The sequence below is a fragment of the Nycticebus coucang genome, chromosome 17 (genome assembly GCF_027406575.1).
Source record: "Nycticebus coucang isolate mNycCou1 chromosome 17, mNycCou1.pri, whole genome shotgun sequence".
NCBI classification, from domain to species: domain Eukaryota; kingdom Metazoa; phylum Chordata; class Mammalia; order Primates; family Lorisidae; genus Nycticebus; species Nycticebus coucang.
The window spans coordinates 31318533-31895248 of NC_069796.1; the positions used below are offsets into that span (position 1 = coordinate 31318533).

The following is a 576716-nucleotide window of genomic DNA, read 5'->3' on the forward strand; positions in this document are numbered from 1 at the left end:
CTTGGCAGGGCTCAGGGTGGAGTGAGCCAGGGACAGTAAGTGCCTCATGTGCCTCCCACCATCCACTGCAGCCACTGTTAGTATTTTGAACGTGCTACAGCCTTCTGCCTTCTAGGCCTGTTGACACTTTGGTCCTTTCAGGAACACTAGCCACCCACTTTCCCCTTTGCTCTGATGAGCTATCTTCTAACGCTTCACGTCTCAGCTTAGAAGTTCCTCCAGGATGCATCCCCTGATTCTGCCAGGATACCCTTCCACTGCTGGCTTTGGTGCCCAAGTGTCTGCCCTGAGTGTTCTGTAAGTTTGTGTCCAGCTGTGATCACCCCGGGCTGTCAGTGTTTGCTCATTTGTTCCTCTGCCTTCCCTCCAGCTGGTGGGTTGTATGAGGCAGGCCTAGGCCCTGTCACAGCTGCAGCCCCAGGACTGGTGCTGAGCCTGGCACCCAGTCGATGTCTGGTAAGTATGAGAGGAATCCGCCCACAGCCTTTTAGCCCTGCAGAAGTGGTGGTGTGCTACCACTTCGCCATCTGCTTTCACTGGCACACGCCTTATGTTTCCTCTGGTGTCTTGTGTTCACAGGGCCTCCCAAGCCCACAGACTGCTGGGAGTAAGCGTGTGAGGTGGGAGCATGGAGAAGTGACAGCTCTGTGACTTTGGGCATGTTACTTAGCTCTTCTGGCCTCATCTGAACATTGGGGATGACAAGCCAGCCTCTTTAGGGTGGTTGTGAAAATGAAATGAGATAAAGCAAGTGCTTCCCATGAGGCCCGGAGTGGCACAAATGTTAAATAGAGGCTAGAGAATGCACGTGGTGGCTCAAACCTGTGATCCCAGCGATTTGGGAAGACAAGGTAGAGGATCACCTAAGGCCAGGAGTTTGAGACCAGCCTGGGTAGCATAGCGAGACCCCTTGTCTATAAAAAATAGAAAAATTATCGGGTATGATGATATAGGCCTATAGTCCCAGCTACTCTCGAGGCTGACGCAGAAGGATCATTTGAGCCCAGGAATTTGTAAACTGTGTAAGGCTGCTGTAAACTATGACAACACCACTGTACTCTAGCCTGTGCAATCAGAGTAAGAATTTGTCTCAAACAAACAAAAACAGGATAGGTATAGTCTTAGTTTAATTATTATTTGGAATCACTAATGCACATTGAATTTGGGTTACATTATCCCATGTGCTACCATATAGATTGTGGTTTCTATATTCTTCCTCTTCCCAGAATAGAATTATCAATGATTCCTATTCTGAGACTAATTTATTCTGTGGTCCAATAAAAAGTCTTCAGGAGGGTGTCCTAGGCAGCTGTGTGCCTCCTGGTTTGGGGAAGACTTTCCTCTGTCTCAGGCTATCCCTGTCTAAAGTGTTTGGCAATATGTCCAAGAAAGAAAGAAAAACGTTTGGTGTGTTTTTGTTCTCCACGTGTTTGGGGCAGGTGAGAAAAGCCCTTATGGTGGTGACCCTCATTATCAAGCATAGGCTCCTCAGCAGGAGAAGGTTGCCTGTGCTGCACATGCAGCCAAGGAGGCCTTGCTCTGCCTGGTGGGGATTGGCCCAGCTGTCTAATGTTGACTGAAGCTGCGTCTGTGACAGATGCTCTTTTGCTTAGAGATTCATTGTGGAGTATTTAGTGCAGAAACTTGAGGTAAGCAGTTACTGCTGAAAGATTCATAACTCTACATTAAAACCTCTTTATTAGCAATCTGATTTAATGGGCAGATAATCCAGAATCCTGGAGATAGTCATCTGCTACCAATTGAACACATTTTATCAGATAATGGTGTGAGAACTGGCAGGGCAGCAGCCCCGTGAGGGCCGAAACTGCTTTCTGAGGTGCCAGGATCTAGCAGAAATTGTTTGTTAATGTGTCTAAAGGTACCCTCCCATCTCCACTCTCAGTCCTGCTGATTTTTATAGCAAATGAGCAAAATCTCTGGTGAGGAGAGGCAGAGGGAAAGAGCGGGCTTGCAAGTCGGCTCAGCTGCTTGTTTGCTGCAACCACTTCACCTCTCTGGGCAGGCCTGGACTCGTAACCACGCCGCCACCTCCTGGTATGTGCTATTGGAAGTTCCCTCATTGCCCCTTGGATGCAGAGAAGTTCTGGTTTCACAGAGGAGAATGAGTGATCACCTCAGTTTGGACCCAACCTTGATGAAAGTGCTTTAAGCTCCCCCAAACTTTCCATTTATCTTCCAGACACCTGGGGTTATAAATCCCATGAAAGGTCTGGCTCTTCTGGGGTAGGAAATATTTCTCAACTTGTCTCCTGGGGTCTCATTCTTTCTCCCTGGTATTTTGCTTTTAGTGGATTCTGGAGAAATCTGAAAGGTGGTTGGCAAATGCAGTGGGAATGCCCATCATTTCCACAAATATGTCCCCTCCTCAGTATACCCGAACTTGGTTTTCTGCTTAGCCATAGATTGCTTTTTTAAAATCTTTTCCATTGTACATCTGGAATATTGTTTCCCTTCCAAATCCTCACTAGCTGGTTTTCTTAAAACAAGTGAGAATAAGAAAGATAATTAAAAGGAGTCAAAGTAGAAAAAGTATTGAAGAGTAAGACCCCGTCTAGTTTATCTAGCTTTGTAAAATCTTATTTATCTTGATGAATATTTCTCTATTTCATCTCATTCTTCCCCTTTTCCATCCAAATCAATGTGCTAAGGCGTGCTTTGGTAAAGTGGAACTGAAGGTCAAGAATTCAATTGCCCAAGAATTCAAAGTAGTCACAGGGACACTTTTTGTGTAACACCTGACTGGTTAACAGATGGATTTCCAGTTATGGAGTCAATCAGGGCCCACAGTGATTTTCACAGTAACTCTGGCAGCAGAAGCGTGGCTGCTCATCTATAAAGGCTGTATCTGCCTTCAATGGTCCCCTCAGGCATATCCTAGGACTTGAGGGGCTGGTGGTGCATGTGTGCATCTGGCTTTCCATTCCCCTATATCAGAAACCTCCTTCCTGGAGTGGGGAGCTATGTCCCAGTCCTTAGAGTGAAGAGCAGACCGAGACCAGCATGGCACTGCAGGCCCATTGCTGGTCACTTTGCCAGAGGCTGCAGACTGGTGCTGGCCTGGAAAGAAGTTGGGTGTCCAGGTAACCCTCTTTGAGGGGGTAGCTACATAGTTACAAGCAGGCACTGGAGGGCGCTGGTGGTTCAGTTCTGTCCCTTAAGGCTGGGCTGGGCCTGGGGCCAGAAGGCAGAGGCTCCAAAGCCTTACAGGGCCTGGGAGCTTTGTTCAGTGTTACACCATCACTTCACTCAGAGTGATGCAGCCCTTGCCAGGCTTGTGAAGAAGGACTGGGTCATGAGGGTGAAGGTATTTTCTGGGGCCCTGCAGTATGAGCTGGTTGGCTTGGACCCTGTGATTCAGTACATTCTGAAGAGTTGACAAGTGACAGATTTACCTCTGAGAAGTGGCTCTGAAAGCGTCTCTTGTGTTGTGGGAAAGGAATCCCCATAACCCTGACAGGACTGCAGCCATTTTAGCAAGTCAGGTCAGAAACCAGCAATCCCCTCCCTCCCCAGACTCCTGGAGTGCCTCAAGGCCGGAGCTTCTGGAAACACCCTACCCATATCTGAGGGACACTAAGGTTACGCTCATAATCCTGACTGCTCTAGAGAAGAGCCCCGGGCAGTAGGCTGAGCTTACTTCTTCTTCCAGCTATACTGACAAGGCTAATAAAAGCCTTTTGTAACCGTATGGGGGCAGAGCTGACACCTGGTCAGTCTCCATTCTGTTTTTCCCTGCCATCAAAGTCTTTCCTTGTCGCTGGACTGGCCTCCTCGCCTTTCTTGCGGACCCTTACGCCAGCTGTATGCCAGATCCTCTCGGTGTTTCTGGATCCTCCTTCAAGTCTCACCAGGTATGCTCTGGAGTTAGCTGGTTCAAGTTGCTGGCAAACCCTAATCGCAGAGAAGGGAGGGTGATTGCTGGGCCAGTGGCAGGGTGCTGCTCCCTGTCCCTTCCTGAATTTCCTGTCCCACCACCTCTCCAGTCTCCTTTAAGGAGATGACCACAGTGGTTCGGCCCCTCACCTCCCTGGCGTCTCCTGCCGTCTCTCCAGCTCTGCATTGCTCTCTGCGGGGCCCACCTCAGATTCTGTAGCTTGGTAGTTCTCAACCTTCCTAATGCTGCGACCCTTTAATACAGTTCCTCATGTTGTGGTGACCCCCACCATAAAATTATTTTTGTTGCTGATTCATAACTGTAATTTTCTTACTGTTGTGAATAGTAATGTAAATATCTGATATGCAGGAGACCCCCCAAAAGGGTCACGACCCACAGGTCACAACCCACAGGTCTGTTATATGGGTTTTCAGTGGTTATCTCAGGCCTTAGGTGGTGTGTCTGTGTGCAAAGGTGCCAAGCGTCGGGCAGGGGATCAGCTCGGGGGAAGCCCGGGTTTCCTCCATGTCCTTTCTGGCCTCAGTGACAGGGTGGGGGCAAATCTGGGGCTTGTAAGCCCTGTTGGGAGGGCAGAGCTGCCAGAGCAGGATGCCTTATAGGAATTTATTTCCTAACCCCCAAAGAACTCTTTGTGGTGGGGCTGCCAGAGCCCTTCCTGAGGTAGCTGTGTCACAAGCTCTGCCTCGAGGTACCTGCTGTTGGCATCTCTCCCGAGTCTGTGACCTTGTCATGCTTTTTCTGTCTCATCCACGAAGCTTAGATCTCTGTGCTGGTGCTCGGCCACTGCCAGGAGTTAAGAAATGTGCCCAGGCGGGGGATGTTTTAGGATTGGAGGTTGGGGAGATAGATTCCTCTTGGAGTTTAGTAAAACTGCTGTGGGTAGAAAGAAAATGTTCAGAAGCTGAAAACAGGGGAGCATAAATAATCAAGACAGAAATTACTTTGGGGCTCATGTTGGAGGTGGGGATACATATTTATAGTCAAATTTCATCAAAGTGCCTCATGCATGTGTGGTAAGCAGGCTTGTGGGCAGCAGAACCAGGACATCCCTGCAGCCTGAAGTTTTGTACCATCTGATGCAAGGGAGTGAGTGTAATGGAAATTCAGCCGCCTGTAATTTCCAGAAAAATCAATTTGTGTGTCACAATCAGAGCGTGGAATTGGAGTGAAGAAAATGCCTAGGAGCTGATGAGTGTCTTCAGAGGGAGCTGGGATTTCAAACACCAATTTTACATTCACCAAACGTGAGTAGACAGGGCCCAAGGAGTTAGACACCTCTGGTGCTCCTTACGTGTTGTGTCCTGGATCAGGTCCTGGCACTGCCTAGAAGAGATGGAGGAGAGGATGACCGAAGGGTCACCTTTAGGGTCAGATTCCTTGTACGAGGCACCAGACAAGGAGCAGGCCAGGCCTTAGCCAGAGAAGGAGTGTGTGAGGAACGAGGTTCTCTTTTGGCTGCCTTTGGTCGGGGCCAGAACCATTTTGGAGTGATCTTTCTTAGCCTTTTTTTGCTCTCTACAGGAAGGCTTGGTATAAGGCAATGATCATCCTGCCTGGGGTCTGTTGGAAGTGTGAGAGGTTGGGAGGTTTCATAACCGGGATGGGGAAGAGGCTCCAGAGCTCAAGGCCAGTAAAGGCAACAGGAATGTGGCATGTGCTGGTAGGTGTCACTTCTACCATCAGAACCTCTTCCAAGAATATTTACAATTACACATTGCTTAATGATGGGGATACATTCTGAGATAATGCATGGTTAGATGATTTCATCATATGTCAACATCATAGTGTGTACTTACATAAACCTAGATGGCATAGCCTACTACACACCTAGGCTTACTGGCATAGATTATTGGGTTACAAACTTGCGTACCATGTTACTTACTCTACTTAATACTGTAGGCAATGGAAATACAATTGTAAACATTTGTACATCTAAACATTTAAACATAGAAATGGTATAGCAAAAATATGTTATGATAATCTTATGGGACCACTGTCATAGATGCAATCCATTGTTGACCAAAGCACCATGATGTGGCACATGACTGTATATCAAAGAATTAAATATATATGTGCATGTGCATATATACATACAAGGACTGACAATTAAGTTCATTAACTTGCCATGTGTGCTTATGTTGGCAGCACTGTACAAACAACTAGGTAAGGGTTCATAACCCTGGTATATCAGTGTCTCACATTGTGTTTGGGTTAATGTCCTATCTGAGTGGCAGTCATTATTGTTGCATGTTCTGTGAGAATGTAGGTGTTTGTTGCTCTTGAAATGCTCTTGAACTAGAGCAACAGACAAACATTAGTAAATTACTTGTAAAACTTGTCAAGGGAGGAAGAGAAATCAAGAACATGTTTTTCCAAGGTTATGGGGATAATGCCATAAAGAAAACAGCAGTATAAAAATAAAGTAAATGTTTTTTTCTGAAGGGAGAAAAAGTGTCTGTGATGAAGAGCGGGCAGGGCGGTTAGTAATGAGCAGAGCAAACGAAAACAGCAAAAATTGGCCAAATCTCATTTCAAAGCCATTGACTGACTCTGAGAGGCATAGCAGACCAAGAAAACATCAATAGAGAAACAAGAAAAAAATTTTTTTTTAATTTTTGAAACATAGTCTCACTCAGTCACCCTGGGTAGAGTGCTGTGGAGTCACAGCTCACAGAAATCTCAAACTCTTAGGTTCAAGTGATTCTTTTGCCTCAGCCTCCTGAGTAACTGGGACTACAGGTGCCTGCCACAACCCCTGGCTAGTTATTCTATTTTTAGTAAAGACAGGGTCTCACTCTTGCTCAGACTGGTCTTGAACTCCTGAGGTTAAGCCGTCCACCTGCCTTGGCCTCCCAGAATGCTAGGATTATAGGCATGAGCCACCATGTCCGGCCTATTACTTTTTTTTCCAACAAAGTATCTTGGAGATCTAGCTGTATTATCAGTAATCAAAGGTCCACCAGAGATTCATCTTGCTTTATTTTATGTTATTTTTTGAGATAGGATCTCAGTCTATCACCCAGGCTAGAGGATGGGTGCACCTCATAGCTCTCTGTAGCCTTGAAATCCTGGGCTCAAGTGATTCTCCTGCATCAGCCTCTTGAGTAGCTGGGACTACAGGCTTGTGACACCAGCTAAGAAATGCATTTTATGTAGTGACCCAATGTATATACCCACATATAAAATGAATAAAGTCTCAGGAAATTATACTCGTCCTTACTACCTGTGTTGCATTGCAGTATTTCTAGGCTACTCTATTCTGTTCCATTCAAAATAAATGCTAATTGCTAGCTATTAATTCCATTTCACAGTTCACGAATGGATCTCAACCTACAGTAAAAACAGTACTGTTCTAAAATCTGCTTGGCTAAGTTGTCATGTAGTAAACCATGTGAACAAGTGCTCTGACCACCACTTGCCCAGCGGGGACACCAGAAGCTCACTGGATGACATAATTTATAATTTTGCCATCAAAAAATTTAGAAAAGTTTTATGTTATGGTTTAGTATTGCTCTTATTATTCATTGGATTATTTAAAATTTTTTAAAATGTAGAAATAATTCTGGATTCACGGGAAGTTATAAAGATAGTGTGGGCCAGGTGCAGAGACTCATGGCTATAGTCTGAGCGCCTTGCGAGACTGAGGCTGGAGGATCATTTGAGACCAGCCCAGGCAACATACTGAGACTCTATAGGTAAAAAAATAAAAAAAATTTCACTGGGTGTGTGGTAGCATGCTCCTGTAGTCCCAGCTACTGAAGAGGGTGAGGTGGGAGGATAGTTTGAACCCAGGAATTTGAGGTTATAGTGATCTATGGGCCATTGAACTTCAGCCAGGTAAAAGAGAGAGACCTGACCTTAAAAAACAAAAAGAAAGGCTCAGCACCTGTAGCACAGTGGTTACAGTGCTGGCCACATGTAGTGAGGCTAGCTGGTTCAAACCCGGCCCAGGCCAGCTAAATGACAACTGCAACAATAACAAAAAATAACTGGGTGTTGTGGTGGGCGCCTGTAGTTCCAGCTACCTGGGAGGATAAGGCAAGAGAATTGCTTAAGCAAAAGAGTTTGAGGTTGCTGTGAGCTGTGATGCTACAGCACTCTACTGAGGGTGATGTAGGGAGATTCTGTCTTGAAAAAAAAAAGAAAGTAAAGATAGTCATAGAACTCCTGTATACCCTTCATCCAGTTTCACCAGATTGTTAGATCTTACACAATTACAGGACAGTATCGAAAGCAGGAAATGGATGTTAGTATGATGTGTTTCATGGTATGATTTAGGTCATTTTATCAGTTGTGTGGATTGGTGGAGACACCACTGTAATGGAGACACAGAATTAGTCCCTTGCTGTAAAGATCTCCCTGCTGCTACCCCTTCGGTGTCACATCCATCCCACCTTTCTCAGCCATCCCCAGTCTCCGGAGCCACTAATCCATTTTGCCTCTATAATTTTGTCATTTTAAGAATGTCATGTAAATGGAATCATACGGTATGGGGTCTTTAGAGATGGACTTTTTTTTTTTCTTTGACTCAGTGTAATGCCCTGGAGCTCCATCCAAGTTGCTGCATGCATCGAGAGTTCATTCCTTTTTATTGATAAGTAGTATCCTCTGGGGTGGGGATTTGACCATTCATTCTGTTCAGGGAGGTTTTAGTCATTTCTCAGTTTTGGCTATTATAAATAAAGCTGCTATGAACAGTTACATGCAAGTGTTATGTGGGTATAGATTTTCATTTTTCAGGTGTTACTGGTTGTATGGTAAATATGTGATTTCCAGAGTGTGTGAGAGACACAAGTTCTCCACCTCCTCGTCAGCAGTTGGCACTGTCGCTGTTTATTTTAGCTGTCCTAACAGCTATAGTGATAGCTTCTTGTGATCTGGATTTGCATTTCCCTAATGGCTAATGATGCTGAACATCTTTCTTGTGTTTATTTGCCATCTGTATGTTCTTTTCAGGGAAATGTCTCCAACTGTGTATTGTTTTTTATTCTGAGAGTTCCATATTAGTCTGGTGGGAGGTGTGGTGGGGAGGCACAGTATTTTTGGTGCTTTTTAGTGCTGAATAGATACTAAGAACAGAAATTTTTGGTCTTGGAATATTCATCCATGGACAAAATGGCTGTAGTAGTTTATGCTTCTATTAGAAGTCTTTTGGATGCCCATTTTCCACTTATCTTCATAAATATTTGATGCTATTAAACTTATTCTTTTTTTGGTAATTTGATGAGTGATAACAGATCCAACTATTTTAATCTGTATTTGTCTAAATACTAGTAAGGCCAAGCATCTTTTTGTAAGGTTTTGGGCATTTGTATTTACTCTTTTAAAAATTAACTGTTTGTAGCCTTTGACACTTTTTGAAATCTATTTTACAGGCATGGTGGCGTGTGACTGTAATCTCAGCTACTTGGGAGGCTGAGGTGGAAGGATTACTTTTTTTTTTTTTTGAGACAGAGTCTCACTGTGTTGCCCTCGGTAGAGTGCCATGGCATCACAGATCACAGCAACCTTAAACTCTTGGGATCAAACGATTCTTTTGCCTCAGCCTCCCAAGTAGTGGGACTATAGGCGCTTGCCACAACACTCTGTTAGAAGGGTTACTTTTTTAAAAGAAAAATTACCAGTAAGGCTAACATCTTCCTTGATACCATTCTGTCTCTTAACCTCTCACCCCAAAACTTAGTTGCTTCTTTTTTTTTTTTGAGACAGAGTCTCAAACTGTTGCCTTGGGTAGAGTGCCGTAGCGTCACAGCTCACAGCAACTTCCAACTCCTGGGCTTAAGCAATTCTCTTGTCTTAGCTGCCCAAGTAGCTGGGACTATAGGTGCCTACCACAATGTCCTGCTATGATTTTTGGTTGTAACTGTCATTGTTGTTTGGCAGGCGGGGCCGTATTTGAACCCGACAGCTCCAGTGTATGTGGCTGGCACCCTGGCCACTGAGCTACGGGCGCTGAGCCACTTAGTTGCTTCTTAACACAACCATTTGTCTGTGAGTCTGCTAGTGGCTGGGCTGACCTCACGCAGCCTTCAGCAGTCAACTGGCAGGCTGGCTTTGATGTGGCTGGTGCAGATAACCTGGACTGAGGTGATTTTGCTTTCCTGCACTTGTCTGTCATATCCTTCCATTAGGGTGTGTGGGAATGTTCTTATCATGAGGACTCAATAAAACATTTAGACACCTTTGGAAGACCTTTCTTGTGTCAAATTTGTCTCGGTCCCATCGGCCGAAGCAAGTCACATGGCTAAATCAGAGTTGGTCTAAGAGGACATTACTAAGAGGCACAGACACTGGGGAGCCTGACTTTGGGGCTGTTAATGGAGTCAGTCTACTGTTCACCCCTTGGTTACCTCTCAGCATATCCCTCCTGTATACAAAATATGCTCAAGCCATTCTAGGATCCCCAAGAGATCATCCAATCACATCATTTTGCTTGAAGTCTGGGGCTCTTGCTCTATATCAAGTCTGTATGTGGCTCCTGGGATGTAATTTCTCTTGATCTGGGAACCTATGAACTAAAATGATAAATTATATTCCCTTACCATACAATTGTGAGATAGAGACAGTGCAACTGTGATAGACGTAAATAAAGGGGAAAGAGTGGGAGCACATTCTATAGCAATTCTAAAACCAAGCTGGGAAAATGTTGTCAGGTTCCCCTTTATTGGTGGGACTGTACTTCAAGGTTCCTCTTACTATAGGTGTGGTGAATCTTCCTTGATGGACACCCACTTCTGCTCTTGCTGGGAGTGGCTTTCTAAGGGCTCTTTGCTTCACTCTTGGAGATGTCCTTCTTTTCTCATTACCCTCCTTGGCTACTTCCAAAGAGAAAATATGCCCTTCAAATGATTTCTCAGCCTTCTTCATGTCCATAGGGCTTTTTGCATTTTGAACGATTTCTACTCAGGTTGGAGGCACCTGTGATAGTGAAACATCCTCAAAAATTTTGTGGGTTTTCTACGCATCTTATTCCATTTAATGCCATTGGCAAGAGCCACACCCTTAATTTTCTGAGGACTTCATCTTTTTTAGGATTTAATCACTGCTACTCTGGGCATGTCAGGCAATGTCTTAAGATTCCCAATTCCCTTTTGTCTAGCTGAGAAGAACTATAAGATGATGCCATACTGTTTATTCAAGCTTCTGCTTGGGCCAAGTTTTCTGCCATCCAATTGGCCAAAGCAGTCACATAGCCAAGTCCAGAGTCAGTATGGTCAGGCATTACAAAGATGCATGGATTCAGGGAAGTATGAGAAATTGAGGCTTTAATGCAATCCATCTACCATAAAAGGTAATTTTAAAAATTTGCTGTGATTTCTTGTGTGTGTATACATAAATTTTAACTGTATATCATTCTGCATCTTGCTATTTTCACTCAGTGATATATATTTTTTTGATCTATTCCTTTTAACTGCTAGAAGAATTTCATTGTAAGAATGTATAGTGCATTTTATTGAGCCATTTCTGTGATGAATGAACATCTAGGTTATTTCTAGTTTTTCCACTATTACTATATTTCATATAGTCTGAGATGCACCTTTTTTCTCACTTTAACTTTTCTGATATGCATGGTGTCTTACAAGTATTTAGAAGTTTCAAAATAGCCGGACGCTGTGGTGGGTGCCTGTAGTCCCAGCTACTCTGCTGGCTGAGGCAAGAGAATCGCTTGAACCCAAGAGTTTGAGGTTGCTGTGAGCTGTGACGCTAGGGCACTCTACTGGAGGTGACAAAGTGAGACTCTGTCTCAATTAAAAGAAAAAAAAAGAAGTTTTATTCTTTTATTGGCATATGGAATAATGATGCATCTTATAACCAGTCTTGTCTTAGGTTTGACAAAATGACAGTATAAATGTTCATGAGCGTCCTGCTTGGATCGGTTTACGAATCAGTGTAGCCATTTACACTCTCACTGATGCTCTCCATCCTGGCTAATAATTGTTTCATTGTTAGGGTTTTTCATGATTTGCCAACACGATAGATGTGAAGTGATATCTCACTGCAGCTTTAAATGTATTTTTTCTGATTATTAGTTAGGTTAAACATCACTTCACATTTATGTTTTCTTTCTGCGAATTGCCTGTTTAAACCTTTTGTCCATTTTTTTTAATAGGGGTTCTCATTGTCTTCTTGATTTGTAGGAATTCTTTTTTTTTTTTTTTTTTGTAGAGACAGAGTTTCACTCCATCGCCCTCCGTAGAATGCCGTGGCATCTCACAGCTCACAGCAACCTCTAACTCCTGGGCTTAGGCAATTCTCCTGCCTCAGCCTCCCGAGTAGCTGGGACTACAGACGCCCGCCACAACGCCCGGCTATTTTTTTGTTGCAGTTTGGCCGGGGCTGGGTTTGAACCCGCTACCCTCGGTATATGGGGCCGGCGCCCTGCTCACTGAGCCACAGAGGCCGCCCGATTTGTAGGAATTCTTTATACATCGTAGATACTAATCTTTCATTAGAACAGTGCAAATATCTTCTCCCCATCTGAAGTTTATCTTTACTTTGTATACAGTGTTCTTTTCTATACAGCTATTTAAGTTTTTAGTGGAGTTGAATTTTATTTTATTTATTTTATATTTTTTGAGACAGAGTCTTACTCTGTTACCCCTAGTAGAGTGCCATGATGTCACAGCTCACAGCAACCTCAAATTCTTGGGTTCAAGTGATCCTCTTGTTTCAGCCTCCCAAGTAACTGTGACTACAGGCACCCACCACAACACCTGGCTATTTTTAGAGATAGGGTATGGCTCTTGCTCAGGCTGATCTCCAACCCCGGAGCTGAGGCACTCCACCCTCCTCGGCCTCCCAGAGTGCTAGGATTACAGGCCACTGTGCCTGGCCTGGAGTTGAATTTTAAACATCAATCTTTTTTTTTAACGATTTGAGATTTTTCTGTCTGTTTTAAAAATTTCTCCAATACTGCTATTACTACCAGCAGCTACTATTTCCTTTCTAACGAAATTACTTGTCTATCCATTTTTTCATTGGATTATCTTTTTTCTTAGGAGATCTTTATATAGTCTGGATACTATGTTATGTGTGTGATAATTCTATTTTCAGCATGACTTTTCATGTTTTATAGTGTTTTCTACCGTTCAAACTTTTACATGTTTATTTAGTCAGATTATCATTTTTTCCTTGCATTCAACTGTTTGTGATTTAAGAAAACCTTCTCTAACTTTATGTTTTATTCTAAAGCTTTGACTTTTTTTTAGACTGTTTGGGTTCTTTTCTCTATCTGTAATTTTCCCCCCCTAGCTTGCTGTTATAAAGTAAATGAAATTTATTTTTGAGATAGTGTGCAGGAATATAATTTTATCTTTTCCCCAAATGGAGTGTTAATTGCCTCATTATCATTATTGACAGGACCACTGATTTGGAATGACTCCATACACACACACGGATCTACAGGGTGTCCCAAATGTCACCATGCATAGGAAAAAAAAAAAATGGGGCATTGTAGCTACATGTACATTTATTTATTCATTGTAAAATTTTACAAAGAGGTGGCCAACATGTAGAGAATATTTTGTAAATAAATGTAAAAGTAAGATGTTTGGGGATTTGCACGTTGTTGGTACCAATTTTCATGGAGGTGGCGATGGCAGATTTCTAGTGTGTTCTATGTACAGGAACTTGATTGAGGACCAGAGATCCAGGCACAAGTAGGAAGCCACCGTTCAGGAGCTTCAGGAAAACCAACCTCTTGCCTCTGTGGTGCCCAGTGAGGGTGCTCAGAATGGTCCCAGAAGGATGCTGGTTCCCAGTTTTCCACATGCTGACTGAAGGGTTTTTTTGCTGTGGCTTGATAGCTTTCGAGGCACATTTTCCATAGGGTAATATCCAGGCATTCTGTGAAGTTTAACCACCTGGATACCACCATTCTTATCATTACCAGGTAGTTTTGTGGCAGTGGTAAGACGCTTCTCCTTCTTTCTAGTTGTGGATTTAGTGGCTGGGTACTTCTTGTATATGGCCTTTCTGGAATACATGCTGCTAAACAACAACGCCTGCCAAGGATAAAATTTCGCGTGCAGCGGGGCGCCCCCTTCTTGGCTTTTCTAGCCTTGAGGTTACCCTTCTATTGTTGCCATTGGCTTTAGGTTTCTTCTCCTCAGTATCTGGCTCCTCAGCTTTTTCACCCATTCTTGCAAGATGGAAAAGAGCTTTCTCGAGCTTCTTGAATTACAGTAGAACCTCCATAAGTTGACCACCCAAAGGACTGTAACAAGCTGGTCAACACACGGAGGTGGTCAACATAAGGAACGAGGCCTACTGGACTGATACGTACATGTGGTGCATGTCCCGTCTATGAAAATTAGGTCAACTTAAGGAGGTGGTCAATGTAGGGAGATGGGCAACTATGAAGGTTCTACTGTGTTTAAGTCTGGGTCTAACTTAAAAATTTCATCATATAGGAAATTATAGAGAAGTGTATAGCAAACACTGATGAGTGACCATCACGTATGATCCACTACTCTGCCTCATCAAATGTCAATGAATTTTAAAATTGTAGGCTAATTTTATTTAGAAAAAAATAATAGAAACTGTACAGATACAGTTGGATTCCCTTACATATTCTTCCTTTATCCTATTCTTTTCCCTCCCACTCCTGAGGTAACTATTAATATGGATTTTTTTGTTACCATCATGTATATTTTTGTGCTATTATTACATATGAATATAGCAATGGATAAAATATAGTGCAATATTTTACATGTTTATACTTGCATAAATGGCATATTGGGCATAACTTTAGGTAATTAGTCTTTTAACTCAACATTATATTTTGAGGTTTTTTTTTTGGAGACAGAGTCCTACTTTTTCTTCCTTGGTAGAGTGCCATGGCATCATAGCTCACAGCAACCTCAAACTCTTGGGCTCAAGAGATCCTCTTGCCTCAGTATATTTTGAGTTTTATCTATACTAATATAAGTAACTCTAATTCATTCATTCTTTTACCATTTCACTCTGTAAAAATCCTATTATTTGTTCTTTTGGTGATAGTCATTTAGTTTGTTTCCAATTTCTTTATTATTACCAACAGTGATACTATGAACGTTCTTAAATGTTTGTGCATATGTACTCAAATTTCTCTAGGGTATATACTTAAAAATGTAACTGCTGGATTACAGGATATATACATCTTTAACTTAATTAGTTTTTGCCAAATTGCTTTCTGAAGTGGTGGTGCCAATTTGCACTTCCACTTGAAGTATCTAAGGTACCCTGTTTCCCTAGGAGCTCGTCAACATTTGGTGTTATTGAACTTGTTAATTACTGCCACTCTTATGAGGGTGAAATTATATTGCAATGTAAATTTAAATGGCACTTCCTGCTTATTAATGAGATTGAGTAACCTTTAATTTGTTTATTGGCCATCAGGTTTCACTTCTGTGATTTGCTGTTCATATCTTTGTCTAGTTTGTTCTTATTAAGAATTTCTTTGTGGGCTCAGAGCTATAGCTCAGTGGTTAGCACACCGGCCATGTACACCTAGGCTGGTGGGTTCAAACCCTGCCTAAGGCTCCTAAACAACAATGACAAAAAGAAAAAAAAAAGTCGGTCGTTATGGCGAGTGCCTGTAGTCCCAGCTACTTGGGAGGCTGAGGCAAGAGAGTGGCTTAAGCCCAAGAGTTTGAGGTTGCTGTGAGCTGTGATGCTATGGCACTCTACCAAGAGCAACATAGTGAGACTCTGTCTAAAAAAAAAAAAAAGAATTTCTTTGTGTAGTCTGGATACTGATACTTTATTATATGACTATAAGTATCTTCAGATTATGATTTGTCTTTTCACTTAGCTTTTGAAGTATAGACATTAAAAAATTTATTTGTGTATTTAATGGAATTTCCTTATGTTGACCACCTCTAGATGTTGACAAGTTTGTTACACTCCCTTGAGTTGTCAACTTTCAGAGGTTCTAGTGCATATTTAAAGTATATGACATGATGATTTAATATATGTATATACTGTGAATGATTACCACAATCAAATTGTTTAACACACCCCATACCTCACACATAGTAACTCACACGGTTACTATTTTTGTTTTTGTGGTGAAAACACTTGAGATTGAATCTCAGCAAATTTCAAGTATACGATTCTACATTAATTATAGTCACCAGGCTGCACATTGGATCCCCAGAACTTATTGGTCTTACAGTTGAAAGTTCATACAATCTTTTCCCCATTTCCTCCGACTCCCAGCCCCTGGCAGCCATCATTCTATTTTCTGTTTCTATGAGGTTGACTTTTTTGAATTCCACATGTAAGTGGAATAAATACTAATAAAAAAAGAAAAAATACTTATTCGTAAAATAGGTAATATAGTCACATGGTTAACCATATTGTAAGTATTCAGTTCCATATATTTATCTGTCCTTGCAATAATACAACCATGTTTTAATTACTGAAGCTTTATGAGAATCTTACTGGATGAGGTCATTTTTACCATTCCCTACCCCCCCGCCTATCACAGATTATCTTGGTTATCCTTGGCCTTATTGGAATTTGATTTGATTTGGTAGAATTATAGTCATTCACCATATAACAGCATTTTGGTTAATGGCAGACTGCATATATGATGGTGGTCTGAGAAGATTATAACAAAGCTGAAAAATTCTGTGTTTGGATATGTTTAGATCCATAAATACCTACCACTGTGTTCCAGTTGCCTACGGTATTCAGTACAGTAACATGCTATACGGATTTGTAGCCTAGGCGCAATAGGCCATACTGCAGTCTAAGGACGTAGTAGATTACGTTATTGAGGTTTTTTAAAGTACATTCTGTGATGTTCCCACTATGGAAAAATTGCTTAATGATCTCAGAATGTGTTCTTGTCATTAAGTGACACCTGACTGTGAAGAAAATGTATAGATTAATTTTGGAGAGAGCTTCTATCTTGAGGATATCGAGCCTTCCGAGTCAGAAAGGTAACAAAATCATTTCTGTAAGTCTTTTAAACATCTTTTGTATATAATTTTGTCCACAAAATAACTTGCATACTTTTTGGTTAGATTTATTATTTGGTATATTGGTTTCTTTGTGTTATTATAAATTGCATGTTGTTTAAAAATCACATTTTCTAATTGTTGCTATTATGTAAGATCACAACTGATATTTCTATTTTTTTGGGCAAAGTTGCCAAACTATTTTATTAGATCTTAATAATGTATCTTTAGAAACTCCGAGATTTTCTACATATTTACACCTACATCTACATTTCCTTCAATTACTGTGCCTGCCCTCTGTCTACCTACCTGCCTATCTCACTACACTTGCTAGAACCTCCAGCACCATAATGAAAGGAGAGCAGAGTGTACATATCTTTGATTTGTTGTTGTTAATTCAGGAGAATGACAAATCAACAAAGGGTAGGGTTTAACATTTTGTCTTACTGATGATGTTTTGTTTATATTTACCTCTATTAGTTAAGATAATATTAGCTGCTACAACCAGGCCTCCAAATCTCAAAGTCCGTAATAAAAAATAAGTTGATTTCTTACCCACTTAAGTTTCAAAACCTGTATTGTGGAGGATTCTCTGAAAGAACACAGACGTAGAAAGAACCACATTCTTTCTAGCATGTGGTTTCTGAGGGCACCGTGGAGGTGGAAAGAATGTGGAGAATCATTTTGTGGAAGTGGTTTTGCACCTCTTGTGTCTGTCTTCCCGGCCGGGACTCGGTCATGGCCATGCATCGCTGCATCTGTGTGCCCAGGAGGAGGAAGAAACGGGGCTTATGAACTGCCAGCCACTCTTTCCCACAGCCTACCTTCCCACTCACCGCACAATGCAGTACCCTCTCCCCAAGGGACACAAGCCCAGGCTACGTCTGGTTGCTACTTCCAGATCAAATTCTGTATCTCCAGCAATATGCTGCCCTCTCCTTTAGGCCCTGATGTAGTTCCATGTCTTCTAGTGATCTGTGAGCTAAAAAGACAAGTCCTAGTCCTCCCTGTCCCTAGCAAATAACCAGTGGTGAAGCAAGTACAGGATGAAGCATAATAAGAATTCCTTTCCAGAGAGGAAAGATGAGGAGATTTACAGCTGTGCCTGGTCAACAGCAAGGATTAAATGTGACCAGGCAGGCACTGGGAGGTTTCTCTACCCACTCAGATTCAAGTGCCATGATCTCACCCAAAGGTCATTACTAGATAGAGCAAGTTCTTAAATCTGATTTGTGTCCTAAGTAAATTTCCTTTTAGTCATAATTTATTATTATTACTATTATTATTATTTTTTAGAGACAGGGTCTTACTCTATTGCCCAGGCTGGAGTTCAGTGGTGTGATCATAGCTCACAGCAGCCTCAAATTCTTGAGCTCAAGCCAGCATCCTGACTCAGCATGTGGGGTGGGTGGGCCACAGACAGGCATCACTATGCCTGGATAATTTTTACATTTTTTGTAGAGATGGGGGTCTCCCTATGTCACCCAGCCTGGTCTTGAACTCCTGGCCTCAAGTGACCCTCCTGCCTGGGTCTCCCAAAGTGTTGGGATTACAAGCACGAGCCATCATACTGAGCTGCTCCTAATTTATTAGGAGATTGTGTATGTGTTTGAGAGATGTGGCCTTGCTATTTTGCCATGATTGGGCTTGAACTTTTGACTTCAAGAGATTCTCCCACCTCAGCCTTCCAAATAGCTGGTATTACAGGTGCATGCTACCTTGTCCAGAGGAATTTTTTAAAAAAAATGATAAATGGGTGTTGAAGTTTTTCTGTATCTACAGAAGTAAATGGTGATCATAGATTTTGCTTCTTTATTTTTTTTTGAGAGACAGGCTCTTGTTACACATTGCCCAGGCTGGCCTTGAACTCCTGGTCTCAAGAGATTCTTCCGTCTCAGCTTCCTGAGTGGCTGGGATTACAGATATGTACCACTGTGTCCTTTAATAAGTTAGTGGATGAATTGCTTTAATAGACTTTCTAAAGTTCGATTTGTTAGAATTTTATTTAGAATTTTTCTGTCTATTGTTCATAACTGAAATTGGCTCATAATTTTCATTTCTTTTACTGTTCTCATCTGGCATTTGTTTCAAGGTTTACTAGTGTCATAAAATGAATTGAGAAGCTTTTCTATTTTCTGAAACATTTTGTATAAGACAGAATTGCCTCTTAAACTCTCTGGGCCTAGTGTTTTTGTTTTTGTGTGTAGATTAACTATTGATTTGCTGTCTTTTATAGCCTTACTTGAGTTTTCCATTTCTTTTTGAGTTTGTTTGGCAAACCGTTTTTTTCCCTAGGAAATGGTTTATTTCACTTAAGTTTTTATATGAATTGTAAACAGTTGTTCATAGTAATATGTAGTCTTAAAAAACTCTGCTAAATCTATGGTAACTATGTCTTCTTTCCCATTCCTAATGTTTCTTTTCTTTTTTAATTAATTAATTAATTTATTATTAAATCATAGCTGTGTACATTAATGCGATCATGGGGCACCATACACTGGTTTTATAGACCATTTGACACATTTTCATCACACTGGTTAACATAGCCTTCCTGGCATTTTCTTAGTTATTGTGTTACGACATTTATATTCTACATTTACTAAGTTTCACATGTACCCTTGTAAGATGCACCGCAGGTATAATCCCACCAATCATCCTCCCTCCGCCCATCCTCCCCTTTCCCTCTCCTCCCTTTCCTGCTTCCCCCTATTCTTAGGTTATAACTGGGTTATAGCTTTCATGTGAAAGCCATAAATTAGTTTCATAGTAGGGCTGAGCACATGCGTTTTCTTCCATTCTTGAGATACTTTACTAAGAAGAATATGTTCCAGCTCCATCCATGTAAACATGAAAGAGGTAAAGTCTCCATTTTTCTTTAAGACTGCAAAATATTCCATGGTGTACATATATCACAATTTATTAATCCATTCGTGGATCGATGGGCATTTGGGCTTTTTCTATGACTTAGCAATTATGAATTGGGCTGCAATAAACATTCTGGTACAAATATCTTTGTTATGATGTGATTTTTGGTCCTCTGAGTATATACCTAGTAGAGGAATTATAGGATTGAATGGCAGATCTATTTTCAGATCTCTAAGTGTTCTCCAAACATCTTTCCAAAAGGAATGCATTAATTTTCATTCCCACTAGCAGTGTAGAAGTGTTTCCTTTTCTCCACATCCACGCCAACATCTCTGGTCTTGGGATTAATGGTCTTGGTGATATGGGCTAATCTTACTGGAGTTAGATGGTGTTTCAAGGTAGTTTTGATTTGCATTTCTCTGATGATTAAAGATGATGAGTATTTTTTCATATGTCTATTGGCTGTGCGCCTGTCTTCTTCAGAGAAGTTTCTCTTCAAGTCCCTTGCCCAGCCTGTGATGGTATCACTTGTTCTTTTCTTGCTTATACGTTTGAGTTCTCTGTGGATTCTGATTATTAAACCTTTGTCGGAGACATAACCTGCAAATATCTTCTCCCATTCTGATGGCTGTTTGCTTGCTTTACTTACTGTGTTCTTGGCTGTGCAGAAGCTTTTTAGAGTGATCAGGTCCCAGTAGTGTATTTTTGAAGCTGCTTCAATTGCCTGGGGGGTCCTCCTCATAAAATACTCGCCCAGACGGATTTCTTCAAGGGTTTTGCCTGCACTCTCTTCTAGTATTTTTAGAGTTTTATGTCTTAAGTTTAAATCTTTTATCCAGTGAGAGTCTATCTTAGTTAATGGTGAAAGGTGGGGTCCAGTTTCAGTCTTCTACAGGTTGCCAGCCAGTTCACCCAGCACCATTTGTTAAATAGAGAATCTTTTCCCTCCTGAATGTTTTTAATTGGCTTGTCGAAGATCAAATAATAGTAAGTAGCTGGATTTATCTCTTGGTTCTCTAATCTGTTCCAGACATCTATTTCTCTGTTTCAGTACCATGCTGTTTTGATCACTATCGATTTATAGTAAAGTCTGAGGTCTGGTAGCATGATTCCTCCTGCTTTGTTTTTATTTCTGAGTAATGTCTTGGCTATTTGAGGTTTTTTTTTTTATTCCATATAAAACAAAGTATTATGTTTTCAAGATCTTTAAAGTATGACAGTGGAGCATTAATAGGGGTTGCATTAAAATTGTATATTGCTTTGGGTAGTATGGAGATTTTAACAATTTTGATTCTTCCCAGCCATGAGCATGGTATGTTTTTCCATTTGTTAACATGTTCAGCTATTTCTTTTCTTAGAGTTTCATAGTTCTCTTTATAGAGATCTTTCACATCCTTTGTTACATAAACTCCCAAATAGTTCATCTTCTTTGGCACTACCATGAATGGAATAGAGTCCTTAACTGTTTTTTCTGCTTGACTATTGTTGGTATATATAAAGGCTACTGATTTATGAATGTTGATTTTGTAACCTGAGATGCTGCTGTATTCTTTCATCACTTCTATGAGTTTTGTAGTAGAATCCCTGGTATTTTTCAGATATACAATCATATCATCTGCGAAGAGCGAAAGTTTGATCTCTTCTGACCCTATATGGATACCCTTGATCACCTTTTCTTCCCTAATTGCGATGGCTAAAACTTTCATTACAATGTTAAAGAGCAGTGGAGACAATGGGCAGCCTTGTCTGGTTCCTGATATGAGTGGAAATGATTTCAATTTAACTCCATTCAATACAATATTGGCTGTGAGTTTGCTGTAGATGGACTCAATCAGTTAAAGAAATGTCCCTTCTATACCAATATTCTTAAGTGTTCTGATCATGAAGGGATGATGGATATTATCAAAAGCTTTTTCTGTGATGGAGGGAGGGGGGTGGGGCCTTGGTACAAAAAAAAATAAAAAAAAAAAGCTTTTTCTGCATCAATTGAGAGAATCATATGGTCTTTGTTTTTTAATTTGTTTATGTGCTGAAATGTACTTATAGATTTACATATATTGAACCAGCCTTGAGACCCTGGGATATAACTGACTTGGTCGTGATGTATAATTTGTTTGATGTGTTGCAGGATTCTGTTTGTTAGGATCGTGTTGAATATTTTTGCATCTATATTCATTAGTGATATTGGTCTATAATTTTCTTTTCTTGTTGTGTCTTTTCCTGGTTTGGGGATCAGGGTGATGTTTGCTTCATAGAACTTGTTGGTTCATGAACCAAGTGTATGGTGCCCCATGATCATACTAATGTACACAGCTATGATTTAATAAAAAAAAAAATAAAAAAATAATTAAAAAAAGAAAAAAATAACTTGTTTGGTAGTCTTCCTTCTTTTTCTATGTTTTGGAACAGGTTTAGTAATATAGGTACTAGTTCCTCTTTAAAGCTTTGGTAGAATTCTGACGTGAAGCCATCTGGTCCTGGGCTTTTCTTTTTAGGAGATTTCGTATAGTTGATGCTATTTCAGAACTTGATATTGGCCTGTTCAACATTTCCACTTAATTCCGGCTAAGTCTTGGAAGGTGACGTGCTTCCAAGCATTGGTCAATTTCCTTCAGATTTTCATATTTCTGAGAATAAAGTTTCTTGTAATATTCATTAAGGATTTTTTGAATTTCTGAGGAGTCTGTTGTTATTTTGTCTTTGTTGTTTCTGATTGATGAAATTAGAGATTTTACCCTTTTTTTCTGGTTAGGTTATCCAAAGGTTTATCTATTTTATTGACCTTTTCAAAAATCCAACTTTTGATTTATTGATCTGTTGTATGATTCTTTTGTTTTCGATTTCATTTAATTCTGCTCTAATTTTGGTTATTTCTTTTGTTCTACTGGGTTTAGGTTGGAATGTTCTTCCTTCTCCAGTTGCTTGAGATGTCCCATTAAGTTGTTAACTTCCTCTCTTTCTGTTCTCTTGAGGAAGGCTTGCAGTGCTATAAATTTCCCTCTTAGGACTGCCTTTGCGGTATCCCAGAGGTTCTGATAATTCATGTCTTCATTGTGTTTTGTTCCAAAAATTTGGCAATTTCCTTCTTAATCTCATCTATGACCCAGCTATCATTCAGCATAAGGTTATTTAACTTCAATGTTTTTGTATGAGTATGCAGATTCCTGTTGTTACTGAGTTCAACTTTTATTCCATGATGGTCTGAGAAGATGCAAGGAATAATTTTTATTCCTTTAAATTTCCTGAGGTTAGACTTGTGACCAAACATGTGATTGATTTTGGAGTATGTTCCGTGGGCTGATGAGAAGTATGTGTATTCAGTTTTGTTGGGATGAAATGTTCTGTAGATGTCTGCTAAATCCAAATGTTGGATGGTTAGGTTTAAATCTAAAATTTCTTTGCTCAGCTTCTTATTGGAGGATCTATCCGACACTGCTAAAGGAGTGTTGAAATCTCTGACTATTATGGAGCTGGAGGAAATCAAGTTGCTCATGTCTGTTAGCGTTTCTCTTATAAATTGAGGTGCATTCTGTTTGGGCGCATAAATAGTAATAATTGAAATCTCATCATATTGAGTATTACCCTTAACAAATATGAAGTGACCATTCTTATCCTTCTTTACTTTTGTTGGTTTAAAGCCTATTGTGTCTGCAAATAGAATTGCAACACCTGCTTTTTTCTAATTACCATTTGCCTGAAATATGGATGACCATCCTTTCACTCTGAGTCTATATTTATCTTTTAAGGTAAGATGTGATTCTTGTATGCAGCAAATATCTGACCTGAGTTCTTGTATCCAGTCAGCTAAACTGTGCCTCTTTAGAGGACAGTTTAAGCCATTCACATTAATGGAGAATATTGATAAGTCTGGTAAAATTTTGGGTATCGAGTTTTTTGAAAGTCCAGTGGACAATTTTAATCCTTTCACCATTGTGGAAGTTGGAGTTTGATCAAAAGTTTCTGAGTGAGTTTACTTTTGTGGTAGAGGATTGGGCTGGTCATTTTGGAAGATAGATCTGAGAATATCCTGAAGAGCTGGTTTGGTTATGGCAAATTTCTTCAACATATAAATGTCATTAAAGTATTTAATTTCTCCATCATAAATGAAACTCAGTTTAGCTGGATACAGGATCTGAGGTTGAAAGTTATTTTTCTTTAGGAGATTAAAAGTCAATGACCACCATCTTCTGGCTTTAAAGGTTTCAGCAGAGAGATCTGCAGTCATTCTAATATTCTTCCCTTTGTAGGTAATGAATTTCTTTCGTCTGGCTGCTTTTAGAATTTTCTCCTTCATATTAACTTTAGTGAAGTTAATTATGATATGCCTGGGGGATGTCTTATTCGGATTGAATCGTGCTGGGGTTCTGAAACTGTCTGCTATCTGAATTTCAGAATCTCTTGGCATATCTGGAAAATTCTCTTTCATAATTTCATGGACAAGTGCCTCTGTGCCTTGCGAGGCCACTTGATCACTTTCAGGGATTCCAATGATGCAGATATTAGCCTTCATCGAATTATCACAGAACTCTCTGAGAGAATCATTCATTTTTGCTCTCCATTTCTCTTCCTCTTTGAGAGTTTTGGAGTGTTCAAAGGCTTTGTCATCAGTGTCAGAAATCCTTTCTTTTGCTTGCTCTACTCTGTTACTGAGGGATTCTACTGTATTTTTTAGATCTTTGAGGGCTGCAAATTCTTGCTTCAGTGTGTCAAAATCTTTGGTGGTTTTGTCTTTAAATTCGTTAAATTCTTGAGACAACTTTTGAATTTCTCCTCAAATTTCTAATTCCGACTCTTGAATTGCTCCTTGAATTTCTAATTCCAAATTTTCCTCCATTCTATTAATCTTGTTTGCGATCCAAATTCTGAATTTGATTTCTGACATCTCGGCCAGCTGTTTATGAATGGGATCTTCAGTTACATCTGCCATGTCTTTCCTTGGGAGGGTTGATCTATTGTCGTTATTCATGTTACCAGAGTTTTTCTGCTGATTCTGCCCCGTGATTATTTTACATTGTTTGACTTTTCCCCTGGAGCTTTGTCAGGGACCTGTAAAGTGCTACAGGCTGAGAAACTGGGGACCTGTTTGGTGTGGTGGGGCTAAGTGGTTCTGTCTTGTTTCAGCTGGTCTCTGTCTGATCCTAGTGAAACAGTCACGCTGGGTTGAAGTCTCAGCTGTGGAGAAATACCGGCAATTAAGTCACCCCACCCCCACACAGGTAACAATTGGAAAAGGGAAATCAAACCTTCCTACAACCACACACCAAGGGCACCACTTGGATAGTCCTTGGGCGATTGGCTCAGCTCAAAAGGTCCAAATCAATTGTCTCAGTCAGTACATGTCTCAGGTGGGAGAGTTTAAAAGGTCTCTGGCAACTAGATCACAGGGGTCTGCTGACAACTCAGATATGACTTGCTCTGGTGCTCCGTGAAGTCAGGAGGACCCACTCAGCAAATAGATTAGTCTGGGAAAGTTGATGCCTCCTTCCCCACCTTGCACCTCTGTCACATCCAGTGACTGATAGCCCTGCAGGGCTGTGACCCAGTTGCCTCTAGTGAACAGATATTCCGGGGGTTTGCACCTGCCTGAATCACAAGGAAATCTGCTCAGCCAGGCCGTCTGCTCTCTGCCACTATCCAGCAGGGGGATGTGAGGCCTGACAACCTTGGGCACTTGATGGAGGCTGGGGCATGTTCACTCAGTCCCAGTCCTGTCCCTGATTGATGTTACTGACAGAATAGAACAGAACAACTTTGCAGGAATTTGTTTCTGTCCCTGCTAAATTCCCCTGCAGAGGAGAAGCTGTTTTGAGTTCCCAGAGCCTGCGCTTAAGGCCCCATCTTTGCTCCTGCAGGTTTGTATTTGGTTAGCTGTTAGTTCTAGCCTTCTGCCTTCCCTTGTCTATAGGCTGACAATCCCCTGAGGGCCGGGTGTGTCTTAGGCTCAATAAAGCCATCCTCTGGGTGAGCCCCATCCTGGGAATTTCCCATCTCTGCACATGCGTTTTCTAGTCCCCACGCTTCACCCAGGCTGCTACCACCTCAGGCAAACCCTTTACTCACAGGGCCTGCGTTTCCGTCCCAGATCTGTTCCGCAGTGGTTGCCACCTGAGTAGATGCCCGGCCTTCTCTGGTTGCCCGGGGAGACAGCTTCAGAATATCTGGGAGTGAGCCCTATTGTTGCCAAAAATGGCTGCTGCTCTGCGCCTCGGGGCACCTCCGCTTCCCTGTGATTCCCTCTCAGCCAACAGTCCTCTCCTCACTCCCGTGCTGCAGAATCAGCACTGACCAGCTGCAGTCTAAGCCCTGTCCACACCCCTCGAGAAGTCACCCAAGAATCTGGACTCCTGGGGGACAGGCCTTCAGACCTCAGAGTGAGAGTGGAGGGGAGTCCTAGGAGCTCAGAGTTGCAGGTAGAGAATATGTACAGTTTTATGCCTGTGGTACCCTAGTAGGGAAGGTAGGTCTAGTTTTTAGAGGGTCTCTCCCGTGGAGTGTAGTGGGAGGAACTTTGAACTCTGCTTATTTGTTTGTGGGACACTCCAAGCTGTGCTCATGGGGGAGTGGACTCCCATCTGCTTGGTGATGGATTTTGTACCTTTTGTTTGTATCCTTGGGGTTGCAGCTCGCCTCAGCGGGGTTGATGTTCATTCTTCAACGTTCTCTCTTGGTGCAGCTCTAATCCACCAGGTACTTGCTAAATTTCTGTCCTTTAACTCTCCTTCTGGACGGGAGCCTCTGTGGAAAGCTGGCTTCAATCAGCCATCTTGTCTCCACCCCTTATGTTTATTTTCTCTTCCTCATCAGTCTTGTGGGTTTGCTATTGTATTAGTTTTTGCAAAGAACTTGTTTTTTTTCAGTCTTTTTATGAATTGCTTTCTATTTTTAAAATTTCTGTTCTGACTACATTTTTTACCTTCAGTTTTTTGGGGGTTTACCCTGTTGTTCTTTTTGTAATTTCTTCAATTGAATGCTCATATCTCTGATATTTAGCCTTTGTTCTTTTCTAATTTATACACTTTCTTTCATTTTATATATTATAAAGTTCTGATATATATCACTTATATATATCAAATAATACATAGATATATCTCTAATAATTTAAATGGAAATACTCTATTTCCTAAATTTCATTGTGATTTCTTCTTTGACTTTTGAATTATTTACAACTAGACATTTAAATGTGTGGAGATTCTTTGGTTATTCTTTCTCTTCTTCTTCTTCTTCTATTTTTTTTTTTTGAGACAGTCTCACTCTTGTTCTGGGTAGAGTGCCATGGTGTCATAGATCACAGCAACCTCAAACTCTTGGGCTGAAGCAATCCTCTTGCCTCAGCCTCCTGAATAGGTGGGACTACAGGTGTCTGCCACAACATCTGGCTAAGGTTATCTTTTTTGTCATTAATTTTTGTTTAATTTCATCATAATCAGATAACAGGCTCTTAGATTTTTATTTTCTGGCATTTGTTGGAATTTTTTGGTGGCATTATGTCTAGTAGACAGTTAGGTTTTTATAGTTTCATGTGAATTTGAAAAATATTGTGTTTCTTCTAATCTCTATGTGCAGGGCTCTATATACATATGAATCAAGCACATTCAATTTTTTAAAAAAGTATTTATTTATTTACATTTTAGACATAGAGTCTTGCCTTATTGCCCAGGCTGCTAGAGTACAGTGGTATGATCATAGCTCATTGCAGCCTCCAACTTCTGGGCTCAAGTGATCTTTTGCCTCAGCCTCTGGAGTAGCTGGGACTGCAGGCTCAAACCACCATACTTGTCTAATTTTTAAAAATGTTTTGTAAAAATGGGATCTTGCTATTTTGTCCAGGCTAGTCTCAAACTCCTGGCTTCAACTGATCCTCCTGCATTGGCCTCCCAAGTGTAGGGATTGCAGGCATGAGCTACCCTTTGTGGCCTCAAGGTTATGTATTGTGTGCCTCAAATCTATATCTCTACCAGTTTTTATTTGTTCAAGACAATTATTGAAAAAGCTATGTTAAAATTTCCTGCTGTGATGGTACCTTTGTCAGTTCCTCCTTGTAACACTATCAATTTTGCTTTACATTTCTTGAGGCTACACTTTCAGAGTTTGTTTTATCTGCCTGGTGAGTGGACAGTTTTATCATGTAGTAACTCTATCTTGCTGTTTGCCTTTAAGTCGACTGTCAGATCTTAACATGACTACAGTAGTTTTTAAAACATTGGTATTTGGCTTGCATTTCTAATCCATTATTTGAAAATTTAAAAGATTATATATGTTTTTTTTTTATATATATATTTTTTATTGTTGGGGATTCATTGAGGGTACAATAAGCCAGGTTATACTGATTGCAATTGTTAGGTAAAGTCCCTCTTGCAATCATGTCTTGCCCCCGTAAAGTGTGACACACACCAAGGCCCCACCCCCCTCCCTCCGTCCCTCTTTCTGCTTTCCCACCCATAACCTTAATTGTCATTAATTGTCCTCATATCAAAATTGAGTACATAGGATTCATGCTTCTCCATTCTTGTGATGCTTTACTAAGAATAATGTCTTCCACTTCCATCCAGGTTAATACGAAGGATGTAAAGTCTCCATTTTTTTTTTTTTTTTTTTCGTAGAGACAGAGTCTCACTTTATGGCCCTCGGTAGAGTGCCGTGGCCTCACACAGCTCACAGCAACCTCCAACTCCTGGGCTTAAGCGATTCTCTTGCCTCATGGCTGAATAGTATTCCATGGTATACATATACCACAGCTTGTTAATCCATTCCTGGGTTGGTGGGCATTTAGGCTGTTTCCACATTTTGGCGATTGTAAATTGAGCTGCAATAAACAGTCTAGTACAAGTGTCCTTATGATAAAAGGATTTTTTTCCTTCTGGGTAGATGCCCAGTAATGGGATTGCAGGATCAAATGGGAGGTCTAGGTTGAGTGCTTTGAGGTTTCTCCATACTTCCTTCCAGAAAGGTTGTACTAGTTTGCAGTCCCACCAGCAGTGTAAAAGTGTTCCCTTCTCTCCACATCCACGCCAGCATCTGCAGTTTTGAGATTTTGTGATGTGGGCCATTCTCACTGGGGTTAGATGGTATCTCAGGGTTGTTTTGATTTGCATTTCTCTAATATATAGGGATGATGAACATTTTTTCATGTGTTTGTAAGCCATTTGTCTGTCATCTTTAGAGAAGGTTCTATTCATGTCTCTTGCCCATTGATATATGGGATTGTTGGCTTTTTTCATGTGGATTAATTTGAGTTCTCTATAGATCCTAGTTATCAAGCTTTTGTCTGATTGAAAATATGCAAATATCCTTTCCCATTGTGTAGGTTGTCTCTTTGCTTTGGTTATTGTCTCCTTAGCTGTACAGAAGCTTTTCAGTTTAATGAAGTCCCATTTGTTTATTTTTGTTGTTGTTGCAATTGCCATGGCAGTCTTCTTTATGAAGTCTTTCCCCAGGCCAGTATCTTCCAGTGTTTTTCCTATGCTTTCTTTGAGGATTTTTATTGTTTCATGCCTTAAATTTAAGTTCTTTATCCATCTTGAATCAATTTTTGTGAGTGGGGAAAGGTGTGGGTCCAGTTTCAGTCTTTTACATGTAGACATCCAGTTCTCCCAACACCATTGATTGAATAGGGAGTCTTTCCCCCAAGGTATGTTCTTTTTGGTTTATCGAAGATTAGGTGGTTGTAAGATGTTAGTTTTATTTCTTGGTTTTCAATTTGATTCCAAGTGTCTATGTCTCTGTTTTTGTGCCAGTACCATGCTGTCTTGAGCACTATGGCTTTGTAGTACAGACTAAAATCTGGTATGCTGATGCCCCCAGCTTTATTTTTATTACTAAGAACTGCCTTAGCTATACGGGGTTTTTTCCGGTTCCATGGAAAACGCAGAATCATTTTTTCCAAATCTTGAAAGCACGATGTTGGTATTTTGATAGGAATGGCATTGAATAGGTACATTGCTTTGGGAAGTATAGACATTTTAACAATGTTGATTCTTCCCATCCATGAGCATGGTATGTTCTTCCATTTGTTAATATCCTCTAAGATTATATATGTTTTTTGAAAAATAATTTGTATACTAAATTCATCATTTTAGTGTACGATTCAGTGGTTACAGTTTATTCACACAGTTGTGCAGCAATTGCCACTTTTCCCAGAACATTCTTATCTATCCCTAAAGAAATGCTGTACCTATTAGCTGTCAATCTCCATTTTCCTCTTCCCCATCCCCTACAGCCCCCAGCCTGCTTTCTATCTCTGTAGATTTGCTTCTTCTGAGTATCTCATATAAATAGACTCGTGCAACAGGTGCCCTTTTGCATCTGGCTTCATTCACAGAGCATGGCATTTTCAAGGTTTGCGCAGGTTGTAGTGTGAGTTAGTACTTCATTCCTTACTATGGCTGAGTAACATTCCATAGTATGAATATACCATACAATACTGACCCATTCATCAACGGAACGAAATTTGGGTTTTCCAATCCGTTATTTTTATCTTTATATATGGTTATATCTTACAAGTTTCTCTTAGAAGCAACATACAGTGAAATTATATTTTGAAATTTATCTATCTTTGTCTTCTAACTGGCACATTTCTTCTGTTGTGATTGCTGTTGTTGAAATTTATTTCTAGCATCTTATTTTGTCATTCGTATTTAGCATGTGTTTTCTTTGCTGCTGTGTTTCCTCCTTATTTGCCTCCTATTAGATTGATGTATGCAGCGGTTCTCAACCTGTGGGTTGCGACCCCTTTTTAACAGTGCGGCATCAGGAAGGTTGAGAACCACTGATGCAGAGGTTTGTTTATTTGTTTGTTTGGACCCCAAACAAGTATTATCTCCCTTTCACTCCATCTTACATTTAATTTCAAAGCCTGTAACTATTTCTTTCCTCCTTCTAAGCAACATAAGGGCTTCAGAATGCTTTACCATGAATTATTTCCTCCCAACAATTATGTATAATTATTGTCCAGCACTTTAATTGCCCTTTGGTTTTATGTCTTCCAAGTTGATAATCCTTACTATTTATAATTATTTAGACACTGTATACTTGATCACTGGATTCCTATTATTGCTTCTTACATTCCTTTCCTTTCCTCTGAGTTTAGTTTCAGTATTTTGGGAGTATGTATTTTTGAGTGCATTTTGGGGATAATTCTAGGTTAGCTTATTTTCTCTAACCACTGTAAAAACATCATTACATTATTTTCTGTGCTTTCCAATTGTTATTGGGAAATCTGTCAGCTGGATTATTGCTCCTTTATAGGTAAACTATAAAGATCTTTGTTTACTTTAAGATCTTGTCTTCTGTGACCTGCAATTTTACTACAAGTGTGGATTTGTTTTATTTGTCTTGTTTGTGACTCATTCATTGAGTCTGCTGACTCTTATATTTCATCACTTCTCAGCTCTTATTACTGAATACTGCCTTTGTCCAAACTCACAGTTCTTTACTTGGAACACCTATTACATGCGTGTTGATATTTTCATTGCTTACTATATTTAAAAATTATGTTTTCTATCTCTTTATCTCCTGGTGCTGCATTCTGAGCAGCTGTGTCACTCCAGGTTGCAATTCTGATTGATTTTTGAATGTACTATTGGTTGAATTTTCTATTTTTACATACATATATAGTTTGTTGAGACAGTCTCATGCTGTTGCCCCAGGCTAGAGTGCCATGGCATCAACCTAGTTTACAGCAACCTCAAACTCCTGTGTTCAAGCAGTCCTTCTGCCTCAGCCTCCTGAGTAGTTGGGACTACAGGTGCCTGCTATAACATCCAGCTGATTTTTTTATTTTTGGTAGAGACGGGGTCTTGCTCTTGCTCAGGCTGGTCTGGAACTCCTGAGCTCGATCGATTCACCCTCCTTGGTCTCCCCGAGTGTTGGGATTACAGGCCTGAGCCACTACACCTGGCCCATTTTCATATTTTTTATTTTTAGAAGTTCCATGTGGTTCTTTTCCATCTCTGCCTCTTCATTCTTAACTCCCAGACTATTTTTATTGCTCTTGTGATTTTCAATTCCTTTTTTTTTTCTTTTTGGTTGTTTTAATGTTTTCTTTTAAACTATTTTAATATCTGAAGTTCTTGTGGGTTTTATGTTGCTGTTTCTTGTGTCTATTGACTCTTGCTCATGAGGTTTTTCCTGATGTAGTTTAGTAATTTTAAATTTTGAACTCATGTTAAACATAGGTTTGTCTTTGAGAATCCTGTATGGCCTGGATTGAGAGCATATCCTTCAAGAGTGGTTCTGTATTTGCTTCTTCTGATACTGGCCTAGTATCAATTTTTATACCTATTTCTCACTTTGGGGCTTCTTGAACCATAAGGGAAGTATACATTTGAACTTAAAATATAGATATTTAGTAGTTTCATAGTTATGATTTCTCAAGGAAGCCTTTTTCTCCCATCCAGAGTATAATCACAGTTGTATACTTTTCCTGATTTCTGTGAGCCAACAGGTAATTTTTTTTCAAGAATACTCTTTCCTTGAAGGTAAATCCCTTTGGATGGTTTGGATTTGTTCAGGAGTCTCAGTGTAGAATATTTCACCTTGCTTAGTGTAAGGTTTTATCTCTGTTCTTAACTATGTATCAAAACCCAAACTCCAATTTGCTGATACCGTCTCCTCTAAATTATCTTTTTTTTTTAGTTTTAATTTTCCTCACTATGCATTTAAGAGTGTCTGTTTTATTTTTTCTAGCATTTACAGGTAGTAATGGATATTTTTTTGAAACATGATTTACTAAATGTCAGAAACAGAAATCCTTTTTTTTTTTTTTTTTTTGAGACAGAGTCTTACTTTGTCACCCTTGGTAGAGTGCTATGGCATCATAGCTTACAGTATCCTCAAACTTTAGGGCTCAAGTGATTCTTCTCCTCAGTTTCCTGAGTAGCTGGGACTACAGGCATTCACCACAAAGCCTGGCTATTTTTAGAGACAAGGTCTTGCTCTGACTCAGGCTGGTCTTGAACCTATGAGCTCAGGCACTCTACCTACCTCGGTCTCCCAGAGTGCTAGGATTACAGACATGAGCCACTGTGCCTGGCACCTGAAACAAAAGTCTTTTAACAAATGTTTTAATGTTATCACAGCTCAATTTACAATTGCCAAAATATAGAAACAACCTAAATGTCCACCAATGCAGGAATGGATTAACAACCTGTAGTATATGTATACCATGGAATACTATTCAGCCATTAAAAAAGATGGAGACTGTGCGCTGGACCTGTGATCAGCACCCTCCCACTTCTGGAAGAGCTGCACCAGGACCTGTGATCAGCACCCTCCCAGACCTCTGGAAGAGCTGCGCCCTCCCAGACCCTGGTAAGAGCTGTGCAGGGACCCACTACCCAGCCCCCCGGGCCTCCCCACTCCCTGACCAGGAACTCCGGGAGCCATGCAACCCCACGTCCTCCCTCCTGTACTCTTCCTGCCACCACATTGCCCATTCGTCTGGCCAGGGATTCTGGTAGCCGCATGCCCTCCAGAGCCCTCCCTGCCTCTGCACAGAGCCCTTCTCCTGGCCAGAGAGTTCTGGAGCCTTGGGCCCTCTGTGCCAAAGTCACTGGGTGCCAGGCACTCCCAGAACCATGTGCACCACCCCCCGCCCTGTTGCTGGATCCAGGGGTGTCACACTCTGGAGCGGCTCCCACAACCAGAACTCCCTGGCTGGGGCAGCCCTAGAAGAGCTACAGAGGGTCACTCCCTACAAAGATCCAGCAATAATAGAGTGATCCCTGTGGGCCTAATCTCGGAGAGACACCACCCCAACTCTGAGGACGGCCAGAGGCAATGGTGAAAAATAATCATGAGACCAAATTGAAGGAAGAACTCTAGCAATGTGAATAATCGGAGTAGATCAACTCCCCCAAGGAACAATGGGGCAGACACAGCACAAGATGCCATGCACAAACAAACAGCTGAGATGTCAGAAATTGAATTCAGAATCTGGATAGCAAATAAGGTTGAATTAGAATTCCAAGCAGCAACCCAAAAGATGTCTCAAGAGTTCAATGAATTTAAAGACCAAATGACCAAAGATTTTAACACATTGAGACAAGAAGTTGCAGCCCTCAAAGATCTGAGAAACACAGTAGAATCCCTCAGTAACAGAATGGACCAAGCAGAAGAAAGGATTTCTGACATTGAAGACAAAGCTTTCAAACACTCCCAAACTCTCAGAGAGGAAGAGAAATGGAGGGCAAAAACAGATCACTCTCTCAAAGAGCTCTGGGATAATTCTAAGAAAACCAATATTCATCTTATAGGGATCCCCGAAAGCGATGAAGTGGTTCACAAGGCACAGATTCTCTTCTCCATGAGATTATAAAAGAGAACTTTCCAGACATGCCAAGAGATTCTGAATTTCAGATAGCTGACAGTTTCAGAACTCCAGCATGACTCAACTTGAATAAGACACATCATAATCAATTTCACTAAAGTTGATATATAGGAGAAAATTCTGAGCAGCCAGACAAAAGAAAACCATCACCTACAAGGGCAAGAATATTAGAATAACTGCAGATCTCTCTTCTAAAACCTTTCAAGCTAGAAGAGGATTGTCATCGACTTTTATTCTCCTAAAACAAAATAACTTTCAACCCAGGATCCTGTATCCAGCTAAACTGAGTTTCATTTATGATGGAGAAATTAAATACTTTAATGACATTCACATGTTGAAGAAATTTGCCATAACTAAACCAGCTCTCCGGGATATTCTCAGACCTATCCTCCATAAAGACCAGTGTAATCCTCCACCACAAAAGTAAACCCACCCAGAAAATTTTGATCAAATTCCAACTTCCACAGTCGCAAAATGACCACCGGACTCTTGAAAGGCTTATCAATATTCTCAATTAATGTGAATGGTTTAAATTGTCCTCTAAAGAGGCACAGGTTGGCTGACTGGATACAAAAACTCAAGCCAGATATCTGCTGCATACAAGAATCTCATCTTACATTAAAAGACAAATATAGACTCAAGGTGAAGGGATGGTCATCTATACTCCAGGCAAATGGAAAGCAGAAAAAAGCAGGAGTTGCAATCCTATTCACAGATGCAATAGGCTTTAAACCAACCAAAGTAAGGAAGGATAGGTATGGACACTTCATATTTGTTAAAGGTAATAATATGATGAGATTTCAATTATTAATATTTATGCACCCAACCAGAATACACCTCAATTTATAAGAGAAACTCTAACAGACATGAGCAACTTGATTTCCTCCAGTTCCATAGTAGTTGGAGATTTTAACACCCCTTTAGCAGTGCTGGACAGATCCTCCAAAAAGAAGCTAAGCAAAGAAATTTTAGATTTAAACTTAACCATTCAATATCTGGACTTAACAGACATCTACAGAACATTTCATCCCAACAAATCTGAATACACATTCTTCTCATCAGCCCATGGAACATACTCCAAAATCGTCCACATCTGGGGCCACAAATCTAACCTCAGCAAATTAAAAAAAAATAGAGATTATTCCTTGCATCTTCTCAGACCACCATGGAATAAAAGTTGAACTCAATAACAACAGGAATCTGCATACACATACAAGAACATGGAATCTAAATAACCTTATGCTGAAGATAGATGGGCTATAGACGAGATTAAGAAGGAAATCACCAAATTTTTGGAACAAAACAACAATCAAGACACGAATTAGAACCTCTGGGATACTGCAAAGGCAGTTCTAAGAGAAATTTATAACACTGCAAGCCTCAAGAGAATGGAAAGAGAGGAAGTTAATAACTTAATGGGACATCTCAAGCAACTGGAGAAGGAAGAACATTCCAACCCCGAATCCAGTAGAAGAAAAGAAATAACCAAAATCAGCAGAATTAAATGAAATTGAAAACAAAAGCATTATACAACAGATCAATAAATCCAAAAGTTGGTTTTTTGAAAAGGTCAACAAAATAGATAAACATTTGGCTAACCTAACCAGGAAAAAAAGAGTCAAATCTCTAATTTCGTCAATCAGAAATGGTAAAGATGAAATAACAACAGACCCCTCATAAATTCAAAAAATCCTTAACTAATATTACAAGAAACTTTACTCTCAGAAATATGGAAATGTGAAAGAAATTGACCAATACTCGGAAGTATACCACCTACCAAGACTTAGCCAGAACGAAGTGGAAATGTTGAAGAGGCCTATATCAAGTTCTGCAATAGCATCAACTATACAAAATCTCCCTAAAAAGAAAAGCCCAGGACCAGATGGCTTTATATCAGAATTCTACCAAACCTTTAAAGAGGAACTAGTACCTATATTACTAAACCTCTTCAAAAATATAGAAAAAGAAGGAATAGTACCCAATGCATTCTACAAAGCAAACATCACCCTGATCCCCAAACCAGGAAAAGACCCAACAAGAAAAGAAAATTATAGACCATTATCACTAATGAATATTGATGCAAAAATACTCAAAAAGATCCTAACAAACAGAATCCAACAACACAATAGTTGAACTCAATAACAACAGGAATCTGCATACACATACAAGAACATGGAAGCTAAATAACCTTATGCTGAAGATAGATGGGCTATAGACGAGATTAAGAAGGAAATCACCAAATTTTTGGAACAAAACAACAATCAAGACACGAATTAGAACCTCTGGGATACTGCAAAAAAACAATACACCATGACCAAATGGGATTTATCCCAGGGTCTCAAGACTGGTTCAATATATGTAAATCTATAAATGTCATTCAGCACATAAACAAACTAAAAAATAAAGACCATTTGATTCGCTCAATTGATGCAGAAAAAGCTTTTGATAATATCCAGCATCCTTTTATGATCAGAACACTTAAGAAAATTGGTATGGAAGGGACATTTCTTAAACTAATAGAGGCCATCTACAGTAAACCCACAGCCAATATCGTATTGAATGGAGTTAAATTGAAATCATTTCCACTTAGATCAGGAACCAGGTAAGGTTGCCCATTGTCTCCATTGCTCTTTAACATTATAATGGAAGTTTTAGCCATTGCAATTAGGGAAGAAAAGGCGATCAAGGGAATCCACATAGGGTCAGAAGAGATCAAACTTTCACTCTTTGCAGATTATATGAACATATATCTGGAAAACACTAGGGATTCTACTACAAAACTTTTAGAAGTGATCAAGGAATACAGCAATGTCTCAGGCTACAAAATCAACACTCATTAATCTGTAGCCTTTATATATACCAACAATAGCCAAGCTGAAAAAACAGTCAAGGACTCTATTCCTTTCACAGTAGTGCCAAAGAAGATGAAATATTTGGGAGTTTATCTAACAAAGGACGTGAAAGATCTCTATAAAGAGAACTATGAAACTTTAAGAAAAGAAATAGCTGAAGATGTTAACAAATGGAAAAACATACCATGCTCATGGCTGGGAAGAATCAACATCATTAAAAAGTCTATACTACCCAAAGCAATATGTAGTTTTAATACAATTCCTATCAAAGCTCCATTGTCATATTTTAAAGATCTTGAAAAAACAATACTTCGTCTTATATGGAATAAAAAAAACCCTCGAAAATAGCCAAAACATTTCTCAGAAATAAAAACAAAGCAGGAGGAATCATGCTACCAGACCTGAGACTGTACTATAAATTGATAGTGATCAAAACAGCATGGTACCGGCACAAAAACAGAGAAGTAGATATCTGGAACAGAATAAAGAACCAAGAGATGAATCCAGCTACTTACCATTATTTGATCTTTGACAAGCCAATTAAAAACATTCAGTGGGGAAAAGATTCCCTATTTAACAAATGGTGCTGCGTGAACTGGCTGGCGATCTGTAAAAGATTGAAACTGGACCCACACCTTTCACCATTAACTAAGATAGACTCTCACTGGATTAAAGATTTAAACTTAAGACATGAAACTATAAAAATACTTGAAGAAAGTGCAGAGAAAACTCTTGAAGGAATCGACCTGGGTGAATATTTTATGGGGAGGACTCCCCAGGCAATTGAAGCAGTATCAAAAATACATTACTGGGACCTGATCAAACTAAAAAGCTTCTGCACAGCCAAGAACATAGTAAGTAAAGCAAGCAGACGGCCCTCAGAATGGGAGAAAATATTTGCAGGTTATACCTCTGATAAAGGTTTAATAACCAGAATCCACAGAGAACTCAAACGTATTAACAAGAAAAGAACACGTGACCCCATCTCAGGGTGGGCAAAGGACTTGAAGAAAAACTTCTCTAAAGAAGACAGTCACACGATCTACAGACACATGAAAAAAAGCTCATTATCTTTAATCATCAGAGAAATGCAAATCAAAACTTCTTTGACATATCACCTAACCCCAGTAAGAGTAGCCCACACAACAAAATCCCAAAACCAGAGATGTTGATGTGGATATGGAGAAAAGCACTTCTACACTGCTGGTGGGAATGCATACTAATACGTTCTTTTTGGAAGGATATTTGGAGAATATTTAGAGATCTAAAAATAGACCTGCCATTTGATCCTATAATTCCTTTGAGGTATATACCCATAAGACCAAAAATCACAATATAACAAAGACATCTGTACCAGAATGTTTATTGCAGCCCAATTCATAATTGCTAAGTCATGGAAGAAGCCCAAATGCCCATCAACCCACAAATGGACCAGCAAATTGTGGTACATGTATACCACGGAATATTATGCAGCCTTAAAGAAAGATGGAGACTTTACCTCTTTCATGTTTACATGGATGGAGCTGGAACATATTCTTCTTAGCAAAGTAACTCAAGAATGGAAGAAAAAGTATCCAATGTATTCAGCCCTACTATGAAGCTAATTTATAGCTTTCATATGAAGGCTATAACCCAACTATAGCACAAGAATATGGGGAAAGGACCAAGGGAGGGGAATGGAGGAGGGAAGTCAGGGTTGAGGGAGGGTAATGGGTGGGGCCACACCTACGGTGCATCTTAGAATGGGTACATGTGAAATCTACTAAATGCAGAATACAAATGCCTACATACAGTAACTAAGAAAATGCCATGAAGGCTATGTTGAACAGTTTGATGAGAATATTTCAGATTGTATATGAAACCAGCACATTGTACCCCTTGATTGCACAAATGTACACAGCTATGATTTAACAATTAAAAAAAAGCCATGGAGACTTTATATCTTTTGTATGAACCTGGTTGGAGTTGAAACACATTCTTCTTAGTAAAGTATCATAAAAAATGGAGAAGTAAAAATTCTATGTACTCAATACTAATATGAAGCCAATAGCTGATCTAATAAACTCCCACATAAGAGAAAAACTCAAATCATTTCAAGATGTGAGGTTGGGGAATAAGGGAATGGGGAGAGGGGACAGGAAGGGGAAAGATGTGCTTCCCCTTAGTGGGCACAATGTTAGGGGGTATAGCACACCTCTTGGGGGTGAGACACAATTATAAGAGGAACTCTACCTACAAAATACAAACATTGTAACCTAATTCTTTATACCCTCAAATTAACCTGAAACAATAAAAAAAAGGTAAGTGTTTTAATGTAAGACATAACACAATACACAGAAGCACACACAACATACATGTACAGTTTAATAAATAATCATAATCAGCCCCAGGACAATGACATCGCGAACACCCAGAAGAATCTCTCTTTGTGCCTCTTCTTTTTTTTTTTTTTCTAGACACAGAGTCTGACTTTGTAGCCCTTGGTAGAGTGCTGTGGCATCACAGCTTACAGCAACCTCCAGCTCTTGGGCTTACGTGATTCTCTTGCCTCAACCTCCCGAGTAGCTGGGACTACAGGCACCTGCCACAATGCCTGGCTATTTTTTGTTGCAGTTTGGCCGGGGCCGGGTTTCAACCCACCACCTACAGTATGTGGGGCAGGCGCCCTACTCACTGAGCCACCGGCGCCACCCTGTGCCTCTTCTTAAGAGCCATCTCTTCAGAATGGCCCACATCACAAAATCTCAAAACTGCAGATGCTGGCATGGATGTGGAGAGAAGGGAACACTTTTACACTGCAGGTGGGACTGCAAACTAGTACAACCTTTCTGGAAGGAAGTATGGAGAAACCTCAAAGCACTCAACCTAGACCTCCCATTCGATCCTGCAATCCCATTACTGGGCATCTACCCAGAAGGAAAGAAATCCTTTTATCATAAGGACACTTGTACTAGACTGTTTATTGCAGCTCAATTTACCATTGCCAAAATGTGGAAACAGCCTAAATGCCCACCAACCCAGGAATGGATTAACAAGCTGTGGTATATGTATACCATGGAATACTATTCAGCTATTAAAAAAAATGGAGACTTTACATCCTTCGTATTAACCTGGATGGAAGTGGAAGACATTATTCTTAGTAAAGCATCACAAGAATGGAGAAGCATGAATCCTATGTACTCAATCTTGATATGAGGACAATTAATGACAATTAAGTTTATGGGGGGGGGAAGCAGAAAGAGAGATGGAGGGAGGAGGGTGGGGCCATAGTGTGTGTCACACTTTATGGGGGCAAGACATGATTGCAAGAGGGACTTTACCTAACAATTGCAATCAGTGTAACTGGCTTATTGTACCCTCAATGAATCCCCAACAATAAAAAAAAAAAAAAAAAGAGCCATCTCTTCTCTTATTTTGACTTTTTTTAGTCTCATTATTTTGACTTTTGGGATAAATATTTTCTTGCCTCTTCATGGTTTTCCTATTTATACGTGTCTGGTGTTTGGGATAAAGTATGGTTTAGTTTAGTTTTGGCTGGTTTTGAATTGTATCTACTCTCGAGTTCAACATTATGTTTATGAGACTTATTTGTAATATCCAGGGTAGCTGTATTTACTTCATTCTCAATGCTGCATTCCTTTATGTGAATATATCATAATTTGTTTATCCATTCTGCTACATTTGCATTCTTTCCCATCTTTTCTATTGCAACAAAAGCTGAAGTGGCTGTTCATGAACACATATCCTGGTGTACAAGTTCCAGCACCATTTATTGAAAACGTTCATGTTTTCCCTATATATGACATTTTTATATATGCACATATTTATTTCTGATTGCTGATTTATTTCTGATGATTCTTTCATTCAGTTCCATTGATTTATTTGTCTAGTTTTGCTCAATTCTCCACTATCTTAATACATGTATGCTTTTATATTGTCTTGTTATTTGATAGAGTAAGTCCTCCCAGACTTTTTTTTCTTATTAGCTTGCCAAAGTCCCTTCTTAAAATTATGATTGGGATTGTTATATATTCTATAAATCAGTTTGGAAAAAACAAACGTTGTTGTATTGTTAGATCTTCTAATCCATCAACATGGAATGTGTTGGCTGGGTGCGGTGGCTCATGCCTGTAATCCTAGTACTCTGGGAGGCTGAGGTGAGTGGATTGCTTGAGCTCAGGAGTTTGAGACCAGCCTGAGCAAGAGAAAGACCCTGTCTCCACTAAAAATAGAATAATTAGTTGGGCATTGTGGCAGACACCTGTGGTCCTAGCTACTTGGGAGACTGAGGCAAGAGGATTGCTTGAGCCCAGGAGTTTGAGATTGCTGTGAGCTATGATGCCTCGGCACTCTACTCTCACAAATAAACAAACAAACACCCCCCCCACCAAAAAAACACAGAAAACAAAACAAAACAGAAAAACATGGAATGTTTTTAATGTGTTTCAAAGTTCCAGAATTCTCTTCAGAGATATTTTGTGTATCTTCATTGATTTTACTCCCAGGTACTTTTTTTTGAGACAATCTGGCTCTATCACCCTGGCTAAAGTACAGGGTATCATCAAAGCTCATTGCAACCTCATCTCAAACTCCTGGACACAACTTACCATCCCTCCACCCATCCTCCGCCTCCCCTTCCCTCCCTTTCCCTTTTCCCCAGGTGATCCTCCTGCCTTGGTAATTCACTTGCCTTGGCCTCCCAAAGTGCTAAGATTATAGATGTGAGCCACTGCGCCAGGCCTATTCCTAGGTATTTTTACATGTTATTATAAATAATATTTTTAAAAAATTCCATTTTTACTGTTTGTTGATATTATATAGAAATATAATAGTCTTTGTTATGTGAGGTTTTTTTCTTTTCAAAATTTGTAATTATTATGGGCACCTGATAGGTGTATATATTTATGGGGTACATATGATGTTTTGATATAGGCATATAAAAATCATGTGTAATGATCAAATCAGGGTCATTGGAGTATCCATCGCCTGAAGCATTTGTCATTTCTTTGTGTTGGGAACATCCTAATTCTACTTTTTCAGTTATTTTAAAATGTACAATAAAATATTGGTGACTATATTTACCCTGTTGTGCTCTAGAACTAGATCTTTTCATTCTCCCTAACTATATTTTTGCACCCACTAACCATCCCTTCTGCATGCTCCCTCCTACTACCCTTCCCAGACTCTGGTAACCATCATTCCACTCTCTTTCTCTATGAGTTCAGTTGTTTTAAATTTTGGCTCCACATCTGAGTGAGATCATGCACAATTTCTCTTTGTGTGCCTGGCTTATTTTAATTAAAATAATGTCCTTCAGTTTCATCAATGTGATTGCTAATGATGAGATTTCATTGTATTTTATGGGTGAATAATGTTCCTTTGTGTATACATACCATTTTTTTTAATCCATCATCTGTTGATGGGCATCTTGGTTGATTCCAAATCCTAGATGTTGTAAACAGTGCTGCAACAAATTCAGGAGTGCAGACATTCGCTTGATTTATGGACTTCCTTTGCTTTCGGTGTATACCCAGCAGTGGGGTTGCTGGATGATATGGCTATTCTATTTCTAATTTTTTGAGGACCCTCCATGCTCTTCTCCACAGTGGCTGTATTAGTCTACCATCCCACCAACATGTACAATTTTGTTACCATCGACCTTGCTAAACTCTCTTGCTAATTTTAATAATATATCCTGTATGTTCACACAATCACATAAGCTTGTTTCTTTCTAATTCTTATACTTTTTATTTCTATGTCTTTTTTTTTTGAGAAAGAGCCTCAAGCTGTTGCCCTGGGTAGAGTGCCGTGGCATCACGGCTCACAGCAACCTCCAGCTCCTGGGCTTAAGTGATTCTTTTGCCTCAGCCTCCCAAGAAGCTGGGACTACAGGCGCCCACCACAACACCTGGCTATTTTTTTGTTGTAGTTGTCATTGTTGTTTGGCAGGCCCGGGCTGGATTCGAACCCGCCAGCTCTGGTGTATGTGGCTGGCGCCTTAGCTGCTTGAGCTATAGGCACCGAGCCTTGTTTCTATTTCTGTTCTTATTAATCTGACCAGAACTATAGTGTGCAGTGCTGGGTGGGAGTGTCAGTACTGCTGTCTTATTCTGGTCTAAAAGGATATTTTCTTTTCTTTTTTTTTCTTTGAGACAGAGTCTCACTATGTCACCCTTGGTAGAGTGCTGTGGTGTCACAGCTCACAGCCACCTCAAACTCTTGGGCTCAAGAGATTCTCTTGCCTCCACCTCCTGAGTAGCTGGGACTACAGGCGCCTGCCACAATGCATAGCTGGTTTTTAGAGATGGGGTCTTGCTCTTGCTCAGGCTGGTCTCGAACTTGTGAGCTCAAACAATGCACCCACCTTGGCCTCCCAGAGTGCTAGGTTTATAGGCGTGAGCCACTGTGTCCAGCCCTAAAAGGGTATTTTTAATGTTTTACTTTCTTCTTAGAGATGTGATCTCACTATGCTGCTCAGGTTGGAATGCAGTGGCTATTCATAGGTGTGATCATAGCACACTACACCCTTAACTTCTAGGCTCAAGCGGTCTTTCTGCCTCAGTTTCTCAAGTGGCTGTGACTATAGGCACATGCCCTGGAGCCTGGCTAATGTTTTACTCTGAGTGGTCCTGCCTTAAACAGTTTTCATTTCAACAATTGCAGACAGACTGGCACTAGAAAAAGGTAACTTTTCTTAAGTTTTATTGTAAAATTCTCAGAAAAAGAGCATTTACAATGATAATACATTATGATAATTTGTGAGTCATCTTTATATCAAGTGGTACTGCAAATAGACCATGTGTTCAATACTGTGTAATACATCAAAGTAAACACAAACTTATTTCAAATGCCACAAACTGTTACTGTGTTGGTACAAATTTCTACTAAAGTTGATGTATTAAAAATAATCTATATATATTTTATAAATAAGGAAAAATTCACATGTATAAATTATAGGAGGTCTTTTGAGAAATACTGGTGATTACAGAAAATATATTTTGGAGTCTACACAACTGCTCAAAATAATGTAATCTGCCTTGACATAAGAAATCTGAAAGTTTTCTGAGGCGGGGATGAACAAATCTCAGCAGGACAAATGACGTGTGTGGCTTCACAACTTGAAGGTCGCTCAGCTACATGACAGCATGAGACAGTGTGTGCAACCGCTCCAGCAAAACTCCATGCCCAGTTCTGCTTTTAGTTTACCTTACATGCCTTTAGAAAGCGCGAGCATCAGGGAAAAGATAGGAGGCCATGGGACCAGGCCAGGAAGGATGGGGGACTGGCTGGCCATGGGAGCCAGGCAGTGAGGGTATGTGACAGGTGACGCCACCCCATGGAGTGCTGCAGGTCTGGGGTGGGTGGGTGGCAGATCTGTTTCCCTCATCTCTCTGAAGTAGCAAGGGACCAACAACTCTTCAACTTGTGACAGATGTCATGCTGGGTAGTGGATGAAGGTTTAGATTTAGGAAATTTTCTTATTTTAGAGCTTTTGGGCCTCACAATCGGCCAACCAAGCCCTGATCTTGAAGAAAATGTGTCCAAAGGGCAGCATTCTCTGATCCTTTCATGATGGCAGGTAGAGAGTCACGTGCCATCAAGCTTGGTATAGGGGCGAGTCGATTGTTATCGCTTCACAGAACCCAGGATGAGCCCTCTAAAGCCCTGTAGGGTATGGCCCATATTCTCGGGGGCCACATGGGAAAGGGTTAGTTTCATACCAGTGAAAGTGAGCTTGAAAAAAAGGTGTGTGAATTGTGGCTTTGTCAAAAAATAAAACAAAACAGCCCAAAACATGTGAAACACATTGGCGGATAATCACCACTCCCCTCATACCTTCTGCAATTTCACAAACGGTGTTTGGCTAAATTGATCTTCCCCACTTGCTGCCTACAGCTCCAAAGGGAGGCTCTGGATGCAAAAGACAAAGCTTGCGCATCCAAGTGTCTGCTGGGTTGGCTGCTGCCTAAAGCCTGCAGGCCCAGATAAGTTGCTTAAATCCTCAAGTGACTTGGCAGGTAACCCGATGTAAACAAAGGCAGGGAGCGGGTCACATTCCACTGGCTACTTGGGGTCCTGTAGTCACACCCTGAGGATAGGCACTGTATTTTTTTACTCTTGAATTTTTTAAGCATCTCTTTTTTATGGTCTCTATGATTTTGGAGAGAAACCAAGGCAGCTAGACTTTCTTGAACACAACTTCTTTGCCTGCATGCCAGTCTGGGAGCAGACTGAAGCACCTGGCTTATGGGTGACGTCTCACTTGGACCCTGAAGCAAGAAAGCAGCCTGAGCAAAGGGCACTGGGGTTGGGGTAGTGGTCAGGTCAGATGCTCCTTGGTTGGGAGGTGTGGTTGTGGAGCAGTTCAGGAGCAGAGGACCCGCTATACAGTTTGGGAATAGGAGAGGCAGAGATGAAATGGGAAGGCAGAGGCTGGGGAGCTTGGGCCTGCTAACCCTGACGGCTTGGCTGAGATGTTATGGTCCCTATTCGTGCCTGATGATATCCGGCTTCCCTGACACTTCTGAGACAGCCGTCTCTAGTCTTGGCCACCTGACTGCAAAGGTCTGCAAGCTAGGGTTTGGGGCTGAGATTCTGGGTAGCATCCAGTGCGTTCTGAGTTGGTTGGGGAGGCTGGCAGAGGACTTCTGTGGCAGCATCGCAATTGTCCTATGTCATCTGTCAGAGCAGCACTCTGGTGATGCTGAGTGCAGGCGGAGAATGTGAGGTAGACTGAAAGATGCATAGGAGGGAGGTGGGAGGGCGTCTACTCTGCAGGAGGCTGGCTGCTCAAGAGGGGTGTGGGGGGGCGAGATATGTAGGATTTGCTAGTGAAGATGGTTCAGTGTCTGCGGTGTTTGAATGAACACATTATGAAAGATGAGTCAACTCTACTTTTTATGCCCCTTGTAGAAAAGTATATCTAGAATGGATCTGCTTCACGTCTCAGTTCTGAAATCTTTAGTTCACAGGTTATTGGACAATGGAAAACAAGAAGATTTGGCTGTACAAAGCCAGCTCCCAGTTGCTTTCCTATGTGAATACTCATCAGTTGCTATTCTCTATGGCAGTTGGGGTGCCCTCTGCTTTATTTGGGTTTGAAAGTCATCTTCCTGGGCACCTATCTGGAGTTGGGAGCCCTTGTCTGCACAGATGAGCAGGGGAATGGGGGAGAAGTTTGGGTAGTGGGTAGAGATTGTAGGGACTGAGTTTCTGTCTCTAGTGATACTGACTTTAGGTCAAAGTACCTAAAGGTTGGTATTAGTATTTGTCCCTAGCCAAGATTTACAGGGCTCTTCCAGTGTCTTCCTGAGGTCTGAGGAAAGTGACAGGACACCTGAATGGCCAGGAGACTGAAGAAATAAGCCTGGACCAACCCCAGGCAGGGCTGGCTGGGTCAGTGTTGCTGAGCCTAGGGTGACAGCTTTGCCGTGGTGGGGGTGGCTCACTCGCAGGCCTGCTCTTGCAGAAGGCTAACAGGATTGCCTGGAAGCCAGTGGCCCCTCTTCCTATCATCCATCTGGAGCTGGCTGTGTGGGCTCTTGGACCCAAAACCTTCATGCAGAGTTCTGCTCCCTTGACTAGAAGGAGAGTGAGGGCCTTCATTTCAAAGCCTTATTGTTTCCACAGGTGCGGATAATTTGTCATTTTGGGCAAAAAACTTGAGTTTTTGTGAAAGTAATTTTATTTTAAAATTACTGAGACAGTTTATGTAAGTGGCTTTTTTGGTGATTCTTTTGGTAAAGTCAATACTTCATTTTAGGAAAGTAAAATATTAGTTGTGGCTTGCCCCTGGGTGTTCAGCAGGAGGATGACCTCTGCTGGGTTAGTTCTGGGAGGCCCACCTTTGGCAACACATCTCCAGCCAGTGGCTTTCACAGCATGCTCCTCCAGGCTCTTCTGGAGACAGGTGTGGGAGGAAGGGCAGGAGGTCTGGCCCTATTCCCTCACTACCCAGCTGGGCAGCAATATTGGTCTCACTGCTAAAACACATTTGCTCCCCCTACATTTGTGATTCTGCCTCTTGGGGCTGGAATCCTGAAACTCTGGCCTGAGGAAACTCTGGAAACAGCCAAAGCTGTTTCCTGCTTTGGTTCAATGGTGTCCAGCAGGCTGGCAGTGAGACCTAAGCTAGCTGTCCCCAGTAACTGCACACGAGGACAGAGAAAGGCAGATATGCTTTCCAGACACACTTAGGGCCAGAAGGAACAGTGGGAAAAGAACAGACATTGCAGAAGTTGACTCTATAAACTCCTGATTTTTTTTTTTAAAAAGACCATTCTGGATTAGTTTGGTCTCTTCCTTAGAATAATATACAGCTCAGAGGGGCTGAGGTTGTGGCCTGGTGGTCAGTGGGACTCTTTTTCCTTTTGGTTCAGAGACTTTTTCTGCCAGGGGCTGACACAATTTAAGAGATTTTATCAAAAGGAAACATTTAGGAAAGTTGGAGAATTTCAGTGGTAAAAATGGGGCTTTGGGAGTAAATGCATCAAGATATTGAGGCAGAAAAAAAGAAAGAGTGAGATGCATTATCCATCCATCCCAGCTATTGTGAAATCGGATTATTAGGCTTTTAGGTTAGTTTCTATAACCTTTATCTATATAGCTTACCTTTTGAAATCTAAATCTAAAAGATGAACAGACGTGTTATCCTAGGCACAGTCCTGAAGTTGTAGGGAACAGGAATTTGGTGGACCAAGAAACATGAGATGTAGAAGAGGGAAATTTGGGGGGCAGATGAGCTGGGCAGTCAGGTGGGAGTGAAAATGAGCTGTGTGTATCGTCAGTGACTCAGGTGTAGGTCTGCCTCTCCTTGAAAAGGGTCATTCCTTGACAGCAAACGAAAATCATGGCCATGTCAGCAGGTGAAGGTGGCTAAATTAGCTAAGGTGTCTGTGGTGGGACCCCCTCTCCCAACCCCGTGGGGCTAACAAAATGATCCTTCAATCCTGTAAGCATGAAGTTTTGGCCACTGACATGAGACAGAGGGAAGGAGTGTTCTGAGACCCCTGGGAGCCTCATTTTTGCTGAGAGTTCTGACCTAGGTGGTCTCAACAGGGCTAGCTGGGTTACTTCTTTGATGCCCACCCAAGAGTCACCATAGCCTGAGACATTTGGGAATAACACAGCAGTGCCAGCCTGCAGCCTTGCGAACCTGGGTTTTGGAGTGTATGCATGTTGGGGTACGTAAGCACGAAAAGCCTTGCTGAAACAGTGTTGATGGGGGCTAGGATACCAGAGCTGAGTGGATGGGCCATAGGCAGACAAAAAAATCAATTTTTAGCAGGTACAGCCTCAAGAACCCCCAGGATCCACTGTGTGTCTGGGGTTTCTGTGCTGAGCCTAGAGGCTGCCTATACCTTATCAGGCAAGCCCAGCTTGCCAGAATCTGGGCTTCTGGGCCTGGTTCATGAAAAGCAGGCACACGGGAGCAGGTCCTGAACTCTGGGGCTCCCAGCACAGAACCAAGTCTTTACCAACATTGTGGCACTCTGTAAAGAACCAGGGCTGGTGAGAGGTTGGAGGGCCAGTGTTCTTGGGTGACCACTGTTCTTTCTGGCTATGGAATATGGGGTTGTGACCCCAAGAGACATGGGCTAAGGCAGGGAAGACGACAGCTGGACCTCAGAGAACATCTGCTTATTAGCAATTGAGATTATAAAAAATTATTTTTTAATCAAAAATTTCCAAAATAAAGTGAGTGATTTCCCCTTCCCCCAAGATGAAATAAGTCCTGTTGGCTCTCCCTCAGGCTTACAAGTCAAATGGAAAGAAAAGCAAGAAGCAGCTGTGAAGGAGAAACGTGGTCCCGGGCAGGGAGGGAGAGCCCCAGCCCCTGGTCGGCCTCTGCTTCCAGGCCACTCGGTCAGGGTGAGTCTGGCAGGCTCTGGCAGGAAAGGACGTGACGTCAGCCGCGGCGTCCCCAGGTCACGTGGCGTGCAGCCCGGCACAGAAATGATTCCTTTACACAGCAGCCGCATGTGATCGCACTGCAGCTCAAGGCATAAATCATACTTCCTAACGAAAAAACCCGGATCTTGGTAGCAGCGCGAACCATATACTGGGAAACTTGCAAGGAGACCAGTGTTGAACCACAAAGCGAATACAGGTTTTTGCTTTTTGTCTGGAAAAATGTACAAGCGCCAGCTTGGGAGTGCGGTGTCAGGACGAGGCCGTGCTCCTTGGCCCAGGGCTCTGCTGGGGGTCCCTCAGACCTCGCCCACCCACACCACCGTGGTCCCCCCCTTTACGCCCGACACCTCACACCGCAGTGCGTTTTGTCTCCCATTGATGAGGAACAGCGACTCTTGGGCCGGAGTGAGGAGGTACTGTCCGAACAGCCCACTGTCCCTCACGATCCGTCGGGGGCCCCCCCAGGGCCGGCTGGGCCCCGCGGGCGGCCCCTTCAGATCCTCCAGCACGGCGGCCTTGCCCACCGGCAGCTCCAGGAAGAGCAGGCCGGGCCCCCGCGCCAGTGCGGCGTACGCGGCGTACTGGTTGGCCTGGGTGAAGGAGCGCTGGAAGGCCAAGTCCGAGACGCCCGGCCGCGCGTCCAGCCGGGACCGCGTCTGGATCTCCCCCCGAGTGGTGACTTCCTGCACGTGCAGCCAGGGACTGTCGGCAGCTGCGCTGACCACGAAGCGCCCGTCCGGGGACACGTGTGGGGTGCCTGCCACGTCACCGTTGGGGCCGACCACGGAGTCCGTGACACTGTCGATGATCAGCTGCGGGGTGGCGGGCACGGAGCTGTCCGGCCCGCACTGCACGAAGAAGTAGCCGCCGCGGTGGGTGTGCGCCATGGCCTGCGGCACGCAGCCGTGCTGCTGGAGGCCGATGGTCTTGAGCAGCAGCAGTGTCTCCAGGTCCACCTTGTGGACCGCGGGGCCCGACTTGTTGAGGATGAAGCCAAACCTGGGAGGGGAAGCACTGAGGTCAGAAGTCGAGAGGCCTCTTCTAGGGGTGGGGTATCTGTCATTTGTCTTAACTGATCACTCCCCTTTCCCTTTGTCATAATGAAAAGGCGTGGTGGCTCAGCCTGTAATACTAGCGTTCTGGGAGGTGGAGGCTGGATGATCGCGTGAGACTTTGATCTCTATTAAAATTGAAAAAATTAGCAGGTTCCTCAAGTCCCGGCTATTTGGAGGCTGAGGCAGGAGGCTTGCTTGAGCCCAGGGATTTGAAGTTGCTGTGAGCTATGATGCCGGGACACTCTAGCCTAGGTGACATGGTGAGACTATGTCAAAAAAAAAAAAAAAAAAGCAGCTGTTAATGAGATTCAGCATTCTGCCAGGGGATGGCTTCATAGGCAAATTATCTGTGGTGTCAAACCAAATGCAGTTGAGTTACAATCATTCTTAGATTTATGCTGTTTTTTGAGATAGGGTCTCGCCCTGCTGCCCAGGCTGGAGTGCAGTAGTGCAGTTACAGCTTACTGTAGCCTTAAACTTCTGGGCTCAAGTGGTCCTCCTGCCTTAGCCTCCTGAGTAGCTGGGACTACAGGCACATGCCACTATGTCTGGCTACTTTTTAAAGTTTTTTTTGTATGGACAGAGTCTTGTTATATTGCTCAGGCTGGTCTCAAACTATCCTGCTGCGTTGGCTTCCGAATGTACCAGGATTACACTTGTGAGCCACTGTGCCCAGTGATATATGCTCTTGTAACATGTGCACATCTTTAGAAAAGGTGAAGGAGCAGGGAGAAAGGACTTTTGGTAGCTTCATCATTTAGGATGCCTGTGATCTCCTTCCCTGAGGCCTGTGCCAGCTGGGGAGTGAGGGGCCTGTGTCTGGAAGGGGAGTGTGGAGGAAAAGGGCAAGTGATGACTGCCTGGACTCTTTTGAGGACAAGATGGGAGATTCTATGTCCTCGCTGTTTCTAGCCTAAGCTGTGAGTCAGAATTTGAACACATAGACACAGCTGGATAAGTATAGATTTAATATCAGTGTCCCTTCCCCAGGGAGAGGACTGTGCAGGGGCAGTCCCTTCCCTGGCCACACTGACAGAGTGGATAGGAAAAACCTTGGACGAGAGTGCCAAGGACAGCTTTATTGGAGCCAGTTGGCTTGTTGCTGGGCCGCTGCCCTGCAAGCTGTGGAGCCTGAGGCAAGCTGCTTGCCTCTCTGAGCCTCCCAGACACTAGCTACTTCCTGGGGCTGTTGGGAGGATTAGATCTAAGAGGGAACTTTAGAGGAGGAGCTCAAGTAGGTGGTAGTTGCTCACATCTGAACCTTCTGAAATTCCTTGTCAAAGGTTGGTTGCAAGTGTGGAATGCCCTGACTTCCCTTTGATCCTGAGGGCCTGTGCCTAGATCCCCTGCCTGCAGAGAGCCTTTGGCACTGTGTACAACTACAGGAACAGAGCAAAATATCATCTATAATTTTCTCTTGAAAAACTATACCCAGAGTAGGGGAAAGTGCTGCTTCCCCCCCAGGCATGTCTTTAAAGCATCCTTCAAGAGCCAGAGCATGGAAAGAGCAAGATAGAAAACCCCACTTTTATAAGGAACTTGAAGGTGAAAGCCACACACAGGAGCTGTAGAGACTCTGCATTTGTACGACTCCAGCTGAAATGGACCTCTTTGTGAGGGTTGCACCATTTAATACAACGGGAGAGGCTCTTGTGCAAGTACTCTCTGCGGTGAGGGGGTCATAAAGTGCTTTCTTTCTTGGGCAAGAGTAAATGGGTGAGCCTCCAGCATCAGCTTGCAAAAATGAATCATCTCTTCCTGGAGAGAGGTGCTTGATGGCAGATTACAGAAAGGCATAAATAGGGCCCAAGCACATTTAGGAACTTGATGACTTAGAGAGCAGGCTTGTTCTTCTAGCAATGGTAACTTTATAGAAAATGTTTGGGGTTCTCTGAACTGAACAGGGAGTGGGACGTTTGTAGTTGAGGCCATGACTTGTTATGATTAGGTTGATTTTTTAGATGTTGGCAAACCATGACAATGAGGAAGCCTGGTCTCTTTGTAGGTCCCGTGTACTGAGGGTCATGGGGCTCCTGGAGGAATCATGGGCTGTGGTTAGTCAGGAAGGAGGCAAAATGAGGCACAGAAGACTTGGCTTTGAATTTAATCTGACTCTGCCAATTCCTGACTCTGTGGCATTGGTCAGTGTCTTAACTTCTCTGATCCTCATTTCCTCATCTGTAAAATAGGGGTCAAGACTGCCTCTACTAGATTTTGCATCTAGCAGGTAGAGTGCTCAATTTGCTATGATTGTTTCTTTTTGTCCTATATTGTCATTACCTTGAGGATGAAAATTCCTGACCTCATGGGGCTTCTGAGGGCATTAGGAACTGGCTACTATCTTTAACAGAGCCACTGACTCTAAGTGATAAGGACTAGGCTCTGGGCCTGCTTTGCTACAGATGGTCCATTTCTCTGTCTCTTCCTGATGGGGTCCAAACCCAGCACAGGAGGAATGGGGTTGGGGGAGATAGAGAAAGGAGGAGCCGCCCACCTCCCACCCTGGACGAAGCTGCCCCTTGCAGGGTTGAGCTGGAGTCCTTCAGAGGCATCTTGGGCTAGTCTCACCTGATGTGGTTGATGATGAGGTTTGTTGGGGGAATGAAGAAATCGTCCACTCCTGCAAAGGGTGTGCGGATGAGGTGCTGGCCCTGGCCAGTGCTGGCTTCTGTGATTACCTACAACACAGAGTGGGAATCCTTGTGAGGGCCATTCAGGTGGGGACTGCTTTGGAGATAGATGATGAATAAACCACAGTCTCAGGACTGGGGGGTGGGGGTAAAGTAGGAGCTGTTTGAGTAGGTCATAGGCAGGGACTGAGCCTTCCTGGAAGAGGATGTGTGGGATGGGAGAGAATGTCCCCCTCGCTCCCTCCTTTGTGGTCAGCTGCCGTGACGGCAGAGTGAGGACCGAGGGATAGTGTTGGGGCTTCCAAGGGAGGTCTCCAAAACCGAAACAGCACTCTAATTGCCCAGAGACAACCTCCTCTCCAAATGGGGAATCCTACCTCCTGCATATATAGGCCACCCAGGGGAAGAGGGAGAGAGCTTTCAATAATCAAAATGTTAAATGGTAGAACTGCTTGCTGGGAATCCATTTTTCTTTGGCGCCCAGTGCTGGGGCCAGTTTGTTAGGAGTCTCTGTCTGATGCTGCTCACAGGTTGTTTTCTGAGAGCGGAGACGTGAGAGTTTAGTAGAGAAGATAGACACTCTGCAGGGATGTATCTCAGAGATCTGCTCACGTTGTTTAGACATCTTGCAATTAGAATGCTGGGGAAGAGGTTCTGGTCTCATGGAGGGAACTTGCTGTGGAAAGTAAACAATTAGGCTTTGTATAAATCGGTAGCAACAGAGCATGGCTGCCTTTGTTTCCCTGGAGGTAACACATGCTCCTTGGTGGACGTAGCAGAAGGCACAGAGAGGCATGCCCTGCTGTGTTTGTGGCAGGGCAAGGGTACTATGGCAGCTCAGAACAGAGCTGGGTGGTGTGTGAGGTCAGATTGGATGAGAGAGTGGTCTGGAGGCCCTGCCATCAAGTCTCTGTGGCCAGGCTGGCAGCGTCCCATTCACCACAGAGGCCCAAGCCAGCTAGCTGTCCTTCTTCCCTCTGCACATGCTCATCAGTCTTAAGCTCTAGGCCATTGCCCAGAAGGGGTAGACCAGCAGCCAGATGAAGGGCTTGGCCAGCTTATGAGCAGTTTTGCCTCACGGGCACCAAGGACAAACCCAGACCCTCTGGGCAGGACCAGAGGCAGATGCTAGACCCTGGAACGGGCAGAGTGCTGGCCTGGAGTAAAGCAGGCTATGGTTCTCAGTCTCAGGGTGGGTCTAAAGTTGCATTAGGTTATTTTCCTGTGATTAGTTTTTTAAATGGTCAAATGATACTCCCATGGAAAGTCCACAGGAAAAAATTCATACAACTGGCATTAAGAAAATATCAGCATTAGGAAACTGGATCTTACAGAGTCTGAAGGAAAACGCTGGAGAATTCCAAACTGCCATGTAATCATTACTTGATATCAGGCCTGTCATTATAGGTTATAGTAGAGATGGAAAATTACAGGCTGTCACTGGTCAGTGTCATTCACGCTTTGCTGCTCTGACACCCTATATTCAGAGGTGACTTCGTCAAAAACGCAGACCATGGGCCATTGAAACGATGGGCACCTGTCAGCCTTGTTTCTCCAAGTCCAGAATTCCTTTTTGGCTTTTTCTTGTGTCCTAGCACCTGGCTCAGCCCGTAAGTGCCCCAAGGATAACCGTCAAGCCCTCAAATTTGTTAGCTCTGTGGGCTTGGTTCAGGAGTACATATGTGGCTGAATGTCCGTGTATGCTGGTTGGTTGTCAGGGTGGGTACAAGAAGGCTGGGCATCTCACTCAGAGGGGTGGACAAGGCCAGCCAAGAAGTGACTTGTGGTGGGGAGCAAATTGAGACAGGCTGAGAGGCATCTGAAAGCTGGCCTGAGATAGGTGGGCAAGAGGGTGCAGGGAAGAACTCGGAAGATGCCAAATGTTCAAAATTGGTTGCTGGGGAGGGCCTTCGTGGAATGAGCCACATTCACAGAAACACCTTCAAGAAGTCTTAGCAAAGTTTGTTTTACAAATCCTCAGTGTTGGATACTTAGAAACAATATTAGGATTTTATTTTTAATGTTTTGCAAATGTAATGCAGTAACATATCATGTTGTAGCTAAATCTTTGTTCACATCTGTGATTTTGGCCTTTGGATAAATTCTATGAAGTTAAATTGCTGGGTCAAAAATCATTCTTTGGGGCTTTTTGTTCACATTTCCAAATTACTCACCAAAAGGCAGCGCCAGTTGACTTTTCCAGGAGCAGTTTTGTAAGTACTGGTTTCCTTAGTCCCAGCCCAGGGTGAAGGAAGTTGGTTTATTCAAGCTCTTTCTTTTGGTGAAAGACTTTGGGGTCTTTTGTGGACATTGTGGTCTAATTTCTGGTATTAAAATGCTTTTTGGATTTTGTCATTTAAGCAAAGATATACTATTGGTTTTGGAGGGATAGTCTTTATTAAAATTAAAGAATTTCCCTGTATTCCTAATTTAGGATTTTTATTAAGAATACCTTCTATATTTAATTAAATGCCTTTTCAGCATTTATTGAAGATATTCTACATTTTTTTCTTTTAATTTGTTGGTATCTAAATAATGCTGACTGCTTTCCTGAGAGTAAACCATTGCATGCGGGGAGTGAGTGTCCAGGTCTAAGTCTTTAGATACATTGCTGGACTCTATTTTTAATATTATGTTCAGAATTTTGTTCTATATTCATAAGTGAGATTAGCCTATAGTTTTAATTTTATACTACTTTATTTTTATAATTATAATTATACTGGCTCTTTAAAATAAACCAAGGAGCTGTACATATTCCCCCATGGTCTTGGTACAGTTCAAGTAATAGTAAAATTATCTCTGTTTTGAAGACTTGATAAAACTTAGCTGAACTTTTTTTTTTTTTTTGAGACAGAGTCTCACTGTGTCACCCTTGGTAGAGTGCCGTGGTGTCACAGTTTATAGTAACCTCAAACTCTTGGGCTTAACTGATTCTCTTGCCGCAGCCTCCCAAGTAGCTGGGACTATAGGCGCCCACTACAATGCCCAGCTATTTTTTGGTTGCAGTTGTCATTGTTATTTATTTAGCTGGCCTGGGCTGGGTTTGAACCCGCCACCCTTGGTGTATGTGGCCGGCACCGTAATCACTGTGCTATGGGTGCCAAGCCAGAACTTTTTTTAATTTTTAAAAATATCTTCTATGGTAATTTCTGTATTTCATAGGTTAGTTTTTACTTATTTTTACATTTTGCAAGTAATCTAGTTTTCTAGGTTTTTAAAATTTGTTTGCCTCTGAGTTTCTATTCGCAGATATGCTCCTATACTTGCAATAACATCCCTGTTCTCATTCCTTATTTTGTCTATTTTTGTTCATCCTTTTTTCAAGGTTGTAAAGGATTAATTTATTTGTTCTTTTTTTTTTTCTAGATCCAGAACAAAACTGAATTATAAAACTGAATGATAAAAGCTTGGAAACTTATAATTATACACTGAAGTTGGTAGGGATATCACTACTCTCTCTGTAAGTTGAGAGAAAAAAGTTAAAATTTGGAATGCTTTATAAATTGGTTTGTTATCCTTGAGCAGAGGTCATGATACTCTTTTATGTATTGTTCTAATTTTAGTATATGTGCTACCAAAGTGAATACTTTTTGTTTTCTATTAATTTCAACCTTTATTAATCTCTTCTAGTCAGTAACTTTTTTTTTTCTAATTTCTTAAAAATACTTCTTTTGCAGGCTTTTGAGCCACAAATATTCTTTGGGGATAGCTTTCTCTGTGTCCCATAGGTTTTGATGTGAAATAGTCTCTTTTTCATTACTTTTAAGACCATTTGGAATTTTCCTTTTAATTTCTTCTTTGATTCAATAGTTATCCAGACTTGTTATAACCTATAACATCTATTTTTATAAACATTTTAAAGTTTTCTTTAGTGATATACTTTTGCATATGTGGACACATAAAAAATTCTCTTTGACAGATGAAATGTTTTCTATAAATGTACTAAACTAAGTTTCCTGTTTATATTTTTCAATTTCCTGTCATCATTTTGTTTCCTTTGAATATATAATTTAAGTACATTTTAAATCAATTTCTTGTCTTTTTAATCACTCTTGTTTTATGTATTTACTTGTTATATTGTTTGATCCATATTGGCTGTTCATCCCCTAATGTCTCTCAATATTCTGGTTAGTGCTTTTAATCCTAAATTTTCGTTTGTCTGATGTTAACATTATCACTCATGAGTATCTTTTTGTTTACCTGTCCTCACTGTTTTAGCTCTTTTATATTCAATCTTCTTTATTATTACTTCAAGTTATTGCTGGTTTTTCTTCTTTTTTTAAAATTAAATTTGATCATCTTTGCTTTTTTTTTTCTTTTTGAGACAGAGTCTCATTATGTCACCGTTGGTAGAGTGTCGTGGTGTCACAGTTCACAGCAACCTCAAACTCTTCGGCTTAACTGATTCTCTTGCCTCAGACTCCCAAGTAGCTGGGACTACAAGTGCCTGCCACAGTGCTCAGCTTTTTTTTTTGTTGTTATTATCATTGTTGTTTAGCAGGCCCTGGCCAGGTTAGAACCCACCAGCCCTGGTGCATGTGGCTGGCACCCTAACCACTAAGCTACAGACATCAAAGCGATCATTTCTGCTTTTTTTTTTTTTTTTTTTGGAGTATTTTTACTCTGTCCTACTTCCTGTACTCCTTACTCTTATTTTTATAGAAATAATATGTCTTTCATTACAGATTAGTATTGGAATTTTTCTTTCAATATATCTCTAATTCAAATGTCCTCATTTAGCACTTATTGTGCATTTCCAGATAGTCTCTTCCCCTCCACTTTACTTTTATTTTTAGATCTTTCCCTCTTAGTTTATTACTTCCCACTGTTCCCTCTTACTGTTCTTCACCTTGATGCCTCTGATCTGGTTCACCTGATGTTTACTGGTGTCATTCCTCAGATGGGGCCTGGGAGTTCTCCCATAACAACTTCTTTTGTATTGATAAGTGAACCGTGTTTTGTCTGGGAATAGGACTCTTGGGTTTCCAGCCCTTTCACTTAGTAGCGTGGAGACGTGATCCTATGGTCTTCCAGCTCCATTGTCAGTGAGAAGTCCAATGCCAATTTGATTTTCCTTTTATAGGTAACTTCTTCTTTCTGTCTTAAAACTTTTAAGATTTCGGGCGGTGCCTGTGGCTCAGTGACTAGGGCGCCAGCCCCATATACTGAGGGTGGCAGGTCCAGACCCAGCCCCAGCCAAACTGTAACAACAACAACAAAAATAGCTGGGTGTTGTGGTGGGGGCCTGTAGTCCTAGCTACTTGGGAGGCTCAGATAAGAGAATCGCCTAAGCCCAAGAGCTGGGGGTTGCTGTGACCTGTGACGCCACGGCACTCTACCGAGGGTGATAAAGTGAGACTCTGTCTCTACAAAACAAACAAACAAACAAAAAAAACTTTTAAGATTTCCCCTTCAGTTATGGAATTTTCTCCATAAGTGCAGAGATGTGTTATTTCTCATCAATTTAGCTGGAACTTATAGATCCCTTTCAGCATATATGATTAAGTTTCTTCAGCATGAACATTTTATTCCAAATTTACTTAATGTTTGACTCCGTTCTAATCTTTATCTTTTCTTTCCAAGCTTTTATCATTCCCACTTTATGTTTTATTTTTTTTATTAATATTAAATCATAGCTGTGTACATTAATGCGATCATGGGGCACCATACATTGGTTTTATAAACAGTTTGACACATTTTCATCACACTGGTTAACATAGCCTTCCTGGCATTTTCTTAGTTATTGTGTTAAGACATTTATATTCTACATTTACTAAGTTTCACATGTACCCTTGTAAGATGCACCACAGGTGTAATCCCACCTATCACCCTCCCTCTGCCCATCGTCCCCCCTTCCTCCCCTCCCTCTCCCCATTCCCCATATTCTTAGGTTATAACTGGGTTATACCTTTCATATGAAAGCCAAAAATTAGTTTCATAGTAGGGCTGAGTACATTGGATACTTTTCCTTCCATTCTTGAGATACTTTACTAAGAAGAATATGTTCCAGCTCCATCCATGTAAACATGAATGAGGTAAAGTCTCCATCCTTCTTTAAGGCTGCATAATATTCCATGGTGTACATATACCACAGTTTATTAATTTATTCGTGGATCGATGGGCACTTGGGCTTTTTCCATGACCTAGCAATTGTGAATTGGGCTGCAATAAACATTCTGGTGCAAATATCTTTGTTATAATGTGATTTTTGGTCTTCTGGGTATATATCTAGTAGAGGAATTATAGGATTGAATGGCAGGTCTATTTTTAGATCTCTAAGTGTTCTTGAAACATCTTTCCAAAAGGAATGTATTAATTTGCATTCCAACCAGCAGTGCAGAAGTGTTCCCTTTTCTTCACATCCACGCCAACATCTCTGGTCTTGGGATTGTGTGATATGGGCTAATCTTACTGGAGTTAGATGGTATCTCAAGGTAGTTTTGATTTGCATTTCTCTGATGATTAAAGATGATAAGCATTTTTTCATATGTCTGTAGGCTGTGCCTTTCTTCTTCAGAGAAGTTTCTTTTCAAGTCCCTTGCCCAGCCTGCGATGGGATCACTTGTTCTATTCTTGCTTATACATTTGAGTTCTCTGTGGATTCTGGTTATTAAACCTTTGTCACAGACATAAACTGAAAGTATCTTCTCCCATTCTGAGGGCTGTCTGCTTGCTTTACTTACTGTGTTCTTGGCTGTGCAGAAGCTTTTTAGTTTGATCAGGTCCCAGTAGTGTATTTTTGAAGCTGCTTCAATTGCCTGGGGGTCCTTTTCATAAAATACTTGCCCAGACAGATTTCTTCAAGGGTTTTGCCTGCACTCTCTTCTAGTATTTTTATAGTTTCATGTCTTAAGTTTAAATCTTTAATCCAGTGAGAGTCTATCTTGGTTAATGGTGAAAGGTGGGTCCAGTTTCAGTCTTCTGCAGGTTGCCAGCCAGTTCACCCAGCACCATTTGTTAAATAGGGAATCTTTTCCCCCACTGAATGTTTTTAATTGGCTTGTCAAAGATCAGATAACTGTAAGTAGCTGGATTCATCTCTTGGTTCTCTATTTTGTTCCAGACATCTACTTCTCTGTTTTTGTGCCAGTACCATGCCGTTTTGATCACTATTGATTTATAGTATAGTCTGAGGTCTGGTAGTGTGATTCCTCCTGCTTTGTTTTTATTTCTGAGTAATGTCTTGGCTATTCGAGGTTTTTTTTTTTGATTCCATATAAAACTAAGTACTATTTTTTCAAGATCTTTAAAGTATGACAGTGGGGCTTTAATAGGGATTGCATTAAAATTGTATATTGCTTTGGGTTGTATGGACATTTTAACAATGTTGAACTTCCCAGTCATGAGCATGGTATGCTTTTCCATTTGTTAACGTTTTCAGCTATTTCTTTTCTTAGAGTTTCATAGTTCTCTTTATAGAGATCTTTCACATCTTTTGTTAGATAAACTCCCAAATATTTCATCTTCTTTGGCACTACTGTGAACGGAATAGAGTCCTTAACCATTTTTTCAGCTTGACTATTGTTGGTATATATAAAGGCTACTGATTTATAAATGTTGATTTTGTAACCTGAGATGCTGCTGTATTCCTTGATCACTTCTAAGAGTTTTGTAGTAGAATCCCTGGTGTTTTCCAGATACACAATCATATTATCTTCTGACCCTATATGGATACCCTTGATCGCCTTTTCTTCCCTAATTGCAATGGCTAAAACTTTCATCACAATGTTAAAGAGCAGTGGAGACAATGGGCAGCCTTTTCTAGTTCCTGATATGAGTGGAAATGATTTCAGTTTAACTCCATTCAATATGATATTGGCTGTGGGTTTGCTGTAGATGGACTCTATTAGTTTAAGAAATGTCCCTTCTATACCAATTTTCTTAAGTGTTCTGATCATGAAGGGATGCTGGATATTATCAAAAGCTTTTTGTTTTTTAATTTGTTTATGTGCTGAATTATACTTATGGTATTACATATATTAAACCAGCCTTGAGACCCTGGGGTAAAACCGACTTGGTCATGATGTATAATTTGTTTGATATGTTGCTGGATTCTGTTAGGATCTTGTTGAATATTTTTGCCTCTATATTCATTAGTGATATTGGTCTATAATTTTCTTTTCTTGTTGGGTCTTTTTCTGGTTTGGGATTCAGGGTGATGTTTGCTTCATAGAACATGTTGGGTTGTCTTCCTTCTTTTTCTAAGTTTTGGAACAGGTTGAGTAATATAGGTACTAGTTCCTTTTTAAAGCTTTGGTAGAATTCTGATGCGAAGCCATCTGGTCCCGGGCTTTTCTTTTTAGGGAGATCTCATATGGTTGATGCTATTTCAGAACTTGATATTGGCATGTTCAACATTTCCACTTGATTCTGGCTAAGTCTTGGAAGGTGATGTGCTTCCAAGTATTGGTCAATTTCCTTCAAATTTTCATGTTTGTGAGAATAATAATATTCTCACAAATATTGTAATATTCATTAAGGATTTTTTTAATTTCTGAGGAGTCTGTTGTTACTTTGTCTTTGTTGTTTCTGATTGATGAAATTAGAGATTTTACTCTTTTTTTCCTCGTTAGGTTAGCCAAAGGTTTATCTATTTTATTGACCTTTTCGAAAAACCAACTTTTTGATTTATTGATCTGTTGTATAATTCTTTTGTTTTCAATTTCATTTAATTCTGCTCTAACTTTGGTTATTTATTTTCTTCTACTGGGTTTGGGGTTGGAATGTTCTTCTTCTCTAGTTACTTGAGATGTCCCATTAAGTTGTTAACTTCCTCTCTTTCTGTTCTCCTGAGGAAGGCTTGCAGTGCTATTAATTTCCCTCTTAGGACTGCCTTTGCGGTATCCCAGAGGTTCTGATAATTCACGCCTTCATTATCATTTTGTTTGAAAAATTTGGCAATTTCCTTCTTAATCTCATTTATGACCCAGCTATCATTCAGCATAGTTTATTTAACTTCCATGTTTTTGTATGAGTATGCAGATTCCTGTTGTTACTGAGTTCAACTTTTATTCCATGGTGGTACGAGAGGATGCAAGGAATAATTTCTATTCCTTTAAATTTACTGAGGTTAGACTTGTGACCTAAGATGTGATTGATTTTGGAGTATGTTCTGTGGGCTGAGGAGAAGTATGTGTATTCAGTTTTGTTGGGATGAAATGTCCTGTAGATGTCTGCTAAATCCAAATATTGGATGGTTAGGTTTGAATCTAAAATTTCTTTGCTCAGATTCTTATTGGAGGATCTATCCAGCACTGCCAAAGGAGTGTTGAAAACTCTGACTATTATGGAGCTGGAGGAAATCAAGTTGCTCATGTCTGTTAGAGTGTCTCTTATAAATTGAGGCGCGTTCTGGTTGGGGGCATAAATATTCATAATTGAAATCTCATCATATTGATTATTACCTTTAACAAATAATGTAGTGACCATTCTTATCTTTCTTTACTTTTGTTGGTTTAAAGCCTATTGTGTCAGGAAATAGAATTTGCAACACCTGCTTTTTTCTGATTACCATTTGCCTGAAATATGGACGACCATCCTTTCACCCTGAGTCTATATTTATCTTTTAAGGTAAGATGTGACTCCTGTATGCAGCAAATATCTGGACTGAGTTTTTGTATCCAGTCAGCTAACCTGTACCTCTTTAGAGGACAGTTTAAGCTGTTCACATTAATGGAGAATATTGATAGGTCTGGTAAAATTTTGGGTATCTAGTTTTTCTAAAGTCCAGTGAACAGTTTTAATCTTTTTGCCATTGTGGAAGTTGGAGTTTGATCAAAAGTTTCTGAGTGAGTTTACTTTTGTGGTATAGGATTGGTCTGGTCATTATGGAGGATAGATCCGGGAATATCCTGAGGAGCTGGTTTGGTTATGGCAAATTTCTTCAACATATGAATGTCGTTAAAGTATTTAATTTCTCCATCGTAAATGAAACTCAGTTTATCTGGATACAGGATCTGGGGTTGAAAGTTAGTTTGCTTTAGGAGATTAAAAGTCAATGACCACCATCTTCTGGCTTTAAAGGTTTCAGCAGAGAGATCTGCAGTCATTCTAATATTCTTCCCTTTGTAGGTAATAGATTTCTTGCATCTAGCTGCTTTCAGAAGTTTCTTCTTCATATTGACACTAGTAAAGTTAATTATGATATGCCTGAGGGATGTCTCGTTCGGATTGAGTCGTGCTGGGGTTCTGAAACTGTCTGCTACCTGGATTTCAGAATCTTTTGACATATCTGGAAAATTTTCTTTCATAATTTCGTGGAGAAGGGCTTCTGTGCCTTGTGAGGCACTTCATCATTTCAGGGATTCCAATGAAGCGGATATTAGCCTTCTTTGAATTATCCCAGAGCTCTCTGAGAGAATGATCCATTTTTGCTCTCCATTTCTCTTCTTCTTTGCGAGTTTGGGAGTGCTCAAACACCTTGTCTTCAATGTCAGAAATCCTTTCTTCTGCCTGCTCCACTCTGTTACTGAGGGATTCTACTGTGTTTTTCATATCTTTGAGGGCTGCAAATTCTTGCTTCAGTGCATCAAAATCTTTGGTGGTTTTGTCTTTAAATTCATTAAATTCTTGAGACAATTTTTGAATTTCTCCTTGAATTTCTAATTCTGGCTTTTGAATTGCTCTTCACATTTTTAATTCCAAATTTTCCTCCAGTCTGTTAATCTTGTTTGCAATCCAAATTGTGAATTTAATTTCTGATATCTCGGCCAGCCATTTATGAATGAGATCTTCAGTTACAACTGCCATATCTTTCCTTGGGGGGTTGATCTTTTCTCATTATTCATGTTACCAGAGTTTTTCTGCTGATTGAGCTCCATGATTACTTTACACTGTTTGATTTTTCCCCTGGAGCCTTGTTGAGGACCTGTGCAGTGCTACGGCCTGAGATGTTGGGGACCTATTTGATATGGTGGGGCTAAGTGGTTCTGTCTTGTTTTCATCTGGTCTCTGTTTGCCCCTAGTGAAACAGTTTGGGTTGAAGTATCAGCTGTGGAGAAATACCAGAAATTAAGTCACCCCAGCCCTCACAGGCAACATTTGGAAAAGGAAAATGAAACCTTCCTACAACCACACACCCAGGGCACCACTTGAATAGTCCTCAGGCGATTGGCTCAGTTCAAAAGGTCAAAATCAATTGTCTCAGGCAGCACCTGTCTCAGGCGGCAGAGTTTAAAAGGTCTCAGTTAACTGGAATGCAGGGGTCTAGTGACAACTCAAATATGACGTGCTCTGGTGCTCTGTGAAGTCCGGAGGATCCACCCAGCAAACAGATTAGCCTGGGAAGGTTGATACCTCCTTCCTCACCTTGCAGCCTATCACACCCAGTCACTGCTAGCCCCGCAGGGCTGTGACCCAGTCAGTTGTCTCCAGTGAGCAGATACTCCAGATGTTTGCACCTGCCTAAATCATAAGGAAGTCTGTATCTGCTCAGCCAGGCTGCTGTTCTCTGCCTCTATCCAGCAGGAATGCTCTGGTCTATTCAATCACTCCTGTTGTTTTGGGGGAAGGCGTCACCATTTCAGATAGTTCAAAATGTCTGTTTCCCAGGCGGGATCCCTTCCCTTCAATTTTTCATTGGGTTGCCCAGCTCCCTGTGGTTTTGAGTGGCTCTCCTTTTGGGTGCCACCCTTAGCTCTGGAATAAATTTCAATCAATTGAGTTTTGCCAGTAATTGCAAGCTGCTGTCCTCCGTAAGGGAGGGGCCTGCCGGCCAGCATGGCCAAGCAGGGAAAAATCTCTACAACAGAGTCTGTGGTTTTAAATTACCCCTCATATACAGTAATCCGCCAGTTCGCTGAGCATCTCCAGCTGTCTGTCCACACCAATAATCCACGTGCAGGAAAGGTCCAGACCCCTCTTCCCCTCACCTGATGACTTGGGAGAGGTGGGCTCTACATTCCCACTTTAGGTGTTAATCTCTTCATACATCTGCTCTATGATTTGAGAGTGACTTTCTTGTTTTTTTTTTTTTATCTTTCTGACTATTTTTTGTCTCAGTATAAACTATGTGTTTTCCAACCCATCTATTGCAGTTTTTTTTTTTTTTGAGACACAGTTTCACTATGTCACCCTTGGTAGAGTGCCATAGTGTCATAGCACACAGCAACCTCAGACTCTTGGGCTTAAGCAGTTTTCTTGCTTCAGCCTCCCAGGTAGCTGGGCCTACAGGCGCCTGCCACAATGCCTGGCTATATATATATATGCATATGTATATATATGCATATATATGTGTGTATATATATACCCCATCTATTGCAATTTTAAACTGGGAATAATTTTTGCTCATTTTTAGTTCCAAAAGATTGTGGTAGTTCCTCCCCTTGAATTTTCTGAAGTGCTTTCTGATTTTTTGCTGGTACCTCTGACAGCTCTGTGTCTCTGGGCTGTTATTCTGGTCTCTCTAATAGGTTATTGTTACTTTGTTAGCTCTGGGTACCCCATATGGTTGGTGGCATCCCATAAGTGACAGTAGCTTCAGTTTGTAGAAAGTGGAATAGAGTCTTCTCTCTGGTCCAGCAGTGCAGGTGGTTAGGCCCCATGAGGAAGCTTCTCCAAACCCTGGGCTTCCTGGCCTCTTACCAGCCTTGGTTCTGGGGTGGATTTGGCTCCATCTGCAGCCCTTCTCAGCTGGAGTTCTGAGAGAGAGTTAAACTCTAGGGCCTGGAGCCATCCACTGTGTGTAACAAATTAACTTCTTTCCTGCGCTTCTAGAATGGTTTTATGCGCCTTCCTTGGCAGAACTGAGAAAATAGGCATTCACATCACTTTTGTGGTGATGGATCCTCCTGTGGATGCCTGCTGAGAGAGTGGTCCCCTTCCTCTTCAGCCCCAGCTCTTCCCAAGAGGCAGCACAGTGGCTTATGGTAGGGGCCCTCTGCTGCACTGCCTGGTGTGCACAGGGTCAATGCTCAGTAAATACACTTCCCCTTAGGGCTGTAACTGCTGCTCCTGCTTCCCTTCCTTTCTTGGGTTTCCTGGCCATGCCTACTCCCTGCCTGCCCAGACTGGGTATTGTCAAAGACAGTATTGTCTCCCTTCTTACTGCCTGGACCACAGGGCCTTGTTCTATATGGCCCCATGTGCTACTGGCTCAGGTATTGTAGGGCTGGCTGGCTGGGGACTGGGTGCCACATTTTATTATCATGACATCATCCTGTCCATTGTCATTGCTACTGCTTTTAAAGGCAGGGCTGGCTGGTGATGCCCTCCCTGTTCACAGCTTGTGAGGGGCATTGGTCTGGGGCTGTTTCTTACTCTCTTCTTGAGTCTTTCTGGACATATTTTAGATAATTGTGATTAGCCAGCCAGGGAAGCAGGAGCTGCTTATTTTACAGGGGGAGAGTCCTCATATCCTTCACGTGCTCAACATACCTGGAGGCTTGGTTTTGACTTATGTACATCTCCCCAGCTCAGGACCCAAACTTGGTCATGTGACTTGTCATAGGACAGCTTAGCTGGCAGAGGGTCCACACCTATGGACTTAAAAAAAAATAGTGACAAGTTGGTCATTGTTGTGAAAGCTGACATGCTGGCCATTTCTGGGCTTTGTGTCTCCAGGCTGTTATTCTGGTGCATGGATGTCACTCCCGGGTGAGGGAAAAGCTACCCTAGGCGCCTTGCCAATGTCCCATTTGGTAACCCAGGGCAGAAGCTTCCCTACTGGCTTTTTCTCAGAGGCATAGAATTTGTTGTCAATAATGTTCTCTATTTTAACAACTTCTTTTATTTTCTATGTTTTTGCTTAAAGAGACTTAGACTAACTTGGAGAAAGTGTAAATATACAGGCTTTAAGTTTTCTACTCAGGAACCAACTCCAGACACTCTTCTTGGAAGACTTGTGGGCCTCTTGGACCCTTACTGCCCTTCAGTAGACTACTCCGTGGCTTGCATTCTGGTGAATTGGCCCTTCCTCTTGGTGGACTTTGAGATTATCACCCCTTCCCTACCCTCATTCTACTCTGAGCAGGCTCTATCCTTTGACTGGATCCTCTGGGACCCAGTAGTATCAGGCAGAGTCTCCCTTTTCTAACTGCACTAACTGAAACTCTGCTATCCCCTGAGAATATAGCTTCTCTTTTCCTTCTAAGAATGTAGTTTTGTAAGTTAAAAGACTTGAGCATTAGAGAACATATCACTAGACCATAGCCCCCTGCTCTTCTTGTCATTGGTCAACATCCTAGTTGGTCCTTGTCACTAAAGATGTTGACACACAGCTCACTGTCATCTTCTCTACCATTCACTTGGTCACAAAGTTTAATGCCTTCAAATCCAGATGGATGATTCCTCCAAAGCCCTGCTTTCTCAGTTGTTTGTTGATTTCAATGATCTCCTCCTCAGGATAAGATCTCAGGAACCATAACTTATACCTTGTCAATATAATTTCTGAAATTTTAATTTTATCCATACATATTCTAGCCTTTCTTATTGGGGAGGGAAAAAGCTGTATCATCTCTGCTTCAATTAGTAAACATTTACCTAAAGAATTGTCTATAGTGCCCTGTACCCACCATTCCTTAACTCATTTCTACCAAGTTTCTGTCTTCATCACATTTTGAACTGTAACTCAGAGATCATTTTAGTAATTCCTCCCTATACTTGACATTTCAGGAAGATTCCACTTGGTTAACTATTTCCTTCTAGAAACACTTTCTTCACTTGGCCTCTCACCTCTTAGCTTTTTCTCTTTCTCTTGACTTCCTAGGCCTTCATCCTTGACCTTTTTCTCTCTTCCTACATTCTTTCACTGGATGTGCTTATACATTCCCTCTATACTGTGATGACTCTAGAATTTATTCATCTGTTGATGGTCTCATGCTAACATATATGGACTCTTTAGTTTTCCTACCTCCTTCCAATATATTTCTTCTCTAGTCACCATCATCATCTTTGAATTCTCCCTTTACTTTCTTGTTCTAATTAAAAGCTCCTATCCCTGAGTCTTAAGTTAGAGGCTGTTTTTATTTTCCTAAACATTACAGATTCTGGGTCCTTCATAGCCTCTAGCTATCCCTCCTTGTTCCTGTCACCTGTCAGCTTCCTGGCCACTTCCCTTCATTTACCAAAGGCTTTAGCATTTGACACTGTTTTCCTCTACTTGGAGCTTCTTAACCCATCAGTAATGATACCATTTTGACACTATCTCTAGTATCTTGACTACTCTTTCTCCTTTTACTAAAACACCTCTTGGCTACACATTCTCCTCCAGCTACCCTATTTGCTCTGTTTACAGCAAAACATCCTTAAAGTTTGGACTATAGCCATTCTCTCTCCTTCTTCTTTAACTTCTCCCATTGCATTTCATATTCTTACTCTGAAGTGGTATAGAACAGGAAGCTGAACAGCTATATCAGAAATCTCTTAAATTCAGAAAAGAATTTTCCATAGTGTCAATGTTCTGAGGATCAAGATTATGGCAGGGAAGAGATCCTAGTAAACAAGCCCTAGTACTAGGGGTAAATCAGAGGCAGACCAATACTTACAGAAGCTTCAGTTCAGCTTTGAGTCAGCTTAGTCCCTGATTAAATTAAAATGATTAGTTCTCTACTCTTTCTGTCTACTGGAAGAAAAGGTAAACCCTCTGTGGTGGATAATAGCTTTCTAAAGTCTGTATAATTTTTTTATATAGGATGTTTGGAATTCCAAGAGACAGATGATATGACTGAAAACAATATTAAAAAGACAATGGTAACAGACCCAAAGCTGATCCATAAAGAGATAATTAAATAAAGAAGAGAATTAAGTAGAAACTTTAAAAGTGAAAAATGCAATACCTGAAATAAGAACTTAATTATTAGACTTCATTAAATCCATATAAGACACAGAAGAAGATAGGATTAGCAAACCAAAAGGTTGATAGAACATATTCAGATTGAGGTAGAAAGAGACACTTGGGACACAATGGAAAAGTCTAACTTTCTTTCTTTTGTTTAGAGTTCCTGAGGAAGAGATTAGAGAGAAAATGAGGCAACAGGATGTTTAAAGAAATAATGGCTAAGAATTTTCTAATCTGATGAAAGATATCAATACATACATTCAAGAACCTTTGTAGACCCTAAATCAGAATAAATACAAAAAAACCCCATACCCATGCATATCATAGTTAAATTGCTAAAGATCACAGAGAAGAGAGAAGGTATTGCCTGGAATTCTGGGAAGATGGCTGACTAGTAGCAACCTACAGCAGAGGCTCCTGACCAGAGAGAGAAAAACTGGACAGAATCAGACTCTATAAAGCCAAAGGTGGTGAGCTGGGCTAAGAAAGAAGTTTGGCAAGCTGTGACTCCAAGGAAGAGCATTCAAGAAAACAAATTACAGGTACAAAGCCTATTGATAGAGGTGGTAGATCCCTTCCCCATGCAGGAGGCCTGCTGCGGGCTCTCTGTGAGCAAGTAGGGAAAAAAAGACCTCTCATTTTACCTCACTGGAGAGAGCCACTGAATAGCAGGTGTCTTTCTCCAGGGAGGTCCCACTTATGAACCTAGACACCACCTTCCAGGCATAAAATTGAACAAATATTTTCCCCCACAATTCTAAACTCTCAGTCCACCCTTCCCTCCTTACCTGGCAGTCTGAAGTTCTGCCCCATGCAGAGCACAGAGTGTTTGGTTTTTTCCTGAGAGATCTGGGCATAGTGTGGACCATGGAATATTAGGATGGAATCTGTGACTAGTGGGGAAGAAAGAGGGTATGGGAATAAAGGGGAGGAGAAACAGTTCCCTGGTTATGACTTTGCCCAGCCAGTGGTGGTGTTAACCCTTGGGCTGTGTCTGGTGGGAGAATCTCCAGTTCTGATGGAGCCCATAAGCGGGAGAATGGTTGCCCTGAGTGGACTGAGTTTGGTGGGTGGGGCTGGTCTCTCGTTCCAACTGGGCCAGCAAGCAGAGGCTTGCTGGGTGTGGACCAAGACCCAAGGGCAAGGGCATGGTCCCCTGACTCCATCAGAGCTGGCAAGCCTCTGGGTATGGACTGAGACCTGTGGGCAGGGGTGTGGTCCCCTGACTCCAACTCGGCTCGTAAGCAGAGATGTGGATACCCATGTGAACTGAGTCTGGTGGGCATGGGCATGGATACCTGGCTCCAACTGGGTTTTTGGAGACCCTTGGATCCCTCTCTGTTAAGCAGGGTTTGTACTACATGAGACAATTTGATTGGAACTTGTGTCTGGGGCTGTCCACCTGGGGACACTCTGAGGTTGACCTTCGAAGTTCTGTAGTGGAAAAGAACTGAAGGGTGGGGGCAGGGTGCCACAGCTGTCTGTATCTCTCCACAGCTGAGATTTAAACCTAATACCATGGATTCTTAGGATAAGATAGGGGTTGGTTGATTTCCAAACAGAGCCAGCTTGTGTTATCTCATCAAGTAGGTCCTCAAAGTGTCTGGCCAAAACTCTGAAAGGGGCCTGTAGGGGATAAGCCACAATTACAAAGCCTAGTGCTTTGGTAAGGGTCTAATTGTCTCTATTATGTGGGAACCCCAATTCAATCTCACCCTACCAGTTCTAATAACCAAATGGTGGAAAATAAACATGGTGCAGAACCAATGGAAGAACTCTGGCAACATGAATAACCAGAGTAGATCAACCCTCCCAAGGAATGACAAAGGATATACAAGTGAAGATGCCATGCATAGATAAATGGCTGAAATGTCAGAAATAGAATTCAGAATATGGATGGCAAATAAGATGAATAGAGTGGAAGAAAAGTTAGAAATTGAAATTCAAAAAGTAGTTCTAAAGTCTCAAGAAATTAATGAATTCAAAGACAAAGTCACCAAAGATTTGGACATAATGAGAAAAGAGATAGCAGAGCTCAAGGAAATGAAAAAGTTATTCAAGGAGCTCCAAAAAAAAGTAGAATTCCTCAGTAATAGAGTTGATCAGGCAGAAGAAAGGATCTCTGAAATTAAAGACAAAGCTTTTGAATGTTCCCAAACACTCAAAGAAGCAGACAGAGAGCAAAAAGTGATCATTCCCTGAGAGAGTTGTGGGAAAGATCAAACATTCATTTTATAGGAATTCCTGAAGGAGAAGAGGAAGGTCCTAAAGGTACAGATGCTTTACTCCAAGAGATTATGGAGGAGAATTTCCCAAGCATTACAAGAGATACAGAAATTCAGATAGTAGACTGTTTCAGAAGCCTAGCAAGACTCAATCCAAATAAAGCAGCTCCTAGACACATTGTGATCAACGTTGCCAAAGTTAAGATGAAGGAGAAAATTCTGCAAGCAGCCAGACATAAGAAAAGCTTTACCTACAAAGGGAGAAATATCAGAATGACTGCAGATCTCTCAGCCAAAATGTTTCAAGCCAGAAGAGGATGGTCATCGACCTTCAATCTCCTAAAACAAAATAACTTTCAGCCCAGGATCCTGTATCCCAGTGGTTCTCAACCTTCCTAATGCCGCAACCCTTTAATACAGCTCCTCATATTGTGCTGACCCCCAACCATAAAATTATTTTCATTGCAAGAAAACTGAGTTTCATTTGTGATAGAGAAATTAAATACTTTAATGACATACACATGTTGGAGAAATTTGCCATAACTAAACCAGCTCTCCAGGATATTCTCAGACCCATCTGCCACAATGACCAGTACAATGCTCTACCACCAAAGTAAACTCACTCAGAATTTTTTGAACAAAACCCTACTTCTACAGTGGTGAAAGGATTAAAAATGTCCACTGGACATTTGAAAAACATGACACCCAAAATACTACCAGGCTTATCAATTCTATTAATTAATGTGAATGGTGTAAATGTCCTCTAAAGAGGCACAGGTTGGCTAACTGGATACGTAAATTCAGACAAGATATCTGCTGCATATAAGAATCTCATCTTTCCTTAAAGGATAAAAATAGACTCAGGGTGAAGGGATGGGCATCTATAATACAGGCAAATGGAAATAAGTAAAAAGGAGGGGTTGCAATTTTTTTGCAGATGCAATTGTCTTTAAACCAACAAAGATAAAGAAAGATAAGGGTGGTCACTACATATTTGTCAAGGGAAACATCCAACATGAACAGATTTCAATAATTAACATTTATGCACCCTACTGGAAATCTCCTCAATTTATAAAGTAAGCCCTAATGGATATGAACAACTTGATATCTTCTTGCACTATAATAGTTGGAGATTTTAACACTCCTTTGACAGTTTTGGATAGATCCTCCAAGAAGAAACTAAACAAATAGTAGACTTAGACCTCACCCTAGAACAAATGGACTTTACAGACCTCTACAGAACATTTCATCCTAATAAAACTGAATATACATTCTTGTCATCAGCCCGTGGGTCATCCTCCAAAATAGATCATATCCTAGGACAAAAGTCTAACTGCAGCAAATCTAAAAGAATAGAAATTATTCCTTGTATCTTGCGAGACCACCATGGAATAAAAGTTGAACTCAACAGCAACAGGAATCTTCATACTCAAACAAAGTCATGGAAACTAAAGAATCTTAGGCTGAATGATAGCTGGGTCAAAGATGAGATTAAGAAGGAAATCACCAAATTTTTGGAACAAAATGATAATGAAGATACAAATTATCAAAACCTGTGGGATACTGCAAAGGCAGTCCCAAGAGGGAAATTTATAGCATTGAAAGCTTTCAACAAGAAAACAGAAAGAGAGGAAACCAACAAATTAATGGATCATCTGAAGCAACTGGAAAAGGAAGAACATTCCAACCCCAAACCCAGCAGAAGAAAAGAAATAACCAAAATTAGGGCAGAATTAAATGAAATGGAAAAGAAAAGAATCATTCAGAAGATCAATGAAACAAAAAGTTGTTTTTTTGGAAAAGATTAATAAAATTGATAAACCTTTGGTCAACCTAACCAGAAACAGAAAAGTAAAATCTCTAATATCATCTATCAGAAATGATAGGTATAACAACAGACACCTCAGAAATTAAAAAATTCCTCAGTGATTACTACAAAAAACTCTATTCCCAGAAATATGAAAATCTGAGGGAAATGGACTAATATCTAGAAGCAAACCACCTTCCTAGATTCAGCCAGAAAGAATTAGAAATCTTGAATAGACCTACATCAATCACTGAAATAGCATCAACAATATGAAATCTCCCCAAAAAGAAAAGTCTGGGACCAGATGGCTTCACATCTGAATTCTATCAAACCTTTAAAGAGGAATTAGTAACTATATTATACAACCTTTTCCAAAGAATAGAAAAAGAAGGAATACTTCCCAACACATTCTATGAAGCAAATATCACCCTAACCCCCAAACCAGGAAAGGATCCAACAAAGAAAATTATAGACCAATATCATTCATAAATATCGATGCAAAAATATTCAATAAGATCTTAGCAAACAGAATTCAACAACATATCAAAAAAATTATACACCATGATCAAGTTGGTTTTATGTCAGGGCTACACGGTTGGTTCAACATATGTAAATCTATAAATGTAATACACCACATAAATAAAATAAAAAACAAAGACCATATGATTCTCTCAATTGATGCAGAAAAAGCTTTTGATAATATCCAGCATCCTTTCGTGATCAGAACACTTAAGAAAATAGGCAGAGAAGGGACAATTCTTAAACTGATAGAGGCCATCTACAGCAAATCCATAGCCAATATCCTATTGAATGGAGTAAAATTGAAAACATTTCCACTCAGATCAGGAACTAGGCAAGGATGCCCATTGTCTCCACTGCTATTCAACATAGTAATGGAAGCCATAGCCATTGCAATCAGGCAAGAGAAGGCGATCAAGGGTGTCCAAATAGGGTCAGAGGAGATGAAACTCTCACTCTTTGCTGATGATATGATCCTATGCCTGGAAAATCCCAGGGACTCAACTACAAAAATCTTAAGAAGTGATCAAGGAATATAGCAGCATCTCAGGAAACAGAATTAATACTTACAGATTAGTAGCTTTTATATATGCTAACAATAGTCAAGCTGAAAATATAGTCAAGTACTCTATTCCTTTCACAGTGCTGCCAAAGAAGATGAAATCTCTGGGAATTTACCTAACAAAGGACGTGAAAGATCTCTATAAAGAGGATTATGAAACTCTGAGAAAAGAAATAGCTGAAGATGTTAACAAATGGAAAAACGTACCATGCTCATGGGCTGGGAAGAATCAAAATTGTTAAAATGTCCATACTACCCAAAGCAATGTACAGATTTAATGCAATCTCTATTAAAGCACCATTGTCATACTTTAAAGAGCTTGAAAAAATAGTGCTTAATTTTTATATGGAATCAGAAAAAAACCTTTGATAGTCAATACATTACTCAGAAATAAAAACAAATCAGGAGGTATCATGTTACCAGACTTCAGGCTATACTATAAATTTATAGTGATCAAAAAAGCATGGTACTGGCACAAAAACAGACAGGTAGATGTATGGAACAGAATAGAGAACCAAGAGATGAACCTAGATACTTATCATCATTTGAACTTTGATGAGCTTATCAAAAACATTCAGTAGGGGAAAAACTCCCTATTTAACAAATGGTGCTGGGTGAACTGGCTGGCGACCTGTAGAAGACTGAAACTGGACCCGCACCTTTCACTATTAACAAAAACTGATTCACATTGGATAAAGGATTTAAACTTAAGACATGAAACTATAAGAATACTAGAAGAGAGTGCAGGGAAAACACTTGAAGAAATCAGCCTGGGAGAATATTTTATGAGGAGGACCTCCTGGGCAATTGAAGCAACACCAAAAATACATTACTGGGATCTGATCAAACTAAAAAGCTTTTGCAAAGCCAAGAGCACAGTAATTAAAGAAAACAGACAATCTTCAGAATGCGAGAAGATTTTTGCAGATTACGTGTCCAACAAAGGTTTGATAACTAGAATCCATGGAGAACTCAAACTAATCAATAAGAAAAGAACAAATAACCATATTTCTAAGTGGACAAGAGACTTGAACAGAAACTTCTCTGAAGAAGACAGGCGCATGGCCTACAAACATGAAAAAATGCTCATCATTTTTAATCATCAGAGAAATGCAAATTAAAACCACTTTGAGATATCATCTAACTCCAGTAAGATCTCATATAACAAAATCCCAAAACTACAGATGTTGGCATGGATGCAAAGAGAAGGGAACACGTCTACACTATTGGTGGGAATGCAAGCTAATATGACCTTTTTGGAAAGAAGCTTGGAAAATACTCAAGGAACTAAAAGTAGACCTGCCATTTGATCCTACAATTCCTCTACTAGGTATATACCCAGATGATCAAAAATCATTTTACATCAAAGACATTTGCACCAGAATGTTTACTGCAGCCCAATTCATAATTGCCAAGACTTGGAAGCAGCCTAAGTGCCCATCAACCCATGAATGGATTAACAAATTGTGGTATATGTACACCATGTAATACTATGCAACCATTAAAAAGATGGAGACTTCACATCTTTTATGTTTACCTGGATGGAGCTGGAACATATTCTTCTTAGTAAAGTATCTCAAGAATGGAAAAGAAAGTATCCAATGTACTCAATATGACTAAGAAATCAATATATAATCACCTACACATTCATATAAATGGTAAAACATAACTTAGTCCAGAAAGTAGAAGGGAAGAGGAGAGGGAAAGGAGGAGGGTTGGGAGGAGGGAGGGTATTTTGGGGGACCTCACCTAATGTGCATGATGCAATGGTACATTTCAAAACTGTTAAAAGTATAATTTTGATGGATGTGTAATCAGTGCAATGTAAGCATTTCACATTGTATATCAAATCAGTACACTGAACCCCATAAATGCATCAATGTACACAGTTATGATTTAATAAAAAATAATTACAAAATTAAAAAAATAAAGACCACAGAGAAAATCTGAAAAGTAGAGAGAGAAAATGATATATTAGCTTCAAAAGAGCAACAATATGATTGAGATTGGCTTATTAATAAAAACAATTAAAGATAATAGAATGACTTCTTAAAATACTGAAAGAAAATAATTGCCCATATTGGATTCTATACCAAGTGAATGCTTTAGAAATAGAAAATAAAGATATTTTCAAACAAATGCAGAACTATTAAAAAATTATCCTAGACAGAATTATGTACTTCAGGAACAAAGAACAATGGAAAGGGGAAATCTGTGAGTTACTATATGTCCTGTTCTTTGGGGTTGAATTTTATAGAGAGTTAAAATTCATTACCATGAAAATGCAAAAAGCAGGAGGAGGGTTGAAAGAGTGAAAGTGTTCTAAAATTCTAGCATGATTAAGGAAGTGAAGTATAATTTGTTTGAGACTATAGCAATGATGCATGTTGCAGTCTCTACTGTGTTAATATCATAAAAGAGTGCATCTTCAAGCTAATAGAAGGAAAAATAGAGTAATAAAAATGTTTGACAAATCCAAAAGAAAGAAAAAGGAGAACAAAAAAGCAATATAAACAGATAGGTCAAATAAAAAACAGTAAGAGTTAGATAAAACTCAACTATATGATTAATTGCTTTAAATATAAATGGACCAAATATGCTAAGTAAAAGCCTATTAAACTAGATAAAACTGAGGCAAGAGACAAGATGGCAGACTGAAGCCAGCTTTCAACAGAGGCTCCCGTCCAGAAGGAGAGTTAAGGGACAGGAATTTAGTAAGTATCCTGGTGGATTTGAGCCACACCAAGAGAGAAGGTTGAAGAACGCACATCAACACCGCTGAGGCAAGCTGTGATCACAAGGATGCAAACAAAAGCAAAATGGCTCACTTCTGGATATTCTGAAGCCACACCGCCTGTCTCCCTGGGCAACCAGAGGAGGCCACCAGTGAGCAAAGGATTTGCCTGACGCTGCTCACAAACCCGGGAAGCTTCCAGGGCAGGGCCGACACAGAGAGGTAACCGGACACAAATCTCCAGCAGAAAAGACGTTTGAACTTAGAACAGCCCGTCTTCTGTAGGCGATTTTAGCAGAAACAGAGACAGAACCCCACAAAGTTGTCTGTTCTATTCTGTTCTGTTAGCAACATCAATCAGGGACGGGGCTAAGCCTGAGTGAACACCTCCCTCCCACCACCTGCATCAAGCACTCAAAGATGTCAGGCCCCATCTCCTCCTGCTAGATAGCGGCAGACTGCAGGGGCCTGGCAGACTTCCTTGCAATTCAGGCAGGTGCAAACCCCTGGAGTATCTGTTCACTACAGGCAACTGGGTTAGCCATCTGCAGAGATACCAGTGACTGGGTTCGACGGAGGGGCAAAGTGGGGAAGGAGACATCAACCTTCCCAGACTGATCTATTTGCTAGGTGGCTCCTCCTGACTCCACACAGCACTGGAGTAAGCCATATCAGAGGAGTCACCAGACCCCTGTGATCCAGTTCCCAGAGACCTCTTGAACTCTCCCACCCGAGACAGGTGCCGATTGAGACAATCGATTTGGACCTTTTGAACTGAACTAATAGACTGAGGACTTTTCAGGCGGTGCCCTGGGTATGCGGTTGTAGGAAGGTTTGATTTTCCTTTTCCAACTGGTGCCAGAGGTGGGCGGGCGGGGTGACTTAATTGCTGGTTTTTCCACACAACTGAGACTTCAAGCCAGAGTAAATGTTACAATAGGATCGAACAGAAACCAGCTGAAAACAAGACAGAACCACTTAGCCCCACCACACAAGAGAGGGCCCCAGTTTCTCAGGCCACAACACTGTATGGGCCCTTGATAAAGCCCCAGGGGAAAAATCAAAGGGAGTAAAATAACCATGGGGCGGAATCAGCGGAAAAACTCTGGTAACATGAATAACCAGAATAGATCAACCCCCCCAAGAAAAGATACAGCAGATGTGATTGAAGATCCCATTCATAAACAATTGGCTGAGATGTCAGAAATCGAATTCAGAATTTGGATTGCAGACAAGATTAATAAAATGGAATTAGGAATTCGAGGAGAAATTCAAAAGTTGTCTCAAGAATTTAACAAATTTAAAGAAAAAACCACCAAAGACTTAGACACACTGAAGCAAGAATTTACAGCCCTCAAAGATATGAAAAATACAGTAGAATCCCTCAGCAACAGAATGGAGCAAGCAGAAGAAAGGATTTCTGACATTGAAGATAAAGTCTTTGAATGCTCCCAATCTCTCAAAGAGGAAGAGAAATGGAGAGCAAAAACGGACCACTCACTCAGAGAACTCTCAGATAATTCGAAGAAAAGCAATATATGAATAATTGGGATTTTGGAGAATGATGAAGTGGCCTCGAAGGGCACAGAGGCCCTTCTGTATGAAATTATGAAAGAAAAATTTCCAGACATGCCTAGAGAATCTGAAATTCAGATAGCAGATAGCTTCAGAACCCCAGCACGATTCAACCCCAATAAGTCATCCCCCAGGCATATCATAATTAGCTTCACTAAAGTTAACATGAAAGAAAAGATTCTCAAAGCAGCCCGGCGAAAGAAAACTATTATGTACAAAGGAAAGAATATTAGAATAACTGCAGATCTCTCTGCTGAAACTTTTCAAGCCAGAAGAGGGTGGTCATCAACTTTTAATCTCCTAAAGCAAAATAACTTTCAACCCAGGATCTTGTATCCAGCTAAACTGAGTTTCATTTATGATGGAGAAATTAAATACTTCAATGACATTCATATGTTGAAAAAAATTGCCATAAGTAAACCAGCTCTTCAGGATATTCTCAGACCTATCCTCCACAATGACCAACCCAATCCTATACCACGAAAGTATACTTACTCAGAAACTTCGGATCAAACTCCAACTTCCACACTGGTGAAAGGATTAAAAATGTCCACTGGACCTTTGAAAAACTCAATACCCAAAATTCCACCAGACTTATCAATACTCTCCATTAATGTGAATGGCTTAAACTGTCCTCTAAAGAGGCATAGGTTAGCTGACTGGATACAAAAACTCAAGCCAGATATTTGTTGCATACAAGAGTCACATCTTAACTTAAAAGACAAATACAGACTCAGGGTGAAAGGATGGTCATCCATATTTCAGGCAAATGGTAATCAGAAAAAAGCAGGTGTTGCAATTTTATTTGCAGATACAGTAGGCTTTAAACCATCAAAAGTAAGGAAGGACAAGAATGGTCACTTCATATTTGTTAAGGGTAATACTCAATATGATGAGATCTCAATTATTAATATCTATGCACCCAACCAGAATGCACCTCAATTTATAAGAGAAACTCTAACAGACATGAGTAACTTGATTTCCTCCAGCTCCATAATCATCGGAGATTTCAACACTCCCTTGGCAGTATTGGATCGATCCTCCAGCAAGAAGCTGAGCAAAGAAATCTTAGATTTAAACCTAACCATCCAATATTTAGATTTAGCAGACATCTACAGAACATTTCATCCCAACAAAACTGAATACACATACTTCTCATCAGCCCATGGAACTTACTCCAAAATTGACCACATTTTAGGTCACAAGTCTAACCTCAGTAAATTTAAAGGAATAGAAATTATTCCTTGCATCTTCTCAGACCATCATGGAATAAAACTTGAATTGAGTAACAACAGGAATCTGCATACTCATACAAAAACATGGAAGTTAAATAACCTTATGCTGAATGATAGCTGGGTCAGAGATGAGATTAAGAAAGAAATCGCCAATTTTTTGGAACAAAACGACAATGAAGACACAAACTATCAGAACCTCTGGGACACCGCAAAGGCAGTTCTAAGAGGGAAATTTATAGCACTGCAAGCCTTCCTCAAGAGAACAGAGAGAGAGGAAGTTAACAACTTAATGGGACATCTCAAGCAACTGGAAAAGGAAGAACATTCCAACCCCAAACCCAGTAGAATAAAAGAAATAACCAAAATTAGAGCAGAATTAAATGAAATTGAAAACGAAAGAATAATACAACAGATCAATAAATCAAAAAGCTGGTTTTTTGAAAAGGTCAATAAAATAGATAAACCTCTGGCCAACCTAATCAGAAAAGAAAGGGTAAAATCTCTAATATCATCATCAGAAACAACAAAGATGAAATAACAACAGACTCGTCAGAAATCCAAAAAATCCTTAATGAATATTACAAGAAACTTTATTCTCAGAAATATGAAAATCTGAAGGAAATTGACCGATACTTGGAAGCGCGCCACCTTCCAAGACTTAACCAGAATCAAGTGGAAATGTTGAACAGACCCATATCAAGTTCAGAAATAGCATCAACTATACAAAACCTCCCTAAAAAGAAAAGTCCAGGACCAGATGGTTTTACGTCAGAATTCTACCAAACCTTTAAAGAGGAATTAGTACCTATATTACTCAACCCGTTCCAAAAGGTAGAAAAAGAAGGAAGACTACCCAACACATTCTATGAAGCAAACATCACCCTGATCCCCAAACCAGGAAAAGACCCAACAAGAAAAGAAAATTATAGACCAATATCACTAATGAATATAGATGCAAAAATATTCAACAAGATCCTAACAAACAGAATCCAGCAACACATCAAACAAATTATACATCATGACCAAGTTGGTTTTATCCCAGGGTCTCAAGGCTGGTTCAATATACGTAAATCTATAAATGTAATTCAGCACATAAACAAATTAAAAAACAAAGACCATATGATTCTCTCAATTGATGCAGAAAAAGCTTTTGATAATATCCAGCATCCCTTCATGATCAGAACACTCAAGAAAATTGGTCTAGAAGGGACTTTTCTTAAACTGATAGAGGCTATCTACAGCAAACCCACAGCCAATATCATATTGAATGGAGTTAAATTGGAATCATTTCCACTCAGATCAGGAACCAGACAAGGCTGCCCATTGTCTCCATTGCTTTTCAACATTGTAATGGAAGTTTTAGCCACCGCAATTAGGGAAGAAAAGGTGATCAAGGGTATCCATATAGGGTCAGAAGAGATCAAACTTTTGCTCTTCGCAGATGATATGATTGTGTATCTGGAAAACACTAGGGACTCTACTACAAAACTCCTAGAAGTGATCAAGGAATACAGCAGCGTCTCAGGTTACAAAATCAACATCCATAAATCGGTAGCCTTTATATACACCAACAACAGTCAAGTTGAAAAAGCAGTTAAGGACTCTATCCCATTCACAGTAGTGCCAAAGAAGATGAAATATTTGGGAATTTACCTAACAAAAGACGTGAAAGATCTCTATAAAGAGAACTATGAAACTCTAAGAAAAGAAATAGCTGAAAATGTTAACAAATGGAAAAACATACCATGCTCATGGCTGGGAAGAATCAACATTATCAAAATGTCCATACTACCCAAAATAATATATAATTTCAATGCACTCCCTATTAAAGCTCCACTGTCATATTTTAAAGATCTTGAAAAAACAATACTTCGTTTTATATGGAATCAGAAAAAACCTCGAATAGCCAAGACATTACTCAGAAATAAAAACAAAACAGGAGGAATCACACTACCAGACCTCAGACTTTACTACAAATTGATAGTGATCAAAACAGCATGGTATTGGCACAAAAACAGAGAAGTAGATATCTGGAACAGAATAGAGAACCAAGAGATGAATCCAGCTACTTACCGCTATTTGATCTTTGACAAGCCTTTTAAAAACATTCAGTGGGGAAAAGATTCCCTATTTAACAAATGGTGCTGGGTGAACTGGCTGGCAACCTGCAGAAGACTGAAATTGGACCCACACCTTTCACCATTAACTAAGATAGACTGTCATTGGATTAAAGATTTAAACTTAAGACATGAAACTATAAAAATACTAGAGGAGAGTGCAGGGAAAACCCTTGAAGAAATTGGTCTGGGCGAGTATTTTATGAGGAAATTCCTCATTTTGAAGGATTGAAATTGAAAGCAGCTTCAAAAATACACTACTGGGACTTGATCAAACTAAAAAGCTTCTGCACAGCCAAGAACACAGTAAGTAAAGCAAACAAACAGCCCTCAGAATGGGAGAAGATATTTGCAGGGTATATCTCTGACAAAGGTTTAATAACCAGAATCCACAGAGAACTCAAACGCATCAGCAAGAAAAAAACAAGGGATCCCATCGCAGGCTGGGCAAGGGATTTGAAGAGAAACTTCTCTGAAGAAGACAGGCGTACGGCCTTCAGACATATGAAAAAATGCTCATCATCTTTAATCATCAGAGAAATGCAAATCAAAACTACTTTGAGATATCATCTAACTCCAATGAGACTAGCCTATATCACAAAATCTCAAGACCAGAGATGTTGGCGTGGATGTGGAGAAAAGGGAACACTTCTGCACTGCTGGTGGGAATGCAAATTAATACATTCCTTCTGGAAAGATATATGGAGAACACTCAGAGATCTAAAAATAGATCTGCCATTCAATCCTGTAATTCCTCTGCTGGGCATATACCCAGAAGACCAAAAATCACAACATAACAAAGATATTTGTACCAGCATGTTTATTGCAGCCCAATTCATAATTGCTAAGTCATGGAAAAAGCCCAAGTGCCCATCGATCCATGAATGGATTAATGAATTGTGGTATATGTACACCATGGAATATTATGCAGCCTTAAAGAAAGATGGAGACTTTACCTCTTTCATGTTTACATGGATGGAGCTGGAACATATTCTTCTTAGTAAAGTATCTCAAGAATGGAAGAAAAAGTACCCAATGTACTCAGCCCTACTATGAAACTAATTTGGGCTCTCACATGAAAGCTATAACCCAGTTACAACCTAACAATAGGGGGAAGTGGGAAAGGGAGGGGAGGGAGGGCGGTGGTGGGTAGAGGGAGGGGTATCGGTGGGATCATACCTGTGGTGCATCTTACAGGGGTATTTGCGAAACTTGGTAAATGTAGAATGTAAATGTTTTGGCACAGTAACTGAGATAATGCCAGGAAGGCTATGTTAACCATTGTGATGAAAATGTGTCAAATGGTCTATGAAGAGAGTGTATGATGCCCCATGATCATATCAATGTATACAGTTATGATTTAATAAAAAAATAAAATAAAACAACAACAAAAAAATAAAAATAAAATAAACTAGATAAAACTTCAAATCAAATTACATGTGGTTTTATGATACAATGACATAGAAAGGCTGAAAGTAAAAGGATACAAATATTATACCATGAAAACACTAGTAAAAATACATCAGATTTAGCTATGCTAATATTTTATAACAATAGACTTTTAGGCAAGCAACAATATTTACCAAAATTGATCATACTCTTAAGTGTCAATGCATTTCAAAGGATTAAAATTATTAGAGTATGTTTTCTGACCAGGGGAGTCAATTAAAAAAGATAGTTAGAAAAAGTCCTGTTTTATTTGCCAAGAGAAACTACAATCCTAGTTATTTACAACTTTCTTAACACAAGGAGCCTGCACTGGGACAGATAAGCATTACTGGAAAGAGAGGCACAACCCTGTTGACTGGGCTAACTTTAAATTAACATTCACAATCCAACAAATGGAAAAACATACCATGCTCATGGCTGGGAAGAATCAACATTATCAAAATGTCCATACTACCCAAAGCAATATATAATTTCAACGCACTCCCTATTAAAGCTCCACTGTCATATTTTAAAGATCTTGAAAAAACATTACTTCGTTTTATATGGAATCAGAAAAAACCTCGAATAGCCAAGACATTACTCAGAAATAAAAACAAAACAGGAGGAATCACACTACCAGACCTCAGACTTTACTACAAATTGATAGTGATCAAAACAGCATGGTATTGGCACAAAAACAGAGAAGTAGATATCTGGAACAGAATAGAGAACCAAGAGATGAATCCAGCTACTTACCGCTATTTGATTTTTTTTTTTTTCTTTTTTTTTTTTTTTTGTAGAGACAGAGTCTCACCTTATCGCCCTCGGTAGAGTGCCGTGGCATCACACAGCTCACAGCAACCTCCAAATCCTTGGGGCTTAGGCAATTCTCTTGCCTCAGCCTCCCGAGTAGCTGGGACTACAGGCACCCGCCACAAGGCCCGGCTATTTTTTTGTTGCAGTTTGGCCGGGGCTGGGTTTGAACCTGCCACCCTCGGCATATGGGGCCAGCGCCCTACCCGCTGAGCCACAGGCGCCGCCCCGGCTATTTGATTTTTGACAAGCCAATTAAAAACATTCAGTGGGGAAAAGATTCCCTATTTAACAAATGGTGCTGGGTGAACTGGCTGGCAACCTGCAGAAGACTGAAATTGGACCCACACCTTTCACCATTAACTAAGATAGACTGTCATTGGATTAAAGATTTAAACTTAAAACATGAAACTATAAAAATACTAGAGGAGAATGCAGGGAAAACCCTTGAAGAAATTGGTCTGGGTGAGTATTTCATGAGGAGAACCCCCCAGGCAATTGAAGCAGCTTCAAAAATACACTACTGGGACTTGATCAAACTAAAAAGCTTCTGCACAGCTAAGAACACAGTAAGCAGAGCAAGCAGACAGCCCTCAGAATGGGAGAAGATATTTGCAGGGTATATCTCTGACAAAGGTTTAATATCCAGAATCCACAGAGAACTCAAACGCATCAGCAAGAAAAAAACAAGGGATCCCATCGCAGGCTGGGCAAGGGATTTGAAGAGAAACTTCTCTGAAGAAGACAGGCGCAAGGCCTTCAGACATATGAAAAAATGCTCATCATCTTTAATCATCAGAGAAATGCAAATCAAAACTACTTTGAGATATCATCTAACTCCAGTGAGACTAGCTTATATCACAAAATCTCAAGACCAGAGATGTTGGCGTGGATGTGGAGAAAAGGGAACACTTCTGCACTGCTGGTGGGAATGCAAATTAATACATTCCTTCTGGAAAGATATATGGAGAACACTCAGAGATCTAAAAATAGATCTGCCATTCAATCCTGTAATTCTTCTGCTGGGCATATACCCAGAAGACCAAAAATCACAACATAAGAAAGATATTTGTACCAGAATGTTTATTGCAGCCCAATTCATAATAGCTAAGTCATGGAAAAAGCCCAAGTGCCCATCGATCCACGAATGGATTAATAAATTGTGGTATATGTATACCATGGAATATTATGCAGCCTTAAAGAAAGATGGAGACTTTACCTCTTTCATGTTTACATGGATGGAGCTGGAACATATTCTTCTTAGTAAAGTATCCCAAGAATGGAAGAAAAAGTACCCAATGTACACAGCCCTACTATGAAACTAATTTGGGACTCTCACATGAAAGCTATAACCCAGCTACAACTTAACAATAGGGGGAAGTGGGAAAGAGGGGGGTGGGTAAAGGGAGGGGGATCGGTGGGATCACACCTGTGGTGCATCTTACAGGGGTATTTGCGAAACTTGGTAAATGTAGAATGTAAATGTTTTGGCACAGTAACTGAGATAATGCTGGAAAGGCTATGTTAACCACTGTGATAAAAATGTGTCAGATGGTTTATGAAGCGAGTGTATGATGCCCCATGATCATATCAATGTATACAGTTATGATTTAATAAAAAAAAATAAAGCTATAGGTATAAAGAACTAAAAAAAAAAAAAATTCACAATCCAAGTCAAGGGGGCCAGCAGTTCTATAATATTTCTGGTCGAATCAATCTCATGTTCAGCTTTTATTTCTTTCCTCAAACATCCAGCCTTAGTGATACAGTTAAAGCAAGAAGAGAGGTTCACTTAACTACCACCCATTGTAGCACCTATCTGCACCTGGGCCTGAATACTTTCCATTTCCACCTGTTATAACGAAAGAATGGGCTTTTGTCTAAGGCTAGCACTCCACTTGTGTGCCTTGGATGCCATTGACTCCTGCCTATTTAGATGACGGAGGAGAGAGAGTTGTGGGAGCAATTATTCCATTAGCATGCAAATACTATAATGTTACTTATTCTCCAAAAAGTTCCTTTGGCATCATTTGTCTACATTTACTCACCTTTACAGCAAAACCCTTTCATGTAGTGTGTCTATTTCACCATCTTCCTTTCTTCACCTACCATTGTCACTTCACTCTAGTAGGCTTGCATTCCACCATTATAAAGCTATCTTTTCCTGCCATGACTCTGTGGTACCAAATCCAATGATCAGTGCTTAGTCTTTATAACACACAACTGCTCTTAGCAGCATTTGACACCATTGATCACAAACTCTTCCTTGAAACATTTTCTTCTGTTAGCTTCAGGAATATCACCTTGTCCTAATTTTCTCCTTCCCAGTCTCTTTTTTTGGTGGCTTGTCTCCTTACCAATGTTTAAATGTTGGAGTGCTTCAGGCCTCCAGCCTTGACCTCTTCTCTATCTGTACTACCCTTGGTGATTTCATCCAGTTCTCTGGAATTAATACAGTTCATATGTGAGGATACCCAAGTTGAAACCTCTGTCTGAGCTAGGCCTCTTCTTTGACTCCAGACATATTTACCCAACTGCTTACTTGTCATCTCTACTTAGATAACTAATAGCATTTGAAACTTAAGTTTCCCCCCATCTGCTCACATGTCTTGCCCTGCCTTGCCCAAGGTATCTTCTATCATAGTATATTAGTTTCATATTGCTGCAGTAACAAATTACCACAGATTTTAAAAACACAGTTCTGGAGACCAGGAAGCCAAAATCAGTTTCACTGGGTTGAAACCAGTATGTTGGTGGCCCATGCTCCTTCTGGAGGCTGTAGGGGAGAATATGTTTCCATGCTTTCTCCAGCCTCCAAAGGTGCATTCCTTGTATCCCTTGGCTCATAGCCCCTTTCTCCCATCTTCAAGGCCAGCAGTGTAGCTTCTTGTGTCAGTTCTCACATTGCCTTCTTCATCTATGCAGTCAAGTTTCTCTTTGCCTCCCTCTTAAAAGGATACTTGTGGTCATGTTTAGGGCACATTCCAATAATCCAGGGTAATCTCTCCATTCAAAAATCATTAATTTAAGCATATCTGCAAAGTCCCTTTTGCTGTATAGGGTGACATTCACAGGTTTGGGGATTAGGATGTGGATATCTTGGGGGTTATTATTCAGCCTACAGCACACTGTAAATGACATCACCATTCTACAGTTGCCTAAATTAAGAAAATAATCAACTTGATTCCTTTTTCTCTCTAACCTTACATCCAACCTATCAGAAAATATTTTGGGCTCCATGTTTAAAATATATCAAGAATCTGATCATTTCTGACCATCTCCACTGCTGCTGTTATAATGAAAGAATGGGCTTTTGTCTAAGGCTAGCGCTTAGATAGCTTAGATGAACACTGCTGTCATCATCTCTTGCCTGGATTATGTCATACCACATCTCTGCTCTTTCTCTCTGTTTTTTACATAGCAGCCCGATTGACTCTAAAAATGTTAAGTCAGATAATGTCACTCCCCCGATTGAAGTCCTTCAGTGGCTTTCTCACTGAAATGTCCTCACTTTGGATTTTATTCTAGGTCCTCATTGGCTTCCAAGGCTCTGTGTGAGTTGGCTTTGTTCCCCCAACTTCATGCACCCCCTAATAGTCTTCCCCTCATCATTGTACCCACTTCTGGAGTGTGAGGCCCACTTTGCTTCTGAGATTCCATTCCCCTCTGGACAGAGGGCCAGCTGAAGATAGTCTTATAGGTTCTGTCACATTTAACCTGTTTTTTCACAGTGTTTACTACTTAATAGCTCCCTAAAATTCTAATTTATAGTCTGTTTGTCCACCTAGAATACAAGTTCTAGGAATGTCATTGCTCGTTCACGGTTCTAGTAGAACAGTACTTGGCACAGAGCAGCAAGTAAATACTTGATAGCTGCATGTGAATCTTTTCTTTTCCCTCTAGTCTGACCACCTCTCATAGGGGTTGGGGAGTGTGCAGAAAGCAAAGATGAATATGGCAGGTTGTGCCCTAGCACCTGAAGTCTTCCTTACTTCTCTAAAAAGGTGTACCTGTAGTACTTTCTGGGCTTGGACGTCAACCACAAGGACTCTGCTCAATACTGGCTGGGCCACGTAGATGTATCGGTTCCTGACGTTGACTGCAGATGCCCACTGGCATGGCTGGGCTGGGTCTCCTGCTTGTTGGGGACAGATTTCTTCCTGTAAAGGAGATAGGCTGCCATGAATCTTTTAAGTCTCCCTTTCCCTCTGACATTTCTGGATTTTCTGTCTGCAGACCCTCTTCTGGCCCTTTCTTCCCTCTCTCAGAATCCTTTGGGTCCACAGAACAGGGAACCCAAACCCTCCCACACCACCAGCTGCTCACTCACTACTTCTTTCGTCTCTCCCCTCCTCCTGCCTCTCTAGAGACTCTGACTCCTGGGTGCCCTCTCAGACAGAAGCTCCTGGTCCGAATTCTTCCTCCTGTGGGTTCTACCTTCTCTCTGTCCTCATCACTCTCATTTACAAACTCGTGTGGATGGCCAAACTCCTGAAAGAGTTGCCTACGCTGTTTTTCACTCTCTCACCTTTCAGATTTTCCTTAACCCTCTGGCTTTAGTCTCACCTCAAAGGTTTCGTTGTTTCACTGGGGTCAGCAGTGACACTTACATTAAATTAAACCCCTTCCATCGTTCTGTCTGAACTTGGGCCTTCATCTAATGGTGTTGACTGTTCCTTGATTTCTGTCCCTCCTTCCCAGTGGCTGGTTCTTCTGTGCTAGGGATTCTGCTTAGCTTACCAATCCCTGCAGGTAGCATGTCCAGGGCTCAGGCCTAGATTTCTTTTCTTCTGTGACATCCACCCTCATGTTAATCTCCTTAAAACTTATGGCTTTATACATACTCCACCTGCTCCAAACTCCCCAATTCGTATCTTTAGCTCAGGTTTCTCCCTGAATTCCAGGCTTATGTAGTCCACTGCCTGGCTCTACTTGATCGTTTTGTAGCTCAAACTTGAATGTTCAAAGCTGACTTTCAGTTTTACCTCCTAATCCTTGCAGTTCCATGGTTTTACCTCTTTAGCTTTAAACCTTACAATTTAGAGAAGTGAGGCCACCCTCAACCCTTCTCCCTTTGGTTTCCACCAAAGGGAACTTTGCTCTTAAGGAACTTGCAGTCTAGTGAAGGAATAGAGACTGTGCATAGGTAGACCAAGGAAGGTAGTAAATTAAAAACTGGGGCATCACAGATTGCCCCAGTTTTACTTCCAGACTTAGACTCTTTCTTACCACTTCTGCTTTGTTGCCCGTACTCAAGCCGCATTATCTGTCAGCTGAGTAACTGCTAGCACACCCCAATGTGCTCCCTGGTTCCACCCCAGCCTTCCTCACCCTGTCCTTGGGATGGCAACCACAGGCATCATTGTAAAATGCAAGTCGGATCATGGCACTTTTCAACTTTCCCTTCACCCCCAGTTAACATTCCTTCTTGCTCAGAATAAAATTCCAAGTCTTCCTGGAAGCCTACAAGGCCCTCTATCTTCCGGCTCATTTTCTGTCCCTTACTTGCCCCACTACTGCACATGGACATGCTTGCTGTTCTTCAGTCATGCTACCTTCCCACACCAAGGCCTTTGCATTTGTTCCTTTTACTGGAAATGGTCTTCCCTGGATGTCTACAGGGTTTATTCTATCACTTCCTTTGGGGCTCTGACTAGGTTGCATCATCTTATTGAGATGACTTCTCTGACCTCATCCAGCTTAGCACTCCTAGTACTCCTTATCCCTCACCTTGCTGAGTTTTTAATTTACTACCTTCCTTGGTCTACCTATGCACAGTCTCTATTCCTTCACTAGACTGCAAGTTCCTTAAGAGCAGGGTCTTTATTTGGTTCACTGCTCCTAGCACCTACTATGGTACTTGGCACTTATAATTATATTCATTGACTGAATAAATGACTGAAAAGGGGGATTTTCTTTTTCCCTTTTCAAAAAATGACATACATTCTTGTGGTTTTCCTCATGACTCTGGCTCAATGTTCACAGTCCAAAGGCTAAGAAAAGGAAGCCTGGAGGGGTTAAGTAATTTTTTTCAAAGGCACTTGGCCTACAGAGGTGGGATTGGAACCCAGGTCGGCCTGACTATGAAGATTGTGCCCTTATCTATTACAGTCTGCTGCTTCCTGCTGGGCAAAGAGGGCAGGTAACCCAGCAGAAAGGTCGGAGAGGAAGTTCCAACCCCCTACTCACCCAGCACTTTAGAAAGAGGGTTGTCCCATTGTATCACTCCCATGAGGTGTCTGGGCATTTTCTAGATGCAAAAACTATTGGGATCATTCCATGGTTCATCCTGGTCTTGTGTTGCCTGAAACACCTTCAGGACCTCTTTTACTGTGTTTTGGTTTAGCTTTTGATCCAGAAAAATTGAGTCCTGGTTAGGATTTGAAAGCTTTCCTTCAACTTCCAGCTTAGGTTATTGCAACTATATGAAAAATTAGGGCCAATGTGATGGGTGCAATTATTTAAACCTAATTACTAGAAATTAACTAGGAGCACTCTTTCTAATTGGTTTCATGACTATTACATGGAAGGAAAATTTATGGGTGGTAACACTTCTAAGAAAGAATTCAAATGAAATAATGTGCAAAATAGCTTGTCTCAAGTCACAAATATGAGAAATACAATAGCCTGAGATATACCTACATCCAGAATAGTAATGCGACACACTTGTTTTAGGAACTTGCCTGGATCAGCCCTATTTCCTCTGTGGGCTCCACACACATCGATATTCACCAGTTCATTCACTGTACACAATTGAGAACACACTGTGTGTATCCTCAAGGGGAAGGCATCTGGGAGATTTTAGATGGCCCTTTTGGATTGAACACCATAGGAGTTCAGGGTATTCCACATGGCCAAGGGAGAAACAAGCCAGAGGGACAGAGGCCTAGTGTGGGGGCCACAGCCCTGGGAGAGGACTCCTGATAGCTGGGTCTTGGCTGGTAGGGCTTCCTGAATCCATCATCAGCAGTCATCTCCTCCGCCACTGCATGCTACCTTGGTGACATGGCCCAAGCTCTCTGAAGGCCAAGGAGGAAACATCTATTTGGCAGCTGTCTGTTCACACTGCTGTCTCCATAATCTGACTGTGAACTTCTGGAGGCTGGGAACCATCTGAACCCTGGGGCCTCACATCGGGCCTGGTGCACAGAAGTGGCTGCTGGAAGAAGGAGGGAGAGTTTAAACTCTCAGCCTCACATAGGTGTTCTTCCCTTAGCAGTGAGAGAAATTTGGAAGCACAGCACATATAGGAAATGGAATTAAAGAAATCAAGTGGCACACATGGCTAAAGACTAATTTTTAGGATTTTTTCTGGGGGTCTTTCAGAAAGTTTCGGAAAGCTCAGAAACTTACATAGCTCATGAAAACCTTCTCTGTGGGTCTGAGGTGCCGCTGGATCTCACAGTCCATGGGGTGAATGACGATGATGCCATTGTCAGAGAAGACGTAGAACATGTTTCCCACGCTGAGGCCTGGGAGGAGTAAATGGGCTGGTCATGCCCCTCCCAGCAGTCGGCACAAGGCAGGGTGACATGGTGCACACAAGGAGGCAGCCATGGGATGCAGTTGATGTAAGCACAAAATGCAATTCCTGTGAGGTGGGGTGAGGGGAGTGAGTGACAGGTAGAGAAAGGGCCCCAGGGACTGGGAGTCAGTAAAGTGTGTCCTGGGCTCTATAGTCTCCAGGCTGTCTTAAGTCATCTAGGGTTGGCCACCAATATAGGTTCTCAAGTAAAAGATGGCCTTGGCTTTGACATATGTTTAATCTTTCCAGTTCTAAAAATGAAAACCTCCCTTGGTCATTCATTGTCAACTAGTCAAATTGGAATAGATCAGACGATGCCAAAAATGCAAAGGCTGTTATTTTTAATAACATGTTTGTGTATAGCATCACTCCCTGGGATGTGAGGTCTGAACAATGCTGTGACTCTGCCCAAACTCAGTCCTGGCCTGTCTGTGCCAGCTAACCCTTCCTTCCAGACAGCACACTCCCACTCTGCACCCCCAGTTTCTCCATGGAAGCCCAAGGCCAGGCAGCAAAACCTACATCCTGATCATGCCCACCTGCTCACCTCACCCTGGCCCAGGGCTGCGGATATCTAGGGAGAAGATTCACCTGAATCTAGTTCAGCCTCCTTATTTTAAAAACACACTAAAGTCCAAGGAGGGAAAGGGTCTTGGCTGAGGTTACTTGTTTTGTGCTAGAGCTGGAGTTAGACCTTGGGCCTTACCTTTGGGCCCCTGTCCCTCCATAGAGGGGAAACATGGCATAAAGATGGGGGTCTAGACTTTCTTCTCCCTTGTTCCTTCCCCTTCCTTCCTTCTTTCTCTTTCTCATCTCCTTCCCTCCCTCTCTTCCTCTCTCACTTCTTCTCTTCCTCCCTTCCTGGATAGAGTTTGCTCTGTTGCCCAGGCTAGGGTGCAGTGGACCCATTGTAGCTCCAAACTCCTGGACTCAAGCAATCCTCCTGCTTCAGCCTCTCAAGTAGCTGGGAAGGCACATGCCATCATGCCTAAGGCCTAATCAACCTTCCTTCCTTCCCTCTCTCTCTCTCCCTCCCTTCCTTCCCTCTCTCCCTTCCTTTCTTCCTTCTTTTTGTAGAGATGGTGTCTCACTCTTGCTCAGACTAGTCTTGAACTCCTGACCTCAAGCAAAGTACTAGGATTACAGGCATGAGCCACTGTGCCTATATTCTCTATATTTCTTTTAAACTTATAACACTAACATTTTTATAAATTCTAAGAAAATTATATATACAGAAAACTCTCTTTACTAGCATGCTGAGAAAACTGGTGTACTGGTTTAATGGGCAATCTAGACAAGTTTTTAGTGAGTTAGAAAACAATAAAAGAGGAACTCGGGAATTACCATTCATTTCCTTCCAATGACTCAGCAGGCAGTGAGTTTTCTGGGTCTTAGGTCCTTGGCGACTGAAAGGCATCAGTGCAAGTGGCCCTTGGTACTGAACAAGGTTCTGACTCTATGATACAACCTCAAATGCCTCTGGAGGAGGCAGGGGGTGGCAGCTGCTGCCACTGTGAGCAGCTGGAACCCAGCCTCTTAGAAGCTGCCAACATCTGGCAGAATCTGCATCTCTCCTGATGCGGAATGTCTGGAGAGCCCTGGGACTCTGGGCAGCCTGTTCTTTGAGGGCCAGATGAAACTCCCCACAAACAGCTAGTCTTGGCTTCCCAATGTCTGGGTATTTGGAGGGAGCATGCCTGCACACATCTTCTCTGACCCTGTTTGTCCTACCCACAGCAGGAGCTTACACTCTCCTGGCAAACTGCTTCCCCTCAAACCTGGGGGCCGGCAGAGGTCAAAGCTCCTGCTAAGCTACAGACTCCAGAAACAGCCTCCTTAGGCTTGTTGGAACATGGATAGCTAGAAGACTCACCAGGAGATTGTGAGTGTAATGGAGTCCACATGGGGTCTGCGCTGTAGCTGCACTTCAGCTGAGTGCAGGACCCTGCTCACAGCTGGCTCTGGAAAGCGAGGCCCAACAAATGCTCATTCAACAACTAATTGACTTGATGGGCTACCCAGCCTCATGATCCAGCCCCCTGGAAAGTTCTGTCTGAATTTATTTTCTGCTAAAGAGGCCTGAAGGAGCAGTTTTTGCTTTCTGTCTGCTCGCAAGATCTCATTTCCCCTGTTGAGATTTGAGTACGCCCTGAGGCCTGCTAGCCCCTTTGTTCCCTATCTCCAGGCCTTGAGTTTTAGCAGCGAAGGGTTTGTTCACTGCCTGGCTGTTCAATACAGCACAGCACCTACCAGCCCTGCAACCTAAGGTGGCTGTGGGTCTCACAGGGGCATTTGGGTCTCTACCACTGCTCTTCACACTGCACAGACTTTTTTTGAAAACTGAGTCCGTTTGCAGTAACCTCCCCTTAGCAAAACACCACCTCTGACAGGCAGAGTGAGGGCTCTTGGACAATGAACCAGCCTCCTAGTTCAGAGCAGCAAGAGCGTGACAGGCTGTGATCATCGCCTGTTGCTACTGGCAGCAATTCCTCATTTTCTGGGTTCTGCTTTGGTTTTGTTCCCAGACTTCGCCCTCTTTAGTGACTGATGTTCAGGAAATGCTTCTGGGTGTGTACGTGTGTGTTCACGCTGGACTGTAGGCACCATCACGCCAAGTTCTTCAGGAGAAACGGGATAGGAAATATCCTGGTTTTTAAAGACGGAGATTTTGTGCTTAACCCTGCAGTCACATAGGGACATCCTGCTGCTTGATATGGCCTGCTTTTGCCACCAAGCTGGAGAGAGTATGACCTCAAGGGGATTTGGGCTCAGATCTGGTGGGGTCCTCAGGGTAGTTTTTCACAGAATGAGAACTAGGACTCAGGTTGTATATCCCAGCTCCCACAAGTGCCTGTGGGTTTTTTTTGTTGTTGTTGTTTGGAACCACATGAAATTGTCAACAGTAGACCATTTTTTGATGTACAAAAATGTCAATTTCATATGGCTCAACCTAACATCCAAAATTTGTTTAATAAAGAAAATATCCAACATTTAATCTATATGTTTAAACATATACCTTTACAGAAATAAAGGCAGCTTTTCTTTCTTTTTTTGTAGAGACAGAGTTTCACTTTATCACCCTCGGTAGAGTGCCGTGGCATCACACAGCTCATAGCAACCTCTAATTCCTGGGTTTAGGTGATTCTCTTGCCTCAGCCTCCTGAGTAGCTAGGACTACAGGCACCCGCCACAAGGCCCTGCTATTTTTTTTTTTGTTGTTGTTGCAGTTTGGCTGGGGTGGGGTCCCGACCTGCCACCCTTGGTATATGGGGCCAGCGCTCTACTCACTTAGCCACAGGTACCGCCCAATCATGGTATCTTTTCTCTTTAGCATTTCCTCAATCAAAGAATACCTAAGGTACTCTACATCCAGTAGAGATCCACAACTATTTTTTCCCTTTTGGTCTTTTTAAAACAGCACAAGGTAAGCAAAGCACCAAACCCAAACCCAATATCAGCTACTTGAAAAAAGTTTAAGGTCCAGATCTGGATAGGAGCCCCTGCCAAGTAGTCTGCTTCAGCAGCTTATAAAGGCAACTTTCCATTTTTAAATTGGTCATCAAAGGCACTAGAAGGTTGTTAATTTGATTCAACTTGCGTGCCACTTGAGTTTCACATTGCCCTCCCGCCTCCATCTAATCTGGCATGCTGGCCCTGCTTGTGGGGACTGCTTGGTGTTGGGAAAAGCTGATGGTGGTGCACGGAAAGATGGCCCCTCATGGAGCTATGGACACACGCGATCACGGGCATGCTGCGGGACAGTTAAGCTTGGTACCTTCCTCTCGCCACAGGATGTTTGCAACTGCAGCAGTAGAGAATCAGGAGAGCAGGAATGTTCAAGATTGAGGGAAGGAAAAAAGAAGAAATCAATGTCAAACCTTCATGGTAGTGATTCCATTTATGGAGACACTGGGACCTGGTCCATCACCTATAGACCCTGCAACACTCATTGTCTCAGCAATAGTACCTAGGGGGACTCTGGGCCTGTGTATACTTTCAGGTTTTAGTGCACTTTCAGTACTAAATGAGTCTCTGGAATCAGGCCCCAGGATCACTAATGGCCTGAGAAGCCTCGGGGAAGTGAGTGGGATCCTGCACATTCTGTATTGATAAAGAGTGAGCAACTTCTCTCTCTGATTTCCTGGGTTACTTCAGGAGAATTAATTTTCAACTAGGATATTCCTAGGAAGACCATATAAAATATTTCTGGTTATCTCTTCTAATGACAAAGACTTAGCTTGGAGGCTGTGACCACGATCAACTCCCACGTCCACAAAGTCACACCCACAGGCCTACTTGGGGAGCACTGGTAGTATGGGAGAGCACACTTAGCACACCAGATGGGCTTCGACTCCTGGAGTAAAGGCCACGGCACCCCCAACAGGTGCAGGAGTGCACAGGCCAGAGTCTGGGCTGCTGTGGGAGTGCAGTACCTGGTGGGTGGGTGGCGTGAGGGGTTTTATGGCTGAGGGGCAGAGGTTCTGCTTGTACAGCAAGTACGAGGCAGAACTGGGGTGGAGATATGTGAGCTTCCTTGTGTTCCTGGGCTCTGTCTGCTGTCCAGAGAGTTTCCCTGTCTATGTTAGCAGCACTGTCTAGGTTTTAGGGAAGGTCTGATCACTTCTGAGTACTCACTGATCCCTGCTTTATGCTTAGAGGGGTATGGGTTTACCCTGTCTTCAGGGGCTCACAGTTGGTGGCTGTGGTGCCCTCTCTTGCCCCCCAACAACCAAACCAGCTCAGTGAGAACCATAAAGGCAAGAGCTGACTCACGGGTCTTTCTGGCTGAGTCTTCAATGAAGAGTGAGGAGATATCTTCATCCACACCCACTTCATTTTTGGCAATGCAGGTGTATGCCCCTGTGTCTTCATACCGAACGCTGCCGATATGGAGTTCGCTCCCATTGGCTGCAGAAAGAACAGTGCTTGGGGTAGCCTGCTCAGTTGGAGACCCCTCCTCACTTCCCCATTTCCTTCAAGGGGCAATTGAGAGTGTTGGGGTTAAAAACACAGCCCCCAGGAAGCCAATATACCTGATAACGCATCCAGGAAGTGCTGGCACAGCTGAAATTAACTAAGGGTAAAGTGGGACATGATGACATCTTCTAGTCATTGCTCTTAGAAAGCCACAACATCTGTATGAGCCCAGATATTAAGAAAATTTGGGGAAACATGTTCACGCCTAACCTGGCTGACTTAGAAACAAGTCACATCTCTCATCTCCATTCCTGGAGCCTCACCTTGGAGTGGCTGGAAATATCACGTAGACACAAAGGGCAGTTCTTACCTATAAGGGAGAGCTGTTTAGACATCTGGGCTGAGACATCCATGCCATTTTTCAGCCATGTAATTCTTGGCACAGGAATGCCCTCTGCATGGCACCTCAGGCTGGCAGCCACTCCGGGCTCCTGTGCTTGGGTCTCTGGGTAGACGCGGATGACTGGTGGCACTGTGGGTGAGAGTCAGTACTGGTAAGAAAGGGGCCCGACTTGGGCACAGGCCTATGGCCCAGCCCAAAGACCCTGCTCCAGAGGGGTGAATGCGAGAGGTGACCCTGGAGTCCTCTTCTTAACTTGCTTACGTTAATCCTGTTCAGCAACTCAAGCTCTAAAAGAAAAGGCTATAAAATGGATTACAGGCAATAAAAATGTCAGGCTTTGTACCCTGTAATTCATGATTTTCATCATCATTCTAAATATGATCAGAAAGACATCCAAATATTTAATGCTGTTCAGCTGCTACATGTAAAGAGCAACCACCACTGAAATTTATTTCTGAATGAATAAAATTTAGATATATTATTTCTGTTATTGGAAAGCAACTGGACAGTGGCTTAATTTCTTTCAGGAAATGCTTCACAAAGCACTTATGGGCACTGATTGGCAGGGGTTCTGCTCTGGGGAAGTCCATTTATTTTTCTATGGGTCATTTTTATTTCCCACTTACTACCCCCTAGAACATGGGTAAAAGGCCAGGAATGGCCTCCTTGCTTCTGGAGAGACTCAGCCATGGGCCCTGGCAGTCAAGTTTGGAGCTGAGCATGTGATCCAGCCACATACCACATGGTGTGGGCAGGTGAGGCTCCGGCATCCTCTACAGAACTCTGGTTCTTCTTACTCAGAATGGCTGTGGGGAGGGAGACCCTAAGACAGTCTGAGGATTGTCCCTTTTGCTCTTAGCTCTAGGTCCAAGAATATAAGTATCATTTCTTACTTATCGATACATTTTACTATACATACTTATAAAAAGGATTTGTGAGAGCTTATGTAAGTATACCTGTGTATTAAACTAAACCAAAACATTACACACCATTTGGAATGGGTTTTTCCTGAATTGGACAAATACATTTTCCTAGAGTTATTTGGAAGCTTCTATTGTTCAATAAAATAAAGCATCTTAGTACTTTAGAAGATTTTTCTTGGGACTAGAGTGTAGAACAAATTGATGTTTAAGTAGAAGGGGGTGGCTGGTGTGGATTCTGGGACCTGAGCAAGGAAGGAAAATTCTAGTGATCTGTGCGTGGGATGGGCAGAGGAAAAAAGAAAAACTTCATTGTCTTACAATGAGAAATGGAATCTGCAGCTCCTGCCACCATGCCTCAGAGGGCTGCTAATAATTTGAGCAACTCGGTATGAGTCACGTTTCCATGGCTGATCTTGGGTCAAAGTTGGGGGCAGAGGTGGAGAATCAGGAAAGGACGTGATCCCACCCTCAAATGGCTGAGAGCTATGTCAATGAGGTAAGCTCAGAGCACACTATTGCAAACCATACAGAGACCTATGAACAATAAAATTTGAGACCCACTTTCTCTTTGTTCCAAGTTCTAGGGGAGATCTTTGGGGTGGGGCAGAAGGGCCTTGTCACACATCAGGCCACTGGGGGTGGAGGAGGTAGGTGGGGCTCCAACTGAGGCAAATCTGGAGGAATGCTTGGAACATAAATCTGTGACTCCCTTTTATTACTCCCTCTTGGTTCAAAAGGGAAAGAAGAAAACTTCTCTACACCCTGTGTTTGGTAGAGGGAGAAGTAGGGTTCAAGTTGAATAGGTAGTAGAATTTTGGCTGGGCAGTTATAATTCAAGAGCACAGAGATAGAACTTGGGGGCCCTGGGCTGGAGCGTGGCTGGAGAAGGTGGTAGCACAAGCAGAGTCCTAGGATAAGGGTGGCAGGGACATGGGTACTAATAGGCTTGGACTTTTGATAGATCAACATCTATTTATATAAGCCTGCCTGGCAACCACAGAGTAAATTTAAAGAATGTGGGATAAGAATCAATGGAAATGGATGAATCAATTAGAAAGCTATAAAAGAATACAACTGATAAATAAATCTAAAGGCTGGATATTTGTAAATGAACCCAACAAAATAGCCACGTTTCTGGCAAGTTTGATCAATGAAAAAAATGAGAAAGAATACAGAGGGAGTTAAAAAATATGTGAGGATATTATATTCAATTATGAGTAGTAAATGTAAAAATTCTTAATGAAATGGATCATTTAGAAGGAAACTTTAAAGTACCAACTTTGAATTAAAGAGAGAATATTTAAAACAATTTTAAAGAGCTACTAACCCAAAAGGCACTCTGACTAGTTTTATAGGCGACTTCCTTCATATATTTAAGGAATGAATAATTCCTATGGCATGAAACAGGACAGACATTCCAAATTACACCACGAAGGTAGTATAACCTGGACACCAGAACTTGACAAAGAGAGCACAAAAAAGACTACAAACCTATCTTTCTTAGGACTAGATACACCACAATCCTAAGTAAAATATCGACAAATGAAATCTAGCATGGTATTAAAAGAATATACTGGGACCGAGTATAATATGTTTCAGTGGCTATTAGGAAATCTATAATTAATCATATCCAAAATCAAAGGCAGTCAAAGAGAAAAACCATTTGATTCTCTTGCTAGATACTAGAAGGGCCTCTGAAAAAAGTCCAAAATCTATTTCTTGGGGAAAAACTCTCAATAAAACAGGAACAGAATGATATTTTCATCCTACAATGAAGAATATCTCTATAAAAAGAAGAAACAGCACCATTCTTTTTCAAATGGTGAAACATTTGAGGAAAAAACAAAGAAAAAAGAAAAGAGATAGACCGATACTTGGAAGCACGCCACCTTCCAAGACTTAACCAGAATCAAGTGGAAATGTTGAACAGACCCATATCAAGTTCAGAAATAGCATCAACTATACAAAACCTCCCTAAAAAGAAAAGCCCGGGACCAGATGGTTTCACATCAGAATTCTACCAAACCTTTAAAGAGGAATTAGTACCTATATTACTCAACCTGTTCCAAAAGGTAGAAAAAGAAGGAAGACTACCCAACACGTTCTATGAAGCAAACATCACCCTGATCCCCAAACCAGGAAAAGACCCAACAAGAAAAGAAAATTATAGACCAATATCACTAATGAATATAGAGGCAAAAATATTCAACAAGATCCTAACAAACAGAATCCAGCAACACATCAAACAAATTATACATCATGACGAAGTTGGTTTTATCCCAGGGTCTCAAGGCTGGTTCAATATACGTAAATCTATAAATGTAATTCAGCACATAAACAAATTAAAAAACAAAGACCATATGATTCTCTCAATCGATGCAGAAAAAGCTTTTGATAATATCCAGCATCCCTTCATGATCAGAACACTCAAGAAAATTGGTCTAGAAGGGACTTTTCTTAAACTGATAGAGGCTATCTACAGCAAACCCACAGCCAATATCATATTGAATGGAGTTAAATTGGAATCATTTCCACTCAGATCAGGAACCAGACAAGGCTGCCCATTGTCTCCATTGCTTTTCAACATTGTAATGGAAGTTTTAGCCACTGCAATTAGGGAAGAAAAGGCGATCAAGGGTATCCATATAGGGTCAGAAGAGATCAAACTTTCGCTCTTCGCAGATGATATGATTGTGTATCTGGAAAACACTAGGGACTCTACTACAAAACTCCTAGAAGTGATCAAGGAATACAGCAGCGTCTCAGGTTACAAAATCAACATTCATAAATCGGTAGCCTTTATATACACCAACAACAGTCAAATTGAAAAAGCAGTTAAGGACTCTATCCCATTCACAGTAGTGCCAAAGAAGATGAAATATTTGGGAATTTACCTAACAAAAGACGTGAAAGATCTCTATAAAGAGAACTATGAAACTCTAAGAAAAGAAATAGCTGAAAATGTTAACAAATGGAAAAACATACCATGCTCATGGCTGGGAAGAATCAACATTATCAAAATGTCCATACTACCCAAAGCAATATATAATTTCAACGCACTCCCTATTAAAGCTCCACTGTCATATTTTAAAGATCTTGAAAAAACATTACTTCGTTTTATATGGAATCAGAAAAAACCTCGAATAGCCAAGACATTACTCAGAAATAAAAACAAAACAGGAGGAATCACACTACCAGACCTCAGACTTTTCTACAAATTGATAGTGATCAAAACAGCATGGTACTGGCACAAAAACAGAGAAGTAGATATCTGGAACAGAATAGAGAACCAAGAGATGAATCCAGCTACTTACCGCTATTTGATTTTTGACAAGCCAATTAAAAACATTCAGTGGGGAAAAGATTCCCTATTTAACAAATGGTGCTGGGTGAACTGGCTGGCAACCTGCAGAAGACTGAAATTGGACCCACACCTTTCACCATTAACTAAGATAGACTCTCATTGGATTAAAGATTTAAACTTAAAACATGAAACTATAAAAATACTAGAGGAGAATGCAGGGAAAACCCTTGAAGAAATTGGTCTGGGTGAGTATTTCATGAGGAGAACCCCCCGGGCAATTGAAGCAGCTTCAAAAATACACTACTGGGACTTGATCAAACTAAAAAGCTTCTGCACAGCTAAGAACACAGTAAGCAGAGCAAGCAGACAGCCCTCAGAATGGGAGAAGATATTTGCAGGGTATATCTCTGACAAAGGTTTAATAACCAGAATCCACAGAGAACTCAAACGCATCAGCAAGAAAAAAACAAGGGATCCCATCGCAGGCTGGGCAAGGGATTTGAAGAGAAACTTCTCTGAAGAAGACAGGCGCAAGGCCTTCAGACATATGAAAAAATGCTCATCATCTTTAATCATCAGAGAAATGCAAATCAAAACTACTTTGAGATATCATCTAACTCCAATGAGACTAGCCTGTATCACAAAATCTCAAGACCAGAGATGTTGGTGTGGATGCGGAGAAAAGGGAACACTTCTGCACTGCTGGTGGGAATGCAAATTAATACATTCCTTTTGGAAAGATATATGGAGAACACTCAGAGATCTAAAAATAGATCTGCCATTCAATCCTGTAATTCCTCTGCTGGGCATATACCCAGAAGACCAAAAATCACAACATAACAAAGATATTTGTACCAGAATGTTTATTGCAGCCCAATTCATAATAGCTAAGTCATGGAAAAAGCCCAAGTGCCCATTGATCCACGAATGGATTAATAAATTGTGGTATATGTATACCATGGAATACTATGCAGCCTTAAAGAAAGATGGAGACTTTACCTCTTTCATGTTTACATGGATGGAGCTGGAACATATTCTTCTTAGTAAAGTATCCCAAGAATGGAAGAAAAAGTACCCAATGTACACAGCCCTACTATGAAACTAATTTGGGACTCTCACATGAAAACTATAACCCAGCTACAACTTAACAATAGGGGGAAGTGGGAAAGGGGGGTGGGTGGGTAGAGGGAGGGGGATCGGTGGGATCACACCTGTGGTGCATCTTACAGGGGTATTTGCGAAACTTGGTAAATGTAGAATGTAAATGTTTTGGCACAGTAACTGAGATAACGCCAGAAAGGCTATGTTAACCACTGTGATAAAAATGTGTCAAATGGTTTATGAAGCGAGTGTATGATGCCCCATGATCATATCAATGTATACAGTTATGATTTAATAAAAAAAAAAAAAGAAAAGAGGCAATACCAGACTCTCAATGTTACGCTGTTATGCTTCCATTGTCAATGGAAGGCAAGAAATGAGAGGTACAAATATTAAAAATTATGGAAAAAAGCTATCTGGATATCCTCTACATAACCAAAAAAGTGGTAAGGATTAATAAGCAAGTACAATAAAGAGGCCAGTGCCAAAATCCAAAATTTAAGAGCTTACTTAAATTGACAAAGAGAGCAATGACCAGAAAGAAAATATGTATAATGGAACTCAATGAAGAAAACAATATAACCTCACTGACAATATTGAAAAAAAAATTGGAAAGAGACATATTTTGGGGTAGGAAGACTTAACTATTGTTAAGAAAATAAGCTGCTCCAAATTAAGCCATATGTTTAATTCCAATTAAAATCAATTGGTAAGGTCTTGACAAAACAATTACAAATTTTTCTAGAAAAAAGATGCAAGAACAGCTGAGGAAATTTTGCATAAAAGAGAGGGATGACTGTCATTTTGCTATACCAGATATTGCAAAGTATTATAATACTTAACATTTCAAAGTATGGAAGTGAGAGGTGAGGGAAGAGCTGAGGGAGTTCTCATCTAGGTCTGGCACCACATGAATGATCTCGATGGACTTTACAAAGCCTTTCAATTCAATGGTGTGCAGGCAGAGTTCACTAAATGCCTGCCCTGTGTCAGGCATCATGCTTGTGGCAATGGATAGGACCCCTTCAGTCTTCACTCTCACAAGCTTTCTGTGATTCAACAGTTAACTGCAAGTGTAATGACCACTTCCAAAGGGAGATTTGGCAGTATGGGGATGGCAGCCACAGAAAATTATCAGAATAGAGAGCAGGTTCTACCTCACGTAGGAAATATTTAACTTCCTGATGCCTGTGGGGGCGGTCCTTTTATGGGAGATTGATTTGTCCAGTGAAATGGGAACTTAGGGGATAAGGGTGGGCTCCAAACTGGTGGTTTGTAAACTGATTTCCTCAGAAGAATGGCCAGTGGCCAGCACAAGCATTGAAGACTGGCCCTGCCTCAGCCCTGACTTTTCACATGCAGGCATGCACCCGAATCCTCTGGGGACCTTGGCCAAACATGATGCTGGGCCCACCCCACAGTGTAGTGCCTGATTCTGACGGTCTGGGATGGGGCTGGAGGATTTGCATTCTAACACATTCTAGGTTAAGACCCCTAGTCAGCCCTAACCGGTAACTCTCAGACCAATTCAGGGCTAATTTTGAAATGAAGTGCATGGCAGTGTTCTAGATCAAAATGAAACCCGACTGAAAGTCAAGGGTATGGAATGAATCATTCACTAAAATTTATGAGTAGAGGAGGGGCTTCAGGATGGCTGACTAGAGGTGTCTGCTACTTGCTTCCTCCAGAAAAAAGTAGTAGAAATAGATACTTACACTTCAAATAGATCATCTAAGAGAGAGAACTGGGACTCAAGAGAGATGTGACAGGAAATATTTAAGGCAAGGAAGGAGAAGAAAATGAGACAACCTGTTCCCGGGGGACTGGCTAGGAGTCTGAAGAGCTCCCCAATATGGGGAAAGGATGGGACCCCCAACAGTCCACATCCTTGTCATGGACTTCTGCAATCCTGCCACAGGAGAGTCCCTCAATCCTTACTGGCCCTGAGACTAATATAGGTTGCTGCCTACAGACTGTGCAGTGGCATTGCTCTTGAGAGGTAGCTCACACAGGACCTGTCCCACACTGAGTCATAAGAAGCTACAAGGTACCATTTAGAGAGCCCAGAGCCCAGTCTTCACCAGACAGCATCCACCCTGGTGCCCAATAACCCCTGCACCTCCACCTCCATGGAGCCCCATTGACATCCCCTGTCTGTGGTCACCATCACTGCTGGCTGCTGCTGCCAGAGTCAAAGCACAAGTCATTGGCAGGAAACCCCTGTCCCCTAGCATCAGAACCATTGTGCATTTACAAGCACCTTGAGGACAGGCTGCCCAGCCCACAGCAGATACCTAGGCCCAAAGAGTGTGCTCTCCATTTGTCTGCCTGTGGCTGCTGCCCTGAAAGCAACCCTGCCATCTTTAGCAATGAACTGCACTATAGCCACTGCCACCCATACCCAAGTATTCTGACAGGGGGATGGGAATCACAGCTAGCACCTGCACACCACTATAGAGCCTGAAGACAGGTTTTCCTGGCCCAGCCTTTCTTTCCAGTGCCTGAGGATGCCATCAGAGACCTGGGAATTACCCTTCTCCACCCACCCACCACTGGCACCTGAGCACTCTTCTTGGGGGCCTTTAGGATGGGGCCACTCAATCTGCTGTTCATACCATAGCTGGCATGCACTACCTGCAGGCCTGGGGACTGGTCTGCCAAGATACCACAGTGACCACCAACACCAATGCAGAACTGCTTGGGAGTGAAAGGGTTGTCCTTCTACTGTTACTGCCATCACCCACACAATGCCAGCTGAGCAAGTGCCTGAGGATGTGCCCACTACCCAGTCCACTGCTGCCACAGTTCACCTGAGCAAACTATCTGGGGGCCCAAGAAATGGCCTGCCTGAACCCACTAACACCATTGCCAACATATGCCATCTCTGTCCCCAGCAAAACTTCACCATAGCCTTTACTAACAACCGAACTCTAATTCATCAAGGAAATCACAGATATCACTGATGCTATTTACAGCTGAAGAAATCATTTTGTGTACACCCAGAGTCAAAGTGTCTTACCCAAACAACACCACAGATACATCTCCAGGAAATGTCCTCTCGCATGAAAACAAATTAAAAAAATTGAGAAGTAGTTACAGATATACCAGATATGTAGATATCACTGTAAGAGCACAGAAACATGAAAAGGCAAAAAACAAACAACAAACAAAAAAAGATACCTCCAAAGAAAACACAATAATTCCCCAGCAACAGATTCTAATGAAAAATAAATTTATGAAATCCCAGGAAAAGAATCCAAAATAATGTTATTAAACAAGTCCAGTGAGATATAAGAGAACCCAGATAAATTATACAAGGAACTTGGAAAAACCACTCAAGATACAAATGATAAATTTACCAAAGATACAGATACCATAAAAAAACAACCAAACAGAAATTCTGGAATTGAAGAATTTATGAATGAAATAAATTACATTCAGAAGCTCCAAAAATGGACTAGATCAAGCACAGGAAAGAATTTCAAAATTTGAAGACATGTTTTTTTGAAGTAAGTTAGTCAGATGAAAATAAAGAAAAATAATAAAAAAGAATAAACAAAGTTCATAATGAGACACCACAAAACAACCAAATAGTCAATTTTTTAGTGTGATATAGGTGAAGATAAAAGCAATTGAGGCTGGGTGCGGTGGCTCACACTTGTAATCCTAGCACTTTGGAAGGCAGAGATAGGTGGATTGCTTAAGCTCAGGAGTTTGAGACCAGCCTGAGCAAGAGTAAGGCCCCATCTCTAAAAATAGCCAGGTGTTTTGGTGGGTGCTTGTAGAACAAGTTATTTGGGAGTCTGAGACCAGAGAATCACTTGAGCCCAGGAGTTTGAGGTTGCTGTGAGCTATGATGCCACAGCACTCTACTGAGAACAACATAGTGAGACTCTGTCTTAAAAAAAAGAAAAAAATAATAAAGTCCTTTGTTTCCAATGCTAATTGTGAGAACTAAACATTAGGAAGAAAAGCAATTGAAAAGCTATATAACAAGCCAGGCATTGTGGCAGGTGCCTGTGGTCCCAGCTACTTAAGGCTGAGGCAAGAGAATCACTTAAGCCCAAGAGTTTGAAGTTGCTGTGAGCTGTGACTCCACAACACTCTACTGAGGGTGACATAGTGAGACTGTCTAAAAAAAAGAAGAAAGAAAAGAAAAGAAAGAAAGAAAACCTATATAACAAAATAATAGCTGAAAACTTCCCACGTCAAGGAAGAGATTTAGAAATCTAGATACAGGAAGCCCAGGGGTTCGCTATTAAAAAAGGTCTTCTTCTTCTTCTTCTTCATGGTACATTGTAGTTAAAAAAAATTTTTTTTTTTTTTAGACAGAATCTTCCTATGCTGCCCTTGGTAGAGTGCCATGGTGTCATCATAGCTCATAGCAACCTCAAACGTTTGGGCCGAAGCAACCCTCTTGCTTCAGTATCCCAAGTAGCTGGGAATACAGGCACCCACCACAATGCCTCTGTATGTAGTTAAAGTGTTAAAAGTTACAGACAAAGACAGAATCCTAAAAACAGCAAGAGAAAAGCATTTAGTCACTTAAAGGGAACTCCCATCAGATTAATGTGAATTTCCCAGCAGAAACCTCACAGGGCAGCAGAGAATGGGGTAATGTATTCAAAGCATTGAAAGGAATAAAAATCCTGTCAGATAAGAATACTATACCTAGCAAAGTTATCCTTCACAAATGCAGGTGAAATATAGTCTTTCTGAGAAAAGCAAAAACTTAGAGAATTCAGCGCCGTCACGCTGGGCCTGTAAGAAATCCTTAAGGGAGTCCTATACCTGGAAGTGAAAGGATGATATCTACCATCATGAAAACACATGAAAGTATAAAGCTTAGTGGTAGGGTAAACACACAAATAAGGAAGAGAAAGGACTGAAATTTTTTTTTTTTTTTAGACAGAGTCTCACTACATCGCCCTGGTAGAGTGCTGTGGCATCACAGCTCATAGCAACCTCAAACTCTTGGGCTTAAGCAATTTTCTTGCCTCAGTCTCCCAAGTAGCTGGGACTACAGGCACCTGCCGCAATGCCTGGCTATTTTTTTGTTGCAGTTGTCATTGTTGTTTAGCTGGCCCGGGCCAGGTTTGAACTCACCACCCTTGGTGCATGTACCTGGCACTGTAACCACTGTACTATAGGCATCAAGCCGAAAAGACTCAAATGTTATTACCAAACTACCAAACCACAATGATAAACAAGAGAGAAAAGAAGTAAGAAATGATAGGTAAAACAATCAGAAATGAATAAAAAGAAAACAGTAAAGGAATAGGCCCTTTTATATCAGCAATGACCTTGAATGTAAATGGATTAAACTTTCCCCTTAAAAGATATAGACTGGATAAATGGGTGAAAAAAAAAGTGACCTGGGTGTTGCCTGTGGCTCAGTTGGTAAGGCGCCGGCCCCATATACCGAGGGTGATGGGTTCAAACCTGGCCCCGGCCAAACTGCAACCAAAAAATAGCCAGGCATTGTGGTGGGCGCCTATAGTCCCAGCTACTCGGGAGGCTGAGGCAAGAGAATCGCTTAAGCCCAGGAGTTGGAGGTTGCTGTGAGCAGTGTGAGGCCACGGCACTCTACCGAGGGCCATAAAGTGAGACTCTGTCTCTACAAAAAAAAAAAAAGAGAAAAAAAGTGACTCAACTATATGCTATCTATAAGAAACTCATCTCACCTGTAAAGGCACATATAGATTGAAAGTAAAAGAATGAAGAAAGATATTCCATGTAAATGGAAACCAAAAGCAAGCAGGAATAGCTATAGTTATATCAGATAAAACAGGCTTTAAATAATTAAAAAAAGTAAAAAGAGTCAAAGAAGGTCATTAATAATAAAGGATCAATTCAGCAAGCAGACATAACAATTCTAAATATGTGTGTATCCAACACTAGAACACTAGATATAGAAAGCACATATTATTAGATCTAAAGGGAGAGATACACTAATACGATAATAGTTGAGGACATCAATACCTTATTTTCAACAGTAGAGACAGATTATATAGACTGAAAATTAATAAAGAAATATTGGATTTAAGGGCGGCACCTGTTTCTCAAAGGAGTAGGGTGCTGGCCCCATATGCGGGAGGTAGCAGTTTCAAACCCAGACCCGGCCAAAAACTATAAAAAAAAAAAAGAAATATTGAATTTAAACTGAACTTTAGATGAAATGGACCTAACAGACATTTATGGGATTATATATTCAGATTATATATTCTTCTCACCAGCACATGGAACATTCTCCAGGATAGATCATATGTTAGGACACAAAAATGGTCTTAAAAAATTGAAAAAAATCAAAATCATATCAAGTATCTTCTCAGATCACAATGAAAGAAAACTAGATATCAATAACAAGCAGAACTTGGGAAACTATACAAATACATGGAAATTAAACAACATGCTCCTCAATAACCATTGGGTCAAGGAAGAAATTGAGAAAATAAGGACTTCCTTAAAACAAATGAAAATTGAAACAACATGCCCAAACCTATGGGATACAGAAAAAGCTGTCCTAAGAAGAAAGTTCATAGTAAGAAATGCATACACGTCAAAAAAGTAGAGAGAATCATAATAAAAAAACCTAGTGATACATCTCAAAGAATTAGGAAAGCAAGAACAAACCAAACCCAAATTAGTAGGAAGAAAGAATAAAGACCAGACCAGAACTAAATGAAATAGAGACTACAAATCAATACAAAGGATCATTGAAACAAAAAGTTGTATTTTAAAAAAGATAAACAAATAGATAAGTCACAGCTATATTAAATAAGAAAAAAAGAAACAAGATCCAAATTAACAAAATTGGAAATGAAAAGGGAGTTATTAACAACTAATATCACAGAAATACAAAAGATTATCAGACACTATTGTGTACAACTATATACTTACAAACTGGGAAGCCTAGAGAAAATGGATAAATTTCTGGACACATACAATCTATACAGATTGATTCAGGAAGAAATAGGACACCTGAACAGACCAACAATGAATAATGAAACTGAATCAGTAATAAAGTCTCCCAATAAAGAAAAGTCCAGATTTGATGGCTGTGCTGCTGAATTCCACTGAACTTTCAAAGAAGAACTAACACCAATTCTCCTCAAACTATACCAAAAAGGTGAAAAGGAGGGAATTTTTCCAAACTCATTCTATGAGGCCAGCATTACCTGGAAACCACAACCAAAGACACAACAGTAAAAGAAAACTATAGGCCAATATTATAGATAAACATAGACACTAAAATCCTCAAAAAAATTACTAGCAAACTAAATCTAATAGCACATCAAAAAGATAACACACTATGATCAAGTGGTTCAACTTATGTAAATCAATAAACACAATATATCACAACAAAAAAATGATGGATCAAGCCATATGATGATCTCTATAGATGGAGAAAAAAGCACATGATAGAATTCAACTTCACTTCATGATAAAAAAAACTCTCAACAAACTAGACATAGAAGGAATATACCACAATGTAATAAAGGCTACATATAACAAACTCACAGCTAACATTATAGTGAATGAGGAAAAGCTGAAAGCCTTTCCTCTAAGTCAGTGGTTCTCAACCTTCCTAATGCTGTGACCTTTTAATACAGTTCCTGTGGGCCGCGACCCACAGGTTGAGAACCACTGCTCTGAGCAGTGGAACAGCACAAGGATACGCACTTTCACTGCTCCTATTCAACAGAGTACTGGAAGCCCTAGCCAGAGCCATCAATCATGGGAAAAATAAAAGGCATCCAAGCTTGAAATGAGGATGTCAAATTATGCCTCTTTGCAGATGACATAACCATAAATTCAGTGAAGTTGTAGGATGCAAAATATAAATACAAAATCAGTAGCATTCCTATACACCAATAATGAGGTAATTAAGAAAGAAATCATGAAAGCAATCCCATTTACAACAGCTACAAGCTCCACCAAGAATAAATTTAACCAAAGAGGTGAAAGAACTGTACAAAGAAAACTTTAAAGCACTGATGAAATAAATTGAAGAGGATACAAACAAATAGAAAGACATTGTATGCTTATAGATTAAAAGAATTAATATTGTTAAAATGACCATACTACTCAAAGCAGTCTACAAATTCAAAGCAATCTATATCTAAATACCAATGTCATTTTTCAAAGAATTAGAAAAATATCTTAAAATTCATAAGAACTAAAAAAGAACCTGAATCACCAAAGTAATCTTGAGCAAAAAAAACCCAAAGTCATACTACCTGACTTCAAAATATGTTACAAAACTATAGTAAACAAGATAGCATGGTATGGGTATAAAACCAGACATACAGACGAATGGAACAGAATAGAGAACCCAGAAATAATCCACGTATTTATAGCCAACTGATTTTTGACAAAGGTGGTAAGAACATACAATGGGGAAAGGATGATCTCTTCAATAAATGGTGCTGGGGAAATTGGATATCCATATGCAGAAGAATGAAAATGATCCATATAAAAACTCAACTCAAGATGGATTAAAGACTTAAATGTAAGACTTGAAACTATAGAACCATGAGAAGAAAACACAGGGGAAACACTTTGGGACATTGGTTTAGGAAAAGATTTTATGGCTACGACCTTAAAAGTATAGGCAACAAAACCAAAAATAGACAAATGGGACTAAACTAATGGGATTAAACTAAAAAGCTTTTGTCCAACAAGGGAAACAATCAATAAAGTGAAGAAATAACCTGTTGAATGGGAGAAAATATTTGCAACTATTCATTTAGCAAGGGACTAATATCTAGAATATACAAAGAACTCAAATAACTCAAAAGTAAAAAAAAAAATTCCCATTAAAAGTAGGCAAAAGATGTGAATAGTGTTTCTTAAAAGAAAACATAAAATGGGCAACAGGTGTATGAAAAATGCACATCATTAATTATTAGGGAAATGCAAATCCAAACCATAATGAGATACCATCTCACCCCAGTTAGAATGGCTATTACAGGCTGAGGATACCGAGAAAGGGAACTCTGGTGGAAATACACTATTGGTGGAAATTACTGCAACCAGTACTGAAAAGAGTATGGTGATTTCTCAAAAAACTAAAAATAGAACTTCTATACAACCCAGCAATCTCACTACTGGGTATTTATCCAAAGAAATCACTACATCAAAGGGATACCTAATGACCTCACGTTTATTGCAGCACTATTTACAATTGCAAAGATATGAAATCAACTTGTGTTCATCAATGAATGTGTGGCGCCTGTGGCTCAGTGAGTGGGGCGCCGGCCCCATATGCCGAGGGTGGTGGGTTCAGGACCGGCCCCGGCCAAACTGCAACCAAAAAATAGCCAGGCGTTGTGGCGGGTGCCTGTGGTCCCAGCTGCTCGGGAGGCTGAGGCAGGAGAATTGCGTAGGCCCAAGAGTTGGAGGTTGCTGTGAGCCATGTGACGCCATGGCACTCTACCCGAGGGCGGTACAGTGAGACTCTGTCTCTACAAAAAAAAAAAAAAGAAAATGTGGTATACACACAATAGACTACTCTTTGGCCATAAAAGATTAAATTATGTCATTTTCAGCAACATGGATGGAGCAGGGGGTCATTGTGTTAAGTGAAATAGCCAGGCACAGAAAGATAAATAGATTCTCATTCATACAGGGGAGCTGAAAAACTTGATCTCATGGAGGTAGAGAGTGGAATGATAGACATGAGAGGGTGGGAAGAATGTGTGTGTTGAAAGGGGGGAAAAGAGAGGTTAGTTAATAGGTACAAACAGTTGAATAGAAGGAATAAGATCTAATGTTTGATAGCAGAGTAGGGTGACCATAGTTAACAACAATGTATTGTATATTTCAAAATAGGTGGAAGAGAAGACTTGTGATATTCCCAATGCATAGAAATGATAAATACTCGAGGTGATGGATACCCCAAATACCCCAACTTGATCATTATACATTGTATGTAGCAAAACATCACCTGTCCCCCATAATTATGTTACAAATACTATGTATCAAGAAAACAAATTTTAAAAAGGTGAAAAAATACACAACTAAATGCAAGACATCTGGGTCTCCATTGGCAGGTGTTAAAAGATAGCTCACTCCCTCTGCTGATCTTCAGGTGCCCTTGAACTGAAGGTATCTTTGGGGGAAAGACAACTTCCCTGGCTCCATCCCTCAGCCAGGAATAAAGAGGGGCCTGAGACCTCCACCTGCTCCACCTCCAGTACCCCCTCACCCCCACTTCCCAGTCTGGCCCCAACTCTCTAACTGGGGATCATCAGGATTCTTCTCCTCATGCCCCTTATCTTGATCACATCAGTCTCCCCAAGAAGCCTAGGTCTCTGGGTCATCCCTCCTCCCCAAGACCTTCCGTTGTGCCTTTGGGAACTCATATTCTGTCATTCCCTAAATCATCCACATCCCGACTCTTCTGTAAATGCTCCTTCACTTTCTTTTCCTCTTTTTTTTTTTTTTTTTTGTAGAGACAGAGTCTTACTTTATCACCCTCGGTAGAGTACTGTGGCATCACACAGCTCATAGCAACCTCCAACTCCTGGGCTTAGGCAATTCTCCCGCTTCAGCCTCCTGAGTAGCTGGGACTACAGGTGCCCGCCACAATGCCCAGTTATTTTTTTGTTGCAGTTTGGCTGGGGCTGGGTTTGAACCCGCCACCCTCAGTATATGGGGCCGGCATCCTACCCACTGAGCCACAGGTGCTGCCCTCCTTCACTCTTATTCCAATGGAATTTTGGCTTCCTCCTGAGGATGCTGCCTCCCCTGCAGGTTCTTTAGTCTTGGTCCTTCTGTCTTGGTAGTACTAGGCTGGTAGGTGGGGTAGGTCCCCTCCTGGGCCCTTGTTGCCACTTCCAGACCATCCTTCTCTCCTCCAGAAAAGCACCCAGCACTGAGCTGCCTGCTGTGCCCAGCTTCGTTCCTGGACATTGCTTTCCCACCTCCCTCATTCTTGCATCAGTTTCCCCTTTCTATTGGATTTTTCTTGTCAGCTCATAAAATACTTTTATTTCTCCCATCTTAAAAAATAATGCCCCTCTTCTCACCCCAGCTTCTCTCCCAACTGTGCCCCATTTTTCTCCTTGAAAACACCTTGAAGAGTCATCCATACTTGAGGTTAGAGCAAGCTCTGTGAAGCTCCTACTGATGCCAGAGCTCTGGATCCAGCCTCCTACTAGGGCAGGGACACACCTACGGGAGTCCTATGACACTCCCGTGGCTCTGTCAGAGCAAGGTGGAGACGTAGCTTCTGGCTAGCAATGTGGCAAAGATAACAGCTGAGTTCTTTGGCCCTGACCTCCCTTCTTCCTTATGTGTGAATCTGCACACTAAAAATAATTTTGAAATTAATATATACTGGGAAAACCCATTCATTTTCTTTTAAATATGCAAAACCTTCATGTGAAAATCTTTGAATACGTAACACAAAGGCCCATTTTCTTTGGAAAACATCCACCATTTCCAAGGTGAAAGGCAGCATAAGCATGTCCTTAAGTAAGAAGTACAGTCACAAAAGTACTGAGCTGGAGAAATAAAAAGATTTGGGAGATTATGATAGGAATGAAGCACTACTTGTCTGAACTGTGAGGAGGCTGAGTGTGTTTTTAATTGAATGGATTAATCATTTATGACTGAAGTTCTTGCTCCTTTCTATGAAAGCAATGCAGGAGGTTTGCACAAAGTTATCAATCATGTTGGCATTTGGGCCACATCTCTGGTGAGCCCAGGTTATGGGTAAGTTATACTAATAATTTGAGAGAAGAAATAGTTGCCTGGAATGGTTCCCTTTCGGCAACCCAGTTGGGTCAGGGTCATGGCAGGGGAAATCCCAGAAGGTGGTGGCCCCGCCTGTGTATGGGATCCTGTGTCTGCCACTAGGGATTCAGGGAGTGGGGCAGCTCCAGGTAGAAGAAACTGTATTTTATTCCTGGCTTGGCAATTTTCTCTGGGTCTTTATTTTCCCATCTGTATAATGGGCTGGAGGCTCTCAGAAGGGCTCCCAGCTCAACTGGGACTAAATATGGCTTGAGACAAAACAAAATCTCCCCCATGTCTGTTCCACCTCAATCTTTGAACTACATCCCCTGCTAGACATTTTCTAAGCATTTTATACATGTTATATCTCATTAGGCCAGGTTGAGGCAGCCAGCATTGTGACTCAGAAGTCAGAGTCTGGGCTCTTACTCCTGAATGACACCTGTCAGTGTGTAACCCTGGGCAAGTGACCTTACTTAGAAACTCAGCCATAGGGTGGGTTAAAATATATCAACTGGGAGAGTCCACATGAAGCACTTAGCACAGGGACTAGCCACTGTGAACACTCGGGAAGCATCAGCTGCTGTAATTACTGATACTGTGGATGGGAGTTGTCCCTCCCAGTTCCTAGGAGTCCTGGCAATACAGGACCCTGTGAGAGGCAAAGAAAACCTTCCAACCCTCAGTTTCTATCCTTGCTTGGCCTAAGATGGGGCTCATTGAGCCCCTGGGGAGGGAGATGGGCATGAGCTATTGTTGGAGGAAATAACACCCCCCAGCCGAACAGGTGATGCAGTTCCATCCCCCCAGGAAGAGGAGGGGCCGGCTTGACACAGGTTCTGCTCTGGCTGGATCCCGAGGCCACAGTGGTCACCACTGCTGCACCGACTACGGGGCACACCCTACACTCTTCTGGGGCTGACGGGAACCCGGGCTGCCCAGTGTGACTTGTCCAGTGCCTCACCCCCGTCAGCACTTGGATTCATTTCATCTGAGGAGGCTTTGGGTGAAGAAGGATGAATATTAGTCAACACACTTTGTTAGTTCCTCACTGTTCTCCTTTACTTAAAAGAGAGATTGGATATTTGGGGATTGGATATTTCTCTAAGAAGGCAGAATGCAGGAAGGGTGAATGTTGCTCTGAGCAGCATTTTGGGAAGGCTTAAAGGGGACAACATGCATGGAGCCATTTACTAACCATTCACCTGCAGGACGTGGGTCTGGAACAGCTCCTCGTGGCCCGAGGCGTGGCAGGTGTAATTGCCCATGTGGATGGTGGTCACCTTGGTGATGTACAGGGAGTCATCCTCTCCAAAGTCCTGCATGAGGCAAAGAAGACAGCAAGATTGGCTTCTTTACAGAGTAGGCTGGGAAGGCAAGCCCTGTCTCCTGGTTTTCCAGGGAAATAGAAACCCTGCAGCAGGGAAAGAGTTTCTTCCTGCCCATCCCTCACTCAGCCAGAGCTGCCTGTGGGGCTGAGCTGCCCTGGGCAGCAGTGATGCCCTGTCTCCTCCACACTGCTGGCCAGGCCCCATATTTGTTTAAGGCCTCGTGCCCCTGGCATCTCCTCTGTGTGCCCAGCTTGGACATGTCCCCAGCACACTTCTCTCAGTTTCGACTACCTCAGCCCATGTGCCCCTTGAGTTCATCTTGCTGACCACCTGTTTCTGGGGGGCAGCTCTTGTTTAGAGTAGGGATCAGCAAACGTTAAGGGACAGAAAATACACATTTTGGTCATCGTGGATGGCATGGGTAGGGTTTCTGTCAGCTACTCAACTTTGCCATCACTGCATGACAACAGTCTTGACAACACATAATTAATGAGTGTGGCTACGTTCTAATGAAATTTTGTTTAAAGTTGGTGGGCAGGGGGTGGTGCCTGTGGCTCAAAGGAGTAGGGGGCTGGCCCCATATACTGGAGGTGGTGGGTTCAAACCCAGCCCTGGCCAAAAACTGCAAAAAATAAAAAAATAAAAATACACACTTTATGGGGGCAAGACATGATTGCAAGAGGGACTTTACCTAACAATTGCAATCAGTGTAACCTGGCTTATTGTACCCTCAATGAATCCCCAACAATAAAATAAATAAATAAATAAATAAAAATAAGACGCCACTCAAAGTTGGTGGGCAGGATTTGGCCTGTGGCTATAGTTTTCCTTCATTATGGTTAGATCCCTACTCAGTCCCCAAATAATTTCAGGCAGCTTGCAGATCTGGGTAATCCAAGGGAAGGAAAATTGAACTGTGAATAAAATGGGGCCAACAACAACAACAAAAACCCAAGAGCAAGGACGTAAGAGAGCCAGGGAGGGCTGATGTCCAGGGGTTCCATAAGAAATGGTCCATTGAGCCTGATGACAGAGCCTTGGCACTGTCATCTCTGCAACCTAACAATGTGGGGTCTTATTGGCCAGTGCATAGAGGGGTGGGCAGGAGTGGGCATCAGGCTGTACGGGAGTCCCCTGACAAACCCTGCACACAAAGCACTTCCCAGTCAGCTGCGCTCTCTCTGGCAGAACTGTACACAGTGCTGGCCCCTTGTAGATGCCAACTTCAGATGTGCTGGAGATTGGAATTACTAGTATTCCACGGAGATCCCTTGTCAGATTTGCTTGAGGACATGGTATTCACAGTTGACAGGACAGAGAGGGTCTAGGCCTGCTGGTAAGAAAGAGGGCTGTGCGAGGAGTGATGGGGAGTCCAGCAGCTGGGATTCAAGACACTCAGAACACCCTGGGGTTTAGCTTGAGCTCTGCCATTGACCAGACAGCCCCTGGGCACAGTTTTCTCCATCTCTAAGTTGTGGACAGTACATTGCCCTATCTGCTTTAGGCAGATAGGGTGTTGGGAGATTTGGTGGAAGAATTCATATGAATATGTTCTCTAATATAGGAAGCATGACATACATGGGGGATGCTATTTTTCTTATCATTATTATTATGACTTTTTAAAAAGACAGGTTCCCACTCTGTTACCCAGGCTAGGGTACAGTAGCATGATCATAGCTCACTGCAGCCTTGAACTCTTAGGCTCAGGTAATCCTCCTGCCAATGTCTCTCGAGTAGGTGAGAATACAAGTGTGGGCACCACCGTGGCTGGCTAATTTTTATTTAATTTTTTTTTATAGAGACAAGGTGACAAGGTCTGCCTATGTTGCTCAGGCTGGTCTTGAATTCCTGGTCTCATGCAATCCTCCTGTCTCAGTCTCCCAAATCACTGGGTTTATACCCACCATACCTAGACTCTTATTATTAAAAGAAGATGCAAAATTTCTCTTGACCCCCTAGAGAAAATACCAAACCATCCCTGTGCCATTCTCTTGCCATTTCTTTTCTTTTCTTTTTTTTTTTTTTGAGACAGAGTCTCACTTGGTAACCCTTGGTAGAGTGCCACTGCGTCGTAGCTCACAGCAACCTCAGACTCTTGGGCTCAAGGAATCCACTTGCCTCAGCCTCCCAAGTAGCTGGGAGTACAGGTGCTCACCACAACACCCAGCTGTTTTTTAGAGACAAGGTCTTGCTTTTGCTCAGCCTAGTCTTGAACTTGTAAGCTCAAGCAATTTAACCTCCTCGGCCTCCCAGAATGCTGGGATTACAGGTGTGAGCCACCATGCTTGGCTCCCTTGTCATTTCTGAGCTTCAGATGGCTACAGAAGCACTCTGGTGGTGAAGAGGTCATACAAGCAGCAGTGGGGCCACTCCTCAGTCCCCTGTCAGCACTCACACTCCTGTGCCCTGCCATGTGGCTACTCTCTCTTGGTCCTGCCTCAGAGGTCCTGACCATAGTCATCATGGGACCCTTCAAAGATACTTTCTGGCTCATTAGCCCATGAGGGGCGCTGGCCCTGACCCCAAGAGTGAGGCTTGGGGTAGGGCAAACGTGGCCACATGCAGCCTGCTTTCAGGATCAGGAAGAAATACCCAGAAGTGCTCCCAAAGGAGTGAGATAGTGCACAGGGCTGTGGGAACCTTGCGAATTCGCTGCAAAACACTGATCTGCTTAAAAGAGCCCCTTTCTTACCATTCTGTGGAAGCATCAAATAATAAAAATGAAGCACCAGATAGCTGATTTGTCCTGCATCCTAACAGAGCCATAAATGGTTCATACCTGAGTTGCTTATGAAAAGTTAATGACTAGTCAGTTCTGGGGCCAACCTATTTCTAGTCCAAGCTGTTCCTGTGTTAAAACCTAAGCCTTGAGGAAAATGTTTTGCCTGGAGTGTCAGTAGTGAGACAGCATCTTGAAAGAGGGCTGGGTTCAGCCCCCACTTTAGGGAAAGAGGCTGGGGGGAGCTTGGAAACTCCTCACTGACCCACTTGGTGGTCCTAAGGTAGACTCCAGGCTAGAGGGCCGAACTAGAGCTGCCTGCACAGGGTCTGTTCCTGGGGCCTGCTGGCACTGTCCCTCTAAGCTGCCTTCCTGAGCCTTCACACCAGCCTTGAAGCCCATTTTAGGCTCCAGATGCCCCTCCCCCCTTCACCACCTTGATGGGGTTGCTTGGTCACAGGACTACAGCATTCCTTAGGCTGAGATGTGCCCTGCACATGGGGGTCTTTCCCAAGGCCAAAGGTGCCACAGATAGACCTCACAGAGCAGCCAGTTCATCCAGTGCCCGGTCTTTGAGAGGTTACTATGAGCAGAGAACTAGATATCCATCAATCACCTTGTTTAATACTCAGAAAAAAAGCCTGCAAAACCCAAAACCATAGAACAAAAGAAAAACCCAGTCTGGAGGAGATAGTAGGGTTCTCCTTGCAAACATATTAGTCAGATCTTTTCTTACCACCTTCATAGCTGCCATGGTGGGCCACCTTCCCCATGTTAAGGGGGAGCCTTCCTTTGTAGCAGCCAGATCACACCCCTTTGTGCTCAGAACCTGGCTCAGAGCTGCCAGATCATGTGTCCCAACCCCATGCAAACCTGGCTCCTTTCAGCTTGCCTTGCTGTTGTGCTAGTGTGCCAAGACCTGCTTCCCCTCCTCACCAAGGCTGTCTATCTGTCTCCCTCTCCTTCAAGCCTGCTCGAATCTTATCTGCCAACCCCATCTCTGGCCCGTAACCCCTCCCTGCTTTATGTCGTCTCATGGGCTTCTACTGCCGTCTTTGCCGCTTGTGTCCCTGCTCTAGAGTGTGGGCACATGGTGGGCCCTCAGTATGTATTCGTGGAATGAACTGGACAAACACTGAGCTAGGCTTTCTGCATGGACTGTATTTTGGTTCCAATTCGTTGCGTTTGACAACTAAGTAGATACCTCCTGCCTTCCCATCCACCCAAACATTGTCCAGTCACATGGGGTCACATGGGGGCTGGTGGAAGGGCAGAGCACTGGTCTCAATTCTTGTCCCTCCTTCCCCATCCTCTCTCCTCCTCCTTACGGCAGCTCTCAGAGGGACTCTTGCCTCTTTTCCATTCCTCAGGCCAGGACGTGCTGGAATTGATCAAAGAGAAGGCTGCCCTCTGAGCATGAGGCAGAGATGGAAAAGCACGTACAGAATCTCAGCCTCAATTGACCACTTGTGCTGTGCCTCTAACAAAGTCATTTCATCTCTGTTTGTTCTTGCTTGCCCTTGGGCAATCCCTCAGGTGCTGAGGGGTGTGCATTCGCCCTTCAAGGACATAGGGGGCTGCAGGGTGTGTTACGGCTCCTCTGTAAGCACCCAGTGCATTACCCACCTGTGGCTTAGGCTCTAGGAGAACCTGAATCCATAATAAATAAAATAATGTCTCTGGGCTGAAACAATATGCATCATATAATTATAGAACAAAGAACATATTGTTTTCTAGATATGAATACGGGCTACAGAAATCAAATTTACCTCATTGGATGTGAGAAAATTACTTAAAAGGTGATTTATAAGAAGCTACATAAAACTCAACCTGCAGTCCTGACTCTCCTGAATGTCCTTTGACGGCATCTGTACTTCTCTCAGGGCTTGATTACACCCTGCACTCATCTCTTCATGGACAGCTTTTTTTTCTTTTTTGCTCTGATGCATAGAAATACATTAGCAAAATCAAAGTTTCTTCCAGAAAGAAACAGATGCCAGGTTAGACCACTCTTTGTATTGAGGCACATCTGTTTTGGGGAAAGAGACAATTTTACCTTAAGACGTGGTTCTTGCCTTTTAAAAAGCTATTTTCTAAGTATTTCCCCTTGATAAAGAAAGTAATTAAGTGAAAATGAAGTATTAAACAATAGTTAAGCAGAGAAGAGAAGGGGGATGTTGTCATAGTGATCCATGTACATTACTTACAGGTGTAAGGAACATGAAACTAAGCCATCAGTGCTGAATAGTGACTAAATGTTAAACACAAGAACCCCAGAATGATATTAGAGTTTAGGTGAATACTATCAATGCTCTAAGTTAAATCTCAGCATGGAAACATTTATTCACAGCTTTTCCAACTTTGCCCTTTTTAGGAACATTGCTGACTATCTTCGGGGAGGACAGAGTATGGGGGTTGATTCTGGCCCCTTGAATGTCACTAACCACTGCATCACCCTGCACAAACAGTTGAATGCCACGGTCCAGACACTAAATGATAAGCAGTGCCCCAGTGATGGCCAGTTCTTAGGGACCTCTGTACTCACATGAGCAGCATGGCCATTGTCCAGACCAAGCTAGACCCAAAGGCACATATTGGTTAGTATATACAACCATCCACGTGGACACACGCAGTACACAAGAGCACATACACACATTGACGGGCACACACAAACATCCACGTGGACACACACGGTACACACGAACACTACACAAGGACACACGCAGTACACATGAGCATGTACGTGCATTGATGGACACACACAAACATCCATGTGGACACACGCAGTACACACGAGCACATACACGCATTGACAGGTGCACACACATATCCACATGGACACACTCAGTACACACAAGCACATACATGCATTGACGGGCACACACACACATCCCTGTGGACACACACAGTACACACGAGCACATATATGCCTTGACAGGCACATACACATCCACGTGGACACACTCAGTACACACAAGCATGTACATGCATTGATGGGCACACACACACATCCACATGGACACACGCAGTACACACGAGCACATACATGCATTGACGGGCACACACACACATCCCTGTGGACACACGCAGTACACATGAGCACATACACGCATTGATGGGCACACACAAACATTCACATGGACACATGCCCCATGAGCATGTACACCCCTGCACACACACACACGTAGCAACCTCCTGGCTCTATAGCTGACCATCCTGACTGACACTGGGATTCCCATGTTGTTCACGCCTTCAGAGGACAAAGCTGCCACTCTGCAAAGACCTGAAGCACCAGTCCTCTTGCTCAGAGTCTTCTTCAAAAAAGAAATCTCTGCAACTTGAAGCAAGCCTTCAATAGCTGACTGAGCCTCCAGGAGAGGGCTGCTATGTACTGATCCACCCAGACAGAGCGGGTTTGTCCTGCCCACTCCCAGGCTTAGCCCAGGAGAGGGAGTCTGAGGTACAGAGAAGCCACTATGGGGGGAGTGCCATCCTTTGCAGGACTTCAGGGCATGTGTGGTCCCCAGATGACTTGCATGTGTGTGATTACTCTTATATACTATGTGTTCAGTCTCTCCCTGTGATTGTGGGTGCCAAAAGGGAGGCACCTCATCTCTCTGTGTGTTGTGTGGTTGTCGCCAGCATGTCGCACAGTTCCTGGTGCACAACTGGAGCTCAGTTAACATTTGCTGAATGAATGGAAGTAGATTAGCCAAGTGTGCTGGCTCTTGGGGAGCCATAAAAGGAAGGATAGTGAAGAATTAGCATTACCCAAAGAAGAGTCTGGCCTTTGCCCTCAGTGGGAGGTGACCTCCAGGCCCATGGAATGTCTGTTTATTTGCCTTTGGGCCACGTGATGTCAATTCTGCCTCCTGAGTGGCTGACGACTAACTGCAACCTTCCCCTTCTGGAGGCCCTTGGATCATAAATCCCGAGGCTGAGAAGGCCTTACCAAAGATACCCGCTCCTGACGCTGACTGGACCACACTTAAAGCCATGGAAGCAACTGCTGTCATTGAAGTACTCCAGGCAGGATCTGAATAAATTTCTTTTTATGGCTCTTTTCAGGGACCAAGAACAGTTTCAATTAGGACATTTTCTCCGGACATGGTGTTTAAAACTCTTATGTACTGTTGGAGAGGGTGCAAACTGGGGTAACTTGTTTTGGAGGGTGATTTGTCAATATCCTTAAAAACTGAAAATGGCCCAACTGTACAGAGTGAGTATGAGGATGCTTACTGAGGTATTGTTTGCAGTAGAGGAAGCTTGAAAACAGGCTGAATGTGAGCTCCCTGGGTGGGGCTAGGAAGGGAAGCCCAGGCAGAGAGGTACTTGGGGATGGGGGTGGGGGGTGCAGTAACACCTGGTGACTCCCTTGTCCTTGCCCTGTAGGGAGGGTGCCTCTTGGAGGGGTGGGCTCCAATCTGTGGTGGCCAAGAGAGGAGGCACTGATTAGCCTCCTCTACAGTCTGGGGCTCTGTAGGAAGGCTCTGTGGGGAGTGTCTAGGCCCTGCATTTGGCATCTAGCAGCTGAGTCAGAACTTTCCTGAGGGACCTTTACCTTGACATGGGGCTGGAAGTGGTCATTGAGCCCAAGCCAAATCTTGCAGGTAGTAAGAGGAAAGAGAGGCAACCTTGAGGAATCCACCCAGAAAGCAAAGGCCAGAGGAAATATTTAGGGGGCAGAATCACCCCAAAGTTCCACGGGCTGGCATACTCCACATCTTGAAGCCTTCTGGACAATACTACAAATGGTTTGAGCTTGTTCAAAACTCAAAAGAACCGGATACTCAGATGCAACCAGGGTTTTCAACACACGTTGGAGAGAATTGGCCAAGGCTTTTAAGTGCTTTGAGTGCAGTGTTTTCCAAGATCTTAAAACAAAATGTACCCAAGCATTTAATGAGATTATTTTAATGCAAAACCTACAACCACCGTCTACCGTCTACCGTGGTGCAAACAGCTCTCCATGCTAATCAAACGCCTCTCATCTTTTTACAATGGATTCATGACTGGTTCATATAAAGACAATAAAAATTAAATGAGTCATGAGCTCCTAAATCATTTTCTTTTGGTCTTTTTAATAACTCACTTCCAAAGAAGAGCTAGCTGAAAGCATATACTTCATTAGAATTATTTGTTCCCCGTTTTCCAGCATTTAGGCATGGGGGAAAAAGCGAACCTTTTAACACATCCTTCAAACACTGCCATAGATATTTTCTTCTAATGGGTTTTGTTTTTCTGCTTTTATCACTGTACTCTGCCTGCCAACATTTGAAAGCCCCAAATAGTGATATTCAGAGAACCCCCCCCCAAAAAGAGTGGCTCTTTCAAGTCATTTGAAGTATACTGAGTTTGTTGTAATTTTTTTGTTGTTGTTGTTAAAAGAAGACTACAATGGAAAAATGTTTCCTCTCCCTGAGAATATCTTGGCCAAACAGTTCATGTGCTCTCAGAGTGTGCTGTTCCCCTTGCTTTTGGGGTCACAGGTCAGAGGCCAGCAGATGTGAGGTCCAGAGCCTGGGAACTACAGGGTTAATGCAGGAGGCAGGCACAGGGGCCTCAGGTAAAAGCCTTGGCCTTGTGAGGTGATAGGTACTGTGTCCCAAGAGCATAGAACCCTGGCTGGGTGTGTAGCTCTGGCTTGGGTGTGTAGCTGGCTGCTGGCCTGTGGCACACTCCTCGAGTCCTCTGAGTCGCTTAACCCCACTGGCCTCATGGAGCTGGGGTAAGAGATGAGGTGATACTTATGAACCGACCCAGCACAGAATTTGGCTCCATGCATGGGACTGCTTAGTTGCAATGATGCAGTCAGTGATTACCTGTGATGTCCTATTCCTGCTTCTTCCCCCTCCTCGATGGGCCCCTGGTCTTTAGGTTCATAAGGGGCAGCGAGAAAGACTTTTATGAAAGGGACAGCAGGAGATGTTTTGAGGCAGGGCATGCAGACTGGTTTGGGGACAGTGCCTTCACCTCTCTGGGAGCAGCTGCTGTGGGGGCTAGGTGGTTAGGAGTGCTGGAGGTCCATGATTGGTTTACATGTTCCATTTCTGCAAAAAGTGGGGCAGAAATGGAACATGTAAACCAATGTTCTGTCCCCTCCGACACCCAGTGTGGGGGCTAGGGTAGCCTGAGATGGGCCCCACTCCACCCACAAAACCTAGATCTGAGCTCTCGAGAGATGGAGGTTGCAGGGAGAGCTGGCGGGGAAGGGTCCCTGTGGGGGCTCCATGGCAGGGCTGGGGGTGACGGCTCCTGTCCTGCAGACACGGCCTAGCACACTCCTGCAGGGCAGCCTGCCACAAGCCCAGGTCACGCGGTGCACAGGGTGCTGCTGGTGGCCACCCCCCATTCAGGTTCTGGGCTAGGGGCAATGGGTTGCAGTTCCCTGAGGGCGAGGTGGGAGGGGTCATTGGGGCAAGTCAGAACCACATCCAGACCCACAGCTGCTGCAGTAGAGAAACCCACAGTCAGCCAGGAAGCAAACAAATTATAGGCTGTACTTTGTTAGCTCTGGGGAATATGAGCATGAGCAGAAACTATTGATTTCTCATCAAATGAACAGAAGGAGGCATCATAATCCAGAGACCGGCTGCCAGAAGGCACCGCAACTAGTTCCCTGGGCTGCTGACTCTGCTGGGGAGTACCTGTCTTTTGGGGCTTTGCACTGTTAGGCCACAATTCTAGTCTCTGTCCAGTGGTGGTTTTGTTTTCCTTCCTGCAAGGTGGGCCGGGTGAGGCTGAAGCCTTCCGTGATGTGGTGGCCCAGGTATCCTTGGGAGGCATGCTACGTCTAGGCTGAACGTCCTGACAACCTGAAGAAGGCAAAGGGGCCTTGAACGGAGCCATGGCTGGTGCAGGGAAACTTGCTGGGAGCCATGGCTGGCCCGGGGCACTGCTCCACTCCAGACGTGCCACTGGGGAAGTCAGTGAGGAGGAGGACACAGTGAGGCTCCCCTCATTTCTGGGCCCCACATTACTTGGGGTCCTCCTGGGATGCATGTTCCTCTTAGGCTGGAAGGGGCTCAGCACTTCTGCAGCATCCACATCTCACTATATCACTCTCTAATAAAAAATTTATGGTTCCTCACCGAGCACAGGGGAATGGCTGAGACTCTTTATATTAACACTCCAGATCCTTTATGTTCTGTGTGCTCTGGCCCCAGATCGCCCCAACACACTCCTCTCTTACACACTTATCCCTGCCTATAGAAGCCCCAGCCAGAACAGCTCCTTACAGCTGTTTGTGGATACCTTGCCCCCTTGGAGGCTGAGGACAGTGTTTTTGCTCCCTGCTGTGTCACAGGACTTGTGGCTCTGGCACTTAATAAGTGAATCAATCCAAAGGAGGGTTCCTCATGTTTGCCATCTGTATGGGCACGGGACTGGGTCACTCCTAAGTGCTTCTGACAGCAATCTCACTTGCTGCAGAATCTAAGTGGCTCCTTTTCACTTGGCTCTGGGCTAGAGGGGTACATTTACTTTCTGATCAAATATTATGCTGATGCTGAAGGCATCCTTGATGTTTGCAAGTCAGAAAAGTTTAATTACATGTGTCATTAGAATGGCATTCTGTAATAGCTCTGTGACTGAATTCATTAACAGAATTCTTAACAGATAAGACAAGACAAATTAATATTTTGTTGCCCATGAAAGCTTCTCATTAAGAGAGTAGTGAAAAAGTGATTAATATTTTGTTGCCAATCAAGATGTCTTATATAAATGACAAAGCAAGGAGGCCCACACCTCTTTGCGCTCTGTAATTTCCCCGCCTTGGGTTTTGAAGGCTGATCAGCTGCCTGTGCCTGCGGTGTTGGGTGCCAGTCACTTATTCCAATGCCAGGGCTCATATTTCATCTCTCACTGTGGCGGGGTGAGGGGGCAGGGAGATACCTCAGGCTAAGGGGTGCTGGGAGCCTCATCAACCCTGGAATCTTTGCTCTATCAGTGCTGCCCTCTTGGGCTATTCTCTCCTGACCAATTCTTGCTTCAGAAACGCCCTGATGGGCCAGGCGCAGTGGCTCATGCCTGTAATCCCAGCACTCTGGGAGGCCAAGGTGGGTGAATTGCTTGAGCTCACGAGTTTGAGACCAGCCTGAGCAAGAGTGAGACCCCCCATCTCTAAAAATAGTTGGGCATATGGTGGGCGCCTGTAGTCCCAGCTACTTGGGAGGCTGAGGCAAGAGGATCGCTTGAGTCCAAGAGTTTGAGGTTGCTGTGAGCTATGGTGCCATGGCACTCTACCAAAGTGAGACTCTCAAAAAGGAAAAAAAAGAAGGAAATGCCCCGTGCATCCTGATGACCTTGCTCTAGGCCAGTAGTTCTCAACTTTCCTAACACCGTGGTCCCTTAAGATAGTTCCTGTGGTTTGCAACCCATAGGTTGAGAACTGCTGCTCTAGGCCTCTTCCTAGGGATGCTTTCTCAATAGCTTGCCCAGGATACTGTGAGTTTGTGGAGGTGGCCGGTCAGTATCTCTGTCCCTGGGTGAGTCGAGGCTGACTTGGATGCTGGTGCCCTGTCCCTGATTACAAATTGCAGGAGTACACAGGGTCACATCTGCCTGACTGGGGAGCCTCACTGGGCTGCTGCTGGCTGCTTGCTGGGGATTCAGGCTATAAGACATTGAGAATTGTTGTTTAGCAGCAGCAGTCGTGATGGTATTAACGATAGTAATAATAGCAGTCATGATAACAAGAGTGATAATTGTTAGCATTTATGAAATACTGAATGCTAACTTTACAAGTATCTTCTTATTTCCTCATCATTATAACCCTGTGAGGTAGATACTATTATTTACTCCCATTTCACAGAAGAGGAAACTGAGGCTTAGAGAGGTCAGTTGTTACTCAGCTAGCAACTTTGTAAGATTACTGGCTTGTAACTGGCAGGCTGTGCTGCCTCCTCCCTGAGGTGGGAGGCGGGTGTGCTTTCTAGGAGTTTGCACGCATCAGGCGGGCACCCCTGTGTGCCAGCTCTGGCCTGCACCCTCACATGGGGGGTCTGCGAAGCATACAATCCTGCCTATTTGCAGTCTACTGACTCAACCACCAGCAGCCAGTGTATCCTGGCAGGTAATGAGGGGCCATTAATCTCTGGTTGTACCCGCAATTACCAGAATTGCTAACCTTATTGTGAAAAGTAGAAATGCAATTGAGTTGGTGCTGGAGGCATATTTGAGGGAGGAGAGAAATACTCAAAGTAATTTAATTAACTGATGGCAAGTACATTAAGAGGAGCTTTGCCTCTGCTTTTATTTCCGATGTCTTTAAGTAGAGCACCAAGTACAGCTCGTGAATGCTCCAACAGACACAGGCCGACCCATTCTAGCACTGAATCAATCACTACTGGCCAGACATTTTTAAAAGCTGACACCCCACCTCAACAGCCTCTGCACACACAAACCTGTCACCCCCACACGTCCACACATACACACAAACACGCCTCCTCATTTTCGCAAACATGGCACTGCCTTTTCTTGCTAAGTTCTCAGCTAGGTCCTGGCAATCTCAGGCCCAGATGGACTCTGCCTATCCAGCATCTGTCCAGCTAGCACCCACCAGGGTGGTGCTGCACTGACATTCAAGGACATATGAGATTCTGCCTATGCACACCGCAGTGGGGAAATCAAAGACGAGCCCAGTATGACGAGGATGGGAAAGGTACTACTCTGCCCAGCTAGAGGCTCCAGACTGGCTCCCATCTGCTTCCCCCATGGTCTCTGGAGTGCAGCTAAAGGACCTAGAGAGTATCAGAGTCCCAACTTTGGTGGCTCTTGCCACATTTCATGCCGGGCCTTTCTCCTCAGAGTTGGAGGGACCTTCAAGGTCATGGGTTTAGCTGCCTTCTTGTGGCTAGCAGCACTGCTTGAGCTTGCATGCCCCTAGGGATGAGGAGTCCCCTGCCTCCCATGATGGCTCACTGCGCCGTGGGGCAGGTTTGATGGCTGGAATGATATTCCATCTGAAGAGCTGTAATTGCTACTCTTTGTGGTGCACCTCGGACCTTTGTATTAGTCCAACATATGGGGTCACTCAGTCCGGCTCGCGTCCCTGTGCCCCAGCCCCTAATCCACTACCCTCGGGATATTTGCAGGAACTGATTACTCATCCCACCAGGCTTTCTTTTCTGGGGCATGCATCCCACTGTGGACCAGCTGACCCGTCCTGAGCTTGAAAATTCTATTCCTATTATTGTAGCCCAAGACCAGTCAGCTGTCCTGGCAGCTCACTACATGGATGACATCACTCTGTCTTCTCACATGAACTTCTGGTAAGTTGTATCACATCTATGCCAAACCCAGACCAAGAAATACACTTGAATTATTCCATTTCTTCAAGTTGGAAAGAAGATAAGGACTACTAATGTTTCTTTTCTTACAAATTAATTCATCGAGGATCAGCAGGTTAAGAAATTAGTCAAAGTCACAAAGCCAACAACAGGTGAGGTTGGGACTCCAGCCCTGGCTGCCTGGTTCCTCAGAGAACAGAAGTACCCCTGGTGGCCATGTTGGGCCACCTGAGTTCCGCTGCTCTCTTCTTCCATGCAGTGCCACTTAACTCATCCAACCGTCACTCCTCACCCAGCAAAGAAGCTCCCCAGGACAGGCTCCCTGTTGCCTGCCTTGGTTTCCCTCCACCTTCTCACCTTGCTCCTGCCCTCCAGCTGACCCCACCCAGCAGCTCACCTCTGCCCTCTATGGGACCATCCTTTCTTCTGTGTCCAGCCTCAGGGCCTAAAGCCTTCTCCACAGGGGCCCCAACCAGTTTTCTTCCTGTTCTGGAGACTCCTGCCTGTCTCTGCCCTCTGCTGGCCCATAGTCCACCTCCCCGAGCTGTGGGAAAGCCCACATGGCCCACTCCTCCCCACAGCCCATTCCAGGGCCACCTCTGGGACTTCGTGACTACAGACTCCAGTCAGAGACCTCCTGCCCTGCCTGGAGGCTGAAGGCCATGGCTGCCAGGCTGAAGGCCACCATTCATCCTATTCTCTGCCATGGGGGAACTTGGAGTTCCAGGCTGACAATAGGCTGAGGAGGCACCAAACTTGGGATGTTAGAACAAAGCCCTCTGGCCCTGCCCCTGCCACGCTGTGACTTGTGCAGTGTACCCAGGAGGTGTACTTAAGTCAGGATAAGTTCCAGGTGACTTACATTGATATCTTCCAAGTCTAAGAAGTTCAAGGTGAGTCCGTTGCGTTTCCAGACAATTGGTGGCCTCAGATCTCCACGGATAGCACAGGTCAGCACTGTGCTCAGCCCCACAGTCACTGTGGTCATGCTGACCCTGTCCTCAGGAGCGAGGCTGAGCTGAACCACCTCTGTAAAGGGAAAGAAGCAGGCAGTCAGGTTTGGGCCAGGGAGTGGAGTCTCAACTCACAGCAAATGGCCACAGGTTTACCAAGTTTGGGGCCCAGGAGGGCTTCACAGCTCCCTGACTAAATGTAGAGTGAGAGGGGATGCAACTTATGTCAAATGCTTGAAGGCTCTGTGAGTCAAAACAGATGAGGAACCACAGCTAATGTGCAGGGGATCATCTGGGCCATAGATTTGTGAGTTGAGCCGAGAACGTGGGTGCCAATGGCACAGGACCATCACACAGAGACTAGGGAGCCCAGAGCCCTGCTCGGCTCTCCCCCCAACCTTCTGAAGTCGGGGCCTTGCTAACTTCAGTCAAGGTCTGCCGAGGAAGCTGACAGGTTTCTCATAAATATGGGGGCAATTTAAAGGTTGTACTGTCTGAAGTCTGGGGAATGCACTGGCTGACCTTTGAAGGTTTGTTTCTGTCTGAGGATTCTCTGAATTTGGAGGATTGGGATTTCTGTTCTGCGACCGCGCACTGTAGCCTTTCATTTTTTTAAGTGTACTTCAGGCTGCAGAAATTATTAGTCTTTGCCATTTTACTCTTGAAAAGTGGCATTACGACTGACCATTTTTCAAGCAAATGGGAAGGGTCGAAAATATTTCCTTGCAATCACAAGCTTTTTGAAATTCTCCAGATTAATGAAAAAAATTAAACTCAGGCTGCTCAAATGCCCAAATGAGATCAGGCTGGAGGGGAGACACCAGCCTGCTGAGGGGACTGGTTCTCCCTTGCTCTTCTTCCAGACCTGCCACTCAGGGGGCTTGGGCAGCAGCTGGTGGCAGCATGAGCTGTCAGGCTGGCTCTAGGGGTCTGTGACTATTCTGGGATGCTGGTAATAATCCTGGGAACCCTATTCGCTCCTCCTGCTCTTCTATTGGGACGTGTGGGGCCTGATATGTGTGCTCCCCCAAAGCTCTAGAGCAGGGATCCTCAAACTGCAGCCCTTGGGCTACATGAGGTGGTGTGATTGTATTTGTTCCTCTTTTGTTTTTTTACTTCAAAATAAGATGGGTGCAGTGTGCATAGGAATTTGTTCATAGTTTTTTTTTTTTAAACTATAGTCCAGCCCTCCAATGGTCTGAGGGACAGTGAACTGGCCCCCTGTTTAAAAAGTTTGAGGACCTCTGCTCTAGAGCAAAGCACAGAGGTGGAAGCTGAGTTATGCAGCTCAGCTGGCACTTGTGAGCTGCGACTAGGCTGCAGCACTACGGCGGCCTGCACCCTCTGGCAGGCTCGTGGGAGGGGGCAGAGAGGGAGAAAACAGCAGCAGGTGCAGTGCACTGCAGAGGTGCTGAATCAAAAGCAGGGAGCCTAAGGTCAGATACTGAGCAGCAGAAGCCCCTCTTCCCCACCAAACACTTAGCAGTCTGGCCCTGGGCTCACAGAGATGAACAATATCTACACTAGGTGCTTCATCAGGGCTGTGGGATGAATAGATGAAAAATGGAAAAAATGAAAGAAAGAAGTAAGAGAGCCAACAGGCCAGTGGGGAGGGGGCAGTCACACACAGGAAAAATGTGACTCGCGGTGAAGGAGCCCTCGAGAGGAAAGATAAGCACCAAGTGATTGATGTAGACGCAACCAGCATAATATTTTACAAACATTAAAGTGATGCATTTCAAGCTCTCTCTTAAATCACGTTCTGCTCACTGCCCTCCCACCTCTGAGTCATGAGGTGTATTGCTCAGGGCAGGAGAGAGAAGGCATTAACTCTCTGTAGCAAGACCTAGGCTTTGGAGAGGGGAGAGAGAAAAAGAATGAGAATTTGCTAAAATTGTTTAGCTCTCACTGTACCCTGTGGGCCCTAGGACCTAGGCCCCCGAGTACTCCCTGAGTATACAGGGGACTCCCTTTGGCCACAAGGCTCCATGCTCTGGAAGCTCTGGGAGGCTGCCAGTGTGTAGATGAGAAGAAGTGAGATGGGGGCTGAGTTATCCTAGAAGGATACTGCTCCCCCAACCTGGGGCAACTACATGAGTCTGGGCAGACAGCGGGAGCCCCTTCGGTCCCTGACACCTCGTTGCCTTTGACTGCCAGACCAGGGCCAGAGGGAAGTGCCTAAGACCTCGAGGGGGGCTTCAGGAGGCCCTGCTTGGGGGAGCGTCCTGACTCCACACCCCACCAGGCTGTGAGCCCAGACCAAGAGCACACCGAGAGCTGAGCTCAGCCAACAGGGCAACCAGAGGGAGCAGGAACACCATGTGGCTTTGTGCACACTCAGAAGCCAGCTGGGAGGCGTGGGGAGGAGGCTGCAGACAAGAGGCACTTTGTAGACAAAGTGTCACTTACTGGGACTGTTAAATTGTCCACTGGGATTGAGCTTTGCAATGGATCAAGCATTTAGTTGAATTTTTCTCCCAGTTTAGGGGGTGGGTGGGCTCTGAAGAAGTCAGGTTAGTTATAAAAAGAACCCACATTTTCGCTGCATGTCTGAGCTCTGGTCTGACTAGAAGGAGAAGACCAAGTGTGCAGCCAGGGAGGGTCTGTGGGAGGAGGCAGGCCTTCCTCGGGTGTGAGCTCTGATTTCAGGTTTGCTTCCCCAGCTACCTGCATCATATATCTCAGGGTGGGTGATCAAAACTCAGGTTCCTGCCCCTCTGCCCCAGGCTGAGATAGACTCTCTGGTGGGCTAGGTGGGCATCCAGATTTTAGCAAGCACCCCAGAAAGTTCTGTGGTACCCTGAAAACTCTGCCTTACAAGATGGGAGGGGGTCTGGATAGACAGAAGGGGGAGTGCAGGCGGTGGGGAGGTGAGGCAGTCTGGGAGGCAGGATCTCCAGGGCTCCTAAATACCAGGCTAGGAGCACGGCCCCTCATTGGAATGTAGGGCCTATGTTAAATGTAGGATCCCCCTCCTCCATGTGGCCCCAAAGTTATATTCTCCAAACAGTTTTAGAAAAGGCCTATAACCCGGGGCTAAAAACCCAAGTGGGAGATGGAAGCCCTTGGTGTCCCAGCAGTCCCCCGCTGGCTAGGACACCTGCCTGCTGCCTCCTCCCTGAGCACATTGGCGATGATTTGTATGTATGAGGATGTGCACTTAGCACAGGAGAAACTCATGCAAAATTAGGATGCGTGAATCCTGACGGAATCATCGCAATTCTGCTCCTGTCAGCTACACAAATATTAACCAAACAGCAAATATTTGGATCACTTAAAGTTTAATTAAATGAATGTTTTATTGGATTTAATTTGTGTCAATATTCCCCAGCTCCTCTTAAAATTCTGAAGAGATTTGTGGCAACTGAGCACTCCCCTTCTGCTCTTGCTTCCAGTTATTTACGGGTGACAAGCCCTCCCCAAGCAGGCCTTCCTCCTTGCTAAGTGGCAAGACTAGGACCGAGTGACTTCCCAGGGCTCATACAAACATGGGGTAGGGGGAGGACACCTGGCCTTCAGGCCTGGCTCTGTTGCTGATGAGTGGGGTGGTCTTGGGCAGCTCCCTGCCTGGGCCTGGACCTCAGCTTGGACATGATTTAATGAGGGACTGTGTGAGGAAGGCTTTGGGGCCAGCCTCACTTTTAGGTTCTGGAAGTCTTGAGTAGATTATTCCAGGCAGATATCCTCAGAGACCCCCTCAGCTCTGCAGTGTTATCTGCTGTGACTTCCCTTGTCCCCAGGTGCTATCTGCCTCTGTTCTTGGCCTATTTATCCGCGATGGTAAAAGTGACGCCTCAAAAGGTGGCACCAAGAGTTTCAAGTTCCACAGAGACTTCCCTCCTGATGCCTCTGAGCCCTCCTCTCTTCTCTATCCCAGGCCCCCCACAGCCTCCTGGGTGGTCACTCCTCCAGTTTGCCCTGCTGCCTTATTGCCACTTTTAGAACAAGGTATGTCCCAGCCCTGCTCAAAAGCCATCAGTGGCTCCCCATTGCCCACAAATTCACATGTAGAATTCAGAGCAATCCCTGGTCTTGCCCCTGCTTTGCCTCCAGCATTATTTATCACGGCGCCAGCAGGTCCATCCCATTTGCGGGTTCTGGTCTTGGCATGTGCCTGCTTGGCACCTTCCACTTGTCTGTTCTGAGCTCCTTGTACTTCTGGCCCCCACTTACAAGATGACCTCATGGGATAGTCTGGGACCCTGAAGTTTTAACGTCAGGATACACTTAGATATTAGGTGAAGAAGACTGAAAGAGACTTTCCTGGTGAATTTGTTAGGACATTTTTAGGCTTGAGTAATAGAAACTCTCAGAAATGCTCAACTAGCTTAGGAAAAAGAAAAGGAAGATGATTGAGTTCCCATAATGAGAAAAGCAGGGTGGGGGTGGGGGAGCAGAGAAGGCTATGGGCATCGACCCGAAACAGTGGAATCCTCTACCTGGTTGCAAGATGTCCAGTGGTGGCCCCATATGTGGACTGTCCCCATACCTGAGATTTCAGAGAAAGAGACCAAATGTCTCCTGAGAGCCCTGGAAAAATTGTAGGGGGTGGGGACTCTGGCCAGCGTGGCTCCTGTGTTCTTTCCAGAAGCGATCACTGCAGCCAAGTGCTTCGAATATTGTGCACTCACAGTAGTGACCGACTCATTAGACCTGTGCCATGTGGCTACCTCTATGGCCAGGTGACAGGTGGTTGGGGTGGGGTCAAACATCTACCAGAAAGGGTGAGTTGGGCAGATCAACAACCTATAACCACCATAGGAATGAGAGAGGACCCCTTCTCTTCCCTCCATCCCCACCATGACCCTATCTGGAAGCCAGAGCATTGGGCATGAGCAGGGCAGACAGCTGGAATCCCACTGTGAAAACAGAACCCTCAAAACGGAGGCCAGATTTGCTTCCTGCAGTCTTGCCCCCACCGCTGCCCTTTCTCTGGAGAGTGATGGGGATAGCTTTCACAGGGAGGAGTTATTGGTGGTGGTGTGGCCCAGCTGAGAGGCCCCACAGTCCTATTAAGCCCCCACGACATGATGGGGAGGGCCTCTGCCTGTGTTTGGTGGTCACAAATCTAGCCAACCTCATCCCTGCCACAGGCACATTTTAAGGCAAGGGGCCAGGTAAGTCCCAGGTGCTAATGGCCAGAGGCTAATGTCTGGGGTGAGAACGAATTTGTATAAAGAGGCTGGTGTCCCTGGAAAGAGGGGGCTGGGCTGGGGGTTGGGTATTATTGGTGCCCACACAGAGTGACAGCTGCCCTGCTGGGAGAACTGGCACCAGAAAGATGCTTTGCAAGTTGGGGAGTTCTCACAGGGAGGGTCCCCCATCTTCCTGTGTGTCAGGCCTTCTGACATCATTAGGCTGCCCTTTGCTTTCCCCTGGGATGAGGAGGCGTGGGTCATGCTGCAATGATTGTCAAAGTCAGTGTAGACTTGTTAGCATAAGACAGGCATTCCTGAGCCGCCAGCTGTATCTTGCACGGGGATCCCAGACAGAGCTGTTTGGACTCTGGTGCCTAGCACGGTGCCTGGCACACAGTAGGTGGGCTGAAGGCCAAGCCACTTCTCTTTATGCTCTCTAAACCAGAGCACTAACACGCCCTGGGTTTTCCAGATACAAGGGGTTGTAAACACCAGTCCTCACATTTCTCCCTGTGCACTTGGAACTTGGAGAGGAGGGGTGGTCACAGGGTATTAATGGGCTTACCATAAGCAGGGTAACAAACATCCTTCCAGAAAGCAGGCACCTATAAAGTCGTTGGAGAATTGGGTTTATTTCCTATTATAGCTTTCCCTTAATCTCAGGTGCTATTTCTCACACTGATTTGAACTCGATGAGATATTCATAAACCCATCAGCACCCTCTCAAACAGGATTCTGGTGCTTGGCAGCAACAGAAATTAAATTTCTCAAATTCTTGTCAAGTTGGTGTTAGTTTTCTTATGTCAGAAACACACTAATGGAACACATTCCTACCTGGACATTTGTCATTTTTTGAACGACCCTGTTGGTGAAAAGACCCTGTCAAAAGCTCAATCAATCTGCTTTGTACATCAGTATTTTTGACTGAGGCTTGAAGGGCAAACCCAGGCTCAGGGGCTGGCTTGGGAATTAGGGCAATTTGGAGAGAAAGCCCAGGCTAGGAGCTTAGACACATCTCTGTAGCTGCAGCTCTTCTCACACTGTCCTTGTAAACTAATGTGCTTTATCAAGTTCTGCTCCCTGGAATGAACCCCTCAAGTGCCCTGGGAGCCACCAAAGATATTAGAACTGAATGACAGGCTCCACTGATCTGGTCTTGTCCCTGTGACAGAGCCGCACTGTGAAGTTGGTGAGTGGGTGGCAGAAATCAAGGTAATGTGCCATGTGTGCTCAGTGTCTCCTGAGCAAGTAGGGGATGGGCAGTGTGCCAACATCTCCTGGGCCTTCAACTTCTTGTGTTTACAGAGTGGAGCTGCTTTGGCTGGCCTGGTGGGACCATGTGCAGGGCGGGCAGGTGGGGATGTGTGTGTGCTTTTTGTCGTCTCTGTTTTCTCCACGAGGGATTGTCACGCTGGCCCCCCCTTTTTTTCTTTTATTTTTTTTTTCCCCTTAAGACAGTCTCACTCTGTTGCCCCAGGCTGGAATGCCACGGCATCATTGTAGCTCACTGCAACCTCAAACTCCTGGGTCAAACGATCCTCTTGCCTCAGCCTCCTGAGTAGTTGGGACTACAGGCACCTGCCATAACGCCTGGCTAGTTTTGCTATTTTTCATAGAGACGGTGTCTTGTTCTTGCTCAGGCTGGTCTCAACCTCCTGGCCTCAAGTGATCCTCCTGCCTCAGCCTCCCAGAGTGCTGGGATTACAGGCATGTACCACTGTGCCCAGCTTCTGGGCCCCTTTCAAACACTTGACTTCGCAGGTGGGAGGCCAAGAACAGGACACCTGGGTGCATGTTTTGCACACTAGGGTGCAAGCAGCCTGCGCTGGTTCCTCTGCACTAGCCACATTTGCTCCAAAGCCACACAGGAGGACACTGCACCTGTCTCAGCCCTCTTTTATGTTTCCTTATGCACAATCTGATTCAGTCTTTCTGTGGTTGTCATATTCCCTCTTGCTTGCCTCATTGTGAGGATGGCAATAAACTTACTAGTTACTCTCAGATCTGTGGGGAATTTACTTCTTCAGTCGGCTTATGTTACTTGGTGTTAGTTCAACCTTTACTACAGCTTAGTTGTCAAGTTCTGCCCTCTGGGATAAACAAACACCTTTGAAAGCTGCATAAGACAGAGACTCTATCTGTCTTATTTCTTTTGTCTCCCTAGCACCTAATGCAATGCCTAGCATACAGAAAGGACTTAATAAGTAATTTTTTGCAAGTGAGCAACTAGGTTAGTACTCATTCAACAATTATTTACTGAGCATGTACTAGGAGCCAGGATAGAGTGGGAGTGTACTGGCAAGCAAATAGCCTCAGTGTCTGCCAATCTGAAGCTCCCAGCTCAACAGGGAAGACAAGCATTAAATGGGAAGAAAGAGCAGAGACCTGGGCCTGTCCATAGTCCCTCAGTCAAGAGCCCTTGACTCCTGTAGAGCTTGGTTACCCTCTCTTGATAGAGCCTTCTCTGTGTTCTTAGTGCTGGACATAGTGGGGACCACACACAGCAGACCCATGTCCTGCCCAGTCTACAGTTGGGTTCTCCTTGTTTGCAAGGCTACCGGGCACCCTTCTGAGCTCTGTGGCTCTATTCTCCCTCCTCTGGCCAATAAACATTTTTAGATTCCGGAAAACTAAACCTCAAGGTGAATGCCATGTGCAGAGTGGTGGGAAGTTAGAGCATCCCAACTGCTCCTGGGGCCAGGATGGGGCTATGGGTCTGATTGACGGGAGGTGAACATACCTGGCTACACAACCGGTATGTCTCTGTGATGGTTAATTTTATGTATCATCTTGAGTGGGCCACAGGGCATCCAAATGTTTGTTCAAACATTATTCTGGGTGTGTCATTGATGGTGGTTGGGGATGAGACCAATGTTTAGGTCAGTGGACTGAATATAGCAGGTTTTCCTTCCTAATGTGGGTTGGTATCATCCAGTCAGACCTGAATAGAATAAAAAGCCTGAGTAACAGGGAACCCCTCCTGCTTGGGTGATTAGGCTGCCATATTAGTCCATTCCTGCCTTTGGACTTGAACTAAAATTTTGGCTCTTCCTGGGTCTAGAGTCTGCAGGCTTGAACTTATACCATCAGCTCCCCTGGGTCTCCAAGAAAAGATCTTGGGACTTACATAGTCATGGGGGCCCATTCTTTATATTAAATCTCTTTATATCTACGTATCCCTATACATCTTCTATTGTTTCATTTCTCTAGGGAGCCCCAACACAGTCAACATCCTGCCCCCTACTCCCCTTCCTTGGAGACCGTGTGGTCATGAGTTTAGTGAGAGCAAGAACACGGCCTGATGTTCTTTAGGGAGAGCTGCCCAACTCCATCAGACTTGATGAGGGCGAGAAATCGGCCTTTCCTGTGCAACTACTGAGATTTGGGAGTTTCTACAGCAGCTGGCGTTGATTAGCTGATACCCCCTCAGAGGGGAAAGAAATACAAGTACGTGTATTTCCACCGAAGAACTTGTCATGAGATGCGGAAGGGACCTGGGAGAGGCCAAGTTGTCCAGGTCAGGAACCTCCTGAGAATCTTCTAACGAGAAGAGATCCAACTTCTGCTCCAATCCCCAGAATGTTCTGTACAGGGAGCTCACTCCCGCAACCCACAGCTGTGTCTACTACGACGGTGTTCAAACTGCTGACCTAAGGGAAGAGGGGGTTTCTCAGAGCAGGCTGGGAGAGTGTGAAAAAATTATACAGTAAAATAAGCACCACAGATGGAAAGAGGACGAGAGAATACCAAGAGACGGAATAGCCGGGGAGGCCTAGCTATTAAGATGCGGGTGTGGTGGTGGAGAAAGGCTCTCCAAGTAGGAAATTCTTAAGTGGAGATCTTTAAGATGAGAAGAAAGCTGTCATGCCCAGAATGGGGGCAAGGGCACCCTCGTTAGAGGAAGCAGCTTCTGCAAAGGCCCTGAGGCAGGACAGGGGTTTAGAGTGCCTGGGAACTGGAGAAGACCCAAGTGGCTGAAGCACAGGGAAGAAGGCGGGGCAGTGAGGTGCAGATGCAGTCAGAGAGGCAGGAAGTAGCCGGTGGCCAGCAGAGTCAAGGAAAGGGCTTATGGTTTTCATTTAAGGTGATGGAAAGTGGTCAGGAGGATTTTAAGTCAAGGAATGATGTGATCTGATTTGCATGCTCTAAGGCTCGCTCTGGTTGTCGTGTGATGATGGAGTGGAGGGACAGAGGAAAGAATGTGAGGACACCAGGTAGGAGGCAGAGGCCACAGCTCAGGGGAGAGCTGGGTGATGACTGTGGAGATGAAGAGAAGACGAAGGGACAGGCTGGGAAATGGTTCAGATGAGGGGCAAGGGAAATGGGGTGTCGGGAACGGCTCCTGTGCACCTGGGTTTATTCCCGAGCATGATAAGGCACACTTTTCTGAAGCTGGGAGGGGAGCCTAGGGACCCCTGAGCAGCCCTGACGTGTGTCTTTGTCTTGATGATGACCTTCTAAACCTTTCTGAGGCACTTGATCTGGAATCACTTTCATGGTCTTGTCCATGAACAAGATCTGAAGGTGGTTTCTAAACTATGGGGCTGTGCTGCTAAAAACCCTTGGCTGAGGAAGCAGAATGGATGGAAATCTTTACTGTCCAGGCCTCTGTCCCCAAGCTTTCTGGGGTGTCGTGTGTCTAGCAGGCAGCTTGAGCACCAGCAGAAGCCAGAGGCAAAGCTACCCCCACCCCTAGTGCCCCCTGCCCCACCTCTACCCTGCAGCATGGGCCATGCTCTGAGTGGCAGACTGTGTTTCATGACTGCCAAGGGGAGAAGCCACAGGAGCTTGAAAGAACATGAATAAATATAACTCGTTTTCTGTTTAATTATCTCGTCTCCTGAGAATGCTAAGTCACGGCAGTTTTTTGTAAACAGGCATCAGCAGACCATTTTGGAGAACAGTTTACATCAGTGCATTTGTTTTTGATTCAATTTCTTGAGTGTTGAGGGGTGCCTGTGCTGGTGGTGGGCTCTGCTGCTCCCGGGGCTGTGGAGCTCCTGCCAACCTCCTTCTTTAGAGGCAACATTGCTCTTGGCCTCTCGGTCCTTCCCAGCATAGCTCCCGGGGCCCTCAGCCCTCTCCTCCTGGCCAGGGGGAGCCACAGGCAGACTCTGTTCCCTGTGACGGGCACCCCTCCTTCTCTGCTCTGGTTTCAGGGCCCAACTGAGAAGCTCCTCCAGCTTTTTTGCTTTTCAGGAACATGGCAGGGAGCTCCACTAAGCCCAGTTATTGGGAGCAGAGGCGGTCATGAAGGGCATTGGTCCCCATTGGCCTGGTCTGGACCTTGGCAGGGGAGTTCAGGGTTGGAGTTTGGAGGAGCTTCACCAACAGGCGATCCTACAGGTGTGAGTGGGGGAGGGCAGCATGGAGTTAGAGAGGATGGCCTCGGGGGACAGTGGTAAGGAAGGAGGCTGGGGATGTGGGGATGTGGTCAGAGGTAAAGAGATAAATGTCCCATATAAGAAAAAGAGATTTCTCGTATCCTAATATTTTAAAACTTTGCTGCCACAGATCTTGCCTAACACAGAAAAGGTTTCAGCAAAGGCAAAAGATTGGATTCTTGTGTCACAACAACAGAGGCAGGGCTGCCGGGGCCCCTGGCTATGGTGATAGAGCTTGTGTTTTATTTTATGAAAAGCCAGTGGAGAAGGTTAGGATTTTAAAGACCAGCTGTGTGTTGATTAAGACCTCTGGCTACAAATGGGGCTGCCTTATAAGGAAAGTCTATTATGTGCATCACAAGGAGAGAGTGCCCTGGGTTAATTCCGTGGCTCCAGGACGTTGTCCTTGTGAGCTCCTTGTTCCCACCCTGTGATCCTCAGCAGGCCACTCTTCCGCAGCCCTGCTTTGTTGGTGGCAGGTAGCTGGTGGAGGGGATGTGAGCTGAAGCACAAAGACCCCTTTCCTTAGAGGCCCTAAGCCACGCATCCTCAAACTTTTTAAAAGGGGGCCAGTTCACTGTCTCTCAGACCATTGGAGGGCTGGACTGTAGTTAAAATAAAAACTATGAGCAAATTCCTATGCACACTGCACATATCTTATTTTGAAGCAAAAAAACCAAAATGGGAACAAATACAATCATATGGCCACATGTGGCCCGTGGGCCACAGTTCGAGGACCCCTGCTTAAGCCAACATCCCCTCATGGTATGTTAGCAAGATTTGTGTCACCTGGTCCTCCTTACGCAAACTTGGAGCCCCCTGACTGACCTGGGGGCACCTGTGGCTGCGGAAGGAGGTGGACAAGCTGGGTTCTGTCAGAGAGGAGGGGCTGAGGGCTGGCACAGCACTCTGGTGGTTGTGTGTGGGGCCACCGAGGAAGCAGGGACCTGGGAGGAGGTTGCTCCCTAGGTGTGGGGCTTTGTGTGCTCGGAGGTGGGTGGGCTGATCTGGGCCTCCGGAGGAGGTGGGGCCAGCAAGTCTGGTGATTGATGGGATAGGGGGGACTGAGGGAAGGCAGGAGTCAGGTCTGGGGCCTGAAAAGCTGGGTGGGTGTTGGCTACATTTCCTGAAAGGCTGAGGGAGGAAGAGTGTTTTTGGTAAAATGCAGGAAGAGTGTTTTTGGTAAAATCCCTGGAACTGTGGGAGTTGGACTGAGGCCTGGGAAATGAGATGTGAGTCTGGGGCTCAGGAGAGTTGTCCAGGCTGGGGATACAATTTGGAAATGCACCCAAGCATAAATACTGTTTAACAACCCAGGAGCAAATGAGAGAGTGTGAGCTAAGTGAACTAAGAGGCGGGCAGGTGAGGAGGGGCCCCCTGTGTCCCATGAGGCCACGTGGTCCAGGCAGATGCAGACTGATATTTGACCATGGTTTTGGCATCATGGAGGTCACATAGGACTCCATTGGGAATGAGGCCTCTTTGGAATGGAAGAGAGAATGGGACACGAGGGGGTGGAGGAAAGGAGTCTTTAGAAGAGTTTTGTCGTGAAGTGGGGGGCGCAGAGAAATGGGATGGTATATGGAAAGCCAAGGAAAGATCGGTTTGTTTGTTAAGGGAAGTTTGCAAGCCAGTAGGAATGATCAGCTCAAGAGGGAGAAATTTATGGTGCAAAAGAGGGAAAGGAGAATTTCAGAAGAGAAGTCTCAGAGTGGGTGAGGTAGGAAGAGCTGATTACAAGTGGAGGCCCGGCCTCTGATGGGACAGAGGCTGCATGCTTTGTAACAGAAAGTGGGCAGAGCATGTGGTGCAGACAGAGATGTAGGAAAGTGGACCTAATGGTGGGAAGATGAGGCAAGGCCCATTTTGGTGTGAATCAGTGATTCTCAACCCCAGAGACTTTGCCCATTCCCTCCCCCAAGAGATATTTGGTGATGTCTGTAGGCATTTTTGGTTGTCAGAACTGGAGGATGGGGTGGTTTCCTACTGACATTTAGTGGTACAGGCCAGGTTGCTGCTAAACACCTAATGCACAGAGTAGTCCCTACAACAAAGAATCATCTGGCTCCAAATACCAGCAGTGGCACCACTGAGAACCATGGTAGACACTAAGAGCCACAATGCTAGCAATAATATCGTGACTTGTACGCCCCAACATGAAGATTTACCTTTCATTTGTTGACAGTGGCTATCCTTCCACTGCCCTTACCTAAGCAGGAATGCTCACACACTTGGACACAATCCTGTCCTAACTGACCCATGTCTTGGTGGTTATATCCTGGGGGCTAAGGGCGCCCCCCACCCTCCTGTCACTCTTTATCCTGACCTTGACAAGCCAACCTTGTTCTGGGTGCGGCCATCACACTGTCCTGTAGACACCAGGCAGGTGGTCCCACCTGCTGCTCCTGGTGGTGGCAGGGTCTCCATGCAGACATCTGACTGGAGTGGGGGCACCCAGAAGAGGGGTGTCACCATAATCATAGTTGTGACACAAGAATCCAATCTTTTGCCTTTGCTGAAACCTTTTCTGTGTTAGGCAAGATCTGTGGCAGCAAAGTTTTAAAATATTAGGATATGAGAAATCTCTTTTTCTTATATGGGACATTTATCTCTTTATCTTAGGTAGGTTCTTTAAATTATCTTTCAGGGAGAACCCTATAATGTATGCTTTGCCCAAGGACAGGTCTCAGTAAGAGAAACGCCTCTCGTTTCCTCTCCAAAGACTCCTCCACCATCTGTCAGTTTGGAAATCTCCACATCTCGCCCCAAGGCAAATTGCTTCTCTGCGGTGCTGACATCCTTAGGAGACACACTCAAAGGCTGCTGGCTAGCTGAGTGAATAGTCCATTTTAGGGACGAATGAACTGAAATCTCATCTGCTCTCCCCCTCAGAGTCACCCCTCTGTGCTGCTCCCTGCCAGGACCTCATCTCTGGTGGGGACAGTGGCCTATTCTGGAGGAAATGTCCCCTCAGGGCAGGTCCAGGCTCCTCTCCCTTGAAGGGCTGGGAAGGGAGCAAGCCCTCTGCCCTGTGCCGGGAAGGCTCACTTGCACCTTACTGCCAGCCTCACCTCCCCCGGCTCCCACTTGGCTTGAGACAGACTGAACTCCTGGCCATTCTCCAAGTGTGTCCTGGGTCTTTTCATGATTGCTGGCCATGTTGGCACCACCTCAGAATTATGCAAATATGCCCAGGATATCTCAGCTCAAACCTGGGAAGCTGGTGGAAAGTCAACTTCAAAGCTCTGGGCGTTAGTTCCATCTCTGACCTGCTCTTGCCCCACCTTGACTCTGGGGGTGAAACTCTTGTGGTCACTGTCCTGGGTCCAGTGAGGGGCCTGCCTGGGAGCATCTGGGGCAGGGGTAGGGCATGGCACCAACCCACAAAAATATAGAAATTCCAATGACCACAAGGGTAGGGGTGAAACTAAAGGTCTGAAAAACTGCCTCTAACAACTTGACAAATTTGTCAATAGTGGACTGATTTCTGGAGCATTAGCATGAAATCCCAATGCAGGAGAGTCACTCCCCCACCCACCAGGGACTTATGGGCTGGCTCAACTGGGGCTGGCCACCTGCTTGGCACCCCTGCAGGGCTGGCATGCTGGACCCGAAGCCCTTGGTAGACTTGTTCCATGTGGAGGATGGGAAGACGGAGGGTGGCAGGACTGGCTGAGGGGACTTCCCGGTCAGCACATTAATCTATTCTGATTAACACCCCATTCCAATGTCCTGGGGCTGGAGGGAGGAGGCAAAATTATAAATTCAAGAAAAAAATCTGAATTTTGTCCTCAAGTAGCTAACAAATTAAAGGTACTTTAAGAGTTAAGCATGGGGTCTCTGCAGCCTCCCCCCAGCCTGTCCAGCCAGGTTGGGGAACCCCTGGGACTGAGCACTGCCACCACTGTCCCCCACACAGTTTATACTCCCTGGCAACAGGGAGACACATTTCTCTTGACCTCATGTGTGTTTTGGGGTTTGTAGTGCTGATGACCTAATTCTTATCATTGAACAGACTCATTCAGGGCTGGGGCTGCAGTGGTCCCAGTGCCTTGAGGGCAGGGAATATGTACAGCCTGACAGGTGGCCCTGGGTCAGGAGGTCTGTACCCTCAGGATGCAGCCCACCTTGGGGATCTGCTGCCCAGGCTGTGCTGGCCCAGGCTCAGTTTATCCTTTGCACATTGAAAAAATAGGCTCACGTTATGGTTCAAGGGCCTCAGAAGGTGTCGGGATAAAACAATCCTCTGAAGGGGCGGCACCTGTGGCTCAAGGAATAGGGTGCTGGCCCCATATACTCTGAGGTGCTAGGTTCAAACCCATCCCTGGCCCAAAACTGCAAAAAACCCCAATCCTCTGAGTTCTAGGCAGGCGAGAGTCTGTTCCTTCTTTATAAACACCAATCACATGATGGAACCGTGCAGATACCCCATGACCAGCACTGCCCTGTCCCCTCCTGCTCTGTCCCTGGAGACCCCAGTTTCCCCCCGGCAACCCTGTGCCTCATGCTGTCAACTGGCAGCTTCCTTCTGGCCATGGTAACTCCGCCTGTGCCGAGAAGATCCTTCTCTGCCTTCCCTCCCCTTCTCCACTCCGGCCCACCAGGAAGAAAAGTGTCCTGAGAAACTTGCTCAATCAGAGGAAAGATCGGCTGATGGCAGCTGGGTGTGTTCCTCTCTCAGGGCCTGCCCAAATTGATTCCCACTGTACCATGTCCCCAACCCCGTCACCAAGTCCTCATCTGCAGGAGTCTCGGGGAGGCTGGGGTGGAGAAATAACCCTGCCTCCAGGAAGCCTCCACCTGCCCACAGCTCCAAGGATGCTAAGACCTCCTGAAGAGTGGGGGCCAGCCCAGCAGTCCCTGCTAAACACTGGGAGTCATCAGCAGCCGCTGGCTCCTGCTAAACCCAGGGTGCTTCAAGAGAGCAGAATCACTGTCTTAGTGCCCCACATAGCATTCAGTGGTAAAAGAGATACAGTGTAGTTAGAAAGGAGTCACGAATGTGAAGCCCATTCAGCCATAGCCAGCTGCTCGCTCACTCTACTCCACTGACTAAGCACCTGCTGGAGCCAGGCCTGCACAGCCCTGGGGAGAGCCTGCAGTGGCCTGATCCCGGCTTGTCCCGCTGGGCCAGCCTGGACTCTCTCTATGTCCACAGGACCTCCACCCTAGATGGCTTGTCCTGTCCCTCATCTCATCGCCTCAGCCAGTTCCCCACTCCAGACCCAGCCTCACCAGCCTTTCTGCTCCTTCAGCCTCTTGTCCCATGTTCTCTGGGTCCCTGGGGTGGGCCACCTCCTCCTTTCCAAGCCTTTTGGCTTGGTCTCTTCTCCACTCCCAGACCAAAGGCCAGAGCCTGTCCAAAGGCCTCCTGCTTGAAGGCCCACGTCCCAGACATTACCCTGACCCCTGGGGCAGTGTGGAGACCTTGTGTGAGTTGGCTCAGTGCCTCACCTCCCTACCCATTGTGCCTTCCTGAGTCTTCCCTGGTTGCCCTTCATGGCTCTCCCCTTGCACCTCATGTTGGGAACACAGCCTTATCAGTGCTCCTGTGCTAGGTTATGTGGAGTTCAGAATGTGTCAGGAATGACTGGTGTTTAGTTCACTAGGTTAGGTAGGTCATGGGCTTTGGAAGCTTTGCCTATATTTTTAAAAGTCAATTTTGTCTGCAAACTGTAAACCAAGCATGGAAATTCCAGAAGAATTCAGCACATGGTACTCTGTGTTGTGCTTGTCTCAGGAGGGGAAGCCTCCTGACCAGGGTGGACACAGCTGAGAGGTGTTTATGGCACGAAACTTGGCTGGCTGGGCTGAGTGTGGCCTTTCCCTCCACTAAACAACAAGCAGGCTGGGTGCAGGAGAGCTGTGAAGGTAGAGAGCCGACAGCTGCGCAGAGCTAGGGCGGCCACCCTGGCATCCAGACGATTCCCTGCAGACGTGACTCTAAGTCACACACTGCTCTGAGGGCTGGTGCTGCCCTGTGGGAGGTGTCAACTCGGGTGTGTGCACTATGGTGTTCGTAATGTTACTGTAATTGGCCAATGACCTTTCCTTTAGTCTGAAATTGTCTCCTTTATGACTTATGTCCTTTCTTTTATGGCATTTTTGTAGTAATGGAAGCTACTGGTTCTTACTTTGCCAAATGAAAGGTTGGCAGCCCTAAATTAGACCTCTAAGTTTTTATCCTTTTTTTTTTTTTTTTTATAATTATACTAGTTTGTGAAATCTGGGGCCCGCAGGGATTGGCATGACAGTGGACGCTCACACGCACCTTTCACTTCTTGGTCTGTGTTCTATGTCTGTGGTAACAGGGACAGCCACTTGGTTCAACACATTCATCAAATCTAGGTGGTTGTGTTGAGAAGGCATCTGAGCCACATCCAGACTCAGCAGAAAAGAGCAGCATCATTGATGGGCTGTGTCCCAGTGCTGGAAAGGAATTAGGTTTTACTAGCACCAGCCCAACCCTCTAATTGAAAGTGAACCACTTTACATTAAAAAAAAAAAAAAAAAAAAGCCAAAACCAAAAGACTTAAATAAAATGGTAGCTGCTATGGAGTAGTTTCTGGAAAACTCAGGTGGTCAATACTGAAGCTGTAAAGAGGGCTTCACTTTGAATATCTATGTGCCGGAGACATCTGAGTGGGCAATCAGGTCATCAGGACAGAACTGACAAATCGGCAGGTCTTGGAACGAGCACCATCCACCAAGAATGGAGCAGGATTCCCTCTTCCCAGAACTCCACCTGCTGAGGCCTGCGGGCCAAGGTCAACTGGTCGAGGCTGTGCCTTCCTATACCATGTGGTGGAGAATTTTATGTCAACTCCCAGAGCTCCAAGGCCCTTCCTTTCTGAGCTGCCCCCTACTTTGGGTGATTTAAGCTGCCACTCACAGCACAGGGCTGCATGAGAAGCTGGGATGATGCACATCTGAAGAGTCCCCGGGGTGGGAGGAGGCAGGAGTCCTGAGGTGGGAGGAGGCAGGAGTCATTTGCCTTTGTAGCCCAACTTCCTCAGGAGTAGCTTCTAGTGCAAACCCCAACTACTTCTCTCCTCGTCCTGAGACACAGAGGAGGGCGTGGGCTGCTTAGCTTTTTCCTAACTTTGGAAACCATAAGGCCATGGAGGTGAGAGCCTGCCACGTCTAGAGGAGTTGCTGAACGCCCACCAAGTCAGGCTCTTTAGGAAGCCGATTGTGGATTCACCTGACAGTATACTTGCACAAATGTGCAAAGATTTCTGTTACCGATGATGCCAATTGAAGTCTTATTTGTGGTACAGAAAGAACAAGAACAACTTGAATCCTCATTACCAGGGACGGATTGAACAGATTACAACTGGGCTCCAAAAAGAATATTATACAGCCATGGGAAAGAGCCAGGCAAATCTATTGGGACTGACCGGATATGGTTTTAAGTGAGAAAAGCAAGTTGCAAAACAATGTGTAGAGTCTGATCCCAGATCACAAAAATTCTTGCATGGGTGTTTGCCCGCAGTAGGGGAAACCTGGGGCAGCCCAAGCACATTGCCAGGGGAGGTTATCCAGAGTGGTTATCTTTCAACTTCTTCTATGTGATAGTGTAAAATTAGCATACATTACTTCGGAACAAAAGATATTGTTTCAAAATGAAAAGGAAAGAAAGCCTCAAGAATATCTCAGTCTCAAGGTCTCATGGTGACCAGACAAAAGCAGTTGGACTTGAGGGCTGCGTTCTTAGGAATGCGTGCTGGTTTGGGTTTTGGGGGTTTTCAATCAGTCCAATGCTCTGGTTCAAGTCCTCACTAGAGATGGGCCTTTGTCCTGCTCCATGTAAAGTGTGCTGGATCTGTTCATCCTGTTTGCCTTTGAGCGGACTCTGGGTCAGGAGACTTCTATGAGGCACAATAGCGTGTCCTCTCTAATCTCACACAGACCTCTATGAGCACTGGCTTGGTGAACACTGTGCTCGTCAGGCAGACAGAGAGGAGGCATCTGCCGCTGACTACCAAGTTCCAGATGGAAAGCTCCATGCCCACACGCCTGCAATTCTCCCTCTCCTCCCCTCCCCAGGTCTTTAATCCAGGTCAACATTCCCTGGTAGCCTCAATAAAGCGTGAGTGCCTAGCACGGCCTTTTCTGCAGGGTTCCCCTTCATTATCTCCAAAACCCAACATGGAGATGGGGAGGGAGAACACAGTCCCTCTCCCAGGGATTTAACGGGATGCTTTAATGATGTATTGAAAATGAACATTGACCCCAGGTAAGAGGTGCTAAACTGATACCTTAGAAGCACACCATCCATTTCGCTCTGATGGACTCTCCTCCTTAAATCACGGTGTTGTCATTTTTACGATGCAGATCTAGCTATTGAGGCTACAGGACTGTGAAATGTCATATAAAAAGCCAATAAGAAAAAAATAAAATTAAGTTGCAGGGAGCGTGCATTAGCATTTCAAAAATGTTCCGTTGCATTATGCTATTATTCTCTCTCTGTCAAGGGGCACCGGGATCCCGTCCTCCCCATGAAGAGACTGTGCTGCAGAATGGATTAGCGCTCCATTCCTGAAACGGCGTGGCAGCTGAAGGGCATAGTTACGATAATGGTGAAATATATTTCGGACTAAATTTGATAGGACACGGGGGCTGTCCGCCTCCTCTGATGACAAAGTCCTGATTGCTTCTCTCCTTGTTGGCTCAGGCCCGTGGCTTTCAGAGTTTTGACAAATTAATGTTCTCAGCATTTCTGCCCTGGAGAAAAGTGAGGAATGAAATCTGGTGAGGTGAGGGTCTGACTCTTGTGTTTCAGGTGGGGGTCGCCTCTGCCTGGCAGCTTATCCCTCACATTATCCAGGCCTAGAGCCAATCCAGTTGCTGGATCTATGGTGGAATAGGTATCACCCATTGTGCCACCTGGAAAGGAGGTATATAATAGTTCACTATGGGTTTGGGTCTTCAGGACTGGTAGCCTCTGGGAAACTTTACTCCATTTTTGAGGTTCAAACCCTTGGCTCTCTGAGGGGCATCTTACATTCTAACGTGGAGTCAGATGGAGCTGCTTCCTGAGCTTGACTTCCAGGCCCGAGGTGGGCCAGATGGAGGAAGAGCTGCCACAGGGAAAAGGGCTGCCAGCACTTACCTGCCTGCAAGTTGCCCTCTTGGTCTCCTGGAGGGCCAGAGGAATGTGATTCCTTTCTATGGCTCTTAATTTGCCAAATTGGGGAAGATCAATCTAGTGCCCCTAAACATTGAGACAATTGTAGTGCTTTATTACAGTTGAGACTGTTGAGAAAGCTGACTTACTCTTTAGCAGCCAAAGGCCTAATGGAAGTCCAGTATTATTTTCCAATATGGTGTGCTACAAAATGGGCCTGGGCATTACTTTAACCTGGGGAATGTATTTTCATGGAAAAGATGGCTCTTGGAGCACCAGTTGAGGAAGCACAGACTCAGCCCATGTGGCCCAGGGTAGGGGAGCACACAGACCTGCTATAAGCTTCCTGCTGGGAGTGGCAGGGACCTCCCCTCATACCCATCCCCCCAAAGCATTAAGCTCAACAAGTGAGATTCTTCTCTGAATTGAATTTTACCCTTAATGAGATGCCAAGCCCCTTCCGTTCTCTGTAATGGAGACCTTGAGAGTTTTTATTAGTGAGTGAAACAAAACTTCTCACTGTTTTCATGTTTTCTAATAACACCATGAGTCGTAACCTGAATTTTTATGCAACTAATTATGACTGCGTCTTGGGCATGAAAGATTTATACAACCAGAAAAGAAATTACCTGTGTTATATCTGGGCAGGTCGGGGATGAGCCGCATAAGGAAGTTAATCGGTTTTCTAGGTCATACAAAAGGCACCTGCACGGAGTTGGCTGGCCTGACCAGTGGTGGGGGGAGAGGGATGCAGACGGGGACCCCCCCTCCAAGAGGCGTGTACCTCCTCTACCCTGACAGCAGCCAGCTTTGGCAGTGGGGCCTTTGGAATGGGCATTTTCTCCCAATGTGACTTTCCTCCCCCAGCCTCCGAAGACCTAAGTGCCCGATTCAGTGGTCCCAAGGAACTCAAAACACTTCATGTGAGTGGGTTAATGTGAAACAAGAGACATCTCCACCAGGTGCACATCCCAGGAATGTCAATTTCCATTATCTGAATAGAAGCCAGAATTCCATTAATTTTTGAAATGAAACTTTACGTTTCATTTCAGTTAAAAACAAGGCCTGAAAATTAACGACACGGTCATTTCTCGAAGCCCACAACCAAAGGGACGAATGTTTGTCAAGAAGCAATAGCTCTTGTAACACACTTGCTAAATTCCTAGCATATTGTTTATCTGCGAAAAAAGCAGTTTTTCCCAGCATGGCGGTAAGGAGGGCATGATGGAAAGCCCGCATAAAGGGAGCAGGAAGGCAGGCACGTGCGGGGCTGCGATGCACATTTAGTTATATGACTGCTCGCAGAGGCCCACAACTGATTAATATACATAGGCTTGCTCATTTACTCAGCATTATGTTTAATCATTTAATTTTGCAAGAGTTTTCAGATCTTTTAATCATCCTAATATTCTTCTTATTGCAACATATTACTAAGCTGTTAGTTCAATTCAATTAAAAAGTGTCATCCAAAAGTAATTTATTTCATGTGCGTTGTTAAGTGGATACTCCAGATATGTCTGCATTTTAAAGGAATAATAACTCTTCCGGTTTTATTAGTCCGTAAATGAGTGTGCTGCGTTAGCACTGAAGGTGGTACTGCGAGTGGTGACTGTTTGCAGGGATCGATGTGCTGTTGATCTGTGACTGTTTCTTGGATTTTGTACCAAGACTGAAGAGAATGGGACAGCTTGCACCATCTGTTAGTACTTGTAATGCTCAGGTGGCCCCTGAAAACCCAGTTTGACTTTCTGATCCTGATAATATTTGTCATAGGACAGACTGTAAGTTCTTGTTTTGGGGGCTTCTTGCCAGAGGTTTCCATACCATTTAGGAGCAGGACGCAGGAGGCCATTGAGGGCCAGAGTTCAGGAAAATGCCCTGTGGGGGACCCCCCGGGCTGTGCTAGAGGAGAGGTTGGCCCCTGTGCCCTTTGTCAACAGTTCTATCCTTCCCAGTAGACTCTTGAGATATTTCCTCTGTTTTCTCTAGAGAAGTGGAAATGCAATGCAAGCCACATATCTGATTTACATTTTCTTTCTTTTTTTTTTTTGGTAGAGACAGAGTCTCACTTACTGCCTTCAGTAGAGTGCCATGATGTCACAGGACTCACAGCAACCTCTAGCTCTTTGGCTTCTGCGATTCTCCTGCCTCAGCCTCCCGAGCAGCTGGGATTACAGGCGCCTGCCACAACGCCCGGCTATTTTTTGGTTGCAGTTCAGCCGGGGCTGGGTTTGAACCTGCCACCCTCGGTATATAGGGTCAGGGCCCTACTCACTGAGCCACAGGCGCCACCCTGATTTACATTTTCTAGCAGCCACATAAAAAGGTAAAAACAGAAGGAGAGATTAAAGATGGTGGCCGAGTAACAGCTTCCCTGCAACTGGGAACAGCGAGTCTGGGGAGACAAGACTCCAGGCATCTCTGGCCGGTGGGATCTGCCTATAATCATCACTTTGAGGATACAGGGAGCCAGCAAGAGACTTCTGGACCCCAAGAGGAGGACAAAAACAGTGGAAAACTGGCAAGTGGTTGTGTGTGTTCGATTGACCTAATCACGCCGGCAACCGTAAGTACAAACAGCAGTGAGACTCCAAACCGGAAAGGCCTTACCTGTGAACTGTTGCGGTGTTCTTGGACTTGGCACTCAGTTGAACTGCCTTGGGGAGAGCTTGAGCAGGAGTGTGGAGAACTTTGGGCATTGTCTGGGGCCCCAGACTGAGCCTGAGCTGGGCGCAGGAAGCCATTGTGAAAGAACTGCCCCGGCAAGCTCCGCTCTCAGGGTCTCAGAGCAAGGATTAGGTGGGTCAAAGTAACCTACTGACTGAGCAGCCTAAAGGCGGGGAATGAGCTGTCTTATAGCCTTAATCCTTAGGGGAAGAGTGAGACGGTTTTGGCACACTGGAGCCTTAGGCTGTTGCCCTGGGTAGAGTGCCGTGGCATCACAGCTCATAGCAACCTCAAACTCCTGGGCTTGGCGCTGCCCAGACCTCCATAAGGGCTGTGCAGCGACCCCCAACGGGTGACCCATACCCACCGGGCCTCCACATTCCCTGACCAGGAACCGCGGGAGCCACGCAACCCTGCGTCCACCCTCCTGTGTCCTCCCAGCTTCCACACTAGCCCGTTCATCTGGACAGGGACTCTGGTAGCTGCATGCCCTTTGGAGCCCTCCCTGCCTCTGCGCAGAGCTCTTCTCCTGGCCAGAGACTGCTGGAGCCTTGGGCTCTCTGTGCCAAAGTCACCGGGTGCCTGGCACTCCCAGAACTGTGCACACCACCCCCAGCCCTGTTGCTGGATCCGGGTGTGTCACAAACCGGAGCTGCTTCCACAACCAGAACTCCCTAGCTAGAGCAGCCCCAGAGAAACTACACAGGGTCACTCCCTACAAAGATCCAGCAACAATAGAGTGATCCTGCTGGGGTCTAATCTTGGAGTGACACCTCCCCAACTCAGAGGACAGCCAGAGGCAACGGTGAAAAACAATCATGAGGCAAAACCAACAGAAAAACTCTGGCAATATGAATAATCAGAGTAGATCAACTCCCCCAAGGATCAATAGGGCAGAAACAGCACAAGACCCCATCCCCAAACAAATAGCTGAGATGTCAGAAATTGAATTCAGGATCTGGATAGCAAATAAGATCGAATTAAAATTCCAAAAGTTATCTCAAGAATTCAATGGATTCAAAGACCAAATGACCAAAGATTTCAACACATTGAGACAAGAAGTTACATCCCTCAAAGATCTGAGAAACACAGTAGAATCCCTCAGTAACAGAATGGAGCAAGCAGAAGAAAGGATTTCTGACATTGAAGACAAAGCTTTTGAACGCTCCCAAACCCTCAAAGAAGAAGAGAAATGGAGAGCAAAGACAGACCACTCTCTCAGAGAGCTCTTGGATAATTTGAAGAAAACCAATATTCATCTTATAGGGATCCCCGAAAGTGACGAAGTGGCTTTGCAAGGCACAGAGTCTCTTCTCCATAAGATTATGAAGGAGAAATTTCCAGACATGCCAAGAGATTCCGAAATTCAGATAGCAGTTTCAGAACTCCAGCATGACTCAACCCAAATAAGACATCCCCCAGACACATCATAATCAATTTCACTAAAGTTAATATGAAGGAGAAAATTCTGAAAGCTGCCAGATGAAAGAAAACCATTACCTACAAGGGGAAGAATATCAGAATAACTGCAGATCTCTCTGCTGAAACCTTTCAAGCTGGAAGAGGATGGTCATCCTAAAACAAAATAACTCCTAAAACAAAATAACTTTCAACCCAGGATCCTGTACCCAGCTAAACTGAGCTTCATTTATGATGGAGAAATTAAATACTTCAATGACATTCACATGTTGAAGAAATTTGCCACAACTAAACCAGCTCTCCAGGACATTCTTAGACCTATCCTCCATAAAGACCAGTGTAATTCTCCACCACAAAAGTAAACGCACACAAAAAATTTTTGATCAAATTCCAACTTCCACAGTTGCAAAAGGATAAAAAATGTCCACCGGTCTCTCGAAAGGCTTATCAATACTCTCAATTAATGTAAATGGTTTAAATTGTCTTCTAAAGAGGCATAGGTTGGCGGACTGGATACAAAAACTAAAGCCAGATATCTGCTGCATCCAAGAATCGCATCTTACATTAAAAGACAGATACAGACTCAAGGTGAAGGGATGGTCATCTATATTCCAGGCAAATGGAAAGCAGAAAAAAGCAGGCATTACAATCCTGTTCGCAGATGCAATAGGCTTTCAACCAACCAAAATAATTAAGGATAAGGATGGACACTTCATATTTGTTAAAGGTAATACTCAATATGATGAGATTGCAATTATTAATATTTCTACATCCAACCACAATGAACCTCAATTTATAAGAGAAACTCTAACAGACATGAGCAACTCGATTTCCTCCACTTCCATAGTAGTTGGGGATTTTAACACCCCTTTAGCAGTCCTGGATAGATCCTCCAAAAAGAAGCTAAGCAAAGAAATTTTAGATTTAAACTCAACCATTCAACATCTGGATTTAACAGACATCTATAGAACATTTCATCCCAACAAAACTGAATACACATTCTTCTCATCAGCGCATGGAACATACTCCAAAATCGACCACATCCTAACAAACAGAATCCAACAACACATCAAAAAAGTTAAACACCATGACCAAGTGGGATTTATCCCAGGGTCTCAAGATACATAAATCTATAAATGTAATTCAGCACATAAACAAACTAAAAAATAAGGACCATATGATTCTTTCAATTGATGCAGAAAAAGCTTTTGATAATATCCAGCATCCCTTCATGATCAGAGCACTTAAGAAAATTGGTATAGAAGGGACATTTCTTAAACTAATAGAGGCCATCTACAGCAAAACACAGCCAATATCATATTGAATGGAATTAAATTGAAATCATTTCCACTTAGATCAGGAACCAGGCAAGGTTGCCCATTGTCTCCATTGCTCTTTAACATTGTAATGGAAGTTTTATCCATTGCAATTAGGGAAGAAAAGGCGATCAAGGGTATCCACATAGGGTCAGAAGAGATCAAACTTTCACTCTTCGCAGATGATATGATCGTATATCTGGAAAACACTAGGGATTCTACTACAAAACTTGTAGAAGTGATTAAGGAATACAGCAATGTCTCAGGCTACAAAATCAACACCCATAAATCTGTAGCCTTTATATATAACAACAATAACCAAGCCAAACAAACTGTCAAGGACTCTATTCCTTTCACAGTAGTGCCAAAGAAGATAAAATATTTGGGAGTACACCTAACAAAGGCCGTGAAAGATCTCTACAAAGAGAACTACGAAACTCTAAGAAAAGAAATAGCCAAAGATGTTAACAGATGGCAAAACATACTATGCTCATGGCTGGGAAGAATCAACATTGTTAAAATGTCCATACTGCCCAAAGCAATATATAATTTTAATGCAATTCCTATTAAAGCTCCATTGTCATACTTTAAAGATCTTGAAAAAATAATACTTCGTTTTATATGGAATCAGAAAAAACCTCGAATAGCCAAAACATTACTGAGGAATAAAAACAAAGCAGGAGGAATCATGCTACCAGATCTCAGACTGTACTATAAATCCATAGTGATCAAAACAGCATGGTACTGGCATAAAAGCAGAGAAGTAGATATCTGGAACAGAATAGACAACCAAGAGATGGATCCAGCTACTTACCGTTATTTGATCTTTGATAAGCCAATTAAAAACATTCAGTGGGGAAAAGATTCCCTATTTAACAAATGGTGCTGGGTAAACTGGCTGGCAACCTGTAGAAGATTGAAACTGGACCCACACCTTTCACCATTAACTTAGATAGACTCTCACTGGATAAAAGATTTAAACTTAAGACATGAAACTATAAAAATACTTGAAGAAAGTGCAGGGAAAGCTCTTGAAGGAATCGGCCTGGGTGAATATTTTATGAGGAGGACTCCCCAGGCAATTGAAGCAGCTTCAAAAATACACTACTGGGACCTGATCAAACTAAAAAGCTTCTGCACAGCCAAGAACATAGTGAGTAAAGCAAGCAGACAGCCCTCAGAATGGGAGAAAATATTTGCAGGTTATACCTCCGATAAACGTCTAATAACCAGAATCCACAGAGAACTCAAACGTATTAACAAGAAAAGAACACGTGACCCCATCTCAGGGTGGGCAAGGGACTTGAAGAGAAACTTCTCTAAAGAAGACTGACACAAGATATACAAACACATGAAAAAAAGCTCATCATCCTTAATCATCAGAGAAATGCAAATCCAAACTACTCTGAGATAACACCTAACCCCAGTAAGAGTAGCCCACATAACAAAATCCCCAAACTAGAAATGTTGGCGTGGATGTGGAGGAAGGGGCACACTTCTACACTGCTGGTGGGAATGCCCACTGATACGTTCCTTCTGGAAGGATGTTTGGAGAATACTTAGAGACCTAAAAATAGATCTGCCATTCGATCCTATAATTCCTTTACTAGGTCTATACCCAGAAGACCAAAATTCACAATATAACAAAGACATCTGTATCAGAATGTTTATTGCAGTCCAATTGATAATTGCTAAGTCATGGAAGAAGCCCAAGTGCCCATCGACCCACGAATGGACTAGCAAATTGTGGTACATGTATACCATGGAATACTATGCAGCCTTAAAGAAAGATGGAGACTTTACCTCTTTCATGTTTACATGGATGGAGCTGGAACATATTCTTCTTAGCAAAGTATCTCAGGAATGGAAGAAAAAGTATCCAATGTACTCAGCCCTACTATGAAGCTAAATTATAGCTTTCACATGTAGACTATAACCCAACTATAGCACAAGACTATGGGGAAAGGGCCAAGGAAAGGGAAGGGAGGGGGGAGGTTTTGGTGGAGGGAGGGTAATGGTTGGGCCCACATCTATGGTGCATCTTAGAATCGGTATAGGTGATTGCACTAATGTACACAGCTATGATTTAACAATAAAAAAAAAAGAAAGAAAAGTCTGTTCCAACTGTAAAGGAAGAGGAGGAGCGAATTCAGATACAGGTAGATTTATAAGATCATTGCAGCTGTGAAGGTCAAGGAGTGGTTATCCACGTAACCATAAGAGTCATCCAAGTCGATAGGAGCACCAGGAGTGGAAAGGGACATACTGAGCTGGGTGATAAAGTTCTCAATAACCAGGTGTCAGAAGATGAAAAGGTATAAACAAAGAACTCTGTAATACCAGGCAGATAAGAGTTTAATCATAAACTATCACAAATGATTACAGTTGTAAGAACAAATAGGCATATATGGGCAAAATCTGGGCCTGCCCCCCCTTACTAGCTATGTGACTCTGTGACTCTGAATGCATTATTTAACTTCTGAGTGAGTTTCTTTGCCTGAAACATAAAGATAACACGAGTTTCTGTATCATAGGGTTATTGTGAAGATTAAGTCAAATAATACATGTGGGGTACTTAATAAAGGCCTATAAGAGGAAGCACTTAACAGTTCTATCTATTAGTCATTTAGAAAAATTTGTTTCAATAAGATACATAAAGGAGAAATCTCAAAATTGAATCTGTAGCACAGTTCTGTCAAGAGCATATAATTTTTTATGGAGTTCATTTTGTGTGGGAACTACAGCCCAACTTTTATTTTTCTTGCCCTTGTTTCCATTTGTCTCATTTCCTCACTTGCTTTAGATTTTATTTTACTTTTGTGTTTCTGTAAATGTTGAATCATATACAGAATAAATACACTGATATAAATAAAAAAAGGTAAAAACAGGTGAAACTGATTTAATAATATCTAAAATAGTATTTCAACGTGTAATCAATATAAACATTAATGAGACATTTACCTTCTATAAGGCCTTACAATCTGGTGTGTGGTTTACACTCACAGCACATGTCAGTTTGGCCTTGCCTCATTTTTGGAGCCACACGTAGCTATGGAGACTCAGCTCGAGTCCTCGGCCCACAGACCTGCCTGCAGAGTCAGCAGCCCTGTTCTTGAAGGCACTCCCACAGGGGAGCAGGTAGTGGACATGACCTCTGATGACCACTGAGGCTCATCTTACCCTGAGGTTGCAAGGAGCCAGCAGGCCCAGGAAGGGGTGGCTGGTGGAAAGAAGCAGTTGCAAAGATGCTCATGACCATATATCCTCACCCACAGGCCCTTGCATAGCCAAAGGGAAGCCTAGGTCTGTGGGCAGTGGAAGGAGTGATCCACTCTCGGGACAACAGGGAAGCTGACCAGGGAGGAATCCCATCTATCTCTCACCCCACACCTTCCCACCAAGCAGAAGTCTGGGTATGTGTATGTGGGGAGTGCTGATGGATGGGGAGGTCTCCTCTGCACCTCCATTACTGAACTGAGAGTCAGCTTTGTCCTTAGCCTGCTGTGTCCCACAAGGACATATTATATTTACTCTCCTCGGGGACCAAAATCTTCCACAATGAGAACATTTGGGATAATAATGCTTATCTTTGAGCACTAAATATTCTTTTTTTTTTTTTTGGCAAACTCCTTGCCATTGGCAGGGCAGTGGCCAGGGACTGATGGAATTGTTTTCAGAGATGTGTTCTGGGAAGGTGGGGATGTTAGCTGAGTCTGGTGACAGCAGTCAAGGGCAGAGTCCATTTCCTAGAACTTTGAGCAGTTAATCCCCTGGGAATGACTCCTGTTTTGGCCAGCTGAGGAGACTTGAGAAGTTAGGGACAAATAGAGACCTTGCAAAATCTTAATGTCCTTCTCTGCTCTTGCAAAATGCCATGATTATTAATATCTCTCAGAGAAAAAGGGCTACCTGTGCGGTTTTTTTTTTTTTAGAAGAGCAGCAGTAAAAGAGAGAAATTAAATTAGTAAGTCCATTTGAACTTCTAATCCATTAAGGTGCCTTCAATTTCATAACCTGTTAACTCAAACTCTGGCCACCTATTTAGTGGTGGAATAGCAGCACTTCCCCTGGCCCTGTTTTGTAGGAGTTACAATACGAATGATTGAATGTCAACCTCAGAGATGGGTCTGAAGCCTGGGGGGCTGGTGCTGACCAAGAGGGCTCTGGTGGGGGTAGGTGCCCTCAGCCTGCTCATGTGACCTAGCATGCTAATCCTTCTGTCAACACAGCAGTCCTTGTTCCAGAGCACACACTCAACTCTAAGAATTAGTAAAATACAATTACACACATGAGGTGGCCTCTCCAACCTCTATTAAATAATGGGACGATAAATCTGTCTTCAGAGGAAAACATCATAAAGAAACTGCACTTAGTAGCAGGGAAAGCGTACCAGTAACAGGTTGTTAACAATTATTGGCTGCCAGCTGTGTACTAGGAATAGGCTCTATGCTGCACATAGGACATGCTACATAGTATGCAGGGCCCAGTGCAGTATGAAAATGCAGCTTGTTAGAAAAACAAGAATTTCGGGGGCGGAGACAAGATGGCTGACTGAAGCCAGCTTTTCACAGAGGCTTCTGTCCAGAAGGAGAGTTAAAGGACAGAAATTTAGCAAGTGACCTGGTGGATTAGAGCTACACCAAGAGAGAAGGTTGAAGAATGCACATCAATCCCACTGAGGCGAGCTGCGACCCCAAGGATACAAACAAAAGGTACAAAATCCATCACCAAGCGCACGGGAGCCCCCTGGCCCATGAGAACGGCTCGGAGTGCCCCACAAACAAACGAGCAGAGTTCACAGTTCCTCCCACTACACTCCACAGGACAGACCCTCTAAAAACTGGACCTACCTCCCCTACTAGGGTGCCACAGCATTCTCCTGCCAGGCATAAAACTGTATAAACTGTATATGTTCTCTACCTGCAATTCTGAGCTCCCAGCACTCCCCTCCACTCTCACTCTGAGGTCTGGAGCCCTGTCCCCCAGGAGTCCAGATTCTTGTGTGATTTCTCGAGAGGCGTGGACAGAACCTGGACTGCTGCTGGTCAGTGCTGATTCTGCGGCACGGGAGTGAGGAGAGGACGGTTAGCTGAGAGGGAACCACAGGGGAGTGGCGGTGCCCCGAGGCGCAGAGCAGCAACCATTTTTGGCAACAATAGGGCTCACACCTGGATATTCTGAAGCCACATCCCCTGTCTCTTGGGCAACCAGAGGAGGCCAGGCATCTTCCCAGGTGGCAACCACCGGTGGAAGAGCTGAGACAGAAACGCAGGCCCTGTGAGTAAAGGGTTTGCCTGAGGCAGTACCGGCCTGGGTTGAACGCAGGGACTAGAAAACGCATGTGCAAGCCAGGAGATTCCAAGGGTGGGGCTGACCCAGAGGAATGCTTTACTGAGCCAAAGATGCAACTGCCCCTAAGGGGATTGTCAGCCTATAGACAAAGGAAGGCAGGAGGCTAGAACTGATAGCTAACCGTGCTGCGAATACAAACCTGCAGGAGCAAAGACAGGGCGTGAGGTGCAGGTTCTGGGAACTCAAAGCAGCTTCTCTTCTGCAGGGGAATTTATCAGGGACAGAAACAAATTCCCGGAAAGTTGTTCTGTTCTATTCTGTCAGTAACATCAATCAGGGGTGGGGCTGGAACTGAATGAACACCCCCCAACCTCCATCAAGGGCCTGAGGTTGTCAGACCTCACCTCCCCCTGCTGGATAGAGGCAGAGAGCAGTAGCCTGGCTGAGCAGATACAGATTTCCTTGTGATTCAGGCAGGTGCAACTCCCTGGAGTATCTGCTCATTGGAGGCAACTGGGTCACAGCACTGCAGGGCTATCAGTGACTGGGTGTGACAGAGGTGCAAGGTGGGGAAGGAGGCATCAATCTTTCCAGACTAATCTATTTTCTGGGTGGGTTCTCCTGACTTCACAGAGCACTGGAGCAAGTCATATTTGAGGTGTCACAAGACACTGTGATCTGGTTGCCAGAGACCTTTTAAACTCTCCCACCTGAGACAGGTGCTGACTGAGACAATTGATTTGGACCTTTTGAACTGAGCCAACTGCCTGAGGACTATCCAAGTGGTGCCCTGGGTGTGTGGTTGTAGGAAGGTTTCATTTTCCTTTTCCAATTGTTACCTGTGGGGGGCAGGGTGACTTAATTGCTGGTATTTCTCCAAAGCTGAGACTTCAACCAAGAGTAACTATTTCACTAGGGTCGGACAGAAACCAGCTGAAAACAAGACAGAACCACTTAGCCCCACCATGCCAAACAGGTCCCCGTTTCTCAGGCGGTAGCACTGTACAGGTTCTCGACAAAGCTCCAGGGGAAAAGTCAAATGTTGTAAAATAATCATGGGGCAGAATCAGCGGAAAAACTCTGGTAACATGAATAACCAGAATAGATCAACCCCCCCCCCCAAGGAAAGATATGGCAGATGTAACTGAAGATCCCATTCATAAACAGCTGGCTGAGATGTCAGAAATCAAATCCAGAATTTGGATTGCAAACAAGATTAATAGAATGGAGGAAAATTTGGAATTAGAAATTCGAGGAGCAATTCAAGAGTCGGAATTAGAAATTTGAGGAGAAATTCAAAAGTTGTCTCAAGAATTTAATGAATTTAAAGACAAAACCATCAAAGATTTTGATGCACTGAAGCAAGAATTTGCAGTCCTCAAAGATCTGAAAAATACAGTAGAATCCCTCAGTAACAGAGTGGAGCAAGCAGCAGAAAGGATTTCTGACATTGAAGACAAAGCTTTTGAATACTCCCAAACTCTCAAAGAGGAAGAGAAATGGAGAGAAAAAATGAATTATTCTCTCAGAGAGCTCTGTGATAATTTGAAGAAGGCTAATATCTGCCTCATTGGAATCCCTGAAAGTGATGAAGTGGCTTCTCAAGGCACAGAGGCCCTTGTCCATGAAATTATGAAAGAGAATTTTTCAGACATGCCAAGAGATTCTGAAATTCAGATAGCAGACAGTTTCAGAACCCCAGCACAACTCAATCCCAATAAGACATCCCCAGGCATATCATAATTAACTTCACTAAAGTTAATATGAAGGAGAAAATTGTCAAAGCGGCCAGACGTAAGAAATCCATTACCTACAAAGGGAAGAATATTAGAATCACTGCAGATCTCTCTGCTGAAACTTTTCAGGCCAGAAGAGGGTGGTCATCGACATTTAATCTCCTAAAACAAAATAACTTACAACTCCGGATGCTGTATCCAGCTAAACTGAGTTTCATTTATGATGGAGAAATTAAATACTTTAATGACATTCATATGTTGAAGAAATTTGCCATAACCAAACGAGCTCTTCAGGATATTCTCTGATCTATCCTCCATAATGACAAGCCCAATCCTCTACCACAAAAGTAAACTCACTCAGAAACTTTTGATCAAACTCCAATTTCCACAGTGGCTAAAGGATTAAAAATGTCCACTGGACTTTCGAAAAACTCAATACCCAAAATTTTACCAGACTTATCAATATTCTCCATTAATGTGAATGGCTTAAACTGTTCTCTAAGAGGCACAGTTTAGCTGACTGGATACAAAAACTCAGGCCAGATATTTGCTGCATACAAGAGTCACATCTTACCTTAAAAGATAAATATAGATTCAGGGTGAAAGGATGGTGGTCCATATATCAGGCAAATGGTAATCAGAAAAAAGCAGGTGTTACAATTCTATTTGCAGACACAATAGGCTTTAAACCAACAAAAGTAAAGAAGGATAAGAATGGTCACTTCATATTTGTTAAGGGTAATACTCAATATGATGAGATTTCAATGATTAATATCTATGCACCCAACCAGATCGTGCCTCAATTTATAAGAGAAACTCTAACAGACATGAGCAACTTGATTTCCTCCAGCTCCATAATAATCAGAGATTTCAACACTCCTTTGGCAGTGTTGGATAGATCCTCTAATAAGAAGCTGAGCAAAGAAATTTTAGATTTAAACCTAAGCATCCAACAGTTGGATTTAGCAGACATCTACAGAACATTTCATCCGAACAAAACTGAATACACATACTTCTCATCAGCCCAGGGAACATACTCCAAAATTGATCACATCTTAGGTCACAAGTCTAACCTCAGTAAATTTGAAGGAATAGAAATTATTCCTTGCATCTTCTCAGACCGTCATGGAATAAAGGTTGAACTCAGTAACAACAGGAATCTTCATACTCTTACAAAAACATGGAAGTTAAATAACCTTATGCTGAATGATAGCTGAATCATAGATGAGATTAAGAAGGAAATTGTCAAATTTTTGGAACAAAACGACAATGAAGACACGAATTATCAGAACCTCTGGGATACTGCAAAGTCAGTCCTAAGAGGGAAATTTATAGCACTGCAAGCCTTCTTCAAGAGAACAGAAAGAGAGGAAGTTAACAACTTAATGGGACATATTAAGCAAGTGGAAAAGGAAGAACATTCCAATGTCAAACCCAGTAGAAGAAAAGAAAAAACCAAAATTAGAGCAGAATTAAATGAAATTGAAAACTAAAGAATTATACAACAGATCAATAAATCAAAAAGTTGGTTTTTTAAAAAGGTCAATAAAATAGATAAACCTTTGGCTAACCTGATCAGGAAAAAAGAGAATAAACCTTTGGCTAACCTAATCAGGAAAAAAAAGAGTAAAATCTCTAATTTCATCAATCAGAAACAACAAAGACGAAGTAACAACAGACTCCTCAGAAATTCAAAAAATCCTTAATTAGTATTACAAGAAACTTTATTCTTAGAAATATGAAAATCTGAAGATAATTGATCAATACTTAGAAGCATGTCACCTTCCAAGACTTAGCCAGAATCAAGTGGAAATGTTGAACAGGCCAATATGAAGTTCTGAAATAGCATCAGCCATACGAAATCTCCCTAAAAAGAAAAGCCCGGGACCAGATGGCTTCATGTCAGAATTCTACCAAACCTTTAAAGAGGAATTAGTACCTATATTACTCAACCTGTTCCAAAAGGTAGAAAAAGAAGGAAGACTACCCAACAAGTTCTATGAAGCAAACATCACCTGATCCCCAAACCAGGAAAAGACCCAACAAGAAAAGAAAATTATAGACCAATATCACTAATGAATATAAATGCAAAAATATTCAACAAGATCCTAACAAACAGAATCCTGCAACACATCAAACAAATTATACATCACAACCAAGTCGGTTTTATCCCAGGGTCTCAAGGCTGGTTCAATATATGTAAATCTATAAGTATAATTCAGCTCATAAACAAATTAAAAAACAAAGACCATATGATTCTCTCAATTGATGCAGAAAAAGCTTTTGATAATATCCAGCATCCCTTCATGATCAGAACACTTGAGAAAATTGGTATAGAAGGGACATTTCTTAAACTGATAGAGGCCATCTACAGCAAACCCACAGCCAATATCATATTGAATGGAGTTAAATTGAAATCGTTTCTACTCAGATCAGGAACCAGACAAGGCTGCCCATTGTCTCCACTGCTCTTTAACATTGTAATGGAAGTTTTAGCCACCGCAATTAGGGAAGAAAAGGCAATAAAAGGTATCCATATAGGGTCAGAAGAGATCAAACTTTCACTCTTCACAGATGATATGATTGTACATCTGGAAAACACCAGGAATTCTACTACAAAACTCATAGAAGTGATCAAGGAATACAGCAGTGTCTCAGGTTACAAAATCAACATTCATAAATCGGTAGCCTTTATATATACCAACAATAGTCAAGCTGAAAAAACAGTTAAGGACTCTATTCCATTCACAATAGTGCCAAAGAAGATCAACTATTTGGGAGTTTATCTAACAAAGGACATGAAAGATCTCTATAAAAAGAACTATGAAACTCTAAGAAAAGAAATAGCTGAAAATGTTAACAAATGGAAAAACATACCATGCTCATGGTATTTTCTCAAGTGTTCTTCCCATGCTCATGGCTGGGAAGAATTGACATTATTAAAATGTCTATACTACCAAAAGCAATATACAATTTTAATGCAATCCCTATTAAAGCCGCACTGTCATACTTTAAAGATTTTGAAAAAAATAGTACTCCATTTTATATGGAATCAGAAAAACCTCAAATAGCCAAGACATTACTCAGAAATATAAACAAAGCAGGAGGCATTAGGCTACTAGACCTCAGACTATACTATAAATCGATTGTGATCAAAACAGCATGGTACTGGCACAAAAACAGAGAGGTAGATGTATGGAACAGAATAGAGAACCAAGAGATGAATCCAGCTACTTACCGTTATTTGATCTTTGACAAGCCAATTAAAAACATTCAGTGGGGAAAAGATTCCTTTTTTAACAAATGGTGCTGGGTGAACTGGCTGGTGACCTGTAGAAGACTGAAACTGGACCCACACCTTTCACCATTAACTAAGATAGACTCTCACTGGATTAAAGATTTAAACTTAAGACATGAAACTATAAAAATACTTGAAGAAAGTGCAGGGAAAACCCTTGAAGAAATTGGTCTGGGCCAATATTTTATGAGGGGGACTCCCCCCAGCAATTGAAGCAGCTTCAAAAATACACTATTGGGACCTGATCAAACTAAAAACTTCTGCACAGTCAAGAACACAGTAAGTAAAGGAAGCAGACAGCCCTCAGAATGGGAGAAGGTATTTGCAGGTTATGTCTCCGAAAAAGGTTTAATAATTAGAATCCACAGAGAACTCAAATTTATTAGCCAGAAAAGAACAATGATTCCATCTCAGGGTGGGCAAGGGACTTGAAGAGAAACTTCTCTGAAGAAGACAGGTGCACGGCCTACAGACATATGAAAAAATGCTCATCATCTTTAATCATCAGAGAAATGCAAATCAAAACTACTTTGAGATATCATCTAACTCCAGTAAGATTAGCCCATATCACAAAATCCCAAGACCAGAGATGTTGGTATGGATTTGGAGAAAAGGGAACACTTCTACACTACTGGTGGGAATGCAAATTAATTCCTTTTGGAAAGATGTTTGGAGAACACTTAGAGATCTAAAAACAGATCTGCCATTCAATCCTATAATTCCTCTACTAGGCATATACCCAGAAGACCAAAAATCACATCATAATGAAGATTTGTATCAGAATGTTTATTGAAGCCCAATTCATAATTGCTAAGTCATGAAAAAAGCCCACGTGCCCATCGATCCACGAATGGATTAATAAATTGTGGTATATGTATACCATGGAATATTATGCAGCCTTAAAGAAAGATGGAGACTTTACCTCTTTCATGTTCACATGGATGGAGCTGGAACACATTCTTCTTAGTAAAGTATCAAAAGAATGGACGGAAAAGTATCCAATGTATTGAGCCCTGCTATGAAACTAATTTATGGCTTTCATATGAAAGCTATAACCCAGTTATAACCTAAGAATATGGGGAAAGGGGAGAGGCAGGGGAGGGAGGGGGGAGGATGGGCAGAGGGAGGATGATTGGTGGGATTACTGCTGCGATGCATCTTACAAGGGTACATGTGAAACTTAGTAAATGTAGAATATAAATGTCTTCACACAATAACTAAGAAAATGCCAGGAAGGGTATTTTAACCAGTGTGATGAAAATTTGTCAAACGGTCTATAAAACCAGTGTATGGTGCCCCATGATTGCATTAATGTACACGGCTATGATTTAATAAAAAAAGTAATAAAAAAAAAAAGAAAAACAAGAATTTCAGATGTTGACAGCAGATACAGTATGGGGCCCTTTTGGGCGAGCAGCCCTGTGTGACTATACAGGATCTAAGGCAGGAGGCTGTATTGTAGTGGTCCCCAACCTTTTTGGTACCAGGGACAGGCTTCATAGAAGACAATTTTTCCAAGGACATGGGGTGGGGGTGGATCTGACAGGTGGCAGAGCTGAGGCAGTGATTGGAGAGATGGGAGTGGCTGTAAATACAGACGAAGCTTCCCTTATGTTGGTGGGTCAATATAGCCACACGTGAACCCTTTCCTCTCTTCCTCCTAAGACAAAGACACAAAGGGTCTGGCTAGCCCCACCTCTACAAATTTGTGCAAAGACCCTAACTTTCCTGTCTAGCTGTGAAATTCACTCACCCCCATAGAAGGGGTCTCTAACTGTCCCCAGGTACAGATGCCACCTTTGCACTGCCCAGGTGAGTCACTCTCCCCTTTTAATAAACTAGGCCTGAATATCTCTGTTCCAGGCCTGTCTCTGGGTGCCACTGCTTACACCTTTCAGCCTGCTCGCCCTCACCTCCTGCTGTGTGGCCTGGTTCCTAGGAGGCCATGGACTGGTATTGGTCCACAGCCCAGAGGTTGGGGACCACAACTGTATTACTAGTTTTGTTCTCATAACAAAGTACATACTGTTACTCTCTCCATTTTACAGATGAACAAAACAAGGCTTAAGGAGGTCAGGAGGCTACAGGAATGGAGATTTGGCAGTGGTTTAAGTAGAGAATAAAGTGGCAGGAGAGCTGAGTCATCACCTAGCCCCAGGTAAAGTGGCAGAGAACACCAGAGAGCTGTAGCAGGCGGCCCCACAGTCACGCTGTGAGCACTAATTCAGTTTCAGGAAAACAATATCACTTTGTCCCATTAAATTAATGTTGTTAATTTGAAGTTTATTGGTTTTGCAATTTGTTTTTATTTCATTTATAAATTTGTTTTAGCTTTATGGTTGTAAGCTCTCTGCATAAGGAACATGCACCTGGTTTTATGTTTGTACGTATTTAACTAACAGTATACTAAACATAATTTTCGTTAACAGAGAGCAGTGACAGTGTTTCCCCTTTAAGAGGGTCTGAACATTCCTTATGGATGGAAATGCTTTTCCTGTCCCCCAGGTGGAAGCCACAGGGGTGCTCACAGCCCTGCCCTCAGCTGGCTGCCCCATGGGCCATGTGATGTTGGACCCGAGGGGAGAAGGAGGAGCAGGCAGTTGGCCCTTGCTTTCCTCAGCCTTCTCAGAGAGTGGCCCAAAGGCAGGGCGGGGTCTGCAGGAATACTTGGGGCTCAAAGCCAGGCTGGGAAAAACTCCTCAAGGCTGTGTTCTAGCTGACCTTGAATGGGTGCCTGGGGGCCAGAGGCCATCTTTCTCCACTTCCCTTGGTGGTTGAGTCCTTACTGTTACAACAGGAGTGTGTTTAAAAAACCAGGAATCACTGTCTTGTTACTCTGCATACTCTCAGCCAGGAATCTGATGCCAAGCAAGATAGATGTGTATTTCTGACAGAAATGCATATCAAAGACTTGCATGGAACGTTCACAGGATCATTATTTATAATTTATCCAAACTAGAAATGACCCAGGCACATCAGCTGTGGCATATTTGGAATATTATCATCAGTGAAAAGGAACAAATGTCTGTTATAGAAGAAGCGACAATAAACGAATCTCACAGACATAGTTTTAAGCAAGCAGCCAGACACCCAGGGGTCGCACCATACGATTCCATTGCTATCAAGTTCAAACACAGGCAAGGTTGCCCTATGGTATTAGAAGGAAAGGATAATAACCATGCTGGGGAGGAGGAAGCGTGGGGGGATGGGGAAAAGGCGGGAGAGAAGGTGTATGGGTGCTGGCTGGGTTCTACCTCCCTTCCCACAGGGACCGGGGTCACACAGGGTGCTTGAGGCCACTTCCTTAAACCGTGCACTTGTCTGTGTATATTATACGTCAGTTACAGTTTACAATATGACCGCAACATTATCATATAAAACACAGGGCTAGGGTGGCGCCTGTGACTCAAAGGAGTAGGGCACTGGACCCATAAACTGGAGGAGGTGGGTTCAAACCCAGCCCTGGCCAAAAACTGCAAAAACAAAAAACAAAAAACAACGAAAACAAAACAAAACAAACAAACAAAAAAACCCCACAGGGCTATACAGCAAATACAATCTAAGTGGAGAAGAGAGAATTGGTATTCCATCCACTCCTGTCTGTCTGCCCCTGACAGTGCTGGGAGGAGCCTGCATGAAGGCCAGGACCCTCCTTGGCCTGACTTGCCCCTCGGAGTGAATCTGGATGCTTTGGATAAATCAGCCCCATTGAAAAGGCTGGCCCTAGGGGGCAGATTCTTCCCCACTAACATGATTTAAGAGGAAGTCCTGTTCTCAACTATGTCAGGGGTTCATGCCAAGGACACTCGGTGCTGATGTGAAGCAGATGAAGAACAGCCAGGCTGGGGTTAGGTGGGGCCCCTTAGTGAAGATGCCATGTGACAAGGGATTTTATCACCTTGTGTCTACTCCTGTGACTAGAGCCGTGCTCTCCTCTGAGCTCAGTCCCAGGCCTGGGCCTCCACCACAACTGCAGGAGTGCGTGCCTAATCCACAGATTGGAAAACTAACTCCAGGGACCTTAGGAGACTTGCATGGGGACTCCAGGGTCACTCCCAGTGTATTGGTGGTGACTGGCTTCACGGCCTATCCACAGTGTTGCTGGGCTGATGCAATTAGTGCAGGGAGTTCAGAAGCACTGTGAGGTCCCATAACTGCTGCTAAAACTTGATGGTCCACAGGGGGGCCAGGCACCCTGCCCAGAGGCCCGCCTCCCTAGAGCACCTGGGTCTGATGTGGCACGCGTGTTTGGAGCAAGACAGATCTTGTGATGCCCTGTGACACTGTTATCATGGCTCCCACCCTCCTGACAAACTGCAGGCCCTCTCAGCTCAGCAGGCCTCTGCCAGGCCTTGGCTGTGGGCTCTGCTCTCATTTCCACACTCTGCCTGCCCTAGAGTCACACAGAGAGCCTGTCCACACTCAGATGTCCCAGCAAGGCTCTGTCGCAGCTGGAACTTTCTTTCCCATATTGTCTCAGGGGCAACTTCCCCCCCCACATTCCATCAGGGCTGGCACCAGCTTGTGCTTCCTGCTTTGTAATGAACGAGGTGTATTTTAATGATGACTTCCCTCTGCCCCAACAGTCTAAGTAGGACCAGATACCTGTTGCCTTGCTTGCCCTAAGGCCATCCCAGCCAAGGGTACATCAGGAACCACTTGGGGGACAGTGGAGATGCAAGGATTGGGACCCTGAACACCAGGTGCCAGGCTCAGAGGGACATGTCAGGAGAGAACGGCCCTTCTTAGAAAGCTTCTGCGGGTTACTCCTACCTAGGAAAACACCAGCTCCCTCCTGATGGCTAGGCTGGGCATTTCTTGAGCTAGACCCAGGATATCGGGTAGGAAAGGGCCCAGGAATACAGAACACTGACAACACTGGGCCTAATGCCCAGGGACTCTGGGCTCTTGAAGCCAAGGGAGGTGTGTGTATGCAGGGCATTGCCTCCTGGAGACACAGCTAACCGCGTTTTGCCCCATATGTACTAGGAGGCCCCAGCCTCTGGCAGCCCTGGCCAGCAGGCTTATACTATGTACTTTGTGGCTGCTGTCCATATGCAGCTGTGAGGCTGGGGTGGGTATTCTTGCAGGAGAATGTCAGTTTTTGTAGAGAAGTTCTTTTGAGCCAACTGTGTGTTCTCGGGACTTCCAGTGCCCTAGACCAGTGTGTTTCAACCTTTTTTATCTTGCAGCACACTTGAACTTATGGTAAAACTTCTGTGCACACTTATATTATGTTGATCAAAAAAATATTAAAGAAAAGAATATACTTCTGTCCTTTGAAATAATTTAATTCATGGTCTTTAAAAATTTTCAGGACACACCTGAGATCTTCTCATGGCACACCAGTATGCCACTGCACACTGTTTGAAAATCACTGGCCCAGAGGCTGGGAAGGGTGGAGCCTAGGAAGGGGCTTCCAAGCAGAGGAAGTGGTATGGGCCCGTCAGTGGGCACAGAGGAGCTTGAGCAGGAGCATTGAGCCTTGCACTGAGGTGTAGTGGAAATTGCTGGGCCCCAGAGGAGTCTTCCTGCTGTATCCTGGGGTATGAAACCTGTGGCCATTGGGAGAAAATCTTCTGGTTCTGGTTTCCTGCCAGCTCACAGTTATCTGGTTGAGTTCTAATTAATATTCACGAAATAATTGAAATATGTAATTGGAAAACTCAAAATGCACTTTAATCCTATTAGCAGCAGGATCATTTTCTCCCCATATGACTTTTCTTGAAGATGAGTTGGAGGTATAGTGGCGGCTCCTGTGGGTGGGGACAGAGGCCTTCTGTGTGTGGGAAGGGGAGGTGATGGACATCTTCCCCTCGTGTGCAGAGGCCCGAGGCACCAGGCATTGGGCCCATGGGTGCAAGCTGCTGAGTCTCGGCTCACCCCAGTGACCCAGCAGTTTGTCACTCTCATTCTGTTTCTGTGACCCCAGGGATGCTTCCCTGGAAGGGTCTGAATTGATCTTGTAACTGCGAGGAGCAAACAGCCCTTTTACCAGGAAGATCATTTTCTCTAAACAAATACCACAGTCCTGTAATGGCCATCTGATATTTGTCTCTTCTCAGACAGACAGCCATTGATACCTGCTGAGTTCTGAGAACTAATTTGAGAGTAAGGGGCGTGGAATGCCTGTTAGCAAAATGTTGGGGCCCTGGGTGTCAGAGGAGCCGCTCCCCATCAAAGTAAATGTGCCATTGTTTTCTCACCAGGCCATAAGTGAAAACTGACACTTGCCTCTGAGGACTGCTTATCAGTGACTGAGATTTTCGAGAGTGCCCCAAACCATTTGCCCCCTAAAGGTGTGTTACGGGAGCCCTCCCTGTGGGCCTCAGGGCCCCAGAGCCCAGCTCCCGGGGTTGTGTGTGTGGGTATTGCGCAAGGTCTTCACAGGGCCTGGCTGTGCCTTGACAGTCCAGCTTGGTGGGGCTGGCCCTGGCTGTCCAAATGATGGACAGTGACTTGGCCTTGTCTTGGACAGATGTGTCCAGTGGCAAATGATAAAACAGAACAAGACACAACTGGTGAGAACTCTATCGCAAGGTCCAGATCCAGGGGGACAGTCTGTCTTCAATTTCTCTCTCTCATCTCATTCATGCCAAATGATCCCAGACACCTGGTGGCATTCTTGCCATACAGACCTGGGATAGCAGAGCACCAGGGATAAGCAAATTCTCAGTGTTGTGTGAGGTGGAATTGAGAGCAGGCCCTGGAGGGTTTTGGGCAGAGGGTGTAGATGGAGCTGGTGGATGCTCCTAGAAACCATTCTGAGGAATTCAGACAGTGGGGAGATGGCTCCCAGCCCGCATGGGTCGGGGGCAAAGGTCAGGAGATGACAGATGGAAGGTAACGTATGGACTGCACAGACATGGGTGACCATGTGCATATCTAGAACTCCAAGCACCTCAGAAGACATTAAAAACACTATCCCTTGATTATTGGAGTGTAACCTTCCCTCTTGATCCTAAGAAAGGTGTATGTTGGGCAGAAACAGTGGGGCAGGGGGGAAGGATGTGAGCAGTGGAGGGAGGGGCAGCCTGGCCTTTGGCAGCTCTGCAGTTGAGACCCTGCAGAGTCCCCCTCCCCCTTCCTTCTTCTGTCCCTCCCAGAGACATGCGGCTCTAGGGCCCCTCTGCAGACTCTGCTTCAGGCAGGCACTTGCTCTTTTACTTCCGTACTTTCAGCCCTCTTGGAGAAGACTCAGGTATCTAAGATCTGGATGGGTGTGAGGTGACAGGGAGATTTGCACAAAGTTTATTTTTCTTCTGATTATAAAGGGGCAGAGTTCTGCTTAAAAGAAGACAGTGAAGACAAGAAATAGTTATGAACAAAGGAAAGAGAAATGAGAAGGGAGATCACGATGGAGTTGGGACTACTAAAACACTGCAATAGGACTAATACTGCAGTTTGACCAGTGTCTTGGCAGAATGAGAGGCACTGAGTGAAGCTTGAATGAGGTTCCGCCAGGTGCCAATTTGACCAGGACCCCACCCTTTCCCTGAAGGTTGCCTCTTGCACCCAAGGCTCTCCCTGACTTGGTCAAGGAAGGTGTCCCCTCTCCCTTGGCCCTGAAACAATATTTTAGGGATATGAAAGTCATCATTTCCCAGTGTCCTCCAAGATCAAGTGCCAGTCCTGCCACCCCATGGAGCCTCCCTGACCCTCCGGCTCATGCAACGCCCCTTCTCCAGATGTGGAGTCAGTCACGCAGGGCTCCCTGGCAAGCCCAGGTGCTGAGGATCACTCAGCCCCTGAGGTTCCACGGGCCCCTTCGCTGCCCCATTGGCTTTGGAGCCCCAGCTCAGCACTGCCTGGCACAGCTTGAGGGTCCACATTCCACAGAACCAAGATGAGCCCTCTGGCTAGCTTGTCAACACCCACTGGGCTCTCAGTGTTCTCCTGGTTGACCACAAGCTCTGAGCTCAGGGTCCTGGGAAGAGAGCCAGCTTAGTGGATCCATCTCCCAGGGACTCTGTGCCAAGCCCTGTCCTGGGTGTAAGCAGAGCAGAATCTGACCTGGCCCTGCCTTCACAGAACTTGTAGTCGAGGTGTGAGTGTGACATGTCATGACATAAGGCCAAGCTGGTAAGCACTCCTGAATGTGATATGCAATGCTCAGAAGCCTGGGTTCTCATCCCAGCTCTCCCACTTCCTGAAGGCGCAACCTTGGGCAAATTCCTTAACCTCTCTAGGCCTTGATTTCCTTTTCTATAAAATGGGAATCATAACGAATCTGCCTCATAGACTTTCTGTGAGGATTTAATATGTGAAAAGTACTTACCAGTGTACCAGGAACCTGGTTAATACCTGCTAGCTTGTATGACTATCAGAGGGACAAAGGACCCTAGAACCACCAGTCCTTCCCAGGTCTCTAAATTCATGTACATAAAAACACTTGCAATGAGGCCTAGTTTTTCCTGATGAGATCTTGTTTCTATGGAGCACATTTCAGATGCACATCCACCCACCACAGTTAATCACCTCTTCAGTCTTGACAAAAACCTTTACACCCACAGGCCATGGTTTATAAGGCCTTTAAAAAAGAAATCAGCTCATGGACCATGGGGCTGCTCTGGAGCCTATAGATTGTGGACCAGCTCAGGGCCATTGGGGACCCTCCCAGTACGTCCAAAGCAAGGGAGGACCAGAGGGAGGAGATGTAGGGGTGGCTTCCTGCAGGACACAGTGTTTGAGCAGGCCCAGAGCAGACTGCAAGGATTCTAACAGGCAGGTGGGCCTTCCTGGCTGCTCTTTGAAAACAGGTTTGGTTCTCTGTGCTTTTACTCCAAGTGTCTGTGAGTGCCTGGAAGCTGTAAGATACACTGATCACCTCAGTGCTGCCCTCAGACCATACTCCTCCTCAGGGCTTGAATGGAGAATTTTTAATTTATTATTATTATTTTTTATTTTGTACAGATGAGGTCTCCCTGTGTGGCTAAGCTGGTCTTGAATTCCTGGCCTCAAAGTGCTGGGATTACAGGCATAAGCCACTGTGCCTGGCAAATGGAATGTATTTAATCCTATAAAAGGAAAACCTAACTTGAGAAGTACTGATTTTAAATACCATTCTATCTCTTTCCTTAAAACCAATCCCTGGACTCTGGGCAGCCCCTGCACTGCCAAAATGCATTGCCTGGCTAGCCCATCTTCACATTTGCAAGACCAATCCCAGGGCTTTTCAGGCAGAGGTGTTTAGCTTTCAGTGTGTCAAAGCACTGGAGGTAACCAGCCTACAGAGGAGGTGAGAGCCACTGCTGGGAGTTTGTGCATTACAGCTGCATGTACGTTTGTTACATCAGTGGTGGCTTCAGGGGAGGGCAGAGACTGCAGTTTGGGTCATTTCGTTTTCTGAGATGCATGAGATCCTGCCTGGTTCAGCCCTGGCCTTGCTTCTCCCTTGCCTGAGCTTTGGATGGCTGTCCCTGGACTGATATTTGCAGCCTCAGTGCTCTGGCTGACCTCACCACTACAGTCCCCACTGCCCCCTCCATCTTGCACTCTGCACATCCGGAGTACAGCAGGGCCCTGCTGCTTGGATGTATTCTGTGCCCTCCAGCCTCATGTCTTTGCTCACACTGTGCCTCCCGCCATTTACTCCACTCACATGTAGCCTTCTGGACACCATTCAAATGCCGCACGCTGCCCCCTCCAGGGAGATGTCTGTCTGAGATCACCACAACAAAAGCACTCTGTACAGCTCCCTTGCACCCCCTGTGCCCTGCCTTCTGCCCTGGGAAACAGAGTTGTGCAGTGCAAAGGCTGTTTTGGAATTGGACTTGCCTAGGTATAATCCCAGCTCTGCCTGTTTGACCTCAGTCATCTCATCTGTAAAGTGGGGTTAAAGACAGCACCTGTTTGAGGACCAAACTATATAAAAGATAAACTATTTAGCACAGTGCCTGGCACAGAGTAACAGCTCAGTAAACAATAGCTATTATTTTTTTTTTAAATTGTAGATTTAGTTTTAGTATGTCAGCTCTACTTCTTACTGACTAGACAGCCCTGAGAGCAAGTGACTTAGCCTGTCACTTGTGCAGTCTGCAGGCCTTAGCCGAGAGTCTTGGAGACAGGCTGTAGGGCCTCTATGGAAGTGAACGGGCCCCTGTGTTTCTGGGGCCACATAGCCAGGGAGAGGCTGCTGCCTGCTCCTCCTAGGGCCTGTCTGGGTCTGTCCAGGCCCCACTCATTGTATTGACCTGTTCCAATTGATATTGCTGCTCATCTTGAAACACTGTTACATTCAATATCCACAAGACCAAACATAGAACCTGCCCAGCCATGAGTGATTTAAAACCTGTCACAGTCACCATGCCCAGAGCCCCCAGCAAGAAACTCATTAAGACAATGCACCAAGCTTTCTTTTGATGAGCACTCACTTGACCCCCCACACTCAGCCCTGGATGCTGGGACAGGGCCTTCCTGGGGAGGACCTTAGTGTCTTGTAAAGTAGAGGTCCTGAGGCTTTGTGGTGCCTAGGAAAAAGGTTATGCCTAACTCTACTGACTTATCCAAGTGGCAACCCCTGCCAGGACAGCCGGACCACACTGAAGAGGCCATCTGGGGACTGAGGGTTACTCCACTTCTCTGGGTCTCATGGCCACCTTGATAAGTGTTCCTGGGTCACAGGGAGGGCTTCCTGGCCTCCTCCCTCCAAAGACCAATGTGAGGGTTCCTCTAGTCACTATTCTCTGTGCCCCAAAGGTGGTACTGTGCCCATCCTGCGGGGCCTGTAAGGAGGCTCCTTGCAGGGCATGCCCCTCTTTGGTGAAGCATTTCTCAGAATAAGGTCAGCTTGGTGGCTTCCCAGGAGCTGGGCAAACAGTGGGGACCTTAGGGGCTGTGAAATCTGAAGCCCCAGGGGCAAAGCAGGACCCAGCTGGAGCCAGGAGGCCCAGCTCCATCTGCCCCACTATAGATCTGTCCTGCTTTGCGAAGTATTTAATCAGTGTTGAATGAATGTACATTCTCGAACCCCTACTCCTTTATTATTTTTAATTTATTTCTTCTGTCTAACAGGATCTGCAGGAAGAAGACTTCCTTCTTTCTCAGTCCAAAACTACCCCATCCCTGTTCTTTAAGGCCCAGCCCAAACCCTTCTTCTAGGAAGTCCTCCTGACCTTTGAGATAATTCCACCGCACCCATCACCCAAGCCCTGTGGTTTGGCTCTTGATATTTACAGATTTCCTTCTTGCCTGGAAGCCTCACTTCCAGAGGGAGGTCAGGAGCTCCAGAGAGCAGGGCTGGGACTACCACTCCCTCCCCCTCCTGAATGAATGACTGGATGGTTCTCCCTGCCCCCAGATCATCCCTGAAGGAAAAGACCTCTAAGATTGTATTTCAGACTGCGGGAGTGAGGGGGAGACCACGAGGCAGAGGGCAGGTGTCTGTCCAGCAGCGTGTCCTGGCACAGAAACAGCCCCAGGCCTGATCTTCTGCCTCCAGAGCTGTCCCAAGACCAGCACCAACCCCCAGCTGGTAACACAACTAGTAGGGGTGAGGGAATTTACTTAATCTGGCACAGCCAGTGAAGAATTGTTTATTTCAACTCTCTGTAGCTGTCAGTTCACTTGATAAGAAACAGAAATGGACCAATGGCTTCCGAAACAAAAAGAATTTTGTCTCAATTGTATTTGTATTCAAATGGGCGAAATAAATTCCAGGGCCTTCTTGAGTGTGCCAGGACCGGGGCCTGTGTGCAAAGGGGGCACTGATGGCTTTGCAGCCCTGAGATAGTGGCCAAGATAAAAAATAAAGCCTGGGAACAAACCTTCGGCAGTCAATCTGTCAGGCGGCTGCAGAGGTGCAACACAGGGAAGGACCCCACCCTCCGGGCTGGGTATATCCCTTGCAAAGGCAGCGTGGTGATTAATTATTGCGTATCATGACCCAGGACTGTGCGAAGGAGAGTGAATAAATAATATAGAATTTTATCTCTGCATGCAATGGGCAGAAGCAGGTGAGCCCATTGGCTGCTCCAAGTGAGCAGACTGTGAAGAGCGGCATCAATCAGAGGGTGTGTCTGGAGGGGCACTTCCACTTAACCCCTCTGCCACCAGCTCTGGGTGAACCATGGGAAATGGGGCCACTGGGAAGCCGGAGAACGTCTAGGGCATGGAAGCAAGACAAAGGCTGCAGACAGGGTCTTCCCTCCTAGGCCAGCACCCATCCCTGATTCCTGGCAAGTCAGCAGCTTTGGGGTCAGGGTCCCCCCCGGTGACCATCCCCATGGATGTGTAGATCCAGACATGGATCTAGACATGGATCTTGACGCCCCTGAATTTTAGCTCCAGGCATTATGTCTAGGCCGTGTGGTCTCCCTGGGATGAGGCAAAGCAGGAACCACTGGGGCCACAGAAGAAGGTGGCTCATGGCTTCAAACACTGCCCCCCTGGAACCCTTAGGGATGGCTCTGAGGACTGGCTCTGCTCACAGCTCAGTGACCATCAGAACACCTAGAAATGGGCAGGCAGATAGAGCCCCTGGGTCCAGGACACCTGGCTGCCCATTGTAGTCTCTTGCTTGAACCTGTACACCAGAGGACAGCTTTCCTTCAACATGGGTCTCGGTGCAGCCTCACTGATGCAGCAGACCAGGCCCAGCAAGCCCGCAATGCCAGGCTCCCCATTCTGGCGCCATGTCTCCCAGCCCCAGTCTCTCCCCAGAGCCCTGTCTCCACTGCCCCACCCATCTCCTGAGTCTTCTCCCACTGATGCATGAAGCCTGTTACAGGCTCGAACACCCCTCTGGAAGCACTTAACAGTCTGATTACAAAAGTGCAAAGGGGGCGGCGCCTGTGGCTCAAAGGAGTAGGGCACTGGCCCCATATACTGGAGGTGGCGGGTTCAAACCCAGCCCCAGCCAAAAACTGCAAAAAAAAAAGTGCAAAGGGAGAAGATGAAAATGTATAGTGAGGCAGGATGAAGGTGGGGAAGGAGGTGAGTTAGCCACACTCATTGTGTGGTGGCTCCAAGTAATGATCAAGGGGACCGCAGTGGGCTGCTGGAGACCTGGAGCTGGAAGGGAGGGGTCTGGAGGATTGGGGGGGGCAGGGCCTCCCTGTGGTCAGTGAAGATGGAGGTGGAGAGCACCCCTGCGTGTCTCAGGCCCTCTGCCTTTTTTTGTGACTGAAGTTCTGCTGGAACACAGACACACCCATTGCTCACATATCATCTAGGGCTGCTTTGCATGACAAGGATAGAGTTCAGTAGTTATGACAGAGACTGTATGGCTTGCAGAGCCTAAAGATATTTGCTTCCTGGTCCTCTACAGAAAAAGTGTAAGGGGCTGGCAGAAGAATGATGCTCACTTGCAAAGAAGTAAAGAGGTGGCCAAAGTGGCAGAGAGCACAAGACTGTGCCAACGAGAGAGGAGTCAGTGGCCCGATCTGCAGAGGCGAGAGTGGATTAAGACTGAGGAAGGGCCTCTGTCGGTGCCCACTGGTGGGCACAGGTGACCTCTGTAGGCCTCAATTTCTCTGTGGAGGTGGAGGTGGTGAGGGAAGTGGGTGGACCACGGGGCGGGGGGGGAACTGGGGGGGCTGATGCAAAGAAACAACCTTTTAGAAGAGGCCTGGTTATTTGTGGGGAGAGGGCTATAGGCCATAGAGCTTCTGAGTCAACCAGCATACCCTCTGATTTCAGATCTAAGCCTTGGAAACTTTTTTTTTTTGGAAACTTTTCTAAAATATCTGAGTCTTCTTTTCTACCTGGGTTACAAATGCCTGACAATCTTCACAGACTTGGGTTTCCACCAAAGCCCATGGTAATGAAGGCATGCAGGGGACAGAGCAGAGCCTCGGGATCACGCTGCCCTGGTGCTGGCCCTGGCCTGGGTCAGCTCACCAGTTCTTTCCCCATCTCTCACCCCCTTTCCACACTAGGAAATCAAGTCTACTCAGTTGTGGCTCTGCCATGCAGGCTTCTCAGCCTCGCAGCTCTCAACAGCTCAGACTGCCAGGCCTGGTTGAGTGGGTAGGCCAGGGTGTGTGGGCAACCTCCTCCAGTCCCCAGTCTCCTGCTTCTAAGCACCACATCCCAGGACTACCCCCTCTCACCCATTCTGCATAAGCCCCAGGCCAATGGCCCCCTGCAGGGTCCGAGGCAGGCCCACCAGCTTCCTAGGGTGTGCCATTACAATTCATCACTTGTGCTACAGCCAGGCCTGGGGCCAGCCTGTGAATCCAAAAAACAGAAAAAAAATGTGTGTGAAGTTAAGTAGCAAACTCATCACTTGAAACTCTCACGCTTCCAAGATGAGATGGTTCCCATTAACAAAACACCTTCATTTTCAGAAAATCCATGTTCACAGCTTGCTCTGTAGAGCCTGCCCCCACAAGTTATGATTTATATTTTATTACAAGGTGAAAAGAGAAAAAAAAATCCTCACAAGGAAATAAAAGCTCACTGACTCCTTATAGCAACTCCCAGGGCATTTGATTTAAAGGGACATTGTCATCTTTAATGTTTTCATCCAGAGGAATTAAGAGAGCGCCACCACGATAATTTAGAAGCTCCTGATTTAAGGGGCAGCCTCTGTGGTCTGGCTTCACTGTATTTCCCTTTTTATGATTCCAGAGAGTATTTTCTGAGAGATAATAATATTGGGTGATATTTCTCCTTTGTCATGTGGAGGCCTGAGAAGAAAATTAAAATAGATCCTTTCTTCCCCATCTCTTGAGGCCAGGCCATGGATGGGGGAGGACTGTCACAGCCACTGCTAGACTCTCCATCTTCTCAAGGCCTGACCCTGCCTTTTGGTGACCCCCCAGCTGAGACCAGGAGGATGGCAGCCTTCTTGGTCCAGTTGGGAGGCCTTGGAGTGATCTTTTCCTGTTTAGATCCTTTGCTTGTCCAATTCCCAACCCAGGCAAGGGTCAAAAGAGCCTCTCAATGTCATTGTTTTGGGTACCCTTTTCTTCTCCTGCCCCTGCCTCCAGGGTGGGGCTCTACTCCCCAAGTTCCCTGGCCCTAGCTCTTCCCTGTGAGTGTCTCCTGGTCAGCCCTCCTCAAACTGGCTTTGACTACGTCCTCTGTGCTTCCTGGGCATCCTTGGCAAGGCCAAATGCTGTGGTCTGGATCTAGGGGCCTATGGCAGAGAATGCTACATGGTCACCTAAACCAGCATCCTTTCCCTCCTGTGGACACAGCTAGACTACATCTTCCAGCTCCCCCTGTAGCTGAGTGTGGCTTATGACTGAATTCTAGACAGTGGAATGCGTCTAAAGGCACACCCACAGTGCTTGCCGGGGTCCGAAACACCTCCTGCAAGACCATCCAATCTCTCTACTCTCTGTATACTGGCCAGATGCAGAGCATCTCGTACAGAAATCACTCAGCTGAGGCTGTCTGGGTTCTGTGCCCCTGTGTGGCCACAAACTGAACACCAGTGATGAATCTGAACAAATACTAAATCTGTGTTGTGCAAAGCCCCTGGGGTGGTGGGTAACTGCATTTAGCCTCCCTGATTAACACTGGCCCTTGCTATTCTGGTTCTGATCCCTTTTTCTGGTGTCATCTTTTGCTTCTCTTTTGCTTGTCCCTGAGACAAAGGACAAGTTGGCCATACTAGATGATCTGGGGCCTTCCCAGCTACACTCTGCTTAGGCTGTCCTCTGTGACAGAGACGACCTTCCCCACTCCCATGTCTGCCTGTAAAATCCCACCCATCCTCCTCTGAGAAGATTTCTAGCATCTTTTGGATTAGATGTGTTGCCCTCCCCTCCACAGTTGCCATGACGTTCTTTTGGCCCTTTACCTTGTCATTGCACACGCCTTCTTTTCCCATAGGAGAGTGATGGGTTTTCTTGCAGGCAGGGACCAAGTCTCACTCACACCCAGCGTATCTGTGTTGGAAGGCATTCCATGTAGTGTTCCAAGTGTCAACTTTGGAGGAAACGCCCTGACTTGAGTTTCAGCTCACCACTACTTACTGACTTTTTGATGCCTCAGGTCCTCTTCTGTGAAATGGGGATAAAGCGAGAACTCCACTCCCCAGAACCTTCCTTCAGGGAGAATGGAAACGCCCATGTGTGCTGGAGGTCCTGCCTCCCACCCTCTGCAGTCATCTACCGCACCCCACCCCATTTCTGATGGCTCGTGGTAGTCTCTCTGACATGCCTCCTGGGCTAACATTTGGCGATGTAAACGTCCAAGCTGACTACCCTGCCAGCTCTCCACTTTACAGGCCCTCATTCCCATGGCCGCACCCTGGACTCTAGACTTTGCCATGATGAATGAAGGCAGCCTGAAAAATCCTATCTTCAGACACCCTATTCTCCTAGCACTCCCTACATCTCTGGCTTCTTCCCTCTGGTATCCAGACCCTAACAATTCTCCAAGCCCACTGAGACCCATAATCTACTGACCAGCTGTTTAATTATCTGTCACTCTCTTCATGATGTCACTTCCTCCTTACCACAGAATTCCACGGAATTTGACTCCCTGGAATGATACTGTTGCACACACTCAATTCCCCCCTTTTCTCTCAGCAAACCCTCAGTTCTGGTGAGATCTGCCTGGGTGCTCTGTGCTTACATCTGTGTAGCTGAACGTTGGGAAAAACAACCACCCTGCTGACTGGTTTCTCTTTGAACTGGGGGCCTCAGTGGGTCCATCACAACACCTCATCCATATCTGTCTCCCTCCCGCTGTCTTCCATAACTGCTCTAGGCTTTCTCCTCTCTCCTCAAACCTCCTCATCTCCTTCCCCATCCCCACTCTGAACATGACCTTGCTTCCTGATCCTCGGCGAAAACCTGTCTGTGCATGGTCCCACCACACTGCCCACCCATCCATATCTGCTGTTGGGCTCCGGCTTCTCTCCTGTCGGGCTCCGGCTTCTCTCCTGTCACCAGGGGTGTATAGGTAACCCCCTCAACCAGAGCACTAAACTCCACCCCTCGCCTCCTCAAGGAAAGCACTCCAGGATATTACCTCGTCCTTTCACAGCCTCAATTCCCCCTTTCTACTTTATTTTCATCAATATACAAGCTATTGCTCCTGTATGTTAAAAAAGCCCCTCTTGGCCCCACTATCCCTCTAGCTACTGCCTTTCTTCATCACAGCAAAACTCAGAAGAGTTCTCCATTGCCGGGCTTTCCAGTTCCTGTCTTTCCACTCTATCTTAAACCCATTCCAGTGAGACTCAGTATCCTCTCTGTGCCATTCCATGCAAACTGCTCTTCAAACCAAAGTTCTCCAGACTCCTAAAGCAGTGCTCTCTTCTTGGTCCTCAACGACTGACCTCTTCACGGCCTTTGGCACAAGTGACCACTGCCTCACTCATTTTCTCTCAGCTCCCGGGACGTTGCCTGGTTTTCCTCCCACAGCTCTGGCATCTTCCTCTGATTCTCTTTAGCTGGCTCCCTCCATCTTCCTTACCTCTTCCAATGGGAGCCTCTTCTGGCTGAGTCTTGGGTGCTCTGCTCCCTCTGCACTCACCCCCTTAGTGCTCTCCCAGCTCCACACTCTGCATGTGCCAAGGACCTCCCCATCTCCATCTCCAGTCCAGACCTTTGCCCTGAACTCAGCCTCATGTAGCCATCTGCCTCGTCTTCATTGCTGCTCAGATGTCTGATGGAACCTCAAACTTAACATATCCTCACGTTAACTCCTGATCTTCCCTCCTGGCCTCTGCCCAGTCTTCTCCAGTTCAGCGAATGATAACCCCGTCTGGAAGCCCTCATGCCAGAATCCTTGGAGTTATCCTGGACTCATTTCTTTTCAGTCTCATGCAACCCATCTTTGGCAGCTTCAAAATATAACCAGGCTCCGACTTCTCTCACCTTATCACACCACCCCTTGGTCTATGCCATCATTATTTCTTACCTGGATTCTCGCAACAGCCTCCCAACTTATCTGTCTGCTACTTTTGCCCTGTAACAGTCTTGTCTCAAAGCAGAAGCCAAAGTGATTTCTCTAAAACATAAAGTCATATCACTTCTCGACTTGAAACTCTCCAATAACTTTGTTTTCCCCATTGTGAAAACAAAGTGCTTATATTAGCTTCCAGGGCCCTCCAGGACCCCCACCTCACCCTCTGTTCTCTCACTCCCCCAGCTACCTAACCTAGTCTAGCCTGGGACATGTCTGCCCTACTGACTGGCATGTGCCCTTGCCCCTAACACCTGTTCACCTTACCCCTCTGGATGAAGCCTCCTCTGACCAGCTGTATTCAATTCCTGCTACTCCCTATCTGATGCCCACTTCCCTCCCTGGCCCTCCCCTGCGTTGCTGTTCTCAAAAGCACTTCTGTTCTGGTCTATGTCCCTGTTTCTGTTTATCTGTGTCCCCACCTCACTGTAATGCAGGTTCCATGAGTGTGAGGATTTTTGGCAAGTTCTTCAGGGGCCACCCCTGAGGCACATGGGTAAGGTGTGTCTTTCTACCTTAAGCATGTCAGGCTGCCCTCACAGTCAATAATTGCACCCTTTGGTGGTAAACATTTTGAAAAGAGGTTCTCTATAGGAGCCAAGAGGACAATTTTTCATACCAAATGGTATCACTAAAAAAAAAAAAAAGATCTTGTGCTAATGTATGGTATCCCAAATGCAGGCTGTCTAAACATTTTGTAAATGTGCATTAATTGCTTTTAACAACAATCCCTGCAAGAGGAAGAATCAGTCCCCTGATTAAGGAAAGAAAATTCAGCTTTCATGCTTCAATCAGACAGAAAGACGGAGCATGTGAGCTTCAGGGTTCCAGGAGAGGAGGAAGGGGCTCCTACCTGTCCTCAGCCCAGGCTTGGACTCTTGGGTGGCACCTATGGCCTCATCAGCGGTGCTGATGGGGTGGAGCTCATCCCTCGGTCTTCTGGGTGATCGCAGGCAATTATTTACTCTATGTCTCAGTTTCTTCACTTTTAAAAGAAGGTGGGGACTCTTTTCATGAGGATTGTTGTCACAAATGAGATAATGTTTAACTAGTTAACACTCAGTAAATGTTATTAGCAATAACAAATGTTGGTTGGCTCCCTGCACAGGGTTGGTGAACCCTGTGCAACTGGCTGGCCCTGGCTCCCTGTCCACATGTAACTCACAGAAGTCTGGGCACGGGGAGCCTCAGGACATGCCTGTCAATTTGGGATTAGGACCCCTGAAGCCTCCTTGTGGCCCTTCACTGGTTCCAATAGGTGGTGCAGACTCTGAAAACAAGGGTTCTTCTGATGGGACAGCATGCAGGGCGGGTGGTGTTGGGGTCAGCAGTCCCCTTTCCCCTTCCTCTGTATACCTCCCCCTCCCCCAGCCACTAGTACCTGCAAGGCCAACCCTTGTCAAATTTGAGGTACCAAAGGGGCCCTCCGGAAGCAGATGCTGGTGACCAAAAGTGTCTAGGATTACTTGAGAGGCAGTAGGGCTTAGTGGGTAAGGGCTGGGGCTTAGAAGTGGGACTCTTGGGTTCAAATCTTGTCCTGCACCTCTCCAACTCTGTGGCTCCACGTCTCATCTACCAAAAGGGAATAATAGTTCTCTCTCATAGATTATTGCAAGGATTAATGACTTCACTCAGAACAGCTTAGCGTCAGCTATGGATGCTGTATTATTACCTGAAATTAATTATGTGCCTTCAGAAGCAGGCTCACCTTGTGAACCCTGCAACACTCTGCCTCTGAGCTTCGACATCGCTACACCATAAGCCAGGTGCCTGTAGTCCAGGGCCTAGAGATCATGGGCTTGAGCTAGGTCTGTGCCCTTTACTCCAGGCAAAATCAATAACCTCTCCTGACTTCAAAGGAACGGGGACACCTGAGTATGGAGGCTCATGAAGGGCCCTCATGGCCACGTATCCCCAGGCCTTCCTCATAGGTTCATTTAATTCTGAGTTCCTGCTGCTTGGGCAAAATACCATTAACTGACAGCACATCCAGCTGTTTTGGGTCGTCCCTCCTCTCTGCTTCCCCTTCACTGGGCTGCTTTCAAAGGCTAATTAACCAGGTGGTGGCTGGCAGGTGGGGAGGCTGTGAAGCCGTCTGGGTGTGAATATGCCAAAGTGGACATTAGCCCTGAATGATGGAGAGCTGACTGGGTGGGGGGAGCTGGGGGAGGGGTGCTGCATAGCCCATGCCTTCATTGTTAACTTAGAGGATGCAAGAACATCCCAGTGGATGGACACCGACATTTCTTTCCAGTTAGATGCAGCTACCAATTGCTTCTCCAGCCAGCAGAAGCTGGGGCTCCCTGAAAGGCTGTCTCACCACTACGCCCCTCGTGTCTGGGAAGGGGTGTGCACATCTTTAGCTGAAGGCAAGGGAGGCAGGTGCTCTGTGACTGTGGGACCTGGGGAGACCCAGAACACGTGGACAGCACTTTGAACTTCATAGAATCCAATTAGTCAGGAGACCTACCGGGTGACACTGGGTTGCCCTGTAGGCTCCCTTTAGGGCAGTGATTTTCCACCAGTGTGCCATGGCACCCTGGTGTGACGTGAGAGGATCTTATGTTCAAAAGAAGTTTAAAACACTTTTTTTACTCTTTTTTTTGATCAACACAATTTAAGTGTGCCATGAAATAAAAAAGTTTGAAAATCTCTGCTTTCGGGTATGACAGCTATTGCACCTTTTGCACAGCCCCGCCTCTGCCCCTTGCCACTGAACACTGTGCATTTTCTGTTTCTTCCCAAACTCAGAATCCTTGAGTTTCATCAGAAGCTCTGCTCATGGACTGCCCACCATTGGCAGACAATAATTCTGCATATGCGCCAAACTTTCAGGCCTCTAGGGGCCCTGGGGCTGGCAGGGCTGCGACTCAGTATGCGAGGTCAGAATGCAGCGGGGAAGGGCATGGCCAGACTCAGCCTGGAACATGCTGTGCCCCCTCTGGGCTGGGGTGTGGGAAGGAGACACCCTGACCAGTCTCCCACAGGCAGAGAGCCTGCCTGCTAGTATGCCCAGGTGTTCATGCATCACCTCCAGGTCTAAGGGGTGGTGGGGCCCTGGGCCAGCCTCAAGAGCTTTCTCCATGCCAACTTATTTGATTTCTAGTCCTTTTAGGCCCAGCTCCCACCTTGTTCCATTAGTTCTGTCTGAGCCAACTAGGGGTGGACTCCACTGACCCTGAAATTCCCATACAGCCCTGAGTGCTGGCCGCCCCAGTTTGTGGCCTGGAGAGCAGCTTCCAGGATGGTGCGGGGTCTGGGCTGTCTGGCAAGCTCCTCCCATAGCTGCCAGACAGTCGCCCCGAGGGAAGGTGCTCTGAAGGCTTGAAGGGCTAGGACTTCTTTTTCCAATCCACCACTTCCCTTCTTGAGCCTGCTGTCAGACACCAGCACATTTCTAAGCACCATAGCCCTGATGTGGACTTGTGAAGATCAAAATCAATGCTAGGGCTGGACAGGGCTAAAAAGAGGAGTCTCTGTGTTTATTTATGGGGGCTGAGAAGGAGTGGATATTTGGTAGGTTTTGGGTTTGAGGGAATGCAGCTCTCTATGGGGCCCTGATAACTCGGGGAGCATGGGGGCACCTGTTCTAAATGATAGGCCTGTATCTCAGGGCTCCAGCTGCTCTGTGGGTCCAGAAGCTCTGAGCCTCTCAGGAAGCTCATTTCACCAACTGCCCACTCAGGATTCTGAAAGAGGATGCCGAGTTGGGGCCCTATGATCAGCAGCAGCACAGGTGACAGTCCCCAGAGAAGGTTTGCCTCACATCCACTGCTCCACAAACCTCCCCAGGTTTGCCTCTGCTCCACTATGATGTGTGATGAGGAAGGAACAGAGACTCCAAAGCCTCACTGCCCCTCTGGCTGGAGCAGGAGGGCAACCAGCATCCCAAGTGCTCAGATGTGGAATTGGCAGACCTGGCCTTGAATGGGGCTCTGCAGCCCCCAGCCTCCATGGGCCTCAGTTTCCTTATCTTCAGAATTCAGGAGTCAGGAGGGGAAGTGCCCACCAGGTGCCTTACGCAGCATCTGGCATGCAGTGAGCACGCAGCCTGCAGGCTGTCCCCAGAAGCAAAGGGCTCTGAAGAACCAGTAGTGCCCCACTAGGAGGGGCTCGTCTGAAGAGGCTCAAGAGCACTGGGGAAGATGAACAAGCCCACTTGGGCAGAGAATGTGGGGTGGGCGCTGAACTGCCATGTTGTACCCTGCCTGTCCCTCCACCTGTGGAGAGGGGGAGACTGTCCTTTGGGCCCCATTTTTACTCCCACCTGGGTATGATCTGCAGCCCCAACAAGTGTATAAACAGTTGTGCCGCCTGAAGTACCTGTCAGGTGACAAAATGCCTGTGCCATCTGGAGAGGAAGGCTCTTCAAGGGCTTACTTGCAGGCTGCTCAGGACAGCTGGCACAGCGGCTCCCTGGCACCTTCCATGGGCAGATATGTGTGGGGAGTGGGATGCTGCCTGGGACTGTTGCTGAGATGTGGATTCTGGTCAAAGCCTGCAATGGAAACCATTACCAAGCACCCCATGCTGAAGAGTAACAGTAGCTGCTTTGTGGTGCTTGGTGGTCTTGGCTCACCACTCTCTTTGGCCCGTAGCCAGGAAGGGAGCTGTGGATTCACTGGAAAGTCTCAACAGAGGAGAACAAAACTGTATTCCAGCTTGCACCTCTGCTGAGAACTACAGGCTACTTATGAGCGTCTGCTTGTCTCTGTTGCAATCAGGATCCCACTGGTCCAAACACAACACCAGTCTTCATACCTAAATCAAAAATCTGGGACCCCCCCAGGACCCCTCCAAATCCTGTGTGAACTAAAATGGGAACGTGGGGCTCAGCATACAGCCACATTAGTCTTACCTCCTCTACACAGGGGGGTAAGACCTGCCATTAATTTATTCTCAACCAAAACTTGCTATGACCTTTTTCATTTCCTGTTTATCAAGAACACAAATAGCCAGAAAAATGAGCTTCCACATCCACTATGACTGTCTGGCCAGGTCCTTCATTTGAAAAGTGAAATCAATGAAATTTGGGTCCAGACATTTCCCTGCAAAGTGCATTTTACTCCCTGTCCACCTCTTGGACTCCTTATAGCTTCTAGGGGGCTTCTGGAAGGCACTTGGTAAGGACTTGTCAGATGACCTGTTACAAAGGGTGCTAAGGGAGACTTTGCATTGTCCAGCAGAAGTCGGCTTTTGGGAAAAAAGAATTTCATCAGGACATCAGTGAGTGAACGTGATACATGGTACAAAACGGGTGTGGCTAAGGGGTGACTGCTGATAACATGACACCTCTCTGCCCGTCCAGCCATCAGCTCACAGAAGACCCCGTGAAACCATGACAGCCACTCACCCGGCTCCTGACATGCCAGGGAACAGAATGATTCCACTATCAGAGAGAACCTTCTGACTCTGTTCTCTCCGGGAATTGTTACAATCACTTAAGCTATTTTCTCTTTAATACCAAAAACAAACAAATGAACAAACAAAAACACAAACAACAAAAAAGCAGTCCAGCGTGGTTTAATCATTACAACAAATGTTTGTGACGCACCTACTAAGTGCCATATGAAAAGACTAGGCTCCTCTCTCCCACTCTGCAGGCCTTGTCCTCCAGCTGGGACACAAAGCCTCAGGCGGTAAGCACCCTGCCTCATCTCAGAGGCCACCCTACTTTCCCATTCTCCTTTTGTGCCTCCTGGGTTTGCTACTGTCTGTTCCTTTTCCCGCTAACTTTGCTCTCTAGTCCCACAGCCTCTGCCCGTATTTTAACCACCTTTCAACTCTCCTGCTCTCAGCTTGCCTTGGTGCTTGGCCAGAGGAAGGGAGGGTCAGGGAAAGGCTGGGCTCTGGGCCAGGGGAGGTGCCCCCAGGCTTTGGGGCTGGAGAGGCACTCAGTAAGGGCCGTGAGATGACGCAGACAGAGGAGCCAGCAGGTGTTGCCGAGGAAATCTAAGATGGGGCAGCAGCCGTGGTCTGGATTTTCCAGCTCTTCCCTTATCTGCTGCCTGAGCGTCTGCTTCAGGCACGTAGTAGTAACTTTGGCATGGATCGCCTCTCTCTGCCCCTTCACAGACTGTCTGTCCCCAAGGGCTGGCTTTCCAGCCAGCTTCTATCGGAGGCTGCACTGGTCATCAGGCTTCTGAGTGCCCCCAGCCCTGAGTGTGGCACATAGCTGTTCACCCAGTCAGTGGCTCTGTCTCATGTGAGTGCCACTCCCAGGACATACCTTCCCACTTGTGTAGCCCACAAGCTGGGCCTCATAGTGCTGTTGGTGGAGTCTCACAGGGCACGGTCACTGAGCCTGAAAATGGGGGGCTGGAGAGGAAGGAAAGACTGACAAGGTAGAGGGCAAGTGGTCTGTGCTCCAAGCGCCCTTTTTGGCCTGATGCAGCCTCAGGGAAGGTTTACCTTTCAGAAAAAGCCAGGGTGGGCCTTCTCCACACCTTCTCATCATCAGGGGTCCACACCCAGATGCAGGTGCTGCAGGCATGCCCAGGGGCAGTGGGCTGGGGGTACCCTGTCTTACTCTAAGCTTGCTTTCTGGACTACTGCCCAGAGCCTGGGAGGCAACCTTGGTCTTGTAAAGGTCCCTCTTGCAATCTGGGCTCTAGCTGGCTCAGCCACTCACACACAAGCCTCCCCAACATTTCAATCCAAGGGAACAGGCTGGGAAATCAGAATGTGACCTTCAGTGCTTAACTGCATGTTGAAGTCCTCACAAAAGCTTTGCAAAAACACTGAGATTTATGAGGACAATATAGTGTTATCCTGGAAAAGAGCTGACATTTAAATTGTTCTCATTTTATATCTTTGTAATGAAATTCTTTGGTTCCTCTGCAGCCATTTTTTGAATATTTACTAACACTCAGAGAGCTTTCTGTTTCACGCAAAATTGCAAGTTTTCATAACATCAGGCTGGGTGTGTGACACGTTAACAGGAGACTGCTCTGTGGTGCTTTCGGGAGTTCTTACCCTAATGGACTAGGTGTCCAGCCACCCCAACTCTGCCTCTCCCCCCAGAGACATTTTTTAAAAAAAATCACCAAGGCATCATATTTTAATGAGTTTTCTTTGTAATTTGCGGATAATAGATTTTCAATAACAACCTGTAATTAGTTCATTTTCTACTATTCAGTTGCTCTGCACTGAGGCCATTGACAGCTTCCAGCTGAGATCTTTAAAAATGGAAAGTGCTTGAAGACTCAGCTCCAGACAATGGCTAGAAAGTGCTGGGCTCCATAATGCAGCTGTAAGGGGCAAACCGCTGGTGATAGGAGAGAGGCAGCTTGGGTTTGAAACTTCTTAGTGTGAGAGAAGGAGACGCTGGCGCAGTCTGAGCTGTTCATCTGTTCTGGCTCAGAAATGATTCCTCCATGGTGTGACTGGGGGCAGAGAATGCCCCACTCCAGTGCCCCGATGCAAGGATGAGGCCTGCTCCTACCAGCCCTGCTCTTCCTCATGATCAGACACTCATTGAACACCTGTCAAGGGGCCGCCAGTGGCTTTTCCAGCACAGCAGGGCAGTTGGAGGGGCCTCAGCTGTGTTCTGGTTTGTATAGTAATGGAGAGCCTAGAGCAGGGGTCCTCAAACTGTGGCCCGCGGGCCACATGAGGCAGTATGATTGTATTTGTTCCCGTTTTGTTTTTTTACTTCAAAAGAAGATATGTGTAGTGTGCATAGGAATTTGTTCATAGTTTTTTTTTTTTTTTTTAAACTACAGTCTGGCCCTCCAACGGTCTGAGGGACAGTGAATTGGCCCCTTGTTTAAAAAGTTTGAGGACGCCTGGCCTAGAGGGACAGGACCTGAATCCTGAATCCTAGGGGACCTCTGATGAAAGTCTTGCTTACTTTTCTGTCCCCATTAGTTGTCTCTGGAGCCCTTCAAAGGGTAAGCCTAGCTCTCAACTGATAGTCCACTCTCCAGTGATGTGCCTGGGCTGGCACACCTCAGTGACGGCACCTCACCAGCCTCCCAGCAACTCTGATAAGCTTGGGCAGCTGGCTGGAGAGCCAGAGCCAAGGTAAGTCTGCCTTCTCCAAGCTCCAGCCTCTTGTCTGAGAGTGGTCCTTGAGGCCCCACCCATTGCCCTCCACTCTGGGGATTGCCTCCTCACTCACCCAGCCCCCCTCCCCTTGGGACCACACACTGTCCCCACTTGGCTGGGACACCTTTCTTCTTGCCCTTTTCCTGGTTACCTCTAGCTAGGTATGCAGGTCTTAGCTCAATGTCCCTTCCTGACTTCTTCCCCCTGCACCCAGTCAGCTCCTACTTTGTTTATTTGGTCATCTTTCTGTTTCCTAGCTGCTTCTCTGTGGCAAGCTCCCTGTGGGCAGGGCCTAGTGTGGTCTTGCTCACAGATGTGAGCCTGCCCACTGTCGCCAGAGAGCGGGCTTGTGTTTGCTGCCGTAATGTCATTTCATTTTTCTTGGTTTTCCTCCTGTTAAGATTTCTGATCTTAATTCTTGCCCTTTCCTTGTCCTCTCCCTGCTCTGCCACTCCAGGCCAGGTGTACCTCATGGTGGAGGAGACTGGGCCTGCCCTCTCTGGCCAGGCACTCTCTCTCCTCTGAGAGAGCCTCAGCCCACACCAGCTGCAGGGCAGCCTCAGCTGGCCTTCCCACAGTGCTTTCACATTTCCACGCTGACTTACCCTGGGGGTCTGGCTCTCTGCACCCAATGGTTTTGCTCCAGAGCCCTGCCCTCCCTTCCTGCCAGGGCACAGCTTGGGGGCCTCCAGCTGCCAGGGTCTCCAGGTTTTATCCAGGCACAGTGTGGCAGAGGCTCCAAGACCACGTGTTACATCCTCCTACTTGGCCTTTGTCTTTCTGACATGGTCTGAAATGGGAGGGAGGTGGCCATGGGGCTCCAAGGGAGCTGTGCTGGCATGTTTCAGGTTCCCAGGAGCTGAGTGTACAGGGAATACAAGCCCACATTCTATGCCCAGGAAGTGCTTGCTAAGATGTGCATATTTGGGATGGTGGGAGCCAGGACCTGCACTTGGTTGCAGGCCTCACTAGGGATGTGGCTGTGGGTGGCAGGTTGCTGGGTTGAGGGGCAGGCAGGCTGAGCTGCAGATCTCATTGTCACCCACAGCCATGAGAGGTGGAAGCAACTCCCACCTACCAGACTCTAACCCTGAGGGCTCCAAAATGGCCAATTAATGGCCCGTACAGGTGGGAGGCACACAGCTCTGAGGTGAGCTGTTTGTCTTCATTAATATGTCATTAGCTCGGGTGGGCAGCAGGGGCTCCCCTCACACTCCAGCTACTCACCCAGCAATGAGAGACATCCAGGCTACTGGGCCAGCTGCATAGGTGCCTTTGATGGCCTGCGTTAGCCTGGCTGGGGCTCCCCCAGAGGCACACAGCTGTAGGGCCTAACAAGGCACTTCCTTTGCTCCCCCTTCCCTGAGGGCCTCTGCAGACACACAAAGACCCTAGGTCACAGTCACACTGGGTTTGGACTCCTCTGCTTGTCAAGTGCATTTCTCATAGACTTAATTTCCTTACTGTGCAATGTTTACCAAGAACCCCCAATGCCAGGCATGAATTTGTGATGAGCAAAACAGCCACTGTCCCTACAGAACCTGTGGTCCAACGCGGGGAAAGACTCCAATGGCATGGCATCACCATCTTCGCCACCTCCCTCTCTGACCCGGTCAATGTGTGCCTAACACCTACCATATGCAAGATCTCATGCCAATCATTCGACATGGGTGATCTCATTTAGGCCAGAATAACTCTTTGTGTGGTTATTATGCCCATTTTATAGATGAAGAACTTGAAGCCCAGCTTAACTTCTGCTTAAGAGCTATCCAAAGTCACAGTATTAACAGCAGGTAGAAGAATAAGGATTCAAATTCAGGTCTGACTCGGACTCTAGAGGTCACACTCTTAGCCATAAGCCACGGTCTGGTTCCTATGCAGAGATAAAAGCAGGCCTGTGGGCACACAGAGGAAGGTGTGTGGGGCTTGGTAGAGGGAGGAGAAATTGAGGAAGACTTCCTGGAGGAGGAGACTATTCATTGAGCTAGGGCTTAAAGTTTAGGAAAATCACTGTAGAAACAGAGATTCTCTTTACTGGAGAATGTGGATGAATTGCAAACACTCATGTGTTTGAGTACACGAGAAGGTTCCGGAATCAGACATGTGGGTTCAATTCTGATTCTGCTACCTGCAGGCTGTGTGACCTAGAATTAGGTACTTCACTGAGTTTCATTTTCTACATGTGTAAAATTGGATGTAGTATGCAGTGCTGACACATCTCGAATGTTAGGTATCACTTTATACAACTGGTGTATTAAGAGCTCATCACTAACGACAGCAACATTGACAAGAGTAACCATTCAGATGGAACCCTGACTCTGAACTCAGTCCTCGAGCCCTGGCCTCAGGGGCACTCAGCAAGCTCACCTGGCAATCTCCTTGAAGTTGGCAGAGTACCCCCACTTCTGTCCCCAGGAGGGAGTGGTGAGACTCACATTTTCTGTCTTCCAATTTTCAACTCCTCCCTCGGCCACTCCAGTTTTAACTGTTTTGTGCCCTTGAGTGAATGAGTGGAAGGTGAAGCAATTTTTTGGCCGCTGCATTTGCAAGTCCTTCATGAGGCAGCCATTTTCTCCTTTGAGGTTATGGGAGTCCTTGGTGCCAATGGTCTTGGCCTCAGCCCCAACTGATGCCAGCTCACAGGCATTACTTTCTCTGCAAATTCAAGAGCCAAGTAAATTCAGATAAAATTTTTGATGAACTCCATGCTGTCTGAAATCTTGCTACTCACTCTTAAAAACCCAGGAACTAAATGGAGCAGGAAAACGTAGGATTTTTGCCACCCAAGCTTCCTGCCTGAACTCACCCTACACAGATAAAAAGCCAAATAAATGTGGGTAGCAAGGGCGTCTTCCATTGCTTGTTTTAGCATCCTGCTCATCAGGGGGTGGGTGTGTGGATGTTGGGTTCGGTGCCAGACGTTATTCGTTCCAGAGGATAGTGAGGTGCAGAGTGGAGCCACCATCCTTTCATTTTGCAGTATCACCGGCAGAAAACAGCTGTAATTTACCAGACAACCATTTTATCCTTTTCACAGAGTTGCCTTGGCTACAGGGTAGTGCAGTAATCATATTAAAACACTGTTTTCCATTCTGCTTTCTTGGAGCTTAGAAGAATCAGAGGTGAGGGGAGTATCAGACTCCCGAGCACTCGGCACCCCAGGATGAATAACTCATCCCGACACTCCACACATGTGGTCCTGGGACCTGAACATTGGAACTGATAGCTACACAAACCCTTCCTGTGCATCCAACACGCTCGCCAGCATTGCTCTCATCGGATTAATTAAAAGGGCAAGTATCTTTTTAAAAAGCAGGAGACACTCGTAATGAATTTTAAAGTGAGAGAAAAATCCTCATTTAAGCAACATGTATTTCCTACGATCCCACCCGAGTACTGAGAACAGCGCAAAAAACATGCATTATTGAGAAGCTTTTTAGATGAGCAACTTTTAGATTAATTTACTGTGATGAACAGACAAGGTCAGCACACACCCTTCTTCTCAGTTGGCCCTGGATGCTGGGTGTCTGCCACACCAGGGACAAGTGGCTCTTGTTGGTGGAGGGCAGGGAGGTGGGATGCCCGGGCTGAGAGGACACTGTCCCTTTAGCTCCCAGATCAGCCTTGGACTTGGGAAGCCAAAAGCAACTTGGAGAGAATGTTTAGCTGGTAAATGGAGGAAAAGAGGGAGGCTACCTTCATATTTCATTCCTGTCCCTATATGGAGACAGGCAATTGCGAGCTTTAGCTGAATCTGAATTCTTCCTCCCTCCTCCTGGAAGGGGGTTACCTGTTCCCCAGAGCTAGGAAGGAAGAACTGGCTCTACTGAGCTGGGCAGCCTCTACCTGTGAAACTTCCGGCATCACCCTCAGCCTGCTACGTTCTGTGGCAAACATTGGTCCCGCAAGGGCCAGGCCAGCTGCATGGAAAATGTGATTTAGGGCCCATCCCCTCAATCTCAAAAATTTATAAATGCAAGTCACTTCTTCAGGGGAAACACCCCTCTCCCCCCAAACCCATCACACTTTAGTCAAGCAATCAAGTCTGCTTCAGAAGACCACGAGCTGGAGCCACCCGGACCCCACCCGGCCTTGCCTCCAAGGACGCAAACAAAATAGAGCCTAGAAAATAAAATGCTACAGCCTCAGCCTCTGCTGGGCTCTCAGCTCCAGTTTTTAGAATTAAATATAAAATGTTGTTGCTGAAATATCTGAGATATTACTTTCTGGGTTTTAGTGAGATTTCTTTAATGCTCATCGATTGCCGGGTAATAACTTGTACCTATATGTCTCATTTCAATTACCTATTTAAAATTCGCTGAACCATAAATCTATTCCCAGAGCTGTAGGAATTTAGCTTAGAGTTCCTATGACTTTGAAAAACCATTGATCCTCGTATGCTCCGAGTGGCTGTGTGTCAAGCCTTTATAGCGGGGTTAACTCATTTTGCGGCTTCCTTAATGGCTGCGAGTTTACATTTTATTGCATATCTATTATTTGGGTTGGGCTGTGATGAATGGTTTGGCTGCCCGGTTCAAAACAAGTCCAAGGCAACAGCAGAATCTAATTTGCTTTAAAAATGATGATTATAAAACCTTTCAAGTAATAATCCAGGAATAAAGAGAGCAGATTCCACATTGCTCTGCATGAGACATATGGCTAGAGGTGAGGGGATGACACTCCTCCTCTTCCAGAGTAGCTCATGTTCCTAATGACCATCGTTAGGGAAGCCAGGGGGTGTACTCTTTCATCAGAGGCAATAGGCATGTTTCCACTTCCTCAAGAGCAAAGCTAACAGCTTGCTGTTTGTCCCTAGGTCGATTCCTAGGAATTGAGGCCATGGGACAGAGGCTGCTGTGACACCAGGTACCAGGATGGTGCACCAGCCGTGCCATTCTCTGCTGAACGATACCATCCTGGGCCACTGTCTAGTGATGCTAGTATACTTCCAAGCCCCTGATGTCTAGCCTTGCTATCAGGCTGTTAACAGGCCCTGACCTTTTCCTTCATAGCTCCTTTGGAGAGGGACCAGAAAGCATTTCTGGGAATGCCTTGGAACTGTCCCCAGGAAACATGCTGCCTCTTTCCTGACTTGGAGAGTTATTCTCCCTGTAATCATCCCTAACTTTTCTATGGAATTAGAATCATTAAGGGATCTTGGTTCCAGGAGATAGATGGAGAAGATATTGCCAGAAGTGTACTCTGCGATAGGAGGATAGCCTTGTCCAGTGATATGCAGATTGATGTTGAGCAATGTCGAATATTCCCACTATGGCTGATCTGATGGAAAGCTACCAACTATTAATATTTACTGTTTTCTTGAAAAATTCCTGAACATTTCATAATCAGCTCTCATGAGCCAAGTCTAGGGAGTTGCTGATAATTCCATACATGATAAAATTAAGAGATATATTTCTGGTAATAAACTTGTTGGTCCACAAAGCAAAGACCTCCTGCAGCAGGGTAAGCCAACCATTCACACCTTACTAGAAAATAGTGTAAGCAGATGTAAGTTTTACTAATGGGCAGGGAGGAGGCTGACAGGAGACCCAGCATAGTCACAGCCCTACATGTATCACTGGGTTGAGCGTTAGTCCTTGGTACTGGAGATGCTGCTATGAACTGGAAAGGCCCCTCCCCTCCAACCATGTTAAATGCATGACACTTTCCACAGGGAAAGGTCACACTTGTTTCTCTCTTTATGTCATCTGAGTACCTCTTCTATTTGTCACAAGAGCCCTTCTTGCCAGTGAGTCGCAAGGATTCCTTCTCAGGCCTTGCAAATGTTTGGAATAGCAACAGCTCAAAGGGGTGTCAATATGAAGCAGGAATATCTTCCTAAAAGTGGCAGTCCAGGTAAAGGCTGGGCTAAGGGAGGATGCAGGATCTGTAGGGGGCGCACACCCCCAGGGCCAGGGCTGGCAAGGCTCATCCAAGAGAGCCTCATGCAGGGCGATTCTGTCACTTGTTTAAGCACAGCCTAAATGCCTTCCAATGCAGAGGGCTTCATCTCTTGTGGGCCAAGCATGTCCTCTCTAGCCCTTGGCTTGGGCCTAGCACTGCTTTTTTCGCTCCCCACTGCTGACCTCTGTCTGGAGCTATCCGAGGGCTATCCCAGCACTGCCCAGGGCTGGCATGATGTAATCTCTTGGGGGGATCACCTCAGGAAAAGACACAGTTGTTCAGGGCATCTTATCTGCTTGTGGTGCACCAGGGGCTCCACAGAGGGGCCACTTGGGGTACCTCCTCTGTCTTCACAAGAGCACCCACCTTCTATCCTTTGACAGGGATCCCTCAGACCCCTCACTCTCTGTTGTCCTTGGGTAGTGATTGCCCCCTGCCCCTGTCTGGCCAAGCTCTCCTGTGGGTTTCGCTCAGCAGGGCACCTGATAAGCCTGGGTCACAGCCCGAGGACTCCCTCCACATGTCCTTATGCTTATATATGCTTATATATATATATGCTTATACCCTCTATGCTTCAATCACAGTTGTGGGTACCTCAGACCAGTGACAAAAACCTTTATCCAAGCCCTGCCTGTCCCTACCCATTCTCTTTTTATCCTTTCCTTAAAGCTCAGGCTCCCCTCCCCCCCCCCCCCCACTGCTTTCACCTATAAAAGTAGCCTGGGAGACAGCCAAGGATGGACTCTAGGCCCCCCAACCATTTTGATGTGGAACTTCCATGGAAACACAGGCATTTGCCCACTGGCATCCTGACTGGGCCTGACTTACGGAAGGCTGTGTAGAACTCGTGGAGGGTCAGGGAGTCGTCACTGTTGTAGTCGTCAAATCGGAGGAGGTCAGCTGGAGAGCAGCCAAGTAAGTCTCCATCCAGGTCCTGATCCTTCAGCATGTGCTGTGGGGCAAGGAGGAAACAAAGCCAGAGCAGGGGTGAGATCAGAGCGGTGGGCACTGCTAGGAGATGGCTCAGGCTGAGCAGGGCCTCCAGGGACAGCTTTGTTGGCCTTGGGGAGCACCTGGAGCTCTTTGGTTTTGTCTGGTCCGTGACCCTCATTTTATAGATAAGGAAACTGAGGCTCAGAGAGGGAAAGTGATTGCCCCAGAGTTGGGCAATGGTTAGGGTGCAGATCAGACTAGAGCTCAGGTCTGCCTTCTCTCATCTGGGCAGACAGAACACAGACAAAATGAGATGGGAGGATCCTTGAGGCCACTGATGTACCCCTGAGTGCTGTTGCTGGGGAAAAAGAGAAGGGAAGTGGCCTCATCAAATAAACCCAGTGCGAAGTGGCTGAACTCAGTGTGGGGATCAATGCCTGCTGGCTCCCAGTTGTGTAGAGCTGGAGGTCACTGCTCCACCAATGTACCCTCCTGCCACCAGCCCTTACTGAGGTCAGGGCAGTGCCTCCCTGCCCTGATACACCCCCTTCCAAAGGGGGCAGCTGCCATCCTATAGACATGGGCCTGAGCTCTACTGAGGCTTGCCCTGTCCTGTGAGGGCATGAATGTCTGCCTTTGGGATTCTGACCCAGGAGCTATGGCTAGGCCCTTGTAAACTCCACTGTGGTCATGGTCTGAGCCAAAGGACACCGGCCGCCCCAGCTGACCAGCCACACGGCGAATGCCAAAAGACGGTGAAGGATAGAAATTCCAGGCCCCTTTGTTCAGCTGGAGCCGGAAGCTGGTATGCCTGGAGGTAGAGGTCTTGGTTTTCCTGTGGGTCTCAGTCTGCAACTATAGGTCTTGCAAGGAAAATGCTCAGAAGGAAGTCTTGAAAGAAAGAAAATGATTTTATTTTATTTTGGAGGGAAGGGGAGAAAGGGGCAGAAGCATTTCTCTTTATTTAACATTCTCGGCTTGGCCTGCTGTTTAATATAATTTAAGGCAATTTAATGTGATAATGTTAAAAAAAAATGACCCTTCACCCAGCAAGTAAGAGCGTTCTATAAAAGGGAGATCAACCATAGCGCCTGAGATCAATCTTCCAAAGATAGAAATTTCCCTTTGTCTATTTCTGCATTGGAAATTGATTAACTTTTTACAGGGCCAATGAGTTTTTCCCTGGCGCCTTTGATTCGGTGTCAAGGAAAAGCCCACTTTAGCTTGGTTCTACTTGGCAGATTTATGAAATGAACCTTAAGTATATTAAATTTTAAGGAGGAAATCATAGTCCAATTACTACACTTATTAAAGGTTTCAGGTGCCTTGGGCCACATATTTGCCAGATTAGAGCAACATGCCTAGGAAGATTCTGTTTACTTGGCTGTCACCTAGGAGTCATAGGTCAGGGGTGCCAAGAGTTTACAGTGGCTTCTGCCTATGGCAAGCTGCCTTTGGGATTCTGCCCTCAGTGCTCCCTGAATGGCCTATAGTGTGGGGAATTGCCAGGTAGTTCTCCCTGCAGGGAGCCATAACTGACAGGACCTGGGCTTTTCCCAGAGGGTCCCTGTCCCTGTCCCTGGAGTCTGAGCCCAAGCTGGGGGCCTAGTGTTGATGGAGATGGTGACATGCTGGCAGGGTGGGTGCCCTGGAGGCCACAGGCAGCAGGGTCTCTGAGATGCAGGCACTGTTGCTCAGGTGTGGGTGAGCAGGGCCACGGGAGATTCCCAATGTGTTCCCTGAAGCAGGCTCCAGATTGGCTGGAGCGGAGGCGTATGCTCCAAAGCTGTGGTGGCTGCTCCCTGCTAGGATTCTGTGAGTACTTGCTATCTCCACAGACTTTGAAAGAACAACGTGGTACCATGTGGTGAGAGTCATTCTCCCCAGGAGAGCAGGAGCATGCGTCACCTGGGTTTCACCTGAGCCCCATCACGCCCCAGGCAGTGAGCACAACTCGGGCAAGCTGCTTAATTTCTTAAAGCCTTGGGTTCATCTAAAAATATCTAAGGTGGGATATTAGTAGTCCCTATCTTATAGCAGAGGAGGGTAGAAAAGTATGAGGGAATAATAGCAAAGATGGTGATAACCATTGTCATCTATTGAAAACACACCATATGCCTGGGGCTGTGTTAAGCCCTTCACTATCTCAGCCCATTTAACACCAGGAGGACCCTGTAAGGTTCACAGATGACAAACAGAGGCATAATTAAGTGAGGTGTCTCCCAAGACTTCCTGGCTCATAAATGCTGGGCAGCACTTGGCCTCAGGCAGCTGGACTCTGCAGTCTGCTTTCTTAGCCACCACCCTCCATAACAAGGAGCTCTTCTTTACCCTTACTAATCATGGTACAGGGCCTCACTTAGGGCCAGGCCTGTTGTTCAGTAAGTCCAGTAGTTCTTCCTGCTCTAATTCTTCACAATGACCTGGCCACAGCCTTGATAAACCCACCAAGTAATGTGTAAGATTTCTTTAAATTGGCATCAAAGATGGAGACTTGGCCTTATCATCAGTCTTCTATGTTGAGACGCTCAGTAGTCTCTGGAGAAGAGCTGTCCCTGCCCCCTGACAGCTGGGGGAGGCTGAATTCACTCTCCCTGAAGATCTTGGCACTTGTCTGGTTTGGTTCTAGGGCCCCTCGGAGTAATGCAGGCCCCAGTAGCCAGCCTTTCTGCCATTAGCCTTTCTTCCCCATACTGACAGTGCTATGGCCCTAGGGAATGAAGTCACGTATGCTTTCTTTGCTATAGCCACTAACTTCCCTCTCACCACCTCACAGCTGGACAAAAGGACACATGTGCTCTGTGCAAACTTATAGCCTTTGGGGAGGGAGGAAAACCACAGTGTGCAGTGCAAATGTTTTCCCGAAGGAGAGCAGGGCCTGGGGGTGGACACAGAGCTTCCTGCAGGTGAGCAGGCTAGGGGTTGGGTTTTTGATATTTGGATGCCAAAAAAAGGTGACTTCCCAAGGTAGAGGACTTGGGGACTCCAGTTATAGCACCAAAGGTGTTCGGTGGAAATCAAACACTGCTTCCTTGTAATTTTTCTGCTGAGGAAAGTAAAGACTCAAGGAAGAAAAGATTGATTCCCTAATTGATTTCTGTAGAGAAAAGCCCTCTGAAGTGACTGAGAGTGCTTCAAAGCCTGTGTGTAAAGAGGGGCTGAAGGTGGCTGGTGGGAAGATAAAACTGCTGTCGTTTTATTTGCGAGATGTTCTCCGAGGTGTTGAACACAAGCTCTCTGACTTGCGGGAGGGCTGGGAAAAGGGTTTCTCTTTTAGAAGAGAGAGTTGCAAACAACCGCGCTTGTGCGGCCTCCCACACAGATGTGCATGCTGCGTGGCAGCTGGGCACTCTGCCGCGGGATCGCCGCGGAGTGCTGTACCCACCTGTGCTAGCTCCGAGCTGCTGAGGTGGCCGCTGCCATCCGCATCCAAGCCCTTAAACAGAGATTCCACCAGGAGGCGCTTCTGGGAGGCGGGGTCATCTCTCCTGCTTCCTTCTTGGGGGGGCCGCAGGCGGGTCTGGAGCGCCAGAAGGACGTTCTTCAGGCGGGCATAGCCAGCCATCGTGCATGTGTCACCTGGAAGAGAAGATGAGGTGATTACAGTGAGACATAGCCTTGGTCTTGAGAGAATGTTCCTGTCATCAGCCCATTTGTCCATCTTCCTCTTCGCTAATCACCGGGCACTTACTATGTGTGGGGCAAGGCACACCTGTCATGGATGGGACTTACCTGCCTGCCCACCAGTTTCCTTAACATTTGCTGAGCACTGAGCGCATGCTACGCATGGTCTGTGCTGGATGGAGACCGTTTGTCCATCCTCCCAATGTTTACTGAGCACTTACTATTAGCCAGGCACGGACAGAGCGCCAGGGAGGACGGGCAAATCCTTCTAGCAGAGTTTACAGTGGTAGCTCCACTCTGGCTTTGGGAAAGCCGGCCCCAATTCCATTTTGTAGTAGCTTGTTTTTGCCTTAATCCTACCTTAAAGGCTGCTTTTGAATACTTGGCCTCATAGATTAGGGAGTTTTACTTAACAGGATGCGTAAACCCTGCTTACGTTAATGAGGTGCGCTCCCAGAGCTGGATTACTTCAAAATAAACACATGTACACAAGTCTATGGCTGAGCAACAAAAGGAAGCTTTACAAAATTAACACCAGAGCACACAGCCCATCCTTCTCAGGCCTGTTATCACAGGCAAGCTCCCCAAACAGCATTAGAGCCTCCCCATGTCTTGGCATATGAGACTTGTGATGCCCTGCAACAAGACATAGTTTATCTTGCTGGTGACAGGCCACTGGGATGAATACCACACAGGACATGGCTCATAAACTGTCAGCAGAGCAGGGCAGCCCCTCTAGCCCCACTTCCCACTTCTCTGGGGGATGGGAAATTTACTACACCTGGCTTGCTGAATCCTGGAGAATGGGCATGGGCTCCTCACAGACCATTCCAGATTGAAGCTCCATGGGCTGCTAGGAATGGACTATCTGGGGCTGTGGGCCACTTCCCCTTAATTCCCAGGCCATTTTAGGACACCAGGGAATAGTTCAGGGTTGGAGAGTCAGTAGAAGGCAGTGCTGGAAAGCATGGCCTTTGAGGTCCACCGGAGTTGAGTTCCAGCTCTGCTGCTGTCAGGCTGTGTAACCTTGGGCAGGGTGCCTCAGTGATTTCACCTGTGAAGTGGGGATAATAGTGTCTCCCACACTAGGATGTTATGAGGACTGAATATGATGTGCACATAGAGGCTCTGCACTGGCTTGGCACAGAGTAAGGCTCATAAGTGACAGCAACTATTATGGAAACCATGTTTGCTGAACAGCAGCAAACAGGGAAGCGATTGGGTGGGGAAAGGAATGACAGGGAAGTCTGTCTGCTGTTTCCTTCTTCCTCCCTTGCTCCTTCACTAGATAAGCCTGGAAAGCCCAACCACTTTTTCTCCTGTTTGTGTTTGTAGATTTTCTTCCAATTTGGGGTCAATTGATTCCCCTCAGAAACAGATGCCCATTACCATTTCCTCCTGCATGTTTATTTAGAAAAAAATCAATTGCTGAGTTCAATATAATCAAATCTATTTGCTCTCTGGGAGTCTCCATGCACTGACAAGAATGGCTCTCTCTCACACCCCCAAACTTGGTAGCATTCCTCTTTTGCCTGGTAAGATATCGATTCCTGGGAGTTTGTAGGGCTGCCAGTTGCCAAACCCAATTCTTAAGTCTATACAGCGGCATGGTAAATAGTGGGACTTGTCCCACCACAAAACCTGCTGGGTTTTTCTTCTCTGGGCCTGGATAAAGATCAATTTGGGGAAAGGAGAGGAATAGTCTTGCTCAAATCTAGCCTTTACCCCCCAAAAGAGGATGAAGTCTGGTCCAGGCAAAAGGAAGTGGGGACACAATAAAAGTGGAGACAGAACCATTGGGGTGAATGGTGATGGAGGTGTCTGGTGGCCCAACACTGGAAATACCTTCAGGCTTTCCTGCCATGAACATTTACACCGGTGCTGGGCAGCTGGGGCATACAGCTGACAGACATGGTGCTGGTGGACAATCAGGCTCCTATGAACATGCTTCAACAGGGCCACCTGTGTGTTAGGGCAAGCCAGGTGAGATGGGCGGGACATCTCATCCTCACTAGTCCCCACAACATTCCTCATGGTCTTTGGTCAGACATAAGCCTCTTCTGAGCCACCTGCTGTGATGGCTGGCAGGGGGCAGAGGGCATAGTCAGACAACACCTCTAATAGTGGCAGGCCAGGGAAACATCAAGGTGGGTCCTGCTCTGGTGGAGGTGGGGGTGTGGTGGCAAGCTCCCCAGACCCTGCCCCTCCCATCTCATCCTTACAGTTCAGAGTAAGGTCACAGGCTTTCAGCTTCCCTACCGTGGCAACTGCTGTGCAGACACCTGCTGTCAGGAAGGCAAGCACAGTCTAGAAGCCAGCCGGAGGAAAGGTGGTGGGTCTCAGGTCTCCAGAATCAGCTCCCTGAGACCTGACCACACCCCCTGATAGGGTGTATGCTGGCCAGGCCCCTCCCATCCTGCTGCTGATTTATTTACTACTCTGTGCCAGAGGCCTGGCAGCGTGCTGGGGATAGGATGCAGCTTCCAGGCCTGGGCATGGCAGGTGTCCCCAGGGGAGAGGGAATGAGGCCAAGGGAGGGGTGTTCAGGATGACGCCTGTGGGAGGAGGAGGAGCTTTGGGAGGTGAGGTCAGAGGAAAAAGCACACCAGGCAGCAGGAAGCAGGAGTGTGGGAGAAGGTGCAGTGTACCTGGAGCCCTGAGAGGGCTGGGATGGCCGAGCCAGAGCAAGGGGGCGGGAGAGTATGGGCCAAGGCCGGCAGGAGAGGCTGGTGGGGCTGTGGGGAAGTGTGGGAGCCATGGCAGGATGCCAGGCTAAAGACCTCCATGGTCCTTCTTTCCTTTACTGAGGGGTCTCACTGACCTGGCCTGTGCCCGAGGTCCTGAGGTGAGTCAAAGGGCTCCTAGAAAAGAATCGGGTTTTGTGTGTGTGATCCTATTTTCTCTTCATGTTTATCAAATTACTGTCTCCTTGGCTTATATTTCTCAGACTTTCTTTTTCACTTGACTTCAAGTCTTCTGGTTCACATGAGTGAAGTACACATAGGCAGATTATTCGAGTCACGGTGCCAAAATGTCAGGGTTCGAGCAGTTGTCTGTGTTCTCGGTTCTTGGTGTGTTCCTGGCTGAAGAATGACCATATCCACCCAAAGCAAGGCAAATGTGACACAAGGTTCACTGAGGAAGAGGAAGACAGGTTTACTGAGCCAGAACGAGACACAGACTTACAGAGCAAGGCACATCCAACAGGCCCCTCGTTGGAACAAAGGAATAGGCCCAGAAGAGAATCTTAAATCCGTCTTTATTCCAGGAGCATCTATGCTTTAAAGAAGTCACAAGAGAGGATTTTGCCCAAAGTTAAATCATTAAATCATTTGTCCCGCATCATTGGGCACCTCTAGTGCTCTAGATCTGGGGAGAGCTGTGGATGCAGAGGAAAGGCACGCTGGTGGCAGGGTTTCTGTGCCCTGGAGAGGATCACGTAAGACCCCGAGGTCCAGACTCTTTCACTAGGAAACCCGCTGACGCTTCATTTCAGTGAGGACTGCCTATGTGGTGGCTTCATGCCTCTGTCATCTGAATTCCATGGAGTGAGGGAGCAGGGGGAAGAAAACTTCCTTCCTTGCCCTATTCCGGCCCCCAAAAGCGGACGCCCCAGAGCTGCAGCTTCTAGCTCAGTCTCCCAGGTGAGCGTTTCTCCATTGAGGGAGGCCTTGACCCCCAGGATGGCTACCTTCCTAGCAGGATGTGTCCAGTTTTATTTTTTCATTCCCAATCCCTGTGGTTTCACCATGAGGTCAGAGAGGAGTGGGAGCACTGGGCATTTGTGATTTGGCCAGGCCTAGTCTTCAGCTGAAGGCTTCCTACCCTGCTTTTAGTTTCAGACATTTGTCTTATTATGAAAGAAATACTTGCCCACCAAAAAGCCACCTTGGAAAGCACAGATGATTATAAATAAAGAGAAAATACATTATCTATAATTCACCTCCCAGAGACACCACTGTCAACACACTGCTGGCCAGGGGTTCAGCTGGCCCCTCTGGTGCAATGTGCTCACTTGTGCAGGCTGGTCCTCATCCACTGTGTGCGGGCCCTGAGGCCTGGACCTCCACAGTCTCTATTTTCTGATCTTTCTCTTGTCCTTCTTAAGTTCCGGTCAATTTGGGCAAGAGAGTGTCAATACTCAAGGCTCAAGTCTGTTTCATTTTCACATGGGTCACCCCTGCCCACCACCCAACAGGTCCACACGGGTGCCTGCGGGAGGGGGAAGGTAGGGGAGAATCATGTTCCTGCCAGGGCTCTGCCTCCAGCTGGAGTGCCGTACCCAGATCTCCACTCTGCTCACCCCTTTGCTCTGCCTTGGTCACTGCTTAAACACTCCTGGTTTAACACTAGCACCCACCTTCCTCATTCTTTGTGCCCTGACTCTGCTCTGGGTACCTGGGTGCCAGGGAGGAGGGAAGCTATGTCCCTCTGGACTAGCAGGGCCCGGCTTTAGCCTTGGCCCTTGAGACACTTGGCTCCTTCTAGTGGCAGTGGCAGGGGACCAACACCATCTCCCCCTGGCGCCCTGTGGGTGTTGACCAAGATGATGCTGAGAATAGTACTGACCACCCCTCACTGAGGAGCCTGGACCCAGGGCCCCGTGCCAATTGTCAGGGCCTCTCTGGTTCAGCCTGGGGTGTGGGAGACCTGGAATACAGCTGAACTTCCACACCGATTGATCCAGATGTGCTGTACGTCTTCCAGAGAGAAGGCCAATGACTGCATATAGGCTTGAGGTCTGTGCCTTGAGGTTCGCCAGGGACCGCAGGGGACCTGCTTCATGAGGGAGCATGGTTGGAACTGCAGAGCTTTCTAACCTCAGGCCTGGAAAGTCATTTAAATATTACCTCTGTGTCTTGATGGTTTCCAGGTAAAGAGAAATTGTGCTGTCATAAATAAGGGGCTTTTCTTTTTACCTGCCTTTGTGGTCAAGCCTGAGGATGAGGTTTGGGGAATTCCAGGGGGGCCCGTGTAGGCACTCTTTCCCCGTCTTCCGGCCCAGCTGGCCTCTTGCGTCAGGAAGCCTGCGCACTCCCCCACTCACACAGACCTGCCTTCTCCCTCAGCTGCTCTTTCTGCCTGGTCTAGATGTTTCTGCAGGAGGCTTGCCACTCACTGTAGTTTGTGCTCCCCTGAGGCAGTCCCTGAGATGAGGATCCAGGGGCAAGCAGAATATCTGGAGATGATCCCAGGGAGTACTTGAAGGACTAAGGAAGCGAGACTGGGGAGGTAGAAAAGCCAATAATGGGTATGCTGATGAGTGGGCTGCCCTTGTGGGCAACGGGGGCTCAGTCCCATGGGAGACCTTGGAGAGTCTGTGTAGGACACACTTCCGAATTGTTCCATGGGGATGTGAGGCGGCTGGTTTTTTTCTAGCAACTTCCATCCCTACTGGTTGAGGGTTGTTCCTGGAGGAATTAACCACCCCAACTAGCACCTTTGAACCTCCCAAATGAGGACCAAGCACACTCCTGAGGCCAGAAGATACCTTTAGGCCATCTTGATATTGTCGGCAAGTGTTGTGGGGAATGGTCCACCAAACCAGCATGTGACCTCTAGGGCTGACTGAGGGAACGTGGTGGTGGTGGTGGGGTTATTATCGGCATCTGCTGTGTGCCCTCAGCAGGCTGCAAGTTCCATGCAGTCGGGGACTTGACTGGACAGTTATCCAAGAAACATTACAACGTTAAATGCTTGTCAAATGAGTTGATCAGTGATTACAGTCGAGGGCCAGAGTCCTGTGGTCCAGGGCAGACTCCCATAAAACAGCCAGAGTGACAGGCCCCCTCTGTGACAACCTTGTCTGGAGTCTTAGGTGGAGACAGACTTCACACAGGCTACTGTGTCAACCTAACAATCGCCTCTGCAAGGCTGAACAAAGCATTGGACAGGGAGTCAGAAGACCGTCTGCCTTTGGCTTTTCCTCTCTAGAAAAGACATTTATCCCCTGCCCTCTTGCGCCCATTTACTGTCTTAAAATGGGCGTCAGAATAACCCCTTACCACCTTATAGGGTCAAGACATAAAAAGAAATGTGAGTGGAATTTGTAAGTCCAAGAGCTTGCAAAGAGTTATTCTCAAGATGAAATGGGCTCCAAGCCCCGAGTGAGTAGGGGTGCGGATCACTCATCTTCGTTCCTTTCACTGTGGTTTATGGATAAACAGAACAGGGACAATGTCCTGGATTTCCTGTCTCCCTTCCCACTGCTCATGGACATCTCATTCTGAGACCTCTCAGGGAGAGAAGCTGCATGTCCTGGTTATCCTAACACTGACAGCACCCGGACAAGTCCTTAGAAGGGCCTGGCCACCTCCTTGCAATAGGGCCAACTCAGCCAGCCCCGGCACTGGCCTCAGCCTCCCTGCCAGCACACATGTGGGGCTCCTCCCACTCCCAAACCAGGCTGCTTTGGCAGATAAAATATTGATCAGCCTGTAAGGAGCCCAGAGTGTGATCCTATTTTCATGTCAGAACTTGGTAATGAACTACATTTATCAAGCCCGTTCTCCATGAGAAAGGTCAGTTGCAGATCTGGCTAAGTTGTTATGACACCTCATTAATCTAGTTCCCTCAATAATTGTCCCTCTTTGAAGATTCTAATGTTCTCCCATTCCAGCCGCACTCCCTCCGCACAGAGGGAGATGATTATAGCAGGAGCTCAGGCATATCCGCATTTAATTTTTGAGCAAAGGGAGATAGGAAGCAGGTAGCAGTCGCTGGAATTAAATGTCCATCAAAGAAACACTTTCTATTGCAAAACAAAGAGAATCAAGGGAAATACTGTAAATATTCCATCAGCCACTTGTGCCCCTGCCAGACTGTGCCTTATAGGGACCGTCCTCACTCTGCTGCAGGTGAAGCTCCAGGCCCAGGTATGGATGGGGCTGGGGGGACTCCAAAGAGTCCAGGGGACAGGGCTGTTGCACGAGGTGGGACAGGTGGGAGATGCTACCCATAAGCGGAAAGCTCAGATTCTACCTGCGAGTGAGACAGGCCATCTGGTCACGCCTCTGCATGGTGACAGGTTGGAAAGCAGGCCCTCTCTCACTGCCCCTCCTCCCCTGCACCCCGAAGGCATCTCTCTGCCTTGTGTGCAGCCTACCTTGCCCACATGCCAACCCTGTCTGCCGAGCTCCCTTGCCCACATGCCAACCCTGTCTGCCGAGCTCCCTAGTGTGCTGCCCTGTTCCCCACACTTCAGTTTCTGCTACTTGTCAATCCTCTGGGGATTGTCAGGTGCCCTGTTGCACTGTGAGCTCCTCCGAGGCAGGGACTGGCCTTGTTTGCGGGTACACCCCAGCACCTGGTCCAGACAGCACCCGCACATAGAAGGTGCTCATTGAAAGTCCATTGACTGTACAACTGTGCAGAGTGGCTGAGCCCTGCCCTAAGAAGGGGCCAATCTTAGCTACTCTGAGCCACAGTGACCAAGGTCTGGAACTCTGGAAGGTCTGGGAGCCTGTGTAATCCTGGGTGTCAGCTCCTTGTGGGGGTGGCTGTGTAGGGCATGGGTCAGGGCATAGCTCATGAGTGTGGTATGTGTAGCCATGCTCACTAAAGCTGTCACCTTCCAAGGCTTGCCAGGGACCAGAGGCCTTACCTTGCCCAGCGAGGGCACCTGAAAACCTGCAAAGCTGGCCCCACAGAGTGAACTCTGGCATAACCAAGCTGGGGATGGCGGCAAGGTGGTCTGCACAGAGGGGCTGTGGTAGCTTAGGAAGGTCTTCTTCACGCTGCCTCTGGTGAGCACAAGGTAGCTTCCTGGGAACCCTCTAGAGAGGAGGAGGATGAAAGCTTCTGCCCTCTTCTTCTGTCATGGCTGATCAGCACAGCCCTGAACAGCCTTGCAAAGAGGCTAGGGAGGGGGTGCTATGCTTGAAACAGCAGCCCAGGGCAGGAGGCCTGAGGGTGATTTTGGCCATGGCACACCTTTGGGGAGGAAATGATCCTTTGCCTGGGCTCTGATCAGTAAATGAGCACAGAGCTGACCCTGGGGGTCTCTGTGCTCTTGGGGACAGCTTCATACACAGGCAGAATACAAGGTTAGGGTAGAGGGGTGAATCCCAAGGCCTCTATGAAGAGCCTAGCCCTGATGGCCTCCAGGGAGTTGAAATTTTCCTCACTGTGGTCACCCTGCACTCAGGAGTTCCCCCTTACAGAGTCCTTACTTTACTAGAGAGGGAAAGGCAGGATGAAGATAGCCCAGCACCAGGAAAGAGCTCATTGCCATTTATGGAAGCAAATCCCCTTTGTCAGGGAGCAAGGGCTTGGGGTCTGCCCTAATATGCTAACAAGTGGGGTGGGATATCTCTCTTTCCAAACATTCCTAGCAGCCAGCCAACGCTCACCAGGCTCCAGCCCCTGTTCAGTTTGGCAGTGTAGCCACAGCTCAGATCCCCTAACGTCACCTAAGAAACCTCCAGAGAGGCCCTGGGGGAGACAGGATGTGCCCTCACCCTGTGGCAGATGTTGGGTCTGTTCATGGCGGAGCCCCCACTCCCTGTGAACATTAGAGACACTGGTTCCCGCATTGTCCCCAGCCAACCTGATAAGTAATGTCACATGCTGCCCCAGCAAAGCTGTGAGCTTCACCATGAAAGCAAACACTTGGCTTAATTGTCTGGCACTGACATTGCAGTTGCATGTGGTTTCGTTACACGGGCCTCAGTTGCGATGTGTCATTCTGAGGTCTATTTTGAAACTGCTAAGCTGTGCAAAGAGCAAGAAGCATTTTACTCCCAGATCTAATTTATGAGCCGCTATAACTTTGCTGGAGTTTAGCTTAAGAGGAACAGATGTTTAACTTGATGTAAATTCATGAACATTAACAATGTTTCTGCTGCCATTTCCGGGAAAATTCGATTAACAATAAATGCCAAAACCGATGGACTTATCTTTAGGATACATTTCAGCTTACACGATGAAGTTTCACTGACAGTGTTGACTGAGTCACAAAATTCTGAAAATTCCAGGACATCGTTAAACACAGAGGATATAGTTGTCTCACAGTCCCCAAACAAACACAGTCATGCCACCTGGTAATCCAGTGCCGGCTGTCCCCAGGGCCTGTGGTTTCCAAGTGAATGGGACATTGTCCCTTCCACATAGCACCATGCAGAGGTGTCGATGTCTGCCATTGGCTGAAGCTGGGGTCCCTTGAGGGCCCTCCCAGTCTGGCTCCATTGACTTCCCATTGCCTGCCAGAAAGCCACTCTCCTGAAAGGTCCTTTCCTCAAATCTGACTTTCATGCCAGCTCCAGGGAGCTGTCCATTCCCTCCAAGCCACACACTCTGGACCTTGGCTCTGTCAACCTTGGGAGCTTGTGTCCTGTCTCCTGCACTGAACTTCCCAAAGGAAAGGACTGTGTTCCTCACATCTTTGCATTTCTTGGGTAAATAGCTGCCCTCTTACAGAACACGGCCACAGGGACCCAAGTATACATACATCCACCAGGCGCTGTTGTCTGCCCACAGGCCGAGAGAAGCTTGGTCTGCTTCTTATCCCTCCATCACTCAGGGATTAACCATCACTCATTGCCCTTAGCCAGCAATGAGCCAAATGCACTCATTAGGCAGATGGCAAAACTGAGGCCCAGGCTGGAGGAGGGGCATGGACAGACCACGGAGCTGCCTAGTGGCAGGTCCAGGGTTAGAACCCTGTCTCTTGTTTCTGGTCTGTATTTCTTCAACCACATGACATGGGGCCTCAAGAAAACTCAAAGAAGGACCTGTTAACTCAGCTTTCCCAGAGGAATCCCATGACAAGCCTGTCTGAGGAAGAGCAAAGGTAGAGGACAGCTGCTCTGTTTATGGAAAGTAGCTGTGGGAGAAACCTCTAACACAGCGATTTTTCAACTGGTGCTGTCCGTTGTGAGAGGATCTTAGGTGTGCTGAGAAAAATCTTTAAAGATCACCAATTAAATTATTTTCAAAAGAAGTTCAAAGCACAGTAAATATATTCTTTTTTTAAAAAAATTCTTTTTCTTTTGATCAACATAATTTAAGTATACCATGGAAGTTTAACTCTAGGTTCAAGTGTGAGATTAAAAAGCCTGATAAAAACTATGCTAGCAGGTTCTCCAATTGTGGTCTGTATCACAATCACTTGGGACTCTGATTAAAAATGCAAATTCTGGGTCTTACTTCCAAAGAGTTTGTAACTGTAAGTACGGGATGAGGCCTGGAAAGCTGCATTTTAACAGAGTCTCTGGTGATTTTGGCACAGACAGTCTGCTGACCATACTTTGGGAAGCACAGCCTGTTAGCAAATATGCTTACCTGGCCCACAACCCCTGAAGGGTTCACTCAGCTTGAGAGCTGACTGGCTCCCAGGAGGGGCCTGGAAGGGACACCTATGAGGGATTGAGTCAGGAAGAGGACCTGGGCAAGAGCAGGAGGGGGCCCGCCCCTTAGCCAAGACTCAGAGGCAGAGCCAAGCTGCTCCCCTGCCTGGCACGGGTGTGCTGGTCCCTCTAGTGGCAGAGGCCAGCCTAAAGGCTATAGGGAGAGGAGGGCACAGACTCAGGCCTGGATTCTCTCTCTTGCTATGCAGAGTGGATTACATCACAGGGTCGGCTGGATGTACAGCTGAGTTTCTTCTCTTAAAGGTCACCTGCTGGCATTTGGCCATGCCATGTCCTGGGATCCTACACAGGTTTGTGGTATATGGGCACTCTGGCAGCCAAGGGGTGGCTGGGGGACATCAAGCTATAGTGCCTGCTTCTTAGATGTGACTGGACCCTTCTGGATATAGCCCCTCATCCCTCCCAAGACACAAAGGGGGTCTTGGTCAATTTCCATCTGTCTTTTCCCTGGAGTGTCTGTATTTATTATCCCAGCTAATTTTGAATATTCTAGGTTGAAGGTACAAGGCCCACTTTGGGACCACATGTTTAAGTCTATACATGGCCTTCCAGCCTGATCCCATGTACCCAGCCTTGCAGACCTGTTTCTCATTCCTCAGTTGCACTGAATAGTGCAGACCATGCCCACTCCAACCAGTGGAACTCTCCACCTCCATTGGCACCTGAATTCACAGAGGCAACCTCAGCTCAATTTGCGCCCCAGTATCAGGTAATTTAAATTAACAAAGCTACCCAGACCTTTGTTAGATAAATGGTACATTTGCTCATAAATACCTGGTTCAATTGATGTTGCTACACAATCTGCCAGTTTGACATTTACAATCCTCTCTTTTATTCCTACTAGAGAAAGCAAAATTGGTTGGATTCCTGGGAGAGGGATCCACACATACTTTTCATGGTTGACTGGCACATCTATCAGGTGGCCTCCGAGTGAAAGAGTAATGTTTGAAAACTTGAATAAATCCTAAGGCCCTCCTGGCATTAAGAGTTTTAGTTTTTACTATTGTGTTAGTAGAAAGCCTCCATGATCCTATGTTCCCTTAAGAGTCACCAATTCCTTTTGGGAGATGGGACTATGGCTCTCCTATGGCCCTGTCCACAGGCTTAGACCCCTGCCCACCCTGCTCCTCACCCACACCCAGAGAAAAGGCTGTAGTGCCAGGCCAGGGCGTGGCCACCAGATGGAGAAGTCGGAGTGGAAGTGGGATGAGAGGGTGAGGCAAATTCCCACCTCTTATTTAACTCTATGAAGTTTGTTCCTGAGAATTCCCTGAGAAGTTGTAGTCCCCCCAACATCTAACGGAGGGAGAGACATGTTGCTCACATGGTGATAACTTAGCTGCTCAGGTGTCAGCCATGTCCTGCAATGTAGCTGCTGTGGTCTCTGAGTGGCCACTGGGCTGAGTGCTGGGCACATCGACAGAGAATCAGCAGGGTCGGGGGTCCTGCTACCTCCTTGAGTGGCTGAGACAAAGGCTACTGGCTCCAGAGTGAGGCTATGGGTCAGGTGAAGTGAACACTTCATTCAAGCGTGCACTCAATACGCACGCAAGGAGTCTGTGTAAATGTCTCCAGAAGAGCAGTGCTGTCCCTAAGAGGCATTTGGAATATTGTGTGGGTATTTTTGGTTGTCACAATGATTGGGAGCTTTCCTGGTTTAGTGGGTGGGGCCAGCAGGGATACAGCTCCTTGTGGTACCATCCTGCACATAACTTTGGTTGGCCTGTCCTCTGATCTGAGTTTTCTGGCCACGGAAGTAACACATCTGGTTACTGTTATTTGAGTCTAGGATCTCATACTGTGTTACGCACACAGCATTTCCCCACAGCGTTAGGCAAGGACTCTCCAAGGATGCACCTATGCTTTCAACTTTGTAAATTTTGTTTACCACATTATAAACAATCATTCACCATTGTGGAGAATCCCATCTCCAAAAAAAGTGACACTTCATACTTGAACTGTCAATATAGCACACCTATAACAGCTCCGATCTGCAGCTGTTCGTATTCATAGGGACCACGTGTGGGTGCTGAAGTCTGGTCACTAAGAGTGTAGTTGGTGCCCAAATATTCAAATATTCAAAGGCATTTTATGTCCATCACTTTTTTGGCATTTCTCTTTTATATCACAGTTTTCAATAAGACATATATTCATTTCAAGATAACAGAGGGGGCTTCACAAAAGATTGGCTATAGATTTGATTTACACGAGCAACTTGAATCTGTGGCCTTGCTTCTCTTCACACTCCCGGGAACTGTGATTTTTAAAGCACAGTGGGAGTAGGGGGGGAGTACATGTGCACGTGGTGACATGTGAGTGTGCCCCTCGTGGATATGCTGTGGATACACATGTGCACCTGTGTGTGAGCCCCACCTACGTAAAGGCCAAACGTGGGGAGGCCGGGGGTGCAGAGTCATGCCCTTGGGCCACGGAGCTTCCTGTCCTCTAGGAAGGCAGTGACAGCAGCCCCTGGGGAAGAGGCTTCACTCTGTGCTGGGATGGAGAGAGGAAGCCCCCCGGGGGTAGTGTCAGGGCCCCCTCCCTCCCTGCCTTCTGGTCTGCCTTCCTCCAGAATTGGGCTCTTTCCTGTCTCCCTTCTTCCAGGACAGCCCCTAGGCAGGGCACACACACTGGGCCAGCAGGTGGGGGAGGGACTTGGGCAGGGAGGATTCTGAGCAGCTGGCTCAGAGGCCTGCAGTATTTTTCTCTTCTCCGTGTTGTCTCACAGTGTTTGCTCAGATGCTGTAATCTTCAGCTTTTGAGCTGAGCCAGAGCCACTGGATTTGAAAGGCAATAAGCAGAAATTCTTGTCCTCTGGCATGAGGGGTGCATGTACTGCAAATCAATGTCGCTGAGCCACAGCCTCAGGAAGGCTCCCCCAAATGTTATGCAGGGCACATTCCACCTGTAACGGCTTCGCTGGGTTCATGGGGACCTTGACTTTAGAAGGAAAGGTGTTAGAGGGGAACTGCCTCCGAATGGTCTCAGAACCCAGGCTGCTGTAAGCCAGGGATTCAAGCCCTTCACGGGCTCGGCGGGAAATGGCATTTCGGCAAACAATGACCTGAACAGAGGGTTTTAGACCTGGGATGACTCAGAGAAACTTCCTGAGATTTGGAGATTTATCTGAACCTCTCTTGGATAACTTGGACGAAAGACAGTAAATCCCAGGTCAAAACAAAACAAAAATGCACAACAACTCTGAAAGAGAACACCAGCCTTTTGGGAGAGTTTGGGAATATTTCCAGGGCTTGAGCGCTGGGAGGAGGAGAAGGCTATCCTTTCTGCTCCCCTGCGCGGCTGCTCTGGGAGTGATCTACACTGGAACCTTACTGAGATTTGGGCAGCCTTTAGAGGGAGCTGCAAAAACCCCAGTGTCTGTGAAAGTCGGAGTCTTTGGCTGGTGCCCAGAATGCAGGGTCTGTGAAGAGAGTAGCCGCGCCCGGCAACAGTGGGGCGGGGAGCAGGCCAGCTGTGGCTCCTTCCAGCACTTGGCAAGCCCTCCTCCTCCTGCAGGTGGGGGCATTCCAGATACATCTCTGCTGTGAGGCATCTGGGCTTCGCATTCCCCGAATACTGCTGAAGCAGCAGCCAGGTGGGATTTTGCCGATGTGTTGACTCTTACAACATTCTCACACTGAGAAATCCTTTCGGCCTTCTCTTTGCCCTCCATATTACCCTAAGCCCAAGAATGGACTCCTCACTCCCTTGTCTGGCCTGGGAATGGATTCAGAATTCAGCGATTCTCAACCTGTGGGTCGCGACCCCTTCGTAACAATGAAAATACATCACGGCATTAGGAAAGTTGAGAACCACTGATTCAGATGCTTTGAAAGGATTCAGGACCCACAGGAAGCAGGAGTGAGAGGGGCTGGAGCCTCTGAAAGGAGCATGTCCACAGCACTTCTGAGGCTGGAGAGGTAAGGCCCTGCAGCCTGAGGCTCTGCACACCTGAGATTCTGGATGCACCTGCGTCCCTGTGGATACAGTGCAGCCCACGTGTCACAGAATGGGCATATGTTGCCCATATGTTACCTGTTTTCTTTTGAGTTGGGCTTTGAAATGTGGTTAAAAACTTCATAAAGAACTTTCCATGTAGTAGAGCAAATGCCATCTGAGAAATCACCTGGCAATTTCTCAGAAATGCCACTTGATGACACTGATGGCACCTGATAAAACAAGAGCCGTCAGTTAAGTAAGCCAATCATGCTCTCATCTTGATTTTTGTTTTTCCAATTAATGGTGCTCTGTTTGATGAGTACAGTGTCCTGGACGGGGTAGGAAACTGCCTTTCATTTCTTTTGGAGGCCCATGGCACCCAGGACAGGGTCAGTTATAGAGAGGACACAAGAATAAGTCCTCATACATGTAGATGTTCTCCCCCCCTTCTCTCTCTCACACACAGAGGTGCAGATGTGGGTGTGCATTCTGGTGACCCTGGTCCTGTGCCAGCAGCTCAGCCCCAGTCTCATCCGGCCACCCCATCTAGCTCTTGGAGGCTCCTGCGCAGCCAGCCCAGCACAGATTACAGGCCACAGATCTCAAGAGCAGGGGTAAAGGTTTTACAAGGATGCAGTCCAGACCCCTCATTTGTTGTTAGGAAACTAAGGCCAAGGAACAGTAAGAGACCTTGCCAGGGATCCATGGTGGTGGTAAGGAAGCCAGGCTATCACTGGCCTGGCATTTTCTGCCCCAGCGTTTCTTCCTTCCCTCCTAATTCCAGGCTCCTTGCTCTTACTGTGATGGGAGAGGACAGGATTTTCTACAGTATGAGGACAATGTTGAAACCCTGCCTGGGTGTGATGGCCTTTTACTGGGTAAATCTTATTATCACTAAGACCCTGGCACATCCTGCCTTTTCCTGCCAGCAGCCTTGGCTCAGAGACCCAGGCATCTGGGCTGGTCATCGTATCCAGTGCCCCGAAAAGTAGGAGACACAAAGATGGGGATTTCCAGCTCTTTTAATGGAGACGAATGACTTGTAGCTAATTCCCTGGGCAAGTGTTCCTTCAGGGGAAGTAGATCTGTGCCAAGTTAGGGCATTTCCAGGTAAGGTAGGGGCTGACCTGCACATGGGGCAGGGCCTCCTGGGGTAGGTGGAGGCCAATGCCTGAGAGTGATGGGAAGAAAATCCAGGGAGATTGTTGCAGACTCTCCTCAGGGTCCTAAGACAGAATTGCCAGAGCACAGTTGCTCTTGGGAAGGGTGGTGTGAGCCTGACTCCAGCCTGAGCCAACAGGGAGCTTTAGTGTCCAATTTGACCTCTGGGGAGTTGGAAGGCTCAGCCCCACCCAGGTTCCAAAGCATCACCATGGCAGGAGGAAGCCTGGGAGCCAACAGGAGATGTCTGCTCTCTACCCCACTAGTAATTCACATTGCTTTCCTTAAAGAGTCTCTCCTTCACATGTAGAATCTAGAAATGGCCCAAGCTCTGAGCTGACATTGCAACCGGCCCTGTGAAATCCCCAGGTGGCTGCTTCATGTCCTGAGTGCAGCCTCCACACCACAGCCAGCCACACGGCCGCATGTACCAGAACTTTGCTTCACCCTCGGCCTCTGCTCTCTTCCCAGGTTCCCCTCTTCCTGGGGACTCCTCCAGGCAGTGGTGTTGGGTTTAGCTTCCTGGCTTGTCTTGTCCTCTCCTTTTCCAAAAGACTACCTGAATAGTGGCTGTGCTTGGGGGGACTTGAATGGGACATGATGAGGGCACTTCTGGGTGTGGTAAGATTCTGCCTTGATCTGGGTTGTGTTTTACCTTCTGCAGTTATCACACCCCCGTGCCCACAGGGGTGCTCAGCAACTGTTTGGGGATGAACTAATTGCTCCCAGCTTTCAGATAGCTTACTCTGAGGAAGCAGAGGGAGCAGCTTACTCCACAGCAGAGGTAATTTATAACCATTCAAAGGTCTGGCCTGGCAGAGGTAGGCAGCCCCTCAGCTTACCCTGCTCTGTGAATTCATGAGCACAGGAATTACCACCTGAAAGTCTTGATCCCAGGCTGAATGCAGGCCACAGAGTCACCAGGCAAGAGCTCTGAACCCCAGCCATTCATCTGGAGGGCCCCGTGGTGGGGGTTGGGGGGAGGAGCACAGTCAGCCCCAGCAGTCCCAGCACTCACAGGCATGCACTGACCCTCAGCTGCACAGAGGTGTGAAGGCGAGCCCAGACCAGGCCAGGCAGTGGAATAGAGAAGGGACAAGGCTCGGGCCCTGCTCTCCAGATGCTCACACTCCAGGACACCAGAAGAGGCACAGCTAAGCTGGCTTTATTGTCCCCTCCAGGATAAATTTTCCACCCCCACTCTTTCTCTGGGCAGCCCCTGGGCAGGCAGCCTGAGTGCTGTGACTGCTGTACCGTCTTGTTTTAGGGCAGGGAAGGAAGGAATGGTGTCATGGATGCCATGACCTGCCCCCAGCAGCTTCGTGCAGGGCTGAGATGCAAACTGATGAAGTCACTGTCCAGACTTGGTATCAAAACTCCCATGTCTCTCTTCAATTATCTTTTCCTGGTGTCTCCATCTAAATAACTGTACGGCCAGTCCTGTCTCAAGGCCCTCTGTATCCCTGACCCTGTATACCCAGCACTTTCTCTGAGCCAGCCAGGTCCTTCATCATCCCTAGAGCCTTTACTGACTCCCCAGTAAAGTGAGTGAGCCCCATTTCTATAGCCATACTGTGTGCACGCCAGGGCAGGGGCTGTGCCCGCATCTTCCCAGGCCTCTTCAGATCTGGGAGGGGCAAGCAGAGGCCTGGCACACAGTACGTGCTCAAGACACATGGCCACTGAAGGAATGATGGATGATTTGCTCTATTACAGCAGCATGCCCGTCTTGGGGAGCCACACCGGGGCACCTCTGGCAGTTAAGCACAGGCCTGTACTGAAGAGAGTACAGAGCCTTCAGCCTGCAAGCATGTGGCTGGGGTGGGCACATCTGGACAGCCTGCACCAGGATGCCCAGGCAAACCATTGAGGAAAGTCATGCTTGAATCCTAGGCAGGGGTTTCTTGAACCTTATAACTCAGAAGACAAAGCCAAAGTTACATTTCCAACAAAGAAGTGGGCCTTAAAGAGTCCTCTGCAACTAATTGTGCCCACACTTTACCTAGTTTTTAAAAGGATAGGTAGCACTCATGGTGGTGGCTGGCTCTGCTTGTTTAATTGGTGTGCATTAGAGCTGAATTGGAGCCTGAACATCTTCAAGGAGTGGATCTGGGTCCACTTGTCTGGATTGCATCCACCTGAGCAAACGGCTGTGATTATTGCTTTTAAATAACTTCGCAGAGCTAATGGATCACAGAAAATAGCATGGGACTAAAAGTAAATATAAAATGAGGGAGTCGGCTGGCTTCAAAGCTGGGCTGCCAAATGGGAACACCAGCAACAATTACATTTGAAATGCCACCCATTTCTTTTCCTAGCTTGTGTCCCCAAGTTTCAGGCTGGATGTTACACAGTCGACTTTGCACACCTCTCAGAGCTTTTAGTATGAGCCAGATAGCTAGGGATAGTTGTTCCACTCATTGGAAAGCAAACAGGAGAGCTGGAGAAGCATCTTTTCCAAGGTCAGCCAATTCAGCGAAGTTGATTTGGCTTTTAAGGGGATAGGTAGTGAGCATTTCGGAGAATACTGTTTGAAGAAATGGAGAGTAAGTTTTGAAAGTGGTCATGGCTCTTGCCTCTAATTCAGTTACATTGTGTGGCCTTAGATATGGGTGTTTGGTGGTTTGGCATGTGAAGGGTATGGGCAGGGGAGCTTTGTGGGTGTTTGTGCACCATAGGACGTATACGGGTGAGCCTGGCTCCCTGAGTGCATATGTAAGGCTCCCAGGTCACTTGTGGGGGACTTCTGGTTGGCAGGTGGCTATTCGGGTGGAGAACTTGGGAGTGGAGGCTGAGCTGGAGCCTGTGACCAGTGTGTCCTGCCTGCTGCATGAAGCTGACTGAGGAATGTTCCCTGATGACTCAGGTCACTCACTGGCCCTAGCCCTGACCGGGGCCCAGGTGTGTGCCCTTACGCTGTCTCTGCTTCTGGAAGCACTGGAAGGGTGCACTGACCTGCTTCTGCCAGCGTGCGCTTCTGGATTCTCTCTCTCTTTTTGAGACAGAGTCTTAACTATGTTGCCCTGGGTAGAGTGCCGTGGCATCATAGCTCACAGCAACCTCAAACTCTTAGGCTTAAGTGATTCTCTTGCCTCAGCCTCCCAAATAGCTGGGACTACAGACGCTTGCCACAATTCCTGGCTATTTTTTTTTTTGTTGTTGTTGTCACAGTTGTCATTGTTGTTTAGCAGGCCAGGGCCGGGTTTGGACCCGCCTGCCTCAGTATATGTGGCTGGCGCCCTAACCACTGAATTGTGGGTGCCAAGCCTGGATTGTCTCTTGTGGGCAGGACCCAAGTGTAGATCCCGGGCTGGCCTCTGCCACCCTCATCTTCCCACCTGTTCTCAAGCCCCTTCACATGTGGTCATCACCAAAAGTGTCTGGCTGTTTGTCCTGCCCCACTGCCTTTCTGGGTTCTCTGGTTCTTTGGGGATCCAGGGTGACACAAACTGGATAGAAACTTCCATCTGCTCCCCTGTGGACACCAGCTCCCTCAATCAAGAGCTGGTGCAGGGAAGGATGGAGCGGTGTCCACTCATTGTCCAGCCCAGGGTCCTCTTCTGAGCTCCAGATGTTACGCCCTGGCCTGGCATTTCCCCACACTGTCCCACAGGCCCCCTAAACAAAATGTGGCCAAATGGAACTAACCATCAAGACCTCCCCTTTCTTTACCACCCCTCCTCAGCTAGTGGTCCCTCCACCTAAGCCCCCTGCTGGCCAAACCGCATGCCCAGCATTGCCTCCACATCCTGCCCGTCACCAGCCAGTCAGTCCTGGGTCAGGTCATTTCTGCCTCCTGAGTGCTCTGGGATATGGGGGAGGAGAGTCCCCCACGTGCTTGCTCACCAGAAGCTCAGGTCATCTCCCTGAGCTCATTTCCTTACCTGTCCAGTGGGGCTGATAGTCTCCATTCCAGAGGCTGCTGTAGGAGTCAAGGCCTCAAGTGGCCTCTGGCCTGTCCTGGCTCCTCAGCAGGCAGAGAAACTCTCTGCTGTGGATGGGTCAGACACTTGGGGGCGTGGGGTGAATGTGGGCGTGTGGAAGGTGGGAGTCAATCTCTCCAGAGCAAACACCTTGGGGACCTGGTCCCAGGGAGTCCACATGGCCCAGGCTGAATGGCCCTCTTCCTGGGGGCACTATGGGGGGCACTCATGATGGACTATAATGGGAACATAAAGTGTCCGACATCAAGGCAGCCACTTTGTAATTTTGTGGTGACCAATATACACCCATTCTCTGCACATTCACTAATAAACACCTCAGCCCCGCATCACATTTCTAGTATCTCTGAAGACACCAGGAAAAGGCAGAGGAGCCATAAAAGCAACATAAAAATACAGGTGTAGATGAGCCTAAGCCCATTTCTTTGAAGCTTAATTCATGGGAAAAGCTTCTGGCCCCAAGGAATTCAAAGGCCCATCATGCAGATATTTGGTTAAGCGCGCTCTTATCACAGGCCACACTAAACTGGAAATCATTATGCAGTAATTGCAAACACATTAATAAAATAACGATGTGGGTTTGCTCAGAACATAAAAAAGGAATAAAATAATTCACTCAGATAACTCAACGGGAACATGCAGTCTGCCCCGAGACAGCTGGAAGCCCTCTCGACAGGGTGCCCAGGACTCTATTTTCAAAAGCTCTTGGGGTGGGTGGAGCCACAGCCAGGCTGCAGAACCCCTCCCTGGCCCAGGCGCATGGTGCCTGAAGGCCCTCTGAAGTCACACCTGGAGCTGGGCCACCAGCCCACTTGGTGCCCGTCACACAGCTGGGAGACACCAGGCCTTAGGAGAGTGCTCCGGACAGCTCCTGCGGCCAGGCCGTCTCTCCTAAACTCTGATAGGGGAAGGTGAGAAGTGAGTGCAGGAATTCTGACACGGTCATGTTACCACTGAAGGTCTGCAGTAGGGCCTGACTGTCCGTAACCCTGAGCGGCTTCCTGTGGGATGTGGATCAGGCTCTCAGAGCCCAGAAAACACAGCCTGTCCCAGCATTTCCCGTGCTTGGGGTCCCAGGAGCCCCTGCCCGGCCCCACGTGGGTGTAGGAGAGTGTGGATGAGGGAGCAGCAGAGTGACGGAGACTCACGGGACCTGTGGGAGAAACCCTTCTCCCTTCTCTCTTGTGCTTATCTGTGAGGGGAGAACATCTGCTTTCCAGTATCTCTGCACAAAATCCACGTCCCGTCACCTCGCTGCATGTCTCCCCCCTGCCCCAGTGTTCTGTTCTCTGCTCCTCCATATCCCCCACCTGTCCTTCCAGGACCACCCTGACGCATTTTTCTTCTAGGAAACCCTAGATGCCAATCCTGGACATGCCATTTACAAGCTCTGTGACCTTAGATAAGTCACTTTACCTCTCTGAACCTCAGTGTCCTCATCTATGAAGCAAGGAAACAGTAACAGTCTCTATCTTATTGACATATCTGAGGTCCTCCTATATTGCAGTCAACCTTCTTCCTGTCTGACCTGAAAGAGAGCTGGCTCCCCAGACCTGTCACTTCAAGGACCTCTCCCCCAGACCTAGTCCCTGCTCCAGCATGAACTCCAGCCACCCACAACGTCCTGTGTGATCTCCCTGAGGCCTGAGCCATCTCAACTCCAGCTTTGGCAGCTTGCATGGCACTCCCACAGAGACGGGTCCACAGGAGTCTCTAGGAATTGATAGGGAACCAGGACCAGGCAACGAGTGGCAGGAAGGAGATTGGCCAGGGCTATCCAACAGGAGGGTCTGTGGTGATGTCATTTGAAGTCCGGGAATGGCAGGAGGGAAACAGGTGCAGGACATCCATGCGGCTGGAGAGAGGGGCTGCAGGAGGGCCAGGAGAGGGCGGTTGGGTCCTGCTGGCCAAAAGGACAGTGGAGTTGAGATGGTGCTTGAGGCTGGCACAGAAAAGGAACAGGAGCATACCCAGTTTGGAGTCAAAGAAAAGAAAACTGTGCCTGTGCCAAACCGGAGGTACTGAGACCTCATATAATTCATCCCTGAATTATACGTCTTTCGTCTTCCACTCACAGCACCTCTGCGAGCAGGCCGGCCGGGCAGGCTGGCCACTTGCTCACTGGCTACATTTTTTGCCCCAACACTTGAAGCAGGAAAATCATTTGGAGCTGGCTTCTGCCTGTCTGGTCTGGCAGGGGCTGTGTGTATCATGAATTTTTATGGAGGGGCTACTGCACACACCCTGAACAAGACACCGTAGGTGAGCTGAGGGGAGACCCCCGGGCCTTTGTGCTCCCTGCATGGCTATCACACACACACAATGAAGAGATACTAGAGGTACAGAGATGACAGCGCAGCCCAGGCTGGTGGGGGAGGTTGGGAGGGGCTGTTCTCCTGCAGCCTTAGCGGGAATAGGTGGAGTCAGTGGGAAGTGTTAGGGCAGGGCTGCTCAGGAGGTAGGGATGGGGGCAGCGGGTGGGGGGCCAGGCTCCCCAGACCTGTCACTTCAAGGACCTCTGACTGGCTGATCTGGGCCCTTTAATGAACTGAAAATTTCCCCAGGGATGGGAGAGGATGTTATTCTCTGAGAAAAAGGGCAAGTACCTGGCAAGGAAAGAGTGCTTTTCACTGAGCTTGGATCTGTTGGTGGTTGGGGTGTTCTCCCCTTGCAGAGAGGACAGGAGAGAAAAGTAGAAGGGTTGCACCCAGGCAGCGTGGCCCTGGGTTTATCTTCTCATCCTGCAGAGTGCTATGGCTCATCTAGTTTCAAATGATAAAAAGCCCTAGGCACAGGGAAAACATCAGTTAAATGCAAATAACTAAATTGTAGCCCTAAAAGTTCCTCTTTCGTGGGGATTATGAGAAAATTTGGAAAAAAGAGGAAAATAATGACCAGGGATTCTCAAACCTCTGATAGCAAGGCCCCCTCTATTTCCGCACCTTCTCTTTTGCCGTTTGCCTCCAGGCTGCGTATTTTTGCATGATGGTAGTCACAGCACTTGTGGTACCCAGAATTTGGCTTTTCTAATCTTCTCCCAGAACACTCTTGTTTTCGATTGCTCACAGATCCTTACGCTGTAAGAGGAGCTGCTTCCCACCATCCCTAGAACACCCAGGGTCTGTAATAGACTTAATGAACTTAGGAGTCGAGGCCTTCCCTCTCTTCTGAGGAGAAACAGGCCAGATACCACCCTGCCAGCCCATCAAGATGAAAGATGCTGTTGTCATGTGGGTGATTATTATGCATCACAATGAAAGCACAGGCCACTTGTCCTGGAAAAATCCATTTTATTTTAATTAGTAAGAAGTAAAGCAGGGTGCAGTTTTCCTTAGCAACTCTGAAAACAGAGAGAAGGTTCTGGACGCATCCTCTGAGTCCTCTCTGGTGAGTACAGAGGGAGGGATGAGGCTGGTTCTGATGTCAACTGTCTCCTCAGGGCCACTAACTGTGCCAACAGAAGGCAGGCATGACTTGGCTGTGGCCAGACGCTCAGGGTGGATGTGGAGACAGCCAGCAGCCAGCATCTGGGCTCCCTGGAGGTTGGCCCAGGCCCACCTCTCTGTTTCTTGGAACACCCGAGCAGCCCTGCAGCTGCACACAGAATGTGGAATACAGAGGATGTTTCAAGACACTGCGTCATCCTTCTGAACCCTGGGGTTTGAAAAACTCAGGTCTTCATGAAACCATACATGTCAAAATACATTTTTTGGTCAAATTGCTTAGTACATTTGAAAGAGGACTCTGACCCTACACTTGAAACATAAAGTCTTTATAGCTGGGGGCTGCCATTCAGTGATGTTTGTTTCATTGTGTTCAAGGTAGTAAGAGACCTTTTATTAAGGGCTCCGCTCCCATTTACTGGGTTTCTGTTCATTCTGCAAACCCTAATTCTGTATTGTTATTCTGCAAGCAACACCACTTGAATTCAATCGCTAGATTGTGAATTTCCTCAAGCAACCTCTATTTAGTTGAGACCAGAATCTCAGTGGGTGGTAATAAATATCAAAGTACAAGATGGTTGAGAAAAGCAAATTAAAAATCCAAATCAAATATGATTATTGATCAGCACTGAACTGCCTTAATCATTTCTATGCTAATTCCAGATATATACATACATATTGGCATTTTCATTACATAAATACATTGACATTTTCAGCTGAGAAGATATATTGAGCAATTCAGAATTGCAATCTTTGGAAAACAGCAAATAAATAAAAATGTAACAAAAGGTACAGAACGGAAATGGTGGTGAATTCTTACAGGCCTGAGATAGCCTGCAATACATCTTCAGATGTTTAATATGGCATCGTTTTCTTAAAAGTTTTTAAAGCAAAGCATGCATACCTAAAAACAAACAATCGAAAGTTTAAATAATATAATTACATCAATTAGAGTATTAGACCATCGTTCTTGTCCCCTCCCTAAGGAAAAAATCTATTTCTCTGATCCTATCCTGTTACTTCTGGCTTGTATGAATTACCTTATTACAGTCCATAGCTATAATTAATAACTGTACATTTTTATTCATCCACTAAAAGTGAGAATGAACAAAGAGCATTTTCAACATTCTGTCAACAGAACCATTATCTATGGCAGAGGATCCAGTGAATACCACCACAGGTGAGATGTTAGCCTAGGCGCCTCACCCATGTGGTTTGAAGGAGATTATTTTGAGCTTCATAGTCAAAGAGTTCTCTTTTTTCACTTTCCTTTAATTACTCAAAATCATGACATATTTTAGTTTGCTTACTATTTAACCATGCTTTCCTGGGTTAGAAAGGTGTCTTGCCCAGAATTTTTTTTTATTGTTGGGGAATCATTGAGGGTACAAAGAGCCAGGTTGCACTGCTTGCATTTGCTGGGTAAAGTCCCTTTAATAATAGTGCCCCGTCCCCAAGAGGTGGGCGCACACAGCGTAGGCCACACCTCCCTACCTCCTTCCCTTTTCCACTCCCCCATTTCCCCTCCCTCACCATGGATTCGCATCAATTGTCCTCAAATCAGAATTGAGTACACTGGATTCTTGCTTCTCCATTCTTGTGATGCTTTATTAAGAAGAATGTATTTCAACTTCATCCAAAAACTGCCTTAAAAATGTATCGTGAAACAGCACGCGTGCATTTTTCACCCATGTCCCTAAGATCTAGCTTCTTAATCTTATTTTTGTTGAACAGAATTAACTCTCTTCTTGAGGACTTTCTTTTCCAACTCGAATGGATGCTCTCCCAGTTTCTCATGCAGTTGTCCCAGGTGTCATGCTGGAATCCTGTTTTGTCACATACCTGTCTTGCTGTTTTTGGACCAGCTCTTCTTTCTTAGATTCCTTTTCTGTTTTGCTGGATGATACTTTCCTCCCCTTTGCTTTAATCAGGAAGAAGGTAATTTTCCGTGCCCTTTCATGTCTGGAAACGTCTTTATTTGGTATAGGCTGCTCAGTACAAAATTGTCTTCCCTCAGGAAGTTGAAGGCAATTGCATCACTGCCTTCCGGTGTTGATAATGCCAATCTGCCAACAATGATTCCTGATCCATTTTAGATAGCATGTCTTTTCTCTCTGGGAGCTTTTAGAATCTTCTCTTTATCCTTGATGTTTTGAAATTTCAAGAGGATACAATTGTGGGCCTTTTTCCATTTCCCCCCCTTCAATTCTCAGTGGGTCTCTCCTTTTGAAGGTCTGTATCTTAGTTCAGCGGTGGGGAGTTTGCTTCTGTTATTCCTTTAATAATTTCCTCCTCTCAAATTTCTTTGTTCTCTGAGTCAATTATTAGATGGATATCAGTATTGCTAGACCAGCTGACCATCCGTGTCGCTCAGTTTTTCTCTCACCTTTTTCATTTCTTTGCCTTTTAATGTATGTTCTTTGCTTTTCTTTGCTTTTTTTCTATGACTTCTTCTATTGGAATTTTAATTTTAGCAATCACATTTTTAATGTCCAGTCAATATTCTTGTGCTATTCTTCTTTTTCATAGAAGCCTATTCTTATTTTATGGAAATATTGTCTTCTTAAGTTCCTCTAAGCATTTTTATTAGCTTTTAAAATTTCCCCTTTGTTCCATATCCCGTGGGGTCAGTTATTCTTTTCGCTCACACTGGCTCTTCTCCTTTGTGCTCTTGGTTTTCCCCAAATGTCTCATAAACCCCATCTGTTTACTCCATTTTGGGGTGATAGGTGGATTGATGAGTCAGTGGACACTGGTGTCCTCCGTGGCTGTGAATTCTCTCTGTGGGGAGGGCTTACTCTAGGATGCCCAGGCAGGGAGTGGGCAGGCACACAGGTGACCCTATCCAATCCACTGGGACTTTCCATTTCTTGGGAGGTCAGATCAGCACCTCTCTTCTTAGTCCTTAAGAGGACCTTGAACAAGACAATTATTAACTAAGACAAACACTCCCTTACTGTTCATTAAGGGCTCCAGGCATTTTATAGCTGCCAGGCATTTTATAGCTGCTTTATTCCCATTTATCTTATTTAATTCCCTGAACAGCACTATTTTCTATTTTAGAGATGAGGAAACAGACCCAAAGAGTATAAGAAACATTGAGAATTGCCAAAACCAGGAGAAGTCGGTCTTTAGTGGTTGCAGAGCTTTGTTCTTTCTGGCATGGCCTCCTGGCTTCTTTGAGGCCACCTAGAACAACCACTATAAGTACCTTCCAGAAATCTAAGTCACTACAAGTTGCCTTCACAGTATCCCCTCCCTGCTGTGCACTTTATAAACCCATAGCACAGAGGCATAGAGAATTATGTTCAATATGATCTTCATGTGGGATCTTAAGTAGAAATAGCCTTGTTTTCAGTGTGTAGACACATGGCAAAGCCTCATCGTAAAGCTTAACCATGGGGGGAGTCGTGGCTAAGCCAGTGCCCTGGTCAGTCAAGCGCTTCCCTGGAAGACCTTACTGGAGAGAGCAGAGACCTCTCCCCTGAGACACTTGAACAGGACTCTGGGCCAGGCCTTATCTACCCCACATGGACTTCTGATTCTCCAAACATAAGAGGGTAAAGGTGCATGCCGCGTGGCAAACATCAGCTGGTCTTGCTCTGACGTCCCGGGTTGGGATCTTCACTAACAATGTCAGCAGTGGCAATGTCTCTTGCAGACATCCTGGCTCAGAGAGGCTGGTCCAGGTGGGCTGGTCACCCAGCTCCCTAGAGCACCTGATCCTGCCCTTTGGTCAAGGGCATTGGAATGCCTGGAGAAAAACCAAAATGTATGCAGAGCAGGAGCTCCCTGATCCCACCAACACCCAACCAGGTATGGACCCCACAGACCCCATCTTGGCTCAGAAAATTCCAGACCACAGTTCCCAGGATTTCCTGCTCAGTGACAAACAGCACTGTGGAGTTTATGCAGGAAACAGGAGGGGTCTGGAGGGCTTTGTCATGGGCTTAGAGTCACCAGAAACAACTCCAGGACAATGACGTAGCATCCTTTCCCCCTCTGTGACTGGTAATCCTCTGGATAAGCTATTCATGCTGGGAAGCACAGCAGCTTCAGGAGGCAAATAAAGCCTATGTCATCCCCCCATCTTACGGATAAGCAAACTGAGGCTTAAAAGTGAGTATATTTGTCAAATTCTTCCATGGGTATAAAAGATTACCTTAGAAAATTTATTTTTCTTTACTATCAAAATTTTTAAGTTTAAACTACTCTTTGATCTAGAAAGTTGCTCTAGTTGTCATTAGAAGTGTGGTGGTTGAGTGACAGAGAAAATCTCATTCCAGAATGGATCTAAGCTGGCTATCACACTTGCTCCAAATGTGCTCAGTCTGAGTTGAGGTTGGGTCAAGCTTTCTACCTCCCTCTTACTAGTCTCAAGCCTTCCCTACCACTCACTTGGTGCCAAGGGGCTCCAGCTCTAGCACAGCCTCCCTTTCTGCCGGGAACAGGGACTCCAGGCCTCTTCCCAACACTTCCTGCAAACAGGACCTGTACCTCTGCAGAAGGCCTCTCCCCTACCAGGCCTAGAGGCTCAGAGGATGTAAGTGACACAGGTAGAGGAGGGCAAGGTGCAGACCACCTTCAGCTGCAAAGCTCCCTTTGCTTACAAAACCCTGCAAGTGGAGCTAAAGCCTCCAGGCTTTGAGAAAGTCCTTGAGGATTTCTCCAGGAGAAAGCAGACAGGAGCAGACCCTGGGTGGGGCGAGGGAGGTTAGTGTGAGGTACCTCTGCAACCAAATTCCCAATCAGCAGGGTGGTGCCCAGACCCTGCCCCCATTCCCTGCCTTTCTCTCACTTCACTCCACAGTCCCCTCTACTCTAGAAACGCGTGGAATGTGAAATCACCTAATCTGAGAAGATAGAAGATAGAATGTGTTAGCTGAAGCCAGAGATAGCAATGAATTTTACAAATAGCTTTCTAGAAGCCCTCATTCACGTTCACAAATCAGGCCCATAACAAGCCCAATTCTACATCTCCGCAGATGGAGATGGCCAGTTTCTCATTTCAGGCAAGACCATTTGTCTTGGCCTAATCTTGTGCCTGGAGTGTGGAAGGCTCACAGCGGTCCTGGATTCTCCAAACTGCCTCAAATTTCAGGGGAATAAGACCCCTCCTCTCACATGTTCTCATGTTTGTGTTCTGCTGGAATGACAATCCCTCCCCACCCCACCGCGGCATGGGCATCGCTGACAGGACCCAGGACACCCACAAATTCAACTCCTCACTCAAAAGACAAGGAAAGAGAGGCAAAGACTTGTCCAAAACCATAGCTGGGTGAGCAGGACAGTTTTTCATTCTCAGAAAATTATATTTTCTCCTAGGTTCTTCCACTATTAAAATCAAACCTGATTTTACAGTGATATGGCCTCAGAGGAGAAGATGGTGCATAGAACACAGAGGTGTCCAATTTTTGGTTCTCAAAACTCATAGCAGGGACAATTTTCATGAAATGAAAACTTTTGATTTGCAGAAGCCAGGCTTTCAAAAGATAATTTATTTCTAAATCTCTAAAATCTTGGCTTTTCATAGCAGGAAATAAAGCTATGGAGTTCATCAAGTTCAAAGCCAGAGCAGAGGCTCTGGGGAGGATGGAGTGGAATTCAAGAGCCAGTTTTTCCATCAAAGAGGGGCCCAAGTCACCTGCTGGGGAAGGAGGGAGTGGGATTGAAGGTGACAGCAGAGACCATCATTAGAAGGGGTCTAACATCGCATGCTCCTTGGCAGAGCCCATCAAAACCCCATATGAGTTCGTGGGAGTCCCCGGATAACACAGTAAAGGGGCTGGAGGCCTTGAGGGAGACCCTGAGCCTAGCCAGTGTGGGAAGTGGAGGAAGAAAGGGCAGGACCTTCCTACAGGGTGTCTGGGCAGGTGCTGCGCCCTCCCAGCTGTGCACCCTCCACCTTGTGCCCATAACCCTTCAGTCCCAGAGCTCTGAACCCACAGTCTGCCACCTCCACACAGAGGGATTGTGGGCTACTTATCTGTTCCCAGTTTCCTCATCTGAAAAGTGGGGATTAAAAACAGAGCTTATGACACTCAGATTACGTGAGATGGTGCCTGGAAAGTTCTTAGCATGGAGTTTGGCACAGAGAAACTGCCCAAAAAATGCAGCTCTTTTTACAGTTGCTAACAATGACACACCAGCTTTAAAATCAAGTCACTCTTTGTGTGCAGGCTAATTAAACCAGCTTTTCAACAACTGCCACTACGGCCAGGACACTGGTGCCTGTGTGGTTTGTAATCATATTCAATGAAATCTCGTAGTTGTTCTCTCAAGTCCACAGGCCCCCAAATGAAACACATCTGCGACAATTTCACCCCTGTTTGCAGAGGGAAGGTTGGGTGTTCAGACCCCTGCCTGTGTGTGAGACCCATAAACTCAGGGAGGAGCAATGAGTGGCCCTGGAGGGAAAAATACTCTTTTAATTGGGGCCCCCTCCCCCTTTAGAAGTGTGTGTCCCCGTGTGTCCTCTTTCTCCCTACAGTCTCATCTCTCTGAGGAGCTTCAAAGAGTGCAGAAGTCACTGACCTACAAGGCACAACGCCATTGCACTAAAGAAGCTAAGATCATAGCCAGCACAGTTCAATACTTCAAAATGTCATGCTTCCATCCATGTGACCTGTGTGTTGTCACACTGTAAAGGACCTACAGGATGGACTGTAATTTTATCTATTTTTGGAGAGAGTGTCATGCATTTGTCAAAGATGATGGTTATTTGCCACACTGGGACAAGACTCTGTTGGGGGCCACTGTTCTACATGGGAGCCAGAGTCTGCTTCTCTGCCCTCAGCACGGTAAGGACTCACTGCTGCAGGAAGGGCCCCTCTTTGGGCACCGGCAGGTCTTCCCGCCAGCCCCAGGCTCTTGGGCCTGACCATTTCCCTGCTCTCTCCTGCTCTTTCTTCTCCAAGTTTTTCTTATATTTGGCTCCCTGTTTTTTCTCCTGCAGTCAAAAGTTCTTTGACATTAGTGAAGATTAATTTTTTTGTAGGAGGCACTCCGGAGGGCACATTATAAGGTTTTCTGTCTTCACATAAAAGAATGCAGAGGCAAATCAGAGCTGGCACAGAGTCTCCATTAACTGGCCACAGACCCAGGGATGTCCCAGTTCACCATTCTGCTATCCCTTGGGTGTGGCCCTTGGCCTCGCGGTCCAGGATGGAGCTTTAGCTCTTTGTTAAGGTCACTTTCTGGAAATCTCACATCACACTCTGCTTCTTTTGGCGGAACTTAGTTGGAAGGCCAACTTAGCTATAAAAAAGGCTTGGAAATGCCATCATTTATCTGAATGGCAGTGTCCAGGTAACTTTGAGAATTTGTTGCTATTGAAGGAGGTGGGGAGACAGATATTGGAAGGTACCAGTGGCATTTGCCATATGCAGATATTTTATTTTGGCCAGAAGAGGGAGTGGTGCGCAGATGTCTCCACTGAGGCCTCCCTGCATTTCCATTCGCTCCATCTGAGTCCTTCTTGGGCCTTCTAACTTCTCGCGGCTTCTAACAGTATTCCACCACATTCTAGCATCTGCTAGCTGTCTTCTGCCCCTACAATTGTTGTTCCTTTGCAACAACAATATGTCTTCTACCTCTGGTTGCTTTTAAACCTTTCTCATTGTCATTGACATTGTACAATTTTACAATAATTTGTTTACAATAAACAAATTATTTGTTTACTCTTGAATCTGCTTTTATTATCTTGCCTGGGACTTGCTGTACTTTCTCAATCTGAAAGTAGAATTAATCAATTCTGAAAAATTCACCACCATTATCTCTTTAAATATTATTGCCTTTCTTTTCTTCTTGCTATTTTCACTTTCTTTAACTCCTATTAGGTAATATTGGGTCTTCTCATTGTTACCTGTACCTCAGCTGCTGGTCATGTCTCTGTCTTCTCTCTCTCTGTGGGAGATTTGGGCAGTTTCTCAGCTGTCTTCCAAATCATTAACTCTCTCTTCATTTGTTTAACCTATGTTTTGAATTTTAATTACAATGGAAATTCATTTTTTTTTTTTGATAAGTTTGGTATGGATCTTTTTTTAGGAAAAAAAATTTTTTTTTTGAGACAGAGTCTCCCTCTGTTACCTTGGGTAGGGTGCCTTGGTGTCATCATAGCTCACAGCAACCTCAAACTCTTGGGCTCTAGAGATCCTCTTGCCTCAGCCTCCCAGGGAGACGGGACTAAAGGCACCTGCCACAACACTTGCCTGTTTTTTTCTTTTTCTTCTTTTTAGAGATGGGGGTCTCACTCTTACTCAGGCTGGTTTTGAACTTGTGAGTTCAAGCAATCTGCCTGCCTCAGCCTCCCAGAGTGTTAGGATAATAGGTGTGCACCACCATGCCCAGTCTAGAGAAAGTTTTTTGCTTTCTTTCTTTTCTTTTTTTAATCAGGCCCAGCTGGAAAAAAAATTTTTAAGGGTGATTTCTACTCTTTCTTATTGCTTTAAATATTTTAAACACACTTTAAAAATTTATATTGTAAAGAAAGATAAATAAGCCCATAATTTAAAGAGTCCAATCAATATTAAAGTTTTCTTTTTTTTTGCAGTTTTTGGCCAGGGCTGGGTTTGAACCCACCACCTCCGGCATATGGGGCCGGTGCCTTTCTCCTTTGAGCCACAGGTGCTGCCTAATATTGAAGATTTTTTATGAGAAACAGTTGGTGTCTATCTCCTTCTTCCCATTTTTCTTCTGTAGAGATTATCCCTTTCAGCTATTTTAGTTGGAATTTACCTAAAATATCCTAGTTCTTATTTTTATAGTTTGTATAGTGTTGGCTTCTACTAATTTCCCAATATAAAGATGAGAATTTAGCTTCTCCCTACTACAGACAGGCACCCTCCGGTCCACCCTCTCTTTGTCAGAGGAGATGATCTTTTGGCTCGCTCAGTGTTCAGGGTTTATGTTATTAGACTTTATAAATGCTATTCATGGCCAAGTGTGAAGTGCACTGTGAAAAGTTCTTTTCTTGAACCCTCCTTGCCCCCCATCTTTTGAGGTAATTTGGGGTGATGGACAAATAACCCCTCTGTGGAGCAGGAAGCAAAGGTCAGCAGGTGGGCCAGAGCCAGACCGCTCCCCAGCCAGAGGGGTGCCTGAGGGGCCCTTCCACATCCAGAGGGGCCAAGGCCCCGGGGATCTGGGTGAGGGTGTGGGGGGCATCATTTCTCAAATGGGCACAACTCGGAGTAGAAATGAGAGAGCATTGCACAGGTATCTTTGGGGACAGATGCTGGGTGAGGTGGGGGTGGGATGACCAGAGCCATTACAGAGCAACACTTTCTAGAAGTTTTTCTTTAAAAAGTTGCTACCTGACATTGTTACAGTGGAAGCTGTAAGGCCAAATACAAAAATAACTGTGCACACACACACACACACACACACATCACCATCTGAAACAACTTCAGATGCAGGAAGCTGGCATGCCGCCTGCTGGGGCTTTGCTCACCACAAGCCTCTGCTTTTGATACTGTACTTCCTAGGGGTCAGTTCTTTTGAGCAGCGGAAAGAGCCCCAAACATGCTCGACAATGCTGTGGACATCCTGGACAATACCTGCCCCCCCTGGCTCTTCCCTACTGGGAATCAGTCAGGCTGGAGCTGCTGACCAACATGGGCAGAGATGAAGGGGCAGACTTTTGACAATAGGCACCTATAGCTTTCCTCTGTGGGCAGGACCTCCAGCCTAGGCCTGCTGTGTGGCCTCAGGGAGGTTCCTCCTCTCAGAGCTTTAGTTCAGTTATCTGCAAGATGACCCCATTATGCAGGACATTATCATTTCTCTCCATAAGGGAAATTATATCAGGAAAAAAAAAAAGGCGGCACAGGGAGTTGATGGTGCCACACAGAACTAGACAGGCAGCCTTTACTGGGGTAAAAAGAGACAAGTTGCTAGGATGACACACATGTGAGCCAGCCCCATGTGGCCCTGGAATAGGAGAGAGCAAAATCCCGGTTGCTGAAATGGGAGTGTGACCAGCTGGTCCTAAAAGGGGTTTTGTGAATGTTTTCAAAGATGGATGGAGACGCTTAGGTAAACCCAGGAGTTCCCCAAGTGAGCCCTCCTGGTCGAGTGTGCACTGACATTCTGAGATGGGGAGGAATCCTAGAAAACTGTGGTGGCCCAGGCCTGGCTGGGCCTCTCTGCCTTTCCCTTCCCAGCAGCCCTGCAGTCATCTGGCCCCGCTGGTTACTCCCAGGTGTGGATTCATTTCATTTCCTTAATGAGCCCATGTAAACTGGTGAACAGGGGTGGGACTCATCTCTCCTGCAGCCTTAGGTAGAACCCCTGGGAGTGGGCAGAGCTCAGGGCGCTGGGCAGGGAATCAGTGAGACCAACCCATAGACATAGGTATAACTTAGTGGGCACAGAGCAGCCTTCTAGCTGGTGGCCTCGTCACAGTCTTTTAATTCAAAGGCCACAGCAATGCCCATGCAGGTCTCATGCCCCTACATCAAAGTTGCAGCATGAGGAGTATAATCTTCCCACCAGGCAGTGAGCAGACTGATGGCACCCCTGGTGGCGGGGACATACACGTGTGTGTGGGTGCCAGAAATGTCACTGCCTGCGCTGGCTGGGCCTCATGCCTGCTCTCTGCCTGCCTGCTGGCTCTTGTTGTGCTGACAGTGGGCTCTGTCTGCTGCCAATTGGATCTAGGAAGTCCCTCTGTCAGCAGCGATCTCTGGTTGTGGTTGATGGTGAACTCCTAAGGGTAGATTTTATCGGTCCCAAGCAGTTGGTATGTAGTTTGCATGTTAAAAGATAAGCAGTGTGCTGACGGGACTACTGGAAATAGAAGGCGCGTTCACAGGTGCCGGCAGTCTGCGCTAGGCAGTCACCAACATGGCCGAGGAAGGCCATGTTCTAGACACCTGAGCTTTCTCCTTCATGGCATTCTCAGACAGCTTATCAAGTTTCAAAGAGAGAAAAATAAACAATGCATGGCATGGAATTAAATGGAATATGACTAAATCTTTGGGTTCAGAAGACATGTCATGCTTTAATCGAAACTTAGGACCAGCATTAACAATGCCAACTATGGTTGTGAAAGAAACTAGGAATTAAATCCTCCAGTTATTTAAATTTTAATCCAAGAAGGGTTTTCTAATCCTTTGTTTCAGACTCAGAATTCCCTTTCTTGTGCTGATCTGCAATTCCCTTTGCACTCCTGAGAAACTCCTTGAAAACAACACCCATGGCTGTGCCCTAATGTTGTGGGAAGAAGCATTGGGAACTGTCTGAGTCGTAGCAAGGACCAATGTCCAGGCCTCCTGGACAACACTAGCATGGGTGATGTTTTAGGAGGGAGAGCCTGAAGGCTCCTCATAGAAGCACGGGGGCCTGGATTCCAAGTGGACATCAGGGGCATGAAGGCCACTTATAACCTGCTGCCCAATCCCCAACTCCTGCCCCCAGAGCCAAGGGCTAAGGAGGCTTTGCTGTAAAAAGTCCTAATAATTAAAAACATAGTCTCGCAAAGCAGACATGGAGGGTAAGGATATGCACATTACAAAATAATTCTTATTTGTGCCATAGAGTCAGTCCTAAGCACAGACTTCCTGTCCCCCACCTGCCAGGCCCTGGGGATGCTGCTGTATTTATCCCCAGCCACAGACCGTCCACTCATGAGACTAGAGGGGGCCAAGATGAATTTGGGTGTATCCAGGTAGGCCGCTGAACCTGGATTTGGAGAAGGAGTCTGGGAGGGCCTCTAGGAGGTGGTACCTGTAAGGGACACCTATGATTTGAATGGAAGAAGCCTGTCATGAAGACCACTGATGGCCAAAGGCCTGGACCTGAGTTCCAGCTACCTGCCCTAGGGAGAGGCCAGGCTGGAAAGAATGGGTTGGAGGCCCCTGCAGCATATTTTATGGGACTTCTCAGCCTACAGGTGGCTACCAGAGGGGCCATGGGGCACTGTTGATAAGTAAATGGCAGACACCAAGCAGAAACCACGTTGTAAGCAGCAACTATAGGGGTGCCACAGTCTGGAAATGTAAAGGGAAAAAGGAGTAAGGGCCTCAGTGTCTGCTTACAGGACATGCTGATAAATACTCATACGAATAACATACCAGCAGTTTAAGTAAAAAAGCCGCGTGGACTTGGCTGGGAGCCAGGGAACCGATTTTTAGCTGCGTTTGGCCTGTAGATGTCTGTTCATGATTTAGGAGGGGCCGGCTGCAGCCAAGGCTTAAAGCTCTGACATCACTCCTCGTTCAGCAAAATGGAATTTTCCCCTAGGTCTCTGTCTCCCCAGGAACCTAACTATGAGAGCTGCCGTTTCCCTCAATGCTATAGGCTCTTCCGTCAGTTTCCACAGGCGCTGGAGACCCATGTCCCTTGGTTGGCTCATTTCTGAAGGGTGCCTTGTGTTGGCCTGTCCCCCACACGCTGCCTTCTCCCAGGAAGACGCAGAAGCAGTTGACCTTGGGCATTGAGGCACCCACCCTGAGGACCCCAAAGGAGAAGTTTGCTGGGGTCACACAGCACCGGGGCCTTCCTGGAGACTCTGCTGCCTCCATCTTCCTGGCGCTCTCCCACTCTGGCCGTGTGTGGGCAGAGGCAGCATGGCTGGGGCTGGCTCCCATGCGGGACACCCATCAGCTCTGTGATGAGGGAGCTCCAAGCTCCAGTATGTGGTTGGCTCAGCTTGGCAGAGTGTGAGCTGACGCAGGACCACCTGTCATCTGCCCTCACCTCCATAGGCCAGGTCTGACCCTGCTTGTCCCTGCTGGTCCTTCTTTATCAGGGTAGCCTGGTTGCTTGTTTAGTTTCCTATAGCTGTTGTAACAAACTGCTGCAGACTTTGTGGCTTAAAAACAACCACAATTTATTATCTCACAGTTTCGGAGGTCAGAAGTGCAAATTGGGTCTCACTAAGCTAAAATTAAGATACTGCTATGGCCTCATTCCTTCAGAAGGCTCTAGGGGAAAATTCATTTCCTTGCCTATTCCAGCTTCTAGAGGCCACCAGAATTCCTTGGTTTGTGGCCCCCTCATCCATCGTCAAAACCTACAGAGTAGCATATTCAAATCTCTGACTCTCTTTAATAGTTAAGGGCCCTTGTGATTACCAGGGCCTTCCTGGATAATCTAGGACAGTCTCCCCATTCAAAATCCTTAACTCACTCACATATGCAAAGTCCTTTGCCACATAAGTGGATGTACAGACCTTGTGGGTGAGGATGTAGATCTCTCTGGGGAGGGGAGGCATCACCCTGCCTGCCACACTGGCCAGTTCAACCCTGCAATTCTCAACGCTACCCAAGGAAGGCTGACTAGAGGAATGACAGTGTCACCTGACAGTCTCTCAAAGAACCAAGCAGCAGGGCCTCTAGACTCTGAAAGCAAAGGAGGCTCCAGTGGGGAGGGAGGAGGGCCAGGGGTGGCAAGCTGAGGCCCCTCATCCCTGACGCTCTGGAAGCCATGCTGTTAACATTATAACCTCATTTGGGCAATGGCACCCATCCCAGCCACGGTTTCATTTCTTCTTAGGATGTGACCTGTCCTGGCCCCTCTTCTCTGAGGTCTTGTGTGATGGATTTGCAAATGCTTTCAGGCCTTCCCCTCCCCCCCCCAGATGAAAGGATTTTCCTGGGATAATTCTTTTTAATAAAATGTTTTTCTGATTCCAAAACAACACATACTGCTGTTACATATATGGAAAGTCCCAGAAGGTGGGATCACCCTGTACACACTGTCCTGTAACTTTTTCCTCTTAACCTGTTGTCAACATTTTCTTATGTCACTGGATGCTCTTCTAGCTGGAACACGACGTGTAACAGAGCAGTAGGGGACTATAGATTGCTTAATCTCTGGTGGCCCCTCGTATTAGTAATGCTGCCACCTATGTCTTTTTGTGCTTCTGCGATGGTTTCCTTGGGATAGATTCCCAGCAGCGGAGAAGCCAAGTTAAAAGGTACACAGAGAACTCCAAGAAGGCAGGGACTGTGTCTTTCTCACGGTTTATCCACAGTGTGAAATATTATAGATATTTAAAGAATGAGTGATTAGGGGACTGATGAATCAATGTTGTTATAAATCTCAAAAATATTCAGCTGAACAGAAGAAGCCAGACACAAGAGCCCACGCGACGCGATCAGACTTGGGGAAGTTGTAGAATTGGCAGACTGGCCCGTACTGATAGAGAGAATTAGCAATCACCCTCGGCAGGGGGTGGGGGAGAACTGATTGGAAAAGGGCCCCATGGGGGAGATTTTGAGGGTTACAGAAATGTTCTGTGTCTTGATTGGCACACAGACGTGCTGCATTTGTCAAAACTCACTGGATTTAGCCACTTATTTTTAGCAACATTATTAGTGTTTTGGTTTTTACGGATTTAGAGTATATTTTAATTAATGAAAGCCTCATCTGCTCCGCCCCCTGTTCTGGGGCCCTTTGCCAGGCAGTCCTCCCCCATCCCCTGCCAAGGGTGATTGCTAATTATCCCTATCAGTACAGTCCAGTTTGCCAATTCTACAACTTCCCCAAGTGTGATCATGTAGTGTGGGCTCTTTTGCACCGGCTTTTCCTGCTCAGCTGAATATTTTTGAGATTCATAGCATTTACTCATCAGGCCTCCAATCAGTCATTCTTCAAATACCTATAATGTTTCATATTGTGGATAAACCACAAAAAAGACATAGCCTCGTTGGCCCCATTCCCTGTTGTGCTTCTTATTATTCTTTGGCTCAATTAAAACTCTTCTCTGAGCCCCTCTCCCTGCTCTCCTTCTGGCCATGGCAGCGGAGTGAGGATGGGTGGGGCAGGTGTAGCCAGAAGCCTCCCTGACTCCCCACACTGTGGGATCTGCCCTGGCCAAATGGGCAGTGGGAGTCGAGAAGTCCAGCCTGCCTCAAGGCCCCCCAACCTCTCTGCTTCCTAACCCTCAGGAGGAGACTCCAGGAAAGCAGATTTCCTAATAGTGGACGCTCGCTGTGGTTTCCCTTCACCAGGTCTGGGACCTTCATGGGAACACAGCCCCTCTACTCTTTACCCTTGTCATTTACCTACATCCCACACGCCAAGTGCTGCTAGCTTCTCTTCATCTTTATTCCAAAATATGAGGAGAAATTCTGGCGATTTCCCTCCCACCAGCGCCTAGCTGTTCCCTGACCTTTGAAAGCCTGTTGTATGATGAGAGAGAAAGAACCCATTGTTTAATTCGAAGCTGGCTCCAGGATCTGACCTTAACACATGAAAATGTATTTTGGTCCAATGATCATCTTGCAGAGTCTAAGTCTGAAAATATTCTCGCTTCCAATCTCAAATTTAGCAACACAAACATTACTGTAGTGTTTCTTGGGGATTATTTTCCAGGCGAGAAGAACTTTTTGCAACAAGTTAGCGTTCACTATTTGTGAACAATCTTTCTTTCTTTTTTTTTTTTTTTTTTGTGATTTTTGGCCGTGGCTGGGTTTGAACCTGCCACCTCTGGCATATGGGACCGGCGCCCTACTCCTTGAGCCACAGGCGCCGCCCTGAACAATTTACTAAATTTGATAGGCTGGAGAAGGAAAGGAGACGAAGCAATAAAATTTCAACTGCAAAGTTCCTGTCGATGTGATTACAGTTATGGGGAAATAAGAGATGACACATTTCAAAAGTAAACTTCTCTTTACATCATCTAATTACGCTCAGTAAAAATAAAAATAAGCTCAAAGAAGAGGCTATATTTTCAAAATCCACTTTAATTTGAGGCAGTTAAGAGCAGCAATGCATTACCCTTCAAAAATAATAAATAAAGTTCCAGAGTAATTGAAAAGACTCTTCATCTCTTCTGAGATGGCACAGCCCGTCCTCTGTCATGTTTCCCAATTATCCCCGTGAGTAATATTCCCTAACACAGGGAGTTTAATTGCCACCTTACTGTGTGTTGCAATTTTTATTTTCCTAGAGCAAAATTTGGGGAATTAAATCTTTGAGAATAAACCTGTTCAATCACAATAACACAATTGTAAATGAACTTTTTATCTCTCCTGGGGGTTTATAAAGCTCAAAATTCTGCTCTGAGCAAGAAACCAGTTTTAGAAATGAGTTAAATGACCCAGAGTAAGAAGCACATCAGATTAACTTTTTCTGAGCCTTGGCAGCTGAAACAAGTCTGGAACATGATTCCTGACCGCTTCTTGCTCTAGTAAACGTTCCAAGGAGCGGTCACATTCCAAGAAAAGCGCTGCCTTTCTTCCCAGAGCTTTCTAATAACTTGGGATCATCTCTGGATGCGGGAGCCCCTTACCTCTGCCCCTTCTATGTCATCTTGAGATTTTATGGCTGATTGCAATCGTTCTTCACAGTTCTTTACTGCGCTAATTGAGAAGCATCCTCGTTTCTGTCATCTGCTGTTTCTCCTGCAGAAGAAGGCTCTCTCAGTGGGTCTTTTGCTCCTGGCTGAGCTTAAGTCTTTCCTCTTTTCTGGCTGCTCTTTAGCGTGTACAAGGCCCATTTCATCATTCTCTGCAGAGTCAGATCAATACCTCTAGGCCAAAACTCACAAGTATCTCTTGTAGGTCTACTGTTCTTGCTATTAACAGTCTGTTTTCACCCCCAAAATGTTCCCTAAAATTCTTGAGACTGGGCATGCATAATCCAGGTAACCATGAGAAAATCCAAGGGAGCTGCCAAGTGTCTTCTAAGACAGGGGTTCTGGAGTGGGGAAGTCAGTAGGTGATCTTATACACACCCACGTAGGAGAAAAACTCAATTCAATTTAAGATAGGGGGAGGAAAGAGGGAGGAGAATTGGTGTGCTCCCACCTAATAGGCACAATGTGAGGGTATAAGGCACACATCCTGGGGGTGAGGCACGGCTACCACAGAGACTCTCCCTAACAAGTGCAAACATTGTAACCTAATTGTTGGCATCTTCACAATAATCTGAAATTAAAAAATAAGAAAGAGTGGGGCAGAGCTGCCTCTTAAGTCTTTCTCAAGAACATCTTTCTTAATGTCAGACATTCAGCACTGTGTAGAACAGTCTTTCACAACAATAAATTGTCTCATGTCCTTTTTTCCCCAATGTCCCATTGAATATTCAGATAGGTGAAAACCTATTTGTGATTATTTAAACCTAGAACCTAACACTGATTATTCCTAAACAAAGTATTTTGTGCATGGCTTAATATACGTGGAATTTCTCTGGGATGCAACTATGGAAATCCAAGGGAAGCGTACATATTGCTTTGTTCAGAACATTATCGCAAGTTGTTCATCGTTGTCTCCTTGCCAATGGTAACACAGTGCTTCAGTATAGGAGTCGCCAGTTTAGTGCACCTGCATCAGTTGTCTTTGTAGAGACTGCTTTCCTGCCAGCATCTGGCTACATCATTCTGTTGTAGCCTTGCAAACTGAAATATGTAATATTTTACTACAAATTGCTTTCTTTGTATTTGTTATTTATATTTTGATTAGGGCATCGAATTGTGAAATTATATGTGGAAGCAGATTATATTACCTCTAATTTTGATTTCAGGTTAAGAAAGAGGCCATTATGAAATATTTGTTCTAAAAAGTGGGTACCGGATCTGAAAGAGTTGAGAACCTGTGCTTGAAGATGTGGCTGTGGAACCCAGTTATTCCTCCCAAAAGACAGCAGGGAAAGCCTTTGTTTGTTCATTTGTGTGTGTATTTGATAGTTTTCACCCCACACACATCGCCAGAGTTCTGGGTGGACACAAGGGCTCCCTGGCTATGCATTAGGGTTTTGCTACCAAGTCCAGGAACCAAAGCCTCCACACCTGCTGGGTGCTTGTGCACATAGAAAGGGCAGCCTCTCCTTGGAGAAGGGAGAACGCTGACCCCCATCCCTGCCCCAGAGTAGGCAAAAGAAAACAAAGTGGAGGCCGTGCACAGGAGGGGCTTCTGGGCCGGCCCCCTCTCCTTCCTAGAAGCCTCCTCGCCCCTCTTTCTAAGCAGCTATTTCTTAACCTTAGTTGTTTTATATTTTAAACCATTATCTCATGCTTTTAACTTCCGTAATTTCTATGCATTTAACCCATCTCCTTTTTTCATACTTAATTTTAAAATTCAATCTACCTTTTATTCCTTCCTTTTCTACTTGATCTCAAGTTTAATATCTGGGATTTAAATTCCAGTCTTCTAATTCCTTTTCTCTTGTCTCCTATAGCTGTTAGCTTTTTAAACCTCTTATTTTAAACCTCCTCTGTTTTATTGGTCTCCTTCTTCTAACGTATTCCTGTTTTTACTTCCATGTGGAGTTTGATGTCTGCTCGATCATTCTTAAAGAAAAAAAATATGCTTTGTTATTTTTTTTTCTCTTTCTAAACAATCTGGATGTTCCATGAGGGAAGAGAACAAAAGCGTGCACACAAATTCCTCCTGGGTGAGCACTGCTGTGGGATGGCAGTGACAGGGCGGGGTGTTCTAAGAAGGCCCCTTGCTTCTTCTGGCAGTGGGGGTCATCCCCAGAAGCCCTCCCCCACACCACCCGGGCAGCCTGGCTTTCCTCAGCAATCTTGGAAATCCCACCCTTGATGACTGCCCTTCCTCCACCTGCCCCAACCAGCCCTTCCCAAGCTGGGCCCCTGGGAGGAAGTCTTCCTGGCCCAAGTGTTCCTGGGCCTGAGGTTTCCTGCCCTGCCCAGAATTCTAACAGCCAGCTGCAACATAGATCTAATGACAGTAAGTGCGATTTCATTTCACTTCCTTTGCTCTTACTTTTAGAGCAATGTTCAGCATCCTTGCAGGAGGCCAAGCAAGGCAGTTCCTATACTTCCAACCAGTGCACTTGACCACATAGCCAGGGTAAAACCCAGGCCCTGGGCTGGGGTGTCTCAGAGCTGGGAGGCCATGAACCACGGGGACCTTGGTGCAGCTGCAATTTCACACCCAAGGTTGCCTACAATGAGGGCCACCTGCACCCTGTCCCACTCCCTGTCTTTCCATCAGCCTTCACAGCTCTGTACAGGCCCTGTCACCACAGACATGGCCTCACACTGAGAAAGCTGTCATGCTCATGGCTGGATGAATTCATAGTGGTACGGAGGGCACTGAAGTAACTCTTGCCAATTTGCAATAACTCAACAGTCTTGCCACCTGAGTTTAGCTCACCTTTGGGCCCTAAATGTACCACCAAGGTCAGATTTTAAATAATTTCCTTCCTACTGGACAGGGCAGCCTTGTTAAGGTGGTCCACACAGGACATTCCAGCATCAGCAGGCAGATCAGCAACTCAGAAATGTGGAACGAAGTATGGTCGATGATTTCCACCATTGCTCAACAAGGGACATGACCAAAGTATACCTTAAGCTAGGCTGTTTCTGAGAGGTCAAGTCCCCAGACTGGTCATGACCTCTGAGGCTGTGTTGGAGGAGTGGGAGTGGGCAGTGGAGGTCACAGGTGAGGCCTGCTATCTATTGGAGGAGTGGGGGTGGGCAGTGGAGGTCACAGGTGAGGCCTGCTATCTATTGGAGGAGTGGGGGTGGGCAGTGGAGGTCACAGGTGAGGCCTGCTATCTATTGGAGGAGTGGGGGTGGGCAGTGGAGGTCACAGGTGAGGCCTGCTATCTCAAGGCCTGCAACTTCAGAGGGACACTGAGGGCTTCCAGAGGGCACCCTGCCAGGAGCCCCAGGTGGCAACAGGCCACCGCAGAGGGAAGAATGGCAAGGTCTTCCCTGTGCCGAGGGGCCCTCTGGCACCTGCTAAGCCCAATTTAAGGTCCTGGGACCAAGACCCCATGCCTGTCCTGCAGGGCTTGTCCCTCGACACACATTAGCAAGCAGCATTTGGGAAATTGTGCAGTTATGGGGCAGGCGTCTAAATGAATTCTGAAGGAGATGGTACATTTTTAAGCCACTTAATTGAATCTGTGGCAGTAAATCTTTTAGTCTTCTCTTAGCATTTAGAATTTCAATTTACTCCATGGATTTTTGTGCTCAACCCCCAGTGAAAATGAGCATTTGTGCCGAAAAGCTTTTAATCAACCGTTTTCAAAATGTCAGTCCCCTTATCTCCAAAGCCCACTGAATCTTTGTGCCTGTGGTTTAAAAGATATATTCTGTGTATGCCGTTTCTGCCTTCCCGTTTCTCACATTCTTTATCGTGGCTTAATCAGAGTCATTTCTGATGTTCATCTCTCTCCGAATCTTTAGATTTCTTTTTTAAGGTGAGCTTTACACTTCAATCCAGTCTTGCTGATCTATTAAGTTTCTCTGTGGCCGCTGCCTCCTCGATGAAGATACACTTCTGCGACAGTCCCTCACACAGCCCTCTATTTTAGCACCTGGAAGGTTAATTGCCCAGTGTTTAATTAAATCAGTCATTTTTCTTTAATGTTGTTTGTGGAACTCCGTAGTAAATTAAGCCATAAACCTGTCCTCATTTTATGAGGAGTTTGAGTTTTGAGTGTTCTTGCTCATTCTTTTTCCAAAGGCTGATCATGGTAAAATCTAATTTCTAAAAAAAAAAAAATCCTTAATGGAAGAATACAAGATACCATGAGAGAGAATTTTAGGGATTTTAATGGCAAATATTTTTATTCTATGGAAAGCTGTCTGTCATTTTTTTTTAATTTTTTAGCAAGATAGAAAAGCTATCCAGCCAAATTACTGCCTTGGTGGGATCCCTCCTGCTCCGAGGGCCGGCCAGGTAGCAAATCCCCACTGGGCCGTTCAGATGCTGCTGTCATGTGAGCTGCCACCAGGGGGCAGTGTGCCCCACCACTGGCTGATTTGCTAATCAGAGCCCCTGCTGCCCCAACTCCCTGCATGGGGCAAGATGTTCTCCTATCGATTTCTCCCTGGCCCTCTGGTTTCCCATGAGTTTAATCAGCTGTGCAGTCTTCAGTCCTTGCTCCTTGATTTGTCAGAAGAATGAGTTATCTGAGTGCACGCGCCCTGTGATTTGTAGGTTGGAGAACTCAGCCATACTTCTGTGACCTTTTCAATATTCTGTTATTAGATGGGCTGGCCATTTCAACTTCCTCCCGAACAAAGTCTCTTCAACATGTGCTGAAGAGGGAGAATGGCCAGTTAATCAGAACACCAAATGCTGAAAAGGTCGAACCAGGGCTGTGGGTATTAACATTTACCGTCTGCGTCAGCATCCTGTAGCCTGCAAGGCTCGGAGCCTCCAGGGTCTGGTGCTATGTGACAAAGGGACAAGGTTTGGCCTTATCGCCTTATGAAAGCTATAACCCAGTTATAACCTAAGAATATGGGGAAGGGGAAGAGGGAGGGGAGGGGGGGAGGATGGGTGGAGGGAGGGTGATTGGTGGGATTACACCTGTGGTGCATCTTACAAGGGTACATGTGAAACTTAGTAAACGTAGAATGTAAATGTCTTAACACAATAACTAAGAAAATGCCAGGAAGGCTATGTTAACCAGTGTGATTAAAATGTGTCAGTCTATAAAACCAGTGTATGGTGCCCCATGATCGCATTAATGTACACAGCTTTGATTTAATAATAACAAAAAAAATATGGTTAAAGGTCCCCCCCCAAAAATAAAAGATCCTCTTCAACTCCTTGCAGACAGGGACTGCTCTTTCCAGTATTATCCTCTTCCATATGGGTAAACCAGACTCCTCACCATGCCTCCCTGGCCCTACACGTGCCTGGGCTTCTGACTCCTTCCCCAACCTCATCTCCTCCCACCCTTCACTGCACTTTTGATGGCTCAGCCCTTGTGTGCCACCTTGAGCAAGCTTCTTCCAGCTTCAGGGTCTTTGCATCTGCTGGGCCTTGGCTTACATCTCCCTGTCCCCAGAACTGTGCAGGGCTGTCTCTCTCAAAATTCAGCTTTCAACTCAAATGCTGTCTCATAAACACCTTTCCACATACCCGAGCCACTGACATTCCTCACAGAAACACCCTATTGACTTTCTCTTTGTCGTCTTTACCATCTGTCATATGTGTCTATTTACAGGCTTATTCTCCACCTCATGCTATTCAAATGTAAGCACCTTGAGGACAAGAATGCTATGCAACACGGTCACTGCTGAGTTTCCAGTGTTTGGCACAGTCACAGTACACAGCAGGTCCTTAGTCGATGCTTACTGAGTGAAAGTGACGGTGCAATTTATTAAAAAATACTTCCATAACTTGGACGCCTGTCTGGTCACTGTAAACTTTTTTCTGCCTGCCTCCTGATGTCCTTTTTCTTACATTCCTCTTGGAGGACCCAGGACCCTGTGGTGACACAAGAAGCCAGGTGAATCCAAGCACCCAGAATTTGAACTCACTACAACTGTTCACTCAAAGTAACAGCAAGGGTTTAACGTAAAATAGAAGCTTTTACATAAGCACAAGGCAGCATCATAATTTATAGCAATGCAACCATTTCCAAGATCCAAACTTTGTACTTAAAATACTCACTCTTGCTTCAAAAGACCAAAAAAAGAAAACAAAATTCTACAAGTGCCCTTTGCTTAATTTTCTGGAGCAGGGCATTCTAACACCATTCAACGATACATTTAAACTTGGATTCGTACTGAAATATTGAAGCCAAACAGTTTCAGGATGACAAGGAACCATCCCCTGCGATTCAGGGCTCTCCCCTTGAAGGCCTGCCATGAGGATGACTCTGTGTTAGCTTGCTGGGGGCACACGTAGGTGGAAGACAGCTGTTCTTTCCTGGAAGAGCTCAATTCAGGGCTGGCACAAGCTGCTTCAGGCAGCACGGGTAGTGCAGACACCATATGCATTTGCCCTGTGGCAAGTGAAGACTCCACTCAGCCCGCAGTCCCAACTGCAAAGGACTGTGTGTCTATTTCCCCACAAAGTGGGATGAGATGGGTTTTTAGCACTTTAAAAATGTGTGGAGTTGGATGTGTCGTCTCTGAAACAATGCGGGTGCTTTTGGTCCAGAATGTCTCCCTTCAGCCCTAAGGTAAACAAGGAAACAGCCATATGGTGTGCTTTATTCTCAGAAGTCTTCTAGGAATCCAACCAAAGCTTCTCAGAAAGGCCTGTGTTTCAGTTCCATCCAAATCAGACTCTGGGTTTTCAGGATGACGATGTGGAAAGACTTCCCTGCGACGGCGTGATGTTTTCCCGGGAGCACTTTTGGTCCAGATCTCAGGCTGCACAGGCGGACGCACTGGAGCAGCTGCAGCCTGGCTGTGCTTTCTCTCCTGGGCTTCCCTGCACCTGGGAGATGCACCATGGTAAGAACTGCAGGGAAGCAGGTTTCCCTGCCACTGCGGGGTTCTCTGCAGTAGGTCATGCCAGGAGCTTGGAATCAGGAGAGTGGGAAAAGGAAATTAAAGCTAATGGCTTTAAAGAGCCTGTCCATTGTGATCCTCTGGAATCAAACACAATTCCTCAGGTGACATGAGATGTACCCGAACAGAAACCTAATCTCATTTCACATTTCATTTAGCTAGTCAGATGGAATTTGGCTGCCCATGCTCTGCTGCCAAGAAAGCCAAACCCAACAGGCAGGATCAAGATCCCAGAGTGTGAGACTGCGATGGACAGGAGACTGTCGTATCTGGCCTCTGCATTGTGAAGATTAACCTTGGCCGAGGAGAAGTCTGGCCTCTGCCCTCAGCTCCTGGGAGGTGATCCCCGAACCCTTGCACTGTACCACCTAATTAGAGCACCTTTGCTGACCTGAGGACTTTGGACCAGGACACATAGTCAATACTAACAATGTGACCTATGGTGGGGGGCATTGGACCATTGAGTATCAGCTCAACCTCTTCTAATGCCAGAGACTGAGGTCAGCCATTTGGGCTGTCAGCCATGTCTGCGTGACGGAGTCCCAGTATAATCCTTGGATCTCAAGGCTCAGGTGAGGTGCCCTAGTTGGTTGTACTCCACGTATATTATCACACATCATTGCTGGAGAGGTAAGGGCTATCTGCACAACTCCAATGGGAAGGGACAGTTGCAAGTTCTGTGCTTGGAACACTCCTGGGCCCCACCCCGTGTGCCTCTCCCTTCTGTTTCCTTGTGCTGTAATAAACCATAACCATGAGTATAAAAGTTTTTCTGAGTTCTGTGAGTCCCCTGGGTGTATTATTGAGCAATCAGTGTCAGACATGAGAGTGATCTGGGAACTACTCAACTCTGTAGAAACAAAGTTTCAGGCAATAGGAGGGAGAACGTGTGTCTCCTGGTGCCCAGCTGGGTTCCCTAGTGCAGGGGGTGTACACAGATGGTCTCCCTGTTCCTGGAAACAAATACGCACCAAAACAGAACCAGGGGGCTGTAGCCCCTACAGTCTGGCCCCACGGCCCTTGGCCTTGTTGTTAGATGTACCTGGACCCTCCAACTCCAAGTCCCCTAGGTCATCTCCTTGTCTCCCCACTGTGCACATGTAGTTGGCCTGTCATCTGGTCCATTCTAACCACTTTAATTCACGTGTGAAGATCCGTTGGCAGGCCAGGATTTTTCCTGATGCCAACTAGCTTTTTCTGCAAAAGGGGATTTTCCAGATAACAATATTTTAGGAATTCAGTATTTCTTGTGATGGGAACAGCCAATCTTGAACCAAATGAAGGTCACCCTCACGATAGATGATGCAGCTGCAGGGACTGGCTTCCAAGGTCACCCTGGGCTCTGTGGGGGCTCTGGTCGGCATGCCCACATGTGGCCAGCTACATGCCACCAGCCTCCAAAGCTACCCTGGCCTGCTCTTTCTTCATTCATGTTACTCTCTGTCTGTCTTCCAAAGCTTAGTGCCCATCTGGCATTTGAGACTTGGCTAAAGAGAATCCTGCCTCTTAAGGAAACAAGAAGCCAATTATGCAAGTTGTTGCATTTGGCAACTAGTACCTTGCTCGTTCACAACATGGCCCTTTCCTCTGTGAATGACCTCCCTGGGCTCATGACTCCTGTGGTCCTCAGAAGGGTCACAGCATGTCACAAAAGGACAAGGACTGACAAAATGGTCAGGCCAATGCCTTCACTGCACAGGGGGAGAAAGTGAGGCCCCCAAGACAGGGGCAGGGTGGGAGAGCAGGTGAGCTTGGCCACAATCCAGTGAGGTTGGAGTACCAAGTCCCAGCACCCAGCCTAACACAGTCCCCCCTCCCCCAGTGTCCTCGTACCTGCCTTCTTGTTCTCCACAAAATACTCAGCGTGGGTGGGTCCCATTCTGATAGGTGGCACCTCCCACACAGTGGTGTGATTTTAGAGACTCCAGCAGGCACACTGGGCCTGGAATGACGCCATTAGAGGCAACATGTATGTGTTGTGTGATTTACTAGGTGGACTCTCACTTGGTCACCTGGCATCAGCAGGGCTTAGGTAACCCATTAGAACCCCGGGTGAGGACAGTTTGAAAGCTGAGGCATGCCTGATAGCAGAGGACACAGGACAGCTAACGCTCGACACAGGTAGATGAGCACCTACCTCTATCCCCAGGAGCCAGTGAGGTCCTGCTGACTTGTCCCCTTAGATGAGGGTGGTCTTGTCTACTAGGCCCACCTCTCTGTCTCTCCAAGCTGAGCTCATCCCATTGGGTTCCAGTCTCACCTCCTCTGGCATGCTTCTCTGGACACCCAGCTCTCACTGTCCTATCTCCTTTAAACTGTCACCCTGTGACAGCCCCACATCCCTCATCTTCAATCACACCCTAATTGTTTTCTATCTGCCCTGCTGAGACCCGAGTTCTCTAGGGCAGAGGATGGAACCGGCTGCTGCCAAGAGTTCTCAGCTGATGTTGGAGGGAATGACAAGGGAACAAGGATGATGGCAGCTGTGGCTGGCAGGCTGGGCAGTGGGCAGGAAGACAGGGGCCCCTCACTTGGCATCTGACCCCCAACAGTCACCCTAGAGTTTGCCATCTGGATCATCACATTTAAGGAGCCTGTCCCTGAGCCAGAGTTTTAATTTGGAAAAAATTAGCCATGGCCTACAGGAAGCCCCGTGAAGACTGCTGGCAGGAAGAGAGGGCTTGTCCTAGCCCTGGAAAGTGACAAGAGAAGTATGTGTCTAGGGAGGCCAGTATGACCATACACCCGCATGGCATGGCCTCCCAGGGCAGGCAAGTGTGAGGCTGGGTTTGGGGCAGGGCAGCAGGGGACTAGGAAGGCTGGCCTTGGGGCACCTCGGGTTTGGAGTCCACTGTCCTGCCAGCTGGAACGGAGGGGTGAGGGATGAGATGGCGCTGTGGGAGGGGAAAGACTGGGGGGCTATGTGCCACGGCAGGGAGTGAGCAAGAGGCTGAAGAAGAGGGAGGGGTTTCAAGAATGAGAAGAAGAAAGAGTCCCAGAGAATTCCGAGGAAGCCCCAGTGGGGTGTGAGGTGACTGTCAGGGAAAGAGAGGCCAGGGGCAGTGGAGGGGAGGCTGGGGAGCTGAGCCGACCTGGGTGAGGGACAGCTCCCAGATGCTGTGCCTGGGCGCAAACTGGCACGATGACATCAGACCCGGTGTTACAGGGCCTTGGCTGTGTCCCTGATTTTTGGATGCCTGCCTGAGTTGCCCTAGGCATTTTGCAAGGGACCGGGCCCAAGTAGGTGTAGGGCAGGAGGCTGGTGCCCCAGGGCTCCAGGGAGCACCAATCCCAAGCCAGCAGTGCAGATAGGCCTGTGGAACTCAATGGGACGAGCTCACCAAGCTACACTGGGCATCCCTGCAAAGACTCTGAGCACGGCAGCTCTGCCCACGTTCCAGAGCCGCTGAGGAGCCAGCTCTGCTTTCCCAACACCCTCTCTGCGGGTGGCCATCCCGACATTGAACATATTTGCTTCTGAGGACATTATCCCACATAGTTCTCACGAAATTTAAAATCAGGGCTAGTGTCCCTAACTCCCCCACAATGGAAAAGCATGCATGCCGGAAGAAGGCCTCAGCCTGGGGAAAGTGTGGCTGACTCCTGGTGGTAGGGTGGACCTGTCTGGGACGTGAGAGCCACTGGGTGCCCCTACAGTGGGACTGGTCTGCATACCATAAGAACTCCCCAGAGGAAAAAAGGGTCGCATCCATTTGAAGACCCTGCAGAATGACGCAGAATGTGGCAGCTGATTCATGTGTGCAGATACCAGCTGAAAGACAAGGAAATGTCATTTTCACCTTTGTTCTCAGATTCCTTTGAAGTGTGATTAAAACCATGGTTATTCTAATCACTGGGTGTTGTTTGTTAGAGGAGCCTCATTTAAAAACACTGATTTGGGACTTGAAAAATATTGAGGTACCAGCAGTGTCTACTGGAGCTGGAAGGAACCCCCATCTTCAGCGCCCTTCACCTGTCCCCCAGCAACCCCTAGTTGTGTAGCCCAGGGACATGAAGCCCACATCTCCACCAGGAGGCCCCTTCCCTGTTGCACAGACAGCCCCCGCTGTCAAAGGCTCACCATTTTATGGTGGAAGCTGCTTCCAGAGTGGAGGAATTAAAATTCATGACACTGACAAGTAGGGCTTTTGAAATTGTCCTGTTGTCACCCACCCACAGCTGGGGCTGTCCAAACACCCTCAACAAATTTTTAGGCAAATGGTCTGCTGCTTTGGAGACAGTTTTCTTGTTTCTCCTATGGGGAGACAATTGTTCATGCTGAGATTTGAGGACCAGAAGAGGAAAAATCTGCAGTGTGTAGATTTATGTGCATTTTACTGTCCCATGGGATGAAGTTTCTAGACTGTGTGTTGTCCTAGTCATTGCCCCCGGAGATCACCCATGTGTCAGCGCCTCCCTACACACATGCTGCCCCGGAGAGAACACACAGACCTGCTAAGTGAGGGTGCCTCTCCCTTCAGCGGTTCCTACTAGGATTGGTCATTGCCTAGCCCTCCTGGTTTCCCCAGCCAGGCCCTTACTTGCCCTGGAGTCAGTAGGAAGCCAAACTCTTCTTGAAGGTCATAAAAAGCCAGTGAGGGCAACTGCACAGATGGCCAATTCAGAGCACTCAGAGCAGGAGGAATAAAACCAGGGGGATGGAATGCAGGAGTCCTCACCTTAACACCACCCAGAGGGGAAGGCATTAGATTCTGAACAGTTAAGTTCTCTCTCCAGATGCTGGAAGGTTCTAGAAATCTGCATGTCAAATGCAGCATTTTATGGTACAAACTAGACTTCTGGTGGGGAGAAGTTGAAATTCATGGCACGGACAGCCAGGCATTTTGCTCTAATTGTGCCTGGAGGGAGGGCAGCTCCTTCTTGCACAGTTCAGCCACCTCTCCCCACAGGTGCCTGTGGCTACGGCATTGCTGACTGCTTTGGACTGACGCTTGCCTCTCCAGACTTTTATACACATTAAAGCCTAAATCCCCACTGGGATGGTACCAGGAGGTGGGGCCTTTGGGATGCAACTGGGGCATGGCAGTGGCACCCTCGTGATTGGGATTTGTGCTTTTATCATGAGAGACATGAGAGGTGATCTCGTTCTCTGCCATGAGATAATACAACAAAAGGTGGCTGTCTGCTAACCAGAGAGTGAGCCCTTGGCAGAGACCAAATCTGCCGGCAGCACTTTGACCTTGGATTTCCCAGCCTTCAGAACTGTGAGAAACTTCTCATGGTTGTACGTATCACCCAGGCTGTGCTATTCTGTTAAGGAAGCTCAAATGGGGCTAGTCCCTCTCAGGAAGTGCTGAAAGTCTTAGGAAGAGCCCAAGGGCTCTGTAGACAAGGAGCTGAGCTGACACCCGGCCCACTGCCTTTAGGGGTATCATCAGCACCCCATGGCTTTGGGGAGTTATAGGAATCAGGAGAACTTGTTCCATGGATAACTTCCTTGAAGCACCCCCTGAGAGCGTTTGTTATTGTGAAATCCACAGTAACAGTACCACCTGTGTGGGGGGGAGGGGTATGCGATTGGGCTATCTGGAGAATAAGAGCCCTGTTGTGTGTACATAGGAGAGAACCGGTGTGAACAGCAGCAGCAGCGATGTGAAAGTGTGTAAGCTGGAACATATTGCTTTGTGGCCACACTGACCTGTGTAGTAACAGCCCACCCCTGGCTTCCTGTACCAGTAGAGACACCAAAGAAGCACCATGGTCTGAGGGGAATGAACATCGTCTGGCATGAGCGACTTAATAGGGGAATGCTGGCTCGCACTGAGCAACTGTTTGGGGCCACCACTCCCAGCCTCTCTGCTCAGGAAGCCCTGATCACAATCTAGTCTGGTGTAGGATGGGGCCACACTGGCCCCTCCATCTCCCTGGGGGACACTGAGGCAGGTGTCCAGCACAGGTACCTAAGCAGCACATGGGCCTCAAAAATCACAGCATGAAACATTGCTAGGCTCTGCCTCCAGCATGATGCTTTCCTCTATGTTGGCTTTAATAGAACTGTTCATGGAGGTTCAGCATCGTCTCCCACTCTTTGGGAATATGGGAAGTCCCTCTCCTTAAACTCTGCCTATCCTACAGTCAACATACTCAGAAGCATGGATAGAAGGGGCTAAGCCACTTGCCTCTACACGACCTGCAATGGAGTCCTTTGGGGAGGGAATCCTGAGCTCCATGTGAATCAAGGCTGCCCTGCCCTGCCCAAGTGGTAACTTTGAAGGGTAATTTCACAGGATCCCCAACACCCCACCCCATGCTCCCCACCCAGCCCCCAAATGCCCACACTCAGACTTACACTGGGCACAAAGAAATAGATTTCATAATTACAGGTAGATGGATGTGTAAATTTCTTCTATTCAGTCATTATGGGGACAAGTTTATTCTGGGTGAGGGTTCATTTCAGTAGTAGAGTTGAAGGGAGGAGGGAAGTTTCCAAACAAGGGGCCTGGGTCCAGGGCACACAGAGATTTTAACAAAGACAAGTTCTAAGTACACATACTTGTCTCTGCAAGATTGAGCTGTGCAGACAGAATGGTCTTCTAATATTTTCCTCTCTAGACGGAAAGAACAACAACGTAACTATCCTGTTTAAATATGAGGCCACCCAATCATGTTCTTGGTGGGAAGTTAAACCACAAAAAATCCCCTACATATGGACTGAATATGTCTTCCAAAATTTTTATGTTGATTCCTAAACCCCCAATGTGATGGTATTAGACTTTGGGGCCTCTGGGGAGGTAATAAGATCATAAGGATGAAGCCCTCATGAATGGGATTAGTGTCCTTATAAAAAGAGACATGGAAGATGATTCTCCACTTCTCTACCATGTGAGGACACAGCAAGTTATGGCTGTCTGCAAAGCAGGGAGAGGCCCCTCCCCAGATATCAGATAAGTGGCCACCTTGATCTTGGACTTCCTAGCCACCAGAACTGTGAGAAATAAATTTCTTTAAGCCACTTAGACTATGATATTCTATTATGGCAGCCAGACTGACTAAGAGACCCCTTATTTCAATAGTTCAGGCCTATGACAGTGTTGGGTGACACGGGGCCATGTGTCTGGGAAGGAAATCTTAGAATCTCAACATTTTGGAGTTGTAACAGAACCCTGAAGGGACATGAAATTCACGTCCACCATCTACCAATGAGTGGGCTGAGTTCCTGAGTGAGCTGGCAAATCACCTGCTTGGCTGTCTCAACTTTGACACCTCTGTCCCTCCTGAAGGGATTCTCTGCTGACTTACAGTCCAGTGCACTTTTGAGTACCCATCACCAGCCCTTTTCCCAATGAGCTGTGAATGAAGAGATCAGTTTATAAACTGCAAGTTTATAAGTTTATTTTTGAAAAAATAAAAAAAGAAAACAAAACAAAGTATGTGCATGGGTTATAACATACACAAAGAAAAGACTCTAAAGTTATGTACCAAAATATTATCCATGGTTCTCTCTGATGGTAAATCACTTTTATTTTTCTCTTTTGTGTTTTTCTGTATGTCCTAAATTCTCTGGAAATAATACATAATACCTTTGCGATGAGAAAAACAACAAAGAAAGAAAGCAACAGCAGTTACTTTTAAAGACCCCCAATCAAGGTTTTCCTGTCTTGATTGAAATAGCAAAGCTTCATGCTAGCTCCCCATTGTCAGAAAACAGCTGGAACACTGGTGACAGCATGAAAGGAAATAAACTGGTTAGTAAAAAGTGGTGGAGGAGCTTTAAAGTAGGTGCTACTTTGTGACAAAAATGTAGCATATTCTATTCTTGCTTCCGTTAGGTATGGTTGATCCTTTAGAAGTAGCTACCAAAAAATATCTACTTGTCTAGAAATGGGGCTTTTTGTTACATTGAGTTTAGTAACAGACTCAAAAGTTTATTTGCTCTTCCCACAGTGACACAATTGAAAATGGGAAGAACCCTTGTGAGAAAAGAGTAGACACAGAAGAAAATGTCATAAATCTCTGAAAGTTCCTGGCCCAGGAAGGGAGTCCTACTGCTTGTATCAATTAATATTCAAAGTAAACGGTATAAACTAAGTAAACGGAGATATGTTTATAGATGGAAAGAAAGTCATGTAAAGATGTCACTCTTCCCCCAATTGACCACAGAGTCAATGTAATCCAAATCGAATTTCCAAAACAGGGTGGGTGAACATGCACAAGCTGGGTCTACAATTTATGAATTTGTACAAAGACCTAAGGATAGTTGCAAGGTTCTTAAAGAGGAAGGTCAGGGCTTGCCCTATGAGTTATCAATCTTTCTGTACAGCAGTAGTAATTAAGACAGTGTGGCATTGGTGTAGGAACAGATCAATTGAACAAAAGAAAGAACTTTCAATGATATGTACAGCTATGTATTATGTAATCTGTAGAAAGTTTTTTAAAATAGGTCTCTACACATACAGACATGTGCTGCAGGACAGAGGTGGTACTGTAAATCTCTGCAAGGACAGGTGGATTTTTAAATAAATGATGCTAGTACATGTGAGAAGACATAAAACTAGGACTGTGCTTTATACAAAATATTTAAATCCAGGCAGACTAAAAAATAAACATGGATTCCACTTCTGGAATGATGGCAGGAGGAGGAGTTCTGTAGACTTTTCTCCAGAGAAATAACTATAACTGGTGAAATGATGATTTAAAAACCTAAGTCAACCACGTAAAGCACCTGGAAATTTTCCTTAGGGCATACAACACATGAAGAAAAACTCATTCAAGAAAATCTACTGAATCTCAGTAAGAATAGTAAGAATCATCCTCGAACCATGTCTGCTTGCTCCTGCTTCTGCTAGACATACTCAATTTTGATATGAGGACAATTAATGACAATTAAGGTTATGGGTGGGGGGAGGAAAAAGCAGAAACAGCTGACTTTTTATCAGAAACAATAGAAATCGGAAGGCAGTGGGATGACAATGTGCTGAACAAAACACCCAACAAAAGTCTTATATGCAATATAAATAGGAAAAAGGGCAAAAACCACATAATCATTTCAATAGTTATAGAAAATACATTTGACAAAATGTAGCAATCATTTTTGATAAAAATTAAGTAGGACTAGGAGCGAAATTCTTCAACCTGATAAAGGGCATATACAGAAAACTCATAGCTAATATCACACTTAATGGGAAATAACTAAATGCTTTCACCTTAAACCAGGAATAAGACAAGAATGTCTGCCTTCATCATTTCTAAACAAAATTGTACTAAAGGCTCTAACCAGAGTGATTAGGTAAGAAAATAAAATATAAGCCATCTAGGTTACAAAAACGTGAACCTAACCCTTCTTACAATCACTTTACTTTTTATAGGATAAACAATTGATAAAACTCCTAGAATAAATGTGTTTTGCAAGTTTTCAGGATACAAGCCCAATATATAAAAAACAATTGTATTTCTACACATTAGCAATAAACATTCTGAAAATGAAACCATGAAAAGAATTTACAATTCCCTCAAGAATAAAACATGTATTTATAAATCTGACCAAAGAAGGGCAAAGCTACAAAAGCTGAAAGCTACAAGAAAATGTCGAAACTAAAGACCAAAGTAAATAAAAAGACATCCCATATTCATGTATTGAAAGACTAAGTACTGTTGATATGGCATAGTATTTAACTGCCAACATTTCCTAAACTAATCTACTCATTTGATGTCATTTGTATTAGAATCTTAGCTTATTTCCTTAAGAAATTGACAAGCCAATCTGAAAATTCATATAGAAATGCAAAGGATTCAGAATAGTAAAAAATAATCTTGTGAAAGAATAATAAATTGGAGGACTGATACTTTCTGATTTCAAAACTTACTACAATGTTACACTAATCAAGATAGTGTGGTACCAGCATCAAGACATACATATCGATCAATAGAACAGAATTGAGAGTCCAGGAATAAATTCCATAAATTATGGGTAATTGATTTTTCATAAGAGTTCCAAGGCAATTCAAGGGGAAAGAATAGTGATTGAAACAAATGATGTAAGAATAACTGGATAAATGAAACAGATGGTGTGGGAATAGCTGGATATCATCATATAAAAATATGCAAAAATTAACTCTAAATAGACTTAAGGTAGTATAAGACCTAAGTGTAAAAGCTAAAACTATAAAACCCTTAGAATGGGGCGGCACCTGTGGCTCAGTGAGTAGGGCGCCGGCCCCATATACCGAGGGTGGTGGGTTCAAACCCGGCCCTGGCCAAACTGCAACCAAAAAATAGCCGGGCGTTGTGGCAGGCGCCTGTAGTCCCAGCTACTCGGGAGGCTGAGGCAAGAGAATCGCTTAAGCCCAGGAGTTGGAGGTTGCTGTGAGCTGTGTGAGGCCACGGCACTCTACCAAGGGCCATAAAGTGAGACTCTGTCTCTACAAAAAAAAAAAAAAAATTAAAAAAAAAACAAAACCCTTAGAATGGTTTTGAAGTATTTCTTCTTTTTCTATTGTCTATAGGATTTGGCATGATCTGTTTTTTGAAATTATCTTTTATTTATTAATACTAGTTGTCTATTTTTGAGACTTTGGAAAAAAATAATAATAAGAAGTTAACTGATGATTTTATACTGTACCTCAGAGTCAAAGAATTCTGATAGACATACTCTTATCTGACAATGTGAATGTTACTTTTTTTTGCATCATTATTATTATTATTGCTCAATATTTCATTGCAGCAATTGTCTGATCTCTTTTCTGAATGTATTTGTCTTCGTTCATTCTTCACAAGGTTTTTGTTTCTAGTCCTTATCTTAAACATTGTTATTATTAAATTTTAAGCCTTTTTAATTTTGTGAAGGCAAAAAGTGGAAACCAAATAAACACATGTATATGTAAAATAAAAAAAAAAGGAAAAAAGTAGGCATAAATCTTTGTGATTTGGGTTAGGCAAAGCCTTCTTATACATGACATTAAAAGCACGAGTAATGAAATAGAAAAACAGGTAACCTTCATCAAAATGAAAACCTTGTGCTTTTAAGGATAACATATAGAAAGTGAAAAGAGAAAATTTTGCAAAGCATATATCTGACCAGGGACTTACACTCAGAATACATAAAGAACTCTTACAACTCAATAATAAACAGGCTGATAACCAAATTAAAAAATGGATAAAGGATCCGAATAGATACATTTCTCAAAAGAAGATATACAAATGGTCAATAATCAACTGAAAAGATCTTCAATGTCATTATCCACCAAACACTAGGTAACTGCAGTTAGAAAAGACACGTAATAACAAGCGCTGGCAAGGATTTGGAGAAATTGAAATTCTTATACACTGCTGGTGGGCATGTAGGGTGGTAAAGGCACTCTGGCAATTTCTCAAAAGGTTGAACATAGTCTTGACATATGACCCAGAAAGTCTGACCCTAGGTATGTTACCTAAGAGAAATGATAACATATGTTCACACTAACACTTGTACAGACATGTTGACAGCAGCGTTACTCATAATAGCCATGCAGTGGAAGCAACTCTAATGTCCATTAACTTCTGAAAGGATAAAATCTGATATATCTATCCAATGGGATTTTATTGAGAAACAAAAAGGAATGAGGACTGATACATGCCATGACATGGATGGATCTTGGAAACGTTATGCTAAGTGAAAAAGGCCAGTTACAAAAGGCCATGTAATGTATGGTTTCATTGACATGGTGTCTAGAATAGACAAATCTATAGAGACAGAAAGTAGATTAGTGGTTGCTAGAGCTGGTGTGCTGGGACAGGGGAGGAACTGGGACTATTACAGGATGCAGAATTTTTTGGGGGGGTTGATAAAAATGTTTTAAAATGAATGATAATGGTTGTATGACTCTGTGAATGTATTAAAAATGTTGACACGGTGTACTTTGAAAAAGTTGAATGGTTGAATAGTACATAAAGCAATCAATAAAGCAGCTATGATTTTCTAAAAATTCAGATTAACGTGAGGGTACATATGATTAGGTTACAATGGTTGCATTTGTAAAAAGCTTCTCTGTTAAAAAAGCTGAATGTGAAGAGCAAAACTATAAAGTAGAGACAATATAGAATAATTTTGGGCCTTGGGGCAGGGAAGGATTTTTTTTTGCAGTTTTAGCCAGGGCCAGGCTTGAACCCGCCACCCCTGGTATATGGGGCCACCGCCCTACTCCTTGAGCCACAGGTGCCATTCACAGGGAAGGATTTTTATAAAAAGGAACAAAGTCCATTTGTGGATCGATGGGCACTTGGGCTTTTTCCATGACTTAGCAATTATGAATTGGGCTGCAATAAACATTCTGATACAAATATCTTTGTTATGATGTGATTTTTGGTCTTCTGGGTATATGCCCAGTAGAGGGATTACAGGACCGAATGGCAATCTATTTTTAGATCTCTAAGTGTTCTCCATATCTCTTTCCAAAAGGAATGTATTGATTTGCAGTCCCACCAGCAGTGCAAAAGTGTTCCCTTTTCTCCACATCCACGCCAACATCTCTGGTTTGGGATTTTGTGATGTAGGCTAGTCTCACTGGAGTTAGATGATATCTCAAATTGTGGTATATGTACACCATGGAATATTATGCAGCCTTAAAAAAAGATGGAGACTTTGCCTCTTTCATGTTTACATGGATGGAGCTGGAACATATTCTTCTTAGTAAAGTGTCTCAAGAATGGAAGAAAAAGTACCCAATGTACTCACCCTTATTATGAAACTAATGTAGGACCTCCACATGAAAGCTATAACCCAGTTACAACCTAAGAATAGGGAGAAGGGGGAAAGGGAGGGGAGGGAGGGGGAAGGTAGGTGGAGGGAGGGGGATTAATGGGATTACACCTGCGGTGCATTTTACAAGGGTATATGTGAATCCTAGTAAATGTGGAATGTAAAGGTCTTAGCAAAATAACTAAGAAAATGCCACGAAGGCTATGTTAACTAGTGTGATGAAAATGTGTCAAACGGTCTATGAACCAAGTGTATGGTGCCCCATGATCATACACAGCTATGATTTAATAAAAACAAAAATAAAAAAAAGGAACAAAGTCTACTAACCACAAAGGAAAATATTTCATAAATTCAGCTACATTAAAATTAAGAATTTTCACCCTTAAAAAGAAACGATGATAGAGTGAAAAATCAAGCCGCCAGCAGAGGAATATGTTTATAATAAACATAATCAATAAAGAGTAAGTGCCAGGAATACATAAAGAACTTCCCTAAGTGAATACAAAACTCCCCACAAACAGCTGGATACAAATCAGTGCCAAAGACTTGTGCAGGCACTGGAGGAAACCAGAATGATCAATACACAACAAGATGCTCCATTCATTAGTAATTAGGGGAGGTGTCACTTGAAACCACAATGAGGAACCATTTCATACCTACCAGACTAGAAAGAAAAACTAAAAATGTTTAGTATCACAAGTGTTAGTGAGGATGGGAAACACAGGATTCTCACATGCTGCTGTTTTCAGGGTAAAACCGGTCCCACTCTTGGAGCAGAGGATGGCAGTATCTAGCAAGGACACACAGCCACTGCCGGGGGGACCTGCTGGAGGAGGAGCTGCAGAGGTGCGCAGGAAGATGTCTCAGAATGACTCCACCAGCTTCACTTGGAGTAGCTGCAGATGGGAACGAACCTGAGAGCTGGCTGTCAGCAGAAGGGATCAACGGTGGTGTATTCAGATAAGGCAGTGGTTCTCAACCTTCCTAGTGCTGTGACCCTTTAATACAGTTCCTCGTGTTGTGGTGACCCCCACACATGAGGAGCACTGTCTCGGTTCCTAAGACGATCGGAAATATGTGTTTTCTAATGGTCTTAGGCGACCCCTGTGAAAAGGGAAAGGGTCATTCGACCCCCAAAGGGGTCATGACCCACAGGCTGAGAACTGCTGACGGGATATTCAGCACCCAAAATGAAGAAGCTACGCTATATTTAATTGAATATGGGTAAGTCTTACAAATATGATACTAAGTAAAGAAATAACGCAGTTCAGTTTATATGAAGTGCAAAAACAAAGGAAAGATGATTATGAGATTAATTACATGATTATAAAGAAAATCATCTAACACCAGTAAGATTAGCCCATATCACAAAATCCCAAAACCAGAGATGTTGGCATGGATGTGGAGAAAAGGGAACACATCTACACTGCTGGTGGGAATGAAAATTAATACATTCCTTTTGGAAAGATGTTTGGAGAACACTTAGAAATCTAAAAATAGATCTGCCATTCAATCCTATAATTCCTCTACTAGGCATATACCCAGAAGACCAAAAATCACATCATAACAAAGATATTTGTATCAGAATGTTTATTGCAGCCCAATTCATAATTGCTAAATCATGGAAAAAGCCCAAGTGCCCATCGATCCACGAATGGATTAATAAATTGTGGTATATGTACACCATGGAATATTATGCAGCCTTAAAGAAAGATGGAGACTTTACCTCTTTCATGTTTACATGGATGGAGCTGGAACATATTCTTCTTAGTAAAGTATCTCAAGAATGGAAGAAAAAGTATCCAATGTACTCAGCCCTACTATGAAACTAATTTATGCCTTTCACATGAAAGCTATAACCCAGTTATAACCCAAGAATAGGGGGAAGGGGGAAAGTGAGGGGAGGGAGGGAGGGGGGAGGATTGGCAGAGGGAGGGTGATTGGTGGGACTACACCTGTGGTGCATCTTACAAGGGTACATGTGAAACTTAGTAAATGTAGAATATAAATGTCTTAACACAATAACTAAGAAAATGCCAGGAAGGCTATGTTAACCAGTGTGATGAAAATGTGTCAAACGGTCTATAAAACCAGTGTATAGTGCCCCATGGAAAAAAAAAACAAAACTAAACTAAAAACTATTAAAGAATAAAACTATAAAAAAAAATAGTAAAAAAAAGAGAAAATCTAGAAAATGATTGTTCCAGGAGTCAGGACAGTAGTCGTCAAGGCAGGGAGGAGAATGTGAATATGGAGGGGCTTGAGGGACAGGGTGTATTTCTAAAGCACAGCCTACTCCCCAAAGTATGGCTCATCTTACTGATCATTTTTTTAACTGCATGTGTACATTTTTATCCCATTGTCTGTATGTTGTATTTTAGAATAAAAAATTAAGAAGATTTTCAACAAGTGACTTCCCTTCCAAGCCTGTGAGCGTGCCAGTAGGTCGGCCCTGCACAGGGACACAGCTCTGTGCAGGGGTTCACAGGGACCTTGAGCAGGAAGTTGGGGTAAAAGGTGAGGCTGTGGCAGCAGACACAGACCAGGATGCTCCTGTCACACCCAGAGTCCTGTTCTCAGAGGTTTCCTTGGTCGCTCATGGCTTTTCCGTCATTAACTCCTTGCTGCTTTACTGAGCTAAGTGAGAGCTGGCTTGCCGTCATCCCCTGCGCCCTTTGCTGTCATTCCGTCCTCTCCTTAGCAAGTGTTTCCCGCACATTCACTCTGGGCCAGGCCTTGTGTCAGGCAGGGAATATGTCAGTGGGCAAGGCACATCTGGTCTGTATAGTTCTGTGAGAGATGACATTAGTACATTTCACTGGGCCCAGGCCTGGGCTCAGCGCAGAAACCCTGGGAAGCAATGTGAGGTCTCTCAGTATGAGCCACACACTATTAATTTGTGGCTACTCTTAAGCTCCTGAAGGCTTCAGAGATGGAAAGTTTGGTCGCTAGGTAGCAATTTATATATGACTGATATAATTTCTTTTGGTATCATACAAATTTTAAACATAAAAGAGCATCTTCTTTTTGTAAAAGAAAAGAATACCCTGTTTAGGTATTGAGGATACCTGGTGGGCAAAAAGTTAAATGTAGATGTAATAACCAGGACATATATAAACTATACTTAAGGAGATTGTTTTCTTCTAAGGCACACAAAGAGAATGAGTTTTAGCCTTAAACCCATTAGCTCTTATGCTCTGTTTTCAGAATTTACAGCCTCCCTAGGGATTTTCCTCAGCACTAGAGAGGGGCTCAGACACGATGGAGAATGCAGTTTATTGCTTTTCCAATATACTCCCATCCAGGCATGTGCTGCGCCAGGGCTGTGCGTACGCTCCGTTTGCACATGTGGTCTCACATGTGACTTTAACCAAAGCAGGCATGGGGGAGCCCAGAAGACAGTCCGGCCTGGGCAACTGTGTGCAAACACCTACAGCATTGCCAGTGACCTCGTTTTTTGTCCACTTCACGTGGCCACATTTCCTAGTGCTTGGCGTCTTCTCACAGCTCAGCTGCTACAGAGGGCTCCCAAACCTGCTGGCGAGTCTCTGCGGCTTTGACGGGCATGCCCGCTACAACTCCGCAGTGTAGGCCAAGCTATCTTCTTCCACTTTCTAATCTTAGAAACCTTGTCCACTTGTGGAACTGCCTGGATACTTGGAAATGAAATCTGAAACAAATTGGGACTGGGAATGTAAGGTAACAAAAATAGTACTAATGCCCCATCCTCACTGAGCACTTGTGCAGTGAGTATTATTTATTAGTTCTATTTTATGGATCAGGAAATTGGCGCCCAAAAAGGTTAAGTCACAAGCAGCTTGGAAGTAGAATTGCTGGGATTCTAGATCACATTTCCTGGACTCTCTGACCTGGTGCAGCCTTTAGTGGTAGCATCCCTGGGGTAGGGTTCAGGTGCTCCTACAAGCACACGGTTTCCACGTGAGGGTAAGAGCTGGCTGGGATGCTGTGGACTGAGGAAGGACATGAGGAAGCAGAGTCTCTGTCCTCTCTGGCCTCCGCGGAGAGCTACACACAGCTCCCCTGACACGGCCGTGTGACTCGCTTTTCCAGTGAAATGGGAACGTAAGGGAACAGGTCTAAATCCCAGGCTCTACACACCACGTCCTACTTACTCACCATGTCCCTCCCCATCGGTGAGGGCTGCAGAAGCTCACGTGGACATGGGTGTGTGAGCTGAGCCCCTGCTGACTTAAGTTGGGTGAACAGCGATTGAGAAATCAGCTTTTAGTGGGTTTCTGAGATTTTGCAGTTGTGTGTTACTGCGGCACCACCTAGCACGCCTCTGAAACTTCCATTCCTTCCTTACAACGTGGGTAATAATTTCCACCTACATGCAATGACTGTTTCTTAAATGAAATTTCTTAAATCACTATAAAGTTAAAACTAGTAGCTTGTGCCTTGCAGCAACTACTCCCAGCTAACTGAGAAACATGATTTCTAGCGACTTGTTTTAGAGATGAGTGTGTGTGTGGGCACACTCAACTCAGACTCCATGGGGAGGGGTGGGGAGAGAGGGTAGAGTGGGGGGAAGTGAGAAGATGAGGAGGAGGAGAGAGAAAGGAGGGTACTGGGAGGAGAAGCGAAAGAGAGGTAGGGAGAGGGAGAGAGAGGGAGGGAGGTGGATGGGGGAGAGTCTGCAACTGTCTGGTGGCATCAGGTGCTTCCCCGAACTCTTACCCTGTCCTCCTCCTTCAGCTGGCCCAGGCCTGTGTGCCCACATGGACAGAGGTTCAAATACCCCCCAGGCACAGCCTGTCCTGCAGCCTACACCCTGCACTTCCTTTTGGTCATCCTAGAGCCCAGACTCTTGTGGCTTGTCCAGATACCACCTGGATGACTGAGGAGAGCCGCCCTCTCCTGCTAACACTCTCTGGTTTCCAGCTTCCCAGCCTCACCCTCTGGCTCTGAGCTTCTAGGAGGCTCCGGGGTAGTAGGGTAGGGGACAGGGGAACTTTTCTGAAGGATGTATTCTTTCTTGGGTCAGTTCCATTAAATGACAAGCCAGTGCCTACTTCCCCAGAAGGAGGTTTTCTCCAATTAACTTAAATCATGTACCTGCCAGTCTGACTGGCGGGCCCCAGGGCCTTGGGAGAACAGGAGACATCCCATCACTCTGCGGGGACACCACTAACATTTGCTCTGTTAATTGGCTGCTGCCTCATTAAGAGGCGGGTCTCCTGCCAGAGCTGTCATTATCCATTTCCAGGAGCAGCCGGGGCTCCCTCCAGCCACCAGAGTGGCTGATTAATCCCTCTGATTCCCTGTCTTTGAACTCTGCAGCTAGCCTGCAAGACCTGCCTGGGTTTCCAGATGAAGGCACCCTAGAGAGGAGGTGCTCTAGGGTCTCACCAGCAGCCGTTGGGCAATGTCACCTCTCCCCACTCGCACGCCTTTCCTGTGTTCTGAGAAATCTGATGCCTATGTTCCCCTTGGTTTCTTTCCCCTTAAGTTTGCATCTTATATTGTTTGAGTGTTTAAGTATAATTTCAAAGAGTTATCATTTAAACTCTTAAGCTTGTAGCAGCAAAGAAAACTTTTGCTAGGAAAACAGTGATTGGCAGAAAGCACCTCTAAGGCTGGTGAGTGAGGAGGGGGAGGACTTCTGGGTCGAGTGTGCTCCCCTACTCTTCTGTAGAGCTCCTGAGTGCTGGGGGGCACTTGCAACTCAGGGGAGGCAGGAGTCATGACCCAAGAGTGTCAACACTCTGTCCACAGCCCAGGGACATGGGCTGAGGTACTGGGTGGGAAAGTCACAATCAGACTGGGACATCCAAGCAGTATTTCCATTCTCAGCCCACATCCTGTTCTCTAGGGGGAATGGCAGTGGGGTGTGCCCTGAACAAAAGGCTTACTAGGGTCTGGCCCAAAAGATTCCTGGCTCTTGTCAACTGATGGACCTCTTGCAGGCTCCCAAGATGGCCTGAACTTCTGGTCAGACTGGGACTTACAAGGCCTCAGGAAGGCAGTTAGAATGATCTCTGGATGGGCAGGTATGATGATTAATTTCATAATCAGTGCCTGGTCCTACCAACTTTATTCTTCCTGAATAGTTCCAAATAGTCCCCCAGTCTGTCTGCTCCCTAGTTTCAGAACTCCATGTCATTGCTCCCTGAACTAACTGCCCTCCTGCTGGCTCCCTGCCTCCAGGGTCATTGCACCCTAGGACAATACAGGGTGATCTTTACAAACACCAGGCAGGCTGTTTAAAACCCCAGAAGGCCTCTTCTAGGACTAGAGATGAAATGAACCTCATATTGCCATTTGATCTCTAATCAACCAAACAAAAGCATGCACTGGGAAAAGAATCGCTAATCAATGGTGCTGGGAGAACTGGTTAGCTGTAAAAGACTGAAACTGGACATGTGCCTCTCACCACTTATATAAAATAATTCATGCTGGATAAAATATTTAAATCTAAGACAAGGAATGATAAAAACTGTTATTAATAACAGCCTTGAGAAGGAATTTATGAGGAAGACCCCACTGGCAATTCCAGCAACAACAAAAATAAATAAATGGGACCTGGTTAAGCTTAAAAGCTTCTGCACAGTCAAGGACACGGTCAGCAAAGTAAACAGATGACCTTCAGAAAGGGAGAAGATAGTCACATGCTATGAATCTGACAAAGGGCTAATAACAGAATCTACAAAGAACTCAAGAAAATCAACAAGAAAAGAACAAACAATCCCATTAGTCATTGGGCAAGAGACAGAAACAGAACCTTTTCCCAAGAAGACAGACAAATGACCAACAAACATATGAGAAAATGCTCATCATTCCTAATCATTGGAGAAATGCAAATCAAAACCACTTTGAGATATTATGTAACTCAGTGAGAATAACCCACATCACAAGCTCCCAAAGCCACAGATGCTGGCATGGGTGTGGAGAAAGGTTTACACGTAGGCACTGCTGGTGGGACTGCAGACTAGTACAGCTTTTTGGGAAAGAAATATGGAGAACCTTCAGAGAACTAAAAGTAGACCTTCCATTTTGTGCCACAATCCCCTTACTGGGTATCTACCCAGAAAAAAAAAACATTGTTTTTTACCATAAGGACATTTGCAACTGAATGTTTACAGCAGCTCAATTCACAATTGCAAAGATGTGGAAAGAACCTAAGTGCCCATCAACCCATGAATGGATTAATTAACTGTGGTATGTGTACACCATGAAGTACTATTCAGCCACAAAAAAGACGGAGACTTTGTATCTTTTGTGTTTACCTGGAAGGATTGGAGAACATTATCCTAAGTATCTCAAGTATTTCCAGTTGGAAAATCAAGCATCCCCCGTACTCAATACCAAATTGAAACTAGTAGCTTAACCACTATAGGCCCACGTGAGAGAAAAACACAAGGAGGAGGAGGGACATGGAAGGAGGAGGTTTGGTAAGTTCCCACCTAATGGGTACAATATACAGGTATATGGTACACTTCCTGGGTGAAGGACTCAGCTACAACTTGGACTTGAACTTGGACTTCCTGGTTGAAGGACTCAACTACAACTTGGACTTGAACTTGGACTTCCTGGTTGAAGGACTCAACTACAACTTGGACTACAAATAATATAACCTAATTGTATGTGCCCTCATATTAACCTGAAATAAAATAATAATAAAACAAAACTAACATTGCAATACTATTTTTTTTTTCCATGTTCCCCCATTAACACTGTAATACTATTAAAGAAAAGAAAAAAGAATGCTGCCTCCATTTCCTCCAGGGGAAGGCCTGAGTTCCTTCACCTGACTTTCCAGGTCTGGCTCCAGCTTGCTCCTAGCTCCTTTCCAGCCTTGCTCATGCTGCTTTCTCTCTAGCTTATACTTTGTATTTGGGGAAATATCAACAGGGCTTGTGCCTGCCCACAGTGGCTTCACATCCTAACCCGTGGCCTAGAAGGGCCTTTCCTTTCCTCTTTGCCCGTCCCACTGTGTACATCATGGGATACTCAGTTCAGATGGCACCCCCTCGTGGAGGACTTCGGTTTCACTTTGTGACAGATTGGACAAGCCCAGCTGTGCTGCTCCCCACCCTGGGTTACAATTGTCAGTGTATGTGTGTCTCCACTCTGAGCTCACTAAGGGCAGAGGCCGTGTCACACTCCTCTTGGGTACAGTGGCCCCTCAACTAGGCCTGGCGCACAGCAGGGGCTCGGGAGTGTCTGTTGAATCAATGAAATATTGAATGGCTGACGTCTGCCAAGGCATGAATGGCCCAGATAAAAGAATCACAGATTTTTCTATCAAATCCTGAAACATGAGAGTGAAACTTGATCCATGCCATGTTCAAGACAAGGACCACTATTTAATTGCCCCCCAAAAGTGAACGGACAAGTGGAATGAAGTTCAGAGCACACTTTGGTGCTGCCATGGGTTTCTGTGTGATGCTGCCTAGAGAAGTCCCCCTGATCACACCCAGCTCCTGAACTGTTGTCATGGGCTGCACCACAGGCTCCTGCTTCCCTCAAAGCCCAAACTAGGCAGCTTGGAGGCTGAGTGCCCTGGGAACAGCTCTAGTCAGTGGCTTGGCCCTGAGCCCACACTATCCACTGGGTCCTCCGAGGTAAGCCATACACTGTTTGCTAATCCTGACCAAGGGACAGACGGGGCAGGTGCTCCCTGCGAGGTCTCTTTCCTTTGGTAATTGTAGAAATCAAGTCATTAAGTACACAGAAGGTATGGCACAGCAGAAGGAGCAACGATGACAGGAAAACAAAGATTTGCAAAAAGCACCACTATCCCTCTGCTGGGTCAAGAGCGGCTAACAACAGAGGTACACGTTAGCTACAGGTACGAAAAGCCTCTTTCAGAATATAACAGTGAACACTGGTACAATCTGCCAATTTGTTGAATGGTAACCACTCATGGGGTGCTTTAAATATTAATGCTTAAAAAAACCCATACATACAAGAGATAAGGCATAGCAGAAAAAGCACAGATGACATTTAAAAATTCATAATCAAAAAGTCAGATAGGTCTGAGTCTGAGTTGCTGCTCCTGCCCTCACTGGCTGGATGCTCTTGGGCAGGTTGTTAAACTTCTGGGAGCCTCGGTTTCCTGACATGGCGGTAGGGATGATAACTGTCCTTTAGGGCTGAAATGCAGTGTGTAAAGCACTCAGTGTCGGACTGGGCACATCACATGGGCTTTTTGACTTAGCTGTCTCCCTGTCCTCCATTCCCATCCAATCTTTGGTCTCTTAAAAAGGGGAGAAGTGTGACATTATAACCACTTGCTGCAAAGTTTGGTTATTAGGACCACAGCTGGCTGAGTCCCAGTGGAGCGGTACCCAGAGGAAATCTGGTGGCTCCTTTGCTTCAAGGGATTCCCTCCCCAGCCTCTAGACAGGCCTGTCCACGTGTGCGTTGTGTTTCCTGCACCTGTTCCTCTGAATTAGTGTGAGGGCTTCTGTCAGCATTTTCTGCAGAGAGAAACCCCACTTCCCAGCAGAGGACTCTGCCTTCCTTGCCTACAGATTCCCCTTTCATTAGCCTTCCTGACACCCACAACTATTGGTCCTGAGAGTCCCAGTGCTTTTAACATGGAAACTTTGTTCCTTTAAAGTTGCTAGCAAAGTATTATTGAGACAAACCTGCAAGAAAACAAGACCTTCGTATCACTAAAGCCTGGGGCGGGGACACTGGTGAGCAGGACCGAGGGGGACGTGGACACACAGAGGGCATACTGAGGAAGTCGGCTATTTTCCTTGCTGTGGGAATGGAGCCCTTGCTCCGTGCCTCCCATGGCATTAGCAGGACTTTCTTCCTTTCTGGTGTGCTCACGGGGGTGGCGCGGCTCACAGCCACATGGAGATGGCCACTGGGGCTCAAAGGCGGATGTGCGTGAATGTGACTCATCACATGAAAATGACTGGATATGGCAATGCTCAAGGCCCATAGAAACTCCGACTTCTACCACTTCCTTTTAAGGCAGTGACGGTTTTTAGCTACCTGCCATCTGAGAAGTCCCAAGTGCTGAGCCTGGTGGAGGAGGAGGAAGGAGTGTAGCTGTGACAGTGCTGACTGCCGTAAGTATTTCCTGTGCTGCTCCCCCGGCCTCTGGTCTGGTTATTCATATCCCACCCTCCTCTGCCAAGTTCGAGTTTTCCTCCTGACTGTGGAAGTGGCCATTAGTGTAGAGTGAAAGGAGACAAGCATGTTCCGGTTCTGGCACTGTCATTTACTAGGTCAGTAACTGGCAAGTCATTAGGCTTCTCTTTGTCCCCAGTAAATGCTAACTGGGCCAAGTGCACGTGCTGGTGCCCCTCAGGCCTTGGTGGTGGGCTGGGCAGGAGCCTGGCAGGTACTCAGTAAAAAGCAGCCACTGTCATGTCACCCCACCTCAGTGGCCACCCTCTTTTCTACTGCACATGGCTGTGCCCCATGGTGCACCCTCGCTGGCTGTCTTGGGGGTTCTAAACACTACCTCCTAAGAGGCCAGCTCTTCTGCATTTTTTGCCTTTTTAAAATGTTGTCAACAGAGTTGGGCTCTCATGCGCTCCTCTCTTATTGGCTAATCAAGCAGTATTGATTGGAACATTGGAATGAATGGTTCGGGCCTTCCCACTTGCCCTGACTACACCACTGGCATCCTGATCCGTGCCCATTAAGGAAGGCCTCATCACGCAAGGAGACATTAGAACTTCCACTTCTGGTACAGCCTGGCTATGCTTCTTGGAGGGCACACTCTGGCCACCATGGTAAAGGCACGGGAGCCCCAACCTTAGGGTAGGTCACCTGAGTTAATAGCTGGCCCTACCCATGGTCTCTGGACACCAGCATGAAGGCAGGAGGAGACATCTCTCAGAGGACAAAGCAACCAGTGGGGAGTGACCAGGGACGTTAGTTTGGGGTCTGCATCAGATTCATTTTGGTTCCAGGATGGGGCTAATGGGAAATTGTCTGGTTGGGCTGATGTAGGCTTTCTATTATACAAACTCAATCAAGAATTATACATGATCTGTAGAAATTCCCATCAGTAAGTCAACCAAATTAAGCACATTTACCTTCATCATTTATCCTTTGCAATTTCTAGTAACTATATTTGAAACAATTATTTAGACAACTCTCATTTCAGGGGCTCTGTAGGCCTTGAGTAGCATGACTTCCTCTTTGTCAAATTTTCATATTTTTTCCCAGATTCTTGGGGGTTTGCTTTTGTTTATTTCCCAGAAAATAATACATGGGTCATATATTATCTGAGCCCTTGCCTATCAGAGAATACTTTGTTTTTCCCACATGTGGATCGCTATGTGATGAGTGTAAAATTCTTGCATCACAAAGTTATCACCTCAAAACTGAACATTTTTCATTGCCTTCTTGCTTTTTAAGGTTGCAGAGAAGTCTAAAGACAGAGGCTTTTTCTCTTTGCATTGGATAGTGTGTGAGACTCACCTTGGTGGAGAAGTGACCCTTGGGGAAGCAGTTTAACCAGGACCACCCAAGAGCCCTGAAAGCAACACCAGACTTTTTCCCCTTTGCCTGGACTTTAGATATATGTAAAAATTTTAAACCCTGAAATTTTAGCAATATATTTTGACTTATTTTACGAATCTTTCAATATAAGGCAGTTTTTGGGGGGCAGCGCCTGTGGCTCAGTGAGTAGGGCGCTGGTCCCATACGCCAAGGGTGGCAAGTTCAAACCCAGCTCCGGCCAAACTGCAACCAAGAAAAAAAAAATCTCTTTTTGCTCATTGTGTCTGTTTGAATTGCTCTGGAGTCTTTAAGATGACAGTCACCAGCATCTCTCATCTCTGTGCTAAACATCTATCTAATCTTCTCTCACGTTATATTCTTAACCTCATCTTTTCTCATCTTCTGTGTATTTTGGGAGAAGTTTTCAAGTTTGTTCTCTGTGCTGGAGAACAACTGTATGATTTCTGCACTGTTAATCTTTCCCCTACCCTTGAAATGTAGAAGAGATCCCTGCAATTGTGTCTCAGATTCCTTATGTTCTTTCCTTGCTTCTCTCCGCTTCCATTTTAGTTCTGACTGTGACTCGGCTGATTTACAATCCCATTTTTCATCATATTGAAGAGATCGTGTTTTCTCAAATGGAGAGCAGAACACAGTGGCTGTCTAAAATGTGCTCTGAAAAAAATAAAAATAAAAAAAATAAAATGTGCCTTGTTTCTCATACTAAGCCCCCAGGCCTGCTCTGGGGCTGCATTGAAAGGGTGGTGCCTTCCTCCCTCTGTGCTATAGAAGACAGCTCCTCTTTTACTCTTACTCAAATGGGTCTGTTGAGGCCTCACCTCTGTGTATTCTCACTGCAGCCCTGGTGAGATTGTCCAGACTGTGCAATTACAGTTAAATCATTGGTTACTGCAACAAACATCACCCCTAACTTCCCAGTAACCAGAGCTGGTGGCTAAGCAGTTGAGAGACATCTTTGAAAATTTGTGGTTTTGTCCATTGGTGGAAAGGTGAGCCAAGCAGCTCACTGTCAGCATAATTAGGACAATGTGTCCCTTCCCTTCCAGCACCACCTCCACCCCTACTCCAGTGACACTTTTTAAAACCTCTTCCTTGGCCCAGTATATTTCTCTTTTGCAGCTTTGCAAGAGACCCCTTTCCTATCACCCACTTATCAGGAAAGATTTTGCTATCGGAATCTTTATAAAAACCTTTATGTCTTCTGATGCCTCTAATCTAGAGTTCTCCAAACCATTGGACAAACTTAGATGGGGAGAAGTTTTTTTTTTTTATTGTTGGGGATTCATTGAGGGTACAATAAGCCAGGTTACACTGATTGCAATTGTTAGGCAAAGTCCCTCTTGCAATCATGTCTTGCCCCCATAAAGTGTGACACACACCAAGGCCCCACCCCCCTCCCTCCGTCCCTCTTTAAAATCTGAGCTGTGAGGGCCCATGCAGATCTAGCTCCCTCCACTTGCCTGGGTATAAATGAAAGTCTCTGTAAATCCCTATTCAAAGAAGACGTTCGATTTATTATATTTCAATGGAAATATAGATCAATGCATGAGTCATCTGAGAAACAGAGAAGAAATGAGGATGAGAGAGATGGAGAGACAGAGAAGTACAGGTGCACAGGTAGACGAGTCCGAGCTCAGCCAGGCAGCGCGGGTGAGGCAGGCAGGCCCACTGGTGACCAGGCCTTTGAAGGAGGTGTGGAGTGGGCTGAAGCCAAGCAGTGGGAGAGGAAAGTTCCCTGAGGCACATAGGCAAAGAGATAGCTGCTCATTCCCTGGAGGAGACTACTACAAAGAGAAATGCCCAGCTCAGAACCCCCTACTTGTAATAAGTGGATGGAGATCATTGCCGCTGGCTATTTTAATTACCTGCAAGCAAATTAATTTTGCTACTTTCATTGAGAGGAGCTTTTTGAAAGCAGTTTTCACTCTGATTACCTTCATTAATGAGTGATCAAAATGCATCAAAGCAGAAGCTAGCACAAGAAGAAAAGCAGGGGGCAGGACTCTCTGGGAGGAGACGTCCAAACCCAGCGGGCACTGAGAAGCTCTGTCTTCTTTCATTAGCCTTGGGAACACTGTGACCCTCCCAGGGCACAACCCCCTGGTAAGAAAGCCTGGGTGGTTCCCAGGGGGCCGGGACGCTGCGCAGGGCTGCACAGCTCCCTGTAGTTCTGTCCCTTATTCTCCTGGCCCTCGGTGGTTTGGTGTGGTCTCATTCTTCATGCATCCAATGGGCCTGCTCTGCTCGGGGCCCATTCGGATACTTCCTGCTGGTAGACATTAGCAGTCACTTCCTGCCTCCCAGGTCACGGTGTGGGGCTGATGCCTAACACCCCCGTTTGATTTCAGTTAATTTGACATAGTGGTTAGTGGTAAAAAGTTCTTCTCTTTGGAGAAAAAGAGATGATCCAAACTGGGCCATTTCTTCCCTGTTCAGAAAAGCAGGCAGAGAGACTGGGAGCCCATGCCAGCCACAGGGCCTGGCGAGAGATGGAGGGAGGAGTCTGGATCCTAGAACAGCCTAACCCCTGGGCTTCTGCCCAACTCTGCCCTAGTGTCCTTCCAGCCTCTGGCCCCTACCAGTCACTAGGTGATGGAAGAACCTGAAAGGGACCCTGCATCCAGGGGGAGCGAGGAAGTCCTTTCTTCAAGGCTGCTAATGATCAGGAAACACTTTCAGGCGGCCATACAGAATCAACACATTTGAGCTGTGGCTGGTCTGACAGCTGCTGAGTTTGTCACATAGATAATTAGATAAACTGCTAAGCACAGAGATTCAATATGTGGTGTCATTTAGTGGTGCTACATGGGGGCCTTGATCCTAATTGAAGGCGCAGTAGAGTAGAACCTTAAAGAAGTCCCAAATCAGCTTCTCCTCACTCCAGTAATTAAACATGTGACTCATGTTCCCTTACATCCTCAGTGGCCCTCCCGCCAGTGGGTCCTCCGCATTGACTCATGGTGTCCTTTGCTGGCCTCTCTGACTTGTTTTACATGGAGGGCTTCTAGCTAGGCTTCCCATTCTCTCACTTGGGGACCGTGAAGGGATTGCATATATCCCTTCATTGAGCACATAATCATCAATTTGTGCATTCATCTAAAAAATGACTAGAGCAGCTCCAATGAGCTAGGGATAAATGTCAAAGCAAAGTTCCTACTTGTAAGGACACCCAATATGGTGGGAAGATAGGCAGGTTACTCAGAAGTTATGTCAGAGGGAGGACCCTGCTCTTGGTAAGAGTTCTGAAGGCCCCTTGGTTGGCTTTGAGCTCATGGACAGATCATTTCTTTTAGCCCATGATATACCTTTCACAAGCTTTCTAGAGGTGGTAATTAAGAGGGAGGGCCCATCAAGGTCACCACTTGGTGGGTGTGGTGGAGTCATTAGAAGGTCAGCCTAGCACAGTGGCAAGGAGCTTAGGCTTCTGATGGCTGAAAAGGCCCCAAGTGGATGACCTTCCCCTCAGCCCTTTGGCTTCCTCAATTTCCCTCTCCTGGTCCAGCAGCCCTGCCCCCTGTGTGTCCCCAAACAAGCCAGGCAAGCTCTCATCTTAGGGTCTCAGCACTTGCTATTGTCACTGCCTGATTCTCTTCATCCAGATATTCAAATGCCTTGTCCCCAAACCCCAGTCTCCTTTGGGTATGTGCTCAAATGTCACAATTCCAGCTACCACCTTCCCTGCTTTATTCTCCTTCACGGCACTTGTCACCATCAAACAGAATATTCTTGTTTACTGTCTATCTCTCCCACAAGACTTTACCTGTCATGAGGGCAGGACTCTGGTCTGTTTCTCCTGACTCGTAGTAGACGTATGTTTGCTGAATGAATGGGTAGATGAAAGCATCCAAGCAGGATAGCCTTGTCGCCAAAGTTACATCTGGGAAAACTCACTCTTAAAGCCACGTGGATAGTGAGTTTGGGGAAATATCTGACCAGGGTGTGGGAGAACAGCTGGTGGTGGTGGGGGGTCACAGAGGTCATCCAGGCAGGAGATGGTGGGATGAGCCATCCCAAGTGGCAGAAGAGGTAGATTGAGATGTGGGGGAGAGGTCAGGGGCTGAAACTGTGAGCAGAGGTAGAATGGAAAGAGAAGAGAGCCAAGGAGGGCCCTGGGGGACACAGGTGGGCAGCTGCGGGGGGGCGGGACTGGTGCCTGGAGGACAGTGTAGCAGGGCTGCAGAGGGGTGACAGAGGCCATTGTGGGGGGATGCACAAGACCAGCCCAGAAAATGCCATTTAGATTTGGCATTTAGAAGGGTAATGTGATCTTAACAGACTCAGTGGCAGTGGAGGGATGGGGACAGAAGCCAGACATAGACCGTGGGGGGAGGGGGGCAGGGAAGTTGGGGAAGTGGACATGACCAGTGCAGGTAATGCTGTGGGCTTCTGGGAGGGGAGGAAAGGGAAGACGAGAGGTTGTGGTACCTAGAGGGATGCTGGGACAAAAACTGGCTTCTTTGGGCTGAGAGGGACCGGGCCTGTCAGCAGCCAGGGGACTAAGGAGCCCACAGAGGAGGAGTTAGAGACAAGAAGGAGGGTGCAGAGCAAGAGGGAAACAATGCAGAGGACTCGGGGGCTGTAGCTTGTTTCCATAAGTGAAATCAATGCAGTGCAATGCTTTCTCAGCTCAATAACTTATTAGCAATTTTTAATTACTGGAATGTAATTAATTCATTCAAAGCGCAGCAGTTCTACGAAGCACACCACACGTGCTGAGCTGATAACATTCTCGCACATTTGCAGGGTGCTCACATGAAGACATTTCTTGCATAAAACCTAGAGGAAATATCTGAATAACACATATTTTTTTTCAAGTCACTTTCTTGATCCTGGAAGCACATATTACAAATGGGACAACTGAGCTCCCAGGGGTGTCGGGCTGAGGGGCTGTGAGCAAATTTTCAGTTCAGTCAAGTCCCAGTTGTTTACACTGATGCTGGCAGAACCTGCTGAGTGCGGATGGGGTGAGAGACAGTATAGAAAGTTTCCCATGTGTCTTTAAGGTCTTGGGGATGTCTCTGGCTAAGTCAGCTCCACAGGACGGCCCAGGGATTGGAGATGCTGGGGACTGGAACCTGGCATTTTGGCTGTCAATTGCATGGGTAGGGCCTGGTGTCCTAAGGTCTTGGCAGTCTAGGCACCTTCTGGACATCAGCAAGTGTCTATGGAGCTGGGTAGCTTGGTAGAAGATGGCCAAACCCTCTTCAGGGGAGCTCAGAGTGAAGAGCAGGAAGGAGACTGGGAACAGAGCAATTCCTTTGCAAGGGCCCTGGACAGAAGTGTGGGCAGGCCCAGGATAGAAGGGCAATGGAGGAGCAGGAGAGGTAGTGTGGGGAGGCAGTGGAGGCCAGCTTCCAGAGCAAGACCAGGCCCAGGGAAGGCCCGTCCCAGAGGCTGTTCCTGCTGTTGCCTCTTGGCTCTGCTAGCAGCCTTCTGGGGTCCTAGGCTTCCTACTCTTTCTTTAGAGGGGAGAGGGTGGTTTAGTTTCTTGAGTCCCGGCAGCCCTGTGATTTTGGGAAGGCTGAACCTGCCTTCCCTGGAGAAACTCCAGCTGGGCTTCCCAACAACCTGCAGAGAAGGGAAGCCCAGCTCAGCAGCGGCACGTGAGGCCTTTCTCACTGCCCATGCCTCTGGAGTCCTCCTTCCACACCAGGAAGTCTAGAGAAGAAGGATGGAGCAATCGCACCTGCTAGGAACATGCCTTGCTGGAACCTAATTAATCACAGCCTTAAAGCTATGAGTGCTTTTGAAGAGCCAGCTGTAGGGGCAGAGCCTGGGCACTGGACTCGGGGAAGGTACCTGCCCTCTCTGGGCCTCAGGGTCCCCATCTGGAAAATCAGAACACTGAATCAGCTTATCCCATACCCAGTCAACTTGATGTTAAACTATCTTGCTTGGCACACAAGGCCTTTGTCCAACTTGCTCAGATCCACCCGTCTCCCTGTATGCCCAGCTCCATGCCTCCCCTCCCAGGTCTGCATTTTAATCATTTGTTCTTCCCTAGCCTAGAGTGCTTCACACTGACACCCAGAGAAATCTTCCTCCACCCTTTCAACCTAACAAACTCTCCCTTGCTCTGTAACATCCACCTCAAATGTCTCCTCCAGCACCATCTCTAAATATTCCTCTTTTCTTTCTAAGGCAGATGAATTCTTCCCTCAGGCTCCAACAATATTTCCTGAGAACCTTATGTGCATTCCAGAAATTTCATCCAGACTGGTGGTCAGAGACGCTTGGTTCTCCTCTTTCACCTCTATCAATCTGCTGGATTGTAAGGACCAAGTTAACTCCATTTTGTTAAAACTAACTTCATCTTGTCCCTCAGTCTTCATTTGGTAGCTGCATACCAAAGGCGTTAGGCAACCTGCTCCCTCCCCCGACCCCTGTCCTTGCCCCATGATCCAGGCTCTTACACAACATCTGCTCCGAGTGATAACAGCACTCTCCAGACAGCCAAGGACAAATACTGCTCAGTCCCTCAAACCCCCTATCAGCTCTCCTCAGCAGCTCACCTCACACTCCCTCCCTTTTTTTTCCTTTCTGTACCCTTAAAATCTCCCTCCTTTTCGAGATCAGGGCTTCTCTGCTCTCCTGCTGTGCCAGGACCAGGAAGCCCAGTTCGAGCTTGTAAATAAACAACCTCTTGCTTTTGCATCGGACTTGGTCTCCAGGTGATTTATGTGGGGGATCCCATGACTCAGGCACAACAGGATGAACTTGGGTGACTCATTATATCTCTTTTCAAAGAATAAGATAGCTGGAGAACGTAATCACTAAATTTGATCAATTGGAGGTCAAATTCCAGTCATTCATGAAATAAATCTGAAGGACCAATGTTCTTCTCTCTCCTAATTCACAGAAGGACCCTCTACCCCTGACCTGTTAGCCCATATACTGCATTGTCATGTAAGTGAGCAAGGGTCCTATAAGCAAGCCTCTTGCATCTGTCCTTGAAAATGCCCTGATGTTTGCAGTGACACCACTGTCATCCCTGGTGCTGTTGATCCTCATTGCTTGGAGAAGAGTGATCACGACATGCCAGGCACTGCTCATTTCATACTCATGACACTCTACAAGGTAGGTACTATTATAATTCCCATTTTACAGATGAGGTAAGTTAGGCACAGAGACCCTTCATGCCTTGTTCAAGGAGGTACCGTATGAATCCATGACTGATTCCAAAGCAGTGCCCTTGAGCTAGTGCCAAATGGCTCCATCAGCCTGGGCCTTCCTGATGTTCCCTTGGGCACCTCCTAGCTATAAGAACTGCTCCAGCCCAGTTAAACCAAATCCCCTGTCAATACCTGACAACACCAGCCCCACACCAGGCCCTGACACATTAAGTCTCCTGCTGAAACTAGGCTTGTGCTAACACAGCTGGGGACCCCAGGAGCTTTCCCCAGAAAGGCAGAAAATGCCTGTGGAGGTATAGAAACGCCCCCAGGAGGTGTGGGGCCTGATTTAAGTTCCTAAAACAACAAGATTCAAAGTAACAACAATAACAACAAAATAACAAGAAGAAAAGAAAGAAAAGAAAGCTTTTGGACAGCCTGCTTTATCTGTTCTAACTTGCACAACATGTTTTTATGCCTATACAATAATACTTAAGAAAAAGCAGGTTTATCAGTGATCCTTTAGCATGTTTAATTACCCCCCGCCCCCAATGGAGATTATATTTCTCTGATTTCACTAACTTGGGAGCTCCCCTCAGAAGTACCAACGTGCGTGGGCAAACACCATTCAGGCTGAGGAAGCGGAAGGGCCTGCTTAAAACTGACCTCTAACAGCATCTTTTCCTCCAGAATTTCATGGTTTGTTTGGAAAACTGCCCAACTATGACATTGTATCACCTGGTATAATACAGCCCCGGCATGGTGAGTAATTGCTGAAAGCCCAGCTCATCTTCTTGAGCAGCACAAGGAGATAGCGCATGCATTCCAAACATGTCAAGAAAACAATTTTAAAAGTGTCCAGTAACATACAGATAGAAACGTGATGTCACTTGATAACTTTGAAAACACCAACTCTGCAAGAAAGAAGTTCAACGGCGAATTCCACCTGGCATCTCAGTTTTCTCTGGGTAACTGTTTGGTGCTGAGAAAAAACATGACTGCTTTTGCCACAGGAAGAGATACAACAGCTTTCCTACATCCCTTTTTGCCCCTGACTGTCAGGGAGAGAGACCCTGCTTGTGACTCATGAGATGGGGGAATCAAAGCTGCAAACTCTAGCTGAAGCCACGCTTTTCGGTTCAGTTTGATTTTCACACATGCTAATGATCCCTAAATGATATTATATTTCATTCTGCCTTCACAAGGAATCCCATTACCATAGCAACTGGAATGTGATACCAGTTTTCTTGTAAATGGGGCTAAGAATGCTGTCTCTTCTTCCTTGCTGTCCCCAGCCGGCCCTCAGGAGCATCCCCCCATATCCCCCCCCCGCCCCCGGGCCAACGTGGCTCAAGGGCTCTGGCTGCAGAAGGCACGCCCTTGCTCTACACACTCCAGTCCCACAAGGATCTCCCACATTGACTTCTGGGGGCAGATAAAGTACCAGAGAACAAAGTCATAACTTCTCTTTGTAAAGTTTGGCAGAAATAGAGAATAGAAGACGGATGGTTTTAGAATTTTTTGTTTGCTTGGTGGGGAAAGGTGATTTTATTTCCTTTATGAATAACTCTTGAGAATTTAGAACAAATGACAAATTGTCATCCATGGAACTTAAGCTGGCATTAAATATTCTGCTGCCCTTATGGGATGAGGACTACAGGCATCTGTGCTTTGCACCCTCCTTTCTTCCCAGACACTCCATGCCCCACTCTCAGTAGGGCCGCGGTCTTCCGTTTCCTCCCTCTTCCTCCCCTGTGGGTCTGAGGATGGGGAGACGTGCTCATCTCAAGGCACCCACCTTGGGGCTGGCTTGCTTTCCACCCACCCAGCCCCCGGGTGGGTACACAGCAACATGGGGGTGTTTGCTGGGCACTCCCTGTGGGCATGATCAGGGAGGAGGCAGCCTGGGTCCCTTGGGGCTGGCGTTGGGCCTTAGGCAGGGGAGGCTTCTCTGGGGAGTCCAGACGCAGGGAGCATCTGCAGGAAGAGAAACCCTGGCTCCAGGTGGGCTTTTTAAGGACAGCGTCAGGGTCTGATACTCAGCACTTCCTTGCTCACCCTCCACCTGCCATTAAGCCACTGGGGCTCAGAAATGCCCCCCAAACCTCCCGGGCAGAGCCTCCACATCCCTTTCACAGTTTGCACATCCCTCTGCTCTAGGCCTGTGGCCACATTAGAGTAAATAGCAATGGTAGGAATCATTCATGCTGACTTCTTGCAACACTCCTGGTACTGTGTTAAGTACCAGGCTTAAGAGGGGTTTGTCCCTTACTGTTCTCCACAGCAGGAACAGGCAGGGACTGCTGTCCCCTGGTTTTACAGCAGAGGAAAAGCCCAGAGAAGCAGAGTGAGGTCCCCATGGCCACACAGCAGGGACATACCAGAGTGGGGATGAAAGTTTTGGTCTTTCTGGGAGCTTTAAGAGTGCAATTCTGCTGCACAGAGTGGGTGGGAACTCACAAAATCTGTGACAAACTCAGTGATTCAGAAGAATTTGGTGGATAAATTCGATCAGCATGAAGCAGAACTGAGCCCCGCTCTGCTCGAGGCGGCCTACCCACCGCCCGTATGCATCAGCTCCCCCCAGCACCCCTCACCTCAGCAGGTTTTGTGGTGGCTGGTTTTCCCCTGGCATGAAATAGGAAATGCTGTTTGAATAACCGACGGTGAGGGAGGCTGTGCACACTCTGATGCAGAAATAGAAACGTTTAGAAAGATGCAATTTGGGGGATATTGGAAACCGGAGGATGGAACATCAGTCTATAAAATTCAACACGGCCAATAAATCCGGAGCAAGCGGTCAAGTGTTTTAGTGTGTGGTGGCGGAGGACTCAGCAGCACGCTCTGGGAAGTGCTTCCAGTCCGGGGATGATTTTGCCTAGGCTCATTTTGGCCTCATTTCCATAATGTGTCTCATGATCGTTGAAGCACCTCAGTGTTAGCATCATAAGCACAGCTGTGAAAGTGGCCGAGACTCTCCCCATCACAGGAGAAATGTGCCATCCCAGAGCTCTGCTGTTGCCAGGCTGGCATGTGAGGTGGGGGAGCAGCCCATTGCCTGGGTGCAGGGGTATGGGGAGAGGCAGCGGAGGCCAGCACACCTGTGCTGCACTGCTTCGGCCGTGAGTGCCCATGTGCCCAGGTGTGTTACACGTCACACATGCTTAGTCTGGGAGCCCGTGAGAGCGACATGGGAGCTCTGCCCCTTCCCACCTGGTGCCCAGCCCTTCACAGCTCTGTCTGGTACCCATGCCTGCCAGCATTGCACACCCATCAGGTCTCTATCCCAAGTGCCTTCCCCTCTTCTCTGCCCCCCTCCAAAGCAGGTCTCTGACCTCATGTAACCGCAGGTGGGCTCTCCTGCCTCTGAAGTCCCCTGCTCAGTCTATGTGGGTCATTCCCATCTGCCTTGTACATTTCCTAGTTCTCTCACGGACATGCATTTTGTTTCAGGATAACAAATACTTCTACTTTTTTTTTTTTTTTAAATTAAATCATAGCTGTGTACAATAATGTAATCATGAGGTACAATGTGCTGGTTCCATATATAGTCTGAAATATTTTCACCGAACTGGTTAACATAGCCTTCATGGCATTTTCTTAATTATTGTGTTCAAACCCTTATACTCTACACTTAGTAAACTTCACCTGCACCCTTCCAAGATGCACCCTGACAAATACTTCTACAGGCTGTGACTCGTCCTATTTACCAAGGCCAAACCCACCCAGGAATTGAGCGCTTCCTTGTTGGTGAGAGGCACTGCTTGAGGTGAAGGGAATGTGTCAGTGTGCAAAGCGGCTGCAGGCCTGCCCCGTGGCTCTTGCTGCTGAGCAGGAGCCCATGCTGCCCTGAACTCCCGACCCACCCCCAGCACTTCCCTGGGTTCTGCTCTCTGGGCTGGGGTGTCTGGAGGTGGGATGCAAACAGAACTTGCATTACTGAAATGTCCATTGGGCGTTTTGTCACACACTAGTCTTTCTCTTCCTTTATTTCCTTTATCATGTGCAACCTGTGGACTCAGCACCTAGGGCACTGTCAAAAGGACATCAGAAGATCCATCACAAAGCCCCAAAGTGTACAGCAAAGAACCGTCTGCCTACCTCTGAGGAAGCAGTCCTTGCTGCGGGTGACGACGATCTTCCTCCCCAGCAGGCAGGCAGTGCGGTGGAGCTCACAGTGGTTTTCATAAAACCTGCCATCCGAGCCGCACACGGGCACGTAGCTGGGCCTGCATGCCTCCAGGCACCGGCACTCGGGCTCCCCTGTCTCCTTGCTGAGCACGCACTGGCTGCCTCGGCTGCAGAACTTCTTCCCGCAGGAGTCCAACAGCCCGCTGTGGCCTGAAAGCCCTGTCAGGCACACAAACGCAGAGGGTCAGGCATAGGCACTCAGGGATGGGGATCACAGGCTCCCTCCATGGCCCACAAGCAAAGGCTCCCTTTGCCTGGGAACCTTGGGGGACTTGGGGTCCCCCATAGAGTCCCTGTCCCTCCAACAGGAGGCTACCAACAAGGGTGAACTGCTGTGCGGGGCTCAGGAGTTACGGCTGGCTCACTCTGAATATCTCAGACTCAACATCTGCCCATCCTTGGCCCCACAACAGGGCTTTTGATAAACCCTTTCTAAGCTCTTTCTATGGCTCACTTTTCCTGCTGCTAACTGGAAAATGAAAATACCCAGCCATTCTGTGCTCATAAAGAAGAGCCTCCCACCAGAGGACAAAGCCTGCCCTGAGAAACCCCCTGGGAAGCCTAGTGAAGTCAAGGACTTTTTAAAAAAGTGGTTCCCCTCTCCTTCCTTCCTTCCTTCCTTCCTTCCTTCCTTCCTTCCTTCCTTCCTTCCTTCCTTCCTTCCTTCCTTCCTTCCTTCCTTCCTTCCTTCCTTCCTTCCTCCCTCCCTCCCTCCCTCCCTCCCTCCCTCCCTCCCTCCCTCCCTCCCTCCCTCCCTCCCTCCCTCCCTCCCTCCTTCCTTCCTTCCTTCCTTCCTTCCTTCCTTCCTTCATCATGGGATGTGTGTGGGCCAGGCTCTGTGCTAGGTGCCTTAGGGTCCTGAAGATGACCAAGCCCTCTCTCCAACCTTGTCATTCGGTAAGGTGGTGACACCCATGCAGATATAACTCTCATCTGAGACCAGATGTGACCAGGGCCATGAGATGAGTTCAGGCAAAGAATTACAGGAGCCAAGGAGCTGCTTTTTAGAGAAGGGGCAGGAGTCAGGAGGTTGTGAAGTGACCATGCCCCTTGCAGATGGAGAGGAGGGCTTTCCCAGAGTCACAGGGGGCTCCAGTGGTGGCTCTCGCAGCGGCCCTGAAGGTGGTATTTGCATGCCTCTTTAGAAGACCAGATGTGAGCAGGAGCTGTGGGCAGGGATGGGGCTAGGGGAGGTAGGGAGGGGGCCCGGGGAGGCAAGGTGTGGGCCTGGGAGATTTAGGGAGCCAGGCAGAGGAATTTAGATATGACAGTTTGGGCACTGGGGAGGCACTGCAGAGTCTAGGGAGGAAGGTGGCGTAAGAAGAAAGCATTCCTGGGTGTTCAGGGCACAGGGGCGGCCTTTTCCTCTGGGGAGAACACGGTTCTCCATGACATGTATCCGCAGCAGCAGAGCTACAAAGTCCTTCCTAGTGCCATGTTGTGGCTGTGGGCAGGAAGGCCAAGATCCTAGGAAGGGAGATGTCATGTTTCTTGGATGGTTCCTGCACTCTGTACACACCCACAGCCTCTCAGGCAGTGGTGCCCAGAGAAACAGCCAAGGAGGGCAGGGCAGCTGGCATTTTTGAAAGGGCACATTCAAGTGAAAGGCCAACCAGGCCTCCACGCTCCACTCTAGGAGTCCAGAGCATGAGATAATTGGCATGCGACCTTGCTGGCAGCAGATGGAAAGTTGCAGTTACAGAGGGAAATCACAATACAAATAATCAAAATATGAATGCAGATTTTATGACCATAGAAGACTCTGCTTTAAGTTTTAATTAAATCTTCATGACAATATTCAGCAAGAAAAAAATGGCCCTGGTGGTCAAGAGTGAAATTTCAGCCCCAGTTACTACCCCCTGGGACTAAAATGTCTAAGGAAAAAAAAGTCTTGTTTTTCTTGTTTTTGGTTATGTCTGCTTTTCATCATTATAGATTTGAAAGGAAAAGAAAATCAGTTATCGGCAGATTAACTGCTTGATTCAATGATTCATTTAAATTCCTCCAGCCTTGGCAAGCTAAGAAGTATTGACTTTTTCTTGAATCATAATAAACCAGAAGGTCAAAATATCTCTGAGCAGCGTAAAAGTGCAGACCTTAAGTGAGCGAATCTCTTTTATCCACTTGGCTAATTGTTCGCGTGTCACTGTGATGGCCCGCGGGCATTCAGCCACCCCTCTGCTTGCCTTCCTGTCAAGGTTGGCTGGTGGGAGGCTGAAAAGGGGAAGGAGGGGAGGCGGGCACCTGGCAGGGGGGGCTCTGGGCTGAAGGCCCCGCACCATGCTATGGCCGCTTTGCCTTGGAGTGTGTTTGATTGGTGTGATTCTCCTGGGTTGTTAGAAAATGGGTTATCCTGGAAAGCGCTGGCGGCTACTAGAACAAACTAACACAGCTCTAAAAATATCAGCCTTTGTTTCTTTCCCAAGATAGGGCCAGGACACAGAGGGCTGCTGTTGGATCCCTGTTTTAATAAACTTCCCATGTAGATAGGACGAGAACCCACTAACCACCCACACCGAAGAAACAGGCTGCATCTGAGCTCTGGCCTCTCAGAGGGTTTGGGGGTTTCACTTTGGCTCTTCCCTGAGGGCCCCCCATTTTTCTCTCCCTCTGGCTAAATCAGCTCCAACTCATCACTGAGGGCTGTTTCTTCATGTCCAAGTGTCCTCTCTCTGAGTCCCCTACTGTAGAGTCTGTATCATGCTCTGTCCCACTCTCTGGCCTTGGGAGACCCCACAGGTGCTGGACCTTTGTCTTTCTCTGGCCTCAGTACATTTAGGTTTTAAGAAACACAGAGCTTTTAGAGCTGATATCCATAAGGTTGATTTAGTGCAGCTCAAGAGCCAGGCAAGGGGATGGGATGGGGAGGGTGGTACAGCTTGTGTGCAGTGAGCTTCCGAGGGTATGTTTCCCTTGCCTCCTGCAAAGAGTGCAGACCCAAGAGAGGTGGGCCTTCAAGGAAACTAGAACCCTTGGAGAGGAAGAGCAGGGCTTTAGAGACACCTAATTCAGCCCAGGCGTCAAACCGAAGCCAGCTCACTACGGACAGGGGCACCCCATTCTACCTAACCTTCTCCTGGAAAAGCTGATGTCAGGCCAGCATCACACATGCATCAGAAGGCCACATTTGATTAGCCTGTAGGTGTGACTCCCATGGCCTTCCCACAGGCTGTGCTCCAAGGGATCAGTGTTAAGAAAACACCTGTGCCAACCTGTGGCCATGCAAGTTGTCAGGAACACTTGGAGTCTCCTTGACATAGAAATGGGCTGTCAGCAAATATTTGATTCCTGATTACCTAATTAAGACAAAAGTAACTTTAACCCTGCATATACCCTTCACAAAGGCTGTTGACAGGTGGCCCCACAGAGAGCTTGACAACACCCCGGGCAGGGGCAGGCCCGGAATCTGATCCACAGCCTCAGAGATCCTGATCAAGGGGTGGGCTCCTCATTAAACAAGCCCCTTGTCACCACTTCCTCCTTGTCATTAAAACAGAATGAATTCTCCACTCCCACCAGGATGATGACAAAACCGTAATGGGAAAGGTAACCAAGTGAGACTCCCAGCAACTGCCTCCAGTATTTATGAGGACGACCACGAGGCATGAAAAGATATAATGTGCTTAATTTATAGTCATAAAGAAAGTTGTTTACCCAGGTTAAAAATGAATCATCTTGCCAAATAAGCTGCTTTTCAACACTAATTAAATTTACTGAACATGGTCAGAAATGGGAATCGTTACATTAAAGTTATGGTGGCAGAAGAAACAAGTCCATTTGTACCAGTTGGTGCTAAAGACTCTCTCTGTGATTTGAATGAAGACTCTTCATAGGAATGTCACAGACCCGGGACGCAGTACAGATGGATAGTGGTGGGACCCCAGGGGAGGGCACAAAGGAGGCAGACCTGGAGATGGGCCGACACAGGGAGTGGCAGGCCTGCTCCACAGCCAACCACATTCAAGGGTGCTTCTGCTTCCAAACCCTGGCTCAGTCTCTATAACTGGCTCCTCAGCCCAAAGTAAGCAAGTGAGGGCTCCTGTCTCAGGGATGGTGCTCCAATGACACAGCAGGGAAAACCCATCGGCCTTTCCACTTTGGAAGGCTAACTGCCTACCAGCCTGTTTTTCCCAGTGCAGATTTTCTGTGTCTGAGAACTTCTCTTCTGGTTGACTAATGATGAGATCCACCCACTGCCACCTATCCTCTGACAAGGCCTTGGGAGGTCCCCACTCAGATCTCAGCTGGAGATCTCCTAGGCCTCCTCCTATAGGCTGTCAGTATCCCCACAACCTCATCCCACTCCACTATGAAGCCGCAGTGAGGTGACACGTGGGCTCTGAGGAGGATGCTCACTGCAGAGCCCAAAGCAGGTGAAGAAACGTGGGCCGTGTGAGCAGAAAACCAGAGGCGTGTGCACAGCTTCCAGAGCCTCGCGAACCTCATCTGTCTCCTGTCACAGACCCCAGCCTGGCACAGCAGCTGCCTCTAGCTTCTGCAGACAGAGGTACCTGTTCAGGAGCTAAGTGCCCACCCACAGGCAGATAGAGCCCCTTACTTATGAATTCCTTGCTTTATTTTCTGTGCATCTACAATGACCCACGGGGAGCTGCAGCTCCTACCTTGGGTCATGCTCAGCGTTCTTACAGACCTAGAGCTGCCGACTTGCCTATCAAAGAGCCGTGTGTGTGCAGAGATGTGCAGATATGTGGGGCATGTTGTCCAGGGACTGGAGGTAATGGTCTCAGAACTTCCTGCTTCAAGACAGCTCATACTCCCAGACATGCCCAAGCAGTCCACAGTGCCTGTTCAAGGGTCACTCCCTTGTTGCAGAGACCACCCAAGGGCCTGTATTTGATGACAGAATTGGTTTGTGTGAGTGCCAGGCAGGAGCCTGGCTCCCCAGCCTGATGCCATTCTGACCCCAGACGGGCTGGTAGTAACAAAGGGGTACTCCATCCACCGACCTACCCAGGAAGTATTTACTGAGCATCTGCCAGCAAATATTTGATTCCTGAGTCTAGGTGCTAGGGACAAAGACAGAATGGGATCCTATCCTCAGAGCACTGATATTGCAGGGAGGAAGACACAAGAGAGTGAACTGACAAATAAACAGGACAAATGTCAAGTGTGTTAAACACTAGGAGGGAAATAAACAGGCTGTTGCGGTGGGCACACTTCAACCTGGTGGTCAGGGCAGTATCCTTGAGGAGGTGGATTTGACCTGAGATCTGAATGAGAGGAGGGCAGAGACAAGGCGGGAGGGGAGCACGGAGCAGCCTGGGTGCCCTGGAGCCTAGTGCGCACGGGAAGAAACCTGCTCACAAAGCGCTGCTGTGGGCCAACGTCACCAGGCAGAGCCTGATTGCAGGAAGCTGTGATGCAGATTCAAAGACGCCACCTTGCCCAGTGGGACCTCCTGGGAAAATGGGGTGGGGTCCTGCCACCTTGACATTCAGCCCTCTCAGCTGTACTCCTGGCTAGAAGAGGAACGTCCTCCCACAACTTACAGGCCAGAAAGCTCTCGGTGCCCCTTAGGGCTGCTGGTGAAAAGACAGCAGCCCTCCCTGGGTTCTGACCACAGGCTACCCTGGTGGGGGCCCCCATACCCCCACCTGGTTGGGGCTGCCTCAGGTCTATTCAAATGTTGGGAAGAGAATCTGTGTATGCTAACACCAGCCAGAGAGGGCAATGCTTAAAGTGACTACTATTTACAGAGGCTTACTAAATGCCAGACACTGTGCTAAACACTAGAGTCTCTGGTCTCATCTGAGTCTCATCTGTCATAGGTAGACACACAGGCCTTACTCAGCAGGATTTTGTGGCATGAAGATGTTTGCTCATTTTACAGATTAGTGAATGTGAGTGAAGAAGTGACTGGTCAGACAGGAAGTAGGTGGTCAGGTCTAGCTTTGAATCAGTCTCACTCCAAATCCCTCAGATTTGGGATAATCTACTCATCTGGGGATATGGTTCCTCCTTCGAGAAACTCACGAGGCTCCAGAGGCTCCAGATCGCCATAGTCTGAGCTTCTCCAGTATCAAGATACATGCAAACATCAGCAACCCTGGCCCGCAGGCCCCTGCTGCCCACACGTGTCATGGACATGCAGCTTGCAGGGCTATGTAGTAACTTTTCTAAGAGCTGGAGATTTGCAGGGCTGCAGGAGGAAGCCCTGCTTGGATTTGTGAAGACCACAGGTCAAACCTCACTCCTTGCCATGACCCCTGCCCCCTGCACTGTGATGTCTCCCAGCTTCAGCACCCCCCTGCTCCCAACCCTGCAATTTTGCCTGAAACTGGACAGGTGACTGCTGGGCAGATGTGATGTCCTCTCCGTGACCACAGGTGATTTCAAACTGACCCACAAGACCGAGGCTTTTGTGTGCTGGATGAAAGGTGAAGTTTGACCAGCTCTGAAAGACTAGACCAAATTCTCTAGGTCCCAAATCTTAACAGAAACACATGGTTTTCTGTTGCCAGAAGGTAATGTAACCTGTCATGTCTACTGCTTACAGATCCTAAACTGAAGTCTGACAAATTGGCTTCAAAATAAACCACTAAGTTAAAGTCAGAGATGCCTGGAACACGCAGAGAGCAGGAAGACCTTTAATCTGTCAGTCTGAATCTCAGTTCTGTCTAAAGTGTTTGTATCTGATCAATTTGTACAAAACCAAAGCATAAACGTGTTTCTACATATTGTCCAGTGTTCCTGGGCAGGGCTTTAGGAGGTGTTTTTTTCTGGTCACAGATGAAGAACAGACACCAAACACATGAGCCAAAGCATACTTTTCCAAGACTTAACAACCTCACTCTCATGATGATATAAAGTGAGCTTGTTTAACTTATTAACAAGGGAACTCACAGGAGGGTAGAGATAGTTCAAAGGAAGATTTGAAGAGTTTGGCGGGTATTAGAGCACGAAGGTTGCGGTGACATGCCTAGGGTATTTGTGGCTGGTTAGGGACATGCAGGGTCAGAAAATTACAACCTTTGGGATTATCTTTTCCACCAGAAAGAATAATTTGCATCTTCAGTGGGAACAAATATGTGAGTTAACATATAACTACACAGTTGGGGCCTTTAATCAATGGCAAATAGAGAGTTGGTAAAAGATGCAACCCCTCCAGCCTGGATCAGTAAGTAATCCTCAGGTGGGCCTGGTAAACAAGGCCTTGATGTGGCACTGGGAGGAAATGCCACCTCCCTTGGCCTTATTCCCAAGTGTTGGATACTTTTCTCGATACTATCAAACTGGCTACAGTGACAATTGTTACCTGGGGAGGCTGTCAAGGACTCTCATTGTTTTCCCCTATGTGGGGCATCTCTTTCCTTTGAAGCCCCTAACCCTCACAAGACCCCAGAAAGGGAAGAAGGTGAGGCCGCAAACCACTTAGCTTAGCTTCACTGAGACAGAGAACTCTTTTCCAGAAAGGCGGCTGGGGGAGCAGAGAGAAGCACTGAGGGTGCAGTGCGGCCTCAGCATGGGGGCTGCTGCTTCAGAACGCACTGCACCGCAGCGCTCACGTAAAGAGCTCACGTAAAGAGACAGACATTCTGAACTGGCGAAAGATTGAATGAATAGGACTAGAAAAGGAGCCGTTTGGTTTTACAGATTCGAGTGCATAGAGGCATGGGGTAGTTGCTGTCTTCAGACAGCCAGCCTTAATGAAAAGGGGAACATACTTATATTGAAAGTATTGAATAGTTTAAAAGGCAGACTCAAAATAGCATGCTTCAACAGATTCCGAGGAAACGCTTCTCTTGCACTTTCCTTTGCATTAGGGATTTCTCGGCAAATGTTAACTCCGCTCAACTTCCAAGTATGGGGACTCTAACGGGACACATTATGACTGCAAAGTGACTTGACTGAGGGGCAGCACAAACTCTGCACCCTCCACTCAGTACCCAAGCGGGGGCATTAGGTAGTGACCAGGGCCCCTGGGGCTCAGTTTCACAGGAGGCTCATCTTGCAAACCTCTCAGGCCCACTCACCACAGACAGTTCTGTTCTCTTCCCTCTGGGAACCCTTGGCATTGCTATGCCATCTCTCCCTCTGCAGTGAGTGACAGGGAAGCTATGCGACCCACTCTTTCTAGACTTCCCCCGACCCCCGGTGTCCCACAGGGACAGCCTCCCTGAAGCAGCTGCCAGGATGTCGTTGGAGGATTCCTGCCCCTTTGGCTCCTTGGACGGGGCCCGGGCAGTGGCTCTTGCAGCCACTCAGAGCTCCAGGGCTGGCGTGAGGCCATCACTGTAGGTTCAAGGCCAGGTCCAGGCTCTGCTTGTCTTACATTCAGAGCGTGGCTCAGGGCCTGCCACTGAGTGGGGCTGAGGGAAAGGCAGGTAAGAGACTGAAGCTGATGGAGACATGGCAAAGACCCAAGCCTCGGTGGCCAGAGAGCTAAGTCATCAGAAACTCAAGGTTTTAAAAAAACAGACATGGTGGCAGATTGAAATCAAAAGTGGAGATTGTAGAAAGCACGGGGTGAGAGAATAAAGGTGAGCGTACCCCATACCCCATCGGTATGGTGAGCGGCCACGTGGAGCTTCCCTGACACGAGAGACCCACCTCACACCCTGCGTGTAGGAGGCACCTCACAGCCTGGGTGTCAGCTCGGGTGTCTTTCAGCTATCAAAAAACTACAAAAGTCTTTTTTCTTTCCTTTATTTGCCCTATTCACTTACTTCAACTGGCTTTTAAAGGGTTATTTTGAAGCTATTTGGAGAAAAAGCGGCATAAAAATGTGAAATACAATAGGATCTTTGCCCTGGGGAGAGTTTCTTCTACAAAATGCCTTTGTTTTAGAGCCCTTCCTCCAAATATATTCCTATCCCCAAGTTCTTTTTCTTTGCCTAAAGCCTTTTCAGCCTGCATCTGTTTTATTCTCCATCACCAGGCCCCTCATTTCCCCCTGGTCACATGGGGCTCCCTCAGTCTTATAGCCAGGGGGACCAGATGTTGCTGCTCTGGGTGGGTCTGCCCCACCTCATGGATGCCCCATTCCGTGGGCTTTTTCCTGCTTCTCTGCCAACTAATGATAGAAGACCATGACACCCCAGGCTACCTCTAATTATTCCAAGGTGACCCCCTTGCCACCTTATTCTTTGAGACTTGCCAGCTTGGAAGAGATGTTAATTCTTCTAGGGGTCTTTATGGGCTGTGCCAGAGCCGCCCCTGGGTCCACACCTTGCCCTGGTTTGTTCACCCATCATAGACGCGTCGTACAGTGATTGCATGCTCTTCTCGGTGATTATGCTTTCACAGAAAATAATGGGAGCTCAATTAAAATGTCTAATATTGCACAAAAAAATGATTATCTTGTAATCAGTAGGGTGTCTATTTCTCCTCTCAAAGATCTGCCCTTTTCTCTGAAAAGGATTACTGACCATAAAAATATGTTCTGGATAATATCAAGACAAAGCTTAGTAGTAATATCAAATAGGAATTTTTCTTTCTTCCAATCTCAACTTCAACCTTTTGGCCAAGTAGCTGCTGAGGCTTCTGGAAAGTGGACCTGAAGGTTCCCAGGCTGGCTTTTAAGTGGCTGAATGAGTGGTCTAGGTCTGCTCTATCCCAGAGACCAGGAGAGCATGGGGAGACCTGAAAATAGAAAAGTTCCTCCAGGGTTGCCACAGAAGTCTGAAGACCTGTCTATTTCCACAAACAGCCCATAGGGTCAATGACTGCCCTATCAGCTAGTATTTGGAAGACTGCTACTGCCATAAGGTACGTTAGTGTTTGAATTTAAGCCCCAGTGATCAGGCAATGAAAAATAACCAAATATATTAAAAGGATCCACTTCCAGAGAGAGGAAGATTGACCAGAATCAGAACTGTCAGAGGAGAACGGTGGGTGGCAACTTAATAGTGACAAGGAAATATCAAACCTCCTGGAGAATCAAGAACAGCACAAAGAGGGGTTTCAAGAGATTCATGATTTTTGAACCAAAAAGAAAAATCAGAGAAATTTAAGAAGAGAATGGCTTTTATTGAGACTTGAATTAGTGACTTCTAAGATCAAAGAAGATATACAAATATATCAAAACCCAGAGTGAAAAGAGAAATAAAAGAAATCTTAAAGTACAGTAACCATTACAAATAAAAGCTTAAAGCAATAAGAATAGAAGAAAACTCCTCAAATAGCCAACTACTAAGTATTGCCAATAAAATCAGGACCCAGACAGGGATACCCGTTATCACCATTTCTATTCAGAAAGGAAATATAATAAGACAAGAAAATGATATAATCATTAACATCTGTAAAACAAAGACAGAAGCTATTTCTTTTTGCTAATTATGTATCTGTATACTTAGAGAAACAAGAAACTGCAGTGAAAACATTAAAATTACAAGAGAATTATGATGAACTAGTTGGACAGATGTTAAATATGCCAAAATTAGTCAATCGTCTTGACATTACCAATGAATAATTAGAAATGCAAAAGGAAAAGTAGTCCACTCATAATAATGGTAAAAACCATAAAATATCTACGAACAAATTTCACAAGCAAGCTATAGGACCTCTATGGAAAATATTATAAAATCCTATTGAAGCTCATAAAACAAAATTTGAACAAATACAAAGACATTTCTTATTCTTGGGTGGGAAGACATTACCATACACTTACAAATTCAACACAATCTTTTTGGAATTAGATAAAATGATCCTAAAAAGTTCATTTGAAGGAATAACTGCCCCTAGATAACCAAGAAAAATAAGAAAAGAATAATGAAGGAGATATGCCTTACCAGCTACTAGAACATCAAACCAGACAGCTTCAGTGACAGAATCAATATGATATTGACCTTGGGATAAACGAATCAATGACTGTGGACTTGTCAATAAAATTGCAGAGAAGATCCAGAAGTAAATCCCAATGTATATGAAAATTAGATATTTGACTAGAGTGACCCTTCTAATGAAGAAAGGATAGCTATGTGATAAACGATGCCAGGGCAACTAGCTCCCACCTGGAATGAACATTGGAAACCTATTCCACATCACGTAAAAATTCAAATTCAAATAACTATAAATGTTTAAGTTATTCTTATTAAACAAGGAATAGAAATAAATAAATATGTACTTCATGGATAGCATAAGCATTACAATACAACAAACTGCCATTTAACCTTGTACTCACCCATTCATATAGAGAAAAAGGCCAGTCTCATTAGTTTTGAATTTTCCCCTTTGTCCTTCTTCAATTCTAATCACTCACTTTCACTCAGAAGTAACCATGATCATGGATTTTGCGTTTATTATTCTTTTGCTTTTCTTTGTAGTTTTGTCTCACCCTTGTATCCCTATGTGATATACTGTTTTTCATTTTTTGAATTTTATGTAACTGAATCATATTGTATGTATTCATATGAGACTTTGGTCTCACATTATGTTTTGTTTCATCCGTATCTTTTCATAGGCCTATAATTCATTCATTTTCACTTATAGTACCCATTGTATACACATACATGTATTATAATAATTAGACATATGCTGTATGTTTTCATTCTATGTAAATATCTCTTATCTCGTTCATATTTTCCATCTTTGGTTTTTCTATGCTGTATTCTGTATAATTTCTTCAAATTTATCTTCCAACACTTGAATTCCCTCTTCACCTATTTCTAATATACTGTTATACTCCTCCACTGATATTTTAATTTAGAATTTTTATTTCTGGAATTTCTATTTAATCATTGACAAAGATGAATGGTCATTATTATAATCTCTTGATTTTCAATCATTTTTTAAACTTTAAAAAATATTAAACATACATATTATAGATTATTCTCATTCTTACATGGAATGTATCCCCAGTGTAGTGTGATATGTTTTGAAAAAGAGCTCAGATTTTATGTGAAATTAATCTGTGAAAAATTTTGACATAGTTTGGATATGGGCTCTTCTTTTTCTTTTTCCCAGACCAGAATTTTTTTATTTTTCATATCACATCCAATAAAAAGAATAAATTATGTTCAGGAAAAACCCAATGATAACTACTTCTGGAAAATGAAAGTATAAGGAGTAAAATTAATATCTATTTTCAATTTAACCAAAGACAACTATTGTTCTCATTTTATAGATTCCCTTGTAGTCTTTTATTTGAATACATATGTAAAACATAATGCATCTTAACTATAATCACTGTGATCACATAAGATCTACAGTTTTCTAATAGTTATTTCCACTTAGACTCCACGAGGCAGGGGGTTTGGATGGTTACTTCCTACTTTACTTTTTTTTTTAACTTAATTTTTATTAAATCATAACCATACATTTATGGGGTATGGTGTGATGATTTGATATACAATATGGAATGCTTAAATCAAACTAATTAACAGGTACCCCAGAACTTCACCAGTTTGAGTTAAACTAAATTTTATGTTTGAGATTTTTTTCAGACTACTCAGGCAGTTTGCACATGAGGGACAGTTTCTTATAGAGATCAGCATATGGTTATAAATTATCAGGAAACTTTCTGCCTCTGTACTCAGTGCCAAGATGTGAGACAAGTGCATTTTTTGGTAGTTGCTTGGGACTGAGTGAACTTCTTTCTTACTCACTCTTATACTGGAAATATAACTTTTTGGGTTCCCAGGTTTATAGACAGAATTAGGGAGTGGAGAACTTTCCAAATATGTCCACCTTGGAGGTACTCTCATTCACAGAGGGTGTGCAAACCAAAGCTGAACTTCGTCCAGTATGGAAAAGCCTTCAAGGTGAAGTCAGTCTCACTGTTTTCTTACCGCTCTGGATTCCTGATTTCACTTGCATTATTAGCCTCTGGGTATTCCTTATTTTCTTCCTTATACATCAATTCTTAAAAGGATTTAAAAATTATTTATCTGCCAATTTCCAGAGGTAGAAGTCAGATTATGATTTTTAAAAATGGAATTCAACAACTAAAAAGTATTTTGAGATAAAAAAAGGGGTATTATTTTCAACACACCATTTAGCCTTTTGGAGAGGGGCTGAGAAGTTCCTGCTGTGAAAGAACCCCAGGAAAAGGTAGGATTATTTCCAGACAGCCTACTTTAATTTTCCTGTGCTCATCTGCATGTTTAAAACAAACTTAAACTCTCCCACCTTCAGGAACGTAAACAATAAAGTTTAAAACAAACTTAAACTCTCCCACCATCAGAAACTTAAACAATAAAGAGAAGTCTAGTTATGGAGTCCAGTGGAGAAAGAAAAAAAAAAAAAAGGCAATGAACAAATATGTCACCAACAACCTACATTCATATGGACCTACTTTCCACCTCTAAAGCCAGAGAAGGGGCCCTCAGTTTTAGTATGTTCTGTGATATACAGATGTGGCTGATGACAAATACAAAGTCAGTGACTGACCCTATTTGGACCACTTTGGATAAAAGAAATCAAAAGTTGAACATGAAGGATCTTCTTAGTAGGTAGTGCCTTGCTTTAGGCAGGCCCACCACAGGGTGGGCCTCTACCTACAATGTCATCTGCTCTCTAGTCTATGATAATTAGGACGTGGCTGTTTTGTCTGGTCATGCTCTCCAGAAAGTGGGGAACATAACAAAGCGGGTTATTTACCCTCATTGATGTATTTCCCCTAAAGCCTGGACAGAAGTCATTCTGTAGTAAGTGTTGGCTCAATCTTATTTATAGTGCAACACTGGACATTATTAAAAATCAAAGTATTTATCTAAGCAAGTCATATTAACCCCCCCAAATATCTTTGATTCTTGATAATAGGCTATCTCAACTCACACATTTTATGTGTAAGAGTAATTTTTTTCCCCCCAAGGAGACAAAATTCTAACAATGTTTTATCTTCAAAAAGTCATAGTAAGGAGGAAGGTGGCAGAGCACATTGTTGAGGCGGTGGGGCATGGGGTGGGGAGCAAGGCCATCAGAAGGAAAGTGACTGAGTGGGAGGTTGGCCTCCTGAGTTTTGGAAGGAAGATGAGGTGGGTGGTGGCAAGGTGAGATTAGAACCCCTGCAAGGAAGGGGCTGAGTCATGTAGCAGCGTGGGGGGCAGGAGACTGTTTTATAGATGGATTCTGCAATGCGTACATACGTTGAGGGCCATGGGAGCTGGTTTCTCATGAGAGAAGAGAGTTACAAAAATGAAAGGAAGGAACGTTGGACTGAACCCTGTGGTTGGGTTGGCATTGGAGGTTTGGAAGTAAACTCAGGATTTATAACTCAAGATCTATATGCATGTATATGTGTGCACATATGTTTCTTATATCTGTTCTCTGAGTGAATATCTGCATGCAGTTAAACCCCCTGTAGCAAGGAGCACATTTAACTCTCACATCTTGGTTTCTAAATACAACTCACCACTAAAAGGCACCAAAGCTCTTTGAAGAAGTGGCTCATTCCAGGGAAGGGGCAGAGAAAGAATAAGAATAGCCTGGAACATCTTGTTGTGCCAGAAAGTAAGGAAGTACTTACAGAATCAGAAGACACAGCAAAAAGAAACAGAAGCTGGTTTGAAGAAACCAAACTGGCCAAATCTGGGACATTTTGAGCACAAAAATAAATAATGATCGTCATGGACAATGGCTGTTTATTCAGCCGAATCCATGAGTCCACGCATACTTTTACAAAGTGGATAAATAAATGGAGACAAGAGAAAAACTCTTTCTTGTGGTAAAATTTCAACTAGTAAATCCAGAAGGAATAATGGAATTAGAAAATTTTCATTTGGCAGTCATCATAGTACTAATTAATTCAGGCAAAAACATCAACAAATGCTCACTGTGAAAGTTAGAGAAATAATAGGATATTTACATAGCCTCAAAGTGTCTCATTACAGAATGTTTATTAATTTTAAAGGAAAACAGGACAATTTTACAGTAGATCACCTTACTCAAGTGATTAATATTAACATTACCAATGATGGCAGAAGCTGACACTGACTTGTACGTGGAGTTCAGTGTAACTCTGGTAACATTCTTGCCAAAAATTCATAAGCTCAACGCAGTCATGAGGAAACATCAGATAAACCCAAACTGAGGGACATTAATAAAACAAGTGGCCTTTAATATCTTAACAAAATGTCAAGGACATAAAGGTCAAGGAAGGACTCAAGAACTGTTTTGCACTGAAGTGGGGTGAGGACAAATGACAGCTAAGTGCAATGGGCACTCTGGTTTGAATTCTCTTTTCATAAACCACATGTCAGGACAGGTGGCAAAATGTGAAAGGGATCTTTAGGTGAAGTATATGCAGAAGTTCCTTGTACTGTTCTTGCAATTTTCCAGTAATATTAAAAACAAAATAGGGCATCCAAAGTTTCATAGGTAGAATTCTACTTCTAAATAGGCTACAGAAGTTTGTAAAATGCTGTTGTTCCCATTATAACAATAAAAGAACACCAGATAAGCTAAAATTCATATCTTTTTTAAAAGTCATGGGATAGTAATGAAGGAATATGTGTCTAGGGAACCACATTCCAGAGAGGGACAAGCCTTTAACAGAATTGATATGTATAATATCCCAAACAAAGGATTAAATGGGCTTCCATAAGAATAAGAGCTGATGAACACGGCAGAAAAAGGAATCAAAAAAATCAAAGGCAGGTCAATGACAAAGAAGGCCCAGATTAAAGAACGGAGAGAAAAACAGAATGAGAAAAATACTTGAACAAACTATCAGAGAATTGTGGCCAATATGAATAGGACCAACATACATTTAATTGGAGTTTCAGAAAGGGAAGAGAGGAAAGATAGGGCAGAAGGAATATTTGACAAGGAATTGGCCTAAAATTCACAAAACTAAAGAAAGACATCAATCCAATATCCAATGCCAGTATGCTTCAAGCAAAATAAATAGAAAGGAAACCACAAAGGTACATTATCATCTAACTCCTGAAAACCAAAGATAACAAGAAAACAAAAAGGCACATGATCTTCAAGGGAATAACAAGAAGAGTGAGGTTTCATTTCTCATCAGAAACAATGAAAGTCAATGGACAATGAACTAAGCTTCCACATCAAGAAGAAAGAAAAAGAGGAAAGAATTTCAAAAGGAAGTAGAAGAAAGAAAAATAAAGAAATCACCACACTAGAAAACAAACAAGAGGGAAAATCAGCGAAGCAAAAATTTTGTTCTTTAAAAAATTATGAACATATTAAACTCCTAGCAAGTCTAATCAAAGAAAAAGAAAGAGGGAAATAACAAAATACCAATATTGGGAGTGAAAGAAGAAATATTATTATAGATACTACAGATGTTAAAAATTATTAGGTGATATTGTGAACTTTATACTGACAAATTAGATAAAATAAATTCTGTAAAGAATATAATTCATAATACTGGTTGATAGGCTCATGAATTAGAATATGCAATATATTTAAGATGTCAGTTCTTCCTCAATTTACCTATAGTTTTATCACAATCCCAATCATAGTACCACCAGAGTTTTTGAAAAAAATTGACAAGTTGATTCTAAAATTTATATGGAAATGGTTATGAAAATAAAATTTATGTGGAATATGCAAAACAATATTGAAAAAAGACGAATCTGGAGCACTAATGTCACCTTAACTCAAGAATTACTATATATCCATCTCAAGAAGGAGGTACCAAAGGAAAAATAAGAATTACCATATATTTACAATACATAAGACCATGTGGTATTGAATAAGGAGAGATTGAGCAATGACAGAATTCAGAAGTCAATTTTTACTGTATGGTCATTTGACTTTTAAAAATAGCTTTATTCAAGTATAATTGACAAGCAATAAACTTCACCCATATAAAATGTACAATTTAAAAAGTTTTGACATACACCCATGAAGCCGTTAACCATCATCACTGTAACAAGCATGCCAATCAAGTTTCGTCACGCCCCTTTGGAACCCCGCCCTCCTGCTATCTCTGCCCCTCCAATCTGAGACTGTTCTGCTTTTTTTCATCAGACACTAATTTGAATTCCCTATAATTTTATATAAATGGAATCATATAATTGATACTCCAGCTTTGTCTAGGTTGTTTAAGTCAGCATAGCTATTACAAGTTTGAGATTCAGTTGTGTTGTAGTATATATCAGTAAGTTTTAGCTTCATCAATGTTTGCCATGTGTCACTAGTTCATTCTTTTTTATTACTGAGTAATATTCTACTATGTGGATATATTGTACCACAATTCGTTTATTCATTTGACTATTCACAGACATTTGGTTTGTTTCTAATATTTTACAATTTCAAATAAAGCTGCAGTGTGAACATTTATGTGCAAGTATTTGCATGGACATATGCTTACATTTTTTGGGGGTAGAATAGCTGGATCATGTGGTAGACATATGTCTACCTTGTAAAGAAACTGCCAAACTGTTTTCCAAAGTAGTTGGACTATTTTATATTCCCACCAGCAGCATACGAATGTTCTAGTTCCCATATATTCTTTCTAACACTTGCTGTGGTCAAAATGTTAAACTTTAACTATTTCATTAGGTGAGTAGCAGTATGCTGTTGTGATTTTAATCTATATTTCCTAATGACTAATGATCTTGATCTTTTTCTGTGCTTATTTGCCATTCATAGGCATTCATTCGAGACAAATGAAAGCCTATGTTCACAGAAAGGACATGTACAGAAATACTTATAGGAGCTTTATACATTATAGTCTCCAAATGGAAATAAACCTATACACATCAATATGAATCACTAAGCAAACTGTCATACAGTCATATAATGAATTACTACTCAGTGATACAAACAACTATTTTATTCAGGTATGCAGATAAAATCCAAAAATGTTATATTGACTGAAAGAAGCCAGACCCAAAAGATTCTTTACTGTATGGTTCCATTCATGTGAAGTTAAAGAATAGCAAAAAATAAATTTCTGATGATAAAAATCAGAACAGTGCCTGCCTCTGTGTGTGGGAGTGTTAACCAGAAAGGGACACAAGATCACTTTTTAAAATACTAGAGATGTTGTTACATGTCTTGATTTGAGTTGGAAATCATTGACAAAGATCTATGCATTTTATTACATGTACATAATACTTCAACTTAAAAATCAACCACATTCAGGTTTTACTTTTTTCACAACATACTTAAGATTAAATAATCACACGTGAAAATTTAAGAAATCTTTTCTATTCCTCTGAAATCTTAGCCAGGGCTTCACACCTGCAAAGGTTGGATGACAAGAGTTCTGGTCCACTCTAGCTTGGAGGATGATGGAAACCCTCAGACAGGGGCTCTTAAGCAAATTCTCTGACCTCAAACAATGGCGCCACCACAGCATCAAGAAGACAACGGAAGTCTGGCATGGTCCAGAGCTGCTTATGCTGTGGAGGTGCTTCTAAAGCCAGAGAGGATCACAGGCAATGCTGGCTGGCTCCCTCCTCTGGGACTACTGCCAGGGCTGGCTCATGTGTGCATGAGTAATTCAGGGCCCCTATGCTCAAAAGAGGCCCATGCTTGGGGTTTAATGCTCTGGAGTTCTTGTTCTGTAATTCTTGCTAATTCTCTCTGAATTTGTGTTCTATAAGAGAAGTGTGTTGGGTGGCTCGGCGCCAGCCACATACACTGAGGGTGATAGGTTCGAACCCGACCCGGGCCAGCTAAAAACAACAATGACAACTGCAACAAAAAATAGCCGGACGTTGTGGCAGGCACCTGTAGTGCCAGCTACTTGGGAGGCTGAGGTAAGAGAATCGCTTAAGCTTAAGAGTTTGAGGTTGCTGTGAGCCATGACATCATAGCACTCTACTGAGGGCGACATAGTGAGACTCTGTCTCAACAACAACAACAGAGAAGTGTGTTGGGAAGTGGAGAAGTTGCTTGGAGGCTCACCTCACATGCAGGCTTGGGTCTTGCCACCTCCTCGCCTCTCATAGTGGTCCTCTGCTTATGCTGGTGCCTGCTTCACACCCCTGTGCCCTGGGTGGCCTCTTCCATTCCACCTTGCTGCTGCCCTCACCCTGGAGCAGTGATCTGGTCACAGTGGGGGAGGCCTCTTTCTGCTGCTGTCCTCCACTTCTGCCAGGTGGACGTAAGGACAGGATAAGGGGTGGACCCACAGCACCAGACAGCTCGGGGTGAGGCAAGGTGACAGTTGTCCCTGCCCAGGCTGACAGCACCATGGCATGTGTGGTGGGGGCTTCTTTTTCACCATCAAGTTGGGTTCCAAACACATCCTGGAACAGGGGTGCAAGTCCTTGCACATTTTCTAACTGCAGGGGACTGGGCAGTGGGCCCAAGAGAAAATGAGACTGACTTCTATAGCCTTGGCTGGGCCCCACATTTTTCATTTGTGGTGGGCTCTACAAATTATGTAGCCAGTCCTGGATCTAGCTGGGGAGACTCTCTGCACATTTTTTTGGTGTGTGTGATTGATCTTAGACCATGAGCATATAGGACACGAGTTTCTCCATTTGCTGAGCTCTTCATCTCCCTCTTGGTATGCATTCTACAAGGTGGCTGTGGCCTGAACCGTGTGTAACATTGGCAAGCTGGAAGTGTAGCCATTTCTGACATGTTATACACTCTTTTCAGAAATTATTCTTAAATGCTGCTCTTAGGAGGGTAACAAGTGAGTCCATCTTGCCACCTTGAATGATAGCACACAGGGCACAAAGATGGGTAGAAAGGTAGCAAGCTCCATCGGGTGGGCAGAGTGCTCATTCAATCAATCATTCTAATAACAACTGACTATTACTGGGCCATGTTCTAAGTGCTAGAGATACAGCACTGAACAAATCATACATAAATCCCTCTGGGAGACAAAGTCTTGCTCTATTACTTGGGCTACAGTGCAATGGCATCATCACAGCTCACAGCAACCTTAAACTCCTGGGCTCAAGTGAGCCTTCTGCCTCACCCTTCCAAGTAGCTAGGACTACAGGTATGTATCTGTACCTCGCCAATTTTTCTATTCTATCAGGGTCTCGCTCTTGCTTAGGCTGGTCTCCAACTCCTATCCTCAAAGGATCTTACTGCCTGGGCCTGTCAGAGTGCTAGGATTACAAGTGTGAACCACTATGCCTGGTCTTTTATGGAACTTAAACTCAAGTGATAAGACAGATAAGAAATGACAAATACCAGGAAGAAAAAGAGCAACGGGGATGAGGCGTGAAGGTGCAAGAGCTATTTAGATAAGGCAGTCAGGGGGGGGCCCCCTAGAGCCGGGCCTCTCAGCCTGGACTGAGAGAATAAGCCAGAGAGGATCAGGGGGTGGACCAACTGCCAAGTCCTTGGAGAAGGTGTGAATTCGGTGTTTTCAAGAACAGCAAGAAGCTTTGCTGGCAGGGAGGAGAGCAAAGGCGGGCATGGCGGAAGGTGGGGTCAGAGGCCAAGTTCAGGACAGAGCCTCAGGGCTGTGTGTGGGGCTGTGGCTACATCCAAGTTTGGTGACAAGTCACAGGTGGATTTTGAGCAGGAGAGGGATATGACATGATGTACGTTCTCACAAATGCATCCTGGCCACTGGGTGGAGGATAGATGGGACAAGAAGCAGGGAGGCCAGTCTAGGAGCTACAGGAGATCTGGGCAAGAGGAGTGGTGGGGCTGGAGGCACTGTTCAGGACAAGGCTGTGGACCGTTCTCTAAAAGCCGGAAGTGTGTCAGGACCAGGTTCAGGGGGGAAATCAAGGGATTTGTTCTAAGAACATTAAGAACGTCATGCCTGTTAAGTGTCTAAGTGGGGACATCAAAGGGAAGCTGGTTATGTGAGCCTGGAGTTCAGGAGGGAGGGGTGGGCTGGAGGTGCAGATTTGGGAGGTTCCAGAGTTACAGGACTGGATGACATCACTGAGGCAGCCATTGCAGAGAAAGAAGAAAAGAGTGTTATCCTAAAAAAAAATTTTTTTAGACAATTATCAAGCACTGAAATTTGTGAAATTTAACAATTCTCCTTCTGCATTAGGGCATGTGTGTTTGATTTGAAAATGGTGTGTTTAATTGGGTCATTCAGACGAGTTAAAAACTCTTGCCAAGAGTATTTTATTTTCCCTTTATGTGCTACAAGGTGTTAGAGCTTAGAAACAACACCCAGTCCCCTGTGGGCTGAGGCGAATTGTTCTGATGAATGAAACTTTTAGTCTTCTGAGAGAATGAGGCAAAATGAACAATGAACAGGTCAGACGGTGTGCCTCCGAAGAGCCAGACTCCAGTGTTTAAGTTACCTGTGTACAGTTGCTGTCTGGAGAAGCAGAGGAGAAAGAAAACGTGCTTGGGTATTTCTGTCTCAACAGGTTGGAGCTGGCTCACCTCCTTCGTTTTCGCACTGCACAAATCAATGGGTGACTTGTTTGCTGCCGGCTTCTACCACCCGCACTTGACTACCCTGCGCCGGCTCACCTGGAGGGAGGCGCCAGCCCTTAACCTGGGTCTCGAGACATTTCCAGCATTTGTTTCCACCAGCAGGACCTTCAGTCTCAAATGCATTCAGGCGGTGTCTTGCGCGGGACTGTTTGTGTTTTGTGAGCTGGGTGTGCAGGTCCGCCTCCCAGCCTTCCTGTCTCTGGTCCCTCCTATGTTCCTGCCCTGTGGCAGCTGTGCTGCACATCTGTCCTGGAACCCTGGTGGGGGGGGGATGCCCCCTGATTCTGCTAGAAATGAGCCTCTGCCATAGAGAGTGACACAGTGGGGATGCGGGGGCGTGACCGTGTTGAAGGTGAATGTGGTTGTGGTCACCCTTCCTTGGGCTTGCTGTCCCACACTGTCTCCCGGCTCCTGACCATGCAGGAGAGGTAGGGGTGCCTAATGTTGGCAAAGGTGATGGTAGTGGTGGTGGCAGTGACAGTGGCGGTTAATGGTGGTGAGGGAGGGGATGGTGGTGGTGACATTAGTGTTAGAAACAGCCCAATTTCTTTTTTTTTTTTTTTTTATTGTTGGGGATTCATTGAGGGTACAATAAGCCAGGTTACACTGATTGCAATTGTTAGGTAAAGTCCCTCTTGCAATCATGTCTTGCCCCCATAAAGTGTGACACACACCAAGGCCCCACCCCCCCTCCATCCCTCTTTCTGCTTCCCCCCCCATAACCTTAATTGTCATTAATTGTCCTCATATCAAAATTGAGTACATAGGATTCATGCTTCTCCATTCTTGTGATGCTTTGCTAAGAATAATGTCTTCCACTTCCATCCAGGTTAATACGAAGGATGTAAAGTCTCCATTTTTTTTAATGGCTGAATAGTATTCCATGGTATACATATACCACAGCTTGTTAATCCATTCCTGGGTTGGTGGGCATTTAGGCTGTTTCCACATTTTGAAACAGCCCAATTTCTTAGCCCCTGAGAGTGAGTTTGGCCACATGACTCATGCCTGAGGCTGTGGGACTTCTCCCGGCCCAGGGCGGGAGGACGACATACATGACTCAGGGACCGTTCTCACGACACAGGCTGGGCGTCCACAGCCCGGAGGGCCTCTCAGTGCCACAGCTGAAGCCAAGCGTGGAGCTGGGGAGCAGCACTCTGGTGTCAGCGGTTAGCCGACTCACCGCCAGATGTTGCTGCTGCGCAAGGGCAAAGGGCGCTCACAGAAAAGTGGGGAGGCCAGGCCTGTCTTGTGGAACCAGCATGAGGCTCCCTCTGGGGAGGTGGCATTCTGTTTCACACTATCCCCATGATTTCAGGGGCTACCTAGACCTGAGTCACACAACACTCTGGGGCAGCTGGTGACTCCTGAAATTTCTAGTAGTTCAAAGTCAGTGCCCATCAAGCATTTGCTCAGAGTGAGTCCACTGTCGGTGGTGGTAGTGGAGACACAAGGGCAGTGCAGGCAACGTCGGAAATTATTACAAGACAATCACGGCAGGATGATGGAAACACTCTGACAATTTGGGAAGTTCACAGACAACCTGAAAGATATACAACCTGAGGGGACTGGTTTGGAGATGGGAGACAAAAGAAAGGGTATTTATAGCCAGCACATTAGAGATGAGGAAGTGACATGTTTTGATGAGCTCTGCCTTTTCCCATCAGTCCTCGGATTGTGGTATTTGGAACATCCAGAGGCAGCTGGGCCCTGCCCCCTTCCTTGGGCTTGCTGTCCCACACTGTCTCCCCGCTCCCGATGTTCAGGCACTAACGGGGTACATGACAGCATCCTCTGAAAGGAATCACTGCTCATCTAAGGCCAAAGGAAGGCTGATCTGGACAGGGAAGCTGGCAGTGGCCATTTGGTTCAGAGGTCACCATGGAGCATGCCCACGGCAGGGTTCACTTGTAAACTCCATGTAGGAAACAGCACTAACTTTGGAATCAAACAATCTTGAGCTCTGCATCTGAAAAATGGGAGACTAAACCTTCCCTTGAAGCTGGTAAACAGGAACACACACAATAACAAACTTGGCACCTGGCAGCGTCCCTGGAACACCCTGGAGCTGAAAAATGCTAAGTTTTTCCTCCCTTGTTCCTGAACAGGTGATTCAGTTAAAAGAAAAATCTGTAAAACAAAAGACCCTTTATATAGCAAAACTTCTTATCAGATTGGGTCCAACTATGAGACTATAGATTCATCTATTTCAAGTAGATATTGGTAGAAAAGATCTATGGGTACACAATTACCGAGTATTTGTAATGTTCCAGACACAGTCGCAGGGGTCCTCAATCTTTTTAAACAGGGGGCCAGTTCACCTATACACACTACACAAATCTTATTTTGAAGTAAAAAAACAAAACGGGAACAAATACAATCACCGCCTCATGTCACCCACAGGCCGCAGTTTGAAGACCCCTGGTCTAAGGACTTGATATAGATTATCTTCATGGGTAATTTTGTTATCAATTTTTGAAAACACTTTACTATATATATTTAGTTTGTAAACCTTTTTAATATTAAAATTTCTTTAAAGTAACCCCACAAATGTACTTTAGCTAAAGTCTGTTTGTCCAGGAGCCATTCTGAAGCTGTTTGGACAGCCTGTCCCAACCTGGTTTTTCTCTCAGCAGGAGACCCACAGCCAGGCTGCTAGACTCCAGCAGGGATATGCCATTCCCACGTGGCCAAGCTGTTAAACCACATCACCAAACCCTCCAGGCCTGAGGTTTAACAACAGTTCACAGCAGGAGTTGTGCTGAGATATTAAGAGAGAGACATAAAGGAAGGCTGGTTCCAATGTGAGTTCAAGTTATTCAACAGAAATCCTGAAAAAGTCATCAGCTGACTCTTCTGAGGAAAGATTTAAGGCCCAACTGACCTACAAAGGCTATTGTGACATCTGATTTTCCATTTCTTTGAGCAGCCCTTCTGGGTTCCTTTCTGAAACTATACATTTGAACTTAAAAATTAAGCTATTCACTAATTAATTCACCCACTGAATAATTTTGTGTTCCTACTCCAGGTAAGGTGCTAATTCCTGAGGACACAGCAGAGAACAAAACCGACAGACATGAATTTTGTTCTCAAAGCTTCTGATCCAGGGCACGGCTGCCATATACAGCCTGTGTGGTTTGTATACTGCACAACAAGCCTCCAGTGGTTGGGGTGGTGATATCCAGTCCAAACTCTGCTTGTCTAGCTACCCTGTTTCCCCGAAAATAAGACATCCTCCGAAAAGAAGACCTACTTACAGGAAAGATAAGATGTCCCCTGAAAATAAGACCTAGCGCATCATTGGGAGCACAACTTAAAATAAGACACTGTCTTATTTTCGGGGAAACAGGGTATGTGCCCTGGCATGGAGCTGAATTTTCCTGGGTGAGGTGATGCCATTTTCTTTGCACAAAGATATAATCTACTTGCCAAGCCAAGAACTCCCAGGCCATTGTCTGCCCATGGTGGGGGTGGGTGGTGGCTTGTATTCTGATTTACATGAAAGCTCTCGAGCTGGCAGTGGGTCCTTAGGGGAGTGGACCCAAACACATAGTCACACAGCCATGACTGTCTCAACATGTCTACAGCCTGCTGGTATGTGGAGACCTCCTCCTGCTAATCCCCAGGCCCTGGGAAGGATGGGGCCCAAAAGGAGCATAGAAAAGAGAATGTGTCTGTGAAGTTAGGGTGAAGGGAAGGAAAACAGGAGTGACTCAGGCAGGCTATAGTATCCCTGGTGAGGACCCCCCTGGGTAAGACCCTTCCCCTCTGGCCTCAGTCTTCTCTTTTATGTAGGGGGAGGTGGAACTGGAGTAGTCTTGACTTCCCATGAATTTTTCATCTTCCCTCATTGGCCCAATATCCCTGAGATTGCAAAAGAGGTCGTCTTTCTCAAGGTGCTAGTGGGATAGTGTGTATTGTCCTTTTTGCAGGACCAAAGGGCAGTCTTTCCCATGACAAGAAGACACAAGGGAGCTGGGCATCTAGGCTGTGCGAGGAGACCTGCCTCCCTCTGTCCTGAGCTGTGTTAACCTGCAGGACCAGTGGAATTTGGTCTCCTGCAGAATAGGCCCCTGTCACTGCATGCTGGCTCCATGATGCCTAATTGGAAAATGTCCTGAAGTTGGTCTCCGAATAGAGATCATTAGGAAGAGAAGAGCAATTCTGATTACTCACAATGCAGCTCTCATGGCCAATTAGCAGCAGAGGCAACTGAGCTGGACTGTGGGTTGGGGGATGATCAATGCTGGCTTTGTGCCTCCTGGTGGGTGGTCAGTGGGTGGCTGGTGATTGGAGGCAAAGGTGGCAGCAGTAGGGGCACTGGGGTGGGGTGGGGGGAGCATTCTCTGCCTGGAGGCCTGAGCCCCAGTCCTGTTATTCCCCAGGCAGTCTGCCAATATTGCTTTAACGACACATTGATAGAACCCCCAATTCCCTTCTTCAGTTTAACAACTCCACTGCTACCACAATCCACAGACCCAAACCCAGGCTAAAATGTTTCCTCTTTTCAAAAGTCAGCACAAGTTGTGGAAGGAACAAGCAGAGATTTCAAGCTCGAAAACAACCTCTTCCTCTCAGTGTGTCTTGTCGTGTTCTCAGAGTTTTGTCTCTCCTCCAATGCCCAAAGGTCCAGGGGAAGTTTGGTTCTATGGGATCTGAAAATACACCAGCATTCATAACAGTAGTCTTCTTCCTCTGAGCCAGCTCACAGTGTGCCCTCCAGAACGTCCTAGCAGTGTCACCAGGGGAGAGCACACAGGTTCTGGAGTTAGGCAGCCCTGGGTTACAATCCTACTTCTGCTTTGACCTACTTCATTTCGACAGCTGTAGAGCACAGTAACAACTAATAACTTCCCCAAGGGTGAGATACGGCACATATGTACTACCTGGCATAGCATGGGCTGCTAGGAAGTGCTCAGAAGCTGGGCCAGCTTCTGCAGCTGAACCCCATTCTCAAGGAATGAGCCCAGAGACCTGAGAGGATTGTCTGGCAGTAAGGAAACAACTTTCCCCAGTTGTCAAGGGCTTGCCTTTCCCAATCTGCAAGGCTATGGCCTTCTGTAGGCCTCTCTAAGCCCAGAAAGACACCAGACTCCTGAGGGGGGGGTTGGGAGGAAGGGAGAGAGAGAGGGAGGGAAGGAGAGAGAGAGAGAAGGAGGGAGAGAGTGAGGAAGAGATGATGACCAGGGAGCTGGCCTCACTAGGGCTTCTGGCCATCGGTGCACAGTGGGGGGAGGGGCAGGGGGACAGTGATTCCATTCCATACTTCTGGGCAGGGCCTGAGAATGTTCCTGTCTAACCAGCACCCTGGTTAAGGTTAGGTTATAAAGCTGTGGTCTTAGACCACACATTGAAAAGTCTGCAGGGCTTCAGCTCTTGTCGTCAGGACAACCAAGCCTTCGGTTCCCAGCAGATCCAGGCCTTTCCTCCTAGCTGGGAGGCAGCTGAAGGTGACACATTCTTTTCAGAGGTTTCTTCTGGCCAGATGGCTCCAGAACAGCATGAGGGTTTGGGTCTCTCTGGGAGATGCACAGAACCTTTGCTTTCTACAGTGCAATGTTCTGGAAAAGTTGGGGATGCATGGGAGTGGGAGTAAGAGAGAGAGAGCTGGGGAGGTGGTTATTTCAAGGACTCTCCTAAAGTTGCTCCTTGTGGGAGAAGAATCACCCTCTAAAACCAGATATCAGCCTCGGTTAGTTGTGAGGTCACAGGTAATGTGTGGACAAAAAATAGCTGAGGTATGTCAAATTGGGAATAAAATACTTTTAAGACAATGAATTTTGAGTAGATTGAAATTTATTGTAATAATATCATTGTTGTACCCTTGTACTCTGAAAAATTTTGCATGGAGATAGAAGGAATTGCAAGCAACATGTGGAACTGGGCAGGATTTCAGGTCTATTGTACCTGGCTGTGCTAGATAGATGAGGTAATCTGTCATGTATGTCACAGATGAAGGAGGAGGACTTGTGTGCCATCTGGGCTATCATCTATGACTCTAGGTTGTCCCAGGGTCCCTAAGCTGGTGCCTTACCAAGCTTAGCATCCTGTCACCTCTGAGTGGAGCACAGATGGGGTCTGCCAGGGCCTTGCAGGCCTGTGAAGAGCACCCTGTCCAGAGCCAATAAAACAGGAATGACAGACGGATGGGTGTGGGGCAGGTTCATTCTGGGTTCCACCTGTCTGTAGTTAGGCAGCTGCGAAGGACATCCTCCTGCATGAGACCCATGAACCGATGTACCTGTGCTGTGTCCAGCTTGTCAGCTGCTCCAGATGCCAAGGCCCTGAGTAGTAAGTCACTAAACAGTAGGAGCGATTGCTTAGGTTTGGAGGTGCTGAAGATAGGCACCCACTCCTCACTCCCTCAGAAGCAGCCCTGACTTTGACCAGATATTGAGGGCTCCTAATTCTAGATACTCCCTTTCTCCATGGCCATTAACCTTAACATGACTCTTTAAAAGGGACTTTTCTGGGCGGCACCCATGGCTAAAAAAGTAGGGTGCCGGCCTCATATACCGGGATTGGTGGGTTCAAAGCTCTGGCCAACACTGCAAAAAAAAAAAAAAAAAAAAAAAAAGGAGGTGACTTCCAGTCAGTAGGGGAGACTACTGCAGAGTAGCTGCATTCAGGGAGGTTTCAGGGTACGGCAGTTTCCTTGAGTGTAATCGCAGGACTGACAGTGCTAGAACCCAGCCACCCGCCACTGTTTCCTTTATCCTTCACTGTCACCAAAAGATTTGCCTGTTGAGTAATAAAGTGCACGCTGTATCCCTAAGGAGGAACATACGAAGATGGAATTCACACCCACGTCAGTCATGAGCCCAAACCTAAAATTGAAAAAGCCAGTATTTGGAGGGGGCGGAGATAAGATGGCTGACTGAAGCCAGCTTTCCACAGAGGCTCCCGTCCAGAAGGAGAGTTAAAGGACAGAAATTTAGCAAGTAATTTAATCCTGGTGGATTAGAGCTGCACCAAGAGAGAAGGTTGAAGAACGCACATCAACCACACTGAGGCGAGCTGTGACCCCAAGGATACAAACAAAATCCATCACCAAGCAGACGGGAGTCCCCTCCCCCATGAGAACGGCTCGGAGTGCCCCACAAACAAACGAGCAGAGTTCAAAGGTCCTCCCACTACACTCCACGGGAGAGACCCTCTAAAAACTGGACCTACCTCCCCTACTAGGGTGCCACGGCGTTCTCCTGCCAGGCATAAAACTGTATAAATCTGTATATACTCTCTACCTGCAACTCTGAGCTCCCAGCACTCCCCTCCACTCTCACTCTGAGGTCTAGAGGCCTGTCCCCCAGGAGTCCAGATTCTTGGGTGATTTCTCAAGGGGTATAGACAGGGCCTAAACTGCAGCTGGTCAGTGCTGACTCTGGGGCATGGGAATGAGGAGAGGATGGTTGGCTGAGAGGGAACCACACCAGAGAGGCAGCCATCTTTTGGCAACAATAGGGCTCACTCCTGGATATTCTGAAGCCACATACCCTGTATCCCTGGGCAACGAGAGGAAGCCGGGCATCTACTCAGGTGGCAACCCCACAGAACAGAACTGGGACTGAAATGCAGGCCCCAGGAGTAAAGGTTTTCCTGAGGCAGTACCGGCCGGGGTGGAGCGTGGGGACTAGAAACGCACACGCAGAGCAGGGAAGTTCCCAGGGTGGGGCTGACCCAGAGGACCGCTTTACTGAGCCTAAGATACACCCAGCCCTCAGGGCATCATCAGCCTATAGACAAAGGAAGACAGGAGGCTAGAACTGATAGGTAACCGAATACAAACCTGCAGGAGCAAAGACAGGGCCTGAAGTGCAGGCTCTGGGAACTCAAAACAGCTTCTCTTCTGCAGGAGAATTTAGCAGGGACAGAAACAAATTCCCGCAAAGTTGTTCTGTTCTGTTCTGTCAGTAACTTCAATCCGGAGGGGAGCTGGAACTGAGTGAACTTGAGCCTCCATCAAGTGCCTGAGGCTGTCAGGCCTCACCTCCCCCTGCTAGATAGAGGCAGAGCGCAGCGTCCTGGCTGAGCAGATATAGATTTCCTTGTGATTAAGGCAGGTGCAAACCCCTGGAGTATCTGTTCACTACAGGCAACTGGGTCACAGCCCTGCGGGGAAATCAGTGACTGGGTGTGACAGATGTGCAAGGTGGGGAAGGAGGCATCAACCTTCCCAGACTGATCTATTTGCTGGGTGGGTCCTCCTGACTCCACGGAGCACTGGAGCAAGCCATATCTGAGTTATCCCCAGACCCCTATGATCCAGTTGCCAGAGACCTTTTAAACTCTCCCACCTGAGACAGGTGCTGACTGAGACAATTGATTTGGACCTTTTGAACTGAGCCAATCGCCTGAGGACTATTCAGGTGGTGCCCTGGGTGTGTGGTTGTAGAAGGTTTTATTTTCCTTTTCCAATTGTTGCCTGTGGGGGGTGGGGTGACATAATTGCTGGTATTTCTCCACAGCTGAGACTTCAACGAAGAGTAACCATTTAACTAGGGTCGAACAGAGACCAGTTGCAAACAAGACAGAACCACTTAGCCCACACCAAACAGGTCCCCAGTTTCTCAGGCAATAGCACTATACGGGTTCTCGACAAAGCTCCAGGGGAAAAATCAAATGGTATAAAACAATCATGGGGCAGAATCAGCGGAAAAACTCTGGTAACATGAATAACCAGAATAGATCAATCCCCCAAGGAAAGATATGGCAGATGTAACTGAAGATCCCATTCATAAACAGCTGGCCCAGACAAATCAAATTCAGAATTTGGATTGCAAACAAGATTAATAAAATGGAGGAAAATTTGGAATTAGAAATTCAAGCAGCACTTCAAAAGTTAGAATTAGAAATTCGAGGAGAAATTCAAAAGTTGTCTCAAGAATTTAATGAATTTAAAGACAAAACCACCAAAGATTTTGACGCACTCAGCAAGAATTTGCAGCCCTCAAAGATCTGAAAAATACAGTAGAATCCCTCAGTAACAGAGTGGAGCAAGCAAAAGAAAAGGACTTCTGAAATTGAAGACAAAGCCTTTGAACGCTCCCAAACTCTCAAAGAGGAAGAGAAATGGAGAGCAAAAATGGATCATTCTCTCAGAAAACTCTGGGATAATTAGAAGAAAGCTAATATCTGCCTCATTGGAATCCCTGAAAGTGATCAAGTGGCCTCACTAGGCACAGAGGCCTTTCTCCGTGAAATTATGAAAGAGCATTTTCGAGACATGCCAAGAAATTCTGAAATTCAGATAGCAGACAGTTTCAGAACCCCGGCATGACGCAATCCCAATAAGACATCCCCCAGGCATATCATAATTAACTTCACTAAAGTTAACATGAAGGAGAAAATTCTGAAAGCAGCCAGATGTAAGAAATCCATTACCTACAAAGGGAAGAATATTAGAATGATTGCAGATCTCTCTGCTGAAACTTTACAAGCCAGTAGAGAGTGGTCATCGACTTTCAATCTCCTAAAGCAAAGTAACTTTCAACCCCGGATCCTGTATCCAGCTAAACTGAGTTTTATTTATGATGGAGAAATTAAATACTTTAATGATATTCATATGCCCAAGAAATTTGCCATAACCAAACCAGCTTTTCAGGATATTCTCAGACCTATCCTCCATAATGACCAGTCCAATCCTCAACCACAAAAGTAAACTCACTCAGAAACTTTTGATCAAACTCCAACTTCCACAGTGGCGAAAGGATTAAAAATGTCCACTGGACTTTCGAAAAACTCAATACCCAAAATTTTACCAGACTTATCAATATTCTCCATTAATGTGAATGGCTTAAACTGTTCTCTAAGAGGCACAGTTTAGCTGACTGGATACAAAAACTCAGGCCAGATATTTGCTGCATACAAGAGTCACATCTTACCTTAAAAGATAAATATAGATTCAGGGTGAAAGGATGGTGGTCCATATATCAGGCAAATGGTAATCAGAAAAAAGCAGGTGTTGCAATTCTATTTGCAGACACAATAGGCTTTAACCAAAAAATGTAAGGAAGGATAAGAATTGGTCGCTTCATATTTGTTAAGGGTAATACTCAATATGATGAGATTTCAATTATTAATATCTATGCACCCAACCCGATCGTGCCTCAATTTATAAGAGAAACTCTAACAGACATTAGAAACTTGATTTCCTCCAGCTCCAGTTGGAGATTTCAACACTCCTTGGCAGTGTTGGATTGATCTTCCAATAAGAAGCTGAGCAAAGAAATTTTAGATTTAAACCTAACCATCCAACAGTTGGATTTAGCAGACATCTACAGAACATTTCATCCCAACAAAACTGAATACACATACTTCACACCAGCCCACAGAACATACTCCAAAATCGATCACATCTTAGGTCACAAGTCTAACCTCAGTAAATTTAAGGGAATAGAAATCATTCCTTGAATCTTCTCGGACCACCATGGAATAAAAGTTGAACTCAGTAACAACAGAAATCTGCATACTCATACAAAAACATGGAAGTTAAATAACCTTATGCTGAATGATAGCTGGGTCAGAGATGAGATTAAGAAGGAAATTGTCAAATTTTTGGAACAAAACGACAATGAAGACACGAACTATCAGAACCTCTGGGATACCGAAAAGGCAGTCCTAAGAGGGAAATTTATAGTACTGCAAGCCTTTCTCTAGAGAATGGAAAGAGAGGAAGTTAACAACTTAATGGGACATCTCAAGGAACTGGAAAAGAAAGAGCATTCCAACCCCAAACCCAGTAGAAAAAAGAAATAACCAAAATTAGAGCAGAATTAAATGAAATTGAAAACAAAAGAATTATACAACAGATCAATAAATCGAAAAGTTGGTTTTTTGAAAAGGTCAATAAAACAGACAAACCTTTGGCTAACTTAACCAGGAAAAAAAAGTAAAATCTCTAATCTCATCAATCAGAAATGACAAAGACGAAATAACAACAGACTCCTCAGATATTCAAAAAATCCTTAATGAATATTACAAGAAACTTTATTCCCAGAAATATGAAAATCTGAAGGAAATTGACCAATATTTGGAAGCACATCACCTTCCAAGACTTAGCCAGAATCAAGTGGAAATGTTGAACAGGCCCATATCAAGTTCTGAAATAGCATCAACCATACAAAACCCCCCAAAAAAGAAAAGCCCAGGACCAGATGGCTTCACATCAGAATTCTACCAAAGCTTTAAAGAGGAATTAGTACCTATATTACTCAACCTGTTCCAAAATGTAGAAAAAGAAGGAAGACTACCCAACACATTCTATGAAGCAAACACCACCCTGATCCCCAAACCAGGAAAAGACCCAACTAGAAAAGAGAATTATAGACCAATATCACTAATGAATATAGATGCAAAAATATTCAACAAGATCCTGACAAATAGAGTCCAGCAACACATCAAACAAATTATACATCATGACCAAGTCAGTTTTATCTCAAGGCTGGTTCAATATATGTAAATCTAGAAGTATAATTCAGCACATAAACAAATTAAAAAACAAAGACCATATGATTCTCTCAATTGATGCAGAAAAAGCTTTCGATAATATACAGCATCCCTTCATGATCAGAACACTTAAGAAAATTGGTATAGAAAGGACATTTCTTAAACTGATAGAGGCCATCTACAGCAAACACACAGCCAATATCGTATTGAATGGAGTTAAATTGAAATCATTTCTACTCAGATCAGGAACCAGACAAGGCTGTCTGTTGTCTCCACTGCTCTTTAACATTGTAATGAAAGTTTTAGCCACCGCAATTAGGGAAGAAAAGGTGATCAAGGGTATCCATATAGGGTCAGAAGAGATCAAACTTTTGCTCTTTGCAGATGATATGATTGTATATCTGGAAAACACCAGGGATTCTACTACAAAACTCTTAGAAGTGATCAAGGAATATAGCAGTGTCTCAGGTTACAAAATCAACATTCATAAATTGGTAGCCTTTACATATACCAACAATAGTCAAGCTGAAAAAACAGTTAAAGACTCTATTCCATTCACAGTAGTGCCAAAGAAGATGAAATATTTGGGAGTTTATCTAACAAAGGACGTGAAAGATCTCTATAAAGAGAATATGAAACTCTACGAAAAGAAATAGCTGAAAATGTTAACAAATGGAAAAACATACCATGCCCATAGCTGGGAAGAATCAAAATTGTTAAAATGTGCATACTACCCAAAGCAATATACAATTTTAATGCAATCCCTATTAAAGCTCCACTGTCATACTTTAAAGATCTTGAAAAAATAATACTTCGTTTTATATGGAATCAGAAAAAACCTCAAATAGCCAAGACATAACTCAGAAATAAAAACAAAGCAGGAGAAATCACACTATGGGACCTCAGACTATACTATAAATCGATAGTGATCAAAACAGCATGGTACTGGCACAAAAACAGAGAAGTAGATGTCTGGAACAGAATAAAGAACCAAGAGATGAATCCAGCTACTTACCATTATTTAATCTTTGACAAACCAATTCAAAACATTCAGTGGGAAAAGATTCCCTATTTAACAAATGGTGCTGGGTGAACTGGCTGGCAACCTGCAGAACACTGAAACTGGACCCACACCTTTCAGCATTAACTAAGATAGACTCTCACTGGATTAAAGGTTTAAACTTAAGACATGAAACTATAAAAATACTAGAAGAGATTGCAGGGAAAACCCTTGAAGAAATTGGTCTGGGTGAGTATTTTATGAGGAGGACTCCCCAGGCAATTGAAGCAGCTTCAAAAATATATTACTGGGACCTGATCAAACTAAAAAGCTTTTGCACAGCCAAGAACAGAGTAAGTAAAGCAAGCAAACAACCATCAGAATGGGAGAAGATATTTGCAGGTTATGTCTCCGACAAAGGTTTAATAACCAGAATCCACAGGGAACTCAAACGTACAAGCAAGAAAAGAACAAGTGATCCCATCGCAGGCTGGGCAAGGGAGTTGAAGAGAAACTTCTCTGAAGAAGACAGGCACATGGCCTACAGACATATGAAAAAATGCTCATCATCTTTAATCATCAGAGAAATGCAAATCAAAACTACTTTGAGATATCATCTAACTCCAGTAACATTAGCCCATATCACGAAATCCCAAGACCAGAGATGTTGCCATGGATATGGAGAAAAGGGCACACTTCCACACTGCTGGTGGTAATGCAAATTAATACATTCCTTTTGGAAAGATGTTTGGAGAACACTTAGAGATCTAAAAATAGATCTGCCATTCAGTCCTATAATTCCTCTACTAGGCATATACCCAGAAGACCAAAAATCACATCATAACAAAGATATTTGTACCAGAATGTTTATTGCAGCCCAATTCATAATTGCTAAGTCATGGAAAAGGCTCAAGTGCCCATCGATCCATGAATGGATTAATAAATTGTGGTACATGTACACCATGGAATATTATGCAGCCTTAAAGAAAGATGGAGACTTTACCTCTTTCATGTTTACATGGATGGATCTGGTACATATTCTTCTTAGTAAAGTATCTCAAGAATGGAAGAAAAAGTATCCAATGTACTCAGCCCTACTATGAAACTAATTTATGGCTTTCACATGAAAGCTGTAACCCAGTTATAACCTAAGAATATGGGGAAGGGGGAGCGGGAGGGGAGGGAGGGGGATGTTGGCGGAGGGCAGGTGATTGGTGGGATTACATCTGCGGTGCATCTTACAAGGGTACATGTGAAACTTAGTAAATGTAGAATGTAAATGTCTTAACACAATAACTAAGAAAATGCCAGGAAGGCTATGTTAACCAGTGTGATGAAAATATGTCTGATAGTCTATAAAACCAGTGTATGGTGCCCCATGATCACATTAATGTACACAGGTATGATTTAATAATAATAATAATAAAAAGATTTTTCTATTAATTCCAAAGTGCTCCCACAGGCGAGCAGGCAGTGGGCAAGTGACATAGGGGGCTGTCCCTACCCCTTTACTGGCTTCCTTGATAACAGAGTCACCATGAGACACAGAGGCACCATCTCCATCATGTGAAAGGCAAATGTTGTCATCTAAGATTCTTCTTTAAATCTCAGCAGCATTTTTCAGAAATAAGTGGCAGCCTTCTTATTCACTTGTGGGAATTTAAGTTCTCTATTTCTGTCCTTAGTGCTGGGCTCCTGTGGATACCGCGAGTGGGGAAAAAAACAAGCACAAAAGTTTCCACAGAACATTCCTTACTTTGTGGAAATCTCTCCTTCGGAGTGCCCTAACCTGGGTCCCAGTTGTGGTTAAATTGGTTTGCGATGGACCCACGTCAGTAGACGTCCACTTTTAGAAATCCCATTGACCATAGCACCTTTAACCCTGAGCAGCTGCTGAATCCAACTCAGATGAGCCTGAGAATGACAGTGGCGATGGTTCTGATGTGGGCTGAGCCCTTACTGTGTGCCAGGCTCTGTGCAAGGGGCCGTGTGCAAATCTCAAAGGGTAGCTTATATTATTTCCATTTTACAGATGGCCACACAGGCAGAATGAGGACTCTACCCCAGGACTGGCTGGCACCAGATCTTATGCCCATGACCTCCAACCCCAGGAAAATTGGAAGAAATTCCATAAGCTTTGACAATAGTCAAGCTGAGGGAAGACATCAAGGATGGGGGCTAAATCAAAGCTCATTCTCTTTCCAGAACCTGCCATCCTCATAATTAGGCCCATCCTCTTGATGATGGATCTCCAGGCTTCTCAGGTCAAAGATGTTTTACCCCATTTGGATTCACTGTTGTATGGGTTTCTAGGTTCCCTGAGTTGCCTACAGGAAGAAGGACTGAGCAAAGTAATTCCAGAGATCCATTTGCGTCCACTCTCAGCATGAGGTCACCATCCCTCAGTGACCTCCTAGAATCCATTAGCACACTCCACACCAAGATGGAACTCAATTAGAGGATAAAGTCCCTTCTCTACTATTTCAGGTTAATTGGGTCTATTCTGTATAGTTCACACATTCTTGTTTTTGCATCTCCAACTATTGATTAATGGCAAATCACTGGTTGCAGATGCACAGTGCATACTATGAGTATTTGAGATGTGGGCTGTAAATAAATGCTCATAATTAGTACTTGAGGAAGACTGGACAGCCACAAGACATACAATGCACTTGGGAAATGTATAGTTTTCCCCTGTCCGAGCAGTTTCCAAACTCTAGATATAAAGTTGCCTGGGTGTGGAATGTAAATTGGAAGTGAGATTTTCACACTAGGGGCAAACTTTACAAGAGGAGAGACAATTGAAGAAAAACCAATTTAGTTAATTGCCTTTGTTTTACCTGCTGTTCCTGTGCACATGGAGCTTGACACTCTCCTGAAGCCTCATTGTGCTCTAGTTGGAGTGGCCCTGTGGGGTGGGTCTTGCTGCTTCTGCATACACTCTGACATCTCCCAGGGGCTGGGCTTAATGAGAAAGTGGTATGTGCAAAAGGTTTGAGGAGTGGCCCTAGGACAGTGATGTCCGTTGCCATGGAAATGAATATAAAATCTCCAGTTCATCACTGTCATCTCAGCAGGACCTGGGAGAAGAATGGCTAGTTCAGAGCCCTTACAAGTTTGGAAACAGATACATTCATGAGCTAGCAAAAGAAATGGAAGAAAAACTGTTCAGGCATGCCTTAGCTCACCATATGTGTTGCTTCAGCCAAGTCCATCATTGCGAAATCTTACTCTATAGAACAGAAGGGTGAAATATGACTTTCCAAAATAATGAACAGGGAGGCTTTCTCCTTCCTTCCTAGCTCAAATTCCTGATGTACACTTCAATATGAGTCCACTTGGTGGAATTAGAGGTTAATACCATCATTGGTGATATTTGCTATTTTTCGAAGAAGGTACCCATAATTGTACATTGAGATGCCTTGTTGGCTGTGCTTATTGGCAAAACTATGAAGGGTGATCAGCAAAGTCTTTAGAAAGGGCTCCATAGATAAGGCTTAGAGGAAAAGGGCTCCCTATAAAGACACAAGTCTCCAGAACACACCCAGACTCCCATCATTCCTGCCAAGTGGTGGTGGACAATAACATTTCCTATAAAACTCTCTAGTAGATAATAATTAAATGCAAGTGGGATAGATCCTTGAGGGAAAAAATAGGACATATGTGTTGAAGGGAAGAAAACAGGTGAGAGGTTGTGGTGTGCACCCTCCAGGAGAAAGTTCTCAGTCAGAGACAGCAAATATGGGCAGATGACAATAATCACACCATGCTTTCTCAGTGAGCCCAGGTGTGGGCTTCTCATTTCTCTCTCACATCACTTCAGGCAGCCACTACCAAGAGATGCTTTTTCTTCTGAGAAGAAGAGTATAATTGTCTTATCAAATCTCATTTGACCTTGAATGACCAATAGAACTTGCTTGACCAATAGAATGTGACAGCCATGACTGTACATTCTGTGGTTAAGAAGCCTTGCATCTTCCATGTGGGCCTCTTGGGACATTCACACTTGGACCCCTGAGCTGCAATATAAGAGCTTTGACTACTATGCAGGAGAGACTATGTAGAGATGCTTCACATAGTCTGCAAGGGGAGTAAAGAGGCGGCCAGCTAAGCTCAGCCTTCCAGTTGACCCTGCTAAAAGGCTGGACATATGAGTTACACTGGTTAGGACACTCAATTACAGCCCAGACACCAGCTGAACAGTACTGACCCTACTGACTAACCTTAGTCAATGCCATCTGGAGCAGAAGAGTTACCCAGATGAGCCCTGTCCTAATTCCTTACTCACATAAACATGAGGAAAAATACAAGGGTGGTGGTTTTAAGCTGCTAGATTTTTGAGGTAATTTGTTAGATATTAGTAAATAACATGAATACCACACAATGCAAAAGTTTTTGGCCACTTGGGTATAGATAAAAATTGTATTCAGAGTCCAGAAAGAGTAATTGGGGCCTTTCTTTTCCAGTAATAATTGTAACAGTAACACTAGCATATATGAAGTACTTACTATATGCTCCATCCTTTGTAAACATTTTATATGGACTAACAAATGCATATGCAAAATCTCACCAAGTATCCAAGGACAGATACCAAACCCCCATGAATGGGGCTGAATACTGATGAATGGACCTACTTCAGCTGAGAGTTAACTCAAAGAACAATTCAGTTTAAAGAGGGGTAACAGTTGTCCAATCACTTCTTTTCTCTCATTGGCACTTCACCACACCCCCATATGAGCTGGGCAAGACTTATTATATTATCTTTTTTTTTTTTTTAAATAGATGAGGATATTGAGGCTCAGAGAGGTTGTGATTTGTCCAAATTCACACAGGTTAATGAAGGAGGTGAAAACCGAATCCAGATTGGACAACTTCATGGCCAATGGTCTTTTCATATGGCAAAGCGCCTTTCTAGACATGTCAGCTCAGGCGTCCTCAAACTGCGGCCCGCGGGCCACATGAAGCGGTGTGAATTGTATTTGCCCCGTTTTGTTTTTTACTTCAAAATAAGATATGTGCAGCGTGCATAGGAATTTGTTCATAGTTTTTTTTTTTTTTAAACTATAGTCCAGCCCTCCAATGGTCTGAGGGACAGTGAATTGGCCCCCTGTTTAAAAGTTTGAGGACGCCTGTGTTAGCTAGTGGGAAGAAGTTCCCTTTATAATGACACTTCTACCTCTTCCACAATATCTACTCAGTGCCATGAAGATCAGACAATATCCTATAAAGGAAATAAACTTGAACTTTCAAATAGGCATGTGCTGCATGACAGATTTGTTAGCACCTGATTTCTCAGGTTCTTTTCTGTAAAACCCACCTTAGAGAGACGGTGTGAGGATTAAGATGCTATAAGAATTAAGCAGATGAGGTACACAATGAGTGCTCAATAAGTGGGGGGCCAAATATTATTACTCATCTGACAGTTATTTATTGAGCATCTTTTCTATATCATGTGCTGCTCTAGGCACCAGAGATTCAGCAGTAAACAAAATAGGCAGACACCTGCCTTTTACTGATTTTATAGTCCTGTGTTAAGTAGAAACCTCTGTGAGATGATGCCGGGTGGCTCGTTAGGCCCACTAACCAGCTAACCTGGATTGTACTTGATTCAAATTTATCGCAGAGCAATATGACAAGTCAGCACCCTTTAGAGATCTTTACAATATAACCAAAACCACAAATGCTAAATCTGGTATTTTTCATATGCTTCTGTGTCTTGCTGTCTGTGGTCAGGGTCCATATCTTTTAAGCAGTCCTAAGGAATAGCTTAAAAGAGAGGGGAGAATGCTTCGTGGGTGCTATCTCATTAAGAGGCATCTGGCTGCACTATGCTTTGTGTCCCCTGACTCCTCCGGCTGTCACAGAGGGAAAGAGAAATTTCTGGAGTTGTAAGGCAAAGAAAATCTAAGCTGTTCTTTCAGTCAGCTAAAAGCCAGAGCTGAAATCTTGCATGTTTAAAACTGGAGCTCATTGGAATTCACCAAAACCTGGACGAGTTCCCCAGAGACCTGCAAAAGCTTAATAGTCCTATTTGTTTCTGAAGTAGGGGACACTGTGCAAATCCATTTCACCTGTCTATCCACATTAATGTCATTTTCTGGTCTGGTAGGTTAGACAGGGGAGGGATTAACCACTCGATGGCAATGAGGCACCCACACAAGTGTAGACGCCCCTTCAAGCCTGGAGATTTTCCAGAGAATTTGATTTTATGAAGACTGTTAGTCAAGCTGTTTGTCATGATTTACCTTTTTCAGTTTCAATGAAATGTTTTCAGTTACATTTTCTGTTTCATTTATCTGGCAAGCATTTATGGCCTACTAAGTACAAGGCAGGGTGCTAAGTGAACACAGCAGCCTGTGATGGAGTTTATATTCTAATGGGGGAAGTTTAAACAGTACCCAAAGAAATCAACACATAAGGAAAGTATTAGGTGTTCATGAGTGCTATTCCGAGAATTAAAATACATTGATTTGAAAGGCCGTGTCAGGGTGGTGACGTTAGGTGAGCTGGAGGCCTTTTGGAGGAAGTGGACTTAAGCTGAGACCTGATGGGGAGTCGGTTATAGAGAGAGCAGGGGGAGCATGGCAGAGGAAAGAGCTGGTGTGAGGCCAAAGTGGGTGTGTGGGGCAGAAGGGGAACAGAGAGGCTGAGGCACAGAGGGAAGGGAGAGGGTGGAGAGAGGTGAGGTCTGCCAGTAGGCAAAGAGCTCTGGATTTCATTCAAGGTGTGATGAGAAAGCCCTGGAGGGTTTTTTTGGGGGAGGGGCGTTTAAACAGAGTTTCACTCTGTCTCCCTGGGTAGAGTGCTGTGGCATCATAGCTCACAGCACCTTCAAACTCTTGGGCTTGAATAATCCTCCTGCATCAGCCTCCTGAGTAGCTGGATCTACAGGTGTGCACCACCCAGCCAGTTTTTCTATTTTTAGTAAAGACAGGCTCTGGCTCTTGCTCAGGCTGGTCTCAAACTCCTGAGCTCAAGCAATCCAGCTGCCCGGGCCTTTCAGAGTGCTAACATTAGAGGTGTGAGCTACCGTGCCTCAGCCCTGGATGGTTTCAAGCTGGAAGTAATGCAATCTGATTTATGCTGAAAACAGATCACTCTGGCTATCAGGAGAAGGGACTGTACCAGGGCACAAGAGGAGAGAGGGAGACCATCGGGAGGTATCTATGCTTGTCAGGATGAAGGAAAACAGTGGCTTTGACTGGGGCACCGTAGTGGAGATGACACGAGTAGGTAAGACAGGGTGTGTTTTGGAAGCAGCGTTTATAAGCCTTGATTGATGGATTAGATGTGGAGCTGTGGGGGAGGGTTATAAAATAAACGGAATGTTTTTCAGAGAGAATAACTCAACATGTTGGTATATTTCACCCTAGTCTTTTCCAGTTACATAAAAATACATATGTATTTTTATAAAATTGGAATCTGGAAGCCGTTTTACATCACGCTTTTAAACTTCACATTCTTTTTGTGAATATTTCCACAAGTCATAATTTTTAATGGCTGCATAATATCTCATCATTGGGACATGCCATAATTTCTTTTACCAGTCACTGGGGCTTGGCATTTGGGCTGTTTCCAACACTTCTGCCATTATAAACAAGGCCACCGTAAATATCCCTGTACATGAATCTTCAGGCTATCTCTGATTTTTTTTCTTGTAATAAATTGTCTGAAGTGGAATAACTGAATCAAAAACATTTTTAAAGACACTTGATAAGTAGGTACTGCCAAATTACTGGCCACAGAATTGGTACCATTTTATATTCTTGTTGGCTGCATTTGAAAGTTCCATTTTACTCTAGCCTTGCTAAAACTGAATTTTATCATTAAAAATCACCAATTCCATAGCAAAAATATGTATTATATTACTGTTTTTTTTTGGTTTGTTTTTGCAGATTTCTTTTTCGTAGGGGCTGGGTTTGAACCCACCACCTCTGGCTAATGGGTCCAGCACCCTACTCCTTTGAGCCACAGGCACTACCCTATATTACTGTTTTAATTTGCCTGCAATTATTTTGATAATTAGTGAGGCTCAGTATCTTTCTAATATTCAGTGATATTTAATATTAATTAATTAATGCTCGCTGGATGTGAATGTGTGTGCATGCACTCCATGTTCTTCTTCACAAACTTTTCCAGTTGGATGGTCATTTCTTTATTGATTGCTAAGAGCTCTTTATATAGTGAAGTCATTCTTAACTCCAACAATTTTTTCCCTGGTTTTTCATTTGCCTTATGATATTCAGACACTTAGATGCTTTATGTCATCAAATATATCAACCATTTTGCTAATTGTGTATTCCTTTTTTTGTTTGGTTTAGGGGAGTCTCACTCACCTTAATAAAATATCTACCCATATTTATTTGAGGTCTTTTATGATTTTGTGTATTTAACTTTTTAAGCTACCATTTCCTAGGTAATTTCTGCCAAACATGAAACACCAGTCCTATAAGATATCCTGTGGTCAAGTAATTCTGGGAATTGGTTGTGCTATAGTTCCCACTTGGAATTGCATAGTGCGCAGTGGCAACAAAGATTTTTAAAAGTCCTTCAATAAAGAAATCTGCCTAACTTTGCTTAACACAGTGTTTTTCCAGATTTATTTGGCTACAGAACCGTTCTCCTGCCATAATTGTTAATGTCCTATGAGAACGTTTTGGGACAAGCACTTGAGAAGAGCCATTGTATCCAATTGGCATCTGGTGCCATCCCACCTCTTCAAGGCAATTAATCATTCATCTCAGTACTATTTGAAAATAATCACAGTTTTGAAATACTGCCTTAGATTAGTATTGTGTTCTAAGGTTTGTTTCTGGCCTTTCTGTTCAGTTCTATTGGTGTGTTAAATTTTCACTCTATAATACAGCTCCTATTTTCCTTTTATTCCTAAAGTAATGGCTGAGATTGTGTTATTTGGTACATAAAGCTCCATGACCACTGTACATTCTTTATGGATTTTATCACTATGAAATGACCTCCTTTTTGCTCATTTAATGTTTTTACCTTGCTTACTACTTTGCCTCTAAAATTGCTACCTTGGGTTTCTTTTTTTGTGTTTTTGACTAATAGAGTGTTGCCTACTCTTCTTTCTTTGGTCTTCTTGTACCACTTGGCTTTAAAAAAATCTACTGAGTATTTTCTACATGCCAATTGTTGGGTACTAGGAAATACAATGGGGATTACAAAACAAATATGATGCTTACTCTCATGGAATTAAAGTACAGTATGAAATATAGACATTAATAAGTAATTTCATACATATATGTAAAACCACAATGGTGGTATATGGCATTAGGAGCTACTAAGTGCTGCAGGAGTTTACAGTGGGAAGACTTCATTTAGTTTGGGGGCATTGCTCAGGAAAGACTTTTCTAAGGAAGGGACTTTTAAGTTCAGCTCCAAAGGCTCTGTTTGTTAACTAGATTGTATAGGGAGAGACTGGAGAAATTCCAGATGGAGGGTGACCTGTGGCAGGAAGGAGTGAGTTGTCAGGGAGTGGGGCAAAGCATTGAGAACAAGAACATGGTATAAGTTGAGGCTATTAAGGTCAAAAGGATCAAACCATGAAGCCCCTTTTAGATTCTGCTCAGGATTTCAAGCCTTTACCCTGGAAGCAAGGAGAAGTCATTAAAGGGTTTTGAGCAGAAGGTTTATAAGCAGTGACGTGCTGGACACCAGTGTTCATGAGAGAAGGCTGTACACATCTCTTCCCAGCCCTGTGTTCCATGACATTGCAGGACTGGTCAATTAAAATTACCCATGGTGGCAGAATTTACACCATGGAAACTGGAAAATGCTACAAATCGGGGCTTTACCCTTAGAGAGCTGCTTGTTAAACATTTACCAGCACACCAATGATCAATATCATCACCAACATACTTTTAAAAGTTATTACTCTGAGTGATTTGAATGGAAAATAGATTTCAGGGGAGCAAGAAGAAATATATGAAGGCTAGTTAAGAAATGATTATGAGAGTCTGGCTGAGAAATAAGTGCATCTTGACTTAGTATGGTGGGAGTGGAGCTGGAGAGAAGTGAATAGATTTGAGACATATGTAGGATGTAGAGCCAAAAACTCCAGTGATGGATTAGATTGGGTAGCTCCAGGATAAAGAGGTGACAAAGATGGCTTCCAGACCCTGGTCTGGTGCAAATGGATGAATGGTTACAGAGACAGAAGCACAGGGTGAAGAGCAGAGGTTTTGTTTTTGTTTAGTTTTGGGTGGAAGGGTTGGTGACGTGGAAAGATTGTGAGTTTCACCTGGACATTTGATTTTAGTTGCTTGTGAGGCACTCAAGTGCAGGTGCCAAGTAGGCAGGGAGACACGTGGGCTTGAGAAGCAGAGCAGAGGGCTCCATGGGAGCTGCAAGTGTGAGACTCACAGCACTTGGGGAGTACTTGAAACTTCAGCATGGATGAGTAGCTGAAGAAGAGAATATGGACTCAGAAGAAAAGATTGATGATTAAATCTCTAAGATTTAAACTTGAGGAAAGACTATTTAATAGCCAACATTTAATGAAAACTGTATATAGTTAGGGTTATTTTTAGTCAATTTGGGAGCCTTTATCTTATCATTGATAACTTTCTTTTTTAAAAAATTTTCACTGTTTATGTTATCAATTTTTTTTTTTAGACAGTGTCTCACTCTGTTACCCTGGGTAGAGTGCCATGGTGTCATACCTAACAGCAACCTCAAACTGTTGGGCTCAAGCAATCCTCTTGCCTCAGCCTCCTGGGTAGTTGGGACTACAAGTGCCTACCACGATGACCAGCTAGTTTTTTTCCCCCCTATTTTTAGTAGATATGGGTTTCCCTCTTGCTCAGGCTGGTCTTGAACTCCTAAACTCAAGCAATCTACCTGCCTCAGTCTCCCAGTGTTAGGATTACAGGCATGAGCCCCCGCTCCCGGCCTTCTGTCATTACAGTTTTCTTGATTTGTCTTCCTCCTCTTCTTAACATTTTTTCTTCAGCTCCGTGGGCCAAATTTGCTTTCTTTGCTTTGGAACCTATAGTTACTGAAATGTATTAGTCTATTTATATATACTTAATTGTATAGCTGACCCATTTGCAATCTCATGGTCCGTTCTTTCATGACACAATTTCTTTTCTTGAGTAATTTATTTTGATTCACTTATCAAATGGGTAGAATATGACTTAAAGTCCATGTTTTTTAAAACAAGAGAAAGCAAGAAGATTCTCTGAACTCTTGCATAGCTGAGATGCCTTTCTTTTGCACTTACACATGAATAACATCTAGGCAAGGGACACAATTCTTGGATCATCATCTTTTGTCCTCAAAACACTCCAACTACTGCACTATTGTCTTCTGACATTTAGTGCTTACAGACAAGAAGTCATGAATTGATTTTTCTTGAAGAATTACAATAGAATCGTGTGTGTATTTGAAAACTCTTTCCAGGATGCATCTATGGAGTGGATGGCATTGATCAAAAGGAGAATATGTTGTTTTGATGGAAGGAATTATATTAGGAGTTGTTAATTGAAAAAAGAAATCTATGAAGTCCCTGAATTCAGGGACACGTGTACAGGTCACTAAGATGTTGGAGAGAAACAGACACAGGGTGTTGGGGAAGGAGGTAGAGCTGGTGGGAACGCAGAACCTTCATATTCACATGATCACAAGTGTGGGATGAGTGACAAATATAGTGGGAGTCTGACTAAGTAAAGATTTCAGTGAGGGCTGAACTGCAAATACATCATCCTGATGGCCCTGACAATGGGGCTCACATCTCATGGAAATGACATTATAATGAGGAAAACCCACATGCAAATTATAAATGAGATATAGGGGATGAGCAGAACTGGTCTAGTTAGCTCCTGGCTGCAGGCTGGGAATGAGGTTTAGTGAGAAACAAATTACAATATATAGGAAAGGGTTAGGATATGGTTAGGTGCTCAAGAGCTTCTGGAATCTTAAACACCTTTTATTTCTCCTGCCCACTTTGGTGGCAGCCAGTGTAGATAATAAAGCTTGTACCTGTGAAGTCATATTCTCTCTCTTATTCCACCCACTGGTAACACTGACCACAAGGAAACTTGGACAGGGAAATGGCAAGGTACCCTCCCTGGTGGCCGGGGACTGGAGTGATACACTGAGGGGACTCTTCTCCCAGCCGTTGCTAACGTCCGAGAAGCTTGGGCCACCTGGGGGTGGGACAAAGAGTGTCTAGAAGTATCTTTCTTTTTATTTTTCTAGAACTCTATGAGACATTTCAATCAATTGCCTATTGAATTTAAATAAGGCATTCTTTTTAGGAAGGCTTTTGACATGACCAGGCCTGGACATGCCAATGTTTGGTGACTCCTGGAGTCATGAGTTTCCACTATAAATCGGTACCAAAGGCATTTTAGGTCTCTGGGTGAGACTTGGGATTGATACCACATGTTGAACTTTTCATCATGTTGTTGTGAGGTGGCAGGTTAACTGTCCTTTCTACCACTGAAAATACACAGCTCAGGAAGACGAGGTTGTTAGGAAACTTAAAGAGAGCCCCTTGCCTCCACTTGTGCTGCTCTGGGGATCTTCGAGTGCTAGCTCATGGGAGCACCATGGGAGAGTCTCTCGCCTCTGGGGGCTCTTGCCACTAATCCAGGACTTATAATGAGAGGTGCTCAAAGCACCAATATCTATGACGGCAAAGATAGACTTGCTGTCCAAAGATGGCTGTGCCTGGCGGAGCACAGCAGGCAGTGCCATGTGGGAGGCTCTGCTGGATGGGCAAGCACGGGGCTTCGGGGCTTTCATGTGCCTGGCCCACCTCCACCCCTCAAGCCTGGCACCATCAGTGCCAGAAATGCCTCATTAGGAATTCATTTCCTCAGCTGTAGGGATTTTCCTGTAGGACAGATGCTGTGGGAGCAGTTAGATGATGATCTGTATTAGCTCCAAGCACAAAGGACTTATTCTGTCCTGCTGCAGACCCACGGCCCTCAGAGAGCAGAGCTCTGGGGATGAAGGATATGCTGGGTGGGGAGGAAGGGAAATAAAAGGAGTCTATTTTTTAGTAGAAAGGGTCTCACTCTTCCTCAGGCTGGTCTCAAACTCCTGAGCTCCAGTGATCCTCCCACCTTGGCCTCCCAGAGTGCTAGGATTACAAGTGGGAGCCACTGTGCCTGGCCTGAAGATAGACACTTTCATGAAGGAAGAAGTATAAGAGGATAATCCATCAAAACAGATGGCAGGACAAAGGACAGACACCTGCTTTGAGGCCTGGGAAAAGCCTATGTAGACAAGGCTACTGGACCCTGAAAAGGGTCCAGGAAAATGGAGTCATTTGCAGGAGGTTACAGAGATGGCTGGTGGCAAAGTTAGGACAAGAGAAGGCAGATCTTGTGATTCCTGGCCTGTGATGTTGCCACCAGCCTGTGATGGTGCTCCCTACACCCTCCCACAGGCCTGCTCTGGCTGGCTGGCACTGAGTCACACATGGCAGCAGCACACAGCAATCCTGTGTGATCCTCACTACCTGTGAGCCCGGGGTTTAAACAGGAACTGTGACAGCTGGATGTTTGCAGGTAGAGCCTTTGCCATGTCTGAGTGGGTGTGGTCATCACCTAGGAACTTGACAGCAAGAAGCTGGGCTGCTGGGAACAGTGACCTGCTCTTCTCTGTCACATGGAGCCCAGAGAAATCCTGTTTCCTAGATTTGAACTGCCAATAAGTTCTCCAGACATGCAGATCAGAGACAGGGCCAGGCGGCACCCCCCAGGAGGAATAAAGAAGATTCTACACTGAACTAGTCTCAGCTGATGTTTCAAGGGGCAGGGACCTTCCTGGACAGCTATGTCCGTGCCATGGGGTAGCAAGATCCTAGCTAATCTTTGTCCCTCACTTTGGTTACAAGAAGACCCAACAACACCACATATTGATGACACGAGCATCCCTTTTCAGCTCCCAATAATTTCTCTTTGTTGCTAATTGTATGGCTGTGACATCTGGCCATTAAGTCATTCGAATGGAAGATGCTAAGTAGATCTATGCTTGCTTGGAGTCAGATTCGCTTTTATTGAGGCTCCTCTTGGGCGGCTTTTCTTGAGCTGTGACGTTGCTGCATTTTATCCACCTCTATTCATCAAGATGAAGAAAACATCTTCCTCTGTTTTTTGACCAGTCAATAAAAGCATGCTCAGCAAAACCCATAAAATACAGGGTGGTATCATTATTTTATTTATTTAAAAAAAACTGCCGTGCAGTAGAAGATTATCCTGGACCCCAGCAGAAGTGAAAAGAAAAAATATAGAGGCATATGTGCTATGTATAACCTTCTCGGAGTCATAGGACTCTCAAATTTCATGTCCTCCTTCCTTCTGAGTCACAGAGGCTCAATCAGATTTTCAGAGTCAGAAAGACAAGAACCGCTCACTGGTTAAATCTGCTTTATACAGTTGACCCAGCACTATCAATATCTCTGGACTTTACATACTATCTATTTTAATCTTTGCCATGTACAAGTGCACGCACTGAACCTTCTTCAAAGCAACAACAGGTATCTGGTATATCTTACTGAATGTGAACAAAGCCCATTAAGTTAAAACTGGTAATGAAAAAAAAAAAAAACATTTTTGAAGATTCGGTTTATCAGAAAATTGTTACCACCAAATACACCTGCAGAAATATCATTCTTTTCCCATAGGGACCACTTTTATCTCTGCTCCTTCCCAACCTCCTTTGCAGAATGTCTTCTACGCAACACCTTGTGTTCATAAAGTAAGTGTGACATTCTAATTCGAAATCAAACACGGGTGATGGAATCTAAATGTGAAATTTAAATTCACTCAAGGTCCAAAAATATCCAATCGTTCCTATCTGAGATTTTTCCAGGTGCAAGAAAGTGATAAGGGGAGCTCAATTCCTCTAATTTGCCTTAAAGAAGAAATTGCAACATTTAAGGATTCCCATCTGGAAGAGGAAAAATCTAAATGTTCTAAACATTCAAGCTTGAACTGAATTCGCACACATTCTAGTGTTGGGACAACTCGTTCATGGTGTTGGGAGGTCCCCAGCCCTCTTCTGCTAGTACATCTGCTCCCTGAAACCAGGGCAGGCAGTTAACTCTTCAGGCCCCTTCTGCGGAAGTCAGGGAAACACGAGGCTTCTACCAAACAGATGTCCTCATCCGACCTGGGTGTGCTGGACCGGGGTGAGTGGTGGTGCTCTCTCTCCCCTTGGGTAAGGTTCTGAGGGGGCGCAGACTCCTTCACTGATCACTTCCTGATCAATTACTAACCATGGGGATTCTCCGGCCTCTTAGGAGGCCCCACCCCATCTCTGCTCCATGTACCATATTCCTACTAGACTTTACTGCCCTCAGCAACCCCACACTCCACACCGGCTCTGTGTGGCCCTGGCTTCTGCACATGTCATTTCCTCTGCTCAGAACACTCACCTTCACTCCTTGAAGGGGTGTCCAACCTTTTTTCTTTTCTATCACACATTGAGCCACACATTAAATACACAAACATGTCTGTGCATACTTTTCGTGATATCTGACACCACAGATAAGAAAAACAGTCCTCAAATGATCTGCATGTGACCTGCAGGGCACAGGCTAGATACCCCTGGATCCTTGCTAGCTTTCAGTGTTGATATCGCTTCATCTGAGACACCTTTCTCTAATCTCCCTTTTGGGATTTGGGGTTCCTGCTGCATGCCCCTACAGCACCCCTCCTTTTGCTCCTGACCACCTGTGCTGGGCTGCTGTTGTTGCCCACTTATGGGACCACAGTGCATGGAGGATGGGGGCCTTGTCTGGATTGGATTGGTGACTGCTGTATTCCCAGCTCTTTACAGTGTCTGGCTCACAGCAGGCACTCAATAAATGTTTGTTAAATGACTAACCAACTGACACAAAGGACGAAAGGAAAAAATAAACATATAAAGACAGTCATATAAGTAGTACCTTCTTACCCACCAGACTGCCAAGGTGGTTAGAAGTGCTGAGCAAAGCTAGGCTGCCTGCCTTATCCAGGGTCCACCGCCACCGGAGGCTGGTCCCCGGAGCTCCTGCCCCTGGCTCCACCTGCTGCCAGGTAACTGGACAGGGCCTTGCTCTCTTTGGGGACCACACTGACCCTCTCTGTTCTCTCTCTTGACCAGACCCATTGTGCTCAGACTCGGTTCACTCCCTGTTCCACTTAGGGGAACCATGAAAGGTATGTGTTATGCTCTTTTATTTTCTCTTTCTCGCTAGTCCGATATCCACTCTGCTGCTCTATCCAGGCTCTGGCCAATCTTGAATCAGAGGGCTTGAGCTGCTGAGCTGCGTTGCCCTCTCTCATTCCAGCTATAGCCTGTGACCAGGGACCCGGTAGGGATGAAGGTGGGGCAGGGGCTTCTGCTGGGCACTGTGTGGGGCTGTCCTTGGGGTGACTCACTCTGTCCCTGGATATGTGGTCCTGATTAGCTCTGGATCCCACAAGATGGGGAAGTGGGGTGAATGCACATGAGGCCTCCAGCAGCCCTCTCACTGAGTCCACTGAGCTCAGGGCATATCTCTTGCCAGCCTTCTTTTCTGGGGCTGAGGGAGGACAGCGAGGTGCCTGACTGCCCCAGTCCCTGTGTAAACCCTGATGTCTCCCACTGCTGTCACTGACCTTGGTGCACAGCCATGGAGAGGGAGAGGTAGCCTCTAGGCCAGTGCAGATGAAAACCCAGACCTTGTACCCAGAACACAGCCCCTCCAAGGGCACGGATTGAAACCCAGCAATCCAGACCTGGTTCTGCTTCCAGTTAGTTTTCACATTCAAGTGAAAGCACATGCTTGCTTTCTTTTGGCCTGGGAGGTACAGCCTACCTTTACAAACCAGGGAAGAGGTGGGGCAGCTTCCAGCTAGGAAGGCCTAGCTGGCCAGGGACCGCCTATGGGGATGTCCATGTGAGGGACAGGCCTGGTAGATGGACACTCCTTAGACCACTGCTCTGGTGCAGCATGGGCCACCGAGTGCAGGTGCAGCCTTGTCAGGGCCCCCTGCAAACTGGCTGCCACCCTGGCCCTACGTGTAGCCCTGGGTTGTGCTGTCTTAGGCAGGCCTTTCTGTCCGAAGACACTCAGCTGAGGGCAGACTGCCCTTCTAAGAACAGACCAGGCTGGGGAGCTGGGGCTATGTCAGAACAGGCTTCAAGAGGGGCTGTCTTCCCCCTGAGTGTGCAGGTTCCCCTGGGGCCAGCCTGCATTGTTGCCTGTCAGGGTCACGGTCACAGAGAGAAGGAAATTCTTGTGGATTATTTAACTGAGTTTTGAATTTATACTTGAGTTTTAAGGAAGGAAAAAAAAGATAATCCTCTTTAAACAACTTCCATGAAAGGTTATGAAATACAGATAATTTACATGTGGGAGCAGATGGTAGGCTGGGTACCATTCTAGGCAAGCCATGTGTCCCCTGGCAGTTCTTTTTAATGGATACTACAAGTTTATATGTGGTTTATAAACTCAAGGGCTAGTGATTTCCCCGGGTGATTGATTGGAGGGTATAAAAACGACAGCATTCATAACCTTCGTCTCTTCTGAGGAGATTCTTCTGCCCCATCCCTACTCAGGGGCACCCAGAGCAAGTGGAGCCCACCAGGACCCTCAGACCCTCATCAATGGGCCAGTGCTGATGACTTCCTGGTCCAGACTCTATGGCTCTCTTCTGTCCCGAATGAGCTGACATTTATATAATAACTCCCGGCTCTCCATCTCCATCCTCCTCCAGGTATTCTTCATTCTCGGGGTAACTCCCACCTGCAGCCCCACTGTGGGGGAGCCTGCCTGAAGCACCGAGCCCCGGCCCCTCCCTGCATGTGGGAACCTGGAGCTGGTCCCCTCTGGGATGGCCTCCTTACCACAGACCCACCTGGCCAAAGTCCTCTGGGGAGGGTCTTGAGTCAGCGCAGATCCCTAACAGGACGTGCCTGCACATCACTGACCCCTCTTCAGCCGGGGACCCAGGTCCCAAACCTGGCCCTGGTCCTTACTAGTTGTCCCCTGTCTGACCACTGATAATTTGGGTGAATAGGAGAGTGCAGGTCTAGGGTGTCAGGTCACAAAGACCAAGTAGCTTGTATAGGATGCAGAGAAAAGATGGCGCCTACACAGCACTATTTCCTGACAACTCTTCTGGGCCCCCGCCTGTGCTGTGGAGTCACCTGTGTGCTGCAGCATTATTAGGGCAACAGCGGAGGTGGCAGAGAGAGCAGTGATAGCAGCCCCCACCCCTGCAGAACCTGCCTCATCAATGACAGGATCGTGAGTTTCAGCTCACATGGCAGCTGAGGAAACTGAGGCACCAGGCTAGGGAAGCACTAGCCTGAGCTGTCCAGGGCCAGGTTTCCAGCCCTGGTCATCTGGCCCTCATATCTGCCCTCTGAACCACTGTACTATTCTGCCTCTTCAAAGGCAAAATCTTTAGCTGATGAGTCAAAACAATGCCTAATGCATCTCCTAGAAATTTCCAAACACTGTGTTGAGAGAAACGCTGGCTGGCCAAGGGGAAACAACAACACGCTTTGTGCTTTTAAGAGGCAGGGTCAGATTCCCACGGCAACAATGCGCACAGAGTCATTATTTTTAAAATGCCACTTTAATGCAAGCTCCATAATCCCACCATTTTGGTAGAATCTTCTCCCCTTTTCAGCAGACCTTTCCTTTTTTCTTTCCTTTCTTTAGAACAGGTGGCAAGTTTTTCTTTTTTGTTTTGTTTTTAATGTCAGGTAACTTCAAGGAGGAAATTGTTATTTCTCCTCTTTGTTTGCATGTGTGAGTATGCAGCGTTTCATGTGTTAGCACGAAAGCAGCAGTGTTTGGTCTTTGCTCACACTTGAGATGCCGAGAACACACTTTAAATTAAGCGCTATCAGTAAACAGAGATCATAAAGTCGCATCCCTACTTTGTCCCTGCCGAAACCATATGCTGCCTCCTTCCCTGGGGCTGCCCTTCTGAACAGTTTTCCTTGATTCTAGAGTCGTGGCTTCTAGACTTTTCTCTGTACCCTTTGTGTTCCATATGCCCAGTGACCTTTCTCAGTGACCCAGAAGATCACTGGGTCCAGCATGTGCCCTGTCTGAAGGGGAGAAGCATCTGAGACCCATGCACCAGTGCCACAACACAGGTGTGCAATGGCCCTTTGAGGCCACTCCTGGCCTCCTAAGGCATTCACTCATTGAGCGCAGGTAAGGGCCAGGTGCCCACGGCTTCTGGGGCTCCCAGTGTGGGGCATACAAAAGTTAATGGGTAGGAACAATAGTCATGGGGAGCAGTGGGGTGCTCACCTCCACCCAAGCTCACCTTACTGTGGTCAGTGTCCTGGCAGTGGTGCTGTAGGAAACATGCTGACAGCCCCACTTCAGAGACCAAACACTGAAATTGGGAGACTGCTGATGGCTCCTAAGGGCAGACAAGGTGGCTTCAGAATCCCCAAGGTGGGGGCTCTGGATTCCCTGTCTTTTATACAAACTCCCCAGATGCTTCTTGAGCCCAACGGTGATAAGATAGTGATTTAAGTTCAGATGCCCATAGCCAGTGTTGTTTTTAAGCCACAACTGCCACCAATGTTTCAGGTCATCAGCTGACTAATGCAAGTACAGATGTTTAACTCTGATTGACTAGTTTATACCTAGGAGGTAACTCAGACAAAGGTTTAATAGCTTTCCCTCAGAGAGAAGTGGCTTTTAGGCATCCCTGAAAACACCCCCTCCTCTGATCCCTTTGGCAAGCCCTTCCGGAGCTGGGCAGCCAGCATGCACATACCTGCACAGAGGCGGTGCCTCTGCTCCACCCTGAGCTCTAGTGCTCCATCCCAGATGTCTCCTGGAACTGAGACGACCCTGACCACCCCTCTGTAGGATGCTGGGCTTGGCGCCTGTGGAATCCTATAGAATAAGCCATGACACAGAACCTTCAGGGCCATGGCAGAGAGGCTGGCATGACACTGCCAGGCCATCAAACGGCAAAGCCCAGTGAAACCACTGCCAAATAGTTCCCTACCATGGGCTTCTTAAAGGCACACGCAGTGGCTGGGGATGGGATCAGGAGGCAAGCCTGGGGTTTGGGACCCAACAAAGCAATTCAGAGTAGTCTCTGTGTGGGCAAAACCTGGGAGACAGCACCTGGGAGGATGGGCTCCAGAGAGAGTCTTTCACACACACCCGCTCCAGGGGAGGGTCCACAGGCAGCCTTCCCAGGTCGCTAGAAAACTTCCCCAGATTTCTTCCTGCGATGGCTGATGTTCCGCTGGGCACGCTTTTTTCATCTCCCTCTCCCCCAAGACGACCCTGCAACTCATTTTCCCTGCAAGTCTTTTTAGTAATGGTAAAAGTAGGAGATTAAAAAGAAAACGGAGGGCAAATTGGATTTCATCTAGAGTGGAAGGGATCTATAGAGCAATTGATCCCCTCTGCTCTTGGGGTTCCACTAGCCCTTTCCCGGGGACACACCGCAGTCACTTGTTCAGTGGAAGTTGCAATCCAGGCTCAGTTTTCTGGTTGTAGATCAAGTTTAATTCAGAAATGTGAAAGGTCTTCTGTGTTTGGCAGCCACTACACAAGCGGCTTTGGAATACTCATTTACCAGCTGACTTTGAAAGAGGGCTTCTTTTGGCTGAGAGTGTTACCTGATTTCTTCACCAAACACACATATCAGCCTTTCTTCTGTTTCCATACCTTAGGAAAAAAAATTCATGATGCAAACCCACACAACCAACCCAATTTCTATCAGGGGACACTTTACAAGCAGCCCAGCTGTAGGATCCATTCTCTTTATGACACACAATATGGATCTCAACAGGAGAAGGAGGCTGAGGCAGTCACCTGAGGGTCAACCTACAGAGCCAGAGTGATGGGCCCCTCAGGAGCCTGGAGGCACAGCCAGGATTGTGCCTTAATGGCTGGGGGAGGTTCTGGGGTCCAACCCCGCCACTTCCTCCTCACCATCTGCACACGCACTGAGCATTCACAGCCCACAGGGCTCAGGGGAGCTCTGAGAACCATCAACAGTCTTGTCCATCTTTCATAATTCAGGAGAATCAGGGTTAAAAAAAGTGCACGAGCAATCGACATAATTTATATGCTGCAAGTGGATGAGCTGGCATCCTCTCACATCATAAAGTTTAAATAACGGTGGTTTAACACCAGATGTAAGTGCAGCTGTCCTGAGCGGAACACCATTAGCTCCATTACGACAGGAGATGGTGCTTTTCCCAGTTCAGCATCCCCAGGAAAACATCACACCTGTCATCTCAGTGCCACAAGCAGCTAACTTGATGCGGGAGTCCACGGCGCCTTTTCAGTTCGGATCCATCAAGGAGCTCAGGCGTTCACAGAGGAGGGGAGACAGGGCTGCAGACCCACAGGGAGAGAGCCAGACGCTACTGCACTCAGTGCATGCCAGACAAGACCTGACTGCAAGTACTCCCAGGTGCCAAGCCTTCACGTGCAGGGGTGCTGGGGGAGGCCAGGGAGAGAGCTGGAGAGAAGGAGAGGGGAGGGAGGGACAGCTGGAGGAAGAGGAGTATACGAAGGAGGAAGAGAGGGAAGAACAGGCAGGGGGAGAAATGGGGAAGGGCGGCATGAAAGGATGGGAGTGAGCACTGGGCCCGAGCATTTTTGAGAAGGAACTCCTTCCCCAGCTCTGGCAAAGTCCTTGGAGGGCAGGCTGAATTGATCTAGGCAGGCATGGCCTGTACACATTGATTAGTTCCACCTGCACTGGTTGAAGGTCAATGTTTCCATTCCAATCAAGTAGGCTTTTGAGGGCCTGCTATATACAAAAGGAAAGTTTGGGAATATCAGCAGCCCTGAAAACCCAACAGGGCTGAGGCCCACGTGTGGGCCATGGCCACCAGTCTCTCTCTACTTGGGCTCAGCCAGGGCCAGTGGAACACTCTTCTGGGTACAAAGCAGGCTCATCTCAGGAGAGAAACTGCCACACATAGTGCAGAAAGGAACTTCTCCCAGGGCCCTGGGGCAATTCAGAAGGAAGCAGAATTGTTTGAGTCAGAAGAATGTGAACTTTTCTGTTTCTCTGGCAATGATTTCTTCACCAAGGACAGAGAGCGTTGAGATTACCGTGAGCAATGAGCACCACGGTGGCCAAAGCCAAAGAGAGGAGCCATCTGTCCTGCTGCCTGCCTGCCTTGCTTCCCCGGGTCAGGCACCACGCATGCAGATAGAAAGGCTTGGTCCCTGTTTCCCTGGACCCCACTTCCCCTGGGAGACAGACCCGCAGAGTGCCGGGGATATCCAAGGAGCTCCACACAGCAGGCTGCTGGAGCCAGAGGATGGAGCCCCTGACCTTGCAGAGGGGTGGGTGGTGGTGGTGAAGGTCAAAGGAGGCACTGGAAAATAACAGTTGAGCTACAGGGGCCAGGCCAGCCCAGCCTCATACAGGCATTCAAACAGCTGGTGGCTGCCTCCTGGGGGGAGGGTACGCCCTGTACGTGTGCCAAGAGCTGGGATCATGGCTGCAGGAGCGGAAGGCCATGACCCTCACAGGTCAGAGCCTGCCAGGAGAGGGAGGAGTTGGCAGTACCTTGGGGTGGCTGCCTGGCCCCTGTCCCCTTGGAAATAGGAAAGCCCCAGCTGCGCTGCTGAGCGTCACTCTTGCCTATCTGATTACCTGGGAAGAAGCTTGTCTGAGAAGATACAGACTGTTCTTGTTGCAGCATCCTTTGCTTATATCTCTCAAGTACAAAACCAAAGAACTGAATTTTTTTCAAGATGACAATGGTATTTGTGTTGCATTGAGCACCGAGAAGAAAACAGCGTGGGAATACATAGCAGGATCTGCAGCCGGAGAAATTTTCCTGAGCTAAGAGATTTCTGTGCAGGCAATTTCCATAGGCTTTTCTTATGTAAATGGAATCCCTCCGGAAACACTAGCTAAAGGCACCCAGTGCTTTACTAAGTGCCATGTACTGAGAAGCACACAGGTATTAACTCATTTAATCCTCACAACTAAGTTATGAGACAAGTGCTCTGATTAGACGTACTTTGTAGATGAAGGAATTGAAGCTCAGAGAGGTTAAGCAGCTGGCCTAAGGTCACTCAGCTTGTTAAGAGCAGGGCCAGAATTTGAACCCAGGAAAGCAGGGGCTGTACTTGGGCAGTCCCAGTGGATGCCCCTGGTGCTATTCCTTCCCAGAGAGACCATCCCTACTGCCCTCAGACCACGTCTAGTTGATGATGGCAGTTCTTCACCACTGGCTCACTCTGTGCTGTGTCCCATTTAGTCATTCAATCTTCCCACCAACTCTATAAGACAACCGAGGCTCTGCGGTGAAGTGACTTGTTGGAGGTAATACAAATGGGGCATTTTAAACTTGGATTTAATATCAGTGCGTAGGAAAGTGCCTGCATACACCCAGGCTCCCTAAATGAATGAATGAATGAAGTAATCCAGATCTAAGCCCAGCCCTCACCTCTGTGTGCTATGTGCATCCCCCATGCACTATTCTTCTATATCCAATGACCACACAGGCGGGGAGAAGGTAGGAACATGGAATTCTTTCTCCTTCCTGCAGGGCCTCATTCCCAGGACTGTGCTGCCGGTGAGGCAAGACCAGCAGTAGATCCTCCTTAAACATTTGCTGATACCACCTTCTCTTGAAGTTTATCATCATCATCCCCATGCCACCCTGTGACAACCTCTGAGTTCCAGAGGATGCATTATAGCTTTTCCAAACTCTTGTATTCAGACTAGGCAGGCTTCTGAAAGGATGCTCCTGCCTCAGGCAGTGGAACCTGTCCCTGGGGGTAGAGCCTTACTGAGGAGTCTCCTAGAAGGGCCTAAGCAATCTCAAGACAAGACCCACCTAGGCCCATGCCCAGGAGCTGGGGATGAACATCTGCCCAAGGTGAGACCCTGGGGCTAGCCCCGACTCTTCCCACCCAAGGCTGCCAACTTGGGGAAAGAGATGAAAGAGAAGGAATAAGCCACCTTCTCAGAAATCTCCTAGCCAGCATCTGTAGCTAGGAGCCACAGCACATTCCAAGCAAGGGAGACCATTCCTCATTAAAGGCCACCATATTGAGCAGATGCTGAGTTCATCTCATGACTAATCAGGAGAAGGGGGTCAGGTAGAAGGGATGGAGATTTTTGAGAGGCAAGGGCCACCCAGTCTCGAAGGCAGTGTTTTCACAGTTCTGCAAAGCATTGCAGCATTTTTATCTTTCATAAGGAATGGAAACAACTAAGTTGAGTTGAGATGAGACATACCAGGAACACAGCAGCTGTCAGAAGGGAAGCATAAACCATTCTCAGCAATATAAATACACGTATCACATTTCTTCCTCAATCAGCGTGTTTTAATTTATTTATGTAGCCGAGCCATGATGGATACGGTCTGCCCAAATATATTACTTGGGGATAATGCAATCTCTTATCCAGAAAACCACCATATTATAGATACTATCAAGCTACTTTCTCAAAAGTGTTTGGTACCCTAGCAACCAAAAAAGAAAAAGAAGAAACAACTAGGACATAAAAATTACATTGCATCTGCAATACTTTGTTGAAATTGGTTTTGCAATAAAGCGTGTATTGTAAAAACAAAGGTTTAATGATATATCAGTTTGGTGAAAATCTGATTACAAAGCAAAAACACATAGATCTAAGTAAAGTTGCAGAGCTTTTAAAAATGAAACTTGGCAAGGAAGTCCTGGACAAGCTTCATCTGGAAGGGTGCTGGGTTTTGTTTGTTTCTTTTCTGAATGGTGGGTCTGTGCCGATAAAACCCCTCCCTTCACATACAACTCCAGCCTCATCCTGAATCTGAACTTTCAGTAACCACTGCTGGAGCTCATAAGTTTACAGAGGTGGCAGATGGTTGCCTGGACACGCCAGCCATTTGTCAAGGAAGTAAAATATCTCTGTCCCAAATGTGATGCTTCTCACACCGTGGCATCACATGTGGCCTGGGAACATCTGGAGGGGATTCATGAGGCCCCCACAAGCCAAGAAGGCTGCCACATCCTGTTATAAGCCGCTGTCCTAATTCTGTTGACTTGGAATTTGGTTGTTCAGAATACCACATAAAGTTTGCCAATCACTGACTGGGGCTTGAAGCCACAGTGGTTAGCACAGAGATTTCACTTAGTAAAAGTTGGTTAAATGAATCCGTGAGTGCCAGGCTCTATACCAAAGGAGGGGGGTAGAAAGCGGAGGAAGAGGTGGCTCCTGCCTTGCACACTTTGTAATCCAGGTGGGGGAAAAGGGAAAAAGAAAGTAGCATGTGGAAGATTCAGTAATCTCCCTCAGTTTAGATTTCCTTCCCCTCAATGCCTTCATCTTCCCAGGGTCCTCATCTTGGTACTTCCCAATTTTCCTGCTATAGGTGAAGAATAATCTCATCACATTAAAATGCTAGACCTATGACCTGAGAGGTATTTTTATTTCCAAAGAAAATAATAGTCAAGGGAATGCTTAAACCAACAGAATGAAAGGGGCCAGGCGTGGTGGTTCATCTCCCTAATCCTAGCACTTTGGGAGGCTGAGGTGGAAAGATTACTTGAGGTTAGGAGTTCCAGACTAGCCTGAGCAAGACTGAAACCCCATCTCTATTAATAAAATAGAAAAACTAGTCAGGAGTGGTAGCAGGTGCCTGTAGTCCCAACTATTAGGAGGCCAAGGAAGGAAGATCCTTTAAGCCGAGGAGTTTGAGGTTTCTGTGAATTATAATGATGCCTCTATTATCCTCTAGACTGAAAACAGTATGAGACTCTGTCTTTAAAAAAGAAACAAATGAAAATAGAGTAATGAATGGGAGGAGAATTTCAGGCATAAATAGTGACCTCTGGGTGTAGGTGAAGACAACACATTTACAACTACTGCCATTAGCACAGCAAAGGAGGAAAACTAATTTGTTTTTAAACATTTATGTACATGCGTCTCACTGATTATATTTATTAGCATATATTGATTGTCCTTCCAAATAAACTTGGCCTTTTAGAAAGGTCCAGGAAAACAGACTTGACCAGTTGAGGCTGAGGGGAGAGGGTCTTTGAAGAAGGCCCGCAAAAGAGAAATGTCTAGAGAGAAAAAGAAGGGAAATCCCACAGGAGGCTTCAGGTCAGGCAGAGACTGACTCAGAGAGACTCTAAGACAGATTGATGCTTAAGGTCTTAGAAAAGAAGAGAACAAGTCAAGGACAAAGAGTTGGTGATGTGGACATGTGAACAAGGCCCGGGGCCCAGCCTACACCACAGCCTGAGGCTGAGGGCAAACCTATGCTCAACGTTCTCCCCCAGCCTCATGGCAGGAAGGGGATGCCTGCAGCCTATGTGAGCATCTGGAACCCTCTAACCTGCAGGGAGGCTGCTGGAGGGGCCAATCAATTGCCAAATACTCCTTAGCAGCCCAGCCCTCTTGGTGTCTCACCATCAGCAAGTTCCACAAGTGCTCCTGTTGGGGCCAGTAACATTAGCGACCTGCATATTTCTTGTAAAGAGCCTCAGTACATGGATCAGGATTTTGGAGGTCATGCCCTGCTTATGTTAGGACTCCAGGGCCCTCAGAAGAGCTAGTCAGGGCCCCTCTGTCACTTTGACTTCCTGCACATTATTCACAGACTCACATGCGCACATACACTCCTCAGCCCAAACCTCCCAGTGGGTGGACATGAAGCCCCCAGTCTGTGAAGCAGGCCAGAGGGCACCCTGAGAGCAAGAGGTGGCCATGCTCAAACTGAACACCAGGAAAGGCCTCGTGAAGGGAAAAGCTTTGGCTTCTATTTCTTGCTTTGGTTTTGATGTGCTCTGAGTTACACAGTTGGCTGGTGAGCTGTGATTCTGGACAAACACCTTCCCCTATCCTTAGCGCAGCGTATAAAAGTCTAGCTTATAGGTGTGGCCAACCAGCTGGTTCTCTGCCTCCTAACCACACCACCTCCAAACCCAGTAACCTGTGATGGTCACCAGCACTTTAGGTTAGGACCCAACAGTATGAAATTGCATGATTTTTTTTCTAGAAAGACTTGTCAATGGTCAAGGCACTCCATCATACAAAGTTCTGCTTTAGGAAAAGAAACTCTGACATACAAGTAACATGCCACATAAGTCTACAATTTCCCCACCCTGTAGCTTTGTCCCAGCACAGGGAACAAGCCTCCCCTGTGGCTGATCTGTGACATGAAAGGTGGGAAGTTGAGCCGCTGAAAGTACGCAGGCTGGCTGTCCCCAGAGCTGGAGCACCTGATGTCACAGGATACCTGTGCTCTTCTGATCTCTCGCTCCACCTGTGCCCTGGTGACTTCCTGTTTTTTTGCTCTTCAGCTCTTTGCACAGTGTAGGAACCAACTGAAAAGCATCATGAAATACGACTGGGGATGGTCCATTCCACAGACCCTGGGCAAGGAAGGAGCTAAAGGGTGGACAACCTACAACTTTCTGTAACATTGTTCCTGGGTTGGGGAGGTAGAGAAGGTACAAAAAAATAAAGGTTGACAAAGCAAGCTAAGTGAAGGAAATACAATTTCAAATTCATTCATGATTTATCTGTTCCCTCCCCATGGCATCAGGGAATTTTGACTCTGTGCAAGATGGCCTGGTCCTGCCGGCTGCTGCCTGCCATGGAGCTGAGAGAGCTCTGGCAACATTAACCTTTCCTTTGCTGGCTGCTTCAAGTCTTTCACCCTGCTGCTAGCCGGCTTGGTATTTTGTTGATTTCAGCAACCGGGTAGGACATCACAGGCTTCCTGGGGCACATAGGTGGGGGCCACCTGGTGTGTAGCCTCACTCCCTTGCCCATACAAACAAAATTCTCTGGAGTCAAATGAAACAGACAACGTTTGAAATCTATGTCCTTTCCTCGTCTGCTGCTTTCTCCTTTATCCAATACCTTCCCTTTGAAATGCTGTAAAGCCCTGAAGCGAGGCAAGGGAACGGTGCAAAGGAGCCTTTTAGAAATGCCCGTTTCCATGTTTGCCAGCCAAGCAACAGGGCCAATCAAGTGCTTCTCAGCATCTGTGTTGTCTGCACCGATGGGCTCCATCTACAAAGGAGCCATTAGCATCTGGAGTCTGCATAGCCCTGCACAGTTTATAAAAGCCCTTCCCCAAACATTTCCCTACTCAATCTACTTCTGCCATTTAATCAAGGATTCTTTAACTTCCAGAAGAAAAGAGGACACATTGACCTTGGAAGGAGTGGATGAGGCCATTAATCAACAGTCTCTGCATGCAAGCAAGGAGTGGCCAAGTCGCACAGCCGAGCATCAGATTCTAATTAGTGCACAAGATGGTGTCTGGGACGAAAGGGTTAATGCCACTGTCTCCGGGCAAAAGAAACACGGGAAAATTCATTCCCACAGCCTGGCCTTCGACAAGCATCCATCTATCTATACGTTCAGCTGGGCTTTCCTTCCCATTCTCTGCAGCGAACAGTCATTGTTTAAAAATGTCACGATAATAATCAGCTTTTGCGGCAAAGATATGAAAAATGTATTGTAAGATCAAAAAGATGATATTGTCTTCCACCAGATTACACATTCCGCCCACAGAAAAGGCTAATCTGATGTCCTCAGAGAGGAAATAGGTAAACATTTTCAACATTATCACCATCTGTGTTTCATTTCTTTGGGCCTGCTCGAGAAAAAAGTTATTTATGTATTAATAAAAAAGAATGATTTTGTCCTTAAGAAAATAGTAATGGAAGCCTTGAAATATCTGCCTTGGATTTTGCAGTCCCAGCTGTGTACACTCAAGAGGATATAGAGATACTGTCACCCAACCTTCATAGTTAACCTCCCTCTTCTCCACTCTCAGTCTTCAACCCAAATTGCAGTTAGTCCTAGAATTGGCCAAGGAATCTTATCCCCTGTATTTAGTGAAGGGAGAATAGGCCCTCCTTGATGGGATCTCCAGGGAGGCACCCCATGGTTGGGGTCTCAGCCCTTCTGCCATTGATGAGCCATGTGTCCAGAGCCTGTGCCCCCGTCTGTGCCCCCGTCTGTGCCCTAGGTCATGGGCAACTGTTTGCCAGTTACAAGGGTCTCACCAACATGAGGGCTGGCATCACTGTTGTTACCGGTAAGGAGTATTGTCATTAAACACAAGGAGGGATTGGAGGAGGGAAGAATTCAGTGTTGGAAAACCTGCAACATTTTAGATCATTTCAACAAGAGTTGGCTTGGCCAGCCTTCTGTGAAGGCCACGCCATATCTTCAAGGAACCCTGGAGAGCAGGGTGGAGAGTAAGTTCAGACTTGATGGTTCTAGAAGACAATGGGGAGAAGCACAGGGGACAGGAGACACCCCGGCTCCTAAGACCTTTGAAAGTCAGGCTGGTGCTGATGGACAACTCAGATCTCTGCCTCTAAGGGAGGTAAACTGTCACCTCCCTGTCCTCTAACAGATCCCAGCTGTCGCCTGGAGGGAGGTTCTGAAGGTACCGGTACTTTTTGGCTACCAAACTTTTAGGAACTACAGGGATCACAATGTTTTCTCCTGTTTCTTTGAGGTTAAGAGGCTAAAGCACATGTGTTTCTTCTGAGGCTGAAAACAAAGAGCAAGGTAAACCCACAAACTGTTCCCGAGAGTGTCTTCCTATTTCCCACTGCCCTGGGATCCAGGCCAGCCCTTCCTGGACTACAAGGGCTGGGGAGAGAGGCCGCTCCTCATGGGCCACCCACAAAGAGTCTGCATGTGGAAATAATAGCACACCAACAGTCACTCAATCAATATCTGGGACAACTGAATGTCATGAGGATTAGATTTTGAAATTTTAGATTTTTTTTACACAATCAGATGAAATTAATTTCAATGAAATTCTAGATTTTAAAGAAACATTTGTCTAGAATTTCAAGCATTAATTTTAAATAATTTTTTTAATTATTTTGCTCTCAGAAATCTATCTTAAAGTTGAATAAATCCAATCAGTAGACATTATCAAACATCTGCTGAAGAGACTGTAGAGAATTAAAAACAACGACAAAACCCAGACAGCCTTTGCCCTCAAGCAGTTTACAGTCTGAGGCAAGGGCCATGCAGAACAAAAAGAACTAGCTCAGGCTTTGTGAGGTAGAATGCTTTGGCTCCTGTGTCTGATTTTAGCTCACCGTGCTCTCACGCACTGGACTAGTGTGCAAGCTGTAATTTGGGATCATCATCCTTCCTCTTCCTTAGGCAAGGGATCTTGTCACACTCCCCCCTCACTGGTGTGGATACATACATAGTCCTTCATTCCACCACACTCTTTCTAACAGGGCAGTAACAAAGCTACCTGGGGGTGACAGCGCCACCTGGTGTGCATCTCTGTATTCTCAGTCTGATCCTGGAGTCCAGGGCACTCTTTCTTGGGTAGACCACACATACCTTCCACACATTCTCAGCTCCTGGTCTTTTGCAACTTCCAGCTCAGTTACTTTCACCTTGTTGTTTCTTACATGAACACGTATTTCTTCTCTCTTCTATCCATGTGTAAGCCCCAGGGCTTTATTCTTAGAGAAGTCAAATAGTAGTTGGAAGCCTCATCTCCATTTTTTGAACAAAGCAAGACCTATTTTATAGTGCAACTGGGAAAAATAGGCTTCCAATAGGCCTCAATACTACCTAGAGGACTCCAAATGTATCTTCTAGGAGCTAGTCTTTTTGAAAATCTTCCACAGTGTGGGCCTGGGTTCTAGTCACACTAGCTAGCTGTGTGACCTTAGGTAAAACACCACACATCTCTGAACCTCAGTTTTCTCAGTTGACAAACAAGGGCTTGAACTCAACTATCACTCAAACTCCTTCCAACTCTTGCCTGCTGCTGGTTATACCAATCAAAAAATAAGCAACAAACAGACAAACCCATTTCCTCTTCAGTGTTACTATTTTATCTTTACACTGGGTTTCCTAACATTAATTGCATATGTCGAGTATTTTTAAGCCACATTAAAGGTTAAGCAAAGTTCTGGACACTAGTCCAGAAATAAAACTACATTCAAGGGAATATTCCTGTGGAAAAATTGCATTTTTGTCCAAAGGTTGAAACAACTGGCTCACGATAAACTGCTGGGAGCGAAATCCTCTTGTGAATTGTGGGCTGCCTGAACAAAATCACTTACTCAAATTCCATCTGTCAACACTGCTCTGATATTAAAATTTTCAATCTAAAGGGAAAATGCCCTAACTATTGTGGGTTTCAATCCATGTCTCAATATTGGGACCTCCATCCATCGTCCCCTGTCATAACAGACTGATTGCTTCCAGAAGCGGTTCTTCAAGAACGACGGGGTAATTCTCACATTCTCAGCATTTTAGCCTCTTGCAAGGGACTTAATTCAATTTCTAAGTAGTTTTCTGGGGCTTTAAAAAATTTCCTGTTTCATACCCCTACTCCATAGTAAAATCTCCTAAGTTTAGTTCATCAATATTTGTTGCTATAAATCCTTCCTTGGAACATTGTGGGATGAATGCAGATCTGATTTCTTTCCCCCCAAATCAAAAAGAACTCACCAAATCACTAAGAAATTCTACTGAAGTTACAGGCTTGACCCTGCTGCTGACTGACTGGACATATCTGGGGTTCCCAATAACATATATTTCCCACCCTGACTGTTGGGGAAGGGTTGGATGCTTAATTCTATTCACTATTATGCTATTCTTATCTTAGCATTTTATATCATTTCTAAGATTCATCATGCCGTTTGATCAGCCTGGGTACTAAATCTGATAATCTTTTTTTTTTTTTTTGAGAATTCCACCCCCCACAACACATTTAAAAATAAAAGTCCTAGGATGTTCAAAGGAGAAAATAATTTCACATTCTCATAACCACACCTGAGAACCTTATAGCTCTCAGCAAGGAGAAGGGAAGCTCTAGGCCTGTGTAGGTTTATAGGAAGAGTCCTGCAAGCACACAACCCCCACTGCCTGCCAAGATAGGAGAAACAAACAAGAGCCTCAAGCAACAAGTGGGCCATGTACATTCAAACACTATCTTGCCTTGGCCTCGGTCAGTCACAGACAGACATTGTCCAAAGAAGGTGGCCGTGAGAAGAGGAAAGCAGACACAGATCTTCAAGGCCACATCCTCACTAGGCAGGACAGCTCGTGATACCTGCTTCTGTGACACCCCAACATCCTTTCCTGCTCTCGAGGCCCTGACAGCAGGTGACTCCTCCTTAGAGAGGAAGCTGGCCAGGTTCAGCACCACCAGTTGCCAATGAGCAGGTGTGGCACACACAACCCTATAGGGACAAGACCTAGGAGCTCAGTACCCCACTTCCCAATGCCCTGGAGAATCCTGCGGAAACATCCTAAGTTCTATACCCCTTTGATGCCAGGTTGCACATGTCCTCACTTGCTTTTTCTCACTCCAAGATGTAGAAAATATTTTAATTCTCTTTTAGTCTATTAATACTCAACTCCATGCCCAGAATTCCATTCAACTCAAATGGGTTTAAAGTAGCATGTGTAGAGGACACACTGGTTGACTCTATAATCTCCATTTCCCTCCATTAGTCAAAGATACCCCTGAAATCTTATCTCCATGCCAATGGTTGTTTCAGGATGGGGCATGGCCAATGAATTGTGATGGGAACTTAAGAAAGATTAAGAAGAGACAGTCTTCTTAAGACTAAAGACCTAGGATGTTCAAAGGAGAAAATTCCCTGAGGAATTTTTGAAGCAGTGAAGGTATTCACCTAATGTTAGTATTGGTTTGGAAAACCAATTAGGAGCATATTGTAAAATATTTCCCAAATATTTACTGTTGTTTGTGCCTATTAATGTTACCAGTGACCTCTACACTGACGACAGCTGTCCTCAGTAGAGTAGAATTTTAAGATGATTGGTATTTGAGTGAATAAAAGAAGACTTTTATTTCTAAAAAAAAAAAAAAAGAAGAAGAAGAAGAGACAGTCTTTTCTTCCTCTGGTTGTGGTGATGTCTGTGTGCAACCCTGTAGGGTCCAGTTAGAGGGCTAAGCTGCCCCATGGTGGATAGCAGAGTGGAAGGAAACTGGTTACTGTTGATAACAATAACAAGGGGTCTGCCATTTTATGTATGAAAGTAACTTTCCCTACTCCTGAGTGGAGCTTCCTATAACAGGAGAGGGCAGATGAACTGCTAAGACCCCCAGTTCCTGAGCTGTCCCTGGGCCAAGCCCTGAGATCTCAGAGGTGGGGACAAGCTCGTGAGGTCCTTTATACCCCTGGAGCTCACAATCAACCAGAGTCTGGCTTCAATTTCTTTCCAAGGCTTTGCTGAGGAATATCACATCAGCTAGGAGTCTTAGGAATTAAACTGTCTTTGCTCATCATGAACCACCTACAGAAAATCATGACAGGCCAGGGCCACTGCAGCATCCATAGTGACAGTGTGCTAGGCCTTCTGGGCCGCACTCTAGCTATGAATAGATGGTGACAAAGACTTCACTAAATTTCAGTCAGGCCCCTTTGAGCCCTTTCCTCCATGGGGCATACTTTTCAGGCTGCTGAGCCCAGTCCTAGCAAAGACTCGTAATGAGCCAGTTTGCCCTAAATCCGCCTCCTTGATATCTAATCAAGTTTCTCTCCCTCCCCCTTGGTATCTAATCACATTCCTCATCCCTCTACCTAACAAATTCCTCTTCTTATTCCAGCTCTCCCTGCCCACTGGCTGAGCCCTTACTTGTCCCCGTTGTATTTGGAGTTGAGTCCAACCTCTCCCTCTACTTCCACAGCCCCACCTCCTATTGCAGCAGTCTAGAAAGAAATCTTCCTTGCCATCTCGACAAGTGTTGGAATAACTTCTCTTTACTAGCTCCCCTTGGCATCCAGGTTTTGCTTTTCTTCCCAGTGGGCCAGGCCCAGGCAGCAATGTATGGGGAAAGGCCTGTTACCCAAAGCACCCCCCTCCTCTCTCATCTCCTCCTGGCTTCTCAGCCTTCTAGTACAAAATTTTTACATAATTGGGGACTGAGTTTCCCACACCACAGTGAGGATTAAAGTTTTTTTTTAAATTTCAGATTAATATGGGAGTGCATATGATTAGGTTACACAGTTTGCTTTTGTAATGTTGAAGTCCAGGTTGTAAAGTTTTAAGATATCCTATGTCAAGGAACTTAACTTGTAAATGACTAAGAGCCTTTCCTGAAAGCAAATGAGGAAAGAGAATGACTCCAAATGACTTAATGAATGAATAAATTTGTAATTGAAGATACGGAGCACCTGATGGTGGGTTAGAAGACAGGAAGAAGAGAAAAGGCAGGTGGAGGCTGGCAGAGTCAAGGGCTGACTTCTTTACTGGCATTACCAATTTGGTACAGGGGAATTCTAAGCCTTCTATGTCAAATAATTCTATCATGTGTATATTGATTTGTCATTTTGAATTCAGTCCCAGTCACCTCCTGAAATGATAACCCTGAACCTGGAGGAGTGCTCACGGATGGATCACAGCTGTGATGGGGGACCATCTCACATCTCAAGGTCCCCCATGTTCCACCTAGCAGCTCTGTTCCTGGCATGGCAAAATTTCACCAAGGAATGTGAATGCCTCCCTCCCCATCTGCACAAGACACTCACAGCACAACATCTGCCTCTGTTCTGAGCTCAAATCCATCAGGCCAGGTGAGCCAGTTGAGGTCCCCAGAATAGCCCAACTTACTAACTTTGAAGGCTGCTATATTTTCAAAATGAAAAGATCATTCTTCCTTGCTGAGGTCATATGCCAGGAAGATTATTCGTATGGTTGAATAAGGGGGAAGATAGTTCTATCCCTACCACCAAATGCCCCAAACAAAATGATAGCCCACTTAGTGTGTGTCACACTTTATGGGGGCAAGACATGATTGCAAGAGGGACTTTACCTAACAATTGTAATCAGTGTAACTGGCTTATTGTACCCTCAATGAATCCCCAACAATAAAAAAAAAAAAAAAAGAAAAAGAAAATGATAGCCCAGGCTTAAAACACCGAAGTTGTTCATAGGAAATTGCTCTTCCTTTCATTAAAAGAAAAAAAACCCCTCCTTTACCGGTTTTACAAACATGGCATCATCGGAGGGGCCATCCTCATGGAAAAATGCTGATCCCATCATTCCCAACCAAGCAGATCCTGGAGCTGAGCTCAAATTTCCACCCTCCTTACACAGAGGGACAGATGCCTGTCACTGTGGGATGAAAAGCTGTGCAAGGAAGCTGGAGAGCATATGGCTCCAGGAACAGTCAGGCAGGAGTCCATCCAGATGCAGAGTTTCATGGGGAAGTTCTCAAAGTTGTGCAAGAGAAGAGGCCATTTTCATACTTTTTATGCATTTCATATGAAACCTGGCTGAGTGAACTACTAATTTAATTAGAACCCTTCTCTGACTTGCCTGAATTTGGATTTGTAATGAGCCACATCTTAGGCACTTCCCCTCTCCTGGGTGAAATGGTAATTTGCAGACAGAGTAGTTTGGCCCCCCAGTGCCTGTCCTCTCCTGTCTTCTGTCCAGGCCACACTCCCTTCCCTCCTTTGGCTGGTGACTCCTCCAGCAGGAGCACCCGTTTTCCTTCCACCCTCCAAAGTCAGGCTGAAATTCTGATGGCCTCTCAAAGTGTTTTCTACCCGGCTCAACCCACATTAGTCTCCTCTGTGCTCCTCTGGACTGTGCCACATAAGTGTGGACAGGACTCTGTGCTCTTTATACTACTCATTGTCACTTCTTCCCTAGAGAGTGAGCTTCCTGAGGGCAGGTCCTGGGCCACGTGTTCCATGAAGCCCTCGGCCGGGTGCTGAGCCCAGAGTGCAGCAGTGGAGGACTTAGGGAGAGGCAGGCTAGCCCTGTGCAGTGTGCCTAAGTTCTCATCCTGGGGCAGATGACCCACAGCCAGTGCCTGCTCTGGGCAGAGGATGGGGAGGTCCTCCCACCTTACAGAGGGCACAGGGGGATGTGTCCATTGGAGCCAGGTAAGTGCTCCTTGCCAGGATGGCCCCAGCGTGGGAACAGAGCTATAGGTGGGCCTTGGGGACAGTGGCCACATGAACCTGAATGAAAGGACAGCGCAGCCTGTCTGAGGCAGTAACAAGAGAGCTAATCAATTGAGTCTGACCACATGGCATGCAGTCATGGTAGAGGTGCTAAAACAGATTCTAACAGGGATATGGTCCTTCCAAGTAATGATAAGGGTGGGTTGGTGCTATGGCGAGCAGATCAAAGAGCAGGGCCTGTGGAGGCCCTGGTTGGTAAACAGCTCCTGACCACACTGGACGGGTTTCCAAGACCCCAGGTCTGGGGCCTACAAGGAGAGAGGATATAAGACAACTCAAGTTTCCATTATTTTTTTTTAAATGCTTCTCCCACCACCACTGGAATTTCTTGGGTGGTGTCAACCCTTCCCCTGTGAGACTCTCCAGGGAAGCTCATTTGAAATACCTGTTCCTGGATCCCAGAGATTCTGATTCAGCAGGATTCGGTTGAGGTCCTGGAATTTGGTATGAGGTTCTGAGTGGTTCTGAGGCTGGTGGTCTGTGTCCCTAGAATAGAATAGACCTTCTGGCTGCACTGGCCTCTATTTTTCAACATAAAATCAAGGACTTGGCAGTGCTTACACCTGTCATCCTAAGGTGGGTGGATTGCTTGGGCTCAGGTATTTGAGACCAGTCTGAGCAAGAGTGAGACCCCATCTCTACCAAAAAAAAAAAAAAAAAAGAAAGAAAAGAAAAACTAGCCATGCTCTGTGATGCATGCCTATGGTCCCAGCTACTTGGGAGGCTAAGGCAAGAGGATTGCTTGAGCCCAGGAGTTTGAGGTAGCTGTGAGCTATGATGCCCTGGCACTCTACCCAGGGTGAGAGAGGGAGACTCAGTCTCCAAAAGAAAAAAACAAAAACCCCCAAAAATTCAAGGTCTCTTTTACACGAACGAGTATCTCTATTTTTCAGGCCCTTTCTAGAGACTCAGAAGGAGATGTCTAGCTTGTCCTGGAGACTAGATCTCCATCTTATGACAACCGAGCTGCTAGCACTTAAGGGAGATAAGTTTGGGCTTGGCACCCATTTTTAAATTTTATTCATTCATTCATTCATTTATTGTGGAATAGGAGAAAGGATAATTTGTGTTCCACACTTGGTTCTGAATGGAAGAAAACAGGGTGTAGCCTCTGTCATCACAATGTCATCCCCTCCTTGTACAAGTTTCTCACCATTACCTGTTTCCCACACAGGAAAAGAGAGGGACAGGGAGGGGACCAGAGTCCCTGACCAAACCACTTTCTCTCCCTTTTTCCCTGAGTTAGTTCCCTATTTGGAGTAGACTTGAGGTAGAAGAGTTCTCGGGACAAGAGTATTTATCATTTTTCAGAGTTACTCATTCATTCGCTGTGCACCTATCTACCCATCCACCATTAAGCCATTCAAGAGTTGAATTCCATCTAAGTAACCACATGGCAGGGGTATGAAGTGCACAGGCAAGGCCCCGCCTCCCCAGGCTGCTCACAGTCTGGTGAGGGCAACACAGACACAAATGGATGGAAAACAGAGTGACAGTGAGGTAATCCTAAGTGCCACAAGGTACAAGGAGAGCAGCAGCTCTCCCTGCCATGGTTAGGGAAGGCCTCACAAGGCACGGTGATCGGCCCTGAGGAATGAGGATCTGCCTTGGGTCAGAGTGTGTGTGTGCACCACAGCACACACATGGGGACAAAGGCACGGTGGTATGACACAAGGAAACTAGGTTTCCCAAAGCCCGAGAAAGGGCAGGCGAACCTGCTATAGGGGTTTGGTCCTCAGCTCCCCAGTGCCAGGGGCTGTAGCTTACACAAAAGCACAAAGCTACTACCAGTGATGGGTTAGGATCGAACTGTCTTGGTTCAGGCAGCCTCTCACAGTGGCCTGGAGAAGAGGAGGGCAGCCAGGAGGAAGACAAGGGGTGCAGCTGGGTGGTTGCTCTCCTGATCCCAGCCACAGAGGTGAGTCTGAACGGGGCTGTGATGGAGGGAGTGGGCAGGAGGCACGCTGCACAGACTGTAGGTGACGGGGAGAGAGAGGCAGGAGTCCAGGTGGCTCCCAGACCTGGCAGGACCCTGAGCCGGCCAGGGGTACAGGGCTGGCCCGTGTCCCCACCAAGCATGCTGCTCACCTCGGGAAGTCCTGGCCTCCTGAGCTGCCTGTGCTCGCTCCCTGTGACTGCTTCCTGGTTGTTTGCTCAGACACTGCTGGCTGTGAACTAAGCGCTCCTAAAATGTGTTTCTTATACATTGCAGTCATTTTTTCTACCTTGAAACACTTGGGTGGTTTAATTTGTTTTCTGAAATAACAAAAGCAATTAGACTAATTGCTTCAGAATGGGGCACTCATAGGGAACAACCTTAACACCCCATAGGAAGTGACTGGCAGATTCCTTCCAGGTTCATAATTTATGGAGCAATTTGCCTGTCCTGTCACAGGCAGGAGCCTCTCAGGAAGAGAAAGGTGTGCAGGCTCCAAGCGCCTCACTTTGCAGCTGCTTAGCAGAACCTCTTGCTGGGAAGATGGAAATAAGAGATGTTACTTCCTCACCAGGGTACCAGCTCGCCTGCCCAGCATACTACCACCAACCAGGGCTCTAAGCACCTTGTCTTTGTACCCCGTGAGTGTCACTACCCCAGGATATCACTCTCTGCTTTGCAGAAGACTGAGGCCTCCAGTCCAGGATGGGTGGGAGTGATACCTAGCCTTGTTGTCCTGGCTGTGTGTGTTGGGTTCACTCCCCAGGCAGTTAATAAGCAGTGCCAGGGACAGCTAGGAGAGAAGGGTGGCGGGAGGGTAAATGTAGCCCCATCACTCCCTTTGCTCGTGGAGGTGGACGCGATGTTTTTCAGAGAGAATGACTACATTTGCCCATTAAGGCAGGAGAGACAGAGCTGTGGAGCTGCCTTCTGCCTCCCCTGCAGCCATGTGAGCATGGTACCAGCAGCACCACCACGTGGGCACCGGCTGAGCTGTCCAGCAAGCCACACGACCATCCTGAGGTCCAGTTCCAGCCCTGAGGCTCACTGTACAGAAGCACTGGGCAAACTCCCTTCCTCTGTTCCTGTACCGCCCCGTCTGCCAAGGGACTACTGGTGGGCAGGCCAGACATGACCAACCTCAGCTCCAGGACCTTACGGCTCTGTGGGGAAGCAGACCTCTACCCACCCAATGCCTAAGTACAGAGCAGCTGCACGACAAGACGCACGAGGAGTGCCGGAATCTGGGACACCTCCTGGGAGGAGTTGCATTTAATCTGGCCCGGAAGGATGGGCAGGATTTCAAAGGTAGATATGGAAGGCAGGGCGTCTCAGGGTGAACAAATGCAAGGATAAGTGAGGCTGGTCTCACTAGGCCACAGGGCAGGAGCCAGAGGAAACCAGGAGGTAAGGTTAGAAAGACAGAGCAGGACCGGACCGTGAAGAGGCTAAGTGGCAAGCTGGGTGATGCATTGTCCTGTGTGCAGTGGGAAAGCCAACACTGCCAGTTCTTTTTCTTTCTTTCTTTTTTTTTTAGAGACAGAGTCTTATTTTGTTGCCCTCCGTAGAGTGCTGTGGCATCACAGCTCACAGCAACCTCCAGCTCTTGGGCTTAGGTGATTCTCTTGCCTCAGCCTCCCGAGCAGCTGGGACTGCAGGCTCCTGTCACAACGCCCAGCTATTTTTTTGTTGCAGTTTGGCCAGGGCTGGGTTTGAACCCGCCACCCTCGGCATATGGGGCCAGCGCCCTACCCATTGAGCCACAGGCACCGCCCAACACTGCCAGTTCTAAAGACTGGGAGCAACTGGTGGGGGATGCAATAGCGCCAGGAGCTCCTTTGGAAAGATCTGGGAGCCCATAACCCCAGTGCTGCCCTGAGATGTGGATAGGAGAAAGGGACAAATGACAATGACCCAAATTTCTAATTTAACCAAGTGGGCGGATTTTGATGCAGTTCCCTACAATGGACGTGACCAGAGGAGATGCAGATAGTGTTGGGGGCTGGCGGAGGAGATGTAGCAGCTTTGTTTTGGGAATGTTAAGTTGGAGACGCTAAGTGCTAATACCAGGAAGCCAGATGTTCCAAATAGGTTAGAAACAAAAGGGGGCGTGTTCGAAATGACAGGGTAGGCACATGTATTTATTCCCTTCTCCTTCGGAGACTCAATTAAAACGACTTTAAAAGAATAACTCACAACAATGAAGGGAATGGGAGAGGCAACTTCAGCAAATGTTTCCAGACTGGTACACAGGACAGAGGACACGTTTGTCTACAGCCCACAGCCCAGAACATACGCAGAAGGGGCGGCCGCCACACCGGGAGCGCGCCTCCAGAATGACACCTCCCTCATAGGCGCAGTCGCAATGGGGACAGGGAGAGACTGGAGATCTATATTTGGAAAACTCTATTATGCAGAAAAAAAAATTAGAGGTTCTTTTCTAAAGAGAGGTGATCAGCTGCCTGAGGAGAACCCTGGCAGTCAGTGGGGGTGTTTGCACTTTCCCTACTCTGGAAGGGCGTCAGGCAGGGGGTGCCCACGTCATAGCTCACAACCTGCTCAGCCCACAGTGGGAACTTCTGGCTGACAAGCCCCACCTGGGAACAAGAGCTTCTAGCAGGCCTCTGTGTGGTCTTTACTCCTACATTTGAATGGACAATCAAGAATTGCCAGGCCTGGCTTGGAACCCATAGCTCAGTGAATAGGGTGCCAGCCAAAGCTAGTGGGTTTGAGCCCAGCCTGGGCCTGCTAAACAACAATGACAACTGCAACAAAAAAATAGCTGGGTGTTGTGGTGGGCACCTGTTGTCCCAGCTACTTGGGAGGCTGAGGCAAGAGAATCGCTTGTGCCTAAGAGTTTGAGGTTGCTGTGAGCTGTGATGCCACAGCACTCTACCAAGGGTGACACAGTGAGACTCTGTCTCAAAAAAAAAAAAAAAATTGTCAGATCTGCTGCATAAAACAAACTGCAGGACCACCAAGGAACTGAAAACAAATGAACAAAAAGTAACGATTAACAACAACCCCCCCCCCCGCCCCAGAGATAATCCATGTGACAGAAGAAAACAAAAGCTAATGCAGAAATCCAACAGAAAACCAAAAATTGCTAACAAGTATCCTCAGTGGGTTTCTAGAAGCTGTCACTTCTAGAAATCAGAGCAAGAAAGTGTGCTTGGAAATTCAAAGGTTGATTCTTGAAATAAAAAGTTCAAATACTCAGAACTGACAATAAAGCCAAGGGAATTTTACAGAATATAGAATAATAGAGACGGAAACTTGTTCCAGGAGGTTCCGTATCCAATTAAGATTTCCAGGAAGACAGAAAACTGAGAAGAGGAAATTATTTTTTTTTTAACTTTATAAACTATTTTTTTAATCATATCTGTGTACATTAATGCAATCATGGGGCACCATACACTGGTTTTATAGACCGTTTGACACATTTTCATCACACTGGTTAACATAGCCTTCCTGGCATTTTCTTAGTTATTGTGTTAAGACATTTACATTCTACATTTACTAAGTTTCACATATACCCTTGTAAGATGCACCGCAGGTATAATCCCACCAATCACCCTCCCTCCATCCCCCTTCCTCTCCCCCTTTCCCCTATTCTTAGGTTATAACTGGGTTATAGCTTTCATGTGAAAGCCATAAATTAGTTTCATAGTAGGGCTGAGTACATTGGATACTTTTCTTCCATTCTTGAGATACTTTACTAAGAAGAATATGTTCCAGCTCCATCCATGTAAACATGAAAGAGGTAAAGTCTCCATCTTTCTTTAAGGCTGCATAATATTCCACGGTGTACATATACCACAATTTATTAATCCATTCGTAGATTGATGGGCATTTGGGCTTTTTCCATGACTAAGCAATTATGAATTGGGCTGCAATAAACATTCTGGTACAAATATCTTTGTTATGATGTGATTTTTGGTCTTCTGGGTATATGCCTAGTAGAGAAATTATAGGATTGAATGGCAGATCTATTTTTAGATCTCTAAGTGTTCTCCAAACATCTTTCTAAAAGGAATGTATTAATTTGCATTCCCACCAACAGTGTAGAAGTGTTCCCTTTTCTCCCCATCCACGCCAACATCTCTGGTCTTGGGATTTTGTGATATGGGCTAATGTTACTGGAGTTAGATGATATCTCAAAGTAGTTTTGTTTTGCATTTGAGAAGAGGAAATTATTTAAGAAATTGTAATTGCTTTCATCTGAGGAAAGATATGTCTCTTTAGGTTGGAGAGGCCACAGAAGGAACCACAGAGTCAGACATAGCATTGCAAAATTTCATAACACCAAAGGTAATTAAATCATTTTATTCATCATGGATATTTTGCATTCATTTAAATTTTGTAAAATATTGCATTAAAATATTTTTTGTCTTACTTATTTTTTGTATTGGAGGCAAGTGTATCAATTGCTTCAATCTAAGTGTAGACCTGTTACGTGCCAGGTGTAGATGCTAGAGATCAGCTCGCCAGTCAAACTCCCTATTCTCATGGAACTTGAAGGCCACAAAGGGATTGTTTTGTGTCCCCCAAAACGTCATGTTTTGACATCCTAATCCCCATAGTAATGGTATTAGGAGGTGCAGCCTTTAGGACGTGGTTAGACATGAGGTTAGAGTCCTCAAGATGAGATTAGTACCCTTATAAAAGAGAGACACCTTGCCCTTTCTATCATGTGAAGACACAGCTGATAGTAGCCATCTATGAACCAGCAAGAGGGTTCTTGCCAGATACCAAACCTGCTGGCAACTTGATCTTGGACTTTCTAATGTCCAGAAACATAAGAACTAAATTTCTATTGTTTATAAGCTACCTGGTTGATGGTATTTTGTTATATTAACCTGAACATACTAAGAAAGGGATGATTCCAATAGCTTCCAGATAAATAGGTCATCCATATAGAAAAAGAACATTTAACATTGGACTTTTTATCAATGACACTGTTTGTTTGAAGATGATGCCTTTAAAAGTATAAAGGCATGGCTTTCCCTTTCTGAATACATAGTTAACCTACCCTTTTTATCCCCCTTGTGTCTAGATGGACTAATCTGACTAGTTCTCACAAGTAGGGTGTGAGCAGAATGATGTGTACTTCTGAGTGGGGTCAGTGAGGAGGGTGGGCCTCTACGTGTGTGTGCTTTCTCTCTCTCATCCTTGTCCACAGTGACCTTGGAGGCCACCTATAGAAGGAATCTGGTCTCTGCATTACTGTGTAGTGAAAAGAATCTTGCATTTGAATATGACAGAGGAATGAACAGGGTGTGATGTGAATATGCAATAAACTCTGTTACACCTCTGATATCTGGGGCTTGTCATAGCAGTTGTACCAGCTTGACTAATAGAAGGAACATCTTCCATTTGGAATTCTACATCCAGCTAATCTGTCAATCAAGTACAAAGACAGAATAAAGGCATTTTCAAACATTTGGGTAATGGAGGAACTCACATTCTTGTTTCTCAGGAAATAACATAAGGTTGTACTCCAGCAAAAGAAATGTGCAAACCAAGAAAGGAAATTCAGGACATCCTGGAAAGGAGAGTACAACCCAAAGAACATTCTAGATAAGAACAAGAAAAAGAGGCTCTAGAAGAAAGGACTCTAGGGAAAAAAGACAACTGATGATAAAAGAGATAGTATGAGTGAATACTCGGAGAATGTGAGGGTAAGTGAAAGGCAACTGATGGAGGGTTAGAAGAGGAGAATGTATTTGAACCTGATGCCAGAAAACAGCCTTCACTGGGTGGATGCACAGAGAATGAAATAAAATGCCAGGACATGATCAGACTCTCCTGAGAACCACATCTCATAGTTATAATAATGGAAATGGGACTTCTTTGTCCTCAACTTTCAGAATCCATTTACAGGCAATTGATGGGAGGCCATCCAAATGCGGGCTCAGCAGGACAGATCTTGGCCATTGAGTTGCACCCCAGTCTTAAAAGATGATAAACCAGGGTTGGGACAGGGATGTGATTTCCCCAGGGCCCCTCAAGGTGCAGCAGGGACCGGGGTAGTGTCCCGACCGCCGTACTCCTGCCCCTCTGTGCCCAGCCTCCTGCTCTGCTTGCCCTGCCTGCCTGTGGCAGGGAGCTCCTGCCTGCAACCTCACTCCCTTAGCAAAGGCTCTTGTGACTTCTGCAGCTCCAGGTCTGACAAGCCTTCCCCCTCTGTGTTTCTTAAAAAAAAAAAAAAAATTTTTTTTTTTATTAAATCATAGCTGTGTACATTAATGCAATCATGGGGCACCATACACTGGTTTTATAGACCATTTGACACATTTTCATCACACTGGTTAACATAGCCTTCCTGGCATTTTCTTAGTTATTGTGTTAAGACACTTACATTCTACATTTACTAAGTTTCACATGTATCCTTGTAAGATGCACCGCAGGTGTAATCCCACCAATCGCCCTCCCTCCGCCCCCCCTCCTCCCTCCCTCCCCTCCGTCCCCTCCCTCTCCCTTCCCCCTATTTTTAGGTTATGACTGGGTTATAGCTTTCATGTGAAAGCCATAAATTAGTTTCATAGTAGGGCTGAGTACACTGGATACTTTTTCTTCCATTCCTGAGATACTTTACTAAGAAGAATATGTTCCAGCTCCATCCATGTAAACATGAAGGAGGTAAAGTCTCCATCTTTCTTTAAGGCTGCATAATATTCCATGGTATACATATACCACGATTTATTAATCCATTTGTGGATCGATGGGCACTTGGGCTTTTTCCATGACTTAGCAATTATGAATTGGGCTGCAATAAACATTCTGGTACAAATATCTTTGTTATAATGTGATTTTGGTCTTCTGGGTATATGCCTAGTAGAGGAATTATAGGATTGAATAGCAGATCTATTTTAGGATCTCTAAGTGTTCTCCAAACATCTTTCCAAAAGGAATGTATTAATTTGCATTCCCACCAGCAGGGTAGAAGTGTGCCCTTTTCTCCACATCCACACCAACATCTCTTTAGACTCTTCTCCTCCCAGTAGGGGCAGCTGTCGACTTCCTCTCCAGAGAAGATAACCTTGCCTGTCCAGTGTGCTCTAATCTAGTGCTGTTTCTATAGTTTTAGACTCTGATTTGAAAAGAAAAACAGAAAAATCAATGGTGTGCTTTGTAGAGGTGACACGTCAAAGCATGTAGCCTGTCTGGCAGCCTGCCAGGCCAGCAGCTCCACACCACCCAATCTGCAGAGTGTTAGCCACTGTGTTTGGCCCCTTGGTCCTGACAGGACAGAGTGGCTCCCGTCTATAAATGGCATGCCCCTCCTATGGCCTCTGTGATTCTGAGGTCAGCACTGACCTGTCATGCTTATAGTGAGGCCACTTTAGGCAGAATGTGGTGATGGCTGCCTAAGTGTTATGGGGCCAAGAGGTGAGTTAGACCAGTCCTTGGCCCCCAGACCAATGCCATTAGCTAGATGTGCTTGAGTAGAGGAGTCTTGCACATTTAGGAATCTCTAAGAAAGGAATAATAACTGAAACAGAATTTCTAGAAAAATCTTGCCACTGGCATGGCATGATCTACCCCCAGTAAATACATGTTTAGGTCGGAACTCAATTCCTTCTACTGTACTTCCTTTCTACTCTGGGCTTGGCTTTAGGAGAAACTGAAACATGGGACTGCAGCCCCTGGGGTAGCATCTTATAATAATTAGGGAGTGGGGTATCCACACAACTCCCCACTCCCCAGCTCTAGGCCCTGTCTGATGCTCCAATCACATGCCTAAGGAGAGGGGACTGAGGGAGGCAGAGTCAGGAGGAGCAGAGAGGTGGAGAGGGCTCAGTGACACGAGAGAACACAGCACCCTCTGTGCCACAGGCGCAGCCCCCTGGGTCTGGCACACACCAGTATACCGGGAAGTGCCCAGGCCCCCGGAAAATGCTAGGATTTGCTCATCTGTGTTAATAATTTTATTCTGGAGCTATCATCAAAGGCATTCTATGCTCAGGGACGGGCACAACTCCACGGCTCTCGTGAGTTATAGGCAGGTATTGCAACATTAAGCATCGATTTGCAATGAAGGGCCTTCATTTTCTGCTTCTCTATTTCGGCATTAATAAGGAAAGCACATCTAATTGCCAAAAATGGTTGATACAATGAGAGAAAACTCTGAACACAGGGTCAGTGGAAAGGCTGGCACACTAATGATTACTCTTAAATTATCTTTCCTTTGTCTTAGCTGCTTCCATTAAAGGCAGTAAACAAATAGCAATTTCTTTGTAGTTGACTGATAATTATCTCACTGAACTGGTCCTATAACTTTAATTGATGGTACCTACTTTTCCCCAGTCCTCCCAACACCCCATGAGAGAAATCAGCCTCACAGTCCCCTGGGAAGCCTAAGTCATACCATGGCCCCCCAGTCATCCTGGTCAGGCTACATACTCTGTCCTCAAAGGGAAGACTGAAAGGCAATGTCATAGCTTGTGGTCACAAGGGGGCTGGGAGCTGCATGCCCAGCCCGGGCTGAGACTTCGCCATGGCAAAGTTCTAAGTCTGGGGACGGGGTGGTTGGGGAGCTGGATATTAAATTTCTCAGATGAGAACCAAAACTAAGCTCTGAGCTTCTGTTCTTAAGAAGTTCGCTCTGTCTTGACAACAACTGCATCAATTTTTCCAGTTAACTACCAACAGGTGGGAGAGAAGGGCACACAACAAAATGTCATTTATAATTTAAAATTCATTATTGAAAAGGGCTCTGCAATAATAGTCCAACCTCAATCACTTCAAAGGTGTGTTCACAAAGGCCTCACATCCACGGTGACGGGGCTGCTCTCCTGCCTCTTTACCACGCCTCCCCTCCCTGGCCACAACCCTCCTGTCAGAAAGCTATTTTATCTCTGGAGCAGTTTTATGCCGGGGATATATGACCAGAATACATGAAGGTCTTTTAAATTTATTTTTCAATAGCCCTGCTACTCTCCTCTCTATGAAATATTTAGCATTTAACTCGTTATTTCTGCTGCTGGCAAAGTCTCAGGTACAGGTGGCTTTGTAGAGATGGCAGAATGTCACACCAAGGTAATTGTTTCTCTTTATTTCCTCTAGATAAAAAATAAGTAATAGGCAAGTCTGAATTATCAGGCGGTACTTCCATCATGGGCTCCCGTGATAACAAACCAGGAGATTGAATTTGGAGTGGCCTGCATAATGAGCTCTCCCGCTTCCAACATTTGCCTGTGAGTGAATCTGCATTTGCCAGCCACTTCCTCCAATCTGCCCTCCTGTGTGTGTGATGGTTCCTGCCTTCCAGAAACTCTGAGTGGCAGACCTGCTGTCTAGTGTCCATCTCAAAAGGAGTCTGGGTTGGCGGGACCCCTCTTGTGGGACTCTCAGAGAAGGTGGCAGGAGGGTGAGGTGTGGGGGCACAGCAGGAATAAAGCAGGAGAGAGAAGGAAAGAAAGTTGCTGAGGTCAGAGTGAGAAGGCCCATGGGGCGAAAGCAAAGACAGGTGCCCATCGACCCATGAATGGATTAATAAATTGTGGTATATGTATACCATGGAATACTATGCAGCCTTAAAAAAGATGGAGACTTTACCTCTTTTATGTTTACATGGAGGGATCTGGAATATATTCTACTGAGTAAAGTAGCTCAAGAATGGAGGAAAAAGTATCCAATGTACTCAGTACTTCTGTGAAACCTATTTATATTTACTCACACTTTCTTGTGAAATATAGAACAAAACTATAGCCCAGGAGGAAGGAGAGAAATGGAGTGGGAAGGGAGGTTTGATAGAGGGAGGGTAAAAGGCGGGACCATGTTCTAAGAACTTTCCTAAACCCATCTTCTTAACCTATGGAGCATATGACAAGGGTACAAGTCAAATCTGTCAAGTGTAGCACATAAATGTCCGAGCACAATAATAAAGTAAATGAAGTGAAAGCTATGTTGATTGGTTTGATCTAACCATGTCAGATTGTATAAAAAATAATCAACACATTGTACCCCACATATGCAAAGATGTATTCATGATCTATGTGTATTTGACTTAATAAAAAAAAAAAAAACAAAGACAAGAGTCTTGATGAGAATCAAAACTAAATGGAACCAATCTCCAAACCTTCTGGAGCGCTGTCACTCAGCTTAGAGAGCATCCCATTAAGCTCAGTTACAAGAAGATGAAGGAATCGGATGGCCAGTGACTGACACATCTTGGGCTCCTCCGCTGCCCATAAATACCTTGTTCATCTTCAGTTTTGATGCACAGCTGATGTAGGCTTTGACTCAATATTGGTCTAGGGCTTTGGTTTGGCAGCACATTGTTGCTATCTTATACCGATACTTCAATACCCTCAGGAAACTTTGAGACTGAGAGTATTGAAAAGTTTGTTCCCCCCACACCCTAAGCATTTTAAGCAGATCAGACATAAATATTCATGAATGATGGGAAAGCCAGAGAGCAGTTGCAGAGAAACGGATTCTGTGAAAATTTCATCACCCAGCCACTTATCTCCTTGATAAACTCTCACACAGAGAAAAGTGTATGGGATGTCAAATTTACCATGTTCACTGATGTATGTCCATTCTCCAAGGAAAGAGAAATCTGTCCCATAAAAGCTTCTACCACATCCTCTGAGCCCTCTCTATCCCACTATAGTTCATCTATTCAAGAGTCAGAAGTTGTCCTTCCTATGAAGAGGGGACCTCACTGACCCCAGGCCAATGAGACACCTGTCAACATCATGATTTCTATACATGTAACTGTAATGGGAAGGCTGACTTGTAAGTTCCTTCTTGTGTCACACAGTATGATCCCAGAAAATAGCTAGATGAGGTTGGGGATCAATCTCAGCCTGGGGCTGAGAGACACTCAGTCCCTAGGGCTCAGGGGCTGGGTCCTTAATATACTTGAAGATCAGGTGGATCAGCATAAACCCAACTGATCCACCTGCAGGCTCCCCATGACCTTGGCTTCTTTGGCTAAGTACCTTAACATCTGGGGCTGTACCTGGCTCATCCTTCCTATTATTTACTTAATAAATCATTTTCTTTTTCCTTTTTTTTTTTTTTTTTTTTGTAGAGACAGAGTCTCACTGTACCGCCCTCGGTAGAGTGCCGTGGCGTCACACAGCTCACAGCAACCTCTAACTCTTGGGTTTATGCGATTCTCTTGCCTCAGCCTCCCGAGTAGCTGGGACTACAGGCACCTGCCACAACGCCCGGCTATTTTTTGTTGTTGTTGTTGCAGTTTGGCCAGGGCTGGGCTTGAACCTGCCACCCTCGGTATATGGGGCCGGCGCCCCACTCACTGAGCCACAGGCGCCGCCCCCAATAAATCATTTTCTTATTAGAGACTTTTATGTCCTTCCAGTTTGCTCTGCCATCAACATTTTGCTTAAGGAGTGAGTGAACTAATATATTAATATGCAAATATTTACCCACTATTTATATTTAAAGTTTGGTTTAAAGTATCTATCTGTCTGGAAGATTCACTAGTTGTGTGGAGGAAAAATCAAGAAAGATAGAAAAAAGGAAAGAAAAACCTTCAAATGTATTCTTCAAACCTGCTTAGTTGGCTCTGAACCTCTAATCTAGAACCTCTCATCTAGTCCTTGATCCTCTCTTCTGCTCTGATTTCTAAGGTGATGGAATTAAATGTCTCATGGATAACAGAGTTCAGCTATCTTCTCTCTTATTCTCTCTGCTATTCAAATTCTATTTCTTCTAGGTCTTTCCCATAGATTGCCATTACGTTGGGGATTTACTTTTTGCTGGTTATTCTGGTGTTCAATGGTTTTCAGACATCTCCTTTAATCCTCATAGCAAACCCAGGAAGATAGGGTTTATTATGCTGCCAACTTGCAGATAAGGAATCTGCCACCAGAGCGGGAACTTAAACTGTGTTGTGTGATTCCTAAACCCATGTTCTTAACAGATTCCCAGGATTTCTCTTCTCAGGAAGACTGAGGAAAAAAATGACCCTGTAATTTGTCTGCTTTTCTTTTCTCTGAGAACAAGCTACTGAAATTTTAATTGGCTTGGCCAGCAACCTTTCTGAAAGCATCTCATTCAAACTTTGTCTTTAAAACTCTGCAAAAAAAATTTTTTTTTCTGAGAAGTGCCAGTTTTCCAGAGAATTCAGACAGAAAATTGCCCAGGAAATTGATAACTCTGTCCCAGGTATAGAGGCATATTCTTGTTGGGGACATTTCCTATCACTTTATGGTTCAATTACAGAAAGGTTCCCGTTGTCTGGCCAGTGTGACTTCAACGGCAACAACATCTGAGGCAGTTGCCAATCCATTAATGCCAGTGGTACAATTTTCTCTTTCTGAATTTCGCTCTGGTACATGTCATTGTGTGAACGAGTTTCATTAGGAAGCCAATTACGACCTTCCATCGAAGGTCCCCATTGAACCAAAATCACTTTTGAAAATATGTATGTGGGAATGAACCACATAACCAATCAGGCGATGTTTTTCTCTCAGTAAAACTTATGCTGTGGAAAGCCCACATTGTGGCTCCATTTAGATTTAGACTCACTCAGCTACCTTCATCCTTGAGATTTATGGTGCAACTGTACATACAAACAGTCTAAAAATATCTCAACTGCTCATCAGAAATTCTAACTGTATTGGTGAGCTAGTCCTCTGTCTCTGGACTGCGTCTATAACCCGCTCAGGTTCAAACCACGGGAGGGAGCGTCAGTAACCGTGGTAACAGGCGGGGATAAATAATGCATTTTTAAGAGAGAGCCTTATTTTGCTGCAGTTGTTAGGATGTGCTCCCAATATTATGGGCTTGCAAATTTAATCTTAATTTCTTCTGTGATTTTTCTCTTTAAGACTCCCCATTGATCCCGAGTCAAGAAATGTGTAGCTTATCACCTGCCTGATCAACAATAGCTGAGTTCCCCAAGTTGCCTCATCAATTTCCCTTCATCAGATCAGGACAAGATTTTAATTTTTCATGAAGAGCAAAACTGTAGCTTTCTACATGGCCAGATAACTGGGGTAATTTGCTCATGCACGCTAATGCAGCTTCAGCTGGAGGCTACGGAGGCCTCTGTGCTGACCTGGATCGCTGAATGGAAGGAGGCTGCCTTGTCAGGTGGGAGTGGAGGCGGAGGAAAGGGGAAGGCCTGTATTGACTCCCCTCCCCCAGCACGCAGAGAAGCCACCCCAGGCATGGGACAGACCATGGGTGGTCTCAGTCCCCCAAGTATATGCAGACAAAACTGATTTCTTCTCTCTCAAGAGAAGAGAGAAGACATGTCCCACGTAAAGTGAAATTTATTTGGATCATTCTTTAAGTAAAACAGAAATTTCAAATGCTGGGGAAAAAAATCAATAAAAGTTTAAGTAAAATGAAAATGCTGAAAAACTCCTGAATTTCTCGTGGCATGTTCTCTTGTTACCTGACTTACTTTGTAGCACTCATCACCGCCTACCCTTCTCTCCGCTGTACTTGCTGGCTGTCTCCCTGCCCTACAAGATGTCCCCAAAAGTCGCCCCTAAAGTTGCCACACCTGGGGAAAATGGGATATTGGAGCCAAATGTACCTTTATTCACAAAGTATTCCTTACAAAATTTTACAAAGAGGTGGTCCACATGTAGAGAATATTTTGTAAATCTTAAACAAAATAAATGGCATATAAAACTCTAAAAACTTAAACCTAAAGAGGGGAACTCTTTTCCCTCCCTGTCCATAAGGATCAAATGAGATGATGTCTCTCCCCCGACATCTCTCACCACACCTCCCACTCCCTGCACATGGCAAGCAGAAGGGTGGGACACAGAGGTAGGAGCCAGACTGCCTGGTTTTGAATCTCAGCTCTGCCACTAACTGGCACTAGGATTTTGGACAAATTACTCTACTTCTGTAAGCCTCAGTTTACACATCTGCAAAATGGGGATCATAACATTGACCTTCTCACTGTGAGACCCATACCCGGTGAAGAATAAGCCTCATATGAATATTTGCCATACTACTCTTTGTGTTTCTCATAGAAACTGAGGAGCTAAAATGTCGCTGTAGTGGTCACAGAGTCATCTTGCTGCCCTGAAGGCAAGAAGCACTGCTACAAGTGATCTGTGGAGTAACAACAGCTTTCAAAGTCACCGAAGTTTTGCTTAGGGGAACAGTCTCTGGTTCAACTTGAGCGGCCCCCGTTCTGGTTTTGCCTGGCTTGGATCACCAGTAAGCCCATTTCTACCAGTGGCCCCGCTGTTGGAGAGCAGGTGATGGGGGATGGTGGGAGCCAGAGTCTCCTCTGCCCGGACAGTGTTCTCCACTACATTTCCCTGCAAGCCTCGCAGCAGTCCCTTAAGAGTCTAACATCTAGTCCTTGAACCTCTGTTCTCGAGTCTGCAGCCCCTCTGAACAACCTTTTTCATGAGCCCGGAGAAATGCTTCAGTAGATGATGGATCTGTTTCTTTGGGAAAAGGAAACTTGATTTTTAAATGAGATTTCTCCCCCAAGGCTTTACCTACCTTTCAGAACACTTTCAAGAAAAGAGCAGCTCCTGACACTGTGCAGTAAGTCACACATATCACATTTACAGCCCCTTTTATGGAGGGAGACAGGCCAGCCCATGACACAGCAGCAGTCCTGGCGACCCCAGACACATCTGGAGCTCAGCTGGAAGGGGCCGTGCCTGCTGGCCTACTATGCCCTATCTGCTAGCTCACCAGGTGCCGCAGACTACAGTGTTTGCTAAGAATGTCCTGAGATGGCTACATGTCCGTGAGATTGCTCCATGAGCAATGAGTGTATGGGCCAGGGCCCTCTGATCTTGAAGATGTTTAACCCCTGCTTGAGGGTTGAGCTGTAGATTTTATGTCTGATCCTAATCACTCCCAAGTCAGCAAACATTGCCATGGGAGGAACTCATCACCTGGGGTTAGCCACATGGCTCAAAAGAACATTTTATTCATTTGTTCACTCAACAAATGTTTATCGAGTGCTCACTCTGTGCCAGGTTCTAGGTCACTGTTCATGTTCAGAAGGGTAAGTCAGATGTAGCCTTTACCTGCACGGGGCTTATAGTCTGATGAAGAAGCCAGCAGAGTGACCCAGGTGTGGCCCACAGTCAAGGGGAAAAGGTCTGCTAATAGACCCAGCAGCTCAAACGCTGTCAAAATGTAGGAAGTTGTAAACTTCAATTCCTCTCCGCTGCATTTAAGAGAATATTCCTACAGCACCAAAATCCATGAGAACAGGCAGACAGAGCTGGAGCCAAGCTTTGGGAGCTGATTTATCTTAAGGAGGAGAAAGAGAGGGAGCAAGGGAAGCTGATTGCAAGGTAGAAAGGGAATCAACTAAAGATGAACAGAACTCCAGTGCGCTGAGGCCTGCCCTGCAGAGGAGGAGCCGGACTCGCCAACAGCTAATGCTAATTGATGTGAAAGGGTCCATATTGCAAAGGGGAAGTGGGATCCCAACATGTTGATGGACTCTGCTCAGTGTGGAAGAAAATGCCACATAAATGTGTTTGGAAAAGAATGAAGTTAGACTGCCAGGCCAACTGGTACAAACCCAAAGCCACGTGTCTCTGGCTGGTGCTGCCCCAGCATCAGTGCTGCGGAGCAGCCCTTACTCCACAGCTGAGACGATGTGAGAGCCGGTTAAAAATGGCCAGGTCTGCAAAACATGGCTGATGGGGGAGAGGGGTGCCTAGATGTTAGTCTGGGCTCAGTCCTAGCTGGTGCAGGCCCTCAAGGGCCCACAGAAATGGGCTCCTTCCAGAGAATTCTGTAGGGTTCTCCGAGGCTGGCCCCTTCCTTGCCTTGTACATGGTGCACATCTCTTCCTGACAGAGACCAAGCTGGGCTATCCACAGCATGGCCTCACAGCTTCCTGGTAGAAACAGACCCTGTGGGTGCCAGCTCTGGTGAAAGTGAGCAGGTGCAGACGGGCAAGAGGCTTCCCCATCGCAGCACAGAGCTTGTAGGGTGTGCAGAACTGTGGGCATGCCCAGGGGTGGGGATCCCAGGGCCCCCTCGCCCAGGGAAAGGCTGAGCAGCAGTTTGGCAGGAGGAGGTGGGTTGAGAGCAAGTCCACAGAGAAGCTCTTCACTCCCTGGGAATGATGCCACTCTGGCCCCGTGCTAATGATCTAGATAATCCCAGGCCACAGAGCCGGTCTTAAGTCACAGGAGAAATACACGGAAACCTCTAGGCTGTCGTGAACCAAGGGCACCTTCAGAGAAAGTGCAAGTATCTAGCAAGGTGATGTGTGAAAGCCGGCCTTGCTCAGGAGCTGCAGCTGTGGATCCCTGCAGGGGTGTATGCTGCGGGGGCCCTGCCCAGCACCCACCTCACCAAAAAGGGATAGGATATATGCTGGCGGGGGCTGTGACTGCACTCTGTTAAAAGCCAGACTGCTTAAGGCTTAAGGCTATTCAGGTCCCCGACAGATGGGCTAGCCATCATCTATTCTTTCCCCACAGTCCATCCCCGACCCTGGCCTCAGACTGGCTTCAGTATTTAACCTGGAAGCCAGGGTCAGGTCTCCAGCCATTCATTTCTTTTTGGCGTCACTGTGTCCCAGAGCACCATCAGCTTCTGTGATTCAGCAGGGTGCACGGGGGCATGGAGTGGAGACACCAGTAAGTCTCTAGGGTAAGTGAGGACAGAGGCTGCTCAGCAGGAGACAAAATCCTTTCCTGTGGCTGGTACTGCCACCTGGAAAGCCTTGCCAGCCATCCGCATTATAGAGGTGCCAGCTGAACAGCCCCACCGCATGCCCTCCTCTGAAGCCTGCCAGGCTGCCCAACAAGAATGTCGACTCTTGCTGTCTCTGGACCCTTCTCCCTTGACCCCCACCCCGAATCTCTAGCATCCACACTCTCCACACCCTGGCCCTGGCCACCTGGCTGCCTTCTACTGCCCCCCATCTGCCCTTCTCCCAGATGCACCTCTGCCCAAGTAGCAGGTCCATACAGGTTGTCTGTCCCCAGCTGTGGCACCTTCTCTGCTGCACAGAAAATTGGGCAATTTGCCACCCAAGCATGGACAAATGTGAAGCAAATGGAAGGCAGCAGCAGAAGTGGGACCATCACTGTCTCTGACTCCTCTTGTTACAGAACATTGAAAGGTAGGCAGAAAAACGTTTTAAGAATCATGTTTGACCAAAGACCTTCTCACCTGGAACTCTGAAGATGACACCAGAAGAGAGGCCAACTTACACAAACAGGATTATAAAAAGAGCTAAAAAATTCTGTTTTCCTTATTAGCCAAGAAGGAAGAATAGAAGATGTCCACTAGCTTATATGGAAGGAGAACATTATTCTCCTATATTTACAAGCACAATCTTGCACAAAGAAAAATATGTTTTTGTATAAGGTTTAAAAGAGCTCATCTTAGACTTCTCATCCTGCTTTGCCAAAGCATGGAGAGAGCCCCTGTATTTTGTGGTCCTCCATTGCTTTATCCACACTGGGTGGTGGTACCTTCTGCACACTGCTCAGCGACATCGTCTGGTGAATCGTAAGGGACAACATACATAGGAGAAAAAGCCTATCGTCAGCACTCAGGACACTTCCGATGTAGCACATGTGGGTGAGGGCCTCAGTTTCCCCTTCTGTAAAAGAGAGATGCCTTTCTTCCTACCTCACTTGGTTATCATAAGGATCAACCAAGATCGTGAACTTGACAGCTGGCAGCTGTCTAGCTGTAAGCACCTGGTATTTATTAGGGGACAGTTATGTTGCAATAGGAAATTCAGACAACTGTACAATTCAGGCATGATTTGAAGGGTAACTTTACCCAAAGAACTTTCTAGCTGTTCTCTTGTTTTTATCTCTTTATTGAGGATTTCACTACATTTATATTACCCTTGACAGTAGCCATGCATTTTGGTTTAACAATGAATTGTGGCTTCCCCAGGTAGTATCATTTCTCTGTCCAGAAAGCAATTTTATGAGACATTCTAAAACACCGAGAGTTTCTCTCAGTGGCCACGGGGAGGACCCTGCAGCAGTTCCCGCCGTAGGAACACTCATTGTCTTAAGCATGTGTTTCAGGACAAGGAGGCAGAGTTCATATTCCGAGCTGGCTCCAGGGAACAGACGCTGAAGAACACCTGCCTGGAGACTCACAGAGGAAGCAGAGGAGCCCATTACAGGCAGGTGATGGCGTGCTCCCCATGCAGGCACGCCTCGCCAGCTCGGCCTAATTGGGAGGACAGCCAGGCTGCGCGGGCAGCGGCTGAGTTCGGGAATGCTGAGAGTGAAATGTAATTTAATTTCAGTATATGCAGCAACTCAAATTAGGCGAAAGAAGTATGGCTAGCACTGGTTGCTCAGCAGAGGTCCTTTAAACCCACTTTAAGAGAGGGAAATGATTTACAGTCAGCACATTCCAGGCAAATATGCAAACGGCCGCAGCAAGGCAGCTGCAGACAAGCTGCTGTCCTGAGTGGGCTGGCGGCCGGCGGGAGGCGCGCTGCAGCGCTGCGGCAATGTTCAGGTCCTTGCAAATACTCTGACCCTGGATGACTTGGCCCTGTTCTTGGCTTGAGTTAAACACTGCAACGCCGAGGTTTGCCTCAGGTGGTCTGGAATGCCTCAGCCACTGTGCGTGGACAGTTTGGTGCCAAGCCAGGCTACCTGAGGGATGCGCCCGCATTACCCCAACACATTACTTGTCACAGTGCACTTCCTCCAGAAGACAAACTCTCCTTCAAGTGGCAAGTCAGTATTCTCTACAATTCTAAACTATGGAGGCATCTTCCTCTTGGACAGTGGACGTATTCCCCAGGGGGGCCGGAAGTACTGTTCCCCTGGGAGAAATGGCAATAACGGCGTGATCGGCTCACTCATGACCAGGCAGCCTTCCTGTGACCAGCGGCCCCGTGGGCTCATGGATGACACAGTGAGAAGGATGTGGGCGGGGGGTCTGAGAGACAGAGACAGGCAGGGAGGAGAAGAGAGACTGAGAGCAGAGATGGAGAGAGAGTGAGAGAATATGAATAAAGAAAGAAGACCAAAAAGAGAGGAGACGAGAGAGGGAGAGCGGAAACGAGAGGGAGAGGGGCCAGAGGAGAGACTGACTCATTTCTCTGAGGAACGGGAGAAAGGGACATCATTCCAGCAAGCATTCCCTCTCCTGTTCTGTCCTTCAGTTTCTTTAAAACTAGCTCAATCATCCACCATGTCTGAAAATGCTTTGGAGGAGATAAGTTGAAGAAAAATGTGTTTCCCTATGAAAAATCCATCACCCAACACAAGTTACTCTCACTGACTTGTACTAAGAACACCCAAACAACCGAGGTTACTGGATGGGCCCAGGTTCTGTCTCCTGCCCCTTGGTTCTTGGTCTGAAGTGGTGGCCTTACAGGGGCCCCTGAGCCCACAGCTAGGGCTGGCAGTGGAGGGTGGCGTGGGGGGAGGGGTGGCGTGGGGGGAGGGGCGGGGCCGGAGTGGGGTAAAGAGAGGACTTTGAGCCACACAGCTTAGTCTGAGGCACTAACACACATACCAAAGCTCCATAAAGTCACACAAAGTAATTATTATCCCTGCTTGACTGATGGGGAAACTGAGGCTCAGGGACAATTTGCTCAAAGTTATGCAGCCAGTTGGGAAGAATCTGGGGCTTCCACCTGATACGTGCCACTGGCAGGAGGCCCCAGAACCTGCCTCCCGAGAAGGGAATTGCCCACCCTGGCAGCCACAGCTCATTTACACTGTCCTTGCCAATAGCTGTGTCTCGGGGGAGGGTCTTACAGGGGAATCCAACACACCAAGGAACTGTGTAGAGGGCCCCTGGGAGTGCACGGCTTAAGAGGATACTCTGACATGAGCATGCAGGAGGCCTGACACAGAGCTCCTGACCTCACTGCCCAAGTCACACCTTTCCATCTCCCCGTGCCTGGTGCATAGCACCACGATGACTGAGTCCAGGACGATCACACACAGTAAAGGGCAGGCACCCACAGTTTACGCTGCTGCACGTTTGGTATTCACTCCGTCTGCGATCTGAGCTGTCACCATTTTTCCTTGCAGATGATGGAGCGTGAGCCACTCTGAGGTCAAGCATCACTTATAGAGTTCCTGCGTACACGATAGCAGGGTCCATGTCTTGGTGAGCTGCTCTGCTGCCATCTATCTCTGTGACCTCAGGTGAGCCTCCGAGCCTGAGGCTTTCATCCGTTAAATGTCAAATCGGTATCTCACAAGGCTGTTACTACATTTCCAGAGTTGTGGATGTAAGTGTTTTAGCACAGGCCTGGTGGATGACAAGTCTTCTCTCCATAAAGGAACGTTGGCTACAGGAGGCCACTGGGTCTCCCTGTGCAGGTGCTCAATGTGTGGCCAGGAACCTGCTGACCATCCCCTGACACCTCACCATCTCTGATGGCACTAAGCAACCTCAATGCTTTCCTGGGCTGAGTTTCACCAAGGGACGAGCATTGGCACTCAGGGACTGTGTCTGATCTACTTATAAGCCCACAGAAACCTGGGTCTGCCTCAAGCTCTGCTGCTGATGACCCTTGGACAATTCTCCCCCCTAGGGTGGGCCTCTGACTCATCATCTTTAGGACCAAGTTCAGATCATTAGGTCTGAGAGAGCATCCACGTCAACACCAGCATTTCACAGATGGGAAAGCTGACGTTCAAAGAGGGCAGGGGTCATGTGTCACACAAAGATAGTGAGGGAACCTGAATTTAGACCTCTTCCCACACAACTGGAGCTTTAAAGAACTGGCAGCTCTCTACAGTATCCGTTACCATCTACACATAGGGCTTTTAACTGGTGTTTTAGAATTCTGATTTTTGCTGGTACACTTTTCCTGTGTTATTTAGGTTTGAAGGCCAGGAGAAATGAGATCACCTGTGAGAGGCTCTCTTTTTTGGTCAGAAGCCTGTACAGACTGATGATGGGCAAGTCTGCACACGTGTAGGGGGAAAGCAGGTGTTTATTTCTGGGTGAGAAATATGTCATTAAAAATGTAGATTTAGAAGAAAATTCTCAAACCATCACCAATTTTCATTCTTGAGAAAAATGAAAACATAGTAGTAAGAATTTCCCTGGGTGGAGGATGCCGGGCTGCGAGTGAGCTATGTGTGCTTCAGAGAACCACTCTCATCTCATAGGCCATGGGGTGCCCCTCACCCCCAAGCGAGGCAGCTCACTGCTTCCCTGCCCCTGGACCACAGACAGTGCCCATCAGAGTTTCATGATGCCTGGGAGTCCCAAAGTTCCTGCTGCAGGACCTGCCCAAAGGACCATCTTGCTAACCCCTCCTTGGGCAGAAGGTATGGACACTGGGAGGGGCCACGTAGCAGGTGTTAAATAAGTACACCTGGTGCTCCTGGAGGGTTGACTCCTTCCTCTGGGTCTTGTCCTGGTACAGGGTGCTACTACTAATCAGGCCCAGTTGCATCCAGGACTCCCAAGAGAAACATCAAACCCTGGACCACTGAAATGAAGTGGGGTCCTCAGGGGAACCCACTTCCTAGCTTATCCTCTGTGGGACATCCGTCAGGCCACTGCAGAAACCTGGTTCCTGTTCAGAGATTGTCATTGCATGAGTGTTGGGATGGGGCCAAGTGGCAGGTGAAGTAGGGGAGAACGTAATAAACTTGATGAGGTAATAATCCTACACAAATGGCAGTTTATGCAAGGAACTTTCAATGTGACTACCTCAGGTAGCACTGAGAGAAAGCCTCCGTTTCTCAAGTGAGAAATCCTAGGGTGCCTTCAAGGTGCCACCCAGAAGGTTCTGTTGGCTCATCTGTTGTCTACAGCTCACAGGAGAACTTTGGGCTGAGGCTCCTGAAATGTTCTCAGAGCCATGCTCAGGGACCAGTGTTGGTTCTGGTGGAGAGAACATCCCTTTTCAGAGCAAGGGATACATGATGGGTCACCCCCAACTCATCCTTAGCTCCTCTGCTCCACATTGACCAAGGGAGCTCCCTGACTCTGCTTGTGTGACCCTGTCACTCTCCCTGGGTAGTGACATAAGGACAAGAAGCCACTCATTACTGAAATTTGAATAGATGCTCAGGCCAGGTCAAAGGCATATCTCTGCCCTGAAAGCGAGCCTCCAGCCTGAATGCTGCACCACTGACTTCATCTCCCATAACTCATCCCTTTTGCCAGTAAATGTTTTTGTGCTAACCTTGACTGCCAGGAAACATCTCATTCCAGGTTCTCAGTAAAAGACACCCTCCTCTTTATCAAATGTGTTCTTTCCTTTTTACACTTTATCTGCCCCTGTTTATGTATGTTTTCCTCTTACGTTACAGTCCATTTCTCACTTTGTTATTGTTGTTGTTGAATTGGCATGGTGCTGCAAAAAATGCAGGAATATTCTACAATAGAAGTGTTTTACTCAGGCATCACAGAGTTCCAGTAGCAGTGTGATGAAGTAAATAATAAACTTATCTATTTTTTAGGTCCTTTTGACCTTTAAGTGAACTAAACTACAGCACACATATAGAGCAGTCTCTGGTACATAAACATTGTTATCAGTCTTGCTAGTGCTTGACATATTAGTGTTTTTTTCAGGAAGACAGATTTTGCTTTCTTGATCCTCACTGTTTATTTTTTACTCATTTCTGCTCTTATCCTTATTATTTTAAAAGTTCTTGAGTTGAACTTTTGTTCTTTTCTAATTTTCTAAAATTATTTGGAAGGCTACACCTTTTCCTCTAAGTATTACCTTAGCAGCACCCTATATACTTGGCTAGATAGAAAATTCATTATTATCCAGTTCTAAACTTTTAGTAATTTTCATTATGACTTCTCCTATAACCCTTGAGTTATATAGAAGTATTTTTCTAAATGTATGAGTTTATAATAGGTTTTTGTTTATTGATTTATAACTTGAGTGCAAATTAGTCCAAAAATATGGTCTATGAATAACTTTGCATTTGTTGAAGCTTTTTTTGTGGCCTAGATTGCAGCTATTTTTGTAATTGTGATAAATTTTTCTTTGGCCTAGATTGTAGCTATTTTTGTAATTGTGATAAATTTTTCTTTGCTTGACATCATTTTATAAAATATAAGTTATAATATCCTATTATTGTGGATTGTGGATTTGTTGATTTTTTCAAGTCTGCAGGTTTTGCTTCGTGTATATTTAGCAGCTATGGTAAATACATAAAGGTTAATGATTGTTATGTCTCCCAGTGAATTGTTTCTTTTGTTAGTGTCCAGTAAACCCAAATAATGCTTTCATGCCTTAAGATATCCTTTGATATTAATGCTGCTACAAAGCATTTTTTTATTTTAGTATTTATTAATATATCTTTATTCATCAATTTCAAATTTTGCCATTATATTTATAAATGACTCTTGCAAATAGCACATCTCTAGATTTTTAAAATTCAATTTGAGAACTTATGTTGACTAACAGGTAAATTCAACCCATTAATACATAGTACTGACCTATTAAGACATCTTCCCATCTTATTTTGTGTATTTATAATATTTACTACTATTTTTCTTATTATATATTATATTTATGCTAAATATTATGCAAATATCATTCCATTTATAATGCTTCTACTTTGCTTCATTTTGTCTACTTTTCTGCCTCCTATGGAATTGGTTGGATGTTATTTACTTGCTCCTTTCTTCCACTCTTCTGTGTTAGAAGTTATATTCTATATCTATTCTTTTACTGATTACCCTTAAAATTTAATATACATTTGACTTAATGTCTAAAGTTTATTAAGGACTAGAATCCTCTCAGATAATACAAGAACCATAAAATTCTTTAGTATAGATCATCATCACCTCCTGCCTCATATTTATCTGAGCTCTTTTCTGAGTAATTTCCCCAGAATTATTTTCCAGTTCAATAATTCTCTCTTTGGCCACGCCCAATATGCTTTTAAACCATTTGTTCAGTCATTCACTTTAATAATTTTAGTTTCTAGAAATTCTACTTTTCCAATTTCCTTGTTTCTTTTTTTGCTCTATCATCCATTCTTGATCATTCTTTTTTTCTCTTTTTATTATTTTAGTAATTTTAAACATGGATTTCAGTCACTTTTATGTTGTTTTATTATATGAAGATTCTGAAGGAGTTATCATTCCAGTGGACTGAGTCTGTGAACTATTCAGCACAGCAAATTAGTTTCTATAATGTATAATTATATAGGCACATATTATAGACTGAGATTTTCTTTTTCCCATAGGCATCCTACACATTCTGGAGTGAAGGTGTTCCTTTGAAATGGACTTAACATGTGTCTCTTCTAGGAGCCCTAGTAGCTTTACTAGTCTGAGACCTCCTTTTATTTCTGGGTTTATAATTTCCATAAATTCAGTGTGGTGCAAACTACAGGCAGATCACAAGTTAACTTGCCACACTCCTGAACCATTATGTAAAATTTTCTTCATCCCTATTTGAGCAGTGTCTTGTACACTCCTCCAAGGTCTTGGCCTCATGTAGGGGGCCTTTCTATATTGTGCAGACTCAGGCCACACTTGCTGTCCTCGTGTGGATGTTAAAGCCCCTGCTGTTAGCCCTGATGGCCTGTGTCTGGGTCCGACACTGCCCCCTAAACTTCAGGGTGCCATGACCTTGGCTTGCTCACACATCAATGCCTTTGAGAGTTCTTTGTTCATTTTTAGTATTTATGCTAAAGTACTTAGGAATTTCTCTCATCTTCAGATTCAGCCACATATTTAGAAAAACTTCCCCAGCATTTCTATGTCTAGACTGAGGATGGTGGAGGGGGCTAGTATCAATTCAGATCATCCTCTGACAGAAGTTGAATCTTATACCCTCTCCCTCAATATTTGTTTTCTATGGAGTCAAAACCCAGCCCCCAGCCAATTACTGCTTCAAATTCTATAAAGAGAAAAAAAAAAAAAACTAAAAAAGACCCTTAAAAAAAACCCTAACAGAACTTAGGCTCTGAATCACAGAGCTTCAGCATGTGTAAAAATAATAGCAGACCTCCAATGTACTAGACATTGTTTTAAGACTTTAAGTACTTCAGACATACCTAGACATTCATCCCCCACTATGGCCTATGAGGTAGGTACTATTATCCATTTTAAAGTTAAAGAGATTGAGGAACAGAGAGGTTACACATACATACTGTGTGTTGAATAATGTCTAAACAATAGCAAAAGGAAAAGAGAAAAGGAAGACATTTCCACTTTCCCTAGAGTCTGGGATGATGAAAGATACCATGTGTGATGGTTTTGTGACTTTCACCTGTCATTGGGGCCTTAACACTGGGTTATCATGCCTAAGACAAAACTTGTGATAATTTTTTATAACATCATGTTATACAAATTTATAATTTAATTTCCTTGAAAGCTTTCCCATTCTAGCATTGCACAGGAGTTCACTGAATCACTGGAGATATTACTAATGTCCCCAGCAGACGTCAACACAAACAGAATCCTGCACTGAAAACACACTTTCAGGCATTTCTGGATACCGTGCCAGCATAGAATACACAGGGAGGCAGTAATTCTTGAAGATAAAATGTTCAACAACTGCGTCTTTAGACCTTATGGAATTCGTATCATAGACTTTGATCAACTTAGCTTGAATTCTAATGGGGCTAAACTGTATGTGAAAAAACGTGTGATCCTGCTGCCCCTTGGAAGAGGATGGCCTGATTTATGTGCACATTTATTTCAATGCGACATTTAAAAGAAAGAGGCCTGTGGCCCCCGTGCTGAGGAAACCTGCCTGTGCTGCACGTACAGTGTGTCCCTTTGGGCACAGAGAGGCACAGGCTTTGCGTTCCAAGGCATTTTATGCAGATGCTTTTACCAATGTGGAAAGTGAACTGTATGTTTTTTTCTCCTCTCAATTCTGGTACTGTAGGCTACTTTTAGTAAATATTTTGTCTGGTGAGGCTGTAAACAACTAACTCTATTCTGAGGCAGAAAGGCAAACATATCCGTGTTTAATAAACAAAGCGGAAGGGATGTTTCATGCCTTGGCCCACAGCATCCCAACAGGAATCCATCCGAGGAAACCAGCAGCCGGAAACATTTATGAGAAGGATCAACACAAATGCTAGCCTGCTTACAGACCGGCTGCAGCTCACAGACAGATGGGAAGCTGGTGCTATTAATGAGTGAGGCTGAGGCCTGACCAGGCCCCTGTGGGGAAGGGCAATGCCAGGTAGGTGAAATCCACTTGGAAAAATCCTGTGATGGGTCTCCAGGCTGTCTGCCCTGACTGCAGGTGGAGGAACAGGGGACCCTGGGACATGGTAGTCACATCCAGAAAGCTGCTGCTTTACCGGTGGAGGGAAGTGAAACAAACTGGAATTTCAACCCCTGAGAATTGAGTGCCACAATCATACTCTAAAATTGGTACATTTGTGGATTTCTCTAGGGATGAGCAAATAATCCAAATAACTGAGTTTAAGAAGTTTTCATACCCAAACTGTTTTTGTTCTAAATGTAGACATTTTGGATGATGTTCCTTCTTTCAGGTACAATACAACTTCATCCCCATAACAGAGAGAAATCAAGCCCCCAAGGCTTTATGGAGAAGTTAGAGTCATCACAGAGAATAGCGCCATCAGTGCAGGCTCTGCCCCTGGGACCACCCCGGGGCCAAATGAGGTGCTGAAGAGAGATTTGAGCTGGCCCTTTGTAAACTAGTGACCTATGTCTACTTCTGCAGCTTGTATTTGGGTGGCCATCTATCCCCTGCTCCCTCCGCAGCCTGAGCCCGGGCCATCCTGAGGCTTGTTCCTGCTCCCACTCATCAGCCCTCTTCCATGCTGTCGACCCCCAAGCTGTGGTGGCCATGCAGGCAGGAAGGCAGGAAGAAAGGAAGGCAGGGGCTGGGTCAGAGCCTCCGCCTGGCCTGGTGGCTGGAATCTACAGCACATAGGCATCACCTCTGATAAACTGGGAGCACGATTCAGGCCCAGACGCGTGAGCTGATGCACGTTCCTGCCCACTGGTTTTTTTCCTTGCTCCTTAAGTGGAAGGCAAAATAGAACATGATTATACATCTTAAAAAGAAAAATTTTTTCAAGTAGGAGATGCTCCCAAGAAATCTTGGATTTAGGTAAAGTTAGAGAAAGAAGATTTGCATGAAAGAATTTAATCCAGAAGGTAGTTCTGCTGAACCACACTGAGTGGTCAGAGATGCTTCTCAGGGCATCAGAGACGCTTCTGTGATGCATGGGGTCTGCCTCGATGGACGGCATGGAGGGGCAGCTGGGGCAGCGGGGGCATACTTTAATAATACTCACGGGGTACTGGAACAGTGGGTATGCTGTACAAATGGGGCTTCCAGATAAATCTTTGGTGCCTCTCCAACCCCCTCCTTAGAGCTCTCAGGGCCCCTCTGAGGCTAATCTTACATCCACATCCTCTCCTTTCTGTCTTCCGTGAAGGAATTTTTGAGACAGTTTTCTCTCCCTAGGACTCACCATTAAAAATTGCAACACACAGGTTGATAAAAGCTGGGATTATGACTAGAGAGTCTGTACATCAAAGCCATCCTTTCAAAAATAATAGATCGTGCCTTTTAAGGCCCTTTCCAACTTCCCACAGTACTTTTCAGATTTCATAAGTGACCATATTCCCCCTCCCTACCTACTCAATCCATGCCAATTTATTCACTTTTTCTTGAGCACCTGCTGGGGGCTGCCTCGTGTGAGGTGCAGCATCGGCCCAGCAAGGAGCAAGGTGAGTGGAAGGAGATACGGCTCTGCCTTGGGAGGCTCCTGGGGATCAGCTCTTTGAATCCCAAATCCCACTGTGTTTTCCACATCAGCAAATCACACACACATGCACAGCTTGCACACACTACTTGTACCTACGGGTAATTTTCCAAATATTTAACAACTGATGTGGCACAAGCAGCAACCAGTCAAAAATGGATCCTAGCCATAAATGCCCAGCTGAGCCACACAGTTGCAGACTGGCTGAACATCAGCCTTTCTCGTGGCTGCGTACACACACACACACACACACACAGGAGATCCGCCACACAGTTCTCCCTACATCCATATCTAATCTGGTCTCTTGGGATGGCTGGTTTGAAGCTAGGCAAAAGATTAATCGGAGTGCAAGCCTTTGCTCAAATCTCTGGAGGGATCTGACCATTTGAACAGAGACTCCTCCTGGTTACACACATCACTGGGTCCTGAGAGGTAGGATTCCCCTAATAACACAGGTGGAAGACTTAAGTTTTTGCGGATCTATGCAATAGTCAGACATCCACGATCAGGGCTGTGAGACTGCAGCGTTCATTCATACAGGTTTACATAAATCACAACTACTGTTTTCTAAAACTCAAACCCAGAAATCAGCCTCCTAGGGTGTCAGTTCAGCTTAAAATTTGCTGTTTATAACAGTGACAACTTATATTTGCTTCAGTGAAGCATGCTCTTACATGATTTAAAATTCCTTCTGTGACTGAGCACAGGCTCAACTGATTAATCCTGTGCCGGGGATTTGGGGGCCTCTGCCATGCTGCCAGAGTTGGGCTACGGCGAGCCTCTGTCTCATGCCTCTGAAGTCCTTGAGGCAGCAATGATCCCTCCTGATCACCACTAACCAGAGCACACGTTCAGCTTGATTATGGGGTCTGGAAAGTCCTAAGTCCTGCCTTTTCATATTTTGTTTGACATTCATTTATTCAATCAACCAATATGTATTTAGCATCCTCTCTGCAGTCTCATCCTTACCATTAGGCCAGGGCGCTACACACCAGGTTACATATTTCCTTTTTATCACCTCTTGTGGGCCAGAAAAAGACTGGGGATGTTAGCAGATGCTTCATAAACACTTACAGCAATGAATAAATATTTGTTCTGCTACAGGAATAGAGAGGAAGTTCCAGAGAGCCTGCCCTTGGGCCCCATGTGAGTTGGGTCTCTTTATCTCATGGGGGTGGCTCTCCATCCTCCTCTTTCCTGCAACATTTACACTTCCATTTCTATGAACTGACTGATCTTCCCAGTGTCCCTGGAGGAGAAACCGAGCCTTCACTTTGCAGAGGAAGATGATTTTCACAGTAGTTTGCTGACTTAACCCAGGTTACACAGCCAATGAGCCTTAGAGTTGAGACTGGAGCTCACACTTTCTGAGCCTAGCTTTGGACTCATCACACCACCTGGCTGCCTTTGAGCAAAGGATAATGAGATCAAGGTTGTGGGTTCAATTTCCTCCCCAGAAAAAACCCTTCTTCATCCTGTCATCACATAATGACCCATATAACACAAAGCTTTGACCCCCAAGGGTCCAAGTTGGAGCAAGTGTGACTGGACCATTACCTTGGCAGCAAGAAGGCCCCATCTCCTGACTCTGGGGGTGTCATGTCATCTTGGGGTACACAGATCAGCAAAGAAACCCACAAAATAATGGTGCTAATTTTTCAAGTTTGTACTCTTAGGCTATTTTACAAAATAGTCATGTTTTTAAAAGTTAAACTGATTAACATATTAACCTTTGAGAATATAAAAGCTGATAAAATAACCAAACCCATTTCCAAAAAAGATTTCCTAACGACTAATTCTACTCTGTAACCTTTCTGGATAGAGTAGATGATCCTAAGACAACTTAGCATAATTAAATTCTCCAAAGGAAATTGCCCAGAAGAGAACAAACTGGACACCCAGTGGGAAGCCATTCAGCCTTCAGCGTTCCCGTAAAACACGGAGACTGACTCTTATTTGCTTCATAAAAACACCGTGTGCTTTAACTTTTGAATTTGCTTGACATCTGGAGGTGGGGGAGATAAAAGGGAGACTCTAAGTGCCATGCAATTTCAGCCAGTTGTAGATGGAACATGGCCGCCACTCACGGTAGGAAATGCGCTCCTGGGGAAGATGAAAAGAGAGGGCAGATCGCAAGTGGGTGGGTGCAGGGATGCCTCCAGCCTGCATGATGTGCCTCTGAGCAGGCTGCAGAGGGGGGTGCAGCAGACAGTAGGGAAAAGAAACTGTCTTCCCACCAAAGGGAAAATGGGGAGCAATTTGTCACATGCTTTACAATTTTAAGAAAAAAAAATATAAAAATCAAGAGTAAACTTAACTTTGCTTTTGATTGGAGCACAAAATTGGCCATGTTTGAAGGAGGGGAGAGCTTTTTCTCCTGTGTCTTGTACCAGCCTTGTGAATTCCTCTGAGCCTGCTCCTCAAGAAGGAGAATTGTACGGTCCCCGAGAAAGCCCTGTCTGCTAGGCAATGAACTCAAAAATCAGAGGATGGAAGAATAGGTATGAACTAGGGTCATTGTAGGGGGAGCCATGGGTGACATGGGATTTATTTTTAGGTAAGTCAGCACATGAGACAATTCCTGAAAGGGCACCTTTGGAAACTGTGGTAGGAGGAATTCTAAAAATGTTACCCTTCCTCCCAGTATTCCACACCCTAATCCCTGCAACCTGTAAATACCATGCAGGACCATTCTTGAGATTATATTCTGTTTTGTCATATGACACTATCATGGGTGGAAGTGTATTCTTCAAATAGATATGCTGAAGTCCTAACCTCCAATCTCTGTGGATGTGACTTGATTTGGAAATAGGGTATTTGCAGATGGAATCAAGTAAATATGAGGTCATTAGGGTGGGGCCTAATCCAGTGTGATTGGCGTCCTTGGAAGAAGTGGGAGATCTGGACTCAGAGAGGAGAAAACAGACACAGAGGGAAGACACCCTGTGAAGACCAAGGCAGAGATTGTGGTGGTGCTGGGGGAGAGGCAAGGATGGATCCTTCTCTCAAGTCTATACCAGAGTTCACAGCCCTCCTGACACCCTGATTTGGGACAGCTAGCCTCCAGAACTGTGAAATAATTACTTTCCAATGTTTCAAGATACCATTTGTGGAACTTTGTGACCGCAGCCCTAGGAAAGAGACACAGACACAGTTGACTTTAAGATAGGGACGATATCCAGGTGGGGCTGATCTAAAGACATGAGCTCCTAAAGCAGAGGCCATTCTCTGACTGGTGGCAGAGAAGTCAGAGAGACCCAAAGCTGGAGAAGGACTCAAGGTGTCCTTGTCAATTTAAAGGGGACACATGAAAAAGAATGCAGGTGACTTTCAGGAGCAGAGAGCGCCTCCTAGCTTACAGCCAGACACAAAGCAGGCATCTCTGTTCTGTGCTCACAAGGAATTGAATTCTGTCAGCAACTTAAATGAGCTTGGACATGGATTTTTCCCCCAGTGCCGCCAGATAAGAGCCTGGCTTGCCAAAGACTTGGTTTTGGCTTTGTCAGAGAACCCCTTCCCTAAGCAGAGAACCCCATTGAGCCCACAAGGACTCCTTAATCTATAGAAACTTCACATGAATACATTCAGGTTGTTTAAATTGCTAAGTTTGTAGTAATTTGTTACAGCAGCAACAGAAACCAAATACAGAGACCAAGGAGGTTATATGTCTCAACATGCCATTTTCTTATTTCTTGTTTAGCAGAGGGGCTGTAAAGTCAGAAGAAAATCAGAGACTTTCAAGAGAGATATCAAAATGTTCAAAGATGATGCTTACTCTCATATTCCCAGGGAAATAACCCACAAAATCACACTAGAAGCAAAGAAGGGAGTTGGTCACCACTAGTAGTGTGCTGGTAAATGTTATACAGCCAGCTCTCTAGGAAGAAGAAAAAAATAATTTTTAAGCCCCAATTTGTAGCATTTGCCAGTTTCTGCATGCGATTGCTCCTAATTAGCTAATTTCAAACAATTGGCTCGCAAAATTTCTGAAAATTTAATAGTAAGCTCACATGGCTCCAGCATGCCATTGGGATTCATGCCACAAAGCAGAGAGAGAAGAGTCTGGAAGGAATTCAGATGGGCTGGAGTGAGAGAGACAAGGTCTCCAGCCCCAGATGCATCCACCTTCCTACAGAGGGCTTTGCCTGTCCAGGCCCCACTGCAGACCTCCGCCTCTCACACTTTACCTTCTTGTCCCAGACACTTTCAGCTACTCACATCTTCTTTTGCCTTCCACATGTTGATCACTCCCAAATGTCCATCTTTAGCCCAGTGCCCTGTGTTCTGGTCCTGCGCAGCCTGTGTGCTGTCTCGACTCCCCTGGTACACCCAGCTTACAAGTCTGTACCAGAGTTCACCATCTTCTCCCTGAAGGCCTGGCCTCCTCCAGAGCTTGCCTTTTAGTATCTAGTGCCTCTGTTCAGACCCAAGAAAGGAAGCTAGGAAACAGCCTGGAAGCCGCTTTCTTTTTCACTTTCCATATCCAATAAGCCACTGTCTGTGATCAAAATGCTCCTCAAACACAGAGAAAATTAGGTAGAGTCCACTAATTCTATGATGTCCACCATTGTACTATTTCAAACCACTGGTGCTGTTCTTCTAGGTCAGGATACTACAGTAGCCTCCTAACTCAGCTTCTCACAGCTGCTCCATAATCCCCATTCTTCATAGCAGCATAATCCTTTACAACTGTAACTCTTATCAAGTCACATCCCCAAGTACAACCCTCTAATGGGTTCCCATTGTTCTTAGAATAAACCTCACGTCCCCAACTGTGACTCTAAGTGACCTACCCCCTGCCTACCAGTGCTGTGTCATCCTATGCCATCCATTCCCTCACTCTCTAAGCCACAATGGCTGTTCTGTGGCCTCCAGAGCACTTATCTTCTTAAACTCTCCCCCAGCCTCTTTGCCTATGACTCAGCTCTCGGCCTTTATGCCCCTTTCTCAGGGACGTCTTTCTAATTTCCCAGACCAGTCAGAGCCCATAGCCCTGGCTTCTCCAAGGTCCCCTGTTCTTCTCCATTATAGCTTTTGTCACGGTTGTAGCCAAGTAATTATTGGTACAATCATTTGTTTAATGCCTGGTCCCCCGGCCCCCACCAACTGTGAACTCAGGGAGGGCCAGGATCCCTGTAAGTCCAGTCATTGCCACGCTCTCGCAATACGACAACAGCCTCTTGGTGTAGAGATGCGAAATATATTTTTAAAATAACAATAAAAATATACAGTGTTAAGTGAAAAAAATCAGGTCACAGAATAGAAAATATGGGAAGATTCTAATTTTGTGGGCACGACATAAATGCGTTAAGAAAGAATAGGGTACGTGTAAATCAGAATCCTGACAAAGACTATCTCTCTGGCAGTGGGATTACAAATAATTTTTACCTTCCCCTATATTTTATATATTCATATTTTCCATAAAGGACATCTTTTGTTTTCATAATCAGAAAAAAATACCCCAAGCTATGAAGAGCATTATTATTATTATTTTTGAGACAGGGTCTCACTATATTGCCCTCGGTAGAGTACTGTGGTGTCATAGCTCACAGCAACCTTAAACTCTTGGGCTTAAGCAAGTCTCTTGCCTCAGCCTCCTGAGTAGCTGAGACTACAGGCACCTACCACAGTACCTGGCTATTTTTTTGTTGTAATTGTCATTGTTATTTGGCAGGCCCAGGCTGGGTTCGAACCCACCAGCTCTGGTATATGTGGCTGGTGCCCTAGCCGCTGAGCTATAGGTGCAGAGCCTGAAGAGTATTATTTTTAAACACAACAGAAGGGGGCATCATTTCAGGATAAAGAACAGAGAAGGCTCTTGCCTTCCTTCTTCATTCTCTAGTCCTTGGCAAGTCACTGAATAGATGAATATCCTCACAGCACACCTGTGGCCACAGGTTTTTGCAGACAGACATCTGTGTCCCAGAAGGTGCCTGACCCAGAGAGTGCCAAACACAAGATTTTCTTCCTAACGTCTGACTAGCCCAGAAGACAAACTGTAAGAGAAGGAAAGCCTATTCTTGTAATTCCTTCTTAATCAAAGCAGGAGAGGCCCCTAGGCATTAAGCAGGATTTTTATTTCCATGGGGATGAAGATACTTTAGAAAAAATTCTCTCTCTTATTTCTCAGAATGAATTTTTTTTTAAAAGGGATACATTCCTTATAGCTGTGCAATTTTTTTATTTTTTACAAGTGGATGAGAAACAGCAACTCTCTGACCTATGTGATAAATTAAGGTTCCTACTCGCAGATGAAGCAACAAAAAAGGTTGTTTATAACATTAATACTTCAGAGGCCTGAAATTACGGCATTAGGGTTGCATATCAAAGTCTGGCAGAAACGAATAAGTTGCTAGATAAAATCCAATAAACTGCATCTCTCCTGGATCCCCATCAAAAATACCCATCCTACTTGCTTGTGAATATATTCTTCAAATAGGTTTACTTAAGGTAAGACAAATGCAGAATCCCAGAGAGAGGGCTAGCAGGCTGCCTGCCAATCCTAACATGGTGGGGGGTTCTACTGGGGCTAAGGAAGGGCCTTTAACTTCAGGAAGTTTTCATTGAATGAAAGATCCAAGCTGTCATCACCCATCTCTTAGAGAAACTGCTTATAATGGTTCTCTAAAAAATAAAAACTGTGTCAATTCATTTGATTGTCAGGGGGATTTTCTTGTTCTGAAGTTTTAGTCCGGGCATGCTCCTAACTCTAGCTAACACAGAATCTGTTGGAGCTAAAGGTGGGGAATTTGTCTGATAAGCTAATGACCTTGTGGCAGGGCAGAAGCAAATGTGCAGAAAGATAACATGAAGCCATTATTAGCTTCCTAACCATAAGCACAGATGAGTTGATTCTATCAACTTGTCATCCTAAGTCAACAGCTCAACCCTAAAGGAATGAGAGAAGGGATAGGAAGGATTTGGTTGGTGAGGTGAAGGAACAAAAGAAAGACCAGAAATTCAACTGGGTGGACAAGAGGAGATAGAGAACAAGAGTGAAAATTCTGGCTTCTGATTCTCCACTTCCTTGGATAGTTCATATCGCCACCAATCACTCTTGGGCTGCACTCACTCACCCTGTAAATGGGGGATCATCTGCCTGGCCTGGTGTGAGAGCAGATGTGAAGAAGCACCACACGGATTTGGAGGTTAAGGCAGGGCACAAACAAAGGTGAGAAGCAGGTTAGAGTTGTCTAACAATCCTTCTTGATTCTCAGCACCGAGGTCCGCGCCTGGCACAAGTGAGGTTATTCAATAAATATGTGTTGGATAAATATTTGTGGGAGGAATGGCTGGCTAGCCGGCTGAATAAACAAATGGCAAGTATTACTATAAAATTCATCGGACATAAAGTAGACTAAGCCTTTAAAAAGCACGCAATATGAATATTAGTTTTGGATCAGCTCTTTATGGTCTTTCCAATCAGGGTGAAGGAGTTTGGGCCCATTGGGCCCTTTCTGCAAGGTGATCAGAAGGCTGCTTTGGAAGTGGCTCAGAAATTGTCTTCACCCTGTCATGGTCTATGGCTCCCTTTTGAAAGTATGTACACACAGTCAGGGGCCCTCCATATCTGTGGGTTTCACATCCACAGATTCGACCAACTATGGATAGAAAGTATTAAATAAAAACAACATAACAATAAATAAATACAAATAAAATATATAATATAACACCTATTTACATAGCATTTACACTGTATTAGGCATTACAGTCATGTATCACTTAATCATGGGGCTCCATGATGAGAAATGCATCATAGGTAACTTTGTCCTTATGTGAAAGCATATTATGAAAGGGAAGAGAAAGGAATCTTTCTATTAGGTACGCTGGCCAATAGTTACATGAGTGCAGGTTCTCTAATTAGATTATCAAGTCTCTCTGTGCCTCAGTAGCCTCATCTGTTAAATGGGGATTAGAATAACAGCACCCCACAAAGTTATGGAAATGAATTGCAGGTAGGGATTGTGCCTGGCACTCGAGCAAGCTCACACCAACTGTTATTTTGCTATGGGAATTGGTAGGAAACATTTTGAAAATGCAAGGACTCCAAAGTAGACAACAACCCTTTCACTTGAGGTCAGATCTAACGTGTCAAATGGCTTTCTATCTTAAGGTCTAGGCTACTTTTAGGAGGGTCACCCCATGGGTAAGCTAGGCACTCCTCAGCATACTTTGCAGTAGGTTTGTTTAATCTAGTGTCACCACAAACTCTTGAGTAATGGTTACACCATGACATTACGAGGACTATGACATCACTAGGAGATGGAAATTTCTCAACTCCACTGTAATCTTATGGGACGTCACTGGATATGCAGTCTCTTGCAGATGAAAACGTCATTATGTGGCACATAACTACATAAGTAATTATAAATGTTTATGGGAGGATGTGCATAGATTATATGCAAATACTATGCCTTTTTGTATCGGGAATTTGAGCATCTGAGGATTTCGGTGTCTGAGGAGGTCCTGGAACCACTTGAATGAAAAGCAAATAGCTTTAAAATAGTATTAGCCGTGTAATCTCTTTAATGCAAACTGTTAGGATGTATTTTGCCCAGATCTTGTTTAAGAGAAGGTTGCTTGCCAGGAATGGATTAACAAGCTGTGGTATATGTATACCATGGAATACTATTCAGCCATTAAAAAAAATGGAGACTTTACATCTTTCGTATTAACCTGGATGGACGTGGAAGACATTGTTCTTAGTAAAGCATCACAAGAATGGAGAAGCATGAATCCTATGTACTCAATTTTGATATGAGGACAATTAATGACAATTATGGTTATGGGGGGGGGAACAGAAAGAGGGAAGGAGGGAGGTGGGTGGGGCCTTGGTGTGTGTCACACTTTATGGGGGCAAGACATGATTGCAAGAGGGACTTTACCTAACAATTGCAATCAGTGTAACCTGGCTTATTGTACCCTCAATGAATCCCCAACAATAAAAAAAAAAAAAAAAAAAAGAGAAGGTTGCTTGTTCCTCAATATTTTAAATGCTCCTTAAAGTCTGTCATGTTGGCCCTGTCATCTTACTCATATTTAAGGTCAATGTTGGTCTATTCATCAAGTTTCTCAAGGAAAGGAAGCACACTTCTAGAAGCATGTTAAAGGACTAGCCATTAACATGTAAACCAAGAAGCTGATATATTGGCTGGTCTCTGAGCAACCAAAGCAGTACAACATATGGAAAGAAAAATATCCAGTGATAATTTTCAGAATGTAGGCATTTCCCCTTGACTCCCTCACATTCCCATCCCTGTGCATAAGCCTCCTCCAGGAGAGCTGCCCCTGCTTTGCTGGGTGATCCATTCTCCAGTGGTTCTGCACAGAGCTCCAGGCCTGCCCAACCTGACACCTCATCTCCTCTGGGCCTCTGGACTCTTGTAGCACAGAGGCCTTGTCTCTTTCTCACAGCAAAAATCAGGCCGCCTTCTCTGTCTCCTCATTTTTACAGCCTGGTGAGATTTTTGTTTTCTTAATTTCCACTTCTCTGATTCTTTAACTAAGAGGAGCCTTTGTGGTCCCAGCGCCTGCGGCCTCCTTGCTCATTACAGCTAGCACCCTTAACACCCTTGCAGAGAAGCAACTCACTTAGCAAGCACCAATTTATCCCGGGAAAACCTTTTAAGGGGTTGGGACCACTGAGAGCTTGCTCTCACTATTTAAACGGTTATTGCTCTCAGCCCAGGAATATGGCTGTTGGAGCTTTCCTTTGTTTTCTCCTGGAAATGATTCATTTAATAAAAACAGAGTCCTTCAGCAAAGGACTGCAATAGCTTCTGGGTTGCTAAACACTCCAAGTGTTTCATTATGGATAATAGGCCTAATCCGACAACATATGTAAGCAACCAGGAAAGGAGAAAAGGCGCAAAGACAGCCAAGAAGCCCAGCAGTCGAGGTGCCAGCTCTGCTTCTCCTGCTGGCCCGGGCAGTGTTCACTGGCTGAGGACCTTGACCTTGCATGGCCTGCCCTGAACCTGGGCAGGGACCTCAGCAATCATTCACATATCCACTGAACTACAAAGCTCTGGGGACAAGCAACTGGCACAAATCCCAGATGCCATGGTTTAGACACGAAGAACAAGCAAAAGATCTGATCCACACAGCCATACTTACTAATCATAACTGACATCTGCGTGCCCGCTGTCTGCCAGGCCTCCTTTAATCTTCACAGTAACCCTATGAGGCAGGCACCAGTGATATCCCCATTTTACAGTTGACGAACTGAGGCTCCATGCTGTTAACTAATTTGTCTAAGGTCATGGAGTAAATGGCATGGCCAGGCAATGGAACCTTACTGGTCTGACCCCCACTGCTAAATAGACAGTGTTGTGTGCAGGGTGTGGTTTGTACCCACACCACACACACACAATGGTCCTACACCACACAACTTGTTAGCATCACGTATTAACAAAAGCCATTGACCCTAAAAGACCAAGTGGTAAGTTAAATGAGATCCTGCCTATTTCTATATTAAAAAATTACCTTTCAAACCCTGAGGACTGGGCATGAATATTCCCAGGTTGGGTTAAAGCTCATGTGGTCCAGGTGGTGCCCTCCTGACAGCTCTCCATGATTAATTTATGACTCTGCTACAATGTCCCTGGCCTTCCCTAAGAACAGACCACACACGCCTTCAGGAAGATCAATTCTCTTAGCAGAAGGAAAAACCACAGACTCAGCTTCCTACCCAGATTTTATCTCTTGCTCCAAGAGAACTGGGAGAAAACAAAACATTCTAAAGGCAAACGGGAATAAAATGTAGTGTGTGCGTTGCTAAGGGTACTGTCTTCATGGAGCCCCAGGGAGTCCTTTCTCGAAGACAAGCATTTTGCTCTCCTGCTTCTGCTGTGAGTCAGTAGAACAGACATGAGACCAGGATCAGAACCCAAGCTGCATTCCCCTCTATGAGGTTTCTGCTGATTGTCTTCTCTGGCATCAAAATCCATCTGTGAGATGGGGCTGTGAAAGCCTGCTCTGGGTCAAAGAAGGTTTCACACAGCTCTGAGGGTGGTACCCTTTTAAGAAGCTTTTTTTTTTTTTTTTAGAGACAGAGTCTTACTCTGTCACCTTGGGTAGAGGGCCATGGCATCATAACTCATAGTAACCTCAAACTCTCGGGCTCAAGTGACCCTCTTGCCTCAGCCTCTCAAGTAGCTGGGACTACAGATGCCCACCATCATACTCAACTAGTTTTCTATTTTTAGTAGAGACAGGGTCTTGCTCTTGCTCAGGTTGGGCTTGAACTCCTGAGCTCAAGCAATCTACCTGCCTTGGCTTCCCAGAGTGCCAAGATTATAGGCATGACCCACCGTGCACGGCCTTTAGAAGCAATTTTTATGATGTCTATGTAGCAACTGATATTGCTTGGTCATCTCTTGGCTCCAGCTCAAGATGTTTCATCAGGGGCATAGACCATGCCTTTAAAGACACCTCAAACACAGCAGGCCCACTGTGGGCCAGGCTTCTCTGGACTTCCACAATCTAGACTGGCATCTCTGTGCGGCAGGGGTGGTCTGCGATGAGCCTGGATCCCTGGAATAGGACATGATCAGCACCTTGGACATTCAGTATCATTCACTGATAGTCACATGTGTTCTCTCTTACCAGTCAGATCTTGCGATCTTAAGGACAAAGAAACAGGCTTCTATATTTGGGCCATGTCCCCCTCCCCATGGCCAACACTGTCCCACCAATCCTAACAACCATTGTTCTCACCACACCCACAGCCTCTTCTAGGCAAAACTGCCTTGACCACAGATGCAACTGAAAGGGTACTCCTGGCAGCCACATGCCGTACTTTGTGCCCATGACTTCCTGTCACCATGTGTAACTGGATCAAGGTGCACCTGTGGCCCAAAGGCAGTATATCCAGACTCCCCAGTGACACATATTTCAAGAGGTAATCAGAGCCAGTTGGGTTGTCTGTTTTGGGAATTTAAACTGAAAATAAACATATAAATACATACATACATACCAAGTGAATGGATCAGTTTGCCCTGCCAGAGTGAGACTCGGAAGTAGCTTCCAAATAGGTCTTGAGGTAGCCTGGGACCCCGAAGGGACCAGAGCACACCTGAGTTATGAGGAAGCAGAGGCCATGAGTATTCAGAAGCCATGAAGCAGAGGGAGGAGCCAGGGCAGGGGGATTTGGCCAGTGGCATGGCTGTGGAGAGTAAAGCAAGAAGACTTGGGGGAAAAGTGGAGACGGAACCACCCCAGGTGGAACAGCAGAAGGAGAACTACAGCCGGGTGGAACAGCACAGCGAGAACTACAGCCAGGTGGAACAGCAGAGCGAGAACTACAGCCGGGTGGAACAGCAAAACGAGAACTACAGCCGGGGGTCCTGAGAGCCAGATGCTTTGGATTCAGTTCTGGGTTCCTTGGCTCCACTCAGTCTGTATTTCCAGCACTCTGCAAGGTCTTTGTCTCTCTTTTTGCCCCTCCTATAACCCCACAGTTACCTCATCCTTCATCCTTAACTGAAAAAGACTCCGATCTTGGAGCCAACCATCCCCCAGGACACCCTGAGGGCCCACATGGACAGGGCTGTTCCTCGGCCTCCACACCCGAAGCCATGGCACTTGCTCTGGCCCACCATTGGCTCTTTTCCCCCGTGCTGCAGCATCAGATTATGTTTCTCACTTGTGTCCTCCTCACCTGTTTTTCTGCCACACACAGTCTAACCCGCAGCTGAAACTTGATACTAACGGCACAGATCTCCCCACAGCTCACACGTTTTCTTCACCCCCTCCATTGCTATCCTATTCTAGGATTTGCAAACGATGCTGGGAGTGAGCGACCACATACCAGGAAACCTCTGTGGTCTGATGAATAGGGCTGGGATCTCAAACAGATGAGAGATGTGGAATTTAAAATCAACTACTGTCCAGTATATTTTTCAATTTATTATTTTAACAGATCTGACACAGAATAATGTGGGTACTTCTTCAAAGAATTTTACACATTAGACTTTTATAATACATGTCTTTCAATTAGACTTCTACACATCCAGAACAGTATTGTAGGCAGCTTGCAGGTGGTTTTCAATGCCTTTTCACTCTGTACCATAAATTATGTAACATAGTCTGTAAAAATATAAGTGTATATATACATTAGGTGTACATATATGTTAGGTCCCTATGCACTCAGGGGGAAGAACAACGGATTTTGTATAAAATGCTGCAGTAGTCTTTCTTGCCAACAGAGGTAGGACTGGATTAAAAACGTGATGCCGAGAAACTGGATAAGATTTTCTTATCTTATCTCATAGACTCCCTCCAGAGAGCTGCACTTTTATGAATCCTCTTCTGTAACAGGCATTTTGCTGGGATGATGCCTAACTCCGGACCATAACCATGGTTTTTCTTGGTGTGTGTATATATATTCACATCATATATAGTCTAATAGGACCAAATTATTTCTTTCTATAAATATGTGTGTTAATTAATTATATGGAGACAAAAGTTAAATTACATTCTTTGGTCAGAGGGAGGAATGTTATCACCAGAACAAGCAGTGACTGAATTCACGTCAACACAGCGGGTGAGAGCAGAGATCCCAGCAGCAGTGCACACTATAAACTGCAGTGTGTCCCGTTTCCATCCATATATTCAGCATGGCAGACAAACAGCCATTGGGTTAGAATAGGCACTACTCGGTTAAATAGAACTGCAACAGGTGAATTCTTCCTTTAGAACTTTCCTAGTCCCAATTCTATGAGATGAGATGCTAGTAAAGCTGTCTTCAGCCACTCAAGTGGACAGATGGCAAGGATAAGAGTATCTAAACATCCTGACCAGGAGCCAACAGGGAGTGGGAATGGACTGCTTCTATCCCAGTGGTGAGTAAAAGAGATTCAAGCCCAACAAGAGGCTTAGGGTAAAGGAGTGAAGATGGAGGTGCGGGTGGAAGCTGTACTTGAAGACCAAGAGAGCTCCGGAAGAAGTCTCTCTGAAAACAATCTGTTTGGGGATTCAGAAGAAAATGTAAGAAAACTTATGCACCTCAATAGAATTTAAGAAGTCATACTTTTCTGAGAGAGAAGCAGAAATCCATACAGAAGAACAGATGAACAAGAGGATGGTCAAAAGCTCCACAAAAGAGAATGAAGGAACAACATGAGGGACTCAAGAGGGAGGCAGCTGTCAGAGGCAGCAGATGCCTCTGCAGAATTAGCATCTGTGCAGGAGCTAGCGAAAAAGCAGAACTAAAATGGCACAAAACTAAATCAACGACATGGAGGACACCTTTAGATGCTTTCCCAGAGTGCAGAGAAAAGAAAGAACAGATGGATAGGGTAGGCAATAGTTCTCATATAGTCAGAAGTCAGAATCAGAGAAAATAATTAAGAGATAGTTGTGGAAATTTTTCCTAAAGAACAAAGCACAGATTAAAAGTGTTTATCATGTTCCAGGAGAAAAAAATGATAAGAAATCTATACCTATATTTTTCCAAATAAAACAGATACAGCACAAGTGGTCCTAGCACTTTAGTAAGACAACAAAAAAATAATAAAATGTTTTTTTGCAAAGGAAACAAAATCAGGCCTCCCTCAGACTTTTATTTAGGGACATAAAATACCAGAATATGATAGAGTAATATGTCTGTATAACTATAAGGAAAAACAATTTTATTTAAGAAGTATCATCAGGAAAGTTGTCTTTATTGTATAAAAAAATTATCCTACTGATGCAATATTTGAGATAATATAACACTTATGTACTCTTCATTCCAAAACATTGTTTGGAGATGTAATATTAGCATAACTAACCCTAGAAAAGAAATTAATAATTCTTGAATCTACAATACAAAAGAACTCTCATTAAGCCATGCAACCAAATAAATAAGAGAAAAATCTAAATAAGTGCTATTATGTTGGTTAATAAGCTGAAAAAGCTGTCAACATTTTTTGAAAGGAAAGACCAACAAAGAGTTTTTTATTGGTTTGTCTCTTAATCACTAATAATAGTACTATAGAAAACAAGAAGTGGTAGAGGGGTGGGGAAAAGAATTGAGAGCAGAAGGTTAAAAATTCATTAAAATAGGCTGGGAGTGGTAGCTCACCTTGGTAATCTCAGTACTCTGGGAGGCCTAGCTGGGAGGATTGCGTGAGGTCAGGAGTTTGAGACTAGTCTGAGCAAGGGCAAGAACCTTGTCTCTACTAAAAATAGAAAAATTAGCGGGGCATGGTGGCAGGCACCTGTAGTTCCAGCTACTTGGGAGGCTAAGGCAAGAGGATGACTTGAGTTTGAGGTTGCTGTGAGCTGTGATGATGCCACTGCACTCCAGCCTGGCTAACCTAGGTGACAGAGTAATGTATTGTCTTGAAAAAATAAACATGAATTAATATTGGGATTCAAATGACAACAAATTTAAGAATTAGAGGAAGATGGATTTTAAAGTATTATATTTAACAAATTTGAAGGCATTTTTAGGTTACCTACAGAAAATTTAATAACAGGAAGATGCAATATAAAACACTGAAAGTTGACTATAAAATAATAGCAGTTCATAAAATGAAACATAAAAAGCAAAGACAAAGGAAGCATTAATACAAAAAACAAAATAGCCAGCAAGAAACAATTCCAATCATAGCCCATATTATAATAACTATAAGCAGGTTAAAACTTCCTGTCATAAAATAAAAGGCTCTCAGATTGGCTCACTGAAAGATACCTGCTTTTTAAAAACTAAGCAAGATATGGTTTAAATGATGGATAAATATGTATCAAAGCTTAGAACATAGTATGCATTAAAAAATATGTGTTGGTTAAATGAGTATCAGAAAAACCAAATAACAAAAAAGCAAGGCTGGTAATAGTAACATCAGGCAAAGCAGATAGAATTGTAAATAGCATTCAATAATTCAGTTTCTCTAAAAGATGGAGTTTTGTAACTCATTTTCAATGTGAGTGACCACTTACATAAACATATGAGAAGTAAAACATAAAAACAAAAAACCATAGCTCTACTTCATGAAAAGTAATGCAAAGAAAAAGTCCTAAGTGAAGAATACCAAATTAAACTCGGTGCTTCTTTTTTTTTTTTTAAGTAACATACCATGACCAAAGAGAGCTCTTCTAAGAGTTCAGTGATCATTTATTTGGAGGGAATGAATTTCATACACATAACAACTATAATTGTAACAATAGCCAGTGGCAAATATTAATTGAGGAATTATTATTATCCTGATTTAAAGGTGAGAAAACCAAAACATAAAAACATTAAGTAATTTGTCCAAAATCCCACAGCCAAGTAAGCAGAAATACCAGACTTTGAACCCAGAAGTCTGGCTCTAGAACCCATGTTTGTAACCAACTTTGCCAGCCCAGTGATAGTTCAAAGGTGAGAAACTGTAACACTCCACTAGACAGAAGGAAGAGAGGCATTTGACAACATTCAGAAGAATTCCCAATGTAAAATTCCTACTGGAAAGAAGAATATGGTGCTTGCTTTACATATCATTTTAAGAAGGAATCACTTAGGGGAATTCCTTTTATTTTTAGAATTAAGACAAAGAAGTTCACATACTATGTATTATGACTTTGTTTTTTGGAAGGTCTAATGTTACAATTAGACAAGAAAACAACAACAAAAGAGTCATAAAATATTAAAAAGAAGAAGAGAAAAGGATCATCTTTCCTGGAAGACAAAATTACTATTAGAATTTATAAGAAAATTTAGTAAATCACTATTCAAAATATAAATTCACAGAAAAAAATACAATGGCAAAAAGAAAAATCCAACAGAATCCAAAAATATAAAATACCCAGGAAATAGGAAAAATACATATGAAGAAAATGACAAAAGTTTCTTGAGAAAAACAAGAGAGTTGAGTAAATGGAGAGATTCTATGTCTCTGAATGGGAAAATTCAAATTGTCAAGATTTTTCTCCAACTTAACCTGTTAACATTAACACAACACTAATAAATCTCCAATTGGGTTTCTTTTTGGAACATAATAAAAATTATTTAAATCCACATGGGAAAAAATTCCAAAACAATATTTGGAAAAGGCAATATGGAGTGTTGAGCTATCTGACATTAAAGTACATTGTAAAACTAGGATTACAGTGGGGTATGGGAGTCCCAATAGGCAGATCAAAACAGACCAAAACATCCAGGAAGATACATGTAAATGGTAAGAATGTTGTTTCAAAGCAAAGAAGAAAGGATATGTCCAGTGGTGGAGCAATTAGTTAATCACATGGAAGACAATGAAATTAAATCTCTGCCTCATAGCAGATATTAAACTCTTGATGGACTCAAAAAATGTACAACCTGAAAGTATAATAATAGTACTAAAAGAAAATATAGATGAACATTGATATAATTTTTGGTTTGTATATTAAGTTAGAGTCCTATGGAGAAACAGAACCAATAGGATGTGTGGGGAGGTGTGGAAAGGGGGGGAGAGGGAGAGGAAGAGGAAGAGAGAGGTGTATTTTAAGGAATTGGTTCATGCAATTACAGAGGCTGATAAGTCTAAAATCTGCAGGGTAGGCGGGCACGTGTAAGACCCAGGGAAGAGTTAACGTGGATCTTGAGTCCGTAGGCAGTCTACGGGCAGAATGTCCTCTTCTTCCACAGAAATCAGTCTTTTTTCTCTGGAGGCCTTCAACTGATTAGATGAGGCCTACCCACATCACAGAGGATAATCTGCTTTACTTAAACTACATTAATGTAAATGTTAATCTCATCTAGAAATACCTTCATAGAAATTACTAGAATAATGTCTGACCAAATGCTGTATTTGGGTACTGTGGCCTAAGCAAGTGGACATATAAAATTAACCATCACAATGAAATACCATTTTTATACCATCAAATTCGTAAAGATTTTTAGAAATGTTAATACCCAGTGAAAGATGGTAGCAGTAGGGGTGGGGAAGGCATTTTATTAAATTTCCAAGTGAGTGTGTGAACTGAATAAACTTCCAAAATAGCAGTTCAACACTATACTTCTAAAGATCCAAAACTCTGCACATACTCTGCTCTGAATGCCAACAAGTTCACTACTAGACTCTATGTTAAGGGAAAAAATCAGGGATATATGGACAAGGACGTAAGAACAAAGGTAGTGAATGCTTGTTTTTCTTAGCTTGTGAATAGGAAAAAAGCCCGGACAATGGTAATCTGGGTGGTCACTTACAAATATGTTTTGTAGGCTTTGCTGTATTTTCCAAATTGACTAGAATACAGATGGGTCCGTTTGGGAGAAAAACTGAAATCTTTCTCACGACCAAGTTACAAAGGACATTCTTCCCACCACCACAGCATGGAGCACAATGAACAATCATCTTTATATGTGGTTAGTACTGGAGTCTTTCTTCAACCCCGTTAGAGAAGAAAGACTATTAACAACATCATTTTACACATAAAAGCACGGAGACACAGAAGAGAAAACGTTTGTACAGCTCATGCTGTGTCCTGGGGCTCGCTTTCAGGTAGAGGCCAAGGCCCTCCGAGTAAGAGGGAGTCCCCCTTCCTCTGCCCCTTGTATCTGTCGCTTGTTCTTACCAGTTAGTGCTGCTCATGACACTTTCCAAAGGCTACCGTTTGGTCTGATCTTTGTAAAAACCCACAACATATTTGCACCCCAGGCTTCTTCTATAAGCCAGAATGTGCCCATTGCTTCCTGAACATACATGGACTAACGGGCCATTAACAGCTCCCACTCAAATGAACAGCCCCAGAAAGGGACCAGGACCGTTCTGCCCCTACCCCAGCACCTGGCACCTTGTGAGGCACTGAGCTGGCCTCAGGGAGTGGGTGCTGGCTTGGTGCCTTGCAGCGGTCCTGAGGCCAATCACCACATTCCACTGTCCTCAAACAAGTAATACAAAGGGCAGCCTGGGTGGCCGCAGTCCATTTCCAGGCAGCAGGGCTTTCAAGAGAAGGGCGATGGCAGTAATAATGGCACTTGGGTCCCTCTGGTATTTTTCATTCAATAACTAGCTGTACTTTTCCAACCAGATATTATCCCTCCTTCCCCAGCAAGTTGCCTTTTATAGAGAATTTTGTTGTTTAACAAGAATCATTTTGGCCCTAAGAGGCGCAATCAGGGAACAAGAAATCAAAATAAGTCATCCGTGAGATCTTCTAATCAGAGAGAGAGGGCACAGAGCCTTCGACCTCACCAGTCACATGCATTTCATTTTGGCTCTAATTATAATACTTAGGCAGGAGATGTAGGTGTTAGCCCTAGAGCAAGGGGAGCTGCCAAAGATGGAGAGTAAATTTTGTACAGAAAAAAATTACATACAATTACTTGGGATAAACTAGTCTGTGGGCTCCACTGTGTTAAAAAAGTAACAGCATAAAACGGATACACATGAAAAGAGCCTGCAAAGAAACAAGCCAAAGTAGCAACCGCGGGCAGCTTTCTGTATTTCTTTTCCCATTTTTTTCTTCTTTTATTTTGTCTTCCCTTCTCCTTTCTCCCTTCCCTCCCTCCCTTCCTCTTTTCCCTTTTGCAGTGTGGTTGTGTTGCATATGTACTTAAAACCAAAGGGATGTGGAGAGAGTTAAGTGGAGGCAGATGGACTAGGACCACTCAAACAGTGAGAAAAGACAGGGATGAGGATCTGGGAGCAGTGGAGATGGGTCGCACCTAGCTCCTTCCCTTCTACCCTGCAGGCCTCAGCGTGGCTTCAAGGAAGCCATTCAACCCAACTGGCATATTCCTTCAGCACTGAGCATCTGTTGTGTGTCCGGCATGGTGCTAAGCATGAAACTGGAGAGCTGGCGGGCCCCTGCTGTCATGTTTAGCTCAGGCATCAGTCAGAAGGCAGGGGAGGGTAGAAAGTGTTCAGTGAAGGGGTTTTTAAACACAGGGTTGTTTTCAGTCTTCATACACAGATACACACACGTGTGTATTCCATATGCATAGTTTTCATTGTGCATCATAGCACAGCTGATGCTCCATTTTGGGCAGCAGAGAGTTGGGTGCTGAGAAGGACATGTGGACTGGATGGGTTCTGATGGGATGGAAGGGTGTGTCTTAATCTTGGGAAGAACTGACAGGGAAGGAGAAGGTGGTTCTGCACTAGGGACCAGGGAATTACTGCCCTGGCTGCTCCCTGAAGAAGCACTACGCAGAGAAAGATCTGGGCTCAACGTCCCTACATGGATCATTTGAACTTTCTGAAGTTTGTTTTTCCTGTGGGGCCAGTAACTGCCTTTTCTTTCTTTCTTTCTTTTTTAAAACAAGCATTCACTGTTCCTTCTCAGGGCAAGCATATTCTGAACTTGCTTCAGCATCATAACTCCAGCCCATTCTGTGGGTGAAGCTGAGCTGTCCCCTCATCCCTAGAAGACTTTGGAGCAGTCTTTCTTTCTGTATATAATGGGTGTTCAGCCACAGGCCCAAGGCCCAGGCTGGGCCAGTGAGAGGAACTTCAGAGCTCTGGCTAAAGCACCCGGAGTGGGTTGCCCTTGCTTCCTGCTGAGCCCTGAATCGGCCCAATGATAACATGGAGCCGATTATCATTGGGCTTTCCAGTTACAAATCCTTTCCTCCTGGCTTGAAGCAGTTTTGGTTGGGTTTCTATCCCTTGCAGTTAGAAATCCTAATTGATGAGGAAGTATAAATTCCTGAAAGCAGGAACTTGGTACCGTGCGCCACCCCATCTTCAGCGCCTGTACGAGTGCCTGGCACTCAGTCAGCTCTCAAAAGTCTTTGTGGAATTACCAAATGAATGATTCCGCAGTTGATCTGCTGCCTCCAGGTAGATGGATTTATAGACTGCAGGGCTGTCCCAAGAACACAGTGATGCAATCCAGGAGAGATGCCAGGAGGTAGATGATGTAAAGCATTTGTAATGCCAGAGATGCAGAAACTTCAGGAGATACTGCACAGAAGAGGTAGGGGTATAGTTCCCCAGGTCCCTGGAGTTCCCCACGGACACACAGCAAGAATTCTACCAAGCAAGGGAGGCTTGAACCTACACATATTAGCCAGTCCAGACAAATAGCTGTCAGCACAGAACCAGTAATAGCGCAAATCCCTTGCCAGGAAATTAACTCAGCATTTAATCATACTAAAAATCAAAATGACTGCTTCCTTGTCTCCCCCACCTCTCTTTTGCTGGACTTGAGCCCATGACGCCTATTAAATTTTCCAAGAAAATGTTAAACAGTTGGTCAGCATTCTTCCGTGAACAGCCCTAGAGGACAGTAAATCACCTATTTGCCACAATCTGTGGAGCACTGGGATTAAAAAAATTAAAAAACCCCACACCACAGGTCTTACCATGTTTTTTCATAGCTTCATCTTCTCTCCCTTAATTCATCCTTGTTATTTATTTCTGGACTCTCTCCAGCTTCTTCACATCCTTCCTGACTTTCGGAGGCCAAGGCATGACGTAATGCTGATGTGCATATCTCTCCAATGCGACTTGCAGACTAAACAATTTTCAGTAGCATCTTTCACATTTAATATTTCAGTGGCTGCCACTTTTTAAATTAAGCTAATTGATTATCCAATTGACACATCCTTAGCATGTGTCTGCCCCAGTGGCCCTTCAGAGCAGAGGGGATTCAACAGGGGCATCCGGGATTCACTCCAAAGGCCCCAATTATCATTAATAATGCACAAAATCCAATGAGTTCATGATTTGAAACTCTAAGTTCCTTGAAGGCAGGGATCCCTGTTTCAGTGCTGTATAATGCATTAGACACTTATTGAAAACTATTATTTTTGCATTTTGACCAACTGGGTATGGTTACAGAGTTGGAAATTTTTTTCCACAGAATGTTTAGGGACTAAATTTCATCCTCTCCAATTCATATGTTAAAATCCTAACCTCAACATAACTGTATTTGGATTTAAATCTTTCAAGGAGGTAATTAAGGTTAATTTAGGGTAAGATTGATATCCTTTGTTTATTGCAGCTCAATTCACAATTGCCAAGATGTAGAAGCAACCCAAGTGCCCATGAACGTTTTAACAAACTGAGGTATACATATACTATGGAGTACTATTCAGCCTTAAGAAAAGAAGGACACCTTACATCTTTAGTATTTACCTAGATGGATATGAAACACATTCTTCGTAGTAAAGTTATCTCAAGAATGGAAAAAAAACTATCAAATATACCCAATTGTTATATGAAACCAACATATAAACAACTACATGCCCACACAAAAGTAAAACATATGGTTGAGCAAGGGGGATGGGAGAGGAGAGGGAGAGCAGGAGGGAGGAGGAGGGTGATTGGTGAGTTCTCACCTAATGAGCTGAAAGTGAGGGTTTCAGCACACCCCTTGGGTGAAAGACTGAACTACTACTTGAACTCTACCTTAGAAATGAAAACAACGTAACCTAAACATTCATGCCCTCATATAAATCTGAAATTAAAAAAAAATAGTAAATCATACAATAAAGATTGGTGTCCTTATGAGAAAAAGAGACACCAGAGGTCTTTCCCTACCTGATCACAGAGGAAAGGCCAAGTGAGGACACAGCAAGAAGGCGGCTGTCTGCAAGCCTAGGAGAGAGGCCTTACCAGAAACCAATCCTGCTGGCAGCTTGATCTCAGACTTCCAGCCTCCAGAACCGTGAGAAAATAAACTTCCATTGTTTAAATCACCCAGTCTGTGGTATTTTGTAGGGCAGCTTGAGTGGACCAATGCAGGGTATACAAAGGAGAAATGTTAATGGACTTGTGTCCATGCCTGGAGCTATGCAGGTAGAAAATGGGTAAGAAAGGCCAGCTCAGGTCAGGGAGCCAGGAGTACTGGACAGTGTATCAAGAACCCACTCATTCTTTAGAGAAAGTACATGGGTTTTTAGGCCAATCAGACACTTGGGTTTGAACCGGGCTAGTATGCTTACTGTACTGGCAAAACAGGCCCAGGGTCAATATGTCAGTTTGATGTCTCAAGGGTTGCCATTAATTATGTATCCCTTTGGTTAAAAATGCAAATGAACCTTGGCAGCCAGTTAGATCTCCATGTGAATTAGCTTATCATGCACATTCCACCCCAGACTGAGCTGGGCGAGCCAAGAGGAATGCTTGATGAGGGCTGGGCTCCTTCTCCTGCGCTGCTGTGCCCGTATCTGGGTAGCCCATGCCTGGCTTCCTTCTCTCGAGGATGTGCAGAGCTCCCACTCAAAGGCAGCTTTTGTTTCACGCTGTGAAAGAAGAGATGCTTAGGGAGAATTAGAGCAAGCTAAATTAGAAGCATTGAAAACTTCCTGCCCAGGAATGTTCCCCAGCTCTGGATCCATAGCTTTCTCTTTTAATGGCAAATGAGGGAGATTTTTTATTCATTGTAAGCAGTCTCCTCCTGGTCTCTGTTCTCCTGAGACTGGCAAATGATCATCAGTAACCATCCTGGCCTTGGCAGTGGTGCCTGTCTCACTAACAAGCTGTGTCTCAGCTGTGTAATTGCCAGTTAAAGAGCACCTTGTCCTAATTAACCTCTTCAGGGAATGAGAGAAAAGCATCAGGAACTCCAGAGTTTGCAGAAGCTGTGCACAACCCCTTGTCACACAGATGAAGAGACTGAGTCTCAGGGCCTGAGGGTGCACAGCCAACCAGTGCCAGGGCCAGAATCGGGAACTCTAAACTGACCCTTTAAGCCCCATTTGGCTCCTCCTGCCAGCTTGAGCTGTCAACTCTGCTAATTCTTCACCCCTTCAAACATGTCAATCAAAGATGTATTAGTTGAGCACATTCTATACGGCTGGGGTCACAGGGACGAGAGCTTGTCACATGATATGTGGTGAGGGCACTGGTGAAACAGCTTTGATTCCTACTGTGATTTACCAACTGCAACGAGGCACTGATGCCTAACACAGAGGCACTGAACGTATTGAATGCTGTGATATTATGAGGGGCTGAGCAGTAAGAGGTCAGTACATTGTGGCCATCTGTGGCCCACAGTAAGAGGTCAGTACATTGTAGGACTTTACTCTCCTCACCACATAGCTGGGGAGAGGAGGAAACCTATGAAAGCAGGGCGGGGGTGCTCATTATCAAGCACTGGGCAACGAGGGATGCAGAGAAAGAACGTAAACAGAGAGGGAACTGAGAATTCTTTGCAGAGGTGAGACCATAGCTGGGTCTTGGAGGAAGAAGAGAATTTATTCACAAATAGGGAAAGCTCAAATACACAGCCAGAAAGGCAGAAGCATACTGGGTTAGGGAGAGGTAGGGTAAGGATCTCACTGTGGGAGAGGTGGGGTAAGGATCAACCACGGATGACCTTGAAGTTTGGATGGAAAACCAGTGAAGGTTCCCAGTGATCCCTGGTAGCCATTTAGATCTCCATGTGAACCAGTTCATCACACACTTCAACCCCAAACTGAGCTGGCCGAGTGTGAGCAAGTCACACTTATGGACAAGTCACGGAGTGTTGCTATGTGGGCAGGCCCAGGGAGGAGGAGGGAGGCCTTTGCAGGGAGCAGGGGATGAAGACTTTGGCTGGGTGGGAGTAGTGGGGCCAGGAGAGCTGGGTGTCAAGGAGGAGAAGGAGCAGCCCTTGTTGGCCAACCTGGACATGATCCATGTGGGTGAAGAGGAGCTTGTGAATGTAGGAAGGTTCACATTGACCTTGGGTAGACTAATTCCCTTCATCTTTTAAGGGCTCTCGGGAGGAAGTTTCCCTGCCCTCCTCCTTTCCACCCAGCAGAGGGACAACTGGCAGCAAGCTGCTCTGTGTAAGTCTAGGAAACCATAATTGCTGCAGACAAAGATGGATCCTGAGTGCGGCCCCGCTGTCCTGAGCAGCCATCAGGCCTCTGTGGCTCTCCCCAAAAGATTGCTAATGCGCTGATTCTCAGTCCCCACATATTTCTGCTGCCTCCTGTTTTGTTTCTACACTGCTGGAAAATGAGAGGTTTCAGTGGAAGATGAAAAATTATCCTCTATTTTGATTCTGTGTTTGAACACCTTCCACTTCTCTGCAAACTGAGGGGTATATTTTGGCACTCCGTCTAATGCCTAGCTAGCATAATCAGAGTCAAAAATTAGTCAAGCTTACAGGAAGATTGATATAGCTTTACACCTCACAGAGGCATGTCACTTTCACCCAAACCTGCTTTTGACTCCTCATGAAGACCAGGGTACGCGTATACCCTTCTCCAGTCCTCATTCTCTCATCCTCTAGGTATCTCTCTCTCTCTATCACACACACACACACACACACACACACGAGTATGTTCATTGCATTACAGATTAGTGTTGTAAGCATTCCAGACACATAATATTGTTAAACAACCAGAAATCATCTCTGAAAATGCAGGCCTGAACTGATCCTATAGAAACTGCAAACTAAACAGCTGAGGGAACTCAGAGTAGCAAGAATCATTCACATTTTGTAAATTTCCCCACTTCTTATTTGGAAACATCAAGGCACATGATAAACAAGCGTGCATGGATGGAGGGAAATACAGAGCAATCACCAGGAGGGTGCACGGCCAGGCAGGCATGTCAGTTCTGGACCCAGGCAAGAGGATCCAAAGGATCCCTGAGAGCCAGGGGTCAGTCACATTGCACTGCAGCCTTGGCCATGCATGGTCTCCACCTCCTGCACCTGCGGAACGCTGCACACTCACCTGCAAGTTTTTCAGGCACAAATTTCATTAACTTAGTTCCTCCCAGTCAGATGGCCTATTCTGGGAATGGATTTAGTCCAAACACCACAGCCTAATCCTGGTAAAAGCCTGCATCTCATCCCAGGGACTTGGTTAACAGTAAACATAGTGAACAGGTGAAAAGTGGCTGCAGGTAAAAAGCCATGCCCTCTCATGCTGCTTTAATAACAATTCCTAATACCTACCATTGAGGATCCAGGAAATAAGACACCTTTAACAAAGGGAGCATTTCCCACAGGAAGGCGAGCTGAGCATTAGGCTTCATTGTGGCTTATGAGGCTCTGCCAACCATTCTGGTCTCTTGGCTTCCTCCCCGCATCCCAGATCGGTCTACTTTGAGTTTTAGTTCCTCACTCAGGCCATGCTCTCCTGCCTTCAGGACTCTGCCCATGCAATTCCATCTGCTCTAAACACATGGCCCTAGTTGCATCCCACCCTTGCTGGGCCAACTGGGTTAGCCCCGTTAGATGTTCCCTTCTTGGGAAAGACCCCTGCCCACCTCATCTGGGTTCCATACCACGTGCTAGCGCTCACACTGTAAGACACCCTGAGCTGTGATTCTAATTCACACATGCTCCTCCCTCGGGGCCCCTGCCAAGCATGCCATGGGACACTATATGTCTCCAGCATCCAAAGGAGGGCCTGGCACCCTCCTCTGGGAGTATTTGTTGAATTGCATTGATTTGGTCAGGACACATGTAGGGGTGGTGCCAAGATGCCCCCAGAACCCCACCTCACTCTCCTGCAGGACAAAGCCACTATGCTGTGGGCAACGGCTCCCTGTCCACGCCCCCTTCCAGCACAGGTGGCTTGACGCCTTTTATGGCACCTGGTCTCCCCAACAACTCCTGTGGGTCAGCATGGCAGGGAACATCACCTTGTATTTTAGAAATGAACAAACCAAGCTGTCTAGCCCACTCTGTTGTCCTCCTTTGGCCATAGACCTGAACCATATCTCCAGCCTCTTTTGCCATTAAATGTGGCCACATGACCAAGTCTTTGCCATCAGAATGTGTGTGGCAGTGAAGAGTGCCACCTCCTGGTCTGGCCCTTGAGAATGTCCCAGAGCCATGCCTCCATGCCCTTTCCCAGACTAACTGGGATGATGATTGCCCAGAGCAATCTTGGAAGCTACTGTCGGCCTGGGTCCTGCCCCTGAATGACCACACGGAGGTCAGCTGCCTTGACATTTTAAACCCCTGCTCAGAATTGTTACTGGAGCAAGAAGTAAACTTTCACTGTGTTAAGCCATTGAAATTATGGAGCCTATTTGTTATTGTAACCTAGCATTCCCTACAAATACAAACAGGCTCAGGAAAGATAAATGACTTGCCCAAAACATTAACAACAAACGCTAGCACCAGAATCCAGGGCTTAATTAAGAATCCTCACGTGACTCTGTCTTGAATTAGCATTCATCACAAGGTGTTTTCTTCAGCTGCCTCCCTGCCGTCCCCATTAGACACAAAGTGCCCGGACATGAACACGAGACCGGCAACCTACACAGCCAGCACCAATCCTGGTACATCATAGGGCTTCAGTCATTTATTGAGCATACACTGATGTAATGCTTACTACGTGCCAACTTCTGTTCCATGGCTTTTATATATATTAATTCATTGAATTCTCCTAACTTTACAAGGCATGTATTATCCTCATCTCCATTTTATAGCTAAGGAAACTTAGGCACCCCTGCATTCCTAGTGCCCAATCCCCGAGCTGAAAATCCCCCACCCCAGATAGGGCATCTCCAGGTCTAAACCCTCCTGAACAAACAGGCTTAGCAAATGGGGAAGTTCCGCTTCACTGAAGACTAGCTCTTCAGAGTTGCTGGTCCAGAACTCTGCTGAATAGTGTTTCGCGGAACACTATTCATCCATAATAACATTTATTTTCTATAGAAAAGGGAAAGAAAGCAATAAAATGTTTTGTTTTTTTTTTTTTTTTATCTTGTATGGTTAGGTTTGTATGGCAGTCCCCAAAACATGGATCTCAACAAGTGCGTGAAGACATTGGCTTTGTGTAACCATTTCTCTTTTCTAAGGCAGCGAGCCCGGCCTTTTGGAGTGTGACACTCAATTTGCTTGTATGGATTTTGTTGAACATTTCTTCTCCTCCTCCTTTAAATTCAGCTAAAACTGCTGTATTCTGCATATTTGTTTTTTGTTGGAAGCAAATAATTTTGAGAATTCTGTGCCAGCCCTTGAGACAACCAGAGATGTACAACCAAGGGTGGGGGGGAATCACTGATCTAAGGGAGAAAAAATGGTTCAGGAAAAACTAGCATATCAGCATCTCCCAAGGCTGCAGCATGAGCTGAGAGGACTGCTGCTCTTTAGAGAGCCACCAGGAGCCAACAGACACTTGGCTGGTGGTGCTCGATTTCAAGGTTAGAGCAGGTTAAAAACCTTGCTGGACCCCAGGTGCCCATGCTCCCTGCTAGTCTGGGACAGTTCACGATGCGGCAGTTCTCAGGGGCCATGCAAAGTCCTAAGTCACATGCCATGCATCTGAGTGCTCAGCACGAGCCTAGGCAGCCTGAAGAGAAACCTAAGTAAATAAAGAGAAATTCAGCAGGAATTTCAGGAATTCAGTTCCTGCCTTCAAGTGGACTGTGGCCTAGCAAGAAGACAAGACACGTGCCTACTCTCACATGTCCTAGAGAAGGCACAAGTTTAGCTAGAAAGAGAACTTCATTTGCTCCTGCTAGAAATTACCATGGGGCTGGGATGCTTTTAGGTGGACCTATGGCCAGGCACCCTGATCTGACCTTTCCCCGTGAGTCCTCAGATGCACAAGACACCTCGGCAGAGGAGGACCTAGTAATCCCTTGCTAACAGCTAGACCCAGGCACCACATCCCAATGCAGAGATCTCTCAGATTGAGCTGGGCAGAGTTTCTGAGGGACACAGGGCCTGAAGTGGGGTCTGTTTGCTTTGCGCTCTAACACCCACAAACTGATCTGGGATCTTGCTCCAATGCCCAATGCTGCATCAGCCTGGACCACAGTGGGCAGTGCCCAGACCTGGACATGGGCCAGAATCTCACCTCTGGGCAATGAGCTTGGGCCCTGGATGGAGCCAACATTCTTCTTTGCTGGGAGAGCTAACATAGTAAAGGGTGGGCCTTGGACACCTGACTGACCCACCCCTAGCATCTTGCTGGCTAACTACTGATGGGACTTTCTCTTCACACTGTGTCATTCAACAACTCTCCATCAAAACAGTAACACCTTCTTGTCAACATAATCCTTTAAATTAATTGTCACAAGGCACCACTTTTGGAGGAAGCGCAGCCACCTGTCCCCAGTGCATAAATGAGGCATGAAAGGGGAGAGGCATGAGGTGCCTGGGGCTGGACTTTGGCTCTGATCACTGTGGTCACCTTGCCAGGGAGGGTCCCACATTGGGAGTTTTCAGGATTACTCCTCCTCATGACTCATGGGTCCCGGAGCATCCTACTTCTGCTGCTGGAAACCCAAGGGAGGATCTAGGGCTGGAGCTGAGTGTGGTGTGCGGGTCTCCCCGTGGGTGGGGACTGAGCCCCAGTTGTTCTAAGCAGGCCTCTCAACTCTGACAAATGTACAGCGATGCGGTGAGCAGAAAATTGTTTTATGAGCTACAACTGAAAATAAATCAGCGTGAACTAAGAAAATAGAAAGGGAAAGATGATCCTTTTCCAATTGCCAGTCAAGCTTTAGTTCACAATGCAACGAGTTTAGCAACAAGGACGAAATCATCAGGCCCCCTCCTTGCTCACAGCCAGGTCCTCAAGTGAGTGACATTAAAAGTATTCAGTGAGCTCATTCCTGGCACTCATCACCACAATATGCAATGTTTCAATAATCTGTGTCCTTTAACCCTGGGGAGGAGAACCAAGGGCATTTCAGGCTAGGGAGCTGACAGGATGCGGCTCAGGACTCGGCTCTGCAGTAGACAGAGTAACGTCCCCGCAGAAGTCCATGTCCTCATCCTTAGAGCCTATGCACATGCTCCCTTACATGGCTAAAGGGACTTGGCAGATGAGATTAAGGTAAGGATCTTGGAACAGAGAAATTACCCTGTAAGATCACAGGTCCTTATAAGAGGAAGGCAGGCAGGGCAGAGTCGGAGAAGGAGACTATTGTCAGAGGGATGTGGGGCCCACGCCAAAAAGATTGGCAGCCTCTAGAAGCTAGAGGTACAAGGAGGTAGGATTCCCCAGGGCCTTTAGGAAGCATGGCCTCTGCACTCCTTTGAGGCCACATAGACCATACACTACAAGTGACTTCTGGGAATCTAAGTCACTACCAACTGCCTTCACAGTATCTCTGCCCTGCTGTGCAATTTTTTTGTTTTTTGAGACAGAGTCTCACTTTGCCACCCTTGGTAGAGTGCTGTGTCATCATAGCTCACAGCAACCTCAAACTCTTGGGCTCAAGCGATTAACTTGCCTCAGCCTCCCTGGAGTATAGGAGCCTGCCACAATGCCCAGCTATTTTTTAGAGATAGGGTCTCTCTCTTGCTTAGGCTGGTCTTAAACTTGTGAGTTCAAGCAATCCACCTGCCTCGGCCTCCCAGAGTGCTGGGATTACAGGCATGAGCCACCGTGCCCAGCCCCTGCTATGCATTTTATAAATCTATAACATAGAGGCATAGAGAATTATGTTTAATATGATCTTCATGTGGGATCTTAAGTAGAAATAGCCTTGTTTTCAGTGTGTAGACACATGGCAAATCCTCATCGTAAAGCTTAACCATGGGGGGAGTCGTGGCTAAGCCAGTGCCCTGGTCAGTCAAGCGCTTCCCTGGAAGACCTTACTGGAGAGAGCAGAGACCCCTCCCCTGAGCCACTTGAACAGGACTCTGGGCGAGGCCTTATCTACCCCACATGGACTTCTGATTCTCCAAACATAAGAGGGTAAAGGTGCATGCCGTGTGGCAAACATCAGCTGGTCTTGCTCTGACGTCCCGGGTTGGGGTCTTCACTAACAATGTCAGCAGTGGCAATGTCTCCTGCAGACGTCCTGGCTCAGAGAGGCTGATCCAGGTGGGCTGGCCAGCCAGCCTCCTAGAGCACCTGATTCTGCCCTTTGGTCAAGGGCCTTGGAGCACCTGGAGAAAAACCAAAATATATCCACTCCCCAGCCCCACCCAACCAGCGATGGCCCCCACAGACCCTGTCTGGGCTGGGGAACTTCCAGGCCACAGTTCCCAGGATTTCCTGCTCCGCGGCAAACAATACCTGTGGAGCAAGGAGTTTACGCAGGAAACAGAGGAGGGACCCGGTTGGCTTTGTCACGGGCTTAGAGGTGCCAGAAACAGTCCATGGTCATGATGTAGCCTGACACCTTGACTTTGGCCCATCAAGCTGATTTTAAACTTCGGACTTCCAGAAGTAAGATAATAAATCACATTGTTCAAGTTACCCCATTTGAGGTGATTTGATAGAGCAGCAGGGGAGAACTACCACGAGCCCTCCATGTACACAGTCACCTGCACTCTACTGTGGGTAGACAGTTGGCCAACAGGCTAGCCGGGAGGGCAGGGCAAACACACCCTTCATCTGCACCCTCGTCTCACGTTAGAAATCAGTCACCTAAGAACCCACCCCGGAGCAGACGGATGTAGATCCTCAGTGAGATCCAAGTGTCTGAGGAGCCTGCATCCTGCCCCACCGCCCGTCCCTGCCTCCCAACTTTTCCTTCCAGTGTCCCCACAGCTCTGGCCCCCAGGCCAAACCCCTGCTGCCGGGCACCCCAGTTCTGCAGTGAACCTCAGGCTAGAACCTGTCACACTTTAAAAAACACATTGGTTATATTTCTTAAACAACCACCACCAAAACCCATAGCAAAAACAAATAAATAAAAAGCAACCTCCTGGATTAACAAGCTGTGGTATATGTATACCATGGAATACTATTCAGCTATTAAAAAAAATGGAGACTTTACATCCTTCGTATTAACCTGGATGGAAGTGGAAGACATTATTCTTAGTAAAGCATCACAAGAATGGAGAAGCATGAATCCTATGTACTCAATCTTGATATGAGGACAATTAATGACAATTAATTTTATGGGGGGGGATGCAGAAAGAGGGATGGAGGGAGGAGGGTGGGGCCTTAGTGTGTGTCACACTTTATGGGGGCAAGACATGATTGCAAGAGGGACTTTACCTAACAATTGCAATCAGTGTAACTGGCTTATTGTACCCTCAATGAATCCCCAACAATGAAAAAAAAAAAAAGCAACCTCCTATGAAATAGGAAAGTGCATGTTAAAATTAACAAATCATCCTCAACTACAGGATGCAAGTTATTTTTATATCTTGAGTTTCAGAAAAAGTCAGTAAGAAACCCCTTTGCTGTTTCTAAGAGGCGCAGGCCAGCCTGGCCTTCTGCAACTTGGTCCTGACTCTGGGACAAGTCCAGGCACTGGAGTTCTTCTCTGATACATTTAACTATGGTAATGAGCTCCTGGTATTCTGATGTGTTTCCTCACACCACCCACATCGCTGTCATGCCTGGTGATGGGGCTTCTGACAGCTCTATCCTCTGTGTGCCAAGACGACTATTTTTACAGAAACATTCAGTCCAGAACCCATGAGGTCCAGCCTACGAAGAATAATGTAGTTGAAGGAATACAGCCCCAAGGTCGAACATAATTTTAACAACACAAATTCCTTACTTGCTTTTTTCTAAAACAGTCAGGGGGCTACAAGTACACAGTTCATGGTAACACTGCTAGCAATCCTTTTCCCTCCCCCATTTCCCTCACATCCCCAGCTGTCCTGGCATCTCCCACAGTTGCCCTGACCTCTCCACTCACAGCTTCACTAGCTCTTTTCCATGCAACTGCCTCCTTTTAGCCTGCGAGCCAATCTGCCTCTTAGGGAGGGAAGGAGAGAAGTGGGGTACCATGAACTGAGTTGTGTTCCCTTCCAATTCATATGTAGAAGCTCTAATTTCCAGTGGGGCTGTATTTGGAATTAGGACTTTTAAGAAGAAAAAGAGTCTCTCTCTCTCTCTCTCTCTCTCTCTCTCTCTCCACAGTGAGAAGGCAGCCATCTCCAAGCCAGGGAGAGGGAGAGAGAGCCTTCACCAACCCCAAATGGACCAGCATCTTGACCGTGGACTTCCAGCCTCCAGAACTGTGAATATGTCTACTGTGTAAGCTGCCCAGTCTATGGTATTTTGTTCTGGCAGCCCAAGCAGACAAAGACGAGGGGATAAAGTAACTGGGTTAGAAATCACAGAACTTTCTTTAGTGGGCTGAAGGAGGTGAAGAGGCAGTGAAGATTCTCATATTAACGAGAGTGCCGCGTTGTGTCATAATGGCACACATGGAACCTCCTCAATATTTATACATAGACCGAGCTCTGCAGGGCAGAGGCCAGGCCTCACTCATCTTCCTGTTCCTTGCACCACGCAGGGGGCCTCACACACACAGTAGGTCCTCTGCAAATACACACTGACAGGTGAATAAACGGAGCACGTGGTGGGACGGTGTGCCCCAGTCTCTTCACTGTCAGACTTTAACCCCTTATATTAATAAAAGTACTATATTGTGGCAAAATACTAGAATGTACTGAAAGTCATGAGGAAAAGAAAAATTATTCCGACTACTCAGAAATAAACTTTGATTTTTTTTTTGTTGTTCTTTAGACCTCTATATTTATCTCATTTATTTATTTTTCAAATTAGCAGCCTACGGTACATACTCTTTATAACCTTCCCCCTTAACAGCATATTGTGAACAACTTTCCATTTCAATAAAATACGTACCCGGGGTACAATGACTACATGATTTTAAATAGCTACCCAGTATGCTATGGTGTGGTCATCCTGCCCTTATTTTAGTCAATTAGTTTTGAGAGACATTTAAAAATATTTTATTATTTTAATCAATGCTCCAACAAATACTTTAAATTTAGGATGATTTAAAATTCACTTCTGAATAGAAACAAAGTATTCATAATATATATACATAGCATATAAAATAACAATACCATGGTTATCCGTATATTTTATTAACTTGCTTCTATTTGCCCAATATTATGTTCCTAAGATCTATTGATGTTGTTATATGTAGCTGTAATTCATTTTTCACTGTCATACAGTATTCTAGTATCTATATTCTATATATCACCCTAGAATAACTGCTTCATCACTATAGATTATATCACAATTTAGAATTTATACATTCTTATGTGGCTAGATTTTTTAATTGTTTATAATCTTTAACTATGATGAACAAAGCTGCTAGAACTTTCATGTTCATGTCTCCCAGCACAAATATGGAAAAGATTCTGTGGGATAATATACCTGAGAGTGAAGTGTCTGGCTCCCAGGGTCTGAGCACTATCGACTATATTAAATGAAGCCAAAGTGTTTTCCAAAAGAGTTGTACAAGTTTCTCACCAATAGGGCTCCAGAGACTCCTACCCCCAATTTATGCATTTTTCTTCAGATGGCCATTATTATTTCTAGCTCTTTAAATTTACATAAATTAGAGAACCAGTTTGTCAAATTACATGCACACATTCACGTACCTGTAATAGAAAGTTAATATGCTTTGGGGGGAGAATAAACTTCTTTACACTACAGAGCTTTCTTTTCTAGTCTTAGAACTTACATTGTTTTAGAACTTGCAACAAAGTTTCATAATATTTTTCCATGAAGATCTTACACATCTTAGTTATATTCATTTTTTTTAAATCATAGCTGTGTACATTAATGCAATCATGGGGTACAATGTGCTGATTTTATATACAATTTGAAATATTTGTATTTGTACCAGAATGTTTGTTGCAGCCCAATTCATAATTGCTAAGTCATGGAAGAAGCCCAAGTGCCCATTGACCCAAGAATGGATCAATAAATTGTGGTATATGTACACCATGGAATATTATGCAGCCTTAAAGAAAGATGGAGACTTTACCTCCTTCATGTTTACATGGATGGAGCTGGAACATATTCTTCTTAGTAAAGTATCTCAGGAATGGAAGAAAAAGTATCCAATGTACTCAGCCCTACTATGAAACTAATTTATGGCTTTTATATGGAAGCTATAACCCAGTTATAACCTAAGAATAAGGGGAAGAGGGAGAGGGAGGGGAGGGGAGGGAGGACAATGGGCGGAGGGAGGGTGATTGGTAGGATTACACCTGTGGTGCATCTTAAAAGGGTACATGTGAAACTTACTACATGTAGAATATAAATGTCTTAACACAATAACTAAGAAAATGCCAGGAAGGCTATGTTAACCAGTGTGATGAAAATATGTCAAATGGTATATAAAAAAAAAAAAAAAGAATGGAAGAAAAAGTATCCAATGTACTCAGTCCTACTATGAAACTAATTTATAGCTTTCATATGAAAGCTATAACCCTATTATAGCACAAGAATATGGGGAAAGGGGGAAGGAAGGGGGAAGATTGCAGAAACCCTCATCTTGCTTATGTTTATTTTGATATAATCTCACACAGAAAAACAATAAGAATAACATGCATACTTTAAGTTAAATTCACCATTTTATCACATTTGCTTACCATTTCTCTCTCTCTGCACACATATAACAGGTATGTATACATATTTATACATACATACAAACAACATATATTTGTGAATATATGTACATACTATGTATGTACTTTGGGGTGAACCACTGACCCATTTGAGAACAAGTTAAAGGCCCAATGTGCCTTTACCCCTAAGGCATATATTTCTTGAGGTCAAGACATCCTCCTATAATACAACTATAAAAATCAGCATTGCTATGATACTGTTATCTAATCCATGGTCCATGTTCAAATTTTGTCAAATGTCCCCAAAATGTCTCTATATCTATTTTTCTTTCCTAGTCCAAGATCTGATCCAGGAGCACAGATTGCATTTAGTAGTTATGTCTCCTTAGTCTCCTTCTGTTTGGGATAGTTCCTCAGCGTTTCTCTGTATTTCATGACCTTGATATCTTTGAAGGGTATAGGCAACTTATTTTGTACAATGTCCCTCAGCCTAAATTTGTTTGATGCTTCCTTATAAGATTCATGTTATAAATCTTTCAAAGAAATAACACAGAACTAACATTCGTCCTTCTTGGCGTATCCTATCAAGAGGCACATGATCTTGGTTTATTCTAATATTGGTGAAGTTAGCTTTAATTGTTTGGTTAAGTTGTATCCACCAAGTGTCCCCAAAGTAGAGTTACTATTTGTAACTAAAAAGTGATGGAATAATACTGCCAGAATATGTACAGATTCTGTTCCTCATCTAATTTTGACTCTTGGTTTTCAGTATTCACTGACAACTTTTTAAAGTCCAGCATTCCCTCTATATTTCTTATCTGGCATTCTATCTTTTTATTTAATCCTTTATGTACCCATAGACTCATACAGTCTTATTTTATTCAATGTGTTATAATCCTGTTTCAGTTATTTTGTTGTTGTGTAACCAACCATTCAAAAGCCTGTAGTTTGACACACACTTATTTTTTATCACAGTTTCTGTGGATTGAGAATCTGGGATGGACTCAGCAAGGTGATTCCGGCTCAGGGTGCACAGTGCTGAGTAGATGACGTTCTGATCCAGCCACAGGATAGAGACCTTGGTAAACACAGGTTTGGGGCAATTGAGACCTGGTGGTATAATAAAGAACTTGACTGGCATTTGTCCCTGGCCTCTGGGAGAGAGACACTAAATCTGTGGAATTTCTCCAGTAATAAGAGTGACTTTGTTATTTATGATCCCCTGGAATCACACTTGAGTTTACACTAAGAGATAAGATGACAGAGGATAGAGGTTGGTCACCAGAAAGACCAGCCTTGTGGTTAGAGGATTAGAGCCTACAGAGTGGGCCTCGCCTTTGGGGAAAGAGATGCTGTGGTTTGAGTGTGTCCCCCAGAGTTCATTTGCTGGATTTGGTTCAGTGGCACCGCTGGGATGTGGGGCCTTTAAGAGTGGATTAGGTTATTAAGAGGGATTACTGCTGCTCTCACAGAACTGGGTTAATTTAAGGGAGAAAGTGAGTTCTCACTCTCACTGGACTGAGTTAACATGAGAGTGAGTTGTTATAAAGCAAGGCTACTCCTAGTGTTTTGCCCCCTACATGTTCACTCCTCTTTTATTTCTCTGCCATATCATGATGCAGCATGAAGTCCCTCGCCAGAAACCAACCAGATGTAGTCACCTAATCTGGAACTTTCCAGCCTCCAGAATTATAAACCAAAATAAACCTCTTTTCTTTATAAATTATCTAGTTGCAGGCATTCTGTTACAGCACAGAAAAGGAACCAAAACAGAAAAATGGTACCAAGAAGTGGGGTTACTCCTATTTCAAACACCTGAAAATGTTGAAGCAGCTTTGGAACTGAGTAATGGGTAGAGGCTGGAACAGTTTTGAAGTGAATGTTAGAAAAAGCCCATATTGCCCTAAAACATTAAGGGGTGATTCTGGTGAGAACTCAGAAGAAAAGACTAGAGAAAGTCTGGGACGCCTCAGGGTTGCCTAAGTAGTCATGACCAGAATGTTGATAGAAATGTGGACAGTAACGGCCGGTCTTATGAGGTCTCAGTTGTAACTGAGGGAAAGGGTTTTGGAAACTTGAGTACAGATCATCCTTGTCATAAAGTTATAAAGAACTTGCCTACATTGTGTCCATGCTCGAGGGCTTTATGGAGTGTAGAACTAAACAGCAAGAAATATGGGGTGGAAGAAATATCCAAGTAGCAAAGCATTCAGACTGTTGAGGGTGGGGCTTTGGTGTGTGTCACACTTTATGGGGGCAAGACATGATTGCAAGAGGGACATTGCCTAACAATTGCAATCAATGTAACCTGGCTTATTGTACCCTCAATGAATCCCCAACAATAAAAAAAAAAAAAGATAATTTACATCACGTTGCGAGAAGGAGAAAATGACTTAAAGACAGAATTTGTGATCAAAAGGAAGTAAAATGGAAAAATTTGGAAAACTTTCAGCCTGGCCATGTAAAGAGTGAAAAAGCATTTTCAGGAGAGGAAACCAAGGATGTGGTCCAGCAACTGCTTGCTAAAGAGATTAGAGCAGATAAAAGGGATCTGCACTAATCTCGGAAGAAAGAAAACTAAAGGAAGCAAGACACTGACAGAATCTCAGAGATCTTCAAGACTGCCTCTCCCATCAAAGACCCAGGACCTAGGGGACAAAATGGTTTCAAGTCCCCCCTCAGGTCTCTACCTACAGTCCAGTGTTAGCACTGCTTGGGTGCCCCCGCCATGGCTCAAACAGCTCCAGGTGCAGCTGTGTCCACTGCTGTGAAAGGTACAACTCTTGGCAGCATCTAGCATCTGCTTGGTGCCAACTCTGCAGGTGCACAGAAGGTATGAGCTGTCTCATCTGGATTTCAAAGGATGTTGTGAGCAGCCTGGGGCCCACAGAGACTCCTCATAGGGATGGAGCTACTGCAGAGAGCCCCCACTAGGACAATGCCTCATGGAGCCGTGGGAGTGGGACTGCCACCGTGACCCCAGAAGCATAGTGCTAAGGCATGAAACACCAGCCTGGGAGAGCTGAAGGGTAGGACACAGAGTCAAGGAAGATTATTCTCAACTTTCAAGACTTAATATTGTTTTCCCTATTGGGTTTTGGGCTCACCTATCCTTGTCTCACCATTGTATCTTAAACACAGATAAAAGGCTGCTCATAGTTAACACTTTGGCCTCTTGGGTTTGTACTGGGACAATTTAAGACCTTTGGAACTGTTAGAATGGAATGATTATGTTTTGGATTGTGAGGAGAATATGAATTCTGGAAACCAGGGTGGAATGCTACTATGGCTTGAATGTGTTCCCCAGAATTCATGTGTTGGAAATTGGTCCTAGTGCGGCAGTATTGGCAGGTGGAACTTAAGAGGTAATTGGGTCATTAAGAGGGAATAATGCGGGCTTGGGGAGAGCAAGATGGCGGCCGAGTAACAGCTTCCTTGCATCTGGGCACCGTGAGTCCAGGAGATAGGACTCCAGGCATCTCTGGCTGGTGGGATCTGCCTATCATCACCCCTGCGAGGATACAGAGAGTCAGCGAGAGACTTCTGGACCCCAAGAGGAGGACTAAAACAGTGGAAAACCGGCAAGTGGTCGCGTGTGTTCAATCGGTCTAAACCCGCCTGCAACTGTAAGTTCAGTAGCAGCGAGACTGCAAACCAGAAAGGCCTTACCTGTGAACTGTTTTGGTGTCTTTGGACTTGGCACTCAGTTGAGCTGCCTTGGGGAGAGCCTAAGCGGGAATGCGGAGAACTCTGGCCATTGTCTAGGGCCCCACTCTGAGCTGCTGAGCCAGATGGAGCTAATAGTGTTTGGCTGTGGGCCACAGGGAGCCATTGTGAGTGATCTGCCCCGGCAACTCTGCCCTCAGGGTCGCAGAGCTAGAATTGGGAGCTGGTAACCCAGCACCAAGTAGCCTAAGGGTGGGGTCTGACCCACCTTGAAGCCCTAACCCTCAGGGACAGAGTGAGACCGGTTTTGGCACACTGGGTAAGTGGATAGCCACTTCAGCAGTGATTCCAGCAACAAGCACTTTTCCTGGGAAGGCTTCTGCTCAGCAAGTGAACAAGTTCAAAGTGCCTTTTAAGTGGGCTGAAGAGAGATTTAGGGTGTCTACCTGCTGAGGGTTGAGAAATCAGCCACCTCCAGTCGTATCAGAACTGTGATTAACATCTCATACCCCAGAAGACCACGTGTTGCCCAGACAATATTGAACAACATATACATACTGCTTTGTTTTTGGTTGTGTTTTTTTTTTTTTTTTTTTTTTGGTTTGGTTATTTTTTTGTTTATTTTGATGTTGTTGATGTTGTTTTGTTTTTTAATTTCAACCTTTTCTGCACAGATCTTTTTTCTTTCTCAATTTTTCTAGTTTAATTACAATTTCCCATTGCTGCCTTTTTTAATAACTAGAACTTCATTTTTGCTACTGTTTCTACCGCTATTATTTGTTTTTTCACCCAATTTTACCCTATAAAGTTTTCTGCTTGCTTCTTTTGGTTTGATTTATAGCATTTTTGTCTTTCCTCTCTACTTGGTGGAGGTGAGCTACTGTGTCTGATCAGGTTAGCAAAGAGCTGCTGACCTCAAGGGAACCACCCAACTGGGCACCCCCAGAAGGTGGGGTTTTTTTAAGGTTGTGTCAAAGTACCCTACTGTACACCTATATTGCTCTGTCTCCCTATTTCTGTGCCTCTCTTCTTTTTGTCAATATTCCTTTTACCCATCACCACTCCTTTCTCTATTTTTTTTTCTTTTCACTCGGTCCTCCTTTCTTTCATCCCTTTCTTGCTCTTTAACCTTCTCACCCTTCTGGTCCTGTACCAAAAGGACTCATCTAACCCTTGGTCCACAGGCATGAGAACTTAAAGAGCAAGAGGAAGTGAAAGGAAAATTAGGGCAAGGAAACAGATAAAAGAAATCACTCATGAGGAAGAATCAGCAGAAAACTCAGGCAACATGAAGAACCAGTCCAGAACAACCCCACCAAGGGACCATGAGATAGCCACTGCAGAGGATTCCACCTGTAAAGAAATGTTAGGAAGGACAGAAAGGGAATTTAGAATACACATGATGAAAACAATGAAAGAAATGATGGAAATAATGAAGGAAACTGCTAATAAAGTGGAAAATAACCAAAAGGAAATCCAAAAACAGAATCAAATCAGAGATGAACGATATGAAGAATATAAAAAGGATATAGCAGAGCTGAAGGAACTGAAACAGTCAATTAGGGAACTTAAAGATGCAATGGAAAGTATCAGCAACAGGTTAGACCATGCAGAAGAAAGAATTTCAGAGGTAGAAGACAAAGTTCTTGAGATAACTCAGATAGTAAAAGAGGCAGAAAAGAAGAGAGAGAAAGCAGAACGTTCACTGTCAGAATTATGGGACTTTATGAAGCTATCCAACATATGAGTTATAGGAATCCCAGACGGGGAAGAAGAATGCCCCAGAGGAATGGAAGCCATACTAGAGAATATTATAAAAGAAAATTTCCCAAATATCACCAAAGATTCTGACACACTGCTTTCAGAGGGATATCGGACCCCAGGTCGCCTCAACTCTAACTGAGCTTCTCCAAGACACACTGTGATGAACCTGTCCAAAGTCAAGACAAAAGAAAAGATTCTGCAAGCTGCAGGAGTAAGTGCCAGTTGACCTATAGGGGCAAATCCATCAGAGTGACCACAGACTTCTCTAATGAAACTTTCCAAGCAAGAAGACAATGGTCATCTACCTTTAATCTACTTAAACAGAACAATTTCCAGCCCAGAATTCTGTACCCTGCTAAGCTAAGCTTAAAAATTGACGGAGAAATCGGGCAGCACCTATGGCTCAGTCGGTAAGGCGCCGGCCCCATATACCGAGGGTGGCGGGTTCAAACCCGGCCCTGGCCAAACTGTAACCAAAAAATAGCCGGGTGTTGTGGCGGGCGCCTGTAGTCCCAGCTACTCGGGAGGCTGAGGCAAGAGAATCGCTTAAGCCCAGGAGTTGGAGGTTGCTGTGAGCTGTGTGAGGCCACGGCACTCTACCGAGAGCCATAAAGTGAGACTCTGTCTCTACAAAAAAAAAAAAAAAAAATTGACGGAGAAATCAAATCATTTACGGATATACAAACTTTGAGAAAATTCGCCACAACAAGACCAGCTCTACAGGAAATACTTCAACCTGTTCTGCACACTGACCACCACAATGGATCAGCAGCAAAGTAAGAACTCAGAAATTAAAGGACAGAATCTAACCTTCACACTGATGCAAAAGATAAAACTAAGCAATGGACTCTCACAAAATAAGATGAATAAAATACTACCACACTTATCAATTATCTCAATAAATGTTAATGGCTTGAATTCCCCAGACATAGATTGGCTGACTAGATTAAAAAACACAAGCCACCCATTTGCTGTCTGCAAGAAACACACCTGGCTTCAAAAGACAAATTAAAGCTCTGAGTCAAGGGTTGGAAGACAATTTTTCAGGCAAATGGCATTCAGAAGAAAAGAGGAGTTGCAATCTTATTTTCAGATTCATGTGGACTTAAAGCAACTAAAGTAAAAAAAAACAAAGATGGTCACTTTATATTGGTCAAGGGAAAAATACAACAAGAAGATGTTTCAATTCTAAATATTTATGCACCCAATTTAAATGCTCCCAGATTCTTGAAACAGACCTTAGTCTGAGCAATATGATATCCGATTATACCATAATAACAGGGGACTTTAACACTCCTCTTACAGAGCTGGACAGATCCTCTAAACAGAAATTAAACAAAGATATAAGAGATTTAAATGAGACCCTAGAACAACTGTGCTTGATAGACACATATAGAACACTCCATCCCAAAGATAAAGAATATACATTCTTCTCATCACCCCATGGAACATTCTCCAAAATCGATCATATCCTGGGACACAAAACAAATATCAACAGAATCAAAAGAATTGAAATTTTGCCTTGTATCTTCTCAGACCATAAGGCACTAAAGGTGGAACTCTAACAAAAACGCTCGACCCCACACAAAGGCATGGAAATTAAACAATCTTCTTTTGAATAACAGATGGGTGAAGGAAGAAATAAAACAGGAAATCATTAAGTTCCTTGAGCATAGCAACAATGAAGACACAAGCTACCAAAACCTGTGGGATACTGCAAAAGCAGTTTTGAGAGGAAAATTCATCGCTTTAGATGCCTACATTCGAAAAACTGAAAGAGAGCACATCAACAATCTCACAAGCCATCTTATGGAATTGGAAAAAGGAGAACAATCGAAGCCTAAACTCAGTAGAAGAAAAGAAATATCCAAAATCAAATCAGAGATCACTGAAATTGAAAACAAAAGAATCATTCAGAAAATGAATGAAACAAGGAGTTGGTTTTTTGAAAAAATAAATAAAATAGATAAACCATTGGCCAGACTAACAAGAAATAGAAAAGTAAAATCTCTAGTAACCTCAATCAGAAATGATAAAGGGGAAATAACAACTGGTCCCACAGAGATACAAGAGATCATCTCTGAATACTACCAGAAACTCTATGCCCAGAAATTTGACAATGTGAAGGAAATGGATCAATATTTGGAATCACACCCTCTTCCTAGACTTAGCCAGGAAGAAATAGAGCTCCTGAACAGACCAATTTCAAGCACTGAGATCAAAGAAACAATAAAAAATCTTCCAACCAAAAAATGCCCTGATCCAGATGGCTTCACACCAGAATTCTATCAAACCTTCAAGGAAGAGCTTATTCCTGTACTGCAGAAATTATTCCAAAAAACTGAGGAAGAAGGAATCTTCCCCAACACATTCTATGAAGCAAACATCACCCTGATACCAAAACCATGAAAAGATCCAACCAAAAAGGAGAATTTCAGACCAATCTCACTCATGAATATAGATGCAAAAATTCTCAACAAAATCCTAGCCAATAGATTACAGCTTATCATCAAAAAAGTCATTCATCATGATCAAGTAGGCTTCATCCCAGGGATGCAAGGCTGGTTTAACATACTCAAGTCTATAAATGTTATCCACCACATTAACAGAGGCAAAAATAAAGAGCATATGATCCTCTCAATAGATGCAGAAAAAGCATTTGATAAAATCCAGCATCCTTTTCTAATTAGAACACTGAAGAGTATAGGCATAGGTGGTGCATTTCTAAAACTGATTGAAGCTATCTATGACAAACCCTCAGCTAGTATTTTACTGAATGGAGTAAAACTGAAAGCTTTTCCTCTTAGAACTGGAACCAGACAAGGTTGTCCTCTGTCATCTTTACTATTCAACATGGTGCTGGAAGTTCTAGCCAATACAATTAGGCAAGACAAGGAAATAAAGGGAATCCAAATGGGAGCAGAGGAGGTCAAACTCTCCCTCTTTGCTGACGACATGATCTTATACTTAGAGAACCCCAAAGACTCAACCACAAGACTCCTAGAAGTCATCAAAAAATATAGTAATGTTTCAGGATATAAAATCAATGTCCACAAGTCAGTAGCCTTTGTATACACCAATAACAGTCAAGATGAGAAGCTAATTAAGGACACAACTCCCTTCACCATAGTCTCAAAGAAAATTAAATACCTAGGAATATACCTAACGAAGGAGGTGAAGGATCTTTATAAAGAAAATTATGAAATCCTCAGAAAGGAAATAGCAGAGGATATTAACAAATGGAAGAACATACCATGCTCATGGATGGGAAGAATCAACATTGTTAAAATGTCTATACTTCCCAAAGCAATCTACTTATTCAATGCCATTCCTATCAAAATACCAACATCGTACTTTCAAGATTTGGAAAAAATGATTCTGTGTTTTGTATGGAACCGGAAAAACCCCGTATAGCTAAGGCAGTTCTTAGTAATAAAAATAAAGCTGGGGGCATCAGCATACCAGATTTTAGTCTGTACTACAAAGCCATAGTGCTCAAGACAGCAATGGTACTGGCACAAAAACAGAGACATAGACACTTGGAATCGAATTGAAAACCAAGAAATGAAACTAACATCTTACAACCACCTAATCTTCGATAAACCAAACAAGAACATAACCTTGGGGGAAAGACTCCCTATTCAATAAATGGTGTTGGGAGAACTGGATGTCTACATGTAAAAGACTGAAACTGGACCCACACCTTTCCCCACTCACAAAAATTGATTAAAAATGGATAAAGGACTTAAATTTAAGGCACGAAACAATAAAAATCCTCCAAGAAAGCATAGGAAAAACACTGGAAGATATTGGCCTGGGGAAAGACTTCATGAAGAAGACTGCCATGGCAATTGCAACAACAACAAAAATAAACAAATGGGACTTCATTAAACTGAAAAGCTTCTGTACAGCTAAGGAGACAATAACCAAAGCAAAGAGACAACCTACACAATGGGAAAGGATATTTGCATATTTTCAATCAGACAAAAGCTTGATAACTAGGATCTATAGAGAACTCAAATTAATCCACATGAAAAAAGCCAACAATCCCATATATCAATGGGCAAGAGACATGAATAGAACCTTCTCTAAAGATGACAGACGAATGGCTAACAAACATATGAAAAAATGTTTATCATCTCTATATATTAGAGAAATGCAAATCAAAAAACCCCTGAGATATCATCTAACCCCAGTGAGAATGGCCCACATCACAAAATCTCAAAACTGCAGATGCTGGCGTGGATGTGGAGAGAAGGGAACACTTTTACACTGCTGGTGGGACTGCAAACTAGTACAATCTTTCTGGAAGTAAGTGTGGAGAAACCTCAAAGCACTCAAGCTAGACCTCCCATTTGATCCTGCAATCCCATTACTGGGCATCTGCCCAGAAGGAAAAAAATCCTTTTATCATAATGACACTAGTACTAGACTGTTTATTGCAGCTCAATTTACAATTGCCAAAATGTGGAAACAGCCTAAATGCCCACCAACCCAGGAATGGATTAACAAGCTGTGGTATATGTATACCATGGAATACTATTCAGCTATTTAAAAAAATGGAGACTTTACATCCTTCTTATTAACCTGGATGGAAGTGGAAGACATTATTCTTAGTAAAGCATCACAAGAATGGAGAAGCATGAATCCTATGTACTCAATTTTGATATGAGGACAATTAATGACAATTAAGGTTATGGGGGGGAGGAAAAGCAGAAAGAGGGATGGAGGGAGGGGGGTGGGGCCTTGGTGTGTGTCACACTTTATGGGGGCAAGACATGATTGCAAGAGGGACTTTGCCTAACAATTGCAATCAATGTAACCTGGCTTATTGTACCCTCAATGAATCCCCAACAATAAAAAAAAAAAAAGAGGGAATAATGCTGCTCTCGCAGGACTTGGGTGAGTTACCACAAGAGTGGACTATTGTGAAACGAAGATGCCATCGTATTTTCTCCTTTTTCCTGCACCCACTTCCTCTTCCACTTTACCATGGTATAATGGAGCCCGGGCCCCTCACCTACAGCTTACCAGATGTGGCTGCTTGATCTTGGATTTTCTAGTCTTCAGAATTATGAGCCAAATAAACCATTTTTTCTTATAAATTATCCAGTGTCAGGTATTCCCTAATAGCAACAGAAAATAGATTAAGACAAGAGGGGAGCTGGATATTGAGCTCAGTCACATGGCCAATGATTCATAAAGTCCTAACAAAAACTCCAGACACCAGAGCTCAGTGGAGCTTTGTTGTTGATGAACACACTGATGTGCCATAGGACGACACACTCTTATTCCATGGGAAGTGCGCACGTAAGCTCTGCATTTGGCATCCTCCCAGACCTTACCCTATGTGTTTCTTCATTTGGCTTATCTTGGTCTGTATCTTTTATAATAAAATTATAATCATAAGTAGAGTACCTTTCTGAGGTCAGTGAGTTACTCTAGTGAATTATCAAATCTAAAGGGGTCATGGAAACCCCATAATTTTTAGGAGGTTGGTCATAAATACAGTGGTTTGGGGGACTCCTAAGGTCATTTGGCTGGTGTCTGAGATGACAGAATTCTTATAGAGAAGTCCATAAAAAGTCTTGTAGTGACCACAAAAAGTCTCTGTCCCATGGGTACGGATCATACTCTAGGAATAAGGCCTACAGCCTACAATTAAGAGTGTAACCAAAGTAAGTCCCTTCCAGAGTTCTGTTGGTCCATTCCCCACATCTCTTCCATACCCCTTCCTGGATTCTCAGTGCCTGGGCCAGGAAAGCCCTCCACCATCCTGGGCCATGGGTCTGATGGGAAGGGTACTTGCAAGGGAAGCATGTGAGGGGGGGACCTTTTGAAGAGGACATAGAAGAGGGAGTTGGTGTCTGGGAGTAAGAGAAGGGCTCTGTCCTGCCATGTGTGGCATTCCACAATGTTTGCCTCCTGCTGACACTAGCCTCTGAGTGGAGTCTCAGGGTGCTCAGCTCCTCAGCTGATCCTTCCTCGCTTATTTATTCTCTTTTCTATTTATTTATATGTGTGGTCTAGGACCCTCAGTGAACAGACGATAGACAGCATGTCTCCCAGGTGACCCTTTTTTTCTGTCCCACACCTCCCTCAGGTCTCTACTCAGACCAGCACCTGTGTCCGCCTCTGAGGACACTGCAGCTTATAGAAAGCTGGGCTGGTGCCCAGGACAGGGGCATGTACATCCCACCTCCCTGCCTATGCATGAGTAGGGGTATTCTAGAACTGTAAAATAGAATTTCTGAATTCAAAAATTTGCTGGCTAGAATTAACATCAAAATGAACACTCTGAGGAAGAGGTTAGTGAACTCAAAGATAGACTGAAGCTTGAAGAGGAAAAAAAGAATGGGAAAAAGAGAAGATAAAATAAGAGAGTTGGGGGACATAGTTGATAGGTCTAAAATTCTAGATGGACCAATATGTCCTCTCAGCAAATAGCAGATACTATTCCACTGTTTCCTGATTTCCACTGGGAAGTAAATCATACATCTCTTCATAAGTAATCTGTCTTTTCTTTCTGGCTGCATTGAGGACTGCCCTTTGTCTTTAGTATTCTCAAAGTTTATGATGCGTATAGGTTGAGATCTCTTTTTTAATCCTATTTGGGATTTATCGAACTTTCTATATCTGAGGATAAGTGTTTTCCTTTAGTTTTGTAGAAGTATTTCAACCATCATCCCTTCTAACACTGCTGTTCCTGTTTCCTCTTTCTGTAACCCCAATTCCAAGCACAGTTGTCCTCCTCATTGGCTCTCTTTGCCTCACGACCTCCATAGCTTTATCTCATCACTGCATTCTGGATTTCATCCTCAGACCTATCCACCTTTCACAGTTTTTTCTTTTGCTTAAATCCATAATTCATTTTTTAACATGTTAAATATATTTTCCATTTCTATAAATTATATTTGGTTATTTTTTAAATAATCAAGATAACTTATCATAGTCTTATTCTTTGTTCATATTTCAGCTCCTATTTTATTTATTAGATTAGACACAGCTTTTTAACTTCTTTGACTGTAGTATGTTAAATCTTTATAGCTCTTTTTCTGCTGGCTCTTGTATATATTTTGGTGTCTTGCTTCCCTTTACAGTTTTTTTACTTTTTACTTGGAGCTTATATTACTTAGATGGCAAACTGTCACAATTTTACGTGAAACCTATGTTGAAGAAGGGCTCTTCCAGACGGGATTTGTGTTTGCTCTACTATCTTGAAGCATTACTGGCCAGGACTGCTCTAAACTAAATTCTTGACTTGAGGCTTTCTTAGACCAGTCTGTGAGTTCTGCTGAAAACTCAGGTGGTATTTCTTGTTCTCAGAGGAGATATTTTGACCCCTACCCAGCACCAAGGTTTGAGGCTTTCTCTTCACTCAGCCTTGAGGGGAAACAGGGTATGTTTATTTATTTCCATTTAACCCTTACGCTGAACATGCAGCCTACTGGGGTCTGTTTTCAGCATAAGGGTGAAATGGAAATAAATAAAGAGGCTCAAAGTCTGAGCTTTTAGGAGAAGAAGGTTTCCTAAATGGCTTATCTGTCCTAGGTGAGCTTCTGTCCCCATCTCTTGAGGTTATAAAAATCAATGCTCAAAGTCACTGCACTGGTCAAATACTCTCAAAGCAGAAGTCTACTCAGAGCCCTAAGATTTTGGACTTGTAGGAATTCTTTACTTTCCAACCTTCTCACTAGTATCTTTAAAAGATTGCTTAAATGTTTTGTATGTCATTCTAAATTGTTCTAAGTGGAAGAGTCAGCTAAGGGACCTCGTCTCCTACATAGCCAGGAAAAATAAAAGGCTGCACAAATAGTTCTAAAGTTTTTACCGTATTATTGCCTACTCTGCTGAAACATGGATAAATGTGATTACTTAGTTTAGATGAAAGAAAATAACTTGGTCCACTTAAATACAAAGCTTTCTAACCCAATGCATTTCATCAAGTATTCACTGAAGATATCTTAGTTCTCAGACTAGAGGCCCACTTAGAATTAGAAGTCATAACCCTGGGTCACCTCTGCCCCAAATGTGAATGAATAATAGCTAATTATTCAACGATAGTTAATACAGGGCCTACTCAGAAGGTGGGCCAGTGTTACACTAAGCTTTTTCACATGTGCTTAATCCATATAATTGCCACCTGATGTAGACAGAATTATTAATACCATTTTCGAGTTGAAAAAACCAAGGCACAGAAGTTTAAGTCATTTGCCCAAGGTAACATCATCAGTAAATTGAATTATACTCAGAATGTCTCGCTGTATCATTCTGAAAAACTATACTGAAAAATTAGAGAGCATAATAGTAGGTCACATGAGATAATCTGAGAAATAAGGGTAGGAGAAAGCACCTACGTCATGATAGGTGGAAATGTGGGCAGGGAGCCCCCTTACAGGTACAGCAGACTGTGTTTCCTTTGTACCATAGTAATGATTTATTCTTGGCCTTTTACATAGCACACCATGTTATGTGGGCATTGTACACTTACAATACCCACCCCACGCTGGAAGATGTATCTTGCTCCTTTCCTCCTATAGAGAGGGAGATTAGTCCCCATACAGACCCTGTTAATTCTGCCCTCTTACTATTACTTGGAATGGTTTTCTAATAAACCTCCCGGGCATCATATAAGTTCTTTCACAGCACAGCAGTCGAGAAATTGGAGTGATCTATCCTAAAGACAAGGGGCGAAGCCATCTGAAGCCACTTAGAGCATCACCAGCTCTGTTAAAGGTGAGCAATGCTTGCCTCCTCTTGCCTCTGTTAATGATATTTGGGGAAAAGTGTGGGAGGGAGGATAAATCACAAGATAGATTTTATAAAGTAACTAATAAAGAAATAATGAGAAGCCAGTAACAACCAATTTCAGAGGCAAGACGAATAATAAAAATAATAAAGCAGAAAATGTACAAAGCAAACAATTAAGACTGTTTTCTCAAAATAATACTTGTGACTCAGCAAACATTAATTCTCACCACACAAAGGCAGTAACTGTTTATCATCTGAGTTTTGAACATTAAGCAAATGATACCAAGGGAGTTAATAAGCTTGTTCAAGCTCTAGGACACTTCTGAGCTCAGATTAAAAGTTAGCCGTACTCGCGCTCAGCGGAGATGTCATCTCTCATTAAATTCTGAATCAGTTCAGAGAACATACCGCATTTATTATTTTTCTAACATTATGTGCCTGAAAAAGCCAACAGTATCTCTGGGATAAACACTCTGATTAAAAATACACTTTTAAAAAGTCTCCTTTTTTAACCCAGTGGACCAAAATATATAAATTAGAGCTATTCTGGTCTACTGAGTACTGTAAATGTATATTTAGATGTAACAAAATATCTGTTGGAAATATTTTTGGAAAGTAAGTACTTTACAATATACATAGAATGTCTTTGAAATGCTTAAAGCAACTGCTCCATTTTAAACATATAACTTACATAAAGAGGTACCAATATCAATTACCAAGCTGGAAGCTTGCTTGCAAACTTGTAGCCTAGAGTGAATGTTTATAGATTAAGGCATAAATATCAGAAAATAAGATAGTATGATGGAAGATTTAACTATCTAATCCATGGACGAGCTTCTAGACACCAACATCATCAGAGATTCTCAAGGAGGGCTGAGCAGGTTAGGGCTACATTAGCCTTTGTCCCAAATCCCCCCCCCCTTTCCCACTGGCCCCCGCTCTCCTCCCTGCCTCCACCTCCTTACTGACATCTGACTCTACTGTTCCAGGATTAACAAGTCCTAACCTAAATATGAAACAGGGTTTGAAAACTCAGATGTCTACTAAGGCTACACAGGTAATTTAATGAATATGGTTCTTCTAGAATTTCCACTTAGTCATACTTATCTTTCAGAGCTGTATCTAACAGTTCAGGAGACTGGGGAGTGGTGTGGCCTGGGGCCAGCAGGAAAGCAGTGCACTCCAAGAGCACGGCTGCTCTCGCTTCAGCCCATTGCTGCCATGAGGCCATGTGGGCCCAGGGTTACCAAAGAATTTTACTTAAGTCATCTGCATCCTTGGATCTGTTTGTAACGTTTTCTTATTTTTAAATGATAGCAATTCATTTAAATTAAAATATAAAAACAAGAAAACCTCTGCAGACTGATACTGTATAAGTCAAAATATGGTTGCAGGTTAAATCTGGCCCTTGGGCCACCAGTTTGAGACCTGTGATGCAAAACAAACATGGTTTTCTTACAAAAAGGCAGGAGGCTTGGCAATTTCCCCAGGTGGGACATGGTGTGGCTCAGTGGACACTTTGCAACTCCTTAGAGACCCCAAATTACTGTGAGGGTATTCACGAGGAAAAGGGGGGGAGCCCTAATAGTGGGGTTTAGGTATTAGCAGTAGAAGTCTTTTCAGGCCCTTTGAACATGGGGGCAGGCCCAGAGAGTACTTAGAATCTGGAGGGTGCAGGGCCAGGCAACCTATGGGCAAGTCTCCTGCTTCAGCCATTCCCTGTGCTCCAACCCCAATGGCCTTTGCTCTGCCTTTGGGTACCTTGGCCTGCAAAACGTAGCTCTCCCTCTTACCTCCAGGGGGTGTAGGGAGTGGGTGAGGACAGTGGTGCCCATAGCTCACAGTCAGTCTATCAGAGAGAAGCTCAGGTTTGTCCAAGACTAGCAGCCTGAACCATCATCTTCAACTCCATGCCAAGGCACAATAGCAGCTTCTCAGCATCTGGCCTCAGACATTTCTTTTCCTTATTCCCTCTGTCCTCCACATAGCTCCCTGTCCCATCAGGCATGGCTGGAGATGTGCCTGCTCTTCCTAAGCTTTTTAAGGACTGTCTACTTAGAAATGGTCCTGAAAAAAAAAAAAAAAGAAAGAAAAGAAATGGCCATGTAGACTTGCCTGAGAGCTGAGTCCTCAGGAAAAGGGTCTTAGCAAAGCCATAATACGAGACGTAGGGACTCTCTATCACAAAGGACTCTGAATATTTAGTTATAGTAGGGCCAGTGAACAAGTCATTGACTAACAGAGATATCCAGCCAACCAAATCACTAATCCTTTCAAGAGGATTAGTAAAAGCCTGTGTTTTCTCATTGCTAAAATGAAAGACCATACTAACTGGACACATCAGATAACCATGAGGATTAAGATAAGTTCACTCATCAAGGAATATGGCTTCTGGTGGAAGCTGTAATAATAACAGTTGTTATCATGTGCTCCCTCTCTTATGGTCTCTTATTCCTTGAGGCAGGAAAACAAAATATTTAGAAATAATTTAAACAAAAGTCGAAACAGAAACCTAACTAGAAAACTCAGCCAGATCCTGATCACTAGGACATGTGGCTAAGTATCTAGTTATGCTGGATACTGTGCCAGCCTGGAGAGAGAAGGGAACTGGACTTAAGGGGAGGAAAGAAAGAAAGGAAAACAACCCAGAGAGCCTTCGGGTCTAAGAGCCCTGGCTCAGAACCTCGTCTCTCTTCTCTGCCACTCTGCTTCTCATGGGACCTCAGAGAAGTCATTGTACCTGTTTAACCTACCTTACCCCCTGGGGACCTTCAATCTGGAGTTGAAACACTTGGCAAAAATGGCAGAGGCAAGAAGCCAGCCAGACATCCCGAAGAGGACACAGTCACCACTGTGCCCAGCATGCAGGCAGACTACTTGGGGGCGGGGGGCATAGTCACAAAGACTGGCTATGGGACTGACCTTCTAAAAATCCAGGGAGTGAGCCAGGAGGTACTGGGGAGGACGCCTGGACCAGAGTGGTGGGCATACCCAGCATTCTCTCCGATCATCTAAATGGGCCTTGGCTGTAGGTGACACGGCTGTCACTATATTCCAAGTGTCTCTGATCCATGACACCCACGTCCTAATGGATGCTGCTGTCAGCAGTGGAGAATCATTGAGATAATAGATGTCAAACAGCATTTACATTCCTGAGATGACTTCATCTGCTCCCTCTCCTAGGACTTTCCAAGTTAAAATTTAAAATTTGGACAGACAGATCAGCTCTGGACAGCCTCACTTTCAGAGATCTCATGGGAAAGAAACAATTATTTATTTACTAAACAGATGGTGTTGAGCTTATTAAACAACAACAAGCTGCTTCTCAACCTTTTCATCTTGGAAAGACTTACAATTTCCTAAGAGGCATGTGGAAATATTTGTCACCTTGTCGTGGAAATAGCTTTCTTTTTTTCATTCATTCAAAGCACACATTGCAATGAATTATCATGTTCATTAGAAATTCTGCAGAAGACCAGTGAGAGGTTTGGATTTGAGAGAGCACGGGGGGAATTTAGCATCTGGAATGTGATGCAAGAATCAAACCAGACTGCTACAGTCACCCAGGCGCCCTCTGGATAGTTACAGCAGGGTCAGGATGGTGTTCGCAGTTTGGGTTTCAAATCCAAGAATATCTGTTGCTATCAGAAAATGCTGCAGAACTGTCTGTCTGGAGATCCTCTGTATTTGGGGGTTATTCTACTGCAGTACCCAACACATGATAATGAATGGATTTTTCTGGCTCTCTCTGGTTCTGTTTTAAACTGTCATCATTTTTAACCATGAAATATGTCGAGTGATAATTAAACCTCACCACCGACAGGTACTGCGAAAATGATTAACTTTTACCATTTTCTCCACACACAGTTTGAATATTCTGAATCCCCAAAGAATAGGATCATTATATTGACAGATGAGAAAAGTTGTCTTTATAATAATTTATTTTTCAAAGAACTAAAACAGGACTAAAAGCTCTATGCTTCCCCATAGGGTTCTAATTTGAAACTTGTGCCATAAACTCCTATTTAGAGAGGAAGCCTGGTGGGAGGAGTACAGCATTGACAGACACAGTCTCCAGCTCATCTTCAATTAGCTGTGTGACCTGGGGCAAGTCGCTTGTCATCTCTGAGCGTCAGTTTCCTCCTCTGTCAAACACCAGTGACAATATCTTCATTCTTCTTAACTCACACGTTTTCTTGAGCATATTAAATGAGAGGACAAATGAGAAAGCTCTCTCTGAAGCAAAAAGCAGCCTGGTCACACTTTTGAAGCATAAGATTATTTTAAATTCTGTGCGAAGTGGGGGGGAAGTGATGTGCTAGCACAGCTTTAGACTTACTGTTTTTAAAAAAACAAACACACACATAAAACCCAAAACCTCAACTCATTTTATTTTCAGCTGAAGTTTCTAAGCATTGAGATTAGATGCGACCCTATCAAATAAACGTCTTCTCTGAGCCACAGGACTCCCATTTTTGTGCCCAAATATGCAGAGACTCAAACAAATGATAAAAATTCAAATGAAGCAGCCAAGCAGCTGGATGGGAATGTTGCTTCCAGCAAGAAAGGAGAACAAATAACCACTAAAATTAGTAAAACCAACAGATTGGAATGTATTTTTACCCCCACGACTCATTTTCCAGACCTGTAGATTTTAAGTCCCATTTCTTCTGAACTTGGAGGTCCCTATTTCTCCCCTGGCAGCGGCAGCAAGACACAGCTCCAGGTTTGCACTGCTCAGGGCCCTGCAAGGGCCCCCTGACCTCTGACCCTGCAGGCACATCAGCCGCAGAATGAGTTCACATTTCTTTTCTTTTCTTTTTTTTTTTTTTATTAAATCATAGCTATGTACATTAATGCAATCATGGGGTACAATGTGCTGGTTCCACACACAATTTGAAATATTTTCATCAAACTGGCTTACATAGCCTTCACGGCATTTTCCTAGTTATCGTGTTAAGATATTTATACTCTACACCTAGTAAATTTCACATGTACCCTTATAAGATGCACCGTAGGTGTGGTCCCACCAATTACCCTCCCTCCACCCATCCTCCCCCCTCCCAAGTTCACATTTTTTAATATGAACGTTTTGATCAGGGTAGCACAAACACTGTCAAATTTTCATTGAGTGAATTCCTCTGAATGACTTCCCGTGAAGCCCATTTAATTCTTTGCCCAATTTCCTACAGAGTATAAAAAGTCCTTCATTTTTTTTTTTTTATTTACAAAAGAAGATTGCCAGGCCTATCTCAGAGGGTATTTATGAGGATTAAATAAGAGACAGAATATGAAAATATTTCTTTTTTCAATCAACAGAATATATGTTAAAGGAATGAGTGAGCCTTTTGCCGCTAAGTTGTCTTGAATGTGTGGACCAACAGGAAATTGCTTGTTAAAGTGGCTCCTGAACATTAACTCAGGCTATGCTCGAAGCCTCCTGCACCCACCCTATGTCCCTACCTGCCATCCCATGCTCATTTAGAAGTAGCCAACCCAGGCAGCCCCCAACATCCCCTTCCCAAGGAAGAGGATCTTTCATAAAACATGGAAAAATCTTCCAACAAATCTCACTGAAGAAAGTACTAAGGCCAAGGCTGGGGAGAAATTAGCTTGTTCACTTTTTAAAAATTGTTATCCTATATTGAGCGGTTTCATTGTTTGATGCTCATTTGCTTTTGAAACTTCTGCATTTTGGCTAAAAGGCTAAAGAAAGAACATTATGTTGGGGGCCCAATGGGAAGATGAACACTTCTCATGGTTTTGGCTGGTGGGTGTTTGAGGAACCATGTCACTCTTGTATCTGCCACAGGGAATGCAGCGAAAGAACAGGGGATCCAATCACTGGCGGTAGCTGTGATTTTAAAAAAGAAAGAAAAAAATGCCCTTCATCTGTCATCAGTGGGTTCAAACTCACACTCTCTTATAAGTGCCTGTGACTTTGGGTCAGCAATTTGATGTCTTAGCCTTGGATTCTGTCTCTGAAAATAGGAAGAGAATGTCCTCCCCATAAAAGGCTAGGTGAATGTTAGCTGGATCTTAGCTTGATTTGGGGGCACTCAAAATTCTTCGGGGAGTAGAAGGAGTGATAGACATCAGATATGAAGTGATTAAGTAGACAGTAAGATGCACAGGGAATCTTTTTAACTTTCCTTCTTCTGTGTCCCTTATTCATCCACCCTCCCCAATTTACATTTGAGGGTACAACTGTACGGTCCCCCTCAGCTCATTATATCCTGAACAGGGACCAGCTGGTGACTGTCACTAAGCCCAGGACACAAACAGTCCCCAGGCCTCAGTTGTTGGTCCAGGAGGGGCACAGGCCCCAAGCCTGTCTAACCTTGGGGAACCTTTGCCCTCCTGGGGGGAATATCACACTAGATGTGTCTCTTCTCCCCTGGACTTCAGGAGGGGAGTTGGCACTCACCATGAAAGGGAGCCAGCGTGAGGGGTAAGACGAAGAGGGAAGCTGGGTCCTATGCCCCCCATCAAGTAGTGTGGCTGAAACCCAGTCCCTCACCCCTCCACCCCTGCTAGGCCATTCCGTTACATAAGCCAGTAAGTCCTCTTTTCCTTTGAGCTAGTTGGGTTGGGTTTTGTTATTTGCAACAAGAGCATCCCCACTGCCACAGTGTGCCATTAATGGTCAAAAAGGACCCTCTTATGAGATGTCACTCCTATCAGAATGTTCAGAGAGTTGTTCTCCCAGGTCTCAATGTCAGTTGCTTTGAGCAAATACTCTCACACTGAGAGGTGCTGGCAGCAGTACGGGTGCAGCAGGTCACATTTCTTTCTGCAGGACACTTGGCATCTTCTCAACTGACTCAGGGACCATGTCTTGTTATCTCGGCATACCAGGCCAACACCAATCAGCCTGTTAGCAACCAGTAAACCTTCCACAAACTCTGAGAATTGTATTCACCTTTCTACAGGAGTTGTTTCTCCGTTACTAGTAGTAATTGTTGAATTAGGTTCCCAGAAATTGTCTTGAGGCTCTGAAGGGTGAGAGTGCCACTAAAGGGGCAGAGAACAGAGCTAAGGGGTTGAGGCTGCAGAGAACAGGGCAAGGGCAGTCAGCAGTGAGGTGCTCAGGCAAGCCCGCTCTATGCACCACCCAGACAGGCTGGCTGCATCTAGACCCTGGCCCAGACCTCCCCATTGTGTCTTCACCCTTGTCCTGAAAGGCTGTAGGTCAGTGGCTATCTCACCTGCTCATTTCTGTGACACATGTTCCCTGACTTCCTGGAGAGCTCAAAGCAAGTTGATCTTCACTTATGTAAGACACAATGCTTTCCAAAACGTTTGTTTTTAGGTCCCAAAGCATTCTTGGAGTGGAATGGCAGCCTTGTCCAAGAAGTATAACCTAGTTAGAAGGGGGGTGGGTTAACCACCAGCATGTGGGTTATAACGCAAACGATCTCCCAATCCTGGCCGCCTGATGTGCAAGGGGCCTCCAGGGACATCATGGCTTATTAAACAGTCCCACCATGTGCATCCCAGAAGACACACTGAGACTTTCCCACAGCCCCCAGGGCCAAACACAGCAGAAGAGAGCGCCCAGAATGAGCGCAGGCGGCTGAGGGAGAGCACGGGCGGCCCTCGCTGATGCAGACGAGACACCTCCCCTCGCAGAGTATTTCCAGTCTTGGCTCTGCTCCCACAGAAGCAGGAGATTAAAGATTGTTAAGAAACAGCACAACCTGAAAATAATGAGAAGGTAGGTTTGTTATTTATTTTTATTTTTTAAAAGATGAACTAATTCTGGTGACAAGAGAAGAATTAGAACATAATGGTCAGTTGGGTTCTGTGCCTCTTTTTTTCCTAATAAAGAAAGATTGCTGAACGGCAATGAGACAAAAGAGACAGAAACAAATGATTTTTAAGTCACAGATAATTAACCTCAGAGGCTTGCCGGCAGCACATTAATATGCTGGGGCAAACAGCTTAACGAGGTTTGAAAAGGGCTTCGGTGTTTATATGGAGAAGATAATTTCAAGGGTTCCTGAAAAGCAGAGAAACGCCTTCTGGCTTGGGGACCAGGCAAGGAATAAAGATGACAAATGTCAATCTTAACTTCTGTGGGGTCTCAGAGAAGGACAGTGAGTGTCCTGGGCAGAGACAGGGCCTTGGCCGCATCTTTCCCTCTGTGGACCTGGGGGGACAGAATGCGTGCTTCAGGGTGACACCTCCCATGAAGGGCTGACCTTACGGTTCTTATGAGTCTGCATTGATTCATACCCTTCAAGTGAACTCTCTGAGAATGTGACTCTGCCCCACAAATCCCAGATGGAGACCTATGCCCAAATAGGTCAAGGTCAAGGTCAACTCCCAGGGAGACTCCTCAACAAGCACAAATGGCTGCACGGGGGGGTTCATTATGCCATACTGGCCAAGGCCCACAGCTTGCCTGTCACAACCACAGAGACTGAGCCCATTTGCATGAGCACCTTTTAAGTCTTTTCTAGCAGAGGGACCCACACATTGTTAGGCTTTTGGAAAAGGCTCTGCCAGAATGGAGGTTAAGAGAGAGAGCTTTCCAAGAAGCTGGTGGGAACGACAACATGACGGATAGGACAAGGTATCCTGGAGCTATTGGGTTCATGGCCAAATGGCCTGGAAGGCCAGGACCCAATCATAGGCCTCATACTTATGATTTTACCTTTATGAGAAATGGAGATGTGATGTGGAGCATGCCAGGGGCCTGGGGCATGCCAGGCATCTAACATTTTCCCAGTGCCCACTCTGTGTCAGGGACGGGGGGCCCTGGGAGGAAGAGACCTGACCCCTACTCTTCTAGGACTTGTACCTACACGGCAGCACAACGGCTGCCACAGAGCCCCAGCTACAGCCACCAGGGGCGTGGTGCCAAGGTCCTGGGGAAGGAGTCATACCTCTGAAGTTCAAACACCAGCACTGGTGGTTCCACCTTAGCCCTGAACACTGCAAGGTTCTGCTGCCTCCAAGTCACTGGCAAGAGCTGGGCTCAGCCAGGGGTGAGCACAGAACAGCTGTTTGCCCAGAACCTGGGAGGGCCACGAGCCAGGACAGGAGTGAGGACCCAGACTCACCTGGGCTAGTTTAAAATCCAGGCTGGTCTTTCCAGGCCCAGGCACTCAGAACCTTGGAGTTATCCACAGTCTATGAATCTTCCACGCCATGCATGGTCCTTAGAAAGGGCCCTTGTCTGCCTTAGTCCTTGAAGGGCTGGTATCTGTGATACTTAAGAAGAATTTCTGACCTCAGTGCTCAGAAAGCCTCTTGTGGGCGGGAGAGGTGGGGAGAAATTTTATATGTATTTGTCCTTAAGGTATTAAAGGCACAACCAAGAAGAGGCTGGTTTGCTTCTTCTGAGTGTGAAATGAGAGAACTAAAGCAGAAAATCACAGAAAGAATCTGACAGAAGAGAAGAATGGGAATGGGCTAAGTTTAAGAGAATTCTTCGTGGGAAGAGTCAACAGGCTACAGTATCCATGGTCACCTATAAGTCTGTTTAGAGACAGAAGGATGACCTTGGTGACTTATAAAAGTCCTCTATGCCCATGGGCAGACCTGTGGGAGCTATAATGACACTCACCACCATCGTGGTACTGCTGATGTTGCCCACGCTGTGCCAGGGCTTCGTGTGCATGACCATTCCTCCCCACGTCATCATGAGCCCGTGTGAGGGCATTGGCTGCAGGCCTATCTGGCATTCTTCCTCTGAGACCAAACCATTCCCTGTGATGAGGAAGATGATCTTGCAAATCCTATGGGGATTTTTCTGGTGTCATTCTGGGGAGAACAGTTTCACCTTCTAAGAGGACTAACAGTCAGGAACCTCTGAGCTGCGGCTCTGTGTAGCCATCCTGCAAGGCCACCAAGAAGAGGCCGGCATGCCAAGGGAAGGAGAAGAGGAAGAGCATGGGCGCCCATGTGTCTGCTGTCCGTGAAGGCAGACGCAGCCTTAGATCCTGAAGGGTTATGAGTCTTTCAGGCTTTAGCCACCACAAGGTGGGTTTGGGGACTAACAGTTGTACCATAACTATCTGCATTTTAAAAACAATGTTGAATAACTTACCCAAACTGTGAGTAAGCAAAGAGGTGTGATTCCACTGCCTGCCAACTGGTCATGACCAAGACCAGGGACTGAATCACTGTACTTAAGCAGAACACACTAGGCAGCTGTGCCTTCCACCCTTCCCAGTCCACTCGGGGCAACTGGGTACATTTTAGTTTCCCAGCAGTTGAAAAAAGGCAACATGACCCAGAAAGAGCCAAATTCTGAGGGGCTGGGAGTACCAGGAGACAGATGTCATTCTCAACTTCTTTGAGCCCAATGACTGCAGAAGAACGAGCGATGATCCACGGTACGTGGAAGGAGGTGGGCTGAGGGAAAACACTCATCTCTTTCCCAGATGGCAGTCTTGAATTGAAACAGACCCACTGCCCCAGGCACTGTCAAACCTGGACAGCTTCTTTTTAAATTTCCACATCTGCAGCCATTGAAGAAGTTACCTCAAAATAACCTAGAAGTTTATTCATCTGTTTCTTTAAAGAGAGTCTGCCTCTTCACATTACAGCAAGATAGATTATACAGGCAAACAAGAGATCCAGGAAACATCTGCTAAACAAAATCAGAATTAATGGTAAACAGAACGCAGTTCTTGATAGCTTAGGTTCACCCATATGCACAGAACTAATAAGGGGCTATTCGAGGTAGCTACCAATTAGGGACTAATTCCAAGGGTTTGCAGAAAGCAAGGATCTGGTTTCACATTCAGGACTGGAAGGTTATGTTTATGTAGGATAGCTGCATTGCTACACAGCCTAAGTAGTGAGAGCCACACTGGGTGTGTCTTTCCTCTTCCCTGAAGACAGCAGCAGCCCTCCCTCCCAGGCTCCCTGGCTGGAAGCCAGGCCAGGCGGGGCTGGGCTGGAACACATGAGGGCGCCATCACTGGGAGAGTGGGCAATGCAACATGACATTGGTGCCCATCCCCAAACTCGCAGCCCCTAATCACAGCACAATCACAGACCTCTGAAATAGCTTGCAGATCACCCCCATGCTCCTATGAGAGGGATGACAAGGGCTGAATTAGCCCAGCCACTTGCTCAGCTCGCTCAAGTGTTCTCTCGTGGCTGTAATTCAACATAATGGGATCAGTCAGAGAAAAGTACTGGTCTGAGCAGATGAGTTTTGGCAGTCACAATCAGCACTGGCCGTCAGAGTGGGCATGAGGGCGTTCTGGAGAGGTGGGGTTGGCACCTTTTGCTGAAGCTTCAGAAAAGGTTGAAATTAAATTTTAGGTGTCTGGAAAGAGGTATAAAAATACCTTCTCTGGAAAGCAGAGGAGGATACAGCCATCGCTTCTTCCCCATGAAGCTAGCACAGGCAGGTACCCCACAGAAGGCTGGAGAATGATCAGGACTGCCCTGAAGGAGAAGTGGCTCCATCTCTCTGAGGAAGACACATGCCCTTCCCTGCCTTCCTAGAAGGACCCTTATCAGGCTCATAGTCCTGTCACAATCTCTCCAACTACAGCTCCCTCTTGGTCCCCTGAGAGTTCTTACATCTAAGTCGGAAACAAAGCCTTTCAGGAAGTTTTTTTCCAAGAAAACCGTTGTAGCTTTCTGGGCTTGGCAGGCAATATAACGTGCAGAAGCCCTGGGATGTGACAGAGTAAGATCAAGTCATTTGAGCAACCTTCCCTCATTACAGCAGTGATTCTCACTCAGTGTGCCGCAAAAAATTTTAAAGACCATTAATTATTTTCAAAAGAAGTTCAAAGCATAGTAAGTGTATTCTTATTTTTACTCTTTTTTTTCTGATCAACAACTTAAGTGTGGCACAGAAGTTTAACTATAGATTCAAGCGTGCTGTGGGATAAAAAAGGTCGAAAAAACCATCAGCCTCCCAGAGGGAGTCCTTGGCCCTACTAAAAATTAACATGGAAATGAAGGAAGGAATCTCATGTGTAAGGTGCTACTCAGTCTGTTTTTGTCACAGGCTACCAAAGGTCAAGGGAGGTAAAGTACATGAATGCTTTTTGAAAACTTCACAACAACCAATAAAACTTCACAACCGAGAAGTTATTGTCGCTATTACCACCTCACCATTCTGTGCACACCATGGAGGACAGTCCTTACTGCCTGGGCACTCTGAGGAAGCCCTCTCTCTTGCTGGGCTCTCTAGAGCAGGGTTTGAAAAGGGCACCACACAGGATGCCAGCCCTGAGATGATCAAAAGCAACAAAATTAGTTCTGCTTAATTCCATAGGAAACTAAATTTGGAAAAAGCTGCATATGACATTCCCTGCTGAAAGTCATATTTAGCATAGGAAAAATCCTGAGAGATTCTGCAGGAAACGTGTCATCATCAACAGCAACAACAGAAACCAGCTCAAGTTTTCTGAGCCCAGCATTTTCCAAGTGTTCTAGTGTCCCAGGGCTGTCATGATAAAGTTCTACAGATTAGGTAATTTAAAACAATAGAAATTTATTTTCTCACAGTTCTGGAGGCTGAAGCCTCTTTCAGGGCTATGCTGTCTCTGAAAGCTCTGGGGATGGAGTCTTCTTTGCGTCTTTTTAGCTTCTGGTGTTGCCAGCAATCCTCTGCCTCCATCGTCAAGGCATTCTCCTTGCTTGTCAATGTGCACATTTCCCAATTCTTATAAGGACACCACTCATCAGTTAGGACCCGCCCTTATCCAGTATGATCTCATCTTTACCTGACTGTATCTGCCAAAACCCTACATCCAAGTAAGGTCACATTCATAGGTTCTGGGTCAGGAGTTTAACACAACTTTCAGAAGAACACAATTCAACCCATAACACCAAGCTTATTTGAACATGGAGCACTTTCATCAATGCATCAGCCAGAGCTAGCTAATGGATATCCATAGAACAGTACTTAAAAAATACCTTTCTAGAACCAAAGGACTCAGTGCCTCACTTGACTATCACTAGGACAGGATCAAAGTGACATTACACAGGACATTACACACAGAGCAAATATGCATCTTGTACTTAATATAAGAAATACTGTTGAACAACTATGGCCCTGGGCTAGGGCTGTGAGGGACTGGAGGATGAATGAGGAAAAGGTCTTTGCAGGTGTCACTCAGCTGCCCCTCTTCCAGTTCCAGGTCAAGTCAGAGCTAGGAACAACGTAAGTGCTTGTTGCTAACCAGTAATGTCTTAATTTACTGAAATATCTAGACTGCCTCTATTCTGAAGAAGATGAAAAAACCCACAATTGAAGTTAGTAAATTCTCAGACCTAAAAATATTTGGAACCAACCTGCAAAATCTCTCCCTTCCTTCCTGCCAGCATATAAAAATTGACATTAAGGCTATTTAAGGAACTCTCAAACACTCAACTTTGACAGAAACAAGCAAGAAAGATATCATTGCACAATAGGATGAAAAAAGTTTGTGTGATACCAAGAGAAATTTGCTAGTGCAAGCCCAAAGTATATGTTCTCAATCAACCAGTTGTAAAAGCTGACACTTGCAGAGAGGGAGAGGTTATGGATCAATAGAGGTCAGCCTTACCAAGCCTTCATTCACCCTCTGGACACTTGCATTCTTCTAGGGTTTGAAGCCACAAGGTCAATCACACATTATTACCCCTTTGAAAGGATATATAGATGGTTCTCTTACACCCCCAGCCTTATTAGAGACTTTTCCAACACAAGCATGGTAAGATTTGAAAAGGTTGAACTTGTATGTGATTCCATAATGCAAATTAATTCCAAATATTCAAACTCAGGGGTACTGACATAAATAGAATGTTATTCAAAACCAAAGTTCATGTTGAATTCTCCTCTCCTAAAGGCTATTTCTATCCAACTCACATGGGTCCCTGTGCTCATTGTGAACACTGCTGTCAATAACAAACATTCTTCCCTGCCCCATTCACCTTCATCTAGTTTCATTTGGCTTTAATAACCAAACAATGCAGTTTTCCCTACAGATACAGTTCAGAGGACATAAAGTCCAAAACAAAAGATAATGGCAAATGGAGTCAGATTAGCAGATCCGCTAACCTCAGGGTTCCAGTAACATGGACAGCAGCAAACAGCACATTGACCTAGATAGAGAGAGCATGAAAAGTTTAGGGTCCCAAGCTCTAGAAACACACATGATAACATGATCATCCTGTGTCTTTCATTGGCTTGCATAACACAAGAACTATCCAAGAAGCCAAGAAATGTTAGATATAAAAGTCAGGAAGAACATGCAAACTGTTTAGATTGTCACTCTTTTTGGAGGCAGTACCACAGAGAAGGATGTGGTTAAGGTTAAAACCAAAGGCAACACCCAAGACCAAATACTCATGTTGGTTTCTGACCTCACTGTCCTATCCCTACAATAAAGAGATGATAAGCAATGATTCTACGAATCATAGAAATGTAGTGTAACCTCATTCTTTGTGCCCTCAATGAATCCCAAACAATAAAAAAAAATCATACAAAAGAGCTCCTCTTATAGACCAAGCATTATTGCAAATGAATAAGGAAACTTCAATTTCCACTAAAAGATTTCTGAAATTACCACCCTTATATGCTTACCCCAGAGACCAGAAAACAAATGTGCCAAGAGAAATACTGGCAGGGAAAATAGAACATTGTGGAATTGATTTCAAAAGGAAAATTAATTGGTTATTTCTATTTTGGCTAAGCTGAGGCTGTAAAAAATCTAATCAAAAACATTTTTTCACAGTGGTATCTATTCCCAGATTTCAAAATATCACAAACTGAAAACCATTGATTTTGTTGATGATGCTACTTTTTGGTGGATAAAAATGATTACTTCAAACTTCACTCAAAACTGAGGTTTCTCTTAAGAGACCGTACCCGTGATGTGACTGAACCAGTTCCCCAGATCTCATCTCTGGTACTTGAAGGTAGAAGGTATAGTTTTAATAAGCAAACCTGGCCTTCCGTTCTTGGAGTACCTAGAACCAAGTGTCAAGCAGTCAACACCCAGAAAAGGCCACATAAAATTTCAAAGAATGAACTGTCCACAGTCTGAAGTTCATCTTAGTTTCACAAACTACTTCCAAAATGTCAACAGTAAGAATAAAATGGCTATGAGTGCATTTTTCCTACCTTCTCTTCTTGTGACTTCAAAGCTTCTGGATTCCTACAAGAAAAAAAAGTGAGAAAGACTTTGTTTTTGTTTTTTTTTTAATTATTAAATCATAGCTGTGTACATTAATGCAATCGTGGGGTACAATGTGCTGGTTTTATATACAATTTGAAATATTTTCATCAAACTGGTTAACATAGCTTTCATGGAATTTTCTTAGTTATTATGTTAAGACATATATATTCTACATTTATAGACTTTGTGTTTTTGAAGAATAATTCATATGTATAGAGACTTATAAATATCCTCTTAGTCACATACTCACAATAAGCTGAACAAACTAGTAAGAACATGACATTCAGAAATGTTGGGTCTTCTAAAAACACACACACACATGTACACACCTATAAATGTGAACAACTTGTACACACCTATAAATGTGAACAACTTGTTGCTTTAGGGGCTCAGGCAAAAAAAAATAGGTTGTTAATCATGCAGTTTTTAATGAGCACATCTAACTTTTAGTGCCTTCCTTATGTGGAATCTGGGCTGGTACCAAATATTAATGAAGACCCTGTTCCAGGTTGATGCCCTACCCCCTGCCTGGACTATAGATGCTTATAGAACTGGAGACAACATGAGGGGACAAAAACTAAAATCATCTAACCAGAAGTATGTTCTGCTTTGTGATGCTATGGTGAAGATCTCCATTGCTCTTGTGCAGGTCACTGGTATCATCTGTTGATTGATTATATGAACCCAACTCATAGTTTCCAAAGGGTGAGATCCTATGGATAATTTGGATAGCCATTTAATGCCACTGGACTAAATGAATCCCTTGGATTTTCCCAATTCTTAATTCAATCCCATTTTTACTGATGCTGGATATGTTCAAGGCAACAAGCAAAATGTTTCAGAAGTTACCCAGGTAAAAGAGAGTTCCTGTATGATATTCACAGTTGAACAGGGGCCTACAGAACAAACACAAATTACTGAGAAATCAAAGGGTATTTTTTTTATATTTACAGAGACGTCCTGTTGTCTAGGCTGAAATTCAGTGGCACAATCATAGCTCACTGTAATAACCTTCAAACCCTGGGGTAAAATGACCCTCTAGCCTCCCCTTCCAAGTAGCTAAGATTACAGGCACATGTCACCATGCCCAGCTAAATTTTTTAATTTTTTTATAGACATGGGATCTCACTATATTGTCCAAGCTGGTCTCTAACTCCTGGTCTCAAGTGATCTTTCCCTCTTAGATTCCTAAAGTTCTGAGATTATAGGCATAAACTATCATGCCTGGCTTAGGGAAAGTGTTTTTCAGAGAACCTTTGAAAATAGGACTGAACAGTGAGCAGATTATCAGATGGAAACAGGGAAGAAAGGTTGCCCCAAGAAGAGAGATGGGCATAAGAAAAGGCCAGATGGTGGGAGAGAGTATAGGATAGCTCTAAAAGATGGAAGAGTCCCCGAGAGAAGTAATGGGTGGGGGAGAAAGGTGAAAATGTATATTGTGGTTTCATGACTCATAAAATAAATCTACAAGTCATCACAAATGACCCATTTGTGATAAAAAGGCTGACGTTGAAAAGAAGCTGAAAATCCATGCTAGCAACTAAAGAAGAGAAAACACTGAACGTGGACTACCTCTTCAACACCAGCACTTTTAAGCAAATAGCATTATCTTTCACATCTTAGCATTCTTTCCCAGTTTCCTCTGTGGTCAGGAGGGACAGGCAGTATTACAGATGAAACAGGAGGCCCTGGAAAATTTGTCCTATCCAGGTTGCATTCTAGATCTCTGTTACCAACCAACAGCCCAGAACAAGCACAACAAACCAAATGCAAGTTCCTGGGGGACTACTCACCAGGTCAGGGTGGCACGGAGATATTAAGTGTAATTGGAGAAACATAAACCATCAACGTATGTACTAAGCAAATCCAGTCCCTCCTAACCTGTTCCCCAGCTCCCTATGCTAAACCCTGGCACCTCCATCCCTGGAAACAACTAGCATTTATGGACAAGGAAGGAAGGACTCATACTCAACTTTTACAGCTCCAGACAAAACTCTATGAAGTTTTATTGTAATTGCATAAAATGTATAAATTTAGGGAAAGCTGACATCTCTATTATAATGTTGACAAGGTTTCTCTTCTCATAACATGATACATTTCTAAAAATTTGTTCAAGTCTAACTTTGCTTCTTTCAAGATCATTTTCTAGTTTTCCTTGTACATATTTTGAATAATTCTTATATATATTTTATTATCATAAATGGAATATTCTCTCTATTTCTTCTAAATGGCATTTGTGTGTATATATAGTGGCAGTTGATTTTACATTCATCTCATAACCAGCCTTTGACTAAATTTCTTATTGTTTGTAAACATTTTTCCATTGATTCTTTTGGAATTTCTATTTGAATATTTATATCATTTTCAAATAGTGATGATTTTATCTCTTCTTGACAATTCCTAGACCTCTAATTGTTTTCTCTTGTCTTACTGCCTTAACTAACTCTCCAACCAAATGTCAAATGTTGTGGGCAGCCTGGCATCCTTGTCTTGTTTTCGACTTTAAGAAGCAAACTTTTAGCATGTTCCCATTAAGTGAGATGCTGGCTTTTGGCCTGAGGTATGTTTATTATATAAATGGAGTTAATACATACTTTACTGAGTTTTTGAAAATAAATGTATGTTCTAGCTAAAAATAGCTTGTTCCCTTACTCATTTATTTATTGATTGTTTCTTTCCACTGGAATATGAGTTGGGATGGTGCCAGAATCTTTTCCACTCTTATGTCCTCAGCGCTATAATGGAGCAGATGCTCAATACATATTTGTTGAATAAAAACTAAAATAAAATAAATATGTGCTAAATTTCATCAACTACTTTTTCTGTATTTATGAAGATGATCATGTGTTTTTTTTTCTTTAGGACTATTAATAGGTTCACTTATATAGTAAATTTCCATAATTTTCTACTATCCCTGTATGTCTGGAATATGCCTTTCTTAGTTATTACATACTTTTTAAAATATGCCGCTGATTCTATTTGCTGTGATTAAAATTTACTTTTTACATTTATTGGTCTACAATTCTTTGTATTGGTATTCGTAAATGAGATTGGTCTACGATTTTCCTTAGATTTAGGAATTAAAATGAAACCAAATTTGTACAATGAATTTAGAGATTTTTCTTTCCCTATGCCCTGAAATGGTTTAAATAAATGTGGGACTACTTCATCTTTTAAGATTTCTTCCATTTCATCTTCCAAATATTAAGAGGGAAGGGGAGGTTAAACTTGTCCAAAGTCTATGTAACAGTCTATCTTTAAAGATTAATAATAGTTCATTCCTAGGGATATGGTGAAAATGAGATGATAAAGAAGTAGCTTGCATTAGATTAATCTTCTGCTATCAATAACTATAAAAGTTTGATTCAAATGATAAGTTTTTGAAGACATCCAATAGCAACAAGAGCAGCCGGCACTTAAAAAGCCAATATTTGAAGAGTAGAAAAGTGCCCTGAAATGAGCCTCGTATACACTGCCACATTCTCCCCTCCCAGCATTGCAGTTTTGTGTAGGAGCCAAACTGCATGTGATGTTTTAGAGCAGTCACTGATCTGGGAGATAAAAATTAGAGTTCAGGGCTATCAAAGCATCCAGAAATTGAGGGTAAAAATCCCTAGAAAAGGGAACCACTCAATATTCTGCATTTGAGTTATATGATTATACCTGAGCTATACATAAAAGGGAAAGAGGCTGAGGAACTAGTTAGAAAGTATCTTTAAAGTAGTGTAAAATAAGCAAAACAATAACCTCAAATAAGCCTCCAATAACAAAACAGAAGGCTAAATTTTGTTAGTACACGATGTTGATGAGACAAAAATCAGTCTTTCTAAGAAAGAATGGCCCTGATAAATACAGCAGATTTTCCCTTAAGACCATATGTTCTCAAATAATTTTGATTCCTGAGTAGATCAAGATGATTTGCCAGTGCTTTAAATGCCTAACATAGAAAAGTAAGCCGTCTGTGAAAGATGATCAAGTTACCCATAGGCTTTATAATTTTTCACATATAATCTCTAGTATACAATCCAAAATTACCAGGCATGGCAGGAAACAGGATCAAATGGCTAAAATCCAAGGATGTAGGCAACAGAAATACACCTACAGGTGATCCAGATCATAGAATTCTTAGACATAAGCTTTAGAATAACTATGATTAATATGTTTTGGAAAATAAAAGATGTTGAATTTCACTGTGAAATTGGAATATATTAAAAAATAACCAAATGGAAATTCTAGAACTTTAAATAACTGAAAAAAAATCAACATATAGATTGAAGAACAGATTAAACACAACTTGAGAAAGGAATAAGATGGAAAATAAATTCTTCAGATGACTGCATTGTTACACAAGGACAAATAAAGAGCACAAGAAAGGATAAAAATCATGGATAAATGTGAAAACATTTTGGCTGCTTAACACAACAATCCTAACATCCTATTAAGGTAAAAATACTTACATAACTAAAATACATGACAAATAAGATCACAAAGGGTCAGGAGGTCAAATGAAATTGATGTATGTTAATGTCCTAGGACTCTGTAAAAAAAAAATGGCAGTATAGCACTCTGAGACCAAAGGAATGGAATAATAAGAAAACAACTAATCCCAAAGAAGACAAGGAAGGGTAGGAGACAACAGAAATAAGAAACAGAGGAAAATACAGCATGAAATTTGAACCCATTTAAATATAAATGGTCGAAATAATCCAATTAAAACATAAAGACTGGCACAACTGAAAAAATGTAATGCTTCTTATAAGAGATATGCCATAAATACAAGCATACAAAAAGGCTGAATGTAACAAGATAAAAAAAATTAATTCCAAGAAAAAATTTGGTATGGATAAAATAGGCTCTAAAGCAAGAATCATTATTAGCTAGTGATGAGGAGGGATGATTTACAATGATAAAAGGGATGATTTAAAAGGGTTATTTAGTAATTTTAAACTTGTGCACACCTAATAGCATAGCCTAAACATATGTAAAGTCAAAACCAGAAGAACTAAGAGGAGAAATTTTTAAAAACCCATGATAATAGTTTAAGAATTTAAGAAATCTCTGTCACTAACTCACAGAGTGCTGGACCCCACAGCTGCACTATACATTTATTTCAACTGTCTGCTCAAAACTGACCATATTCTGAGCCATAAGCAAATTTCAACAAGTTGCAATTTATTAAAATCATATACAGAACATATAGAGTGTTCTAACTACAGTGAAAGTAAATCAGAAATCAATAGCAAAAAGATACTGAGAAAAATCTTCAAATATTTGACCCATGGATTCAGAAGCATATTGTAAAATTTCCACAGGGAAAATCAAAGGAAGTAAGATATTTTGAACAGAATGGCAACTGGGTAAAAACATTTAAATCATTGCAGGATGCAGCTAAAGCAGTGCATAGAGGAAAATTACAGCCTTAAGTGCCTATTAGAAAAAAAGGCTAAAATTTGATGACCTAAGCATTCGTCTCTAAAAGCTAGAACAGTAACAATGTAAACTCACAAAAAGTAGAAAGGAAGAAATATGATAGAAGCTGAAGTCAATGAAACAGGAAGGAAGATTGTACCATAAAAATTTAAAGCAAAAAGTTGGTTCTTTGAAAAGAGTAATACCTTGATAAATTGCTAAGAAGGTGGATCAAGGAAAAAAAAAGGTATCTAAGCAACAAACCACACTATTAGGTTTCTGGATTTATGACAAAGGTGCCACTGTCATATAATGGAGGGAAATGGACTTTTCAACATTTGGTGTTGGATCAATTGAACATCCATGTGAAAAAAAAAATCAACCTCAATCTCTTATGTTACAACACACATAAAACCAGAAGGATTGTAGATTTACATGTAAAAGGCAAAGCAAATCTCCCTAAAATGCTGAGTGTACCTTCATGACTTTTAAGTAAGTGTAAATTTTCTTAAAGTAGATGTGAAAAACAGTATCATAAAGGAAAAGAATGATATCTCAGACTTGACTAAAATCAAGATTTCTGTGTATGAAAAGATATGATCAAGACAATGAGAAAGTGAACCATTAAGGGAATCCATAGACCTGACAAATGATTTGTAAAATACGTCTGCATTTCAATAAGAAACACGCAAATAAGCTAACTGAAAAATAAGTAAAAGATTTGTACAGGCAATTTGCAAGTTAAAGGCACAGTGGAATACTACTATATATAACAGAATAGACAACATTTACGAAAACTAATAACACCAAATGTTTATCAGGATATGAGGGACCTCTATAGTTCCTACTCTCAGAGGAACCAGCACCAGCCCAGCTCTCCTCACTGGTTTCAGCGCCACTTCCATGAGGATCCTCCCTTTCAGATAAGGGTGCTGCCTGCAGGTATTGTCCTTAGTTAGCACAGTCCTTGTTCTCTTTTTAAGCCTTCATATCTGTCCAACCAATTTCCTACATTGAATTCTGTTAAAATCACTTCTGCTTTCCTGACCCAACGCTTCTACCACCAGGTAAATGTCAACTAAAGCGCATTAATGTGAACATAAATCGCTTGTGTAAAAATGCTGATCACAGCATCACGGGTAATAAGCCAAGAGCAGGGAATAAGCCAAATGTCCACCGAACAGTAGAATGGGTACAAAAATTGTGCACATCTGTACAATGGAAAACTTCACAGCAATGCAAAAGAGTAAACTGGAATACGCAATAACGTGAGTGGGTCTCATCAGATGTGATATGGAGGAAGGGAAGGCAGCAACTAATGAGTGCAATTACAGAATTTTGTTTTTTATATTTCAGAAAAAAAGCAAAACCAGTCTCTGGTAATGGACTAGTGGTAACCTTTGGGAGGATAATCACTGAGGAGATACAAAGGTGGTTTCTGGAGTGCTGGAAATAGTCTTAGCAGTGGTCACGTGTGTTCATTAATCAAGCTCTTTTAGGTCAGAGATGTGCACTCTACTATATATTTGATATGCTCCAATTAAAAAATTTAAAAATAAGACAAATCACCCAATAGTGCACATCAGAAGTTCGCTGAATAAATAAAAGAAACAAACCCTCATTTGCAAATGGGGAAAGTTCTATGAGGGAAAAGCTGTGGCTTGCTGAATATCACACAAGAAATGGCCCAAACAGGACTAGACTCAAACCTCTGAAGTCCTCCCTCTACTGCCTCAAGGTAAATCGGCACATATTCATGAAAAAGATGACAGGGATTAAGAGTTGGGGCTCCGAAGTCAGATGGATTCGGGCTAGATCCTGGCTTGTCCCTGCTCGCTGGGCTTCTGTCAACTTTGTTAAACTATTTAACATTTCCTGAGCCTTGATTTGTTCACCTGTAAAATAAAGGCAGGAATAGTATGTTCCTGGTAGAGTAGCTGTGATGATTAAAAGAAATGATAAGTCTGCACCATGCTTAGCGTGGTATCTGGCACACAGTTGTCAAACGTTTGCCATCATCATCCTTGTTATCATTAATGAAAATAACCAAGGGAGCAAGATGATAAGATCATTTGGGGAGGCAAATGAGTTCAATGACTTCCTCAATTACTGAGTCTAAAAAAATAACAAATGTATCTTGCCAATACTGGAAAAAGCAACCTCCTAGAAGCTGCAGCAGAAATGTACAGAGCAAAATTCATTGACATAAATGACACCCTGGATGCACTGCCTGAGGAAGGAATTATTTTCTACAGAAGCTTCCAACTAGATGGTTATAAATGAGAGTTAGCACATGGGCATTACTTAACGACTAAATTCCTTTAACTAAAAATCTAATTTTATTATGGTATAAATCTCACTTTCTTGAAGTAGAGAATTAATTTCAGATTTTTCATTCACTGTTCATAACCTTTCTATGAATTTGACAGCCAAATCATTTAAAATGTCATTTAACCAATACAATACAACAGCTTTATTCCTCACTCTACCCTTCCTGAATCCATTATCTCCCACTATAATGTAGAAGAACTTAAGTAAAAAATTACCATCCCATAAAGCTGTACTTTACTATGCAGTTGAGCTATATGATCTTTATTTTTGAATCAATATAATATGAGTGCTGAGTAATATTTTTTATAATCCAAAAGCTTATTACAGATTCTCAGCTACCAAAACACAGTGTGAGGGCTGCTGAGAGAACATGAAGGAGGAGCCTCAAATTCTACTCCCCTGGATCCTTCCCATGTCCCATGGGTGGACAGGGGTGAGGCCCGGGAGCAGGGAGGTGAGGCCACAGCCCAGACGGTAGCCATGCCTCCTCATCCAGGTTCCCAGCCGCTCTTGCTTAGAGGGTCTCTGCAGACAAAGCAGATCTGAGTCTGCTACAGATGGCCCTGGCCTGTGGAAGTCCCCATCCCAGGGTCCTGATGAAGATTCCCCTACTGACAGCACCTCCGTCCAGCAGCAGAGGAGGCTGAGGAAGCTCCTTGCTTTGGAGTTTCTCAGGCCTCAGCTTCCTGAAGATGCTACAAAAGGAAGCCTTGTGTTCCATGAATGAACCAATTCATACAGTTGAGACACAGCTTTGCTAATAGGACTCACTGCGACAGAAATTCTGACATCTAAATTCCAAGATTTTCATACTGTGATGCTCTTAAAACGAATGCTTCTTTAACAGCCTTTCTAACAAATTTTCATTTATTCATTGGCATCTTAAAAATTTGACTCTAAACCACTTTCACTTTAGCTAGCAAGACACCATTCTGCGATTAAAATCTGCACTTTGACAGGATCCAGCTAAATAAAGCGGAGCCTTATGTAGCGTGTGTTTCATTACTGCTCCCACTTACTGAGCACACACCAAGCATTTTTTACACTTTATCTTATTTATGTGGTTGACTTAAAGGCAGAGGGAAAACCATCAAGTTGTTAGATTTCCCAGCATATCACGTCTGGGTCGTCAAAGCCAGATGATGGAGAGGGTTAGGGAATTAACCCTGAACTTGGGGCTAATTTCGGAGTTAGGCCGAGTAAGTGAGCAAAGAACAGGATTTTCTTGGGGAGAGTCCAAACATCCCCTGCCGCCTCCCGTCGCACAGACCCTGCAGCACCACAAAATTCCAAAGAGTGCTGGCTCCTGAGAGGTTCCACCTAAAAGAGGGGTCGGAGTTAATGCCCCCTCTGGCATTAGGGAGAAGTGTGTATACCCCTGGGGGACTGGCTTACTGCCTTAAAAATGAGTCAAAGGCTGGGGAAGGGGTGTGGGGGCTGCTGACAGCACTAAACCTTCAAGGTGAGAATAAAAGGGAATGACCACACAGGCAAAGCGAGTGTGCTTCTCCACTGCTATGGCCAAGGCACAGACAGTGCTAGCCCCTTCCTATTTCCTGCCTAACAAACAATAAACGCATCAGTGTAAGGAGAGCAGTATTTACACAGGATTGGGAAGCCTAGGATAACTAAGCCGGAGGTTTAAAGAGAGGTTTATCCAGATAAAAGGAAGAGACTGTGCTAGATGACTTTTTATAAAAAATATCAAGGACATATCTTTACTATTAAGGTACCATTTTACTTCACTAGTAAAACAAACAAAAATGCCATGATGAAGTCATAATAGCGTCCCTGTGGGCACATGTGGAAATGTCAATCTTGCTATGTCCATGAGGGAGACCAGGAAACAAGACCCTCAGAGCCCGCTGTCTGAATAACCTGACTTCAGTAGCAACTGCTCCACCAGCTGCAGCCCTGCAGGAGCTGCCCAGACACCTCCTGCCTCAGTTTGCCCATCTGTAAAATGGGCAGTCCACAGCCCAGCCAGGATGAATCAGGAGGTGTCTCAGAAATGTGGGCAAAGTCACACAGACAATTCTGTACGGGATTTCTGATGAGCAGTAGGGAGCAATCGGTGAAGGCGATCAGGGAAGGAGCATCAGTGAAGGGTGCTGTAAAGAGAGACAGTATCAATGGTGGTAGTTATCAGACCTAGACAGAAAAGGAGGATGGGATTATTCGCCCATCTTCAGAAATCAAGATGATTTGGATGCTAATTCTGTCATCTTTAAAAGTATACAATAAATAAAATACTGTACGGAGATTTAGTGATTTTGCATTCTACGTATCATTTAAAGCTTTATGCTTAAAGTCATTTATTTCCAATTTTAAGAAGTTAGCCCTGAATCCAAAGCAGTTTTCTGTAGTGAAGCTGAGTAAGCACTGTCACGTGTGCTGGGTTAAAAGTCAATAATTGATCACGCTACCTTGTTAAACATAGTCACCTGCACACAGCCAGATCCAGAGACCACGAAGGAAAGAGTGGCATTTTCCAGTTGTCTCTCGCTGCCAATCCAACAAATTAAAAACTAATTAACTTCTGATTTGGAAAGTAATCCACACGTTTCCCTCAGGACAAGCATGCGCCATACTCAGTACTCTCATAATTTGGCACCCTGAGGGGCCACTTCATTCACATGTTGTTTCCAATGATGCCGCAAAACGTGGGCCATTGTGTGCAGAGCAACTTAGCCACAGAGGCAGTGGGCATGTTGGGCTGTAACTGTGAGAGCAGTGCCTGTCTCCCTCTGGGCCAGATTATCTCAATTCCTTACCCCAAGTACAGGGCCCAGCACGGCAGAGGCCCAAATACACCCTGCTCGAGTGAAATCCCAGGATTCCATGATTGCCTGCTGAGAACACAGGGGTGAGCGAGGTTTCCCCGCAGGGCTTGCAGACATACTCACTGTCACTGAAGCCTGACTTTCTACGTTTTTCCTTTTGTAAGTTTCTACAGAAACACAGGGACACCCTGTGACATGCTCCTCATTCAGAGAAGCTTCACATCCACCTGTTGTCCTGTCAAGCAAACATCTTCCCTGTGCTGGCTTTGTTCCAGACGTCGCCGTTCCATAAGAAAATCAAGACCGTCTTGTGGGTGTCTGTGGGGACAGGCAAGGACGGTGAGGGCAGACGGCCCCGGGAGGAAAGGGGGTAGGAGTTCACCCTTTAATTATTCATCATCTACTCCAGGTACCAGCCGGAAAGTGATATAACTTAACATAAACCTACTTAACACCATCCTCCAATCTGCCACTTTTTCTTCCTACCAGCTTGCAGGCCCAAGGTGAGGTTCAGAATAACTTGTGCCTAGAAAACTAAAAGATTTTTAAAAAGGGAATAGGCTGCCCTCCAGCATAGTCCTCGTGTCTGAGTCTATTTTTCATTCTTGTTTTGGGCATAGAGAGAGGGGTCACAGATATAGATGATCTGACATGAAGATGTAAAATGTTCCAGAGTCGGGGGGCCAGGGGTGAGTGGGTCCAAGAGAAGCCAATGAGAAGGTGGACAAGCTGCGGAGGGCCAGCCAGGCCGGGCAAGGGTGGTGTCTGATGGAGATGAGCTGACAATACCGAACTGGCTGATAACTAAGGACAGGCATACCCTCTTCCCCAAAGGGACATATGAGACCCTTTAATTTAAGCCTTCAAACCAGAAACTCATCCAGCCCCCAGACAGGTCCCCTCCCCTGTGATCCACCCACTTGGCCAGCATTGCCTCTGTCCTCTGGCACCTCCTCTGCCTCTCCTTCATGTTCTCTTTGAATCACTCATAGCCTCAGGGCCCTGCTTGGTGGATGCCTTCCCTTCAGGCCTTCCTGCTGTTCCCACCTCAGGACTCTCCCTGGCACACTGTGCACCTTGCCCAGGGCTCTCAGCAGAGCTCCCTGTTGGCTTCCTGAGCAACTCACTTAACCATCTGTCCATTGCCCATGTATTCATTCACCCAATAGACATTTACTACGTTGGCAATAGAACAGTGCCTTATACTCCAATGCAAAGAGATAAGTAGAACCTCTTTAAGTTGACCACTCAAGGGACTGTAACAAACTTATCAACATACAGAGGTGGTCGATGTGAGGAACTAGGCCTGCTATACTGGTATGTACATGTGGTGCATGTCCGGTTTATGAAAATGAGGTCAATTTAAGGATGTGTAGGGTGGTGGTCAGCTCTGGAGGGCCTACTGTATATAGAATATCCCATGGGAAGAAGTGTCACAGTGCAAAATAAAACAAGGAAGGGGCTAGACTGCCGGAGTGGGAAGGCTTTGTGCTGTAGATAAGGTAGACAGAGAGGGCCCCACTCACGTGCGGCAATTTGAGTAGAGATTTGCCCATCTGAGAGGGATGTTTGTCTACATGTCTGCTCATGACTGTTCAGTCCCTTCTTCTGCCCACCATGCAAGCTTCCCTCTCCACTGTCACCTCCTCCTCTGTAGCTGTGGCACCAGCAGTACGAACCAGCAGTGGAAGCAGCAGGGCGGCAGCCTCGCAGTGGCGGCTCAGTCCGCTGAGCAGTTACCCAGTCAGTGCTGGGCCCTCCCCACACCCACCTCCTTCAGTCTTCACAGCCCCCAGAGGAAGCTCTGGCTCCTACCCACCCCCACACCCCTGCCCTGTGCATGCCTCCCACTCAGGATTTGGCGATCCTTGATTGCTGTCTAAATAAAGAATTGGTTGGGGCTCCCATGGGCTTTGTGCAGAGGGAGATAAATCCCCACACACTTTGATTAGGAGGCACCTCATTGTACCACTATAACACTTATATTAAAAATGGGACTTAAAGTAGTTTAAATTAAATGAGTTATATTTAATTAAAAAGCCTTTAAGGCACAATCAGGCTCTTTTTCAATTTTCTTTTACAACAGAGTGGAAAGGAAGGAAAGGCACCCAGTGGTGACCAGCTGGACTGCTGTCTGCACAGTACGTGGCTCATCTGGGCATCACAGGGAGAGCAGACAGTGACTTCTCTGTCCTCTCCCTGCTCCTTGCAGGGGAAGCTCCATGAACCTCGGCATCTTCATCTAAAGATGAGACAAAAGGTAGTGCCCATGAGATTGCTGTGAGGACAGAATGAGGGGGGTGTGTACAAAAATGTCACTCCTCAGCTGGAGAAACACCTGCCCTGCACGAGCCAGGTCAGGAGACAGGCCAGACTTGGCCACCCACACCTCACAGGAGGGGCCTTGCTCCTGGGGCAAAGGGGCATGCAAGCTTTGTCTCCAACAGCCTGAATCAACTCCCCCCCTGAAGAACGAAGAGAGAAGTGGGGATTTTGTCTGTGCTTCTTCCATAGGGTAAGTGGGGTCTTTTAAATAGCCTGGAGCCCAGGCCTCACTGTAGGCTAATGAAATCACAGTCTTGGAGGTGGGATGCAGGTATCAGTATTTTTCCAAGCTACCCAGGTTATTCCAACACGTGGACAAGCTGGGGGACCGCTTGGTTAACCAACTATCTTACAAATGCTCTCAGAGCGAGGCTGACCCGCCACTTGCCAGTGGTGTCTACCTGGTGCCACACAGCCTCAGATGGACACCACAGGGCACCTACTCTGGGTGCCCTGCCACTCCCACCTCCCTCTTTAACAGGGAGGTGTCCCTGTGTGCTACTCACACAGAAACTGTAAATAGTGGTGCCAATTTCTCTTTCCAGAAAGAGATAGCTGGGCAGGCTGGTACTCTCTGCACAGGGAGATGCCATCTCAGCGTTCAGGACTCACTGGGTGTGGAAGGGAAGGGCAGGCTCGAGCAGCCAGAACTGAGAAGCCTCCTGGGCAATGGGGAACACTGTCACATGACACAAAAGGGGCTCACCTGCACCCAAGCTCTCAGCACACTAGGAGCTTCTGTTTCCTCATCTGCAAAATGTGCTTCAGGGTAGTGTCCTGAGAGCTGAGAGAGGAGGGCAAAGAGCACTCGGCAGGTAGCGGCTGCCCTGAGCTCGCCACTTCCCACCACAGAGAGCGTCACTGTGCCCCAAGCCCAGCACAGCGCCCAGCCCGAATGAGGCGTCCACTGCTGTTTCCAGGCCTCTGGAGGGGGGTATGGCCAGCTAGTTCTGCTGAGGTCAGTGGGCTATAACTGAGAGACAGGCTGAGGGAAGCTCCACTGGTCAGTCCCATGTCAGCTGTGAACCACTGTCAACACCAGTTGAAGCTGTTCCCTCACCCCGATCCTTCACCCACCCCAGGTGCTATCTATGACTTTCTCGCACCATTCAGGGCTGCCCACTGGATCATTTCTATAACCCACTTAACTGCCATGATTCCTCCCATTTGGTTTTCCGTGGGTGTGGCCACTTACTATCTCTCATGCCCTGTGTGGCTGGGGCATTCCTGTCCTGCCCACAGAGCTTCCCTCCCTACTTGCTTATGGGCAGCTCTGTCCACTCACTAGCCACTGCCATCCCACAGGCTCTGACTTCCCAGGATTGCAGGCATGTTCGCCCACCTGAATGGGATCACCATGCTCTGAAGGAGCCACCATCCCACTACCATACGTGGCTACGCTTAGCGCCCAGTATGCCTGGGGGTGTCCTGCCATGCCTATCTGGGGAGGGGCAAACCCTCCAGGGCAGCATGGACATGGCAAGAGCATGCCCAGCTTGCCTCTGGCCTATCTCAGCACTCACCCCTATGCTCTCTGTAGCAGCCAATGGAAGAGTCAGGAATCACCAACACGCAGTGTCCACTGGACACCACTGGGTGTCCTGACCTGCCAGAAGGCTTATTTGGCAGTAGCCAGCTTGGTTGTGGATGCTGGGCATCATACTTGCCCTTAAGGTCAAGGCCCCAAAGCCTTGCTTCTGAAAGGGAGACTGCTCTTGTGAACCCGTAGGAACTTCTCAGGTCCAGTTCTTAAAATCAGAAACAGAGGCCACCACACATCATCACACTCAGTTCTCCATCTGGGACCAATGGCATGTGCACAGACACAGCAATAGGCCTACATGAGGGCACTAGCTGGAACCCTTGTCCCTCCTGGAACCCTTTAAGTACAAGGAAATAACCAGTCCCCTTGGGATTCAGTGGCTGCCCTGTAGCACCTTCCATGGCAGGAGAAGATAGAAAGAGGTGTGTATGTATGTGTTGGGCACAGAGATTCTCTTCCTGGGGGAAGGTCAAGAGGTGCCCATGGCCCAGCCCAGGGAGGCCACCTCAAGCTCTGCTGCCCTCAGAAGAAAAAGGGCACCCTCTCTCTGATGTGATAGTTCCTGCTGTGTCCTTCCAAAGCTCAGTATTATCAAATGTCCCTTTCCTAGCCTTAACAATCTGCACTGGGAATAAAAGTATAGTATTACGGTCAGGAGCACCCTTGTGGACAGCCAGAAAGCCAGGTGCAGACCTCAGCTCCACCACTGAAAGCATGGGAGAGTTAAAATAGCTCGCGGATCATCTTGAAGCCTTGATTTCCACAGGTATAAACGAAGCAAGGTAATCGTACCTCCCAGAATCTTTTGAGAAGTCAATGGAGTGATTCACTGAACACTTTGACAAAACGGTAGCTATTTGTTATCTAATAATGTTATCATCATCAATAGCCACAGAATTCAAAGAATCAACTCCATGTTAAGAAGCAGAATTCTTATCAGGAATCTCCTCTTTATTCCCGAAGAGAGAGGAGCCATCTAGACTCCTGAGCTTCAGAGGCCACTCCCTCATCACCCTCACCTGGAGATGTCCTTGGTTCCCATGTCTCTCTCAGCTATACAGAAATAGAAATAATAACCCAAACCACGCTCCTAATGCAGTGAGACTTTTACAGTAAGCATCAGAACTGGTGGTGCACACATCACTCCTGTCTTCCCTGGTGATGCCTGGCAGGTTCTACAGAGTGGTGGGCCCTCTAAGAGGAACATCTGGTCAAGCCATGACTCCCCTATGACATAACCCCTCTTTCTTCCCAAGAACAATTCCAGCTAAACTTCAAAGCAGATGCATCAAGGAGCTCCCTGCAGCCATGGGATAAGTGACTCCAGAGTCACATGGCCACATCTCTCTTGAGTAAATTTGGTGGGTAGTGCATGGACACAGGCTGTATCAGTCCATTTTGCAATGCTATAGCAAAATATCTAAGACTGGGTCATTTATAACAAACAGAAATGTATTGGCTCACAGTCCTGGAAGTGGGAAATCCAAGATCAAGGGGCTGGCATTTGGTGAGGGCCATCTTGCTTGCATCACCCCAGAGCAGAAGGGCAAAGAGATGGTGAGAGAGAGCAAGAAACTGAACCAAATCATAGCCTGGAGATCTCTTAAAATCAGTATTAGTCCATTGCTGAGGATAGAGCCCTCATGACCCAAACACCTCACGAAGCTGTTGCCATGGGGATCAAGTTTTCAACACATGGTTTAAGGGAGACACATTCCAACTACAGCACAGGTCTTGGGAGCACAGGCACCAGGAGGTGACTGGCAAGAGGTGAGTTGACCCCTGAAGACTAAGCCTGTGTTACAGCCTAGCTGTAGAGGTCTCCTAGGGATAAATAAGCTCAGCTTCCGAGCTGCCCAGACATAAACAGGCCAGGTTGGTGAGAAAGGTAGAAAGAGGCAGGCAAAGCTAAAGCACTCAAAATGAACACCTCGCAGGCAGGCCTTCCTGCCACAGCCAACACCCTTCTGAAGACCTGAAAACTCAACCCCATAAAATGCCCCACACTTCCAAAACCTTTGCTTGAATTCCCCGGAGAGCGTGCTGAGAGGCTTGAGGCTGGCTCTGCAGCCTCGGCAGCTGTCCTCCACCTACGATGAACCAGCCCTTCTGCTCTTTCTCGGGAGTTGCCCAGCGCTGCACCCATCCTTTCCTCGGAGAGCCCCTGAACACATCCTTGCCTGTCAGGACCTGCCCCCTGGCCATAGGCAAGTGGACCAGGCAGACACTTCCCAAAGCTGAGCCAACAAGATTCTCCCCTCGAGGATGAGAAGGCGCAGACTGACCTCCAGTGAGACAGCCCAGGGCCCCCAACTGTAGGCTCCTGTGATGACAGTGTTAATATAATACCACACTCTGGCTGGAGATAGCAGGATGGGACTCGCAGCTCTGCGGAAATGCCAGTCTCCGGAGAAAACAGGAGGGAAATGGAGGGGGGATGGTGTGGCCTGTGGAGAATGAGAGATAGGCTGCTAGTGCCTGTATGCCTGAGCTCATCAGGCCATCCTGCAAAATTTGCTCTAGAAGAATGTCTGAGGCCTCATAGTAACCCATCTTTATACATGAGCACCTTAGCAGGTGATTCTGCTCCTGGTCCCCAGTGATTCACCTAGACAGCAGGCCCAGAAACCCACTCCAGCATCTTCTTTTCCCCCCTCCTACCAGATATGGCCCTATTCTACCCCACACCTATACTCAGAGGGTTTCTTCTCCTTAAATGCTTAATATACTCTGCCCACCCCAATCCTAGACATCTTCTCTAAGCCTCTCCACCTCCAAGGGGTCCTTCCCAATCCCGCCTCCCACCCAGCGCCTTTCTGCTCTAAGCTCTCACCTCACCCACGGCTTGGCCCACGCTGCTAACTGAAGACACTTTGTACCACATGAGTTGTTTGCCTCTAATGCTCACTACTTTCTTAAAGCTGTTTGTGATTATTCTCTCTTTATTCTCCTAAGATTTCCCAGGGTGAGATATCAGACAGGAATCTCCTGTAGAGCGAAGTTCATGACTATCTTTACTTGTAACATTAGAACAGTCATTTTGAATGAGTTTAGATTTAAGTTCTACGTACAGTTTTCATCTAGAATGTATGATGAATCACAGATAACCTTAAATCTAGTCAGCATGGCCAGGAAAGTGTTTTCAGTCCTAAGGATTACTGTGCTATGGTTTTGGACGTTTGTCCCCCCAACAAACCTCATGTAGAAATTTGATGCCCGACACTGGCAGCGGAGCCTAATGGGAGGCGTGCCTCAAGAATGGCAGGTGCCACCTCTCTGTGATGACCAAGTTCTTGTTCTGCTTGTTCCCAGGAGAGCTGGTTATTTAAGAGAACCTGGCACCCTCCCTGCTCTTGTCTGTTCTTTGACCATGGGATTGGTACACACCAGCTCCCCTTTGCTTTCTGCCATGAGTGAAAATAGCCTGAGGCCCTTGACAGAGCAGTGGCCATGCTTTTTGTACATCCTGCAGAACCACGAGCCACATAAACCTCTTTTCTTTATAAGTTACCCAGCCTCAGGTACTTCCTTTATGGCAAAACCAAATGGACTAAGATGAATGGCTGCCATCAATCAAGCTGGACACCTGGCTTAAGATGGGACTCACAGCAAGGGATGAAGATTTGGGGCACGGGAGTGGTAATGTCACACGTTGTAGTACCCTAAGCAAGATGGCACTGTGAAAGCAATAATGAGCATCCACCATCTCTCCATTGCCAGCCCAAGTCCTCTGAGTGGGACTTAGGAGTTACTGAGCCAAGAAGGACACTGCCACAGCAGGCGGAACCACCTCAGGGAGAGGGCCTGGAGACCCTGGAAGGCAAGCATACCCAGAGGACTGCTGCACTCAGCACGGCATCAGTCCTATGCAGCTGACACTCAGTCCTCAGCTTCCTCTGATTTCTAAACTATCCCTGGGAGCCTCCAGAGGGTCTAAGTCATGGGCCTGGGTAAGACCAGATGTGCTATTTGCCACATGAACCCTGTGGAAAGAAATGTCTGGATATGAGAGTAAGCATCTTGCCTTAGGGCCAGGGTCTGGTGATGGAGGAGGCAGGTATTACTTCCTTCTTCGTCACTCAATAAATATACTTAATTTTCTTTAGGCTAAAGTTGAGAATTTAATTTAGTCACTGTATATAGGTTAGAAAAGATCATTAACTGACAAAGGTATTTAATTCCTTTTGCTAACTCAGAATCCATTCTGTAACAACTAATTGCTCCTGCCCCTGCCCCACACCCCGGTGGTCCTCAAGTCTCAATGATGGAAACACAGATCCATTTCTCGTCAACCACTCGGCCAAGGCCTATCACAGGCCAAGTACACAGCTGGGTGCTCAGTAGATACCTCTTAATTGCTAAGATGTAGGACAATTAGATGTTCCAATTGGCCAAGACAGCCCAGGGCGCAGAGACCCATTTAGGTAGGGGTATTACAAGCAGGTCAAAACAGGAAGCTCTGCTTTGGGACACAAAGACAAAATCCTAAGCCACACTGCCAAGCCACTGCCAATGTGGCTGAGAAGCCCATTCTTTACAGCCAGTGCTTATGTGAAAATGGCAGTAACAACCAAACATAAAAGGGTGGAGTAAAGGGAGGTACCCCAGGACATATTTTAGAGCCCCTACAATGAGAGCATGTACCTGGCAGGCTCTGCCATTTGACACCTCCTAACATTCTCAGAAGAAAGCCTGTCTGCCTGGAATGGATGCTCAAAATGTGGCATCAGAACCACAGAAACCTCAGGTCTTTCCTATAGGAAAAGTTTCCAAGGCACATTGTAAATGCAAGGCTAAAAAGGGAAATAAATGGGAAAAGAGTTCTGGTTTCTTTAGAGAGCAAGCTTTCAATGACAGCAGAGCTCAAACAAGCTTTCAGTCCAATTGCCCTAAGACTAGTGTCAAGGAAAGCCACTGAGTCTTTCACCTATTTAATGACATTTCAGAAGAGAACTTTGGTTCCCATCACCTCTCCATTCCTTTGCTTTGTAAGGACAGTTGTAGCCATCCTCCCTGGAGCCATAGACTATCTACTGACCTCGCAAATTCTAAGCACAAACAGAACATCATTGTTTGACTTTACACTTCACTCTCTGGGTTCATGTTTTTGGCAAAGGTCTCATTGCCTGTTGGTGATTCTGGCCTCTGCAAAGAAGAAATATCCAGAGTCAGGCAGGCCCCAAAAACTATTCTAGGAAGGGGATAGCAATTGAGCCAAGGATCCCATCCCACACCCACACACGCAGCCTAAAGGACTCTCAGAAGCCTCTGTTGGTTCAGTAAGAAAGTTGAGAAGACTTGAAACTGTGATAGGATTCTACCAGAGTAGAAGTTAAAGGCGGTCTAGTGATGACCTCCTGGGATCTCTTCTGTAAGAAGTCCTAGAAACTCAAGGTATTCTATTTAAACCCTACATGATGACACAATGAATAATGAAAGGTGACTTCTTCACTTACTCAACAAATACTTGAAGATCCTGGACACGGGGGCCCAGATCCCAGGATACTTACCATCTGGCAGAAAGAGGACCCTCCCGCCCCACGAGCTGCCCCGCTCTGATCCACAGTGACAACTCCTGCAGCCGAGGTTAACATGTGAGGCCCTTGTGCAGGAGAGGTGAGTGGTCTTCTTGCTGAGGACTCCCTGGGTTTCTGAGAAGATGGACACAAAACCACAGCTCCTACTGTCATGTTCTGAGCAGGCGCCACCCTCACACGACTCAGTTCTCATGACAACTGTGAAATGGTGCTATTTTTGCCTACTTTGTACTCATGGCTACCCTGAGAGGGTAGGTGACTCCCTCAACGACATAGCTGGCCCCTGATCTGAGCACCAGGGAGTCCTCAGGCAGCAGCACAGACAGCGCAGGAAGAAGCAATTCAGCTCTGGCAGACAAAACTGAACACTGGGATTTAAAACAACAGATACCCTGAAGGAGAAAGTGGGGGTGTAAAACATGTGGGGTGAGAATCAACAGGGCTCAATGAGGAGGGAACAGCAACGGTTTCTCTACAGAGCCTAAGAGCCACCTATAGGCTGCCCATACCAGCAGCCTGCCCCACCACCAGCCGACCAAGCCACCCAGAGCACTTCCCACCTGCACTGGGGAAGATATGTTGCCTGAAAAGGCCCAGGCCCCTCATTGGGGCCCAAGCCTGGGTGGTTGTTTTGGTGTCTATCACCTCTGAGGCTGGTCTGCGGTGGTCCGCATAAGTGCTTCTGTGAGCCACTGCAGAGGCTCACTGGGGGCACCACTGGTTCTCTGCAAAGGACTTCAGCAAGAAAGAGGGGAGACACCCCCTTCTCAACTCTTACAAAGATAAATATACACATACACTCTCTAAAGCCAGACCTAAGTACCACAAGATATCAAACTTTAAGGTATTTTAACAAAACCTCTAGCTATGACCTCCAGGAGGGTTTCAGTTTACACTCAAGGCCTTCTTGGAACATGCAGGAGGGTTAAAACCAAGCGCTCCTGGCTGGGCGCCTGTGGCTCAAGCCACTGAGGCACCAGCCACATACACCTGAGCTGGCAGGTTTGAATCCAGCCCGGGCCCACCAACCAACAATGATGGCTGCAACCAAAAAATAGGCTGCAACCTGTGGTCCCAGCTGCTTGGGAGGCGGAGGCAGGAGAATCGCTTGAGCCCAGGAGTTGGAGGTTACTGTGAGCTGTGATGTCACAGTACTCTACCCAGGGTAGAGGCTCTGTCTCAAAAAAAACCAAGCGCTCCATCTAGATGCACTACCAAGCAATTAGTGCCACGGAGAACGCCCCACAGATCAAGGACAGACGGCTCTCCCTCAGCCACCATAAGGGTCTCGCCCCTGCCAAGCCAAACTCCTCCTGTAACTAAGGGAAGACCCAGCCCCACAGGCCTCTGACACTCTATTCTTCACACCAGCAAGAGCAAGCATCCCTTATTTTCTTTCTAACCCACTGGCAGGGGGTAAAACAAGGCTGCCTTTTATTAGGAGGGAAGAATTGGGTTTTTCTTGCCAGGCCTTCTTGACTCAAGGGAATGCCTCAGGCTGAAATGCCCCAAATAACGGCTACTCATCAGGAGAGTGGTGAGGCTACAGGGACAGATGGCTCCTCGAGCACCTGGGGGTGCCTCTTCCCCCAGCACTGGCGCCAACGTGCCAGCTCCCACGGCAGTGTCCCCCAGGCCACCTGCTCTGAGTACATGGCCCACGTCATACAACACCTTCCATTTCTAGAACCAGTACTCCCTGCCTCGCAGGAAGCTGGTGACAAGATAAGACCCCGGAGCCATGTGGCAGAGATGACAGCAGTGGAGACAGAAGGACAATGGCTCAGCGTTGGCAGGACAGAAAAGCAGAGCCCACTACATGGGGCCTGTCAGAGCCTGCCCGACACCAACACGGCTTTCACTTCTCTCTAAATGGGAAGCTGGAGCAATAACCCACGAGGCAGAGGGATAAATCAGGCAGATGATTGGGGCCTGGCAGGCCTGACACTGCTGACTCCCCCCCATATGGGATTGGAGCCCCATTTACAATGCATGGCCTGAAGTCCTGATTACAAGGGTGGGGAGTTTCCGAGAAGAGTGCACATTATTTAGCAGCAGAGGCGTGAATAAAGTAGTTAGATGAGCAAATGCGAAATTAAGAGGAAGAAAAATAATGGTTTTCTGTGAACTCATAAATGCTCATTTTCCCGGTCACAGAACTTTTCAGGGCCAATTAAAATTCTGTCAACTATGATCTCAAAATACTAAAGGGGCACACAGTGTGCTAACTGGTACAGAGTAGAAGGGCTGGCTGCGAATGGGGATGGAAGATAAACACCCAACACAAAGAACAAAGAGTGACTTCCCCTGTCCCAGAATAAAGATAAAAACAAGACTCCAGGCGGCGCCTGTGGCTCAAAGGAGCAGGGTGCCGGCCCCATATGCCAGAGGTGGTGGGTTCAAACCCAGCCCTGGCCAAAAACTGCCAAAACAAACAAAAAAATCCCCAAACCTCCAAAACAGAGCACTCACCCAGCAGTGCATGTCCCCAAGTCAGCCTGTCTGAGCCCTAGGGATGGAGATGGAGCAGGACACCAGTATGGGTGCTGTGGTGCGCTGGTGGGGAAGTGCCTGTTGGTGGTCCTTGGGCATGGGGTGTTTGCTAAGCCTCAGCATGGAGAATCACTTCCCTTAGGATCTAAACCACCTACAGACACACCCTATAGGATCCATGGGTTCAGAGATCTAAGGTTACCTGCCCACATGCTGGAAAACAGGCAAAAATGACTCTCTAGCCCAGTCTGCTTCAATTCACCTTTCTCTTCACCTGCCCCCCACGCCAGTCTCAACAAGCTGTTTCCCAGCATGACCACAGCCTGCAGTCAGCATCGTCATGTCAGAAGAGCTAAACAAACAAACAAGCAAACAAAAAAACAAATGCCAGTGTCCATCGAACTACGATTTTCCTTCTCGCCTGTATGCACAGTGCTGGGGAAACCTTCTCCAGGGCTCTTCTGTCCAGTGTCCTCTGAGATCAGAAGTGTGGAAACCACCTGGAGCTGACACTCTCAGGACCCATCCCAGACACCCCAGACCTACTGCACCAGAACCTGCAGGTTAATAAGATCCCAGGCCATCCACAAGCACATTGATAGTCAAGAGAACAGCTGACACTACTTTTGTAAGTGAGAATGGGCTTATCCCAATGCCCCTGAAAACTTGGAAGGATTTGCTACCATCAATCACCTAAAAAATTATGGATATGCTTGTGCATCTGCAGGCGGGAGGGTGTGACCTCCCAGGTCTGCCTAAGAAACCACTCCTACTTTCTGACTCAGAATAATTAGCAGAGAACCATGGGTGAGTGTTGGGGACCCAGAGAAGAGGACCCCTGTCCCCATAGTTGGCACCACGCCTGCAGCAGAAGTCCTGGAGCTCTGTGAATGGGTGCTCTTTGTAATCCCAACCTCCGTGGCCCTAGGAGTAAGGCTATTCTCGCCTCTTGCTGAGAGACCTTGCCCCGAATCTCATGTTGTTCGAAAGCGAGTCAAATACTAGAACTCAGAGCAGTGAGAGCTTGGGAAGATGGTACTGCAGAAGACACAGATGAGGCACGTATGCCGGCCTGCAGGTGAGGCTCAGAAAATCCAGCCTCCACCCCTGTCTGCTCACGGTGGGGAGCTTCTTTTCTTCATGCCCACAGTGGGGTTAAGGGTCAGAATAAGTAGAGACACCAACGGGAAGACCTCAAGCTGCTCTTCTCCAGGAATCAAAAAGAGTGCTCAGGGGCCTGGGTACTGGGGAGGAGAACTTCACCAGGAAGGGCGGCAGAGGATGGGGACATTACCTTAAAGTCAATAGAATATGAAAATACTATAAAATAGTTTTGAAAGATTTTATGCCCAGTCTTGTAGCCCAAGTACTCCTGAATGGCCCACCAAGGCAGAGAGAAGCCAGAGACATTTAGGGACTCTGCAATTAGACGCTGCCTTTGTGGGGACGGGCACCATGACTGCCATCTGTGTCTGGGGCCACTGCTCACAGACAGGGGAAAGGGCAGATCGCCAGGGTAGGATCAATGCCTTCTTAGGCTGACCCCCAAGGCTAGGGAGGAGGGGATCATGCTCACATTAGCTGATACCACCCTACATGGTTTTCTCTCGAAGACTTTACATTGAGAGAGTTTGCAAATGGCAAAAACACATGGTGTCTGAGCTCAATGTCTACCTCTGGTCTATAAGCACTGAGGCCTACAAGGCAAACAATTTTATCATAAAAAGAACTAATATTAACATTTATAGGTACTTAGGACATGACTGTGTATCTTCTATGGTAGGGATAATTCACAAAACATTATATAAAATGGATGAAGGATGTAATGGCCACCATTCAATCCCAGAGCCCAGCGAGTGAGTCAGACCCTGGTGCTGGAAGTGGGGGGCTCCCACAAATGCCAGCCTGTCAAAAGCAGGTCAGCTCTCTGGAGGCTGCCACATCACTTCTCACTCTTTCTTGGTTCCTTGGTTTCCGAAATATAAAATTCTACCAATATTGGTTTTACTACTGCATTTATCTTAGCCCAAGCACAGATGAGTCCTGACTTAGGATGGCTTGACTTAGGATTTTTCAACATGATGGTGGTGCAAAAGCAATGCACATTCAGTAGAAACCATACTTCAAGGACCACACAACCACTGTGTTGTTCTCTTTCAGTATTGTATTCAATAAATTACAGGATATGTCCAATACTTTATTTAAAAATAGGCTTTCTGTTAGACGATTTTGCCCACCCATAAGCTACTGTCAGCATTCTGAGCACGCTAAAGACAGGCTAGGCCATGATGTTTTGAAGGTTAGATGTATTAAATGCCTTTTTGACTTACAGTATGTCCAACTTAAAATGGGTTTATCAGGATATAATCCCATCATAAGTCAAGGAGCATCTATATAGGGGAAAGGGAGGAAAATGTAATAACATTTCAGAATTTCAATACATTGTACATCTGAGACTTGTTTACTTTGAATTCAGAATTATATTAGCATTCTAGGCCACGTTCTGTCACTCTACTCTTATGAAAGAGGCACTCCACCCAGCTGCATTTCTTGTTATCTATGTCTGGAAAATAGTAAACTCCTTGAAGCTATTCCCACTGCAGTCTTTATGCATAAAACAAAATTGCTTTAAAAATATGTGAGCACACACACAGTGGTCAGTTATTCTTATTTACCCTTAGGACGCTTAAGTAATTGGTATAATTACTTAAAGGCAAATCAAACCTTATTAATGCTTCCCAAGTACTTTAAGAATCTTAAGTTAACGAGTATTTTGTGAAGAGCTGCTAGTAGGAAGGAAGCACGCTCATTTTAATATGTGGTTCCTGAAGAAGTGTTTTGGTTTATTTAGAGTCGCTCGGGAAACTTTGTTGGTTTGGACTTTTCTAGGAAATAAGACTGAGGAAACTGATTTAATATGGTCTGGGCTGTGAGTTATGGATATATTCATAACTACAATTCTAAGGAGAAACTACCCAGAAACTCTAACACAAGGACCATCCTGGATGCGGATAGTACACAAGACTGCCTGGCCTGTAAACACTCACAGGTGTGCTGGAGAGACTATCCATGTCCCCACGGGCAGCAAACCTGCCATGCAGGCAAAGATGCCATGTACTTAAAAACCTGATGGCCTAATGTGAATTTTGAAAGCACCAGGGTGACTTCATGACCAGTAACAAATGTCATGTAAGTATTGATTGGCTTAAAAACACATTGAGCCTTTACTTTGCTCACAAAATATTGGATGCTGTGAGGAAGAGAACATAAAAGGCTTCATTCATAGGCTAAAATAAAAATGGTAAGAATAAAAAGAAGAAGAAAGGAAGGACCAAGAGTTCAGAGAAAGAAACCACATGTGACCCAAAGTAGCCAAAGGAAGGTTCTGGAGAAAAGGGAAGAAACAGACCTGGGCCTTGGAGGAGGGCACAAGATTCAGACATGGGAAGAAAAGACAGTTTGTCAGGCAGGAGGACCCAGGTGAGTAAGGGCCCCGGGGCCCCGGGGGTGTGGGCGGAGGGGATTGCGTAGAGTGTGATCAAGCTCAGCCGATGTGTCCACACTGTGCAGCTAAACATTTACAGAGGCCATCCTATGTACCAGGCCCCTCCGAATTATCATCATCTCATTTAATCACTGATACAGGCAGACTCAATGAGAAGTTATAACACTGCAAAAGCAAGAGCTATGGCAAAAGAAAAAGAAAATATGATCAATAGGGCAGTTGTTCCCGCATTCCAGAATCTGCAGAGTCAGCACATCCCTTTCCTGAAGCAGCAACATTCCTGGACTTAAAGACAATAGCTCTAAGGGTGTGTGTGTGTGTGAGAGTGTGTGTGTGTGAGTGTGTGTGTGAATAACCCCAAACAAAAAGCCTTACCTACTCAGAATGAGCAGCACCTGCTCTTTTTGGGTGGTACACAAAGAATTAGGGTATTAACGGCTGAGATAAAGAGACCCTAGGTTGATATAAACTTACCTTCAATTTATCTCCACCTAAATCCCATCTTAATTAGCTTGACTTTTTAATTGAAATTAGTGATTTAAAACAGTGGGCCAATGAGCCCCAATAGTAACAAGACTAAGCATACCTGTACGCTTGCTGTTTGCTTTGCTATTAAATATTCAACAATATATTTGTAGGATTTAAGCCATCATTTCCCTTTGTATGGATATGACAATAATGATAAAGCCAGTCCCATATGGGAAATGCTGTTCTCACCAGCAAGTCAGCCTCCAGGCTCTTTCCAAAGAGCATTAAGTTGCGTCCTTCATGGATTTAGACGGGAGAGATATAGCGTTTCTATTTAATCATCTGCTCACCACAAAGGAGGAAGCCACACTAATTTCAGCAGGAAAAGTACGCATTAAATTACTTCTGAAGCTCCCCAAAGATTAAGGCTTGTAGGTTTGGGATTGCATTACAATTAAGTAATAATGAAAGAGAAATCGTGTCTTTTGATCAAATAATGCATTAATCCTACTATACCCTGTGTAACCTCATTTGCTCTCTGGCAATGTTGACTTTTTGAGGTAATTTTTATTTCTTATTCCACAGGACAGGAAACAGGGACAGAGAAAAAGAGAAGGGCAGGCATCAAAGAAGACAAAAGGAGAAAAGAATGCCCTGAAAACCTCCCTGATAAGAATTGTTATTTGTCACGGCACTGAGAAAATCCCAGGTGGATTTCATAAAAGAGTGTAGTCATTTATTAAGGTTCACCATACACAAGGCATTTTCTGCAGGAAAACTGTACCCCCCACAAACCCCAAATTCATGGGGCCTACCACCTTGAGCAGGACGAGGCTGCAGTTTATGAGTCCCCTTTGGTACTTAAGATCAGAGTTCACTAAGCAATTAGCAGTACATCTAGACTCTCTCAGGAGGTATTTGAGAACAAGTTTTTCAAGCACTTTAGAAGCATTCATATTATATACCTAACATGCCATTAATCATTTTTATCTGTTCATTAAAGCAGTCTCCCTGAGGACCTCCACTTGCCAGTTCTTTTTCAGTCTGGTTCTTTTTATCTATATACCTGAAAAGTAGCCCATTTCTTTAACAACAAATTTTATAATGAAAACACTTCATTAATTCACCTGGGTGTGCTCCACCTATTAGTCTGTGTTTTCAGTGTTTTATTAAGTATACAGAAAGGCCATTTACTTGAGGGTCTTTGTGGAAGACTAACCATGCAAGTAAAGCTTGGTTCTGGAATATATTCGCAGCATTTGAGAGATTTTAGAGCCATTACTCATATCATGATATAAACCTCTTGTCCATATCAACAGATGCTGCTTTTTTATGTCCCCCACCAAAAAGGGAATGCTATTTTTTTTTTTTTTTTGAGACAGAGTCTCACTATGTCCCCTTAGGTAGAGAGTGCCATGGCATCACAGCTCACAGCAACCTCTAACTCTTGGGCTTAAACGATTCTCTTGCCTCAGCCTCCCAAGTAGCTGGGACTACAGGCACCTGCCACAACACCCAGCTATTTTTTGGTTGGAGTTGTCACTGGTGTTTCACAGGCCTGGGCTGGGCTTGAACTGGGCTACTCACTGAGCTATGGGCACGGAGCCAGGGAATGCTTTTTTAATTCACATTGTGGTCTAATCGATCTAAACTAAAGGTGGAGGAGAAATCAGATACTATAACATGAAAAATAAATCAGTTTGACATGTCATATCAGCTGGTATTTGACTATACCTCCATCTGTGACTCCCCCACACCCACATGGTGGCCTCTGAGGGTTCCTGGGTCCATCCATCCCAGTGCCGCTGGCAGAGAGGCCCCGAGCAGGGTGAGACGCAGCCAAAAGCCTCCTGGTTTCATTTTGTTGAGTCTGTTGAGAAAATGACAAACGCTTAGAACTAAGCATTGTAAGATGTGTAGCAAGTCACAGTGAGTTAGTAGGTGTACCCCAGAATCAGATAAACCTGGGTTTAGATCCTAGCACCAACCCTTTTGTTCTACTTTGGAGAAATTACATTACTTCTGAGTCTTAGTTTACTTATGTCTAAAATGGAGACAACAATATGTACCTTGTAGGGTTTTTGTGATGATTGAAAGAGTCAAAGTCAAATATATAGTAAAAACTCTATAAATGCCATTATGTACAAACCCACTTGAAATGCCACAACTACTATATTTATAAGAAAAAACCATAATGAGACAGCTGGATCAACTCTATTATGTTCCTATATATCCATGCTTCAGTTTCCTAAGAAAGCATTTGGGGCTGGGCATACAATTAGTGTTCAAGAAATGCCATCTCGAAATTAGGTTAAATCTATGACACTTCATTTGTAGCTGACACCTCAGTTTACAAGACAATGAGCTTCAAAATGGCATCATGAGGTCCAGTATATTAATCGTTTTTGTAGCAGAATCCAAGCATTCAGTGATAATGGAATTTCAATAAACTTCTAGATGTTTCCTGAGGTTCACTTTATCATATTATCTAAAGTTCTAAAAGACAAAAAATGGGCAATTCAAGGTAACCAAAGAATTACATGGATGAGAAAATTAAGGATCAGCTACAACAAATACTCAAGCACCTATTGGGTGCTGGGCCTTCTGCTAATCGTGCTAATGAAATGAGGACACAGGCTATTCCATTTGCACAGTTAGCTGCACTTTTTTGGGGAAAAATGTTTCCACTCTAAACACATTCTAACTATAATTTCAGTATCTGTCTATGAAACGTAACCAAATAGAACTCAACATGAAGTATTTACACCTCTTACTCAAGGAAATTTCAGGCGTTATTGATTTCTGCAGGCATCACACAATTTAGTGCTTAATCATGTGTGGTCCGCACTGTATTCTGATAATGGCTGGCCAGATGAAGACACGCCGAGCTCCTTGGAGGCCAGCACCTACTATGGCCCGGCCTGGGGCTTGTCCAGAGAAGGCTCCAAGTCAGAAACAAGCAGGTGCTTGAGGGACCTTATAGCCTGCTTGAGGGTCCACCCCTGCTCACTCCCATAGTCAATAGCTTTGGAGGATCCCTACTCCAAGCAAAGGGGTAGGGGTTGTCACACAGTCACCAGTGCTGAGGCCAGAGATATCAAACAAATACACTCTTGCTACATTCCAGGTTTCCTTTGGCTGCCTTCCACATCCAAATAGAGCTGCCTCTCCACATTTGCTTTATGTCTCCAGCTTAAGACAGAAATGCCCACAGGGAGGAAAAGTCAGAGGAAAAATTGTGGGCATATAACACTGGCCTAAGAAAAGGCAAGTTAATAAGGTATGACTATCTTTGCAGAGAATGTGCGTCCTCTTTTAAAAATAGTCCAGAGGCTCCCATTCCTACATCTCCCTTTTCGGTCATTCCTCTTTGACATCCGTTGGCAAGGCTGAGCTACTGGGAAAACAGTCTGGGAGGTCAGTAAATATAATGTGAAGGTCACAGTCATGCCACTATCAGCACCTGCTGTGCACTGAAAGGCAGCCTTAAGAGGACTAGTGCCACTTCCACCACTGCCTGGGAGAGGACCGTCACATTACCAGCACCCACCCAACTCTGCACTCCTGATCCAGTGCTCCAGTTAGGATGTGTGATTTCTAACAGAGACAAGGAACAGGAAAAAAAAAATCACAATCAGGACTAAGAGAGAATAAAAACATCTTTCCCCTAACTGCAACTGGTTTTTCTAAAAATATTTTCTAAAATAATTTCTACTCTTCATAAATTATCCTCTTCTAAAGCCAGAACCACTTTCCAGAGACTACAGTAGGCAGCTCCTGGGCTTTGGTAATTTTTAAACACCAGCAATTTAGTAATTTCAATTAGAACTAGAAAGACACTGTTTCTTACTGTCTTATTAATTTTTCCCTACTTAGCCACTACCAAACATTGCTCATACAGTAAGTAAGTGCACATATCAAGGTCTGCTTTTTTTCCTTTTTATGCTCTGTAGTCTAAATAAACTAAAAAAGCAAGACAAAAAAATTTATTCTAGGTACCATACAGATGTCAATCCCTGCAGTTATGAAATACATAAGCCACAAAATCTAGTATTTAATTTTTAATCTGTCTAGTAATCTAAGATCAATTATGTCTGATGTATTATTAATGGATAACATCAAAATAAAACCCACTCATTTCGATCGTTACTTTGGCAAGCCTCAAATTGCTTCATTTAAGAAGATACATCCAGATTGCAGGTATTAAAATAGCTGTTTCTGAGTTGAGTTTCAGGAAACCCAAACTCCAAGCCTGGAACGCTACCTAAAGCTGACACTGGTTTTATCTGGTTTATATTGAGATGTCCTACAAGTTTTTACTTGGAGACAGGGAAATGTGAACAAGGCCAACTGCTGGTTCACTCCTAGGCAGCTTCTTTGTAAAGCTTAGCTCAGTTTGGCCACCAGCTCTGATTTCATTTGCACCATGAGTGTGTCTTGGATGTCATTTTATACTTAGAGTGACTGACAATTCATCCCATTTACAGCAGCAACAGCCCAAAAATTTACAACTCAAGTTTCATGACAGTTCCATTCATAAAAAAGACTTCACATTGAGTCTAAATCAATTTCGATGTTCTGTCTAATAACCAAATAGAGACCATCTTTTTCAGCGATTCTGAAAAAGACCATCTTTTTCTCGTGACTCACAGAAACTGTATTAAAGGGCCGCAGCCTTAGGAAGGTTGAGAACCACTGATCTATTTGGTGAACACTTAGATAGCAATTACTGTGTTAAGCACTGTTCTAAACACTCTATAGGTTAACTCATAATCCTCATTTTTCTACTCCACGAGGAGGGCAATGATCATCCCCTAGTCAGATGACAGAGGAGATAGGGTCACAGAGAGGTTAAGTACCCTGACAAGGTCATGGCAAGAAAATGCAAGAATCTCCCTATTATGGAACCAGGAAGGTGCCATCTAATAAATGACTGGGATTCCAGGCCAGGTGAAACCCTGACATCTACGCTCTTAACCCCCATCCTGTGCTGCCTGCCAACACTTAGCAATACTTTATTTTGATTAACAGTTGTTTTTTGTTTGATGGGTTTCATTTGATCCACATAGAGTAAGATAGGAGGCCCTGAGCCCCATGTCTCTCCTTTCCTCTGAAAACTGCCAAGCACTGCTCTCCTCTAGCTGCCATGGCTCCAACCAAGGCAGAACGAGGGGCAAGAGGCAAGTTGCTTCCCCTCAATTCCTGCACTGCACTGGGCATGGGGTGGAGGGGGGCTCAGCACACCCTCCACACCCTCATTGCTCCTTGATTTATGGGATGAGAAAAGAATGTGATTAAAAAAACAACAACAAAAGTCAGGAGAAAAAGCACAGGATCCCCAGCAGTGAGGATGCCCTTCAGTTCACAGGAAGTACCAATGTGGTAAAGAGAGTCACTCTGGGGAAGTGGATCTGCAAACAAATTAATTACTCCCCAAATTCAAATAGCCCCACTGGCCTTCAGATAGAGGAGAATGCAAGATTCTCCCCATTGTAGAACTGGGAAGGTGTCATTAAAAAGGTCACAAACCTTCTTTTACAACCTAGAGCTCCTTTTGAGATCAATTTAGGTAAAGAAATTTCATTTAATCCTTGCTAAGTCCTAAGCATTAATTATAGATCTACCTGGGATTGTCCTCCTATAAAGATCTGTGACTATTTTTTCTTCAAAACTACTCATAAAGTATAATCACATCTTATTGAAGAGAGGTATTTTGTTGCATCCCCTGTGGTTTCCCACCAGAGCCTCAACATTACCCCATGGCTAGGAGAAGCAAGTGTTTACCTGGCTGCCACACAGAGGCCCAGAAGGTTGAAGAATTCGAGCAAAGTTTGGAGTCATGACAAACCAAGCATCCTGCTCCTGAGGCAACTGTTTGGTCCCTGACATTATCACACACTTATACCCGGAGTACATACAAGTTGGCCATCTCTGTTTAGTCAGCCAGATTTTGCTTTTCCCAGTGCAGAAGGAGCCTCACTAGATGGTCTACCTTCTCCTCGTGAAAACAACAAGAGTTTCTGGTGTCATAAACAAGCTGGTATCTGTGCTGTTATTTATTTGTATTTGAAATTATAGAGGTACTACAAATTAGCACAACGTAATGTTCCAGATACTGACTTCCTTTTTGAAGAAAGTTGAAAAAGCATGACAAAAGAATGCAGATCATTAGAAATAGGCTTTAATATGAAAATTTCAAAATCGGCCCCTCCCAGAGAACACACCTGGGCACGTAAGCTGTCTTTATTGACTAGGTGCAGAGGCCAGAGAAGTACAACCACTGAACTAGTGTTGGGTTAACACAAAATTCATTTTGCTATTCTAGGAGCCAGCCATGTTGGGAAGAATGGAAATTCTGGCCCTGAGAGCTTTGGAGACATTGTCCACTAATTCTCTCTCTCAGCCTCTCATCCAGAATTTGGTAATTTTACCAGCCATTAAGGATTACCATACAAAAATGGCTTCTCTTCGTAAACAACAGAATCTGAAATTCTGAAGATGATTTGGTGGAAAGCAATGTCGCCAAGCCATGAAAACAGCCAGATGTGTGACTCTGAGGCATCTGTATTCCTAACCTGTACAACTGAAAAAGTATCTGTTCTAGCAAACCACATTAGGTGTGCTGCATTTTACACACAGGGCATGCTAGCAATCAACAATCAGGACTCCACAGGGACCCCCAAAACTTTGCGGTCCTCTTCTATGTGTTTGCCCAATGTTAAGAAAAAAGCCATATCAACTTCAACCTGAAACCAGGAAGCCACATGGCAGTTTCTCCTGAAAGGCTTAGGACCCTGATTTTGATTTATGAGTGTTTGAGGAAAAGAAAGTGGTTCACATTTCCTAAGACAGTCCCTAAAATACCAACGAGGGGAAATTAGGCATGGAAATATAACAGGATAACCTTGCAGCAAGCTGTAATGAAGTTAAATTGCATTTCCTATTAATGATCTACTCTATAGCATTGGTTAATTCTTCCAACACTTGATAAATTAGATGCCAAAATTATTTTACGTGCATTGTATGAATCTATGACATTCCTATTTGCTATGAAGTTTAGCACATACACAGGTATGACTTCTAATAACTCTCATCCTTCCAACCTTCAGATTCCACCCTTTAAGTAGCACATTTTCTTGACTATAGTTCTGTATTATTTGAAGTTCCATGCCCTGTGTCCGGCACTAAGAGACAGAAACTATAAGGAGAGATGTGTTCTTGAAATAGCTACCCAATTTCATTAAGAAGCATACAACTGACCACACACAAGCAACTCAAGTAGGTTGTGTTTGCAGAGAAATACTCAAAAGAGGCAAGGTAGGAATTAAGGTACATTTTATAAAATTCTTACTATTCAGTGCCAGTCTTTGGAATAGAGTGTTAAGCCAAACAAAAGAGCATAAAATGAAGGTCACTTTTAAAAGAAATCCCACAGCCTTAGAAAAGGAAGAGAATCCTGAGTGACTGGTCAAGGTAGAAAATCAGCCTCCCCTTACTTCACCCACCTTCAAGGGACAGCCGGAAGGATAAAAGATCCCCCAATGCCTAGAAGAACAAGCTGGCCCCTTTTCCAGAAGAAAAAAAAAAGCCTTCCTGGAATCAACAAAAATTGAGAATGATCATGAAATACTAAGAAAAAAAGGCACTGGGACGACTTTAATGAGCAATTTTAAGACATTACATCAAAGTGGGCTATTTTCTTGCCTGACCTTTGGCTCAGTCTCAAGTCTTGGGAGAGGGTAGTGTCTTTTTTTTTCGAGGACGGGAGGAAGAAAGCTAACATTCAGCAGAGTGTGGCGGAACAGTCTAGTGCCTCCTCGTATGAAGACAGGAGGCAGACGTGGGTCCTGCAGGGCGCCTCAGGGGCTAGGCTTGAGCTACCACCTGAGAGCTGCTGGGGCTCACGTGTCACAGAAGCCACACCACTCACACTCCTGACCATTTACTTCCCAGGTGAACCCTCCACTGGACCACTGGCCAGAGCCAGAACCTGCTCTGGGAACCAGAAGAGACCAGCACAGAAATTGGCCCGCCGAGGATTAAGATGACACTGTTAAACATCATCTCTGGCTGCCCCCAAACCTAGCGTTAGGGAAATAACTTAGCACTTTCTAGAGAGGTCCTGTCCTAACGGCTTCCTGGTTCCCCCTTTCCCCTCACAGATCGTGGTACAGTCCCATCCTCGGTGAACATTTTGGCTGCCAGTTCTACCTCTTATTGAATTTCTGCTTTCGTTTGGCCCAGAGAACGTGGACGGATGTTTGTACCTCGGGGTCCCCATCTAGCACAATTCCTGGTGCACAAGCTTGCAACAAATTTACGAAGGAACAGACCAAGCTACTGGCGCAATTTTTCTTTCCCGCAAACCTCGGCGGAAGCGACACCTAGAGGGTAGCAGGAGAGAGGCTATGGCAGCGCAATTCATCAGTGTCAGGGACAGTTACCGGGAGTGAGGTCCGCTGGACAGCACCTGGGGACAACTCCGTGGGCCGAGCTCAGCCGGCCCCGGGCACTTCCCGCAGAAGGACGCGCTGCCGGGGCGCGGGCCACGTTCCGGGCGCAGTGAGAAAGAAACCCTATTGCTTCCGCGGGCGTCTGCTCCCGCAGGAGTTGCGGCCGCCTCCGAAGTCCTCAGGTGGCAGGCCACGGGTTGGCACCGCTTTGTCAGCTGCAGGGAGCCCGAAAGACTAGCGCTGAGCTCCTCCTCAAACTCGAGGGGACACACGCCCGAAGCGCAGCGTTTGGCGTCGTCTAGGTGTCCTTGAAACTTGGAACTGGTCGAGAAGAGGGGCGGAGATCACCCACCCACAGTACAAGCTCTGTTAGGACCAAGACCCAAGAACAAACTGCCCCCTAGAGACTCCCGGGCAGGTGACCCTCGCTGCTAGCCCTGGACGGCGACCCGCTCGGCAGAACGCGAGCCGGGGGCTGCCTGGCGCCGGGTCATGCCCGATTCCCTCATCCCCAGCCTCTTAGGTGGCAGACCCCAAGTGAGGGCCAGAAGAGGCGCGGGGCCCCTCGGGCTGCAGCGAAGAGACGCAAGTTTCCCCGCAGAGCTGGGGAGACGGCAGGGACAGGGGGAGGTTGAAGTGCTAAGAATATCCGTCTCGCAGTCCCGAGCCAAGGGCACGGGTTTGAGCCCACGGACTGCACTCTCCCTGCTCCTCTGGGGCTGCTGGGGTCCCGAGCCCAAGGGCGGCACCTGCAGCGTCTCCGAGCCTTGCGCGAGCTTGGGGCTCGCCCGAGCTGTGTTGTGTGGCGCCCCGCGCGCCAGCCGGGTCACTCGGATCCCCACCGCAGATCCCGGCCACTCGGCGCCCCAGCCTTTACCTCGGGACCTAGCCCTGGCCAGGGTCACCCTGGCAATCCCCGCCCCGGTGGTCTCGTGCCTGCGGCGGCGGGCAAACTTAGGTCTCCTGGCGCGGGCAGTAAGGACAAGGAAGCGCCCGCGCCGGGCCCTGCAGCAAGACGCGGGGCCGCGGGCGCCGGGACCCGGGGGGCGCAGCGGGATTGATGGTAGAGGCAAAAGCAGCTTGGCCCCCTTCCCACGCCCGCTCTGGAGCTGCTCCCGCCTGCATACCTGAGGCGGCGGGGCCGAGGGGAAGACCAGGTGGCCGGACTCGGGCGACAAGGAGGGAGCGCCCAGTGGCCACGGCCGCGGCGACCCGGCCCCAAGTCCTTCGGTCGGTCTCTCCGGCTGTCGGCGGGTCCCGGGTTCTCTGGAGCTGTCAAGGCTCCAGCTCTCTGAGCCGCCGCTGCCCGCTGCTATGCCACCGCAGCCGCGGCTGCCCTATTTCTGCCGCCGGGACCGGAGCCCGTGACGTCACCCTCCGGGCCCCGCCTGCCCAATCGCCGCCACCTGTGCGCGCCGCCCGCCCGCCAGCCGGTCAGACCAGCGCAGCGCCCACGGCAGGTGCGCGGAGCAACCGGGCGCGCACGCGGGGCTGGAGGACTTCGGGCGCGCCGAGGCCGTGTCGGCCCCGGGAGGAGGGTACCAGGAGCAGAGCTGCCGCCGCGGGCTAGAGCGGAGGTCGGCTGACCACAACCTCCTTTTCTCCTCGACTCTCCTCTAAGGCTCCTTTCCAGGCCAGGTTCCCCAAGGCTGTTCTCTCAAGGTAAACAACTGATCTCAGCGGCCATTGCTTGTGGAGCTCCAGCGGGCCAGCACACCACAACAAGACCGCTGTCTCTGGAGGCAAAATCAGGTGTCACTCCCTCTCCATTGAGAACCAACAACCTGTGAAAGAGTAAAGTTTTATTTCTCTCTTATGAATCTGCCCTCTCTCAACTGCAGAACCTTTCCAGATACTTGGCATTTGCCTAGTCAGAGGGTCTCGTCTTATCCCTTAAGAACAAGACACTTTCTCTGATCTGACCCCATCCTCAAGTCTGGAGCTCCCAAACTTTTCGGGATCCCCCTTCAACATCCACAGCTTTTGAAATCAGTCTTGGTTCCCAGATAAACTGGAAACACTTTTGTAAACAACTGTTGTCTTCCAAATGGTCATACAAGTAGCCTCAGTCTGGTGCCAAATTTAGGTGGGAGACCCTAGCCAGGAGCATTTCTGAAGGCCTGCCTTCTGCTCTAGCTGTGTGGGTACCAGCTGCCTTCCTGGCTTAGGGGAACAGTGTCCTGTCCATGCTTCTGTGATCTCTCCTGGCCTAAAGAAAAGGACAGAGAGGCTTTTTTGAGGATGTTAGTTAAATATCAGGAAAAGGGGAAGAATGATAAGGCTGACATGGAGGGAGAGGTGTTACATTTGTTCTTTCCTTCAACAGATTTTCCTCAACTGACCCCCTCCTATATACAAGGCACTGTGCTAGTTGCTAGGCATACAGAAGTGAATGGGCCAGTATCATCCTGCCTTCACAGTTGGGTCTGGGATCTAGTTCTCCCTTTTCCATGCCCAACTGTATGACACAGAGCCAGTCTTATCTGTTGTAAGCATCCGTTTTCCCATCTGTGAAAGGATAGTTTGGGCAAGACTTGGGTGACTTCCAGGTCTCCATCTGCTGTGACTTCCCACGTGGATACCATGATTTGTACCCTGAAGGTTAAAGGCAACTCCATCCTCAGTGCCCCTGGGCCTTGGCTGGCATGATGCTGTCTCAGATCATACATTTTTGCCAAGGCCATCCGTGACTGAATGTCTGAGGCTGGCTACAGTCCAGATTCTCCACAGTGGGACTGGGGAAGGGATGACACTTTCCATCTAGGGAAAAAGAAGAGAAAGACTGAGCATAAAGAAGGAAGCAGGGAAGTTTGGAAACATGGTCCAAAATTTAACTATAAGTCGGACGTTGCACCATGGTTCAGAGGCTGGATTCAGCTCCCCTCCCAGTCGGTGAGGTGTTTGGAAAAGCAGATTTCTGTTCTCAGCTCTGAGCACAAAGTCCCTGAATCACCTAGTGTCCTTATTGCATAATCAAAGCAGGATTTTGTGTATTTTTTTTTAAGAATTCAAGGTCACATGTAAGTCTGGGTCTATAGATCAGAAATAGCTCTGTTTACTGCAGAGAATAGGCACTGAACTTCATAAAGTTTCCATAGAAGTGGAAGAATGTAGTTGCTGCAAACCAGATGTATGGAATATCCCTTAGAGATAATGTTAACATCTGAAGTGAGCTATTGTGACTACCTTGCATAAAATAAGAGAGGAATTAAAAGTCAGCTTGGAATAAAAAAGGTGAAATGTGAATGACAAAATAAAACAAAACTCCAGGGAAGAGGCATCAGATGCCAGTAGACCTTGGCACCTCCTTGAATTGCTCTGTGCTTTACCCCTCAGGGCAATTTTGATTTAATAATATACCCCAAATTGGAAAATAGGCTGTATTTCACACAGAGAATTTCGGAATTTCCCTAAAACCCTGTTTCAGAACTTGCAAGCACACCGAGATAAAAATTGGTTAAGTTTTCAATTTCATGTAAATATCATCCAATTCAGTAAGTTTGAAATGTGAGAGTGAAAACGAAACATAAATTCAGATTGCTGTTCTCAGCCCCCACCCTAATCCCACAGTATTTTTTGGCAAATGCTTCAGATTAGACTCAGAGACAAATGAAAGTCATTAATACACTTTCACAAAATCAGAAAATTTAAAGATTTCATTTTTTTTTACTTTACCAGTTTACAATCTTTTTTTATTTCTATTTCTATTCTTTTATTTATTTTTGTTTGTTGTTTATTTGTTTTAGAGACACAGGTCTCACTATGTTGCCCAGGCTGGAGTATAATTGACTATTCCCAGGTGCAATCCTAATGTACTGTAGCCTCAAACTCCTTGTATTAAACAACCCTCCTGCCTCAGCCTCCTGTCTTTTTTCTACTTCTATTTTTGCCCCAAACACAACCATCTGATGAAACTACTGCCAAACAACGTGTGTTTCCTACAGACCATTTTGAACTATAGCAGCACATCAGGATACTCAGAGATGACACAGAGCCATGGGATCAAGGGACTTTCTCCAGATTCAATCAAAAGTGTCTGTATCACTAGCCTGTGGGGCAGGTTACACATAGGGGCCCATACTGGGCTGATCAAAGTTTCCAGAGGTACCCCTTAGAAGCCAGACTAGGAAGTCGCATGAAAAGGTGGGAAAAGTCAGGAAACAGTCTTCCTTGTCATGAGTAATTTAACATTCTGGTGCCTGTAAAAAAAAAAAAAAAAAAAAAAATGTCTTTGTAAATATTCAAACCATGCAGTTTATGGAATAAGCAGCCTTGTGCTTAGGAGAACCCTGGACAAGGAGGCACAGGGCTAGGCCTGTCTTCTACCTCTGCCCCTCTAAGGCTCCACGAGCTTGGGTGAGTCACGCCTTCTCTGCATCTTGTTTTCTCCTCTGGCAAGTGGGAGTTGGGGATAGGTGGGTGGGGCGCTGTCATACTAATTGAACTTCAAAGAGCATTTTCAGTTCTGAAAGTCTATGCCTTTATTTTGCTAGTATTTATAGAAGTTAGGACTACTCTGATCTAAAATGAGCCATGATGTTAAAAGGTTTCCTGTAAACTTAATATTAATGCTGACTTTTAAAATGATGATTCATTTCATCATCTAAAAATTGAGGGACTATAGACATTAAAAGTATAAAATCCTAGATGTGAAATCATATACAAATAATTATTTTCAATTTTGTTTAGGAAGAAAAGCAGCCCTGGCATGGAGATAAGGTATTTATTCAAGAGGTAATTGTGATTGGGGAAGGTTTTCAAAGCAAGGAAGAGTGGGGTAGAGTAGGAATCTTAATTAAGAAGTTGGGATGAATGAGAAGAGGCAGTGATGGAAAGGGCATTGTGAATGGTGAAAGCAGAGAGAAATGAACAATAAAATCCTTCACCATGGCCACGTTCCTGAGACAAAATTCCCATTAAACTCTCAGGTGCAGGATTAATGGCACCACGGGCCTCAGAAGGGCACTGAAAACAGGAAGCGACTAAGTTTTGCTACTCTAAGAATTCAGTGTGCACAAAGGAGAATCTGGGATGACAACGCCAGGCGTCCAAGCCACAGAGTGCCACATCCCACTGAGGGCAGAGAGAGATGTCGGAAGGAACGTATGGGGGAGAGCCAAGGGAGGCACCAACTGCCTTTGTTCAGAAGGGAAGAAAATGAACAAATTTTTGTCACAACCCTATGTTCCAACCCTCTTATAAAAGATATTATTCAAAAAAGTGAACTCTTACCTTAGGGAGCTTCTATTCTTTTTTTTTGAGACAGAGTTTCACTATGTCCCCCACGGACAGTGCTATGGCATCACAGCTCACAGCAACCTCAACTCTTGGGCTTAAGTGATTCTCTTGCCTCAGCCTCCCAAGTAGCTGGGACTACAGGTGCCCGCCACAGTGCTGGCTATTTTTTTTTGTTGCTATTGTAATTGTCATTGCTGTTTGTCAGGCTTGGGTTGGGTTCAAACCCACCAGCTCTGGTGTACATAGCTGGCTCCCTAGCTGCTGAACTACAGGCCCCAAGCCGGAGCTTCCATTCTTAAGAATATATATTGCATTCAAATGAACATGCAGTATTATGGTGAGTCATCTCACAGGCTATGAAGACAATACAAGATGAAGATTGATCCGTGAGATGGTACTATACTTAGTTTGCAGACTACCTTAGATCTGAGCAGCCATGCTAACCTATTTGCCCCAGAACCCCACCAGGGCTTTGATCACTTGCCTTGCTCTCTGGCCAGAATAGCCTCATCAACTGTTCACAATGCTCCCACAGTCTTAGAGTCAGGTTCCCCTGTTGTTACTGCCACTACTTTAGATCAGGAAGCTCTTCCAGTGCTATCAGCTGGTAAGGAGAGACTGTCCTCAGGCCTGTGCATTGGTCAGATGAAGCCCTGGGGCCCTGGCTTCCCCAGAGGCTGCCTGGAGAGGCTACTCAATCCAGCACACAGGCGTGGGAGATTAATGCCCTGAGGACTGGACTTTGACCAGTGGAGACGGGGCATAGGAGGGAGCCAGCGGATAAATCCCCCTTGCTTCCCTGGATGGTCTTCACTGACACACAGCCCCCATGTCCTCTTTGTGGATGTCCCTGGAGACCCAGTGCACAGCCATACTTCTCTAGGGGTGGGGCTCAGCATTTGTACTTCTTCCCTGCTCTTGCTTTCCTGGATTGTTCTCATCCTGATAAAGCGTTTAGCACAAAAGCTTTTGCCTCCCCCGCACTCTGTTTTCTAGAGGATCCAGACTAAAAGAAGAAGTAACTGGAAGTAAAAGCAGTGACTATTTTCAAAAGGGAAGAGGATAGAAGTGCTCTCGGTGGAGGGATTAAGTAGAGACATGATTAAATTAAGGGCAAGGCATGAGAAGATGTAGCTGGGAGAGCATTTAGGCGGAAGCCATAGCAGGCATAAAGGATGTGATGGAGTCACTGGCTTCACATGAACCAGGCCAATGTGGCCCAGCAGAGGGAACCAGGTGAAGAGATGCAGGGGACAGAGAGGCCTGGGCAAGGGCCAGATCACATAGGCTCCTGCAGGCTATCATAAATACAGTCCTCCTTTATCCCTGCGGGATATGTTCCAAGACCCCAGAGAATGCCAGAAACCTCTGATAATGCCAAAATCTGTATACATATATAACTAGGATAAAGTTTGATTTATAAATTAGATACAGTCACAGATTAACAACAATAACTAATAACACAATAAAGCACTCATAATAACGTATTACAATAAAAGTTATATAAATATGTAACTCTCTCTCTCTCTTTTTTATTTTTATTTTTTTTTGCAGTTTTTGGCCAGGGCTAGGCCTGAACCCACCACCTCTGGCTTATGGGGCCAATGCCCTATTCCTTTGAGCCACAGGCACCGCCCCTCTCTTGCTTAAAAATCTTACTTTATGTAATATTTTCAGATGAAAATAGAGCATGAGTCACTGAGATCATGAAAAGCAAAACAATAGATAAGGGGGTACTCTGTTATTGTAATGGGAGCCATGGGGGGGTTGAGACAGAGAACGACATGATCTACAATATGTTTTTAATAGATGACTCTGGGTGCTGCATGGAGAATAGACTGGGTAGAGGGGACTATGGCTGGTGGTAATAGTGAAGCAGGGAAGACCAGCCACTCAGTTGTTGAGAAGTACAAGTCACCATCACCACTGTCACCTAATTAGCACTCAGCATCTAATGTTTGCTGAGCGCTAATTAGGCACTAGGCACCAGTCCTAGCTCTTTATATGTGTTGTTTTGCCCAATCCTCACATCTCTGTAAGATCTCCATTTCACAAATGAAATCAAAGAAGTTAGCTTATTTATGGCAAACTGGCAAAAGAGAGGGTTAGGATTCAACCCAGAGCCCGCCTTCATAATCACTGTACAATTCTGAAGCAGTTACACGCTATGTGTGTGTATGTGGCAGCTAACACATATCTCAGAATTCATGTCCTGCAAATAGGTGCGTGGAGAATCTTCTGTTCTGAACCTACTGGTATCATTTACTTAATTGTCCTCAACATGAGCCTTTGTCCTATAAAATCAAAACCAGACATGTAGTCTAGGAGACCATGGTAGACACGGTTAGTTGCACGCTCAAGATGTATTTCAGTCTTTTCTGCCTATAGAATGTCACTTCTGTTCAGGTGTCTCACCTTCAGTGTGGTCTAAGCCAGGACCTGCTAAGTGGTGAGCAGGGCCCAGTGATGGCCGAGGAAAGGTGAGAGAGTGTTGGGTGGGAGAAAGAGAGGCACAGGAAGAGACCGTCCCTCTTCTCTCTCTTTTTTTTTTTATTATTAAATCATAGCTGTGTATTAATGCGATCATGGGGCACCATACACTGGTTTTATAGACCGTTTGACACATTTTCATCACACTGGTTAACATAGCCTTCCTGGCATTTTCTTAGTTATTGTGTTAAGACATTTATATTCTACATTTAGTAAGTTTCACATGAACCCTTGTAAGATGCACTGTAGGTGTGATCCCACCACGTCCCTCTTCTCTTGAAACTGTTGTTAACTACAAAGGACCCCTAGACCCAGGGCCACCAGCCTGTGACCCTGAGAACAGTTAAGATGATCCAGGGAGGATGGCAAAACAGGGAAAGAACCTAGATCCTTCATGAGCTGCTGAAATAACCCACTCTGCAGCTTGTCTACCTTGGGAGTTATTTTCCTTCTAAGTTAAATCAATTTAGGTGGATTTTTCCATTACTCAAAGTAGAAAATATACCAAATGAGAAAGAAGCCAAAATGTAAATAAATGTAAATAATGTATTTGACTGCCTTCAGACACACAGCACGGGAGACAGACACTATTAGCACTGACATCATCCCCACTTTGCATGTGGAGATGTTCTTTGCACTTGCCAACAACCCCAAGCTAGGCAAAGGTTGAAGTCTCTTGACTCCAACTCAATGCTGAGATAAATGGCAATTTTCAGTTATGGAGAACCTTTCATTCACCAGGACCTTCCACTTCTTAATTGCACTAAATAAAAAAAGTAGTGGGCATGTAACAACTGACATCAACAGGAGGCTTTAAAGCTGACAAATGCACGCGCACACATCAGCATTGCCTGGCCATATGTGACTTGCAAACACCTTTCACTAAACCCTGCTCAAAAGATTTTAAAATAGTTTTGCCATTTTTGGGTAGTATGTGACAAAAGAGTGATTTGAAGTTTTAAACAAATTATTTCAGAGTATCATATTAAATATTATCTTCTAAAGTTGGCTTTAATGTCATCATTAACAACGTCCATCATGTGTAATCATTACAAATTTCCATTTTGTATCAGTTACCCACAAATGCACAATGTTCAGTTTTTATTAACTTATATGAAAGAAAGCATAATTTTGTCACAAGTGTGCTAGAAAATAAGTCATAACTAGTTTGGGAAATGAATATGTACTAAAAAGTATTTTAGGATTTAATTCCTTGACATAGCATCAAGTATAAGCAAAAGCTGTCTTTCAAGAATTGATGGCCGAAATTCTGGAATTTTATGCTGAAAACACTTGTTTTATTTTTATAATTTTTGTTGTTGTTGTTCTTTATAAATGACAGGAGGGGAAAGATGTCAGGCCAGTATTTGCAAGCGCTCTGCAAATTACACATTGTGGATATGGAGAGAGCCTTTATTCTCAACAAAAGAAAACCAAACTGGATATAATTGTCACTCTATTTTCTCTTTTTAACACTGTTTTTGAAGTACCAAAGACATCTTGATATTCTAAATAAGGATTTTTTTATCAGATGAATGCAATTTACAAATTGGTGAAGGTAATTTTGAAGCAGAATTGTAGACTTACCATTTTTTTGGTCTTAATTATCTTGTATTTCATCATCACATTCCTTATGTTTCTAGTCTTTAAACACAGCCCATTATGGGCACAAATCAAACATATATGTCTAAGAAAAAACCAATTTAAAATTGTAACAGTCTCAAGCATCCCAGCAGTCAGTGACATTCAGGCAAGAGATAGGCTGAGTGAAGGGATCTGAGTGTCCTCACCTGACCCTCCTCCGCCTAAGCACTGCGTGTTGCTACACACCAACAGGCTCCCAGCCTGTTATTACAAATGGGAAGAATTTAAAGCACGTATCACTTATTGATTTTTTACTTAAATTGTTTTTTATTTTGAAATAATTCTAGAGTCACATATGGCTCTAAAAAATACAGAAAGATCCTGGCTACACTTCACCTCATTTCCTCCAAAGATAACACCTTGCAAAACCATCGTACAATGTTATAGCTAGGATATTGATGCTGACAGGCCAAAGATACAAAAATACTCCCATCACAAGAGTCCTTCCTGTAGCCCTTTTATAGCTATACCCATCTCCTTTCTTTCTCCCCCTCTCCCTCATCCCCAATCCCTGGCAACCACTAATCTTTTATCCTTTATGTAATTTTGTCATTTCAAGAATTTTTTTTATAAAAGGAATCATGCAACACATCCAAACTCATCCTAACAAAAGTGCTGTGAGCTAGGGTTGAGCCTGTGGCTCAAAGGGGTAGGGTGCCAGCCTCATATGATGGAGGTGGCAGGTTCAAACCCAGCCCTGGCCAAAAACTGCAAAAAAAAAAGTGCTGTGAGCTACATACCTTTCTGCTAAAATATCACTGTAGTCCCTTTGAGGTGCTCCCCTTGGAAAGCTATGCAGCGACACCAGCACCTAGTCCACCCTTCAAAGCAATTTTGGAACTCTTGTTCTGTTATGGCCATCAGAGCTGCTGTGACCATAGTGACACTCATCAGTGAGGCATGTAGCACTTGTTCTAGGATGAGTTTGCAAACTTTTTTTTTTTCTGTGAGCAATCACCAGAGCATCTGATTTACAAAAAGATGCAACAATTTAATTTTTATTGCAAATTGACAATTTATAATTGTATAAACTTATGGAGTACAAAGTGATGTTATAATCCGCGAATACAACGTGGACTAATTAAATCAAACTAGTTAACACATCCATCACCTCAAATACTTAACAATTTTGTGGAAGAACATTTTAAATTTATTCTCTCAGCAATTTTGAAATGTACAGGACTCTGGTATTAACTATAATTACCACCCTGTGCAACAAAATTCAGAAAAATAATAAAGCATTCTTCTGTCTGGGATTTTGCACCCTTTGACCATCAATGACACAAAATATCATTTTCAAAATAGCATCCAAAAGGGAGTGTGTTTACCCCTATTTCTGCTTACCATGTTCTTTTTTCCTTCCAAATGTCCAAGATTCCTTTTTTATTTTCTTCCTTTTTAGAAAACTTCCTTTAGACAGTTTTTTTTTTTTTTTTTCTGATACAAGGTCTTGCTCGGTCACCCAGACTAGAGGGCATGGCATCATCATAGCTCACAGCAACCTCAAAGTCCTGGGCACAAGCACCCTCCCAAGCAGCTGGGACTACAAGCCTACACCATATGCTCTGATAATTTTTCTTTCTTTTTATTTTTTTTGGTAGTGATGGGATCTCCCTCTTGTTCAGGCTGGTCTTAAAAGCCTGACTTTTCTTTTCAAGCAATCTTTTCTGACTTGGCTTCCCAGCTTGCTAGCATTATAGGTGTGGGCCATTGAGCCTGTCCTAGACATTCTTTTAAAGTAGTTCTGCTAGAGAAAAATCTCATATTTTTCCTTTTTCAACGAATATCTTAATTATGTGTTCATTCCTTAAGAATATTTTCTCTGGATATGGGATTCTGAGTTGACAGCTCTGTTTTTTCATCTGCCGAAAAATGTTGTGCCAGTTCTTTCCAGCCTCTATAGTTTTTTTTTAAATGGGAAATCCTCTATCACTTAAACTGTGTTTGCCATATAAGTATCATTTCTCTTTTGCTGCTTCCAAAAGTTTTTGTCTTTAATTTTCAGAAATTTGGTTATGACATATCTTGGTATGGATTTATCTTGTTTGGAGTTTGCTAACCTTCTTTAATCTGTAGGTTGACTCTTTTGTCACATTTGCGGAGTTTTCAGACATTATTTCTTTGAGTTCTCATTTAGCCTTTCTTTTTTCTGCTCTCCTTCCAGGACTCTAATAACATAGGTCCCACATTTCCTATGACTCTGTTAAACTTCAGTCTGTTTTTTCTACTATATTAATTTTGGGTAATCTACTGTTCCATCTTCAAATTCACTACCTACTCTGTCCCTCCAATCTACTACTGAGTTCATCCATTACATTTTTTATTCCGGTTAATGCATTTTTCAGCTTTCAAATATTCATTTGGTTCTTCTCTGTCTTCTATTTCCTTTTTGAGACTTTCTATTTTTTTTTCATTTATTTCAATTGTGTTCATCATTGCTTACTAAAGCATTTTTATGATGGCTATTTTAAAATCTTGTCAAATAATATTAACATCTCTGTCATCTCCATGTTGGCATCTATTGATGGTATTTTCCATTATTTGATATCTTCCTGGTTGTTTGTACGATGAATAATTTTTAATGAAACCTGGACATTTTGAATATCATGATCGAAGACTCTGGATCTTATTTAGACCTCTGTTCTTCTTCTGACATTGCTCTAATAGAAGGAGTGAGTTGTGTCATCTGTTACTGCCAAGTGGATACAGAAGTCCAGGATCAATACTGGGTTTCTGTTAATACTTGAGAGGATGGGGAACTCTTTGTTACTGCTAGGCAAGGGGTGGGAGTTGGATCTCCCCATTAGGCCTTGACTGATACCTCCCTGGCAAGGAAAGACAGGAGTGCCTCATCATGGCTCATTACATGGCCTCCACTTACATCCTGAGGGCAGTGCTGTGTAGGGACAGTGGCCTTGTTACCAAGGGACAAGTTGTGGTGGTGAAAGTCCTGCCTCTCCCCTTGGTCTTCTCTGATACCACCTCAGTGGGGAAGAGGAAGCCTGCCTTGTTCCTCCTAGTGGGGTGGAAGTCCAGGCCTCCTCCTTAGCCACTTTTGATGCCATTCTGGTAGGGATACTGGGCACCTCAACACAGCCTAGTGAGTGTGACGTCCAGGCCTCCCGCTTGGCCTTTGTTGCTGTAAGGGTAGAGCCACAGATTTTTATGGGGTATTTGGGTGGAATAGAGTTGGGTTTTTTGTCTAGACATTTTCTGTCTTGCTAGGTTACCTCTTTTGTAGTCCTTTGGTGAGAAAAACGGGGCTTTTTTTTTTTAACTTTTATTTTTATTCATTTATTTTTTTGAGAGGGGGGTCTCACTGTGTCACCCAGGCCAAGAGTAGAGTGGTATCATCATAGCTCACTGAAAGCTCAAACTCCTGGGCTTAAGTGATCCTCCTTGCCCCAGCCTCCTGTGTAGCGGGGACTACAGGTACATGCCACCATACCTGGCTAATTTTTTAATTTTTGTTAGAGATGTGGTCTCGCTTTTGCTCAGGCTGGTCTTGAACTCCTGACTTCAGGCAATCCTCCCACCTCAGACCCCTAAAGTGCTAGGATTACAGGCGTGAGCCATTGTGCCTGGCCAGATTGCTGGCTTCTTCAGCTCCAAGTCTGACACATTTGGCAAAAATAAAACCCAGGGAACTCATACACTGTGACATTCCTTGGATCCCAAACTCTCTAGTGGGTCTGGCTTCTCTTCACCTCTCAGAAATGTCTTATGTTTGTTTCCCACAAAACGTGTGGGGTTTTTAGTTGCATTTAGCAGGAAGACTGGGGGAAAAATTATTTCCTCTATCATCCTAGAAGTGGGAGTCTACTCATTTACTTCTAAAAGTAGCAATTTGAACTCTTACACAGGAAACATCAACTGAGATTTGTGATACGCCAAGAATACTGCTAATTGAGAAAATAACTGTATATAGGGGTCTTCAAATCCTGTTCCTCCACCGTTCTTTGTCTGATCTTCTCCAGAGAGAACACTTACATTCTATAGCAAGCAGTGTGAAAGTGGATTTCCCTCAGGATTCAGACACAATAAAGATTGGAGAGCATTGCTTTGTTCATTCAGAGCTCAGTTATTTATATTGTTTTAAAACAAAAGACTCCAGACAATGGGATCTCTTACTTATTTTATCCTTGGTGGAAGGTAAAGGAATAAATAGTTTCTCTACTTGGTAACTTTATTCATCTCTTGCCTATTTTATCCTTTTTTTTTTTTTAAAACAGAGACACCCTAATGTCATCTCATCTGTTCTTTAAGTCTAAGATGGAGTGGAAGGTAGTCCCCTGCTCATTCACATTTGAAGGCAGTTAAGAAGGGAGGGTTCATTGGTCTCAGAAGGTTTCAGTAATGTAGTAATGAGTCATGTACATGCTGTACTTTGAGAATCAGAACTCCCCAGAAAATGAATGACTAAAACACGACAGGATTCCTATGGACAGAGAAGACAAAATGAGTCCACAAAACACCCTGCTCACATGGTTAATGAGGGTGGGACTTAATGTGAAGTAATCCAATTGCTTCCACAGTGACTATCTGTCATCGGAGAGGCATATCCTTGCTGTATACATGTGGGAAGGTGTGTGGACCACGGTTTGCAACAACAACAAAAAACAGTGAAGAATACCATCATTCCTTGCTCTTCCCCAAACAGAATCCAAGTGAGTTCAATTTAACACTTAAGCCAAACGTAAGAGGAGAGGCCCTGCTGTGGGCATGAAGGCCCTGGGTCAGAGAAAGAGGTAGCAAAATCACTGCTGCAGAGTACCATGCCACCTCATAGCATGGCATCACATGAGCTGGGACTCTGTCCTCCTGAATCACCAATGACCCAGGTCAGCACCTGGCCTGTAATAGTCCCTCAATAAATATGTGTTGAATGAATGAATGAAAAACCTTAAAGGGCTATTAGGATAAATGGTTATTTCATAGAAGATCTTTATTGGATTCCAGCTATATGTAAGACAAGAGAAAGATTCAAAGATTCACAGGTTCCAGAGTAAAAGCCTGACGTTGAGGAGCTTACAGCCCAGGAGGACAGCAAGTCAGGCTCAAGTGCCACAGTGTCACACAGCAGCCTGAGTGCTCCGTGAATGGGATGGAAAGAAGGGTGGTGGGAGTTCAACGGTGAGCTTTAGGACTCAGTGCTCAGGAAGCCCTGGCTGTGGGCTCCTTGAAGACACGGCACCATCGCTCCCATGGTTTTCTCTCTACCTCCCTGGCTTTTCCCTCTCGTGTCCCGTGCTGGTTCCCACTTATGTCTCTTTCCTGTAGATACTGAGGTGTTCTGGATCTCCCCTCAGTCCTTAGATCTCCCCTCAGTCTCACTCATGTTGGAGACGTCTTCCTCATCATGGCCTTGCATAAAATGGCAGCTCTGGAACTTACATCTCCAACCCAAACCTCTCTCCTGCATCCAACCACCTTGAGCACCTCCGTGCAAATGGCTAATGGGCATCTCAGACTTCGTGGGCTCAGATCTGAATTTCTAATCTTTCTCTCTCCAAAACTGTTCTACTTAATCTTCCTCAAAACAGATGATAGCAACTCCATCTGTTCCGCTAATCAGGCTGAAAGCCTTGGAGTTATCCTTCCCTCTTCTCTTTCTTCCAATCCATCAGCAAACCTTAGCTCCTCTTCCCCGATGTTTCCAAACCCTGACAGCTTGTCACTGCCTGTGCAGCTGTCCTCTGCTGCAGGCCACCCCAGCTCTCAGCTGCCCCCTCAGGTCCTGCTTCCCCTAGGACACTGCTTCCAGAGCAGGAGCAGTGCCATCCTGAGAAATAGCTGTCTGCTTGCAGCACTCCTTTCTTTGCCCCTCCCCTCAGCACTTCTCATTTCCCTCCACGGAAGAGCTTGGATCCTCACAGGCCCAGCAGAGCCCCCCATGGCCGGGCCCCTGTTGTCTCTCCAGCATGGGTCTTAACCTCTCTCTGCCTGGCACACTCTGCTATGCTCCCACGTGAGGCCAGTCCTCCTCTGCACCCATGGGACTCATTTCTTCCTCTTCCAGTCCTTGCTTCTCAGTGAGTGCTCTCCAGACCAGCCTCCCTAACACTCAACTCCTCCCCACCCTGGTGTCACCTGTCCCCATTCCCTGCTGTTTTTCTCCAACAGCACTTATCTTTCAATATACTCTATATTTTGCTTATTTATCTGGCTTTTGTCTATCTTTCCCCACTCTGTGAAAGCTGAACTTTCATCTTTCAGATTCGTCCTTAATGCCTAGACAAGTGTGGCAATAGCAGGTGTTGATTGAATGGACAGCTTTATACATGAGTGGGATGCTGAAATTTGGTGGCCCATCATGTTTTTCCCAACCTCAAGTGAAAAGAAGCCCATGAAGGGAGCTTGGCAATGGGCAGGATTTTCCAGGTGGGTGAAACAGCCCCCTTTCCTTAGAGGGGGCCTCACCCTGACCTCAGAGCATGCCTCACTGCCAAAGCAAACTCAGAACTCTGAGCCAAGTCAGGCAGTTCCAGGCAGGGCAGAATCCATAAGGGAGGAAGGGAAGGATCCTATGCTTGGCCCATCTGAGGAAGCCCAATTGCAGGGAAGGGCAATAGGCAGAGAGGAAGCTCCAACCAGGCTTTTCTCAGAAGGAATGCCTTCTGTCTCCTGTGATCTCCGACTGCCCAGCTCTGGGAGGGGCCAGAACAAGTGGAACAAGCATGCTTTCATCTACTATCTTGTATGCTACCTGCCTGGGGCTGAACCTGAGTGCAAGACAAATGTGATCATGTTGGGTTTCCCACAAACTTTGAAGAATTGGCACCTGAGGCAGGGACACTCCCCCAGCCCCATTCTCCAAGGCCAGACTTACTATGAGCTAGGAAAAAAAAATCAGAACTGAAAATTTTATACCAAGAAGAAAGACTCTGCGCTGGGTCTAATGAACATTAAAATGTAGGTCCCATTTATCCACCACCGGTATGTTAAGCAAACACCAAAGTGACAATAGGCACAGGGCAATGACAGAGGAGCCTTCCAGTTATCACAGTGACAAGGTGTGCCTTGCCCGCATGCCATTCCTTAAGGCTTTTCACTCTGATGATGCATGAAATTACCCACCCTGATGGAGCTGCGCCTCCATTCATGCCAACTAGCAACATGGCATCTTCTCATTAGCCCCTTGATCACAAATCCACCTGGAGGGGTGTGATTAATGAGAATCTCATAAAACCTGGGGGAATGGGCCATCCCAGCTGGCCTGGAAGAGTGAAATTGCCTTTCATAGCCACATAAATCATCAGGTATCAATCTCCGTTTCCTCACCGTGGTGAGCCACCCCATGGCCTTCAAGATGTGACATGTTTTGTAGGACAGCAGAATCTCCTGCTCTCAGGGACACCTTGTATCTAGCTTCAAAGCAAGGTCAGAGTTCATGTCTAATTATTCTAGTGCACTCTTGGCTCTGAGACCCGCTAACAGGGGGAAGGGAAGGAGCACGGCATTTACATCAGAAGAAATACTAAGTGTGGAACGCCAGCCTGATTCATTTCACAGCTGTAGTCTTTTTTGATTTGTTCATAATTTTCTACACTACTGCTTCCAATTTAATATTGTCTGGACCTGGGATGACAATAAGAATGGGATAACAGATGATGGGCTCAAAATACTGAACAAAATCATACTCACCCTGCACTGTAGGTACAATCAATATGTCACTTGAAAGAAGGAACCATTGGCTACTGGGCAAAGCTGGGAATGTAAAATGTCACAGAATTCAAGATGCATTTCTTATATACTTAGAAGCTGTCACCATTGCTGCCTCTCTGCTCTAGAGGGTTAAACCAAGCCTAATGTTTCATAACCAGTTGACTTGAACAAATGAATTAAAAGTTCAAAGGGAGTATTGGAAGAAGTTCCACTTGATCATTGTTGCTTTGCTTGGCAGGGGTGCTAGGTACTGTTGTGGAAGTTACGTACTGTACAACTACGTGGGGCATAATACTCATAGACTACATTTTGAAATAGCTCCTCCCATTAATCCCATTAATAAAAAATAAAAAATAAAAATAAAATGAAATAGCTCCTCCCCTCCTAGAGTCATGAAGTCATTATCCTACAACCACATGGTTGCTGCTTATTAGATACCTTGGAGTTAATATTCCTAAGGGTTCATGGGAATATCACAAAAATTAATTGCAAAGACTCAACCACTTAGTGCCCATATCAATAGAAAACCCGTATATATATCCTATATATATCCACATATTGCTAACAGTTAACTTTCTGCTTTTTTTTTTTTTAACTTTCTGCTTTTAAGCTCAGTAGGCCAAGGGGCCATTGCATGTATTCTAGATACTCTAGCCAATAAAGATGCCATATAGAAACATGACCATGTTATTTTTTGTGTGTCTCTGAGTATTATTAAAACTCCTTGCACTTAACTATTGTAAAAGTGATCTTGCTTTGCTGAGAGGCACTTCAACGAGCTTTTAGGAAGATGGTGTTGTAATATGTATAAATATGTAAGATTTTTAAAATGTTATGACTAGTAATTGCCCTAATTAATTTTTTAGAATTAATCCTAAAAAAAAACCTTAAAGCAGGTTATACCTCCGATAAAGTTCTAATAACCAGAATCCACAGAGAACTCAAATGTATTAGCAAGAAAAGAACACGTGATCCCATCTCAGGGTGGGCAAGGGACTTGAAGAAAAATTTCTCTAAAGAAGACAGACGCACGATCTACAAACACATGAAAAAAAGCTCATCATCCTTAATCATCAGAGAAATGCAAATCAAAACTACTTTGAGATATCACCTAACCCCAGTAAGAGTAGCCCACATAACAAAATCCCAAAACCAGAGATGTTGGTGTGGATGTGGAGAAAAGGGCACACTTCTACACTGCTGGTGAGAATGCACACTAATACGTTCCTTCTGGAAGGATGTTTGGAGAATACTTAGAGACCTAAAAATAGACCTGCCATTCGATCCTATAATTCCTTTACTAGGTTTATACCCAGAAGACTGAAAATCACAATATAACAAAGACATCTGTACCAGAATATTTATTGCAGCCCAATTCATAATTGCTAAGTCATGGAAGAAGCCCAAGTGCCCATCGACCCACGAATGGACTAGCAAATTGTGGTACATGTATACCATGGAATATTATGCAGCCTTAAAGAAAGATGGGGACTTTACCTCTTTCATGTTTACATGGATGGAGCTGGAACATATTCTTCTTAGCAAAGTATCTCAGGAATGGAAGAAAAAGTATCCAATGTACTCAGCTCTACTATGAAGCTAAATTATAGCTTTCACATGAAGGCTATAATCCAACTATATCACAAGACTATGGGGCCAAGGAAGGGGAAGGGAGGGGGGAGGTTCGGGTGGAGGGAGGGTAATGGGTGGGGCCACACCTACGGTGCATCTTAGAATGGGTACAGGCGAAACTTACTAAAGGCAGAATACAAATGTCTACATACAATAACTAAGAAAATGCCATGAAGGCTACGTTGAACAGTTTGATGAGAATATTTCAGATTGTATATGAAACCAGCACATTGTACCCCTTGATTGCACTAATGTACACAGCCATTTGATTTAACAATAAAAAAATAATTTATTAAAAAAACCTTAAAGTGTGCAAACATATTTGCATGTTTGTGCATTTATATATGTGTATGCATATACACACACTAGGTTTTAATAGCAAAAAATAAAGGAAATTATTTGCATGTATGCTAAAAAGGTATTTGCCAAATAAATTATAGTGTATGCATACAATGAAATACTAGACAGCCTTTAAAAGAATCCTCTGAAGTTATTTGTCCTTGTAGAAGACTACTTCTTTTTGTTTCTTCTTTTTTCTAGATTCCTAGCAGCTCTTGAGTATCCTTCTAATGTTTGAGGAATTAACTGTCGTGTGATACCTTATTCCCAAGGTTGAAGCTAGATTTGTCACTTCCCAATTTCTTTTGCCATTAGGACACAGGTGTGTAACCTGGTCCTACCAATTGAGATTAGACTTCACAAAGGAAGTGAGAAAATGGGCTCAGAGAGGGGTGGCATTTTGCTGGCAAGTGTAGTGGTTGAGTCAGCCTCCTTTAGCACTTGCAAGGCTGAGCTTCTGACACACAAATGGTATTGGTGTTAGCAGCAGGGGCAGTTCCAGAAAAGATGAGTTCCCAGCAAAGCCAAGTGCTGCATCTTGGGCTTACTGGTGGCAATGGTGACATTTTCTCATCAGAACAGTTCTGCTGTGTGTGTTTACTCATTGTTCCTCAAAACAGAGCCCGAAACATAGTTCTCTGGTCCTTTTGTGAGCTGCCCAGTCTCCTTTCAATAAGCTGCCTGCCTGCCTGCCTTCCTTCCTTCCTTCCTTCCTTCCTTCCTTCCTTCCTTCCTTCCTTCCTTCCTTCCATCCTTCCTTACTTTCTTCCTTTCTTTTTTGCAGATTTGAACTTGCCACCTCCAGCATATGGGGCCGGTGCCCTGCTCCTTTGAGCCACAGGCGCCGCCCAAGATCCCTTTCTTTTTAATAAGCTGAGTCAACTATAGCTGCCTGGAAAGCACCCACTATGCTTGACCTTTGATTTTATCGTTTCAACTTTTGACCAGACCACACATCTGCACCCAACACCTGGAAACCCTCTAAGTCACCATCCAAATGCCTGATTTAGATCTCTAGGATTTAGCAGAAGGATGCATATTCAAGTTTTGAGAGACGTCACTGCCAGCCATCCCTTAACCCAGCTTAAGGAGCACAGCCATCTCTGTCTGCACAGGAGGACAGGTTTACACAATTACCCTCTAATACTTCATTGCATCATGCCCTTGTTGTCTTATAAAGGTGAATAATAAGAAAAGAAACTAAAACGTGTACATTTTTTCAAGATGACCAGGTCTATATAGTAGCATATACTTCATAAAATTAAAACAAAGAAATCACTGGAGCACTGCAAGAAGAAAGTCATTGGCCTTGATTTGCTACTCACTGAACTTAAGCTGGTGATGAACTGCAAAGTATAGGAACAAACTGAAAGAATGTGAACAAGATGCCAGAATAATTCAGATCTCTGAGGTTGCAATTACCTTAGAAAATGTGGGTCTGTTATTTACCTTTGCATATCTTTTGAACATTCTTTCAGACAAGTATTATGTGTGAAAGTCGGACTGCCCATATATTCTGAAGTAAAATAAGTAGGATGCAGGAAAGTGTGCACAGGTTTGAACCCAGCTTTAAAGCATATGCACATGTATACATTTGTATTTTATACAGGCATCGAAAAAATTGGGATGTATCCTCTGCAAACTCTGAAAAGTTGTTAACTCCATGGGTTGAAATGATAAAGGAATTTCCCTTGCTATTTAGCACAATCTTGAATTGTCTGAAATTTTGCAATGAGCAAGTTTTAGGTACTATTAAAATCATCAAAACCTTAAAGGTGTAGCCATTGGGAAGAAAAAGTATGATGGCTCTTCAGAGCATTTCAAGACCCAAGGCTACTGGGTAGGGAAGAGCCCTTGACCCTGGATCTCGGGCTGGTGCCTGGTGCCTGCTGTACCATGCCTCTGTGCTTTCCAGTCGATCCCTCATATTAGGGGATTGGCACACACCATCACAGTGGTCCTCTGAAGTTCTTCACAACAAACAGAGGGCTCATCCCACAATCCGGACAAAGCAGGTCATCCACCCCAGACACGTGCTGCTCCCATAGAGCTGTCAATGGACACAGGGATATGTTCTGCCTTAGCCCAATGACACAGTGGAGTGTGAGCAAGACTAATCAAGTGATTGTCCTGCCTAATAAAGTGAGATCCTGCCCTGAAGACAGCAAACGCCATAGAAATCACAGGGTCAGAGAGAAAATGGGGCGAAGCGGCGTTATCACATGCCTGTAAGGAGGGAGGGGAGAGCCTCTCCGCTGCCCAGGAAGGGACGAGACAGCATATGGAGGAGACACAGGACAGAATGAAATTGTTCTTATTTTAGTGCTTTGCAGGGAGGCAACTTATCCTTTCTAACATTTCTAATACATATTTTATTCTTCCAGTAAATAAAACAAAACTCCTAAATTCAAGTGGTTATTAAAATAAAATGATGGTGAGAAAAGTATAAAGCTGTTTTAGTTTGTAAAATGTGTCCTTCCCAAGGCCAAGGGATGCACTTTGCTAAGAGAAAAGAAGGTTCCTTGAACTTGGATGCCTGGGTGCCCAGAGGAGCGTGTAATCTGTGCTTTCAGCTGGGGTGGCCTTTCTTGTCACTAGGGTTCAAGCATGCAGCTGTGCTGAGAAAGACCATTCCAGTTCTCATTCTTTTCTTGGTTCCAACTTGCAAGGAAAAAGCTAAAGTTATCTTTTTCTTTTTAACCCTGTAGCAGTGGCAGAGACTGAACTGTGAGACCCAAGCAGAATTAAAGTTCTTGCTGAGACTCCTCTCCCTGGTCCTTGTTAACATCTTGGTGGCCTTTAGCCCCTGCTCCTGCAAGTCTCTCGCTCTACCGTTGGTCCAGCATCTTCACTTCCAGCAGTTGGGTGACGACCGCAGGATGAGGATGCAGGGAAACCATTTGGCAGTCTTGCCCAGTTACTTGGGGGTGGCGGTGGAAATGGTAGGGAAGAGAGGGAAGGAGCCAACCCTGCGTTTCTTACTCATTGTTGACTTACATTTAGACCAACTGAAGTCCCCTTTACCTCTCTAATTCTTCAAATGGAGGCATTGCTGGTAACCTGCCCAGCTGGTTGTTCTCCCTTCACCTCCACCCCAGCCCCACACCCTATTCTTTTCCCAGCCCTGTGCCCCAGGGAACTGATCTCTATGGGCAGCACCCACAAGCTCCCTTTTCTTTGGGCTCTGGTTGTGTTCTGCCAGTTGAAAACACCAGTAGATCAAGGGTAGAAGAACAGGTTGGGTACTTCCTCCTTGGCTCCTTCCCTGTCCCAGTCCCATTTCTCTGTGACTACAGCTCCACTGTAGCTCCACTACAGGTGGCCCCTTCCATAGCTTCAGCTCTTATATGGCTCCCTTAACATTCTTTCCTGCCCTGTCTCTTTGCTCCTAATGTGGTAATAACTTTCCACTGTGGACCTCATCATCCTTTGTTTCTTCTTTACCCTGTGGCTGTATCATTCTAGTCTCTGCCTCCATGGACACATTGCTGTCTAGAACATATCCCCTCCCTCACTTTTTTTTTTTTTTTTGTAGAGACAGAGTCTCACTTTATGGCCCTCGGTAGAGTGCCCTGGACTCACACAGCTCACAGCAACCTCCAACTCGTGGGCTTAAGCGATTCTCTTGCCTCAGCCTCCCGAGTAGCTGGGACTACAGGCGCCCGCCACAACGCCCGGCTATTTTTTGGTTGCAGTTTGGCCGGGGCCGGGTTTGAACCCGCCACCCTCGGTATATGGGGCCGGCGCCCTACCGACTGAGCCACAGGCGCCGCCCAATTGAGAGAACAGAGTACAGAAACCACGTACCGACGAGGATGGGATACGAACCCTCCCTCACTTTTATAAGGACACTTGTCATTGGATTTAAGACATACCTACATAATTCAGAATAAACTCTTCCTCTCCAAATCCTCATCACACCTTTCCCATATAAGGCAGTATGGTAACTTTCTCATTCACTTCTCTTCATTTGACCCATCTGGGTGAATACTGTCTCCTTTGAGATTCTCACTGATGTTCTGCCATCCTTCTGCCTCAAGGGCCTGTTTTCCCTCTCCAGGGGGTGGTTCAGACTGTCTCTGAAACTGAGTAGAGACTTCATCTATTGGTGATGAACTAAGAGAAGCCCCAAGAACTCCTATGGTGTGTGAAGCACATGCCTGGAGTGTGTTGTTGAGTGCCAAGCACCTGCTTGGGAAAGACACCCAAGGGCAAATATCTCTAATCAGGATGAGGGTCACTAAGGAAACTACTTGGTCTCCCTAGTCATAGAAACCCTAGTTGTTGTCATTCATTCATTCATTTGTTCAACAAATGTGCTTTGAGCAACTTACTAGGTGCTAGGCTCTTCACTAGGTATAACAGACTGACTGGTGGCCCCAAAATATATGTCTGTGTCCTAATCCCCAGAACCTGTGGCTATTGCCTTATATCAGAAAAGGTGTGAATAAGTATTTGGAGAGGAAGAGTTTATCCTGAATTATGTAGGTAGGTCTTAAACCTAATGACAAGTGTCCTCATAAGAGTGAGGAACAGGGAGATTTAATAGAGGAGGAAGAAGCAATGTGACAATGGAGGCCGAGACTGGAATGATGCAACCACAAGCTAAGGAACACCTGGAGCCACCAGAAGCTGGATGATGTGAGAAAGCTTCCTCCCCCAGAACCTTTTTAGGAAATATGGCCCTGTTTACGCCTTGAATTAGGACTCTTGACCATGCAAAAATAAATGCCTACTGTTTTAAGCCACCCAGTTTGTGCACTGTGTTATAACATCCCTAGGAACAGATAGACTAGGCATTGGGGGGACAGTAGTGATCATGAAAGACATCCTAAAATACAGTCTAGGGAGCAAACAGATAACGTCAAGGGAATAGAACTATACAAGCTGTAGTAAGTGCCCTGGTGCACTTAGAGAAAATACAAAGGAGTACCTTACATAGACCAAGGGGTCAAGAAAAGCATCTTTGAGGAGGTGATCTTCGAACTTAAACTTGAAGGGTGAGTGAGCGGGAACTAGCCAAGGGACCCTTAGGGAAGAGTTCAAGAGGCAAAGGACAAAACAAGTCAAAGATCCTGAGCTGGGGAACACATGAGCATGTTTGAGAAACACAATGAAGCCCATTTCAGCTGGAATAAGTCAGAGTGGTAAGCAGGGCTGCAGCACACGAGTTTACAGGCCACAATAAGGTCTTGGTATTCTGTTCTGTGAGGCAAAGGCATCTGACAGGTGAAAACAATGGGATGCCTATGAGCCAATTCAAGGTCTTATATTATCCCTCTGCTTACTGGTCAGGAACTTCCTGGAAAGGGATTGATAGAGAGTAGGGAGACCAGCTGGTAGACTCCTACAGGCTTCTAGAAAAGCAGTGAAGATGGACCAGGTGATCCCTTAGGAAAGAAGAGCAGATGGACTGAAGACATAGTTTGGAGACAGAACTGTCAAGAATCAATAGATATGGGGTTTGACAGATGTGAGTTAAGAATGAACCAAGACTTACAGGAGCCACGGGGTGGACAGTGATTGCTGGTGCCATGTATTGAGATGAGACTATGAGGAAGGCTGACGGACACAGGAGGGAGATGTGACTGGGACGTGGCCTCCTACTTCACACTATCAACAAATTCTTCTGAGCTGGAGAAAGCTGTGCCATTTCTAAGGCTCAAGGAAAAGTATCCTGGCTCCTGCAAAGGGGATACTAGAACTATCAATCACCTAGATTTAATTCTCCTGGCTCCACAGCATAATACATGGAGAAAACCGGCAGAAGTGGGACGTGGGGACTTCTGAGGGAGGTATTTGTTCTGTCTCCCATCCAGTGTAAATCAGGGATTCTATTGATGAGGATCTAATCTAATCTCAACTGATTCTATCATCTCCTCAACATGCTCTTGACCCCATAAAGGCACTGTGAGAAGATATGGGACAGGCAGTGCTTGCGAGAAGTACATATCCTGAAGAGCTGAACAGCCCACCACTTAACCAAACTTCCTACAAAAATATTTGTATTTTACCTCAAAGTCACCTCAGTGTGTTGAGTTCCATTAATTGACTACTCCCATCACTACCAAAAAAAGGATTATGAGAAAGTGCTCCCCTCAAAGGATAGAATGCCCATATTGTCTAAATCTTCTTCAATTATTTACCTGCCTTCCAGGGAGCAGAGGTAAGAAAACCTGTGATAATGGAGCCTGTGCAGGGCCTGCCTGACAACTCTGCAGTTTTACATTGAAATCATAGATGGTAATCTTTCTGGGGAAGGTATCCAAAGAATCATCTCCCAAATCCATGCATTGTTTCTTCATTCTTCTCTACGATACAGCACATGGCTAAGAACCAAGAAGGAAAATATGTGTACATAATCTCATGCCATAAGCTAAGGGCTTACATGTATTTCTTGTCAGAAATTCATCCACTCTAGTCTCACTTCGCCCTCTTTATGATTTACTTAATTTCTTGTTTCAAGGCCATACCCCATTTTAACATTCTTGATTATCTGATTTCCCAACTCAGATCTTAGCAGTAAGAACTTGAAGGGAAGAAAAATCATTTACTAACCTGTACTTGCCAGTGAGTGACAGCTAAGAGCATGAGAAAAAAAGGAGGTGACAAAAAATAAAAATTGAAAATCACAATAAGAATGGGAAAAGTTTGGGGAAAAATAATGGCAGAGCAAGCATACCAATTTGGCTCAGGAGCCCAAGGGGGCAGCACTGAATGCTGCACAGTTCAGTAAGTGATGATCTCAAGCATAGCTACTGGACAAAAAGGACAAGGAGGAGTCTCCTCGGACAACACTTGTCAGATGCAACCTACGCCAGGGACCACTCTCTGGGCCTCCCTGTACTTGACCCTTAGCAAGAGCAAGAGAGGATAAAGAGTCAGAAAAGTTAGGCATTTATCCACCACCTACGGTTACGGAGCATAATTCTAAGCCTGAGAAGAAGGTTAACATAGCTGCTTCCAGACTCCAGACTCATGGGATACTTATTAGCCCAGACCTCTTGGTCTCAAAGGGTCTATTGGGCACTGACATCCTACGGGCCAGAGAAAGGGACTTGGTGCTACTTTTTAAAAACAGACTTTATTTTTTAGAGAAGATTCAGGTTCACAGAAAAATTGAACATGCCGTACAGAATTTCCCACACGCCACCTGTGATATTCCCCACCAGAATAGTACACCTGTCACAATTGATGACCCTGCACTGACAGTTCATCATCACCCAAAGTCCACAGTTTACATCAGGATTCACTCCTGGTGTTGTACTTTCTATAGGATTGGCCAAACAGCATGTACTCACCATAATAGAATCATGAAGTCATTTCACTGCCCTACCATCCCCAGTGTTCCACCTATTCCTCCCTTCCTTCCCTGAACCCCAACTAATCTTTTCATTGTCTGTATAGTTTTGTCTTTTCTGGAATGTCATGTAGTCAGAATCGTATGGTATGTAGCCTTTTGAGATCAGTTTGCTAATATACATTTAAGTTTCCTGTATGTCTTTCATGTTTGATAGCTCACTTGTTTTCAGTGCTGAATAATATTCCATTGTCTGATGGACCATAGTTTGTTTATCCATTTACCTATTTAAGGACATCTTGATTGCTTCCAAGTTTTCAGTTATGAATAAAGCTGCTATAAACATCTGTGTGCAAGTTTTTGTGTAGACATGAGTTTTCAACTCTGCCACTTTGACAGTGATTGCTGGATCATATAATAAGTATATTTAGTAAAAAAAAATAAAATAGAATACGCTTAGTTTTGCAAGTAACAACCAAACTGCTTTCCAAAGAAACTGTGACATCTTACATTCCAGCAATGAATGAGAGTTCCTGTTGCATTGTTGCCAGTGTGTGGTGTTGTCTGTGTACTGGATTTTAACCACTACAGGAAGTGTGTAGCTGTACCTCAGCATTGTTTTAATTTGTATTTCCTTGATGAAGTATGATGTGGAATGTGCGTCTTTTCATTTGTTTATTTGCTGTCCGTGTACTTTCTTTGGTGAGATATTCATGAAGGTTTGGCCCACTTTTTAACCAAGATGTTTATTTATTGTTGATTTTAAGAGTTCTTTGTATATTTTGGTTTACAGTCCTTTATCGGATGTATCTTTTGCCAACATTTTCTCACAGTCTGGGGCTTGTCTTTTCATTCTCTTGACAGTTTTGTTCATGCAGCAAAAATTTTCATTTTGATGAATTTCAGCTTATTATTTTTTTAATACATTGTGCCTTTGGTGTTATACCTAAAAAGTCATCACCAAACACAACATCATGCAGTTTTTTTCCTATGTTATCTCCTAGGCATAATTTTGCATTTTACATTTAGATCTGCGATCCATTTTGAGTTAATTTTTGATCTATTTGCCTGTTCTTTTACTGATACCACACTGTCCTAATTACTATAACTTTATAGAAAGTCTTAACATAGGTCAGTGTCAGTCCTCCAACTTTGTTCTTGTCGTTTAGTATTATATTGGCTATTCTGGGTCTTTTGCTTATCTGTATAAACTTTAGAATGGGTTTGTCAGTATCCACAAAATAACTTTCTGGGGATTGCATTGACTTTATACATCAAGTTGGGAAGAACTGACATCTGGACAACATTGAGTCTTCCCACCCATGAATATGGGTTATCTCTTCACGTCTCTCCATTTAGCTCTTTGATTTCTTTTTTACTTTACTTTTTTTTTTCTTTTGTGAGACAGTCTCACTCTGTTGCACAGTCTCGAATACCATGGTATCAGCCTAGCTCACAGCAAGCTCAAATTCCTGAGTTCAAGTGATCCTCCTGCCTCAGCCTCCAAAGTAGCTGGGACTACAGGTGCCCACCACAGTGCTTGGATAATTTTTCTATTTTTAGTAGATACGGATCTCACTCTTGGCTCAGGCTGGTCTCGAACTCCTGACCTCAAGGGATCCTTCCACCTCTCAGAGTGCTAGGATTTCATAGGCATGAGTCACTGCACCCAGTCTTCTATTTATGGTAGAGACAGGGTCTCACTCTTCCTCAGGCTGGTCACCAACTCCTGGACTCAAGGGCTCCTCCCGCCTCAGCCTCCCAGAGTGCTAGGTTATAGGTGTGAGCCACTGTACCCAGTCTTCCTTGATTTCTTTTATCAGAGTTTCATAGTCTTCCTCATATAGATCTGCTATGTATCTCGTTTTATATCAGCAGCATTTTGGGTGGTAAAAATGTAAATGGTATTATGTTTTAATTTCCAATTCTACATGTTCATTATTGGTATAAGCAATTAATATTTGTAGCTTAACCTTGTGTCCTGCAACCTTGTTATAATTGCTTATTAGTTCCAGTTTTTTTGGACTTTCTGCATAAATGATTGTTATCTATAAACAAAGATAGTTTCTATCTTTAAAAAGATTATTTCTTTATTCCCAATCTGTTTACCTTTTATTTCCTTTTCATGTCTTATTCAATTAGCTAGAACTTCCAGTACAATGTAAAAAAGCACTGATGTGAGGTGATATCCTTGTCTTGTTCCTGATCTGAGTGGGAAAACTTCAAGTTTCTCACCATTAAATATGATGTTAGCTGTAGGTTTTTTGTAGATATTCTTTATCAAGTTGAGGAAGTTCCTCTCTGTTTCTACTTTACTGAGAGCTTTTATCAGTGTTGAATTTTGCCAGTTTTTTTTCTGCAGCTAGTGATATGATCATGGGATTTTTTTCTTCTTTAACTTGTTGATGTGATAAAATATATTGATTTTTGAATGTTGAACCAGGCTTGCATACATGAGATAAACCCCATTTGGGGTATAATTCTTTTTATACACTGTTGAGTTTGATTTGCTAATATTTTGTTGAGAAATTTTACATACATGTCCATGAAATACATTGATCCTTAGTTCCCTTTTCTTATAATGTCTTTGTCTGGTTTTAGTATTATGGAAGTTTTGGTCTCACAAAATAAGTTTGTTAGTATTTCCTCTACTTATTTCTTCTGAAAGAAGTTATAGAGAATTAGTATAACTTCTTCCTTAAATATTCAGCAGAACTCACTTGTGAACCCATCTGGGACTTGTACTTTCTGCTTGGGAAGATTATTATAATAATTATTAATTCAGGGCGGTGCCTATGGCTCAGTCGGTAAGGCGCCGGCCCCATATACCGAGGGTGGCGGGTTCAAACCCGGCCCCGGCCAAACTGTAACCAAAAAATAGCCGGGCATTGTGGCGGGCGCCTGTAGTCCCAGCTACTTGGGAGGCTGAGGCAAGAGAATCGCTTAAGCCCAGGAGTTGGAGGTTGCTGTGAGCTGTGTGAGGCCACGGCACTCTACCGAGGGCCATAAAGTGAGATGCTGTCTCTACAAAAAAAATAAATAAATAAAAAAAATAAAATAATTATTAATTCAATTTCTTTAATAGATACAGGCCTATTTAGATTGTCTATTTCTTCTTTTGTGAATTTTGGCAGATGGCGTTTTTCAAGGAATTGATGTATTTCATCTAGGTTATCAAATTTGTGGGTTTGAAGTTGTTAATAGTATTCCTTGACTGTTCTTCTGATGTCCATGGTATCTATAATAACGTCTCCCCCTTCATTTTTGCTAATACTTAGTGTCTTCTCTCTTTTTTATGAGTTAGCCTGGCTAGAGACCTATCAGTTTTATTGACCTTTTCAAAAAATAACTTTTGGTTTCTCTGACTTCATCTGTTTCCTGTTTTTTTTTTTTTTTCTTTTTGTAGAGACAGAGTCTCACTTTATGCCCCTTGGTAGAGTGCCGTGGCATCACACAGCTCACAGCAACCTCCAGCTCCTGGGCTTAAGCGATTCTCTTGCCTCAGCCTCCCAAGTAGCTGGGACTACAGGTGCCCGCCACAGCACCTGGCTATTTTTTTGTTGCAGTTTGGCCGGGGCTGTTTCCTGTTTTTAATTTCATTGATTTCTGTTATTTTTTACACTTGATCTTAGCCAAAAGGCCAAGAAGCGATTCTGTTCTTATTTTTTATTACTTCTTTTCTTCTGCTTACTTCAGTCTAAATTTGCTCTTCTTTTTCTAGTTTTCTAAGGTGGAAGCTAAGATAATGGAGTCTGGATCTTTCTTCTTTTTAAAATATGCATTCAACATTTTCCTCTAAGCACTACTTTCACTGAATCACACAAATTTTGGTAAGCTGTGTTTTCATTTTAATTTAATTCAAAATATTTTAAAATTTCTGTTGAAATTTATTCTTTGGCCTATGTACTATTTAGAAGTGTGCTGTTTAATTCTAAGTATTTTGGGATTTCCAAGCTATCTTTCTGTTAGTGATTTCTGGTTAAATTCCATTATGGTCTGAGAGCAAACATTGTGTGGTTTCTATTCTTTTAAAATTTGTTAGCGTGTTTTATGGCCCCAAATGTGGTCTATCTTCGTGAGTGTTCTGTGTGAACTTGAGAAGAATGGATATTCTTCATTGCTGACTTTTTAAAATTAGAAGCAATGATCCCATACTTTTTCTGATTAACATTGATAACCAGATAGTATTCAGATTTAATCATAATCCTTTCTCAGCCTTTTGGCCAAGATTGAATGCATTTTAGCCATATATGCGTTAAATAAACACAAATGTGACAATAATATAATTAATTAGGAAAAGTACCCATACTTACCTTGGGGACAAGGGAAGTCTTGCCCACATCCCATCTTTTAGGGGTTTTAATTTGATTTAAAAGATTGTCTAAAGTCTGAGGTCCCATGTCCATGTCAGGAATAGATTCATATATCCAGAAAACATCCTATATAGTAGTGCTGCCTGCATCTTCATTTTATTTTTTTAATTAAATCATAGCTGTGTACATTAATGCGATCATGGGGCACCATATACTGGTTTTATAGACCGTTTGACACATTTTCATCACACTGGTTAGCATAGCTTTCCTGGCATTTTCTTAGTTATTGTGTTAAGACATTTACATTCTACATTTACTAAGTTTCACATATACCCTTGTAAGATGCACTGTAGGTGTAATCCCACCAATCACCCTCCCTCTGCCCACCTCCCTCCCTCCCTCTCCTCCTTCCCCCTATTCTTAGGTTATAACTGGGTTACAGCTTTCATGTGAAAGCCATAAATTAGTTTCATAGTGGGGTTGAGTACATTGGATACTTTTTCTTCCATTCTTGAGATACTTTACTAAGAAGAATATGTTCCAGCTTCATCCATGTAAATATGAAAGAGGTAAAGTCTCCATCTTTCTTTAAGGCTGAATAATACTCCATGGTGTACATATACCACAATTTATTAATCCATTCGTGGATCGATGGGCACTTGGGCTTTTTCCATGACTTAGCAATTATGAATTAGGCTGCAATAAACATTCTGGTACAAATATCTTTGTTATGATGTGATTTTTGGTCTTCTGGGTATATACCTAGTAGAGGAATTATAGGATTGAATGGCAGATCTATTTTTAGATCTCTAAGTGTTCTCCAAATATCTTTCCAAAACGAATATATTAATTTGCATTCCCACCAGCAGTGTAGAAGTATTCCCTTTTCTCCATATCCACGCCAACATCTCTGGTCTTGGGATTTTGTGATATGGGCTAATCTTACTGGAGTTAGATGATATCTCAAAGTAGTTTTGATTTGCATATCTCTGATGATTAAAGATGATGAGCATTTTTTCATATGTCTGAAGGCCGTGCGCCTGTCTTCTTCAGAGAAGTTTCTCTTCAAGTCCGTTGCCCAGCCTGTGATGGGGTCACTTGTACTTTTCTTGCTTATACGTTCGAGTTCTCTGTGGATTCTGGTTATTAAACCTTTGTCGGAGACATAACCTGCAAATATCTTCTCCCATTCTGAGGGCTGTGTGTTTGCTTTACTTACTGTGTTCTTGGCTGTGCAGAAGATTTTTAGTTTGATCAGGTCCCAGTAGTGTATTTTTGAAGCTGCTTCAATTGCCCGGGGGGTCCTCGTCATAAAATACTTGCCCAGACCAATTTCTTCAAGGGTTTTTCCTGCACTCTCTTCTAGTATATTTGAACCCAGCTACTTAACGTTTTGACTTTGACAAGCCAATTAAAAACATTCAGTGGGGAAAAGATTCTCTATTCAACAAATGGTGCTGGGTTAACTGGCTGGCAACCTGTAGAAGACTGAAACTGGACCCACCACTTTCACCATTACCTAAGATAGACTCTGGATTAAAGATTTAAACCCACTGAACGTTTTTATTTGGCTTGTTAAAGATCCAGTAATGGTAAGTAGCTGGATTCATCTCTTGGTTCTCTATTCTGTTCCAGACATCTACTTCTCTATTTTTGTGCCAGTACCATGCTGGTTTTTTTTTTTTCATAATGAAAAAACTTTTACTACTTGTATAGAAAAGGACATTACTTGTAGACAACAGTAGAATATCAGGATTTGAAGCAGTTAACCATGCTGTTTTGATCACTATTGATTTATAATATAGTCTGAGGTCTGGTAGCGTGATTCCTCCTGCTTTGTTTTTATTTCTGAGTAACGTCTTGGCTATTCCAGGTTTTTTCTGATTTCATATAAAACAAAGTATTATTTTTTCAAGATCTTTAAAGTATAACAGTGGAACTTTAATAGGGATTGCATTAAAATTGTATATTGCTTTCAGTAGTATGGACATTTTAACATACCCTTTCTACATTTTGGAACAGGTTGAGTAATATAGGTACTAATTCCTCTTTAAAGCTTTGATAGAATTCTGACGTGACGCCATCTTCCCAGCCATGACCATGGTATGTTTTTCCATTTGTTAACGTTTTCAGCTATTTCTTTCTTAAAGTTTCATAGTTCTCTTTATAGAGATCTTTCACATCCTTTGTTAGATAAACTCCCAAAGATTTCATCTTCTTTGGCACTACTGTGAATGGAATAGTTTTTCAGCTTGACTATTATTGGTATATATAAAGGCTACTGATTTATGAATGTTGATTTTGTAACCTGAGATACCGCTGTATTCCTTGATCACTTCTAAGCGTTTTGTGGTAGAATCCCTGGTGTTTTCCAGATATACAATCATATCATCTGCAAAGAACGAAAGTTTGATATCTTCTGACCCTATATGGATACCCTCGATTGCCTTTTCTTCCCTAATTGCGGTGGCTAAAACTTCCATTACAATGTTAAAGAGCAGTGGAGACAATGGGCAGCCTTGTCTGGTTCCTGATCTGAGTGGAAATTATTTGAATTAAACTCCATTCAATACGATATTGGCTGTGGGTTTGCTGTAGATGGCCTCTATCAGTTTAAGAAATGTTCCTTCTATACCAATTTTCTTAAATATTCTGATAATGAAGGGATGCTGTATATTATCGAAAGCTTTTTCTGCATCAATTGAGAGAATCATATGGTCTTTGTTTTTTAATTTGTTTATGTGCTGAATTATACTTATAGATTTACATATATTGAACCAGCCTTGAGACCCTGAGATAAAACCGACTTGGTCATGACGTATAATTTGTTTGATGTGTTGCTGGATTCTATTTGTTAAGATCTTGTTGAATATTTTTGCATCTATATTCTTTAGCGATATTGGTCTATAAGTTTCTTTTCTTGTTGGGTCTTTTCCTGGTTTGGGGATCAGGGTGATGTTTGCTTCATAGAACGTGTTGGGTAGTCTTCCTTCTTTTTCTACATTTTGGAACAGGTTGAGTAATATAGGTACTAATTCCTCTTTAAAGCTTTGATAGAATTCTGACGTGACGCCATCTGGTCCTGGGCTTTTCTTTTTAGGGAGGTTTTGTATGGTTGATGCTATTTCAGACCTTGATATGGGCCTGTTTAACATTCCCACTAAATTCTGGCTAAGTCTTGGAAGGTGACGTGCATCCAAGTATTGGTCAATTTCTTTCAGATTTTCATATTTTTGAGAATAAAGTTTCTTGTAATATTCATTAAGGATTTTTTGAATTTCTGAGGAGTCTGTTGTTATTTTGTCTTTGTCGTTTCTGATTGATGAGATTAGAGATTTTACTCTTTTTTCCTGGTTAGGTTAGCCAAAGGTTTATGTATTTTATACACCTTTCCAAAAAACCAACTTTTTGATTTATTGATCTGTTGTATAATTCTTTTGTTTTCAATTTCACTTAATTCTGCTCTAATTTTAGTTATTTCTTTTCTTCTACTGGGTTTGGGGTTGGAATGTTCTTCCTTTTCCAGTTGTTCGAGATGTTCCATTATGTTGTTAACGTCCTCTCTTTCTGTTCTCGAGGAAGGCTTGCAGTGCTATAATTTTCCCTCTTATGACTGCCTTTGCAGTATCCCAGAGGTTATGATAATTTGTATCTTCATTGTTGTTTTGTTCCAAAAAATTGGCAATTTCCTTCTGAATCTCATCTCTGATTCAGCTGTCATTCAGCATAAGGTTATTTAACTTCCAGGTTTTTGTTTGAATATGCAGATTCCTGTTGTTACTGAGTTCAACTTTTATTCAATGGTGGTCCGAGAAGATGCAAGGAATAATTTCTATTCCTTTAAATTTACTGAAGTTAGACTTGTGACCTAGGATGTGATCAATTTTGGAGTATGTTCTGTGGGCTGATGTGTATTTAGTTTTGTTGGGATGAAATGTTCTGTAGATACCTGCAAAATCCAAATGTTGGATGGTTAGGTTTAAATCTTAAATTTCTTTGCTAAGGTTCTTATTGGAGGATCAATCCAACACTGCCAAAGGAGTGTTGAAATCTCCAACTATTATGGAGCTGGAGGAAATCAAGTTGCTCATGTCTGTTAGAGTTTCTCTTATAAATTGAGGTGCATTCTGGTTCAATTCTTTGATATTAATAATTGAAATCTCATCATATTGAGTATTACCCTTAACAAATATGAAGTGACCATTCTTATCCTTCCTTACTTTTGTTGGTTTAAAGCCTATTGTATCTGCAAATAAAATTGCAACACCTGCTTTTTTCTGTTTACCATTTGCCTGAAATATGGATGACCACCCTTTCACCCTGAGTCTATATTTGTCTTTTAAGGTAGGATGTGACTCTTTATGCAGCAAATATCTGGCCTGAGTTTTTGTATCCAGTCAGCCAACCTGTGCCTCTTTAGAAGACAGTTTAAGCTGTTCACATTAATGAAGAATATTGATAAGTCTGGTAAAATTTTGCATATTGGATTTTTCGAAAGTCCAGTGGACATTTTTAATCCTTTCACCAGTGTGGAAGTTGGATTTTGATCAAAAGTTTCTGAGTGTGTTTACTTTTGAGGTAGAGGATTGGGCTGGTAATTATGGAGGATAGGTCTGAGAATATCCTGAAGAGCTGGTTTGGTTATGGCAAATTTCTTCAACATATGAATGCCATTAAAGTATTTAATTTCTCCATCACAAATGAAACTCAGTTTATCTGGATACAGAATCCGGGGTTGAAAGTTATTTTGCTTTAGGAGATTGAAAGTTGATGACCACCCTCTTCTGGCTTGAAAAGTTTCAGCAGAGAGATCTGCAGTCATTCAGATGACTTCCCTTTGCAGGTAATAAATTTCTTACGTCTGGCTGCTTTCTGAATTTTCTCCTTCATATTAACTTTAGTGAAGTTAATTATGATGCCTGGGGTATGTCTTCTTCGAATTCAGTTGTGCTGGGGTTCTGAAACTGTCTGCTATCTGAATTTCAGAGTCTCTCAGCATGTCTGGAAAATTCTCTTTCATAATTCATGGAGAAGGACCTCTGTGCCTAGCAAGGCCACTTGATCACTTTCAGGGATTCCAATGAGGCGGATATTAGCCTTCTTCGAATTATCCCAAATTTCTCTGAGAGAATGATTTGTTTTTGCTCTCCATTTCTCTTCCTCTTTGAGAGTTTGGGAACGTTCAAAGGCTTTGTCTTCAATGTCAGAAATCCTTTCTTCTGCTTGCCCCACTCTGTTACTGAGGGATTCTACTGTATTTTTCAGATCTTTGAGGGCTGCAAATTCTTGCTGTAGTGTGTCAAAATCTTTGGTGGTTTTGTCTTTAAATTCGTTAAATTCTTGAGACAACTTTTGAATTTCTCCTCGAACTTCTAATTCTGACTTTTGAATTGCTGCTCGAATTTCTAATTCCAAATTTTCCTCCATTTTATTAATCTTGTTTGCAATCCAAATTCTGAATTCGATGTCTGACATCTCAGCCAGCTGTTTATGAATGGGATCTTCAGTTACATCTGCCATATCTTTCCTTGGGGGGTTGATCTATTCTGGTTATTCATGTTACCAGAGTTTTCTTGCTGATTCCGCCCCATGATTGTTTTACACCATGTGATTTTTCCCCTGGAACTTTGTCAAGAACCTTTACAGTGCCATGGCCTGAGAAACTGGGGACCTGTTTGGTGTGGTGGGGTTAAGTGGTTCTGTCTTGTTTTTAGCTGGTCTCTGTTCGACCCTAGTGAAACAGTTACTCTGGGTTGAAGTCTCAGCTGTGGAGAAATACCAGCAATTAAGTCACCCCACCCCCCCCATAGGCCACAATTGAAAAAGGAAAATCAAACCTTCCTACAATCACACACCCAGGGCACCACCTGAATAGTCCTCGGGTGATTGGCTCAGTTCAAAAGGTCCAAATCAATTGTCTCAGTCAGCACCTGTCTCAGGTGGGAGAGTTTAAAAGGTCTCTCGCAACTGGATCGCAGAGGTCTGGTCACTACTCTGATATGGTTTGCTCCAGTGCTCTGTGGAGTCAGGAGGACCCACCCAGCAAATAGATCAGTCTGGGAAGGTTGATGCCTCCTTCCCTACCTTGCACCTCTGTCACACCCAGTCACTGATAGTCCTGCTGGGCTTTGACCCAGTTGCCTGTAGTGAATAGATACTCCAGGGGGTTGCACCTGCCTTAATCACAAGGAAATCTATTTCTGCTCAGCCAGGCTGCTGCGCTCTGCCTCTATCTAGCAGGGGGAGGTGAAGCCTGACAACCTCGGGTGCTTGGTGGAGGCTGGGGGGGGTGTTCACTCAGTTCCAGCCCTGCCCATGATTGATGTTACTGACAGAACAGAAGAGAACAACTTTGCGGGAATTTGTTTCTGTCCCTGCTAAATTCCCCTGCAGAAGAGAAGCTGTTTTGAGTTCGCAGAGCCTGCGCCTCAGGCCCTGTCTTTGCTCCTGCAGGTTTGTATTCGGTTACCTGTCAGTTCTAGCCTCCTGTCTTCCTTTGTCTATAGCTGATGATCCCCTGAGGGCAGAGTGGGTCTTAGGCTCAGTGAAGCCGTCCTTTGGGTCAGCCCCACCCTGGGAACTTCCCGGCTCTGCGCATGCGTTTCTTGTCCGTGTGCTCCACCCAGGCCGGTACTACCTCAGGCAAACCCTTTACTCATGGGTCCTGTGTTTCAGTCCCAGATCTGTTCCATGGTAGTTGGCACCTCAGTAGATGCCCAGCCTCCTCTGGTTGCCCAGGGAGACGGGGGTGTGGCTTTAGAATATCCCGGAGTGAGCCCTATATTTGCTAAAAGATGGCTGCTGCTCTGCGCCTTGGGGGACCGCCACTCCGGTGTGGTTCCCTCTCAGCCAACCATCCTCTCCTCACTCCCATGCCCCGGAGTCAGCACTGACCAGCTGCAGTCTAGGCCCTATCCACACCCATGGAGAAATCACCCAAGAATCTGGACTCCTGGGGAACAGGCCTCCAGACCTCAGAGTGAGAGTGGAAGGGAGCTCAGAGTTGCAAGTAGAGAATATGTACAGTTTTATGCCTGGCAGGAGAATGCCTTGGCACCCTAGTATGGGAGGTAGGTCCAGTTTTTAGAGGGTCTCTCCTATGGAGTGTAGTGGGAGGACCTTTGAACTCTGCTCATTTGTTTGTGGGGCACTCCAACCTGTTCTCATGGAGGAGGGGACTCCCATCTGCTTGGTGATGGATTTTTTCCCTTTTGTTTGTATCCTTGGGGTTGCAGCTTGCCTCAGCGGGGTTGATGTGCATTCTTCAACCTTCTCTCTTGGTGTAGCTCAAATCCACCAGGTTACTTACTAAATTTCTGTCCTTTATCTATCCTTCTCGATGGGAGCCTCTGTGGAAAGCTGGCTTCAGTCAGCCATCTTGTCTCCACCCCTCCAAAACCCAATGTATTTGGTAAGAGTGGTGAGCTGTGGGGTCCCCGGTACAGGGAGCCGGTGGGAAGGAACAGGTGTGCACATGGGCACCGTGCGGTTTATGTCACAAGCTCCTGCCTGCATCTTTAGACAAAACAAAATACACACACTCACATGTCTAACACACAACACATTCATACCTCAGAGCACACGCATGGTGAACCGGGTCGTAGACTGTTAGTTCTAGAAGGGCCTTTAACAAAGATGTACCTTCACCTTATCCTAAGGGGAAACTCAGGTGAAGAAGATGAAATCCTAAAATCTCCTTCAGTTGAAACATGTCATCATCCTGTCTCAAAGACTTGTGCAGTTTCCACAGCATTTAGCTCCTGAGGCATCTCCTTGATAGACGAACTTTCTGAGGAGATGCGCACACCACAGGATGCCAAGGCAGAGGACTCTGTGGAATCCCCTTAACTCTGGGTCACAAGGAGGCACCCTGTTTGATCACTCTCTCTGGAAATTTCTACCTCAGGAACGTGCCCCTCCCTGCTCCAACTCCCCACCCCCAGAATCTTCTTTCCCCTGCAGAGGATTAACTGTTCTGCATCTTGGGCAGGAAATGCGTTCTTTGCTGTTTATGTGGTAAAATCCTAAAATGAAGTCAATACAGCAGAAAAGGCCAGACAAGCTGATGTCTTTTTACTCATTCATGAGGCACTTTGCAGTCCACCACTGTCCATGCTGAGATTGATGGAAGCCAAAAAAGAAGTTCAAGTTAAATTATGTCTTTGATAACTTCTGCTTAACTCGCTTGTCACAGACCAAGAAGATTAAACATCCATGATTTATTCCCATGTTAATCTCAATAAACACACCCACGCACGTCCATACATGGGCGTGCACACACGTTCACACAAGCACGTGCCCACTCATGAGAGACTGCACTAAACTATGCTGTAAAGGCAATTCTAAGTTTTCAGTGTGAAGTCAGAGGAAGGCCCATGATGACATGCCATAAATACAAGGTTCATTATTCCTTTCTTCATTCCTTTGTTTCTTCCTTTATTTGTTCATTCAAACTTTACTCCTCAGTTTCTCACTTGAAAGAAGCCCCGGGGGGGAGTTTGCCAGCTTCCAGGCAAACAGTCTGGGAGTACTTAACCAAATGTGTATTGGAAGCAATTCCTGGCAGCTCCAGCTCTGTCTCTCATGGCCAAGGCTGTCTACAAACTAGCTTCCCTTCCAGAAACAAGGGTGCTTAATAATCACAGCAGCCACCATTAACCAACTTATCCCATGCCGGGTACGACACAGGGTCCTTTACATATATTACCTCAGTTAATCCTCACACAACCCTCTGGAGGAAGTACAAGTATTTTGCTCTTTTTACTACTAGAAATCTGAGGCTCAGAGAAGTTATAATCTACCATGCTGCTGAATTGGGATTCTAAGCCAGGCAATAGGCTTCAGAGTCGATGCTTTTAGTCACCACCTCAAACTCTGGGGACTGTCCTCATACACTGGTGTTGTGGCCAGTCAGGTGATCTCACAGGTCTCTGGATTGCTGTGGGTCACAGATGATCACTGCCTGCATTCCCTCGGCTGTCCAGGGATCAGCTTGCTACTGCCTTTGGGGGCTGCCTTCTCACTGTCTTTTCTCTGGGACTTCTGCCAATGATGCTGGTCATAGGAAGGGACTTCTCACATGGCCTTTAAGACCTCACAGGGCTGAGCACAGAGCCATGGGGATAGCAGGTGAGAGCAGAGAGAGAAAGAGAAAGTGGTGGAGAGTGCCTGACACCAGTCCACAGGGACCCCCAGGGATCCAAGAGCTCAGGCCCTTCTCAGCGAGAGCAGGGGCTGTGCAGGCCCACCTAGATCTCAGGAAAACCCTCTGGTATGGCTTGGGATTCTCTTTGAACAGCAGTTGGTGATTATGTTCCCTTCCATTGCTTCAACCCTCCCCATGCTACAACATAACCACAGGTTGATGGTTCCTGTCCTTACCTAAACTGCAGACCAGGATATCCAACGGGGCACGAACACGTGCCTCCTCCAGGCACCTCACAGACCCAGTATGGCCCAAGCTAGATTCACTATCTTTTCTCCTTCCTTGTTTCCTCCTGTCTTTCTTCTAACTCTCCATCCAGTATAGAACCAGGCTCCAGACCTCAGACTCTCCTTTATTTCCACTCTCACCTAGCAGGCCTCTCTCCCCCTCCCATAACTGTATCTGTGTTCAGGATTTCTGCACATCTCATCTCTTTACCTTAAGCCAAGCCAGAGTCTCCAGCTACATATCCTGCCAGAATGAGCTTCCAGAAATGCTGCCCTCAATAAGTCGCTTCCCTGCTTGAAACCAAGCAATGCCCAACTCTGCCCACATCTTCACAGCACTTTGAAATGTGCCATCTTATTGGCCAATGAGAAGTACGCAGTGGGGGGGAATTTTCAGGGCCTTTTAAGAATGGTGTTGACTAAGAATCATGTACCAAACAAATGTCCCTTGAGTATCTCCCCTGCTCTAAAACTTCCAATGGCATCCCCCATCAAACCTAGAATAAAATGCCAATTCCTTATAAAGAGTCACCAGTCACTACATGGCCTGGCTTCTAGCACCTCCTGAGCCAGGGGTACAGTGGGGAACTACACAGTGAGTACTTATGCTTAGGGACCTAGGGACCTATCAAGGAAGACAGAAAACAAAGAATGAACAAACAGACTTAAATATATGTCTTAGACAGTGATGTGGTTGGTGGGAAAAAGTCAAGGGAAAGGAATATAGAATAACAGGGACAGGAATTTTAGTTGGGGTGTTCAGGGATTGCAAGACGATGTTTATTGAGTGCTTACTACATACCAGACTACATTCTAATCATGTTTACTAACGCACTTAATCATCATGGCGACCCAGTGAGGTAGGTTGCTATTATAACTTCTCATTTTACAGGTGAGAATATTGAGCACACAAGCCCAAGTTCACAAAGGTAGTGAGTACTGGAGTCATGCTTGTGCCCCAGGCAATTGGATCTCAGAACTCAACCCTTGATTGTTATGCTGTGCTGCTTTTGTAGTAGGTGATGGCTACATTGAGACCTGATGTGGTAAGGGAGCATCTTAGTTTGGATTCTCCCAGAAACAGAGACAAAGAGTCATGATCTCAGAATGCCTTGGCAGGGGAGTGGGAAAGTGAGACAGGGAAAGGAAGAAAGCCCACAAAGTTTGTGTTATCAAGCAAGTTACAACTGTGGGCCAGGAGCTTAGTCCCACTGAGGGACTCTGGGATTGACTATAAAATACTTACCTATGAGTCTTCTTCACACCTAAAGGGATGAGGGAGCTGAGGTATTTTCACAGAAATTCCCATCTCATTGGTTGAGGACTACTATCGGGGACAGCAAGTCTCTGGCACTTATGACCTGCCATTTCCTTGGGCAAGCAGACACAGATGCTGACAGGTGGAAGTCTGGCTGTATGCACAGAAACATTGAGACTCAAAAGTAGCATCTGCTGGAGCACACCAGTGGAAGGGACACCACCTGTAAAGCCCCACAGACAGAACATGCTTGGTATGCTCAGGGAGCAAAGAGAAGGCTCTGGCTCTTAGTGATCAGGGCAGTGTCATGGGAAGTGCCACCAGAGAGGGTGCTGGAGGCCAGGCCATGAAGGAACTGGTGACTCTTCATAAGGAATTAGCATTTTATTCTAGTTTTGATGGGGATGCCTTTGGAAGTTTTAGAGCAGGAGAGTGACTTTGATTCCTGTCTTGAAAGGATCAATTTGATTGCTGGAAATCAAGCTGTAGGGCACAAGAATAGAAGGAGGAAGACTTCTATTCTAATAGAAGGAGGAAGGAAGGTTAGGAGACTATGACAGTAGTCCAGGTGACAGATACATTGGCTTGCACTGGGGTGGCATTTTCGTTGTGGTTGTATCCAGGCTACTGTTTACATTTACCTGCTAAGAATCACTGATGAAATGGTAACGTGATATAAGTGAAACAGAAGAGTGATTTATTGAGATGGAGAAGGGGAGGGGAGTTCGGAGTTTGGAGCAGTAGGTTGAGAAACCCAGAAGTTAGTTTGGACATTTAATAAGTTTGAGATGCCTGTTAGTAAAAAGGCCATTGGATACAGGAGTCTGGAGCTCATAAAAGTGAAGCTAAGTTTACTACGCTGTACTGTAACCACCCTCACCTTCCTGTGTCCTCCATTGCACCAAACCTTCAGGAGCACTCCCCTCCTGCAAGATAGGGCAGTCAATAACAGGTAACTTCGAGTGGCAGCACAGTTTGGAAGAGGGGTGGTGGACTCAGAAACACAGTGCACAGGTGGAATGGAGCAAGATCGGTAACTCTGAGCCTGAGATGACTGGGAGAAATTTAGCCCCAAGAGATACTGGTTGCCACAGCACCCAGGTTACCGTGCATTACGAGATGGACAGGGACACTTTTCTCTTTTGGTCCTCAGGTGCACAGAGTTGAATGAACCATACTGCTCAGAGCAGCACACACAGACTTCATTGATTCATCAGGGGCTCTCCTCTGGTTCTGTTATTTTATGATTTTTCCTAGATCCCTGTTTCCATTTCTGTTCCTCTCTGCCCATAGCTCCTCCTCTAATGTACTTATTGATATTAATGTCACTGGATATCTGAGCATCCTGGAAAAACATGCAGTGTTGTTTTATATGTCTGTTTACATAATTCAAAATGTTATAAATTTCATTCTTCTATTTAAGTCAACACTGTTAAGTATGATCTATTAATATTTGCATTGCTATATGTAAATTTAGTTTTTTTTTTTTTTTTTTACTAACTGCTGAACAGTTAAAAAAAAAAAATGATGTATGGATTACCTTTTCTTATCCATTCTCCTAGACAGAGATAGCTAGGCTGCCTTGAACTCCTCCTTCATAAATAATACTATAAGAAATGATACTTAATAAAATAAGTTTTTAATAGATAGCTTTTGTTAAGATTGGAAATTTTTCTTTTGTTCTGGTTTCTGAGTGTCATTTAAAATAATGACTGGGTGTCGAACGTTCACAAAAGTATCATTTGCCTCTCCTAAAATGATTCTGACATTTTCCCCTTGTATCTCATTAATAGAGTAAATCACATTGATGCTTTCTTTAATTCATGGGATAAACCTAATTTGACTATATGTGTTTTAAAAGATAAATTGTTACTTTCGATTAGCTAGTATCATACTTAGGATTTTCACATCCATGTTCTTAGTGAAACTGATGTAAAGTTTTCTTTTCCTATGTTGTTTTCATCTAGTTTTGAGATCAAGGTTACACTAATCTGATAAAATTATATGTACAGTTTTCATTTCTCTTTTTCTATAGCAACATTTTAAGATTGGGATTATCTATTCCTTGAAAATATTATTGAACATAGCTATAAAACTAATCTGGAGTCTGGGTTTTTTGTGAAAGGTAATGATTCCATTTCAGTTTCTTTAAGAGTTATAGTTCTGGGCGGCGCCTGTGGCTCAGTCGGTAAGGCGCCGGCCCCATATACCGAGGGTGGCAGGTTCAAACCCAGCCCCGGCTGAACGGCAAAACCAAAAAATAGCTGGGCATTGTGGCGGGCGCCTGTAGTCCCAGCTACTCGGGAGGCTGAGGCGAGAGAATCGCTTCAGCCCAGGAGTTGGAGGTTGCTGTGAGCTGTGTGATGCCACGGCACTCTACTGAGGGCGATAAAGTGAGACTCTGTCTCTACAAAAAAAAAAAAAAAAAAAAGAGTTATAGTTCTACTAAGACCTTGGGCCACTTTTCTCATTTTACAATTTTCTAAAACTTTATCTAATTCATCTTTTTTTCTCATATTTTGTTAATTTTCATTTCCTCCTCACTGATCAGTCTTTCCAGAGAATTATCTACTTTATTAGTCTTTCTAAAGGATGCTTTCTATTAATTACCTTTTTTTCCTCTAGATTTATTAGTTTCTAGGTTTTTTTTTTTTTTTTTCCTTGAGCAGATTCTTGCTCTGTTGCCTGGGTTAGAGTGCCGTAGTGTACTGCAACTTCAAACTTCTGGGCTCAACCAATCCTCCTGCCTCAGCCTCTTGGACAGGTGGGACTACTGGCATGTACCACTGTGCCTGGCTAATATTTCTCTTTTTTGTAGAAATGATATCTGGCTATGTTGCCCATGCTGGTCATGTAGTCCTGGCCTCAAGTGATCCTCCAACCTCAGGAGGCAAAGTACTGGGATTGTAGGTATGAGCCTCTTGACCTATATTCCTAGTATGTCCTTTCTTCTTGTTTATTTGAGTTTACTCTGTTTCTTCTTTGAACTTCATAAGTCTAAAGCTCAGCTCTCTTATTTGCATTCTTTCTTAAATTTTGGTAAATTTATTTAAATGTATAAATTTGCCTCTGACTACTGCTTTGAATGTGATTCATATTTTTTGATATGTGGTACTTTCATTGCCATTCACCTCCAAGCATTTCACAGTTTCTCTTTGATTTATTTAGAGCCCAGTACTATCTGGTAGTATTTTTAAAATTTCTAGACACATAGGGTTTTTAAGATTTAATTTCATCGTGGTTAGGTATGATGTTGATTCTTTTAAATTTACACAACTTTGAAATTTAAACAAAGCTGTTTTTATGGCTTAGCACGTCATAATTTGTTTGTGCTCTTTCCATGTACATCTGAAAAGAAAAGATTTTGTTACTTGAGATAATACACAGGGACAGATAAAGTACATTACTATAACCTCCTATATATTTGCTTTTTTTTTTAATTAAATCATAGCTGTGTACACTGATGTGATCATGGGGCATCACACACTAGCTTCATAAACCGTTTGACACATTTTCATCACACTGGTTGACATAGCCTTCCTGGCGTTTTTCAGTTATTGGGCTAAGACACTTACATTCTACATTTACTAAGTTTCACATATATCCTTGTGAGATGCACCGCAGGTGTGATCCCACCGGTCCCCCTCCCTCTACCCACAACCCCCCTCCCTCCCCTCCCTTTCCCCCTTCCCCCTATTCTTAGGTTGTAACTGGGTTATAGCTTTCATGTGAGAGCCCTAAATTAGTTTCATGGTAGGGGTGAGTACATTGGGTACTTTTTTTTCCATTCTTGAGATACTTTACTAAGAAGAGTATTTTCCAGTTCCATCCATGTAAACATATTTCAACTACTAGTTTTTGAGAAAGTATACTAAAATCTTCAACTATGGTTTTTCTATTTCTCACCCTAGCTCTGTTAGTTATTGCTTTATATAATTTTGTGTTATATTGTCAGGGGCATACATGTTCAGGGTCATTATATTTCTTGATATATTGTTTTATCAATATATAACATCCTCATATTCCTCTTCTAATAGCTTATTCCCTCCTGGATTATTTCTGGCAAATCTTTTCCTATCCTTTCTGTATCCTTTTGTTTCTAATATTACTTGATTTTTATCTTTTAAATAGAGAATCATTAGAGAATTAGTTTGATTAATGAATGAGTTTAAATTATTTACAATTATTGTAATTCCTCTTACATTAAGTTTAATTTTTTTCTGCCTTTTTAATGTTTTTTATTTGTATAACTTCTTTTTCCCCCCTTCTTTTCTTTTATTCTATTGGATAGATGGGATTTTCGTCCGCTGGTTTGAAAGTTAAATAACCTATTTTTATTCTTCTAGGAGTCGTCCTTAAGCCCTTAAGGACTGACTATACCAAAAGGTATAAAGAAAATTAAGGGGGGGGGAATGCCTATCAATTTCTTAAGCTATCAATATGTATTTTTTCCTCCAGAAATATAGACAAAAACAAACCGGAGTGACAGAGAGAAGGATGATATTAAGAGAAGGAAATACAGAAGAGGGCGAGAGTCAGGAAAGACCAAGAAAAGAAAGGTAAGCTGACACGGAGGAAGAATTAGAATCTGAGGGAATGAGACCAGGCGCTCTGTGTAACCAGCATGCTCAGATTCAGATGGGGAAAGCTCTAGGCTTCATTTGTTTCTACATGTCATATCCCTAAATCCTTTGTTTACCCTTGATAAGAAAGGCATTTCAAATTATCTGACATTTAATCACTAAGTAGTCACTGTATTCTAGACTCTCCTCCAGACCTCCAGACAGGGTGGTGAACCGTAGACTATGGCCTTGCCTTGGTAGAGCTCACAGTCATGACAAACAGTTTATAAAGCAATGACAACAGAGGAGCTACTATGGGAAACCCAGCCCAGTCTACAGGAGTCAGGAAAATCCTTTTGTACAAAGTGACATCTCAGCTGAGACTAGAAGTACACAGCTCCTTCACCAATGTTGCCAACAGCAGCGGCTGACCTTAACTGCAGCCCCCTGCTGGGTGCTGGCCTTCTGCACCCCACGGAGCCATGGACAGAACACACACAGATGTGTCAAGGCTGTGATGCTCACGCTCAGCATGTAGCCACCTGTCCACAGCAAGCCCAGGTTCTCTCAGGACATGCGCTCAGGACTCACCAGGGGCCACCCTGTGCCCTCATCCAGCCTGTGTCATTGGGTGTCCGCAAAGTGACATCATTAGAGGACTGTGTGGTTCCTGAGGCCCACCGCTTTTCTACTCAGCCTTCCTAGGCATTTACTCAGTGTCTTAATTTCCTTTCGGGCACAATCATACTAATTTAGACAGATTGAGGAAGGAGTCTGTTAGGAAATCTGTGAAGAACAAAAGCAGTTGTTATTGTTGCCAAGGAGCTGCAGTAAACCCAAGTGAGGCCCGCCTCCAATGCCAGCCACACTGGGTATAATGAAGAGATAGAAAGAAAACAGTATGGAAATAGTAGAGGATTGTGAGCACCAACTCAGGAGACAACCACTGTGTCCACACCTTAGTTTTGCCACTTACTGTCGCTGTGACCTTGGGAAAACCACTCAACTACTCTAAACCACAGTTTCTCTGTTTGTAAAGGCATTTAATAGCTTCTACTTGTATTTAATAAGGAGTCAAAAAGGTCATTGCTTAGTACCCATACTAGCTTAAGTAATAGACTTAGTATTAACATTAGTATATTACAGCCTAACCTAGATGCAGTAACAAAGGAGATAATATCACTATTTCCTCTGGTTAGAAGTATATTTTGAATTTCTGTTTCCTATAGTTAATCAAAGCATGGGAAAATATGGTAAGTCATTTCCAATGTATGTATAATATCCAGTCTATGGTACTTAATAATCATTTCTTAGAATTAGTTTAAACTATATTCGAAGATATTATTAATAAAGATAAGTTTATAATTAAGTGAGGGAATTATAATAGTTTTTTTTTTAATAGATTTCTCTGTTGACCTTATTTGCTTCATTCAAGAATCTGAGACACTGGTCATGTTTTTATTAACTTCCTTATTCATTCATTGTCATTCATTATTTATTCAACAAATATTTGTGTTGATTCCTGTCACAGAGGCATTTTGACAAAGTAGGCATTCAATTAATATTTGTTGATGTTTTAAAGTAATTATATTACCAGAATCAAACCATTCATACATGTATATATTTGATTATACTTACAAATACAATCAACTTCAAGCTTTACTTTGCTTAAACCGTAACAAATTAGCTGATCTATATCCAGTAAATTTTTACTTCTTGAGGGTTGTTTTGGGAAATTTCTACTCCATTAAACTTCCCTATATTTCTAAAACAGTGAAAAAAGCCTGAATTCCCCGTATCGTGGCAAAGCTATAAATAGATGAGTTCACTAAATAATCATTTACATTCCTAAAACATGAGCAGCTCTCTTTTCTATCTAATCCTCGATTTTTACATATTTTACTTTTCCATTTGCAGTTGAAATGCTCTGCAGTGCTATTAATATTTGCCAAATTATAGTGAATATTTTCACTCTGTGGCTAATCACTTCTGAGTTTACCAAAGTCAAAATGCAATTGAAATTTATACAACTTTCCTCCAGATCAGACGATCATAGCATACAGACACTCTTTGAAGGCGTATACCATGGAGGGAGTTGGAACATGACAGCTTGTTGCCCCTGCTAAAATGCTTCCCTGAAAAAAAATCTGTATGTTGACAAGTTTAATTACTCTTGATTTTCATTCCTGCCTTTTGAAAATGCTGAAATTTTTAGGCTATGAGAAATGTGAGCATTTGAAAGCAGAGTTATTATAAGAGGAAGGCAGAGCCTCGGACATGTTCCATTCACAATTCCAGGGCCCAGGGGAGCTCCTCAGGACTATGCTTGCCATGAGAGCTTTTGCAGGGCCATCCAGCTCAGACTTCCCTGGTAGAGACCATCTGGGCATGATTCACTCTGCCACCCTTTAAGCCAGTGCAATGGCTTACTTATGCACAATGGGGAGAACTTGTCACATTGTTCAAGTTTAAAATATAAAATCATCCAATAATTTAGGATCACAAGTCTATGTAAGCAAAAGTCTCCCACAATTGTTAACACGGAGCGGGGAAAAAAGCCAATCTCAAAGGCTTATGTACCATCCAATCCCAATGGCATAGCATGCCCAAACTTACCAAATTATAGTGATGGAGAACAAATCAGTGGTTGTCAGGGATTTAGAGTTGCGGAAAGGATGTGACATTTAGGGGCTAATGTGAGAGGGTTTCTTTGTGGTGATGGAGCAGTCCTGAATTGAGATTGTGGTGATGGTAACTTGAATCTACACATGAAAAATTTCACAGAACTACGCACACACCTCAAACACAAGAGTGTATATAAATCTGATGAAATCCAAATAAGGTCTACAACTGAGTCAAAAGCATTGTACTAACATCAATTTCCTGGATTGTAAAATACATTGCTATTGCACAAGACATTATCATTAGGGAAAACTTCATGAAGGGAGCTAACTATATGTCCTATGTTGTAACTTTTTGTGAGCCTTAAACTAAATTTTTTTAAAGATGTCAATCAGCCATTCTTCATGGGACTATGTTTTCAAATTTTCATTTGAGAATAGAAGTACTAACATAGGCCTGGTCTATGTGGATTGCTGACAACATGAGGAAAGTGCTATTTAACTGCCCTACACCTGTTTTTATTGTCACGGCCTTTGTGAAGTAGTTACATGATGTGGGTAGGAGTGAGATGCAAAAGGAGATTTTCTCCTAGGATAGAGAAGTTTTAGCAAGGAGATGTTTAAAGCTGGAAGTGCTCCACCACCTGCTCTGGGCTGGGGCCAGGCCCTGAAGTAGTAGGGCAGCCAGGGAAAGTGTAAACAGGGGAACCTCGGACCAGGGCTTTTCCACACCTGCAGCAAATCATGGAGGCTATCCAGGAGGTAAAGGGGCTGGAAGCTTCTAAAGGGAAGCTTCTAGTGCTGTGGAGCAAAGCTGGGATGCTGGGATGGTAGGCCTGGAGAGAAAATGTGGCAAGCCATGTGTATAAGCAGGGACGCAGCTCAAGTGCCCTGAGCAAATACTCACAGGGCTGTTGAGTGGGAGAGAGAGTCGATTCATACTGTATCAATCCGAGGGCAGGTCTCACATCTGTAGATAGAGACTAGATGAAAGCAGCTTTCAACTCATCGTACAGAACTGCTCAGCAGGCCTTCTTTGGCAGGTAATAAGTTCCCAGACACTGGAAATACTTGAACTTAGATTAAATGACCACCTATTGAGATGCTATTACCCAATCAAGAGGACAACAGTGAGGACAGAGTGGGTGGGGACCCTGATTTGAAGATACAGTCCAGCATTACTTCCTGATTCTTTTTTTAAAATTCCAGCAGTCTTCTTTGGCACAACTGTAAAAGGAATATAGTCCTTGACTGTTTTTTCGGCTTGACTATTATTGGTATATATAAAAGCTACTGACTTGTGAATGTTGTTTTTATATCCTGAGATGTTACTGTATTCCTTGATCACTTCTAAGAGTTTTGTGATTGAGTCCCTGGGGTTTTCCTGGCATAAAATCATATCATCTGCAAAGAGTAAAAGTTTGATCTCCTCTGACCCTATTTGGATACCCTTGATCGCCTTCTCTTGCCTGACTGCGATGGCTAAGACTTCCATTACAATGTTAAAAAGCAGTGGAGACAATGGGCAACCTTGCCTGGTTCCTGATCTGAGTGGAAATGTTTTCAATTTTACTCCATTCAATATGATATTGGCTGTGGGTTTGCTGTAGAGGGCCTCTATCAGTTTAAGAGAAGTCCCTTCTGTACCTATTTTCTTAAGTGTTCTGATTATGAAAGGATGCTGGATATTGTCAAAAGCTTTTTCTGCATCTATTGAAAGAATCATGTGGTCTTTGTTTTTAGTTTGGAGCTCGAACATATCCTTCTTAGTAAAGTATCTCAAGAATGGAAGAAAAAATATTCCATGTACTCAGTACTATTATGAAACCAATTTACAATTACTCACACTTTCATATGAAGAATAGATCACAACTATGTCCCAAGATGAAGGAGGGAAGAGGGGAGAGTTGGGAAGGGAGGGGAGAGGTCATATCGAGGGAGGGTGAATGGTGGGATCACACCTATGGTGCATAATGCAAGGGTACATGTCGGATCTATTAGTATAGAGTATAAATGTCTTAACACAATAACTAAGTAAATGAGATGAGGTATCTATTAAGCAGTGTGATGTAAGCATTCCTAATGCTGTATGAAATCAGGACATTGTACGCATAAATGCATTAATGTATACATGATCTAAGTGTTTATGATTTAATAAAAAAGAAATAAAATAAAACGAAATAAAATTCCAGCAGTATTTCCTAAGCCCATTTCCTAAGCCCATCTTCAGTAGTTTATGATGTCCCAAAATGAATCTCACCTCCCCAGCAGATCCAGACCTGTGCTGCTCCTTCTTGCCCCACAGAGGCTGGCAGCTCTGTAAACACCTGATGCCAGGTGAATGATGGCTCTGGCATGCCCCAAGCAAGAAGCTGGCCTGGCTGCCCCTCCAAGTCCTCTCCCACTGCAAGTCCATATATTTTATGACTCCAGAGTGCTTCCTGGCACAGACTCCTTCCAATGGTGATTCATTTCTCCTTTGCAGCTTTGTCAGTGTTTGGGTTTTCTACTTAGTTCTCCATGAACTAGCTATCATAGTTATAGCTCCCTAGAAATTGCCATACAGTAACTCTGACAGGGGTTTTATTTGCTTAGACGGATCGTTTTATTTCAGCAAGGTGTTTTACTAGCTTAGAGAGTGATGAATCACTTCAAAGGTAGATGAAAGATGACACGACACACACAATTTTATATGGAATGTCATTCTTCCTATTGAAGATCATGTCTCCTTGATTGGGATGCAAAATCAATTTAATTTCAGGCCAATTACGGAATATGGATCACATCAGCATATCCATGCACCAACCCAACCAGAGTTAAGAAGGTGAGTCCAACGCCCGCCTGCTTACAGTCACTCATGGAATCTTCCATCATCGGTGCATAGGACTGTCATGGCCCCAAACGACGCAGTATAAGGCTCCTCCCCTGAAGGATGTCCAAACCACACCAGTACTAAGATCCCAAGAACTCTGAGAATGGGATTGCAATCTTTGGAAAGAAGTATGGAGAATCCTCCAAGAACTAAAAGTGCACCTTCCATTTGATCCCACAAGCCCATTACTAGGTATTTACTCAGAAGAAAAAAAATTATTTTACCATCAGGACATCTGCACTAGTGTGTTTATTGTGGCTTAATTCAATTGCTAAGATGTGGAATCCAACCAAGTGCCCAATAGCACATGAATGGATTAATGTACTATGGTATGTGTTTACTATGGAATACTATTCAGCCATAAAAAATGGAGACTTTACATCTTTTTATTAACCTGGACGGAGTCGAAGAACGTTCTATTCAGTAAAGTATCATAAGAATGGAAAAGAAGTATCCAACGTACTCAATACTAATATGAAAACAGTAATGAACAAATATACACCCACATAAGAGAAAAGCACAAACTCAAGGGGGGAGAAAGTAGTGGGGAGATGGGGAGAGGGGTACAACGTAAGGGCACATGGCACTCCTCCTGGGTGAGGGCACAACTGCAGTTTGGACTCTACCCAACAAATGCAAACAATGCCTAATTGTCTGTACCCTCATATTAATCTGAAATTTTAAAAAATGAGGGTGCTTTTGAAAAAGGAATTGTACTAGTTAGGATAGACTTAGCTGCAGTAACACCTAAATTCTTAAACCTTAGTGGCTTAACCCAGCTACTTAGTCTTAGTCTCATTAGGATTCAATGAGGTGTGGTGAGGCCATACTCCATGGGGACCCAGCCATCAACCTTGTTACAGAAGGAAGAAGAAAGGGAAGAAAGAATTCCACCTACTTTCAAATCCCTGGGCCTGTAGGTAACACTCACTGCTAATACTCATAGCCCACTGGCCAGAACCTGACTGCAAAGACGTCGCAGAAACGTAGGAGCAGCCAGGTGTTCAGTAAGCAGAGATGGCTCTGCCACCGTGCTCACCCCACGGGTGCTTTCTCAGGGCCCATAGTTCACCTTGTCTGTCACCCTGCTGGGCTGGTGACCACTGGCATGCAGGAGTATCCTAATGTACAAAATGCACTTACACGGACACATTCACTTTTCTTTCTGGAGAACTAGGCGCCACAACCCAGAAAGCCTCTTCTGGGAGCAAAGGCAAGGAGTAGAGGTGTCCGACCTGGGCGTGCCTGAGCAGGGGGACTGTGGGTTTCTTCCCCCTTGTCTGCCTTCCAGATCTGAAAGCATCCATCCGTCAGGGAAACGCAGAGCAGAAAACCCAGCCATGCCTCTGCACAGCCCTTTGCTCAGAGCAGCACTTTTCAACCTTTTTTTATCCCACAGCACACTTGAACCTGTAGTTAAACTTCCATGGCATACTTAAATTATGTTGATCAAAAAAAGGAGTAAAAAAATATATATATATACTCACTGCACTTTGAACTTCTTTCAAAAATAATTTAATTAATGATCTTTAAAAATGTTCTCCACACACTGGTTGAAAATCACTGACTTAAAGCCTTGTCCCGGGAACACCTGTGTTTGAAGCCAGCGAACCAGGCTGTTGCAGGACCCAGAGCGTCACACACATGGGCTACCAGGGACTGTGGCAGCTCAGGCACAGCGTTATCTCTGGGCCTTGACCTCTCTGGCTTAATAGTGGCTGAAGTCCCCTTTAGGAAAGTCAAGTGTGGGAGGGTCCCACATATCTTATCATTTGCCAATTAAAAAAAAAGATAAAAGGAATAGCTGTTAAGACTCAGCAGAATCTCATCTGCACATGAAACTGCCAAACTGTTCAGATGTTATATTATACTATTATGGAATTCATGTTATAGCATCTTCAACATAAAGAATCATTTCAGTGAGCAAAGCACTTTTTTTCTTCCCCAAATCCTGTTTTAATTAGAAAATTGATGGGAAATATAGAACTACCGCCCCATAGCTACTTTTAAAAAATCTATTTGGAAGCCTTGAAAATATTGGTGAATTATAAAAGAAATTGAACTCTGATACTTTTCTCCCATTTTATTGTTCCTTATTCCCTGAAAAGCCTCCAACATTGAATTTCTGTAGTTTTGAATAAGGATGTATTTTCCCCTTAGAAACTGTAGGTATTCTAATTATATGTAAATCAGTTCACAGAAATAAATATCCATGGTTAAAGGGTATTTAAAATGTTAAAAGCTTTTTCTCAACTATTCTCTGTTTAAAAAAAAAGTCTATTTCCAGAATCTTGGTAGCTTTAACACTCTATGTTTCTCTTTCATGAATACACACAAGAATCTTTTTATGCAATTCTGTTTCCTGGGTTGTTCTGCTTTCTGTAAAAGCAATTCTATGTTAATCTCCCTTTCTTAACAGTGAAAACTTTTTTCTCTTATTCAGAATCAAAATATTCAATTGGGCAAGACTGACTAGAAATTAAGAAAGTTGTTCCTGTATTGAAGAGTTTCTTGGCAAGTATGGTGACTCATACTTGTAATCCCAACACTTTGGGAGACTGAGGTGGGAAGATCACTTGAGCCTCATCCAGGAGTCTGAGCTATGATGCTACTACCATTGCACTCCAGCCTGAGCAACAGAGACCCTGTCTCAAAAACAAACAAAAAAAAATAGTTACTAAAATGTTGCCCTTTGCTTTCTAAAAACTTTGTAGCAGATGTATTTCTAAAGGGTCATTATTTCCCTGATACTGAATTGTATTCAATTCTAGTCTCCTGGCTATAAATACCGTCAAAATGCTGATGATCCCAACTTTCTATTTCCACCCCTAAACTCCAGGCTCATACAACCAACTGCCTGTGTAATATCTTCCCTTGGTTGTAAAGAAATTGCAGACTGAGCATGTCCAAAACCTAATTCCTGATCTTCTACAATCTTGCCCTTCCCAGCTTTCTCTGTCTCAACAGAGGGCTGAGCACCTCTAGTTTCTCAGGGCAAAATGCTTTACAGTTACCTTCAGTTCCACTCTTTCTCTCACATTCCACTTCTAAGACAGCAGCTAAGTTCTGTTGGCCTATCTTCAAAATACATTTAGAATATTACCAAGTTGTTATCACCTCCACCATTATTCCCCTAGTGCAAGCCACCATCATTGCCTGCTCAGATTTTTGCAAGGGGCTCTCCTGATTCTGCTCTTGTCCTCCTACAGTCTGATTTTAACACCACAGCCTGAGCAAGCCTTTTAAAACATCAAGCAGGCCATATCATTTCAGTGCTCTAAACCCTCTCTGGCCTCCCATGTCGACAAACACCAAAGTAGAAAGCTTACAATGGCCCAAAGGACCGTCTTTGGTCTTATCTCCCATAACTCTTCCCTGGCTGGACCTGCACAGATTTGTTCCTCAAACACCCCAGGGCCTTTGCACTGCAGTTTCTGTGCCTGGAATGCTCTCCCAGATATCTGCAAGGTGCTCACAGATCACGTCTCTGCTCCAGCATCCGCCCAACCACTAACAACGGCAACATCCTCACTCCTACCCCGCCTCCCCTTCCCTGCTGCATCTTTCTCCGTATTTCTTGCCATCATCTGACATTCTTTGGATTCTACTTATTAGTTTACTACCTGTTGTTTTCTTACTAGTTCATAAATTCCATAGGGCAGAGATTTTCATCTGATTTGCCTATTGCTATGTCCACTTAGAATGGTGCCTGGCACACAATAGACACTTAATAAATAAATATTTGTTGAAGGAATAACTGAAATTGCATTCAATGGTGAAGCAGTGTATTTGGCTAAATTAGGGACTCATGCTCACCCTTCATGCCTGATAACACTTCTCACTCAATTATTAGTGGTGAGTGAAACAATCACTGGCCAAGAGGCTCCTGTGACAGGACTAGCAAGTGCTAAACCTGTGACTCAAGTTCAAGGATGATTCACCATGCGAACAAACTCGTGTGCTACACACTCACTGCACAGGTCAGTCTCTGCAGACACCTTTACGGCCTAGGGCAGCACAAGTCTGTCATATCAGGAGCTGAGGAGCCCTCAGGAAGACCACCATCCTTCGGGGAAGACAAAATTTCAGGGCTCAGAGGGTAGAGGTGATTCAGAAGAGGGCCATACAGATGCTAGGAAATCTCCTACGCCATTGTCTGCTCAGAGGAGGGATGGTAAGTAAAAATGCAGACTGCTTTCACTTAATGCTGGCATATCTCTGGACAGGTGTGTGACAGGAGAGAGAAGTAATTTCTCTCATCCATCTCAGACACCAAATACCTCTGTATCCTCCAGGTTCAATGAGAGCTGCCGGTGTGAATTAATCTGTGAGCCCAACGGATCCCCCTCAGGGTGTAGTACAAAGCAGGCAGGAAGGGCTGAGGGCCCAAGTCGCCGAGTGTATGTGACGCCTCTGACATTTGGATTCTGCTGCCAACATGTCCACTCTAGTAGCCAAACGCTGTTGGGTCCAGAGACACTTGGGGCCCTTTATGGATGACACCTCTTTCTCATGATGCCCTGCATGTTCTGTCTTGTGACCTCGTCAAGCTGGAGATAAAGCTGCCCAAGGAGAGGTGATCTTGGCCGTGGTCAGTAGTCACCAAAACAAATGAGCACAGGCCCATGAGGCACGGTGCTTTAGACAAATCGTGAAAAACTCTGAGGTGTGGTGAAATCTAACTAAATATGTCAGGAACAGCAAAGGCAACACATGTTTCCAAGTTTCATTCACTCTTAAGAAGTGAGAAAGAAAATGAATCAGATAAAAAGGAAAAGGCAAATTATATTAAAAATTCATTTCCATTTAGCAAATTTGCTATTAGCATCACAATTCAGGGTATTTTCATAATTACAGCCTCACATAGGTAACATAATCGGATGCCTCGATGATAGGATTTAAGAAACACCAGAAAAATCCCTTCACTGAGATTGCTTCTTCAACAGCCTGAACTCACCTACACTTGACCCTTCCCTGGCTCCTCCTCTAAAATCACTGTCCCAGGGAGTCAGCCAGGCTACCTAACTCTTCCTGGTGAGTGGTGGGACAGATGATGGCCCCAAACCTGGGAGGACATAGAGGTGAGAAGTGAGGCTCCACGCTGGCCAACTCACACCCCAGTGGGCGCATCTTCCCTGAGTGCTGACCAGAAGTGCTCAAGACAGTGTGTTCTGGGTTCCCATTTGAATTATTCAAAACAGAGGAGTTCACAGAGGATGTAGCAGGAGCTACGCAGGATAAGAACCTTCGTCCAGGTCCAGATCTGGAAGGGCTAGAGTGTGCCCTGCCCCTGAGCAGCTTGGCCTGGACCCATCTGCCTCTTCTCAGCCAGCATCCTCCCGTTCTCCAGCCTCTGAACAAATAAAGGAATCTGTGATTATATTACCTCAAATATCCACCCTCACACACGTTAACTGAGAATCAGCTAAGTTCAGAAGAGATCAGCCTCAGATGAATCAGTGATTCTGAGGCTGTGTGCCTCCACTTTCCACAGCCCATCTTAGGGAAGGGAGATTACTCCCAAGACTATAGCCTCACCCAGTCTATGCCCCAGGCTCACCTTCCACGGCAACCAGGACTATCAGAAGCTTCTCTGCTCTTCAGAGTAAAAGTCCTCAAGAGCTTCCCATGATTCTCAAGATAAGGCCCAAACCCTGCCCTGTTATCATGAGTTGCATAGCGTCTGGGTTCTGCTCATGTCTCAGGCCTTGGCTGCTGCATTCCCACACTCCCATGTGGCCCCTGTGTGTGGCTCCCTGCTCAGCTCCCAGGATGCCTGCACTATTGAAGTGCCCTATGTCCTCTCCTCTCAACCTGTCCTTCCTTCTCAGCCCCCAGTCATAGGAGCTACAGCTTAGGTCTTTACTGTTCACAAAGGATGGGATGGCAATAGAGTAAGTTAAAATATAGCAAAGCTTGATTTCTCATTAATAAATATCCTCATATTGTTGTAAGTCTTTGGTTAATTTCCAGAGTTCTGAAAAAGTTAATTTTGACTATTTTCATCTGTATTCTTATTGCTTTTATGAAGGAGCAGATTTTCAGAAGTCCATACTCTGCCAGTCCAGAATTACTCTTGGCAGTGAATTGATCTTTAACAAAGGCAATTCATAGGTGGCATCTGTGGTTCAAAGGAGTAAAGCGCCGGCCCCATATGCTGGAGGTGGTGGGTTCAAACCCAGCCCTGGCCAAAAAAAAAAAAAAGGCAATTCAGTGGATAAAGGATGGACTTTCCATCAAACAGGCTGGAACAATCAGATATCCATATACAGTGAGTGAATGAATGAACAGAAAAAGAGCTGGATCCATACCTTGTCACTGTACAACAAAAATTAAGCCAAATTAATTATATACCTAAATGTAAAGCCTAAAGCTATGAAACTTCTAGAAGAAAACATTGCAGAAAATCTCTATTACCCTGAGTAGGCAAAGTTTTTTAGATATAATACTAAACACATGATCCTTTGATAAACTGGACTTCACTAAAGAGTAGCGGCTCTTCTAAATCACTATGAAGAGAATAAAAAGCCAAGCAACAGGCTGAGAGAAAATATTTGGAAATCATATATCTGATAAAGAACTTGTATGCAAAATATATCAAGAACTACCGATACAAACTCTTAACCCAACTTAAAAATGAACAACAACAAAAAAAGTGAACAAAGATTTCTTGAAATAATATATATGAATGGCAATTGAACACATGAAAACATAGGCAACATCTTTAGTCATTACAGAAATGCAAGTTAAAACCACACTGAGACACCACTCCACCCCTACAGAATGGCAAAGCTCAAGGCTGCCATAAGAAGCGTCGGTGAGTACGTGGAGCCTCTGGAACTGCTGGTGGGAATGCAAACTTATACAACTATTTGGAAAACAGTTTGGCTACTTTTTAAAAAGTTAAATGTATACCCCTCCACTCTTAGGTATTTATTTAATCAGGAGAAATGAAAGCACATGTCTACACAGGGATTTGTACTTGAATATCCACTTCGGTTTGATTTGAATCAGCCAAAACTGGAAACAACCAAAACTACAACTCATTAGAGAATGAACACATTTTGGTATTTCCGTACCATGGAAAACACAACTCAGCAACAAAGAGAAAGCAGTATTGATAAATACAGCAATATGAGTGATCTTAAAATCAGTGTGCTAAGCAAAAGAATGAACCTAAACAAAACCCAGTACATAATGTATGATTCTATTTGTATAAAATTCTAGGAAATGTAATTGTATTCCATGAATTTAATACAAATTAAAACTCACCTACAGTGGCAGATAGGAAATAATGGTTGTGTGGAATGAAGCAAAGGCCAGGATTAGGGGGAAGGAGAAATTACGAAAGGTCCCCAGAAAGGTTCTGGGCATGAGGCATATGTTCCCTATCCCGACTGTGGTGACAATAACACAGGTAAACACGTACATCAAAATTTAGACTTTCAATGGGTACACCTCATGGTGTGTCACTTCTTGCCCAATAAAGCTGTTAAAAAATAATAAAGCCTGGGGCCATGGATCAGATCTGTGTATGGCTCTAAGATTTTTTTTAAGGCAGCAAAAGAATGAATGTACTACTGCCCAGTAGAACCTCTCAGGGAAATAACTGGGCTTTGAAGCTTTGGGGCAAGGTCTCACGGAAGCCTAATCGCAACGTAGCAGTAAGCCAATCTGGAGAGAGAGGCATATATTGAAACAAATTGCTGATGTGGCTTTTTAAGCGTGGAGCAGCCTATCGTAAAATATATAGAACGTCTACAATTTTTTTTTTTTTTTTATCGTTGGGGATTCATTGAGGGTACAATAAGCCAGGTTACACTGATTGCAATTGTTAGGTAAAGTCCCTCTTGCAATCATGTCTTGCCCCCATAAAGTGTGACACACACCAAGGCCCCACCCCCCTCCCTCTGTCCCTCTGCTTCCCCCCCCATAACCTTAATTGTCATTAATTGTCCTCATATCAAAATTGAGTACATAGGATTCATGCTTCTCCATTCTTGTGATGCTTTACTAAGAATAATGTCTTCCACTTCCATCCAGGTTAATACGAAGGATGTAAAGTCTCCATTTTTTTAATGGCTGAATAGTATTCCATGGTATACATATAGCACAGCTTGTTAATCCATTCCTGGGTTGGTGGGCAGTTAGGCTGTTTCCACATTTTGGCGATTGTAAGTTGAGCTACAATAAACAGTCTAGTACAAGTGTCCTTATGATAAAAGTATTTTTTTCCTTCTGAGTAGATGCCCAGTAATGGGATTGCAGGATCAAATGGGAGGTCTAGCTTGAGTGCTTTGAGGTTTCTCCATACTTCCTTCCAAAAAGGTTGTACTAGTTTACAATTTTTTAACATAAGTTCTATTGGTAAAAATTCTGCCATCCTGGATGAAAAGAACTGAAGCTATTCAATAGTGTAAAGGCCTGTGGATCCTTAACTGTCTATGGCCAGAAACCACCCTTAGAAAACTACTAAGCTGCTGACATAAACCATTTCTTCCGTAGCGGCCAGGTAGTGTGATAGAAAGTACCAGCAGGGCCAAGAACAGTAAAAACACTGAAGTGGGGCATCATTTCTAGGGAGTAGACTGGTGAACTTATCAAGAAACACGCCCCACCCCAGAGTCGGGGAGCCGGGCAACATTTCTGTCCAAAGGGATTTCTAAATTATCGTGGAGTAGTGACTAGTCTATTTCAAATGGGAGTGCATATTGCTATCAGGCTATCCCTGCTTTACCACGGGTTGGTGGGTGTGTGGAAGGCAGATTACTTTCCTTTTTTTATTGTGTCTCCAGATCAAAAAGTGCTACATGTGGATGTTTGTGTAGATTTTATAAGACATTGAATTTTGAGCATTAAGGCATGATGGGATGAAACTTTCAAGGGTCTTTGGAGGAGATGAGTGTATTCTGCATGCAGAAAGGAGGCGAATAATTTCACCGGAAGGCAGACTGTGCTATACTCCTTGCACAAATGGCTATAATTCCATATCTTTTCAGTACGGCTTGGCATCTCTGTCCATCAAGATGTGATGTGTCTCCCCAGGTGCTCTGAATCTGGGCTGACTTTGTGAACTTTCTTTGGCAGACAGGATGCAGGAGAGATGGTGTGCCAGCCCCAAGCCTGGACTTCAGAACTCCTTCTAGCCTTCTGCTTTCTTTCTTGGTTCCCTGCCTAGACTCACCTGCTAAAGGATGAGAGAGACCTGGGGTGCCAGAGGGCAGCAGAAAACATCCAGGAGCAGAGTCCCATGCTGGCTTAGAGCGGATGGTACATGGACGGGAAAAGTTGTCCAGAAGAGCCCTGCATCAAGTGTCAAACTACAAATAAGCTAAGTAAGTGCTTGTTGTTTAAGACACTGACGTCAGGGATGGCTTATTACACAGCACTAGATAATGAATACACACACATCATCTATTTAAATCTATATAACAACTAGAAAGATACAGTTATTATCCTATGCTACAGCTAAAACTAAAGCATAGAGCAAGTTGCTTGGGTATCTAAGGTCATATGGTTAGCAAATGGTTTTTTAGTCATGAGAGAGGCTTCCCAATATCCCAGTTCTCCCGCGAGGTACTTGGTAAGACTAAAGTTGAGAAGAATCTTAGGACTTATTTTGGACAATAAAACTCAAGTGGAAGCAATGTGTATTACTTCCAGAAAAAAAAGACTAAAAAAATGCACGATTTGCCACATTTTCTTTCTCTTACCACAGGACCAAAGATGTCCCAAATGGTACCACCAGGTCTTCAGCCCAAGTCTCTCTCTCAGTGTGATTTAAAGCACAGCCTCCAGCCGACCCTCAATGGACATGAAACTTGATAGTGAAATAAGCCATTTTGATTTAAGCTGCTGGGATCTGGAATTAGCAACACAGCTTAGCCTACCCTAGATCATCTTGATTGCTGTAGCAGCTAAGCCAGAATCAAGCTTCGTATCTGTCTCATTCCAAAGCCCACACTCACATTCACGAATGAGTGAATACATGATTTTTGTCCAAAGGACAAGACCAACAGTGCTAACTGAAATAAAAAAGAGGGAAAAAGAGATTAAAGACAACAAATCAATGCAGTTCAGACAGCAGAGGTCAGAGAATGAAATTTTCTGTCCAGAGTTCAAAGCACCTAGGGAGGTGTGGAGAAATGAGATTCTCCCTCCAACCCTCCCCTCCAGAGCTGTGCTGGGGGCTGAGGAGAGAATTGGCCTCTGCCTCCCAACCCAAGGTATCTGGAGAAATTGGCTGACAGGCATGACAGAGTCAGCTGTGGGCAGAGGCGTGGCACCTCTAGCCCTTCTCTGAGCTGTAGGAACAATTGCAGTCACCAAGGGCAGGGGAGTGGCTCCAGACTGGGCCATTGGGGCCATCGAGAGTCTCCCCGTGGTTGGGGTGTCTCCTGGCTCTGCCATCCTCACTGCTGTTCACTGGAGGGTATTCCTCCCCTAATATCAGGTGGGACAGGAAGGCTTCTCAGTGCTCCCGTCACTCTAACCTCGTCAACACAAAAGTAACGAAGACCTCCTAATTAACCAACTCAGACCCTTAATTTGACATCTCATGATGCCTGCCAGCCATTGCGGATTCAAATTCAACTTATCTGCCTCCACTTTGATTCTTCAATTTAAGTGACTTTTCCGGATACCAAACTTTAATCCTATGCAAATCAGCAAATGCTTATCTAAGGCCTATTATGTGCACAGAGCTATGGCCAAGAAATAAATAAAACATCCTCTCTGCCTCCAGGGACTCACAGTCTGTGAGAGAGAAAGATACAAATGAAAGGGACTATAATTCAAGGCAGAGTTTGATAAGGGCTGTAATGGAGGGACCAAAGCAGTAAGAAAACAGAGTGGGCAAGATTCAAACTCTCCAAGTCCTTCTCAGTGCCAGAACTTACCTGTCTGTTTTTGTTTTTACTATAATTTTTCTACCATGCGATTCCTATTGTTTTGGCCTCAATAACAAGGAGTCTTAGGAACATAATGAAACGTTTGTGATGACCCTGACAATCACTATAACCATAATTACAGTGCAGGCTGTGATACAGCAACACCAGCAATGCCCACCATGCAGGAAGGGTAGTGGTCTGCACGAAGGCTCCAGTTTGCTGTACTGAGAGGACTGATGTCCCTTCCTCCGAGGTTGAAGACTCCCTTTTGTTCTTGTCTGTTGAATCACTGCTTTTATCCTGCTAATGTACACTACACACAATGGTCTGGGTGCTGAGGATTGTTCTGCCTTTCTACCGAGTAAAATGCATCAGTCCCATGACAACAATTTTCCCTTCAACGAGATATTTTTTCCCACCAACTTCAAAGATTTCAGCCATCTTCTTAATGGTGGAGATGTTGGCAATTCTGGCCTTCAGATAAACGGAGATCGTAGTATCATCCCTCCTAATATGATTAGTAACCAAGAGAATCTACCCTCACACAAAGTAACCAGAAGAGGAAAAGGATCTTCACATGGTATAATAAATAAGAAAAGAAAACTTTATTAATTCAGATCTCTTTAACATGAATAGAAACCTTGAAAAATCACACAGAGAATGGAGGCAGGTAGAGCCTTCCATATAGCTGCATGTGTATATACGAGTTAATAAAAATTGAAGGTTTTTTCTATGTTTTTTTCTAGAATTTTTATGGTTCCTTGCCTTATGTTGAAGTCTTTTATCCATTTTGAATTGATTGTTATATACCTTGAGAGGTAAGGGTCCTGTTCCATTCTTCTGCATATCCAGTTTGACCAGCACTATTTCTTGAATAAGGCTTCCTTTCCCCAGTGTATGTTGTCTGCTTTGTCAAAGATCAGGTATGTGGTTTTACACCTGAGTTCTCTATTCTGTCCCATTGCTCTATGTTGCTACTTCTGTACCATATACCATGCTGTTTTTGTTACTACAGTCTTGTGGTATGATTTGAATTCTGATAGCATGATGCCACCAGCTTTATTCTTTTTGCTTAAGATTTCTTTGGCTATTCAGGCTCTTTTTTGGTTTCAAATGGAACATAGATGTATTTTTTTTTCTAGTTCTGTGAAATATGACATTGGTATTTCGACAGGGATTGCATTGAATCTGTAAATCACTTTGGGCAGTATGAACATTATAGAAATGTTGACTCTACTAATCCATGAGCATGAGATGTTTTTCCATTTGTCTGTGTCATCTGCGATTTCTTTCATCAGTGTTTCATTGTTCTCCTTGTAGAGATCTTTCACCTCCTTGATTAAGTATATTCCTGAGTATTTGGCTTTCTTTGTAGATATTATGAATGGTATTTGATTTGACTGTCGGCTTGACTGTTATTAGTATATAGAAATGCTACTGATGTGTGTACATTGATTTTGTAGCCCGAAGCTTTGCTGAATTTATTTATCAATTCTGGGAGTCTTTTGGTGGAATCTTTGGGATTTTCTAGATACAAGATTATGTCATCAGTGACAAGCAATAATTTGACTTCCTCTTTCCTGATTTGGATACTCTCTTCTTTCCCTTGTCTGAATGCTCTGGCTAGGACTTTCAACACTATATTGAATAGAAGTGGTAACAGTGGGCACCCTTTTCTTGTTCCAGATCTTAGGGGGAATGTTTTCAACTTTTCCCCATTCAGTATGATGTTGGCTGTTGGTTTGTCATATCAGCCTAGACAAAGAATTTATAACTAATACCCAAAGGCAAGTATAATAGCAACAAAAATAAATAAATGGGACTTGATTAGATTAAAAATCTGCATAGCAAAGGAAACAATCAACAGAGTAAATAGATAACTTACTGAGTGAAAGAAAATGTTTATAAACTATGTATCTGATAAAGGGCCAATATTCATAATCTACAAAGAACTCAAGCAAATCAGAAGGAAAAAGAAAACAACCCCATTAAAAAGTGGGTAAAAGACATGAACAGACATTTTCCCAAAGAAGATAGACAAATGGCTAACAAACATATAAGAAGATCCTCAACATATAGGAATCCTCAACATCACGAATCATCTGGGAAATGCAAATTAAAACTATAATAAGATAGTATTACCTTATCCCCATCCAAATGGCCTTCTATTAAAAAGTCAAACAACAATGGATGCTGGCAAGGATGCAGAGAATGCTTATACACCGTCGGTAGGACTGAAAATTAGTACAACCCCTATGGAAAACCCCAAGGAAATAGATGTAGACTTACCATTCTACCCAGCAATCCCTTACTGGGTATCTACCCAGAGGAAAACAAGTCATTTATAAAAAAGACACCTCCACTTGAATGTTTATTGCAGCACAATTCACAATTGGAAAGATGTAGAATCAACTTATCCCATCAATTCATGAATGGATTAATAAAATGTACTATAGGTATATCATGGAGTATTACTCTGTCATAAAAAGGAATGAAATAATGTCTTTTGGAGCAACTTGGATAGAACTGGAGACTGTTATCCTAACTGAAGTATCTCAGGAATGGAAAAACAAACACCACATGTAATCTCTAATAATTAGGAGCTAATTGATGGGCACACGTGGCCCCAAAGAGACGTAAGATTCATAGGAATCAAGAGGGAGGAGGAAAAGGAGTAAAAATCTACCTGTCAGGTATAATGAACACTATTCAGGTGATGGGTACAGTAAAAGCTCCGACTTAAGCACTATAAGAGGTATCCATGTAACAAAAACAATTGTACTTCCTCAATATTTTGAAATTTAAAAAATGAAAATGAAAAAGTACAGATGTGAGAGAACTTTTGTGTTCTGCTGCCTGGAGAACACAGACAGTGTATGTCAGAATACCTGGCCTAGCACACACTGGTGCTCAATAAATGCAAAGTGGGGGGGACCCTGCTCATATCGTTAGGGTAAAAAACTGGATATTCTTCTTGACATAGCGGGACCATTTCTCATTATATTCGTAATCGCGTATTCACTCATTTAGTGAAGAAATCTACCCAATACACATTATCGAGTTCAAACTGTGTTTCAGGTGCTAGTTTATATATGAGGCTCACTGCAGGGAACAAATGCTCATGGAGATTGTATTCCAGAGGTGAAAATCTCCAGACAGTGAAGAAGCAAACAATTTTGAAAATCAGGTGGCGGGTTTGTTCATTAAGGAAATAAAACAGTGATGTGATAGTGCCAGAGGGTTGGGGTCTTACTTGGAGGACCCATGAAGGCCTCTGAGGAATGATACTTAAGTGGAAACTCAAATAACGAGTGGGTTCTTTCTGTTCATTGTCAAGGAACAGCATTAGGGCAGAAGGAAGAGCTAACACAAAGGAGCTAATGTGAGAAAGACCTGGAAGTGGAAATAGGAACATAGAGTCACTTAGAAAACCAAGAGTGACATTTAAAAAACAAGAAGAGAGAGAGATTTGGCGCCAATATCTCCCAATCTCGATTTGAAAGAGAAGTCAAAGATGTTAAAACTACCATTCATTACAATCCAGGTGGCAGTGGCAGGACATGACGGGCAGAAAAGGGCTATGGGTCAGTCTTGACTGGTCTTCTCATTCCCAAAGCTGCCAGGCAAGTCACTCACCACTGCCCTGACATCACTGCCCACAGTGAGATATGAGGACCCAGTGAGATGATTGGCTACAACATCAGTGCTGGTTGTTGTAGATGGCTCCTAGCATGATGTAGGCCTGGGAGGACAGTGCCATGGGTACCAGCTGGACTGGGCCAAGTGAGGACCTTTCGCCCAATGTGGCTGCAGGACCTGAAATTTAACCTTTTGAGACCAGCTTGCAAAATAAGCCCACCATGACCACTCTAAATTGGCTGGGATTCAGAAACTATAAAAATGAAGAATATGCAAAAATTGGGGGAGGTGTCAGTGAGAAGAACTTCCTCATCTCACCTGGGCAGAGCTTAATGAGCATCTCAGAGAACTGCAGAAGGGCAGGAATGACCCACCCTCACTCCTGACGGCCTAGGCAGAGGAAGCCTTTGGTGTCTGGCCTCCAGAACTGGCAGGAATATTATCACAGGGGAATCTGACAGGCCCAGGGACCAGCTGGGACACTCCAGGGGCCCACCCTTGGTGACATCACTCCCCCAACACAGTCCCTTCCCCACCCACACTCCAACATCAGGCCCCAGGGCACTGAGATCCCCTCAAGTGTATGAATGGATTAAACAGAATGTTTACTTTCTTCTGGAGTGGAGGATATAAGAAGCATTGTTAGAGACTACAGCAAAAGACCAGAATGGGTGAGGAATTAATTTGTTTTCCAAGAAATAGCTTATCCTAAGATTTTTAAAAAGAAGGTTTATATTTTTCCTCTATCTTACAGCCCTACAGATTAACACTCCCTCTGGGATGTTTCCGGTTACTTTTCAATCCCTTTCAAATAGATGGAAAAATCTTATAACAATACCTTTTGTTAAAAACACTTCAAATTCCATGTATTCTTAGCTCTCTTAAAGTACTGCTTTTAACAAAACTTTTTATTAATTAGTTTCATCTTTTAAAGTTCCAGCTCTACAAAAACGCTTTGAAATGTAACTGTTCTTGCATTTCTCTTTTTCTTAGAATAGCCTTTTTGTCAGCCTTAGAGAGGGTTTGATAATAACCAATTTGGAGCTTAACAGCAGAAAACATTAGTCCTAATATGGCCAATTTTCTATTACATGAAGACGGAAGAATACCTTAAGGTTTGATTTTGAATAAATCTACAGGCTCAGATATTTAAAAGATAGATTGTTCTTTGGGGCTTCTTAGGATAAAATTGAGTCAAGTTTGTGTCAGCCTGAAAATTGAATTTTGAATATTGTCATAATGAAAATTTCTTACATTTCAAGCCAGTCCCTTCATCAGAAACTGGAAAGAAAAAAAAATGTATGTTCTATTACTTCTCTCGTCTCATCCTGTATTCTGTTTAGTCTTTTGATGTTAATAGTTTAAATTACTCTGAGTACTTTTCCACCACGAGGATTTTAATCCTGCTTTCAAACATCTATGGATACAATGATATGCTTCCCCAAATGCCAGAAGAAGTTTTATGAACTCTTTTAGCGACCTTCCCCGGAGAAGGTGCATTTAATAGACGAAAATGTCATGTTTCATTAGTACATTCGTGCTCATACAAATTTAGTGTTCAGAAAAGATACAGCTTGTAAAACTGAAACCAAAATTGACAAACTCTGCCTGTGTTTAAAAGCTGAAATCCTCAGATAATCATTCTCACACACATCAGTGCGAATCTATAAAACATTTACTTTCCACTGGAATAAAAATTCTTTTGTTAAAGTTCTTTTCCTGGGAAGCAAATCTAGAGACCCAGGGCCTGAGTCCTGAAGGTCATTTAGCTGGACTGTTTGGGATCTGGACAGTTTTATCCACAATTTGGCCCCTGGGTTTGGATGAGATATGGAATTGGGTGGCCTTCACCCTTGCTGGCTATGTGGCAGTGCATTAATGACACCCCAGGTGTCTACTGCACTTTGCCTTCAGAACCAGGGACCAACTAAGAAACCAGAGATGCTTCATGCAGAAAGACCATTAAGTTAAGGAGTGTAATTGATTCTACCCACTGGCGACACTGGAAAGGTTGTAAAATGTATCCTGCAAGTGAATAGAGTTTTGTAAATGGAGATTGGCTCTCTTAATTTCTGATCCTAAGAAAATAGTCTCTCCAGGCTTTGAACAACATACAAAGTAGATACAGATGTGGAAGATTCTCTAGCTGATTATTAGGACTTACAACTACAGACTCAGTAAATTCAAATCCTGGACCTGCCACTCCACAGCTCCGTGCGTGTGGTCAGGGAACTTCATCTCTGAGTTTTAATGTCCTCAAACAAAGGGTTATTGTAAGGATTAAATAAGAGGCTGTGTTTATCCATTTATTTGTTTGACAAAATAACTACCAACGCCGATTGCACCAGGGACTACTCTATAGACACTGAAATGACTGCAGCAAACAAACCAATAAAGTTCTATCAGCTAAAAAAACAAGTAATTAACAAGGAAAGCTTTATTTCTCATAAAGGGTGGCAACCTGCTGGGTGGCCGTTCCAACACGTTGGGAAGGGAACCTGCCCAGTAGCCAGGCACATGTGCTTCAAAGAAGAGACAAAAGGCAACATGATTTTATACGGAGCAGGGTGGTCAAATATACATGTTTAACAAGCTATAAGAGGAGTCATGAATATTTATGAAGGGAAATTATATGCATGTAATTGTGCTTTATCTCTCCCATCCCGTCTTGGCTGGGAACTCAGTTTTAAGGTGATTCTGGGCCCCCCTTCACTGAGGAGGGTCTATTCAGTTAGCAATGGACTTAGGATTTTATTTTTAGTTCAAAGTTCCACTCTCATGGAGCTCACATTTTTTAACTTTTTTAAACTTTTTTTTATTTTTTAAGAGACAGAGTCTTGTTCTGTTGAGAATGGCTAAAGTGTAGGGTACAATCATAGCTTACTCTAGCCTCAAACTCCTAGGCTCAGGTGAACCTCCTGGCTTTGCCTCCTGAGTAGTTAAGACTACGGGTAAGCACCACTATGACTGGATAAAAAAATTTTTTTTTAATTTACTTTTTAGTTTTGGTTTTGTAATTTTTTGTTTGTTTAGAGACAGGGGGTCTCACTATGTTGTCCAAGCTGGTCTTGCACTCCTGACTTCAAGTAAGCTTCCTACCACGGCTTACCAAAGTGCTGAGATTACAGGTATAAACCATCACGCTCAGCCACTTTTTTTTTTAATTGGCAAGTAAAATTACATATATTGATCATGTACAACATGAAGTTTTAAAATATATGTGCATCATGGAATGACCAAATTAAGCTAATCAACAAACACATTACCTGGCGTAGTTGTCGTTTTTTGTACTGAGAACATTTAAAATACACTCTCAACATTTTTCAAAAATATATTAAATTGTTCCTAACTATTGTCACCATGTTGTTTGTACAGCTCACATTTTAATGCAAAGGGATGGACAATAAGCAAATAAATGTAGACTGGGTGGGGTGCTGATAGGTAATAGAAAGAAACATTTCAAGAACATCATCACCCTTGTTCTGATGGAGAATAAATTCTAGGGAGGCAGAAGAAAGACAAGTTAGGCTGTTGCAATAAATAATTTAAGCAAAAGATAATGGCAGCTTGGACTTGGGTGTTGGTGGTAGAAGAGTAAAAATGAGTTATATTCTAGATTTATTTTGAAGGTAAAGATGACAGAATTTGCTGAGAACTTAAAGGTAAAGTATAAGAAAAATCAAGCAAACAGGATAATTCCTGTATTTTAGATTGGAGCAGCCACTGGGTGAGTGTTGACAGCGTTAGGTGAGATGGGGAAGCCTGAAGAGCAGCAGATCTGTATTAAGAGTGTGTGTTTTGGGCAGGTGCATGCCCATCCAGAGAGGAACTCAAGAGCCTGCTTTTGAATGTGCTTATTTTGAACTACCTCTTAGAATGCGGTCCTGGTCTATGGTCTGTTAGGAACCTGGTCGCACAGCATCACTACCAGAGCTCTGACTACCGTCCCAACCCCACACACCATCCCCCACCCCCTGCCTGGGGAAAAATTGTCTTCCAGGAAACTGGTCCCTAGTGGCAAAATGTTTCTGTCTATGGCCTATTGGGATCAGAGCCATCCAGCAGGAGTTGAGCAACAGGCAAGCTGAGCAAGCTTCATCTGTATTTACAGCCACTCCCCATCGCTGGCATCACTGTCTGAGCTCCACCCACTTCCCCGTCCCTCCACCCCTCATCAATGGAAAAATTGTCTAAACCAGGCCCTGGTGCCAAAAACATTGGAGTCTACTACTCTTAGACTTACAAGGGGAGCTGTGAGTAGGCAGTTGGATATGCGTGTTTGGACTTCCAGGGAAGTCGGGGATGGAGATGTTAACCTGAGGATCATCACCAACTGCCTGGTATTTAATGCCCTGAGACTAGATGGAATCACCTAGGGGAGGGAGTGCAGATCAAAATGGAGCTGACAACTGAGCCCTGGGTAAGTCAGTATCTCAGGTTAATGAGACAGAGTTTCTTCTACGTCATCTCAATATTCCACACCACTTTGCCTCTAATCCGAGATCTCATTTCACAGAAAAAACAGCACAAAATGCACTCAGACCAAGGAATGCATGGGTCTCAACACATACCCTATGGTAAGAAGCAACTGGCCCAATAGAGTGGTGTAAAGGCAGACCCAAGACTCGGCTGTGGCACTAATTAGGAGAAAACACCCAGAGAGGTTGGGGTCCTGGCTCACAGGATACAGCGTATGTGCTGAATCAGCACCCAGTCCATGGCACGGTTCCCCCACATCCAGGATGCAACAGGTCTGGGGATCTACAGGTGGAAAGGCAGTGGCTGCTCTCATTATTACACAAAACCCATTCACAGAACCCTTCTTTCCACCCTTGCAACTTCAATCTCTATGGGTTAGGAAGTTGTGGTGCTCAAGGGAAGACTGTGTCCACCAGGAGTTGTGAAAATGCCAGTAAATTGGAAGTAGAGACTGTTCCCTGGCCAAGGTGACCTCTCACGCAACTGAACTATCAGAGGACTGCTGTCATGGGAACAGTGGCCCTGCTCACCAAGGAGCTACAGGGTGCAGCTGCATAGCCAGGGCAGGAAGGACTATGTCTGAAACCCAGGGGGTTCTCTGGAGCACCTCTTGGAACTTCCACCTCCCCACTCAAGTTAATGGGAAATTGCTGCAACCATGAAAGGCAGGACCACTGTGGAATGAAGGTCTAGGACATCCCACCACCAAGAACCCCACTGGATGAAGCGACAGAACAAGGAAAAGGCAGAGAACATGATTCTGAGTGTCAAATAGAGCCAATGACCTGTTACGAAAACAAGGACTGGGATACTGACTTATTGAGTAGAGAAGAAACTCTGTCTGGCTCATTAGCCTGGGATACTGACTTATCTTTCTCCCTTGTACATACATGAACCAATCCTACCTTTCCTCATCCTTCTCCCCATTATTTTACATGAGGGATAATTAGTGGTAATTAACTTTAAAATGTAGTCTCTACATACATGAATTAGAAAAACAATTAGCTTTACCAGAGACAGACACAGGATGCATGAGTGGCCATGGACAAGACTATGCTAGAACTCAAAAAGTCAAGATGGTGAGATGAGACAGGATGTGAGAGTGACAGGTAGGTGTCTTAGTTTGATTCCATAAGCCATAAAGTCTGGTCATTTCTAAAAACCTTTGCTGGCTCTCCAAAGCCTACATACTTAAGCCCAAATTGCATTCCACAATATGGTACAATCTTCTACGCCTTCTCATGCATTCATTCATTCAGACTTTTCATTCAGTTGCTTGTGTGTTCATTTACTCCATACTACCAAGACCCACCTTGAGCCCCTGGGCAGGTGCACAAACAGCACACCATGCCCCCACGCCAGACGCAACCAAGGGGCAGGCACATGTATGAACCAGGGATTTCCACCAGGTGTGTACCACCAACCCAGCTCTACACACAGGGTCCTCCCCCAGGACGTGAGCCTCATCCTTCTAGCCCTCCCTCATACCAACACCCCCCTCTGCAGGATCCTCTTAACCTAAGGACAGCGCCAGGGTTTCCATAACGCAAGGTCTGTATTTTGTGGAGGATTACTGAATCTCACCCCTCTGATGTCTTCTTGTTCATGAGGGAAGAAACAACCTATGTTCCTCATTACAGGGGAGCTTGCCTTCCTGTGGGTCCCCGGTACACTTCTGCCAAATGAAAACGCCTTGACGGCCCCACAGAAGAAGTCTCATCCTGACAGGCACCCTGTCCCCACATTCAGGCAGAGGGGAGGGGTGGACACCTGTTACAGCAGAATAGGTATTAATACTGATATCACAACAGCCACAGTCTATAAGGCCTTAGCACCTCCCATCTTATGCTAACGATTTCGCAAGCACAAGTTCCTGTGGCAGGTGGAAAAACTGAAGCCCAGAGAGGGGCGTGCCTTGTTCAGGATGTGCAATTGATCACCAAAAAAGCTGAATCAGACCAGAACTGAATCAGACCTGTGGGCCTCTAGGGGCGTAGTCCTTCTCCACTGTGTGCTGTGGCCAGGGCAGCAGAGGTGTGTCTAGCATGGCCCAGTAGCAGTGTGAAGGGCAGCTCCCCGAGGGACTTCCCGTGCTCTCATGATGCACAGTGTGTGGTGCAGCACTGATTTCCTGGAGTGGGAACAGGCAGGGGGATGGGCAACAACCTCAGCCTCCTGGCTTTTTTCCCAGATGCCCAGCTGTTCACGGAGGGCACACCCCAGGCAAGTTGTGGCGAGTGGTGGTCCACTCCTGCCTTCCCTGTGATTCCCTAAATGATGCAAGGCACAGGCCAGGAGCAGTGAGTGCAGCAGGGCAGACCTCACACGTGGGCACATGCTCTCCAGCCTCAGGGGTCACCAGGAGACTTCGACAGCCTTTCCTCACTACAGCAGACTCACATCAGATGTTTCCCATCTGGAGCCACCAGACTTGGCCACAGCCCCTGTGGAGTCTGTGATCCATTCCCGGATATTTTAATGCATTGCAAAGCCAAAATGTAAAAGTGATTTACTTGTTGGAAATCAAAGGGAAGAATGTCTGTGCATCCTGTTTCTGAGGGAAAAGAAAGACAATCTTGACATGATTGTCATTGATAACGTGGTGCACTTGACTTGCACATTCCTGGGGCTGATTGTTACAAAATGTGATCTTAGAAATGCTGCTAATCAGGGCGAGTCGGGGGCCTCCCTGGGAGAGGAGGGGGCAGGGGACCCCCGCTACTGAAACTCCCTGGGACAGGAAAGCAGTAAGGACCCCTCACCCCAGCAGCAGGCCTGGTCTCTGCAGGACCCACACTCCAGACTCAGGCTTGGGTCCCTGTGGTAGAGAAGAGACTGCCACCCCCTGACAACCCCGAGACTCACTGTGAATCAGACCCAGGGGAGGAGACCACCAGGCCATGCTCAGGAAATGAGCTCCTAGCATGGAGAAGGAGGCTCTTGCTGAAGAGTCCGGATGGTGTGGGTCTGTGGAAGAGCGCCCAGGCCTGCTTGCAGAGGGAACACTGAGCAAAGGAAGCTCTCAGGGCTTGTGGCACAGTGCAAGGACCTTCAATGTGGCACAGCGCTCTTGGCTCAGCTGTCAGCCTCTGCACAACAATAGTCTCCCTTGTGGAACTCTGGAGGTAAGTGATGTGGCAGGTCAGACCCTATGTGGCCGTGACATCGGAGAGGAGCTAAGAGGCTCTTTGATGCAGTAAAAATCCTTCGGGGACAGACGTGTGCATGCAGCCTCCCAGCAGGAGCACGGTGCCTCTGCACTCCTACTCCCATCACCCTGCTGGTTCCCGATCACAACACATACCACACCACATGGTCATAGGCTGTTTTGCTCCTTAAGGGCAGGAACTCTCAAATTAACAACTTAGACTAGCACCCCGCCCCCATGTATAACCCAGTGGGTGTGGAAAGGACTTACTTGCTAAACACCAATGCTGGGAATGCATGCAGCCATCTACCAAATGAAAGTCTTTAAGGAAAAGATGCTGCCCCTTTCTGGGCATCTGAGTGATGACACATGGCAAAGGGATGCCCTGGGGACCAGAGCTTTGAGAACAACCCAAGGGAGTGCCGTTTTTCAGCCTATCACGGGTCTGCAGCCCTGAATGGCCATGACTGCAGGGCAGCCCGCAAGACGCAATCTATTTGGGCCAGCCCAGGAAAGGTAGGATGGTTGGTGGTCGCCTGTACGAAGTCTTGTGTGTAACCAGCTATCCTAGCACTCAAGTTGAGAGGCTAAGTCACAGCCTCCCTTCCTTCGGATCCACGTGTTGATGCTGAGGTTTGCCTGGGGGCAGTGGCCCCAGGAAAAAAATCACCAAGCCCTCCACTGTAGCAGAGGAACGTCTGTGTACAGTTCCCCATGAAAATTTGCTTTGGACACCACTGTGCCATCTTGATGGGAAACTCAAGTGGCTAAGGTCAAGATATCTTTGGAAGAAATGTTTGTTCAGCCTTTGGGATATGGTTGAAGCCTCGCACATCACAGAGAAGCAGAAAAAGAGATTTGACATGGTCCATATTTTCCCAAGTATTTCCTAGGCGTGCCCGCTGAGGGGGGTCAAAAGCACAGGGTTTGGAAAGATAGCCAATGTTTGCATAACTTGAGACCAGCTATAGGCTCAGGAAAACCTTAATGCGAAAAGATGAATATTATGTTTGTTATGCAGGGAGGGTACCAGCGGACAGTTACATCTGCCATCCCCTAAATTAGGTCTATTTGTTCTCATAGAATTAATTGCAGAAATAAATACAATTTATCTTCAATATTTGTCATGTGATCTTAGAAATTAGAATTCATGAGCTCACTTTTTCAATAACTCACATATTAATATAGACAAACGGATGTTTTAATGCAAATTTAATATACAGTAGTTAAATTAATGATTTTTCTCGGTTCGTTTTTAACTGGGAAAAAAAACCTCACGGCTACAGCATATAAATCAAACTTGCCTAGCATGTTGGTGTGATCGAGAAGTCGGCGTGTTCATGGGCCATGCATCAAGATCCTATTTGCTTAAAATAAATGACTCCTGCTTTCAGCTCCTAACACAGCATCATGTTAATGCATGTTCATAACTGGGCACTTATTTCCCTTTTTCCTCTTTTGGGTTTTCTATGTTCTGGATTGAAAACACAACCAAGGATGTTTGCTCCCAGGGGCCATATGGGTCAGAAATGCAGTGTTCAGTAGGATTAAAGATGTGGCTAAGCTTCTTCCACCGCCTCAGACACAGAAAGAAAAGGAAAGTCACCCGCTTCAGCCCTGCACTTGGACTGCCACTGGTACATACTTGGGTGCCCTCCCTGCGAGGGCAAAGGCGAGAGGTGCAGGTACAAGGAGACGGTGAAGGGCAGGACCCAGGACGTGGGCGCCGCTAATTGCTGCTGCGTGTAGCTCATCTCGCCTCATCCGTGGTGATTGCCTCTTGATTTCATGCTGGATGGCTATACAGCTACCAGGAGCCTCTTGGTGAGTTTGTGGACCATACAAAAAAGGCATTTTTATCACCAGTTTAATGCCCCATGGCTGACAGGGAACAGGCAAGAGAGAAAAGTGATGCTACTGCTCGGGCATTAAAGGGATCATTAAGCTCCGCGTTCGGGAAAGGTCTTGCTTTCAGTTACATGCCAAGCTCGGGCTGAAAGTGACGGGTAAGCAAAAGGTAACCGGGGGATGCTCACCTTGCCTGGCCATCTGCTGCTCTGCCCACTCCCCTTTCTCTGTCCTCCCCGGCCACCCAGGGTCATCAGCGTGGGGCAGAGGAGATACGAAGGGGCTGCCCCTAAGCCCACTGATTGTTTGGATGCCTCTGGGAAGTGATGCCCAGTGTCCCTTCCCACACTTGTTGGTTCTCAGTGACCTTCAGCTTCCCAAGCACAGAGAAGCATCTGCTGGCATTGACCTTCTCCTTCACCCCAGGCCACTTCTGCAACTGAGGCTTTCAAATTCTCTCCCCTGGTACCCCTGAAGGATTTTTTTTTTTTTTTAATGCTGGGCAGCGAAAAGTATATACAAGTTCTCTGTCAAACCTAATCCTGGCTTTTCCACCTTTAAGTATCTGGGGACTAATCACTGCAATATAGAGTTTGTGGAACATAAGCATTCAACCAGGAGACTTGAAGCATTTCAAGAAATGGGAAATTGTCCACATGGTACAATTAACCGGTACATGGATATCACCCACGGTGATGGCAGTCTGGAGAGATGGTGCCATAGAAGGAAGAAATCAAGCGTAATTGAGGGCTGCATAATTTACAGATGACCTGGGGCATCTGTAAATAATGAACATCCCCAAATTATTATTCATTGTTTTATTACGCATCCTGCTCCTTTCGAAAGAGAAGCTCCAGGGATTGAGATGTATTTGTGACAAGATTTAAATGGCAGCCATGTGGCTTTAGTCTATACCCAGAGGACCTGCTCCAAAGAGCCTATAAATTCTTCTCGAACAAATAGTTGGTTGGTAGCATTGAACTTAGACCAAGTGAACAGGGCCTGTCCAGCCCTGGCAGGGTGAGCCAATTAGCAGCAACAGAAACACACAGTTCTAATTTTGAAAGTGTGAGGATAATAACTTCTCTGGTGCTAGGAACTGTGAGGAACCTGCCCTTGGGGGCTCAGCCTCTCTCCCAGGATGGGACCCATCCACTCTTGTGGATGGAAGATGGTGTTGCTTCTGCCAGAAATCTGGCTTTGAGATAACTATATCTCTTCCCCATTCTGTTCACTCTGTGCTTTAAATACGCCACCTCAAAATGAACACAGAGGCTAACATTGAGGCAAGGTCCTTGGCTGGCTAAGTTGAGAATGGGAAGCTAAAATGGCCAAATGAGAAAATCTCTGTCCATACAGTAGTGGCCAGCAAGGGACTAGCACGTGCTCAGAAGTGCAGAACAGGGCAGATTAAAATAAGAGATATGCATGTGCTGGGAAACAGTGAAATCCTGCATTAGTGCAAGGGATAGCTACCCCTTGTTGCTGCTAGGACACTTGTACTGCTTCTGCTGCTTCTACAAGCCCTATCGAGGATGGAACTGCCTCAGTCCTCTTCTTTTACCCACAGACCACCCGGTGGGAGTATCAGAGCCCCCTTAGGTACCCACAACATGCAGGTCATGATAGTGAGGGAAGTCTGGGATAACTAGCCAGTCCTGAGCCAGAGGATGTAGGCTTGTAGCCAATGCTGGTGGGAGGTAGGTGGCTCCCAATTCCCCGGGGAATGGTGTCTACGAGATCCTTCTCAATTGCTCTGCCAGTAGCTGCCTTATAATCAATCGCCCATCCTCACTGTGTTCCAGTCATGTGTTCCCAAAGCTTATCAGGACATACTCTTGACTCATTTATTTTTCTTATTCTCCCCACAACCACTTCTAGAGGGGCACAATTTCCCTGGCAAATGGCACAGTTGTCAGGTCACTTGGTTAAGAAGTCTGCATTCATTACCATGAAACTGCCCAGTGCTGGGTCTATAAGGAACCCACTGGACAGCATCTAGGACTCTGTTTTGGATTTCTGTTTTAGCCTTGAGGTCAGACAAAAATCACCATATGAGCACCCTGTATGATTTCCCCAACAAAGCTATCAGCCTCACTGGAAAGACAGTCTGGGTGAAAGTTAACAGCTCAGATCCCAGCACCAGGCTGCTGTACTCAGACCCCGGCTTCTCTGCTCACTAGCTCTGCCCCTTAAACAGAATTTTCAACCTCTCTTCAGTTCCCCCATCTGTAAGATGGGGCTAAAAGAAGTGCCTGAGAAAGTAGCCAAGAGGATTAAATAAAGTAACACTATAAAAATATTTAAACAGTGTCTGGCTCACAATAAGTACTTTATGAGAAGTAAATACACACAAATGAGGCCCATCCTTTTAGTAGTTCATTTGATTCAGTGTCCAAATCAAGCATGTTCATTGGATGTGTCTCGGAAACCCTCCCAATAACACAGCCTGGAAAATTGATGTGTTTGTCCAGATCCATGCAAAAGATGACACGTATCCAGAATAAAACCAGGGTCACTTGACCCATTTCTTACTTTCATTGATGCTTATTCTGATCTTTGGATCAAGAATTAAAGTATAGGCAACCCGGGCTTTGCCCACAGGGACATGGGCAAACTCCAGAGAACTGACTTCCATGGGAACAAATTCTGCAATGGAAGTAAGATTGCTCTGAGGAGCAGTAAGGCTAGCTTGGCCTGGGAAAAGTAAAGGCTGAGTCTCAGAAGTGCAAAGTTCAGCAGGTGAAGGAGTTGGGGATGTTGCTGCAAGTGTGCACAAAACAAAATGTGCAAAGGCACGGACTAGGAAATGGCCCCGTGACCTAGGAGCTGCAGGTTCTATGATGGACCAAGCCTGCAGCCCAGGGCACAGGTAAGGGGAAGCAGGACTGAGGGCCCCATGTGTCACAACTCAAGGAGTGTGGACTCTGTCTTGCAGTCAACTGAGAGCCACTGAGAGGCTGGGCAGAAGCATGGGAGCTGCATGAAAGAAAGTTTAGGAAAACTGATTGTGTGGACTAGATTGGAGAAAGGGGGCATTGAGGGCAGGGGCTGAGAGCCTGGTTGGAGCTCTTTCTATTAACTCAAAGAGCAGGGACTTATCTGCCAGGGACTCTTTATGGTATGAGGATAAGTGGTGGACAAAACAAAGCCCCTGCCCTCCTGGAGCTAACCTTTCAATCCAGCAAGAGAGGATGAGCTCCTCAACCAGGGTGGAGATAATCAGAAGCAGAGAAGAGGAGAAATATCTGAGGAATACTCAAGGGGGCCTTCCTGGGCTGGTGATTTCTCAAAACTCATCACAAACCAGCAGGTCTTTAGAAAGCCTTTCATCAACCCCACTCACGGAGGATGCCCCAAGATAGCAAATTCAAACACTTTTCAGTTGTCAAAACCTTAAGGTGGTTTGTTTACCTTCCTTCCTTATTCCCCAACTGCACACAATCAACTCCTGAATCAAAGAATTACAAATTATGACCTAGATGTAGCTGCTATGAATAAAGATCTAAAATATCAGTCACTTAAATAAGAGAGACATCTTTTTCTCTCTTGCACAGCAACTTGGGCACAATCAGTGCAAGCTGGTGTGGTGGCTATATGGCGTCTCTACCCATACCCAAGGGCACTGCCTCTTCCTCAGGTCCAGATGGCTCAGACACCATGTCTGCATTCCAGACAAAATGGGAAAGAAAGGCAAATAGAAAGAACATCCTTTAAGACAGTGCTTCTCAACCTTCCTAATGCCATGGCCCTTTAATACAGTTCCTGTGGGTCGCAACCCACAGGTTGAGAACCGCTGCTTTAAGAGAACATGGGATGTGGCTGGCTCCTGTCACTGTGCTTAGCTTCCATTAGCCAGAACTCTGTAACTGGCCAAACCTGGCTGTCAGGAAGGCAGGGAAATACAGACATGCACCCAGCTAAAAACTGATGGTTCTAGAGAAAAGAGGAGAAAGGAGAGAACTAGTCCTGTCCAGCATGAATGGCTTTTGTGCTTTGTTATTGATTTGAAGAGGCTTTATGACTTAACCTCACAATAGTTGTCGTTCCCTTTTCTCATCCCAGCCATTCTGACAGAGCAGAGGCTGCAGACAGAGCTCACACAAAGCCAGACAACTGGATTTAACCTTCAAGAGGATAAATCAGTCTGACTTGGGACTGTTTTTTCTAAACTTGATTATTCTAACTTCCTCAGTAAACCTGTGAATTTGACGGGAAATATTATAGTTCTGTTGACCTGCAGGGCAGAAACTTGTGCTACCTGTTGGCTTTCCTTGACTTTCTGGTTTTTGTCCCATGGGGACGGTGATGCCATCAGATCTAGCCCCAAACCAAGGGAGCAGAATCTCCTGGCCTTGAGAAACGAAAACCCTGTAGCCCCCTCACACAGGTGCTTTAGCTCCTAGGTGTGGATGGCACTCAGTGTGATGGGAGACCTGGTTGGAGGTGGAATGTCACTTAGAGTATGACGTCCTTGCTTGGCACTGCAGCCACCCTCTTGCCATCTGCCTTCCCCTGCTCCATACCCCACTTTTCTAGCCCTCCATCCCACTCTTTCCATGGTGGCCCTGATGGCTAGCCAGATTACTTTCTATTCCCTCTCCAGTCTATCCTTGACTCAGCTCTAGAACAGGCTCCTCAGGGGCCATCTTGGATCGATCCCCCACTTCCCGTCCAGTCCCATCCAAGCAGCTCCTCCACTCACTCGGCCTAGGACAGTGCTGTCCACCCTCCTAGGCAGGAGGTCCTCTTCAACAGCAAAACTACCTCCTAAACTTGGCCTGGGACAGTGCTGTCCTCCCCCCTAGGCAGGAGGTCCTCTTCAACAGCAAAACCACCTCCTAAACTCGGCCTGGGACAGTGCTGCCCTCCTTCCTTGGCAGAAGGTCCTCTTCAACAGCAAAACCACCTCCTAAACTCAAGAGCCATTGTGTAAATTTAGAGCACATTGCTTGAGACAACTCATAGTGCCAAGCAGCCACTTAAAATTCAGTAAATCCTTTCAATAAATTTGCAGGGTTTTTTGTTTTGTTTTTTTTTACAATAGCCTCAATACATCTGAAGACAGCTGTGAGTGCATGCGTGAGAACTATTTTTATTTGATCCTCAGACAGTAATACACACTGTGCCTGGCACACGGATGGGAGGATCTCCTGCAAACACTCTGAGCCACTCAGGGACCACAGTCCCCTGAATAAAGGGACAATTCTTTCCTTTTGTCCTTCTGGCTCTGCTCTACATATTCAAGGTAAGTGTTCCTTGTTCCCTCAAATTCATGCTGTGGTCTCAGCATTCTCATCGTCCTAACAAAACCTGCCCAGCCTCCCTGCTCAAAACCCCTCCCCCAGTCAACGCATCCCCACCTCTGTACCTATATACTGCAGATGTGCCCACCTCCTTTCACTCCCACCTGCATTCATCACCTTAAGTTCCATTAATCAATTCTGATGTTGCCCAGCCCTCCCTGAATCCTATCATACACCCAGGAAGGACCTCATAGTTAGGACAAGAAAGAGAACCAAGACTGAATTATGGCTCCCTTACTGATTTTTGTCTCTCAAGTGAAATGCCACTTTCCTTAAGTGAAGGACCATGACATACATCTCTTGCACCTTACATATGCCCAGCATAAGAGATCAATAGATACCTAATGGCTGATTGCAGTTATTGAAACCCTGGCACTTGATTATAATATCAGAAAAAGGATAAATCATTTTCAATTCCTGCCTGTGTGCATGTAGCTGGCCCCATGTAGGGAATATCAAGCATCTGGGTGGATAATAAATTCCAACGATGTTTCAGATGTTTCCAAACATAAAAATGCAGGCAAACACTGGGGGAAGATTGAATTTTTGACTTTTCATATCAGTGTTTGGGGGCTATGTATGTACGACTTAAAATCCTGTTTGGTAAATCTTGGCCTGTAGAGACAGTGACTTGTGTATCCTCTTGTCCCACCATCTCTAAACTCAAAACTTCTTATCTTCTTCTTGTAATAATTTTCCTCTGCATATTTGCCTGCTGCTCAATTAGTATGGGATGACTCCCAAATAACAAGCCCTGCTTTGCTATCACGTATCTTCCACCCTGGCAAGGACACCCAGGATTTACACCATCTCCCTAAGAGCTCCCTGGAAGGTGAGCTATCTAGCTGGAAGGACTCTGGGAAGGACAGGAGCTCTGGGCCCAATCATAACCATGCCATGCTTTGGGACCGAGGCTGCCAAATCAGATCTTTCTTCGCTTTAACCACACTGATTTTCACAATTTCTCTGAAAAATCAATTTGGAAAGCCAGTTTTAGGGAAAAGCAAATAAAATTTTGTTACTGAATTTTATTTAGAGAAAAATGTTGTACTTTCTATAAAAATTCAATTTGATTATATTGCGATTTCATCCCTAATCTGTATTTCCTATGCCAAAGTGTTCTTTAATGGATCACAAGTACATAATTGCCAGCCATATACTCCGTTGCAGCCTCCAGAAACAATGTGTCTGTAACGTCTTCTCCCAGGGGTCCACATTGCCCGTAACACTCAGGCCAGACTCCTGTCAGATGGATGGCCCACCCAGCTGGCACTGTGCTGCCAGGGAGCGGCTATGACGGAGGAGGTGGCTTCACCCACATCTACATTCGGAGCTTCCCAGAGCTGAAAGCCCAGGGGCATGGACCCCACCCAGCACTTCCCTACTTATTTCTGGATTCTCCACCTCTGTCCCAGGAAGGACTCAAGGCTGAGGCCCTATTGAACTCCAGTTTGGCCCCACATCTCACACTGAACCCTGCTCACATCCATCCCTGCAGGGCTGAGCTCTCAAGGCCAGGGTAAATAGAGGGAAAATTATCTGTCTACTGGGCTGACTCACTCAACAAGCAGAGAAAGGCACACAAAAGATGCTCTGCAATTGGCCTCACTGTGAAGCCACAGCCTTTTCAAGGATAAGGGTGTATGGGAATGGTCCCACCACCACCACCAAAACCCCACAGTTAAGTAGCTGAGAACATCTCAGGGATACGAGGGGGCAGGACATCGCAACCCTGAGCTGTAACCACTAACTCACTCATTTACGAAACACTTACAGTGTGCCAGGTACTGTGCAGACACTAATAACAAGCTATACCGTAAATAAAGCAGATACGTGCTCAGTCTCATAGAATTCACGTTCCATTCCAGATGGGGAAAACCAATGCTCAACAAGCATCTTAAGCAAAACATAATGGAGAAATACAGCAAGGGCAGGAAGGTGGGCACAGCAGGAGCCCTGGGAGTCCTCCCGGAAGAGGCGACTTCTAAGCTGAGAACTAAACCATGGGTAAGAACTTGCTAGATGGCTGAGGGAAGGGAGTAGCATCCTGTTAGGACAGGAAGAGTGTTCCAGGGCGAGGAAATGGCATGTGCATCCCTCTGAGGAGAGCACAAGCTGAGCACACCCATGACCCTAAGAGAAGTCAGGTGCCTAGAGCGTGCAGAGCAGAAGTTCTGGGCCTCGGGAGCTCTGAGGCTGGTGGAGCTGAGCATGGATTTTACCCTATGGTGGTTGGAAACCACCGGAAGTTTTGAGCAAGGGCATAATGTGATCAGATCTGTCCCACATAAAGATGCCTGTGGCTGTTAAGAATAGGTAAAAGAGGCTTTTGTTAAATCTGGGTGAGCTACAGTAAGAAAGGGTGGTGGCCTGGGCTTCTCACATGAGAGCTGGGTTCAGTTTCTAGAGCTACAGCTTACAAAGCACAGAACCTGCACAGAAAGGACCCTTCTAGAGGATGCCGATGGAGGGAAGAGGCTGGGCTGTGGTGGGCTGAGGCAGGGTGGGCTCTGGTCTCTATGGCAGGGGCATGAGTTCCATGTGCTCCAAGATGAGATTCTTACCTCTCTGGCTACAGGAGGGGTGAGGGGAGGAATTTACGTCTTCCAAGAATGAGGGGAGAACAGTTCAGACTCCCTTCCACTCCATGCTGCTCCCTTAGCTTGGGGCTTACCCCGCTTTGATCCAGTTACTTCCTACTCATCCTCCATGGCCAACTCAAATATCACTTCCTCAGGGGGCGTCTCAGCTCTCTGATTTGGTCGGGCCCACTACCATCCACTCGCTGCACCGTGCAGCTCACATCACAGCTGCAATGTCACTCTCCCTAGTGTGCTTAGTTGATCCTGGTCTCTCTCACCCTGACGTGGGGAGCTGCATGACGGCAGATCTCCAATGGTGCCTGGCCCACAGTAGGTAATCAATAAAAGCTTGTCGAACTGAGTGCAGGCTAAACACACCCACATGCTTTGCTTTGGGCAGTAACATTCCTGATGTTGAATGAAGTTTCTTTTAACCCTGGCCCACCCTCCTAGGTGAACGGAGGTCACACAGGACCATTCCCCCTGCTTTGCTGAGAAGACCTGGACCCCCCTGAAAAGCATATACATAGAAGAGCCCAAAGTCTACACTCACTTGCTCATAAAAAATTAAAAAATAAGAAAAAACTTTAAAGACGGACCATTCTGGAGCTGAAAACATCCTCCCATAATTAGAAGATTAAGAAGACTTTTATGGGAACAGAACTATAATCATCACACTTTATTACAAGGAATTATACACAAATTATACAATTATAAAAAATTTGTTGCATCCTCCGAAATTACAACACACTGCTAATCTCCTGAGGAAAATTGCATCTCTGTTATCAGCAAGAGGAAAGGGGAGATTCTGATTTGACATTTTGAGGGAAATTTGCATGGGTTAGTGTCAGCAACTGTATTTTATTGATAAACTGATTGACTTGGTTGCCCCAGGTCTGCTCTCTCAAGGGCTCAGACTGCCACCTTGATATGGTAAATGCTTCCTGGGCCAGGCATTACGATGGTCTTAGGGGGTTTTGTGCTGCTATAATAGAATACCTGGGACCAGGTAATTTATAAACAATAGAAGTTTATTTGGCTCGTGCTTCAGAAGGCTGAGACAGCCAAGATCAAGGGACCTTGTCTGATGTTAGTCCTGCAGTCCTAAGGCCAGAAAGCTTGGAGTTCTGATGACCAAGGGCAGTGTCCCAGCTCCAAACGAGAGAGAGAAAGAAAAACAAATTGCCTTTTCTTTTCCTTTTTTTGTCTTCTCTGGGCCCCAGCCAACTGGAAGTTGCCTGTACACATTGAGGACAGATCTTTCCTACTCAGTCCACAGACTCACACTCCAGTCTCCTCTGGAAATACCTTGTAGATACACCCAGAAATACTGCTTTACCAGTTCTCTAGGTATTCCTTAATCCAGTCAAGCTAACACCTAAAATTAACCATCACATGAGCCCTACCAGAATTCTATGCGGAGGCCCAAAGACTCCCAAATGCCCTCTTCCATCCCCAGCAACTGGTGCCATGTGCCTAGGATAAGACAGCACCTGGCAGAGGAGACTGAGGACTTGCCCTTGCAAAGGGTGTCACATCTGTACCACGGTGTCCCCCTGTGCCCAGAGTGCTCCCATCCCTGCCCTAGGAGTGCTACCAAGGCCCAGATACACCTGAGCACCTCAGGCTTGCTTTGCCTGGATGATACACAACTCCCTTTGCACCCCCACCCTGCAAAAACCCCATGGTCTCCTCCCCTCAGTCAACAACCTTCATTGACAAAATATTAACTGAGAAGTTACTGTGGACACACCCAGTACTGTGTGCCGCACATATTGCTAGGTTTTGGGGACATAGTGTGGAGTAAAACTCAGCCCAGTCCTTGTGTCTTGGAGCTCCCAGCCCAGCAGAGAACACACGCTGACCTGCATTCTCCCCCGTGAACAATCGGGAGCTTTGTGGGGAGGGGCGTGCAGTGCCCTCCTGCAGCTCCTTGTCCCTACTTCTCCTCGGCCACCCGTTGCCACTTATCTAGCGACTTAGTTTGTTTTGGGTCTATCACAAAAATATCACAGTCTGGGTGGCTTAAAACAACAGAAATTTGTTTCTCACAGTCCCGGAGGCTAGAAGTTCAGGGTGCCAACAGATCTGGTCTGGTGAGGGCTGGTTCCCAGTGTGCAGATGGTCATCTTCTTTCTGTGTCCTCACATGGTGGACAGCGGAGAGAGGAGGAAGCTAGCTCTCTTTTGTCTCTTTTATAAGGACACCACCCCCATGACCTAATCACCTCACCAAGGTCCCACCTCCTAACACTGTCACCTTGGGGGTTAGGGTTTTAGTATATGAGTTCAGGGGGAGGGGAAACGTTCAGTCTATAACACCTTGTTTTGAGCCACTGTGTTGTGACAGCAGATGAAGGGCTGGACCCTTAGGTCCCACCCATCTCAGCAACATAGACTTTCCATCAGCAACAGAAAGTGAAACACCAGCCCTGCTGGGCCTGCCATGAGACTGCAGCGGACAGCAGCCCTCTTTACTCAGCCTCTTCTTCCCCCAATCAGCAGCCTGAATGCCATCACAGCCACAGCCTCTGAGCCCCACCAGCAGTGAAGCCTGCCAGCATGTTCTCACGCTCCCCTCTGGGCTGCAAACTTACATCACCAGGTATGGCAGGTGCTGCCTCATATTCATGGCCTGCAGTCCCAGCACAATAGCAAGTCCCCTCACCCCACGCTGCAGGCTCAAAGGACAGGGAGACACGGTCCCATGTTGTCAAATGTCAGAAGGAAAGCAGGTTTCCCAAATGTCACAGCAGGCAGAAATGGTATTTCCCTTAAATCATCATTTTCTTTCACGTGATTGGTACATAAACTTAGCTTGCGTCCAAGCTGTCCTCTCTCCCAAGAACAAAGAAATCAGAGGCTAGAGATCCCACGCCACTCACCTAGGACTTACAGTGACAATGACCACGGTAGGGAAGACACCCGGACCCAACATTCAAGTCCAGATCCTGCCTCCGCCAAACCCTTTGCCTGTCACCAGCAAAGTTCAAAGGCCCCAGACAAGGCCAACCTCTCCCTGCAAACCAGGAATTAGCAAAGGATGTGAGTAGGGGAGATGAAACAGTATGGAAGCAAAGATGGCAACCGCCGCCACGGAGGCCAGCCTGGGCAAGGTCTGTGGTCCCCACAGACGGAGCCCAGATCCCAGTGCTTGCATCTGCCAGCTCTGCCCAGGACCAGGCTGACATGTGGCTGGCTCTCAAAAAAGTAGCTATTGAGAGAAGAGCTACATGTGGTTGAGTGAGCAGATAGTGGACAGATTCGCCAGGTGTCTCTAGTTAGAGTTAGGTGGCTCTAGTTAGGCAAGAAGGCCAGGGAAAGGAGGAGGAGGTGGCCCCAGCAGTACGAGGGAGGATAAGTACCCCTTGGATAGTCCCTGCATCTAGCGTGTGAGCGTGTCGGCATGTGTGTGTGTGTGTGTGTGAGAGCGTGTCGGCATATGTGTGTGTGTGCATGCTGGCATGTAAAAGGAGGTCTGGAAATTCTGGTGTAAAATCACCGAAGTGTGAAGCTGAGAGGCAGCCCTTTCTGAGCCACAGCCTGGGACCTCTGAACCCTAAATTGACCCTGAGCTTGCCTCAGATGGCCGTCTATGGGAGAAGAGTGCCAGCTCCTCAGTGCAAGGTCCTGGGACCAGACACACAGCTATGAAGCAGCAGTGCCTCAAAGGCAGAATGATTAAGAGCAATTAGCTGAGCAGGTGGGGGAGGAGCTGGGCTTGGAAACCGCCATGGCAACTGAGGGCACATCCTGTGTGAGGCTGCCCTCTGTGTCCCCACCAGCCAACAGCAAAGGCATTACATAAGCAGCAAATGTGCTCTCTATGGGTCTGAGGGCTGGGAGGCCCCCTGTGAGGATCCCACTCGTCCCAGTCACCGCCATGAGGAAGAACTCGCGGCCAGGTGCAGAAGGCAACTCAGGCAACCTCGAGTGAGACCCAGTCCTGCCCAATCCAGCCTCCACTCCGCAGAGGCAGCCCACACACTATCAACAGGGTACTGCCCCCACCTTAGACCACACTGACACCTTGTCCCCCGACAAATACAAGTTCATCCTCTCTGTTTCAGAAGCAATGGAAAAAGCAACAGTCTCCACCCACCTGCTCCACTTGCATGAATTTCCCAAGAAAACCCAAGGCATGTCAACAGCTAATGAGGAGTGAAAACTGAAGCCCCACTTGTCAGAATCTCTTTCTTTTTAAGAGGCTGAATTTATAAACTCAAGCTGAAATGCCCGCCTCTGGCATGACAGCGCTGTGTGCAGATGACAGCCTTCAGTGGTTCCTTCCGCGGGCTCTGGCCTTGTGAGGAAGGGGGAAGAGAGGGCCGGTTGCCCCTGTCCCAGGGGAGGGTTGCCACCTTCCTGACCACACTGTAAGACCGTCCACCAGCATGCCTTGCAAAGTCACCAAAGTGTCAGGGCCAGCTGTGATTCTCAGCGGTCCCTTCCTGCCAGAGGATGCCTGCCTCATCACACCCTCCCAACCTCTGACAAGGGGAAGAAAGTTCTCTAACAGGACAACTCCAATAGCAGAGGGCTTACCCTCGGTAGAATAGCTTTATTTCCAGTTGGGTTCTTGCACTTTCTTGAGGACAGTCTCTTTTCTTTCCTTTCAATTCAACTCAATGAGGATTTATCAAGCACCCAGTGTGTGCATGGCTTCATGGAAGAAATCAAACGGGGGGACTTTCCCTGACCCCAGAATAGTAAAGTCAAAGCCACAGAGAAGAAACACCACCTTTATACTCTTACAACTCACATCCTGCTCACGTCCAGGAAGCGTTCAGGCAGCATCAAAGAGTACGTCTGAAGGGATCGGGAGGAGCTCTGTTCCAGAAGTCAGGGCCACACCAGAGCGTCTGTACTAAAGGCTAAGCCTCAGCCGACAGACCCCAGGGAAAGGAGAAGGGACAGATGAAAACAGACAGGGACAGTCATTGTAGGAATGAAGGTCACAGTGTGAAGTCTTAGACGTTGGTCCAAATTCCAGCTCAGCCAGTTACCCGCCTGGTGACCTTGGGCGAGCACTGCCTCTCTCAGCCTCTACTTGCTCTTCTGTCAAACAGAGGTGGAGTTGCTGGGACTCATTACATGCAATAATGCCTGTGGCAAGTTCTATGTGGCACCTGCAAAGTCACAGAGCTCCTTACAGGGAAGGCAACTCACTGCTAGGAAAGTGAGGAAGTCCAAGGCTGTCCTAAAAAGCTCCTCAACAATCCAGAGCTCTCAAGCTACTCAGTGACAACAAAGCCCCCTCCTAGGCTGGAGGGACTAACAGCTACAAAGTAGAATGAGACTTGGCGAGCCCAGGCAGTAGTTCTGTAAGACCTGCTGGGTGTCCCTCAAAGGAGGGACAGAATGTGGGCACATGTATTCCTGAATACACGGAGACATATGTGTTTCTGAAACCAAGCTATCAATGGCTCCTACCTCTTGCTTATGGGATGGCAATGTCAAGTTCAGCACCCTGAGGACAGCATCTCAATACAGTCAGAAGGAAAGGCAGCCATTGGTGCCACAGAGGACTGGGGCCCATTACAGCCCAGGCCCCCATCCCTTTAAACAACCCCCTCCTTTCCAAGGGAAAGGTGTGACATTCAAAACAGCTAAAAGGAGAGAGGATGTGTCCATCAGGAGCCTTGGCATAACATCACTTAGATGAGCTTTTACCTGGGTGAGGCCTGAGGACTCAGTGCTGGATCCCACTGGCTTCAGTGAGCTAGTGAGGTTGGGAAGCCAGGAGCTGCCCAAATCAGCCTTTGCCCCAGTTCAGGGATTCCCCTCTACCCTGAGCACCATTAGCTCACCCTGAGGAAATCCTGGCTGCTCAGAAATGAGTGTTGACCACCTGCCAAGAGCTGCGCTTACCATCTCACCCAACCCTCACAGCTACCCCCACAAGGTTTGTATTAGTGTTTTAAGTTCTTCTAAAAGGAATGGAGGCTCAGAAAAGTTAGTTACTTGCCCAAGGAGTAGCATTAGTCTGTTTTCATTGTATAACCAACAACTTCAATAATCTCAGTGCTTTGTACAACATTCATTTTTGCAGATCTGCAGATCAGCTACAATTTGGCTAATCCAGCCTGGGCTTGGCCATTCCATACTGGACTCCAGGCTTCCCTGTGCATTCATAGGACCCACAGGACCGGCAGCCACCAGGGATGAAATTTCCAAAGGACAGCTCAAGTAGACAAGAGAGCCAGCTTCTCCAAACAGCACACTGAAAGCTTCTGCTCACATCGTGTTTGCTGAAGTGCCCATGGCCAAGGCAAGCACACCAGACATGAGCAGGTGCTCTGGCTATGCCATAGACATGGATGCGTCATTATGTTCCAGAATGGAGTGAAGTCCTAGGGACAATACCCCAACCCACCACCAACAACTCCCAAGTGGCAGAACCATATAAGGTGAACCCAGGGAGCCCATTCTCGTTACTTTGCTACTCAGCTGCTGTGTGACCTCTCAGGACCTCAGTTTCCCCATCCACATTCTAGGTATTATGTAACCTACCTCACTGGGCTGTCTAAGGATTCAGTGAAGTGTGAAGGACCCAGCTGTATATTTAGGCAGAAGTTGCCCCCAGCCTTCACTGGGAAATTGCACAGAATGCCGACTCTCTTCTAGGTACAGGCAATGTCAGAATAACGAAAAGGCAAAGCTGCCCTGCAGACTTGAGAAGGATGGGCCTCTCTGCCAGTTCAGACACGGACTGATCCTTAGGCACATTTTGTGTGAATGAGAAATGTCAGTGTCTCGATCATAATTATGACAACTGTCCAGGGTTGAGCAGGTTGACTGCCTGAGGGAAGACATTCCATATTGAATAGAAAAATCAAGTGATAAGCTGGGGTCAGAAACACACACACACACCTTGGGCAGCCTCAGGTTCACTCGCTGGCATTGCTGGGGAACATGGATGACCACGCTTAGAGGATGCAGTGCTCAGCTCTGCTCAGTAATCTTACTGGCCATCACGTTCTTGGTGCCTCTGCACACGTCCTCTGATCAGTATCTTTTGACACTTTATTTTCAGATCCAAGTAGCAGCAGAGACCAAACTTAGAAATAGTAACAAAAACACAAAAAAGCACAGGTGTTCTTCACCTGTGCACATGGTAGAACATGTTGGTGTGCTCTTCTCAATCCAATGTGTGAGCGCGTGTCCCACGCAAATGCCTGAGCTCACCCACTCAGTCCCACAGAGAATACCGAGGGGAATAGGTCCTGTGCTATCCCTGTCTAAGTACAAGTAAAGTTGTGAGGATTCCATAAAGAAATCTGAGTAGATCACATGTCTCGTGGCCTGCCACCCAGAAAGTGCTCAGTAAACTCTACCACTGACATTGGTACTGCTCTGCCCCTAGACAGGCAGCCCCAGAAACCATCCCCCACCTCAGACTTCTCTCCAGCTCTTCACAGATTCTGGGAACCCGACATCCACATGTCCCTAAGGAACCCATTTTAGTACTGAGCACACATCAGTGCAATCTGATTTTAGGCATCACTGTGTAAACATACGACCCTTTAATTCTATTTCAATTCAATTATGCAAATCTAATCACACATCCAGCATCAAACCATTTTTCTTTCCTCTCAAAATCTGTCCACCAATGGCTAAGTGAAACTACTACCAGTCTGGGACTCAGAGTAAGCAGAGTCCCAGCATCTTAAGCTGAAGAACTGGCAAAGGCTCCTTCTCCTCAGCCTGAGCACAGGGCCAGGTGCGGGTGAGGAACAAACACATCAATAACCCCAGGGTCAGGGCAGGAGGCAGGACCAAGAACATCCCAGCAAGCACATCCACACTATGCTCCATGGGGCCTCAGGAGTCCAGAAGGGATCCCCAGGACCTCTTCAGGGGGATCAATAGGGTCAGTGAGGACTGGCCAGGGTCCTGCCATCACTATCCCTCACTGCTCACCAATTGTCTGTTCCATAGACTAGGATGCAGGGATGTCTTCGTTTGGAAGAAGGTGCCTTTATAGACATAAAAGAAGTAATTAATTAACCCTGCTCTAGAATGCTTGTTCTAGAAGGGGAGAAACTGAGTTCCAGTGAGGAAAAGGAGTTAGGCAAAATCCCAGAGATTTTTAGGGGCCAGAGCCAAGAGCAGACCTGGACAGGGTTTGCAATGGATTTGCACGCAGAGCCTGGCTGTCACTCTATGAGAGAGCTAGAGACCAGTCCCCCGGACCCCACAGGCACTAGGCACACAGCCACAAACAGGCACTGCATGCCCATGGCTTCACCTTCTGTCCACATGGGGACAGGAGTGGAAGGCGCTGTGGACAAGGCCCGGCACAGACAAGCTGCCACCCCATCATGCTCTTGTCTGCTCCCACAACAGGGTGGCCCTGTGGACAGGAGATTCGGGCTGGCTTGGGGAGCACAGGAGGACTGCGAAGTCTTAATATGGCCTGTCTTAGCTTATTAACAGGAGATGGATAATATCTGACAAACGACAGGAGATAAATTGTTAAGCAATATGCAAATATGCCTGCAGCAGAAATGGGAAATTACTATACAGTAAAAAGCTTTTGTAGCTGCAAGAAAATTCAGAGGTAATTTGTCTCTGCATCTCCTCAAATTCCAATCTCATTGTTAGCTGTGGCAGAAAGCTACATCCGTTACCATTCCAATTAGATCATTCTAAAGGGGTTCCTGCGAAGATATCAACTTGGAAGGGCTGGGAGGGGCATGTACAAAGCCAGGGTTGGGCTCAGCCACAGGCTTCCAGGGCTCTATCTCTCTGCCTGCAGACTGTCACTTCGATTAGAGCCCAGTTTTCACCACCCAGTTGTCACCACCAAATGCATGCCCATCTGGGCCATTAATGATCACTGCAGCAGGCCCAGTTGACAACAGTCTGCCCCAGCCAAAGAGAAGGGTCAGCTGGGATGGAAAATAATTTTGTACCAGGGGAAACTTCCAGAGAGGAGATACAGCTGTCTGTGAAAGGAGATTCCCGTAGCCCCTACAGAAATACCCAGACTCAGCCCGACCTGAAAACTGACAATGAGATGGAAGTTCTGCCCAGTCCCAAGCAGGAAAAGAAGGCCAGGAACTTGTGGAGGCCACACATGTGGGCACTTGAACTGCCAGGCAGGGTGGAGCTCCAGAGAGGAATGCCCTGGAGAGAGGAGGGAACTGCTGGCCCACACAAAAGATCCTGCCCCTGCTCCTCCAGGGTGGCAAGAGTCAGCCTTTATTCAGTTCAGGCTTCTTATTTTTCCATTGGAAGACAATTTAGGAAAAAAATCCCTGAAGGAAATTTCCTCTTTTGAAGCACACTTGTGGATGCCAGCTACGCACCACGTGGATTTGAGGCTGACCATCCTAGGAATGGAGGCCTCAGATGGAGGGGGTGGAAGTGAGAAAAGGTCACGGGCACAGACACGCGCTTGACTGGCAGCCAGAGGGGCCGCTCCAGAGTTCCGGGAACAGCGCCACCTGCAGGAAGGAGGGGGAAACCAGGAAATCCAGTCCCACAAGTAACTTGTCTGGGATCCTATTTCTGTGTTAGGATTTGATTGTTTTGGTTAATCATGCTAAGAAATTGGTTTTCCTGACAGCCTTGTGGAACTGACTGGCAATTCTGAGATCCTGTGGAGGATCCCTGGGGGAGGATCCAGAATAGTAAGTGATCTGCGAGACAGATCAATCTCATGGCTTCTACCTCTCCCTACAGGGCCAAGGCTAGGGTCACAGTGACCAAGGGCTCAGGTCTTCAGGCAGCAGGTAGAGCCACAGCATTCAGCTCAGACTGAAAGTGCACAGAACACCAGTCCTAAATCCTAGGTCCCCACTTGAAGGGCTGAAAGGTACAAGGTCACCCATGTTCTTATAAGAGCCACCGACCTGAGTATGGTCAGAGGTATCCCTTGACTCTAATGCACAGCGGCTCAAGGGTCCTTCCTCCAGGAAGCTCCCAGCCTGAGCACAGTCAAGCACTGTCCCTGGCATGGGCTTCAGCCCACTCCCTGGGGTGTGTCTGAGTCCAGTCATTACAGCTTCCAGGAACTGCCTGAGGAAGGGCCACTTCTGCCAGTGGTAGCCTCTGCTCCCCTCCAGGCATGGCATCACATGCTGGATGCAATGGTATATCCACTGCTGTCCCAAGATGACATGCCAGGAGAATCTGGGTTCATCTGTAACAAGGAAACATGAAGGCATATTTGCCTACTTCCTGGGAGTGATAACTTCAGACAATGCATTCCTTCAGGGGCCATTTGGATACTGGGTACGTGGCTAATGTCTGTGGTGAGATGTGAAGATTAGTGGAATGTATGTTTATAGATTATTTCTAGCCATAGCTAGGGAAGTGACAAAGAAGCTGCTTGCAGGCTTAACATAACTCCTCCTGGAATGGTGGGATCCCATCTGTCCCCTGCCCCAGCCACTGCCATGCCCTGTACAGGTCTCTGCTCCCTGCCTTGCTCTGGAGCTGCCTCAGGTGTGTTACAAATCCTTGGCCATCTCCCCAGCTAGACTGAAGGCAGGAGCTGATCTCTATCCCTTGCCCTCATCAAGTCTACCGACAGAGTAGGTATCCAATAGCACCGTGACAGGAGGGCAGGTAGCACAGAAATACCAGTCATATCTCTATCCCTCCGTCCATGTGGTCATGGATGCATTAGTTAATCTCTCCAAACCCCATCTGTTAAAGAGAAATTATAATGCCTACTTAACAGGGTCATTGGAATTACTAAACAAAATTCATCCCAAGTGTTTAGTGTACAGGGCATAGTTTACAGTTAGCACTCAAAATATAACACCTATCATTATACATTTAATTACCTATGTATTATGTATCACCATTATAATCAATTCTGGGAAAATGACTGATAATATCTCTTTACCAAGCAGGGTTGGCAAAAGGATGTTCTGGTTAATTAATCATCTTGGTTCTCTCAAGAAGACAGATGAATGGCTAACAAATACATGAAAAAAAGCTCATCATCCCTAATCATCAGAGAAATGCAAATCAAAACCCACCCTGAGATATCACCTAACCCCAGTGAGAACAGATGACATCTCAAAGTCCCAACGCTGGAGATGCTGGCGTGGGTGCAAGGAGAAGGGAACACTTATACTGCTGGTGGGACTGCGAACCAATACAGCCCTTTTGGAAAAAAGTACAGAGAATCCTCAAAGAGTAAAAATAGACCTTCCATTGATCCTGTAATCCCATTACTAGGTATCTACCCAAAAGAAAAAAAAAGTCATTTGACCATAAGAACATTTAGACTTGAATGTTTAAGCAGCAACAACTTGTGGAAACAACCCAAGTGTTCATCAACTCATGAATGGATTAACAAACTGGTATATGCACACCATGGACTACTATTCAGCCATAAAGGAAGAGGGAGACTTCACATCTTTTATATTTACCTGGATGGATTTAGAGAACATCCCCCTAAATGTCATAAGAATGACTATATCCAATGTAGTCAATGCAAACACGAAACTAGGAGATGGACAATTACATGCCCACAGGAGAGAAGAACACATTTAAATTCAAGCAGAGAGGGGTAAGGTCAAGGGGGTGTGGTAAGTTCTCACCTAATGGGCACAAAGCAGGGGTATATGCCATACCTCCTGGGTGAAGGGCTACACTGCGACTTGGACTTTGCCTAACTATGCAAACAGTATAACCTCATTGTATGTACCCTTATATTAATCTGAAATAAAAAAGTCACTAGATTTGCCAAACTAGAATTACCAATTTTTCAAGGAATAAAATTAAATACACTATAACTTAATAACTCATTAAAGACCATTAAGACTCTCCAAAGGCTTTCAGTCATCATTGAGAATCCTAACTATGGATCATGCTGGAAAATTTTCATAAATGCCACTTGGCAGAGCTTTCTCACTGCAGGGAGGATGTTTCATCTGCCCTTGACTGTGTCAGTTACAGACTTGCACATACGTTAACACTCATGAGCATGTACTTCCAGCCCGTCCCTTCCATGTGGCTTGCTGTCCTCCAACCAACCCAATAGAAACAGGGTGGCTTCATCCCATCGCTTCCTCTTGGAGGGCCAGAGACGTCCAATTTGGAAACCACGTCTATGCTGCTCAGGAAAAGGATGACACAGAGGAGTAACTGTAAGGCAGGGCAGGGAGGCCTGCACCCAAAAGCTACTTCCATTATGTCCTGGCAGCACTCATGACCTAAGACATGAGTCCATGTCTCAATGGGGCCTGGAGAGCACAGCCCACACCCATGCAGAAGGTGCAGGGAGGCCTAAGAGTGACCGAGCAGGGCAGGAAAACTCACCCTCTCACAACACACCATCACTGGGTCCTAAACACAGTGCCATTCCTTGTAGCAGAAGCTAAGCATTGTGCTTGTTCCAAGGCTTAGGTGAGTGTCCCTCTTCCAAGAGGAGGAGTGTGTCAGAGGACCAAATTAGCACCTGGCCCAGGAACAGATCTGGGCGAATGAATTCCTGACTCACCACTTCCCTGCTGCTGCACTCCTGTTCCCTAACTCATCCTGTGGGCAGGGTTTGTTTAAATGATGGGAACGATTTTGTGCTCGTTCCTTCAGGATCCTGCCTGTGACGCCTGCTGTATATTCCCGTTTCACTGATGTCTGGCTGGCTATAGCAGAGCTTGCTCACGCGTCCAGGAGGCTATGGCTGATGAGGCCACAGAATCCCCTGGAGCCAGCAAGCAGCTGCTGACATTTCGAAAGGTCAATCAATCACTCCATTTCATGGAACGTAATCATCTCCCAGGACCTAAATGCAACAATAAAACCAAACAGCACCAAACATTTGGGGGGAATGAATGATGTGTGGGCAGTGGGGAGGCTACAGTTGACTTGGGAAGCATTCCCACAGCCTGGTTCAGAGAGAGTGCCTTGGAGCCCAGAGCCCTGGGTTTGAATCCTACCTCTGAGAAAGCCCATCCTCTCCTGGGCCTTGAGGTTGAAGTGAGTTGGCTTAAGGATGCTGTGCTCTGAGGACTGGATTCTCCAGGGGAGGAAGTACAGGAAACTTGTAAACTTTGTAGAGCTCCACAGGTGACTCTATGAAGGGGCAGCCAGGCTAGTGTAACTCTCTAGAGGCTGCAGAATAGGCCCTTCTCCCTCCCACCTGGAAGCTCTTTTCTGCACAGCCCTTCCCTAACTCCAGTCCTCAGCTGCTGCTTGAGGCCTGGGCACACTAGCATCACTTCCCTGCATTTCAGGGTCTTTCTGTCTTTGCTCCTAGAAGGCA

General features: G+C 44.7%; 1 protein-coding gene and 1 non-coding gene across 4 annotated transcripts; both read right to left on the reverse strand.

Moving 5' to 3' along the window:
- Positions 1–48823: 48823 nt before the first annotated feature.
- On the reverse strand, positions 48824–481597 carry FSTL4 (follistatin like 4). Of its 3 annotated transcripts, XM_053567330.1 has the most exons (16): positions 481357–481597; positions 473511–473646; positions 445328–445361; positions 281657–281905; positions 200021–200214; positions 196531–196654; positions 128411–128577; positions 114408–114528; positions 96107–96268; positions 95593–95727; positions 94595–94621; positions 90648–90766; positions 87305–87454; positions 65879–65986; positions 52443–52552; positions 48824–49818 (listed from the first exon to the last, which is right to left on the reverse strand). In XM_053567330.1, exons 2-16 carry the CDS (start codon positions 473634–473636, stop codon positions 49116–49118), a joined length of 2529 nt encoding a protein of 842 aa, XP_053423305.1. In that variant the 5' UTR covers positions 473637–473646; positions 481357–481597; the 3' UTR covers positions 48824–49115. The 3 variants fall into 3 exon arrangements, with proteins under 3 accessions (XP_053423305.1, XP_053423304.1, XP_053423306.1); XM_053567329.1 differs by lacking the exon at positions 94595–94621 and having other exon boundaries at positions 481357–481540; XM_053567331.1 differs by lacking the exons at positions 94595–94621; positions 95593–95727 and having other exon boundaries at positions 481357–481540.
- On the reverse strand, positions 55985–56091 carry LOC128569389 (U6 spliceosomal RNA). The gene has a single exon (XR_008375350.1). It is a non-coding gene; the product is annotated as a U6 spliceosomal RNA (small nuclear RNA).
- Positions 481598–576716: the final 95119 nt, after the last annotated feature.

Coding starts and splice junctions, on each gene's coding strand:
- FSTL4 (XM_053567330.1), bottom strand. CDS start 473,636: ATGAAACCAGGAGGCTTTTGGCTGCGTCTCACCCTGCTCGGGGCCTCT. Junction 87,455..90,647: donor AGAAGGTTTTCATGAGCTAT/GTAAGTTTCTGA, acceptor TCTCCTTTACAG/GAAGAAATCTGTCCCCAACA. Junction 49,819..52,442: donor CTCATCATCAACCACATCAG/GTGAGACTAGCC, acceptor TTCCCCTCCCAG/GTTTGGCTTCATCCTCAACA.